At 34.5% G+C, this 576,716-nt stretch overlaps 1 non-coding gene across 1 annotated transcript; it reads left to right on the top strand.

The window, feature by feature from the left end:
- The first annotated feature begins 546,010 nt into the window (after positions 1-546,010).
- Positions 546,011-546,117, top strand: LOC132434692 (U6 spliceosomal RNA). Its single transcript, XR_009521405.1, has one exon. It is a non-coding gene; the product is annotated as a U6 spliceosomal RNA (small nuclear RNA).
- Positions 546,118-576,716: the final 30,599 nt, after the last annotated feature.

Consider the following 576,716-nt stretch of genomic DNA (forward strand, 5'->3'; position numbering starts at 1 on the left):
ATTAATCACCTGCTATATGCCTCATGCATAAAGAAAAATGTATGATCATAAGGCAATAAAAGATTCTGGTATTAAATAAAATAGCCAGCCATATAAGAGAAATATTTGGAAAGCTAAAATTGAAAGCTGGTGATTTAGCTGAAGAGAAAAGCGATTCTCTGGATTTGTGCACGCAGAATCCCCTAAGCAGGACTGTAGGGCTTGGTCAGAAAAGCACCTTTTACAAAGATGGCATTGATAATTATGGATTGACTGTCTTGGTTCATAGAAATAATCTTTAAGCAGAGTCAATCACAGCAGTAAAATGACAGATTTTACTGCCTGAATTCATTAGAGATTATTGAGAGGGTGTGATTTTTACACTGGTAAATTCTGTAAAATATGAGCCTTTGGAAATTGAGGACTTTGTCTAGATGCTTCCTTGCCTCCCTGTTAGCTTCAAAGTAATGTTTTTAAGTGTAGAAAATGTGTTATCTTTGCTTCTAAAAAAATTTGTGCATAATTTTTTTTGTAACCGTCTCTAAGAAGGAAAGAAAATTGACTAACATTATAGGAAGTTAATTTATTTTTAGAAAGTTAATTTATTTTTAGGGTGAAAATAGTTTTGAAATCATGTATTTCATTAAACCCTGCCCCAAAGAACATGTTGTTAAGAGAAGTTTTACACTCTTTCACAATTCTTTTATTATTTTGCCAGGCTAGAGAAGATTAGATGCATTCATACCTACAGCTTTAGATGGAATTCCCTTCATTTATTTGAATCTCTTGAAACTTCTTTTGTAAATGATAATCCAAGTCCAGTTAACAAAACAATCTTAGATCATCTAATAGCATGTGGCTTAAAGGAGTGAGAAACAATCCTGTAGTACATTGCTACACATGACATTCAGGTTTGAGCTACTACAAAGGCCTCTGAACAGAATGAAGCATAAATCAGCGCAAGCTGTGGAAACAATAGCTTTCCAAATATTGTGCTCTAGTGTCGACAGAGCGCCATAACACAAAAACATAACAGAGTCAGAATCAGACCACACTCAGGTTTTCAAAGGAAAATATACAGTGCTGCACAGCACAGATGCCATCCCTCTCCTCCCGGTATACACACATCTGTCGCAGTTCTGAAATAGGTCTGTTTGGCTCAGAGGAGGCAGTGATGGCACTGCCATTAACTGTTTGATTTCATTGAAGCTCAAGCTAGAGATTTTAGGAGGATTTCTGGAGTGCCATTTGCTGAGACTTGTTTCTTACTGATAACCTTGCCACTCTTTTCTGATGTTTATGTGGGGCCAGTTTAAAAAGATTGCAACTTAGACTTTCTTTTAATAATCTTCAGTGGGAACAATGCCCACAATACATAGACAAAAATGCTTTTTTTTTTTTTTTTTTTTTTTTTACAAGACTTTCTGTAGTAGTTAACATATTTGTATTTGTAACGCAAGATAACTGAAGAATGGTCTGGATGCAGTAAATTCACTACTGCCCGCTAGGCCCCAACCATAAAAAGACATAGTCAAACTTGTCCCTATCCTCTGCCTTTCCCTCCAATGTGCTGATCATGAGGTGTAATTATTGTCTAGGATATAAGGCGTAGGAGATTTTACAGATTTTCATCATGGTGTTTTATACATTTTTACAAGGTAACTTAAGTACAATATTTTTATCAAAAAATAATAATGCTGAGACTTTCAGAGGCTACAGTGCAATCAGATGATCAGTTTAGGCCCCAGTCTTTGAAGAAGCAGTGCATTTGGGGCAGGGGTGAGGGTAGGGGGGCAGATGATCTAAATTTTGGAGCTAAGAGAGCATCACGAGCCTTTATACAGATAGTTAGCTTTTAACCTTTGATTTTAATTACGTATGTGTCAGAAGTTTGATTTTAAATGTACCTCTTATAATTCCTGCTTTTTTTTTTTTTTTTTTTTGGTGGTACGTGGGCCTCTCACTGTTGTGGCCTCTCCCGTTGCGGAGCACGGGCTCCGGACGCGCAGGCTCAGCGGCCATGGCTCACGGGCCCACCCGCTCCGCGGCATGTGGAATCCTCCCGGACCAGGGCACGAACCCGTGTTCCCTGCGTCGGCGGGTGGACTCTCAACCACTGCACCACCAGGGAAGCCCAATTCCTGCTCATTAAATTGACTTTGGATGTGTATTACTGTGTGCCTGTTTATGTTGAGGGTCAAAAAGACCAAGAAAAATGTGGCTCAGGCTCAGTGTCCCCCTAAGGATTACCCCAGTGGTGAGTGCTCCAACAGAAGGAGGAATAGGAGTTCTAAAAATTCTGAAATTTTTCTCAAGCATATGTATATATTTATTTCATATATAATATCATATATATATAATATTATATATATATTCAGCAGTTAGTAATAACTGACATCTATAGTACACTTATAATGTGCCAGGTACCATGCTAAGATTGTTACACATATATTTCAGTCTTTGAACAAGCTTTAAGAAGTAGATACCATAAAAAAATCCCAGTTTACAGATGAATATATCAAAGCACAAGTAGTATGCCCAAGATTACACATGCATTAAAGTTGTAATTAAGAATTAGACAATCGACCTTGGAGGTTGTTTTTTAAATATGGTAGTTGCTTTTTAAACCTGCAGTCATGTGGTAAGCCATGCAGAAGCACTCATAATTTGCTTAAATGATATTTAAGTTTAATGTTGTTAAAAGACATTATCTCTTAATAACTTACACTTCCATAGTGTCTAGTACTCTAGGCTGCAAGTGACAAAAATCTCTGGGAGGAGATACATATGGTTTTTATTTTATTATATTGTTTTATTAATAAATTGATAAATAGTATTCATTATACTAATTATTCATTATACTGATAAGTATAAATAATAAATAGTTTTATTGTATTATAATGACACAGAGGATATCTCATGAAACTCAAGGTCACAGAAATAGACTGGAAGCAAGGTCTGAAGCACAGAGCTTTGAATAGAGAGGGAGAGATCCACATAATTCAGAGCAGAGAATTGAAAAGAATATTTGCTGACAACCTATATTTTCTCCCTACTAAGAGAAAAGATATGAATTCTTTCTGACCAAGAGTTTTAAAAAGGATGGCAAAAGATAAGAGAATCTAGATGATGATGTACAGAGGGATTATATGTGAGAGATTTGTGAGGTAAGCAGCAGATTCTTCAGGGGAGACCTCAGAGAAGAGGAGTAAATTTCCCAAGATTTATCCTGAAAAGAGAGCAAGACTCTTACAGATTGAGCAGTTATTGACCAAGATTGAATTTCCAAGAGGAAGTGGCTCTGAATAATCTTTAATTGCATAGATTGTGATTATCTATTAAAAATTACAGAAGCCCTGATGCAGCATGGACCTGGAAATCGGCATTGAAAAATTTTTGCCTCCCTAGAGCACAATGGTAACACATATGATTCAGTCCAGAACAACTGAAAGACACAGAAGCCAAGTGGAGAGCAAATGTTATGGAAGAGGAAATAAAGAGGCAACGTCTGTGGATATAAACAGCAGATGTAGTGGAAACAAAAGTCATGTCAAATCCTTTTCATTTATAATTTCTTCCTTGTTCAGTCATTTTTTTTCAACAAGTGTTTATTGAGCACGTACTATGTGCCAGAAACTTTTCTAGGTGCTAAGCATATAGTAAAGAACAGGACTAAAGTTTTCTGTCTTCATGGAGCTTACATCCTTGGGGGAAGGCTGACCCATAGACAGATAAGTAACTAGATAAAACACCAGATCTTGATAAGTGGTATGGAATAAAATAAATCGTGATGTAAGGGTGCTGGGGGAGGGAGCATTTGCTCTTGTATCCTATAACCTGTTTGGGGAAAGCCTCACTAATAAAATGACAATTGAGGAGAAACCTACGGGCAGTGCGAGAGTAAGTCACTTGTTATCTGGCGGAAGAAACATGAAAACAGTAAATGCAAAGGCCCTGGAGGAGGAGGGGTATGCTAAGAGGATACAAAGAAGAGCATGGAGGCCAATGTGGGTAGAGTTGAGTGAAGAGGGGGCAAGTAGAAAAAGGTGAGATCTAATAGGGTCAGTAAAAGCCAGTGAGCAAAAATAACACTACATATCCCCAAATCTTTGGTATTATTTAGGCCTCCTAAGTCCAAATATCACCTGGGAAGAAGATAAAATTCGTGGAAGGCAGGAGAATATTGATTGAGCAGTTATTGACAAAGATTGAATTTCCAAAAGGAAGTGGCTCTGAATAATCTTGAATTGCATAGATTATGATTATCTATTAAAAATTAAACCATATCATAAACTGACTTAAGATATATTGAAAACATTTTCAGGTATAATTTTTTTTATTAACCTACAAGTTGTATATTAAGAAATCAATGTGAGTCACCAAACAGTGAAGAATAAATACTAATTTATAGCTTTATGAAAAAATTCTTAAATAGCATTTCAGAAGCAATGTTTGGAATCTAATTTTATTTATTTTGAATTACAATGGATATAGATGAAAAGTTAAGTATCTTCATCAGTGTTTTGGGGCAGCTCAGGGAAAAAAAAGGCCTAAAATAAGAAAAACTGCAAGACAATATAAACAGTGAATAACCTGAATATAAACTGTTCAATGAGGGAGACAAGAAACAGGTTTTTAAAAAAATCACTAAAAAGCTTTGGCATAAAATTGTGTGATGGAAATATCTTGTGACTTAAAAGCATATTTTCAAAGATAACATTTGCTCAAGGCAAGGATATTTAAAAATAATAGGATTTTATGAGAATATTCCAAACAAATAATTTTTCCTGGTTAACCAGTTAAATTACTACAAGTGCTAATTTGCATCCTGTGAATAGTAAGACGGTTCTCCTCTTCAATTTCACAATTATTTTTAAGTGACTTTGTTTTCTAGAAATGGCTAAGCCTGATTTTGTTGGATCTTTGCTGAGTAATAGAAAGCATAGTTTTGAGTATGCTGCGGGATGTCCAGTTCCTCAGTAAACAAATAGAAGAATATCAAATACAAGTTAATGAGTTTTCAGAAACCAGTAGAATTTATATTTTGTCACTGTGGCTTGGAACTTAGAATGCTCATTTATGCATACTAGCTGTTTTGCTTCTTCGTTTAGAGAATGCTATCAGTAGAGTGAAATCCATTAATTAATTTTCCATGATTATACCTTTCTAATTATATAAAATTAATAATCCATTCATGTAGGTTCAATAAAATTATAATAATTCATAACTTTTGGTAAATCTTACATTCACTCCATTATCAGATTGTAAAATGGCCAGGATATTTTTCATTGTCAGATTGTAAAAATAATTTTCAATCCTATCTAGTTTCAAAATTTTAGTTCAGTTTTTATTTTTTCTACATGCATGTGCTTGCTGAACATTTCTGTTTCTCCAGAGGTCCTTATAGTTTTCTTGTTTCCTTTTCCCAATCAGCCCTGCTAAGTGTATGACTGTCATCTTAATAATTTTTATCCTCAGCTCTGATTATATCTACCCTAAACCAAACCAAAAAATATTAACCTTTACACACTTACATAAAATTCTATACCCTGGGATTCAAGGCCTTCTACAACAGGTAACACATTTCAGGCCTTCTTTCCCAGAGTTACGCTTGGGAAAGAAGCATAACGCTTGTTGGCTTGGCCAAGCTCATGGTTTCTCTATAATACCCACAATTTCCTGTCTACTTTTACTCTTTTCCTAGATGTCATTATAACAACACTAATGTGATTTAATATTGGCTTGACATCACATAGTTTACAAATTGCTTTCACAAATACTTAAGTCATTTAATCCTGAAAACAAAACAAAACAAACAAAGAAACAAAAACAAAGAAACATTCTGGGGTCTATCTTCATCTTATTGGTAAGGCATAAGGGACTCTATAAATGTGACCCATATATCAGTGAGTAGAGGCAAGTTTCACATCTTTGCTATTAAAGATTATTCCATTTACTACAGCTTTTTCCAATTTCTTAGATGTAATAGAATCTTAGATCACGGGAGCATCTTAACAATCACCTAGTGTAACCATTTTGTTCTATAGACAAGAAAATAAATAGTTACCTGGACTTAGAAAGTCTTGTCTTCCTCACCTGGGATTCAAACACCTGTGCTCTGTATGCAACGCTTTAGGGAATCAAAGATGACTAAGACATGGTCAATGAATGACCAAATAAAATACATATTCTAAGACAGAGGCACTTTAGCCAAGAGGTGAAGAAAGTTAGGTAAAGAAGCAGTCAGTTCAGAATGGAGCTCTGGGAATGTCTTTTCTCAAATACAACCTCATGATACTTTATTGGCACATTATTCTAAACTTACTACATCCTGTTTAATATATAGATATTTATGAAACTGTATTAAGGACATAGCTTTCTATTACTACAAAATTTTGCAACAGAATATTGAGTAATACCTGCACATAGTCATTATTCAATATTTGTTTAAATGAATCAAATGATCACATAGTAATTCTATAGAATTAACCATGGAAATAATAACTTTACTTTGTTAGTGTTCATTTTATATTCCAAACACTAGGCTAAACTTTCAACGCATATCACATTTCATGCTTAGTGTAAGCATATGAGATAAATATTATCCCTATCACATTGTATTTTTTAACCCAAATCCAGTGTATATGAAGATCTGTATAGGTATTTGATGATTTGAAAGCACTGAGAATAAGGTCCATTAGCTCTGATTGGACCACGAACATAATTTATTTGGGATAGGGGAAGGGAACAACATAATAAATTAGACCTACGGAAGCAACAGAAGTTGATGTATATGATTTAATCTTCCATTTGAATACAAGGAATTGAAATTTAAGATAAAGATATTTTACTATCAGAGACAAAAGGAAGTTAAATGTGTCATTTTATTCACTCTTAGTTCTTGGCATTTCATGATAAGCCATTTGTATTTGAGTTTGGATGGAGCCACCTTATGAGTATGTTCCAGTTTGAAAATACAGAAACTAGTCTGTGTCTCAGGATTTATAAGCAGTGAAGATCATTTTCAATAGAAGGAGGGACAGCACATTTTAAAAAACATTAAGGAAAAATTCAAACAGTAAAAGTATATAAAATGGTATAATGCTGCATCACATCCAAATTTAACAATTATAACTTTTTCTGTATTTGCTTTATCTACATCTTTAAATAATTATTTCAAAGTAAATACAAATATCTTTTTTTTTTACTTTTTATTTCTTTATAAATTTATTTTATTTATTTTTGGCTGCGTTGGGTCTAAATTGCTGCACGAGGGCTTTCTCTAGTTGCAGCGAGCAGGGGCTACTCATCGTTGCAGTGCACAGGCTTCTCATCACAGTGGCTTCTCTTGTTGCAGAGCACAGGCTCTAGGGCGCAGGCTCAGTAGTTGTGGCGCATGGGCTTAGTTGCTCTGCGGCATGTGGGATCTTCCTGGACCAGGGCTCGAACCCGGGTCCCCTGCATTGGCAGACAGATTCTTAGCCACTGCACCACCAGGGAAGCCCCAAATACAAATACCTTAATGATTCAGTATCTCTAAGAAAATTGCCTACATAACCAGAGTAATATCCACTCCTAATAATCCCATTATTTTTTTTTCAGGATGCCAATAATGTCATTCTTAGTGATTATTACAAACCTGTTTCCAGTCAAGGATTATACCATATACTTGCTTAGACCAGATTTATTAATAAACAGTTTTGGTTGGGAAACTTACAACAGTTGGAGCAGATTAATAATGATTTGAAATAAATATTAATAGGTGGTGTGTCAGTTGTCTATTGTTGCCTAACTTATTTATGCCAACATATTTATGCCAAAATATACTCCCAAGAGAAGGACAGTTATGGAATTCAGATATCTATAATCCAATTAAAAACACCCCAAAGTATAATACAATTTTTTATATATATATATATATATATATATATATATATATATATATATATATATATATATATTCTATGTAAATTGTAAAAAAAAAAAACCCAGGATGGATGCACAACGAATTTAGGATTATGGTAACTTTAGTATTAACAGAGTAGTTTTGAATGGGTCAGTGTGTATGGTTCAAAGTGTACTTCAACTTTAGTTGCAAAGTTTTGTTACTTTCATATTTAAAATGACCTAATGGACTCTAATGTTAGTCTCTTTAGGCTCCTTTACATTTTATAAAAATTATCAATAAATGGAAATATTTATATGTGGAAAAACTGAAGACAGCATAATTAGTAACCTGTATAGAATTACAGCTGTGAATGAGAGTAAAGAAATAGTGATGAGAAGAGCTGTGGGGTCAAGGGAGACATTTGTTTGTTTTTCTCCTTTCAGTTTTTTCTTTAATTCAATTTAAGTTTCATCTGAAAAATCTAAGCAGGAAGTCAGCTTTATGATTTCTAACTTAATTTCTCTCCTAAGCACTGACTTTGATTACATTTTAGGTCATATACCATATAGTCCATATTAATTTTGCATGTCTTTAAAGTTTAACAGAATGTTAAATTACAGAATTTCAACAAATATAAAGTATATAAAATTGAAATATAAAATACAAAATATTTAGTGAAATTGCAAAGCTGATCACAAAAGTCACTACCTACCTCCATATCCAAAAGACAGCCATCAGGGTGCCTTGGCATTCCTGTGCAGAAATGACTAAGGAGTAGTAGAACAAGCCCTGATAGCATCACTTACTTTCCAGTAATTTAAGGTCAACCCTGAAAGAGAAAGTGACAAGCTAATGGAGAAGCAAACTGCTGGGCAACCTGGGTTCTTGGTAACTTTCCTCTCTCTTTCTTGAAACTAAGAGAAGGGGCCTCACAAAGAGTTTCTCATAGAATTTGGGGTTTTCCACATTATTTTCCCATAAGCTTTTGTAGCCTGTTGTTGCTCTGTCTCCAGCCCTATTCAAGGCGGACAAAAAGGAATTCAAGAAAAAAATCTGAGTTGGTGGTGGGGATATGTGACGAAAGGTGGCAGAATATGCTACTCCAAAGTATGTCACTTCAGTACAAGAATCATTTTGAGCTAAAGGCACTTGAAAGACAGCAGCTGCAAGAAGAGTGTTCTCATCTCCTTTTTTCTTCCTGAAAACAGGAGATAAAACTCTCATATGAAATATGCCCTCCGTATACTAGGAGAAAAGAAACATTCTTATTATCAGGGAAGGGATGTTAAGACTAAGAGAATTTTATACAAACAGACTTTGTGAAAATGATTCTTACCTTCCTTTAGCCTCCCCATACGTTTTAGTTACTTTTCCACAATTGCCTCTCTTTGTTCAACCTATTTTAAAAGCGTTTAAATTTTGCCACTTCTTTGGGTCTTCATTTCCTTAAGAGGGCTTCCTTGTAACTTAAGACTGAAATTTATATGCTTTTCATTAATCTGTCTTTTGTTACAGAGCCAGAGTTGAACTTTAAGATGAGTAGAGGAAAGAATTTTCCTCCCCTACAGTGATACATCCAGAATACAAGAGTATTCAGTTAACAGGTGGTACTGTGGACAGCTGAGCTTGAGCTAGCTTATGACAACCTCAACTTAGTTTATTGCCACTAAGCTGCCAGGAGCAGGAGCTGCGAGCTAATGTAAGAGATCGCATTTAAGTCGACCTTCCATTCAGTTAAAACCATAAATGTGGCAGGACTCCTGCTGGACCTGCTGGAGAACTCACACACCTGACACCAGAGGGCACTGTCAGGGCATAGCCAAAAAAAGGACTTCAGCAGGGCCAATTAAGGATGCTTGCCCCCTCCCCTTCCTTCCCTCCACCCAGACTCCAAAACACAAGAAGAGAAAGGGATCTAGAAGAGGGAGGAAAGAGAAAAAGTAACAATGAGGCTCTATCACCTCTCCACTCCAAGGACCGCAGACAAAGCCTAGGCCAGTACTGAGGGTGGGAAAAGGGAGAATGTGGAAGATAAATAGATAATGAAAATCTTGAATTAGATTGTGCTGGGATAGATTTTTTTTTTTTTTTTTTTTTTGGTGGTACGCGGGCCTCTCACTGCTGTTGCCTGTCCCGTTGCAGAGCACAGGCCCCGCGGCTATGGCTCATGGGCCCAACCGCTCCGCGGCATGTGGGATCTTCCTGGACCGGGGCACGAACCCGTGTCCCCTGCATCGGCAGGCAGACTCTCAACCATTGTGCCATCAGGGAAGCCCTGGGATAGATTTTTTAAATCACTAACCATGACTGAGAGGAAATGAGGTATTCCAAAGATGTCTTTAAGGAACAGAATATAGTTTAGTTGAAACCAGTGACTGAAGAGAAATAAGACCATTTTGTATTTGTATGCTACCAAGGGTGAACTTACTAAAATCATTTGCTGCTTGTATATTTGTTTTATTCATGTTTCTATGTACCTGTACTTCATTCCACAAAGAATATTGGGAGTGTTTGCATTAAATGATTGCATTAAAGAGGCATAGTGGTGAAGAAATAAAGCAGAGGCAATAAGGTAGAAATTAAAAGGCAAGGAGAAAGTGTACCAAATACAAATAATAAGATATTCTATTCTTTGCCAGAGGTGATTCATATATCCAGCCAATTCTGATTGTCCTAGTAGACAATGCAAAAAGATGAACATATTCAGTTTCAGTACTCACAGAGATTGTAAATAAAAGGAAACAAATTGCTATGGAGAATAATGACTAGTTAGAGAACAGATATTTTTATTAATCACTTCCTGTATTTAGGACAATGAGAATTTTGGAACCAGACAATGTCCTTACCTTCAGGGAACTCACACTCTAGTGTGAAAAAGTTATTTAATAATATTTGCAAGTATAAATGAGAAGTACAACATATAAAGAGTGAGCTTTTTTACACATTATACTTGATGGGAATTCCTCTGACCTAAGACACTTACTTATGTGAGTGTCTTTATATTTGTGACTGAGAATGTGTACCTACTTCCATATATATATAATGTGCTCCTAACCAGTATTTAACAGGACTTTAGCCTCACTAAAATATTAGTAATTATATGGGGCTAGAGTAATTTTGTTCAACATTTTTATTCCTTGGATTATCAACCACAATCCAGTTGTTGAATTACATTGAGGTATATCAGTGATTTTAGGTATAGTTATTAGAGCTATATCAGCAATGATTGTGAAATCTGAAATTTTACTTCTACCCTTAATTCAGTAGCTTTCTCACACATAACACACTACTCAGTTTCCAAGCAAATTACAGAAACTGCTAACAGAAGAGGAAAATAGTTTCAGAAATAGAGAATTTAAGGGTAATCCAATATAAACAAATAGTAATGTCGTTAATAGTGAGAGCTTCATCTGTGCTGACTAGAGATTTCTATCCTGTTTATATTGTCAGCCTAAAGAATCCTGATGAGATTTTACAGCCTTTTAGCTACTCAAGCAGAAAATTTTCAGGTAGGAACATTACAAAGCAACCTTTCAGTTTTAAGTTTCAAGTAAGTGAATGAAAAGATTCAGGGACTGTGTTTCTGTATCTAAATGAAGGCATAAATTTCAATAACTAAGGACTGAAGTATTGGCATGTTAACTTAAGCTTACAGGAAATAGTTATAAACAATAGGCTTTGAGTTATGCATTAATTTGGATATACAATAACTTCTGATAACAAGAGAGGAGAAAGAGACCACAAAATACTGTGGATAAAATAATATGGGGAGATCAGCTCGGTGCTTTGCGATGACCTAGAGGGGTGGGATAGGGAGGATGGGAGGGAGGCTCAAGAAGGAGGGGATATGGGGACGTATGTACACATATGGCTGATTCACTTTGATGTACAGCAGAAACTAACACAGTATTGTGAAGCAATTATACTCCAATAAAGATCTATTAAAAACAATATGGAAATTTAGTTCCAACCAATCCTTATGGGTAGGGTCCAAGATTGGTTAAGCAATTATGCTACCCTCAACATTTGGCTTCTAAGTTTGGGTCAAAAGATGCTGATCTAGTTTTTGCCATCATTCAGACAGTGGGAAGGGAGAGAGGGCCACAGGAATGCATGACAAAATCTTGTCAAGTCTTCTTGGAAGTGGCTATCATCACTGAAGCTCAACAGACATAGGATTGACCAGAACTTAGTCCAGGGCTATACGTAGCTACAAAAGGCATAAGATGTAATATATGTATGAGCAGATAAATTCCATGTCTGTGGAATGGGGAGAACAGATATAGGTGACACCTGGTAGTCAGCCACAAGATATTATATCTCAGCTACAATTTTCTAACAAATACTTACAGTTTTTGGAATTATAGATCTTTTATAACATTTTTAAGCTATAAGCTTAATATATGATTAGAATAAGAAGAGTTTTATTCACACTTTCATCCTTTGAACCTACCATTTTATATTCTATCATATATTTCCCCCTTTCATAAAATGTTTCATAATTTCCAATGTTTTAAATATTCTAAATATGTATGAAAATAAGTGTGGTCACTTTTTCATTGCAGTTATTCATAATTATAATGTATATATTAAATTCCATCAACTATGTATAAATATACAGGTCTACAAATGTTTTAGAAAGTCCCTTCATTCATTGAGAAGTTTGGCACTTGATTCGTACTCTTCTTTACCCATAAACTCCTGCAATGATTCTAGATGAATACAACATCCATCCATCATCTTTTCTTTACTATTCTTTGAAAAGAGAATTGAATTTTGAAATCAGTGTGGCCCTTTGTATGTTATCAATATGTTTATCCAGAAATGTGAGGCAAGGGCTTGAAGGCTGTCTCAGTGAGGGCTTGTAGGATATTCTTCACTACATCGTGCCTTTCTTAAAATTCAGAGCCTAGCCCTTGGGCTTCCAGACTCACAAATGAAGAAAAATAATTAATTTCTCAAGAAAAATTCACATTAATCAAATCCACAAGTGTAACAATGCTTATATATACAAGATACAATAACGTATCCCCTAAAATAGTCACTGAACTACAATAGTTAAATAATAAAACACTATTTTACAAATATTTATTGAGCTTAATATTTTGCACAAAATATAATGGGTGTTAATGGGGTATGAATAGACAAATCAACCTTCTAGAAAGTAATGTTCAAATGAAAGAAGTGTGCTTCTCTAAGTAACTAACAGAGGGCAATGAAGTAAGAGGACTGAAATGCTACTGTCTTTGAACTTAGAGCTTTCCAAGTTAAAAATTCTTCTTCATATCTTCAAGATGTTCAGTAAATAATTTGAAACCCTTCCATCTGCTATATGTCCCAGTCTCTAAATACATAGACAGCACTGTTTAAAATAGAGTATGGTGATATTGGAAATGCTATGTTCCTAACCTATTTATTGAATACACATCTGTTCCCCATTAATAAGCAATGTGGCTACTCAAATATACACATTTTCCATTTTTATTGTAGGTCTACTTTAGGACCTATTTGATTTTGGTGACATACATTAGCAAATTAATTTATCCCTGCTTTAGCACTAAGCTATCTTCATTATGATGGCTTTATAATAGCTATTTCTTGTAAGATAAGTCACTTATATAGAATATAATTCAGCTCTGAGTAAAATAAAAACAAAATTTTAAAATTAATGTGGATTAAACACAGTATAGATTTATCTCTCACACATAAAAGTAGAGTGAATGGGCCAAGAGTGGTAGATCAGCTTCAGGAACATCAGGACCCATGGTCTTACCACCTTGTTCTTCTAGCATCCTCAGTGCCTGGTTTCTGCTTCATGGTTCAGTTCCAGCTACTGAATTCAAATTCCAGCCACAAAAAAGAGGGGAAAAAAGGAGAAAAGCAATACTCTCTGGCTTTAAGGACAGTTACTACAGGCAGCACACAGCAATATCACTTGTGTCCCATTTAACAGATTTTAATTCACTTTTATAGTCGACCATGGAACAACACAGGGGTTAGCAGTGCTCACCCTCAAAGTGCTGAAACTCAGCCTGTAATTTAAAGTTTGTCATTCATATCCAAGGTTCCTTGCTACCCAGGAATTCAACCAACCATGGATTATGTAGTATAATAGAATTTACAATTGAAGAAAAATCCATGTAGAAGTGGACCCATGCAGTTCAAACCATGTTGTTCAAGGGTCAACTGTATTTACAAGGGAGCCCAGAAAATATTCCTTTATTTTCAGAAATATTCCTGCTTGGCTGAAAAAAAACACTGAAACAGATAATGAGAATCAATTACAGTTTTCTCGAATATCTCTGAATTTAATATTCTTCCGTAATGTGCAGGATCTTCCTGACAAACTCTTTCAAGTACAGTTGAGAATAATCTCAAGGTTTATTTTCAAGGAAAACCTATAAAATGCCTAAAAAATTATTTTGGAGAGAATTGTATCATTTTATTTTTCTATGATTAAGTTTCTTAAGTGTTTTTCAAATTATCTGTATCATTACTGAGTTTTGTTAGTTTTATCAATTATTGAATGATATTGATAAAGTCTCCTACTCTAATGTTTTAACCCATATTTATAATTATATCATTTTCATTTTGTGTATATTAAGTTAATCTATGTTTAGAATATGTAATCTTCTGAATATTCTTGAATCCTCTTTCTATTTCCCCTCAACCAAGATTCTCTTACTCCTTAAAGTCTATACACTGTTGTCACATTCCTTTAATTCAATTTGAAAATGCCTTATTTAGTTATGTCTTTCTGGTCTTAATATTGCGGGCAATTTGGGGTTGCCATGTGCAGATGAAGAATTCCAAAGGCTTTTTGCTTCTTCCCATTTACTCTTCCAATCTCATCCAATTGCATAGTTTCAGTTATCACTTCTACATGGATAACATACAAAACTTGATTTCCATGTCCCATTGGTCTCTATATTCAACTCCTGATGTATATCGCTAACTATAGATATCTGGTAACTGAAATTTTTTCCTGGCAAACTGTATTCATTATTTCCCCAAATAACCTCTTGCTTCTGAATTTCCTTCTCTCATGTATTCCTCCTCTCAGTTATTGTCTCATTCTCCCAAATCTTCTTTGGCTTTGCTTATCTTTCATTCATAACAAGTATAAAAACTGTCAAATATAAATTTATATTATCTCTCCACACTTACCAATCCTTTTCTATTTTAATTATTAAGAAATATTTTAAGTATACATCAAATATTAGAGAATAGTATAACAAACATCCACCTTTTTTTTTTCTTCTGGCTGTCAGATCTTAATATTTTGCCCTATATGATTCAGATTCATTTTTATATTTCAAATAAATTATAACTTTAAAAGCTTGAAGACCTCTGTATTTTCCTAATCTCATGCTCATTTTTCCATTTCAGAAGTACCTACTTTTCTACATTTAATGTTCATTATTCTTATTTATCTCTTCTCCATAAAAGTATATAACATTGGTTTACATGTTTTTAAATGTTTCACACATTATGCTTTTGAACTTTATCCATGTTGATATCTGTAGACCTAGTTAATTAATTTTGATATTTAATTATATTAATATAACATCAATTTTCATTTTAGAGGACAAAGATTAATTCTAAATTTTTAAATATTACAATAAATGCAATAAATATTCTTTAAAATGTTACATTATACAAATATATGAGAGTTGCATACAAATTTTTACCAGTAATAGAATTACTGGTAATTACTGGAATATGTTTATTCTCAACTTAGCTTTTGCTAAACAGCTTTTGAAAACCGTTGAATCAATTTTTTACTGACATGAATAATCAAGAACACTTTCATTGTTCCTCATCCTTGGTAACATTTGTTATTAAAAGTTGTTTTAGAGATAGCTTAGAAAATGGAGGAGTAGAAGGACGTACACTCACTTCCTCTTGTGAGAGCACAGGACCCACAACAAACTGCTGAACAGTCATTGACAGGAAGACACTGGAACTCACCAAAAAAATAGCCCACATCCAAAGACAAAGGAGAAGCTGCAATGAGATGGTAGGAGAGGTGCAATCACAATAAAATCAAATCCCATAACTGCTGGGTGGGTGACTCACAAACTGGAGAACAATTATACCACAGAAGTCCACCCACTGGAGTGAAGGTTCTGAGCCCCACGTCAGGCTTCCCAACCTGGGGGTCTGGCAATGGGAGGAGGAATTCCTAGAGAATCAGACTTTGAAGGCTAGCAGGATTTGATTGCAGGACTTTGACAGGACTGGGGGAAACAGAGACTCCACTCTTGGAGGGCTCACACAAAGCACTGTGCACATCGGGACCCAGGGGAAGGAGCAGTGACCCCATGGGAGACTGAACCATACCTACCTGCTAATGTTGGAGGGTCTCCTGCAGAGAATATATATATAATATTATATATATATGATATTATATATGAAATAAATATATACATATGCTTGAGAAAAATTTCAGAATTTTTAGAACTCCTATTCCTCCTTCTATTTTTAGTTTTTTAAGGAACCTCTGTACTGTTCTCCATAGTGGATGCACAAATTTACATTCCCACCAACAGTGTAGAGGGGTTCCCTTTTCTTCACATCCTATCAGGCATTTATTACTTATAGACTTAAAAATTTTTTTCTTAATTTTTATTTTATATTGGAGTATTGTTGATTTACAATGTTAGTTTCAGATGTACAGCAAAGTGTCAGTTATATATCTACATATATCTATTCTTTTCCTGTTTAGGTTATTACACAATACTGAGTAGAGTTCCCTGTGCTATATGGTAGACTTTTTAATGATGGCCATCCTGACCTGTGTGAGGTGTGTTCTGTGTTCGCTCAGTAGTGAAATCTTTTTAAAGATTTATCACAGTTTTGTAATTTCCACATATAGAAGTTGTACATGTTTTATTATATCAATATGTCAGTATCCCAGTTTTTGGTGTTAATATACATGATATTGTGTTCTTAACTGTAAAACCTAATTGTTAATTGTGGGTATATAGGAAAGCAATTGACTTTTGTATAATAACCCTATGTCCTATGATCTTGATAGTTCCAGGTTTTTTGTCAAATCATTTGCTAAAAAAGGCAATTGTATGTTGTCCCCATTTTATTTTATTATCTTATTATACTCATTTGGACTTTCATTTAATGTTAACACGGAACAGTGAGAGGGGACATCTTGCCCTGTTTTTAATCTCAGAAAAGACATCCAATTTCTTGCAGTTATGTATGAAGATAGCGGTAAATTTTTATATTTGTTCTTTTCAGGTTGATAATGTTTCTCTTTATTTCTAGTTCGCAAGAGTTTTTAATTACAAAAACAAACAAAAATGAAACTAGCTTTTATTAAAAATGAGAATGATTTATAAGATTTTTTTTTCTGTATTAGCTGATAATAGTCCTATAATGGTTTTTCTTTAACTTCTTGAATATGATGGATTACATTTATTTATTTTTGAATGTTAGATCAACCTTGCATGCCTGGAATAAATCTCATCTGGTTGAGGTATATAATTCTTTTTATACATTTTTGCATTGAATTTGCTAGTAATTTCTTGAATTTTTTCATTTAAATTCATGAGAGATATTGGACTATGCTTTTTCTTGTGTTATCTTTATCATGTTTTGTTGTTAGGGTAATGCTGATTCATAGTATGAGTTAGAAAGTGACCCCTTGTGCTTCTAATTTCTGGAGGACATCGTAGAATTTTGTATCATTTCTTTCTTAAATATTTGGTAGAATTTTGCAGTGACATCATTTGGCCTCATGCTTTCTTTTTGGTAGGTCTAAATTATTGATTACATTTTCTGATTGCTATAGGCTTATTCAGATTACATATTTCTCTTTCTGTGAGTTTGGTATCTGTATATTTCAAGGAATTTATTCATTTTATATAAGTTTTCAAATTTGTGGGCAGAGAATTATTCATATGATGCTTTTATTATCCTTTTAATGTCTAGAATCAGTAGTGATGGCTTCTCTTTCATTTCTGATATTCACATTTATTTCTTCCTTCCATTTTTCTTGATTTGCTTGGCTAGAGTTTTATCAATTTCACTGTTCTTTTCAAATAACTGGCTTTGATCACATTGATTTTCTCTATTGGTCTCCTATTTTCAATTTTATTGATTTCTGCTCTAATTATTATTATTTCATTCTTTTTTTCTTGCTTTAGTCTAAAATTGCTCTCCTTTTTCTAATACCCTAAAGTGGAATCTTGCTTGTTGATTTTAGATCTTTCTTCTGTTTAGTATCAATACTTTAATATTTACTGTAAGCATTCACTCATTGCTTTCACTGCACCTCATAAATTTTGAAAAATTTTATAAATTTTTCTGTCAAAAAGTTTACCATTAGTTCAAAATATTTTAAAATTTCTCTTGAGATTATTTCTGGGCCCCAAATTTTGTTTAAAAGTATGTTGTTTAATCTCCTAATATTTTGGTGTTTTTCAGCTACGTTTCTGTTACTAATTTCTAGTTTAAGTCTGTTGTGCTCTGAGAGTATACTTTATATGATTTCTATTATTTTAATATGTTAGGGTGTATTTTATGGCCCCGAATGTGCCTATTTTCTGAACCTTCCCTGCAAGCTTGAAAACAAGATGTATTCTGCTTTTGTTTGTTGTAGTATTCTATAAATTACATCAATTTGATTGATAGTAGTTTTCAGGTTACCTACATGCTTACTGATTTTCTGTCAGCTTGATCTATCAGTTACTGAAAGACGGTTGTTGAAGTATCTAATTATACAGTGGGTTTGCCTGTTTCTCCCTGCAGTTCTATCAGTTTGCCTCATGCAGTTTGACTGTCTCTTGTAAGATACATACACAATAAGGATTGTTATGTCTTCCTGGAAAACTGTTCCCTTTATGTAATGCCCCCTATTTATCCCTGATTATTTTTCTTGAAGTCCTCTGTTTCTAAAATTAATATAGCTACTCCAGCTACCTTTTGACTATTGTTATCATGGCATATCTTTTTCCTTCCCTTTACTTTTTTTTTCCTCAGTCAAAAAATTTTATTGGGTCATTACTCTGCTTTTGTGTGTGTGTGTCTGTGTGTGTGTGCGGTATAATACAAACAGCATTTTTCACCTTCACCTTTTAAAGTGTACAGTTTAGTGGTATTAAATACATTCACATTTACTGTGTGACCATCACCACCACCCATCCCCATAACTCTTTTCATCTTGTAAAGCTGAAACTGTATACCCATTAAACAGTTACTCCCCATTTTCCTCCCCCCACAAGCCCCTGGAAACCACCATTATACTTTCTGTCTTCTTGATTTGACTGTTCTGAGTATCTCACATAAGTAGAATCATATAATTGTTGTATTTTTGTGATTTGATTATTTCACTTAGAATAATGCCCTCAAACTTCAAGTGTGCTGTAATATATGTCAGAATTTCCTTCCTTTTTAAGGCTTAATAATATTCTATTACATACACACACACACACACACACACGCACACCACATTATGCTTATCTATTCACTTGTCAATAGACACTTGCATTGCTTTTATGTTTTAGTTATTGTGAGTAATGTCACTATAAACATGAAAATACAAATATCTTTTCAGGACTGTACTTTCAATTCTTTTGGATATATACTTAGAAGTGAAATTGCTAGATTATATGATAATTCTATTTTTAATTTTTTGAAGAACCACCATACTGTTTTCCACAAAGACTGTACCATTTTACACTCCCACCAAAAGTACACAGAGTTTCTAATTTCTTCACATTCTCACCAACATGTTCTTTTCTTCTCTTTTTTATTTTAACCATTATAATGGGTGTGAGGTGCATCTTGCTCATTTTTTACTTGGATTGTTTGTTTTATTTATTGTTGAGTTTTAGGAGTTCTTTATATATTCTTCTGTATATTAATCCCTTATCAGATGTATGATTTCCAAATAATTCTTCCCATTGTATACTGTGGAGAGTGTCTTTTGATGCACAATATTTTTTAAAATTTTCATGAAGTCCAGTTTATCTACTGTTTTCTTTTGTTACTTATGCCTTTGGTATCATGTCCAAAAACTCATTGTCAAATCCAATGTCAGGAAACTTCTGTTCTATGATTTCTTCTAAGAGTTGTATTGTTTTAGGTCTTACATTTAGGTACTTCATAGATTTTGAATTAATTTTGAATATGGTGTTAGATAAGGGCCCAACTTCATTCTTTTATAAGTGGAGATGTAGTTTTCCCAGCACTATTGGTTGAAAAGACAGTCCTTTCCTTATTGAATAGTATTGGCACTATTTTCAAAAAGTACTTGCTCATATATGCAAGGGTTTATTTCTGGGCTCTTTATCCATCTTCCAGTCCATGAACATGGGATATATTTCCATTTTTTTCTTTCATCTCCTTGATTAAGTTAATTCCTAAGTATTTTACCCTTTTTGATGTTATTATAAATGGAATTGTGTTTGTAATTTGTTTTTCAGATTGTTCATTGTTTATGTACAGAAATGCAACTTATTTTTGCATGTTTTCTTTGCATCTTTTTACTTTGCTGCATTCATTTATTGGTTCTACAGCTTTTTTTGATGGAATCTTTAGAATTTTCTACACATAAGATCATCTCATCTGCAAACAGATGTAATTTTACTTCTTTTCCAATTTAGATGCTTTATGTTATTCCAATTACACATATGATACACCTTTTGAAATCCAAGAATATTATTCATTTTTTGCATGTCTGATCTCTTTTGTTTTTAATTCTTTACTCTTTGCATTTACTTTTGTGAGGTTTCATTAAATTATCTTCATGCTCGCTCATTCTTTCTTTAACAACATCTAAACCATTATCATGCCCATCAAAAACATTCTTTATTTCTTTTACAGTGTTTTTGATTTTTACATTTTATTTTTATTCTTAGAGTTTTCATTGCTCTGCTTATATTACTCATCCATTCTTACAGGTTGGGTACTTTTTCCACTACAGTTCTTAAGATGCTAATCATAGTTATTTTAAATTCCATATTTGATAATTACAACATCTATGTGATATCTGAGTCTAATTCTGATGCTTTATCTATTCAGACTGTATTTGTTTGATTTTTGTTTTTTTGCCTTTAGTATACCTTGTAATGTTTTGTTGCAAGCCGGACATGCTGTATAGAATAAACAGACCTTTACTGTGAAGTTTTATTAATTTGGGTAGGGGTTGGGCTCTACTTAATGTTTGCTGTAGTTGTAAATGTCAGAGGTTTAAAATTTCTCTCATATCCTTGTTTTGATCTCACCTGTTACTAGTGGACTTCTCTAAGAACTCTTTCTCTAATAGCTGCATCTTGCAGCTCCTTTAGCTATAATCCATACATGGAGTGTGGTAATGTGTGGGGAGATGTGAGAGGGAAGCTGTCTAAAAGCCTACGATTAAACTACTGCTTTTCAGAGAGCCAGTTCCCTAGGCTGAGACCATCATAAGTGTCTTAGGTACACACACACACACACACACACACACACACACACACACACACACACACACACACACCCCCACCCACCTACCTCAAGTGAAAGAAGAAGGCCAGAGGAGACTGGAATCAAGAAATGCCTTGTTTCAAGGTATGTAAAACTGTGATAAACTCTTTTTCTCTTGAAAGTAAGCCTCTGTTATTAAGAAAGTTCTGAGTGTGTTTCACAACAGTTACTCCTCCCCCACCACCAATGCAAAAGCTCATGTGGGATCTTTCTTGGGTCTTTGTCGTTAGAATCTGCAATGATTCCTGTAGGTAGAGCCTGTGAGAATGTGGATATCCTCCTATGAATGGCTGTCGTCTGCAATAGTAAGAGTTTCTCACTACCATATTAGGCCAAACTCAGCCTTCAGGAATTTGTCAAAATTACCATTGAAGACTTCCTACAAGTTTTTTGCTCTCCAAACTCACCTTGAGATGAGCATGGTAGTTTTGGATGGTAGTTTGGCCTGTGATCTCAGTTCTCTGATGGGTCCATGGAAGTTCATTGAATTGGTCTGTTTAGCTTTTCTTCTTGTAAGTTTAGGAGGGAGAGTTTCCAGTCTCTCTGCGTGTTGGAACTATAACCAGAAGACTGCACCCAACATTTTATGATGAAATTTTCCAAATACACAAAAAATTAAGCACTTAAGGCACATAGATACACAACTCAATTACATAGATGCTTAACAAACATGTAGAAATATAGGGAACATTTATCTCCAATTTATGTTTTGTACCCAGTTTCAGTAATTATCAACATCTTTTCATATGCCCACACCCACTTCTACCCCACCATATTATGTATATTATCTAAAGTATTTCAAAGAAAATCCAGATATCATATCATTTTACCCATAAGTAATCAGTATTAACCTGAAGAAAAAGGAACATTTTCTCCAAATCCACAATGTCATCATCATGCCAGGCAATAATAACAGTTACTCAAAATCTTCTCCTACTCAGTCCTTTTTAAAACTTCCTAGTATATCTAAAATTTGTCTTTTTATATTTGGTTTGTTTTATAAACTAAGTCTTAATGCAAGAAAGTAACCATAACTTTATGGAATTTCCCCAAACTATCATTAGGAGATAGGAAAAGGACATTCATTAGAATACGGTTGAAGAATGTGTTTGGAAGAAATAAATCATTTTATATTTATTCCCCAGTGAGTTGAACCTTCTCAGTAAATTGATGAAAGTTTTTTCTTCCAGAGTCAGAGCTAATTATGGTACCATTTTAAAGCATATTCACTTTTATGTATTAAATCAAAATATGAAATTTACTAAACATTAAATTTTTGTTAAAATTTTTATCTACTTCTAAGCTTTTTTTTTAAATCATTGTATTCTTTTTTCTATTCCTATGGGAACTATATTTGGATTACAATTAGTTTACCATGTAATCATCCTTCTACTTTTATATAATGTTCTTGTTAATGCTGATATTTTTCTTCATAAATTTCATATTTAAAAATGTATTGACATTATACTTAACTTACAAATTAATTTGGATATGATTAAAATTTACTGTTGGAAACAACAGAATAAATACCACCAGAATTGCCCTCTCATGATAAGCAAGTTTAATAGTGGATAAAATGTATGAGGCATTTTTTTCTCAGGCAATGGACAACAACCAGTGATGGTCTGTAATGACTGAGAGAGGGAAACGCATGAGGAAGGTCCTTTGGCAACTCTACCTCTCTGCTTACAGGGACTTTATTGACCATAGAATGGAAGGGTTGACAAGCTTAAGCTGGCCATAGTGACATCATGAGCTGATGAGGCAGAGATCAGAGTCTACAACTGCTTAAAATGTTAATATTTGTTGGGCAATTTATCTACAAGGAGGAAGCTGTCCAGATTTTGGGATAGGGGTGGGGCTGGATGTCCTCTCCAGAATTCTGCTTGGGGATTTCTCATGTATCCCTGCTGAGGACTGGGCTAAGCATGCTCAGGGCATGTCACTGAGAGACCCATCCAGAAAATAGCTGCCATGGGGCTGAGAGCTGAACAGATATCAGCATTCATGCAGTACTTGGGCCAGTCTGAGTATAAGATTTCTTGAGCACCTCCAGAAAGGGACACAAGTTAGGAGTAAAGACCACAACCTAAAGTAAGTGTGACACTATGGGTTCAAGACAAAACAGCCCTAAAAAACAAAAAAAATGAAGGCTAACAGGATCAAAAGAATTCTCCAGTAGTTTAATTGACTACCAAGCCTAGTTTAAACCACTATCAATACCCATTAAAGAAAAACAGCATAGTCCAGTCTCTATAATATACATGCACAGTGTCTGTCCTACAAGAAACAAAGGACTAGCCATGCAACGGAACAAATATGTGTGACCTGTTATCAAAAACAATGAAAAAGGTGATCAGTAGAATAAACTTGGAGATGATTCAGGTATTGATGTTAACAGAGAAAGACTTTAAAATAGCTACAATAAACATGTTCTATGCCTAAGGGAATAAATATGCATAATGAGTGAAAATATGGAGAATATCAGTAGGGAAATGGATACTATTTAGAAAACAAAAGCAAGAATTAATGCACTCAAATCGAAATTTTAGAGCTGAAAAATACAGTATATGAAGTAAAAAATTCCCTGGATTGTTTTAATAGCAGATGGAGACTGCAAAGTAAAAGATCAGTGAAACTAAAGATGAATAAATAAAAAATACACATTTTGACGAGCAAAGGAAAAAAATGACTCAAAAACAACATCAAAAAAGGTAGAGCCTCAGAGACATGAGACAATATCAAGTATTTTAGCATATGTACAATATGAATTCCAGAAGGAAAGAAGAAGGAATTGGGCATAAAAATATATTTGAAGAAATAATGTCTAAAAGTTTTCCAAATGAGCCCAAAATATCCACTTACATATCCAAGAAGAGCAGCAAACCGCATACAGGAAAAATTCAAAGAAAAGCAAAACTCATAGTTAAACTGCTATATATCAAAAGTAAAAAAGAGAAAACCATAAATGCTGCAAGAAAAACAACAAAACTTAGAGACACATAAAAATAATACAAATGTGATAAAAAATGGACGCCAGAAGATATTAGAATGACAACGTTAAAGAGCTGAAAGAAAACAATTATCAACTTAATATTCTATATCCAATGAAAATATTTTTTAGAAATAAGAGTAAAAATAGCCGTTTCTTATGAATTAAATATGAGAAAACTCATCAACAACAAAATTGTACTAGAATTAAAAAATGCTAAAGATAATGCTATTAGAAGGAAACTCGTATCCACAGAAAATAATACAGAACAACTGACATCTTAATTTTTTGTGTAAATATAAAAGGCAAACTTTCTTCTTAATTTAGTAAAAAGCTGACCATTAAATGCAAAACTATAACATTACATTGTGAGTTATTGTGTGTACAGTGTAAAGTACATAACATTAGCATCAGCCTCAGACCTAGAGTCTGTCATACAGAGTGAAGTAAGTCAGAAAGAGAAAAACAAATACTGTATGCTAACACATATATATGGAATCTTAAAAAAAAAAAAAATTCTGAAGAACCTAGGGGCAGGGCAGGAATAAAGACGCAGATGTAGAGAATGGACTAGAGGACACAGGGAGGGGGAAGGGTAAGCTGGGACAAAGTGAGAGAGTGGCATAGGCTTACACATATTAAAAAGTAAAATAGGTAGCTAATGTGAAGCAGCTGCATAGCACAGGGAGCTCAACTAGGTCCTTTTTGACCACCTAGATGGGTGGGATAGGCAGGGTGGGAAGGAGACGCAAGAGGGAGGAGATATGGGGATATATGTATATGTATAGCTGATTCACTTTGTTATAAAGCAAAAACTAACACACCATTTTAAAGCAATTATACTCCAATAAAGATGTTTAAAAAAAAGGAAAAATAAATATACTGATTTTATTGGGTGATAGAAATGTGGATAATTTGAATTTTACATTACTGTTATTATTTAAATATTAGTTTTTCAGTAGACTTTTTAAAGAACCTACAAAAGAAGGAAATAATTGCTAGGTTCTATAATAAAGCCATGGGAATCATTACTATGGATAATTCCACAGTATAACTTATCTAGAAATAAAACAATAGCTGCTTATTTTTAATCCATAATAAAGGACCATGTTAATGATTTTTATAAACAAATATAAGCAAGCAATACATGCATATGTGCTTGTTGAAAATATTTTTGAAAATATAGAATTAATTAGAACTTTATTCATCAGATGTAATTTCAGTACATCGTGTGTACTTGTGGACAGTTATCTGTGTATTTATGTGTGCACTTGTGCACATCTTTGTGTGGATATAGAGGAGAGAGGGTGATGGAAGACAGAATGAATTAGAGAGAGAGAGAAACTGTCATTTTATAGTCACATTATCTTACTATATTTTTCTAACAAAACTTGCTGGAGAAAAAATCAAAGTTTACTCAACTGATCCCCACATAACATTAATATTACTGTGCAAAATTCTTAATTAGGGAAATTAACTTAAAATCCCTGTACATCGAAGTGTGTACATCAGGAAAATTCCTTTAATGCAGTATATTTATTTTTTACGCACGTACATAAAATTGTGGTGTAACTATAAACAGAATTAAGGAAAAGTGCTGTGGAAAAAATTAGAAGACAACTTATTTGAAAAATATTTCTCTAGAAATATTGAATTTAGCTTCATTAATTAGTATCTATTTACTTGTTTGGGTCAGTTTAAAAGGATTAGAGTAAGAAGTTTGAGTGCTATAGCGTACAAAAACCACTTTGTGCCTTACAAAATGAAAAGGACCTTTTATTTCTTGGATTGTGGATCACCTGGTTTTCTTGATACATGCTTCTATGTTGTTATTTACAAGGGGAAGATATTCACGAATAGTGATTTTAGGCTCTGAAGTCTCCTTGGTGTCAAAAAATCTTAACTAAGCAAATTTTTAATTAGCCAATTGTAAATAAATCTATAATGTGGAGATATTTAAATTTCTAACAAATTATACATGGACGTAAAAATTAAGCAATTATATTTCGCATCACCCATTTTTAGTTTAATTGAGCCTAAAGCCTCAAGAAGGTAGGTGAAAAGTGTGTGTGGTTCCAATTCTGTAGTCATTGAAAAAATAAAAAACAAACCCTGCAGTAATTTGCATTTTTCTTCTAAGAGTTATAACGTTAGCATTTATTACAACTTATTTTTAAACTTAAAAGTCTTTTTTCCTATAGAATTTGAAGCAAACAGCAATTCGTTAGTTAACTTTCATTTAGTTTCATTTAATTACATAATCTGTATTGAAAATTAATATTTCCATTAAAGCTGTGTTCTAATTCTATATTAAATCATTGTGAATGACTGTACTGAAAAAGTTGGAGCATATACTGATTGCACCACAAGCCCAGAGGTAAAATGGCTCTTATTTAAAAAAGGCTTTTTGTAAGGCTCATAGACTGCCACATTCTATTAAGATGAAAAAATTTGATCAACTGTCTCATGGAAATGGCTCTTTACAGTTAACACTATTAGCTAGTATTTTTTTTTCACTATGGAAATGGGAAGATTATAAAAATGTATCTAATGCGCTAAGAAAACACAGTTCTTTTTTAAATTAATGCAGTGAGATTGCTGTTTCATTATATACTTATATTTCTACTTGTTTAAACCCAAAAGACATACTATTCAATTCAATCCATTTTTAAGAATGTTCTTTATCTCACCATTATCAATCAATTTGAAACATTAATTGCATGACCACATTGAACATGATCAGTCTCCTTGATATCCATCCTGTTTTACCAATGAAAAATATTCCAAGTAACCAGGAATATATAAACCACATAACATATATTTTCTCCATCTGAAGTATTCCAGGCCATCACAAAGTACAGCAGGGCAAAGGAAAAATGGTCCCTAATTTTTTTTTATCTTAAAATCACATACAGGGGAAATAATTCCAATAGGAAAGCCATTATTCAACCATATGGACATTCACCACTTTCCTACATTGAGCAGTTGACATGATATACTTAGCAGACGATACAGGAAAGGGAATGGCCCTAAGCCTCAAGCAAAAAATGTATTTAATACGGTCCTAGGATTGTATAAAGCTACTAGTGAACTGGTAGAAATGATTAAAACTATTCACAAGAGGACAGCATCTTAAACAATGACTCCCAACATATCCACAGATAAACTACCATCAAACAAAAAATCAGAATTTAGAAAATAAGACATGCAAAAAAACAAAAAAAAGAAACAAATAAAATAAGATAAAATAATGGAAAATACAATAGAGGCTAGCTTGCTAAGTTAGACTTAGGAGGTTACTAAGAAAAAAGAGTAGTACAAGGCTGTCATTTTTTTTTCTATATAAAGCAAACACTCTCCTTTATTATTAACAGATCTTAAAATACTGTGTTTTGCAGAATTCACTACTTTACTATTTAAAACGGCATATTCTTATTCTCTATTTTCCACTTCTTTGGTTTAGAATTTCAAGCTGCATTATGTTTTTTTCAGAATGTGCCTAGCACAGTCTAGCCATATTATATATTGTAGAAAATAATGATTTTGTCAGTTTGGAGTCAAGAATATGTGAATTTTGTTAGAAGAGAAAAATTGGTAATGATTTAAAGATAAATTAGTTTCTGTTGCCTACTTGTCTTTTTAGATAAAGTACAAAGTACTTCTGTGTCTTGAGCATGTAGTGTGCTGCTATTTCCTACACATATTATAATACATACCACCTGTGATTTTTCTTAGGTTTATCATATTGATATGAAACTATGTCAGTACAACATGTGTGCAACCTATAAAATGTCTCATAAATATTTGTGTTTTAATTTATTTATTTTAATTTCCAAATGTATTTTTGAGTATTATAACAGCAAGCACAATGGCAAAACTTGGATGAGAGGACAAAAAGGGAAGTGTAGCAAATTGAGAAGTAATGGTGAAACTCACAATGGCAAAAATATATATATGTGTATAACAAATCTGTGTTTAACAAATGAGCCATAAATCTGATCAAGAGGTTTCTCATGGTCAACATTGAAAAATAATATTTTTCTATTATAAATGCACACCATTAGTGAGATATCATATTGAGCCATCGGAGAATTTACAACAAATTTTGGTATTAACATCCATAGAAATTTCTCCCAGTAGCCTCCACAGAAATAATTATACTCCTTTATTCATTCATTATTTTATGTTTACAATATTTTTATAACAATACCTTTCCTGATTTAAATTAAATATTGAAGAAATACAATTTTTCTAGTGTATGTGGAGAGTATAAAGACAGTAATTCTAACCCTCTTGTAGCCATTATCCAGTGTGACAGAGAACATAACCATTTCATTACAAGAACCTTTTACCAGAGGTCGCCTTCTCTCTGAATTTTGTATTCTCTGGCAAAAAGCAAATTTTGCATGTGAGTTGGTTATATCGGATTATGGATTATATAGATTTACATGTTTTTTGAAATATATATAGATCGAACAATATAATAGATTTACTTCTTCTATTTTTTCCGCTTAATAGTATTTTGAGATTCATGTTGATTATTTAGCTAAAATTAATTCATTCTACTTCATGAATACAGCACTGTGTGTGTGTGTGTGTGTGTGTGTGTGTGTAAGCATTTTGCTTTTGATATTTCTTGCTCACAGACTTTTCTGCTACAAACTTACTAACATAAAAATTCTCATATATACTTTTGGTATACGAATTAAGACCTTCTTCTCCCCAGGTTATATGTCTAAAAAAAAGTACCTGAAAAATAAGGTATCGTCAAATTATTTTTCATCAGCATTTCTCTCTTCCACATGCTTACCAACTATTGCAATATTTAGATTTCTTTGTTTTGTTTTTTTAAAATTTTTACTGCTCTACTAGTTTAAGTGGCAACATTATGTTTTATTTCCACTTCTATTATAAATTAAGTAAAAAAAAAAAGTTTCACATGATTCTTGGCCATTTGTATGTCCTCTCCTCAAATACCTTTAGAAAAGTTTATCCATTTCCCTTTGTGTTGTTTATGTCTTAAAAATGTGCAGAATGTATTTCACACACATATAAAATACATATTCTAATGTACAAGTTATGACACATACGTGTCATTTTTCAATGTGTACATATATTCATATTCTTTTTTTAAACATCTTTACTGGAGTATAATTGCTTTACGATAGTGTGTTAGTTTCTGCTTTATAACAAAGTGAATCGGCTATACATATACATATATCCCCATATCTCCTCCCTCTTGTGAATCTTTTGTTAGATATCTATGGCAATATATTTTTCCCAGTTTGTGGCTTGTCTTTTCACTCTTCTTATGACATCCTTAATGAATATAGATTTGTAATTTTAGAAGCATAGAACTTAACATAATTTCTGTTCATTTGTACCCTCTCCTAATTTAAAATCACAGATTTGTGTGCATATACTCTATATATGTAGAATGCATATTTTTCAAGTTGTATAGGCTTTCCTTTAACATTTAAGTAATTAAACTATTTGGTATTTTTCTTTTTCAGTATGGTTTACTGTTTATTTAATAGGACTTTATTTCATTATTTATCTATCATGCCAGCTGTCATTTATTGTATTTCCAGAATACATAAACCTGTTCCTAATCTCCTTAGTGTAGTCTAGTCATATATTCCTTTCAGTGCTACGCTGTGTTAATTAATATATCTTTATATTCTCAGGATATATATCTTTGAATATATCATGCTTTTTATTCATATTTAACTTCCACTGGAAGTCTGAGTTTTTCTGTTAAATGTTCCTCTCTAATCTTCATCCTTCTTTACTTATATTTTATGTTTTCTTTTTCATTATACCTTATGTTAAATTAAAAATTTTTTCCCTCTCAGTAATTGTCTGTTCAATAGAATCTAATCTGATGTTAAATCCTTCTATATTCCAGTTCTAACATTTTTAATTTTCACGAAATTTATGTGGTCTTTTCCATAACTGCTTGAATATTTTCATCATTCCCTTACCCTTGCTTCTTTTCTTTTCCTTTTTTTTTTCATGGAAAGGCATTTTATTTTAGATACAGCAGTTTGTACATGTCAATCCCAAACTCCCAATCTATCCCTCCCCTACAACCTTCCCTCCTGGTAACCATAAGTTCATTCTCTAAGTCTGTGAGTCTGTTTCTGTTTTGTAAATAAGTTTATTTGTATCATTTTTTAGATTCGGCATATAAATGATATTATATATTTGCCTTTCTCTGACTTACTTCACTTAGTATGATAATCTCCAGTTCCATCCATGTTACTGCAAATAACATTATTTCATTCTTTTTAATGGTTGAGTAATATTCCATTGTATATATGTACCACATCTTCTTTATCGATTCATCTGTTGATGGACATTAAGGTTGCTTCCATGTTTTGACTATTGTAAGCAGTGCTGCAATGAACATTGGGGTGCATGTATCCTTTCAAACCATGTTTTTCTCTGGATATATGCCCATGAGTAGGATTGCTGGATCATATGTTAGCTCTATTTTTAGTTTTTTAAGGAAGCTCTGCACTGTTCTCCATAGTGGCTGTACCAATTTACATTCCCACCAACAGTGTAGGAAGGTTTCCTTTTCTTCACACCCTCTCCAGCATTTGTCATTTGCAGATTTTCTGATGATGGTCATTCTGACTGGTGTGAGGCAATATCTCATAGTTTTGATTTGCATTTCTCTAATAATTAGTGATGTTGAGCATCTTTTCATGTGCATCTTGGCCATCTGTATGTCTTCTTTGTAGAAATGTCTCTTTACGTCATCTTCCCATTTTTTTGATTGGGTTGTTTGTTTTGTTGATATTGAGCTGCATGAGCTGTTCATAAATTTTGGAGATCAATCCCTTGATGTCAGTCACATCATTTGCAACTGACCACCAGCCATTCTGTGGGTTGTCTTTTCGTTTTGTTTATGGTTTCTTCTGCTGTGCAAAAGCTTTTGAGTTTAATTAAGTTCCATTTGTTAATCTTTGTTTTTTAATTTCCATTACTCTGGGAGACAGATCGGAAAAGCTATTGCTGTGATTTATGTCAAAGAGTGTTTTGCCTATGTTTTCCTCTAAGAGTTCTACAGTATCCAGTCTTACATTTAGGTCTTTATTCTATTTTGAGTTTATTTTTGGGTATGGTGTTAAAGAATGTTCTAATTTCATTCTTTTACATGTAGCTGTCCAGTTTTCCCAGCAACATTCATTGAAGAGACTGTTTTTCCTCCATTATTATAGTCTTGCCTCCTTTGTCGTAGATTAATTGGCCATAGGTGCGTGGTTTATTTCTGGGCTTTCTGTCCCATTCTGTTCATCTGTATTTCTGTTCTCTGTTCTGTTTTTCTTAAGGCACTCTTATTTTTTAAACAAAGTAAATATATTTATTTAATAATTGCTGTCTAATAATTCTAACATCTCTGCAAGTCTGAATTTGCTCTCTGATATTTCTTGGTTATGGTAACTTGGTTTTGTCTATGCCTTGTGACTTGCTTTTTTCACTTAATTCTACCTGTGAGAATCTTTGACACATTCAGAGAAGGTATACTTTTTCTTCTGCCAGTCATATGGGTTACACAAACCGAAGAACACTTTAAAATATTTGCTAGAGATTTGGGGAAACAACATAGATTTTATGAAATTGGTTACCATGCTTAGATGAGGTCTGTCTTGTGATTATAATCTTTAGGATAGATTTATTTTACCCTTCAGAAAACCAAGATTCATGTGAGATTGTCCAAATTCATTGCATTCTCTCCTATGAATGAAACTATTTCCTGGACTTTGTGGTCCAATCTTTATACCAGGGGATTCTATTAGTTATTCAACCCTAGAAAAGCCCTAGACATTATTTCTTGTCATTTACCTCACCCACTTCTTCCCACTCCTCATACACCTCTCAAATTGAAATTTCAAGTGACCGGGGTTTAGCAGAAACCCTCTGGGTGGAAAGCCAACTTCTGAATTTGCTTCCTTCAGAAGATCCCCCTTTTCACTTTGTTTGGCCTTTCCTGTTTCCATATATTCTTGTTAACTTGATAATGCATTTAAAATGAAAATTTCATATCATATAAGATATGAAAAGATATAAGAATTTTTAGCTGCTTAATGTGAATGTCATCCAGGGTATTTATCCAGTCTGCAGTACTTTACAAAATAGAAAATTATCTTCATTTTTATACCTATGTTTATGTCAAATATTATTAGAGTAAGCTTATTAGAGGATATGTGTTAGAATAAAAATAAAATATGCATACATATAACCAAAATCAAAGAAAAATATACAAATAAAATTTAATTATACTCTGGGCTACTGAAAATTGTGGGGAAAAAAAGAGTGACATAAAATTATTTTCAACAGCATGAGCTAAAATTAAATCTCAGTATTTTTTTCAAAGTTTCAGAGAAGAAATACTTGACTCAGTCTTCATCCTTGTAACTGCTGGCATTTTCCCCTCCTTATTGTACATCTATAGATTATTTCTTCAACTTGAGTGCAATTGAGAAGACAGAGTACTTGCAAGGTCGTCTTCTTGTGCTGGCCTTTTTCATCTGCTTGACATATCATAGTATCCCATGAATAATTAAATATAAGAAACTTGGACATATTTAGTCTGCTTTTAATGTTTTCTTTCTTTTTTCTTTTTCTTCTTTCTTCTTCTCAAATACTTTGAATTTAAATAAAGGATAATTCATTTGGAAATTCTACCACAATATATACATGAACTGCAGGGGAAGAGGCATACCCTAAGATGTATAAATAGTTGATTTTACTACAAATAATTCCTCAGATACATACACAGTTTTAGCAATCAATATCTATTTGGACAAAATATGTCCTGTAAGCTTAAGATGACACTGTCCATTCCAGTAAAAGGATAGTCATACTATAGCAAAGCACACCTATTATTGTGTTGTTTTTGGCAACAGTGAATGTTGAGAAAGAAGACAGTTCTGCAGTTCTTTGGTAGGTAAAATTATTTATCTTTTCCTCTGAGAGCATGGCTACCATTACATGCTGAATATTTTGCAATAGATCTGTGTGCTGATTAAGATTCATGTTGAGGTATTTCTTAAGTATTTAATTTGATATATAAATTTATTTGACAGACTCTATTACTTTGTGTATCTTTCCAAGCAGTATGCACATGTGGTTATATCTTTTCTCCTTTCTCATAAGCTTCCCTTTGACCACCATTGAAATGTTATTTATATAGAGAAAATCCTCTATTGGTGAATACATTTTTCCCCTGTGGTTTTAATGTCTTCAATATTGATATGCTGGAGAATTAATGATATAGAACAAGAAGCTTTATTCTTCCTCCTCCCTTTTTCCTATGAATACATTGAGCTAGCACTTAAACAGATATAGTTGCACCACAGAAAATTTTACTGGCAATTATGTTACAGAAGTCTGACAATCCTTTATAATCAATAAAAAGCAGTAACTATGTCCATGTAACTGAAACTCTTCATTAAAAACTGAATGCAACAATGAGGCTAAAACCTGAAATAATTTTACAATAACATGAAGATGTAGAATATATCACTTTCACTATTAAAATTCCAACTATCTGGTGCCTTAATTTATAATTTGTATATTATTTACTCAAAGTGGATGTATTTTACAAAGGGAAAATATGACATTTCACATAATGAAATCACGTCAAAACATGTCTATAGCTATCTAAATGAAGAATCTTAATGTGACGGGGAAGAAACTTTTCTGTGGACTAATGATGCCATTATAAGGCAGACAAGGAATTCATTGATTCATACAATAGATGTGTTTTTGAAAACATCTGCCAAAAATGCATATTTTGGGTTTCCCTTGTGGCACAATGGTTAAGAATCCACCTGCCTCAATATCAAAAGAACAAACAACACAATTCAAAAATGGGCAGAAGATCTAAGTAGATATTTCTCCAAAGAAGATATACAGATTGCCAACAAGCACATGCAAGAATGCTCAGCGTCATTTATCATTAGGGAAATGCAAATCAAAACAATGAGGTATCACCTCACACCAGTCAGAATGGCCATCATTAAAAAATCTACAAACTATAAATGCTGGAGAGGGCGTGGAGAAAAGGGAACCCTCTTGCACTGTTGGTGAGAATGTAAATTGATACAGCCACTATGGAGAACAGTATGGAGGTTCCTTAAAAAACTAAAAATGACCCAGCATTCCCACTACTGGGCATGTACCCTGAGAAAACCAGCATTCCCACTACTGGGCATGTACCCTGAGAAAACCATAACTCAGAAAGAGTCATGTACCACAGTGTTCATTGTAGCACTATTTACAATAGCCAGGACATTGAAGCAACCTAAGTGTCCATCGACAGGTGAATGGATGAAGAAGAAGTGACACATATATACAATGGAATATTACTCAGCCATAAAAAGAAATGAAACTGAGTTATTTTTAGTGAGGTGGATGGATGTAGAGTCTGTCATACAGAGTGAAGTAAGTCAGAAAGAGAAAAACAAATACTGTATGCTAACACATATATATGGAATCTAAAAAAAAAAAAAAAGGTTCTGAAGAACCAAGGGACAGGACAGGAATAAAGATGCAGACATAGAGAATGGACTTGAGTACCTAGGGAGAGGGAAGGATAAGCTGGGACATAGTGAGAGAGTGGCATGGACATATATACACTACCAAATGTAAAATAGACAGCTAGAGGGAAGCAGCTACATAGCACAGGGAGATCAGCTCGGTGCTTTGTGACCACCTAGAGGGGTGGGATAGGGAGGGTGGGAGGGAGACGCAAGAGGGAGGGGATATGGGGATATATGTATACATATAGCTGATTCACTTTGTTATACAGCAGAAACTAACACAACAATATAAAGCAATTATACTCCAATAAAGATGTTAAAATTTTAAAGAATAATTTATTTGACCAAACAAAAACAGACAAAAAAAAAAGGAATCCTGCCAATGTAGGGACATGGGTTGGAGCCCTGGTCCCCGAAGATCCCACATACTGCAGAACAACTAATCCTGTGCACCACAACTACTGAGCTTGCGCTCTAGAGCCCACGAGCCACAACTATTGGAGCCCACGTGCCTAAAGCCCGTGCTCCACAACAAGAGAAAGCCATGGCAATGAGAAGCCTGCTCACCGCAACGAAGAGTAGCCCCGCTCGCTGCAACTAGAGAAAGCCCGTGCACAACAACGAAGACCCAACACAGCCAAAAATAAATAAATAAACATATTAAAAATAAAGTATTAAAAAAAAGAAAAAGAATGGACATTTTGATAACTGAGCCATTTAATGTTCTAAAGAGTTGCCATTTAAAAACAATCTGATATAAATTTCTTTTAAAGAGAATGTAGTATAAATCTCATTTAAAAGAAAATAATCAGTACTTTTGTATAATTTTTTAACAGTGAATCTCTCCTTTCAGAGGTTTAGAATTCAACATAAGCAACTAATGTAGCACTTTAAAAATTTTGTAATTTATACTAGGGCTTTCACTTTATGGTATTATGAGATTTGTGTTATAAAATAAACAGAATTTGTGTGTTTTAATTAGGAATTTGGTTCTCTTTTATGTTTGCTGCTGAGTAACTTGATCATTTGTTTAAGGTCAACACATACTGAAAGAACTGAAAGACTCTGAGTTCCCCCTGCCCTCCCCAAGGCACAAAGAACAGAAATAGTACCTATCTTAGCCTAAATGTTTCTGAGAAAATCCTGTGACAATATGATGTCAGGGAGCAAAAGTGCAAGACATGGAGAGTGAAAATGAGAAAGGTGAAAAGATCAACACAAGGATGTTATATAGATTTGACCAGTGCTACAGGCAACTGGTGTTTTATCTTATGAGGATGTCTAAGAGGACAAGACACCTCAGAACTGTCCACCTGAGGGTCCAAAATGAGGACATATTCATCTAATCATTCTCATACCTAATTGGCCGAAGGTGGCTCCATGGGCTTTGATTACTGCATATTTCTGATTTGAACATATGTGAATGATGGGCAAATTCTTACGTGTTGCCCTGCCACAGTTTCAGGGAAACTCCATGGCAGGAAGCAGGGGTGAGGTGCTATCAATTACATGTGCATGAAGTTGGTCAAAATCTTCATTCAGTTATTACTGTAGCAGTGACTGGAGTATGAGATAGGGCCAAGAAGATTTTGAAGTTCTCACTAGAATTGTACAAAAGGAACCTATAATATTCTTCTTAGATTTCAATTTTATTTTGCTGTGCAAAATACAACCAAGATAGACTGTATAAAGTCAGGCATAAACTTTAATCTTTTCAATTAAACTTAAATGTTCCTCAATGACACTCCCACCACTTCCATAATTTCTTCCAGTGTTGACATTTTGTGACATACTTAAATTTATTTGATGTTGTTATTGCAAATCTTTATATTTTACAAATGCTTTTAAAGTTAGACTTCTTAAAAAATTCCACATAGGGACTCCGCTGGTCACACAGTGGTTAAGAATTTGCTTGCTAAAGCAGGGGACATGGGTTTGAGCCCTGGCCCACGTGCTGTGCAGCAACTAAGCCTGTGTGTCACAAATACTGAACCCGCATGCTGCAACTACTGAAGCCCACACGCTTAGAACCCGTGCTTCACAGCAAGAGAAAGCACCACAATGAGAAGCCCACGCACTGCCACGACGAGTAGCACTGACTCGCCACAGCTAGAGAAAGCCTGTGTGCAGCAATGAAGACCCAATACAGCCATAAATAAATTTATATAAAAAAGAAAAATTCCACATAAAAAAGAGTCAATATAATATTGCCATTTAAGAGATTTTCAAAATATTGGGTGTCTATGCAATTCTCCTGCTGTAATTTTGGATATGATAGTTTTAATTCTTTGCTACTGAAATGCTTTAAAAAATTATATGATGGGTTCTTTCATTAATCTTGATATTCTCTTTGAGGTTTTTTATTGATCTTGGCCTACCATTGAGTCTTAAATTCCTTCTTGAATGTTTTGGGCATTATCACCTCAAATATTTTGGAAGGCAGCGCCTTTTCCAAGCATGGAATCAGGAAGCTTCAAGATCCAAAATAAGATTCCTGTACCATGAGTCATCAGGCCTTAAATGGTGATATGAGGATAATTCTTATAAATAGATTTTTCCTATTTAGCTTTTTGGAAATCTTATATATATATATATATATATATATATATATATATATATTTTTTTTTTTAAATGTTTTTATTAGAGTATAATTCCTTTACACTGGTGTGTTACTTTTTGCTTTATAACAAAGTGAATCAGTTATACATAAACATATGTTCCCATATCTCTTCTCTCTTGTGTCTCCCTCCCTCCCACCCTCCCTATCCCACCCCTCTAGGTGGTCACAAAGCAACAAGCTGATCTCCCTGTGCTATGCGGCTGCTTCCCACTAGCTATCTATTTTACGTTTGGTAGTGTATATATGTCCATGCCACTCTCTCACTACTTCTCAGCTTATCCTTCCCTCTCCCTATGTACTCAAGTCCATTCTCTATGTCTACATCTTTATTCCTGTCCTGCCCCTTGGTTCTTCAGACCTTTTTTTTTTTTTTTAGATTCCATATATATGTGTTAGCATACACTACTTGTTTTTCTCTTTCTGACTTACCTCACTCTGTATGACAGACTCTACATCCATCCACCATAACTCAATTTTGTTTCTTTTTATGGCTGAGTAATATTCCATTATATATATGTGCCACATCTTCTTAATCCATTCGTCTATTGACGGACACTTAGGTTGCTTCCATATCCTGGCTATTGTAAATAGAGCTGCAATGAACATTGTGGTACATGACTCTTTTTGAATTATGGTTTTCTCAGGGTATATGCCCAGTAGTGGGATTGCTGGGTCATATGGTAGTAATTTTTTAGTTTTTTAAGGAACCTCCATACTGTGTTCTTCATAGTGGCTGTATCAATTTACATTCCAACCAACAGTGCAAGAGGGCTCCCTTTCCTCCACACCCTCTCCAGCATTTATTGTTTGTAGATTTTTGTTTGTTTGTTTGTAGATTTTTTGATGATGGCCATTCTGACCGGTGTGAGATGATATCTCATTGTAGTTTTGATTTGCATTTCTCTAATGATTAATGATGTTGAGCATTCTTTCATGTGTTTGTTGGCAATCTGTATATCTTCTTTGGAGAAATAGCTCTTTAGGTCTTCTGCCTATGTTTGGATTAGGTTGTTTGTTTTTTTGATATTGAGCTGCATGAGCTGCTTGTAAATTTTGGAGATTAATCCTTTGTCAGTTGGTTCATTTGCAAATATTTTCTCCCATTCTGAGGGATGTCTTTTCCTCTAGTTTATGGTTTCCTTTGCTGTGCAAAAGCTTTTAAGTTTCATTAAGTCCCATTTGTTTATTTTTGTTTTTATTTCCATTTCTCTAGGAGGTGGGTCAAAAGTATCTTGCTGTGCTTTATATCATAGAGTGTTCTGCCTATGTTTTCCTCTAAGAGTTCGATAGTGTCTGGCCTTACATTTAGGGCTTTAATCCATTTTGAGTTTATTTTTGTGTATGGTGTTAGGGAGTGTTCTAATATCATTCTTTTACATATAGTTGTCCAGTTTTCGGAGCACCATTTATTAAAGAGGCTGTCTTTTCTCCACTGTAAACTCTTGCATCCTTTATCAAAGATAAGGTGACCATATGCGCGTGGGTTTATCTCTGGGTTTTCTAACCTGTTCCATTGATCTATATTTCTGTTTTTGGGCCAGCACCATGCTGTCTTGATTTCTGTACTTTGCACGATAGTCTGAAGTCAGGGAGCCTGATTCCTCCAGCTCCGTTTTTCTTTCTCAATATTGCTTTGGCTATTCGGGGTCTTTTGTGTTTCCATACAAATTGTGAAATTATTTGTTCTAATTCTGTGAAAAATGCCAGTGGTAGTTTGATAGGGATTACTTTGGATCTGTAGATTGCTTTGGGTAGTAGAGTCATTTTCACAATGTTGATTCTTCCAATCCAAGAACATGGTATATCTCTCCATCTATTTGTATCATCTTTAATTTCTTTCATCAGTGTGTTATAATTTTCTGCATACAGGTCTTTCGTCTCCTTAGGTAGGTTTATTCCTAGATATTTTATTCTTTTTGTTGCAATGGTAAATGGGAGTGTTTTCTTAATTTCACTTTCAGATTTTTCATCATTAGTGTATAGGAATGCTAGAGATTTCTGTGCATTAGTTTTGTATCCTGCTATTTTACCAAATTCATTGCTTAGGTCAGTTTGGATTCAGTTTAAAAATCAATTTAAAAATTAGGTGATTACAGTTAGGCTTCCAAAGACCTTTATGCTATTTATAGTATTGGTTGTTATAACATGAATTCTTTGACCAATTTTTTTTAGAAAAAAATTGTAGATTATTATGGTTGAATTCCTTTTCTCTTCTCGTAACAGGTAACTATGAACTTAAAATCATAAAGCTCACATCTGTGGAAAACCAAAAAGAGAGGAAAAGGATCCCATCGTAAGTTACTTTAAATGTAAAATGTTTGTTTAAGAGATTTTAGGATTATTATTTTTTAAAAAAGATTTCTTTTTTGATGTGGACCATTTTAAAAGTCTTTATTGAATTTGTTACAATATTGCTTATGTTTTGGTTTTTTGGCCCTGAGGCATGTGGGATTGAACCCGCACCCCCTGCACTGGAAGGTGAAGTCTTAACCACTGGACTGCCAGGGAAGTCCCAGGATTATTATTTTTAATGCAGTAAATTCTATGTCATATCTCTAAGAAGTAGGGTTATATTTTAACCCTAAAATTAATTTTGGATTAAAAAGATGCTTTTGAAATTGCTATAATGCAGTTAGCTAATTGTAATTTTTGTGATTTGAGCACAAGAACATGTTTATCTTCCCTCAATTCTGTATTTTCCAGTGTTTTCAGAGAATTTTTCAACCTCCTCAAATTTGTAAGGCTTAGTTATATCAGTATGTTACATACATAGCACAGTGGATTTGCTAATAAGACTTAATTTCCCTTATATAGTTTTTGTGTAAATTAGAACAATGCTCAGTACTATGACTACTGTACAAGGTTCTCTTTTGAGAATCAACTGTGATAAATAAAAGGAAAACACTTTGAAAACAAAAGTGCTACACAAATGTTTGTAATTATACAGTTTTATAATCTTTTTCCTGAATTAGAACCACTGGATTTTCACTGGAGTAGTCTTCTCAGGGCCCTGGAGACTCATCAGAACTGTTTCTCACAGCACATTATTCCTTTTTCCACAACGTGTAATTCCATCAATCCACGTTTCATCACACCTTTAGGATTAAGAGCCTGAGTTATTGTTTCTCAGCAAGTATTTCAGTCTACATTTATACTTCACTCTATCCCTGCTCTCTTATATAACAACATATTCTATGTAACTATTCATTTTGACCCTGAAAAAAGACCAAAATATAATTTAGTCAAATCACAGAGCTCCTTTCTTAGGTTACATTACTACCTGAAAGAAATCTCATGCATATCTGGGGAGCTTGCTACATACTGCAGGCCTCTTTTAATTAAAGAATATTGTATAATTGTCAGGGTACATTTTAAACTATGTTTTAACAAGCAAGGGGCTATTACAACTTAAATAAGGATATACTGTCTTGCCAATGAATATAGATTGTTTTATATTCCCTAAGAATTCAATTTTTATTTTGTTTAGTGGATGTGCATTTAATATATAAAGTGTACTCACGTGGAAAAATGGTTTTGTTAGTGATTAATTAAATTAATTAATTAAATTAGTAAATTCCAGTGACAAACATATCTCCTTAATAAAGTAGAATATAATTCTATTCTTAATTAAGATATTAGAGTTAGCATTTCTTTTCAAGTTAATACAAAGTCCAGATTGAATACATTTTGAGTTTAAGAAGTTTGTCTTTGTGTGTGTTTGTTTGCTTGTTAACTTTTCTTCTGAAGCTTCTTACTATTACCCTTGGAAAAAATCATCTTCTCAAAACACTTAGCACAAAAACAAAAGAAAAACAAAAAATAACCAACCAACTGAAAAAGTTCAGAGAGTTTTAGAAACACAGTAAAATTATCGAAGTAAAGTAAAGTGTCTGTCCTCAAAAGTTTAGAAATAAGTAAAGTAAATCTATTCAGCTTCAGATGACTTAAATACAGTCCTATAGATATTATGTTAATTTTTGTTTCATTCTTTCAGGAGGGGGAACATTCTAACAAAATAGAATTATTTGAAAATAAGAATTTTCATTTTTGAAGCCTTGAGTTTCACATCCCTGAAATTAAACAGTTATGCAATTAAGTAAATATGAATTGATTCTCAATCAGGGTTATTGTGGGAGGAATCTTTATGCAGTCATACTCAATGACAAAATTTTCTTTTAACCCTGTTTTGTGTGTATTTGTGTTTAAAGATAGTGTTGCACTGACATCTGGGAAGCTAGACTATTAGATATGAGAGCCAATATAAGAAAAGGAATAGAGTGTGAATAGGGGATGATTAAGGACAAGTATATGGATTGCTAAATTAAATGAGCCCATGTAAATTTAGAGACCACATGTTCTTAAGATTTATCAATGCCCTTTTGGGTCCTTTTTAGAAAGTTTAGTAACACAGATTCCTGGAACCACAGAAAACAATTGTAAGAGAATTAAAGGATAAGGAATAGTAAATAGTAGTAGTGGGAAGGGAATAAGGCAAAGGGATGGGGGGTACCATCAAAGGATTGGTGAAAATGATGTACCATGAACTTGCAGTCTTGTAGCTTGAGCTGTATTGGCTCACGTAGATTGAAAAGAAAGCATAGGAGGAACACAAAAGTGAGGGATGAGATCAAGTGAGAAACCCATATACTAAAATGTGGATGTATAAGAAATGATTTAAATATCCTGTCAAAGGGAGGAATTTATATACACTGTGTAGGATAAAGGAGTAATAGCAGTGGTAAGAAAGGTTAATAACCCACCCAGTAGCCCAGATGTCCTGGATTCCAAAAGATGCACAATATCAAAATCTGTATGGTATAGTCAAATGTTTATTTTTCAAGAAGTTAAAATTTAACATCTGTCAAGGAGCCAATTACATGTGTATTTTGCACCAAAACATAGATGTTTTCCTTTTCACTGAAAAGTCAAGGGAAACATTTAATGTACTTGAAGAACAGAGGCAAGACAGTATTATGTGTTTTATCATTAAAGAGCCAGACCCTTCACCAGGTCAAGTTTTAGAGTCAAGGACAAGTGTTAATGTTTAGTTCAGAATACTTACAATGTTTTTTCCATAGCTAGTAAGATGTAAACTAACTGTCTCTTACTATTTAAAACCACCATAAACATACTGAATATGAAACTAATGAGAAATCCCTTGTGCCAAAATCTCAAACAATAACTGTATAATAATTCCCAAGAAAGACACATAAAATAAATAAAGTAGAATATTATGTAACTCTAGCAATCTTCCTTTGCATAATTAGATAACTTGAAGTGCAGGAAAGAACCATCATTTCATAAAAGGTGATTGTAACTTGATGTCTATCTCAAATCAGTAATACTGTATTATAAATACACACACACACAAACTTAAATCCAGAAAGATAACTGAAGATCATATATACAAATATTCTCATTTTGCAAATCAGAAAATGAGGCTCAGAGATTACATGTTATCAAAGTGCAAGCAACTATTTATTAGCTGAATATTTGACTCACAACCTCTGATTCTTGTCTCCAAGTTCCAGGACTACATATGTTATTTGTCTGTTTTCCATGCTTTATTATATTAGTATATCTTAAAGTTCATAGATATATTATGTATAGGCATTTGGAATCCCTCCAGTTTAATTAATTTCCCACTTTAAATTATGCAAAACATTTATTAAAAAGTACTCATCTGTGTTATTATAGTTCATGCTGATATTCCACTAGTACTTATTGTAAAAGAGACTAACACCAGGAACAACAAATTTAATGTAAACCATTTTCCATTAACTAGAATCTGATGAATACCAGATCGTGTAGATTAGCAAACGCAACCCTAAGGTTTGTGAAACATCAGTGTCTCCAGTTATCCCTAAGTGGTCTGTAAATTAAGTAAAAATCAATATAAAGTAATTTTAATTTATTTTAGTTCATTTAGTATTCAATAAGTCGTAGAAGATTCATTTATGTCTAGTTTTCTTAACAGGTTTTATTTTTTAGAGAAGTTTTTAGGTTTACAGAAAAATTGAACATATAGTAATTAGAGTTTCCATAATTGCTTCTCCCCCCACATGTGGTTTCTCATGTTACTAATATCTTACATTAGTGCAGTTTCAATTGACGAACCAATATTTATACATAATTATTAATTAAATTCCATAGTTATTATAATTTACTCTGTGTTTTAAAGTCCTATGGCTTTTTACTAATGTATAATATCACGTCCACTATTACAAAATCATACAGAATAATTTCACTGCCCTAAAAATGCCCTGTGTTCTACCAATTCATCTCTTCACTCCTCCCCTTGAACCCTGTCAACCATTGACTGTTTTACTGACTGTATAATTTTACCTTTCTAGACTGTCATAGAGTTGAAATCATACAGTTGGTAACTGGCTTCTTTGACTTAGCAATACACATTTAAGAATCTACCATGTATATCTGTGACTTGATAGCTAATTTACTTTTTTGTCACAGAATATACTCCGTTGTATGTACCATAGCTTTTTTGTCCAATTACCTGTTGAAGGACATCTTGGTTGCTTTCAATTTGGGGCAATTATGAATAAAACAAATCTAAATATCCATATGCAGGTTGTTGTGTAGACATGAGTTTTTTACTCATTTGGGTAAATATCTAGGAGTGTGATTGCTGGATTGCATGGTAAAATTATATTTAGCTTTGTAAGAAGCTGCCAAACTGACTTTCAAAGTGACTGTACCATTTTACATTCTCATGATAAATGGGTGAGAATTCCTGTTGCTTCACAGCCATGCCACTATATGGCTGTTGTCAGTATTTGGAGTTTTAGCCATTCTAATAGATATGTACTGATATCCCATTGTTTTAACTTGCACTTTGTTAATGACATGTTATGCTGAGCATCTTTTTATATGCTTATTTGACAACTGTATATCTTCTTTGGTGAGGTGTCTGTTCAGATCTTTTGCCCATTTTTTGAACTTTGTCGTTTTTGTTGTTATTGTTCTTGTTGAATTTTAAGAGTCCTTTGTACATTTTGGTTACAAGTCCTAGATCAGATATGTGTTTTATAAACAGTTTTTCCCCCAGTGTGTGGCTTAACTTTTCATTTTCCTAACAGTATCATATAGAGCAGAAATTTAATTTTAACAAAGTCCAACTTATTAGTTCTTTCTCTCATGGAGCATGCCTTTGGTATTGTATCTGAAAAGTCACTGCCAAATTCAATATCATCTAGATTTTTCTCATTATCTTCTAGCAATTTTTTTTTCTTTTTTATTAAATTCTCTTTTGTTGAACCACTGAGTATATGTTTCTTTCTGGGCCTCTGACCGATACGGGTCTGGACAATAAAAGGTATTTTCCAAATGACCGCTATCTCAGCATCTGAAGATTTAAATCCAAAGACTAAGAAGTGTAACAGAGGAAACAGCTGAGTTAGAAAATCGTTCTCTGAAGAACAAAATATCTGGAATCAATGTAAGTGAATGAAAGTTCATCTCTTAGAGAAGTTCAAGATGAGGAGGATTCTGTAAAAGGAAAGACTTAGGTGAGATTGGAGGCTTTTATATCACAATGTATACATAAGTGTCAAGAGATTTTAATCTGTGCTGGTTATGCACATTCTGAGGACTGAAAATATTACAAGGGAACCCTGAAGTAATATAGGTTTAGTAACTTCAGCAAGCAGCTACTATCTTTAAGAATGGGGAAAGGAGGGGAAATTTAGTAGTTACCATTATCTTGAAGCTTGGAGGAGGGCCTTTGTGGTTCTGATACCAAGAATCTGAAGAGGATGGCTGGTGATGGTTCTGTAGAAACTCGGAGGAGAGAGCCTGAGACCCCCAGAGCTGGAACTTGGATCTGAGAAAGAGGCAGCCCAGCTGGTGCTGATATTTCTCAGGGGCGCAAAAAGACTGGGAAAAATCTGGAAACAGAAACCAGCTGTGCTGCCTGAGTGTGAAGGCATTGTTGAGTGATGCTACTAAGGATGAGAAGTGAACAGAAATGAGGCTTTCCTCTTATATTCAGTCTCCCTCTACTTTCCCCACTTAGAATAACTTAACAAGGAATCAGTTATAAAGAAAAAAATGTAGTTTGTGTAGTCACAGACCCAACTTTATAGAGGGGAGTATAAAAATGGTGTGTTTGGAGCTGAGAAAATTGTTATAGTTTCCTACTGGCTACTCATGGTTAGGAAAGGAGTTGTTAGGGCGTCTGATCTTCATCAGGTAACATCAGTAGCACAAGCTTGAGTTTCTATTTCATTTTGAAAGAAAACAATCTATGCTAAATGCTCTCTAGTTTAAATTCATGTGAAATAGGAAGATAAGTTTGACTTAGTAACATTCCTGTTACAGTTTTCATGTTCACTAAGAGCTGAGTGTGTGTTATCCAGTCACACTTGGATATCTACATAACACATGGTAAGATGATTCTATCCTTGCATTTTCACTCTTCCATCATTATGGTTAATATCCAAGTTTAGGTACTTGGTACTCATCAGTTTTCATCTGGATTAATAAATGTTTTTCTGTTAGATTTCATTAGCCACAGTTTTTACATTGCTAATGATCTACTATTAGTCATCTTTCTAAAATAAGAAAAAATAGATAAATAAGAAAAATAAAACATCAATACCAATAACTGAGTTTCTGTTGATTCCAGGTAAATTATAAATCTGTAGCATAGAATATAATGCTCTATAAATTCATTTGAATTTAACCTTTCAGAACTACCTATACTCATTCCCCTCCCGTGGAATATTCTAGATAGAGCAAACTGTTACCTCTTCCCAAGCATATGGTGCATTTTTACACATTGACATCCTGAGTTATTCTTTCATGATCTTTTAGGTAGTAAATGGATAATTTCCAGGAGGTCCCCAAGGAAACAATCTTTCATTTAAGGAAATATATTCCACTGCAGAAATGCAGAGAAGAATTAGGCCTACACTTGAGGACTTCAAAATAGTGTCATGGTATAAGAAGGAGGCATAAAAATATAATAATCAGTACTTTATAATGATATATTATCAATAATAACACCACAACAATATTTTAAATACCAATTATAAATCAGATCCTATACCAATTTTTAGACAACTTATTTTATAACTGGTACATTATGTGAAATATACAGTAGTGAAAAAATGAATCTCAGAGATCTCAGCTATGTTTTCCAAGCTTGAAAACCTAGTAAGCAGCATCCTGAGAGCCTTAGATTCCATTGATCCTAAAAGCTTTGGCCCTAACCACATACACATACTGCATCTCTCTAAGTGTCTTGAGGGCAGAAACTATGCCATTTAGTTTCAATAGCTAGCCAAGCAAATTATCTATAATAAAGACTGGTGTGTAGGGATAAGGTAAATAATAATAATCAAGATAATACAGACACTAGAGAGTGACACCAGGACTGGGAAGGTCAAAGATCAAGTAAAGTGGCAGGATTAGAAGGGAGGAAACGCTCTGCATATTTCCACAAAGTGCAGAAAAAACTTGAATGGCCAGGACAAAAGCAAAAAATAAATCCTTAGTAGCTAACAAAGGAGAGGACTGGAAGACAAGGGAGCTTATGCAGAATATGAATTCAAGAGCAAGATTTTTCAGAGGCCCCATTTTTGTCTTACGTATCATATTATTGTTCTTGGATACTGCACATTTTAAGGAAAAGTTGCCTAAATGCTCATAGGTTAAGAAAAAAGAAAAGAACTCTGACAGGGTAGTAAGTACCTGAGATGAACCACACAGTTTCTTTGTTTGTTTGTTTGTTTTTTTGTGGTACACGAGCCTCTTAACTGTTGTGGCCTCTCCCATTGCGGAGCACAGGCTCCGTACGCACAGGCTCAGCGACCATGGCTCACGGGCCCAGCCACTCGGCGGCATGTGGGATCTTCCCGGACCGGGTCACAAACCCGTGTCCTCTGCATCGTCAGGTGGACTCTCAACCATTGCGCCACCAGGGAAGCCCTAACCACACAGTTTTAGAAAAGAATTCCTCACATAGATCATGTTGCATTATTAGAGAATTTAAAATTGCCATTACGAATGCTAATTTTTTGCTTTTTTAAAGTGGTGATTTGATATTTTCATTCTAAAAGTTCTATCCTATGAGATAATATTTTCAGGATTGATTTCAATTAATGCTTCAAGGTGTCAACAAAAAATTAATCAGTCAATCTAAGAAAAAAATGGAAGATTTTATTCGAGCCAAATTTGAGAATTATAACCCGGGAAGAGCATCTCAGAAAGCTCTGAGGATTCTTCCACCCATTAGAAGTCAAGGCACAGTCATATAAATTTTCTGAGACAGAGGGCTTTACATCAAGTGAGGTATTATTGGAAGTTTACATATTCAGATCTAAGGGTCATTGTGGTGAGTCATGTGACCCTTTACAAGATCAAGAAGGAATGTTATCTGTTAAGGAGTTGTCTTGTTGATGCTAGGACAATGTTCTTATGGTTGAGCAGGTATTCCTTCTGATGTGAGAGGTTTGGTTGTTGCATAATGCAAATACACAATGCACAGTGCAGGGAGAGAGGAGACCAAAAGGCAGAGAAGAATTTTTATGTTTAGATTTTTCTTGTCTTGCTATTGAATATGAATTTTACTTCACAAAGGATACCTGAGACCTACTCACAAAGAAGGTTTGTCCCCTACACATTCAAAAATCTTGAGGGTTACGTATTAAAAAAAAAAAGTTTGAAAAGAATTGAGATGAGGGGCTTCCCTGGTGGTGCAGTGGTTGAGAGTCTGCCTGCCAATGCAGGGGACACGGGTTCGAGCCCTGGTCTGGGAAGATCCCACATGCCACAGAGCAACTAGGCCTGTGAGCCACAACTACTGAGCCTGTGCGTCTGGAGCCTGTGCTCTGCAACAAGAGAGGCCGCGATAGTGAGAGGCCCGCGCGCCGCGATGAAGAGTGGCTCCCGCTCGCCGCAACTAGAAAAAGCCCTCACACAGAAACGAAGACCCAACACAGCCAAAAATAAATAAATAAATTTAAAACTATTAAAAAAAAAAGAATTGAGATGAAACCAGTGAATGAAATTTTAGTCTGAAGTTATCATAGCCATGTTACCAATGAATTTTTATGGTACTTTCCTCTGAATTAATTAATTAATTAGTTTTGAGACCGTTTGAAATTGTGTGGCAGAGTGACATATTAAGTTATTTTTTAGGTATTTAAAAAAATCTAAACATAATCTTAAATGTAGATTTATAATAAATGGTATTATATAAACTTATTTATTAACTATATTGAGCACTAATTATATAGTAGCTACTATAGAAAGAAATAAAAATATTGTTTTATTCATTAAGCAGTTTAAAGTCTATGGAGAAATAGATAAGAAAATAAACAGTTATGTAATTGGATAATATTAAATTTGATCTAGACTCCATTAAATCTTTGTATTTGAACAAATGATCTATGAAGTTTCTTCCAATTCTAAAGAAACACCATCTGGAGACTATTTCTTGAATCACAATATTTTCTCCATACCTGGAGTCCTCTTAAGTCACATAACTTGGGCCAGATTTTATTCAAACTGCACACTATCTAAATACCTACTTGATAATAGCTGGCAATCAAGCATGATTTAGTTAGATTTTATTGTAATAACTAGTTTGAATAATGATAGTCCAGCATGGCAAAATTGTTAGGTTGTTAGCAGGGACCCAAAGTCAAAATTTCTCCATTCTATGGTGGAATAAAAAGTAAAATTTGTTACAAATGTTCAGTCATGCATGATACCTTGAATACACGGATCTTCTCCTATGGTGATTTTCTTATCTTTGAACAAAGTGGAATAAGTAGGTTATATCATAGAATCCTAGATGTTAAGAAAATTTATTTTGGCAGAGATATTCTCTATTTGCCAAACATTCAAAAGGGGCAATAGACAGTTTTACATGTTCTACTGGAAATATTTCATAGGCTTACCTTGTGTTACTGAATTTTGTTAAGTAAAGGAAACTGAATGTTCCTTGTCATGCAGTGGTTTATAGGGAAATGCAAAAAACTATGAAGAGTTTTTATGTCTTGTGTAAAAAGTAAATATTGAAGCACATAAAATAATTGCAAATAATCTTAGAGAAAAACAGAGTTTTTACAATGAAATTCTTCTTGAGAAATTGTTGCACTTTGGCTTCATCCATAGATTGTAAAACACAAAAAATGTTCAGTAGGTAGTAAAATAGAACCATTAAAAAGAAAAGCATTGCATATGACTACTTTATTTTGTAGTAGAATCATATGTTGCTTCTCTAATATTCAGGAAAAATACTTTTCTTTCCGGTTGTTATGTTTAGAATTAATCATACAATGCATTAGTCATAACAGGGATAGATTCCTTAATCAGTAAAAATGATTCATTATGGTAGAATGTTAGGTACCTGTGATCTGATATATACATTCCACATGGGATACCCAGTGTACAATAATATAAACTGGACTTCTTGGGGAGCAAAAGTCTCCATATAGAGAAGGGTTGATGGCATTGACAGTTTCACATTCCACAAAAGATTTCCTTTCTTCCTCTCTCCCCCTTCTCCACTTCTCTCCCTTTCTTCTTTTCTGTCTCCCTCTCTCCTCTTCTCTCTCCCTCCTCTTCTTTCCTTTCTTCCTTTTTTCTATGTCTTTCCCTCAGAAAATACTTATTGAACAACTACTATATTCCAAGCACATTTCGTACGTAACTTTAGATTTTTGTGACTTGGTGAGGGAGAGAGAGAAGAAACAACAACATTCAACCAGTTGAGTAAAAGAGTTAATAACTGGTCAAAAAGATTCTGCTATGTCATTTTCAGGACAACATTACAGTAAAAAGAAAAATGCTACCTTCAGTTTCCCTTGGCAACATTCTTGTTACCTAAGGGATTTGGCTCCTAGCTTGGTATCTACATTAATTTAATATCAGTAAAACATGAAACATATAACCAGAACTGTCAAACACAGAATTTTGCCAAATATAGCATCTTAGTATTAGTACTGCACAGAAAATAAAAAGGCCATAAACTATTCATATTTTCTTATTTGAATCATATTTCATAGTCTATCCATATGGCTTTAGGTTATAACTTACTAAAAGGAAGTACAACTATTCAAAACATAATTCATGCCATAATTTTTGTAGGAAGATATACACAATTTCCTCATATTCAGAATTAAGTGTGTTTACCTACATGGTCCATAAACATCTAGTTAGAAATAATAGATCAGTATATATAAATTATGGTTAAATGATAAGTGTTATCCTCTGAATTTCCACTACAATATAAACCATACTTTTCACATACATTTTACTTTTTCACATATATTTTCAAATGTGATATACATTTGACTTACAGTTTTTTTTAAATTATTCCATTACCCTTTTACGTATGAAGTAAAATAAATAAGTTAATAAACATAAAGATATTATCAATAATGTAATTCAGTGGTTCAGTGGTTTGGATGTGTCTACCATGTCCAAAAATAATAACCCTAGTTATTCCTAGGTGAAGTAATGGAAAAGAGGAAGGGACTTTAACTACTGAGCTCTTTGCTATATCCTTGTTCTATTCTGTAAAATTTAGTTCACTCAAAAAATATTTATAGAGCAGTTTCCATATGTCAGGCTCTGTTTTAGGTACACTAGGTACAGCATTAAAACAACTCAGAAAATCTTTCTCCTCAATAAACATACAACCTAGTTGGTAGAGGATGAGAATCAGTTTTGGGGAAAAAATAAAGCAGAATAAAGAAATAGGAAGTCCCAAGTTATGGTTTGGATTTCATCCCAAGTTACTTGTGTCTATATGCTAGATTCTGAGTGAGGCTGAGATTTAAGGAAAGGTTTTCAGAATAATAGCCTGGGGGAATGATTTGGATGGAAGTGTGTATTGGATATCACATTACCTCTCTAAGCAAAGTATTCACTTCTGTTCTCCTTCTGGAAATGTACTTCCTTATCTCTGAATACTTTAACCATTAACAATCTACTTCTATATATGAATTGAAAGCATCTCCTATCTTTGTTCACTCTCATAAAATTCGGGCTGGAGTGCAGACCTGTTTCCTAGATCATCTTAGCCCATCTAGCCTGAAAGGGATATATAGCTAGCTAAATACATTCATAATAATATTAATAATACTAGTTAAAGTTTATTGGACACATTATTGCCAGGAATACTTCTCTGTGCAGGGCATGCATTATCTCTAAATTCTATGGGGTTGTCAATGTCATTCTCTCCATTACAAAGAAGAAGATGCAGAGTAAGGAACTTGCACAAAATTCATATTCTCTGCAATCTCACTTCAGAGTTTGCATCCATCTAGAGGCTTCTGGATTTTTATTTCTGGATAATTAGGCAAACAGAGCCCCATATATTTTGGTTTGTTTACTTCACCATGTCAAAAAAAACTTTAATCTTAATTATTACATCTTGTATAAAATACTTTCTCACTTATAGAATAGGTCAGGGCCTCCAGTTATTTATTTTCATAGAACTATGGGTTTGCCCCATCACATTTCATTTTAGTCACTTACTTAATTGGTTTTGACACTAGAGTCTCAGCAGGAATCAAGCCCATTGTCATTTTTATTATACCTCAAGAATATGAAATAGTCCTGGAGCATAACCAGCATAAGCATAACCTGGAGCACCCTAAATACTTTTAGAGTGAAGAGCTTTTAAAAAAACTGAATTGACTGACAGAGTAATGTCTAAGAGAGAGGGAGATTAAGAGAGAGAAAAAAATTGAATTTATAGAAATTTGAGATTAACTCTATTGTTTCTGTTATTTAAAGCAGTTCAAGAATATGAAATGTACTAAACTATTTTCAAACTTCAATTTCTCAATAACTCAAGGAATAAGTAATACAATTTTGGCAGAGTCCTCTAGTTTTATGATTTTTTATCAGAATTAATTTTCAAATACATTAAATATTCATGTTAGATCTATTGTTGACTTTTGATCTCATGTTAGTTTTGTCTACTTGCCATTGTTTCATCATGAGCCTGTTCCAAACCCCTAGGGGTATATGGTATTATTATAGAGAAGACAGACAAGAATTGAGCAGAGAAATGGAATAGGATAGATTAGAATTTGGAAAGAGAAAGAGGAAGTGTGTGTGGGTGTATGTGTTGGGACAAGGGCTGTCAGGATGACAGCAGAGCTGAGCTTTGGGAATGACAGCATTATTAGAGAAAATTGAATCTCGGAAAATCAGTTCCAGGAATCATTTTAAAATTTCTATTAATTTTGCCATTTTCTTTAGTTTAATTTGTGCCATCAATTGTATCTTTCTTAAGCTTTTTCAAGTTGACATTGTCAAGGAAAACTAAATCAACCCTCTTTCCTAGTTTTTACACTATTATAGTCCAATTAATATATTTCCTATAATTTATATAAAAACATTTGAGAAATACAAGTTCATATATTTCAACTTGAAAGGTGCATTAAGAATATATATAATTATGTAAAATGCATTAAATAAAATTAAAACTATGATTCAATTATTTTTAATAACTATAGTTTAAAGCAGTGAAAGATTATGGCTTCTTCTGAAATATAACTTCAATAACTTTCAATTTTAGGCATACATTACTTAATTTGAGATTTTGAAAAAATCTATATGAACTATATTAACTATTTTTTTCATTATGTCAATGAAAAATTAATCAGCCAATCTAAGAAAGAAATGGAAAACTTTATTTGAGCCAAATTTGAGGATTATAACCCAGGAAGAACATCTCAGAAAGCTCTGAGGACTGTTGTGCCCATTAGAAGTCAAAGCACAGTTATACAAGTTTTTTGTACATTAAATATTATTGACCGTTTACACAATGCAGATCTAAGTGTCAAGTGGTCCCTTACAAGATCAAGAAGGAATGCTATCTTTTAAGGAGTTGTCTTGTTAACGTTGCCCTTTATGGTTGAGCAGGTATTTCTGGCAATGGGGAGGTTTGGTCAATGCATAATGCAGGTACACAATGCACAGTGTGGGGAGAGAGGCCAAAGAGCAGAGATAATTTTTATGTTTGAATTTTTCTTGTCTTGCCATAAAATATGAATTTTATTTCACAATTACTATTCTATTTTCAAAGGAGTCTTAGATTGATGTTTCCTAATATGTGAGTAGAATTCACCAGAAGGCTTCAATACCTGTAGTTTCATGTTTATATTCTATAGTTTATTTAGTTCAATCCCTCAAAGTAATTCACTTGTATGTACAAATTTTATCTATGAATGTTTCCTAGTATATTTCACATTGGTCTAGATCTATTTAATTTTCTCATCATTTAAAAAATAATGGCATAGACTATAAGTTTTTACTTTCCAGATACAGTTAAAAATTATATGTAGGGCTTCCCTGGTGGTGCAGTGGTTGAGGGTCTGCCTGCTGACACAGGGGACACAGGTTCGTGCCCCGGTCCGGGAAAATCCCACATGCCACGGAACGCTGGGCCCGTGCGTGAGCCATGGCCGCTGAGCCTGCGCGTCCGGAGCCTGTGCCCCGCAACGGGAGAGGCCACAACAGTGAGAGGTCCGCGTATTGCAAAAAAGATTTAAAAAAAAATTACATGTAGGGTATAAAATAGAGTATTTTCTAGTTGATTTCTGAGCAGCTTTAGCTCCTTCTCCTTTTTTTTAGGGTACCCTTATTTGGTGTTCATTATTTCTCTTCAAGTTTCATGTGCTGTAAGGAGACTGATATTATCCCCAGCTTCAGGGATGGGACTTCAATGATCTGAGCCAATCTGGATAATCCCATCTACTCTGACACAGGGTTCTGTTCCAAGATGCAATTATACCAAAAGCTTATCGGTGCTCTGTATTTCCCTGGAGTCACTAAATAGGGCAAGGTCAATCAGAACTAAACCAATTATATTTGTTCTTATTTGTAGCAGCACATTCTCCCATCTGTTGGTCATGCAAAAGTAGTATTCAGCCCCTACCCCTACATTCTGCCCTTGACCCTGTAGACTGCTGAGCAGAGAGGCAGTACAAAAGGAGATAATTAGAAACCTTATTGACACATTGCTGAATGAACCAATACAGATATGCCCTTGTCTCTAGATTCTCCAGCTATATAGTGTGTTAATGTATTTTTTATAATCTTATGAAGACAGTTTGAACTGTGATTTTGTGACTATCTTTATCAGAAGACACTCTGACTTCTCTAAAAAGTAATTAGATATAGTTTATTCAAGTTCCTCCTCTTTTCTTATAAAAGTAAACATGGGGTTTTCATGTTCTATCTCTTATATGGACTTCTAGATTCTCTAGAGGAACATGGAATGTCCATCACTCTTATGCTTTGAAGGCTTTTAGTACTCAATGACACAGAGTCTACCCAAGTCTAACTTTACAATTGCTCATGGCTGCTTTCCCCCACTGCCCTTGTGAAGACCCTACTTGCCAAGCACCTTCTGGTGTAGACAGAGAAGGTCAAGGAATATGCTCATTCCAAATCATTAGCTTCCTTATGCCTCCTAAATAAGTTAAAATAAGTCAAACAACTTTTAATTCAATCAAATAAATATCTCAGTATTATTTTATATAGGGAGGATAGGGAGTAGATTTACACATATTACTGAAGATAATCCTTCCATGCTCTATTTGAGTTCCAGTTGTGAAGAGAGTGTTTAGATCATAATTTTTCCAGGCTCATTTCAGTTTGATAACTAAGTAGATCTTTGTTCTTTGAAATATCTGTTAATGAAAATCAAAGGCAATTTCAGTACCAAATGGTATTAATTAGTTGATAAACTACCACAGTATGGTTATACAATTTATTTTAAAGCCATTCTCTAAATACAAGTCTTACAAAGTTCCTTTAATTAAGATTTTTGTTTTGCTTCATTTTCTATCTTCATCAAACATCTTCTATTGTGTCTGATTCACAACTAAAAAAAATGCATATTTGAATTAGTAAATTATTTTGTAATCAATTGTTTATGTTATTGTTTCTATGACTAGACCATAAACACTCAAAATCAGGGTGCACTTCTGACTTTATAGAAATTCCTATTTCCTAGAACAGCTTTAGATCACACAATAGTAGTAAATATTTCTGGAAAACTGAATTAACTTCCTCATTCTTTCTTTCACTACCACTGCAGCCAATATTAGAGTTTAGTTTGGGGTTATAGGAAGAGGGCTGTGATGGCCAGAATAATGGCCCCAAAGATGGCACTGTCCTAATCCTCAGAGCCAGTGAATATAGTAGATTACAGGGCAGAAAGGGATTAAATTTGTAGATGGAATTAAGGTTGTTAATCAGATAGGAAGTTTATTCTGGATTATCTGGGTGGGCCCAATATAATCACAAAGGTCTTTAAAAGTAGAAAAAGGAATCAGAACTGGAGAGGTGACAGAAGGAGAAGACTCAGCCCAACTTTGCTGGCTTTCTTTTGGATGAAGTCCATGAACAAGGAAAGCCTCTTGAAACTGAAAGACAAGACATGTAATCTCCCCTAGCATCCCCAGAAAGGAATACACTTTGCCAACACTTTGATCTTAGTGCAGTGTGATACAGGTCATTCTTCTAACCTATAGAATTGTGAGACAATAAATCTATGTTGATAAATTTGTGGGAGTTTGTTTCAGCAGTAATAGGAACACTAACTAATATAGGGCAGTGACAGGCTCCTCCTCTGTGATGACCTTAGAGAAGCTCCTTCTCACTGACATCCCACTGGCTTCTTTTTTCTTCTGTGGTCTGAGATATTCTGTACCATGAAGCCTCACTTGTCCCCAAACACATAAACTTGATATCCTTTCCACATTGCCCAACTTAAAAAGAAAAAAAGAAAAAAGTTAATTTAAAGTGAAGAGAAAGTTGAAGGTCAGAAAAGGAAACACCTCAAAACACCCAACATTTCCATAATGTTAATGACACTTTCTATGTCTGCTTCTCAGTTTAAACTGAGATCAAGTAAAAAACTTTGCAAAGAAAATGACTTCCAGAAAGAAATATAAATTAAAAAAAAATAAATTTATGTGCATATATTGTTATTCATGAATTGCCTCACTTTAATATGAATGTAATGAAGCAACATTTAAAGAAAGACTTTATCTTTGATACTTTTATTCAGATGAAACAAGCTTTATATTTGCATATTTGGGTCATTGCAAAGACTCTTTTCCATAAAATTTTGGTAATCAGTGCAATGAAGCTGGAAAGATCTTGCTTTCAGTGTTCTGGCTCACTTGTGACCTGTTCATGCTAACAGCTTTAATGGAAATATTTAATTGTTTCATTTTATATGTAATCCTGGCAGTAGTTTGACATTTTAATGTTTTGTCATATTATCTTTCTGCTTTTCTCTATTTGAGCAGAAACAATATGATAATTTGAAAATAAAAAAAATCTTACAAAAAATGAAAGATTTAAAGCAATACTATATTTTAAGCACAATCTCTAATGATTGACTATTTTCATAGGTCATAAGTATGTTCTAATTTTACTTCTCAGGTGACACAGGTTATACGAATAATTGTGAAAACAGAATGGACTACCAAGAAGTCTAAACTTATAAAAAAAAACCCTGAGTTTTGTGTAGACACTCTCTTTTTTATTCATTGAATTGCATAACTTTAATATATCTGAATAAAGCATTATTAAAATAAAGAACTTACTTTAACTCCTAAATTTTTAAAATATGCAAAGAGTGCCTTGATGATTTTTGTATGGTAAATAAACTTGGATTATGTATACCAGGCAAACTGACCAGAGGCTAGAGGAGAGGAGATGGGTGGACTTTGGAGGCTGGGGCTGGACAGGAGAAGGAGGAGAAGAGGGTTGGAGAGGAGAAGGCACTCCTATCTAGGCAGCATGTTAAAGGAGTACAAAGACAATCATGAAAGGTTAACTTTCCTGAATATTTGTAGCCATTTTCTTGGCTTTTTTCCACTCATTCTATCTTACTATAATTAAGGACTTGGAGAATTATAGGATCTATATACCCCTTCTTCCTTTGGAAATTTGGTGCTAGAGATTGAATACTTTCTTAAGATTGTACTCAGAATAAAACTATGCAAAGCTTAACTATTTTCATTTACATACTTGGAAAAAAAAGAGTGAACTATAGAAATGCGACTTTTCATGCTTGTATGCTAACGGTGATCAGGAATTTGAGAGAAGTATACCAAAAATGTTGGCACTGTTTCAGAGAGCTGTAAAAATTTCCTGTTGAAGGAAAGAAGCAAAAGTGTCCTACTACCTCTGAAAAATTCTTCCATCTGGCCTGGATACATACTCTTGTCCATTTATATTTTATACAGTTACTTAAATTTATGAACATGAGTTCCTCTCAGATTTAGGGTAACTGACCCCCTCATGATCCTTTATGAAATGTTAGGTGAAAAAATAGAATTTATACAAAAGCTCATGCGTCTAGGCATGCTTTCTCTAGATGTGTATTTACTTGCACACAAACAGCTCCAGTCAAACCTAATAAGAAGAAAGCACAGGAGCCTAAGATGGAGCAGAAAAATGGCAACTCTTACACTGGTTTTGTGTTATTTAGGGAATATAAAGAAGTGGATTCTGTTATCAGTCCAACCATTTTGTGAGTAAATGCAATTTTTCTAGAAAGTTCCTCAAATTTAAAGTGATTTTAAAAGAACTGTGAATCGAAATAAAGGGAGGTAAGAATCCTTTATTTAAAATGTTAAGTAAGCTCGGGATTTCAATAAACTTCAATTTGGAATTATGCTTCTTCCAGTGTACTTACATTATGATCATGAAACCACTGGGAAACACTGGATATTCACCAAACACATGAAAATAATTATTCATCCTGTTGTAGCACCAAAGAACAGATGTCAACACTCAGCCACGTAGGGAAAGATAGCTATTAGAAAGGAAATTAACATCACAGCCAGTGCCAACAGGATTTTTGTAACTAAGTTATTTACATTTTGATCCAGTGGAAGAAAGAATACATTAGAATTAAAACAAAAATTTAGAAGAAAGCTGGAAGGGATAGTATGGTAGTAAAGGATACCAGCCAATATGAAAGGACAGGTGTTAAATCTTGCATAGACTATAATTGTCCTTAAACAGTTTAAAGTAACGTATTATAGAAAGGATTTTAAATTGGGAAAAGAACTTTATCTACGTAGCTTTATGTTTGTTTAAGGAAAGAGCCACTTTGAAACAGGAGGCAGAATTCTATTCCTTTATACTTTTAGGTCAACATTACTTTCCCACGAATTTCTGTCTTTTGGTAATCCTTTTGGAAGCAAATGCAAGTGAAGGAAAGGGTTGATCCAGAAAGCAAACACCTATCAACAATTTTTGCAGCCCTTCTCAGACTCAAGCAACCATTCTGGGTAGGAATGCTAGCTCTGGTCAGGAGGTAGAAGGTTTCGGAGAGCAATTTTAGGCTTAATAGAAAAAAATGGTACTTAAAAAAAGGCTTTAAGAAGTGATATTTAGGGAAAGCGGCGGTGGGGGGGGGGATGGAGGTAGGGTGGTGGTGGTGGGATGAACTGGGAGATTGGGATTGACATGTATACACTAATATGTATAAAATGGATAACTAATAAGAACCTGCTGTATAACAAATAAATAAAATACAAAAATTTAAAAAAAAAGAGATACAGAAAATTACATATGAGTTCACAGAATATATGTGATCATTAAAAAAAAAAGTATGGTTCCAGGTACTTTCCATGATCTTATTCATTTTATTAAAATCTCACAATGAGAGGAAAAAAAAAGTGATATTTTGACATTATGATTTCAGGTAATGACATATTTACCAGTTTATGATACCAGTTTAAAGTAAGAAAAATTTAATTGCCCTCCATGTTTAGATAAACACAAATCACTTTGTTTGCAAACACATACCCAGTGAGAGTGGTGAAGGGGTAGCATTTTCTATGACACTTCAGTCTGTTGTGTATATGTGACAGTTCCATGTATTTGAAAGCTTTTTCATGGTTAGCCTTTATTTTGTTCTAAGGCTGTTTTACTCTTCTATAATTTTAAGTGCAATTTGAGTGTAAGATGAAAAAGAACCCCACAAAACTGCCTGCCTAAAAGTTGACTCTCCATCACCTTCCACAAATTTGTCCCTTGCATCCCTCCCCCATCAACCACCACCCACTGTCTCTGACCTCTCTTCTTGATTGGAAAATAAATGTTTTCCTTACATTATATTGATATACAAACTAATTTTATTAACATCAGTAGCTTTTAATATCTATATTATGTAATATACAACTTTTTTATTACTTGTGTACTCTAATGCATAATGTTTCAATTGATCAAAAGACATTACATATCTTTAAGAGTTGGCTTGGTATCTTGGATTGGAATAGAACATATAATTTTTCCCATTAAAATAGGAATTTCTCTTTCATGTAAGGGCTTTTTGCTTAATGGCGGATTTCCGGGAACATATCCAGTTGTAAAGTGAGAAATAGGTGGTATTATCAGGAGTAATAGTAGTGATAGAGATGAGAGTATTTAGTATTTGCCTGAAGCATATGAACCATCTCTTTATTGAAGCTTACTCTTTTTAATTGGAGATGACAGTAGAAGGTATCCTAAGAATGACTAATTACTGATGGTGTTAATTTCAATGTTACCAAAACACATTTTAAATATATTTTTGAAATCTATGAATTAAAGCATCCATAGTTTCTACTTCTTAATATAAATTGAGGACTAACTCAGGTAATTAAATGAAATATTTTGGTAGAGTGCATGCAAAAAATCTTGTTGGGGTTGTGTTTTTTTATTCAAATGACATATGAAATATATATAATGCAGACAGCCTAAAATTCCTATCGTATGTGGTCATCACTAGAATGTTAATGAGATAGTCACAGATAAATGCATCATGTGTTGGAAAAATTTAGCTGTTTGGCTTTTTCAGGAAAATTGAGCCACTACTAGAATAAAAAAGTAAGGTATTTAATATGTAAATTGTGGCTTACAAGAATGTGAGTGGAGCCTGCATCAGTGAGGGTCTGAAAGGCCATCCATACTCAATCACTAAGGACTCAGCCAGAAGAACAGGGCTCGGTAGAAGCCAGAACTCATGGAGAAGTCAGCTGATTTGCTGCTACCTCTGTCACCATCATGAAAGGAAGTTCTTAAAGGTCTTTGAGTTCTGCAGATTCCTCGCATCTGGCTGCCATGACCTTTTGAGCAGAATGACTTCTTTGTCACGTCTACCTCCCAAATGTTACATGATTTGCCCCTCATTAGCAAACTCTAACCCATGACCAGGTATGGAAGGAAATTCTAGGAAACGTTGTCCCCAGCTTTAGAAGGGACTTCTGGTGGTGCTGAGTTAAGGACAATCAAGCACATTACCAAAAATGCTATAACATATCTATACATATAAACATATAGTCATGTTGCAATGGCTTAATGAAATAACCAATTAATTATTGTTAGAGTTAAAGTCCTCCTATTTTCAGTCTTAGGTAGTTGGATACTTAAAGAATTAATATTTGTTAACTGGGTTTTCAGATATTGTCCACCGTTTTCTTTTTGTTTTTCCCTAATGGGTCTTAGAAACAATCTTCACCTTTTTTTATATCCATGCTGTAAGGAATCAGTGCTTTTCTAACAATGTATGTAATTCATTTTTCAATCAAGTATCAGGTATAATCAAATGATGCATTTGATTGCTAACTTATACACATCATAAAAATTCAATTTTTGAATAAATTATTACCACCAATTTCTACTTAAAATATTCAGTTTCCCAGATGTACTGTTTTAAAACTGAAAGTAGTTGTGGGTGAAATAAACATAGTAGTAATAAAATAGTAATATTGTTATTTCTTGACAATTTGCTATGTATGAAGCAGAAACTAAGGCTTTTATATATCCCAGCTCATTAAATTATCAACTTTAATTATCAATCTTATTTCAAGTATGTTTTATGAATCCCTCTTTAAAGTTGAATGAAATGAAGCAAAATTTTAAGTAACTTGTAAAAATTCAAAGAGCTATTAAATGATAGAATTTGGATACAAATTCAAATTCATGCTATGAGTTCGCTTGAAATCATAAGCCTTCCATAACATTTCCTATAATTTGCAGTGTAGGTGTATATCTGATGAGACCAAAATTTGGCATGTAGTGGGAATATGGTTGGGGAGCAGTATATGGGAAGTCTGGGAAACAAGAGAACCATGTGAAATATTTTGTTTCCTTGAGATAGTACATTTGTCTAGACTCCAAACTCTTCTTTATACAGGCCCTTCCTCTGATTATGATTTTTCTAATATTTCTTGAAAGCTAGAGGAAACATTTAATGACTAAATCAAGACCTCAATAATCTAAGCAATCATTTTTATTAAATAGATTCTAAGTGCCAGTACAACATAATTTGCAGCAGTATTCTAATATACATTTCTCCTCTGCCATTTATTTTTAAAATTCTAGGCAAAACCTTATGTAAGATTTAAAAGTACATTACTTAAGAAATAGGAAGGTAATGATTTTCAAATGGCTTAATGATTTTGAACATTAAATGTTATATTACAGATCTTAGAATGTTTTGCAATACAGTATTAATTTACCTGAGAGGTTATTCCACAAGGGATAAAAACATGTGTTTCTAACTAAACTTATTACTTTAAAAGCTTGATGAATGACAACTATGAAAAAAAAATCCCCTTAAAACCATAGACTAATCGGTTGAATATAAAGTCTCTGGGGTCTGAAACAACAGCTGTGCGTATACATTAATGCAAAATATGAGGCAAGAGGAACAGATAACAGCAAATAAGTCTCGTTTTATGCTGAATGACATAAGAACTCTTAAATGTTTCCCTTCTCTCCTACATTCTGTTCATAGGCCCACATGTTCTATGTCAATGAGTAATGACTTGCCATTCCTTATGTTTTTTTATTTTTTTCCTGTTTCTGTTGCCTTTCCTCGTTACAGTTCTTCTCAGTGTCTGCTCACAACCTTGGCTCAGTTCAACCTGCCATATGGAGGCAAATCTAGGGAGTAGGTATGGTTTCTCCTTACAGGCCCCGTACTCTTCAGGATCGCCATTAAGCCAGTTACAGCTTTGACGTCTTTTCTACATTTTTTTGTATCTACAAGATTTTTAAAATATTGCATCTTATTGTTGCACAACTTTTACAGTCCCCTGCAATCTCCTTACCTGAACATAAGCAGACTAACATTTTGAAGTGAAATGAAAATATGCTGATGCAAGATACAAATTAAAATGGCTTCCCTTGCCCCTGGGATAATTCAGCAGTCTTTGAAATGGCTCACAGAGCCATTCCAGCCTGACCCCTGCATACTTCTATGGCTTCAGTGCTCATCTTTCTTGCTTTTGCACTCCATTCTTGGGTTGCTTGATTCTGCTCGTCTTTCTCCTGTCTTAGTCTTAGTGCGGGCTGTAACCTCTCACTTGATCATCTCCTGCCGTGTTTTCCTGAATACATCTCAGTCATTTTTTTCAGGTATTGCCTTAGAAGTCATGCTCTTTATGTACTTCAGGAATGTTTATCTTCTTACCATGCTCCCTATTTTGTTTAGCTTCAGCTACCACAGTGTCACTGTTTTTTTTGTACTTTTGTTTTAATTGCTTGCTTTTTGCTTTATATTGTAAGCACTCAGAGGGGAAGACCACATCTATCCTGCTCTCCATTTCAAATTTCACTCGTCGCACAGAGTCTAAGATATTACTTGTTAAATAGACATTTCATCTTTGTAAATTCTTTACCTGGATGCCTCTTATCTTTTACCTATACACGTTAAATTGTTAATATGATTGGATTGTCAGCAGTTACTAAGTCAATGGTGTGGGGGGTTGGGAATTTTCAGAGGGAATGATACAATATCAAGCATTATGTATTAAAATAAATTTTAACTCAATAATTATAGGAATATTTTTTCTAAATAAATTTCAGATCTGTGAATGAGAATTAGCTTGTTCAGTTAGTATTGTATGAGCAGTGTTCAAACTATGAGGACAAAAAAAGTACTTTAGGGGTGTGTGTGTGTGTGTGTGTGTGTGTGTGTGTGTGCATGTATGTACTGCTTTGCCAGACACCACATTTACTATTTATACAATGGCTCAAAATCATGTAGTAAAGAAGAAGACAATCAAGAGGTAAGTTGGTTAAAATATTATAAGAAAACAGCTAATATCCTAACAAATACACAGAACTTGTATATCCCCTTTCCTATTATAAATATCTCAAACATTAAACTAAGAAACAAAGCTGGGGAAAAAACAGACTTTGAACAAATAATATAAATGGAGAAAATAAATGTGCTGAATAAAATATAAATTTCTTTTGGCCAGATTAAATTTCCCTGTAATACTTTTTTGGCATACTACATATTGAATAATGAATATTTAACAAATAACTATTGACTTGGATAGGAAAACAGCTATAGCACCTAATTCTTGACTATTAAATGGCTTTCTAAACTGACTTGAGAATGAATTATGAGTTAATTTGGCCACCAATAACCAACATTTCTTCTGATATCCTGTACTGGATAGCATGAGGAAAAAAGATTTCTTTCAGAGATGTGTGAACCTAAATATTTGAAAACTTACAAAGACCTTCTGCATAATAGTAGGTTTCTCAGTGTTTTTGAAATATGTTTTCCCACATTAAATCAATTGTGTGTGTGTGTATAACAATTGATTCAATGTTTGCAAAATATATATGTATATACATATTGGTTTGAAGGAGGAGAGAAGCAGAATTATTAACAGTTAGCAGTTATTATTAACAGTTAACAGTTCATATAATCTCTGTCTTAGATGTTAAATAAAATATGTCTTTTGCAACTTATATTCAGAATTTTGGTAAAGTACTGAATTTCTTTACATCTCTATTCTATGGATGTTTTATGAATTAAATAAAACAAGGAATATAATTAGTCCAGCACTTGGCTCAGTACTTATCCTAGTAGTAGTAGTTGTATTGGTGTATTCATTTAAAAAAATCAATTTTATTTTTATTATGCTTTAAATTTTGAATTTGACTTAATAGTTCTTAGTGCTCTGAAAATAAAGACATATTTTCCACCACATATTTTGTTGTTCAGGGACAGCAAATGGAGAAGACTTAGTTTCATACCTGCACTTTTCCAATGAGAACTTTTCAAAGAAATTAACTGGAAATTAAATGTGAAGATATTAAAAAAAATATGTATTTCAAAAAAGGAAATTTCCAAAACAAACAAACAAACACAACAACAACAAAAACCCTTCATGAACAATCTTAAGGAACTATTTTTTGTTTTAACTCACATTTTTATTTTGTTATTTTTAAAGAAGCACTACCCTTAAAGATTTCAGAGTAGTTTAAACTAGAGGGTGCATTTCAAAATGTCTGATCATTTGCTCAATACTTAATTTATTCTACAGAAGACATCTGCCATATAAAATTACAAGAAAATGGAACAGATATAAAAATCTTCTGTGCTGTAAATGGAACCATTAAATGGTGCCTGCTTTGTCACATTTTGTTGGGACTGGTTAGAGATGTAACATCAGGTAATACATTTCAGAGTGATGTGACAAGGAAATTAGGTACTGACTGCTTTGTAGTTCTCAATTTATAAAACTTTAAAATCTCATTTAAGGAATGACACATCCTAGAAAAGGAACCAATCAAAACTTCTTCTAAATTCTTGAATTAACAACAAGAAAAATTAACTTTTTTTTAAAGAAAAAAGTATTTTGTTCACTGGGATCTGAATCATTACATAAAACCTCTGTTAGAATCATTGCCAAACATAATCTGTGTACTTATTCAAGGTTGCATGATGCATTAACTACATTTAACAATTTAATTAAAATAAGAAATTACATTTAATTATTTATAATAAATTCTTTCAAAGTTTTCAATATCAAATTCAATGAATGGGTATGTGTGAATGTGGTATTTTAGTTTTTTGAGATAAAAAAACACTTATAATTCACTAATTCTAAGAACTGAATTTTATAGAACCCAAGATAAGAAATAACAGTACAGTCCCTAGGATAAGTTGGATTATTGTTGGATGGGTGGGGGTTTTGGCAGCTTACATCTCAGAAGCAGCAGGGTATTCAGAGCTAGTAATGATAAAAATACTTTCAAACGAGAGCTACAGTTATAATTGAAGTATAAAGAACTTAGATGGGCAAGTTCAAACATTCAGCTCTGTGTCCTAAAAAGAATAATGAAAACAAACAAATCAAAGAATTGAAATAAAAATTTTAAAGAAGAGAAAAACATCAGTTGAAAACTAAAGTAAGCATAAAATAAAAATATGAGAATGGACAGTAAATAAAATCCATATATGAAATAGTAAGATAGTAATTCTCTTTGCTTTTCAGCTTTAACTTTGAAGTTTAAATGCATATATAATTTTAAGTAATTGCTCTCTATTTGGAAATTTTGAGTATATACTTTATGAAATAATTCCTGAAAGTAATAAACTGAAATGTCAGATGATACTACTATTATGAATTTATAAACATGCAAATATCCATTCAATATCTGTTTACTGAGTGCCTTTCTGTGCAAGACATGTGTTAGATAAAATGAGAACTTAAAAATGTGTACTAAGTTTACTCTTGCCTTAGTGAAGTTAGCAACCTTGTATAGGAACAGGTGAGTGAGCAACCGATGTAAGATATTCACTCTGTACTTATCTGAAAGTGCTTCTTACATTATTCACAGAGGTGACACGTTAATTCTACTCAAAGGGAGCAATAATGTCCTTCCTAAAGGGATGAGATTTGAACTGAGACTCACTAGCAAATATATGACTTTAGCTGGTGAGATTTTGAAAGCAGTCTGAGTTTAGGAAATGAAATACAAAAGACATAGTTGACAAATGTACAAGATATGTTCAAGAGACAGATAAGTCCAGTTTATCAAGATGAGTGAATGCGATAGCTTGGTTTCAGGAAAGAGGAGTTTCAGGAAAGGGGAGGAGGGAAGAGTTATAAGTGGCACTGCATGGGACCAGCAAGGAGGGGTTAGATAATGGAAAACCATGAACGGAGCCTCATTCTTTGAGAAGTGGAAAGTCAATGCAGATTGCTGAGAATGGAAGTAATATGATCAGAGAGGCCAGATTGGAAAGAATTTAGTCAAGGTAGTTAGTATTCTAAGTGGAAAGGCAACAATACTCTGAACTATTACATGTTGGAAAGAAGGGATGAATGAAGATATTTTTTGAATTAGAAGTAATATTTATTCATTGCTTAAAAAATACTTAATGTCAACTACATGTCATACACTATTCTAGGACCTAATAATCGAAAGATTTTCAAACTAGAGAAGTTTCCTACTCTCCACTCTTGGGGAGCTTATGTTCTAAATCACACTGGTTAGGGAGGGCTTCTCTGGGAAGGTGATGTAGAAGAAGGAATGTGATGGTAAAGAAGCAGCAGATCATGCAACAATAAAAGGAAAGAACGCTTCACATAGAGCGTGCAGTTGGTGCCAAGGCCTACTGAGGAGGAAATGCAGAAACGTGCTGATTTCAAAGGATAGGAAGAAGGTCTCTATGCTTGGAGCTTGAGTGACAAGGGATAGAATGGTAAGAGGAAGAGAAGTAGAGAGAGCTTTATAAGTCACCATAAAGAATTTTGATCATTTTTTTTCAATTGCGATTGGAAGACATTAGGTAGAAATGTGACAGATTTAGCTAGTGGTTTTGAAATTTTACTCAAGCTGTCTTATAAAAAAATGGATCACACAAAGTCAAATGAATAGTAGGTGATGTCTCCAGTGCTTTGACTCTGTCTGACCTGAATTGTGATTCCATTATGAAAAAAAGAAAAAGGAAGAAGAGACTTGGGAATTAAAATAATGAGTTTGTTTTTTCTCTTACTTTTGAGTGTAAAAAGTATAAAAGTGTAACATCACAGAAACTCAAGGAGAAAAATGTCGCAGAGGACAAGAGCTGTACTGACACATACTACAGAGAAATCAAGAGTGATGAACACAGAGAAGATGTAATAGATTTATCTATTACAAGGTCATTGTAAATCATCCAAACAGCAGCTAGCTAAAGCGATGAGAATAGAAGCCAAATTATTAAGTTTGAAAAGGAGGTTAGAAGTGGAGCTATCAAGTGAATTCTGTTATTTAAAAAAATTTAGCAGTGAAATAAAGGAAAAGATTCAGGCCTTTCAGTTATGTTGTAGTGCTAGAAAAGAAGTCATTCTTCTGAAATATGAAGCAAACATATAAAAGCTGATTTCTGCATTTTTTTGATCAACTTTTTGCATTTTCAGTTTTGGAAGTAATGTGTCACTTGTTTCACATTTACACATATTTTAAATTTAGAAGTAAATTGGTTGTACATAATGCTCTGACTTTGCTTGCTTAATATAATGAAAATGAGTGAAAAATATTTGAAATATGGAAAGTAATTTAATAGATATGAATTTGATTTATATGGTTTTAGTTTTTTCTTATGCAGAAGTTCATTTAAGGACACTATTATAATTTAGTAGGGGTATTAAGTAAATGCGAATGATGCAAAATGAAACTTTAAATAATGTTTCCAAGATTTTGCCTCCTCCCATCTCAAACATTACAATTAAACTCAGTTTGAAGGCAAACTTCTGGTTTAAAACAGTATGACTAGGTAGGTTTATTCCTAGGTATTTTTATTCTTTTTGTTGCAGTGGTAAATGGGAGTGTGTCCTTAATTTCTCTTTCAGATTTTTCATCATTAGTGTATAGGAATGCAAGAAGCTTCTGTGCATTAATTTTGTATCCTGCTACTCTACCAAATTCAATGATTAGCTCTAGTAGTTTTCTGGTAGCGTCTTTAGGATTCTCTATGTATAGTATCATGTCATCTGCAAACAGTGACAACTTTATTTCTTCTTTTCTTCTTTGGATTCATTTTATTTCTTTTTCTTCTCTGATTCCTGAGGCTAAAACTTCCAAAACTATGTTGAATAATAGTGGTGAGAGTGGACAGCCTTGTCTTGTTCCTGATCTTAGAGGAAATGGTTTCAGTTTTTCACCATTGAGAATGATGTTGGCTGTGGGTTTGTCATATATGGCCTTTATTATGTTGAGGTAACTTACCCCTATGCTTACTTTCTGGAGGGTTTTTATCATAAATGGGTGTTGAATTTTGTCAAAAGCTTTTTCTGCATCTATTGAGATGATCATATGGTTTTTCTGCTTCAGTTTGTTAATATGTTTTAACACATTGATTGATTTGCGTATATTGAAGACTCCTTGCATTCCTGGGATAAACCCCACTTGATCATGGTGTATGATCCTTATTTAATGTGCTGTTGGATTCTGTTTGCTAGTATTTTATTGAGGATTTTTGACCCGTATGCAGAAAACTATAAGATGCTGATGAAAGAAATTAAATATGACACAAACAGATGGAGAAATATATCATGTTCTTGGATTGGAAGAATCAACATTGTAAAAATGACTATACTACCCAAAGCAATCTACAGATTCAATGCAATCCCTATCAAAATACCAATGGCATTTTTCATAGAACTAGAAGAAAATATTTTACAATTTGTATGGAAACACAAAAGACCCCGAATAGCCAAAGCAATCTTGAGAAAGAAAAACGGAGCTGGAGGAATCAGGCTCCTGCATTTCAGACTATACTACAAAGCTACAGTAATCAAGACAGTATGGTAACGGCACAAAAGCAGAAATAGAGATCAGTGCAACAGGATAGAAAGCCCAGAGATAAACCCATGCACATATGGTCATCTTGTTTTTGATAAAGGAGACAAGACTACACAATGGAGAAAAGACAGCCTCTTCAATAAGTGGTGCTGGGAGAACTGGACAGCTACATGTAAAAGAATGAAATTAGAACACTCCCTAATGCCATACACAGAAATAAATGGAAAACGGATTAAAGACCTAAATGTAAGGCCAGACACTCTAAAAGTCTTAGAGGAAAACGTAGGCAGAACACTCTATGATATAAATCACAGCAAGATCCTTTTTGACCCACCTCCTAGAGAAATGGAAATAAAAACAAAAATAAACAAATGCGACCTAATGAAACTTCAAAGCTTTTGCACAGTAAAGGAAAACATAAACAAGATGAAAAGACAACCCTCAGAATGGGAGAAAATATTTGCAAATGAAGCAACTGACAAAGGATTAATCTCCAAAATATACAGGCAGCTCATGCAGCTCAATATCAAAAAAACAAACAGCCCAGTCCATAAATGGGCAGAAGACCTAAATAGACATTCCTCCAAAGAAGATATACAGATTGCCAACAAACACATGAAAGGATGCTCAACATCACTAATCATTAGAGAAATGCAAATCAAAACTACAATGAGGTATCACCTCACACCAGTCAGAATGGCCATCATCAAAAAATCTACAAAGAATAAATGCTGGAGAGGGTGTGGAGGAAAGGGAACCCTCTTGCACTATTGGTGGGAATGTAAATTGATACAGCCACTATGGAGAACAGTATGGAGGTTCCTTAAAATACTAAAAATAGAATTATCATATAACCCAGCGATCCCACTACTGGGCATATACCCTGAGAAAACTATAATTCAAAAAGAGTCATGTACCACAATGTTCCCTTCAGCTCTATTTACAATAGCCAGGACATGTAAGCAACCTAAGTGTCCATCGACAGATGAATGGATAAAGAAGACATGGCACATATATACAATGGAATATTACTCAGCCGTAAAAAGAAACGAAATTGAGTTATTTGTAGTGAGGTGGTTGGACCTAGAGTCTGTCATACAGAGTGAAGTAAGTCAGAAAGAGAAAAACAAATACCATATGCTAACACATATATATGGAATCTAAAAAAAAACAAACAAAAAAACAGTTCTGAAGAACCTAGGGGCAGGGCAGGAATAAAGACGCAGATGTAGAGAATGGACTTGAGCACACGGGGAGAGGGAAGGGTAACCTGGGATGAAGTGAGAGAGTGGCATGGCCATATATACACTACCAAATGTAAAATAGATAGCTCGTGGGAAGCAGCTGCATAGCACAGGGAGATCAGGTCAGTGTTTTGTGACCACCTAGTGGGATGGGATAGGGAGAATGGGAGGGAGATGCAGGAGATATGGGGATATATATATATGTATGTATAGCTGATTCACTTTGTTATAAAGCACAAAGTAACACACCATTGTAAAGCAATTATACTCCAATAAAGATGTTAAAAAAAAGCAGAACAGTATGACTAAACATTTCTAAGAAACTTTTTAGAGCTCAAATGACAGAAGTAATAGAATTGTCTGTGAATCCGAAGCACCTCTTGGTGTATTGCCTCACTTGATCCCCATGACAACTTAGTAAGTATGCAAATTGAGGAAGCTGAATCTTAATGAGATTGAATTGAATTTTACAGTTTAGCAATAATAGAATTAACATTTTGGCCCTAGTTTTATTATACTTAAATAGGAGCTTTTGCCAAAAAGCAATGTCCAGAATATTCTAAGAAAGCCTATAATGGACCCAACAAATCTTACCAGTTATTATTTTTTCCTGTAATGGTTTCTAGAAAGTTCAGAAATCAATTTTACAATTATTCCAGGTCATATATTGTTTTACTACATTATTGTTATTTTGCATTGCTTTACCATTTTGTATTTAAACATTTTGGTTTGTCATTATTTGATAAGAAAGTTTGTATTGTATTTGAAACTAGACACGATGATTACAAAGGATGAATAAATGAATGAATGAAAGTACTAAATTATTCCTTGACTTTTTTTGTATGTATTTGAAGAGATCTTCATTCAACTGAAATTTCCATTTCAGTAGCATATTCTAATACTATTTATTTAGTAAATATTCACCAAGTACCCATTAAACATATTAATTAAAAGAACAGTATGATACACAGTATGAGCAGAGGGTTCTTTGTAAGTGAGAGAGAACCATCTGGTTATTCATCAAGAGATTCCACAAGATGGTCTTTAAATCTGGTGAGTAAGTATCTAAGTTTTAGAATTAAAATCATGATTTTTCTGCCTAATGATAGCTCCTTCTGTTAAGAGTGAATATATGTAATAGACAAGTTCAAAGATACTCTTATACAAACCAGAACTACAATGTATTAATTCAAAGTGAAAATACATCTGCTGAAAGAAATGCATTTATATTATCTGCTAAATGTTTCTTTCTTGTTATAAAACAACATGGGAAAGCCAAATTATAATCATAAATTTGTTTAGTGATAAGACCCTCAAAGAATTAAAAAATATATATTTATGATTGCCTGCATCACATTGGCAAAATGAGAAACTAAAATGTTTTATTTATTTGTACAATCTTGTTACTAGTACAAAGTCCTTGTAATTTATCTTTATAAGGCAGATTTGTAAACCATTTGAATAAGCCAGTCACATTCTTTAGGCCTAAGAAGTCTTTGCCCTGGACTAGATTTGGAGTCCCTTCCTCAATGAATGTCCTTCTCATATGTTCCAGCAGGAACAACACCCTCAGTGTATTGACAAATTTTTAATTAATGTTACTATTTTATTCACTCTTTCTCATATGTGTCAGTGTCCTATGTGTCATTCTATTTGTTTAAGGTGATCTTACATACTTGTGATGTAATCAATTATAGAATGACTTTATAATATTGGTCAAAAAGCAACTTTATTTTCTCATTTTCAAGTTCTTAGAGACATGTCTGTTTCCACTTATGAAAACAAATGTATATTTAAATGTAATATTGCAACATGCATATTTTTTAAAGTCCTATGCTTTTTTTTTTTTTTACACGAAACTAATAATGATAGTTATCCATAGGCAAAATAAAAAAAGAAGGCAAACCCCACATCCGGGAACACTGAATCTAATTCCACAGTTATTTAGAAATTATTTATCCATTTTTATTAATGATTCTGGTATAGTTTTATTATGTAATCTTCCCTGATGCATTTTCTTCTTTAATTTGATATTAGTTATTAGTTTTCTTTTAAGTAAATTTTAATTTTCAAAGAGAAAAAAATTATTTCTAATCTGATTAGGCAGATGATAATGTACCTGCAGTATATTGTAGTCAGTATTAAAGAATATTGTTTGAATCGTATTGATGTGTCTGTTTTACCAATAAAGTGCTATAAATTTAGATTTATTCAAAATAAAGGCATAAGTGAATCAGTAAAGTGATTACTATTCAACATTTCAGCAGGCTTTCTCAATCTTTCCATGCCTCTTTTCTCAGTGAATAACTGGACATATGGCTTTGTAGGGTTCTCTGGAGACTGAAGAAGGGAGTGATTTTTTTTTTTAAATAAATTGATTCTAGTATGTATGGTGCGCTTCTATGTCTGTGTGTATCTGTGAGTGCTTGAATATGCTGCACAATATGAGGCTGGGGATTTTTGCCAAGGGAGAGCATGTGGCCATCCATCACAGGGGGGTGGGCAGTCATTTACAGAATGCTCCTTCCCCTTTCCAGAATTAAGTTGCCAAATGTGGAAAGTTACTGAATAAAGGTAATGAGGTCATTCATATGATAACTGTATGACTACAACTATGTGCAAAGAATGTATAGACATATATACATACACACACGCACAAACATATGAAAAATTTATTCTTGAGAAATAGTTTGTATGTAAATATATATAAGGTAAAGTTTATATGCATAAAAATTTTTTAGGGTAAAGTTCTTCAGAAAAGTAAAATTCAAATTCAATACATGCAACTATGATTTCAAGCAGCAGTTGAGAATTTCTGACTGTCTGAAAGGTTATTTACATGAATATTTAAATCAATGGTGTGGATGTTAAGTCATTATCATATTTAGAGTTTATTACTTACCTTTAAGTGGCATTGCAACAGTTTGTTTTAAAAGTCAGTCTATAGAATTCCTTTACAATTATTGAGACAAGATGAACAATTTCATATTTCATCTTAAGAATGTGAGTATATATGTCTCTTTTAAAATTCTTTTAGGGAGTAATTGAGTAAGGAAATCAGAAAATACTGTTGAAATACACAAGTTGAGAAGGAATAAAATAGGTAATATCATGACAAGGAAAGAGTGGACTGATGCATTTCATATTTAAAGAGAGGATTCTGTAAGACGCAATAATTGTTTGCCTTAAGTAGGTTGATGTGGAGCAAAGGAAGAAGGTGTTAAATATAAAGGTACGTTTAGAGTCTGAGTAACGAGAATATTGGAAGATTTGAAGTGTCTTGTCAGAAGACAGTTTTAAACTTTTTCTTGATTTCCATTTGGCAGAATCCATCTAAAAATTTGGGACATGAGTCAATCAGGTCTTTCAAACTATTTAACCATTCATCTAGTCAGGTTTATCTGAGTACCAAGATATCTCATTACTTAAATATAGTTATTGCAATTGAGGAAAATAAAACACTTTACCTTGATCAACTGAAATGTATAATCTGAATTATCTAAACTTTTAATACATAAGAGTCTACTACCTCAATATTCTTCTTAATGTAGTTTAACTGTTTTATTTGGTTTAATTGAAAATTTGGTAAGATCATAAAAGCTCATCACCATGACTCCATATAGCTCTTCAGTTTTTAAATTCAAATTGTCCATTTTAGTATTATGCGTGTGGTTATTAATACAGTTCTAATACTATACACACGTACATACACATATACACACACATCTCTTCAAATTCAGCTTCAGCACATAACTTTATGTGCTTAATTCTTCTAAATACTACATTAAGTGCTAAAGGAAAAAATATGAATAAAACATGATTCTGCACTCAAGCTGTCCACTGACTAGTTGGAAGGATAGATCTAGAACGTAATTCAATAATGGAGTGATATGAAAAAAATTATTGAATAAGTTTCAATGTACAGAGGCAGAGTGATCCTAGGGTGCCACAAATATGTGAAGGAGGCTTCAAAAACGAGGTGAAATCAGAGGGAAGTTTTGAGGACTGAATCAGACATTTGCAAAGGAATCCAAAGGAGGAGGGGTATTTTGAGTGGAAGAAATTTCCTTAAAGATCTTGATATGTTTACGCTACTGCTCAAAATGAAAGAAGTAACCCTGGAGAATAAAAGGTGGGTATAGGTGAATGTGATTAGGACGAGAGGCTGAGGAAACAATATAGGATGGCAGTGATGAAGCCTGAAGCGCAAAAAAATGGACCTCATCTGACTACTTTGGCTTAGTGTCAGGGTCTCTGCAGTCTTTCCACTGCTCTCCTTGACCTACCTCCAGATTGATTCAGGCCTGCAGTGAAAGGGAGTTTGCATGTATGCCTCTCCTATTACATGCCAGCCATATTGTCTCATGTAATCCTTCCAGCAAGCCTCTTGCATTAGGAAGGAAAGATAAGCAGGAGCCAGCAGATCCTGAAGGCATCTGTACACAGCACTGGGAATTTAAGATTTTATCCTATTTGTGATGGGAATTCAGCATTTATAATAATAAATGAAATAATAGATAATAGACTTGCGTTTCTGAAATAAAACTCAAATAGCAGTATGGAGAATGCATTGGCAGGGTACTGAGGGCAAAAATGAAAGGATATAGTTCAGATATTCATATTCATATAGTTTCAATACCTTTAGTTGTTAACAGATAATAGTTTCCTCAGTTTTATTACCATGAGAACAATAGGATACATATCAGAAGAAAATAAATCTACTCTATTATTTACTCCTGGTAAGCCAGATGTTAATGTTACACATTTAAGTGTGGATTTTATAAACTAGGACAAAAGCACCAATTGATTGAGGAAAGCAGAAGAGTTTGAAGTGAAAGGTTTTCTGAAAATGTTCAAACTCACTTGGGAATTCTACTTATTGTTCTTTTAAAAGCTATTACTCTACTGTACCCTGCATTATGCTCAAGGAAACCACTAATAAACAGCAATAATAATGACATGGTAAATTGTCCCTAATGGATTCCTATACATTTCAGTAATGACTTGTATAACAAGATTAAACTACATAGGAAAGAATAATCAGAAAACATGTACACATATTATATCCTTTATTGTGTTATTTTATAATATTAGATGTTCATGATTGTGAGTGTAATAAAAACTTACTCAAGACAATGCTATTAAAAAGAAAACTAGGGCTTCCCTGGTGGCGCAGTGGTTGAGAGTCCACCTGCCGATGCAGGGGACACGGGTTCGTGCCCCGGTCGGGAAGATCCCACATGCAGCAGAACGGCTAGGCCCGTGAGCCATGGCCGCTGAGCCTGCGTGTCCGGAGCCTGTGCTCTGCAACGGGAGAGGCCACAACAGTGAGAGGCCCGCGTACCGCGAAAAAAAAAAAAAAAGAAACCTATAATTACAGCAATGAGAATAAGCTCTGAAAGCAGAATCAATAGGTGAATTTCAAAGTATTTGTAAAGAAAATAAAATAATCTGGGAAATTTTGAACACTTGTGATTCTGTGCTATACACCTAAATTATTATGACCTACATAGCTCTGGCATAATTTCACCATGGCTTGACTTTTTCCACATCTGGATTTAGTTGGTGGCTTTAGTAACATGGATTTTCTTCAACAAAGTCTACATTTGGTTTCAAGATTTTGTCTTAAGAGCATTGGAGAAGATCTGAAGGGCTGGGGAATAATTCCTTGAAATGTAGCTTTTGGCAGGAAAGATTACCATAGATAGCCTTTTGTATTTCCATACAGGAAAACTGTTAATATATAAATATCCAAACATTCAGAAAGCCAAGAATATAAAAGTCATGATGCTTATTTGATCTGCCAATCTGCTTTTTAAAGGAGAGTGATGTGAAGGACCATTAAAAGTTAACACTATAATTAGTCTACAGATGTAGTAGAGTTTGGATTCATGGACCTTATCTTAAAGTCAGGGAGATGAAGTGAACAAGTTAATGTATAAAATATTGAGAAACATTCCTATAGCATTCCCAATGGTATATATTGAAAACAAAGGTATACTGAATAATTAATATGCACCAGTTAGCTTCAAAGTGTATATACCATTTATACATTGAAACAGATCCCATACTGCATTATCACTACCATTTTACAAGTGGGAAGGGTGAGGTATAGTGAATGTTATTGTTCTGCTCAGAAAGTGGTATTCAAAATGTTTTGATATTTAAAAATATATGCTCTCTTTGTCCCCTCTTCTAGAATTCATTTTCCATATGGATAGGAATTATCAAAGCAAAAACTGCACTGGACAGAGTTATAGAGGTAAGAAAGATTTTTTTCAAGGCTATTCTAATAGGGTAGAGAGACCAGAAAACAGTTCAAATACAAGTCTAGTGGAAAAAGAATGCAAGAGTTTTTAAGAGGGGGGCTGGGGGATGATCATGTGCTGTCTGTGTTTCCTAATAGAAGGACATTGAAATTGTGTATAAATTTTAACTTAGTAATTCAATTTCTAATACTTTATTCTTGGAAAACAATCTAAGAAGCACACAAATATATTTTTACATATTAATATTTAATGTAGCATTATTTATGATAGTGCAAATCTGGAAACAATCCAGATGAGCAGCAAAAGGAAATTGGTAAACAAACTGTTCTATCCAAATGAGGGCACACTATATAACCATTTTACAGTATTTGAGGGGCATATTTATTAATGTAGAATAATATTTATGGTCTTAAATAAAAAACTAAGCAGATTATATACATATTTATATTGAGTATCCATTTTTGAAAAGAATATTGCATTTAGTAGAAAATTTAGACTCATATGAGGTAAAGATATAGCAGTTTTTTATTTATGAATTATGAAATTAGGGTGATATTTTTCATAGTCTTTGTATTTTCTAATTTTCCAAAAAATAATATACCTTTTTTGTGTGTGTGATTAAAGAAATGTGGAAAACAGAGAGAGAGAGAATAAAAGGGAGAGAAAGAGAGAATGTGAGGGGCATTTGAAAATAAAAACACTTGAAACTTTAGCAAAATGAGTTTAAAATGATCATATAATTCATAGAAAATTAGTATTCTATTAGTAATGGATTGTTTATTTAGGTTTCTTTTACTTATGACAAATAGAAAAAGCTCTCACTTATGTAAATATTAACAATAACACAATTATAATATGTATATATAACATATAATTATATACTAATTATAAATGTAATTATATACATTAATACTTATTAGATGAAGACTTGCTTGCGGCTAGATAAGTGAAATGTGTTTTCAAATAGCTGGCTTTAGTCATGACTGAAATAGGGTCATCAGGCCCATCACTTTGTTGTGTTTGCTTTTGTGCTGTCTGTATTTTCTGGTAGGACCCAACTTTGCTGTACACTAAGTTATATGTTTTTCTGTTTGTTAACAAGTTAATATCCAAGTAGCTGGAGGTGTGTCCTATCACAATGTGTATATTCAAGGCGATCAAACATCTTGGCTAGGAGACATGATTGTCTAATTGGGCAAGTTCAGATTGAAGTCTTCAGCCCTTCAATTACATGGAGTGAGTAGAGGAAAGATGGCCCTCCAGATGAAAATCAGGGTGCTGTTTAATATATGTGAAAGAATTCTGCATATGAAAAGAATCAGGTGGCCACTAAAAATACAAATTATACAGGTGTCAGTGAGAGATTGTAACTAGGCTAGCTAGGTAGAAAACTACTGTAATGATTATTGTAATTACTGTACTAATCAATGTATAAGTGATATGGATTAATGCAGAAACATCAATGTTATTATATATTACAATATAATGTAAAATATATTAACTATGTAGAATGGTATTAATTGAAGGAAAGTGTGACAATAGTATAGTAATTCTATAATTAAAACACAAATTAAATGACATTTTAACACTACCTCACAAGATTTATGTGTAGTTTTATATAAGTTTTGTGAAAAATACTTTATTTGACTAAAATTTAACCATATCTCCTTGGAAAAGACAGTTACAGAAAATAATGAATAAGCAGAAATGTACAGAACTAAAGGCGAAAAATTTTTCAAGAACCGAAGTTTATGGTTTAAAATTTTCCAAGTCAAAAGCCATTTCTAAAATCCATTTGGCACATCATGTACTTACAGCACCCTGTCTAATAATCTGTTAATAGAGGTAGAGATGCAGGAAAGTGCTGCTTTAAAGAATCCAAGCTCAGAGTGAGACTGCTTGAACTTGAATTTCAGCTTTATCATTTACCATTGGTGACTTAATCTCTTCATGCCTCAGTTTCTTTATCTGAAAGCAGGACTTAATTCAGCACTTAATTCAGGGATTAAATGGGTGTATATATATATACTCACACAAACACACACGTATACACATATGTACAAGTTAACACAACAGTGTCTGACATATAGAGAGCGTTTCAAAAATATTGAACATTGTTAATAAAAAATCAGTATTAGATATTAGCATTTCGAAACACAATTATTTTCTAACAAAATTGAATGCTTTATATGAAAAATGATTATACATGGCTATCTGTATTCCAAGTTAAATTTGTTTGCTTCCTTGTCTACAGGGAATTTATAAACATTAAAATTGTCTTCACTGTGAAAAATTTTTTTTAAATTTTCTTCAAAAATAATTAGACCACTGTTGTGCACTATAATCGAGCTGCAATCACAACAAAACTCCAATGGTCATAGAACAATTGAAAACAATTTCCTATAATCACCATTATTTAGAATAGACGATGTTTTCTATTTTCATTAGGATATCTATTTTTTGCCTCTATACTTGTCTACCTCATAATATTTTAAAAGTTTTGTCTCATTATTCAGAAATTACATCCTCTTGCCTTGCAAAACCAAGAATTTGCCTACCTCTAAAAGGAGGAATGGAACTATTCCAAAATCTTTAAATATGAAGGAAGGATACATGCACATAGACACATCGAATATATTCCTACAAAAATTTTGGGAAACCATGAGAATGGGTGATGAGTTTGGTGGGAGGGAAGGGAGAGAATAAAATTTCAAATAGAAAACTAAAAAGAAATCTGAGAAAAACAACCTAAAATGTATTTGTCAGTTTCTTTTGTTGATGTGCCTTTTTATTATTATTATTTAAAAACTATTCTGTATTTATTTATTTTTGGCTGCTTTGGGTCTTCATTGCTGCACGCGGGCTTTCTCTAGTTGCCGTGAACGGGGGCTACTCTTCGTTGCGGTGCTCGGACTTCTCATTGTGGTGGCTTCTCTTGTTGTGGAGCACGGGCTCTAGGTGTGTGGGCTTCAGTAGTTGTGGCTCTCGGGCTCTAGAGCACAGGCTCAGTAGTTGTGACACATGGGCTTAGTTGCTCCGTGGCATGTGGGATCTTCCTGGACCAGGGCTCAAACCCATGTCCCCTGCATTGGCAGGCAGATTCTTAACCACTGTGCCACCAGGGAAGCCTGATGTGTCTTTTTTAAAGCATTCCTTGGAACAAAGTGTCTTTAACAGAGAAGGTAATCAAAAATTAAGGCTTAACCAAATATGTGATTTTACAAGTTTGAAGCTTGTCATCTACTATCGTATATAGGGATGACTATCCTGGAAATTAGTTCCGATTAATCAGTAGGGGGACACTGTGTAGTTGGACTAGAGTATTTGCATATTTTATTTTTCATGATGGTGTGCTAGAGGTAACTTGTATTTTACTTTGAGAGTGATTTTGTCCCAACTCTGTGTTCAGTAACAACACGTTGGTAGCTTGAAATTGTCCATGCTAGGAGTATTAACACCATGGAAATCAGCAAATACTAGAAAACAGGGCTTTCTTTATCCATTTTTTTCTCTAGAGAGCCTGATGTTCAGCATTTACAAGCATCCTGCTCATATCTCCTCTAGTCACAAAATGACCTCATTCTCCGAGAAAAACTCATGACACCGAGTCTTTTCTCTCAAAACTGTGGGTAACTTAAAGTCTAAAGTAATCCCACTACTGGATATGTGACTAATGTACCATATATATGTGAGTACCATCAAGTTCCCCCCAAACAAAACAAACTAATATGAATCAAAAAGACAAAAACTATAAGCACTAGAGTTCTGTGTTTTTACACTCACTAAAGAGCTAACTAGATCTTCCCAGCCAATTTCAGAGATAGTAAGAACACTATTTCTTAGAGATGCAAAATATGCTGAAAATAAGAACAGTTTGAAGTGATAGCTTAAGAAAGAACAGAGACAATGTCAAACTACATCCAGGACCTGTTTAAAGAGTGTTACACTTCACGTGGGTCTTCACTTTGCCTAAATCTGACATTAGTCCTGAAAATGTCACTGTTAAGTATTTATTCCCTACACATAAAATACCGAGACTCAATATGTCAGGTTAAAGCAGCGTGGCACACAGAGAAAAGTGAGCTGTTTTAAACAGTGTTAGGATGAGACTCCGAAAGACTCTGAGTGAAGATGTCTTTCAGTCATGTCATAAGTAAAACAACAGAAAGATAAGGAGTTTATTTTTTAAGTGAAAAATATCACTTATAGCAGCAAAATTGATAAGTAGCCTATCTAATTCCTTTTGCAGACCGAGTCACTTGATGTTTGGCATCTGGTGTCAACAGTTAATAGGTGACTCCATAGAAATGTGGAGAATGATAGAAGGACATCATCTGGAATATTTGATCATTAATCTGTTTCTAAATGATTGCCTCAGCCGGAAATTTAACACTAGTGGGGACTTGTTGTCATGACTATGACACTGCCATGTTCAATCTTGTCCTTCTGAAGGGAAATAGAGCTGTACTTCTACTCTGCTTTCCTTACTTCCTTTCCATAATATTTCAATTGTGATTTTTGAAAAGAGAGTAATTGTGTGAGGGTAATCTAAAGGACAGGTCAGTACTGTAGAGAGGAACTATAGCATACAGAAGGCTGTGCCACAGTAATTATTTTAATAGAGAATATTTACTGCAAAAATGTTGTATAATTATTGAAAAAAATAAACCAAAATGGATAACAAGGGTAACACTGAGATAGTCAACTTAGACCTTGGAGAAGTATCCACTGCTCAACTTGTGCTGAATCTTCAGGGTTATCTGAAGAAGCAAAAACAAGCTAGTTTTGCAGGTTGGAATAAGTCACAGCTGCCAGGATGAAGGGTTGCTGTGATGACATTGTCCATAAGGAGAAGCAAACAGGTGGCAGCAATCTCTTCTTCACCCCCAGACTTCCATATCCCCTCTAGCATCCCATTTGGCAGAGCCTAAGAGCCAACTAGCAAAGTAGAATGTGATTCACAGAGTCCCAGCCCTCACATCAGAAGGCAGTGGAGTGAAGAATGGGTTTGAAGCTGAGCTAAAGCTGGAACTTTGTCCTGATCAGCAGAAATACCTACTTTATCTATAAACTCATGAACAAAAATATATGGTTGATATATTAAGTTAATAAATTTTATAGTGGTTTGTTGTACAGCAACAGATAACTAATGCACTACTGTTCTGGTTAAAATGATATCTTCAAACCTGGGAGAACTCAGAGATTCTTTTTATCCATGATTTCCTATTGAACAAACAAGCTGAGAATAAACTTTATTTCTACCATGTGATAAATGGAGAAGATACAGAAAGTATTGACTCCACATAAAAATAGAACTAGGGTCAAAAATAACTATGGAGCTTATTTTTTTTTTATTTTTTTAAAAACTTTTGGCTGTGCCATGTGGCATGCGGGATTTAGTTCCCCAACCAGTTCCCCCTGCATTGGAAGCGAGGAGTCCTAACCACTGGACCACCAGGGAATTCCCTGGAAATTATTATTAGAGAGCAGAATGTAAATATTTTAAACCATAAAATGTAAAAAATGTAGAATATATATAGATATAATATAGATAAATATAGATATGTATGTATCTCCAATGAGTGGAGGTGAAAGATGATTATGATAGATGTCTATTGAATTTGGGCTCATTACTTCTGGCAAAACTGTACTCAGTATATTTGCAGCCGCACCTCCCTCTTTTTCATGCTGTGGGATGGTTAATCCTGCTCTCAACGTCAGGAGTAACCACTGATAGTTTGTATATATCAGCATATCCCTTCCCCCTCGTTGCACTTAGTGGCTCAGATGTAAACACACCATTCATTTTATAGCCGGGGTTTCTTAACCTTGATACTCTTGACATTTTGAGCCAGAAATTCTTTGTTGTGGAGGGCTGTTCTGTACACTGTAGGGAGGTCGAGCAGTATCCCTGGCCTCTGTTTACTAGACTCCAGTAGTATCTATTACCCTGTCCCAGTTGTGACAAGCAGAAAGGTGTCCAAATATTGCCAGATATCCTCATGGGTGCAAAATTGTCCCTGGTTGAAGACAAAAAGAAATGCAAATATATATGTGTGTGTGTATATATATATATATATATATATATATATATATATATATAGTATAGGATTTAACAAGTAATGCTTATCTTTCAGCAAACAAAAGATAAAACCAGAATACCACCATGCTGTCCAATATTATATTCCACCACAGAACATGTATGTTTATTAAAAATAAGTAAAATGGAAAATACCTGATACATTTGAACATGACAGTTCATGCCGATAGAAAATTGAGCACCGATCAAAAAAAACAGCTGTCTAGATTTTGTTAAGTGAATAATTAATGCCTCTGATGTTGCAATGAAGTATGCTTTAGAGGGCATTTTATAATGATAAAATGCTTAAGTTTAAGGGTCTGTAGATGAATTTTGATAAGCAAGCTGTTGCTTTACAATATAAGCAAGCTGTTTTCTTCAAGTGAGAAAATTGCTCTAAAAAGAAAGCTGTTTGCTTGGGTGAGGAAATTGGTTACCCAGTTAAACTTGTTTATATTAATATTCTGAAGCAAGCAGTGAAAAGATGTGTTAGTTTGAAGTTTTACATTTCCTAGAACAAACAGATAAGTTATATTTGCTTCAGTCATTTCAGTTCTCATGTTAAGTGGAGAAGCAAGGGTGTGATACCTACCGCTCCTCATAGTTTTGAGGTATAGTTTTCCTATACATGTACCAAGTTGCTTCTTATCAATTTAATTTTCTGATATCTTTTAGAAGGTAATAGGTTTATTTTTAACTGAGTCTAGTTTATTATAATTTTTATTTATGGGATTTATTTTTACAGGTATGCTTGGAAAATTCCTACTGAACCTGAGACCCTGTTATTTGCATTTTACTCTATTACCTATGTAGTTGGCATTATCGCCCTATTTTTTCCTGGCATCTTTTCTTCCACTCCTAAGATTAATGTGGTTAGAGTGGAAGCAGACTTACTTAAAATTGACCTAAGACAACTTAGAGTCTCTTCATTTCGAATTTGTTTCTGGAAAAGAAATCAGTTCTTGGTGATTCATATAAAAATCCAAATACTTCCAGTAGCTATATTTGTGTGTGTTTGTGTGTGCTGTTTGCATTATGGGTCATAATATCAGAGGAAGAGTTGAGCTACAAAAAAATAGAAGAATGAAGCAGATATTTAGAAGGAAACAAATATGAGATAAAGAAGAAAAGTACTCCCGGTGTCAGGGCTGGCTGCATAATTTGTGGGGCCCAGTGCTAATGAAAACATGAGACCTCTTATTCAAAAAAGCAAAAACAAAGTGCTGTTAAAGGTACAAAAATATAAAGCTTTTCCTCCGTCTTTTGTGGTCCCTTTCTTGACCTATCAAGTTGTTTTTAATTTCCTACGTAATTTTGTGCTTCCTTAAGAATAAGGATACTTGCAGGGCAAGCGCAGACCCTCAGAAGTACCCACTGATGGATGCACACTCTGCTCCCCTATGCATCCCCTACCCCCAAACCAGGTCTAAGATGCTGTGACCCAGCCAGGGAAAGTCAATCTTTTCCATAAGCCAATCACTCCCAACCCAGAGTGAGAGAAGACTCCGAAGGGATTGTGATCTCTGTGCCAGGGCACATTAATACCTGAATCATGAATACACGACAGTCTCAACCTACCAAGTTGTCTGATGGATGTGCCATGGCTTTGCCAGCCTGGGGTGGGGATGTCTGCTGCCCATGCTGCATTCCCAACTCTGACTTGTGCCCAGGTCTCCACAGTTGCTGGGTAGATCAGGGGTTGGGGAGCAGTGCAGGGGCCAAGCCTCTGGGGGGCAAGTGCAGCAGGGACTAGTGGGCAGCTGAGAGGAGATATGGGCTGGCAGGCCAGGGTGCCAGAGGACGGGGGGAAAAGGCAACCTGGGAAGAGGAGAGGCAGGAGGCAAGACCACCTAGGTGCCTAGGCTCCAGGGCCCTACGACATGCTCCAGTGTCCTGTGGAACTTCACCTACAAATACAATTTCAGAGATAAATGTTCAGAGATAAACTTTTAAGCATCAGCCTTTCTGAGTGAGAGACTCTGAGTGGCTGTTTGTGAGCCCATGAATCTGACCCTAGTAGGCATTACAGTCTCTAGTTTAAGTTTATTCCTGAGACGTAGCTGTATGCATGTCCTTGGATTTTTGGAGACTGCCATGTATCCTTACCACTTGTTCTCATTTTTTGCTTAAGGTAACCATAGTGAAAATCATTTATTTTTCATTAGGATTCCATTCTTTTCATTGGCTTATTTCTCTCCCATTCCCTTCTTCTACCTTTCCACTACCCCCATCTCTCCCTACTACTCCCTCTCTGTAACTTTTTCTTTCATTCTCATTTATATCTTTAATCCTAGAGTTTATTGTAGGATATATTGTCATGAAACACCTAGTAAGACCCTAATTCCATGACTTTGATATGGAAGAAATGAAGTTATCTCAGAGAGGCGTCTCCCCCTTAATCTCATGATATTACAGCATCTCTTCATGTTGAAGGATAAACAAAAAATACTTAAAAATTAATTTGGGCTAGTCTCTTATTTCAGAATTCACTAAGACAACTTATAATTATTTTTAATTAATTAAACTTTTAATTAATTAAAATGACTAAGTAACCCTAATATTAACAACCCTCTAGATTTTAAGAAATAATAATTTGTTCCATTCGTTTACCTTTGAGTAGATGAATGTAAAAATGATAAAAAACAACTGTAAACAATAGAAAAATGACATTCATGTTCTTAACAAAATGAAGCATGTCAGGTCTGAAAAATCTGTAGGTAGAAAAATCTTTCACCTTAAATAGGTTTCTGTTTTTTAAGTCAAATTCTTATCTGAACTTTTGCCAAGGAAAGGGTATTAATATTCAAAGTGCTAGGGAATACAAAGTTTGTTTAGAGTTGTGCTTTAGACAAAAATCCTACCTAGTAAATTTAATATATTTGGGCCACAGAATATATTATACATTCTTACATTACTCCCAAAGTATCCACATGTTAATTTCAGTTGAGGCTCTTCCAGTAAAGGGCAGCTCCTGTTAGCATGTTAGCATTCATAAAAAAAAAAATAATGTCTTTTAGATGCACATTTTAGAATAAAATGGAAGAGTAGTATTTGTAGGATCAAAAAAAAAGTTATTGCTATAATTTCTATCATAATGCTAAAACACTTTTCTTAGTACTAAAAGAATACAAATATTGATGTGCTGTGTGACCTGGAAAAAGACTACAGAGATGAATAGAACAAACCAGAAAACCAAGAAAGCGTTGTCTCTAGTAAACAATGGATCTATTCTAGGCTGTTATTTTGTGTTACATTCCATTTTTGTTAATTCGAAGTTTACAAAATACGCAGGAACTTTTGTCTGTCCAGTGATTTATCTATATAGTTTTCCACTCTCTTTTAAGTAGTTTTAAAACATACAACTCTCTAGGGACCATGCTGAGAGGATACAAGTATAGTTATTTTCACTTCATATTTTTAAAGAAGAATTTTAAGTCTTCACTAAAACACTATTATAACTTCAACTTTTGCTCCCTTGGCATCCTTCCTTTTTCAGCTACTGTTCTTTAAATAGCCCTTCTGTTTTTTTGTATTTATAAGCTCTTTCTCCCTACTGACATTATTTTCCTCAGGAAATAAACATTTGCCTGTTGTTCTTATATTAAATAAAGGTATCAAATGGGTCAGAGAACCTTCAGAAGTGGCCACAATTGAACCCACTATTACCACCAAAATTCTTAATGCTATTAGAGTAGTCAGTGTTTGTCTCAAGTTCCTCACTTCTCCTAGTCTCCTATAACCTCTATAATTCTACTCAAATTATATTTTCCAAAGGGAGCCAATTACCAAATCACCATACTTCATTTCAGTCTCCATCTTGCTTTAAAATATTTGTTACCATTTAAAGTTTCACTATAAAGAGAATAGAATGGACAATGAATAAACTAATATCCAGATTACACCTCCAAATTGTAGCCTTGCATTTGTGCATTGCAGCAACACTGCTTCATTAAACAATAATGATTTCTGCAATTAAAAAGTGTATGTATGTAAGGACTATACCTTCAGGTTTTTTCCATACTTAAAAAAATAACTATAGAAATAGAAAAAATAATCATATTTTCTTTGAACATCATGACTTTTATGTGATTCAAATGTTTTAATTAAATAAATCAAACTTTTAAATTACATCATTTTATGATGTCCACATATAGAATATAGGGGTACTTACAAGATACAGTGCTGGTCTTTTTAGATGTAACTTCTCTGTCTAAAACATTGATTCAGTTGTTTAAACTTTTTAGCTTCTAAGAATGATACAAAAATTAAGATTAATTGATTCCATTTCAGTATTTTGTATATATTATATACTATATATTATGTATAATTATATATGTAATATATCATGTATAATTATATTTGTGTGTGTGTGTGTATATATATATATATATATATATATATATATACATTTATATACACACTGACTGTAAATACAAAGTATTTGAGGCTATTTCCAAAAATTCCTCAGAGAAATTTATGCACTATTTATTGCTGTACCAGTCAGTCAGTAACAGAAATGATATAATCAAATTAAATAATTTTAGTGCTTACTACAAGAGTAAAAAGGAACACTGCAAAATTGTGAAGTATTACATATTTTATTACTTAAAGTAATGTTTATGTTATATTTTCAACATCCTGACATTAGCTTACACTCCTTTATTTTTTGTATTCAAAATATTTGAGAACAGTATTCTTTTTGGTTTTACTCCATTCTGGTATGTTCATACACAAACATGCATACACGCCTGCGCACGCGCACACACACACACACACACACACACACACACGCACACGCTTCGGCTGTCGTGACTCTCTGCCAAGATTGCAACAAACTAATTTTTTCTAGTTCTGCTCCGAAGGCAAGATTGAAAAAAGATGTGACTATGTGAAAACCTTCATCAAAACTATTCTCCATTTAGATTCCAACCATGCTTTCATTGTTACATTTATACATGTAATTCCTTTCAGTGGAAGTATCTTACATGACTCAGTAGACTATTTAACCCATTGTTTTAATTTCTTTTGACTTCATTTCTCATTATTTTTATTTTATTTTAAAAGATACTGTTTCCTAAAGAGAGAAAACTTGTTCATCTTCATTCACACACTTTTCTAAATATAACTGGCTTATTTTAACTCTTATGCAACATTTTGATGGCCAGTCATATTTTGTTTAAGTTAAATTCAGTAAGTAAATCATATGACACACTTGTCTAACAACATGAAAATAAGAGTGTTAAGACTTATGAGACAAAGTAGTACCTTTAAACTTTTTTTGAGTTATAGTTAATTTACAATATTATTTTAGTTTCAGGTGCACAACACAGTGACTCAATATCTTTCTGGTTATACTCCATTTAAACTTATTATAAAATATTAGCTATATGCTCTGTGTTGTACACTATATCCTTGTAGCCTATTTATTTTATACATAATCTTTCTGTACCCCTGAATCCCTTATCCCTATTTGCCCCTCCCCACTTTCCTCTTCCTGCTGGTAACCACTAATTTGTTCTCTAAATCTGCAAGTCTGTTTTTGTTATATCCATTTGTTTTATTTTTTAGGTTTCACATATAAGTGACAACATAGAGTACTTGTCTTTCTCTGTCTGACTTTTTTTACTAGGCATGATACCCTCCAGATTGATTCATGTTTTAGCAAATGGCAAAATTTCATAATTCCATTTTCTATGGCTGAGTAATATTCCATTGTGTGTGTGTGTGTGTGTGTGTGTGTGTGTGTGTGTGTGTATAGGTTGCTTCCATCTCTTGGCTACTTAAATAATGCTGCTATTAACATTGGGGTGAATGTATATTTGTGAATTAGTGTTTTCATTTTCTTTGGCCTTTCTTTCTTCCTTTAAATGTTTTCCTTCTTATCTCACGCTAAATATTTCCTAAAAGTGATGGGACATTTAAAATATTATCTAAGATATTAAAAAACAATGACAAAAATTATGAATAATATTTTTATCCAATGTCCAAACACTCCAAGTGTATGGATTTTGGTACTTTGACCTATAACAACTCTTGTGGCTCTCTAGAAAGCAATGGTTTCTTCAAGATAAAAATACCTACTTAGGGGATATTAACTTTAAATTCTGTTTTGAATTTGGAAATAGCCCCAGGCAGATTTTCACAGCATGTTAAATTATCATGAAATAAATCAAGTTATGCAAGTGCTCAATTGCCTGAGAAAAGTGAGATTAAAAAAAAATAATAAGTCAGCATTTTCTGTTAGTATTTAAAACTGCTTAGCTACTTTAGTCAATGCTCCATCTGTCTGCACAAACAGACTTACTCATCAGGAGGAAAATTCTATTTTTTAAAAATGTATATAGGAAGGATGTTCTCAGAAATTGGTAGAGCTCTTTTCTGAATGTGTATAAGTTATGCAAAAAAAAAGTTTCTCTAAGTATGCTTAAGACTTACAAGAAAGTACATTATGCTGTTGTTTAGACACTATAGATATACTTATTGGATAACAATATCCCCATAGACTTCTTGGCTGCAAATAGATATTGGCAAGGCCTTCTTGATTTTAAGAAACAAATTGGCTCAATATATGCAAAGTTATCAGCAATAAGGAGTAAATCTTTAAGGCTCAGTGAGGAGTTGCTCAACTATTCCAAACCTGTACATATCTATTCACCTATTTATTATTCAGTTTAGGGGTTACAGCATCAAAAGTGTTTTAAAAGTGTGTATCATAAGACTCAGCAGGAGATATTTATACAAGTGCACCAACAATAGCTTAGTTATTTGAAAATCTTTGTCAAAAAAGTCTGTTCGTATGTATGTGTGTGTGTCTGTGTGTACACCTGTAGGTGGGAATAGAGATTGCCTGTGGATGTTTCTAAAGATGACAAGGTCCTTCCCTCAAGAGATACATTGCTTACTGGAGATATGGGAAAATACCACAATTCCTCAGTTCTAAGGTGTATATTTTTCACATTGTAATATCTCTAAAATTAGGATGACTCAGAGTCAATAGTGTATTACAATTTTTGTCAAGTTGTTATTGTCATATAGTTGTCATTGTTTTCACATGCATGGGACACTGTTGTGTGATCAAGAAAATGCCAACATCAAAAATTACAGAATGGGAGGGTATGACTTAGAAGTAAAAGCCAAAGATATTACTGAAGCCCTCTCTTAAGAAATAGATTATGAATGCTCTTGATGATAGAGAATGATACTATATAACAAATATTTATAATCCTGAGTTGAAAAGTAACTTAGCAAAAGTTGAAGTCAGAATTTGAATAGCTTTAGAAACACTTTACCCTCTTTATTTCACTTACATTTTCCTTCTTAGATCTGCACAAAAGTATCATATAATAAATTATTTTAAATAAGTCTAAAACACTTATTTCTACTAATAATATATAATTTTATGTAGAATGATACATTAATATTAATTATATTAACAGTGAGTTTTGGTTTCTTAGAGGATTAAAAATTTTGGTACACCCATTTATGTTTTATATTTGATGAAATATGGCAATTGTAATAGCATATGAAAACTACTAAAATAGAGGAAAAAAGAGCTGTACAATATGGAGTGAGAGTAATGAATTAGCATAGTCTGAAGGTGTCAGGGGAATATTTGACAAAAAAATTGAAAATGGAACTGAACCTTGAAGGATACATAAAGGCTTTACCAGGAGGAGAAATGTAAAGAATGTTTTCCATGCAACAGGTAGAGAGGCATGACAGTGCATGGTGGTAAAAAAAAAAAAAAAAAAAAAAAAAAAAAGAGCCATAAATGCAGCTGAAGCATTTTGCAGAATGTGTTCCCTAAAGTATTATTCCAGAGAAATGGTCAGCAATGAAAGGCATCTGTGGTCAAATAAACTAGTATCTTCTCCTCCTTGGGAATTTCACAAAAAATATACTATGTATTAGGGATTTGGCTTAATTTTTTTAAACTAAATATATTTGAACCCAGAACACACTCTTAGGAAATGTCAGGGTAGATAATGAATTAAAAGGGAAAGAGTGCAGAGAGATAGAGCTGGTTATATAAAATAGACCCACAGGCCTTTTGAATATTGAGTAAGATTCTTCAAAGATTTTGAGCTTCATTCTTGGAGCCATTAATAGCCATTAGGAAATGGGCAAAGAGTCCCTATTTGAGATTAAAAAGTTTAATAAAAGGCAAGAACTTTATTTAATAAATAAACATATTTAAATACATACATTAATATATAAATTAAAATAGAATTTTACTTAATAAAGTTAGATGTTACTTTCCCAAGAAGAAAGAATAAGTATTGTGCTCTTTTTTTCCCCTACATGACAGGCATTCACTATAAATGTTAATAATATAGACTCACCGAGTGTAGTTCTAAAATAACTTAAAAAAAATATCTATAGTATTGGATGACTCATTAGTTGTCTATGAGGCATTTTTCAGCTAATTCCTTTTTAAAATATTTATAAAACTATTGAAATATAAACATAATAATTCAATAAGATTTAAATTATTGAAGAATAATTCTCATGATAGAAACCACTCATTTCAAGGAATATTAAAATGAAATTTGTTTCTGTAAGGTAACAATATTTGTAGGATTACATGTAAATTTCATATGACTGTAAATACACATTTACATGTAAAATTTTAAAATTCTTTTAGTTTGCAATCTGTTTCTCCAAAAAGAGAATATATTAACCATCCTTACTAAAACATATGCTACTATTAGTTCATAGCTTATTTTCCTGGATGTGATTTAGCAAAATTGTACTATGGAGTAAATCTCCAGGTGAGGTTTAATGTATGTTTAGTATTAATCATTAGAAAGCTTGTCACCAAGTTGTTAAGCAGCTCACAATAGGAAGAACATATTCTACCACACTCTTATAGTAAATCACTGTCTTTGATCTTTCTGATGAAAATTGAACCTTGAGTGTGTTAACATCATGTTCAGTAAGATTATTTATTGTTTTGATGTGGCCAGATATATTAGGCATGTCTTTGCATATCATTAAGTAGGAAGTTAGGTTGGATAGTGCTGTTAAGGCCACAGGTGAAGAAAAATGCCCTCCACAAAGATAAAAGTTATCATTAACACTGGCCAAATACACTGAACACTAACAAGGGCCAACATACTGTTTTAAGCTAAGAGATATAATTGGTAGTTAATGCACCTTTGAATTCCCAGTGTTTTCCACATCGTGTATAACTCTTTGAACTTTTTTAATTCTAAGTTTTTCTCTAGAAATAAAATGAAAAGTAGTGGATGTAAAGGGAATAGTACAGCTGCATGTCCTGGTTACCTGGTTGACACACATTTATTTTCAGTAATAGTAACAGCAGCAGCAACATCTGGATTCTTGGCTCGCTGCACTATGGCAAATGACTGGCCAGATAGTGCTTACTTACATTGGCATCCAGTGACTTGCCTGAAGTTCAGTCAGTTGGGGGACTATCTGGGAGAACCTGCCCAGATGGATGTCATACTCCTTTGATAGCCCTGTCACTGGCAAGAATTTGTTCAAGTTTACGTGTCTAAGAATAAAATCTTCAAGTTTCTGATGATTTCCTCCACATGTTAAAACCCTTTTTTTGATACAGAACAAAGGCCAAAAGAATTCAAGTGGAGGCAAAAAAGGAGGTTTCAAAAGTTCCCTTGGCTGGCTCACATTTGATGAATTATTGAACTACAGATTTCACCATGTGATAGACAATTCAGTTTTCAGCTCTAGATGAAATACCAAAGTGAAAGAACCCTTCTGAGATGACAGATTTACAGCAAAGCTGAAAAGATGAACAACTTCAACCTAAAAGAAATTATTTATAAGTAATGCAAAGAAAGAAACAAGCTGATTTCATAATTTGACATCAGTGAATGAGCAGAACACATATAGTGAGAATATAACTTTCTCTTCGATGTCTAGACCTTATTTGCAGAGGTTAACCACAAATTTAGCTTGAGGGTTAGATAAAATCCTAAAAAAATGTTAACTATCTGATGTTTAATTCCTCTACAAATGCCTGCTTTTGCCAGGCTATGCTTTGATACTACCAATGATAGCAGTTCACTACTTTCTGAGGCAGACAGTTGGAAAGTACATCTTGGTATTTAAGGGAAATCATTAGCCAACTACATTATGAGATCAGATTGTATCTGTGAGGACCATTGTATCTGATTCCACTCATATTAGTCTGTTTTTCAAATATTTGAAAGGAACCATTATATTCCACCACTCCTCTCATCTTGAGTCATTCTGTCTGCAGGCTAGCAAACTCAGTTTCCAACTACTTTTTTAATGCATGTATTTCAGAACTATTTATTTTCCTTGTACACATTTTAATTTAAATATACCTATCTTAAAGTGTGATTTTCATAATAAATAAGATTAAATGTGATCTCACCATTGTGGAAAATAACTCGTAAGGACAAGCTAAGATTTGTTAGATAATTCAAATGTTGCATATTATAGATTCAAGGAGACAGACTCCACAGGATATCCCAGAGATATCAAAATCCAGATGGTCACTATTTATTCTTCCTGGAAAGGCAGTAAGAGTGCCTTGTTCCTGTCTACCTTCCTGAGTATGGCTAACATAAAAAACCCTTATACCCATTCTTTACCCTCCAATACCTTATAGTCTAATGAGATAAAAGACTGATAATCACAAGATAAAAATAGATTGTAGTAAGTACTCCTATTGAAGTAGAACACATTGAGTCTCTTTTATTATGAAGGTCTGAGGTCTCCAAGGTCTCTAAATTCCCTTTGCTCAGATTTATTTATGACTTGAATAAATAAATAGTTATTTATTCATTTATATGAATTAGAGTAATTAACCTAAAGAAATCATACCTCTTTAATCATTCATTTTTTGTTGTTTTCTCCTCATTCACTTGTTTCACATACATTTTCTTTAACATCTTTACTGTAGTATAATTGCTTTACACTGGTGTGTTAGTTTCTGCTGTATAACAAAGTGAATCAGCTATACAAAAACATATATCCCCATATCTCCTCCCTCTTGCATCTCCCTCCCACCTTGCCTTTCCCACCCCCCTAGGTTGACATAAAGCACCTAGCTGATCTCCCTGTGCTATGAGGCTGCTTCCTATTAGCTATCTATATTTGGTAGCGTATATATGTCCATGCCACTCTCTCACTTCGTCCTAGCTTACCTATCTCCCTCCTCGTGTCCAAAAGTCCATTCTCTACATCTGCATCTTTATTCCTGTCCTGCCCCTAGGTTCTGCAGAAACTTTTTTTTTTTTTTTTTTAGATTCCATATGCATGTGTTAGCATATGGTATTTGTTTTTCTCTTTCTGATTTAATTCACTCTGTATGACAGTCTCTAGGTCCATCCACCTCACTACAAATAAATCAATTTCATTTCTTTTTATGGCTGAGTAATATTCCATTGTATATATGTGCCATGTCTTCTTTATCCATTCATCTGTCGATGGACACTTAGGTTGCTTCCATGTCCTGGCTATTGTAAATAGAGCTGTAATGAACATGACTACATGACTCTTTTTGAATTATGGTTTTCTCAGGGTATATGCCCAGTAGTGGGATGCTGAGTCGTATGGTAGTTCTATATTTAGCTTTTTAAGGAACATACTGTTCTCCATAGTGCCTGTATCAATATACATTCCCACCAAGAGTGTAGGAGGGTTCCCTGTTTTCCATGCCCTCTGCAGCATTTATAGTTTGTAGATTTTTTGATGATGGCCATTCTGACTGGTGTGAGATGATACCTCATTGTAGTTTTGATTTGCATTTCTCTAATGAATAGTGATGTTTAGCATCCTTTCATGTTGGCAATCTGTATATCTTCTTTGGATAATTACCTATTTAGGTCTTCTGCCCATTTATGGATTGGGTTTTTTGTTTTTTTGATATTGAGCTGTATGAGCTGCCTGTATGTTTTGGAGATTAATCCTTTGTCAGCTGCTTCATTTGCAAATATTTTCTCCCATTCTGAGGGTTGTCTTTTTGTCTTGTTTATGGTTTCCTTTACTGTGCAAAAGCTTGAAGTTTCATTAGGTTCCATTTGTTTATTTTTGTTTTTATTTCCATTTCTCTAGGAGATGGCTCAAAAAGGATCTTGCTGTGATGTATGTCATAGAGTGTTCTGCCTATGTTTTCCTCTAAGAGTTTTATAGTGTGTGTCCTTACATTGCCATTGGTAGTTTGATAGGGATTGCATTGAATCTGTAGATTGCTTTGTGTAGTATAGTCATTTCCACAATGTTGAACCTTCCAATCCATGAACATGGTATATCTCTCCATCTGTCTGTATCATCTTTAATTTATTTCATCAGTGTCTTATAGTTTTTCACGTACAGGTCCTTTGTCTCCTTAGGTAGGCTTATTCCTAAGTATTTTATTCTTTTCGTTGCAATGGTAAAAGAGAGTGTTTCCTTAATTTCTCTTTCAGATTTTTCATCATTAGTGTATAGGAATGCAAGAGATTTCTGTGCATCAGTTTTATATCCTGCCACTTTACCAAATTCATTTATTAGTTCTAGTAGTTTTCTGGTAGCATCTTAGGGGTTCTCCATGTATAGTACCATATCATCTGCCAGCAGTGACAGTTTTATTTCTTTTCCAATTTGGATTCCTTTTGTTTCTTTTTCTTCTCTGATTACTGTGGCTAAAACTTCCAAAACTATGTTGAATAACAGTGGTTAGATTGGGCAACCTTGTCTTGTTCCTGATCTTAGTGGGAATGTTTTCAGTTTTTCACCATTGAGAATGATCTTGGCTGTGGGTTTGTCATATATTGCCTTTATTATGTTGAGGTAAGTTCCCTCTATGCCTACTTTCTGGAGGGTTTTTATCATAAATGGGTGTTGAATCTTGTTAAAAACTTTTTCTGCATCTATTGAGATGATCATATGGTTTTTCTCCTTCAGTTTGTTAATATGGTATATCACATTGATTGATTTGCATATATTGAAGAATCCTTGCATTCCTGGGATAAACTCCACTTGATCATGGTGTATGATCCTTTAATGTGCTGTTGGATTCTGTTTGCTTGTATTTTGTTGAGGATTTTTGCATCTATATGTTCATCAGTGATATTGTTCTGTACTTTTTGTGACATCTTTGTCTGGGTTTGCTATCACGGTGATGGTGGCCTCATAGAATGAGTTTGAGAGTGTTCCTCCCTCTGCTATATTTTGGAAGATTTTGAGGAGGATTGTTGTTAGCTCTTCTGTAAATGTTTGATAGAATTCAGTTGTGAATCCATCTGGTCCTGGGCTTTTGTTTGTTGAAAGATTTTTAATTGCAGTTTTGATTTCAGTGCTTGCGATTGGTCTGTTTATATTTTCTGTTTCTTTCTGGTTCAGTCTTGGGAGGTTGTGCTTTTCTAAGAATTTGTCCATTTCTTCCAGGTTGTCCATTTTATTATAGTTGCTTGTAGTAATCTCTCATGATCCTTTGTATTTGTGCAGTGTCAGTTGTTACTTCTCCTTTTTCATTTGTAATTCTATTGATTTGAGTCTTCTCCCTTTCTTTCTTAATGAGTCTGGCTAATGTTTTATCAGTTTTGTTTATCTTCTTAAAGAACTAGCTTTTAGTTTTATTGATCTTAGCTATTGTTTCCTTCATTTCGTTTTCATTTATTTCTGATCTGATCTTTATGATTTCTTTCCTTCTGCTAACTTTTGGGATTTTTGTTCTTCTTTCTCTAATTGCTTTATGTGTAAGGTTAGGTTGTTTATTTTAGATGTTTCTTGTTTCTTGAGGTAGAAATGTATTGCTATAAACTTCCCTCTTGAACTGCTTTTGCTGCACCTCATAGGTTTGGGTCATCATGTTTTCATTGTCATTTGTTTCTAGGTATCCTTTTGATTACCTCTGATTTCATCAGTGATCTCTTTGTTTTTTAGTAGTGTATTGTTTCACCTCCATGTGGTTGTATTTTTAACAGGTTTTTTTCCAGTAATTGATATCTAGTCTCATAGCGTTGTGGTCAGAACAACGCTATGATTTCAATTTTCTTAATTTTACCAAGGGTTGATATATGACCCAAGATATGATCTATCCTGGAAATGTTCCATGAGCACTTGAGAAGATAGTGTATTCTGGTGTTTTTGGATGGAATGTCCTATAAATATCAATTAAGTCCATCTTATTTAATGTATCATTTGAAGCTTGTGTTTCCTTATTTATTTTCATTTTGGATGATCTGTCCATTCGTGAAAGTGGGGTTAAAATCCCCTACTAAGATTGTGTTACTGTCAGTTTCCCCTTTTATGGCTGTTAGCATTTGCCTTATGTATTGAGGTGCTCCTATGTTGGGTGCATAAATATTTACAATTGTTATATCTTCTTCTTGGATTGATCGCTTGACATTACGTAGCATCCTGCATTGTCTCTTGTAATAGTCTTTATGTTAAACTCAATTTTGTCTGATATGAGTATTGCTACTGCAGCTTTCTTTTGATTTCCATTTGCATGGAATATCTTTTTCCATCCCCTCACTTTCAGTCTGTATGTGTCCCTAGGTCTGAGGTGGGTCTCTTGTAGATAGCATATATATGGGGCTTGTTTTTGTATGCATTCAACCAGTCTATGTCTTTTGGTTGGAGCATTTAATCCATTTACATAAGGTAGTTATCAATATGTGTGTTCCTATTACCATTTCCTTAATTGTTTTACGTTTGTTATTTTAAGTCTTTTCCTTATCTTGTTTCCTGCCTAGAGAAGTTTCTTTAGCATCTGCTGTAAAGCCGGTTTGTTGGTGCTGAATTCTCTTAGCTTTTTCTTCTCTGTAAAGGTTTTAATTTCTCTGTCAATTCTGAATGAGATCTTTGCTGGGTAGAGTAATCTTGGTTGTAAGTTTTTACCTTTCATCACTTTAAATGTGTCCTGCCACTCCCTTCTGGCTTACAGAGTTTCTCCTGAAAGATCAGCTGTTAACCTTATGGGGATTCCCTTGTATGTTATTTGTTGCTTTTCCCTTGCTGCTTTTAATACTTTTTCTTTGTATTTAATTTTTAATAGTTTGATTAATATGCGTGTGGCATGTTTTTCCTTGGATTTATCCAGTATGGGACTCTCTGTGCTTCCTGGACTTGATTGACTCTTTCCTTTTCAATATTAGGGTAGTTTTCAACTATAATGTCTTCAAATATTTTCTCAGCCCCTTTCTTTTTCTATTCTTCTTCTGGGACCCCTATAAGTCAAATGGTGGTATGTTTAATGTTGTTCTAGAGGTCTCTGAGAGTGTCCTCAATTCTTTTCATTTTTTTTTCTTTATTCTGCTTTGCAGTAGTTATTTCCACTATTTTATCTTCCAGGTCACTTATCCATTCTTCTTCCTCAGTTATTCTGCTTTTGATTTCTTCTAGAGAATTTTTAATTTCATTTATTGTGTTGTTCATCATTGTTTGTTTGCTCTTTAGTTCTTCTAGTTCCTTGTTAAATGTTTCTTTTATTTTCTCCATTCTATTTCCACGATTTTGGATCATCTATACTATCATTACTCTGAATTCTTTTTCAGGTAGACTGCCTATTTCCTCTCCATTTGTTTGGTCTGGTGCATTTTTACCTTGCTCCTTCATCTGCTGTGTATTTCTCTGTCTTCTCATTTTGCTTAACTTACTGTGTTTGGCATCTCCTTTTTGCAGGCTGCAGGTTCATAGTTCCCATTGTTTTTGGTGTCTGCCCTCAGTGGGTAAGGTTGTTTCAGTGGGTTGTATAGGTTTCCTGGTGGAGGGGACTGGTGCCTGTGTTCTTCTGGATGAGGCTGGATCTTGTCTTTCTGGTGGGCAGGGCTGTGTCCGGTGTTTATTTTAGGGTGTCTGTGAACTTATTATTATTTTAGTCAGCCTCTCTGCTGATCGGAGCGGTTGTGTTCCTATCTTGTTGTTTGGCATAGGGTGTCCAGCACTATAGTTTGCCAGTCATTGAGTGGAGCTGGGTCTTAGCGTTGAGATGGAGATCTCTGAGAAAGCTTTCAACCTTTGATATTATGTGGGTCTGCTCCCAGACTCGGCCCTCCTACCTCAGAGCCTCAGGTCTGACACCCAGCTGGAGCACCAAGACTTTGTCAGCCACACGGCTCTGAAGAAAATGGAGGAAAAAAAAAGAAAGAAAGAATAAAATAAAATAAAGTTATTAAAATAATAAATAATTATTAAAAATAAAAAAATTAAAAAGAAAGAAAGAAAGAAGAGAGTAACCAAACCAAAAAAACAAATCCACTAATGATAACAAGTGCTAAAAAACTGCACTAAAAAAAAAAAAAGGACAGACAGAAGCCTAGGACAAATGGTGAAATCAAAGCTATACAGACAAAATCACACAAAGAAGCATACACATACACACTCACAAAAAAGAAAAAGGAAAAAAAATATATATCATTGCTCCAAAGTCCACTGCCTGAATTTTGGGATAATTTGTTTTATATTCAGGTATTCCACGGATGCAGGGTACACCAAGTTCATTGTGGAGATTTAATCCGCTGCTCCTGAGGCTGCTGGGAGAAATTTCCCTTTTTCTTCTTTCTTCGCCCAGCTCCTGGGATTCAGCTTTGGATTTGGACCCACCTCTGCGTGTCGGTCACCCGAGGGCATCTGCTCCTCCTCCACCAGACTGCATGGGGTTAAAGTAACAGATGATTGGGGGCTCTGGCTCACTCAGGCTAGCGGGAGGGAGGGGTACGGAATGCGAGGCCAACCTGTGGAGGCAGAGGCCAGTGTGACGTTGCCACAGCCCGAGGAACTACGTATGTTCTCCCGGGGAAGTTGTGCCTGGATCATGGGACCCTGGCAGTGGCGGGCTGCACAGGCTCCCAGCATGGGAGGTGTGGATAGTGACCTGTGCTTGCACACAGGCTTCTTGGTGGCTGCAGTAGCAGCCTTAGCGTCTCATGCCCGTTTCTCGTGTCTGCGCTGGTAGCCGCGGCTCATGCTCATCTCGGGAGCTCATTTAGGTGGTGCTCTGAAATCTCTCCTCGCGCACCCTGAAACCAGTGGTGCCTCTTAGGCAGCTCCATACTTTTACCTGGACTCCCTCCCAGCTAACTGTGGCGCACTAGCCTCCTTCAGGCTGTGTTTAAGCAGCCAACCCCAGTTCTCTCCCTGGGATCTGACCTCCGAAGCCCGAGCCTCAGCTCTCAGCCCCCACCTGCCCCGGTGCGTGAGCAGACAAGCCTCTCAAGCTGGTGAGAGCTGGTCAGCACTGATCCTCAGTGCGGGAGTCTCTCTGCTTTGCCCTCTGCACCCCTGTTGCTGCCCTCTCCTTCGTGGCTCTGAAGCTTCCCCCCTCCGCTTACCAACCCCCCCTCCCCCCGCTTACCCCATGCTCTGTCTCTGCCAGTGAAGGGGCTTCCTAATATGTGGAAACTTCCTCCTTCTCAGCTCCCTCCCCGAGGTGCAGGTCTCGTCCCTATTCTTTTGTCTCTTTTCTTTTGACCTACCCAGGTATGTGGGGAGTTTCTTGCCTTTTGGGAAGTCTGAGGTCTTCTGCCAGTGTTCAGTAAGTGTTCTGTAGGTGTTCCAGATGTAGATGTATTTTTGATATATTTGTGGGGAGGAAGGTGATCTCCACATCTTACTCCTCCTCCATCTTGAAGCTCTCTTCACAAATATTTTTATTTGTTCAGGAAAGTCATGAAAATTTCTTTCACTCTGTCTTTGTAATGTTTTTTTTACCCATTGCTTTTCCTTCTTTCAATTCTCACAAGACTGGAGTTTTCATAGCTTGCTTATTATAACTAAAAATTAAACATACAACGTTTATTAAAGCAGCACTATTCATTTTTTAGCAAAGAAAAAAGGCCTTTCTTTAAAAATGCAATTATTTTAAAAATCAAGTTTAATTTTCTGTTAATTTTGAGAGTGTTCAGAAGATCCCTTAAAGAACCCTAAATTATGTTTCTATTCTATACCTTCATTTTTTTTACTCTGAAACTTCCACTGCTCAAGATATTTATTAAAAATCATACCACTTAAGCATTGTTCTATTTTTGACTAATTTATCAGAAGAATAATATATAAATACATAAAGCTTCAACTACATCATGTTTAAAAAAAGAAGTTTCTGCAGTATCCTGAAAATCAAAGATTTATGTGCAAATTGAAAAATGGTTATTTCCAAAGAACGAACATATAAACATGCATGAACACAACTTATACATGTCTAATATTTCTTCTGCTGTTTCTTGAGATAAGCACATAAATGAATTCTTGGGTCTTTCTCCATGTGATAATCATGCCCAGAATTCTTATATTATTTCACCCAAGACAACTTTGGTATTCTAGTATTCTAGTATTCCAATACTAGGCTAGTATTCTAGCCTGTCTTAAATATTAAAAACTCTTAGCCTGGGACAAATTGTCAGCTTAAAATGCTACAGTCAATGAGATGATTATGTGGGGCATTGTTTTTGCAGCTCAGTAATTATTTTCCCTCAAAATAGGTTGCTAGGGTTAGAGTTATCAAATAAGTATAATTATGATATGACGGTGACCTTGAAAATGTCATAGTTCTGTGTTTTAAAAGTATTTTGTAAAAATGTTGGAGCAAATGGTCAAACAATTTTCTTTACAGCAGGAATTCTGAGATCTTATGTAATATGGTTCAAGAGCATTGTAAATCTCTAAGGGATGATATAGTAGGCAGCATTTCTAGGGAAAAAAATGTGTGTGTACACACACGCAGGCACACATACATATTATCTATCCATCTATCTACACATATACAAATAGCTGTTTGAGGAATATATCGTGGGACTACTGTTCCAAATAACACACTTTAAGAAGTGCTGGTATAGGCGAACTATTCATCTCACATCAGTGTAAAAAAGGACTAAGAGATAATTTCTTTGGTGTTTTGCTCAGAGTCAAACAGATAATTAATGACAAAACTTTATTTAAAAGATATGGCTATAGCAGCAGCAGTAGCACAAACAGCTCCGCTACATTGTCATCAGCATACAGGCAGCCAGTCAAAAAGTAAAATGAAAACAAGGCACACTAACCACTCCCAAATTCTGAGTCTTGCATTATTTTTTCTCTTTTTCAAAAACATAAGAGCATATAATCAAAAGGATTCTGAGTTTCAACTTTGTTTTTATTTTTTAAATGTGTCAGTATTTTACACTGCTGTATGTACAAACTTTATACAGAAGCACAATCTTATGATTTTTAAATAAGAACATAGGAATGGTTTAACAAACCATTAGGGTTGTTTTGCCCAAGTTATTGCTTTTTAAAAATGTCTTCACTGTACGTAATATATATGGAGTTAACTTAAGAAATATTAGAAACATCTTTTAGAAGAATGTAGTTTGATATTTATTTAGTATAAAAAGTTTGTGCACAGTGCAACAAATACAGTTTTTACAAATTGGTTTAGAAATATATATATATATATATATGTATATATATAATCTGTCTTCTTGTCTAATCAGTACCCTTTCTCCTTGCCCCTTACTGCCATAACATTCAGAGGTGAGCTGTTGAGTTGTGAATGCTGTTTTTTGTTTTTAATTGAACAAATAGCAGTAATAATTGAATAGAAAATCAAAATTTCCCAAAGTAGTTACTTTCAAACACTATCCACTAAAGTACTCTTCTATTCATCTTTTTGCCTTGGTCAATCTTGTAAGCTATTTTAAAAAAAACGTTTTACTGTATTCCTACTGTTCATTCCTTTATCGCAAATACATAACTTGAGCTCTCTGCATATTTTTCTGTGTGTGTGTGTGTGTGTGTGTGTGTGTGTGTGTGTGTTCTTCTCCCCATTTATGTATTCTGTCTCTATCTTTGTTCTCTTTTAATGAATGAATCAATCATTATATATTAATTATTCATCTTATACCACAGTATGGTAAAAAATGGAAGAGATGTAAAGGAATCTAAGGCAAGATTCTTTCCTTCAAACAGTTTATAATAAACTTAGGGAAAGAAAAGTGGCTTGAGTTAAATAGTTACATGCTGTAATGACTGTAAAGACAATATAAATTAAGGGAACCTGGCATTGATATGGATTCTAAGGGTCTGAGAAGAAATTTTAGAATTGAAGTGAGGTTATATTGTTCTTCAAGGTTTTAGAGGAGGAAAAAAATAATTCCATGCAACAGTGGAAACTCAGAAGTATGAATGAGAATAAGGTAGTCAGCCTCATACATGAAGAAGGTGCATATATTTTGGAGAGCCAAGGAACCAGGAATGGAATGACTATTTAACAGTAGGTTGTTTAATCTAGCAGTACGTTTTACCTTATTATTAAAATAAAATGTAACATTTTGATAATGATTTCAACATATACAAAAAATTATTTGTTAAATACTGAATACTTATTACTAAAATTCAACATTTTTGCAAAGAAGGAATAGAAGTAAATATCCCTAACCACATTAACAAAATAAAAACAAAAACCTACACACATTTTAGTAAATGGAGAGCTATTAGAAATGTTTCTTTAGGTATCGATAAAAGTAAAAACATCATCATTATTTTACTGCTTTTGGTATTACATGGGCGGTCCTAGGTGAAATCATAATAATGATAATAATAGTGATATAGATGCACATGAGAAATTAGGATTACTTTTCTTCATTTACAGAGAGTATTCTTATTTCCAACAGAAAAACTAGAAAAAAAATGCTTATTTATTAAATATTGCCTGAGCATAGCAAGTTCATGGATATATACTCATTTAAAAAATTTTATATACTAGCAACAACTAATTAGAAAGTGTAATTTAAAAATATCTCACAATAGTAGTAGCATGTTCCAGTACCTAGGAATAAGCCAAAAAGGCAAGATATTTATAGGTATAATTATAATTTTTAATGAATGTTTTAAAATAAGATAATTATGTGCAAAGATGTACCGTGTTCATGAATGGGAATGTTCAATATTCAATAGATATCAATTCTCTATAAATTAATTTATAAATTCAAAGCAGTGAAATCAAAACCACCACTTTTTTTTTTCCATTAAAATTGAAAAACCCTTCATTAAATTTTTAGGGAATTTTAAAAGCCACGAATAGGCCAGACAATATAACATAAACCCAAGGAGAGAAGATATGACATTTAAAGGTTTAAGACACAAATCTATAAAATTCAAGAATTTGGGTGTTGAACCAGGGATAGGCAAATAGATTATTCAGAAACAGAACTTAAACATTTTGGCTATCATTATTATTAAATCAGACAAAGTCTTATACTCATATTCTAAGATGCAGGAAAACCCCTGGTACCAATATATCCCAGAGAAAACTTTCCTATACTTGTATGATGAGATAAGTGTAATGTTACTCATTTCAACATTATTTGCATTAGAAAAGAAAACAAATGAAGTAGATTTCAAGATTGTAAAGCATGAATAAACTATAAATACAATGGATCATCAAACAACAGCAAAGTGAATGCAGTTGTACTTGAATACTTGAATTATCCAAATTGAATTATCCAGTTTTACAAGATTGTAAAAACAATTTTGTGTAAAAAAAGGTTGCAAACATATATTATGATAGCAAGTTTTGTTGATTATACACACCAGTGTTTTGTCACTTTTTATACATGTATATGTAGTATATATGTACACATATGTATATAGATATGTGCAAATATAGGTATGTACATGTGCACCAAATGATAAGAACATAGATGCAGTAGTACTTAGCTTTGAAGAAAAAAGTGAGATTGTGGAGGAAGTACAAGGATAGTTTCAACTATATCTATAAAGTTTTGTTTTAAAGATCTCCAAATTTGTTCTCTTTGATATCTTTTTCCTTGGACTGGAGTTGATGGAAATCATCCATATATTACATAATAAACTAACAACTCTATTGTGAAGAAAACCTCACTCTCTAGTCCCATCAAAAGCTCAATAAATTCTTTGTCTTTCTTATATTGCCTGGGGGTGGGGGATGAAAGCCTAATGCTAGTAGAACCACTATTATAATCTCTTAGCATACCTTGTACAGGTGGTTTAGCAACTGGATTTAGAATGTGGGGTATTTGGATCTGTAGTTTAGTCTTGACCTCTTTAGCCTGAACCACCTCTGAGATAGGAAGAATCCCATTTTGACATGTTTCACTAATGGTCTCTCCCCTTATGTATTTCCCCTTTGACATAACCATACAGTTCCCTTGCATAGTTATCCTGTGAAATTATAATTCAATGTGCTATGCTTATTTTGCTTCAGAAATCAATATTGTTTTCCATTGGTGTCCAAATAGGTAGAGATTCTTCAAAGTGCGTTCAGAATCTCTTGTGATATTTAACTAAACTCTATTTCTGACTTCCCTCTATCCTTACTCCCGCAGTGAAGGAAAACAAAATGGGAAAGCATCTATTGTTGCTTTTCTTCTATAGGAGAATGAGGGCTTAGTCGGAGAAGGTCCATAATTATCAGCATCTTATGAACATAGAATTTTCTGACTTTGCATATCTGATCATTGAAATCTTAACGCTTTTTTTTTTTAAATTCCAAATCCTCTGTAAAGCCATGTCTCTCTCTTCTAAGGGAAGCAATTTATTAAAAAAACAAAACAAAACAGTGTCAACTATGTGCTATCCTTCTAACCACTGAGATAAAGAAATGAGTTTAAAAACCACAAAAAGAACAATGAACAAAATAGAAAAAATTCATTTCCTCCTCATTTTATATTCTGTGTAATATAATCTATCATTTTAATTTCTCCTACCACCATCTTCTTCCCTACTGTAAATCCAACTTTACCCAGGCTAGTGCTAATTTCCTTAAAATGCTATATATTTATTGCTATGTTAATTTCTTGATAGCCCTGATTCAGTTTTCTCTATTTCAGTTGCAACACACACCAAAGCAGAGAACATAATAGGGGCTCAACATATATCCGGATTTGACTTTATTCATTTAATAAACATTTTTGGTGTCATACAACATGACAGCTGATTCCAGAATAGAAACTGGATCTGAGCAAATGTAAAATGAATAATGACTTGAGAGAAGCAGATGTTATTATACATGAATTAAAGATCATTTGTTCAAGTTTGATGTATCATATTAGTTCCTAATTGGGCAAGAAAGAAGGGGTCTGCATAGGCATTAAATGACTATATTGTCCAGGATCCTGAATGGTTAAAAGAATGTGCTGTCAGGTTGCTAACACAATAGCAGGGAATTGACAGGGGGAAAATGTGAAACAGCTGTTGTTATATTTTAAGAAGTCTTAAATAATGCTAAACAGTGATTTTTAAAAGATTATTTAAAGATTTAGGGAGAGAATCAGGTTTTAATTACAGCAAAGAGTAGGAATAGAAAATGCATGTAGAAAAGCATAACCACAATGAGTTAGTGAAAGAAGGTAGAGAACAGTGATATGAATACAAATAATGCTTATATTTGAAACTATATAGAGCGCAAAATACATTTGGCTTATCATATCCTATCTTTACAGCAATGCTTTGAAACAGGAACATGATTAGAACTTGCACTGAATTCTACATACCTTCAACCTAGTTCCCATTGCTTCAAATTAAAACTATTTGTAGTTTTTTTTTTTTAATTTTTTTTTTTTTTTTGATGATGAGAAACAATGCCGTATTTTATTTTATTATTTTTTTTGCGGTGCGGGCCTCTCACTGTTGTGGCCTCTCCCGTTGTGGAGCACAGGCTCCGGACGCGCAGGCTCAGCGGCCATGGCTCATGGGCCCAGCCACTTTGCGGCATGTGGGATCTTCCCGGACCGGGGCACGAACCCGTGTCCCCTGCATCGGCAGACGGACTCTCAACCACTGCGCCACCAGGGAAGCCCTGTAGTTTTGATAGAAGTTGCTTGTGTGAGATAAGAAGTATTCTTCTAGGATCAAATGGAAGTTTTATTTCTATATATTTTCTAGTTTAGTCTGAATTATTATTGATTCTCCCATCAATAAAGAAGTATGAAAGGAATAATGTGATTATTTTGGTAAAAGGAATATTCTGGAATCAATGTGGAAAATGGAGAAGAGTGGAGAAAAGACAAACATAGAAAAAGGAAGGATAATTAGAAGGCTGTGGAATTAATCTGGTGAGAGGTATGAAATAAGAAGTGAAGTCATGTGAAATAAGAAATGTCAATGGAGACAAGGAGAATGGATCAGTGTTTGGATGCAGGGATAAAAGAGAGGAAATATTGACAACTAAAAACTAGATTTCTAGCTTTAGACACTGGCTATTACACAATGTCCATCTCTATTAACACCAGAAAAGGGAGAGATTTTGTGGTAAATGGGAAACAAATTGGTTTGAAAACATTTTGAGTGAAGTATTTGTTCTAGGATGTCCAAATCAGAATTTCTAATATAGAAGTAAATAAGTAAATATAATCTTAGAGCAGAATTCTGGAAAGATTTTAAAAATCTAGGTGATGAAAGAAGTCATGGAAATGAATGTTTTCACTAAGTAGAGTGTGCCATTAGAAGACATGATGGTGGGTGGTGAAAACTGGTGAACACCAACAGATAAAAATTTAGCATAGGGAAAAATGCCATGAAAAAGATGGAGAAAAAGTTGCTATATATGTAGGGGGAAATATGGGAAGGTGTTTTATCGCAGATCTCAAGGTAAAAAATCATGGGAAGAAAAAGAGAGGTTGATTAAATCAAAGAGAAACCATGAAAAATAATAGCTAAAAGTCAGTTTTCCTACAAAGTGACCATTCACAACTTTAACCAGACTTGTTTTGGTAAAGATTTGAGTATAGACCCCAGGCTGCAAGAGTTTGAGGTGTGAATAAAGAAAGGTTGGACACAAGTCTTAGTGGGAATGAAAGAGACACTTGGTCTTTGGGTGTGAATAAAAGAGACAATTATTAAAGGCATGAAGAGGAGGTGATAGAATATAGCATAGAGATGGTGAGATTAGCCTTTCTATGGGAGGAATATTTCCATTTTTACCAGAGAGGAAAGAGGCAAAGGTGTGAGGCAATTTTATCTACTTTGCAACACCTCAAAAACTAACAGGAAAATAGTAAATGTTTTTGATAACGATGACCTCATTCTGTTCAAACTAGAACCAATTTAGATCTTAAGGTTTGTCTTTAGTGAAAGACAAGAAAAAAAAAAAAGAATGAGCTTAAATGTTCAGATGTTTAAAAACAAACATCTAGAGCAGCAATTTAGAGTAACATGATATTGATCAAGAGAGTAGTTAACCTCTCATAGCTAGTAGGTATTTGCATGTTTAATCACAGATGGTGTGTATAGATTTGTGCCAGAACTTGCTGTCTCTAATTGGAAACACCTCAAGTCAACTCCAGGCCTCCTTTTCAGAAGCCAAATGCACTTTTAGCCCAATGCTGCCGTTAAAATTCCAGGTTTTTAAAAGATGTTATTCCAAAAACTCACTGCCATAAAATATATGTGCATTTTATTATCTCCCTTCCCTATGTCAGTACTCTCAGAGTGTAATTTCTTCACCTAAATAAATATATTTAAAATACATTGATTATAATAAATTTGACTTCAATTTGTCTCATATGAAGTTTGTTTCTCCCCCTCATTTCAATATTCATAAAAATATGTTTGAACAATCACTCAAACAACAACAACAAAACCTTACTCTTCCTAACTCTATATCTATTTTTTCCTCATAGTCAATATCTTTTCCACACCAACAAATAGCGTTTACATTCTTTATATTTTCTGAAGGCTTGTCAGAGTCACTGGTTATATTTCATTAACTGATCTGTATGGTTATTGATAGCTAGTTCACTGTTGGTCACATTTTTAATTGTCCCCTAATACTTCAAACTTTTTTCTGACATCTCTCCTAATCCTTCAAGTTTTCTTTCATTTCTGCACATTTTAAACTAATGAAATACCCTTTAATAGTCCATACTGTGTTATCAAAGTCTGTTCTGTGTTTTTGTTTTTACTTTATAAAATAAAATTCATAAATGAACATATAAATAAAGGATATCTCCATTTAGGATTATAGTGGGATTATTTTAAAATATTAGCAACTGTATTTGTGCACCTACAAAAAGTGAGTGCAAGTAAGTGTGGGGTTAGAACAGTTAGGGAAAAAGAGAGTAATGGAAGGGATATAGAACAAAAATACTAATAATATTAAATAATTATCAATAATGTTTAAGCTCTACATTTATTGAGGATACCATCCTCTTTAAGTCATATTCATAATCTTATTAAATATGTACAATTATAATGACCACATCAAAGTAGAAAGAGAACTTGAGGTTTAGAGAAGTTATTACAAATGACATCAATGATCACACAGCTAGTAATAGTGAAGCCAGAATTTGAACGCCAATTGTCTGAATCTAGGAAGGATCTTAAACACTAATAATATTTCTCGTTAGAGATTGTTCTACAATTGGAATTTGAGCACTAGTTCTATTGATTACTAGTGATAGAAACTTAAAGAACGAATTTCTGAAGCTTGGTTACCTTTGCTTTCATATTTGGGTAATGTTTGTTTGTATTAGATAGGTTTAATTGCTACCACAAAAAGACTCTTAACATCTTTTACCCAAACAAGTTAGGAGATTAATTATCTCTCGAGTAACACTCTAGAGATGGGCAATTGATTTAAGAATGGGCTGCTAAACTAGCATGGCAAGCAGCCCACCTGAAAGTCATAAAGAAATTTTTATTTCTTATATCTTTTCAATTTATCATTACCTAAGGCCTTTTTCTTATTTCACATGATATAATACACACTTTTGTAACGAGGGAAAGAGAAAATGGAAAGCAAGAAATTGCCTTATAAAATGCTATAAGTTGCAAAAATCACTTATTCCATTGACCAAAATCAGTCATTTATATACCTAGCTTCAAGAGAGACTAATAAATGTAGTTTCTAGTTGAGTAATGTGTCAGTCATGAAAATACACGGCTCAAATCTCTCTTTAAGAGAATAGTTTAGGAGAAATGTAATTGGCAGATGTCATCGAGCTGCTGGACTTTTGGATTCACTGTAGCATTCTAGCCAATGATATGCTCTCTTTGGCCAATACCAAGTCAACAGTTGTGCTTGTTGGGTTACTAAAGCTAGATTGTTTCTGTTTAGAACCTCTCTGATGGGTAATCATTTTTTTCTGGGTCTCTTTAAATGTCTGGCATATGCTTCCTCAAAGCTGCACTAAACTCAGACCTCATTACCCAATCATTTTACATTCCATTCTTCCTTTCACAGATGCCATACTGTATCATAGTCTGAAAGTGCTCCTCGCCAGCTCTTAATCCTTTTTCACTTAGCCTGGAGTTTAAATCTCCTTTACATCTAATTGTACTTTGTCATATGCTTCTCAGAGGACCCAGAATGAGATAGTGGTCATGTGCTTAACTAAAATCTTAGGGGTTCAGTCACACAAGAGGAAGGTTATAATGGATCCCAGGAACATTTTACTTTCTCAATAATGATCTTCAATTCTGTTCCACCAAATATCAATTCATATCATTTTCTCCAAATATAGAACACATTTACTCTCTCTCCAATGAAGAAAATCCAAAGTCCCATATGGTTATTTCATCCAGTTTAAAATTCAGGATCTCTGAATAATGTGATCTCCCTTCTATCCAATTAGCATATGAAACTGATTTAATTTTTTTAATAAAACATGCTAGTTATCTTCTCACATTGAATATAAAATGACAAAACTGGAACTTGTTGAATACAATAAAAACTCCCACTTGGAAGAAGGAAGAATGCAAACACATTCAGTTATCAACTCCTGATAGGCTGGAATTGAGGAGAATCCTATTCTGTCAATAGAGTTAAGTACTTCTGTTAGCCCATCAGCCTGCACCTTGTTCTTTTCTCTGGAAATAACTCTGTATACCTTGTTTTCTATGGTTCCTGGTTTTGTTCTTTGAGAGATATTTTTAAAATTGGTTTAAGGTAGATATTATTAATATTCAGTACTAATGAGCTTCTCTCCACTTATAGGCAGAGGAAAAAATTGTTCTTCTATGCCCACTTGAAGTTACATATGGCCACATGGGTTTCTTTGGCCAGTTAAATATGGAAGCATCCTAATGGTGGTGGAAACATATATTTACATGGGAGCCATCTGCCCTGGAGAGATGTCTGATTTTACATTAAACATAGTAGATATAAGAAATAAGACTTTTTTTTTTTGGTCTTATGCTCTAGAGATTTTAGTCTTGCAGTGAAACTCAGTCTACACTGATTAATCTATCATTTTTTTTTTTGCATGGTCACATTTTAAAGAGTGTTGAAATGTGTGCCTTCTCCAGAAATGGTGAGCTTTTTGAATCTATTTTCTGCTAGGGAAGGTTTGGAAATCTCGGGGCCATTATAGGAATAAAACAATCTGAGATAATTTTGTAATTCAGACTTATTTCTCTGGCAGTAAATTTATGTAGTAGGTTTCTAGTTGATTCATTCCACTGTTGAGTAACCAAACCTAAAAATCTATTCTTGACATCATGTTTAAATCTATTGATTATCTTTTTTTGGTTACTGGCTTCTGTGAGTGAATCATCTGTCTCCCCTTGTTTTTAATCAGAACATCTGCAGCAGTAAGCTATCTGAAACACCTGTCTTAGACTGTTTTTTAACCTCAGTTCTGACTCACAAGATCTAGCTGAAATTCTAAAGGAGAGACCTCAGAGCAAATCTCTGAACAAAAATAATAATCTCCTTCTAATTACAGTTGAATAACTTCTCCAAACATATGATATACCCCGAATTATTCAGTATAGCTATAGGCTTATGGGCATGTTGTGTGCCTTCTAGGTTAACAAATAACAGCAATTTAACCAAATGTTTGCCAAAACATAATAAGGATCACCAGCTTTTTAGCCTGCAGTACTGCCTGTCCTTCCATATTCTAAGACAGTACTACATATTTCAGATTATCTATTTATATATTTTTAAAATTTTATGGGCCCCACTTACATCAATGGACAGATCATGCAGACAGAAAATCCTTAAGGAAATACTGGCCTTATGATATATTAAACCAAATGAACTTTATTTATATATGTAAATGAACTTTTATATATGAACTTTATATATATATAGAAAATTCTATCCAAAAGAAGCAGAATACACATTCTTTTCAAGTGTACATGGAACATTCTCCAAGATACATCACATGCTAGGTCACAAAACAAGTCTCAATAAATTTAAGATGATTGAAATCATATCAAGCATCTTTCTGACCACACAACTATGAGACTCAAAGTAAAGTACAAGAAAAAAAAAACTGCAAAAACACAAATGGGTGGAGACTATACAATATGCTACTAAACAACCAATGAGTCACTGAAGAAATCAAAGAAGAAATCAATAAAATACCTGGAGACAAATGAAAATGGAAATGCAATAATCCAAAATCTGTGGGATGCAGTGAAAGAAAAGTACATGGCAATACAGCCTGCTTCGGGAAATGAGAAAAATCTCAAATGAACAACCTAACCTTACTCCTAAAGGAATAGAAAAAAGCGGAACAAACAAAACTCAAAGTTAGTAGAAGGAAAGAAATAATAAAGGTCAGAACAGAAATAAATGAAATAGAGAATTAAAAAAATAGAAAAGATTAGTGAAACTAAGAGCTAATTTTTTGAAAAGGTAAAAAAAAATTATCAACCTTTAGCAAGACTCATCAAGAATAAAAGAGAGCCCAAATAAATAAAATCAGAAATGAAATAGAAGTTACAACTAACACCATAGAAATACAAAGGATTATAAGAGATTACTATGAAAAATTATAGTGCAAGAAAGTTGACAGACTAGAAGAAGTGGATAAATTCCTAGAAATGTACAATTTCTTAAGACTGCATCAGGAAGAAAGAGAAAAAATGAACAGAATGATTACCAGTAATGAAATTGAATCAATAATCAAACAAACTGCCAACAATGAAAATTTCAGGACCAGGTGGCTTCACAGGTGAATTCTATTGAACATTTAAAGAATAATGAACACCTATCTTTCTAAAACTATGACCAAAAATTGAAGAGGAAAGAGTGCTTCCAAACTCATTCTACCAGGCCAGCATCACCCTGGTACCAAAATCAAACAAAGACACCACAAAAAAATTATAGGCCAATGTCACCAACTAACACAGATACAAAAATCCTCAACAAAATATTAGCAAACCAAATTCAACAATACATTAAAGGGATCATACACCATGTTCAAGTGGGATTTATCCCAGGGATGCAAAAGTGGTTTAATATCTGCAAATCAGTCAATGTGATACACCACACTAACAAATATGTTTGGGCATTTAAACTAATGGGTTTCTTGATCAATTACATAATCCATTTGGGAGCATTTAATAATTCAGTCACATTAAACGTACTTTCATTTTGGTGTTTATAATTTACTTGCCTTCCAAAGTCCATGATGTCATATATGTTTTACTGAAATTGGGATGAACTAGAGGACGTTCAATGGCATTCTCTTAGATACCCTTTTGGGGAATTATGAAGAACAAGAATGCATACACGTACCTATAGAAAGAGAATCTCTTTCTTTCATACCCTTGAGAACAGTAAAGGGTGTTGCAAAAGGAACTTATTACAGACAAACATTAATTACTCATATGGACATCATCAAGTGCCAACTATGAGCCAGACACTATGCCAAGTACTAACAAAGGAAAGATGAGTAAGATAGTATCTCTTGCCACGGGTTTAGACTGATCAACACAACAAACATTAATAGGTATTTGGTGATTCTGGTTCAATATTTTGAACTAGATTGATCTGCTAGCCCTCCTGGAACCTCATTACAAGATTTAAAAGACATATAAACCCACAGCAATAAACAGAACAGTGATGGAGAGGCAATTAATGGAAAACGGTTGTAAAAAATACCTGGAAGAAGAACACTTAGTATGTTTGCTAGATAAAGTAAGGCAGTGGAAGTCGTAGTGCAGGACATCCTCAGAGAAGGCTGAAGAAAGAGGAGAGAGATGATCTGCCAATGCCAAATCACCCATTCCTGCACACAGGATGATTAGATGGCAAACATCCCCCCCTTAGGTAAATGCATAGAAGTAAATGTAATTATATGACTGGAAAGGACTAGAATAGCTGCAGTTGTAACCCAGAATAAATCATCTGCATTTTGGCATTTGGGAATGCTCAGTAAAATGTCAGACTCTTCACCAACTCATCCTAGAATGAAATATATCAGTTGGCAGGTTTCATTCATGAATGAAAACCACATAGTAGCCTCTCCTTTTACTTTATTAATTTAATCATATAATTAATTTCTCAACAAAACCAAAATTATCCCTGGAGAAAAAATATATTCAGTGAATTGAAGAGTACATAAACAGAAAAACAAACAATCACAGCCAAAAAAATTAGAGAAGCTAGGTTAACATATTTAAGCAATCTAGGACAAACAAATTCCAACTAAAAGGACTGTGGAGAAAGAGAGTAGAGGAAACCAAATGGAAGACAGTATAAAAAATAATTCAAGAAATTATTTTAAATTAAAACCCAAATCTTCAAGTAAATATGATACATATGATATAAATATAGAGATGTGTGTGTATATGTAAAGTGAATAGAAATAATTGGAGCTTTGATGCATTAGTATTGGTTTTAAGAATGTCAACAATTCTAAAAGTCTTTTAATTTTTCTTTATTTCAACTTTCACTCACTTGAAATAAAGTATTTTTTCTTTTCATTTGAAATATCACTGTGGAAGTGTCAGGATAGTAAGGTCAATTGTGGCAAAAACTAACTGAAATAAATATTTTATTTTGAATTTTGTTGAAATATTTCAGATTCCATTCACTCTACATCACCAAATTAATTCCAGATTTACGCAGGACAAAGGAGTTCATTAATTTCATGTAATCATTGCATTTTGAAAACTTCTGATTAGTCCGGAAAGTCAATGAACACATTGATGCAATAGACGTAGAAGTCTGTTTAATCTCAGAAGAAATTGAAACAAAAAAAAAAGTTTAAACAAATTGTGTGGCACTCTTGAAGTTTTCTGTACCTGGACTATGCTGTGAGTTTTTATTTTCTTTTTTTATAAAATTCACGTGGGAAAGTTTGTTTCTTATGCATTTTCAGTTTAAAATTATATGCATGAATATGATCCTCAAGCCTAACATTTTTTATTGTAAATTGCAGATTGCTTTAAATGTCCATTTTTCAGAAAGTATAAAAGCTCAAATAACCATATATCTAATGCCTGATTTTGGATAGATACGGAATTAGATCTGAATGGATACAAATGTGAATAAACCATTATAAGAAAGACCATAGAAAACTTATTCCATTTTGAACTTGGTTTTGGCTCTATTGAAATTTAATTAAAAATAATTAAAGTGTAATTCCATTATTTGGACACATCATATTGCAGTTTATTAAAATGGTACAAGCTTCTGGGCTGAAAGTTATAGGTATCTCAAAACGAAATAGGTTATATTGAGAGATAACAGTCTGTACAGGAAAGTGAGAGAGAGAGAATTCTGTTTTCATATTATAAAGGGTTTCTGATATAACAACCACATATACCTACAAAGAAAGACTCTGGCTATATTGATGTGGTTTTTTTTTTTTAACATCTTTATTGGAGTATAATTGCTTTACGATGGTGTGTTAGTTTCTGCTTTATAACAAAGTGAATCAGTTATACATATACATATGTTCCCATATCCCTTTGCTCTTGCGTCTCCTTCCCTCCCACCCTCCCTATCCCACCCCTCTAGATGGTCACTGCCATGAAAATGATTAAAAACACCAGCTCTTCCGTTTAGTCAGTGTGTGTGTTTTTTTGTTTTGTTTTGTTTTTGTGAACACCAGCACAAAGTAACGATACATTACCTACCCAAAGAATATATAATTTCAGTTGAACAGTCTACTCAGTCATACTAAGGCTGTCATTAAATCAAGAAAATTAAGATTGTGGATTTTAGGATGGTTTATAACTTTTCTGGAAAAAATTTGTGCTCGCTTGTCGAGCCTTTTATTTCCCACCCAGCTAAAATTAAATATATCCCTTTTTTGTGCTCACAGACTATTTTATACATATCTATGTTCTGTATAAGCATTTTGTTGTATTTGTTGCTTTTGGTCTTTCCCACAAGAGTGTAATGTCTCTAAGGCAGGCATATTGTATTGCTTGTTTATTTATCTTCTTCTTTTACCACATCCATGGGCAGTTTGCAGATGCTCAAAAAGCAGTTACTTGATCTCTCAATTAAAGCAAATATAGAATGATATGTAAGTTCTCATTGCGTATTTGTTGTAGCAATGAGCATTTGTTTCTTCATAAACTACTCAAAATTTAGATACGAATTTAAAAATAACTACAATGGTATATGTTAAAATATTTTATTAAAAATTAAAAAAATAATAAGCACTTAAAACCATATTAAGAATTAGAATGTATATTAAATATTTTAGATAAACTTAGAACATACTCTGTTATAATTAAAAGAAAAAACATGATCAATGATCAAATAACACCAACATAGCTGTTAGAATGAAAGAGTAAGTGAATCCTTTGAAAAATCAGTAAAATACACTTTGAAAAAATGTATAAAGAATAGAAGTTTTTAAAAATCACCACAGCTTAAATTTATTTTTTTAACTAGGGATTACTAAGATCTAGGGAAGAGAAATGGGAAAACGGCTCGTTGATAAGTATTGGATTATGCTGGCAAATAATACTTGGCACTCAGTGCTGTCCTCTAGCGTTAGTACCAAGATACTGTTGACAAGGCTAAAACAAGGGGACTCAGTTTCCTCAATTTCAGCGGTGTAGAGGTACAAGTTTAAGTAGAGCTAATTCAGGAGCTGTCATTCTGTACTCAAGCCTTCTTCAGGATAATTGCTCTTACTCCCTTATCCAGAGTGGCTATCTTTCTTATAGTGAGGTCTCTGTATTTTCCTAGAAGCACGTTACAGTTTTTGTATTTGCCGCCATACAGCCTCCATCTCAGCTGCTTTTTGTTCTCACTTTTGTTGCCAAAAGAAAAAAATCTTCCTGGACGTGACTGTTGCTGAGCTGAATCAGGGAGAAGTGTTTAGAAGGCAGGTGGCAGGTAGGAGTGGGGAGAACACAGACTAGTTGAGAATACCTGAAAAGTTACATGTGTCTTCAAAAGTAAATTGTTACTAAAGAAGAAGAAAGCTTATAAAAAATTAGGTCAATAGTTTAAAAAATATAGAAATTTTAAAATATATTTTTGGGATTATTTTGTAATATATGGAAATATCAAATCACTATGTTGAGCACCAGGAACTAACAGTGTTGTAGGTCAATTATACTTCAAAGAGCAAGCAGACAAGCACACTCACAGAAAAAGAGATCAGATTTGTGGTTATCAGAGGTGGAGGAAGAATAGGATGGAGGTAGCCAAAAGGTACAAACTTGCAGTTGTAAGATACGTAGGTACGAGGGATGTAATGTACAACACGATTAATATAATTAACACTGTTGTATGTTATGTAGGAAAGTTAAGAGAGTAAATCCTAAGAGTTCTCATCACAAGGAAAAACTATTTTTTTTTCTTTCTTTTCATTATATATGAGATGATGGATTTTTACTAAATTTATTGTGAAAATCATTTCATGATGTAAGTATTTCAGATCATTGTGCTGTACCCCTTAAACTTATATAATGCTGTATGTCAATTATATATCAATAAAACTGAAAGGAAAAATATAGAAACATTTAAATAAAACTTTTCAGTCTCCATGAACAAAATGTTGAATATTGAAGAATAAGAACTATGTCTTTACAATGGAAAATTTAAAACTTTGGCAAATGTGTGTGAACACAAATCTGGTGGAGAAAATAGGATTAAAGAGTCACTATGAGTTGACTGTACCAAACTCCTCATGATTATTTTTCTGTTTAAAAAAAAACTACTTTCATACCACTCTGCAAACCAAAATAGAGTGGTAGCTTATGTTTCACAATTTGTGTTTCTGATTTTAATTTCTCTCACAGCTTTGTCCTACAGAGATTTCCATGCCCTCTACAAATTGAGGCTGGTATGTGTCCCACTTTTGCTTCCAGTTTCTTTACTATCACAGATACCATCAGTGACATTAAACTGGACCTTGCTATTCTACTCCAACATTACTTTGCTGAGTTATAAAAGAATGTTCTTCACTTACTAAATTAAAAAAATGTATTTGAGTCATGAGTATAAATTGACCATAGATATCTACTAGTATGCCCTACTCCTTGTGCAAATTTGTAACAAATGATCTGTAGAATGCATATATAAGGAGAATTGTGCATCACTACTCAAAACAAGGAATGAGCAAACATTTGCTAGATACAGACTTAAGTAAACTACAGAAGACTTAGAGTTTCCACTCCTCATTTCTCTCCTCCCACCTAATAGAAAGGAACAGTATGCAGAATTAACTAACTGGCAGACATCCCATAGAGTGGAGGGGTAAGAAAATGAATCATTTTTGGCAATATCATTAGAGATGAAAGAACACCTAGGCATATACCCTATAGCTAGAGAGGTAAAAACATGGTAAAGGGCTTTAAAAATTCTTTTGGTTTTGGCTAACTGTCTTGGAAACAGTTATTAACAGTTATTAACAAGGAGGGTCATGATTTACCTCTGAATTAATGATACCTTTGCCATGAGAAGCAAACAAGCATTATCTTACATACTGTGGATAAAGCAGATAAAGCATTGATTATGTGAATCCAGGCAAATCTGGGATCAACTGGAAGATATGTTCTAGCTCTGTGACACTGCTCAAGTCATCTGCCTCAGCTTCTTAATGTACTCTCATAAATGTAGAAAACAATATGGGAAACAAAAGCAAAAATAAACAAATGTGACTATATCAAACTAGAAAGATTTGCATAGTGAAGGAAACTATCAAAAAAAATGAAAAAGCAACCTACAAAATGGGAGAAGATATTTACAAATCATACAACCATTAATGTGTTATAAGTCCAAAATATACAGAGAACTTATACAACTCAACATCAAAAAATAAATCCTGATTAAAAGATGGTCTGCACCTAGAGGGGCGGGATAGGGAGGGTGGGAGGGAGGGAGACACAAGAGGGAAGAGATATGGGAACATATGTATATGTATAACTGATTCACTTTGTTATAAAGCAGAAAGTAACACAACATTGTAAAGAAATTATATTCCAATAAAGATTTAAAAAAAAAAAAAAAGATGGTCAGAGGATCTGAATAGACATTTTTCCAAAGAAGATATGGAGATGGTCAACAGACAACTGAAAAGATGCTCAACATCACTAATCATCAGAGAAATGCAAATCAAAACCACAATGAGATACCACTTCACACCTGTCAGAAGGGCAGTCATCAAAAAGACAACAAATAGCAAGTGTTGTCAAGGATATGGAGAAAAGGGAACCCTCATGAACTATTGTGTGGAATTGTAAATTGATACAGCCTCTATGGAAAGCAGTATGGATGTTCCTCCAAAAATGCAAAGTAGAACTCCCATACAATCCAGCAGTTTCACTTCTGGGTATTTACCTGAAGAAAACAAAAACACTAATTTGAAAAGATAAATTGTTCATTGATAAATGAATGGATAAAGAAGATGTGGTATATATATATATCTTCTATATATATATATTCCGTTGTGTGTGTGTGAATATCTATACATACACGCACACTGGAATATTAGTCAGCCATGAAAAATGAAATCCTGCCATTTGTGACAACGTGGATGGATCTAGGGTGTATTATGCTAAGTGAAATAAGTCAGACATAGAAAGACAAATACTTTTTGATCTCATAAAGTGGGGTCTAAAAAAAGAAAGCAAACAAACAAAATGAAAACAGATACATAGTTACAGAGAACGAAGAAACCAGTGGTTGCCAGAGGGGAGGGGTGTTAGAGGGGTGAGGTAGGTATAAGGGATTAAGAAGTAAAAACTTCCAGTTATAACAAATAAGCCACTGGGATGTAATATACAGTGTAAGGAATATGGTCAATAATATTGTTATTGCCATAACTTTGTATGGGAACAGAGGATTTTCAGGCTTGCCATGGTGATCATTCCATAATGTATTCAAATGTCAAATCACTATGTAGTATACTTGTATCTTACATAATATTCAATATGACTTCAATTTAAAAGTATATATGTTAAAATAATTAGATTAATTTTGTGTATCCTTAGATCACTGTTTCTCAGCCTTGGAAAAATTGACAATTCGGGTCAAATAACTCTCTGTTGTGGGCTGCACTGTTTATTGTAGGATGTTTAGCAGCATCCATGGCCTCTACCCACTAGATGCAGTAGCACCCATCCTCCCCAGTTGTGACAAACAAAAATATCTCTAGACATGGCCAAATGTCCCTTGAGCAGCAAAATTGCCCCCCATTAAAAGTAATTGTTTTAAAGACCTGAGATGAATGTTTGGGAAATGCAAAAGACAAATATTAAGTGAAAGGATTAGAGATTTCTTTTTTCAGAAACTGACATGCATGACGTTTAAACTGACAGGATTACACTTGAAAGTTACTATGAGTTTATTCAGTACAACTTCTAATTTGATAATGGAATCACCTGTACCTATTGCCTACAGATATTATACCCCAACGTCTTCTTGACAAATTTGGCTGCTAGGCTAGTTTTTTTCCCTCCTTTTCTTGTAAATCTAGAAGTTAAGAAATAGCCAGCCATTGGAACAACTCAACAATGGAAGTGTTTAATTAATGTAGGCTTGTATTGGAAATATGCAAAGAATCTGAGTGGACATCTCAATAGAAGGTTGGATGGAAGGCATTCCCACATTAGGTAAAACGACAAAAATACTCCAACAACTATAATTTTGTGCATATAATAATAGTGATTTTATTGCTTACGTACGCAATTATGAAATAGCCACGTTGTTGCCTACCAGTCACATATATAAAGATGTTGAGTCCCTTAGCTTACTTCAGCCAGGCTGGATGGCACCTTTCACTTGACAGGCAGCTTGCCATGACTCACTCAGCACTTCCATAAGTTCAGTAAATACAACCAAGTGAAAATTGGTAGGAAAGAAAATGTGCGTATGGTCTCCAGATGCAATTTTGCTACTATAGTACCACTAATATAATCCAGGCTCAGTCAATTTAACCTGGAAGACACCCAGACAATATGGAAACATTGACTCTGTTAACAGGTAGCATCAGGTTAGAGTCTCTGAAACCATACCACACACAGAAGGTTTCTACTTAACAGAAATCATTGATTTTACTATTTTACTATTATGTTCTTAGAGATTCTAAGATCACATGAGCCCTAGTTTTCTTGCCAGTATTATTTTCAGCAAGTTCCATGATCCATCACAGTTAGACAATGGGAAACTTATCAAGTAGTTGCAATTCATCAATAGTCTCAAATGTCACTCATTCTGTCAAGTATGCACTTACTAGCCACAGGATTTTACCCTCCTCTTTCATGTATAAATTTTCCTGTAGATAATTTTCACTATCATATTAGATGTAAATATAGATGCAAATATATATAGATACATAAACACACATATGTATATAGATATCTATCTTAAGATAGATGATAGATAGATAGACAGACAGCTTTAGGAAGAAGTGAGATAAATAGATTTAGAAAGAAGTGTCGGTAAATACACCTTGGAAAAATTGAAAAAATGATGGTTTTGTTTGTTGTGTTTTAAATGAGACCTAATCAGCAATGAAAGAACATCATGAAAATTAATGAGCTGCCCACTAAGAGAGACTCAAGCAAGATTAATTACTCCAAGATATGATAAAAGGGATGTTTGAAAAAAGTTTTCTCTGGTGGAAACCAACTAATAAAAACCCAAATAGTGAGGGTTGCTTTGGCAAATAATTTGGTAAATTATTGGCACTTGGTATCTTTGACCCAGGTAATTAAGAAGGAAGTTTCTCTAGATATATGACAAAATGGTAGCAAAGAAACATGTAACTTTTTATTTTTTAACTTTTTTATGTAATGTAAATAAGCAGACTGACATAAAAATCACAGGCATTGTCATAACTGATTTTGTAACGTCAGGATGTATTAATTATTCTTTTGTTTAATTTTAAAAAGTTAATTTCTCTTTTTCCATCAAACTACCTTATAAACAGCCTTACATGTCTTGTAACTACAGGGGCCTTTCCATATTCCTTTGTATAATGAATTCTTACCTTCTCTCAATTTTCCTCAGTGCAAATAGACCAAAAATAAAAAGAATTCATTTGTCTAATAGATGTATTCATGAGTAGTGAACTCTGTTTTAGTAAATCATGTGCACATACTATAAACTGGATTAATGAAAGGAAACTTATTTTTAAAAATAAGAACAAGGGAAGCTTTCAAACAGCTTGACTCACAGGGAAAACTGCAAGCTCTTTTCTTTTATGTTTTATGTTCTGTGGTCACTCATTGAAAGTTTATTCCCTGATATGAGTACTGCTGGGTAAAAGAGGCATCAAGTGTGTGGATGGAGTAGAATAAATACATTACTATTACAAGGAGGCCGTTCAAAATGCCTCTGATGACTATGGATGTTGTATTTTCTTAAACGAACACTGCATCATTTTCTTAGTAGATAGGAGAACTCACCATGTGAATACATTTCATAGAGTAGCATAAAGCCACCTACTGGTTAATCCATATGAAAACTCTGTGTGATGGTTAAGTATTTCCAGAGTTGTCATGGAGAAGCTGAGAGGCAGACAGAAAATCAATGCCAGAGTAAAAATTGCACCTTTAATGTTTTGTATTCTTGAATGTTCTCTGAACACCCCATTTGATTTCCCTAATACAATTATTTATATTAATTAGGATAATCAATATGCCAGGCACATTCCATTTATGTCTCATGTATTCTTCCTAAAACTACTGAAAAATAATACTTATCCATATTTTAATGAACTTGTGACAAACTAGTGTAGAGCTAATTTCAAATTCAACTTCCTTAAACTACAAATTTCAGGTTCTTTTGAAAATAACAAATACATTCCATTATGTATTGGAAAAATATGGTTTTGTACATGCAGATTACATAATAAATATATCAATAGTATTAGTGCTTGATAAAATTTCTAAGAATTATCCCAGTATCTTGCACATACTGGAATACTTTGTCTATGTCTCTCTCTCTCTCTCTCTCTTTCTCTCTAGATATATATGTACATATTTGTCATTAATTTGAATAGTAGAAATGGGAAGAATTGGAAATATGAAGACTTTTTAATTAGTACTATTTCTGTCCTTAACTGAGGAGATAAGTATCATCTCTATATTATCATACTCAAATTATTTTAACAACAGCTTTCTAACTCAGAGTTATCAGAATGTATTTGGACAAATAGAAATAATGAGAAACTGTGTAAAAATAACTTTTTGAAAAATATAAAATAATAATTAATAAAATCAATGAGAATACTATTAACCTCATGATTAGTTTTTCAAATAAGTTTTCTCTTTAAACAGAATTTTAGGGTTTATGTATCTTTAAGGTTTATTATTTTATGTGAGGAAACTAAACGTTTTCAGGAATTGGGGGTTTTAACAAACTTGCTGATGGAAACAAAGAACCATGACAGAACTGGATTTTAGGTTAAAAAGTTAACTTGTACATTCTTACAAAAAGAAAAATCAAACATAAAATGGTGACAAAGAGTTTTCCCTTATCATTGAAAATATGAATTATTATTTTCTGGGAGGAATTTAAAGAGTTTCTGTGGCTTATAAAACCAAGAACCTTTATGACAACACAGTTTTGTTCTATAACATTTAGTTATATTTGTGGAATATTTATCTATAATTCATATTCATCTAACTGTAATTTCAGTTGCAGAATACCACTTTACCTTGGTAACTACTGTTCTTAAAATAACACAAATACTTGTTCAATGAAGTTGAGACTGAAAGTCAGAAACAATTATCATAGTATTTGTGTATTATATTTGAAGTCTCTGAAACTAGAAGCTATGCTACTAATGAATCTAAAGGTAAATAACAGCCCAACTCGCAGGAGTCAACCTTGATAAGATCAAATATACTGGCTCTAGAAGCCACAGCAATTATCAAAACCTGTGGCCCACCCCAAATCAGTTTGCACCTGGTGAAATGTGAATGATCATCTCCTCACTTTAGCCAGTAGACATAAGAAGGAATGTGCTTTTCAGGGAAAAGCAAAATAATAATATATATCAGCTTCCACTGTTAATCTATTAATAAATTCTGGTAAACATTACAAAATTTTTAAAAAGTGAAAGGCAAAAAATGGAACTCATAATCAAAACAAATAAATGCAGAACAAGTGATGACTCACACAGTGGAATTAGCAGATCATGATCTGCAAGAAAAGGTAAAAATAATGAATGAACAGATGGGGACTATCTTCAGAGAACTGAAGACTATAAAAACAATCATTTTAGTGCAGTGAAAATGAGAGAATAATGACAGATATATATCATTATAGATTTGTTCAAACCCATAGAATGTATAGCATCAAGAGTGAACCCTAAGGTAAACTGTGGACTTTGACCTTTACCTTATCTGATTATGATAAGTCCATGTAAGTTCATCTTTGGTAAAAAATGTATCATTCTGTTGAGTATGTTGATAATGGGGAAATCTTTGCGTGCGTGGGGGCAGAGGGTGTATCAGAAATTTCTGTACCTCCTGCTCAATTTTGTTGTAAGCCTAAAATTACCTTTTAAAGAAGTTTTTAAAAAACAAACACATAAACAACAATCAAATTAAAATCCTAGAATTGAAAAGTTGGGACTAAGGGTTAGTGAACTTAGTTATCAGTGAGTTGAAATGTAACATAATGATTAATTTTAGAACAAGTAGAAGAAAGAAAATTGAACAGACAAGCTATATAAGAGAAACTGGTCAAAATTTTCCATAGAAACATCAGTCTATCAGTACATATTCTAGGACCTCAGGAAATCCCATGTAGAGTAAATATGATAAAATGACACCTAGACACTTTGAAGTAATTCCTGAAAACCAAAATTAAAGAGGAAAATCATGAAAGCTGCCAGAGATAAAAGGACATATAACAGGTAGAGAACAATGATAAGAATGTTACCTGAATTCTTGTCAGGAATAATGCAAACTGTTATATTGATATAATGGAAAGCATTTTTAAAGTAATGAGATAAAAAGTAAAAAAAACAAAACAAGACAAAACAAAAACCTGTCCAACTTAGAATTACTAAGCTAAAATATACTTGAAAAAGAAGGTAAGACTATTAAGTCTGACTGGTGGACTGATCCTTTTATCATTACATAATGTCCCTTTACCTCTAGTGATTTTCTTTGGTCCACAGTCCCTTTTTTCAGATATTAATATAACTACTTTTTTAAAATTAATGTTTTCATGGTATGTCTTATTCCATGTTATTACTTTCAACCTACCTATATTGTTGAATATGAGGTATGTTTCTCATATTCATATAGTTGGGTCATTTTTTTAAATCTGCTTTGTCAATCTGTCTTTTTTTGAATGATATTTAGATTTAATGGCACAGTTTAATACTAAGATGTATATACTAGCTCTTTCTGTGATTTGACAGATAAAATGAATTATGTTAAAAAAATCAGTGACTTGTCCAAAATGATAGACAGGATCAAAATTAGAATATGATCAATAACTTCTGACTTGACTCCAAGTAATATAATTTCTAGTTTCTTCTTACATATTATACTTAACACTAACATGAATATACATTGATATAAATTTTATTAATTCTAAGGATTCTACAAAAACATACAGTTAATATGCAGTTGTTTTCACACTAGTATGTAAGCACAGTTGTTCAAAAGTCAAGACCAACAGTTTTTGAGTCATCTTTAGTGTGTAAATTTTAATTCTTTTGTATAATTCTAAATATTTCTTTCACATTGGTCTTACAGAGGCTGACATGTTTTTTGAGTCCAAATACTTTCTAAGGGTTACTTAAATTAGTATTTCTGAAAACTACTATTTATAGGATGTAGGTGATTTCTTTTCCATCTTCCAGAAGCAGGTCTCTGTAATTTTAATACCTTCTTCAAAGATGTACTTTTATTGTTATTTTAATTGATTTTTGATTCCCATGGTAATTGCAATATGACTTTTACAACCAACCATAATTTTTTACCTTAGCTGTCAGAGTTTACTACCACAAGATGACAGCAGATATCAGATGTGTAAGAGCAAAAACGCTACAGTAACACAACCACAGGAAAGTGTAGCTCAGACTTTTGAAAAAATTGTACCAATCAAATCTCCTGTGCAGTAAACACAAAATGAAATACATAAAATAATCCTACTAGAGACATAATGACAAATGTAAATGACAGTTTTATGCTGGAGATAAAATACTTTGAAACGAGCCTGCAGTCCTATGTTAATTTTCTAATCTAAAACCATATTAATAAAATCAATATAGACATTTAGGCCCTCTAAGTTAAATGTGTTCTTTATTGGGAAAAAATCTTCCATCTACTCATAATAGTAGCACAATTAGAAGATGAATCATAACATTGAATTTTGAGAATTGGATAAGCTCTATTAATTGGATAGTAAGTTGATTTAACTGTATAAACCCCCTTGATACAAACATTTTAACTAACGAGTTTGGACATTTAGATTTTTGAAAATACTTTTTCTGTTAAAAAACAAGCAATAATTTTCCTTAGTAAGAATTCATAATGAGAATAATTGTACATATGTAGCTTGGCTGTACATCTACTCTTTAAAAAGTATATGGAATAATTTTGAAAATAGACTTATCTGTGAGTTACCATAATTAAACATTAGAATCACTGACATTTATGATTTTTCTTAAAAAATATAAAATATTTTGTTACCAAATGGCTTATTGGATTAGAAATGGGAGGCTGCATAATATAGTAGCTAAAGGTACAATTTCTGGAATCAGACTGCCTGAGTTCAAGTAATTGCTCTTCTGTTCACTCTGTCTGTGACCTTGGATTACTTACTCAATTTTTCTGTGTCTGTATCCCCATCCATGATATACGTTTACAATTATAGAATAACTTCTGTATTATTATTATTTCTATATTCTATTTCAATTTCTATATTCTAAATTGTAGTACAATAATTTCTAACGCGTCTCACAAAGCTATTGGAGCATTTCAGGAGAGAATACACACATTTGCTTAGCATGCTGCTTGCAGTTTGTAAACTCTATATAGTTACCTGCTGTGGCCATTTTTAAAGCAATTTCAAATGCCTTTCCCTGTATTTTGCCAAAATATTATATAGTTTATTGCTTTCCATGTTGATGATTCAGAAATTCACATTATGTTACTTTGGGTGTGTATGTGTGTACACTTTTTAAAATGACACTTCAAAGGTTTGGGAAATCTTTGAAATCTTATTGAAACCAGAACATATGAAACCTGAGTGGCCTGATGAGCCAAAACACCACTATTCTTTCCATATATCAACCCACCCTTTGGTGAATTTTAAAGGTTCAAATGCAGCCAGGCAGTTCTAAATGCACCATGAGTTTTGTCAGTATTCTTGCTGTTAGGATTCTGGACAATGGCCAAGCTATAAAAATAGTTTAGACATGAGTGAAGTGATGGAGTCACTCATGGGGAATAACCCTGTTATCCTCCATTCTTAAATGGGAGGTTGCAAAATCAGTCAAATAACTCAGAGGGGGGAAGTTGGCCCCCTCTTCATTAAAAGAAAAAAAAAATCAGAAACAAAAGGTAGCCTGACTTCTGGGGACATTAGCCATTTGTATGTGCAGTTAGATGTAAATAATGGAATTTTTCATTTCTTAGTACTTGGGTGTTTTGAGCTAAGGAAAGTCAAGAATCATTAAAAAAAATCACAGCATAAAAATTGTTTTTAAAAATTAACAAAAGTAAATCTTGGTTAAATTCTGCTTTTGGATTCTTGCCTATGAGTACACTATTGCATTCACTTTGTTTCTCTTTAAGTTTGGCCCATTCATTAGGAAAATGATACTTTTTTTTTTTTTGTATCTCCATTTATTTTTTGCAACCGATGAGGAGCACTTTTTAAGGGGCTCATTTTAATATGAAAATTAAAGTATTTTTCTGTATAGCCGCTATTACAATTACTGCAAGTACATTTAAGTGTATCTAATAAAAGAATTATTTTGTTTTAATTAGATGACTGCAGTGCCCTTCTATCTCTATAACCAACAAAATTTGAAGGTATTTTCTCAACGCACAGTTTCAGTGCATGATTTATAGAAAGCTACAACAATTCTCATGTGAAAGATCACCATAGAGAGAATTTAATTATGTATTGTGAGAGTCAGTGTCACTTAAGCCTACATCAGGATATCGCAGCCTTTAATTAAGTTGGCCCTTACACCCTGTGCCAAAATATCTTTCAAGTCAGCCAAATTGCTAAGTGTAATATGCTTATCCATGCCAACTGGTAAAATAATCCAATATTGTTCTAGTAGTGAGGCTTATATTTAGTTTGAATTTACCTGAATCACACAGTTTTAAAAAGGTAAGACCCCTAGCCACATACACGAAAATTTTCCTAAATGTCAGTAAATAACAGCACTCAGTTATCATAAAGCAGTTTTCTCCATAGGACTTAACAAAAATTTTTGTAAATTGTTTTATTCAGATAAATAGATTCATGTTTTTGTTTTCCAAATAAAAAGTATCATTTTCTCTTCATTCAGTATTTAGTCAACAAATGCAGTTACATCCTGTACTTTGAATGGCTAGTCCCCATGAAACCACTGACAACTCCCATTTGTCTATTTTGATGCCCCTGATTTTTTTTTTCTTTTTCCTGCCTCAGATTTCAAAAGGTCATAATGGACATTTTCTTTACAATCCCTGAGGGAGTTCTTCACAGCTCTGTTTACCTGCTTCCTGTTCAAATTGCTTAAAGAATTTGGGGCTGAAAAACATTCTTTTTATTAGGGCTCAAACAGACTTCTTTACACAGACTATAGTTTCTCAAAAACATTGGCTGAATTGAAACGAAAGGCTTATCAAAATGCCTCTGGACATCTAGAAAACAATTAGTAGAACAAGATAATTGTCAAATTTAATTTCATCCCTTTGTAAAAATCACCTCATTAAAATGTTTGTGAATAATTTCCAGTGTTGACAACAAACCACTTCTATTAACTGTACAGTGCTTATGTAGAAAGAATAAAATCCAGTGAGTCCCCACTGAATCACGATTTAACTGATGGCTGCCATGTCTAATTATGATTATTATTACAACAACCATTTTGAAAGAATTTATTTAAATATTGTTTGTCTCATTAGACTGAAAGGGATTCTTAGATAAAATTTAACAAATCAATTGCATTGTGTAGAATATAGTTAATACATATTATAGGAGATATTTATATTTCATTATTTTAGAACTTGAGAGGATTCACAAGAATTTTATCACAGAGCAAGTCAAGAGTTAGAAGGTAATTGTAAAAAAAAAAAAAAGAGATGTAATATCATAACAAAAGACCATGCTGATGTCAGAGGCCTGGCTTTTTTCTTAACGAAATCTTATAGACAAAGATGAGGTCACTCAAAAAAACTGCTCATCAAATTCTTTCTTCCTTCCCACTCCCTCCTGCTTTTCTTTTCTATGGCTTAGTCTATGATTGTGTATGTGTGTGTATAAAACTTAGGTCCTAAATTACAATATGTTTTTGTTGAGACATTACTAAATGCTAGTTTTTCTACAAACAACTAGATGAACAATTAAGTTTTTAATTGATTATGTGGATACTTTATTCAGTATACACATGTGAAAGATTTACATTTAAATCATAAATTTGAATACAATGATAAATACATAATAGAAATAAATTAACACTTAAAAATAAAATAGTGTTTCAATTTCTTCTGCACCTATTATGAAGATAATAAGTTGATGTGTATTTAGAATATTTCAAACCGATATTTGTTTTTTTTAAACCAAATAAATCTGTTCTCTAAATTAATTTTTATTTTAAAGTGTTTGTTTTGTTTTGTTTTCTATTTCAGATAGGGTGTATTTCAAGCAAGATCTCAGTGGTCACTAAGATTGTATCTAGTGAAAAAAATCATATTTCTGCTAATTATTTTTTAAGGGCCTATGTCTTCTCTTTCGTCTTGAGTTTATGTACTTAGAGTCTCTCATTTTCTGCACTCAGACTCACACCAAAGGTATCAAAGGAGAAAAATAAATAAAATACTTGTTTCAGTAATATATTGATGATTCTATTCTACAGTCACACATAATTATGAGTCTCTATAGTCTGTCTTTTAAAAAGAATATATTTACTTGCCATTTTCTCCTTAAAAGTAGGTGTATGGGGGTAAAAGCTAGAGATAGATGGGAGTGAGAGCTGAGGTTGGGAATTACCTTATTCCAAGATACTCATTAATAAGAGGACAGTTTAAGTGAGTAGTAACAACATTATATCTTCCTGCCTACTATTGTTTATTGAATGCTTTAAAACTAATGCTTAAAAGTGTTTTGTTTCTTTTTTCCCATAAATTTTTAAATAAATACATGCTAAACTGTATATTATTTCTCATACTTTATTGTGCACTGATGCATGAAGTTTTTGGAAATGCTAAAGAATATATTACATAGTTTAAAAAAAATGTTGTCATGTTTGCCTTGAAAGTGAATTTAGTGGACCTAGAACCTCTGAAATTGGCACTGCTCCTGTTGAAACTTTTCCTGAAGTTCTCTACTTATGGTATTCCCAGAAATAACAGGATATAGGGAGACCTTTCAGTCTATAGCTTCCCAAGGTCATGAGATGTTGAATTGTGGATAAGAATGTTTTTAGAGTGTATATGCCAATACCCATTATTTCTTAGGAACAAAATATTTGTGTTCTCATTCTGATATCAGCATGCTGTAAAGCCCTAGAAAGAGGTGAAAAGCGAGAGGGCAGAACTTCCAGAAAGATCCTTCTAGAAGTAGTTTGGTAAAAACTAAGAGCAGTGCTCAGTGGGTAACTATGATAATCCCAGTGAAATCACTTCCCAGTGAGTTAACATCAACACAAGTACTATAGTTATACCATGTGTTTCTTTTTCGATAACCCCACTAAACTTTTTCAGAAGTATATTAGCAGTTAATTTTCATAGAAAGTTATCGGTGTATCTCCTAAACCACGTCCTGAGAACGTTCATTGCAATGGACACTGAAATGGTCTAACAGAAGCTCCAAGGGGATTCCTTCTGTAGTCAAATCAGCTCAGTGCCCCAGAGTTTTAGAGATTTGTTTTAAATACCAACAAAATAATTAAGTCTAATGCAGCAAAATAACTAGCCAAATATTTTCAGCACCTTTGCCAACAGACCCAAACCTGAAGCAAATAAATTCAGTGAATTTTTATGTAGGGTGACTGTTAGAAACTTAGCACTAGACATAGGAAGTCAAAATCACATAGTCTTTGTAAACAGTTGTCACAACACAAAATCTACTTTTTTATCCTTATACAACAAAGTAATGCCTTTTTAACTGTAGTTATTTATCTTCACAAACAATAACACTTCCTATCTCAGTGCTTAAACTAGCAACTCATAGCTTGCCTGTTAAAATCCCGCCACAACTCTACTCCAAAGTAGCAATCATTCTTCCCTCTCACTGAATTTTATTTTTAATCAAACTAAACAAAATCCCTCACATACACCTTTCATCTTCCTGATATATTGTTTCGGGCCTACACAATCCCTTTCCCCAGAATACTAATCCTCCTTAAATCCGCATCTTCTAATATGGAAATCCCAACTCAAATCCCTCTGCCACCACAAAAATTTTCCCCCAGCCAGAATTAATCTAGTCCTCTTCTAAACTCCCATAACACTGGAACAATATCTCTATCCTGTCATATATTATTTTGTATCCTTTGTTACAGTATTGGGTTATGTCTGCTCTTACTTTCAGTTTGCATATTCTTCAAGAGCAAGGAAAGTGCATGTTTGTGTATATATTTACATGTCCTCTCAGCATAGTACTTTGCACATATTCCTTGTAAGCTTCATAAAGGAATTGGTATTTGAGTCACTGTCATCATGAAGTATCTGTCAAAATAAAGCTTAAATGAGCTTTATTTAAACAAGATTTCCATTTCCCAGAGAGATGGCATTGACTTTGCAGTGAAAGAAGTGCTAATTTCTCACAAGACAACAGTCATTGGTAACTCTTAAACATAAATATATGAGATAATTTCCCATTTTTCAAACAATGCCTGTGAGCTTTACATCACTGTTCATGGTGTGTTTGACCCAAAACTACTCAAATCCTAAGCAATCCACCCTCTACTTTCACTCATTCTAAGGACATGTTCCTCTGTTCCTCTCTGGATACCGTGATGTTCAGAAGACCTTTTACTTTAGGAAACTCCTACACCTTTGAAGTCTCATTAAAGAAACCTTTGGTAGGTTGTGTTTTCCTGTCCACAGTATATGTATGAAAAATTAATAAAATTTTTTCTCCAATTTATGTGCATTTTATATATCATGAGGTTTAGAAAATGTGTTGGCATTTATTCATGAATACTAATGTGCAATGAACATTGCAACTATTCATGGGAAAAACAATCTCCAAAATAAATAAATAAATAATCACAGTTGAGAAAGAGGAGCCTGGCAGGATAAGAGCTATCTTTAGCATCAAAGATAGATGTTAGAAGTTTTTTATACAATTTCCTACCTTAATTACTTTCCCGTCACAGTTGGTTTAATGTTTTCTCGTGGAGGGAAAGGAAAAGATAGAAGTCTGCTATCCTTCTGCTTCATATGTAAGTGCCATGGATCAATGTTTGTGTCCCGCCAAAATCTATATTTTCAAATCCTAACCCGCAATGTGATTACATTAGGAAGTGGGGTCTTTGGGAGGTGATTAGATCATGAGCTTGAAGCCCTCATGAACGGAATTAGTTTCTTATAAAAGATACTCCAGAGAGCTCTCTTCCTCTTCCTCCATGCGAGGACACAGCAAAAAGATGGCAATCTATGAACCAGGAGGTGGGATCTCACCAGACCAGAATCTGCCAGCACCTTGAGCTTGAACTTCCCAGTCTCTAGAACTGTGAGAAATAAATTTCTGTTGTTTATAAGCCACCTCATCTGTGGTGTTCTGTTATGGCTGCCCAAACTGATTAAGATGCTAAGTGTATGCAAGAAGCACAAATATGACCTAGTGCTGTCCATTATACTACAGGCACCCTTTATTTCTATTACCCCTTCATACTTCACAGACACTTTTATATTTTTCTTATGTGCCATTGTTTCACCGAGTGACTGATTCAAATAATAATTCATTACTCAAATGAAAATGTGTTCCTTTTGAATATTCGTGTTGAATTCCACAACAATCTTCACATCATTTTGAGAAATTAATCCATGGTCTAGAAAAGTCACCAGGAAAACTAGACAGTGTAGTCGGCACACATTTGAGCAGGAGATAATCAATTTTACTTTTTAATACATTAGGTAATATTTGTGTAAAATGATATCTCACTGGGGATAGGCTTATTTCTATTCCATACTTCACTAACTTTTTTTCATGTTAAAAGGTGTTATTCTTCTCTTTTATAATCATCATTAAGATTCCCATTATCCAGGTATTAAAGGAACTTCTCTCTATTATGTATTGAACCTTACTGTCAGGTAATAATAAAAGACTGTCTTGAAAAAGAAAACAAAGGAAAACCAAAAGCAGATCAACAGTGAGAATGAGCACAGGAGAAAGATTATGGTTTAAGGCCATTATAACTTGCTAAGTTACACCTATAAGTCAAGAAAAGTTTCATATACTGGAAAGAGTCTTCAAGCCTGTGTTTACAGAGCCATGGTGTCCTATTCTTTAGGAGATGACAAAATACCACAAGAAAAATGAACTTTTCTAATAAAAGAAATAAAAGTTTTATAAGAAAAATAAATGGCCAGAGGAAAAACTAGGAGAAAAAAAAAAAAAAAGCAGGAGCAGAAAAAAAAGAAGCGAATAGAATTAAATTAATTAAATTTATTTTAATAACAATTCATTTTATACCTGTTCTGTGCCAGATGCTATGTTAATAGCTAAAAAATAAAAAATTATAATAAAATCCCACTCCTCAACAAATTCATAATGTAACAGAGGAAATTGGTATTAATGATGATAATAATAATAGTAATAATGAAAATAAAACATTTTGTGCAGTAACTAGAGTAAAATGTTATATGAATGTCTTTATGAAGAATACCAAAATGAAGTGTGATTTTTTTTGCTTTTAAACATAGCACCATGTTTACATAGATAAGGCTTGGGCTTAAGGTAATCATAAATTAATAGAGTAGACATAGAAGTCAATACAAGTTTAATGACCTCGAGAGAGTCTCCTCACTTGTGAATATGAAGCCATAGTGCTATTTTTCAGGGGGTGACAAAATAGCACAATATTAATTTTTAATAATGAGAAAAAAACCTAAACTTTAATATTAGTATTAGGAAAACTTGAAATTCTTGGGATGTTTATGTTGTTGTTTTGGGATGCATGTTTGTATGCTCACATGACAGAAATTTTGGATATAGTTTATAGACTAAGAAAATGATCCCTTATATTTTATATTAACTTTTGATCAATATTTTTGTAAACAAAATGTAGAAGTTAGACTTTTAGAATCAGGTCTTTTTCATGTACTTTTTATTAGGGAATGTTTCAAACATGAACCAAGATAGAGGGATTTTCAAAATAAACTGATATAAATCCATCCCCTACCTTAAATCTTATTTTATTTATATATCTATTTCCTTTTCTCCACCCAAATACTATATTAATGAGAGTCATAGTCATCATTTCATTTCATCTGTTACTATTTAAGCACATTCAGAGCATTTTATTTTATTTTATTTTATTTATAAATTTATTTATTTACTTACTTTTGTCTGCGTTGAGTCTTTGTTGCTGCACACGGACTTTCTCTACTTGCAGCAAGCAGGGGCTACTCTTCCTTGTGGTGTGCGGGCTTCTCATTGCGGTGGCTTCTCTTGTTGTAGAGCATGGGTTCTAGGCATGCAGGCTTAGTAGTTGTGGCGCATGGGCTTAGTTGCTCCATGGCATGTGGGATCTTCCCAGACCAGGGCTTGAACTCGTGTCCCCTGCATTGGCAGCCGGAATCTTAACCACTGCACCACCAGGGAAGTCCAAGAGCATTTTAGATTCTGTAGAATCATTATTTACATCCCTTAGTTTTATAGATGACAAAATTCAATTCAAAAGACATAAAGTAATATGTCTAGTAAATAGTAGAGTTGGGATTAGTATCTGAGCCCAGTGTCTCATCTGGTCCTTGTACAGCTGAGTTTTAGGAAGTTATAAGAAGAATGGAAATTTCTCATTAGGGAATTGCAGAGGAAAAGATGACACATCAATGAAAACATGAAGGCCTTAAATTCTATTTTCAGCCCGCAACTCTGAAGAGCTGTTATAGCTGCAGTGCTACAAACCTCAGAGTTATAGTTCTTAAGAGCGTTCCCTAATATAATTTCTGCATGCAAATCTCAGTCTCTACTTTCTGGAGAAATTAACCTGTTTCAAAATTGAACCTTAGAGTTATTTCTTGTCATTGTTATAAGTCTGTATATTTTGAAGGCTCTGATTTGTCCTAAAACAATTTGCATGTCTGTATGACTCTTCCCCATCAGTGGCTGGCAAGAGAAGTATAAAATAAGATGGGAAATTACTTAATTAAGCCAAAATTGGGATGTAAACTTGGTTACGGGATCTTAAGTAAATAGCACAGAATTTATACTGCAGATTTGATAGGAAATAAGTGTCTGTTGCAAATGTCTGTATTTGTGTCATAGGAAGGAATTTATCTCTATATAACTGGCTCAGCAACATCAATGTGTAGGTTAGTGGGCTTGGGTAGTAGACTGCCATCTCCACTGAGTTCTAATAAAGGGTGATACTTGCCAGAATGTTATACAAACACTGACAAAATGAAGACACGAAAGTCACAGACTACAACTTTTTTTTCCCCCAAATATGTTGGGGAGAAAAGTCAGAAAGCAGTCTGTAGCTGCCTATAATTGCACTCATGAAGCAGCAGTGAAATTTGGCCAATTTCTACTTTGTTACCAACCATTGCTAGAGTTGAAATAATAAGTTTCAATTAAGAGATCTGTTTATGCTTCACAGGGTCATCCATATTTTTCTCACTAACTCAGAGGTGGCACAGTTCAAGATATTATGAAGCAGCTAGGAGGGATAAAATCTTGGAAGAGAACTGAGTATTAGGAACCAGGGAATACTATATAAGACATTTTGTTGGACAGTGGGATGGATGCACCTATATGCAGTCCTTCTTCTCCTGGCTCTTTGTGTTGACTTGCTTGTACATGAGGTGGTTCTAGTTTCAGTGTCTTTAAACTTCATTCTGACATATAAAAATAAATCACCAAATTACCTATAAGCAATAATGAATAGCAGAGTTATAAAATACAAGGTTAATATACAAATGTCATCCTCTTTCCTTTATTATCAGCAATGGACAATTGAAATTTAAAATTCAAAATACAATAACATTTATATTAGCACCACAATATGAAATACTTAGGCATAAATATAACAAAATATGTACAAGGTCTATGTGAGAAAAACTATAAAACTGATGAAACAAATCAAAGAACTAAATAAATGGAGAGATATTCCATGTTCATGGATATGAAGACTTAGCAGCATTGTCAAGATGTCATTTATTCCAAAACTTGATTTATATATAACATATATATATATCTTATATCTATTTTATATATATAGACATACACATTACATCTTTCACAAAAATTGTCAAAATGGTTCATAAATTTAAATGTAAAACACAAAACTATACAACTTTTTGGAAATAGAAAAAAGTCTAGATGGCCTTGGGTTTGGCAATGATTGTTTAGATACAACACTAAAGACATGATACAGGAAGGAAATAATTAGTATGTTGGACTTAATTAAAATTAAGTCCACAGGCACTGTCAGGAGAATGGGAAGACTAGCCACAGATTGAAAGAAATTATTTGCAAAAGACATACATAATAAAGTACTATATTCCCAAAGTATACAAAGAATGCTTAAAAGTCAACAGTAAGAAAACAATTCAATTTAAAAATGGGCAAACGATCTAAATAGATGCCTTACAAAAAATATATATATTGATAGAAAATAATCATGTGAAAAGTTGTCATTACATACCCATTAGAATAACTAAAATCCAAAATATTGATGTTACCAAATGCTGGTGAAAATGTAGAGCAACAGGAATTCTACTTCATTGCTGGTGGGAATGCAAGATAGTACAGCTACTTTGGAAAACTGTGAAAGTTTCTTAAAAACTAAACATGCTCTTATGATCCAGTGATTGTGCTCCGGCGTGATTTGAAAACTTATGTCCACACGAAAGCCTGCACATGGATGTTATGGCGGCTTTATTCATAACTGCCAAAGCTTGGAAGCAATCATGATGTTCTTCAGTCAGTGAATGAATAAATAAACTGTGGTACCTCCAGACAATGTAATATTATTCAGCACTGAAAAGAAATGAGCTATAAACCACGAAAAGACTGTGAAAGAAGCCAATTTGAAAAGGCTGCATACTGTATGATTCCAACTGCATGACATTCTGGAAAAAGCAAAACTATGGAGCCAGTTAAAAGATCAGTGATTGCCAGGGAATGGGGGGAAGAAAGAATGAATCAACAGAGGATATTTAGGGCAGTGAAACTAGTTTGTGTGATAATATAATGGTGGATACATGCCATTATACATTTATCTAACTCATTGAATTTACATCACCAAGAGTGTGTCAGTGTAGGTTCATTGATTTTTAAAAATGTACCTGTCTTTGACAGGGGGTTGATAGTTGGGGAGGCTGTGCATGAGTGGGGCATGGGGCCTGTCGGAACTCTATGAACTTTCTGTTCAATTTTGTTATGAACTTGAAACTGCTAAAAAAAATCTATTAAAAATATAAAAATTGGGAATTAAAAAAATAAATTGCCTAAATAACATGTATTCTGGTCTAGCTTCATACATACCCTCAGAGCCAAATAATGTCAATATAGTTGACAATTTAAAAGTCAAAACACCAGTTAACATTCAACTACAAACCTCTGAGTTATACTCAACACCATTAACCAGTACAAAATTAATTAAAAGCATTTGAGAGCTAAGTGGTGGGTGTGCATAAATTTTAGAATCTTGCAATAGGTGTTATGCCAGCAGGAATATCTAGTTTTACTGATGATGAATGTTAGTCTACTCTCTGATTGGCATATTTATGAAGAGGCAGCACGGTGTGATGGATCAGCTGGTGTGGTGTGGAGTTTAACCAGTGGCCATTTGAATACTTGGTCTGCTGCTTCCTGTGTAAGGGACAGTTCACTTCTCTGTAAAACAAAGATAAAATAAATTTTTAAAAATTAATACATATAAATGCCTTAAACAAGGCTTGCACATAGAAGATACTGGATAAATATTGTAATTTTTATTAGGACTGCTGGTGGAAGTACAGGCAGAAAGAATATGAGAATTAGGGTATAGGATGGGATACACTTCCTAAACCACAGCTTGAAAACTGTCAAGTCACAGGCCCAGGGCAACTTGAGCTTTCACAGAAAGTGTTGACCTAGCTTCAAAAACTAGGCAACTATTCCTTTTATTTATTTTTTATCTTTTTAACTTTTGTTGGAGTATAGTTGATTTACAGTGTTGTGTTAGTTTCAGTTGTACAGCAAAGTGAATCGGTTATACATATAATGATTCATTTTTATATTCTTTTCCAATATAGGCCATTAGAGAGTATTGAGTAGAGTTCCCTGTGCTATACAGTAGGTCCTTATTAGTTATATATTTTATATATAGTAGTGTGTATGTGTCAATCCCAATCTTCCAATTTATCCCTCCTGATAACCATAACTTTGTTTTCTACATCTGTAACTCCATTTGTGTTTTGTAGATAAGTTCATTTGTACCCTTTTTAAATTATTTTTATTTTTTAAACATTTTTTTTGATGTGGACCATCTTTTAAAGTTTTTATTGAATTTGTTACAATATTGCTTCTGTTTTATGTTTTTGATTTTTTGGCTGTGAGGCATGTGGGATCTTAGCTCCCCGACCAGGAATCAAACCCGCATCCCCTGCATTGGAAGATAAAGTCTTAACCGCTGGACCGCTGGGAAAGTCCCTATACCCTATTTTTTAGATTCCACATATAAGCAATATCAAAACTACAATGAGGTATCACCTCACACTGGTCAGAATGGCCATCACAAAAAAAAATCTACAAACGGTAAACTCTGGAGAGGTTGTGTAGAAAAGGGAACCCTCCTGCACTGTTGGTGGGAATGTAAATTGGTGCAGCCACTATGGAGAACAGTATGGAGGCTCCTTAAAAAACTAAAAATAGAACTACCATATGATCCAGCAATCCCACTACTGGGATATGGAGAAAACCATAATTTGAAAAGATACATGCACCCCAATGTTCACTGCAGCACAATTTACAGTAACAAGGACATGGAAGCAGTTTAAATGTCCATCAAGAGAGGAATGGATAAAGAAGATGTGGTACATATACACAATGGAATATTACTCAGCCATAAAAAATAATGAAATGATGCCATTTGCAGCAACATGGAGTGACCTAGAGACTGTCATACTGAGTGAAGTCAGACAGAGAACTATTCCTTTTAGATAAGGAATATGTGTTTGAACCATATGTGTTTGAAGACCCCAATTTAAAGCGAACTAAATTGCATGGAGTAAGTCTACTTTTAAGTAGCAAACTATATTGTCAAACAATATTTAATAATATTTAATGGTACTTCTATTTAATTATATTTAGTGTTTCACATGTTAAAATGTAGATAATTTTACATAAAGGCACAAATAATTTCTCTTTAGTGGAAATTTATGGCCGTTGCACTGTAAGACATAACCAATTTAGCATCTAATACCTAAGTTCCATTCATTAATTGAAATGTATCTGTAAATGTGTCTTAAATATGAAATGATCAAATGTTCTTTGACATAATTTTAACATCTTATTGTTTCCTAATTAAGTAATAAGTTTAATAAAATATTGACATGTGCTCATTTTATCTTTGCATGAGTCATAATTTTACCCTTTGAAATTACACTTTAGTAACCTTATTGTTAAATAAACATTAGCAAACTGATAGTAGTGGTTAAAGATATATTTATTTTAATTCATTTTGAATACAAAAATAGGTTTGAATATGAAATCAGATTCAAGTAAAAACCTTATAATCTTTAACTTGAAAACGTTTGCAGTAGAAGTAATTGTGAAAAGTAGTACATTAATTTGGTAGTGGGTGGAATTAGATGTTTTAAACATGAGCTTATGCAAAATTCTGCAATTACAGTCTAAAATAAAAAGATCACTTTTACAAAATTTGAGCAGGAATCTGTACCAGTGCTCCTAAGCTGTGATTCCCAATTTCTCATCTACTGCTTCTTCAAATACCGAAAACACACTTTGATGATTCCGACTCTATTACAAATTTCAAACAAAAGTAGGATGAAAAAAGTAATCCTATTCTGAAATCTTAATTCCAGAGTAAAAAGAAAATGTCAAGTAAAATAAAAAAAAAAAAAACAAAGAAGGCAAATTTACCAAAAAAAGACCCTCAATCCTTTTAATATATTTTGAAGAATTTTAACTGAAAAAACCCTTAATCCTTTTAACATATTATTGATATTTTTATGACACCTTGTCAAAAATCGTTTCCTATTCACCCAGTAAGTTATATGTTTTCTTGGTAATTAAGCTTGTTGGGAATATGTTAATAGTACTTAGGAAAGATAATTCTCTCTCTCCCCCACACTCTTTTTCTTTCTTTCTCACCATCACATTCATCTTCATACTCATCCATATATATACCGACATGCACAAACACATATACCCATGCACTGCCCTTTTAGGCATTAAGAAGAATGCCAAAAGGAAAACAAGATTTATTTTCAGCCTGACCATTTCAATGTAAATATTTGACGAACTATATGCTTATACATAGTAATTATTTATATAGCAAGTAGGTATATATAAATGATAATTTGTATCTTTAAAGATGTGTTAATAACAATATTTCAATAGTATATTAAAAACTTTAGAAAAAATAAAGAAGCTCAGTTAAGTTTCAAGAATATTGGCACTTTTTACCCTCATACTACATATAATGCAAGATAAACCCTATTCCTTAAGAATATAATTTTATCAGTTGGTTGGTGAAAATTTCATATTTATGAAAAGAATTTTTTAGAGATATAATCAATGGTGTGCTGGAGTCAGCTTTCATGATCTTGTCCGAACTGAATGTTTCCGTTGCTTCCCATCTCTGTGTTTCATCTTTAGTGACCTGTTTGTACTTTAAAATCAGCCATGGTGGGAGTACTTCTTTACACAGTGAAAATCGGGAAGTACTACAAAATAAAGAGTTGTTCATGTGTGTCTTTGTGTGTGTGTGTTTGGAGAACGGATTATTAAAAATTATCCACCATATCACTGGACATCACCTACACCTTGTACAACACAGTGATCTTTTTTTTCCCCCCTGTTGCAGCTGACATCAAGCTTTCCTTTTTTCTTCAAATATATCCTTTTATGTTTGTAGTTATAGAAGAGCCTGTAAATGAAAAATGTGATTACTGATAAAGTCCTTTTGTTACACTTTATAGTGTGAAAAATTATGAAGCATAGCTTCAAAATATATTTTACTATTTAAATATTCAAGTTTGAATTAATAGTATTTTAGGGATCATCATTTTTATAAAACTAAAACTCTCTTTAGAAATGTTCTAATCATTGTCCATCCTCTTCCACTGAATTTAGAAAATGTCAAAATCTATCTGCTTGATTAGTTTCTCCATTTCAAATAGCTTTTAGGAGACAGAAAAAAAAGAAACTCATGGATGGATTGAATTATGACTGAGATGCCCATCTTAAGTCAAAAAAGGTCTTCAACAAGTCAGTGTTTCCTTTCTGGAAACTTACTTTCTTATCACCTAGTCAGAAAACCTCCTGTCTTTATTTTATTTTTGAGTTTGGCAACATCTGTGTTGTTTTTCTTCCATGACTGAAGACGCTACAAATTGTGGTGTCACATGCACCACTGTTGTCTGGAGTAAAGCTGGAGACTACATAATGAAGGTATATCTAATTGTGTTTACTTCTAAGATGTATATAGACGTTTAGAGCAGTAATTTTGCATTCCTGGATCAAGAAAAAAAAGTAAAGCTCCTCTTTTGTTGCTGTTGTTTTTTCATTGTTGTTTTCAGAAATGAAAAAAATTGTGTTATAAGGAAAACTTTTTTATGGTAAAGAAAAATTTTCTAAGCTAGATGTCTTTCTAGGTGCATCAAAATCGGTCTGTGTTCATTATTACACCAATTTTAGCCAACTCTCAAAGTGAAGACATTATTGGTGATAATTTCTTTTTGGATTTGGCTGGTTCACATTCTTTCTAGGACATGAAGTTCATGGTTAATACATGTCAACTTGAAAAATAGGATCCAGTTCCACTAGACATCCATTGGAGACAGAATTTTGCTGCAAATAGTCAATTCTCTTTATTCATAAATTCCATATTTGCAAATTTGCCTACCGGAGAAAATTTATTTGTAACCCTCAAGTCAATACTCATGACACTTTCATGGTTATTTACAGATTTGAGGGGAGAAGCAAAAAATTTGAATTGCCTGACATACATGTTCCCAGCCGAGGCCTGATAGAGTGACGCTGTTAATTCTTGCTTCAGCTCTTATACTGTAAATGTGTTCTTTTTGTGGTCTATTTAGTGCCAGTTTTTGTGCTTTTTGTTGGTGGTTCTATTGTTTAAAATGGTACCCAAGCATAGTGTTGAAGTGGGTCTCCTGTTCCTAAGCACAAATAGGCAGTGGTGTGCCTTGAGGAAAAAATGCATGATGCATGTGTTAGATGTGCTTGTTCAGGCAGGAGTTATAATGCAATTGACTTCTACTGAGTTCATTGAGTTCAGTGTTAATGAATCAATAACGTATATTAAAGTGTCTTTAAGCAGAAACACATAAAACAGGTTATCTAATGATTAGTTGCTAGAAGTGTTGTGACCAGAGGCTCACAAGAACTTAACCCTGTATTTCTCCTAGGAGCAATGATTCAGTATTCATTCATTTAGCATTTGAAGCCACTTTGTAGATTATGACTACTGTAAATTATGAGGATGGATTGTATCTTGAAATAATGTAATGAGCTAGAATGTCATAACGAAAAAAAATTTTGTGGAGAACTATCAGTTTTCACAAAACCTTTATTATCATTAAGTGATACTCTTCAATTAAACAAAATATAGATATTTATAATCAGAATTTAACAAGTGATAATAATGATATAAATTTCAAAGCCACCTTAAAACTGTCAATTCTATAACTATTTGTTGGCCAAGGCATTCCTAAAAGTTTGACTCATTTTGAGAACACTTATTTTTTGATAATATTAGCTCTGTATACTCTAGATGATGTAGACATTCATTTTTAGAATTATTCAACTCATTTAAAAACTATAATATATATAATAGAAAAGTGAGAAAAAAGGGTTAGCAGGGTCTAAATCTTCAGATCATCTGTATTTGAAATATAATAAACTTCTACAATTTACATATATCCAAAAATGTATTGTCTTTTTAACATCAACCCATATAATTTAATAAGGAGAAGAAAAATAGTTACCATATATTGAATATTTATTACGAAGCAAATGTTTTCCTTTGCTTTTTGTATGTTATTGTATTTTGTCTAATAACTCCTCTGTCAAGTAAATTATATTAGTATCCCAATTATACATATAAGCTTACTGGGAGCCAAGTCTATTAATTAACAAGCCCAAAGTAACACAGCTGCTGAGGAAGAAAGCCCAGATTCAAAAGTGGGTAGGCCTAACTCCATAGGCCAGGAAATAAAGACATAATGTATTATAGATAACACTTTTAGCTAATAATATTTTGCCAGTACATGAAAGTTCCACTTTCAAATCTGCTCTCCATCCCTTATACCTAAAATATCACCTATGTCTGTCTGTCTATCTATCTATCTTAATATATATGTAGAATATTTGTAACTTGGACTGTTTCCCTACTTTAAAATTCAACACTCTTAATTAAGAAACAGAGAGTAGTCATGAATATAATTAGGTGTGAACTGGGATAAGGGTATGGGGTACTTCAAAACAATTGTCATATGCTTTTTTAGGGAAATAAGTAATTCTCTAAGTTGTTGGAATGGCTAAATATGTAACAAATTTAAAGAAACAGAATATTATCACCTCCAGAAAAGAATACCTAATGGGTTTGGTACAATTATGGACACCTTTATTTAAAAAATTTATTTAATTTATTTACTTTCGGCTGCATTGGGTCTTGGTTGCGGTGCGTGGGCTTCTCATTTAGGTGGCTTCTCTTGTTGCAGAGCATGGACTCTAGGCGCGCAGGCTTCTGTAGTTGTGGCTCTCAGGCTCTAGAGCGCAGGCTCAGTAGTTGTGGTGCACGGGCTTAGTTGCTCCGTGGCATGTGGGATCTTCCCGGACCAGGGCTCAAACCCGTGTCCCCTGCATTGGCAGGCAGATTCTTAACCAGTGCACCACGAGGAAAGCCCTCGACACCTTTTATTAAACAAAACTGATGACAAAACAATCTTTTCTCAGAATATAAACACTGAAATGATAGCAGTCAGGTACTCTAATTATTCTTTGTAAAATTCTCAGATAAATTTGGTTATGGTATTACTTTTTGTTTAATATGTGCTATACATCATTTTAATAAAGTAATTATTATTTCTGCTTTACTCATTCCTAGTGAGTATGAGATTTCTCCCTCTTTTTATTTGAGACCGGATTTCCACATACCCCCAAACCCTTTGAGGATCTTTTCAATTTTTCAAAGAAATAAGTTTTTGACACGCTGTTTTATAAATCCAGTGGAACCTTTAGTTCAAATATTACTGTGATTCTTTTATTTCAGTAAAATCTTTCGGAGTGGACCAAGGTAGATGATCAAATGTGATTCTTCCTAAGGGCATCACAGTACAGCAAATGTATTTGTTTTCTGGATTTGTGACAAGTAGCAAACTCTGTTTATAAATACAGATTGAACCATAGGTATTAGTGACACTCTGTCACATCAAATCACAGAGTTTCCACTAAATAATTTTAGGGTTTCTGATTTTCATTCTTTCTGTGCCTGTTTTTATAAGCTGAAAACGATCAGCTTTGTTCCACTGATATAAAATTCACAACAAAACATGAATTCTACCCATCCCTTCAACATGTCCATCCCTGTTTAGTCATGGGTATCTGAAGTGGCATAAAGAGCAGATTTCTTTCACCTTCAAAGACAAAATAGTGCATCTCCTCCCCCCCTTTTTTTTTTTGTCCTCTATAATAGGAAAATCTATCTGAAAACACTAACCAATTTACTACCTTCTCTAAAGTTTTATGGCAAATTAGGCACAGCTGAAATCAATGGAAAGTTCCTCTTGCAGGGTTTCTCAGGGTTTGATTCTTCACACATGGAATTTGCCAGGAAATCTCAATTATGGTTTGGGCTCTGCTGGAGGGTGTGCCTCCTGGCGGGGAGAATCCCTTGCAATAGGGATGAAGACCCTCCCTGCTGGACTAGTTCTGGAGTAACTCAGAGGATAAATAGACGAAGTGGTCTCAAGAGTGTCCGTCCAGATATACAGAGAGGCATTCAACAGCCACTGCCATCTCCTAATTAGAAACAGGTGCACTGAATCGTTCATCGACAGCTCAGTTTCTGCCCTTCTTTACATTTTAGCGGTATGTCAGTGTTTGACAATTAGATGAAAAATGCAGATAGATGACCGTAATAGAATGGAGGATAAAGTGAGGAAAAATATGACTCCCAGGGATAAAGTCTTGTACTCAAAAAACATAGACAGTGGAGTCCCCTTATATATTATATAAGATATTAGTTTGTAAGAAGGAAATAAATTACCCATAATTATACTAAACAGCTAGATTCCATAGACAATGAACACATTCAAGTCTGAAATAGTCATTGGCAAAATTCACAGAAAGGATATACAAATGGTCTATAAAAGAGTTGTGAACCATGTAGACTCCAGAGCCAGGTGGCCTGGGAGCAAATCCTGTCTACTTACCTGTTGTATGATCTTGGTCGTGTCACTGCTTAACTCTTGTGGATCATAGAGTTCTCATTTTTCAAAATTGGAAATGTTACTAAGACTTGCCTCATAAGATTGTTGTGAGGATTAAGTGAGTTCGCCTAGACCTAAAGTGCTTAGAACACTGCTTGTCACAAGGTAATTATGGTCTGTGTTAGCTATTGCTTTTGTTGTTGTTATTGTTACTGTGTATATCTTTGGTATTAATGAGAATAGCCATCATGTGGCATGGCTGATCACTTCTCTTAGAGAAACTTAGTTTCGTTTGGCGTCTGAACCACCACATTTCTTAATTTTTTTGTTTCACTGTTCTTTTCCAGTATCCTTTACTGACTTTTTCATCTTTTGCAGTGTGTCTAACATCACTGTCTCCAGGGCCTCTAAATTTGGGGTTTGCCTCAGGGATCCTTCTTTAGACCTCTTTTCTATATGTATTTACTCCCTTGGTGATAGACTCATGTCTTTAAATTCCCTCTATCTGCTGACAATTCCCAGAAATATATCTCCAGACCGTATATATTTCCTGAACTACAGGCAATTGTTTATTTCAACATCCCTCCTGTAATCTGTACAAAGCAGGAGCAAAAACAGGTTTTGTGAGACCTAAAACTTACGTAATTTGGGGAAACCTTAAGAAAAATAACACAATAACATTAATACAAAATTAGGGCTAAAAGTGTTTTTTTTTCTCCCACATGTTTTATAGAGATTCACACTTCTTTCTTCTGAGATATCTTTTAGCATTTTACCATAAGTGCTCATACTGTAATACTTCTTGTCTGCACCTGACTTTCCTACTTCACTTAGAACACTCTTCAATCCCCCAATACTCCAGCAGTCATTGAAATCTATATAAGAGAGGTGCCAGGGTTTTACACCTCACTAGCTAAATAGTAAATCGGCCTCAGTAGGAGGGTATTTGAACTGATTCTAATATAGTCCTCCTTCCTCTTATTTAAAGAAATTGGAAAAGAGAGTCTCTTTGAAGCCAGCGTTCTGGATATAATTTTTTTTCTGATAATTTGATGCATTTGTGCAAGTCTTGGAAGAGGAAAGCAGCATATGACAATTTTCCTGTAAGTCTTGGCTGTTGCTTCTAGCTGTCAAGGTTGAGGACACACGAGGCTCTGAAGAGCTTTCCAATGTCCACTTTTTGGGTTGGTGGGTGAGAAGAAGCAGTGGTCACAGCAGGGGCTTTTTGATCTGACTTAATCCCTGGAGCACAGATTGATATATCTGTTCTTCTGTTTCCTGGTGAGGAGAGGAAGTTAATGAGGTAGTGATGGGGGAAGAGCTACTGTAGACATCTGAGCTCTGGGTCCGGAAATTATCTCCACAAAAGGACCTGGTGTAGTGGGGCAACAGAAGGATTCCACATGTTTGTTGGATGTGAGCCTAGAGTGTTTCTTTTTGTTTTTTCCTTTCAGATAAAACCAGTGGAGAATGTAAGGTATCAGAAAAGAAATGTAGATGGAGTGGGCCTAGTGAATCAAGTAAAGTTCTCATATCTCAACATTCCAAAGGAGGAACAGGCATATTCCATTTCCTAGGTGTGTCATGAAAGGATCTGAAAAAACCCAGCGTTTTTCACAGCCTAACATGGGCCAGCCGTAACAAAAGTGACTCCCATTCTTAGGAGAGACCTGTAAGCATTTGAAAAAGAGTACCAAATTTAAAAAGATCCTGAGGTTGAAAATAGATAATTTAGCAGTGAACTGCATAGACCACATAAGAATGAGGAACACTTAGCAGAAACCAGTGGGGAAAGTTGATGTCCCAGACAAATTATCCCCCTGTAATTTTACTAGGCATTACCCAAGAAAAATAAAAACATCCACAGAAAGACTTGTAAACAGATGTTCCAAACAGTTTTACTCACAATAGCCAAAAACTGGAAAAAAAACCTTAAATATCCTAAAATAATAGATAAACAATGCTTTACGTTCCCACTAGGAATTAAAAAGTTCTCATATGGGGCAATGTTGTCCCCCTGGGGAAGATCAGTAAAATGCAGAGTCACTTTTGACTGGCATGATTGAGGTAGAATGTGGTATTAGCTTCTGGTGAGTAAAGGTTAGAAATGCTCTTAAGCATCCTACAGTGCAGAGGACATCTCCTTTAAAACAAACACTATCCAGCGCAAAAAATCGATAGTGCTGAGGTGGAGAATCCCTGTACATGAAGGGCACCAGGAATTTGAATAGCGGAAACTGGAAACGAGGATCTCAGAAAAAAACAGATATGTAATGTATTAATTCTTAAAGGGTACCAATTTTATTAAGTAGGTGATCAAACTTTCTTTGTTTGCTTTGAGCTCTCAAGTTATTTTCTGGTGTCTTGGAAGTGACTGATTCACCAAATGGCCTCTTGGGACAATAAATTCTCTTCCTAAATGAAAAAATAAATTCTAACCCTCAAAGCTTTTACTCATCTTCTCATTATATAACTAGTTCTATTATGCTTAACTGAACTTCCAAGCACTCACTTTGGGGCTTCTATTTTATTTTATTTGTTTATTTATTTATTTAATTTATTTTTTGCATCAATCGACCTTTAATGTCCAAGGCATGGATGCAGAGCACAGGAAATGTGGCAGGGTCTCAGCCCCTGCTCCAGAAATGAGGGAGAGATGAACACAAACCAGACATTTCTAACTGGCCACACAAATGTGGGAGGGCAGGGGGAAACAGATCTGGACATTCATAAAAAAATAAACCGAAACTCAAGCACTCAGTCTCGTGCTCGCCAAAGGGTTTGATATAGGGGACTCACTCACCATCCCAGTGCCCATCCTCCCCTGTCAGCATCAAAAAGAAAGCTCAGCACACACTAAAGTCTTGAGAAGCGACCATTCTCCAGCCTCCCCGCCTACCGCTAGGATGGACTTAAAAAAAAAAAAAAAAAAGAGAGAGAGAATGAGTTGGATCCCAAACCCCCCTCCACATAGCATCAACCCTACACATGAGAGTTTTTCATGCGATTTGCAAGAATCAACTGGGGCTTCTATTTTAAATGAGCAAATATTTCTTGGTAACAATGTACACTGCATCAGACAATGGGGAAAAATCAATGCATCATTTTTACTTGTTAGCGTAGACCTTAATTAGATCATTTTCCCTCTCTTTTGTTTGTCTTTTCAATTCTAAATAACTTCCCCATTAGCTGTTTTTCTTTTCTGGTGATACTAGTTTTCTCATGCCAAGATTTCAAACCTATATCTTAGGTTTATGTCACTGACATATAAAGTACTAAAATACAGGGACTAATCAGACTTATTGTAATTCAGCAATAGCCTATATCTAATTGCTTTGCAGAAGAAAAATGAGGAGCTTATACTGTAAAAATATCTACCCATCAAAATGTTTGAAATGGAAATTTAATGGTCTAAACATCTATTTAAGTGCATAGAAAAATGTATAATGGCATTCAAACAAAACCATAGTTGATAGTACTTCATGAAAATTATTTATCCTTTTAAAATTTTGTCATGAACTGGGGAGCTTGTGATCTCTGGATCCTTTTTTCTTAACTTGCACATATAGAATGTCACAACATTGGTCTTGTGGCGATCAAATATGAAACCATTTCAGAAGGGAGATTTCTATATACAGATCTTATGCAGGAGATACTTTTCAAACATACCCAATGGCTTCTATTTGAACAGGTGTTTAAAGTTTTTCTTGCAACCTTTGCCTCCAGATTTCTGCAAATACCTACATTATTTCCAGACCTTCATTGTAATTATAAACATATTTGTTTAAAAAGTGCATTCTTCAAATAAAAAGTTGTTTTTAAGTGTTAAAGGGTCACAATTAACTGGTCTAGCTTAGTATTACAATATTAAAATATTATTAGAACTCTTGATGTAGACATATTTAATCCAGTGGAAAAGGATTTCACTTTCCAAGTTAACAGCTAACATCTCTTGAGGGATTTATTTTGAAATAAAACTAATGTATTAATTGCAACTCTACACAAAGGTCAATCCTATGCAACTGAACATAATCAGAGATTTCTATCTCGTAAATCAATAACATATTTTCTTTAGAGAAAATATGGACAAGATTGCAATAAACTAAGTTAAAATTCTTCTAACCTTTTGAATTTCCCTGTTCCAGCTATTAAAACAGATTTTTAGGAATAGAAATGTTGAAAATCATTTTACAACATCAGTGACATTTTCAATGTTTCCTCCTTTTCCTTCTCTTACTGTTTGAGATATTTGGACCTTCAGCAATCATATTTTTCCTCACTAAATGGTGAATATAAATTATGGAACATATTGATGATCATTAGATTTAGAACAAAATTAGATTCCAATAATTGAACTGCAGAGGGGAAACTGGGAGAGGAAACAGGAACTAATACTTACCTGATGCCTAATGTGTGCCAGAAGTTTTGCAAGCCGCATTGGCATGCATAAAAAAATGACAGCGTTGTGGCTGTATTATTATCCCCATGTTTAGAAATGAGAAGTCTGCGTTGCAGAGAGATTACATACTTTTCTCAATCCACACAGTTAATAAAAGTCTGCTAAAGATTTTATCTATGTTTGTCTGACTCCAAAATCTGACGCTTTCTTTTTTGTTTTCTCTGATGGAGGTTTTTATTTATTTCCTTTTAAAACCACTTTATAGAGGTATGGTTGACATACAAAAAGCTATGTACTTTTTTATGCATACAACTCGATGAGTTTGGAGAGAAGTATACATCTGTGAAATCATCACCACAATCTATGCCATTAACATATTCATCACCTCCCAAAGTTTTCTCCTGCCCTTTTTATTATCTTATTATTAATTTTGTGATAAGAATACTTAACATAAGACCTATCCTCTTAACCATATTTTAAGTATACAATACAGTATTGTTAACTGAGTCATTATGCTCTACAGCAAATCTCTAGAACTTATTCATCTTGATAATTGAAACTTTGTACCCTTTGACTGATAACTCCCCATTTCCTCCACCTCCCAGGCCTTGGCAACTACCATTTTACCCTTGCTTCTATGAGTTTGACTATTTTATATTTCACAAATACGTGGTATCATGTATTCCAAAATACATAAGAAACTGTTACAACTCAGTTGCCAAAAAATGGGCAAATAACTGAACAGACGTTTCTTCAAAGGAGACATACAAATGGACAGCAGGCATATGAAAAGATGCTCAACATCACTAATAATCAGGTAAAGACAAATCAAAACTACAATAAGCTATCACCTCACACCAGATAGAATGGTTATTATAAAAAAAACCCAATTGATTACAAGTGTTGGTGAGGATGTAGTGAAAAGGGAACACTTGTACACTGTGGAAAACAGTATAGAAGTTCCTTAGAAAGTTAAAAATAGAACTATATGATCCAGCAATCCTGTTTTGGGGTATATATCCAAAGGAATGTAACTAGGATATCAAAGAGATATCTACACCCCCATGTTTATTGCAGCGTTATTCACAATAGCCAAGACGTAGAAGCAACCTGAATGTCCATTTCTGCACAAATGGATAAAGAAAATTTGACACACAGTGGGACAGTATTCTTCCACTGCCGGGGGCACAGGTTCGATCCCTGGTTGGGGAACTAAGATCCAGCATGCCGTGCAGCAAGGCAGAAAAAAAGGAAAACAATTCTGCCATTTTTGGCAACGTGTATGAACTTGGAGGTCGTTATGCCAAGCAAAATCTGACATTTTCTGCTCAGTAGAATATAGTATTAGACCTAGTATTAGAAGATAGTATTAGTATCGCTACTTGTAATAGTAATTGACCTGAGAATAGTGATAGCAGCAGCAGTAGTAATTGACAAAGGAGAGAAAAATTAGAAAGAGGAAGAGAGAAAGCTAGAACTTATTAAGCATTTCCTATGTGCTAAAGATTTTTAATGAATTACTTACTTTAATCCTCAAAACACTGACATACAGTGGGTAGTGCTATTTTGCATATTTAGTAGATAAAAAACTTTAAGTGATGTTAGATTAGTTGTTCAAGTAGCACAGCTAATAAATTATATAGTTCATATTCAAACTGCAGGAATCTAATTTTATAACCCCTGTTATTACCACTTGGCTGGTAATTTATTATGGTTCATTATATCGCAAGCAAAAAATATATAAGTAACACAGTAATTCTCCTCTGATACAGAATGAGAGAAAAAAACAGAATGATAGGAAGAATCTTCAGTAAGCAAAAGCAGGATAAAAATGACATTTACAGTATAATCTTAACTATATTCAGAATTATTGCAAAAATGAATAAGTGGTGTAACACAAACTGTTACTGATAATATTACCTGTGTTGTGGAAACTACTACTATTGTTATTATTATTTGTTTTTCTTCTTGTATTTTCAAAAGTTTTATTAATTGCAATGATAACTTTAACATTTTCATTAGACAATAAACAGTATTTTAGTAGCTTTTTAAAAATTGGAAACTGACGCAGAAAAGTATTTTATGATTTCTCCATATCAGTATTCATTTTAGACTAAGAATAAAATCAAGATAACTATTGTGAAAGGATTATTACTTCTATGCTTAGAACAGGTAAACACAAAATATAGGTAGGAGAAGACTTTGGTAAACTTTAAAGAGTAACTTTCTATGAAGTTTTAACAACTAAATGAATTATTTTGTTTTTGTGCAGGCATCAGCAAAACCATTATAGATTTTTCCATCTTTAAGATTCAAGCTAAATATTACAGTTTTAAAGGATTCTGTAATTTGTCCTGCTGTGTATAAAAGCTGTGGTTTTCCCACTGAAATTTACAGTCAGCATATTCCATAAAGTTCTTGTTATGTAAAGAAATAGCTGAAAGGAAGTGGCTATCGTATGCTTTGAATTGAAAGCTCAAAATCTTTATAATAGAAATATTCATCAGCATGGATTAATTTAAATAAAACTGACATATATACACTACCAAATATAAAATAGATAGCTAGTGGGAAGCAGCCGCCATAGCCCAGGGAGATCAGCTCGGTGTTTTGTGACCACCTAGAGGGGTGGGATAGGGAGGGTAGGAGGAAGACACAAGAGGGAGGGGATATGGGAATATATGTATATGTATAGCTAATTCACTTTGTTATACAGCAGAAACTAACACAACATCGTAAAGCAATTATACTCCAATAAAGATGTTAAAAAAAACTATGGATTAGAGGATTATTAATGAACAAGAGGAATATGAAGTTTTATTGCATCTATATTTTAGTTTCAGTCAGTGACCATATAAACAATAAATGAAATACAGCAATAGAGAAATGAGAGAAAGACTACCTTTAAGAAACACAGTTGAAAGGAAACATGATACAATTTCAGAGACAAGGTTTGTGGGTTAGCAGACATTTTTTTCTGTCCAAAACATCCATAAGACATTGTTCCATAAGACATTTTTTCCATAAATCATTTGGTCCATGCAAAAAAGTCCTTGAAATTTGGTCCTGTCCAAAATGTCCACAAGCATGTTTGATCCAGGACAAATTGTATTGGACAGGATCAAATATCAAGTACATTTTGGCATGGACCAAATATCTTATGGGCATTTTGGATAGGACCAAATGTCCTGCAAGGGGTTTGTGGAGAAGCAGTTTAATTTTAACCTCAGTTACACATAATGTCTATCCAGAATATGATCTTTCCAGGACTTAGAAACATTTCTGAATGAGCTATTTTTATGACATTGCATCTTCAACACTGGAATCAAAAGAATTGTAAATAAAAATTAAAGAGAAAAAGTTATTTATAAATGTTAGAACTTCTTCTTTGTTTCAAAATAGGTGACATCTCAAAGACTCAAATCTTGAAACAGTTAATTTTGGGGACATCTAATTTATTAATTAATTTCTTTTTGCTAATCTTTAGAAATATTGAGACTTTGGATTATTCAGGGATGCAGTATGAAAGCTAGGATGGAAATGACATTATGAGGAAAAAACTGGCATACTAAATAAATTGTTCAATTACCATCACCCTTTCTGCATACAAGTCATTTTTTTTTGCTTTCAATTAAGGTTTAAATAAGGGAAATGTTTACTATATCAAAATATGATTTATCCATTTAATAATAATAAATATCACTATTTTCATTAAAGTTCATAACTCTTATTAATGTTTTTATAATAAAATAATTATCTGCAAGGAACCATGTAAATAGCAGCTAGCTGAATTGAGCTATCAAAAAAAGATAAAAGTAAACATATGCAATCAAGAAAGATCTGAGAAGCTATTACATGCATAACATGTATTATCTAACCTCAAATTCTACATAACTTCATTGGGAAATATGAAAAAAATGACAGTGCAGTAAAACCATTATTTTATATTACAGAATAACATTGTTTTCTATTTATGATGTGACTTCCCAGTAAATTATGTAATTTGGCTGGCATTTGATGCAAGTCCATTTAACATTTTAAAGCAGTATTATAACCTTGATCAAATTCTAAAATAAAGTCTTTTGCTTAACCTGGAAACATTCTAAACTGATTATTTAGACACCATAATGAGTAGAATATTGAAGAAGAAAATATGAGGGAAAATGGAAACTGTTTTCAAAGAGGAGGTACATTGAAAAAGATTTAAAAAATGAAAAAGAGATATAAAATGTGCCTTTCATTAGCCTTTCAACTGCCCAAACTTTTCCACTGAAGAGTAAAGTTACTAACTACAAAGCTATCAGAGAGAATCCTTTGCCTACTTACCACTTTCTAGACTTCACCTCCACTATGTTCATTATTCTCTTTCCCTTAGAAATTTGCAACTTGGAAAATATAGATCTCACTAGTTAAAATTTTTCAAGACATTGTCTCAGTAATTTAAAGTCTTTGCTTTCTGTAAAGTAATCTAATTAACTTTCTTTTTCTCTAGGACCAGTATTTGAGGTCCATTTCCAGCTTTTCTGCCTGGCTCATTTCTATGCCAGTTTTCTAATTGGATGAGTCAGCGCTCTGTCAATTTCTTTTATGAAAACATTATGAAATGTTAACTCTTGATCTCTTTAATGGGATCTTTGTCAGTTCAAATTGTGGGCCCTTTGGCACTCAACAGTTTCCATCAGATATTGCATTTACAACTATACTGCCACATTTTAAATCATGAAAGCCAAAGAAAATACTGTAGGATTCCAGCTAAGGATGTGGAGTTTAGATCAATTCTTCAAAAAAAACAAAAGCCAAATCTCTATTGCCATGTCGTGATGAGTTTTACACTTGAGAAACTCCAAAGTTTTGATAGTTATAGCTATTGTATATTGTCTTATTATTGATGTAAAAGGTTTTTCTTAAGAGTGATAATAATCATCAAATTGAGATGAGGAATGCTGTTTAAACTTGAAAAAATTTTCTAGGAAATAACTTTTTAAGATGAAGAAGAAAAGCAGAAGTATTAGCAGGGTTTGATTTACTTTATGTTCATGAGTGGCAGCAATGACTTTTTTTAAAGTATATTTGACATAATAACAATAACAAAAGTATAGCATTAAAAAAAAAGGATGCTATGAGGGGAAAGATTACTAATGTTTGCTACTATTTTATTCATGTCATCTAATACATATTGGAGTTATCTTTAATTTTTATTAATAATTTTTATGGCTTATGCAATTATTTTTAATTATCTTGAATAAATTTAATTATAAAGGAACTTAATGTAAGTTTCTTATTGAATTAAATAAGGAGGAGGTTTCCTTTATACTTTGAGTATCACCACTTTTAGACTGCAAAGAAAACACAACAGTCTATAGTAAGTGTAATCTGATTGGGGATTTTATTCAGGAAAAATAAATCTAGCAAGCAAAGTATTCCAATATGTAGTACTGATATAAGAATATTCAAAAGAATATTACATCATTCAATATGAATATGACAGAGTGTAAATAAGAATTATTCAATAAGAAATACACAGTTTCTTATTGGGAGAACTTATACTTTTCTTCCTATGTATTCCAGAAGGATTAACCTGAGGTATTTTTATCCATTTGGTAGGCAATTGTATTATCTCCATTTATAGTTGAATAAGCAGAGATACAGAAAGCTTAAGTAACTTGTCTGAGGTCAGATAACTTCTAGAGTGCCACAGGTTCATAGGTTGACTGATTCTAGTGCCAGTGCTTTTATCTACTGCGCTGTGTTGCTTCTTTCTATTGTCCCCAGATCCAAGCATCTTATCAGAGTTGTTCAGTTTTTATTAAGTATATTTATGTGTAAAATAAATGTCTTTTTCACATATACATGTATCATTATAATAACATCCAATCACTTCACGTAATATTAGGATTGTTGTCCTTTATCCAAGTATAAAATGACCCAGTTACAGAAAATATAAATAATGGAAAACGGAATAAAGAAGGAACACCGACAAATTAATATTCTAGATTTAGAGAACAGGTTATAATGGAATAGACAATAATCAAAGAAGAGATAGAAGATAATTCCCCTAATGTCTCACTGATTAACAAGCAAAATCTATAGAATTTGACCTCTCTCAAGAAATATCCTGGTATTTTAAGTTTATTTTGAGAACAAGTAATGTGGCTAAGCCATATGAGGGGAAAACAAAAACAGACTTTCATAATAGAATAATGTGGGGGCTTAACATTAGTTCTAAGTGATAAAAATATTTAGTAATAATTGTTTAAGAAAAAAGTACTTCAATTGAAGAATTTTAACCAGGTGTATTATAATCCTTGTGTAAGTGCAAAAGACACAAAATATCAGATGTCTAAGGGTAGAAGAAATAAAACATCCATAAAATCTCCTGAAAAATATAGTCAAAACATAATCTATCAATAAATTATTTTATTCTCTAAAGAAATCAAGAAAAAAAGAGACAAGGGAAAGAAATTATCAGTAAAACTATGAAAACTTGTGTTTACTAATAATTATTACCACCATGATAATGAAAGCACCTGTAAGAATCATGACATAAAAATTAACTGAACATAATCTACAATTACTAATGACATGTATCTGAAATAACATTTTATCGTCACAACAACTGAATGAATGATGGAGCTAAAAGAAGAAAGTAAATGTTAATTTTTGTTGAGTACCACCATAGGGAAAAACAAATATTTCTCTCTTTCCTAAACTATCTAGATTTTTTTTTTTAGTATACGATCTTATTTTTATTCTTATATTAGCTTTGATTCAGGCTTATTGAATCTTGAACATTATCAAAATTAGATTAGGATTTTCTTAAATTTTCATTTCCTACTCTAAGCATTCCACTCATCTTGTGGAAAATTATTCATTCTTTATTTAAAATAGCCACTTGTGACTTCCTATACAAATAGGATACATTAGGTAATAGGAAGCCAATACTTCTGCTGATAACAACTAGAAAAAAGCTGGATAAATTTAAAAAATAAATAATTTGAAGGCACCAAAGACTATTTCATACCCACACAGCATCTCTAATTCAGTCCTATCACCTAACAGAAGAAGGATACCTACTCTTGGAATACAGCATCATCTGGAGCCTCTATGATTTTTTTCTAACAAATTTATTGACATAAAGTAAAAAATTATTAGACATGTTAAAATATAAGACAGTAAGACTGATAACCTAGAGAAGGCAACAGACAATAGAGGCAAACGAAAAGGTAATTCAGACATTAGAATTAATAGAAAAAAGTAACAACTGATATGTTCCAGAAAATGCAAAAAAATAGAAAAAAGTATTTGAAATTATGGAAAAATTCATTGGAGAATTGAAATCTATAAGAAAGCATTAAATGAAAGTTTAGGAAGTGGAAAATCAAATACCTGATTGAAAATGTAGCATATGGATTACACAATACATTTGACAGAGCAGAAAACGTAATCATTGTGAAAAGGAACATAGGTGGATAAAAACAGTCAAATTGAAACAGAGAAACAAAGAATGTTAATAGAAAAATAGAGCATAAAATATACATGAGATGCACTGGAAACGTCTAATATATGTCTGCCTTGAGTCCCAGAGACAGAATGGAATGGAGCTGAAGCAATATTTGAAGAAATACTTGCCAAGAATTTTTCAAAGCTAATGCAAGACATCAATCCACATATTGAAATGAATCACAAGCAGAACATATATAAAGAAAATTATAACAAAATATATCATAAATGAAACCAAAGGCAAATAGGAAGCCTTTAAAGTAGTTAGTGAAAGAAGACACGTTAATTTCAGAAGAGTAATAAGTCTGAGATCTGACTTCTCAACAAAACTGATTCAAAGACAAGGACTATGGAGTATTATCTTTAACCTGCTGAAAGAAAATAGCTCTAAACTAGAATTCTATACCCAGAAAAAAACTTTAAATAAATTTGAAGATGTATTGTAAAACAAGAAAAAATACTGAGGTAGTTTCTCACTACACAAACCTGCAATAAAAATAACATAAAATTGATTTCTGTAGTCAAAATGGAAAAGTTCAAGATGTAAACATGGAGATACAAGAAAAAACAAGTAACAGTGGAAAGGGGAAAATATGGATAAATATAAATGAATATTGTCCATACAAAACAGTATTTAAAAAGACTTTGTAATTTGAAATAAATTTGGAACCAAAATGCATGACAACATCAATGTAAAAGTCTGGAGGGGGAAGTGGTAATAAAGTCAGTCAGCTATATAGCAGATTCCATGTCTAAGAATATGATTGCTTGACCACTCCCATTAGAAGATCATCCCTTCCATAAAACTCAAGGAGAGAGCAGTTATTTTCATTCTATACCAATACTGTCTCTTTAATTAACTAAGAAAACTAAGTGATTGGTAGACCCACAGAAAACTAAGCTTCATTACTGTACAGATGGAGGGACCCAGGTTCCCACCATGGTCAGATATCTTCAATAGCTCTGCTCCCTGAGTTACAAAGCTACTCTAAAGAAATGGCCATGTTGAGCATTAGTAGGAGAGTATTATGTAAAATCTGTTTCATTCCATATTCTTCACGTAACTACAGTTGTGTTGTCACAAACTAATTGATTAGTTCTTGCGATGGTTAGATTTATGTGGCAACTTAGCAAAACTGAGGTTTCTTCGAGGAAGAAGAAATTCTGCCTCAAGTCCACGGTGTCAACTGTCTGAGTTTCTAGCCTGTGAGCCAGCCATACACATTTCAACTTGCTTATTAGCTCATTATTGGGTAAGCCAACTTCTTGAAATAAATCTCTCTCTCTCTCTCTCTCTGTTTCTCTCCTCCCCATATATATGTGTATGTATGTGTATATGTATATATGTAATATATACATATACACATACATACACATATATAATCTCCTCCTCTTTCTATTCCTATGGAGAATCCTGTGGATATATGTTTCTATTTTATTTTCCTTATGAATTTGATGTAATTTAGCATATGTTCCTATAAGTTTTCTAATAACTGCATGGATTTTTTTACATCCAACTCAGACATATTTCCACAAGTCTATTTGCTTTGTTATAGGTGGTGACAAATTAGAGAAAAATTGTGAATAAGTTCTCAACATAGCTTAAGAATATATCACCTAAATTTTGAGGGCATGGACTACTTAACTCTTGCTTTAAGTGAATCCAATGGTAGTCATGGGCAACTCTGTAAGAAAATGTTGGACTTACCTCCCCAACTATACCATACTTACATACTTACTTTTAAGCAAAAGTTCTACCAGTTATTTTGATGAGTACTGATTGTATTTTCAGTGATCAGTGGATTTAATAAAAACTCATAGTTCTAGTAGAATTAAATGAATTTTAATTCTAATAGAGACGTTTAGTTAATATGACTGGTACAGTATCTAGTGTGGTATAAAACAGGCTTAGAATATAGTTCTAATTGTTCACATTAGAGATCTACTGCAATTTCTCCTCACCACGAATGATGATGCATTCTTTTAAGACACGTTTTTAAGTTCTACTGCTAAACGAGATACCTAAATTTGTAATCATTTTATGCACTTGGCATAGGTTGAATGCCAAGTGCATAAAAAATACAGGCAAATAAAAAATAGGCAATTGTTTTTATTGGATTACAATGTTTGTTTCTGCTGTACAGCAGAATGAATCAGTTATAAATATACATGTATCCACTCTTTTTTAGATTCTTTTCCCATATAGGCCATTGCAGAGTACTGAGTAGAGCTCCCTGTACTATGCAGTAGGTCCTTATTAGTTATCTGTTTTATATATATTGGATTGACCAAAAAGTTCGTTTGGGTTTTTCCGTAAGATGCTACGGAAAAACCCGAACGAATTTTTGGCCAACCCAATAGTACTGTGTATATGTCAATCCCAATCTCCCAATTTATCCCACCCCTGCTTCCCCCTTGGTAACCATAAGTTTGTTTTCTACATCTGTGACTCAATTTCTGTTTCATACATAAATTCATTTTTACCATTTTTTAGATTCCACATATAAGCAATATCATATGATATTTGTCTTTCTCTGTCTGACTTACTTCACTCAGAATGGCAGTCTCTAGGCCCATCCGTGTCGCTGCAAATGGCATTATTACATTCTTTTTCATAGCTGAGTAATATTCCATTGTATATATGTACCACATCTTCTTTAGCCATTCCTCTGTTGATGGACATTTAGGTTGTTTCCTTGTCCTGGCTATTGTAAATAGTGCTGCAGTGAACACTGAGCTGCATGTATCTTTTCAACTTATGCTTTTCTCCAGATATATGCCCAGGAGTGGGATTGCTGGATTGTATGGTAGCTCTATATTTTAGTTTTTTTAAGGAACCTCCATACTATTCTCCATAGTGGCTGTACCAATATACGTTCCCACCAACAGTGTAAGAGGGTTCCCTTTTCTCCATATCCTCTCCAGCATTTCTTGTTTGTGGATTTTTTGATGATGGCCTTTCTGACAGGTGTGAGGTGATACCTCATTGTAGTTTTCATTTGAATTTCTCTAATAATTAGTGATGTTGAGCATAAATTTAAGTATGTGGGAATGTTTTGTAGGCTTCTTGAAAAAGTGGAAAATCATGTGCTCGAGGCATGATTACACATATGTAGAATATCTTTTCTGCCCTCACGTGGAGAAAAACATGAATAGCTTCCCTTTACAAGATGTTATATAATTACTCTTATACTGAAATTAATCAAAAAGATAATACATTAAATATGGTAAAATATATAAATGGTATATCGTTTTTAGATCATGATAAATGTACCCCCAACATATGTCTAACACATCTATTCAACTTGTTTTTGTTTGGAACTGGTATTTTCCTATGGTGATAAATTTTATACAGAAAGCCATTCTCAAAAACAAATTTATTATATCACTATTAATATCTCCCTGACTTTATTTCTTCTAAAACAGTTACAATTCAGAAAAGCCATTATCCTGAATTTTTCAATGATTACTCCTACAGCGTCTTTCCAATAATTTTTTCTAAAAAGAATATCTCTACACCCTCTTCAATTGCATCTCTCTGTATAAGAAATATGTTGTTCTTTGGGGATAGCATAACATTAGATTTAGCGATTTTTGGTTGGCACATCTCACCCCCTTCCTGATTTGTTCTGTTGGTATGATTTGTGCTATTTTGGTTTTATTGTCACAACATACTGTCTAAAAGCTTTGCATAATGTCTTTCAAGTGGTTAGATGTAGTAAACACTACAGACTTTTTTTTTTTGCGGTACGCGGGCCTCTCACTGTTGTGGCCTCTCCCATCGTGGAGCACAGGCTCCGGACGCGCAGGCTCAGCGGCCATGGCTCACAGGCCCAGCCGCTCTGCGGCATGTGGGATCCTCCCGGACCAGGGCAAGAACCCGTGTCCCCTGCATCGGCAGGTGGACTCTCAACCACAGTTACACCAGGGAAGCCCAACACTACAGACTTTATTCAAGGTGACTATATCTAATGGGAGTAAAATTCATTGTCCGTTTTTTAAACCCATTTTGTTAAGTAGTTAATAAAAACAAATGCATTTACTTGAACACACCATCTTGGTTTTAAAAGTTAAAAAAATTAAGTCCCCTAAGATGCTGTAGCTTCAAACCATACATTAATAAATTGGGTAATACGAGAAATTCAACAAAAATTCCATTTTCACTGGCACCTAAAAACCAAAGAATCAAAAGAAAGAATGAATAATATTTCAGAACTTGGATAAATAAATATGTATACAATTATAAATTTATGCCAAAATTTTTAAGCTTTTCATTTTATACAGTCAATTAAACTATACTTTTTTCTTAAAAATGTTTTCTTTTATGGATGGGTAACAATAACAAACTTGATTATTAATGTTGAGGTGCTTTCTTTTTTCTTTACTTAATCAGAAAAGAAGCCAGAATTATTAGTCAATAGTCACATGTTCATGCACACATATTTTTATGATCTTCACATATCATGTAACCTTTGGGACAAAAAAGTTAAGTATCATATTATAACAAGAGCTTGAATTGAGGTCTCACAACTCACATTGTAGTCCATTAGTCTCAGATAAAGCTTACAATAGCAAACATGATTACTTAAACAGTTCAGGAATATATGAGATATTATTCAGTCATCTAGTATAAGTAATCATAAAGACATGCCATAATTTATTACAGTTGGATCAGGCAATGCATCCTGAAGCACCAGCAAAATTATTCCCCTTTATATGTATACTCAACTAACTTTTACATGCAGAGTCTCATGAAGAAAAGAACCACTGAGAGTAAAGCAGACCAACAGGGGGAGATGACATGGATATCTGCTGCTATATCCATGTAAGCTATAATTTAAGGTCAGCAAAACCAGAGTTGACTTTCTCTTTTCCCCTATGAAGAAGTAAGATGCCAAAACATCTTAGAAGTTGGCTTTGATTCACCTGCAGGTGTGAAGAGTTGAATGTGAGTAGCCATGGTGATTGAATAAATAAAAATGTAATCTGAAAAAAAGTATACCTTTGAGATTAAAAATTTTACATCAGCCAAAATATGCTGTAATATTTTTAAGAGAGATTTTTAAAAAATCAGAATGAAGGATACTAAAACTTACATGTGAAATTGTTTGATTTCACAAAGTAGTAGTTTATATTTTTTTTGGTAAATAGTCATGCAAAACCCTTTTATTTTTCTAAAGCCATGAGATTTTTAAGGTGCTTTAAAAATTGTGTTTTCTGGGACACTTAAATCCCTGAGCTACATTTATTTTCTAAGTAATAGCTAAGGAATGATGATAGATATTCAAATATTTTCTGCAGAGTGAGATTGCAGACAGTGATTAAAATGCAATGACTGGTTTTATAGGAAATTATCTTTATAACCATTTAATCGAGTCCAGTTTATAGAAATCTCTGTTTATTACCAAGTATGAACACATCTAAATGTAAACCATTATTTCACTGTTGTTTTCAGTATAGTCAACTGCTGATTGCCAGAAAATATAATACCTGTAATATGGATTTTCCTAAACAGTTTACATTAAAACATAACTTCTCCTTGCTATCTAATTTGCTTCTAAGGTTTTTCTATCACCAGGGAATTTCTTATGGGATATAAACTTATTTTATTTAAAATTAATACTTTAGATAATAAATTTGCCAGTTATGCATAGTTAAGATAACCCTGCTCTATACTGATCAAATGTTTTCAAACACAAAGAAGGAGGTATAAGTAAACATAACTTTGTATAGAGGGGAATTTAACTTTACAGTTACCTCTTTTTTTTTTTTTTTTGGTCTATCTGGGAGTCTTTATTTTGCATTTATTTGTTTATTTATTTATTTATTAACATCTTTATTGGAGTATAACTGCTTTACAATGGTGTGTTAGTTTCTGCTTTATAACAAAGTGAATCAGTTATACATATACATATATCTCAATATCTCTTCCCTCTTGCATCTCCCTCCCTCCCACCCTCCCTATCCCACCCCTCTAGGTAGTCACAAAGCACTGAGCTGATCTCCCTGCACTATGTGGCTGCTTCCCACTAGCTATCTATTTTACGTTTGGTAGTGTATATATGTCCATGCCACTCTCTCACTTTGTCCCAGCTTACCCTTCCCCCTCGCCATATACACAAGTCCATTCTCTAGTAGGTCTGCGTCTTTATTCCTGTCTTGGCCCAAGGTTCTTCAGAACTTTCTTTTTTTTATATTCCATATATGTATGTTAGCATACAGTATTTGTTTTTCTCTTTCTGACTTCACTCTGTATGACAGACTCTACGTCCATCCACCTCACTAAATAACTCAATTTCGTTTCTTTTTATGGCTGAGTAATATTCCATTGTATATATGTGCCACATCTTTTTAATCTATTCATCTGTCGATGGACACTTAGGTTGTTTCCATGTCCTGGCTATTGTAAATAGAGTTTCAATGAACATTGTGGTACATGGCTTTTTTTTTTTTTTTACATCTTTATTGGAGTATAATTGCTTTACAATGGTGTGTTACTTTCTGCTTTATAACAAAGTGAATCAGTTATACATATACATATGTTCCCATATCTCTTCCTTCTTGCGTCTCCCTCCCTCCCGCCCTCCCTATCCCACCCCTCTAGGCGGTCACAAACCACCGATCTGATCTCCCTGTGCTATGCGGCTGCTTCCCACTAGCTATCTATTTTACATTTGGTAGTGTATATATGTACATATTACTCAGCCATAAAAAGAAACGAAATTGAGCTATTTGTAGTGAGGTGGATGGACCTAGAGTCTGCCATACAGTGTGAAGTAAGTCAGAAAGAGAAAGACAAATACCGTATGGTAACACGTATATATGGAATTTAAGAAAAAACAAATGTCATGAAGAACCGAGGGGTAAGACAGGAATAAAGACACAGACCTACTAGAGAATGGACTTGAGGATATGGGGAGGGGGAAAGGTAAGCTGTGACATGACTCTTTTTGAATTATGGTTTCCTCAGGGTATATGCCCAGTAGTGGGATTGCTGGGTCGTATGGTAGTTCTATTTTTAGTTTTTCAAGGAACCTCCATACTGTTCTCCATAGTGGCTGTATCAATTTACATTCCCACCAACAGTGCAAGAGGGTTCCCTTTTCTCCCCACCCTCTCCAGCATTTATTGTTTGTAGATTATTTGAAGATGGCTATTCTGACCTGTGTGAGATGATACCTCATTGTAGTTTTGATTTGCATTTCTCTAATGATTAGTGATGCTGAGCATTCTTTCATGTGTTTGTTGGCAATCTGTATATCTACTTTGGAGAAATGTCTATGTAGGTCTTCTGTCCATTTATGGATTGGGTTGTTTGTTCTTTTGATATTCAGCTGCATGAGCTGCTGGTAAATTTTGGAGATTAATCCTTTGTCATTTGCTTCATTTGCAAATATTTTCTCCCATTCTGAGGGTTGTCTTGTCGTCTTGTTTATGGTGTCCTTTGCTGTGCCAAAGCTTTTAAATTTCATTAGGTCCCATTTGTTTATTTTTATTTCCATTTCTCTAGGAGGTGGGTCAAGAGGATCTTGCTGTGATTTATGTCATAGAGTGTTCTACCTATGTTTTCCTCTAACATTTTTATAGTGTCAGGCCTTACATTTAGATCTTTAATCCATTTTGAGCTTATTTTTGTGTATGGTGTTAGGGAGTGTTCTAGTTTCATTATTTTACATGTAACTGTCCAGTTTTCCCAGCACTACCTATTGAAGAGGCTGTCTTTTCCATTGTGTAATCTTGCCTCCTTTATCAAAACTAATATGACCATATGTGCGTGGGTTTACCTCTGGGTTTCTATCCTGTTCCATTGATCTATATTTGTGTTTTTGTGCCAGTACCATACTGTCTTGATTACTGTAGCTTTGCAGTATACACTGAACTCAGGGAGCCTGATTCCTCCAGCTCCATTCTTTCTCAAGATTGAGTTTGCTATTCGGGGTCTTTTGTGTTTCCATACAAATTGTGAAATTTTTTGTTCTAGTTCTGTGAAAAATGCCAGTGGTAGTTTGATAGGGATTGCATTGAATCTGTACATTGCTTTGGGTAGTTTGGTCATTTTCACAATGTTGATTCTTCCAATCCAAGAACATGGTATATCTCTCCATCTATTTGTATCATCTTTAATTTCTTTCATCAGTGTCTTATAGTTTTCTGCATACAGGACTTTTGTCTCCTTATGTAGGTTTATTCCTAGATATTTTATTCATTTTGCTGCAGTGGTAAATGGGATTGTTTTCTTAATTTCTCTTTCGGATTTTTCATCATTGGTGTATAGGAATGAAAGAGATTTCTGTGAATTTATTTTGTATCCTGCTACTTTACCAAACACATTAATTAGCTCTAGTACTTTTCTGGTAGCATCTTTAGGATTCTCGATGTACAGTATCATGTCATCTGCAAAGAGTGACAGCTTTACTTCTTCTTTTCCGGTTTGGATTCCTTTTATTTCTTTTTCTTCTCTGATTGCTGTGGCTAAAACTTCCAAAACTATGTTGAATAATAGTGGTGAGAGTGGGCAACCTTGTTCCTGATCTTAGTGGAAATGGTTTCAGTTTTTCACCATTGAGGATGATGTTGGCTGTGGGTTTGTCATATATGGCCTTTATTATGTTGAGGAAACTTCCCTCTATGCCTACTTTCCTGAGGGTTTTTATCATAAATGGGTGTTGAATTTTGTTGAAAGCTTTCTCTGCATCTATTGAGATGATCATATGGTTTTTCTCCTTCCATTTGTTAATATGGTGTATCACATTGATTGATTTGCATATATTGAAGAATCCTTGCAGTCCTTGGATAAACCCCACTTGATCAGGGTGTATGATCCTTTTAATGTGCTGTTGGATTCTGTTTGCTAGTATTTTGTTGAGGATTTTTGCATCTATGTTCATCAGTAATATTGGCCAGTAGTTTTCTTTCTTTGTGACATCTTTGTCTGGTTTTGGTATCAGGGTGACGGTGTCTTCTAGAATGAGTATGGAAGTGTTCTTCCCTCTGCTGTATTTTGGAAGAGTTTGAGAAGGATAGGTGTTAGCTCTTCTCAAAATGTTTGATACAATTTGCCTGTGAAGCCATCTGTTCCTGGACATTTGATTGTTGGAAGAGTTTTAATCACAGTGTCAATTTCAGTGCCTGTGATTGGTCTGTTTATATTTTCTATTTCTTCCTGGTTCAGTCTTGGAAAGTTGTGGTTTTCTAAGAATGTGTCCATGTCTTCCTGGTTGTCCATTTCAATGGCATATTGTTGCTGGTAGTAATCTCTCATGATCCTTTGTATCTGTGCAGTGTCAGTTGTTACTTCTCCTTTTTCATTTCTAATTCTATTGATTTGAGTCTTCTCCCTTTCTTTCTTGATGAGTCTGGCTAATGTTTTATCAGTTTTGTTTATCTTCTCAAAGAACCAGCTTTTAGTTTTATTGATCTTAGCTATTGTTTCCTTCATTTCTTTTTCACTTATTTCGGATATGATCTTTATGATTTCTTTCCTTCTGCTAACTTTGGGGTTTTTTGTTCTTCTTTCTCTAATTGCTTTCGGTGTAAGGTTACATTGTTTATTTGAGATGTTTCTTGTTTCTTGAGGTAGGATTGTATTGCTATAAACTTCCCTCTTAGAACTACTTTTGCTGCATAGGTTTTGGGTTGTAGTGTTTTCATTGTCATTTGTTTCTAGGTATTTTTTGATTTTCTCTTTGATTTCTTCAGTGATCTCTTGGTTATTCAGTAGCATATTGTTTAGCCTCCATGTTTTTGTTTCCTTTACATTTTTTTTTCCTGTAATTGCTATCTAGTCTTATAGTGTTGTGGTCAGAAAAGATACATGGTACAACTTCAATTTTCTTAAATTTACCAGTGTTTGATTTGTGACCCAAGATATGCTCTATCCTGGAGAGTGTTCTATGATCACTTGAGAAGAAAGTGTATTCTGTTGTGTTTGGATGGAATATCCTAGAAATATCAAATAAGTCCATCTTGTTTAATGTGTCATTTAAAGCTTGTGTTTCCTTATTTATCTTCATTTTGGATGATCTATCCATTGGTGAAAGTGGGCTGTTAAAGTCCCCTAGTATGATTGTGTTACTACCAGTCTCCCCTTTTATGGTTGTTAGCATTTGCTTTATGTATTGAGGTGTTCCTATGTTGGGTGCAAAAATATTTACAATGGTTATATCTTCTTGTGCTTGATCATTAGATAGTGTCCTTTTTTGTCTCGTGTAATAGTCTTTACCTTAAAGTCTATTTTGTCTGATATGAGAATTGCTACTCCACCTTTCTTTTGATTTCCACTTGCATGGAATATCATTTTTCATCCCCTCACTTTCAGTCTGTATGTGTCCCTAGGTCTGAAGTGGGTGTCTTGTAGACAGCATATATATGGGTGTTGTTTTGTATCTATTCAGCCAGTCTATGTCTTTTGCTTGGAGCATTTAATCCATTTACATTTAACATAATTATCGATATGTATGTTCCTGTTACCATTTTCTTAATTGTTTTGGGTTTGTTATTGCAGGTCTTTTCCTTCTCTTGTGTTTCCTGCCATAGAAGTGCCTTTAGTATTTGTTGTAAAGCTGGTTTGGTGGTGCTGAATTCTCTTTGTTTTTGCTTGTCTGTAAAGGTTTTAATTTCTCTGTCAGATCTGAATGAGATCCTTGCTGGGTAGAGTAATCTTGGTTGTAGGTTTTTCCCTTTCATCACTTTAAATATGTCTTGCCACTCCCTTCTGGCCTGCAGCAATTCTGCTGAAAGGTCAGTTGTTAAACTTATAGGAGTTCCCTTGTATGTTATTTGTTGTTTTCCCCTTGCTGCTTTTAGTATGTTTTCTTTGTATTTAATTTTTGATAGTTTGATTAATATGTGTCTTGGGCGTGTTTCTCCTTGTATTTATCCTGTATGGGACTCTCTGTGCTTCCTAGGCTTGATCAACTATTTCCTTTCCCATATTAGGGAAGTTTTCAACTATAATCTTTTCAAATATTTTCACAGTTCCTTTCTTTTCTTCTTCTTCTTCTGGCACCCCTATAATTCGAATGTTGGTGCGTTTAATGTTGTCCCAGAGGTCTCTGAGACTGTCTTTAAATCTTTTCATTCTTTTTTCTTTATTCTTCCCTGCAGTAGTTATTTCCACTATTTTATCTTCCAGGTCACTTATCCGTTCTTCTGCCTCAGTTATTCTGCTATTGATTCCTTCTAGAGAATTTTTAATTTCATTTATTGTGTTGTTCATAATTGTTTGTTTGCTCTTTAGTTCTTCTAAGTCCTTGTTATGTTTTTCTTATTTTTTCTGTATTCTATTTCCAAAATTTTGTATCATCTTTACTATCATTACTCTGAATTCTTTTTCAGGTAGTATGCTTATTTCCCCCTCATTTATTTGGTCTGGTGGGTTTTTACCTCGCCCCTTCATCTGCTGTGTGTTTCTCTGTCTTTTCATTTTGCTTAACTTACTGTGTTTGGGGTCTCCTTTTTGCAGGCTGCAGGTTTATAGTTCCCATGTTTTTTGGTGTCTGCCCCCGGTGGCTAAGTTTGGTTCAGTGGATTGTGTAGGTTTCCTGGTATAGGGGAGTAATGCCTGTGTTCTGGCGGATGAGGCTGGATCTTGTCTTTCTGGTGGGCAGGTTCTCATCCGGTGGTGTGTTTTGGGGTGTGTGTGACCTTATTATAATTTTAGTCAGCCTCTCTGCTAATGGGTGTTGTTGTGTTCTTGTCTTGCTTGTTGTTTGGAATAGTGTATCTAGAACTGCAGCTTGCTGGTCAATGAGTGGAGCTGGGTCTTAGCATTGAGATGGAGATCTCTGAGAGAGCTTTTGCCGTTTGATATTACTTGGAGCTGGGAGGTCTCTGGTGGACCAGTGTGGTGAACTCGGCTCTCCCACCTCAGAGGCACAGGCCTGACACCCAGCCAGAGCACAAAGACCCTGTCAGCCACACAGCTCAGAAGAAAAGGGAGAAAGGAAGGAAGGAGAGGAGAGAGGGAGGGAGGAAGGAAGGAAGGAAATAAAATAAAATAAAGTTATTAAAATAAAAAATAATTATTAAAAATTAAAAAATTTTAAAAAAGGACAGAAAGAAGGAAGAGAGCAACCAAATCAGAAAACAAATCCACCAATGATAACAATTGCTAAAAACTATACATAAGAAAAAAAAAGAAAATCGAAAATGGACAGACAGAACCCTAGGACAAATGGTAAAAAGAAAGCTATACATACAAAATCACCCAAAGAAGCATACACATACACACTCACAAAAAGAGAAAAAGGGGAAAAAAAAAAAAATATATATATATATATATATATATATATATATATATTATTGCTCCCAAAGTCCACCACCTCAATTTTGGGATGATTCGTTGTCTATTCAGATATGCCGAAGATGCAGGGTACATAAGTTGATTGTGGAGGTTTAATCCGCTGCTCCTGAGGCTGCTGGGAGAGTTCCCTTTCTCTTTGTTCTCACAGCTCCTGGGGTTCAGTTTTGGTTTTGGCCCCGCCTCTGCGTGTAGGTCGCCTGAGGGCGTCTGTTCTTCGCTCAGACAGAACGGGCTTAAAGGAGCAGCTGATTCGGGGGCTCTGACACACTCAGGCCGGGGCGAGGGAGGGGTACGGATGCCCGGCGAGCCTGCGGCGGCAGAGGCCAGCATGACATTGCACCAGCCTGAGGCGCACCGTGCATTCTCCCGGGAACTTCCCTGGATCACAGGACCCTGGCAGTGGCGGGCTGTACAGGCTCCCAGCAGGGGAGGTGTGGATAGTGACCTGTGCTCGCACACAGGCTTCTTGGTGGCTGCAGCAGCAGCCTTAGCGTCTCATGCCCGTCTCTGGGGTCCGCGCTGTTAGCCACGGCTCGCGCCCGTCTCTGGAGCTCCTTTAAGCGGCGCTCCCAACCCCCTCTCCTCGCGCACCCCGTAACAATGGTCTCTTGCCTCTTAGGCATGTCCAGAGTTTTTCCCGGACTGCCTCCTGACTAGCTGTGGCGCACTATCCCCCTTAGGCTGTGTTCACGCAGCCAACCCCAGTCTGAATCCCAAGCCTCAGCTCCCAGCCCCGCCCGCCCCGGTGGGTGAGCAGACAAGCCTCTCGGGCTGGTGAGTACTGCTCGGCACCGATCCTCTGCGCAGGAATATCTCTGGTTTGCCCTCCGCACCCCTGTTGCTGCATTTTCCTCTGTGGCTCTGAAGGTTTCCTTGCCACCCCCCACCTCTGGCAGTGAAGGGGCTTCTTAATGTGTGGAAACTTTTCCTGCTTCACAGCTCCCTCCCCGAGGTACAGCTCCCATCTGTATTCTTTTGTCTCTGTTTTTTCTTTTGCCCTTCCCAGGTTTGTGGGGAATTTCTTGCTTTTTGGGAAGTCTGAGGTCTTCTGCCAGCATTCAGTAGGTGTTCTGTAGGAGTTGTTCCCCATGTAGATGTATTTTTGATGTATTTGTGGGGAGGAAGGTGATCACCACGTCTTACTCTTCTGCCATCTTGAAGGTCTCCCTTTCTTAATAATTTTTAGGAGGAATCTCCCGCTCCCGCTCTCCGTCTCTCTCATTATTTATTTATTTAGGATAATGAGAGCTAAAAGAAAGTTGCTTGGATCTAAGTTTATCCTCATGGTGTTTAAAGTTTTATTCTCCGGTGCTTCATAAAATGCTTTATTTCTGAACAAAAACTACCATCACTACTTACAACACAAACAGGACTATCATTAATAAGCCCAATTGTGTCGAAAAATTAAGATACTCATAAGAAAAGAAATCCTGTGCTGTTTCTCAACTATCCATCTCTGTTAAGAGGAAATACTTTCTATCGAGGATGTGTTTGGGTAGAGACATAAAAGTTTAGGAAGAAAGCATCGAAAAGATTGCCAGACTAAACAGAGTAGTAAATGTTGTAGGTAATATTGAAGGTAATATTGAAGACTCATTTATTATGCTCTGTTGTAGGATTTTTTTCCTAGCAGTGATCACTAGCATGCTATAAGCATATAGACAGGCTTTATATTTATTCAGAGATTTTTTTTTATTCCAGGATATGAAAAAGAAAAAGGATATTGGTATTTAGAAGATCTGAAAGACAACAGTTCAAAGAATGGGGCTTGCACTTGAAGAAAAGTAAGCTTTGACAGACGACAGTACTGATAAGGAAGAAAATAGAAGAGTCTATAGATTAAATAGCCTGAGAAAATATAGGAGTAAAAAGTAGTAAAACTCAGTGGAATAAGCATCAAAGAAGCAGGGGTTTTATTAAAGGAAAAACCATTTCCTTGAGGCTGCTTCATGGTTGAGGTGAGATAATGTGTGAGCTATAGGAAATGGTTATTCTCAAAGGATACTGTACTGGAGGCTAAGGGCAGGAGATAGCAAGATTATCAATCATGGAATGATTGGAGTTTCAGAGGACACAATGGGAAAATTTGAAAGGGGAGAAAGTGTCAATTTAAGTCACTGGAGAAGAAGCTTACAGTATTATGTGTCTATAGATAATCAATCAAGGTTTATATAATATTATTTTAGGTATGAAGTCAGGGGAATGGTATAACCCTCATGGTGAACGTTATTGACTGATGAGAGGCTATATATTAAATCACATTGGTCCCCGGTGTCACACTGAATGCTGAGAACTAAGTAAATGCCTTCTCCACAGGTCTGATGGCTGTGGTGTGGTCAGAATAAGTCATCACACCAGGTGGCTGAGAGCAAATAATTGAGTTCATCTGGCACTTGTTGCTTTCCCATAGAGCCCTTGAAGTGGGCACAGTGATAGGCAGAGAAGCCTTGGCTGGCACATCAGGATTTGCAGCTTGTGTCAAATCATATCACGTTTTGCATGTGGCCTTCTCTGCTTTTCAGTGCTCTAGGACATTTTCCTTGGAGTAAAATGTCCAAGGATCAAATTTTTTCTTCCAAAATGTGTCAGAATGGTGATAAAGTATTTCTAACAGTTGTATTTTTTACTTTCAAGAGTTTGGATTTGGAAAAATAGAGAACTTATTTCTGTGGTTCTTTATTTGTCACATTATAATGAATGAAAAAGGGAAAGGAAGTGAGTAGTGGCAAAGTTGACCTCTTTTGCTTGGTTAAGCAACCAAACTCATGTAATAAAGACTTATTTCCTTAATTTAATTTAACTTTCATTAATACTAATATATTATGCCCTGGTGTTTATATCTTTCTACAAAATGCATGCAGATTATTTATATATCTGGACTAAATTTGAAAGCATTATGACCTCTGGCTCTTCTAGGTACCCAGTGGTTGACAGAATTATTTCTGAAAATTTAAACAGCAGAGCCAGAGAAGACATTGTAAAATCTTCTGAGATTGAGAAGGAGATGATTTCACCATTTGACGATGTCTTAAGGATAGTTACATAAGAGGATTTCTAGAGAATTTCTTTTGTAACCATAATTTAAAATGAATGTTCCCAAGGCACAATTCTGGGAAATTATATTAATAACACCTATTTGTTTGATAATTTAATTGACAAATTTTCATTGACTATTACCAATTCTAAAGTGACTTCTTCAGATTATATGGGAATTGACATATTTAATTTCCACACTTACCACATGTTTACTAAACCTCTTCTGAAGTGATGAGATTCTGAACTTACAAAGGCTAAGGTGAAAGTACATAGCTCTTATTCTATGAGTACTATTTAGCTGTGCACATAACTTTGTTATTATTCTTTTTCTACCAGACTATATGATTAACAGATTCAACCAGGTATATCTCTCCTATGCTTAGGTTAAAGTGAGACTCACCCATATCTCAAATTATTGATTTAAAAGGATTTATCAGAAGCCATAAACAAAAAAAGATAAGGGAGAAAACACACACTAAATGACTCCTTTTCTGGCTTCTCACCCCACTCACCTTTCCATTGTAAACATAAAATTTTCTTTCTTACTCCTATAATTCCTATGCTTAAAATCATTCCACTACCCCCAATTTCCAGGATTATCACTTCTAGTGCAGTGTTTTTGAAACTGAGATAATGGATTAGAGGATCATAACCCATTAGTGGGGTTGTGAAATCAATTTAGGGGTTAAAATTGAATAAAATAGGATTGAAAATATGAGTGCATCAAACACAATAGGGATATGTATGATTTCATGAAACTTTAGTTTCTGTAATTATTATGAGTGTGTGTCTACGTGTTCATATGTGTGTGTGTCTGAGTTATAGGCTGTTTTGTAGTGTAGGTTGTATTTGTAACTCTGGTGCATGTTCAAAAACATTTGATAGCAATATCCTAGAAAACGGATACTCGTCTTTCAGGACATGATTTTTACGAAACCATGACAATGAAGCTTTGTGTGCTACCGGTCACCTTTGCTGGAAAGAACTGATTGCACTATTTAGCACCACGTTGTAGCCTGTAATGCCATGTTGCCTTTATTTCTATGCCTGCGTTTCTTTGATGAGCTGTATTGTATACTTTGATAAAACAAACTGACTTGTTAATTCATCTTCACAACCACAAACTTGAATTGTCCGGTATATAACAGACACTTAGCTCATGTGTTTGAATAATTGTATAAACCGGTATGTAATTAATTAAAGCATGTTCAATTTTGAATAAATTATTACTTCTTTAAGTAGATACAATTCATAAGTTAAAGTCAAATAGAATTCTGCAGTTATAATCTAAGCTTTATTTACTTTGGACATAGAAAGCATGTTTCCTGGTACAACCCTACCAAGTGATACTCCTAAAATGAATAGATGCTATTACTTAATTTAAAAAAAAGTTAGGTGAAACAGTTTTAATTGTAATCACCTGGAAACTTTCCAGCCCCAATTAAACTACAAAATGAAGAGAGGACTCATTTGAAATGCAGGTGTAACATATATCTGTGTCACAGTGTCTGCAAACAAGTTAGCTGCCCTGGAGAAGCCTTTATAATATCATTGCTAATATTTGCTCATTTCAGTGATCTGCTGTGTTTTCTCAAGAGGTCAGATGCTAACCCTCACAAAGCTGGTTGCCTAGGTACTACCACACTCTTTCAGCCCTTCTTAGGCCCACTAGCAATTAGTTTTGTGAACAGAGAAATAATGATTTTTTTTTCTGACGTTGCTAAAACAACTTTTACTTGAGCTGCTTCATTGATGTTTTCTTTAATTGTATACCACTAAGTCATAATTATTATGCTCATAAAATAAATGCAAAAAGAGAAGATGTAGTCATCTTGAAAATGCCTACAGTAAATTGGATTGATTTATTGGTATTCTTGTGACCATCTCTTTCTAACAGCCTCACACCCACACAGTGAATCTACTCTCTAGTAATTACTGATGGAATTATGATATTTTATACATTATAAAAATGCTACATAAAGTTTACATATTATAGTAGAAAATATGGCATTATAAAATAATACAATTATTTTATTGGGGACAAATATATATTTAAAAATATACACAATATCAAGAAACACTTTTCCCTCTCTAGCACACTATTAATATGAAAGATTATTTTTCAAAGAATGCCAAGAGGAGAGTATATCATTCTTTTGTAATTTCCTATATGTAATTTATAGACTTAAAGAAAGAATTGAGAAAAAGTAATTAATAGTTTTCAAAATTATTAGTTAAATTTTGGAGGAAAAATTACACTAAGTTCATTATTTCATTGTCTATAAAACTAGTAACCTTTGTGTAATTACACATATTGCTCATACTTATATAATGATTGCTCAACAATCATAAGATAGTTGGTCATATTTTTATTACTGATATGTTTCTAACAGTGAAAAGTGAAGGCTCCTCCACTGAAACAACTTCACAGGTATAACAAAGAATCCATAATCAGGGAAAAAAAATGATTTAATCTTTTCGGAACATGACACAGTTAAAAATTGTAGTCACAATATTGCCTGCATAATTTCAAACAATCCTTTACCAAGAGAAGATAGTACTTTCATATGAAGTCGAATGATTCTTTTTAGAGACATCTTGTTCTTTTTGTTCCTTTCTAAACTAAGGTGCAACTTTATTGTTGTTATCTCTAACAAAATAAAATAACATTTATTTTTACATTTTAAGAACTAATTATTTTTTTAAAAATTTGTCCTAAGGATAAAACAATGGTGTCCCTCGTTCAACCTTATCTTTCAGCAGGCATGGAAAAAAACAAAGTGTGTATGTAAAAATTTGTTAATCTTCAGAAGTTAATGCATAAATATTACAAAAAATAACAATTAAGACTTTTAAAATTTTAACTTGGCAACTAACATTATATTTATGTATATATAGCTTCTATTACATTAATCCTAAAATAATCTGGTAAACCATATTATGTTATTGTCACTAAATTCAACTAGATAGGAGAAAGAATGTCATCAGCAAAGTACAGGCAGATTGCTTTGTTATTTCAAACATGATCAAACTTAGCAAGTTGTACCATCCTTCTCTTTCATCATTTTGGTGGCAAATGGTGAATGCTAAATATCAGTTCTGCCACAATGTTTAGCAAAATCAACAGATGATAAATTAAATCATAGCAAGTAATTCAATAAGTATAACATAACTTCTCAGATTAGAAAGTAATCATTTGTAAATTACACAAAGAAATATCAATTTCTTACTGCCAGTTTTATTTAAAAAATTCAGTTGTACTATGTATAATTATTAATTTTCTAATCTATCCTCCATACCAGGAAAGAAACTAACCAGATTATAGAAGATTTTATTATTGATAAATTTGATTGTAAAGAAAATGCAATCCCTTCCCTGAGATAAAAATCTCAGGAATTGTCTTTTCTAGCAGGAGTTTCTAAAACATTGCAAAATCAAAAAAGATGAAACACTAATATGTAAGTCCAAGATATGAAGCCAGCTGTGGGAACATAAGTAATTAGACATATTCCAGAGACTGTGGTCAAGCCATAGACAAGCTGTATTTATGAGATATATTTATAAGGTCATTTTTGATATTTGCTAATATTAGCAAGAAATTAAAATAAAAATTAAATTGTTGTTGCTAAAGTTTCTAATAAGAGGCAACTAGTAAATGAATGCAATAATCATTAGTGCTTTTTGCAAAATATTTCTATTATTCACCATTCTAGACATAGGTAATATCCATACACTAGAATTTTCCTTTTCCTCCAGTGATGTTTAAGATCCAATGATGCTGCTTCATCATCAGCTTGGGCCCCTGACCTACCATTAGAAGCAGAAATCCCTTGCATACTTGCAGTGAAGAGAAGGCATGAGCAAGTAAGAAATATTATTAAATAATATTTTGGAACTTTTATAGAACCATAATTTTGCCTTTCCTGACTGATACAATGGCAGAAATAATACCCGTGAGCTTAGCATTTTACTCCATGTCCAAAGCTTTCTTTTTCTTCACAATTCCATTCTGTCACAGAATGCATGTAGTAATCCTTAGCAGGTCATGAAATCAATAGAGTAGATCATATCCAGTATTTTTTTAAAAAAGAAATTTAAAATGAAAATAATGGAAAACAGCTTAAATAAATGATTAATTCATCAGACCACTATATATATGTATTTGTGTGTATATGTGTGTATATATATGTATGTATATGATAGAAAGAGAGAAAGGAGTTTTCACTTATATATATGTATAAGGTAAAATGTAGGTAACAGTAAAACATATGATATAAATCATATGCTATTTGACATAGAGGAAAATGAAAACATAATAATATTATAATTTGTGTATTGTAAATAAACCAGTACTCAGGGAAATTTATAGCATTGAATGCATATATTAGAAAATATGAAACATCTAATAAGAAAACCTAGATGATTGACTTACAGATTTACATGAAGGAAATTAATAAAATGCCTTTAACCATTAGAAAAATGCAAATTAGAACTGCAGAGGTACCATTGCACACCCTCTAGAATATCTAAAATTAAAAACAAACAAACAACCTGCCAGCACCAAATGTTAGAAAGAAAATATTACCTAGGTAGCCCTTAAGCATTTACCTAATACAAATTAAAATATATTTCCATGCAGACACTTACACATGAAGGTTTATAATAGCACAGTTCATAATACTAAAATACTGAAAACAAGCCAGGTGTCCATTAAGCTGGTTGGTATATACGGTGGAATATTATTAAGTACAAAAAGGGACAAATTAGTGAAACATGCAATAACTTGGATGATCTCAAAAATACTGTGCTGAAAGAAGTCAGATACAAATGACTGCATATTGCATGATGCCATTTATGTGAAATTCTAAAAATGATTGAATTAATTTATATTAGTACAGAAACCAGATGATTGCCTATATTTGGGGGTGGAGATGAGTAGCTAAAAAACGCTGGCAGGGAGATTTTGGCAGTAACAGAAATGTTCTTTGAGATGGTGGTTACATGGGTATGAAGTATACATTTCTCAAAACTCTTCATACTATACATTTTAAATGAGTACATTTCATTGCATATAACTATACCTCAATCAAATTAATACAGTTTTGAAATCCAACAAAATATCAGTTGATACACAGAAAATAGTGTTCATGATGTTATGAAATCTAAAATATTGATATGGCAGAAATGTCTACCTTCCCATGCATTTTTTTCTTCATTTGGGCACATAACTAGACTATATTTCTCATCACTTAGTTAGGCATGAGCATGTGAATGAGTTCTAGCTATTGGACTATTATACTGTGAAAGCACTGCTGTTTACCAGTTCCAGGCCTGGTTCCTGAAAAGCACCTGTATATGAGATCCTCTAGTTCTTTCTTCTTTTGCTAACTGGATGAAAATACTCTAGCAATTTTGGAAGACATGTTTGAATATGGCATAGTCTTCATAAGTTTGAGTCCCTGAATGACTGTATAGGAGCTACCCTTATATTGCCACTTCATATATACACTTACAAACATCTGGAGCTGTTTATATGAATAAATACAAAAAAAAATTTTTTTGGCATCTCTATGGTATACCAGTCAGCCCACTCTAATAGCATTTGATATAAAATTCTGCAGAAAATAATTCTTAAATTTCTAAATTTAATTCTCCAGCAAACTTTCATCACCTTGGGATAAAAACTAAACTATTTGCTTAGGAAGCCCTACATAATTTGGCCTTTGTCAGTCACTTTCTATCACTCTCTTTCTCTTTCAATATATTTCAATCACAATAAGTTTCTTGCCATCACTCCGACATACCAGCGTGTTTTGTACGTTGTTTCTTCTGCCTGGAAAGATATTCCCCAAGATAATAGCATGGCTCATTTTCATTATCTCTTAAGATGACTTGACCACTTAAGCCTACTTCCCATCTACCATTTTCTCCCCTTTTGTCTGACTTCATTTTTCTTCAGGCAGTTAGCACTACTTTCCAGTATATCATATAATACACTTATTGTTAATCTGTTGATTTCTTGTTCCTACTACCAGCATATAAGTTGCACGAGGACATCAATAGCAGTTACAGGAGTACCTGGTACATACAAATTACTCAATAAATGTTTGATGTAGAAATTAATTAATATATGAATATAATTATTAAGAATTTTGATCTTCTTAGAAATAAATGAGCAAAACAGTCAGGCAAAGAAAGAATATGCTAACGTGAGTAATTCATATTTTCATTGTAAGATGCCCACTTTTCCATTGGTCAAAACACAATTATTGTGCTTATCTTGTTTGATTTTCATCTGGAAATGGGGGAAAAATCATCCAGACAACTAACATCAAAGAACTACCATTTTCATAAATGTGAACAGCTAAAGGATTTGTCATTCAGAGGAAACTGTCTCTGTTCAGGGTAAAATGTTAGACTAAAAAATGTGCAGATAAATTTTAGATGTTTGCGTACACTGTTCACTGAAAGCAATAGAGCATGTACAAAGAAAGACACACATTAGGACAAATACATGTGTTTTCTTGGGGAAAAAAACATTTTTTGTCACTTTAATATGCTTTAAACTCTTTGATTACAAAGATGTATTATTTATAGCAGTAAATAAAATGTAAAATACTGTATATTACCATATAAAGTCATATATTAATTAAAGGCCAACAATATTTATCTAAATATTGTTTGACAAAGAATGAGTATTAGTTGAAACATGAGTCCAAATTAAGAAAAGGGTATCAAAATGGGTTATATGTAGTGATTTGACATAGACATGCCTATGTCTTCTATTAGTTTGTGTCTTAAAAGTAAGAACAGTATTCTGGTCATCATTATATCCACAGTGCCAAATGAAGCTCCTCAATCAGTACATAGTAAGTGCTGAATGGATGTTTGTGAAGTGAGGATAGAATATTAAATGAAAGAATTAATATAACTAAGGCTTCTGGTACTCTCAGCTTTTGGGGACTCAATTCTAAATTGAAATGTGTGGTCAAAAATATTATAAGAACACATGCATTAAAGTATTGTATTTCTTGGGTCAGGAGTTTTCAAATTTGGTATACATAAGAATAACTTAAGGAGCTTAAATATTTTAAGCTTCACCAAACTCAGTAAATCTAGAGTAGGGACCAGAATCTATATCTTCAGTAAGAACTACTGATATTCTACAGTTTGATATAGAAGGCCCTAGAAAGAAATTTTGACAAATCCTATATTAGGTTGTTTTCAAAACTTTAATGGCCATTACTTCCCATATAATACCTAAGAATGTCAGTTATCTGACTTTCTGGCTCAAAGAAAATTAACATTATCAATTCATAAAGATCCATAATGCACAGAATTTCTAAAACTCCATTAAGAACATTTAGCTGAGAAATGTGTCCCCTCATAAATATATAATAATTTTATCACAATATTTGAAAGAATGGAATAGGATTATTAAAGAACACAACCAAGGCCAGATGACATCCTTCTCACTAATGCCCACTTGTATAATCTTGGCTAAATCTATAGCTCTGCCAAATTAAATCTTTCAAATTTTCACCTCTATCATTTTGTTTTAATTCAGTAGGTATTTCTCAGATGTTTTAATCATTTGGGAGTTTTCATATTTTGGCAAATCAGGCATCGTATCCATATACTTTTACACTCTCTAAACTATATAGACCCAGCTGCCAATTTAGAGCAAATGAAAAATAAAAATTAATTTGTAAACACAACACTCTTTTCTCTGAAACATGATGAAAAACCTGTAAAGCAGGAAAATAAATGAAATTTACCTTGTGGTCTTATCCTTGTGACTTTGGAGCAAGTAACCAGCTATGGAGGAGTAGAAAGAAGCTCTGATAGAGTCTCCATGTTCTTTACCTGCTTTAACGTCTAGACTCTCTTTTATAATCTGTACTTTAGTAGCAGGAAGTAAGAAATATGATTTTCCTATTTTTTACAGCTATAACCATTATTTTTGATAATTATTCTCAAGTAGACTTCTGAAAATTGCCACATTATATTTTCACATATAAGAAAAAGTAACAGGGGCTTCCCTGGTGGCGCAGTGGTTGAGGGTCCGCCTACCGATGCAGGGGATGCAGGTTCGTGCCCCGGTCCGGGAGGATCCCACGTGGCGCGGAGCGGCTGGGCCCGTGAGCCATGGCTGCTGAGCCTGCGCGACCGGAGCCTGTGCTCCGCAACGGGAGAGGTCACAACAGTGAGAGGCCCGCGCACCAAAAAACAAAACAAAACAAAAAGAAAAGGTAACAGGATGTTTTGTTATGCATTTAAAATTTGTATAGCTTTGAGCAAGTTCTCTAGCCCTAGAACTTAGTCTCCTCATCGAGAAAAAGAGACGTAGCAAAAATAGCCCTCTTGCGTGGTTATTGTGCAGATTATGTAAGATGATAAACAGAAAGTATTTATTACAGTGCCAGGAAATAAAAAGTTCTTATGTTGCTTATGGTATATTCATTCATATTATGAAAGATTAAACCATATATGTCTATGAATGACAAAATGTAACCAACAGGAAATGAGCAGAAGTCCTTAGTGTCAGGACTGTATCTGTGCAAACTGAAGGTAATGTAAAAATTTGTAGGCAAAGTGGGGAACAGATTCTACATAAAAAACAAAAGATTACATATTCTGTTGAACAAAACTTTAGGCACTAAAAGCAGAGCTATTTTTTCTTTTCTAGTTTCATGTTGGCTTATTTTAACAGACGGAAGTAGTGTTTGTTGAAAGGTGTAGGTAACTTATGTTAACTTCATGGTCTGAAGTGTTTAGCTGTCAAGTGGATTCTTTAGTAGCAAATTTTCTGTCCCTGAAGTGTTCTGAAGTATATACCTTGATGTTTAAAAGAAAAATACTTGTTAAAGCAACTTTCATCTTCTGGGATTTACTTTTTAAACCTTACATTGCCTGTAGTTGTTGACTGCATGTGCCAGGCCTCTAGAAATTAGAGGAATATACAATTTGAATATATATTCCAGAATATCCTTCACTTCCAGTTCCTTGAATTTAGTTTCACTATATATCTTTAGACTCAGGTTAATTTTACAGATATATTTCATATTTTCATATTATATATATATTTGTGTCTTTAAATATACATACAAGTTTGATGATAAAATTTCTGTTGAAAAGCTTTATAGCCAAATATACATTATATGTAATTAGGCCTATACTTAATTTATTAAATATAATGTTTTGTATCTCTTTCATAATAATATTTTTTCTTTAACCTTTAGTAATGATATACAGCTTTCACTCCTATACAAATTGACAGCAGAAAATATTAGCTGTTTTATAATTTTGGCATGTAAATGAAAGGAAGTAGTTTTGCTTGATTTCTGAAATAAATGTAAAATAATTTCTTCTTGAGCTGGGAAAAGAAATTGTTGGATCAAGGATGATCCAAATAAAAATGGGATTTTTTTTCTGAGCATTCACAAGATGATATCTTTGCATTTTCAAAACAAACAAAATATTGTTTCAGAGAAATAAGTTTAATGTCATAAACTATTAAAGTGATCAATTTTAAAAAACCATTAAATACTAATCAAGGATTATTTTGTGTATTTGATATATGTAAGCAAACCATTATTTGGTTTAAGTTTAAATGTCAGGTGAGTAAACATGGATGTCATATAATTTCCTTAGAATGTGTTTCAGTGAGTGGCTAATTAGAGATTTAACATTGATGAATTGATCACTTTCAGTTGTGTGTGTGCAATTATTTTTGTATAAATATGTGAAAAATAATCATTATACTTTTAGTATCACTAAAACTTCAGGACACAAACTGAGAATTACTTTTCTAAATATCTATTTCCACAAAATTTTCAGATTTTTTTTTCAAGTTCTTGACCAGCAAACAATATGTAAAAGCTGTTTATTTGTTTTTAAGAACAACTTTGGAATATCTTTACATCCAGCCTATCATACATAATCGTCTAAACAGTCTTGCCCGATCTCAAGTCCATGTGATTAAAATGCACACTGAAGTCCAAAGGGGGATAAATCCTCCCTAGTTTTCTGAGTTTCCTGGCCTTTAATTTGACTATGGCATTTCATTTTTCCAAGAAACGGTCAAATTCTACATGTTTTTTACTACGTTGATATTTGCATCTTTTGCCTAAAGGAGCTGGAGAATTTGGACCAGTCACCTCAATTTTGTCAGTATAAACTTCCATTATTTTATCTTTCACAAGCCTTCCTTCACACAATCACCACCTAAAAGATGCAACGCTACAGGCAATGACAATGTGTGGACAAGGCATGAGGAGAATGAGGACTCAATACAAAGGATGAAATGCAAAGGAAGAAATGTAGCTGCTCCTTTTCACATTAAATCTTACGTATAGAAATGACTTTTGGCTACTCACAAAAATCCATGGTTGTAAATGAGATTAGATGAGATTAGAGTTCTCAAAAGAGCTCTTAACTTGGAGTCATCATATATAAATTCTAAACAAAGTTTTGCCACATTCCAACTTCACTATTTAACATTCATTGTAATATCTCTGTGTCCCAGCCTTAATTTATTTTATATAATCCATTATGTTATTTTAAGGATAAAGTAAAGTGGTATAGTCTATATTTAAACTGCCTTATAAAATATAATGTATTACAAAATCCTTAAGAAAAGATTTGTTGATTTATTCAAGTTAACAGATACTAATGAGAGGTCTAGAGATTTCAGTGCCCTTAAAAACCTTAAGGAAATTGCTCACTATTTCTGGTTTGATATTTTTTTAATCCTAAATGGATGGTGAGCATTATCAAATATGTATTTTTTCATTGATTAACATTATCATATAGTTGTTTTCCTGTTAATACAGTGGATTTTATTAATCACTTTTCCTATTAAATAAACCTTTTATTCCTGGAGTCTCTGATATAAGGTCAGAAGGACCATAAGTGATTACCTTATTTAACATTTTCCTGGATTTAGTTTGTTAACATTTTGTTTATGGTTTTGACACGTATAATTATAAATGTGATTAGGTTGAAATTTATTTTTCATGCATTATTATTATCATGTTTTGGTAATAGCCATCCTAGTCTCATAAATGAGTTAGGAAATGATCCCTATTGTTCTGTTCTCTGAAAGTGTTTGTGAATGATTCTAATATTCTGTTCCTTAAATGCTTATGGAAATGACTTTTGGAGCAGGTGGCTTTTTGAGCGGGGTAAGATTTTCAGTTATAAAATAACTTAAAAATTGTTATGAGATATTCACTGTTAAATTTCTTCTTAAAACTCAGATGAAGATGGTTTTTCTTAAGTTGGTTCTTTTCCTCCTTTTAAATATTTGTTTTAGAGCACTTTTAGATCCACAGCAAAACTGGGCAGAAAGAAGAGAATTCTAATGCATTCCTTACTCCTCACAAACACAGTCTCCCTTACTGTCAACATCCCATACCAGAGTGGTACATTTGTTACAACTGATGAACCTACAATGAAACATCATTATCAACCAAAGTCCATGCTTTACATTAAGCTTCATTCTAGATGTTACATTCTATGTGTTTTCAAAATGTATAATGACAAGTATCCAGCATTATAGATTCATCGAGAATTGTTGCACTGCCCTAAAAATATTCTGTTTTCCTGCTGTTCATTCCTCTTTCCCTCTCCCTGACAAGCACTGATCTTTTTCTGTCGCCATAGTTTTGCCTTTTCCAGAATGTCGTATAGTTCGAATCATACAGTATGTAGCCTTTTCAGGTTATCTTCTTTCACTTCATAATATAAATTTCTCTCGGTCTTTTCATGGCTTTTTGGATATGGATAATATTCCATTGTCTGCATGTATCACAGTTATTTATCCATTCACCTACTGAGAAAATCTTAGTTGCTTCTAAGTTTTGGCAATTGAAAATAAAACTGCTGTCAACATCATCTGTAGGTTTTTTTGTGGATATAGTTTTCAACTCATTCTGACGAACACCAAGGAGTGTGATTGCTGAATCACATAGTCTATGTTTACTTTTGTAAAAAACTGACAAACTGTCTTCCAAAGTGGCTGTACCATTTTGTATCTCCACCAAAAATGAATGAGAATTCCTGCTGCTCCACATCTTCACCAGCATTTGATGTTGCCAGTGTTCTGGATTTGGATTATTCTAATAGGTGTTAAGTGGCATCCCATTGTTGTTTTAATCTGCATATCTTTTAATCCACTGACATATGATGTGGAACATCTTTTCATATGCTTATTTGCCATCTGTATATCTTTTTTTTTTTTTTTTTTTGGCGGTACACGGGCCTCTACCTGCTGTGGCCTCTCCTGTTGCGGAGCACAGGCTCCGGACGCACAGGCTCAGTGGCCATGGCTCACGGGCCCAGCCGCTCCGCGGCATGTGGGATCTTCCCGGACCGGGACACGAACCCGTGTCCCCTGCATCGGCAGGCGGACTCTCAACCACTGCGCCACCAGGGAAGCCCTGTATATCTTTTTGATGAGGTGTCTGTGTAAGTCCTGTGCCCATTTCCTGTTGGGTTGTTTTCTTAATGTTGAGTTTTAAGAGATAATTGTATTGGATACAATACATATTATATATATTAGATAACAGTCCTTTATCACGTAGTTTTTTTGCAAATAATTTCTCAAGTCTGATGCTTGTCTTTTCATTCTCTTAACCTTGTCTTTTCCAGAGAAGTTTTTAATTTTAGCAAAGTCCAGATTATCAATTATTTCTTTCATAGATCATGTCTTTGGTATTGTGTCTAAAAAGTTACCAGCATATGTTGCTTCATAACCTACTTGGGAGCTTCCCAGGTGTAATCTGAAACCTGCCCCCGTATGTGGAAGACAGAGAGAGACCAAAGAAAAAAAGCAGTACACAGCAGATTGGTAGCTGGCAGGTTTAATAAGCAGGGGAATTTACTTATGGGACATGTCTTGCGTGACCACAGAGTGGATTTCAGCACCCGCCCTCCACACTCTTAACTACTGAGTTCTGCTATCAGTTTCTTACTGATTTGCTACCTGTGGGATTTGTCTACTCCAATAGAGGGGTGTTGAAGTCTCCAACTATAATAGGGGATTTATCTATTTCTTACAGTCTATAAGTTTTTGCCTCATGTATTTTGATGCTCTGTTGTTAGGCATATATACATTAAAAATTGGTAAGTCTTTTTGGAAAAATGATTCCATTTATTATGATATAATGTTCCTTCTGATACCTGATCACTTTTCTTGCTTAGAAATCTGCAGTGTCAGAAGTTGATATAACTACTCCTGAATTATTTTGAGTAGTGTTAGTTTATTTTTCTCATCCACTTACTTTTGATCTATATGTGTCTTTGTATTTAATGTGTTTTTCTTATAGACAACATATATTCAGATTTTATTTTGATCCACTTGGACAAGCTTTGTATTTTTTTTTGTTTTTGTTTTTCAATATCTTTATTGGAGTATAATTGCTTTACATTGTTGTTTTAGTTTCTGCTGTATAGCAAAGTGAATTAGTTATACGTATACTTATATCCCCATATCCCCAACCTCTCTTTTCTTTTTTTTTATGCGATACGCGGGCCTCTCACTGTTGTGGCCTCTCCCGTTGCGGAGCATAGGCTCCGGACGCGCAGGCTCAGCGGCCATGGCTCACGGGCCTAGCCGCTCCGCGGCATGTGGATCTTCCCGGACCGGGACACGAACCCGTGTCCACTGCATCGGCAGGCGGACTCTCAACCACTGCGCCACCAGGGAAGCCCCACCCCTCCCTCTTGCATCTCCCTCCCACCCTCCCTATCACACCCCTCTAGGTGGTCACAAAGCGCTGAGCTGATCTCCCTGTGCTATGTGGCTGCTTCCCACTAGCTATCTATTTTAGATTTGGTAGGGTATATATGTCAATGCCACTCTCTCACTTCTTCCCACCTTACCGATCCCCCTCCAATGTCCTTAAGTCGACTCTCTACGTCTGTGTCTTTATTCCTGTCCTGCCCCTATGTTCTTCAGAACAATTTTTTTTTTTTTAGATTCCATATATATGTGTTAGCATATGGTATTTGTTTTTCTCTTTCTGACTTACTTCACTCTGTATGACAGATTCCATGTCCATCCCCCTCACTACACATAAATCAATTTCATTTATTTTTATGGCTGAGTAATATTACATTGTATACATGGGTCACATCTTTTTTATCTATTCATCTGTCGAAGGACACTTAGGTTGCTTCCATGTCCTGGCTATTGTAAATAGAGCTGCAATGAACATTGTGGTACATGACTCTTTTTGAATTATGGTCTTCTCAGGGTATATGCCCAGTAGTGGGATTGCTGGGTCATACGGTAGTAATATTTTTAGTTTTTTAGGGAACCTCCATACTATTCTCCGTAGTGGCGGGATCAATTTACATTCCCACCAACAGTGCAAGAGGGTTCTCTTTTCTCGACACCCTCTCCAGCATTTATTGTTTATAGATTTTTTTGATGATGGCCATTCTGACTGGTGTGAGGTGATACCTCATTGTCGTTTTGATTTGCATTTTTCTAATGACTAATAATGTTGAGTATTCTTTCATGTGTTTGTTGGCACTCTGTATATCTTCTTTGGAGAAATGTCTATTTAGGTCTTCTGCCCATTTTTGGATTGGGTTGTTTGTTTTTCTGATACTGAGCTGCATGAGCTGCTTGTATATTTTGGAGATTAATCCTTTGTCAGTTGCTTCATTTGCAAATAGTTTCTCCCATTCTGAGGGTTGTCTTTTCGTCTTGTTTATGGTTACCTTTGCTGTGCAAAACCTTTTAAGTTTCATTAGGTCCCATTTGCTTATGTTTGTTTTTATTTCCATTTCTCTAGGACGTTGGTCAAAGAGGATCTTGCTGTGGTGTATGTCATAGAGTGTTCTACCTATGTTTTCCTTTAAGAGTTTTATAGTGTCTGTCCTTACATTGAGGTCTTTAATCCATTTTGAGTTTATTTTTGTGTATGGTGTTAGGGAGTGTTCTAATTTCATTCTTTTACATGTAGTTGTCCAGTTCTCCCAGCACCACTTATTGAAGAGGCTGTCTTTTCTCCATTGTATATTCTTGTCTCCTTTATCAAAGATAAGGTGACCATATGTGTGTGGGTTTATCTCTGGGCTTTTTATCCTATTCCATTGACCTATATTTCTGTTTTTGAGCCAGTACCATACTGTCTTGATTACTGCAGCTTTGTAGTATAATCTGAAGTCAGGAAGCCTGTGTCCTACAGCTCTGTTTTTCTTTCTCAAGATTGCCTTAGCTATTTGGGTTTTTTTGTGTTTCCATACATATTGTGAAATTTTTTGTTCTAGTTCTGTGAAACATGTCATTTGTAGTTTGATAGGGATTGCACTGAATCTGTAGATTACTTTGGGTAGTATACTCATTTTCACAATGTTGATTCTTCCAATCCAAGAACATGGTATATCTCTCCATCTATTTGTATCATCTTTAATTTCTTTCATCAGTGTCATAGTTTTCTGCATACACGTCTTTTGTCTCCTTAGGTAGGTTTATTCCTAGGTATTTTATTCTTTTTGTTGCAGTGGTAATTGGGAGTGTTTCCTTAATTTCTCTTTCAGATTATTCATCATTAGTGTGTAGGAATGCAAGAGCTTTCTGTGCATTAATTTTGTATCCAGCTACTGTACCAAATTCATTGAGTAGCTCTAGTAGTTTTCTGGTTGCATCTTTAGGATTCTTTATATATAATATCATGTCATCTGCAAACAGAGACAGTTTTACTACTTCTTTTCTGATTTGGATTCCTTTTATTTCTCTTCCTTCTCTGATTGCTGTGGCTAAAACTTCCAAAAGAATGTTGAATAATAGTGGTGAAAGTGGGCAACCTTGTCTTTTTCCTGATCTTATTGGAAATGGTTTCAGTTTTTCACCATTGAGGACGAAGTTGGCTGTGGGTTTGTGATATATGGCCTTCCTTATGTTGAGGTAAGTTCCCTCTATGCCTACTTTCTGGAGGATTTTTATCATAAATGGGTGTTGAATTTTGTTGAAAGATTTTTCTGCATCTGTTGAGATGATCATATGGATTTTATTCTTCAATTTGTTAATATGGTGTATCACATTGATTGATTTGCGTATATTGAAGAATCCTTGCATTCCTGGGATAAACCCCACTTGATCATGGTGTATGATCCTTTTAATGTGCTGTTGGATTCGGTTTGCTAGTATTTTGTTGAGGATTTTTACATCTGTGTTCATCAGTGATGTTGGCCTGTAGTTTTCTATTTTGGTCAAATCTTTGTCTGGTTTTGGTATCAGGGTGATGGTGGCCTCGTAGAATGAGTTTGGGAGCATGCCTCCCTCTGCTATATTCTGGAAGAGTTTGAGAAGGATAGGTGTTAGCTCTTCTCTAAATGTTTGATAGAATTCGCCTCTGAAGCTATCTGGTCCTGGGCTTTTGTTTGTTGAAAGATTTGTAATCACAGTTTCAATTTTGGTGCTTGCAATTGGTCTGTTTATATTTTCTACTTCTTCCTGATTCAGTCTAGGAAGGTTGTGCTTTTCTAGAGTTTGTCCATTTCTTCCAGGTTGTCATTTTATGGCAGGTATTTGCTTGTAGTAATCTCCCATGATCTTTTGTATTTCTGCAGTGTCAGTTGTTACTTCTCCTTTTTCATTTCTAATTCTGTTGATCTGAGTCTTCTCCCTTTTTTTTCTTGATGAGTCTGGCTAATGGTTTATCAGTTTTGTTTATCTTCTCAAAAAGAACCAGCTTTTAGGTTTATTGATCTTAGGTATTGTTTCCTTCATTTCTTTCTGATTTATTTCTGATCTTATCTTTATGATTTCTTTCCTTCTGCTATATTTGGGGTTTTCTTTTTTTTTGTTCTTTCTCTAATTGCTTTAGGTGTAAGGTTATGTTGTTTATTTGAGATGTTTCTTGTTTCTTAAGGTAGGATTGTATTGCTATAAACTTCTCTCTTAGAACTGCTTTTGCTGCATCCCATAGGTTTTGGGTCATCGTGATTTCATTGTCATTTGTTTCTAGGTATTTTTTGATTTTCTCTTTGATTTCTTCAGTGATCTCTTGGTTATTTAGTTGCATATTTTTAGCCTCCATCTGTTTGTATTTTTTACAGGTTTTTTTTTCCTGTTATACTTCTAGTCTCATAGCATTGTGGTCAGAAAAGATACTTGATATGATTCCAGTTTTCTTAAATTTACGAAGGCTTGACTTGTGACCCAGGATATGATCTATCCTGGAGAATGTTCTATAAGCACTTGAGAAGAAAGTGTATTCTGTTGTTTTTAGATGTAATGTCCTTTAAATATCAATTAAATCTGCCTTGTTTCATGTGTCATTTAAAGCTTGTGTTTCCTTATTTATTTTCATTTTGCTTCATCTGTCCATTGGTGAAAGAAGTGTGTTAAAATCCCCTACTATTTTTGTGTTACTGTTGATTTCCCCTTTTCTTGCTGTTAGCATTTGCCTTATGTATTGAGGTGCTCCTATGTTGGGTGCATAAATATTTACAGTTGTTATATCTCTGTGGATTGATCCATTGATCATTATGTAGTGTCCTTTTTTATCTCTTGTAATAGTCTTTACCTTAAAGTCTATTTTGTGTGATATGAGAATTGCTACTCCAGCTTTCTTTTGATTTACATTTGCATGGAATGTCTTTTTCCTTCCCCTCACTTTCAGTCTGTATGTGTCCCTAGGTATGAAGTGGCTGTCTTGTAGATAGCATATATACAGGTCTTGTTTTATAACCATTCAGCCAGTCTATGTCTTTTGGTTGGAGCATGTAATGCATTTACATTTAAGGTAATTATCAATATGTATGTTCCTATTCCCATTTTCTTAATTGTTTTTGGTTTGTTATTGTAGGTCATTTCCTTCTTTTGTGTTTGCTGCCTAGAGAAGTTCCTTTAGTATTTGTTGAAAAGCTGGTTTGGTGGTGCTGAATTCTCTTTGCCTTTGCTTGTCTGTAAAAGTTTTCATTTCTCCATCAAATTTGAATGAGATCCTTGCTGGGTAGAGTAATCTTGGTTGTAGGATTTTCCCTTTCACCACTTTAAATATGTCCTGCCACTCCCTTCTGGCTTGCAGCAATTCTGCTGAAATATCAGCTTTTAATTTTATGGGGGTTCCCTTGTATGTTATTTGTTGTTTTCCCTTGCTACTTTCAATATTTTTTTCTTTGTATTTAATTTTTGATAGTTTGATTAATATGTGTCTTGGTGTGTTTTTCCTTGGATTTATTCTGTATGGGAGTCTCTGCATTTCCTGAACTTGATCAACTATTTCCTTTCCCATATTAGGGAAGTTTTCAACTATAATCTCTTCAAATATTTTTTCAGTCCCTTTCTTTTTCTCTTCTTCTTCTGGGACCCCTATAATTTGAATGTTTGTGTGTTTAATTTTGTCCTAGATGTCTCTGAGACTGTCCTCAATTCTTTTCATTCTTTTTTCTTTATTCTGCTTTGCAGTAGTTATTTCCACTATTTTATCTTCCAGGTCACTTATCCGTTCTTCTGCCTCTGTTATTCTGCTGTTGATTCCTTCTAGAGAATTTTTAATTTCACTTATTGTGTTGCTCATCATTGTTCGTTTGCTCTTTAGCTCTTCAAGTTCCTTAGAAAACGTTTCCTGTATTTTCTCCATTCTACTTCTAAGATTTTGGGTCATCTTTACTATCAATACTCTGAATTCTTTTTCAGTTAAACTGCCTATTTCCTCTTCATTTGTTTGGTCTGGTGGATTTTTACCTTGCTCCTTCATCTGCTGTGTGTTTTTCTGTCTTCATTTTGCTTAACTTACTGTGTTTGGGGTCTCCTTTTTGCAGGCTTCAGGGTCATAGTTCCCATTGTTTTTGGTGTCTGTCCCCAGTTGGTAAGGTTGTTCAGTGGGTTTTATAGGCTTCCAGTTGGCAGGCACTGGTGCCTGTGTTCTGGTGGATGAAGTTGGAGCTTGTGTTTCTGGTGAGCAGGAGCGCATCCTGTGGTGTTTTTTGAGGTTTCTCTGAACTTATTATGATTTTAGGCAGCCTCTCTGCTAATGGGTGGGGTTGTCTTCATGTCTTGTTTGTTGTTTGGCATGGGGTGTCCAGCACTGGAGCTTGCTGGTCATTGAGTGGAGCTGGGTCATGAGATTGAGATGGAGATCTCTGGGAGAGCTCTTGCCGATTGATAGTACGTCGGGCTCGGAGGTCTCTGGTGGTCCAATGTCCTGAACTCGACTCTCCCACCTCAGAAGCTCAGGCCTGACACCTGGCTGGAGCACCAAGACCCTGTCAGCCACACGGCTTGTGGGAAATTCGAGGTCTTCTGACAGCATTCACTAAGTGTTCCATAGGAGTTGTTCCCCATGAAGATGTATTTTTGATGTATTTGTGGGGAAGAAGGTGATGTCTACGTCTTACTCCTCTGCCATCTTGAAGGTCCTCTCTCTTCACACCTCCTGTTGCTAGAGGATCCACATTTCATCAGGGCTGCCAGCCAGCAGATCCCACTGGGCCATCTGCTTCTTGGTCAGTAGCTCCCTGCACAACTGGTACCCAGAGCCCAACTCTAGTGAGCCCCTGAAACTGCTCCAATCTTTGTTTTTTATTGGTGTATTTAGACCATTTCTTTCACAGTGGTTATTGATATAGTTGGAGTAATATCTGTTATATTTTTTTACTATTTTTAACTGTTGCCCTTTTTCTTTGACCCTATTTTTCTCTTCCAGTTTTCTTGCATTTTGCTTTTGCATTTTAAGCAATTTAAATGATTTCATTTTCTCTCCTTTGTTAGCATATAGGTTATTCTTTTTTTTAGTTACTTTTTTGGTGGTTGCCGTAGAGTTTGCAATATACATTTACAGCTTATCCAAGTGCACTTTCCAATAACACTATACTACTTCACAGGCAGTGCCAGTACCTTATAATAAATTTAAAAAAAAAATCCTAATTCCTTTTTCTTATCTCTTTTGTCATTGCTGACTTTCTTTTCATTTATACATAAGCATACAGAAGGATATATATATATATACATAAGCATACATAATTGTATTCATTTTTGCATTTATTATTTCAAACAAATTGTTATGTGTTAGATTAATTGAGAATAAGAAAAATAAAAGTGTTTATTTTATCTTCACTTATTTCTTTTCCAATATTATTTCTTTCTTTATGTGGATCCAAGTTTCTGATGTATATCATTTCCTTCTCTTTGAATAACTCCTTTTAATATTTCTTGCAGTTCAGGTCTATTGGACACAAATTCATTCAATTTTAGTTTGCTGAGGTAGTTTTATTTCATATTCTGTTTTGAAGGATGATTTCACAGGGTACAGAATTCTAAGTTGGTAGGTATTTTCTCTCAACTTTTAAAATATTTCACTTCACTCTCTTGCTTGCATGGTTTCTGAGAAGTCAGATATAATTTTTATCCTTACTCTTCTACAGGTTAGGTGATTTCTTTTTTACCTTGGCATCTTTTAAGATTTTTTTTTCTTTATCTTTGATTTTCTGTAGTTTGAAACTGATATCCTTAGGTATAATTTTTTTTGCATTTATCTCTACTTGCTGTACTCTGAATTTTCTTGATCTGTGTTTTTGGTGTCTGACATTAATTTGGAGAAATTCTCAATCATTATTGCTTCAAACATTGCTTTTGTTTCTTTCTCACTTTCTTCTACTTCTGGTGTTCCCATTATGTATGTTTTACAATTTTCACAGTTGTCCCATAGTTTTTGAATATTCTGTTCAATTTTTTTCAGCCTTTTTTTTTTTCTACTTTTCAGTTTTGGAAGTGTCTATTGAAAGAATCTCAAGTTCAAAGATTCTTTCCTCAGTTGTGTCTAGTCTACTAATATGCCCAACAAAGGCATTCCTCATTTCTCCTACAGTTATTTTGAGCCCTGGAATTTTTTAAATTTGTTCTTAAAATATCTATGTCTCTGCTTATATTACCGATATGTTCTTGCATGTTGTCTACCTTTTCCGTTAGAGTTCTACCATATTAACCACAGCTATTTTAAATTCAGAGTCTGATAATTCCTACATCCCTGTCACATCTAAATTTGGTGCTAATGCTCGTTCCATCTCTTCAAACGATGTGTGTGTGTTTTTTCCTCTTAGTATGTCATATTTTTTTTGTTAAAAGCCAGATATGATGTACTGAGTAACAGGAGCTATGGCAAAAAGGCCTTTAGTGATGTGGTGGTAAGGTGTGGGCAAGGTGTGTATTCTGTAGTTCTATGATTAGGTCTCAATCTTTTAGTTACCCTGTGCCCCCGGGCTGTAAACTTCACAACTACTCCTCATTTATTTTGCCCCCACCTTAAGAGGGACATGATGGCTGGAGGGGCCCAGAGTGGTATGTTTCCCTTCCCCAAGGTCAGTCTCTGATATAACCTCAATAGATTACATTCTATTAAAATAGTTTCTCTTGAGGGCAGGCCTTCTAAAGAAGTATAGAAAAGTTCTGGCCATTTCAAAATTGTTAACTTTTCCCTCTCCTTGCCAGAAGTCTAAGGGGCTTTTTCTCTGAATTTTATGTGAGAACCAGGTAGAGCTACAAGAGGTAAAACTCACAAAATGGTGGGGGTCTCCTTTTAACTCTCGACCTCATCTACACTGAGCCTTCAGCAACTCATCAGTTACAGTACATGTTTTCCTATTCCAGTATTGATTCCCAGGGATGTTTTTGCTAGTTGGTTTTTGCTTCAATAAGTTGTCATTGTCTGTATTCCATTTGTGTGTCTCCTATTTTGGGGGGCAATGGTTTGCCCTGTGGCCTCAATTCTCTGAAGGATTTAAGAAGAATTATTGATTTTTCAGTTTGTTCAACTTTTTATTTATTATTAGAATGGATTACCAACTTTCAAAATCCTTACATGCCAGACTGGACACATAATGTCATAAGTAAATTTTGATATGTTGAATTTTATGAGAGATTTACCCATTTCCTCTCAGTTTTCAACTAATTTTTTAATAAAATTGACTGTGTACTTTTTAAAATCATAGTATTTTTGTATTCTGATATGAATGCCCTTTCTTTTTTTTCCAATGAATGTTACCAAAGTTTTGTTCATTTTATTAGAACAAGAAGCATTATATTAGAAGACAGGGATGGAGGGAGGTGTGGGAATGGTGGAGGACTAAATCATTTTTCAGGCTATTCAGGTGACTTCAGTTTTTACTCTGAGGGAAACAGGGAGCCAGTGAAGGCTTCAGAAGAGTCTTTATCAAGTTCACTCAAGCTGCTCTCTTGTAGACTGAGGAGGTGGCAATGCTGGAAACAAGAATATTGTTAGGAGGAAATAGCTGCTATCATCATAAGAGATATTGGGTGCTGTAACCATACTGCTAGCAGTGAAAGTGATAAGATGGGGTTGGAGTCTAAATATAATTTGAAGACAGAATCAAACGTTATAGGCAGGTTGGATGTGTGGTGTGAGAGCACGTAAAGACTAAACCAGGGTTTTGTGCCTGAGCAAAAAGAATGTGAGAGTTAGCTGGGATGAGGACACTGCTTGGGGGAGCAATTTTGGTGACCATCATGGCGATTAGATTAGGAATGTAGTTACAAAAAGTATATACCAGATTTGTATCCTAATGAATACATTCTACAAAAATGCATTTTTTTCTTTTGGGGATAATTTTTGTCTCCCTGTCCACATGATAACCAAATTTTTTTCCTGGACATGAGTGCCTCATGATCTTAAAATTGTTTTTACACTGCGTTTTGACCTGTTACTTTCTCCCTCTTTTAGCATATTTTATCCAGAAAAGTTAATATTCACGTTTTGATCTAAATTGAAATGAATTCACCTCATCGAGAAAAGATGCATGATATTTCTTATTTTATACCATTAAGTGAATCTCCTGGCTACTACTATTTTTTTGGTATGGTTTAACCACGTTTACCCAACTATCATCTATCTCTTCTATCACACGCCTTAGCAAAACATTTATTTTTCATCTAGCACTAATCCACACATCCAAATAGTCTCTTTCAGTTTCCCATGTTCCACTTGGATCCAGGAGAACAGTATTAAACTCAGAGTAAGTTGATTAGTTTTACTGTGTGACGGCAATTGCTTTAAACACAGGATTAACTCCAGCCTCATACTCTTTTCCTTATTCAATAAATACAGATTTCCTGACCCAATGAGACATGAAAAATTTAGGTAGCACTTATAACTTACACAGTTTGGCATCGCTAAGGAGAACGTTTTCCTATATACCCTGTGGCATTTCTAAAACCACTTCCCCAAAACACTAGCTAGTTTCAATTCAGCTCTTTTCCTGTTAACCTCTTGCTGGCATGGGCACTTGACTTGGCCATTCAGTGAGCCTTCCCTCATTTCCATTTCCACCTCCTTCACAGATGCAGAAATTCAGCTACAAGGCATGGAAGCACTATTCTGCAGCCTCCATTATTTCTCAAAAGGCTATATATCACAACATATGTCCCCACATTTCTATCCATTTTACCTCTAGTGTCTCTTCCCAAAATTCTCTTCTCTCTTTTTCTAATCATTTCCAACAAACTGAACATTCATTCCCCAGACTGGGGAGTATTATATAGATAATCTCTCTATGGAAATCCTAAACCAAAATTCAGTGCTATCAGGAACAGGGAATTATTTCAATTGGATATCTGAATAAAATTATTCCTCAGGTGATTCAAACGTTTAGTCTTATGGTTTCAGGCAGACACAGTGAAGTGTTCTGACAGTTTTAAGTAGAAATGGGAATAAAACTATTTTCCTGGATCAGATCAGTCTCAAGTTAACCATGCCAACTTTCATTAATAAATGTTCTCCAAGTTTTGCTACCTAAGCTATTTCCATTGTTTTTATTTCCTTTTTCAGGCAATATTCATTAAACAGGTGAGATTTTGAAGTATAAACCCTATGAGATTTTAAAAGTGTCTCAGGAGAATAAGAATACAACATTATAATAATGTCTCCAAACTAGACCCTTCATTATTATAGATACTTAAACAACTTTGTAGATTTTCAATAAAATTTTTGGTGAATCCTAATTTTAATAAAAGCCTTATATTATTAATATTGAAAATAAAGGTAGAAGAACTAACTCAGATTATTTGAAAGAAATTATGAGCAGGTGTCTTTATTACACAGTTTTATTAAGTGTTTAATCAATGAATTATTAAAACAGTACAGTTTGTAATGCCACCTAGTGGAATTCTGAGTGAAAAAAGTCCCCTGAGTATAACTGATTTATAATACGAAACATAGGCAAAAAGAATGTTAATCCAATCTTCCTATATGTTAACACTGGACTCTCTCTCTCTCTGTATATATATATATATATAAACACATATATACGTATATATATAACCACTTCCCCAGTGCATATCTGGCACTTGACTTGGCTGTCTCAATGTGACTTCTCTTCCTTCTGTAGAGAAGAGAAATATATATATATATTTTTTTTAATTTATTTATTTCTGTATGTTACCTTGAGATATAAAGCATTAAACATTTAAAAACATTAAATTGGAACAGAAAGAGAAGACAATGTATGTCTTAGAAGTTTCTCTTCAAGTTTTTTATAGGTGTAGAATGTTTGAATTGAATCTCAGAGACAATAGGTAAATACTTGGCACAATAAGTTATAAATAGCTGCTTATAAAGATAATTAAAATAACTAAATAGCAAGGTATATACAGAATTTATGGTAATATATAACATCTTTTTAATATATTAGCACAGATTAAGCCATTATCAGTTAAACCTTTACTTTTTAACTCCATGTAAAATTACTTGGATAAGTATGAAGCTGTGATTTATAAAACTGGCAGTATATAAAAAATTTTCTCATTAAAAGTTTTGAGGGATAAGGCCCAAGAATGTCTATTTCTGAAACCTCCACAAGTTATTATGACACATAATAATGGCTGATATCTGCTGGTGTAAATTATTATCTAGACTCAGAGTCTAGTGTCCAGATCACCAAAAATGACAAATAAAACCAAATACAGAATATTGTCTTATGATGGTTTCTTTGTGCTTGGATAAATAGGTATCATGACAATACTCACTACTTCCACTTCTCTGTCAGTTTTCAATACTGGTATACCCTATGATTCTTTGTCTCATCTCCTCTCCCATCTTTACAATCTCCCTGGATCACACAATTCATTTCTATGGTTTCAGATACCATATATATGCTGATAGCTTCAAAATGTATGGAACAAATTCATATCTTATCTGGACTCTCAAATCTGTAAACAACTACCTCTTGACTATCCCTATAGTTTCACACCAATTTCAGAGTACCCAAAGCTAAAGTCCTCCTGTTCCATCTCTAACCCCCAAAGAAATTTATCAAAACTTTCACTTTCCCTATTTTAAGGAATGTAACCAGCATCCACCAAGATAAGAAAATAAATGTTCAAATGTGATTCTTCTATCTACTAACCTCTCACCACTTAACAGTCCTTAAAGCTCATCAATTATATTTCTTAGTCTTAGATCTCCTTAATTCCATCTCTCTTTGCTGTGATTATCTTAGCTCAGTCCTTCTTATTTCTTTCTCTGATATTGGACTGATATTGATATCCTGAAGACCTTTTAAATGGTTTTTGAAATAAATTTTGTACATATTAACAGCAGTATTTCTCAGAGGCTCTTCAGTGATCCAACTGCCACAGAATCACCAATGGGTGGACTTGTGAAAATATAGATTCCAGAGTTTGATCCTAAACCATGGGGTGCAAGGAAAACTTTAAGGGAACACTCACTGCAGAACCACTGAATGCTGAAAGACACATTTTTTGAGGCATTGCTGGTATATTAAGCATTAGGAAATTTCTTCAAGAGCACTCCACCTAGAATAAAAAAAAAAAATCAAATTGGTGCCGGATCTAGAAACCCGGTTACGTATTTCTGGAAGTATTACAGGAATTGGTTAAGCAGACAATCACCGATATTGGGTTAGTGAGCTTTGGGCCAGTTTCTGAGCCTCATAGTCTTGTACTGAGACAAGAAATTTGAGGAGAGCTGAAATATGCTCATATCAGGTACATCTCCTTGTAAAAAGATACAAATCACCACAATGTTCATTGCAGCACTGTTTACAATAGCCAGGACATGGAAGCAACCTAAGTGTCCATCTACAGAGGAATGGATAAAGAAGATGTGGCACATATATACAATGGAATATTACTCAGCCATAAAAAGAAATGAAATTGAGTTATTTGTAGTGAGGTGGATGGACCTAGAGTCTGTCATACAGAGTGAAGTAAGTCAGAAAGAGAAAAATACCGTATGCCAACACATATATATGGAATCTAAAAAAAAACAAAAAAAGGTTCTGAAGAAACTAGGGGCAGGACAGGAATAAAGACGAAGACATAGAGAATGGACTTGAGGACATGGGGAGGGGGATGGATAAGCTGGGACAAAGTGATAGAGTGACATTGACATATTATACACTACCAAATGTAAAATAGATAGCAGGAAGCAGCCACATAGCACAGGGAGATCAGCTCGGTGCTTTGTGACCACTCGAGGGGTAGGTTAGGGAGGGTGGGAGGGAGATGCAAGAGGGAGGGGATATGGAGATATACTTATGTGTATAGCTGATTCACTTTGTCATTCAGCAGAAACTAACACAACATTGTAAAGCAATTATACTCCAATAAAGATGTTAAAAAAATATATGAATCCATTTTGGACAAACATTATGCCAGTTTAGTCTCACAGGGATCTGCCAGATGACAACATGGCAATGGTCGTATAATAAATATCATCAAGCACACAAATACTTACCTGTGAAAAAAATGATTTTAATTATCTACTGGGACATAAGTTATTGAAATTGCCAGAAACACAATATTAGGGAGCCAAATACCTGTATAAGATTTTCAAGAAAATTTTTTTAAAATGTAGTTCTAGAAATAAAACATAATTTTTTAAAAATGTAAAGGTGAACAGACAGATGAAAGAGCAAAAATGATACAATGGAAAAGAGAAATAAAGAACTAGAAGATGTATCCAAAGAACACACTCAGCATAGAGTGACAGAAAGATAGAAAATACAAAAAAAAGTGAAAAAAGTAACAAAACATTTTAATGTGTATTTGATAAGATTCTCACAAAAAATAAAATAGAATGAAAGGGAAAATTTTAAGTAATAATTGCAGAACAATTTTAATGATTAAAGCAAAAATTGAATGTAATTCAGGAATTAAAAACATAAAGAAGATGAACAAAATAACATATATCCATAATTAAAGAGGTTACGATTCTGAATGTCAGGGTAACATAGCCTTTTCTGTGCCTTTATGCTATATTTATTTATTTATTTGACTGCTTTGGGTGTTCGTTGCTGTACGTGGGCTTTCCCTAGCTGTGGCGGGCAGGGGCTACTCTTCATTGCAGTGCGCGTGCTTCTCATTGCAGTGGCCTCTCCTGCTGCAGAGCATAGGCTCCGGGCGTGCAGGCTTCAGTAGTTGTGGCACATGGGCTCAGTAGTTGTGGCCAGTAGGGGTACGTGGGCTTCAGTAGTTGTAGCACACGGGCTCAGTAGTTGTGGCCTGTGGGCTCCAGAGCACAGGCTCAGCAGTTGTGGTGCACGGCCCAGTTTCTCCGTGGCATGTGGGATCTTCCTGAACCAGGGATCGAACCCATGTCCCCTGCATGGCAGGCGGATTCTTAACCACTGTGCCACCCGGGAAGTCCCAGTGCCTTTATTCTTAAAAGTTACTCCAAATTATTCTCTATCAGGTAAAAGTTATTCATTAATTTACTAAACATTGCATCATGAATTTGAAACTACAAGATAATAAAGATTTATAAAATTATATTACCCAGAATACGTATATTAATTATGAATAAAAACATTTCCTATTAAATACTACAGGTAATTGAGTGTCATTCAAGTTTGGTTATATCTAGCAGGAAAATCTAGCTTATTTTGAAGTAACAGACAGCTCCCAAATATCAGTGGCAAGAATCATGGTTTATGTTTTGTTCATACTCAGTGTCTATTTTGAGTTATCTGTGCAAGCTACCTATTGTCATCATCATCCTCACCATGGAAACCAGGCTGGTACTGCCATTATCTGCTATTGTGAGTTGTTACAGTAGAGGGACAGGAGTAGGGGAGGGCACTCACTGGCTCTTCAAATGTCTACCTAGGAGTGACACACACCCCCTCCTGTCCTATTTCACTAGCCAAAACATATCACATGGCCACCACTAAATTCAGGTGGGAGGACAAAATGCAATATAAGCCAGAGTATCTGGAAGAAGAGGCAGGTGGAATATTTGTGATCTCTTTAATGTCTACCATCCATAGTACACTAATATAGTTTATGGAAAATAGAAACTTGGAGAATTTAATTATGACCATAATTACAATCAACTAAAAACCCCATGGGCTTCCCTGGTGGCGCAGTGGTTGAGAGTCTGCCTGCCGACGCAGGGGACACGGGTTCGTGACCCAGTCCGGGAAGATCCCACATGCCGCGGAGCGGCTGGGCCCATGAGCCATGGCCGCTGAGCCTGCGCGTCCGGAGCCTGTGCTCCACAACGGGAGAGGCCACAACAGTGAGAGGCCCACGTACGGCAAAAAAACAAACAAACAAAAAACAGCCCTGTATTCCTCTCTCTTCTCATTCTCTCTCTCTCTCGCACACTTTCATTCCTATGTAATATTTTAGTGTTTGAGGAATATGTTTACCAGTCTATCTCTTTCTGGAACTGGAAACCCAGCCCCTATTACCCTATGAGTGGAAGAAAGCACTTTTACATAATACCACCCACTTGCTGTGTCCCTAGATAAATGGAGCTTATTTATCAATTAGAGTAGAATAAAATAAAACTATATCATCAGTATTAAAGGAATCCCCAAAGAGAAAGAAAGGACTGTAGAACAGACCTTGTAGAGAGTAAAAAAAATTAGAAAAGGGAATTTAGATCCGTAAGTTGTACTGGAACAAGATAATCCTTAAAATGTTGAGAGCAGTTTTGAAATCATTCCAGTATAAATAAAGCTTCAGGGGAATTGTCTGAATAGGATGAGAGTGTTGAGTGTTGAGAGGATGAGTGTTCTTGTTTCCTTATCTTACTTCGGGCAGAAATGCACAGCCAGAAAAAATATTGTCAATCCAAGCATTAAATGTCACTACTAAATATAGCATAGACTGATCTAAAATGCAAAAGAATAGAAACAATTGTCAGTATTTGTGCACAATGAACTTCTCTATCCTACCAATATCTATTATCCTAACTTTATAACTTCCTGTATATCTTTAATCAGTGTCAGTTTTTTTTTTTTTTTTTTAAGAATGTGTTAGCAGTAAGTTTTCAATACAATGTAATTATCTGAGGAAAACAGGCCATATTTAACTATAATTTTGGTTTACTTTTGAATAATATTTTATTGTTAAATAATATATCCTCTCCAGGAAGTAATTTAGCCAGAAGAGAAGACAGTTAATCACAATTAATTAATTTTTTGAACTTACGTAAAGTTCTTAAGTTGTTTTTGTTTCCTAATATGATAGGTTCAACTTTATGGGACAATACATATGTATTTTCATGCAAGTTCACCTTTTAATTCATTGAATTATAAAGGATAATTCAATATTTTTTTGCATTTGGCATTGGTAAAGATTATGAACATAAATTAATGTTTATGTGTAACTAAAGATAACGGAGGCATGATAATCCTCAGATCATCAAATCTCTCAAAATAAGAATATGGCACGGGCTTCCCTGGTGGCGCAGTGGTTGAGAGTCCGCCTGCCGATGCAGGGGACACAGGTTCATGACCCGGTCTGGGAAGATCCCACATGCCGCAGAGCGGCTGGGCCCGTGAGCCATGGCCGCTGAGCCTGCGCGTCCGGAGCCTGTGCTCCGCAACGGGAGAAGCCGCAAGAGTGAGAGGCCCGCGTACCGCAAAAAAAAAAAAAAAAAAAAGAATATGGCACAACTAAATCAAATTTTAAATTTATTAAAAAACAGTGAATATTTATTCTGTTTTCCCCACTGAATGTAAAATAATGGTAGTTTCACTTGCCATAGAAGATGTTCCAGGGTTAATAACCGTTTAGAGTTAACTGCCCTTAGTTCTGGAAAATTACCATGGATCATCTCTCCATCTCATCCTTTCTGTTCTTTGCCAGTGAACTTTGTACTCTTCACTCTTTTCGCCACATGAACTATAGTCACTGATAGCTTCTAAAACTCTTCTATCAAGGCTAGTACTACCAGAGGAGGATCCGCCTGCTCTTTGCTATGGGTTGGGAAATCTAGTAAAGATTTCTAGATGGCTTAATTTGATTCATGTGCACAGCTATGACTCATACAGGGGTAGTCAGGAAGATATGACTAACGTGATTGGCTCAACTTGGGTCAGATTATGCTTCATGTTGGGCTTAGAATGCTTGGAGCTAGAATGCTGTTAGCACAGGGAAAGCTTACAGCCCAATAACATGGATTAAGACCAATCTTAGAAAAGGAGCAATCACTGAACCAGGTACCATCTCAAGTGTTTCATCCTTCTGATAGGCAATTCCACATTTTCTCCATCTCCAAACATTTCTTGATGTTAGGAATCAAAAATAGGGTACTCATGTTCTAAGGAAAGTGAATATATTTCCCTAATACACATTAGAAAGCCTAATTTTAAATCAATGAACGTATTAACTAACCTGATTCTGATAGTCTGTTCACAATAGATATGTATTATCAAATCATCACACTGTACACCTTAAACTTACTCAGTGTAATATGGTAATTATATTTCAACAAAACTGGGGGAAAAAGAACTCACAATTCAATAATCAGATAAACAGTACAATGTTAAAGTCTGGAAAGGATTTGAACAGAAATTTCACCAAAGAAGATATGAATGGCCCATAAACACATAAAAGATGCTCAATAGCATTAGTTTTCAGAGAATTGCAAACTCAGACTACAAAAATACATCCACTTATATGCAAATGATAAACAGGCTACCAAGTTTTGGCAAAAATGGGGAACGAGTAGCCTCATGTTGCTGGTGGTATTGTAAGATGTTACAACCACTCTGGAAGGAGTTTGGTAATTCCTAATAAAGACAAATGTACCATTACCATATGACCTAACAATTCCACTTTTATATAGTTACCTAAAAGGTAACATATTCCACAAAAAGATTTGTCTGCAATTGCCCTTAGCAACTAATTACTCATACACACAATAACATGGATTATGCTGAACAACAAAAAGCCAGACGCAAAAGCATCCATAATATATAATTTTTATTGTATCTTTTTGGATTTATATGAAGTCCTAAAATTGTTAAAACTGTAAAAAAATAAGTTCCAATATTTTACAAATCTAATGTAGGTGAGTTAATGAAATCCCAGCAAGATCTTCTACTAAAGCTTTCATTCACAGCTTGTACTCAAACATTTCATTGAGGTTAAGATAACACATCATTTTATATAATACATATGTCACCAATTTCAAGCAAAAGGAAGCCAGAGAAAAATGGTTTCTTACTTTTTTCAGAACTTTTTCTAACTTTCTGACTGATTCAAAACAAGAAAACAAATGAAGAATATTAGAAAAAAAGGCCTGGAGAAAATAAGAGAATAATTGTGGGGTTTTCTTCTTTTTTAACAATTTATTATTAAGAGGAGGAATGTGTAATCCTGAAAAAAATATCTGGTTTTCTTCCCACTTCTGTGATGCATGTCACAAAATCCTCAATGAATAATACACACTGATGGGTCTAAATATTTTAACTGTGTAAAATTGTGTGAAATAATGAATATGAAAGAACTTCCTATTTGAATGTATTCCCTGTACTCTTGTTAAAGAATCAGCTTTTGTTTGTAGTGGTTATGACAAGGATTATAAAACATGAAACTTGTCATTTAAGAAAAAAGGTAAAGAAAAATGTTCTTTCAATAGACAAGTAACCCAAGGTCTGCAAATAATTATTGTAAGCAATATGTCTGCTGGTGATACATTTGTTCCATACTATCATTCCATTTTTTTCTGTGAGGTATACTTAAAATTACACAGTTAGTTGTTGTCTCAAAAGTTGGAAACAAGAAGATGTTTGCCCAGATTTTCTAATCTCAACAGCTGCAATTCTGATAGAAAATGACAATCTATTACCTAATGACATATTTCCACGACACCAACACATCTAAGTATTTTGAATGATTAGTTCTCAGTTAACTGAATAGTTATCTGGGTGTTTCAGAGGCAGGGAATGCTAATGTAAACCGATTTTTTTTTTTCAAAAATACTGACTCATTCTTTGCCACTAATGTAGATATAGATATAACAGTATCTACTGATATGAAATACGGAATGTAAAATTAGATCTTTTTAAAATTTCTTCATTTTAGAATTACTAGACTGGGGGCCATCATTTTTATTGGGGGGGAATCACGTTTTTACAGTAATTTGGATTTTTTTTTAATTTTTAATTTTTGGCTGCGCTGCACAGCATGTGGAATCTTAGGTCCCTGACCAGGGATCGAACCCAAACCTCCTGTGTTGGAAGCATGGAGTCTTAACCACTGGACCACCAGGGAAATTCCTGGAATTTTTAACACAGCATTTTTTAACCTTATTTTATTTCATGCCTCAACAGCTGAGCTAAGTTTGTCAAGCTTTAATTTCTAGAATTTATGCTGCAAAATATATACTCCTTAATTTCTTAAATATTAATTCATTTTACAATATAGTATTTGATGTAAGTTCTCAAAGTCCAGTGCTCTGCCTCCCATCCCCAGAAAATGTTTATTTGTTCCCTTAGAAGAGTAGTTTCTCCAAGTCATGGGGAAAAGACCATGGACTTTGGGGTCAAGTGAATTAGAGTCTATCTTTAGCTCTATAGTTTACCAGCACTGTGGTAATTTATTTGCCCTAATCCTGATAACCTGTTTTCCTGTTAAATGAGAATAGTACTTACCCTCAAGGTTTGCTGTGATTACAGGACAATAACTGGCATAGAAGTCACTAAATAATAATCATTCGGTGTTTTCCAATTATTGTTGAAATGAATTCCTAGGATTATTCAATAAATATTTCTATATACATGTCAACAATTATTTTGACAAGCAAAAATATAAATATTAAAATTAAATTATTTATGCAGTGTAAACTCCCAAGATTTTAAGTATGGGTGATTTCTTAAGCACTCATTATACTTGAGTAAGCTGTTATAGGAAATACTATATTCTCAACACTGGATTTGTTGATATGACAATAGAAACCATCCAGAATGAAACACATTCAAAAAATAAATAAGGGGCTTCCCTGGTGGCGCAGTGGTTGAGAGTCCGCCTGCCGATGCAGGGTACACGGGTTCGTGCCCCGGTCCGGGAGGATCCCATGTGCTGCGGAGCGGCTGGGCCCATGAGCCGTGGCCGCTGGGCCTGCGTGTCCGGGGCCTGTGCTCCGCAGCGGGAGAGGCCACAGCAGTGAGAGGCCCGCATACTGCAAACAAAAACCACAAACAAAAACCACAAAAAAAATAAATAAATAAGAGCAGAGCACCAAGAAGTTTGAGATGAAATAATCTCCAACAGCCTAATATATGTAGTATGTGTAACATATGTAATTGTAGTCCTCAAAAAAAAAGGGTAATCATAGGAAATATTTGGTGAAATACTGGTCACAATTTTCTAAAATTTGAAGACAATATAAACTGACAGATTAAAAAATCTTAGTGAACCCCTGACTTAGTGATATAGTGGCAAGGCAGAAGGAAGAATAATTGCAAGGCAAGTTTGCTTATTTTAATTTGTTAATGAAGTTCATTTGAGGCAGTGTCTCACATGGGGTTAACAGTTGTCAGCATGTCAAAAATATTCAAGTAATTAGGTTTGCATTTTGAGGAAAGTGCAGATAAACATTATTGACCACTTATTTAGTTTTGGTTTATGCAAGATTTAGTACATAATCCATTCTAACAATTTTATATTTCTATACTAAAATAGTGATTTTTATTTGATATTGTGTTATCAGAAGATGAAATTTAAATTTTGTCTCTCTCTGGCAATCAACAGTTGAAAAGTAACAAAGTATCCTCATGGTTTTTTTTTTTGCGGTACACGGGCCTCTCACTGTTGTGGCCTCTCCCGTTGCGGAGCACAGGCTCCGGACACGCAGGCTCAGCGGCCATGGCTCACGGGCCTAGCTGCTCCGCGGCATGTGGGATCCTCCCAGACCGGGGCACGAACCCACGTCCCCTGCATCTGCAGGCGGACTCTCAACCACTGCGCCACCAGGGAAGCCCAAGTATCCTCATCTTAATTTAAATGTTCCAGGTGATTTTTTTCAAGTCCCTAAACAGTAGTCGCTCTACCAAAGTAGAGATGTTATGATAGAAGAAAGGATACCAGCAAAATAGGTCTGTTATTCTCAAACAAGAAAACATACACTTGGTCAGAGAGAATTACCTCTTTCTAGCTGTGGGATTCTTCCTAAGCCAGAAGATTTCTCTGAGATACTACTAGAGAAATCATTATGGCTATGTAAGCCTGAGAAATAATAAAGTTTTATTTAAGTGCACTCTAGAAGAGAAGGATATCTGTAACATTAACTATATTAAGAGAAGAAAGGATCATTTTTTTCATTTGTTTATTATTTTAAAGTAACATTTGTGATTATCTCAACCAAAATTCTGTGTCTAAGTTGCATTTCTAAAAAGGAAAAGGGAGAGACAGAATCTTTTCAGGCCCAAATATGCTTTTGTAAACATAAAGATGGTATTATTAACAGACTTGTTTAAATACATAGTTAAATCACTTTCTTTAGGAGTGTGAATGAACTAAAACATTCCCTTCATAAAGCAAACCATATAAGAAGAATTATTTTCCAAGTCCAATACTTTCATTCTCAAGTTCAAGTTACATAATCGATCCTCAGTTATTATGAATATAAACTCTGTTGTGGCCAATAATATTTTAATAGTGTCAAAACCCCCAGAATATTACACATTGTAAGGATTATATATACTATTCCATGCCATACTGCGTTTGGGAAGTGCTCTGTTGAGGCTGAGGTATCAGGGTCCAAGCTTCCCAAGATTTTTGCTTTGTCCCTAGAGTGAGGAGATTTGTGAAAGGGGATTAGGACTCCAGTGACCCCAGGGAGCATCTGCCTTATAGTCATTCAATTCTTAGAGTCACGCTTCTTGGTAAATTGCTGTTTATGTTACAGCTCTTCACTTCCATGTGGAGGAATTCACTAAAATAATACTTCAAGCTCTTTCCCCACTGGGTGTCCATTTCTTTCTGTGGGAGGAGTGAATTTTCTGATTAGAAATCTAACAAAACTAGCCGGATATGCTCAGCTTAGCTCTTTCCTCTTTTAGAGTCAGGGGTCTCTTCATGTTATAAATTTTACGAGGGTAACCTCAGTAGAGGAAGTCTGTGGTTTTCCAGCTATGTCTGTACCTGGGTAAATAAGTGTACTTCTTCAATGCACTGTTAGCAAGCCGTGTCTTCCAACCTAGCTTTTGTCATAAATAAATATGGTATATTAATCTCCATCTGTCTCCTTCATCTAAGCCACACTTTTTGTGTATATTTATGAAGGCTCTTGTTTCTTTCTACTTCACTTTAAATTTATCCACCTCTTTCACAAGGCTGTCATTTCCATTATAGGCAGAGGATGTCAATTCCATTGCCCCATTTTAATTGCTTAAAAGGTTTAAACATAGGAAATAGGCAATGAATGTTCATGGAGTAAATGGATGAAAAGGGCAGTAAGAATTCCATAAAATAAAGTTTATCTTGGATTTGTTTTACATAACAAGTTCTAAAATAAAGTTCCAGTACCCTTATTCAGTAGTGTTGCTGCTGTTTACTAGAATACAAAACATAAAGGTGATAGATTTGTTCTAAAAAGGGGCCATAACAGGGAGCCAATGTCCATCCTTAGCCTGCTGACTTCTGAAGAATCAAGGGGGCTTTTCCAGGCAATTAAACATCCTCTGAAACACATACAGCTAAGTTTTCTGTTTCTCCTGTTGGATAATTCATCTTATACCTGTGGTTCTTGTGTGATTCTTTCCACCTAGATCAAGTAAAAGAAGTAGAAGTTTGATTGAGGGTGAAAGAGAGCCCACTGGCACAATGACAGGGGAAAGCCTTTGAAAACACATGTATTTCTTATTCTTCTAGCAGAGCAGTCTTTCCATTTCAAACCAGTTGTTTGATTCTCTAGAGTCCTGTTACTTAATTAGACTATCTCAACTTTGAAAACATTGTGGCATAAAGTTTTTAAAAGATGTATTCCAATATTGGTTTAGAACTATTCTTTTAGATCAAAATCTAGGATGCAGAAATTTAGCATGCAGGTAGACAAAAATGCATTACTGGAGTAGGGAATGTAAAAAAAAGTTATTAATATTTATTTGCTGAAATATTAGCTTATGAAATAAAGAATAACCAGGATTTAATAAGTATTAAGTAAAAGGTAGAACTCTCCCAGGCCATATTATAATGCCTCAAAAATCAGGCAAGAATTTTTCCATTTCCTTTCTTTTCCAAGAGGAAAATAATAGTAATAACTATGATACTGAACCTCCTCTGGGAGTTAGTAAAACATTATAAAAACTCCAACCTGTGCATTTTTGGTTTTCATGGCCTGAACTGAATATGACCTTATCCCATATTTCCAACTTCCTTTCCAAAACTGAGAAATTAGTGATTTATAACATCATGTCATTTTTGGCTGAGGTTACATATCATAAATGATGTTGTGCGTTGTTACAACATGCAGAGTGTTGAACAAATATTTCTCTTGTCTTTCCTCTTTCTCTGTTGTTTATTCACTTGTATTCCTAGGAGATGCCAACTCAACACAAAACTTTCTGGCATAGAAATCTTTAAATGAGTGGAAATACCCGGTGACATTTTTGCTTTAGGACTTGTGCTAGCTATAGACTCCCTCAAGCCTACAGGAAGAAGCTATTAAAATGGATTCCCTACATGTTCATTTTAAATGGGTCAGAAGGTTACATGACAATATAAAACAGCACACTAGAGCTTTAAAAATGATTTATACTTTGTTTCATTTATTAATGCTAATAACTGTGAAAATTTTATATAGAAAAAATACTTTACTCTTAAAAAACATCATGTCTGTCTGTGGACATAATGGTGTTTGTAAAGTGTCTTTATTTATACCTTTGTATCCTCATTTGTAAATTTTCTATAAAGTTTGGTTTTGTCTCAAATTTAGGCTTTTCTTCTTTTTCCTAGAAGAAACTATTCTTGGCATTAGTAAAAAATAAATTAAAAGGTATATTTCATACAAATGCATTATATATTATCAAGAACATATGTGCAGTTACCTTGAAGAACATATTTAAAGAAAAAAAGAATAGGCATGTTTTATAATTCCTATTTATTTCTATAAAGGGCTTTACCCTTTTATTTTATTTAACTTTCATGTCATTTAATCCATGCCAAGCATTGGTATGAATTCTTTTTACATATTAACTGAGGTAATTCCAATCATACTCGTATGCAGTAGCTACTACTAGTATCCTTGTTTTATGGGTAAGTAGATTGGGCCAAGCTGTGCTAAAGAAATTGCTCAGGTGACTCAGCTAGTGTGACAGAGCCAGATTCAGAGTCTGAGCTCCAGAGTCTGGACTCCAGAGCCTGTGCTCTTACCCTTTATGCAGTTACTGAAACTTCAGAATATTGAGTAGAAAAAAAAACTAAAAAAACCAAAACATCCAAAATGCTGCAAAATATTCTTATTTACTTTTGTCCATATGTTTATGCCTAGGAAGTAAATTTATGTTTTCATTTACGTTTATAGAACACCCACAATGGCTATACAAAAATTTACCTCAAGTTTAACTTATAATTTTAATCATAAATTTTAGTCTGTTATTATATTGTGAATTTAACTATCAATTTGAAAAAATACATAAAATACTACTATATTTTTATATACCTGTCCTTTATTTATGGAGGTTTAAATTCATAATATTTTCTCTTACAGATATGAAAATGAATACTATTAATTATGGTTAATATTTGGAGAATGTGGCTAAGCCTTTTTACAATAGTCACAACAACATTATGAGCAGGTACAGTTATCCCTATTTTAATGAGGAGGAAACTAAACGCAGGATGATCAAATAGGTAAATGGATGTTACACAACTCTACAGACTAATGCAGGATGCAAATAGGCAGTTTGACTAGAATCTCTGCTCTTATATATACTACATTCCCTCCCATTGAATAAACCATTGTTCATAGAGAGTGCTCCAGGATCAAAGGCAAATTGTAAGGACTATAAATGCAGTTAGACAATTTGATGTATGAAAGGGTTGTATTATTTCCTTATTCGACTGGACTGGAGGTGTTGTTCCTCTGCCTCTGCCAGCATTGAGAGCTCTCTCTCCCTCTGGATTCATCTATCTTTATATCTCTATACAAAGGTGGAAATATATGTAGAAATATATTTGCTTATTTTAAAAGGAAAAATATAAATTCTTTAAATATGCAAATAATGTATTTATTTAGTGATCAAAGTTAAAAGTCCTACGTGTGTGTATATATGTATAACTTTAATTTCCTTTTTTGCATATTTTTCAAGAATTTTGGCATTTTTAGGTTACTTTTAATGCATGGGATATCTTAGTGTCATAAAATATTACCCTTTTTCTACCTTATTTGTCTGTTTTCTCCATTTTAAAGAGGTTCTTCAGCTATGTTGACACAATGGCTGAAGAATTTTCTATGTCATACGTTCACAATTTTAATCCAGAAGAGGAAGGATGTTTACCCGTTAATTTCAACCAAGTACCAAACTGAGACTCAATTGCTCTGATTTGCCCAACTTGAGCCAGAATTCATCTTCAGAAATAGTCCTTGTGGCAAGCTAGTGAAATATATCCACGTGCCCAGTCCTAGTGTACAAACTTCAAGTTGAACCAGGAATTAGAGCTGTTCATGAAAAAAGCACGGGTTGAGAGTTGGTGAGTTGTGGTTCCCCAAATGAGTATCAGGAACAGTTAATATAAGTAAGGATAAAGGAATGCTGACTGGACAAAATCAGTAACTGTAGCCTATATGAGTAAAAAAAAAAAAAAAAATTATCACTGGTCTCTTGGAGTTTATATTCTTGTGGATGAAGACAAGTAAATGAATATATATATAAAGCAGGTAAAGGTGACAGTTGATGTATTATAAATGAATTTATAGTGTAATACGATGTTTGGCAAATTTGCTATCAGATTGTACTTTATAAACTTTCCAACTTTTCTATGAACTAGAGCATTTCATAAAATTTAGAACTTCTTTTAGTCAATCAAAATCATTAATATTAAGAAATGAATTACTCATACTGATCTTTAGGACATATATAGTCAAATAGATGAGATAAATAAATACATATATTTTTCAATATTTTTCCACTTATATCTTTTTAAAGTTGGAATGACAAATTATAATCACCATTAGATGCAAGATGTTTAAAGCTCCAATAGCTCAGGAAAATTCCCTATGAGATGAAATAGATGAATAGTATAGATTTTTTAATGAGAATATGATGTACCATCTCAGCACAGACTAAACAACCCAAGTGAAGAATTTTGGACAATTTGGCATAAACATAACAGAATGATAACTTAATCCTGTGCTTATATAAGCAGTGTGTATCTGGAGAAGGTATTTGACAGTGTACAGTGGAATAGTTGTAGCATTTCAATAATTATTAATGTATATCTTACTTTAAACAATCTTGATCAGATTCCCCAATGATTCCCTAATCATTTTAATTTATATTTATACTTGAACAAAAATTCTTGGTTTTAAAATAGTTGTTTCTTTGTATAGTATCTCCATTTTATGTAACATATACAAAAACAATTGTATAGAAGTGATGTGAAGTTTTTACTTTTTGTTACTTTATGATAAAACTCGGCTTTATGTTAGGTTGGCCCAGAAGTTCGTTCGGGTTTTTATGGAAAAACCCGAACGAACTTCTGGGCCAACCCAATATAATGGAAGTAAAACAATTATAGTGATTTCAGAGGATACAAATGGCATCACATTTAAGAGGAATATTATTTTTATTGGCTAAAAACCTATATTTGATACAAGTGACACAAACATTTTATCACTTCAGTGAACAATTTTTGGTTACCTCTTTATTGATTTATAAAATTTGTGGCCAACCTTCAGAATTTACCTTGTTCTCAAGCTTTTTGATTTTTGTACCCTTTTCTCTTTTCAGAGCCATGTGTTCTTTTATAGGAACTTAAAAACTCAAAGTTCTTTGTTTATCATATTTACAGAAAGTAGAGAGAACCTGGACTTCCTTTTCTACTAATATGCCAAGACAGAAAAAAATTCCTGATAAAAAAATGCCTATAAATGCTGGGAAAATGTAGCAAACATTTGTTAATGCAACACTGTGCTTGCAGGAGAATAACAAAAATCCCCTGAGGCAAAGAAAAAAAGCTGAACACCAAATTTGCAACCTAACCTTCAAGCTATAGTCACACTTAAGCCATTTACTAATTGTGATAATGAAGAATACTGGGTTTTAATGCTGAACCTCAGAACATCTACAGCCTCCATGAAAATGTTGACAGAAATCCCCTTAGCTAGCAAAAGTAGCTGAAAAGGAAAATTGTTTATTTGGGTATTTACAACATGGTCGAGGAAGTTCATACTGAGAAAATGATATTAAATAGTTCCAAGTTTGGTAGCAGCCAGCAGTACTGACTAAAGTAAATGCCAAGGGCTACCATAGATAAAATTAGAGAAAACCTCACTAGATTAAAAACCCAGCTAAATTACAAAACACCCAAGAAAACAAAAAACCATGATGGATATTCCCCAGAAGTGAACCTCATGGAACTTCATATGATGTAAAGATTGAGTGAAATATACAGTCTAGCCGAATAAGCAAATAATACTACCCTTCCATATGTCAAACTGGCAAAATATATCTATAGCCTTGAACATTCTCATATCCCTTGAGCTTGGAGAACTTTCTATGCACACTGGTTTACTCAATGGGAGGTAATGTAATATATATAAGAGCAGATATTCTAGTCACACTGTGATTCACATCTTGCATTTGTCCATAGAGCTGTGTGGAATTCAATTATTTATCTGTTTCCTCTTCATTAAAATAGGAACAATTAAATGAATTGTACCTGCTCATAAGGCGATTCTGAGCATAAAGTGAGATTTTAAATGAGAAAGCTTGGCCATATTCTCTAAATATTAACCATAATTAATAGTATTATTTATGTCTATAAGGGAAATATTATTAGTTTTCTAGTAAAGCTAAAAATAGTAATCGACTGACTTTTACTCTTCTGAGTCAGTTTCAGAATGTTAAGGCAAAGATCAAAGAGAAGAATATTATTTACCTCTAATCTTTGTGGCAACCATGTGATTTAAACACAATTTTTGGTATGTCAGTGTTATGGATTGAATTGTGTCCTCCCCCCAAATTTATATGTTAAAGTCTTATCTTCCAGTGTCTCAGAATGTGATCTTATTTGGAGATAGGTCTTTAGAGAGGTAAAATGAGGTCATTAGGGTAGGCTCCAATCCAATATAACTGGTGTCCTTATAAAAAGGGGAAATTTTAACAAAGAGAAATACCTAGAGGAAAGATGGCATGAAGAAACAGTAGGGAGATGATTGCCATTTACCAATCAAGGAGAAACACCCAGAACAGATCCTTCCCTCACAACCCTCAGAAGGAACCAACCCTGCCTATACATTGATCTTGGACTTCTAGATTCCATAACTTTGAGACAATAATTTTTATTACTTAAGTCACCCAGTGGGTTACTTCTTTATAGCAAACTAATAGTATACAGGGTAACATGATTAATTTGGTTTAAAAAGAAGAGAGATTTAAATTAATAATAAATCTAAAGTTAAAGTAAGCTTAAAGTTTTTGCAAAAATGGAAAGATTTTTAACACATTTTTACTTTATATTTCAAAATGATAACTGCATGTGTTATGCTGCTTTATCCCATATGCTTACATATAGCAACATACTGAAACCTCATAGGGCACAAATATTGGTATCTAATAGCATTTTCACTTTAATAAACAAAGCTTCATCTTGTTGTTTTGAATCTTTCTTTTGAGAAACAACTATCATTTTGAAAGACATCAGAAGTTGGTCAAAAGGAGTCAGCTTGAAGAGACTCCTTTTTGCCAAACTGTGACAGTTTAGCTTAATTTTTTATGTAAAGATGACAGTTAATTGAAAATAAGTTATCTTGTTCTAAGCCACAAATCCATGCAGATACTCAATTAAAATAAAGTTTATGGAAGTCAAATCTCTCCTGTAAGTCAACTGACTTGTTTCTAATTTTCACATAAAAGAGGGAGAATAATTCAATTGATAAAGGAAAGTTTAATAAATGAATTTTATGAATGCAATTTCATCTCCCAAATAGTTCAAAGAGTTGTTGGAGTAATAGTGATAGGTCTAGGTTTTGTTTTATTTCCCAGAAAAGAAAAATAGACAGTAAAGGAAAAAAAGCTTAAGGAAGCAGGAACAATTTGAGGCCAAATCTATGAATTTGATAAGGTGAGTCTATCTTGGTTCAGGGGTGGATTTCAGAACTCTGCCTCAAGCAATACTCAGGTTTTTCCTACTAGGAAGCATTCACTCTGTGCTGATATGTTGCCCTGGGGAAGGGCAGTTTGACTGATGTGGATGAATAATTGCTCAGACTACTGAGTCCTTAAAAGAGAATGCTGGCTGGACACTACCCCAAGTAGACTAGGATGAGGCCAAACCCGTTAACAGATAGAATTATGTCATATAACCTGCTGGTGAGAGTAATCCAGTTGTCAAGAAACTGATGAATGTTGACTACTTCACAGGAGGAATATTGTGACACCTTTTAATATGTCATTAGAAATATTTTATAGCCTTTAAAATCTTCTAATCTACGAATTTAAGAGAAATGGAGACAACATGGATAACTCTGTTTTGTTTTGTTTTACCCCTTTACTCTGTGACTATTATTAGATACTGGTTATGTGTTGGCCACTTTATTTGGTGCAAAAGCCTGGTACCAGCCAATCCCAAAACATTTCCCAGTGTTTCCTGGATGTCTCATTGTTTCATAAATGAATTTTCTAAGCAGTTTACCCTTTTAGGTAATACAACACAATCATAATGAAAGCAGACTCTTAGGAACTTTTTTCTTGTCATTAATTTCCCACCTTTTTTGTTCTCTTCATGGGAAATTCTGATTCAAACAATATCTCAGGTATGATGTTTTTAAAGTGAAAATGGTATTGCTTTTTAAAAATTTTAGTAAAATACACATAAAATAAAATTTACCATTTTTAGGTGTACACTTCAGTAGCATTAAGGACATTCTCATTGTTGTGTGACCATCCAAATCCATCCCCATAATTATTTTCATCTTGAAAAATGAAACTCTATCTGTTAAACAATAATTCTGCATTCCCCCACCCTTGGAACCCATCATTATAGTCTCTGTTTTCATGATTTTGCCTACTCTAGTTATGACATATAGGTGAAATCATACTATATTTGTCTTTATGTGACTGGCTTATTTCACTTAGCATAATGTCCTCAAGATTTATCCACATTGTCACCTATGTCCGAACTTCCCTCCTTTTTAAGGTTGCATAATATTCTATTGTATGTATATGCCACATTTTGCTTGTCCATTCATCCCTCCATGGGTACTTGTGTTGCTTCCACATTTTAACTATTGTGAAAAACTGATGCTATGAACATGTGTGTACAAATGTCTCTTCGAGACCCTACTTTCAGTTCTTTTGGGTATAAACCCAGAAGAGGGATTGCTGGATCATATGGTAATTCTATTTTTAATTTTTTGAGAAACCACCCTACTGTTTCCTCAGCAGGTCTACCATTTTTCATTTCCACAGCAATGTACAATGATTTCAATTTCTCCACCTTCTTGCCAATGCTTGTTATGTTTTCTTTTTGTTTTTGATAGTGTGACTTAGTATCTCCTTGTAGTTTTGATTTGCATATCCCTAATGATTAGTGATTTTCAGCATCTTTTCATGTGTAATAGGCCATGCATATATCTTCTTTGGAGAAATACTTATTCAAGTTTCTTGCACATTTTAAAAAATTAATTTATTTAATTAATTTTTTGGCTGCTTTGGGTCTTTGTTGCTGCATGCGGGCTTTCTCTAGTTGCGGCGAGCACGGGCTACTCTTCATTGTATTGTGCAGGCTTCTCATTGCGGTGGCTACTCTTGTTGCAGAACAGATGCTCTAGGCACATGGGCTTCAGTAGTTGTGGCATACAGGCTTAGTAGTTGTGGCTCGCAGGCTTTAGAGTGCAGGCTCAGTAGTTGTGGCACATGGGCTTAGTTGCTCCATGGCATGTGGGATCTTCTCGGACCAGGGCTCAAATCTGTGTCCCCTTCATTGGCAGGTGGATTCTTAACCACTGCACCACCAGGGAAGTCCCTCTTGCACATTTTTGAATCATGTTTGTTGTTGTTGTTGTTAGTGAGTTTTAGGAGTTCCCTATATATTCTAGATATTAATCCTTATCAGATATATAATCCTTATCAGATATATGATTTGAAAATAATTTCTTCTATTCTATAGGTTGCTTATTTACTCTGCTGATGGTATCTTTTAATCCACAAATTTTAAAAAGTTTTATAAAGTCCAGTTTGTCTTTTTGTTTTGTTTTTGTTAACTGTGCCTTTGGTGTCATATCTAAGAAATTGTTGGCAAATTCAATAGCATGAAGATTTTGTCCTGTGTTGTCTTCTAAGACTTTTATTGCTTTAGTTCTTACATTTAGGTTCTTGATGTGTTTTGAATTAAGTTTTGTACATGGTGTCAGCTAAGGCTCCAAAGTCATTACTTTGCATGTGGATATCCAGTTTTTGTGCACCATTTGTTGAAAAGACTACTTTTCCCATTGAATGGTCTTGTCAAAAGTCATTTGACCATATACATGAGGGTTCATTTCTGGACTGTCTTGTTTATACCATTAGTCTATGTGTCTGTCTTTACACCAATACCATACTATTTTAATTACTGTAACTTTGTACTAAGTTTTGAAATCAGGAAGTGTCAGTCCTCCCATTTTGTTCTTCATTTTCAAGATTGTTTTAGCTATTTGGGGCCCTTGAGAGTCCATATCAATTTTTGAATGAGTTTTTCTGTTTTTTCAAAAAAATGTCATTGTGGTTTTGATAGTGATTATATTGACTCTGTAGATTGCTTTGGCATTTTAAAAATTGACATTTAATATTGACATTTTAACAATATTAAGACTTCAAATCCATGAACATGAGATGTATTTCCATTCATTTATATCTTTAATTTATTTCAGTAGTGTTTTGTAGCTTTCATTGTACATGTCTTCCATCTCCTTAGGTAATTCCTAAGTATTTTCTTCTTTTTGATGGTATTATGAATGAAATTTTTTTGAATTTTCTTTCAGATTGCTCATGCATAGAAGTGCAACTCATTTTTGTGTGTTGACATTGTATCCTGCTACTTTGATGACTTCATTTAGTGGTTCTAACAGGTTTTTTTTTTGTGTGTGTGTGGAATCTTTAGGGTTTTCTACATATAAGATCATATCATCTGCAAAAAAGTAGCTTTATTTATTGCTTTACAATTTGAATGTATTTTATTTCTTTACCTTGCTTAATTGTTCTAGATGGAACTTTCAGTAGTTGAATAGATGTGGTTTTTCCTTGTTACTGATCTTAGAGGAAATGCTTTTAGTCCTTCACCGTTAACTCTGATATTCACTGTGTGTTTTTCATATACGATTTCTGTTATGTTGAGGTAGTTTTCTTCTATTACTTCTATTACTTCTTACTACTTTCTACTATTTCTTCTAGTTTGTTGAATGTTTTTATCTTGAAAGGGTGTTGAATTTTGTCACATGATTTTTCTACATCAGTTGAGATGACCGTGTAGTTTTTTCCCTTCATTCTGTTTATGTAGCATTTTGTGTGCATCAGTTTTTATGTGTTGAACTATCCTTGCACAACAGGAATAAATCCCACTTGGTCATAGTGTAAAATTATTTTAATATGCTGCTGAATTCTATTTGCTACTATTTTGTTGAGGATTTTTACATCTGTGTTCATAAGGGATATTGGTCTTTAGTTTCCCAGGGGAAAGTTGGCCTCATAGAATAAGTTAGGAAGAGTTCCTTCCTTTTCAATTTTTTTGGAAATGTTTGAGAAAGATTGGTGTTAGTCATTAAATGTGTCATAGAATTCACCAGTGAAGCTATCTGGTCTTGGACTTTTATTGTTTGGTAAGTTTTTGATTACTCATTTGAACTCTTTATTAGTTCTATGTCTATTAATATTTTCTGTTTTATTGTTTGTTTGTTTTGCGGTACGCGGGCCTCTCACTGTTGTAGCCTCTCCCGTTGCGGAGCACAGGCTCTGGACATGCAGGCTCAGCGGCCATGGCTCATGGGCCCAGCCACTCCGCGGCATGTGGGATCTTCCCGGACCGGGGCACGAACCCGCGTCCCCTGAATCGGCAGGCAGACTCTCAACCACTGCGCCACCAGGGAAGCCCAATATTTTCTGTTTTGTGATTTAGTCTTGGTAAACTTCTGTGTTTCTAGGAATTTGTTCATTTCATCTAGGTTATCTTATTTGTTGATATATACAATTATATTCATTTTTTATTTCTGTAGAATTGGTAGTAATGTCCTCACTTTCATTCCTGATTTTAGTAATTTGAATGCTTGCTCTTTTTTTCTTAATCCATCTAGCTAAAGTTTTGTCAATTTTGTTGATCTTTTTGAAGAAACAACATTGATTTCATTGATTTTCTCTATTGCTTTTCTACTATTTCATTTATCTCTGCTGTAATCTTTATTATTTCCTTCCTTTTTCTAGCTCTGGGTTTTAGTTTGTTCTTTTTCTAGTTCCTTAAGTTGTAAAGTTACGTTGTTGATTTGAGATCTTTCTTGTTTTCATTTTCTTCACACATCATTTCCTTGACTTTCTCCATATCTTACTTTAGTTCTTGAGCATCTTTAAGATATATTTTTTAAAGACTTTGTGTAGTATATCTGCCTTTAGGTCGCTTTCATGGACAGTTTCTGTTGATTTCTTTTTTTCATTTGAATGAGCCATACTTCCTGTTTCTTTGTATACTTTTGATGATTTATTTTGTTTGGGTACTTGAATCTTGTAATATAGATTCTGAAAATCAGATGGTTTGTCTCCCCAGGGTTAGCTACTGTTTCTTATTGCTTTATTTCTTGTTTTTATTTTTATTTTTTTTGCTTGCTGTAAGCTGTCTCTGTGCCAAAGATCAGCCTGAATGTCTTTGCACTGGCACTGAAGTGTCTTTCCCATTGTGCAGGCTACATAGCTTATCCATCTTATGCACAAAGGCATATCAGCCAATATCACCACCTACACTAAATGAGAATCCTAAGAGCTTGGAAATGCTTGCATTTGTCATTCTATGCATAGTTAGACACTCATGTCCCTGCACCAGACAGTCCAAAAATCTCCACTTATATACCTAATCAGCTGACATTATCCTGTATAAGTTTCATTTATTTTTATGTTTTTAGTTTAATTTAATTTAATTTTTTAATACCGCAGGTTCTTATTAGTTATCTATTTTATACATATTAGTGTTTATACATCAGTCCCAATCTCCCAATTCATCCCACCTCTGCCCCCCTCCCCACCACTCTCCCCCCTTGGTGTCCATACATTTGTTCTCTACATCTGTGTCTATTTCTGCCTTGCAAACCAGTTCATCTGTACCATTTTTCTAGATTCCACACATATGTGTTAATATACGATATTTGTTTTTCTCTTTCTGACTTATTTCACTCTGTATGACAGTCTCTATGTCCATCCATGTCTCTACAAATGACCCAGTTTTGTTCACTTTTATGGCTGAGTAACATTCCAACGTATATATGTACCGCATCTTCTTTATCCATTTATCTTTCATTGAGCGTATAGGTTGCTTCTATGACCTGGCTATTGTAAATAGTGCTGCAATGAACATTGGGGTGCCTATGTCTTTTTGAATTATGTTTTTTTCTGGGTATATGTCCATTACTGGGATTGTTGGGTCATATGGTAATTCTATTTTTAGTTTTCCAAGGAACTTCCATACTGTTCTCTATAGTGGCTATATCAATTTACATTCCCACCAATAGTGCAAGAGGCTTCCCTTTTCTTCACACCCTCTCCAGCATTTGTTGTTTGTAGATTTTCTGATGATGCCCATTCTAACCAGTGTGAGGTGATACCTCACTGTAGTTTTGATTTGCATTTCTCTAATAATTAATGATGTTGAGCAGCTTTTCATGTGCCTCTTGACCATCTGTATATCTTCTTTGGAGAAATGTCTTTTTAGGTCATTTTTTGATTGGGTTGTTTGTTTTTTTAATATTGAGCTGCATGAGCTGTTTATATATTTTGGAGATTCATCCTTTGTCCTTTGATTCGTTTGCAAATATTTTCTCCCATTCTGAAGGTTGTCTTTTTGTCTTGTTTATAGTTTCCTTTGCTGTGTAAAAGCTTTTAAGTTTCATTAGGTCCCATTTGTTTATTTTTGTTTTTATTTCCATTACCCTAGGAGGTGGTTCAAAAAAGATCTTGCTGTGATTTATGTCAAAGAGTGTTCTCCCTATGTTTTCCTCTAAGAGTTTTATAGTGTCTGGTCTTACATTTAGGTCTTTAATCCATTTTGAGTTTATTTTTGTATGTGGTGATAGGGAGTGTTCTAATTTCATTCTTTTACATGTAGCTGTCCGGTTTTCCCAGCATAATTTATTGAAGAGACTGCCTTTTCTCCATTATATATCCTTGCCTCCTTTGTCATAGATTAGTTGACCATAGTTGTGTGGGTTTATCTCTGGGCTTTCTATCCTTTTCCATAAATCTATATTTCTGTTTCTGTGCCAGTACCATACTGTTTTGATTACTGTAGCTTTGTAGTACAGTCTGAAGCACAGGAGCCTGATTCCTCCAGCTCCGTTTTTCTTTCTCAAGATTTCTTTGGCTATTCAGGGTCTTTGTGGCTCCATAGAAATTTTAAGACTTTTTTTTCTAGTTATGTGAAAAATGCCATTGGTAATTTGATAGGGATTGCATTGAATCTGTAGATTGCTTTGAGTAGTATAGTCATTTTCACAATATTGATTCTTCCAAGCTGAGAGCATGGTATATCTCTCCATCTGTTTGTGTCATCTTTGATTTCTTTCATCAATGATTTCTTTCATTGTCTTATAGTTTTCTGCATACAGGACTTTCATCTCCTTAGGTAAGTTTATTCCTAGGTATTCTATTCTTTTTGTTGCAATGGTGAATGGGATTGTTTTCTTAATTTTTCTTTCTGATATTTCATTGTTAGTGTATAGGAATGCAATTGATTTCTGTACATTAATTTTGTATCTGGAAACTTTACCAAATTCATTGATGAGCTCTAGTGGTTTTCTGGTGGCATCTTTAGGATTCTCTATATATAGTGTCATGTCACCTGCAAACAGTGACAGTTTTACTTCTTCTTTTCCAATTTGGATTCCTTTTATTTCTTTTTCTTCTCTGAATGCTATTGCTAGGACTTCCAAAACTACATTGAATAACAATGGCAAGTGTGGACATCCTTGTCTTGTTCCTGATCTTAGAGGAAATGCTTTCAGTTTTTCACCATTGAGAATGATGTTTGCTGTGGCTTTGTCATATATGGCCTTCAATTTACTGAGGCTTGATTTGTGACCCAAGATGTTATCGATCCTGGAGAGTGTTCTGTGTGCACTTGAGAAGAAAGTGTAATCTGCTGTTTTTGGATGGAATGTCATATAGATATCAATTAAATCTATCTGGTCTGTTGTGTCATTTAAAGCTTGTGTTTCCTTATTAATTTTCTGTTTGGATGATCTGTCCATTGGTGTAAGTGAGGTGTTAAAGTTCCCCACTATTATTGTGTTACTGTCAAGTTCCTCTTTTATAGTTGTTAGCAGTTGCCTTATGTATTGAGGTGCTCCTATGTTGGGTGTATATATACTTATAATTTTTATTTCTTCTTCTTGGATTGATCCCTTGATCATTATGTAGTGTCCTTCCTTGTCTCTTTTAACATTCTTTAATTTAAAGTCCATTTTATCTGATATGAGTATTGCTACTGCAGCTTTCTTTTGATTTCCATTTGTATGGAATATCTTTTTCCATCCCCTCACCTTCAGTCTTTATGTGTCCCTAGGTCTGAAGTGGGTCTCTTGTAGACAGCATATATATGGGTCTTGTTTTTGTATCCATTCAGCCAGTTTATATCTTTTGGTTGGAGCATTTAATCCATTTACATTTAAGGTAATTATTGATATGTATGTTCCTATTCCCATTTTCTTAATTGTTTAGGGTTTCTTATTGTAGGTCTTTTCCTTCTCTTGTGTTTCCTGCCTAGAGAAGTGCCTTTAGCATTTGTTGTAGAGCTGGTTTGGTGGTGCTAAATTCTCTTACCTTTTACTTGTCTGTAAAGCTTTTGATTTCTCCATCTAATCTGAATGAGATCCTTGCCAGCTAGAGTAATCTTGGTTGTCGGTTCTTCCCTTTCATCACTTTAAATATATCATGCCACTCCCTTCTGGCTTGTAGAGTTTCTGCTGAGAAATCAGCTGTTAACCTTATGGGTGTTCCCTTGTATGTTATTTGTCATTCTTCCCTTGTTGCTTTTAATAAATTTTCTTTGTCTTTAATTTTTGTCAGTTTGATTACTAGGTGTCTCAGCCTTTTTCTCCTTGGGTTTATCCTGCCTGGGACTCTCTGTGCTTCCTGGATTTGGGTGGCTATTTCCTTTCCCATGTTAGGGAAGTTTCTGACTAATCTCTTCAAATATTTTCTTGGATCCTTTCTCTCTTCTTCTCCTTCTGGGAACCCTATAATGAGAATACCAGTGCATTTAATGTTGTCCCAAAGGTCTCTTAGTCTGTCTTCATTTCTTTTCATTCTTTTTTCTTTATTCTGTTCCATGGCAGTGAACTTCACCGTTCTGTCTTCCAGGTCACTTATCCGTTCTTTTGCCTCAGTTATTCTGCTACTGATTCCTTCTAGTGTATTTTTCATTTCGGTTATTGTATTGTTCATCTCTGTTTATTTTTTCTTTAATTCCTCTAGGTCTTTGTTAAGCATTTCTTGCATTTTCTTGATCTTTGCCTCCATTCTTCTTTTTCCGAGGTCCTGGATCATCTTTACTATCATTATTCTGAATTCTTTTTCTGGAAGGTTGCCTATATCCACATCATTCATTGTTTCTCTGAGGTTTAATCTTGTTCCTTCATCTGGTACATAGTCCTCTGCCTTTTCATCTTGTCTATCTTTCTGTGAATGTGTTTTTCGTTCCACAGGCTGTAGGATTGTAGTTCTTCTTGCTTCTGCTGTCTGCCCTCTGGTAGATGAGGCTATTTAAGAGGCTTGTGCAAGCTTCCTGATGGGAGGGACTGGTGGTGGGTAGAGTTGGGTGTTGCTCTGGTGGTCAGAGCTCAGTAAAACTTTAATCTGCTTTTCTGCTGATGAGTGGGGCTGAGCTCCCTCCCTGTTGGTTTTTTGGCCTGAAGCAATCCAGCACTGGAACCTACAGGCTCTTTGGTGAGTCTAGTGGTGGACTCCGGGAGGGCTAGTGCCAAGGAGTACTTCCCAGAGCTTCTGCTGCCAGTGTCCTTGTCCCCATAGTGAGCTACAGCCACCCCCCACCCTTGCACGAGACCCTCCAACACTAGCAGGTAGGTCTGGTTGAGTCTCCTATGGGGTCACAGCCCCTTCCTCCTGGGTCCTGATGTGCGCACTACTTTGTATGTGCCCTCCAAGAGTGGAGTCTCTGTTTCCCCCAGTCCTGTCAAAGTCCTGCAATGAAAACCCTCTAGCCTTCAAATTCTGATTCTCTGGAATTCCTCCTCCCCTTGCCAGACCCCCAGATTAGGAAGCCTGACTTGGGGCTCAGAACCTTCACTCCAGTGTGTGGACATCTGTGGTATAATTGTTCTCCAGTTTGTGAGTCCACCACCCAGAAGTTATGGGACTTGACTGTATTGTGATTGAGCCCCTCCTATCATCTCACTACAGCTTCTCCTTTGTCTTTGGATGTGGGATATCTTTTCTGGTGAGTTCCAGTGTCTTCCTGTTGATTGTTCAGCAGTTAATTGTGATTCCTGTGTTCTCACAAGAGGGAGTGAGCACACATCCTTCTACTTTTCCACCTTGAACCACTCTACCTATGTAAGTTTTTTTTTTTTAACATCTTTATTGGAGTATAATTGCTTTACAATGGTGTGTTAGTTTCTGCTTTACCACAAAATGAATCAGTTATATATATACATATGTTCCCATATCTCTTCCCTTTTGTGTCTCCCTTCCTCCCACCCTCCCTATCCCACCCATCCAGGCAGTCACAAAGGATGGAGCTGATCTCCCTGTGTTATGCGGCTGCTTCCCACTACCTATCTACCTTATGTTTGGTAGTGTATATATGTCCATGCCTCTCTCTTGCTTTGTCACAGCTTACCCTTCCCCCTCCCCATATCCTCAAGTCCGTTCTCTAGTAGGTCTGTGTCTTTATTCCTGTCTTACCCCTAGGTTCTTCATGACATTTTTTTTTCTTAAATTCCATATATATGTGTTAGCATATGGTATTTGTCTCTCTCTTTCTGACTTACTTCACTCTGTATGACAGACTCTAGGTCTATCCACCTCATTACAAATAGCTCAATTTCATTTCTTTTTATGGCTGAGTAATATTCCATTGTATATATGTGCCAGATCTTCTTTATCCATTCATCCGATGATGGACACTTAGGTTGTTTCCATCTCCGGACTATTGTAAATAGAGCTGCAATGAACATTTTGGTACATGACTCTTTTTGAATTATGGTTTTTCTCAGGGTTTCTGCCCAGTAGTGGGATTGCTGGGTCATATGGTAGTTCTATTTGTAGTTTTTTAAGGAACCTCCGTACTGTTCTCCACAGTGGGTGTATCAAATTACATCAGTTTACATTCCCTTTTCTCCACACCCTCTCCAGCATTTATTGTTTCTAGATTCTTTGATGATGGCCATTCTGACTGGTGTGAGATGATATCTCATTGTAGTTTTGATTTGCATTTCTCTAATGATTAGTGATGTTGAGCATTCTTTCATGTGTTTGTTGGCACTCTGTATATCTTCTTTGGAGAAATGTCTATTTAGATCTTCTGCCCATTTTTGGATTGGGTTGTTTGTTATTAAGCTGCATAAGCTGCTTATAAATTTTGGAGATTAATCCTTTGTCAGTTGCTTCATTTGCAAATATTTTCTCCCATTCTGAGGGTTGTCTTTTGGTCTTGTTTATGGCTTCCTTTGCTGTGCAAAAGCTTTGAAGTTTCCTTTGCTGTGCAAAAGCTTTGAAGTTTCATTAGGTCCCATTTGCTTATTTTTGTTTTTATTTCAATTTCTCTAGGAGGTGGGTCAAAAAGGATCTTGCTGTGATTTGTGTCATAGAGTGTCCTGCCTATATTTTCCTCGAAGAGTTTAATAGTTTCTGGCCTTACATTTAGGTCTTTAATCCATTTTGAGCTTATTTTTGTGTATGGTGTTAGGGAGTGATCTAATCTCATACTTTTACATGTTCCTGTCCAGTTTTCCCAGCACCACTTATTGAAGAGGCTGTCCTTTCTCCACTGTACATTTCTGCCTCCTTTATCAAAGATAAGGTGACCATATGTGCATGGGTTTATCTCTGGGCTTTCTATCCTGTTCCATTGATCTATCTTTCTGTTTTTGTGCCAGTATCATACTGTCTTGATTACTGTAGCTTTGTAGTATAGTCTGAAGTCAGGGAGCCTGATTCCTCCAACTCCATTTTTCGTTCTCAAGATTGCTTTGGCTATTCGGGGTCTTTTGTGTTTCCAAACATATTGTGAACTTTTTGTTCTAGTTCTGTGAAAAATGCCAGCGGTAGTTTGATAGGGATTGCATTGAATCTGTAGATTGCTTTGGGTAGTAGAGTCATTTTCACAATGTTGATTCTTCCAATCCAAGAACACGGTATATCTCTCCATCTATTTGTATCATCTTTAATTTCTTTCATCAGTGTCTTATAATTTTCTGCATACAGGTCTTTTGTCTCCTTAGGTAGGTTTATTCCTAGATATTTTATTCTTTTTGTTGCAATGGTAGATGTGAGTGTTTTCTTGATTTCACTTTCAGATTTTTCATCATTAGTGTATAGGAATGCCAGAGATTTCTGTGCATTAATTTTGTGTCCTGCTACTTTACCAAATTCATTGATTAGGTGTAGTAGTTTTCTAGTAGCATATTTAGGATTCTCTATGTAGAGTATCATGTCATCCTCAAACAGTGACAGCTTTACTTCTTCTTTTCCGATTTGGATTCCTTTTATTTCCTTTTCTTCTCTGATTGCTGTGGCTAAAACTTCCAAAACTATGTTTTAATAATAGTGGTGAGAGTGGGCCATCTTGTCTTGTTCCTGATCTTAGTGCAAATGCTTTCAGTTTTTCACCATTGAGGATGATGTTGACTGTGGGTTTGTCACATATGGCCTTTATTATGTTGAGGAAAGTTCCCTCTATGCCTACTTTCTGCAGGGTTTTTATCATAAATGCTGTTGAATTTTGTCGAAAGCTTTCTCTGCATCTATTGAGATGACCATATGGTTTTTCTCCTTCAGTTTGTTAATGGTGTATCACGTTGATTGATTTGTGTATATTGAAGAATCCTTGCATTCCTGGAATAAACCCCACTTGATCATGGTGTATGATCAGTTTAATGTGCTGTTGGATTCTGTTTGCTAGTATTTTGTTGAGGATTTTTGCATCTGTGTTCATCAGTGATATTGGCCTATAGTTTTCTTTCTTTGTGACAGCCTTGTCTGGTTTTGGTATCAGGGTGATGGTGGCCTCGTAGAATGAGTTTGGGAGTGTTCCTCTCTCTGCTATATTTTGGAAGAGCTTGAGAAGTATAGGTGTTAGCTCTTCTCTAAATGTTTGATAGAATTTGTCTGTGAAGCCATCTGGTCCTGGGCTTTTGTTTGTTGGAAGATATTTAATCAAGTTTCAAGTTCAGTGCTTTTGATTGATTTGTTCATATTTTCTATTTCTTCCTGATTCAGTCTTGGCAGCTTGTGTATTTCTAAGAATTTGTCCATTTCTTCTAGGTTGTCCATTTTATTGGCATAGAGTTGCTTGTAGTAATCTCTCATGATCTTTTGTATTTCTGCAGTATCAGTTGTTACTTCTCCTTTTTCTTTTCTAATTCTATTGATTTGAGTCTTCTCCCTTTTTTTCTTGATGAGTCTGGCTAATGGTTTATCAACTTTGTTTATCTTCTCAAAGAACCAGCTTTTAGTTTTATTGATCTTTGCTATAGTTTCCTTCATTTCTTTTTCATTTATCTCTGATCTGATATTGATGATTTCTTTCCTTCTGCTAACTTTGGGGTTCTTTTGTTCTTCTTTCTCTAATTGCTTTAGGTGCAAGTTTAGGTTGTTTATTCGAGATGTTTCCTGTTTCTTAATGTAGGGTTGTATTGCTATAAACTTCCCTCTTAAAACTGCTTTTGCTGCATCCCATACATTTTGTGTCGCCGTGTCTCCATTGTCATTTGTTTCTAGGTATTTTTTTTATTTCCTCTTTGATTTCTTCAGTGATCACTTCATTGTTAAGTAGTTTATTGTTTAGCCTCCATGTGTTTGTATTTTTTACAGATCTTTTCCTGTAATTGATATCTAGTCTCATAGCCTTGTGGTCGGAAGGATACTTGATACAATTTCAATTTTCTTAAATTTACCAAGGCTTGATTTGTGACCCAAGATATGATCTGTCCTGGAGAATGTTCCATAAGCACTTGAGAAAAATGTGTATTCTGTTGTTTTTGGATGGAATATCCTATAAATATCAATTAAGTCCATCTTGTTTAATGTATCATTTAAAGCTTGTGTTTCCTTATTTATTTTCATTTTGGATGATCTGTCCATTGGTGAAAGTGGGGTGTTAAAGTCCCCTACTATGAATGTGTTACTGTCAATTTCCCCTTTTATGGCTGTTAGTATTTACCTTATGTATTGAGGTGCTCCTTTGTTGGGTGTATAAATATTTACAATTGTTATATCTTCTTCTTGGATCGATCCCTTGATCATTATGTAGTGTCCCTCTTTGTCTCTTGTAATAGTCTTTATTTTACAGTCTATTTTGTCTGATTTGAGAATTGCTACTCCAGCTTTTTTTTGGTTTCCATTTGCATGAAATATATTTTTCCATCCCCTTACTTTCAGTCTATATGTGTCTCTAGGTCTGAAGTGGGTCTCTTGTAGACAGCAAATATATGGGTCTTGTTTTTGTATCCATTCAGCCAATCTGTGTCTTTTGGTGGGAGCATTTAATCCATTTACATTTAAGGTAATTATCGATATGTATGTTCCTATTCCCATTTTCTTAATTGTTTTGGGTTCATTATTGTATATCTTTTCCTTCTCTTGTGTTTCTTGCCTAGAGAAGTTCCTTTAGCAGTTGTTGTAGAGCTGGTTTGGTTGTGCTGAACTCTCTTAGCTTTTGCTTGTTTGTAAAGGTTTTAATTTCTCCATCAAATCTGAATGAGATCCTTGCTGGGTAGAGTAATCTTGATTGCAGGTTTTTCTCCTTCATCACTTTAAATATGTCCTGCCAGTCCCTTCTGGCTTGCAAAGTTTCTGCTGAAAGGTCAGCTGTTAACCTTATGGGGATTCCCTTGTGTGTTATTTGTTGTTTTTCCCTTGCTGCTTTTAATATGTTTTCTTTGTATTTTATTTTTGACAGTTTGATTAATATGTGTCTTGGCGTATAATAATAAATTTACAACTCAAAGAGTAAGTCAAAATAATGTTAATAGGGCTTCCCTGGTGGCGCAGTGGTTGAGTCCACCTGCCGACACAGGGGACACCAGTTCGTGCCCCGGTCCGGGAAGATCCCACATGCCACGAAGCGACTGTGTAAGTTTTAAGTTATCAGTATTGCATCAGTGAGGAGTTTGGAATAGAGTGGCATAGAGGAGGAAATAAAGAGAACGTTGTGATTATTCTCTCTATACAGGCATGTGCTGATAGTGAACTGACTGGTCTGTAGAAGGAAACATTCCATGATTGATTCTAAGGAACTCTGTGACACTGGAGTAGAATTGCCTAAGTTCAATTCTTAGCAGTATTCCTTATGAGCTAAGTAATAATGAGCCATATCAGTAAATTCTCTGAGTATCATTTTCATCATTTGTAAATGCAGAAAGTAATGCCACTTCGTTTGCAGTCGTTATTCAATTTAAAGATACAGTGATTGGCATAGGAAGCACTCAATAAATTTGTGGGTATTTATCTACTTCCAAATATGTGTGTATATGTATGAGTGTGTGTGCGTGCGTGTGTGTGTGTGTGTGTGTGTGTGTGTGTGTGTGGCAGTAGTTGTGTAGTAATCATGGTGGAAAGAAAGTTATGGATTTTAAATACGCTTTGAGTTAATATTGTCAGAATTCTTAAGAGATCAAACAGGTGGCCTAAGGAAGGACCCAAGAATGTCCCCTAGATTTCAAGCTTATGTAACTGATAGTGTTATTACTCAAGATGTGAAAGCATGGGAGAATGTACAGTAATGGGATCAAGTGAGGAAAAACAAACTGAAGCCATGTTTGTCTGTCTCCAAAGTCCATACTTTAAACAATTCCTACTACCCTTCTTTTCTGTTTGCTATGGAAAGAGTTCACTCTTCTTTGTAGTCTCCTCCACTGAATGTGGAAACACTATTCATATAATAAATAGGCCAATGATAATTGTGATTCTCCCACATTCTCTGGTTTATATTCATTTTGAATATGTGAGGCTCATACCTGATAGTGACTTTAATTGGTATCCATTTATTTTTTTTCAGATAAATTTTGGTCATCTGCCACAACCCATTCCCCCAAAGTGGGAAAATATATATAAGCTTCATATTGATGTATTTACATAATATCATTTTTCTTATATTGTTTCACTATGAAAATGCCTTATTATTTTGCCCTCAACACAGCTTCCTTTTGAGGTTGGAATTATTGGTTAGTAATATTATAAAAGGCCTCACATCTATTGTTCACTTATATTACATAAATAATATAAAATATAGGCTGAACTGGAATTGTGTTTGTATTAATGATCATAACCAAACTTTTGATGAAAAAATTAATACCATGATTATTGGTTTTAGCAAAATCCAAACATCTTAGCTCATTTCTAGGGAGGTAAATGGTCAGTGAGGCCTTCCTTGCATGGCTATCATTATTATCTTTGAGTCTTCCTCGGACCTTTCTCCTTTGGCTACAGGGCCATTCACACACATGGCAGTTTGTAGACAATGAGTTAAGTATGCAAGTGGTGAATTCTGATATATAACCTATGCCATAAAGAAGATAAACATTCCTTTTAAGTAATAAAAAACAATGATAAATATACCTTCTTCAATATATTTAAAATATATTACACAATAATTACCAAATACATAGTCTCAGCCCATTTATATAGACCTATCTTTCACTTCATAACTTATACATACATTGTGTGTTTCTGAAAAATAAATTAAATAACAAACTTTTCAGTAATACTTCAAAGAAATTTCATTCTAATAAAACTCACATTTAATTATCTGGAAATACTTGTACTAGTGCTGATTCTATAAAGTTTGGCAGGATAGTAAAGATGTCTGCATAAAAGAATTTTCATTAGAGAATAAAGTAGAATTCTTATAACTGCTATGATTATAAATTTCTACATGAACCGTGATAATGACACATTTCTAGGAAATAAAAAGGAAACAGCCAAAGAAGGAAGCTATAAAAAAGAATAGAAATAAGTAACATATGTGCTATGGAAATACTTTTATTGTCCTAAGTATCTCTTCTATGGTATTGGATCTAATATTTATTTTTAGCACAGTTTGGAAAAAATTGTCACCATCTCCTCTCAGAAAGTTTTAATAATATTAGGAGACAACTGTAACCTCAAACCAAAATGCATAAAGAAAACTGGTCTGATGCAATGAGCATTAAGTAGAGGTGTGGAAAGTCCCTAAGAGGTGAAAATGTTGAATTTCCCCTGAGCCCTAAAAACAGCAAAGGTTAATAAATCACCCTACACAATTTTGCATCCTAGAAAATGGCTCACCACAAAGAACCATCCTTCCTCATATGATTTACTAAGACCTATTGTCCACTCTTTTTCATGACCCCTGTAAGACTCATTAGTAACACCTTTGTTTACCTATGACAAGGCTAAACACAGATCTTTAGCCTTTTGCCGAACATAACAAGGTCAGACACAGACCCTCCAACTTGCTATCCATTGCCGCATGAATGATTAGCTGAACTGTTTGCCCCTCTAAATTATTAGACACAGAGATAAATATTTCCTGTTTTTCTGACTGACTGAGATCCCCCTAATTGCAAGATCAATTCCAGTAGTAAATCATTCCAACTATAACTTGTCTCCTGCTTTTTGTAAAAGTACAAGGCAATATCATCCTGCCAAGATACTCTCATCTTCGGATCTGGGGTGTTCTCCCTATTGCAATAGCTTGAATAAAATCAATTTTCTTGTTCTGTTTTGGTCATTGAAAGAGGGAACATTCAAAGATGTGTACCCTGTAAAAAAGGCAGATGACATTTCTCTACATGGCATTTAAGACCATAGACTCCTCAGCCATTACATCTGAATTAGAAACACATCTCTAACATTTAAAATCTTTTTGAACTTAAGTGTATTTACCTAAAATTTTTATCTCAGTAACCTCAATTTAAAATGGAAATCAGTATATGACCTATTTCATAGTGTCACTGAGAAAATTAAATGTTACTCTATATCTGTATATATACATATATCACTTAGAACTATAGTAAGTCAAGCAAGTCACACAGTAAGGACTATTTGAATGTTAGACACTATTAATGCTTTTGAATGTTAGCTAAATTTGTTATTAATATTATTGATTTTATTATTTTTTTTCTCTCAAGAAAGTTGCACGAACTAAGGAAATAAAACAATAATGGGTTTGAAAAAAAAAATGGAACAAAATTTTGTGGGCTAGAAGTGGGAGCATCCCTGGATGTAGTTTGGAATACATGTGTGGGTCTAAATGAGGACTCATTCAGAAAATCAGTTTATACAAGATGGAATAGATAATCAGGATAGAAGAGAGGAAATGTCCTCTTACTGTGAATGTGGATCTCAGTTATAAGGACTAGGAGTTAAGTTACTTATATACACAGTTATAAACATTTAAAAATAATAATAATTCCTGCTTCCTTCAAAGAAGAATGCAGCCCACCTCTGTATGAACCTAATAAAAATAGCTCATCCAAGAAGACTTACTCTTATAAAAGCATTAGGGAAAACCAAATCAAGACACATACACTACTCATTTATTTATCTGTTTATTCATTCAACCAGCATTTCATGAAAACCCACTCCAGGCATTTTTTTGATACATCAGTAAACGTAGAGATAATGTGCCTGTTTTTAAGGAATTTTCATTTTACTGAGAGAAATGGATAATAAGCAGCTAATATTCAGTAATAAACAATAAATTTTATAAATGACTAAATTTTATGTCATGGTAGAGAGTGATTAAGACTGGAGAAGAGAAAAAGTGAAACAAAATGAAGGGAATCATAAATTCTGAGTAGTATAAATGGGGGATACTTGGAGTGTAATATTAAATAGATATTAAAGATAGTCCACATAAAGCAATAATCATAAAGGACAAATATTGAGTAATACATCATTAAAAATTAAAAACATGTGCTTGGAACATATGAAAGCAAAAAGGAAGTGGATAACCTAGCCACACACCGGGGGAAACTCTTTCAATATGTTTATCTGACAAATGACTTTATCCAGAATATGAAGAATCCTACAACTCAATAATTAAAAGACAAATGAGTAAAATGGACAAAGGACTTGAACAGACATTTTAGAAATGACCAACAAACACATGCAAAATGCTAAAATTAATAATAATTAGGGAAATGCCAGTTTAAACTACCAAGAAATACTATTTTATACTCACGTAAATGATTGAATTAAAAAGACTAATGACATCAACTGTTGGTGACTATGTGGAGCACCTGATACTTTCGTATATTACTGTGTCAGTATAAAATGGTACAACAACACTGGCAAACTTTATGGAAATTTCCTATAACATTGATCATAAACCTATTCTCTAAGTCCCAGCAATTCTGTTCCTGGATATTCACCCAATTATTTACCCAAGAGATAGGAAGGTAAATGACCCTAAAAAGACTTGCATAAAAATGTTCAGAGCAGTTTTATTCATAATAGCTGCAAACGGCCCAACTGTTTATCGTGAGGAGAATAGTTAAAACAGAAAATTCTGTAAAATTAAAATATGATAATTAAAAGTTTAGTGTATTGGTGAATTGAAAGATTTGGGGAATTACTGAAGAACTTAAAAGCAAAAGTCAAATAGAAAGAAAACATGAGAAAACATAAAAGACAAAGAGGATTAATCTAAAAGCCCCAAGATCCAAGTGGAATGAATATAAGAGACTGGAAAATAAGATGTTATCAATGGAATAATACAAGAACAAATTTTAGAACAGAATTGAGACAAGGGTCTTCTGTTTAATAGATTTACAGAGTCTGAGAATAAATAAAATACCAAATGACTCACATATGTTGTATACTATAACTTTGGGATTTTTGATATTGGATTTTCTCTCCTTATAGAAAAAAAATCAGAGATAGAGGCATTTATTACTGTTATACAAGAAATTTTAGTACTATTTAAGATCTAATGTTGTCTTGGAATATTTTCTTTTAAATAAAGGTGACCATTAGGAAATACTATTCCTGATCAACTAATAATTTTATAGGAATACAAATACATATAGATACATATACATATATATATGTATATGGAAGTAGTTTGCCTTCTTTTCTAAGTTTAAGATCATAGCCTGTAATATAAAAGAAAATGACCTTTAAAAACAAGACCAATTCTTTCTCACAGCTTAGATGGTGCGAGGTCTAAAGACTTGATCTATACTTCTTGACGGAAAACAAGCAGAAGGAAAAATACAAAGCCATCTCTAATAGGTGCCCATACATGCACACACATATACACACACATCAATATTTACTCAGTAGTTGGGGATAATTTTGTTACTATGAAGAAATTTTTTAACGTTTTATTCTAAATTAAATGGGAGTTCCTTATTACAGTTATAGTATGAACTATTATTTTATTAAATACAGAAAATGTGTATATCTGTATTTGAAATGATTCATCAATCTTCAGAACAATAGTGTGAAGCCTTCTTTTGCATAGGCAAGATTAAATGTAGTAGTAAAAGCATTTTATTTTTAGTCAGATTTTAGTCAGACTGACATGACTTAAACCGTAGGTTACCACTTAGAAGCCATGCCCCTGGGATCTGAGAAATTCGGTTTCATCTGCTAAATGAGAGTGGTAATATGTACCTTTTAAATTTAATACAAATTTTAATATATGTACAATATCTAATAGGTAGCCTGGAACATTGTAGATGTTCAATTCAGAATCATTTTGTAAAATCCTTCCCTGGCTTTCCAGTTCTCCCACAGTAAAATCCAGTGTCTTAAATATGTATCACCAGGCTCTTCATCATCAAAGACTGTCTCATTTCTCCAACCCAATATCGTGTGTTTTCAGGAGTATTCAGGCACTTACGGTCTCTTCAATGTGCCATGCTGTCATGCATTTCACGAACTTGGCATATGCCTCTTCTTGCATTTGTCACTCCACTCTTCTATGTAGATATGTTTCAGCTTTCAGCTTCTCAGTCAAATCTTATTTATTTTTATTTTTTCATTGATGTATTCATTCATAATATAGTGACTGTTACTATTTTTCAGGCACTGTACTGTCTCTCAGAATGTAAAGTTTGCCCTTAAGGAACTTACAGTTGAGTGGGTGGAGTTACAAATACCTGCACATGCACACACACACACACAAATATATAACACATGGGGGCAAGTAAATAAAATGTGTTGGTGGTGAGAGCTATGATCAAAACAGAGCCATAGGCTATAAGGCAGTATGGATTTAATGGTGTAAGATAAGGCCATGAATGGGAGGAAATGAAGTCACAAACAAGGAATATTTACTATACCAGCCTGTAGGACACACTGAGAAATTTAGATTTTATTTTAGGAAGACTGGAGGATTTGGAAAAGGAAAGCAGCATAATCCAATTGGCGTATAGCACATATCTTGATGTTTACTCAATGGAGAAAATTGTACAGGATAGCAAGAAAGGAATAAAGAAACCAAGTGGTCAAGGTGAGGGAAGATAATGACTTTTATTAATGTCAGAGGGACTTGGGTTAAGAGGTTCTTAATAAGATATTTTGAAGAAACAAATTGACTCCGACTTCCCGATGAGATTTGGATATGAGAGATAAGTGCAAGGTTGACATCTAAGGATGTTGGTTATTGGATCTGCCATACACTAAGATGAGGTGACAGAGGAAGAGACTTGGAAGAAAATCAAGAATCCTTTTCAACACATTACATTTGAGATTCCTGGTAGTTTTTCAAGTGAAAATATGACTTAATGGAGTTTTGAAAAAAAATATTCCACAGAAGTTATCAACATACAGGTGCTATTTAAAGCCATGGAGCCAAGGATTATATAAAGAAGAGAAAGGAGTGGAAGACTGAACCATGGGTAGCTAAATTTTTTGGCAAAAAAGAAGAGAAATAGCATATAAGTGAAACATAGAAGAAGTGACCAAATAACTGACAGGCAAACCAGGAGAATAAGTAGTCCTGTAAGTGTACTGAAGAATTTTGTGTACAAGCTAAGATATCGTAAGACAAAAATTGAAGCACACGTTGGGTTAAATAGAATTGTTTTAATGCATTAGTCCAGGAATTCACAGTCCAGGTTTTTAAGGCAGTTTTGTTACTCTCAATATGACTTCCATATCTGGGTCCACGTGTCTGTTCCTGTTCCAGTCATCTCCCAGATGACGGAAAAGAAAGAAGTGGCAAAGGGAGTTTACTCCCATTTATTTTAAGGTCCTAATCCTGAAGAGGCACACATCACTTCTGCACACATCCTAATGGCAAGTACCTGATTTCATGGCCCTACCTACCTGCTGCAGAATTTGAAAATACAGTTTTTAAAGAGATGGCAATGTGTCCAGCTAAAACTTTATTACTATTGAAGAAGGAAAAAAATAAGGAAGGTAATGATTAGGAGTTTCTTCCATGCAACTATAGTAAAGAAGACAGTGATTGACTATTTAGAATGTTGCAGTGAAGTCAAGAAATTTTAGGACAAGGGATTAATTGCTGGATTTGTTAAAATAGAGCTTACTAGTGACAATGATTTGTTTTCAGTGGCGTAGTGGGAACATGAGTCTGATTGCTGTCATTTCAAAAGAAGTAGGAGATCTGGGAGTAGAAACAATAAATATGGAACAGCAATAGTCTTATTAACTTTTAAGAAAATGGCAGTATCACTGGTTTCCAGTCAAATTCATCCTTCTTGAAGTAAAGTAAGTGGAGACAACAACCAGAAATCACAAGGTCACACAATGCAAAATTTAAAACTTGCTATGTATTTGAAAACGTAAAACATTGTTTTAACTTGTATGTTCTGATTTGTTCCAGAATGGTTTTATGGAAGGAAAACATATTTATGAAGAATCAGCTTGGCTAATGCAAAGACAAACAAAAGCAGGCAAATTTTTTTTAAAAAGACAGGCCAATCTCAAAATTCTAAACACTCTATACTCAAGACTCTATAAAATCAATGAGAGAAATACCAACACAAATGTGTTCCCTTGATAGCAGATTTTAACAACAAAAGGCAGCATAAAGATAGAACAATTTGATAGCATTCAATTACAAATATATATCATTTGTGATCGGATAACTTGAATATATCCCAGCAGAGTGGGAAAGATTGTAAGTCAAACTAAAGGGAAAAGATACCCAGAGAATTCTTCAATAACCTCAATATTTTCATATCTCCCGGATTCAATGATACACAAAGATACTCAAAGAATTGCTCACATTTATTATATCACTTTAGCCAACATTTTGATGGAAATTCAAAGAACAGTTAGCAAGCTAAAAGGAGCTTTCTTGAATAATGAATGGCTAATAATTACAGAACACCTAGCTTACATTGACTCCTAGACATGCAGTCAGGTGAGGAATCAGACAACAAATAGAGCATGGAGGAATTCAGAGATTATTTAAAGACAAATATTTTAAATGTATTTGATTTTGCACCTCTGATTGTTGTTTTTTTCCTTTAAAATTTTGAGAAGGCATTGTTTTGATTCATACTACTAAATACTTTTTAAAGTATTATATTTTTATCTCAAAATTTTATAAATGTTTAGAAACATTTCATATATCAATAACCAGGTATTGAAAGATTGAGAATTGATATTTTTATAAAGTAAACTTTTTAAAAAGGAGATTTGTTTTACTTCAAAATAACTTCTTGTTTCATTATATCCCACTGGCTTCAAAAGGTGTGCATGATTCCCATTCTGTGAAAATATAATTAGCAGTTACTGTGAAACACAAAGTACGTAGAGCATCAACAAAATTACTCCTTGGTAACAGACCAAACAAATTAAAATAAAGAAGGAACGATTTCTTTTGTAATCTTTCCATTAATAAATGCTTTTCAACTAACATAGTGGAATGAGTCAATCTGAACATCTCAAAAAACACTGCTTTTAATAATAGACTAACTGGTGTAAAAATAGAAAATATCCAACTGGTTATTTGACATTTTTGACCCCCCCCCCCAAAGTGGTTCCACTGAAAGCTTTACCTTTTGGCTAATAACTTTTTATTGTAGAATAAAATAAATCATGTCAAATTAAGAATGATATGCTTATAAATATCAGAATGGAAGTAACTAAACATGTAGGAAACATTTCATTTGCTCCAGGAGTGTGTCATAGTTGTTGCAATATATCTGCATTCACAAAATTTATCATCTTTCTAATAGCAACAGTAAATTCCTCCTAGTAACAAAAATAGACTACTCGATTCTGCCTTTCAATTCAAAAAGGCCAGTTTAATTTACAGATGATGGGAAATATTAAATAATCTAACCTCTGCTCTCACCTGCATACTTGATATTACTTGTGAAAGCTATGTATACATCTAGGTGTTCCTGACAACTCCCAGCTTTCATGTGTCTGAATGAAAAGTCACAGGGCACTTGGAGTCTTGAGGTTGAGGCAAGTTCAATCAAAACATATTGGAGCAATCTTGAGTGTAAATGTGAAAAACAGCAGAGCATGTACATTACAGCATGGACAATTTTAACAAAGGGATTCCTTATCCCTCCCTTTATTGAATGAATAGACGTAAACTGTAAGAAAGAACTAATTCAAGCTATAAGAAAGAACTAATAAATACTCATATACATATATACACACACAAATGCACACTGACACACATTTTTGGAAGACAAACAGATAAAGTTAAGTTCATTTTCAAGCTTGTCAGAAAATTCCCCTAACTAAGCATACCTGTTTACAATGTTTATATTCTACATACATTCTGTTGAACTCTATTGCATTATCCCCCAAATCTATATATATATCTTTTAATTCGAAAACAATCCAACTAATACTTGTGAATTTTTTATCTACAAAATCATGTTTTCACAGAATTTCTCATTCAATGCCCAACTAATGGGCAAATACTATTACTATCTTTTTTTTTTTTTTTTTTTGCGGTACGCGGGCCTCTCACTGTTGTGGCCTTTCCCGCTGCGGAGCACAGGCTCCGGACACGCAGACTCAGCGGCCATGGCTCACGGGCCCAGCTGCTCCACGGCATGTGGGATCTTCCCGGACCGGGGCACAAACCCGTGTCCCCCTGCATCGGCAGGCGGACTCCCAACCACTGCGCCACCAAGGAAGCCCCTGCTATCTTCTTTTTATGGTTGAGGAAAAATGTTAAGAGGGATTAATGTTACCTGACTGTTAAGTGGCTGTTACCAAATTCTGCAATTAATAACATCAAATTTATTTCTAATTATATAGTAATGTTGGAAAATAAGTCTTCCAGGGTATATTTTTTTAACATTTCTAAATATCATAGTTTATCTGTTCCCGGAAACGATAATTTTCTATAAATAGGGACTAACTCTTTGTAAGGAAGACCATGATAATCCACATATTTTATAAATAACAACATTACTGTAAAAATTGATTTTGAATATCAGTGATAAAGAGAATAATTAAAAACAGCAAATGTATATTCCAGCATGTTCAGTGAGCCTTAAAAATTTGGCTTCTAGCATGGAAATGTGTATTTCTTAAAGCAGAATCTCCCAAATTGTACAAATAAAAATAATTATCTAGGAGACTTATAAAAATGATGGATTACAGTCCATATATAGTGAATCAGAATATTCTGAAAAAAGACCTGGGAATCCACATTTTTAATAAATAAGCTAGATGATTCCTATAATTATAAAAGGTTGGGAGAAATAGTATAGTTCACAAACTTCTAAGGGTAAAAAGGAATAAAATTCAGCATATGGATTCCTGTTCTAAATAAAAATATAATATTAGGTGTTTTTGCTAAGTTTTGAGAAATGTATACACCCGTGTAACCCATAATGCTATGAAGATATAGAATCTCACTATTATATAATACCAGGAATTTTCTGAATGGCCTTTACAATCAACTCCTGTCCCACGTGTATGGAAATAATGGCTTTTCTGAATTTTTTCCACCATAGATGAGGTTTGCTTGTTCTATAAGTTCATAAAATTGCAATCAAACAATTTTACTCTTTGTTTAAGGCTTCTTTCACTCAGCATAAGGTTTTGGAGAATAACCTATGGTGTTTCATGTATCAGTAGTCTGTTATTTCTCTGTAGTGTTCCATTTTATTATTTATCCATACTCCTATTGATAGACATATGGAATGTTTCTAGTTTGGGGCCATTATGAAGAAAGCCACTATGAATATTTTCATACAAATATTTTGTGGATACACGTTTTCATTTTTCTTGGGTATATACTTAGGATTGGAATGGCAGAGTCATAGGGTAGGTATAGTTTTAATTTTATAAGAAGCTTAAATACATTTTTCCAAATGGCTAAAACATTTAACACTGCCACCAATAATGTGAGTTCCAGTTATTCCACCACCTTCCATCATTTGGTGTGTTTTTATTATAGTGTTGATTTGTCTTTCCTTGATAACTAATGATGGTGAGAACATTTTAATGTGCTTAATGATTATTCAGAGATATTTCTAGTGAACTTTCTATTCAAAAGTGTGTGCATTTCCAGTTGGCTTGTTTCCTTTTTGGTAAACTCTGGCCTACTGCTCTTTGAGGCACATGTACTTATGAAGACTATGTAATTATGAATAATATGTATTTATACAGAACAAAACACAAGTTATCTGAGTTGTCTACTTCTTCAAGTATTGAGTAAGTTACCAAACACAGAGATATACTTAGTATAATGGTTACCTCTCTAAAAGCAGAAAAGTTAGGAAGTAAATGCTAAAAATGGCTTTCTGTCTGTGGCCTGCAATCCAAGTTGACTGTGAGAATATAATGTTCCCCTTGTCCATTTTAGGATAGGTGAAGATTCAAACTAAAATTAGGATAAAGAAAGGATGCAAAACAAGACATTTTCAGCCACAAGGTAGATCCTGGAGCTATAAAGGATAATAGATAAAGGAGATCCCTCCATTAATTGTATTTTCAAACATATTTCTGTAAGCTTAGAGTTTCCAGTATAGTTCCACAGGTCACTGAATCTCACATTATTTTTTCAGTGTTTTATTTCTCCAGATTTTAGTTTTGATAGTTTATATTGCTATGTCATAAAGCTCACTGATCTTTTGTATGCCCGTTCTAAATTACTGTTAATTTCGTCCTAAGTTACAGTTGTATCTTCTAGTTTTTTCATCTTTAGTTTATGTTAGTTATTGTATGATTTTCTGTGGCTGGTACTTAAGTTACCCGTAAATCAGCTTGACTTTTTTGAGGCTTGTGTCTGTTTTAGCTGTTATCTATTGCTAGTTTATCCCTACTACTAAGGCCTGACTTTCCAGGGGTATTTAATGAATTACGGATGGTCAGCAAGTTTTCTTCATGGAAGATGACTGGAACTTGACATTATAAAATAAATTTTGAAATTCTATATTTTTCTATGGCTTATTATAATTTAAATATTTTGCCATTATCCAACTAGAACTAACTCATTTTTCAATATACATTAATTAACCTTCTTTATGTTTTTAAGTACAATTAGTTTACTCAAACTTTTCACCTCTTCTTGGATCAATTTTGATGATTCACACGTCTCTAGACAAATACACAATTGTTTTATAAAGTCACATTTAGTATTTTCTTTAAAATAGCTTAACCTGTTTTTCCAATATTATTTACATATTTGTTTCTCTTTTTCCTTATTTAATTTGCTGAGAGCTTATAAATCATGTTAGTTATTAAAATTTTTATCATTGTATTTTTGTTGGTTATCTAATCTCAAAAGATAATTCCATATTCTTTGCAACTTTTCCTCTTTCTTCTTTAATGAATTATAGCTATAAACTTTTCACCTCAAAGCATGTACTTTATTTCATATGTATAAGTATAAAATATGTTCCTTTTCATTGCTTTCTAGATAGTTTGGAATTTCATTATTTTAATTTTCCTCTTTGATTCTAGAGTCACATACATGTGTTTTTCCAAATTTCCAAGTAATTATTCCTTAACACCCTTTTATTATTCATATCTAACTTGATTATATTATAATAAGAGGAAATAGCCTATAAAATCTTAATTGTCTAAGTTTTCCATGTGGTAGCAACTTGAGAGGTTTTTCTAACAGCTTATACCAGTGGATATTTATATAATATATGCATATTGTCTATTTGGGAAAGTTGATTTTCTGATTTTCTTCTTTTCTTTCTATGCCTTCTTCCCCCTTTCCTAATTCCTCTTTCATTATTTCTATCTCTCTATGATGTATTTTACTATAAAATTTTATTTTATTACAAAATTTAGTTTATTATGGAATTTATTTTATTATGAAGTCAATCAATGTCATGTTTATGCTGGCTATTTCTTCTTAATAATGTATTATTATTCACCAGTAATGTCACCACTATATATTTATTCTCAAATTTCGGTATATCTAATGTGAATATTCCTGTTTGTGCTCATTTTGTCTTCATGTACCTGTTTTTCTATTACAAAGTATTATTTTCAACCTTTCTTCGCTTAGTCTAATTATTTCATTGTTTAGGAAACAGTATTTAGTTTATTTGTTTCATGTTAACCTAACCTGAGACTGCATTATAGAAGGAGAATTAAATCTGTCCACATTCTATATAATGTTACGTACGAAATTAATAATGATGGTTTGTTATGACTGAAAGGATGTAGATATTTTTCTTTATGATTAGACTTTAGTAATTTTACCAGGATATGCTAAGTTTTGTGTTTCATTTGGTTTTGCTTTTTATTTATTTATTTTTTCTTATCAATTCATCCTGAATTGTCTGAACTCTTTCAATCTTCGATTAAGTCTTTTCAACTCAGGGAAACTTTTTTCAGTAATTTTTAACTACTGCACTTCTTTAACTTTTCTTTTATTTTCTCCTGGAATTCTAAATACATTTGGGGTTCTAGATAATTTTTCTTTTCTATCAACATTTTCTTCCCACTTGACAGAAGTGCCTAGGCCTGGCCACCTTTGTACCACTGCGTGGTTGGGGACTGCCCTAAGAAGCAAATGGAATTAGCTCAAAAGCTAATATAAGCACTTACAGGTGGGAGTTGTCAGCTAATCACATTCCTCACATCTAGGCAGCCAGTCCTTCTCTCAGGAAGGGTCTGAGCAGTACATCTCTGTGCCTGTCACTAAATGGAGGGAAAAACATCTTTATCTTTATCCTGGTTGTTTAAAGAAGCTTAAAAGAGCATATCAATAATATAATAACATTGTTTAAATATAGGAAGTAAAGAAAAATTAACAAGATTTTGAGATTAAAAGGAGCCAGAAATGCAACTATGCATGATATATACATTGTACGTGAAAGGTCACATTTTTAAAAACCTAAGCTTTCTAACACCTAACTAAAACTAAGAAGTTAGATCATTTTTTAAAATTCATGATATCCTTAGATTAAGACTTTCCAGTTACTTACATGAATCACAACTTTCCTTGGTGCTATGATCAGGGAAAATTTCTTACCCAGCATATTTGTTATGGCAGTAGACTGATTAGGGAAGGAGACCAGACTTTGTAATATCACTGAACCAGTGGTGAGATTGCCATTTTGTTTGTTTTCTTGCCTTTGGCACTACTCAGCCTACATTCAATGATAGCCCCAAGCCCAAAAGTGTGCAGTGAGAAAAATCTCCAAAGGAAGTGCCCATATTCTGGTCCAATAAGAGGGAAAAGGAAACTTCTAATGGTCAGACGCAGTGGGGAGCATTCTATTTTTCTTTCTTTCTTTTTTTCTTTGTTTTCTCTCACCCCAACCACCAGTGACTGCCATGGTGATGGTGGCAACAGTGGAACAGAAGTCACAGTGCTGGTCAGGCAGTGGCCTTAAACTGAAAGGGAGGGAAAGTTTTCTCTCTAACCACAGGAGTTTTAGTCCCAAGAACATGGGCTGAAGTTCCACTGCTTATCTTCTCTTTCTTTATCCTGATAGTTAGCTCTAGATGTGGATGTAGTCACAGGAAGTGTACAGGAGAGTGGGAAATATGAAGGAGTGAAGCCCAAGGGAAGCAGAAGAGTTAGAACAGTCACAGAGAAGAAGGTGCTCAAGAAAGAAATTCATTAAAATTGTTTATGACTTCCTGGGTTCACTCCCAAGCTGCACTGCATAGGCCTGTCCCTAAACAGAATATCAAACATTTTGAAAACTGAACTACAGAAAAGAAATCACCATCCAAGTCACAGACTGCCCACTGGGTGGCGTATATGGAAGACAGTTCCAGATAGCACTAAAAAAGGCTTTCAAAAGTTACAAAGTTATGATTATACAAGATGATTAGATCCTAGAGATCTACTGTACACCATACTACCTAAAGTTAACAATACTATATTGTACACTTAAAATTTTGCTAAGATGGTAGAACTTATGTAAAGTGTTCTTACACATAAAGTAAAAATAATAAATAAAGAGGGTAGGAGGAAACTTTTGAAGGTGGTGAATATGTTTATGGCATAAATTGTGGTAATAATTTCACAGGTGTATACTTATATCCAAATTTGTATACATTAAATTTGTATAGCTAGTTGTATGTCAATCATATCTCAATAAAGTGGCATTAAAAAAATGAGGCTCATATTGGAATTCAGCCCTCAGAAAAGCCTGAACTCAAAAAGGTGGAATGTCTATGTAAAACATTCAAACAGATAAAAATCAGCATTATTTTTAGGATTCAAACAAGAACAAGAGACTAAGGATATAATATTCAAAATATTCAAGATGCAATCTGAAGAATCAGGAAAGTCTCAACTTGCAAGATTAAAAAAACTCAACAGACTTCAAATCCAAATAACACACATGTTGTAAATACAGAGAATAACTTAAAAACAGCTCTTATAGCCATTCTCCAAGAAATAAGGAAAAAAAAATAAAGAAAATAGAAAACCTAAGCAATACAATAATAGGTACAAAGATAAACCAATGGGTGAGTTCAATAGCATAATGGATAAAACTGAGAACTTATAATCAGTAATATAATCAGTGAACTTGAAGGTAGATCAAGCTGAAAAAAATAGAGGAAAAAAAATGAAAAAAATTAACAGAGTCTCAGAAACCAGTGGGAAAATACTAAAAGATTTAATATCTGTAGCATAAGCCTTCTAGGAGGAAAAGAGAACAAGTGTGGAGCAGAAACATGTATTTTAAAAATAAATAAATAACGGTTAAAACCTTCTAACTGTGGTGAAAGACATACACTTACATATTCAAGAAGCTAAGAAAATCCCAAGCAGGTAAAACTCAAAAACATCCATATCCAGCCTCACGATAATCAAACTTAAAAATTAATGACAAAGAAAATGCTTATAGAAGCTATAATTTCTCTATAGTTTCACTTATAGAGAAACAGTGACTTAAATGACTTAGGATTTCTTATTAAAAACCATGAAGGTGAGAATGAAGTGAGGAAAAAATATTTTAATTTATAATGAGCTGAAAAGAAAGATGGTTGATTCAGGGTTCTATTTCTACTGAAAATATGCTTCAGGAATAAAGGTGAAATAAAGAGAATCTCTGAGGAAAGAAACCTAAGAGAATATATCTCCAGCAGACATGATGGATACGCTCAAAAGGATATTATTTAAACAGAAGAGAATTGTGACTAAAGGGAGCCGGGTAACATGAGGAATTAAATAAGAGCAAAGAAATTATTAATATTTGGGTAAACATGACAGACTATTCTTCCCATCTTAAATTATTTAATATATGTTTGGCAGTCTAAAGAAAAATTATAATATCATCCATACAAATTGGAAGAAGTAAAAATTTCCCTATTTGTAGACCACAGGATTGCCTAACTTAAAAACCCCAAGTTATTTACAGAGAATCACCTAGAACTAATAAGCGAGTCTAGTAAGGTCACGAGACACAATGTCAACTCACAAAAATCAATTATAATTCTATATAGTATTCTATATAGATCCTTTTGACAAATGGTATTAGAAAAAAGCATATTCTATAGGCAAAAAAATGTACCTCAAACTAAACCTCATAACTTACACTACAATTAATTCTAAATGAATTATAGAGCTGAATGTAAAATATAAAATTTTTACTTTAAAACTTTAAATGTAAAATACAAACTTTTAGAAAAAAATAAGCAAAAATATTCAGAGGATTGTTAGATGTGACACAAAAAACACAATCCACAGAGAAAAAAATAAAGATCAACTGAACTTTTGCTCTGTGAAAGGTTTTTAAAAGAGCAAAGCACATACTTAAAGAAAATATTTTCAAATCATATTATATCTGACAAAGAACATGTATCCAGAATACAAAAAGAATTCCCAAAGCTCAGTAGTGAAAAACCAACCCAATTCATATATAAGCAAAAACTTGAATAGATACTTCACCAAAGAGAAAAGAAGAATGCCAAATAAGCCCCTGAAAAATGCTCAGCATTGTTGTCCATTAGGGAACTGTACATTAAAATCATGGTGATACACTAAAACATGCCTATTAAAATGACTAAAATAAAAACAATAATGATAAAAAATGGTATTGAAACTGATAATAACAAGTGCTGACAAGGACATAGAGCAACTAGGTATCTCATAGATTTACAGTGTAAATGACAAATGGTGCAGTACCTCGGCAAAACAGTGAGGCAGTTTCTTAGAAACTTAAACATCCACTTATTTTATCACCCAGAAATATTATTCCTGGGTATTTACCCAAGGGATATGAAAACTCATGTTCACACACAAACCTGTACATAAATGATAATTGCAGCTTTATCCATAATAGCCCCAAACTGGAAACAACTCAAATGGCTTTCCTGAGTAAATCAATAAACAAAACTGTAGTATATCCATCCATACAATGGAATACTATTCAGCAATAAAAAAGAAACAAGCTATTGACTAATGCAATAACATGGATGAATCATAAATGCATCTGCTAAATGAAAAAAGCCAGTTTCAATGGCTGTATATCTTCAGATTTGATTTATATGACTTGCTGAAAAAGACACAATGACAGGGGTCAGGAATTATCGCTGGTTGCCACGGATTAGAAGGGAACATGTGACTACAAATGGACAAAACACCAGGGAGATTTTTTAATGAGGTGCTAAAACTATTATCCTGGAGATTTTTTAATGAGATGCTAAAACTACTACCCTGATTATGGTGGTGGTTACACAAATCTATACATGTGTTAAATCTCATAGAACTGTACACCAAAAAGAAAGTCAATTTTACTGTATGCTTATTTTAAAAATGATAATGGGTTCCATAAAGAGTCTGGAAGAAGACCCTCCTCAACTCAGTGCTACACTGAAGTATCTCTGACTTTGCTCAGTTTCCTGCAAATAATCTGCTCACAACTGTGGTCTGAGCTTTCTATACAAGATCAAAATCCAGTGCATGAGGCTGGCATTAATCCCATTTTATTCACCTCCCACCTTCCACTCATCTCTCCTCCTCTTTTCTTAGTCCATCTGTAAAAGTCCCTCTTTCTTCTTTCAATGCCTCTTTCTTCCTCTCTTTTTTAATTATAAAACTGGGGCTTATTTTTGCATTTTAGAGGAGAACATTTTTAGGGAATGACAGAAGTAATGTGTTAGTCTAAATTTTCTTATTAAGTAGTCCTCATTTGATGGATATCTTATTGACCAGAAGCAGAAACTGGGATTGGAAGCTAATAGGTTCTAGCACTAAATATTTAACTCAAATATTCTCTATGAAAAATTTTTTTGATTTAACTATACCATACTGTGGAACTGATCAGTTTTTTTCAGTACATACTAGGCTTTGTAGTTTCTAATTAAAAGTTAATTAACATTATTTCATTTAAAATTAACAAGTGCTTCTTTTTCACATGTAATTAACATTATTTTCTTTATTGATGTTTTAATTTTTATTGAGTCCCTTCTAGAATGGAAGAAATATGGGTAATGCCTCTGCATTTTTTGTTAAAATTATTATAATATTAAATCTGAGTTTAGTTTAGCAGTAGTTTGTAACTTTCACTCCATCTCAGAATGAGGTCTTTTATAACAACTTGAGTTCTTAAATACACTTTTGCTGTACAGAAATTCTGCCAACTGTTACTACCACAATGTTCATAAAACATAATTATATATGACATTACATGGTTAATGAAACAAACACTTGTTTTTAATTCAAATGAACATCTGGTTTTGCTCTTGCTTTACCACTGAAGAAGCCAAGGTTGACTGACTAAAGAAAGATCAATTAATATATGATGGTTGAATTAGATGTTACCAATCATATATAGTATATCCTCCTCATTCAAAGTACCCAATAACAATACAACTTTCCATTTATATTTGTTAATATCGTTACTCTTAAATTTATGGTTATAATTTTGTCTAAAATGCTTGCTATTTCAAAAATTTTATTAATAGTGTTTTTCTGTACTTTCTGTTATGCTAAAGTGTTTGGTAAGTGAAATAGGAAACAGTGGGTGGTGAGATATCATCTTTGCTATTTTAACTATTATTTACATTAAAACTGGTTGTTAAATCTGCTTCAAAGTTTTGCTTTGCCAAAACGTTTTAAAATTGTCTTATCTGACATCAATATGAACTCATTATTAATTTAATACATATACTGGTAGCTGTATACAGAAACAATTATAGATATGGATTTCTACATTGGTCGGTGGCTATACATATATTGCTATCTGTGTCCACTGAGAGGGTTTAGAAGTACCCCAGTAGTAATAAGCATGTCAAATACAAAGATGTTGGTTTCTAAATATCATTCGCCAATAACAAGAACCAAAGTTCTTCAGAGAAATGGTTGATTCTAGGACTGGGCTAGGGAAAACACAAGACAATCCTAGAACGTTTTGCAGTATCAAAAAATAAGAAAGACTGAGTAAAAACCAGAAGAATGAGAGTGTGTCAGAGGGAATAGGAGCCAACTGAAAAAGCTTCCAATGACCAAAGGTAGAACAATTTGAACAACAAAATAAATAATGACAATATTGAGTTATAAACCAAAGAATAAAATAAATATCTAAGCTCATGTTGATATAAATAAATGATAAAATAAATTTTAAAACAGAGGAGAAGAGACATATATTCTCTTCAGAAGAATTCCACAAACCAAAGGTAGAAGGAATAAAAATACAATAGAAGATCATTATTAGGTCATTATGCAAAATATCTTGATGAATGCTAAAATTTGTGGCTGAAACTTTATGAAGGATCAATATTTTTATAGCCTCAAAGCATCATCATTAATTACTGTGATGGTCTTAACTATGTGAAAATGCCTTGATATTCCTCCCTCCAGGAGGTAGATATTAATTCCTTTCCCTTTAAGTGTGGACTAGACTTAGTGATTTGTGTTAAAAGAATAGAGCATGCAAAGTGAAAAGTCTTACGTTTGCAACAATAAAAACTGGCACACAAGAACAGAATGATTTAAGCCAACGTTACCAGACACAAATCATACTGATGTTATGTATCCTCTGATATGATTTACTTTGAAGGACATTTTACCTCTGTGCTATTCTCCCAAATCCATAACTCCCGGCTTATTTTGAGAAAACATTAGACAGACTTTAATTAAAGGAATTCTACAAAATAGCTTACCAGGATTCTTCATAAGTGTAGAAGTCATTAAAAAAAAAAGGAAAGACTGAGAAATTGTTACAGATTGGAATAGAGATGACGACAAAGTTCAGTGTGTTATCCTGGATTTAATCCTGAATAAAACCCTGACATTAGTAGGAAAACTGTTAAAATTCAAACAAAATCTATTAATTTGTTAACATTGTACCAATATGAATTTTTTTTGGTTTTCATAAGTTTATTATAGCTATTTAAGACGTTAATATTGGAGAAACAGGGTAAAGTTTATATGAGAACTCTGTACTGTCTTCACAATTCCTCCTTAACTCAAATTATTTCAAAATTAAAAAGGGTAAAATCCAAATGATCAAGTAACAGGAAGTGGCAATCAGATTCAGTAGTAATTAGGAAAATTTAATGAAATTCTGCAAGGCACACACAACAGATTGGCATGAAACTAAAGAGTCTGGAAATAATAAGTATCAGCTAAAGTATGGAGCAAGTTCTCTGAAACACTCCTGTTAAAAAGTGTAAATAAGTACAGCTTTTTTAGAAAATTGTTTGGCTTTATGTGGCAAAGCTGAGGATATGCTTATCTATGACCTAACAATTTCACTCTGAGGTGGATATTCTAGGGAAACTCATATCTATGTACACCAGAATAAATGACAAGAATATCCACAGCAGCATTGTTAGTACTAGCCCAAATCTCAAAACAATTGAAATGCCCATTGTTATTAGAATGAATAAACTGTTATATGGCCATACAATGAATTAACAAATATACAACAATTAAATTTATTGAACTCTAGCCATATGTAAATATTTATGTATACCATAAAAACAATACTAAAAGATACAAACACAAGATAAAATATGCAATATGATTACATTTATAAAAAGGTCAAAAATATTATATTGTATCTTTAGCGGGACATATGCATAGGTAGTATCTAAGTCTGTTTGGGCTGCTGTAACAAAAATACCATAGGCTGGTGACTTAAATAACAAACATTTATTTCTCACAGTCCTGGAGGTTGGGAAGTCCACAATTAAGGTGTTGGCGATTTGGTGTCTGGTGAGAGCTCCCATCCTGTTCCATAGACTGCATCTTCTCCCTGAGTTCCTGCTGTGGAGGAAGGGGTGGGGGAGTTTTCTGGGGTCCTTTTAATAAGGGCATTAATCCCATGTATGGAAGCTCTGTCCTCACGAGAGTATCACCTACAAAAAGCCCCACCCCTAGTACCAGCACACTGGGGGTTAGAATCTCAACATAGGAATTTGGGGTGGGAGGGACACAAACATTCAGGTGGTAAAAACATGAGTGAAAATAAAGAAGTAATTACCATCACAGTCATCATGTGTTACTTGTAGGATCCTTTTGGGATACATACTAAATATTTTAAAATATTTTAAAAATACAAAGCTATTTATCATTAAAAAGTTTGCATTAGTAGTTACTCCTGAGCAGTGGTGTACAATGAAGCAAGGACACATGAGGGGATTCTGGGCAGATTGCATGTTTCTCCCTAGCCTAGATGGTGGTCACCTGGGCATTGGTTTTCTAGTTACTTGATATGTTGCATAATATAATTTTATGCACTGTCATTATATATATATTATTTTTCATACTTTTTAAAGGAAAATGCATAGGTATATTTGTTTTAAGAAACCCAGAATCCAAACTGAGATTTCAAAATCTATAATACTCCAAAAATAACATTTGTACAATTAATGAATAGGAGAAAATTTGGTTAAGCAAAAGTTAACAAAGTGCCTACTAAAAGTGTCATTTGACTCTAAATTTGAAAATTAGGTATGGAATAGAGTCTCTATGAATGTGAAACACATTTTCCCTATATTTTGTAATGTAGAATCTTAAATTTATATGAAACTAGGAATAGCGGTTTGGCTCACCATCCAGTCTAAATATTCAAAATTGCTGCCAACCTGAGTGATTTAATATAATATATTCAGACTAAGCTGATACACTAAAAAAGTGAACACCAATTATAGGGACACAATAAAATCATAGGGGAGGTAGAAGAAGTAACACAATATTATAAGTTTCACTTTTGCATCACTTCCAATAGTTTATTATTCAGGCAAATCATAATCCCAGAAAGATTATACCCTCTCTGTGGCTAACTACAACAGTCCAAGTAAAATATTTCAGTCCTTCATGGGCTAGGTTATATAGCTGAAAAGAGGGCTAGTCACTAAATAGATCTCTTTAAATCCCTAGGCAGACTTAACTCCTTCACTCACCCATTGTGAAGCTTTTATTTTTATTATTTTTTACAATAGCTGCTGTCATTCCCACTTGCCCAGTTGTTCACTGACTCTACGGTTTAAATAAACCCAGACCATGAAAAGTTATCCTGGATCCTTCTTTTGGTGCTGTAGTAAGATTTTCTCACAGTCTCTTTTTATACTATAGCTTCCATTTCATAGATTTTTTTTTTCTTTCCACTGAACTTTTCTGTCATTACCAATATGTCTTCACAGTTTATACTTTTCCAATTATGTAAGAAAGGGGTGTTAGGACTTCCCAATGTACACACTTGGATCCTAACAGCTCTTTCCACATCATTTATAGTATCTAAAACAAAGACTGTATGGATCATAGACATTTCTTTCATCACTCCTGGATTTTGATATCAGTGACGGATTCATACTAAGTAATTTCTCTCTCCATTGGACATTTGCTTGAATTTGAAGCCTGCTCTATGGGGACATATAGTCACTCCAATTTTCCTTTGAAAAACTGTCTTCTAATACCTCTCTTTCAATACTAGGACATTGTATGTTTCCTCTGCTTTCTTTACAACAACCTTCAAGCACATGAGGATTTTATCTCTTCATAGATTCAGTTCATGGATCCAGAATCCCAAAAATGTAGGCAGATTACTGGACGCCATTTTGTCTGTATTTTTCCATGTTTTGGGTGATTGCAGTTCTAGACCAGTGGTCATATCAGATTGATTTCACCCGAGGGCCAAAAGAACAGTTTTCATGAAGTAGGTGTCCTAGTTGTTGTTTGTCTATTCTAGACATAAGACTGGTCAAGGGACAGACATAGCTGAGTGGAAGTGACAGCCCATAGATGTGTGACTGATATTGAGAAGTTCAGAGACAGTGGCTTTTCTGAAAAAAGTGATTTTTTTCTTATAGTCATGTGAGTAACCATTTGCTACTAAAAACAAAATCTAAAGTTTTTAACAGCTGTCTTAAGATCTATCCTGTATAAATTTTAAATTGCCTTACTTTAAACATAAATTTTTAGTATATTATTCTCTCTAAACTATTAATTGTAAATAGTATTATATTAAAAACTAAATGAAATTTGTAACATAAGTAGAAAAAGTAATATGTGAGGCACAAGACATGAGACTACGTGAAAAAAACATATTTTGGTTGTTAGTTTTCAGTTACCATAAAATTCAATTTTAGATTTGAAACCAAAGTTTTGCACTAAAGAAAAAGTGCTTGGTTTTCACAGCAATAATTTGTTTCTAGATTTTCTGTTTTGCCTCTTCCTCAATCAAAATAAAATTTTTTATGATATTCTGAGAGAGATAAACCAACAGTCCTGCAATATGTTGTAATCTGTGGCTTCTGAGGGAAATTAATAACATCTGTAATTGGAAACTTTGTAGAGACCAAATTTCCAATGAATGGCACCACAAATGCTATTATTGACTCGGAAAATTACTGTCTAAATAAAAATGAAAATCCGTGTTTCAGGCCATTATTATTTCCTTGCCTCAAGTTAATTTCCTCTACACCACCTTTCCCACTGATGACAGCCACTAGAGTTTTGACTAACCACAGCATATTACTGTTCAGATGCCACAAATAGCACAAAACATACCCATACTGGAAGATAGCTCTGTTCTCATTCCAGGCTGAAAATATTTTTTTCAGAATGATAAACAGGACAGCTAACCCCAGTGGCATTCTGGTACTCACAAATGTATAATATCTTAGTGTAAGTATCTATAGCAGTATTTGTCCTCTGTAACACTTAGACCTTATTTGCATGTCCAGTAAGTATTTTGAAGAGAAGAACATGTTTGTAAAATAGTAATAATTATGTAAAAATATAGCAATAATATTACAGAAGGAGTCACTTTGAAATCATACTGAGTGTGCTGACAAATCAAAATTTTTAGCTATTAGACCAAGAGCCAGACTAGTCACTGGGCTTTGCGAATTCATGAAGAAACGTGTCATCTTGTTTCTTGGCCTCTTCCCTGGGTAGTTAGTTCTTGGGATTCTATCTTAACTGCAAACATCCACATTTTTCAGATAAAGAACCTAAAAATCTTAGAAATTAAGCAACATTATTAGAAGTAAACAACTCATAAGAGAACCAAAATCCATGTCTGTTCTACCTGAATTCAAGGTCTGTAATATCTCTAATCATGTGTCCCTGCTCTTCTTTCCTATTCTACAGACAATATCCTACAGACTTATAATCCTCATTCCTTAAAGTTATGAAGATTACATTCATGGTGTCCTGGAGGATGCAGTGAGGTGGTGAAAAGGTGCAGGTATGGAAATCAGGTGGAGGGCATTGTAATGGTTAGGCTAGAGGCAATGAGCGTCTAGAATAGAGAAATGTCATAAATGCAGCAAGAGAGGAAGAGATCTAAGTGATGTCTATACAAAATATATAGGCCATAACAGCTCTTTTAATGAAGAAGGAGGCTGCTTTACTCCATATGCCTTTTAAAGTCCTGAAAAAGAAATAACAGTTAGGACAATTAGATTTATCTTCTAGAAACTTGGAATTGGAAATCATGAGATGAGCCAGTTGCTACTGAGCACTTGAGATAAAAAGTTCAGACATTTAGAGAGGAACAGAAATGTAGTGACTGAGAGACATTCTGGCCACGATAAATAGAAATCTGAATTCTTGATGGCTTTCAAATTCCCAGTTGCACTCCATAAGAGGTCTGGATGTATTTTGGTCTGTTTGTGGGTTTCTGTGAGATTACAGCATGTACCCATATAAAAACCACTTGCCTGAGCTGGTTCTAGTGAGTCTTTGTTTTTTGTCAAAAGAGAAAGAGAGAGAGAAAGAAAGGAAAGATAGAAAAGGAGAGAGAGAGGAAGGAAGGGAGGGAGGGAGGGAGGGAGGAGGAAAAACTTTGAGAAATAACATAAATTGTTGAGAAAGGTCTGTATTTATGGTGATGAAAGCATAAAAGGGTTAAAGATGTTAAAACAAGAAACCAGTGAGAGAAACTATGGACAAGAGGGTGATATAGGCACAGATTCATAACTCCTTTCCAGAAATCCACTGAGATGATCCCAACTGAATAATGAAATAGGACATCATTTATTTATATGGCATTATCCTTTACAAAATTTGTCTATAGGTCAAGTTCAATATGAATCAAAATGAAGGAAAGGCTGGTCCCACGTCATAGAGTGATTAAAAATAAATTTATTTTAGCCAGAATAGTTTTGTTTATAGTATATGGATTTATGCTTCACATCCTTTAAACTTGCATTTTATTTTTTTAATTTTATTAATAAAATTCAAGGTTAAAAATTAGGCTACCTGCTAAAAAAAGAAATGAAAATTGTATAAATTAATTATATAAAGCTATGCTAAATACTATGAAAAATCTAGTGTGAATAGCATTCTTATTAAAAATAAATTGCAAAATTGGCTTTATATTTAGAAGAAAAAATTTAATCACAGTCAGGAAAAAAAACTGAGAAACATTTCCAGATGAAAATGGCTCTAGGCCTGCCTGGTTTTGTCAGGAAGTGCTTTCACACTTTCAAGAAATAAATAATCTAACGGTTATGTACTAATTTAGAGAGGATAATCTATCTAACATCTATCTATCTATCTATCTACTAAATATAGTATATGTGTATATATGCTAAATACAATATATATATATACACATATATATAAAACTTTACCTTAATAAAATAAAAAAATATATTGACATACATTTTGAGTTAAAGCTTTCATTGTGTTAAAAAGCAAATTCTATGTTAATGTAGCTATAGACAAAGTCCCCTATAGTCTATCATGTTATTGCTTGTTTTGAAGTAGGAAGTAAGGGTTATGCAGATAAAAAAAAAATTTTTTTAATTTTGTACCATATCATTTTTAATTCTGTCTTAACCTGAGTCATATTCATCCAATAATACATGGCTCCAGTGTCAGGTATTCCTAAACCAAAATGTTCTCCAGTCCAGTCATTTTGAAATTCCAATTTAGCTAACATATCCTCCTTTCTTAGAACACTTGGGAACATCTATAGAAAGATTAGGCAAGAGGTCTAAATAGTCATCAGGAAGGCAGGTGGGGAGAAGAGAAGGAAAATAAATCATTGTGCTCTATTGTGTGACAAGCATTGTGATGGTAACTTTATCTTTAATCCTCATAACCTAACAAAGTAATTATTCTCATTTGACAGATTAGATATACTTCACAAATACTCTCCTATACTTTAGAGCATGCTATCACTCTAAATGTTAACACAGTAGATCCAAATTCAAAGTGAAAATCTCACTTATATTAATGAAAGACATTAGAGGACAGTGGTTACAACCACACTCTAAAACTAGATGGCCTGTGTTCAAATTCAATTCTGAGATTTAATGTTCGTGACCTTGGGCAAATTTTGTAACCTATTGTACTTTAATTACTTCATTTTTAACAAATAAATCCTGTTTCCTAATGTATTATAAAGACTCAAATGGTTAATGTATATAAAACACCTAGGAAAATGCTTGATACATAGTGAGAGCTTTGTAGGTTTGCTAGTAATATTTTTGCATAAAATTAAACTTGGTGGGGAAAAATAAGAAGAATTTTCTGTCCAATAAACCAGAACATGTTCACTGTTGTGCATCTTCTACAAACAAGACATTGTGAAATCCTAGAGTTTCCTTTTTCCTTAATCCTTCAACAATCTTTTAATTAACTAAAATAAAGTGAAATTTCCTGCAGTTTTCCTTTTGAGTATTAATATCCTCCTCTAACTTAGAGTAATTTCCCTGTGTGATGGTTAATTTTATGTCACTTGTCTGGGGCCACAGTGCCCTGATATTTGTTTCTGTGAGGATGTTTTTGGATGAGATTTACATTTAAGTTGGTGGGGTTTGAAGAAAGCAGATTGCTCTCCATAATGTAGGTGAGATTTCTCTGATCAGTTGAAGGCCTGAATAGTACAAAAGCCTTGACCTCCTCTGAGCAAGAGGAAATTCTCCAGCATACTAGAGATTAATCCAGGATGTTGCGTGTATAATGGATATTTTTCCTTTTTATTTCTGAGTGGCATTCTTTGGTATGGATGTACGGCAGTTTATTTAATCAGGCATCAATTGAAAAACATCTGGGTTATTTTCCGTTTGGGGTTATTATGAAAAAAACCTGCTATAAATCTTTGTGTACAGATTTTTGTGAGAACATATATTTTCATTTCTTTGGGAAAATGCTCAGGAGTGCAGTTTCTCCACTGTATAGTAGTTGTATATGTAGATTTTTTTTTTTAGGAAACTGCCAATCTGTCTTCTAGAATTATCATTTTAAATTTCTACTGACAATACATTAGTGAACCAGTTTCTCTACATCTTAACAACATTTAGTGTTGTCACTGTTTTTTCCTCCTTCTGATAGGTGTTTAGTGGTATCTCATTGTGGTTTTAATTTGCATTTCACTAATGGCAAATAATAACAAACAATTATTCATGTGCTTGCTTGCCATCTGTATATCATCTTCAATAACATATCTTTGCTCATTTTCTTATTTGATTGTCTGTTTTCCTGCTGAGTTAGAGTTCTTTATATGTTCTAAATACTAGGTCCTTGTCATTTTCTTATTTGATTGTCTGTTTTCCTGCTGAGTTAGAGTTCTTTATATGTTCTAAATACTAGGTCCTTGTCAGATATATGTGGTTTACAAATATTTTATCCCAGTGTGTAGCTTGTCTTTTCATCCTTTTAACAAGTTGTTATCCAAAGCAAAAGTTTTTCATTTGATGAACTCCAATTTATTAATTTTTCCTTTTATGGATTATTCTTTTGTTATCAAATATAAGAACTCTTTGTCTATCCTTAGATTTCAAAGATTTTCTCTTATGTTTCTGTCTAAAAGCTTTATGGTTTTGTGATTTACATTTAGGTCTATGATCCATTTTGAGTTGGGGTATGTTATTACAGCCTTGAAAGGGTGATGTTGTACGCTCACCCCAAACCTTTGCTGTCATGTGTGCAGGTAGGACAACATTTTTCTTCTGTAGTGTGGATGGAATATGGCTGTTACTGTCTATAAGTTTCCTGGCCCTTTGGTTAAAGATAACAGACACTGGGGGAAGCTTTTATTTTTTTCATTTATTTATTTTTTAAGTCTGTTCTTGCTGGCATTTCTGGATTGCTGGCTTCTTTAGCTCCATGTCTGGAATATATGAAGTAAAAAGAAAACCCAGAGAACTTGACACCCTGTCATTCATCAGATCCCGATGTTCCTGGTCAATCTGCCTCATTCTCTTCACCTTCGGAGTCTTTTTATGTTTATTTTATATATACTGGCCATGAGTTTTAGTTATATTAAATAGTAGGAATAGGGAAAATTGTGTCTACTACCTCTTCCCAGAAGTGGCAGTCATCACTTAAATTGAATTTGTATCTGTTTCTTCATCTTATAAGAGAGTATAGAAATACAACTTTACACATGAATTCATTGTGTGAATTAAATGAGCTAATATATTTAAAGTATCTACAACAGTGTGTGACATATAAGTACTTAGTATGTGGTATCTATAATTAATACATAATTGTTTCTCTCTTATGTCTAACTAATGAATCCTATGTAGCTAAATAGACTCCCATGTTATAGATCTACATACGATTTAATTCACATATATACAAACATAATTTGAACTATAATAGATTCAAAATTAATAATTGAAAATTGTCCACAAAATCACAAGTATTGCTTTTTTTCAACACATATGTCATATCTTTGACTATAAGTTCTGTAAGTGAAGGAAACAATTGAATTCCCCTAGGCCTGTTACACAGGAAGTCATTAATACACATGTGTTCGATGAATGATACATGTTTCAGAATTTAGTTTAGGCTGTTAACGCAAATCTCCTATTTTAAAAAATAGTATAAAAAAGAACTGCAGCTTTCTGTATCTCTTATTTTGCCCTTTCTCTTTCCTTTCTTTCCCTCTCTTTTATTTTTCTTGCCTTCATTTCCTGAACAGTTTAGTCCTACATACAGGGGTTATCAGGGCTGAGCATTGTATGCATCTGGACTTAGGAGAATCACGGTAGTCCAGAGTGTTAACTTAGAGCCAGCCTCAAATGAGGACGAAGTTCAAAATGTGGGGGAGGGGTGTGGCTTGGCTCAAGAGTCAGAGCCCAAGAAAGATGAGGAAGCTGTCTCATTGAGGACCATGGAGTTTCACAGCTGCAGTAGCCTGGGGTGGCATATGGGAGGCTGTCCAGCGCAGGGTGGAGGATGGGGATGAGAGCTAAGGAGAGTACTCACATATGTAGGAGCAGCCAGGTTCAGGATGTCAGAACCCAACTGAAGAGAGAGGAAATCTACACAGTAAGGCAATAATGAGAATTTGGTTATGTACGGAGGACCATTCAAATTAATGTATTCATTTTATATAATGGGAGCCAGGTGTCTCACTGTCTGAGAAGTGAGTCACAAATTAAAAAAAAAAAGAGAGAGAGAGAGAGAGAGAAGGCTAGTAAGCCTTGTGGTTTTGCATTAATATATTTATGGTGTCAGTGTGAACGCATGGTTTTCAATATAAATGTAAATAAGTAGAGAAATAAATATAGATGTATAATTTAGTCACAAGCTTTGTCTGCTGAGCTCACTCAAGGTTAATGAGCGCACCTCAGACCATGCCTGTATATGCCAACCTCTACTAAAATAAGAAACGAGGATTTTTTTGGAGATATGGTTGATTCCAAGGTTTAATCAGAGAAATTTCAAAGGAACCTAGAACGTTTAGTTTTGCCATAAAATAATAAAGTGCTTAAAGAATAATTCAGCCATGTCAAAAGGACCTATAAATAGCTTGAGGGTTTTTTCACTGCCTAAAACAGAGACATTCTGAGAATCAAAAAGATATATATAATTATAGTAACAATTTATAAAGTTTTGAATAAGGGTCTGAATTTCTACTGACATTATTTAATTAATTCATAATATGATGAAGAATGAGATATTTAAGTAGCCTCAAACTACCTCCCAACAAAATACTACATTCTGTGAATTGACACACGATGGCAATGTGTCCCATTCCTGGTGATGTTAACATTGATCATTGATTAAGATGGGATCTTCCAGGCTTCTTCACTGTAGATATATTATTTTTTCTTTTTGTCATTAATAAGTATTCTGTTGGGAGGTACTTGGAGGAAACTGGAAGAATTTAGGATCAATGTGTATAGGATTTAAACTGCTAACCAGTATATTACATTATCTTGTGTTTTGTATTATCCTTCTGTGGATTTATAGAATGAATACTTAATAAGAATTACTCCATATTTTGGTGCACATAAGGTTTAGTCTTAGATGGTTTCGATATCAAATAGGTGATATTGAGATAGAAATATTTAAGAAACTGTAAGAATAACTTTTACTTATGAACCAAATTTTTCTTGGATTTATGTCCTCTCTATGGAGTATACAAGTCATTTTTTTTTCAGGGAGGAAGGAAATCTTCATAAAATACATTGTCACTATATGCCACATTGTGCTGAGCATTTTACATGTTATCTTAGGCATTTTTCATATCAACTCTTTTTGCATGTTATAAATAACAAATGAAGTCCACTATCATAAATATTTTGTATTAGAGCTGGGATTTAAAACCATACGGCAAGATCATAAACCCATTTTGTCCACAACTCTACCAGGTAACAGTTATGTGTTATCTAGCAATTATTTGCCAAAAACTAAGGAATGATAATGAAACTTAAATTTCAAATAGCTTTTGAATATTGTCCCTCATCTTTCCCCTACACTTACAAGGAAATGTGCTAATCTGTCCCCTAAGCCTGGGTACATCTCTTTCCTAACATAATTGATTGCACGCCATAACACACATCCAATTTACAAGTTTTACCCTACTTTTTCCACACTTAACACTTTCTCTTTCCACTTTTTATTTCTTCCTAAACTACTTATTCTCCTATCTTGCTTTTCTTTTAAGAAACCAAATACGTGTTTTTACATAGAGCAGCAGGCTTTCAGTAGATACTGGTTTAAATACATTAATAATAAGATCAACTTATTACTTTTTCAAAAAATTATTCCAACATTTAGATATATAGCAAAACATTAGAAAAATTTAAAGTTCTAAAGAAAACTAGCTGAATTGTTGCTGGAATAATTTAATAAAGATCGCTTAATTAGCAACAGGCATTTTCTGTAGAAAAGGCAAAATTCAAACAATAATTTTTTTTTTTTCACTTCTGACCAGAGGGTACAGTGAGAAAATACTGTCTTGTGGTGGGAAGGAAAATATTTGAGGTTTTATTTTAGTGGGTCCAAGAAATGTTTTTCATTTTTCTTTTGCGGTACGAGAGTAGGGAAAAATAAGAAGAAATCTTCCTTTCCTGTTATCTTTTCTGTAGGATAGATAAATGAGAAATTAGAAAAGAAAGTTCTTGTACTACCCAACAGCTGGAGGGCTTTTGGCATCAAGGACTGGAAAGAACTGGAGGAAAAGGAAGAGCCTTTGTTATAAAATAATTGGAAAGATACAAACCTTCCTTTGAAGCCAATTATACAAATTAAAGAGAGAAGTTCCAGGAATGGACAATCACTAATAACCAAATTGCTAATTATAAAAATTAAACAAATATGATGAATCTTAACTTTCTTTTGCATTCTCAATTGAAAATGTGAAAAACTCTTCATAATATTCTGAGGTAAAGAAAATGTGAACAAATACTTAATAAATCTAAATAACCTAAATATGCTTCTGGAAATGATGCAATAACTGGTGCCAGACTAGTTCTCTTGCAGTAAACAATTTTAAACTGGACAGTATATAAAATGAAATTATTTTCATGTCAACAGGGAAAGTAACACTACAACTTTGAGAAAAGGGAAGTTTACAAAGTCAACTTTGACACAAATGCCTGACTTCCTGCCTAGAGTCAATTTCCTGACCACATTGCAGAAAACTGGAGCCTGAATAGATAAGGCAATGATCAGACCTGTGAGTTGGAGCATCAGAGAGAGGAGGGGTTACAAAAAGAGAGGGCCCCAGCTGAAACTAACACACCATTGTAAAGCAGTTATACTCCAATAAAGATGTTAAAAAAAAAAAAAAAGAGAGGGCCTGAGAAGTACATCAAGGGGCTTGTTGTAAGTTCATGACTGAGAGGTGGGCTATCCATTCAGGGAGTAAGATGAGTTGAGGCATTCCAGAAAGTGGCAACAAATGGGTTAAAAAACAGGATAGAGATATTGTATTGCACTGGCAAGAACAGAAAAAGGAAAGATTTGAGTTGTGGCCCACCCAGAATTGTCATAACTTATTAACATTTGCCAAAAATCCAAAAATAGCAGAATTAAAACCACCAAATCAATAAGTAATATTTAGTAAGAGTTTACTGTGCGTATAAGAACAGTTCGTGAACTGGAAACCTTCAAATTTAAAACTAATAGAAAGCTCAGTGGCATGACATTACAGGATGGTTTATAAAATAAAAATAACCAGTCATTAACCTTCACAATGATTGGTTATTACAATTACAATGGGGATTTCCAGACTGAAAGGGATTAGTTATAAATGATTATCTTATACCATTTTCAGGAAGATGACTTAAGTTTCTTTTGTGATTATCAGAGGCATTTACAAGATATAACCTAAGTTTTGTGTATGTTCATGAAGTAAATTTTGTTTATGTGGCTTAAATGGTTTTGTCTGCTCAGGGGCTTTTCAAGTCTTGTCTCAATTTTGTATTTAATTTAACACATTCATGGCATCTGGCTGAGACAACAGAAAGACCACCACATATTAGGAGAAAGGACCATGTCCTAGATCACTAGTTCTTAATGGGAGAGGAGGTGAATGGTGCAGGTATGGCAACCAGTGGACATTTGGCAATGTCTGGGGACATTTTTGATTGTCACAAATTGTGAAGTGATACTGTTATGTTGTGGGTAGAGGCCAAAGGTGGTGCTAGCCATCCTCTTTTCACACAGTAGCCCCCACAACAAAAATTATCTGCTTCAAAATGTGAATAACACCAAGGTCGAGAAACACTGCCCTAGAATTGCATCTACTCTCTACCTATCCCCCCCAAAATCCTAAAAATAAGCCTCAACAAGATACATAGGAGAGAAAGACATGTTATATTCAGGGTAACAGAGAGAATAAAGTTCTGTTGACTTTTCATCAGAAATAGTGGAGGCCAAAAGTCAATCTAGTGACCTTTCTAAGTGCTGAAAGTTATAAAAAAAAGAGAGAGGAGGAAAGAAAGAAAGAAAACTGTTGACAAGAATTTTATATACAGTGGAAATATCCTTGAAAGGCAAGGTTTAAATGACATTTTTAGAAAAATGAAAGCTGAGAGAGTCTCACTACAAGAAATGATAAAATGCCTTTCATTCTGAAAGGAAATGAGACAAGAAAGAAACTCAAATGTACAGAAAATAAATAAAGACCACTGGAAATAAAAGTCTATGGAAAGGCTGGTCTTCAGAGTTGATTCAATTGCTCAGCATCGTCATGAAGATCTCAGGTTTTTGCTACCTTTCAGTTTGACATCATTGGGAAATATCATAGGGATGGTAGCAATATGTCTCCCACTTTTTGGACATCACCTCTGACACGATAACAACCAGAGTAAATAAAGGGGATTATCTCTATGGGGTTTTAAGAAGTGAAGAAATTTTACAGCCTATCTCTTTGGCCAAAATTGAGTCGTATGTCTATTATCAAGCCAATCACAGGCATGGAGTCTTAATGACTATGACTGTTGTAGAACAGTCACCTGCCATGGGGTAAATTCCAAGGAGTCACCCTACAAATCCTCCAACACATGAAAGTGGAAGCTCCAATAGTCACATCTGGACTAAATAATTTTGCGCCCGTCCACCTTCAACAAAATCACATCATCTATCTCTTTATTGGCAACCTAACACCTAGATGTTTCAAATGGAAATTCTTCCATTCTCCTGTCTAGGTCTGTGGTCAGCTACAGGGTTTCTAGGAATACACAGTAATATCATAAGTCATGACTCTTTGGTGAAACCTATAAACTCTAAGTCCTTTAGTTCTTAGGATGAACGACAGATTGGGGGAGGAGAGAAGATAGAAACATCTTGAATTGCATTGTTTATGCAACAAAACCAACTCTATGGATCAGGAAATGACTCCCTGGGAACGTGGGTGCACTTCTTCTAACTGTGAAGCAGTGGGGACAGCATCTTTGAGCTGTCCAATGTAAAATGGTCCCCAGTTCTGATACCATTGGCTGACTGGGTAACAGAGCCCTGGAGCTACTCACTCTACTTCTAGAATTAGCTCTTGCCACCACAGATATTTCAGCAGACTTCTGGGTTGGTCCTTGAAGCTTTCTTGATTTTTTAAATCCCTTTCCACATAGTGTAGGAATTCTCTCTTGGATCCTAAAGTCTCTAAGAGCAGGGTTTTTTTAAACTCCTCTACTTCCTACCTAGACCCAATTAGGGCTGTCTTTGCCTAGGGTCATCACTTTGAGCAAGAGCAGTTATCTCTCAACATGTACCTGCCTCTCTCTACACCTCTCTGCTCTCTGCAACACCTGTCACTGCATGCTGCTCCCATTCGTAAATGTCTTTGTGCCATCCCCAGCTGCAGTTCTATCAGCCGTGCAGATCTACTCAGTGTCATCTGCCTCAGTGAGACATCTTTGATCCAGCAGGCAGCGTTAACTGTTCCTAAAAGACCTTGAATTTTTGTTATGGCTTCTTCCATTATTGCCTGAAAAAATTAAGCTCACTTTTCTATACGCAATCATAATTTCACTTCTGAAGCCAGAATCAAGTTTTCCTCATTTCTGACTCACAGAAATAGTATGGTCTTTGCAGTCAGACATGTACAAGCTTGAATTCCAACTCCACTATTTACTAGCAGTTTGACTTTAGACAAATCACCAAGCCATCCTGAGACTTAGTTTCCTCCATCTGTAAATAAGAAAATATAAGTAACTCAAAATTGGTGAACCTTAATGTATGTTAAACTTCAATAAAAAATAAATGTCAAAATCTGAATGAGTTCGTGGATGGAGCCGAATCGAATTTTAAATGTGTCTCCAATTTCTTTGGCTAATTCAACTAGCAGCCTATTCAAGTGTCAGTAGCAAATTTTAGATAAGGAAAAAAAATAGCCACATGGGCATTCTGTTTTTAGAATGTTACCAAAGTAACATCTCTCCCAAAATAAAAATTATAAGATATTAAAATAATAATAATCATTTTAAGAGCTTAGGACATATGATCTTCTCAAATGATATAGGAAAATATTATGTTCAAATGCAAAGGACCTCCTAATCGAAATTTCTTAGCAAACTAGGAATTGAAAGAAACTTCTTTAGCCTTATAATGGTCATCTATAAAAAAGAAAAACAAAACACAACAACCTACATTATTGTAGAATGAAATTTTGGAGCATTTCCTTTGAAATAAGAAATAAGACAGCTATGCCCACTATCTATTCTACGTCAGTTGAACATTGTACTGCATGTTCTAGACAAAATATTCTGCAGATCAGCTGGCATAGATTTTCAAAAATGTTAATGTCATTATAGATATGGCCCTAGGTTATAAGGTAAAAATTGACAATGGGGAATATTTTAATATGAACTCTGGATTAGGTAATATAATTCTATCAATGTTAATTTCCATGAATATATTAATGATATTTTGTTTATGTTGAGAGATACATGCTGAAATATGTAAGTAAGGGTAAGGCCTCATTGTATCTACAACTTACTTTTAAATGATATATCAAAATATATATAAATATTTGTGTGAGTTTTCTGCACTTGTGAATTCGCACAGAGAAAGACAGCAAATGTTATTAAACAATGACAATTGGTGAGTCTAGATGAAAGATACATATGAGTGTTCATTGTACTATTCTTTCAAATTTTCAGTAGATTCGGTATTTTAAAAATAAAATGTTTTAAAATTCGGTGAAGAATAAAATAGACTATTCAGTAAATAAAATATCTACATTAAAAAAAGGAAAAAAAATTGGATCCCTACTCAAAACTTATTTCCACATGAATTAAAATCTTATTTGGGAAAGAAAACTGTTAAAGACCTACAATATAAGAGAATATCTTTATATATATTACAGACCATAAAGAAAATGAATGGTAAATTTGAACCCCTTAAAATTAGCAAAACAAAATGAAAATAAATGCCACTGAATTGTGGTCCTTCCAATGTATATAACTATCAACAAATTAGTATACAGAATGTGTAAGAATGTTTATAATAATTAAAAGACAAAAAAAATCACAATAGGAAATTAGACAAAAGGTTTGTATAGACAATTCACAGTAAAGAAGCTACAAATAACCAATAAAGATATAAAAATGTTTTTAGACTCACAATATGGAAATTTTAATTAAAGCTAGGGAGAAAACACCACATTGTTCAGACTGGCAAAAAAAAAAAAAAGATACTGATGATACAAAGTGTTTGCAATTATTCTGAGCCACAGAAATTTCCATACATGGCTAGTGATGCTAGAAAATAGCATAGTCAACATGGAAAACAAACTGGCACTAACAAAGGTAAATAATAACATTCCCTCTACCCATTAAATCCACTTTAGATATATACCCGAGAGGAGTTGTCAAACATGCATGAGACACAATGTTCAAGAATGTTCGTGGCACCATTATATGCAATAGTTAAATCTTGGAAGCAGACTAAATGCTCATTAACGATACAATGATAATTTTATTTTGTGTTCCTACAATGGAATATAATATAACAACTAAAACGTGTACATTAAAGTATGGATAAGTTTCAAAAACCTAATATTAAGGGAACAACATTTTAGAAGGATTTTGTAGTATGATGTCATTAATGAAGCATGCAAATAGGTTAACTGTTGCTTAGAGATATAGGCCTCTGTAGAAATCTTTTCACAAAAGAGGAAAGGTAATGAAGCCATGGAACACAAATATTTAAGTGGAGAGGAAAAGAAAATGGGCTTGGAAATGGGCCTAAAATGTTATATATAAGTTCATTTTTAGTCCACTTTGATATTGCAAGGCGCACCTTCTACCTATTTTAAGATTTCATTGTAACAAAAAGGTACTCATAGAAATGTACCTGAATTCTATCAAACTAAGGCCTAATTCCTTTGCTTTGAGGTATCTCAGCTGTCTCCAACCTCAGATTTTCCCAAGAATGCCTATCTTAAGGTCATTTTATGGTTGAATTTCATATTTCTTGTGTTGACCTACTTTCAACTGATCTCTCAGTGTCTGTGTTTTTAATGTACACTCAAACTAAGCTTTGCCGTCACCTCCGCATTCTTCCCAGAAGTTAATCTTCTCCTGTGTGCTAGATTATTCTATTGTTAACTTGGTGTTTCCAAAAACTGTTTCCTATAATTGTTATTCCTTTCAAGTGACAGGAAAGAGTTGTACGAAAGTAAATTTACACAAAATTGGAAAGACAAAAATGAAGTGAGAATCATTTTTCTCTGAAGGCCATTGTTGGTTAGAAATGATAAAAGGCACAGGCAGAGCTAACAGTGAGTTTCAGTTTGCCTTCAACCTCCTCCACTTCTCATTTAGCTCTTCTCCCCGATTGCCATCACTCCTGACACAAGCCCACCCCCAGACACTTAGCTCCAGTTTGAAAGCGACAGTAGCCATCAAGAGCTAACATTTCACAGATTCCCACATCAATTCCCTTCTTGATTTCCAATCAAGCAGCTGAATATACATATGTCTAGTTCCCAAATTTCCCTGAAAACCCCAACTCTTTCTCTCTTCTCGGAGTTGATAAGTATATTTTCCTTGGTCTAATCAATTCCCTTTTAAGACATTTCTTCCCCATCTCCTCACACAATTGGGTAAAAGTTAATTTCTATGATAAATTCCCTATTTTATAATCTTCATAGTGATTATGCTTTCCGACCTGAGACTCAGCTGTTAAAAGGAGCATCCACAAACCTAAGTATATTCTCCCCTCCTCTGCACCATGATAACAAGATACTTCAGCTTTATATTGAATCAAGATGTAGTAATGTTTTCATGAATCAAACATGCTTACTAGGAAAAGATCTGTTGATTAGCTGTACCTTTCCCTGTTCTAGTGATTACATTCTACTTCATGTTTAGCTAATAATATAATCACACCAATCATCAGAATGTTGGAGAGCAGTAAGACTAATAGCTGTGCTTAGAATGGAGCTTGTTTCAAGGATGGTGAAGAGGACCATAGTGCATCCATGAGAAATATTCACTCAGGGCTGGCAGAATGCTGCTAAGCCCTAGTGGTGTTAATTCCCTGATAGGGAATTCAATGATAGTGTCTTTTCCTGTAAGGACTGGATCCAATTCTCATAAACACAGAGGATTGTTCTGTTGATTATCTATAAGAATTCAATTTAGGAAGTATTTTTGATTCAATTTTAGTAAAATCTGCCAGAACCTTCTGTATATGCAGTAGCCATCCTGGTAATCAAAGCTAATACAGCCATTGTCAAGTCTTGGACACTCTTGCTCTCAGTAGACAATAATCAGGGTTTGAAACTTTGACCAAGAGTGTACGAAAACTCATAAAAGTTGCTTACTGTACTTGTTGACCTTGCATAACTGGCAAGTCATCCATATAAAAACAATTGCTTTAACAAGAAAGTAGAATTTTTGAATGATGAGAAGAAGGAATCACACTGGTATTTTGGTAAGGAAAAATATAGTTCTGTCAACTGGAGATCCCCTATACTTTTACCCATCCCATAGCTGTATCTTTCCTTTTTAGGTGTCAAACAACTGACTATTTTTTTAAACAACCAATATACTTCCATTCACAATCATCATCAGAGTCATCATATATAGTAGAATAACTTGAATGTCTGGAAAAAGTTATCTACCAATAAAGAATTGAGAGAATGGTTGTATAGGATCTTAGTTCTTCATTTAGACAAATCTAGATTTGAATGTTGGCTTCTCTATATTAATCATGAGATCTTAATCACATTGCATAACATATCTGATCCTCGGTTTCATAAACTGTAAAATGGGAATAAAAAGAATATTCATCTTATAGGGTTGTTGTGAATAGTATAATATACTATGTACTTCAAAGTCTTAGTACAGTTTTAGCACATACTTACCTGTATATATTTTTTTATGACTTTTTTTTTTTTTTTTTTGCGGTACACGGGCCTCTCACTGTTGTGGCCTCTCCCGTTGCGGAGCACAGGCTCCGGACGCGCAGGCTCAGCGGCCACGGCTCGCGGGCCTAGCCGCTCCGCGGCATGTGGGATCTTCCCGGACCGGGGCACAAACCCGTGTCCCTTGCATCGGCAGGCGGACTCTCAACCTCTCGCCATCAGGGAAGCCCTATGATTTATTTTTATACTGCTATAATCTAGATACATGGAAACACTCAGATTTTAAGTGTATTCTTCAATCAATTTTGAAACAGATAAAGACACAAAACATTTCTATCGCCTCAGTGAGTTTCCTTGTGTTCCCTCCCAGTCAATTACCCATCCCAGAAGCAATTGCTGATTTGATATCTATAACTATAGTTTAGTGTCGTGGATATAATTTAAAGATGAGACCTAATAACCAATGCCCTTTGTAATCCTATCCCCCATCAATGTGAGAGAGACCTATGACCTATTAAACTTTTCAGATAAATGGAATCATAGAGCGTGTTCTATCCATGTTGTTACATTTATCAGTATATCAATTGCTGTGCTGCATTCTATGATATAAATATATACAGTGGAATTTCTATATTCCTGTTTATGGAAATCTGGATTATTTACAAGTTTTGGATATTATGAGTATGGGTAGTATAAAAATCCATATAGAAATTGTTTTCTGAATGTATATTCTCATTAATACCTTTTAAATATTTAATTAATACCTTTAATTAATACCTTTTTCATATAGAACTGGAATTCCTGGATTGCTTAATTTCTTTGAAGAAATTTCCAAACTGTTTTCCAAAATGGTTGTATCATTTTACAGTACAGACAAAAAAGTACCAGAATTGCAGTTACTCCTGCATCCTTTCCAACATTTGGTGTGGTCATTTTTTTTTCATTTTAACTTTTGCAGTGATATCTTAGTATAGTTTTAATTTGTATGTCCCTAATGATGTTCTGTACATTTCTTATGATCCTTGGTCACTTGTATATATTATTTTGGAAAATGTTAGTTTAATTCTTCCTCAATTTTTGAAAATTGGCATATTTGTTTTTTTATTATTGAATTGCAGGTATTGCTTATATGTTTTCAGTAAAAGTCCTTTTTCAGATAGTAGTGTTTCAGATATTCTCTCCCAGTATGTAAATAGTTTATTTTCTTGATGAAGTTTCTTTTCTTTTCTGATGAGCCCAAATTTTTAATCTTCATAAAGCCTAACTTTCTACACAAAAATGTACAGTTTATGCTTTCTATATCCCTTAAGAAATCTTTGTCTAACCCAAGGTCTCAAAGATTTTCTCCAATGTTTAAATTGTGTTTTTCTAACTCTTATGTTGAGCTTCATAATTCATCACACATTAATATTTCTACATATGGTATAAGGTGGGAGGGTGAGTTTCTTTATTTCTGTAGGGTATCCTATTATTCTAACACCACTTTTTGGAAGATATTTCTCCTTTTCCCATCAAATTGCTTTGACTCTCGTTATCACCATCATTGTTTTATTTATTTATAGTTGAGATTTGATTTCCTACTATTGTGCTCCATCGCCACATTCTAGAAGTAAGAGTAAGGGACCAAACATAATTTGAAAAAAATATAATTTAATACTTTACTAAGTTATTAGTAATCCCTTGAATTTAGAAATTCTTCATTGCTCCTATACACAAAATTATCTTCTACCTTTGCTGGGGGAGAGAAAACTCAAGCAGTGGTTGTTTTAGATATTGGTTTCAGTTATTAGGATTAAAATATAAGAAGGAGAAGTCTTTATTCCAAAGAGAGTTTGTCACATCTGCTTATCTCAATTCTTCCTTTATTCTTTAATTTCTCAATTCATATATCATGCAATATATTTATTTAACCCCTATTATGTGCAAGTAACTGTGTGATCCTGGATTATAAAAGATATGAAAGAGTAACCCCTGCCTGCATGGTAGTGTTTGTATTAACTAAGCTCCTTGATTTTTTCCCCTAAAACTTTCCTAGTATGTAATTTTTTGTATGACTTTTTAAATTTAAGAATGAGTTCTAACACTTAAGGAGACTCTGCCTCAGTGTGTAGACAGAGCTAATTCAGAGATGAAAATGGGTAAATTAAAAGAGAGTTCCCTAAAAGCAGAACAATATCTCAGAAAGCAAGGATGCAACACCTTTTAAGAATCAGTGATAATCAACAGAATAAAATGCACACACCAATCAAAGAAAGAGAATGACAAAATTTAAAAAAAAAAAAAGCACTATGGATACAACAAGATAGTGGTGGGGAAACTCAATTATAATTATATAATGATTATGACAAACTATATGTAGGACAGGGTCTAGAAGCATAAGTACTGTTCACAAAATCTTTCTTCCAACAGTGTTCCAGGGCCAGTTTTTAAGTTAGCCACTCATTTGTTATTTGGAAGGTATTAGTTTTTCTCCAGAAGCCTCATATAAACACATGAGCTTACAAAGCTTTGCAATATTCCCTATGAAAAGCCTAACTTTGTTCTTAAATACCTGAGAAAATCTTTTGCTCAAGGAGCAAGTATCTTTCTGATTCCCTGAAAACCATTATTAAAGCTGAGAATTAATAGCAGTTTTCTTCACCTTTTCCCCTCTAGCCCTCTCAACAATTTTAAGCAAATTATTATTTTTACTAAATCAATTCCTACTTAAAATACCTAAGGTATTTATTGTTTTTTTGACCTAACTATGAATACAACTGGAAGTAAAATAAAGTTTTTTTTTTAAATTGGAGAAAGCAAATGTAGGAAATCCTTCTAACAAAAGTAAATGAAAAGGTATATCGGCATAAAAATTTAATACCCTTTAATGGAAGGCAACATAATCCAAATAGCCTTCAAGTTAACATACATAATGTCAAGCAGACAGTAAAAAGTTACTAGATATGTATAGAAGCAGGAAAATATTATAATCAGGAAAAAATTAGTAAACATAAACTGACACCAAGATGATTTAGATAAATAAATAGCTAAGAAAAACTTTGTCAGCTGTTGAAAGTATGTATGAATCTTGAAGGGCAAGATAGATATAATAAGAAAATATTTGAGGAATCTCAGCAGAGAAAAGAAAATTAAAACAACCAAAAAATCATTAGAAGTTCTGGAACTGAAAGTACAATAGCTGATACAAAAGAAAAAAAAAAGTTCTGATGGGTTTAACACAAGAATGGAAATAAGAAAATTTAAAAAAAAGAGTTAATGAATTTGAAGGTAGATTATTTAAATTGATTTACTTTGAAGAACAAAAAGACAAAATAAAAAGATTGAAGAACTTTACTATACCTCAGTGACTTTTGGGACAAAAACTAGGGAGAGAGCCCTCACCAGAAACCAGATTTGCTGGAACCTTGATTATGGACTTATAGCACATGAGAAAATAAATGTCTTTTGTTCAAGCCACTCAATCTGTGTGCTTTTTTGTTTTGTTTTGTTTTTTGCGGTACGCGGGCCTCTTACTGTTGTGGCTTCTCCCGTTGCGGAGCACAGGCTCCGGACGCGCAGGCTCAGCGGCCATGGCTCACGGGCCCAGCCACTCCGCGGCATGTGGGATCTTCCCGGACCGGGGCACGAACCCGTGTGCCCTGCATTGGCAGGCGGACTCTCAACCACTGCGCCACCAGGGAAGCCCAATCTGTGGTATTTTGTTATGGCATCCTGAGAAGACTAATACTCCTTATTAAATACACATTTTAAAAATATTTCATAAAACCAAAATAACTATGTGCTAATAATTAACTATGTAAATGGAAATATGTGAAAAACTATATTATTTTTCTATATTCTAATTTTTTGGTAAAAAAAATATATATAACATGAAATCTACCCCTTGTCAAAATTTTAAATGTAAAGTACTATTAACTATATGTACATTGTTATACAGTAGATTACCAGAACTTTTCCATCTTGCTTGACAGAAACCCAATAATACCCATTGAACAGCAACTTCCTATTCCCCTATCCCCCCAGGTCTCTGGCAACAACTGTTCTACTTTCTGCTTCTATGAGCTTGACTATTTTAGGTACCTCTTATAAGTGGAATCATGCAGTATTCACTCTGGTTTATTTGACTGGCTTATTTCACTTAGCATAATGTCCTCAAGTTTCATCCATGTTTTAGCACATGACAGGATTTCCTTCTTTTTTAAGACTGAATAATATTCCATTGCATGTATATATCATATTTTATTTACTCATTCATCATTTGATGGATATTTAGGTTGATATACAAATGACCAACAAGTATATTAAAATATGCTCAACATCACTAATTATCAGGGAAATGCAAATCAAAACTACAATGTGATATCACCTCATACCCATTAGGATAGCCATTATCAGAAAACCCTAGAAAATAATGAATGGTGGTGAGGATATGGAGAAATTATAACCCCTGTGCACTGTGGTGGAAATGTAAAATGGTGCAGCCACTATTGAAAATAGAATGGAGATTCCTCAAAAAAAATTAAAAATAAAACTAACATAATCCAGCAATCCCAGTTCTGGGTATTTCTCCAAAAGAATTGAAAACAGGATCTCGAAGAGATATGTGCACTCCCATATTCACTGAAGCATTATTCATGACAGCCAAAAGATGAAAGAAGTCTGTATATTTAACTGTAAATTTTTGAAACTATTGTGTGTAAATCCTCTATAGACATTATTTTATATGCAGTTTTGTCTCCTTCCAAACTAGATTTGTACATCGGAAATGACTTCATTCTGTGTCAAATTTTTCTTAATATGAACTGTTAAAATTTAAAAGATGAAATACATAATCAAAAGATGATATTTAAATCCATGAAAACAGAGGTTTAAATAGAAGCAAAATTTTTGGCTATCCTTATGTACCACACGCCATAAATTCTAAGTTTATTTCTATTTTTTTCTCAAAATATACATAGCTCCATATGTCTTATAACCACCACTCTTCATGGCTCAGTAAGTCAGTTATCATTTATGCAAAGGATAGAGCTTCAGATTTAATGAATGATATATATATACATATATGCTGATATGACAAACAAAACCAGAGTACTGATATCTAACTTTGTACATTCATATATATACCATGGAAATGATTTATTGCATTTGTGAACTGCACTAATATTTTCCATTATTTTACCTTAGTTTTGCTGCATGTAAGTTCTGTCAGTCTTACTGTCAGGGAAACATTGATTTTCCATTGTAATCACTGCTGGTATAAAACACAGCTGCCTAACAAATGTACACTGGAATGGGCTGCTTTTAGCATCTGTTAAATCTCAACACAGTGTACAACTGCTCTTTTTAGAGAGCATCAATCATGTAAGAGTGAGACAGAATTAAAGAGCTTAGCCCTGCTTGGCTCCCTTTGTATCTAATTTAGGCATGTATGACCCATTGCATTCATTGTTGTGCTTACAACAGCTGTTTCTTATTATTAAGAAAAGCAGCTTTGCGTGCAGAACATAAAACAATAAACTCTAGCCATGTGGATAGAGTACATTTGCTTTTCAAGGATATAAATATACACTTAATAAAAAAATAAGGTGATGCTAACCATATTTCACAGAGAACAAATGGTACCACTTCAGGCAATAAAGTCTAGCACCTCCTGATCAAAAAATCCCCAAATATTGAATCTAACAATTCCTATCCCTGCAAAAAATTTGTAATGAATAAAATTACAGTGAGCACAGAATGGATTGGGTGCTTAAGAATTATGGTACAGAAAGATCATCTTTAATGTTTTTCCTAGAATTCCACCTAATTTAACCTTTAGAGACTATTAAGTATAGAAATTAAAAAATGGTAAGTGAATATAAGGATGTATGCTTCAGACAATGAATTTAATTTTACTTATATGTGTGCATATTTATACAAAAATTTTGGAAACACTTTTTGGAAACACTTTGCCTTGCCCAATTTGTAATGTGAAACTGTATTACTTTAATAGTGACAACAAATAACTATTAATAAATATGTTGAAAATTAATTCTAGGGCTTCCCTGGTGGCGCAGTGGTTGAGAGTCCGCCTGCCGATGCAGGGAACATGGGTTCGTGCCTCGGTCTGGGAGGATCCCTGTGCTCCGCAGCGGGAGAGGCCACAACAGTGAGAGGGCCGCGTACCGCAAAAAAAAAAAAAAAAAGAAAAAAAAAATTAATTCTATACTTTTATAATTTCTTTCACGTTGAAAGTTAGTAAATTAAAAATCATGGAGGTGACTTTAGGGCTTCCTTGGTTAAGAAAGTTATCAATCAGTAGAAGTCAAAATAAGAAAATACGTTATCAAATTTATGAGTTAAATTTTTAAAAGACTGAATATTTTCTGCATTATATTTTCTTTAATCTCCTTTCAAACTAAAGGTCAGTATGTTTCTAAGTGGTCTTTGCTGATTATGATTAGTGAGGTACCTATATAACAAAATGATTCCTTTTACTTTCTAGTAAAAATTTGTGCAGCTACAAGGAGTTCAATAAGCTAATAATTTCTTTTTTGATACAAATGATAATCTTCTACAGCAGTCTTTTATTTGAGTTCTTTTTAAAATTTGCTTAACCAGATTACTTCTCTATACCCTTTTATGATAATGGTTTATCTTTTAAAATTTCCAAAATATCTTATTTATTACACTTTCTTTTTTTATTTACTTTCTCTATACAGACATATTATAGGAATATTTGAAACCTTTACATTTTTGGTTTCAAAAACTCTATAATATACTGGTAGATAAATTAGCCTATGAACTCTTCAAAACCAAGGACTATAAGTAACCCTGGGTCATATTGACCTGGAAGTAAAAATGAAGTCGTGACAATAAGCAAAATTTATCTTTTCCCATCCACTATTACAAATACTAGTTCCTCTCCAAGTCTTCTTTCTTACCTTTTGGAGCCCAAAGGAGTTGTCTAATGAGTGTCATAAGAAAAAAACGTGAAGTTCTCCTCTTCCTCTGGTCAGGTGCCTATTATCCTGACAGAACATGATTTTTGTCCCTCTGCCTGCCAAGTCCTCTGTACCAGAGCCTGCACTGGGCAGAAGTGAATAGGCTGCCTCTACCTTCCCCAGTCTTGATCCCATCCTCTCTTTTACTGTTGCCCAAATAATGCTACTTTCTGATTCCAACATCTCACAGAAGCTTGTCTGAAAACAGTTGCATCGTTTTTAAGTTGTTGCACCTGTCTTTCTCTTCCCGGAATTCAGGTCTGAGTTCATGGTATTGGGCTAATGACAAATTTAAATGAGAAACACCAAGCTTTATCCCTTTGGAAAAAAGGAAGCTGACACCTGAGGGAGCTTTTTAAATTTTTTTTTCCTTCTGACCACTAGGGCTTTATTTTTTACTAAGCATGCTTTCTCATTTAATGTCCCTTCCACTCTTCCATCCTCTTCCACAGGAAGAGTCTACATTCTTCATACAAAGCAAATCCTAGCGACTCGCCAGACCTTCTAGACGTGCATTGTGGATTCAAGTTAGCAGTGTCTGCGAAATATTCAATTCACCTTTGTTGTTCCCACAGCACCAGCTGAGTACCTATGCTTAATACATGGGTAACAAACTAAAATGTTTAATAGTAACTAAAATTGCTTTAAAGAATAAGGCATTTATCTATACTAAATAGTGAGTTGTTAATGATAATATTGATTCATTCCTATATTTTAAAAATCTATATTGATAGTGTCAATATGTGCTAGGCACCATACTAGGCCCTAGGGAAATCATGGTAACTACAACATTCTGTAAGGAGAAAGGAATTCACAATCTGGTAAAAGAAACAAACACTAAACAAGTGAACAAATGCTCAAGTAAATATTGACAATATTTTTAAGTTCTCTGAAGGGATAATAATAGCCTAATGAGAATAATAAAGCAATTGAGAATATGAGGTGCTCAGGAAAATATACTTTGTCTGCTAAAATAACAACAAAAAAGCTATGAAAAGAACTGGAGGAAAACCATTGAAGATAGAGTCAAAAAGCATGCAGGTTCTGATACAGGAAAGAACTTGGTAAAGTTCAACCATGAGACAAAGAATGGTGTGCAAACAGCAAAGAATGTGGAAGAGGGAAGGGAAGGGCCAGTCCAGGCAGAGCCTTGTAGGAGGTGGGAAGAAGTTTGGATTTTTTTGACTTCACAATAGGAATACATGATGTATTTTAAGCGAAAAGAGGTGTACGATATTATTTTAATTTTTTTGCATTTGTCATATAACAAAATATATTTGACAGTGTGTCGTATATAATAATGTACATACTTAAAAAGCAATACTCATCTTAGCCCATAAAACTTAAAATATATACCCATAATCTGCAAAAAAGGATTGCGACTTACAATTTTAACAATTTCCAAGTGAGTGTGTGTCACTGTGCCTTAATATTTTAAGCGAGTTCATTATGAATACTCATTTTTAAATTCATTTCTATAAAATGATTTATGTGCATGGATGTCTTCTACAAAGCATACCCTGAATTTTCAGTGAAATGAGGTCCCCTGTTTACCAAATAGCATTATTTTAAAAAGAAAAGTTTTTCCTTTGCTCCTCTCACTTTTTAAGTGTTATTTTGTTTTAGTGTAAGTATGCACTTGGATACTCTTTTTTGGACATCAGTACGTTGGATCCATTTCTGTCATTTATTCATTTTGAAGCTCATTTTTGGCTGGTGGGAGCTGTTTAATCTGGCTCCTGTGTGTTTTTGCCAGATTTCCATTAGTCTGGGAGAATTTTCTTACTTTATTGAACAATTAGATATTTTACCTTACTTTGAAATGCCCCTGTCCCAGAATAGTAACCAATCATTTCTGCAAGAAGCACCAGTTTTTTGTTTTGCTTTGTTTTGTTTTTTTTTAGTAGGGAATAGTATTTAGAGTGGGCATAAAATATGCCCACTGCTAATGAGTCAGCTTTCCTGTCTTTTAATAATGACTTAACCTCAATCCCCTTAATTCCAGTTCAACATCATATTTCAGCATCACTGTTTCTCTCCTTTCCTTTCCCCGTTCCATATTAGTATCTCCTGAGAAATTAAATATCTTATTATTCTCGTAAACAAATTTAACTTGACATTTAGATGTGTAATAATAACGTAATCCGAAATTCAAAACTGTGGGAGAAGGTATTCATAAAAGTTGAATCCACACTTTTACCACTTTCAACCCACCTCCTATAAGCACCTGTTTTCATTAGTTTCATAAGTTTATTGTTCCTGTATAAAATTCTTCTAAAATAGCCTTATTTTCATTTCTTGCACAAAAAGCAACATATTATATATACTGTTACACCTTGTTTTTTTAACTTTAAAATGTAGCTTAGGAAACATATCATATAAGTTCACAGAGATTTTTCTTATATTTTTTATAGCTACATAGTATTCTTATTAAAATACAACAAAAATACATGCACAAATGTATACACAAATGCAATTTTCATAGTAATATGCTTCATTATATATATATATATATATATATATATGTCTTTTTTCCAGTCAATAACCTATTATGCTGTTAGATTATTTCCAGCATATTACCATGAAAATTGCATTTGTGAATGCATTTGTGCATGTATTTTTGTTGTTGATATTATGTCATTGTGTGTTTATTTTCCAATTAGTGAAATTATTTTCTAATTAGTCTTTAGGGTAAATTCCTAGACGTGAGGTTGCTGGACAAAAGGCCAAAACAACTGTGTTTTATAAGATTTTCCTAACTTCTCTCCATAGGGATATTACCATTGTTCACGTGCCACATATGAAATTGTTTTTACCCCCACGGTCTTGTCAGTCTTGCCTTGTTTACAAGCTTTTGGAATTTTGCCTTAAATATAAAAGGTGAAAAACACCTATCTCAAAGTAATTTTAATTTACATTCATCTTAGTATAAGTGAGGTCAAGCAACTTTATGTATAATTTACATATATTTTAGGGACAATTATGGCTGTTTATTTCTTCTATTTCTCTAATACATGTTTCACTTCTAGTCCCTCAGTTATCTTGATGCTGTTTATTTTTATAGTGAGATATAATTTGCATACAATGAAATTTACAAGTCTTATTTGAATTTGAGGAGACTCGAGGAATATATAGTGAAGTAACTACCACTGCAATTGGGATGAATATTTCCATCATTCCAGAAAGTACTCTCATGCCCATTTCCAATCAATGCCAACATCTGCTCCTCACAGCAAACTCTGTTTTGATTTTAAGCAGCATATGTTACATTTGTATTCTCTTAAATTACATATGAAGAGAATCATATATGAATCTTTGGGTTGGGCTCAGTGTTATTCCCATGAGATTCATCTATGTTGCTGCGTGGATCAGTACCTCATTCTTTTTATTGCTGAGTGGTGGTCTACAGTCAGTTTATCGGTTCCCCTTGGTTGTTTCCAAATTGGGGATATTATAAATTAAGCTACTATGAACATTTTTATATGAATCTTTTTTTGAGCAAATGCTTTTATTTCTCTTTGATAAATACCTAGGGTAGCAGGTACATGAAATTCATAAGAAAATGTTGAACTGTTTTCCAAAGTGTTATGTTACTTTATATCCCAAGCTGCATATGAAAATTCTGATTTTTCCACATCCTTGCCAAATTTTTATTGTCAGTTGTTTTTAATTTTAGCCATTCTAAAAAATGATGATCATAACTCATTGTGGTTTCATACTGTGTTTCTATAAGACTAACGATGTTGAGAATATTTTCAAGGACTAATTGGCCATTTCCATATATTTTGGAAAATGTATGCTCGAATTTTCACCCACTTACATCACATTATTTTAGTTATTTATCTCTAGTGTTTTTTAATATATTCTGGATATTATTCCTTTGTCTGATACATGTCCACTGCCAATATTTTTGCTAATCTATGGCTTGTCCTTTCATTTTCTAAATTATGTATTTGGATGTAGAGAAATGTTCAAGTTTGTTAAAGTCCAATATGTCACTTTTATTTCTTTTTAATTAGTGTTTTCTGTCTCAAAAATATTTTCCTACCATAAGAATACGAAAATATTCCTCTGAGTATTTTTGTAAATCTTCATAATTTTAGCTTTTTTGATTAAGCCTCTGATCAATCTTAAATTAATTTTTAATATGATAAAAGTTAGCAGTCAAGATTCTTTTTTCCCTATGATTCTACAATTGTTTAAGAACAATTTTTTTCTAAATAGGTTTTTTCCCAATTGAATATTTTTGGAGCATTTGAAGATCAAAAAGTGACCATATATGTATGAGTTTTATTTCCAGCCTCTATTTTATTCCATTACTCTAGTATTTTTATGTCAATACCATACTTTCTTGATTATTTTAGGTTAAGTCTTGAAATGAGGAAATGCAAATTTACCAATTTTTCATATTGTCTTGCCTATTTTAAATATTTACAATACCTCATAAATTTTACAGTGAGTCTGTCAGTTTCAAAAAAATTCAAGGGTTTTGATTCAGACAACATTTAATCTGTAGATCAATTTGGAAAAGATTGGTATGATAATAATGAGTCTTAAAATTCATGACCATGTATATTTTCTCCATTATTTATACCTGTTTTACTGTCTCTCTTGTAGTGTTAGATGTAGGGGTTTTGCATACTTGTAAAATTTATTGCTAAGAATCATGCCTTTGATTATACATGTGACTTTTTTTTTATCTTCCAACTCTTGCCCATATAGCAATATAATTGACATATTGACTTTGTATCATGAAGCTCTGATCAATACATTTACTAGTTTTACATATGATTACAGTGCTTAGAATTTTCTACCTATAGAATTAGTTCTTCTGTAAGTAAGAATGTCCCTGCTACCAGAAAGCTACTAGAGCTAATCAATTAATTTGGTAAAGTAGCAGGATACAAAATTAATGCACAGAAATCTCCTGCATTTCTATACATGAATGATGAAAAATCTGAAAGTGAAATTAAGAAAAAAACTCCCATTTACCATTGCAACAAAAATAATAAAATACCTAGGAATAAACCTACCTAAGGAGACAAAAGACCTGTATGCAGAAAATTATAAGACACTGATGAAAGAAATTAAAGATGATACAAATAAATGGAGAGATATACCATGTTCTTGGACTGGAAGAATTAACATTGTGAAGATGACTATACTACCCAAAGCAATCTACAGATTCAATGCAATCCCTATCAAACTACCACTGGCATTTATCACAGAACTAGAACAAAAATTTTCACAATTTGTATGGAAACACAAAAGACACCAAATAACCAGAGCAATCTTGAGAAAGAAAAACGGAGCTGGAGAAATCAGGCTCCCAGACTTCAGACTATACTACAAAACTACAGTAATCAAGACAGTATGGTACTGGCACAAAAACAGATATATACATCAATGGAACAGCATAGAAAGCCCAGAGATAAACCCACGCACATATGGTCACCTTATCTTTGATAAAGGAGGCAAGACTATACAATGGGGAAAAGAGAGCCTCTTCAATAAGTGGTGCTTGGAGAACTGGACAGCTATATGTAAAAGGATGAAACTAGAACACTCCCTAACACCATACACAAAAATAAACTCAAAATGGAATAAAGACCTAAATGTAAAGCCAGACACTATCAAACTCTTAGAGGAAAACATAGGCAGAACACTCTATGACATAAATCACAGCAAGATCCTTTTTGACCCACCTCCTAGAGAAATGGAAATAAAAGCAAACAAATGGGACCTAATGAAACTTCAAAGGTTTTCCACAGCAAAGGAAACCATAAACAAGACGAAAAGACAACCCTTAGAATGGGAGAAAATATCTGCAAATGAAGCAACTGACAGAGGGTTAATCTCCAAAATTTACAAGTAGCTCATGCAGCTCAATATCAAAAGAACAAACAGCCCAGTCCATAAATGGGCAGAAGACCTACGTAGACATTTCTCCAAAGAAGGTACAGATTACCAACATGAAAGGATGCTCAGCAACACGAATCATTAGAGAAACGCAAACCAAAACTACAATGAGGTATCACCTCACACCAGTCAGAATGGCCATCATCAAAAAATCTACAAACAATAAATGCTGGAGAGGCTGTGGAGAAAAGGGAACCCTCTTGCACTGTTGGTGGGAATGTAAATTGATACAGCCACTATGGAGAACAGTATGGAGGTTCCTTAAAAAACTAAAAATAGAACTACCATATGACCCAACAATCCCACTACTGGGCATATACCCTGAGAAAACCATAATTCAAAAAGAGTCATGTACCACAATGTTCTTTGCAGCTCTATTTACAATAGCCAGGACATGGAAGCAACCTAAGTGTCCATCGACAGATAAATGGATAAAGAAGATGTGGCACATATGTACAATGGAATATTACTCAGCCATAAAAAGAAACAACATTGAGTTATTTGTAGTGAGGTAGATGGACCTAGAGTCTGTCATACAGAGTGAAGTAAGTCAGAAACAGAAAAACAAATACCGTATGCTAACACATATATATGGAACCCCAAAAAAAAAAAAAAGGTCATGAAGAACCTAGGTCCAAGATGGGAATAAAGACGCAGACCTACTAGAGAATGGATTTGAGGACACAGGGAGGGGGGAGGATAAGCTGGGACAAAGTGAGAGAGTGGTAGTGTATATATGGACATATATACACTGCCAAATGTAAAATAGATAGCTAGTGGGAAGCAGTCGCATAGCACAGGGAGATCAGCTCCGTGTTTTGTGACCAGCTAGAAGGGTGGGATAGGGAGGGTGGGAGGGAGAGAGATGCAAGAGGGAAGAGATATGGGGATATATGTATAAGTATAACTAATTCACTTTGTTATAAAGCAGAAACTAACACACCATTATAAAGCAATTATACTCCAATAAAAACGTTAAAAAAAAAAAAAAAGAATGTCCCTGAGCAAGAACCACCTAGATAACCTGCTACTGAAATAATATATTTCATTCTCTTGGATTTCTTAAGTACATGATCATAATCTACTCATGGAATACTCTTATACACTACATATGGCATTATAATCCCTTCCATAAAATTATTTCTGATTCTAGTTTTTTTGTTTCTTCATTTGTTTGTTTCTTTGGATCTGGCTGCACTGACTAGAATCCTCAGTTCAGTGTTGAATAGTAAACCATCTTTGTTATATCCTTATGTTAAGTGTGATTCTTCTAATATTTTATGATAAAGTATACTGTTTCTCTGAGTATCCCATATCTGTTTTTTTCTTAATTTAAACAAGTTCATTTATTCCCAGTTTCATGAGATTTTAGCATGATGATGGGTTGAATTTTATTAAATTATTTTGGAAATTTATTTGGTTGTCACATTACAACATCTACTATATCCTATTACTAATAGTGATCTAGGGTTCAAAGGACAATATAACTTAGCAGAAAGGATAGGCTTCACACAACACCAAATATATTTTCTTTTTTAACAGCTTTTTTGAGTTATAATTAATATAAGAACAACGACAAATAAAACTGCACAGGGACTTTTAGTTTCCAGTTATGTATGTAATTCACTATTCTATGCTAATAATAAGTAAAAAGCCGAACAAACTGAAAAATCAACATCTCTTTTAGTATCTTTAAGAGAGCTGAGGACACAAGGCAAATCACTGCCCCTGAGACTGGCAAGACAGAGGAGACCACAGGGAGCCATAAGCTTACATGAGCAGAGACTCATGAAAGGATTACCCTGGGAACCAATACCAGAGTCGGAAAATGTGTACTGTAGTTTATTGGCAAATTGCTGAGTTTCACTGTGGACAATTTTGGGAGTTACAAACTCCAAGAGGACTCAGTCAAACCCTTGCCCCCCCCCAATTTTGTAAGATTTACCTCTAGGAGCTTGATCAGGTTCTCACAGCAAATATTGGAGAAAAATCATCTCATGCTTCCACAGGGGAAGGAGAATAGGTACCTTTTTTTTTTTTCCTTGAGAATGTTTTTTATCGAGTATAGTTGATTTACAATGTTGTGTTAGTTTCAGGTGTACAGCAAAGTGAATCATTTATACATATACATATATCCACTCTGTTTTTAAGATTCTTTTCCCATACAGTCCACTATAGAATATTGAGTAGAGTTTCCTGTGCTATACAGTGGGTCGTTATTAGTTATGTATTTTATATATGGTAGTGTATATATGTCAATCCCAATCTCCCAATTTATCCCTGCCCCCCTTACTCCCTGGTAACTTTAAGTTTGTTTTGTACATCTGTGACTCTACTTCTATTTCATAAATAAGTTCATTTGTACCCTTTTTTTAGATTCCACATATAAGCAATATCATGATGTTTCTCTTCATCTGATTTACTTCTCTTAGTTTGACAATCTCTAGGTCCATCCATGTTGCTGCAAATGGCATTATTTTGTTATTTTTATGGCTGAGTAATATTCCGTATATATGTACATCTTTATCCATTCCTCTGTTGATGGACATTTAGGTTGCTTCCATGTCCTGGCTATTGTAAATAGTGCTGCAGTGAATATTGGGTTGCATGTATTGTTTCAAGTTATATGCCTAGGAGTGGGATTGCTGGGTCATATGGTAGTTCTATTTTTAGCTTTTTAAGAAACTTCCATACTCTTCTCCATAGTGGCTATACCAATTTACATTCCCACAGATCTAAATAGATATTTCTCCAAAGAAGACATACAGATGGCCAAAACACACAAGAAAAGCTGCTCAACAATGCTAATTATTAGAGAAATGCAAATCAAAATTACAAAGAGGTATCACCTCACACCAGTCAGAATGATGGCCATCATCAAGAAATCTACAAACAACAAGTGCTGGAGGGGTTGTGGAGAAAAGGGAACCCTCCTAAGCACCATTTTTAAAATATGCCAGAGCACTCTTTTCTTCTTAACAAGGCCTTCCATCAGGAGAAACTAGTTAATCAGAGCCTAACCTGCTGGAGTATTATCAGAGCCTAACTAATCTGAGGGAAAGCAAACTTTAAACTGCACCCCACTCTAGACACCCTCTCCCATTTAAGGGGAGAGGAAAAAAAAAGAAACAACCTTACAAACGCTGATGAAGTTCACAATCCAGAGGTATAGGCTCACTAAACAACTGAGTCCTACTCTAAGAACTATAGGAAGCTTCCCCTCTCCTCATCTCTTTATAGCTCATTACTAAAGGTTTATTTACAGCTGTTCCTTTATGTGGTACATCCTGTCCAGCTATCAGGAAAAATTTACTAGACATACTAAAAAGCAAACAATACAATTTGAAGAGACATGGCAAGCATCAAAACCAGACATGGCAGGGGTGTTAGAAATATCAGAGGGGGAGGTTTAAGACAACTATGATTAAGATGCTTATGACTCTAATGGATAAAGTAGACAGCATGCAAAAACATATGGATAATGTAAGCAGAGAGATGGAAATCCTAAAAAAGAACTGAAAATAAATCTTAGAGATAAAAAACACTAATGAAATGAAGAATAACTTTATTAGTAGACTGGATACAGCTGAGGAAAGAAACTCTGAACTTGAAGATATCTCAATAGAAGCCTCCAACTTCTCAGAAATCATGCAAGTGAGAAGAGAGTGGAATAATGTAGTTAAAGTATTGAGAGAAAAAAACCCCAAAAACCTACCAATCTAGAAATATGTACCCTGAAAAGTTATCTTTCAAAATAAAGGAGAAACCAAGACTTTCTCAGGCAAACAAAAATTGAAGGAGTTTGTTGTAAGTAGAACAGTCTTTCAAGCAATGTTAAAAGGCATTCTTTAAAGAGAAGGAAAATAATAGAAGTCAGAAACTCAAATCTACATAAAGAAAGGAAGAATACTGAAGAAGGAATAAGTGAGCATAAAATAAAAACTTTTAATTTTCTTATTCTTTATTGACCTGAGAGGTAACAACTCATTCAAATAATAATAATAATGTGTTCAATTATGTATGATTATATATATAATACATATTATATACATTATATATAAGTAAAATAAATGACAGCAGTGATACAAGAATGATATAAAGAATGGGAGGGAACAATTAGGATTTTTTTTTTTTTATTGTGATGTACTCAGGCTACTCGTGAGGTGGTACAGTGTTATTTGAAAGTGCACTTGAATGAATTGGAAATGTATATTGGAAACTCAGGCAATGTCTTAGATATATATATGTGTGTGTGTGTGTGTATATATATAGATATAGATATATATCTGATATGCTAAGAAGCAGAAAAATGTGAATCACATAAAATGACCAATTAACACCACAAAAGGCAGAAAAAGACTGGAAGAAAAAAAATACAGGAACAAAGAACAGGGCAACAAGTATAAATGGTAACAAATATGGTAAATATTTATCCAACTATATAAATAATCATGTTGGACATCAAGGACCTTAATGCACCAATTCAAAGACAGAGATTATCAGAGTGGATCAAAAAGCAAGACCCAAGTATATGCTGTCTTCTTAAATATAAAGACCCCTAGAGGTTAAAAATAAATGGATGAGAAAGGTATACCATGCTAATACTAATCAAAAGAAAGCAGAAATATCTATATTAATTTCAAACAGAGGACTTCCCTGGTGGTGCAGTAGTTAAGAATCCACCTGCCAATGCAGGGAACATGGGTTAGAGCCCTGGTCTGGGAAGATTCCACATGCCGTGGAGCAACTAAGTCCATGTGCCACAGCTACTGAGCCTGCTCTCTAGAGCCTGCAATCCACAACTACTAAGCCTGTGTGCCACAACTACTGAAGCCCATGTGCCTAGAGCCTGTGCTCCACAAGAGAAGCCACTGCAGTGAGAAGGCCACTTACCACAACAAAGAATAGCCCCCACTCACTGCAACTAGAGAAAAGCCTGTGCACAGCAACGAAGACTCAATGCAGCCAAAAAAAAAATTTTCAGACAGAACAGACATCAAAGGAAGGAAAGCTATCAGGGATTTTAAAGAAAAGGGCATAGCATAATGATAAAGGGGTCAATTCTCCAAGAAGATATAACAACCCTTAGCATGTATATGCCTAAATTAGAGCATCAAACTACCTGAGGCAAAAACTGAGAGAAATGCAAAGAGGAAAAACGAATCCTCTATCATAATTGGAGAATTCAGCACCCTTCTATCAGAAGTGGATAGATCCAGCAAACAGAAAATCAGCAAGGACACAGTTGAACTCAATAGCACCATCAATCATCTAGATATAATTGACATCTATAGACTAATTTATTCAACAAGAGAGGAGTACACATTCTCCTCAAACTCCTATAAAATAGATCCAAGATAGATCAGCATATAGGCCATAAAACACACTTTACAAATTTAAGAGAATAGAAATCATACAATGTCTGCTCTCAGACCACAGTGGAATTAAACTAGAAATTAATAACAAATATAACTGGAAAATCCAGAAATACGTGAAGATTAAACAACACACTTCTAAATAACACATGAGTCAAAGAAGAAATCTCAGGAAACATTCAAAAATATTTTTAACTATATGAAAAAAACACAACTTATAAAAATTTGTGGGATGTGGCAAAAGCAGTGCAGAGATGGACATTTAGAGCATTAAATGCATGTATTAGAAAAAAAGAAAGAGCTAAAAGTATAAACTTCCATTTTAGGAAACTAGAATAAGAGGCACATTAAATTCAAAGTAATCAGAAGGAAATAAATAATAAGAATTAGAATAAAAATCAATAAAATTGAAAACCAAAAGCCAATAGAGAAAATCAATGAAACCAAAATTTGGTTCATTGAAAAGATCAAAAAATTGGTAAGGCTTTAGCCAGAGTAACCAAAGGAAATAAAGAGAGAAATGACACAAATTACTAACATTGAAATAAAAGAGAAAGCATTACTACAGATCCTATGGATGTTAAAAAGATAATAATTGAATGACATGAACACTGCAATGCCCACAAATTTAATAACTTAGATGAGATGGACTAATTCCTTGAAAGGCACAAGCTGTCAAGACTCACATATGAATAAATAGATAATTTGATTTGGCCTATATCTATTACAAAATCTGAATCAATAATTAATAACCTCCCAAAACAGAAAGCACCAGCACCAAATGGGCTCAGTGAATTCTACCAAATATTTAAGGAAAAAAATTATACCAATTCTTGACAACCTCTTTTTGAGGATAGATGCAGAGGGAATACTTCCAAATGTATTCTCTGTAACCAGCATCACTCTAATACTAAAATCAGGCAAATACATTAAAAGAAAACAAAGCTATAGGCCAATATCTCTTATAAACATAAACATAGATGCAAAAACTTCAACAAAATATTAGCAAATCCAATCTAACAATATATGAAAAGAATATACACACACAGACATGCGATTTATCCCAGGTATTCAAGCCTTGATCAACATTTAAAACTCAATTAACTAAATCCAGACATCAACAGACTAAAAGAGAAAAATCACATGATCTTATTAATGGATGAAGAAAAGCATTCGATAAAAAGCAACAACCACTCATGATAAAAACTCTTAGTAAACTAGGGATAGTATGAAACTTCCTCAACTTGACAAAGAATATCTGCAAAAAAAACAAAAAACAAAAAACCCCACAGCTAACACCATACTTACTGCTGAGAAACTCAAAGTTTTTCCACCATGATCAAGAACAAGGCAAAGGTATTGCCTCTCACTGTTCATTTTCAACATAGTACTGGAAGTTCTGGCTAATGCAATAAGATAAGTAAAGAATATGAAAGGCATACAGATTGAGAAGGAAGAAATAGAACCATCTTTGCTCACAGATGGCATGATTGTCTATGAAGAAATACAAAATAACTGACAAAAAATCCTGGAACTAATAAGCTTATACCAAGTTGTAGGATACAAGGTGAATATACAAAAGTAAATAACTTTTCTGTATATCAGCAATGAATGAGAGAAATTTGATGTTAAACATAATGCCATTTACATTAGTGTTCCCCAAAATGAAATACATAGGTATAAACCTAACAAAATATGTACAAGATTAATATAAGGAAAACTACAAAACTCTGATGAATATGATTAAAGAACTAAATAAATGAGAAGATATTCCATGTTCATGGATAAGAAGACCCAAAAATGTCAAGATTCAGTTCTTCCCAACACGCTCTATAGATTCAACACAATTCCAATCTAAATCCCAGCTAGTTATTTTATTGCTATGAACAAACTCTTTCTGAAGTTTATATAGAAGTAAAAGACTCGGAATAGTCAACACATATCAAAGGAAAAGTAGAAAGAGGACTGACACTACACCATTTAGCTTACTAAAAAGCTACAGTGATCAAGACAGTGTGGTATTGGTAAAAAACAATAGACAAATAAATCATTGGAACAGAATAGAGAGCTCAGAAATAGATTCACATAAATACACTCAACTGAACTTTGACAAAGGATCTAGTGTCACACAATGGAATAAAGGTCTTATCTTCAATAAATGGTACTGGAACAATGGACATCCACATACAAATAATGAATTGAGACACAAACCTTCCACCCGTCAAAATATTAACTCTAAGTGTATCATAGGCCTAAATATAAAATACAAAATTGTAAAGCCCTTAGAAAATGACACAAGAAAAATTTAAATGACCTTGGGTGTGGCAATGTCTTTTTAGGTGTAACCAAGAAGGTTTTATCCATGAAAGAAATAATTGATAAGCTGGATTTCATTAAAATTTAAAATTCTGCTCTGTGAAAGACAATGTCAAGAGAATGAGAAGACAAACCACAGACTTGGATAATTTATTTGCAGAAGACACATCCGAAAAGGGACCATTATTCCACATAAACAAAGAACTTTTAAAACTCAACAATAGGAAAACAAATAACCCAATTTTAAAAATGGGCCAAAGATCTTAATAGACTCCTTACCAAAGAAGATATACGAGTTGTATAAGCATATGATAGATACTCCACATCAAATTTCATCAGAGAAATGCAAATTAAAGTAACAATGAGATACCACTACACATCTACTAGAAGAGCCAGTACCCAGAACACTGACAACAACAAATGCTGGTAAGGATATAAAGCAATAGGAACTCACATTCATTGACGGTGGGAATGCGAAATGGTACAGTCATTGTGGAAGACAGCTTGGGTTTTTTTAAAAATAAAACTAAACATGCTCTTACTGTATGATCCAGCAATCGTGTTCCTTGTTATTTTCCCAAAGGGATTGAAACTTTATGTCCGTGTAGTAACCTGCCCATGATGTTTATAGCAGCCTTATTTATAATTTCTAAAACTTGGAAGCAATCAATATTTCCTTTAGAAGGTGAATGGATAAATAAACTGTGGTACATCCAGACAATGGAATATTTTTCAATGCTAAAAAGAAATAGCAGGGCTTCCCTGGTGGCGCAGTGGTTGAGAGTCCCCCTGCCAATGCAGGGGACGCGGGTTCGTGCCCCGGTCCAGGAAGATCCCACGTGCCGCAGAGCTGCTGGGCCCGTGAGCCATGGCCGCTGAGCCTGCACGTCTGGAGCCTGTGCTCCACGACGGGAGAGGCCACAACAGTGAGAGGCCCAAGTACTGCAAAAAAAAAAAAAAAAAAAAAGAAATAGCTATCAAGCCCTGAAAAGACATGGAGGAAATTTAAATGCATATTACTAAATATAAGAAGCCAGTCTAAAAAGACTACATGTATGACTTCAACAATATGACATTCTGGAAAATGCAAAACTATAGAGATGGCAAAAATGTCTGGTTTCCAGGGACTGAAGAGTGGGGAGAGATTGATAGGCAAAGCAGAGAAGACTTAGAGCAGTGAAAATGCTCTGTACGGCACTATAATGATAGATACATGTCATTATACATTTTTACAAAACCATAGAGTGCATAACACCAAGGGTGAACCCTACTGTAAACTAGGGACTTTGGGTGATTATAATATGTTACTGTAGGTTCATCAATTGTAACAAATGTAGTACTCTGGTATGGGGTGTTGTTACATTATCCTCACAATTCTGAAATAAATCCTATGATAATTCTGCATTTTTTCAAATTAGTTCCTTTAAAAAAATCTCATTATGTGTGCAATGCAATTATTCCTTTCTATATTTTGAGCACCTATATTTGCAAGTGAGATTGGCCAACAGTTTTATTTGGTTTTGGTTGGTCAGTTTGTTTACCAGTACTCTTTTTGTTTTAGAGAAATTTGTATCAGGACTCTGTAATCCTTGTAAAATATGTTGGAAAGGTCTTCGCTTTTTAAAAAATTATTCTCCAGAATATTATATAGAACGTGAGAATGATCTCTTCCTTGAGTACTTGCTAAAATCTTCTCTAAAACTGCCTTGGCACTGTCTCTCTTTATAGGTAGAAAATTTACTAGCTTTTTATATATACTGCAGTTATTGATCTCTTGAGGTACTATAATTATTTCTGAGCCAGTTTTAGAAATGTATATTTTTCCCAGAAAATTGACCATTTTGTCTATGTTGTCAAATTTATTGCCATAAAGTTGAACACAGTATTCATTCTTTATAGTTATTTACCACTCTTCCTTAAATCTTTAGTTTTGTGCTCTTTTTGTTCCCAATCTTGCTTGTATATGCTTTTTCCCTTTCTTTTCTAATCACAGTTAGCATAGATTTGCTGATTCAGTGGTGTTTGTAAAGAGTAGGAATTTTTAATTAATGAATTATACAATTGTTTTTCCAATTCATTAATTCCAGCTTTGTCTATAGCAATTACTCTTTTAATTTCTTTTTGTCTTTCTTATTTAAAATAAAAACATTTAACACTATATATTTTCCTACGAGTACTCTCTTGTCTCTATCCTCGTGTTTGAATATGTGTTTGGTTCTTTTCTAATACTGATTGCCTTGAGATATTTGATTCTTGGATCCATGCTTGTCCTGTATTGTTGATTTCTTATTATTTTAGCTGAATTATATATCTATTTATAACAGCCTTTTTGTATGAAGAGGTGTGATGCTGCCAGGTCTTACTTGAATGATTTGGTAGGAGGTGAAGTTCAGCTGCTGCTGTTTGAAATGAGCCAGTGTCATATCTTCTGGGACAGGAATCTTGTTGTTCCTCCCCAGTGTCAATAGTCATCCTGGACATTGCTCTTTCTCTGTAGTGCATAACCCCACACTACTCATTGCTTCCAACTTGTATTTTATCTCTTTATATTCCTTCAAATGAAGAATCCATTTCTTATTTTATGTTGTAATTCTATATTGTAAATAGATAGATTGGTCAGTAGATAGATGTAGGTGTATGTATGTGTGTTCATGTATACATATATGTGTGAATGTTTATGTGTGTGTATTTTCTTTTAATCAGCTATTAAAATATCTATTTTATAGATTTAGTGATAAATTTTGAGGATTGAGGGGCTCAATATATACAATATATTTAATTTATTTTCTATATTCTGAACCAATGAGGGGTAGAAAATGGGGGGGGCCTCAAAGTATCAAATTTAGAACTTGTAGATTACATACTTTAGGTGCACAACAACAATGATTGTATCACTGAATTAAACAGCCTTATCCAACCACCCCAATACAGGCAGTGCTAAAAAACAACTGTTTGTTCCTCCCAGGAAAGAGAATATCTAAGAAATCAAAACAGCTAATGTGATATATCACTTGCAAACTTATCCTCAACTCTGGAGCCTGCTTCTGGGGAGACTGTCCTAGGAAAACACTTCATGAGATTTTTGGGCACTTGATGTGTACCATATAAAACATGCTATGGTTGGAATGCCAAGGAATTATCTATCTAACTGAAATATCCTTAAAGGATATAATAGTTAATCAGCATAATAATATTCACTTATTTAAAAATATTTATGGAGCACTTATAAAGTATTGTTTATGGAATCACTAAAGCAAATGTCATATCCTAAAGTAAGAAACAAGACTGTAGAAGAGGTTTTTCAAAGGATGAGCAAAAAGGGTTCTAATTTTTTTAATCCTTTTCCACATTCACTTACACTGTAAAGTCTAAAAGTACCTGGAGTTGGAGGTTAGAATAAAATTTACTGACAAATCTAAGGTCTGCTCTAAGTTCCTCTTCCTCCACCAGGGCTGGGGGGTGGGGGGCAGGAAGTAAAGCTTTAAGAAAACTCAGTGAGCTTGATTAATGCCCTATGAAAAGTGCACTGGCATGTGAATCCTATAGAGATATCTAGAGAGCGATGATATCACTAGTGGCTTGGACACATAAGTGGTAGAAAAGTAGCAGCTTTGGGTGGCCCACACTCCCAGAGCTTGTTGGGATAAAGCATCTGTTTTTACCAAGGACCAGATGTGTGCCATGCCCCAAGAGAGTTAGGATGGTTTTGTCTTGGACACTATCCAAGAAAACTACCTTGAGGTGTACATATACTTCAGCAGAGAGACATTAGAGATACCACTACAAACTTGGTAGTTGAACAAAGACAAAATGACATAAAGATGTAGAGATGTGTTTGCCCTTATCAAGACATCCATAGATAACTAACTGCCAGCCCCTGAGTGATGGGCAACATCCATACAGTTTTTTAAAAGAGAAAATCCAATTTAAAAACTTTCAAGTCCGTGAGTTGAGTTATAACTTTACTCCTATATTTGCTTTCTTTATACCTCAACCTTGAAAAGATCAGAAACTCGGATTATGATAAGAAATGGCAGACCACCCACTTCTTATCACTCCAGAGGGCATCATTCCCATTTAAACAAAATGTGGATGCCATCTCAGGACATATGCAGTGTAGCAGTTCTGGATAGGAAGTATGGAAGGGTTGGCTGGGAAAAGAGAAATGTGAAAACAGTCATCTTTCTCAATAGACTTGAATGGGGAAAAGATCAGGGAATAATTTTTTAACTTAAGACTGAAAATTTGACAAACATTTTTGACTAAACTTTCAAATGACTAAACCAAGATTGTGTTTTATGATTTGAAGTCATATTTGAAGACACTTTTTGTTACCTAAGTGCCACCTTAAAATTCATAGGTTTTAGTAGACAACTTCCAAGATGGCCCACAATGATCTTGCATACTGATATTCATGCCCTTGTATAATCCTCTCCTTTTGGGTGTGATATGGGTCTAGTGAATTGTTCCTAATGAATAGAATATGGCAAAAGCAATGTGACATCACTACTGAGATTAGGTTCCCAAAGACTGTGATTCTGTTTTGCTAGCATTCTTTTCTGACCTCATGCATACTCATTCTGATGAAGCCAGTTACCATGTTAAGAACTGTGTGGAAAGACATAAGTAGCAAGGAAATGAGGGAAGCCTGCTGCCAACAGCTTGTAAGAAACTGAGGCCTGTTCAACAGCCTGTGAAAAAATAAATCCTGCTAACGATGAGTAGAATGAGCTTGGAAATGGATCCAACCCCAGTCAAGTTTACAGATGAGACCACAGCCTTAGCCACCACTATGATTGCAACTTTGTGAAAGACTCAGAGCCTGATGGCCCAGCTGAACCATGTTTGGATTCCTGACGTACAGAAATGGTGATGTAATTAATATTGTTAATTTAAGCCACTAAGTTTTGGGGCAACTTGTTACAAAGCAATAGATAACTAAACATGAACCTTGCCTTAGTTTTCAATCAGAGGGATGGGATGATATAACCCCAGCAACTAAGTGCAAAAACAATGAGAGGCAATGATAAAAAATTTTGACTTCTGTTTATACTCCAGAGGACCTTCTCTAGTAGAGGTAATCCTTACAAAATCTGAATAAAACATATTATCTGATTTCATCAGTTTACAATCTAAAAAGGGACACTTGCACCAAAGCAGGATGCTTTGTGCATGTACTGTGGAATTGCATGTACTGTGGAATTGCAAGGCGCTATTTTTAGAATTCATAAACTCCTAGAAAGCTTTAAGTTTCTTTCTCATCCAGAGATCAGAACTCCCACTGATGATGAATTGCCTCCATTTAACAATTACTGCAGTATCCTACAGTTGTAATCTCTGTTTCATTGTGCTTTCATACATATAAAATTCACACATGCAGATACACACACACACACACCCTCCAGGAGATATTTAAATGTAGAAGACTATATTGAAGATTCAAATGCTAGCAGGAAGAACAGAAGATATATTTATGTCCAAACAACAGACATTGATTTAAATAGAACTTTATAGAGCAACAATTAATAATTATTACTTCCCTCCAAAAAAATTTTTATAAGTTGCTTCACTTTGTATGGTTCTCGATTCCATGTCATCTCAGCATCTGGTTATTCAGGCAATAACCTGCCCCCCACCTTGTAATTCTTAACTCTTCTTTCTTAAGAACAGAAATATGTTTCTTTAATTTTCCACCTAGTGCACTTCGTCTCTTCAGTTTCTAAGGCCCTTAACTAACAGTCATACTCTAAAGGTCAACTTTTCTACCCCTAGGTACTTATTAACATATTTTCTTATAAAAGCATGAGGATTTTTAATAAAAATAAATTCTGTTTCAAGCTGCTAATTTCACCTGGTACTGGAATTTGACAGGGATCTTATTTAGTGCTTATGGACACTGGGGTGTGCTCCCGGATATCTACTTCTTTTGGAAGCAGAAGCATTCATTCCCACTAGATGCTTAGGGTGTGACAGATGAACCAAATTTGGACACTATTCAGCAGTTCAGCATTCATCCAACAGAACTTGTGTGTTGATCACTGTCAATAAATCTTTGCTTTAGGGTTTGATTCCCAGGGAAACTAACCTGCAGATATTGGCAAGATAGGATAGCAGATTTCAGAAGGATGTTAATTAGATGGATTTTAGACACATTGGAGTTTGTGTACTGTTAGATATCCAGTGTAAGTTGTTCACTAGGTAACAGAGAAAATAAATAGGAGAGAAAACCAAGTTGAATATAGGTGTTGGAGTAATCAATACACTGGATATAATTTGAATCAAAAGAGTTAGCTACTTTCTTTTTATTGAAAAGCACTCGCCTTTGTTTTTTGACCACCAAATTAGTTTTCATCCTGAAATTTTTCTTAAGTTCACCACTTACTCTTCACCGGCTTATTAAACAGTGTAATTATTTCATATATTAAATAATTAATTTATTAAAATAATATCAGCTGAATTCCTATAATGTACCAAAGAGGGTCTAAGATATGTTGTTTTGAACAACACAGAAAATTTTCCAGCTAATGATTAGAAGGAGACAGACATCAATGATGTGACAATAATAATCCAGGCAAAGATTCTGATGTGTGAATCTGTTTGGTGTATTTAGCATCACAGATAAGACCAGTGTAGTTGGAAAGCAATAAATGACTCAGGAGAATATATGGAGATGAGTTAAAGAGTTTGGCAAGAATTATAAGTAGGCTTTTAGATCAGGTTTCAAATTTGTTCTTTATTTTAATAGTAGGAAGAAATTTGAGAGCCTATACAAAAGATAAATTCATTCATTTGTTATTAAAACTTATTGAGGGCTTCCCTGGTGGCGCAGTGGTTGGGAGTCCGCCTGCCGATGCAGGGGACGCGGGTTCGTGTCCCGGTCTGGGAGGATCCCACATGCCGCGGAGTGGCTGGGCCCGTGAGCCATGGCCGCTGGGCCTGTGCGTCCGGAGCCTGTGCTGCACGGCGGGAGAGTCCACAACAGTGAGAGGCCTGTGTACCGCAAAAAAAATAAAAAATAAAACCTTATTGAGCACCTTCTATGTGCTAGTTTGTATCTTTTAGTGCTGGTGTTACAGTGGTGAACAAAGTAGATTACCTAGTTGTCTTGTATCTACATTCTGATGGTACAATAAATTGACAACAGAGAAATAAATAATAGATGAAAATAATAGAGGAGAAAATAGATAATAAATAAATAATTCTGTAATAAAATATGAAATGGTGATAAAACTCCTGCAGAAAAAATAATAAAGCAGCATAACAGAATAAAGAATGACAAAGGGTGTTAGTTTAGAATGGGTGATCAAGGAAGACTTTTTCAGCACAGACCTGAATAAAGCATAAGAAAGAAATATGACAATTGTATTTATTACAATTATATTTAGACTTTAGAATATTGTATTAACTATGAAAATTTCTTGACATAGATTTGAGAGTCACAAGCAAGTAGATGACTTTTAGAACATTGATATAAGTCCACTTTAGCAGAGAGTGTAGAAAGAAAAGAGATAAAAGGAAAAGCAAGGGGACTTCAACAGGAGACTTTCAGTTGAGAGGAAAGAAGTCCATCTGGAATAAGTTGAAAACAGTCTAAAGTGGTGAAAAGTGTGAGTATAAGAGCATGAATGACAGTTTTGAGAAATTCTCCTAGAAGTGGAAAAAGATGTGAATATAGCTTGTGTTGGACAGGCACATGGGATCAAAGGAGTTTTTTGATGATTCTATTATGCGTTTTGTTTGCTGGTGAAATATGTTCTTAATGATACAGAATTTGGTGATGTGGTGAAGAGCAGAAATAATTTTAGGAGCAAAATTCTTAATTATGGAGAAGACAGTGTGAGCCAAAACAGAGGAAATGGGTATGTGTGTTTTGTTTTCTTAGGATTATAAAAACTCATGTGCAAAATTCATACATTTCTATAGACCGACTATTATTATTTTATTGTTCATATTCTATGTTACACCTACTAAGTTTACATATATGTAGTCCTAGGAGAAATAAAAACCAAATGAAGATGGAATTTTATGTTACCCTTTTATTGGGACTTTTAAAATCCTATATTAAAGAATATAAAAAGAGATTTGACACCTTTTCTTTAAAGAGAATGAGAATAGAGTACACATAATAATGTTTTCTATTCACTTAAATTAACATTCAAATGTATGACTTCACACTAAGTCACTATTTCATAAGTTCCACCCTGGCAGATGAAAATTCCTGATGGGTTAATATATCCTATGTCCACTTCTATCCCTTCCCATTTCCTTTTTGAAGATTATTATAACAGAGGAATTCTTTCTGCTCAGAATTAATGGCAATTTAAAATATATTTTCGGGCTTCCCTGATGGTGCAGTAGTTAAGAATCCACATGCCAATGAAGGGGACACGGGTTCGTGACCCGGTCCGGGAAGATCCCACATGCCGTCGAGCGGCTGGGCCCGTGAGCCGTGGCTGCTGGGCCTGCGCGTCCGGAGCCTGTGCTCTGCAACTGGAGAGGCCACGGCAGTGAGAGGCCCGCAAACCGCAAAAAAAAAAAAAAAGTCTGTTGCAGAAGAGACCACAGGTTGAAATCTAGAAATACCTTACTTCTTGAAGATCATCAGTGCTATATATCCTTAACTTGTACTACATTTTTCACAATTTCAAAATGGAACTAAAAAACTGATGTATTGAATTTACGAGGGAATCTTGTTTTTGCACCACAAAATTAATTCTGAAAAATATATAATTTTTAAATAAATATTTCCCTTATTAATTAGCTTTTTTTTTAACTAAGGTAAACAGTTACAAAAAATTAACTGCTCATTTGAAGAGAATATAAATCACAATAGGTTAAAACAATTCAGATTTATAGTGATAATTTAATTGTTAACATGTAAGTTCTGACAAGAGAGTATGTGTATTTAAACACTCTTAATATATAAATCATGCTGCCCAAATTTATTGGTAGTGAAATGTTAGACCTAAACTGTGATATTGTACAGTATAGTTTAATGAGCAATGCTTTATAGCAGAAATACCCACATTCTAAACAAACAAAAATGTATTTAATATGTTAGGTGGTGTTTCAAACATGCATTATATTTAAGGACTCAGTACATATTACAGAAAAATGCATGAGTACTTCATTTTATCAATCTGAGAGAATTAAATTTTTTTCACTTAGTAAGGGTTACCTATGTGCCAAGGGGGGAAAGAAAAAGTTTCTGTCTTCATTTATTTTGTGTGAATGTGTGTCAGTGACCCTCCAAGTCACTGAAAATATAACAACAATCAGTTCTACCCTATTGTCTACCTTATTGTCTTATTTTGTCCTCAAACTATACTGTGAGGTATTAATATCTTCTATACAACAAATCACAAAACTGGGAATAATAAAAGTAATAAGTTGCAAAGTCACCATTATAACCCATGCCTCTCTGACACAATGGACAATTTGAGGACAACAGTAGTTTAGAAAAAGGATAATAAATTCAGCCTTACAAACTAAATTCCATACTCTGTTTAGGATAGTGTAAGTTAATGAAAATGGTATTACAAGAGTTTTACATTTATTCATTCATTGCGTGGTCTGTGATGGACATCGATCGACTTACATTCCATGTAAACAAGGTTCCCTTTTTCATTATGAATGAATCACAGTTGTAAATATTTATTTTCTCTGAGTCAGGAAGGGATTAAGTTGTTCAAATTAAAATCAGTAAGAGCATGATTTTAAAAGATGATATTCTACAGAGTTACATCAGGCTGGAACTATTATAAAGATATTCAGTTGTGATTGATAAACCTAATAAGATTGAAGAGATGAGTTATATAATTTAAAATACACATGATTGAAATGTATAAAATCATAATCATAAAGAATGTGAAAGTTTTGCATTTTGACTCATAATATTTCCATGTTATTATTTTATATAATATATTTCATTTGAATGATGATTTGCATTCAGTTTTGCAATTCCATACATGATAATTAAGAGAAGCTTGCAGTCAGTCAGACTCAAAGATCAGCTCCCATTATTTGATTCCAGGTTCTCCAGTCTTAAACTTTTCTTGTTGACATCAGTCTTTTCCCTTATTATGAAATTTACTCCTTTCTCTGAGAGGTTAACTTCTTACCTCATATAGAAGAATCTAAACCATTACCTAACATTTTTTTCTTGTTCCTATTGTAAGATATTATCAAAGTGCATTAAACAAAACTACCCAAAAAACCGTTTTTAGTGCTCCCTTTAAATTAGATAATAATAGAATTTTACCTAACATTTAACCATAGTAATAGTGTCTACTACTAAATATTTGTATTATAAAACTTATTTCCCCTCACACATTTTCTCACCGATAGCCACATTGCATTTTTGATAGCGTTATTCTCCCTGTCATCTAGGAATGAATCATTTGATCTGCCATTTCACTCTTTTTCTTACTTTCCACATCTGCTAAAACTTATATTCAACATTCATCTACTTTCTATCCCCACAGTCATTGCTTACCTTACATATCATGCACAGACGTTCACTTAGTGCATCCTGGGGACCCAGCACTGTGCTAGGTGCTGAGGATGCCACCGTGCAAATATGTCCCTGGCCCCTGTGGAACTGGAACCTTGTTACGAAGTCTCTTTGTGTCTTTTAGAAGTTTTGCTGCTTATATTCTATCATGTTCTATCATAAATTTGTTGACTTCCCTTTACATATTTTTTTATCCAGATAAAACATAGTCAAGTTACACGCTTGTGGAATGGCAAAGTTCATGGGACTTATTTGTTTTGTTTGTTTTTGGTTTCACTCACTGTACCCTTGGGTAAGGCTGAAGTCCTTCTCAGACATACTCATGGGAAGCAGGGTAGTAGGCAGCGCAATTTCTAAGGTATCTGTTGAACCACATATGGTTATCTCCTCTTTCCACTGCCTGAGTCTCTAGCACTGACAGGTAGACAGGGTGACTTTACATCCTGACCACACCTTTCAATGAAGACTTTTCCTGCCTCTTAAATTTCTACAGGAATTTATTGTTAAATTTTACCTTTACCAGGATGCAATGTGGTATCACTGAACTTTTATATTTTCTGCCACAGTAGTTTGTAGGAATTGCATTCTCTGAAAAGCTGTGAAAGTGGTGTTGGGCAGGCAAGACTGGAAAAGTCACCTTGAACAGATGATTACTTTATAAAGATTAGCAACAGAAAAGAGGAGAGAGAGTGCACGTTTTCTGTTTGACATAACTGTATTTCTCTGAATCAGGAGTAAATGTCAGAAAACAGCTCATGGCCCCATGTTCTTTCAGTCATTCAGGGCTTCAGTTGTTTCATGAGGTGATGAAAAGTTCGGCCACTGATGGTTCTTATAAGTGTAATTTATATTTAGTTGGTATTTATCCCAGAGGGTGGCATTTGTTTTTTTATTGGTCTTAGGTTTAGTACTTTTAATGAGTTTTTATGTGTTTCCTGCTTAGGAATGGTTTCCAGGAAAGTAGGAAGAAGTTGATTCCATTTTAATCCAGAAGTTGCCGCAACTTTTTTTTTTTTTGGTAGTGTAAACATTGAATGGGTTTGTTTTCCTTTACTTTTGAAGATTCCATTAAGTAGTTTGATTTATTTATAGTGACATCTGTTTTTTCCTTTTTTACTTTTAGAAGGAACATGTTTTGTAACTTTAGTTTAATTAAGAGAGAAACAGAGCAATAGAAAGCAGATGAACTTACACTTGAATGTTTAGAGCACCCAGAAGTGTTTGTTTTCTTTTGCATCTTTAAGCATCAGTTTGATATTACTTTTCATTTTTTTTACATGAATGCTGCCGTAGATTGCCAATAAAGCATTTTTGGACCACTTTTAAAGCATGATAGGGAAATATGCCTAGATTGGCAAGCATCTTTCCTTTCCATCCTAGTTATTTCAATCAAGCTATTTCATATTCATTAAAATAAAAATATATACTTCAAATAAAATATGATTTGTGCTTTTATGTAAGCATGATCACAACTGGTTTCCCTCTATAACATGAAAAAAATACCTAATTGTTTTATAATGATAGCTTAAAAATCTAGGAATAATTATTTTAATAATGTATAATATTATTTTAATTATTTATTATTAGAAGTACATTACTTTAGTATAATGTATCATATCTGTATTTTAAGGATACTTTATTATAAAACTAAAAACAGGTATGCCTATCTGTTGAGGGTCTAATACAAAAATAAAACACACTTAAAAAAACAAAAACAAGGAAACATCTCATAATGGCTTGCCAGAATAATTCTGATGAGATGAGATGTGTGATAAGCAGTATGTCCTTAAGGAAAAGAGTGAAGAAGACACATCTCTAACAGAGCCGTGTTTTGGAAATTTTAAATAAACAAGACATCCAAATAGGCTATGATTAAGCTAAACAAGAAGCCCTAAATTTTTTTAAGCACAGAATATCGTCACTTTACATAGTATCTAAAGGCTTCTATTTTATTTTTAAACTTAATATATAACCAATTAGATTATTTCTGGCATAAATGTGTGGTGGCAAAAACAACCAATTTAAGAACCATTTTCACATGTGAATTTTAATGTAATTGAATAAAAATTCACTTTAAAATGTATTCACAATCTTTTAATGTTGTGTTACATATATATTCATTGCAGAAAATTTAAAACATACCAATAAGAAAACACTCTTATTTTCTTTGTAAAACTCCAAGAAAATAATACAAGGTAATTATTTTTCTAATTTAATTTTCTGTTAATAAATATATTACATATTAAGTTTTGAATAAGCTTTCCTTGAATAATTAAGTAAATGAAAACTAGAAATACCCAAAATAGTTAATAGAAGTTATCAAAATTTATTTAATCTATGTACCCTTCATATTTTAATTTTAATCATCTTGTACACTAATATATTTAGAAAACAACTGCTGAATAAGAATAAGAAAGAGGAAGAAGAAAAAGAAATCAATTAATATGTGCAGAGCAATATTTTAAGTATTTACACCAACCCAATGAGCCAGATATTATTGTTATCTTTATTTTTCCAATGAGGAAACTGAGACACAAATAGGTAAAATATCTTGCCCAAGTTTTTATAGCTATTACATGTTAGAAGAGGAATTCGAGTTTAGGAGTCTGGCTCATAGTCTGTACTATTAATCAATATTTATTCTGATAGAGATAATTAAGATAGGTACACAAAATGAAAATGAAGAAGATAGGAGAATAAAATGTATTTGCTTCTAATTCACTACTATTTGTTGGGAGAAAAGATAATTTCAGAGCTGACATTAAGGCTGTGTTCCACAAAGTCCTCAAGGATATAACCTTCTTTGGCTTCACTGAGCAAACTTCATATTCTCCAGATTCCCTCAAGATCAAGCTGGATATTCCAGCCTTCATATCTATGTTTTAGCCAACCAAAAAGAAAAGGCACAAATTGCACTTTAAAGGAACCATCCTGAATTTTATACACATTCCTTTCCCTACATCTTAATAAGCAGATTATACTCAATTAGTCATTGTTAGTTGCAAAGGAAATTGGAGTTGTATTATGATAAAAATTAAATGTGACCTTATTCTAAATCAAAGGGAAAACAGATTTGGGGTTAGATCACATATCTTCACAAGTAGTACATAAAAATATACCCAAAAAAGTCGACAGCTGACACAGTCTTTAAGTGTTAGAGCTGAGATTTGAATTTAGCAACTTGAGTCAAGTTAATATAGCATCAAGATACTAATGGAAAAAAATGTTGATTAAATTGGCTTAAATGCAGACAGCCTTGGAACAAGATTATAACGAGGATTCATCTAAGATACTGAAAATAATAAAAATTAAGACAATTATAAAATCAAAGTTATATTTTAGCTTTAGGTAAAATATTTCCTGAGATGAAGATATCTAATTTTCACTGGATAGAAAATTATACATATCCATCCCAGTGCAGAATTTGTTGAGAATTTATTAAATATACTGCTTTAATAAATGTAAGGAAGCTCCTGCTGATAGTTAGAAATCATCCAACTATAAATAAATTACACTTCAGCCACATTTTCAAATTGGATAAAAATTATTTAATATCAGGGAGTTATATGATTAAATTTTTCTAGTTTAAAAGCTTATAAGAGATTAACCCTCTTTCTTTTGGTATTTGCCATAACATAATCTTATTGTAATTAAAACTTAATGAAAACTGAAGGTCATGTATTATTAATAAATCCAGTGATCTTCAAATATCAATACAACTAAAATTTACATTATAGTAAAGATTACTTCTCTGGGAAAATGTATTTAGTTTTTGAACACAGTTGGAGGAAAAATGTATATAATTCACTTATACAACCAATTTTTAGAGTTTTCTTCCTAGTTTTGATGTAAAACTTTTCTACAATGCTTAAACACAACAGAAACAGAAGGCATCTGATCTTAACCATGATAATAATTTTCTCTCCCCAATTAATGTATTCATATTCATTAGGATAAAATAGAGGAGAACTCTGGAGCTAAGCAGATAGCCAGGAGGATGGAAATATAAGGATAAGTATAGGAGGAAGGAAGAAAAGTGTTCACTCAAAAGTTCAAATAAATAATAGAGATAAATCTTAAGTACTCAAAGAGGATTTGAATTCTTCCCTGGAATTCTCACAGTTGGGTACTTTACAACAAAAAATTGTCAACCTATGAAATAAAGAAGCAACAAACACTCTTCAAATTTTTCACCAAAGGGAAGGAAGTTAAACTATTGGTATCATTTCAGAGGAATCAGAGAGATCCTCCTCTCTGGGAAAGAAAATACTCCTCTGTAATACCCGTTGAGTAGTAGCCATGAAAATGAGTCACTCAGATCTATTGTTTTGGGGACCACATAGTTGACCAACAGTCCCAGCTACTGCTGCTCCTCCAGATCTGCCATCACACCTATGACAAGGCCACCCTTCCCCAGAGCTGCTCCCAGCTAATTACTCCCAGGATACTGGCACTGAACCTTTCCTGTGGGAAGTAGGACTGCTCTGGTAGGTGAATTTGACTCACACACCCACCATTACCCTGGCCAAAATTTTCTCAGAACTGCACTGCCATGTGAGAGTTTTCCTCCTCCTCCTCTCCTCATTCCTTCCCATTCTCCTGCACAGACCAGATCTGCACTATGGTCTGAAGTTTCTCCTGCTTCCTCTCCTTTATTCTTCACAGTCATTTATCTCAATAAATCTTTTGCATGTCTCATCACACCTGGCCATCTGCTTCTTGAGAAAGCAGAACTAATGCACCCTTGTATAGGAAGTTACATCAGGGAATAAATACTGGCAGCCAAGATATAGGAAACTTTACCTTGTTTATAAATTCTCAAGATAATTTTATTGTTAATGTTTGTAAATCTCATCATCAAAAAATAGCTGATTTTTTTTCCAGGGTCTTTAGAGATAAACTTTAAAGGTAGGAATAACAAAAATATAGCATGACTTCAAATTTTATTTGAGGTGATTTTGATGAACTTAAATCAGGAATTTTGCTTAATGTGGTACAGAACCACTTATATAGGGAGATATGTCCTCACATAATATAAAGCTTCAGGGGTATTTCTTTTCTATTTAAAATTTCTCTGGCAACTGCAAATCTAAGTTCTTGAAAGAAGTCAGTGAAAATACAATAAACAGCATTGTTCAACAAATTTACAAGAGATCGATGAGATCCTTTATATGCTTACATAATGGACGCATGCTCTATAAGTAGATTCTGCGTTTTTTTTCTCACCATGTAATTCAATAAATTAAAGCAATCTTTATGGAAATCTTAGCTCATTTTATATGTCATTACATCTTTATTCTTTTGCACTTAAAGTGATAGTTTTATTAGTCTAACACCAAAAATGGAGAATGTTTATAAGTCCCCTAGCACAGACTATAAAAAAAGTTAAATTGCACTAAAATACCCACATGTAAGTTGAGCTGAGATCAAGTGGCTTAAGAAATTTGGAATTAATTATAAGAAAAATAAATCTTGTAGTCTAAAATGGTCTTTTACATGCTGTTCAATTATCATAATATAGTTAATATGAAAGTCTTTTTTATTGATAAACACAAGTAGTTTTTTGTGTTACAGAAAAAGACAAATTAAGAGCCAGTTAAAAGTTACCCCTTCATCACTGTATACAGATTATTGCCCACCCTGTGCAGTCTTTGATTTGAATAAATTATAAAGCAGATATTAGAAAACATGATTCAATCAGTTGAAAAGGTGTATCACCTAGACCAGTGAGAAGACAGTGTTAAATAAACAAGTTCTATTCATTCATCTCTCCATCTCTCCCCCAAAATCTCTGTCAGCCGCTGATATTTTCAATGATCTCTGCAATTTTGACATTTTCAGAATGTCATATAGTTAAAATCATACAATAGATGGTCTTTTAAAACTGCTTTCTTTCACTAAGCCATATGCATTTAAGGTAATTTCATGTCTTTTTTGTGGCTTGATAGCTCATATGTTACTATCACTGAATAATATTCCATTATATGAATGGACAAGAGTTTGTTTATCCACTCACCTACTGAAGAATTTCTTGGTTGCTTCCAATTTGTGGTGATTATGAATAAAGCTGCTATAAACATCCCTTTGCAGGTTTTTGTGTTGGCATAAGTCTTCAGTTCATTTGTGTAAATACATAGGCTCACAATTGCTTGGTCTTATGGTAAGTCCATGTTTGGCTTTGTAAGAATCTTCCAAAATGTCTTCCAAGGTGGCTGTATTATTTGCATTTCCACTAGCAATGACTGAAAGTTCCCATTGCTCCACATCTTAGTCAGCATTTGATGTTGTCAGTGTTTTGGGTTTTACTCTTTCTAATAAGTATGTACTGGTTTCTCGTTGTTTTAATTTGTAATTCCCTAATGACATATATTGAACATCTTTTTGTATGCTTATTTACAATCTGCATATCTACCTTGGTGAGGTGTCTGTTTAGATATTCTTGTCCATTTTTTTAATCGAGTTGTTTTCATATTATTGAGTTTGGAGGACGAGCATGATGAGTCTCATTCTGCGAGTGCTATAAAAACAGACAAAAGCTGAAAACTGGAGGTAACTGCTATCTTCAGCTGAAGGGCTGTTGTGTGGCTTTGCTGGCAAAAATGACAAGCAATTGGGGAAGAAAAGTCTTCTTTCTTTCTGTCTTCTAATTGCCTTCTAGAGCCCTCTATTGATAGAGCTTAACAGCAAGTTAGCTGAAAATGGGAGGCTTCTTTGCTGTTAAGCAAGGTAAACTTAGCAAATATGCAAAAAGGTACTAGTGATGTGATAATCTATAAACTTCTATCATATAAGTTTTCAAAGTACTTTATAATTTTATTCAGTATAATAAAAGGGATGCTCAGAAAGGGAGGTTAAAAAGATGATAGCTACAAGAAAAAAATGGACAATTTGTTTTTCTGAAAATGTTTTAACCTTAAAAAATTTTTTCTTATCCAAGGATCTATAATCGTTCAGTAATTGTTTTGAATTATTAGTTATCATGTTAGCGGTGTTCAAAAAAAGATTTTTTAAGTAAACTAATTTCTCAGTATGACCTAAACTTATATGTAATGTGTAAATTTTAATTTGGCTGAACGGAACTGCATATATTATAAAAAATTTCTTTGTTTCAAGGTGTTTTTTCTTTCAATGTTTATGAAAGGGAAATTCTTCTATTGGATATACCTAGTGATATTTAGTTATTTACAAGTGCTCTGTGCTGTACACCATTCAAAACCCATTTGTTTCAAAGCCTAACTGTTAAAAATATGTGTTATTTATATTCCCATAGGTTCCATACAATTATTATTGAAGTTTACAATTAGATTTTTGCTATATTCACATGGAAAGAAAGTATACAAATATAAAACACAGCAGTTTTAACATCTTAAAAACTTGGGAATATTTCTACAGGTCAATTCTCACAATACTGTCTAGATTAATATTTTTTAAAAAAACTTCTATTGTTTGGTATTGAGATTTTCTTTGATGATAGCACAATTCAGAAAACTGCTTCAGAATGGTACCATAATTTTTGTTGCTGCAAGAAAGAGTCAATATAAATCAAGATATAAAGTGTGTGTGTGTGTGTGTGTGTGTGTGTGTGTGTATGTTTCCTTTTATTCCTAGTCTGTTAATTATTTTATTCAGGAATAGATATGACATCAAATATTTTAAAAAGTATCATACATTGGTGTTATCTTCAATTTATATTATTATAATCAGTGTTATGTGGTGGTGAAACATCCAGTAAAACTACCACATTAAATTTAATAATAGAAAATATATCCAATGAACTTGTGACAAGGTGACTTCTAGGCAAATGATGAAAATTTGAGATTGTTGCTGCATATAAGCTACCAAGAAAATGGATAAACTCAGAAAACAACTGGACAGATTTCAGGCATAATTTAGAGATAATATAGAGAGCCCAAAACTTTGGATAGAAAAATAAAACTGTATCTTGTTTCCCACCTCTCCAGTCAGTAAAATATTCTCAAATTAAGATAGAGCCTGGGGACACAGACAAAATCAAAAGAAGGGGAGTCACTTTTATATCTGAAAGAATAAAGATGACATCTAGTAGATCTTTTCATTTGGGCAAAAGAATTTATGAAAGGCATAAATTCATGGTTCTGCTGAAGAAAGATATACTTAAAGACTTCTAATTATATCTGTAGGGAAATAGATGTCTCTAAAAAAATTATGGGGATAGAATGTGGCAAAGAGAATTGGCCAAACTCAAATAAATAGAAAATCCATGAAGTTTTTAAGAGAAATATATTTTTTAAAGTGCAGCAAGCCTTAAGTGAAATAGTGCAAGTTGAGAAAAGTTCTCTTGGTCCCCAACTTTCTATAGGTATGAAGAAAGATGGGAAAATTATTCATCTCATAAAAAAAGCATGTCGTACAATTCTCTCTAAAAATGGTCAGAGATAATGATGGAAAAAGAAGCCTGTCCCTAGGGCAAATCCAAGAGTCTTGGAGAATATTGGAATGACAAAGCAGTCCCAGGAAGCAGAATCAGTGCCTAATAAAATGCATCTCCTACCCCACAGTTAGGGAGATCTGGCATCATTTATCCAGCAGGATTTCAAAATGGTTATGGACAAATGAACAAGTGACTCCTATGTGTCTCAAATTATCTAAATACAAGTTTTTATTGAGGATATCCTTTCCCTGTTCTACCATTGTATTATTGGCTTGTTCATTTTTTCTGTTAGATGGCTCTAGTAGTGCTTAGCTGTCTTTAACTTCATTCGAAACAACTTTGTTACATTGTGTTGTGACAGCTATCATATCAGCGTGCATTTAAAAAGATACCTATCAAAATTGGTGAATTTTTGTGTAGACATTTTAATATTGAAGATGGAAGAAAAATGCAACATTTTTGGCATGTTATGCTTTATTATTTCAAGAAAGGTAAAAACGCAAGTGAAACACAAAAATAGATTTGTGCAGTATATGGAGAAGACGTTATGACTGACTATGTCAAAAGCGTCTTGCGAAGTTTCATGCTGGAGATTTCTTGCTAGACGATGCTTCACAGTCGGGTAGACCAGTTGAAATTGATAGCGATCAAATTGAGACATTAATTGAGAACAATCGACGTTATACCACATGAGAGATAGCTGACATACTCAAAATATCCAAATGAAGTGTTGAAAATCATTTGCACCAGCTTGGTTATGTTCATCGCTTTGATGTTTGGGTTCCACATAAGTTAAGCGAATAAAAACTTATTGACTGTATTTCCACATGCAATTCTCTACTTAAATGTAACGGAAACGTTCCGTTTTAAAAAATTGTGACGGGCGATGAAAAGTGGATACTGTACAATAACGTGGAACAGAAGAGATCATGGGGCAAGTGAAATGAACCACCACCAACCACACCAAAGGCTGGTCTTCATCCAAAGAAGGTGATCTTGTGTATGCGGTGGGATTGGAAGGGAGTCCTCTATTATGAGCTTCTTCTAGAAAACCAAACGATTAATTCCAACAAGTACTGCTCCCAGTTAGACCAACTGAAAGCAGCACGCGACGAAAAGCGTCCAGAAATAGTCAACAAAAAATGCATAATCTTCCATCAGGGTAATGCAAGACCACATGTTTCTTTGATGACCAGGAAAAAATTGTTACAGCTTGGCTGGGAAGTTCTGATTCATCTGCCGTATTCATCAGGCATTGCACCTTCGGATTTCCATTTATTTCGGTCTTTACAAGATTCTCTTTTTGGAAAAAAATTCAGTTCCCTGGAAGACTGCAAAAGGCACCTGGAGCAGTTCTTTGCTCAAAAAGATAAAAAGTTTTGGTAAGAAGGAATTATGAAGTTGCCTGAAAAATGGCAGAAGGTAGTGGAGCAAAAGGGTGAATACGTTGCTCAATAAAGTTCTTGGTGAAAATGAAAAATGTGTCTTTTATTTTTACTTAAAAACGGAAGGCACTTTTTGGCCAACCCAATATGCTGAGGGGATGTTTTCTTTCTTGTTCATAAATATTTGAATCATTAGGAATTAGTCCAAAGTTGATACTGAAATAGATCCCAAGATCTTGTATTTCAGGCCTCATTCTGTTCTTAGATTAGGGTCTTGGGATGAGAGTGAACATGTTTTACATGTAACAAGCTTGTGAATAAATGTGACCAAGAGAGCACACTGCATTTAATAGAATGGCTAACATTCTTCACTTTTACCTGTTTCCATGCCCCTTGATATATAACTGTTTCTTCTATAACAAGTCAAAGTGCACTTTTCCCTCTGACTTTGAGGTTGGCTTTGATCAATAGCATGTGGATGGAAGGGATGATGTGCCAGTTCCAAGCCAAAACCTTAAGTACCGTTATGCATATACTGATTGTTCACTTGTGCTCTGCTAACATCTTTAAAAAGCATGTCTTAGCTGACTCTTAGATCCATGAGAATAAAAAAACTGTTGCTTTGAATCAATGAGTTTTTGAGTGGTTTATTACACAGTGGTTTGTAAACAGTGGTTTATCATGGTGGCAACAGCTAACTGACGTAGTGAATCAAAGGATGAGATAGTTATAAGAAAATTTTATAAGGTACTCTTGAATTGTTTTCAAGATGAATGTAACCATTTATACTCCTCTTAGTAGCACTGATAAGTTCATGTCTCTCACATCCTTACCAACAATAGATAGTGTTAAATTTTCATGTTTCTTCTTTTTGCCAATCTAATGAGTGATTAATTAGGTCCTAGTAAAAACTGAATTTCCAGATTTCTAGTGACTTTCAGCACCTGCTATGAATGCACTACTCATATTTGTGTGTTTTATCTTCAAGAGTTTGTCTTTTTGTATTAATATGTAGAAATGTTTTGTATTTTTTTACATAATCAAATTTCTATTCCTTTCTTGGCAATGTGAGTTCGAAATATTTTCCTAAGTATGAAGATTTTACTGCATGTGGCTAATTAATCATTTCCACATGCAGAAGTTTATAATTGCAATGTAGTCAAATTTATTATTTTTGATTTTTGGTCTTTTAAAAAATCGTAGTGTTCCACAATGTCCAAAAGCATTTCTATATTTTCTTCCAAGTTATTTTTTTGTAATCTTGCTTTACAAATACACATATTTGTTATGGGTTGAATTGTGTCCCCCTAAAAAAATATGTTGAACTCCTAACTCATATGTGAGTTAATTTGGAAAGAGGATTGTTACAGATGGAATTAGTTAAGTTAAATGAAGTCATACTGGAATAGGGTAGACTCTTAATCCAATATGATTGGTATCCTTTTCAGAAGAGGAAAATTTGGACACAGAGAAAGAGATAGATGGGGAGAATGCCATGTAATGATGCAGCTGTGAGCTAAGGAATGCCAAAGATTGAAGACCACCACCAGAAGCTGTGAGGAGGCCAGGAAAGGTTCTAACCAGAATTTCAGAGGAAGGATGGTCTTGTTGACATCTTGATTTTGGGCTTCTAACCTCCAAAAGTGTGAGAGAATAAATTTCTCTTTTAAGCCACCCAGTTGTGGTCATTTGTTATAGAAGCCCTAGGAAACTAACACAGATTTTGGTACTGGGAAGTGGGCTGCTGCTGTTATTCATACCTAAAACCATGGAAGTGGCTTTGGAATTGAATAATGAGTAGAGCATGAAAGCATTTTGAAGTACATGATAGAAAAAACATAGATGGCCTCAAAGATGTTGGCAAAAATAAGGAATTTAAAGGCAGTTCAGGTAAGGGCTCAGAAAAAATGTGAGGAGAGCTGCAGAGAAAGCTTGTGTTATCTTATAGAATTCATATATCATCATGAACAGAATGTTACCAGAAATGTGAGTGTTAAAGGTGCTTCTGGAAAGGTCTCAGTTGGAATTTAGGAACATGTTATTGGAAACTGGAGGAAAGGTAATCCTTATCATAAAGTGGCAGATCTTGGTTGAATTGTATATGTACTTTTTTTGTGGAAAGTAGAATTTGTAAGTGATTAACTTTAATATTTAGCTGAGGAAATGTCCAAGGAAAGTGTCTTAGAAGGTGCATCTATCTCTCTTTGCTGTTTTTGGTAAAACTCAAGAGGAAAGATAAATTGAAGAATGAACTTGTAAGCAAAAAATAACGAGCAGTTGATGATTTAGAAAATTCACAGCCTATTCTAAAAATAAGACCAAGGGTGTGCTGGACAATCATTTACTGAAGAGGTTAGGTAGGTAATTTATTAATCCAATCAACCTTCTCAGCAGAAGCCAGGAATAGAGATGAGATTATCCAGGAAATATTTGAGTAGGACTCTCTTGTTTGATGACTTGGAACCATACAATTGCATGGAAGACCAAGGTTTTTGAAATTTTTTTACCAATAGATACAATGCCAATATGGATTGAAAGGAAGAGAGATGGGAAGAAATGAGGGAAGAACAAGTTAGAGGGAAGAGTCAGAATGCAGAGGCAGGCAGGGCTACTGCTACCTCCATGGGACAGAAGGCGCAGGCCTGGTGGAGGGGAAAGACACTGCTGCAGTTCCCCTGCCCAGGGCTGAGGGGGCAGGGCTGCCCCAGTGGGCCCAGAGGACAGAGTATGGAGGCACAAAAGATTATTCTCAGGCCTTGAGATCTAATATAATTTGCCTTGCTGGATTTTGGACCTATTCACATCTGTAACATCTTTATTCCTTCCAGTTCCTTCCTTGAGTATGGATATCTATCCTATGATTTTCCACCAGTGTATTTTGGAAATTGACTACTTGTCTAGTCAGAGGTTCACAGATAGTGGGGAATTTTGCCCCAGGATGAATCATGTCCTGAGTATCACTCATAATTGATTTAAATGATTTAGATGATGAGACTTGGGACTTTAAACTGATGAACTTTAAATGAGATTTTGGACTTAGAGTTGATACTGGAATGCTTAAGACTTTAGGGGATGTTCAGATGGGGTGGATGTATTTTGCACATGGGAAGAACATGCATTTTGGGGGGTTAGGCAGAAGTGGATTGTTAACAGGTTGAGTTGGCTGCTTCAAAAAGATATGTTGAAGTCCTATCCCCATTACCTTAGAATTTGACCTTATTTAGAAAAAGGCTCGTTGTACGTGTAATTAGTTACGTTAAAATGAGGCCATAGGGCTTCCCTGGTGGCGCAGTGGTTGGGAGTCCGCCTGCTGATGCAGGGGACGCGGGTTTGTGCCCCGGTCCGGGAGGATACCACATGCTGCGGAGCGGCTGGGCCCGTGAGCCATGGCCGCTGAGCCTGTGCATCCGGAGCCTGTGCTCCGCAACGGCAGAGGCCACAACAGTGAGAGGCCCGCGTACTGCAAAAAAAAAAAAAAAAAAAATGAGGCCATATTAGAGTAAGGTAGGCTCTTAATTCAAAATGCCTAGTGTAATAAGTGAGAGATTTGGATACAGAGGCAGAGACAGACAGGATAATGGCATATGATGAAAGAGACAGAGATTGGAGTGATGCAGTTGCCAGCCAAGGAATGCCAATGATTGATGGTAACCACTAGAAGCTAGAAGAAGGCAAACAAAGATGCTACCCAAGATCTCAGAGGGAGCATGGTCCTGCTAACATCCTGATTTTGGATTTCTGGACTCCAGAACCTTGAGAGAATAAATTTCTGTTTTAAGCCACCTAGTTGTGGCACTTCGTTACAGCAGCCACAGATAACTAATACAGTATTTAATACAGCAGTATTTTAAGTTATGGTGTGAGGTACAAATTTAAGTTTATCACTCTTTTGATGTGAATAGCTTTTTTTTTCTCCAGCAGTATTACTTAGATAGTACATCATAAACACACACATACACACACACAGAATTCTAATAAAATAACTCTTTGTTTTACTTTGTGTACTTTTAATAGTATTTTTATAGTCAGTACAATTTTATAATGGGTTTTAATATCCTGTCTCCTCCTACTACAAATATTCTATTTTGAGCCCTTTAATTCTCTATATGAGTTTTTGGCTTGCCTTATCATGTTACATATCATGACACAAAATTGGAATTTCATTTAAACTGTAAGTTATATTGGAGAAAAAGGACATCTTTGCTGCATTTAGTCTTTCTATCCATAAACCAAGTATATAACTTTATGTATGTGGAAAAGCTCTTTGATTTTATATATATATTTTTTCTGTGGTGCCTGTTATCCAATAAAGATTCATGAGTTTCTTCATTAAATCTTACACATCTTTTGAAAGGTTTATTCACAAGTACTTTATAGTTTTCCTCCTATTATAATTTGTATATTCTTTGCTTTAGACTGCTGTAACAAGTTACCATAGACTGGGTGGCAAAAAGCATTTATTTCTCACAGTTCTGGAGTCTGGAAATCCAAGATCAGGGTGTCAGCATGCTTGTATTTTTGGTGAGCGCCCTCTTCCTGTTTTACAGGGAGGGTTGTCTTCTGTTTGTATGTTCATATGGTAGAAATTGAGCTTGCTAGTTCTCTGACCTCTTCTTATAAGGTCACATTCCATTTATGAGGGCTCCATTCTCATGACCTAACTACCTCCCAAAGGCTCAACCTCCAAATACTATCATATTGGGATTAGGTTTTCAACATATGAATTTTTAAGGACACAAAACCCAGTAAAAACTATAGTGTTCAGAATAGTTCAGAATATCTCTTTTATCATTTTTGTAGGGATCTTTATTAGCCTTAGCGCTATTATTGCCTGTTTACCTAAAGTATATGATATTATTATCATTTTGCCAGGTTTCTTTTGGTTACTGAGTACCTGGTAAAAATTTTTTTCACTTTTTAATATAATTATGTTTCATTTGTGGCTTTTAGACTAGTGCTAGCTGGATATTTTTAACATCCAATTTTAGACTCTAGACCCTTTGCAAATTGATGTTTGCATTTATTATGACTACTGACAGATTTGTATTCTATTATCTTCTTTTGTAGGACATATAATAATTATCAACACCTATGTACCTATGAATGTACATAAAACCTCATAGAATTAAAAGAAACAGCTGTATTATAAAGTTCTATGGGTTTTTTGTTTGTTTTGTTTTTTTGCCAAGTATCATGTGTTGTTTTATGAATTAATGTAATTTTGATTGAGGTATATAGTTGATTTACAATATTATATTAGTTTCAGATGTACAGCATATTGATTTAGTATTTTATAGATTATACTCCTTTAAAAGTTACTACAAGATGATGGCTATAATTCCCTGTGCTGTACAATATATACTTGTTGCTTATCTATTTTTTTATACGTAGTAGTTTGTATCTCTCAATTTCCTACTCCTAATTTGCCCCTCCCCCTTCCATCTCTGGTAACCACTAGTTTGTTTCCTATATCTGTGAGTCTGTTTCTGTCTTGCATATACATTTTTTGTATTATTTTTTACATTCTGCATGTAAGTGATATACAGTATTTGTCTTTCTCTGTCTGACTTATTTCACTAAGCATAACTTTCTCTAGGTTTCATTCATTGATGGCAGAACTTCATTCTTTTTTATGGGAGTAATATCCCATTGTGTGTGTGTGTGAGTGAGTGTGTGTGTTTGTGTGTGCAGCACTATTTACAATAGACAAAATATGGAAGCAACCCAAGTGCCCAAGTTCCATGGGTTTTGATAAATACATTATGCCATGCATTCACCATTACAGTATCATGCGAAATAGTTTCATCACTCTAAAATAAAAAATCCCTGTGCTTCACCTATTCAACACTCCTTGCCCGCCTCTGAGCCTCTGACAACCAATGAATTTTTAGAGTTGCTAGAGTTTTATGTTTTCCACATGTCGTATAATTGGAACCCTATAATACATGGACTTCCCAAGTTGGCTTGTTTAAATATCAATATGCATTTAAAATTCATCTATGTCTTTTTGTGGTGGGGTAGCTCTTTTTTAAAATTGCTGAATAATCTTAGATTGTATGGATATACCATCGGTTGTTTATTCATTCACTTATTGATTGGTTTCAGTTTTCAGTGATTATGAAAATAACTGCTATAAACATTCATGTGCAAGTTTTTACATTATTCAAATGAGTTGGATGTACACCTAGAGAACAGTAGCTAGATTGCGTGGTAAGACTATGTTGAGCTTTGTAAAAATCTGCCAAAGTGGCTGTACCATTTTGCATCTCCACCCACCAGCAATAATAAGAGAGCCTAGCCAACAATGAGCATTGTCCATATTATTGGATTTTGATCATTTGTATAGTTTGTAGTGGTATTTTGTAATTGCTTTTATTTGCAATTCACTAATGAAAAAAGATGTTGAGCATCATTTTATATGTTTATTTGTCATCTTTATATCTCCTTTGATGATGTGTCTTTTCAGATCATTTGCCCACTTTTTTAATTGGGCTCTTTGCTTTCTTGTTGTTGAATCTTAATGGTTCTTTATTTTGTATATGAGTTCTTTATATTTTTCAAATTACTTTTTTCCAGTCTCTTATCTTTTGTTTATCTTAATTGTGATTTTAGCAGAGCAGAAGATTTAAATTTTAATAAGTCTGAAGCATTTTCTTTTTTTTTTTTTTTTTTGCATATTGATTTCTACTTTCCCAGCATAATTTGTTAAAAAGACTACCCTTTCTTCATTAAATCTCCTTGTTTCTTTGTCAAAGATTAATCAACTATATTATTGTAGGTCTTTTTCTGGGCTCTCTGTTCCTTTTCATTAATCTATGTGTATATACTTTCACCAATATCACACTACCTTAATTACTGTAGTTTTATAATAAGCCTTAAAATCAGGTAGATTGGAGTCTTCTCTTCTCCAGTACCTTGTATGCTATCCTATGTCTGTGCCATTCCACATAAACTTTAGAATCAGTCTGTCGATATCAACAAGAAAGCTCACTGGGATTTTTATTGAGTTTGCATTACTCTATAGACAAATTTGGAGAAAATTGACATCTTAACAGTATTTAGTCTTCCACTCCATGAACACAGAATCTTACCCTTTCTTTAGATATTCTTTTATTTCTTTCATCAGAATTATGTAGTTTCCACATATAAATCCTATAAATAATTTGTTAGATTTATACCTAAGTATTTCTTTGATTTTTTTAAAGTTATGTTAAATAGCATTTTTTAAAAAAAATTTCAAATGCCACTTGTTTATTTCTCGGCTATAGAAAAGCAATTGACTTTTGTATATTAACCTTATATCCTGTGACCTTGCTTTACTCATTTATTAGTTCCAGAGGTTTTGTTTTGTTTTGTTTTTGTTTCTGGTCAATTCTTTAGGCCTTTCTGCATAGATAGTCAAGTCTCATGTCATCTGCAATAAAGATAGTTTTATTTTCCTTTTCAATCGGTTTACCTTTTATTTTATTTTATTTTATTCTTTTATTGCACTTGCTGTGAATTCTAGCACAATACTGAATGGGTACAATGAGGAGGACATCCTTTCTTGTTCTCAGTCTAAAGGGAAAATGTCCAATCTCTCATCATTAAGTATGAATTTAGTGATAGGTTTCTTTGTAGATACTCTTTTCCAAGTTGAGAAACTCTCCTTCTAATCCATAGAATTTTTATCATAAATGGTGTTGAGTTTTGTCAGATGCTTTCTCTGCATCAGTTTTCATGATCATATGTTTATTTTTTAGCCTCTTGATGTAGTAGAATTAAGTTGAATATGATATGTAGAATCAATTGTATCTACTATCAAAGTAGAATCAATTGAATATGATATGCCTAGGTGTAGGTTTTCTGTTGTTTTTGTTTTGTATTGTATTTATCTAGTATGATGTTTCCTGAGCTTCCTGTAACACTGGTTTGGTGTTTGTAATTAATTTGCTATGTTCTCAGCCGTTAATATTCAATACATCAAATATTTCCTCTGCTTTCTTCTGTTTTCTCCTTCTGATATTACAATTATGTGTATTTTTATCTTTTGAAATTGTTCCACATTTTGAATATTCCATTCCATTTTTGTCTCATTCTTTTCTTTGGAAAGTTTCTATTGACCTATCCTCAATCTCACATCCTTTCCTTGGTGTCATTTACTGTTGATTCCACCACAAGCATTCTTCATTTCTCTACAGTATTTTTCATTTCTAACTTTTTTTTAATTCTTTCTTATAATTTCATTCTTTTTCTTATAATATATACCTGCATGTTGTCTCCTTTTTTCATTAGAACCCTCCACATATTAATCAGTTATTTTAAATCCCATCTGATAATTACAACATCTGTCTCATGTCTAGTTCTGTTGCTTGTTTTTTCCCTTCAGATTGTGTTTTTTCTTCCCTTTTGTATGTCTAGAAATCTTCTGTTGAACACCTGATAAGATGCATCAGGTAGTGGGGACTGAGAGAAATAGGCCTTTATTGTGAGGTCTCTTGTTTATCTGGCTAGGAGTTGGGCTAGGTTTAATGTTTGCTGTAGCTATAGGTTCCAGAGTCTTCCAATGCCTTAGGTTCTTTGTTTTTGTATCCACTCTGCATTTTGGACTTTCCTAAATACTCCTCTTTAGAGATAGGTTGTGTCTTGCAGCTCTTTCAGGTATAATTCACTGTTATACTACAGCCCTTTTGGTGTAGTGGTAAGGTGTTATAGAGGAGAAGCATTCTGTAACCTCATGATTAAATTTCAAACTTTTAGTGGGCCTGTATCTCTAGGCTGTGATCTTCACAAGTATTTCTCCACTGGCATAGCTTTTTTTTTTTTTTTTCCCTTAAATGAGACAGGAAGAGTTGGAATGCGGGGGTTGTTGATAGAGAGGGAGAAATGCCCTTCTCCAGCTAGAAAAAGGCAAAATAAAATCTTTTCACCTAGGAAGCAAGCCTGTGTTATGGAGAATGTTTTGAGTGTATTTCATGTTGATTACTGATCCTTCTCTCTTCCTAGCCAGAGCTAGGAGGAGATGTTTCTCAGGTCCATGAGACCATGGTGGGGTCTCTGAAGGTGAAGTCCATAAAAGCCTGTGCTCCTCTAAGATTTCAGCTTCTGGGACTTTTCACTCCAAAACTCAGCCTCTAAAAATGCATCAAAATTATGATTTATGTTCTTTGAAAGACCCAAGAAAAATTAGTGTTCAGCTTACTGGTTTTTGTTTTTGTTTTTGTTTTTCTTGTCAGAAGAAAGGGAGTAAGGATTTCCAAGCTCTTCCTGTGTCAGACTTAAAACCAGAGGTTCACTAAAGTTCTTTTAAGGTAAATAATAAATGATATCCAATTTTAAATAGTGTATGCAGATTTAACATTCACTCCTTCTTTCTTTAGCTATATCCAATCTCCAGTCAAGTTTATCACATACATAAGGACTTCTGAGAGTTTTAAGGATTGTTTTGCTCTTTTTTAAATTAAGCAAATGGCTGAGTTTTATATCTCAGTTAATTCATCTCTGAAGAGAGATGGCATATAAGCATATTATAGGAGCTATGATTTAAACCAATTGTATGGAATCAGAAACCCAGAACTAAAGATGGCACACATTGATTCCCATCCCCCAAAATTTGCAGAAATCTTGAGAAATATTTAGAGTCCCTTCAGGAGTACAATGGAAGTTTGAGCTGATTTTATTTCAGTTGATGCAGACACAAGGGTGTTCTCTATTTTTCTGCTTCTGATATCCTTAAGAAAAGTTATTAATCTTTGCAAGGATAAATTGAAATCCAGGCTCTGGGGACTTAAAATAATCTGATATTCCAGATCTCAAAGATATAATTTTTTCAAGAAGAGGCTTTTAAGCAAATATAAGTAAAACAATGATTTAATTTTATGTTATTTAAAGTTATTTTCAGTAAACCTTTTAAAAAAATAAAATTTATTTAGAAAAATATACAAATTTTAAGGGTACAGATTACAAATTAAAAGTGAACACACCTTTGTAATCAGCATTGATGAATTTTCACAAATTATACTCACATATGTAAACAAGACCCGGATCATGAAACAAACTAGTCCCAGCACCTCAAACACCCTCTTCATGTCCTTCCCTACCCCAGAGCAATGTAAGTTTCTAGGACAGCAGCCATCTAACATATTATAAAATACCAAAGGAGAGCTTAATTTACCCTTAATAAATGATCACTAGACAAACCACTGTAATTGTTATTTAAGAGTTAGAGCAAAAGTCTTCTAGAATGAACTTTCCTTAGTTGGAGTAGGATAGGATATGTTGCCGTCAAAACAAACAAAATTCATTAACACCTCAGTGGCACAAAAAAGGAAATTTTATTTCTCCTACTAAATGTACTTGAAGTCTGGGTGACTCTCCAGGGAAACTATTTTCTATGTTACTACTCAATGATCCAGACTATGCCAATTTGTTCCTCCATCTCAATAAAAGGCTGATGCGGTTGTTCTGACAAGGGAAGAGATCAGTGGAGTCTCACACTGGTTTCACTTCTTCTCACAGCACATGAGCTAGAACCAGTCATATGGCTCTGCCTAAGTCAGCAGAAGAGGAGCTGCAATGTGTAATGTGCTCAAAATGAAAGGAAAGTTGATTAGGGGTGAGGAGTAGAAGCCTTTCCTAAAAGAGATATTTGGGGGTTTATCTCCAACATGCTAAGTAATTCTGCTTAACAACAAAAAATATTTGTTTATAAAATGCAGAGTGGTTGTTCTAAATAAAACATTTCCTTTTGAAGAGTGTTCATTTTTTTCAATTTTAATTTAGTCTACTTTGTGCCAGCGTATTATTGATTCTTGTTGTCTGTTTACTTTCCTGTTGTCTTTTAAGGCATGGCTTGAAGATAAACTGGAGATGTAGATCAGTCTTTATCTTGTCTTTAAGGAAACTTTATAAAAAGTGATTAATCTGGATTGCTTAATTTACTTTTAGTAGCTTAGATGCTGGATGACTGTGTTCTGGTGTTCGGGAGAAGAGAGAAAAGGATGCCTGCACCTGTGAGGATGTTGGTGTGATTTTCCATAAAGAAAAAGTAAAATCTCACTGCAAATCTTGCTGTGAAAATGGCATTCCTTAGACATGGGATGGTACTCTATAGGCAGTCCTTCATCATATGTTGTGGAAAATATCTTCTTGCTAAGCTTGGCCTTTGGATGAGGGCGTTGAGATTTTGGAAGTATTCCTAATGGTATAGGTCTTAAGACTCTTTTCTTCCTTAACCTTGAAAAAGACAGAGCTGAAAATATAAACCTATCATTTAAAATGAGTGCTAAAGAAGAAGGCATGGAGAAACTAGAATCCCAATGAAAGCCAGTAGACTGGAACTCAACATTTATTTATATCCAAAGAGTAAAAACATTTTCTTGCTCTTCAGCTAGGTATACATAAACACACTCACATTCACACATAAACACACAACATACACAAAATTACAAACATAAATTTGCTATCCATCAAAAAAAGCCATAATTTTATAATATATTTAGAAGTATCACATATCAAGGCATGGCCCCATAGCACTACTCAGCCCTCATTAAGCCCTCATTATTCCATATGCAGCATCAAAATATTGAATGATGTAACAAAAAGGCTATGCCCCAAATTTTCAAAGATCTGAGTCTAGACTGGGCCTACTATTAACCAGCTGTGTTGCCTCATTCACAGTACTGAACCTGTCTAGACACAAGTTCTCATTTCCTTGTTGGTTTCTTCACAAATTGCAATGAGTGAAGATCATTTATGAAAGTGTCTTTTAAAGTACCATACAGATCTTCAGGCCCCACTCTTAGTGACTCGGTGTTGGAGAGGCCATGGGGAGAGAGGCCATTTAAAGAGCCCAGTTCCAGCCATGCTCCCAGGTAAATGCTGCCAAGGAAAAACTGTAAGTGAGACTAGCATGGGAGAAAAAAAAAGAAGAAGAAAAACAAAAAACAAACCAAAAAACACCTAGCTGAGCCCAAGCCAATCAACACAATCATGTAATGTAATAATCTGAGGTTATTTTAAGACTCTGAGAATGGTTTTCATGCAACGATACCAGTTAATAGAAAATGTAGATCTGTATCATGTCCCCAGGATCTCTAAGAAAAATCTCCCCAAGTGATTCTAATACTCAGCCAAACTTGGAAATGGTAGTGGATGGATTTTCCAGTTTCAACATTTCAGGAGTCTAGGATCATAGGCTGGTCCAGAAATGAATCAGAGTCTTAATGTGATTCAAATGGAAAAAAAATTCTCCACATCACCTCCTTCCAAGGATCTAGCATTTAGGTAGTCTCAGTAGGCCCTGGAACAAATTCAGACTCACTACCTGATATGACAGTGCTAAATGATAGAAATACCACAAATTCTGAGCCTTTTGCAATCTTCATTATATGTTCCAATTGGCAGCCTAGTAGTTGAGTCTTAGGCGTCACAGGAAATATTGCATATCAGACTCAACTGAGGAAAATTTATCCTACCATTATAGGATTCCGATTTTAACACTAATCTGTGTTTGAATGTTGACTTCATCACTCAAAACTAAACAAAACAAAGCATCAGTGCAGAAGTATTTTACCAGACTCTGTGGTAAGTCTAAGCCAATGTGCCTGGTGTGTGAAAATGCATCAGGGCCAATGATTACAGGTTGTAAGAGATTTTCACAGCTAGTTCAGAAGTAAAGGACCAGACCAAAACACATAAGCTTATGATTGCCAAGTAAAGATACTGAGAAGAAGACTTCTGGTCCCAAGGAGATAAGGACTTGATTTTACTGTTTCTTAACAATCAATGGTAGGTCTTTGGCAACTATCAGTTCTATGAGCAATGTTATTGAAGGAAGCAACACACCAGCCTTTTAATATTTTTATAAACTACCTCATAAAACTTAAGGAAAGAAATGTTCTTCCTTACCTCCCTCTCTCAAGAAATTGTCATGTTCTGAGCCAGACTTTGATATGAGAGGAGCTTTCTTTGCCTTATAACAGCTTACACAGTAAACTTTGCATTCAGGCTCATTTTTACTGTTTATTCCTCTGGCCAGACTTCTGGCTGTTTGCATGGGAATTTTATCTACCTGCAGCCTATATTTATATGGCAGTTCAAGATTTAGTTCCATATAAGAGACTCTATTCCTTTCCATGCATTGTTTTAAAAATCTGAAACAAAGAAAGTAATAAATCATTTCATAAATTATTTCATTTATTTGTTGAGTATTCAGGAAAACTGTAAGTAGATGATATGAACTCAACTTGTGTGCTCTGAAATTGTGAATTATGGGTCTATTTTCCACCATTTCCAAAATGTTCTGCTCTAACTTCTGTTTGTAATTAGTTACTTTGGAAAGAACTAAGCAGATGTGTTTCAGTTTCTTTGAATTATCAGCATATATTTAAGACAAACTGCATCTTCTGAAGAAATTGTGTCCTCAGGGGAATTATTTGTCTTGTGCTAAAAGACTTTTATTTGGGTTGTAGAGTTAGTTTTAGGTTTCAGGTGTGCTGGCTTGAGATCAATATAGCTAACAGCTACAACATAAATTTTTTAACACACAAGATCGTCACACTTGGTTCTGAACCTTTGATTTCTAAGAAAGGATGTTTTCCCAGGCATTAATATCTGGAAACCATATCTGTACAAGGATTTACAGCAATTTGGATTGATGTAACAAAGTAGAAGAGTACAGGTAGCTGGAAGAAAGTTTTAAAATAATTACTAAACTTTCCCTATCGTACATTATAGACAAATTCTATTACAGATGTTGGTTTTTATAAGGAAGTAAATGTTCAGGATAGAGACATATATATCTCATGAAAACAAACAAACAATTCTCAATACAGACCTTTCAGAAAATAGTACTTTTTATTTTTTAGAAAAAAAAATCTGTATTATTGCGAAAAAAATAAGTGATTTAAGAACTTATTATGAAAGATTCAAGGAAAAGCAGTACCTATTGTTATTCATTTGAATATATACATCCAATTATGATCTTTCAATCAGAAGATAATTTTAGTCTTTCTGTTAAGTTGGCAATTTATCATTTTCTACTTCATTATTTATTTAAGTGCTTTAAAATCCTGTTCCTTCTTAATAATACCCTTCTTTTAATTAAAGTAGTCCCTCAGAAATAATGTTATGCTTTTTTATTTTATAAATGACTTGGTTCCTAACCATTAACCAAGCAAAACATCTTTTATTTGGCAAATATACTTAGAATTGCATATTAATAAGGTTACATATTGGTTTGATATAGGATAGTATTTTGTGTTTTGTTTTATCCAACAGTTTTCTCTGTATATTTTATTCTAAGATTATAGTGCATTTTATAGTAATAATCTAAGGTAAATATTATCAAAGTTCAAAGGAATAATTAATAGTATTCATTACTTTTTAAAAAATGAAGATATCATGTGTCAGTATACCATGGCTTAAATTTCTCAAGGCCTTTGGCCTTATAAATTACATTAATAAGATTTTCATATTTGAAATTTTCTTCTAGTTTGACTGTATTTGGTCATCTTACATGTGACAAAAACCCCTGCACAAAAAATAAATTATATTTTATTGAATCTCAGAAAGAACACTTGGAATTATCAGTGCAAGTTTCTACAATTTTAAAATGAATGTAATTGATATCTTAAGAAAAATTTAAAATAAATAGGAATTTGCTTAATAAAACATATTAATTCAGTTTAGTTTTATAGTTCATGGTTTAAACATGGCTTTATATTTAGCGTCTATTGTAAATAAAAGGTTTGCTTCAATCAGGTTCCTAACTTCACTTACAACATCCTCAGAAAATAAACACTAGAAAATCTTTTATCTAAGAAAGATATCTTACACAGGTATTTTCTTAAAGAGAGTAAGATCAGTCTTCATATGCTGTACACTGTTTCTCATGGTGTATTAAAAAACAAACGTGGTTTGAAGCTATGGAGAGACAAGAAGACCTCTCATCTCACTCCTAACCTGTACCACAGTAGAAATGGGTATCTTATTTTCTTATTTTATTTTAAAAATAAGACCTTGATTCTAATTTGGAAGACCATCAAAACTGTGAAAATGAATAACAACTTTGGCTCCAATCTGTAGTCTGTACATTCATGTAACTCCCACTGAAACTAATTACCTTTTTTCCTTCAATTTATGTTATTAGCAGTTGGGCATGCAGAGGTTTCTATTAAATTGTCCGTATTGAAGTCAGTGAGAGTTCAGTGATGTTGACGGGGATTATATGCATGAAAAAGGTGTGAAAGAAAATGTTAAAACTTGCTCAGTTTAGACCCTTTAGCAAGGAAACGTGTTTCTGAAAATTAAAGATTTACTTGTCTTCTAAATCGGAGTTTGAATTTTATGTATGCTAAATTGTCAAGCTTTTTAAAATGATTAAAAAAATACCTAAGAGAGGGGGGAGGACCTTCAAGATGGCAGAAGAGTAAGACGTGGAGATCACCTTCCTCCCAACAAATACATCAAAAATACATCTACATGTGGAACAACTCCTACAGAACGCCTACTGAATGCTGGCAGAAGACCTCAGACTTCCCAAAAAGCAAGAAACTCCCCACGTACCTGGGTAGGGCAAAAGAAAAAAGAAAAAACAGAGACAAAATGATAGGGACAGGACCTGTACCTCTGGGAGGGAGCTGTGAAGGAGGAAAAGTTTCCACACACTAAGAAGCCCCTTCACTTGTGGAGATGGGGGGAGGGCGGGGGGGAAGCTTCGAAGTCATGGAGGAGAGTGCAGCAACAAGGTTGCAGAGGGCAAAGCGGAGAGACTCCCACACAGAGGATCGGTGCTGACCAGCACTCACCAGTAGAGAGGCTTGTCTGCTCACCTGCCAGGGTGGGTAGGTTCTGGGAGCTGAGGCTCAGGCTTCAGAGGTCAGATCCCAGGGAGAGGACTGGGGTTGGCTGTGTGAACACAACCTGAAGGGGGCTAGTGCATCACAGCTAGCAAGAAAGGAGTCTGGGAAAAACTCTGGACCTGCCTAAGAGGCAAGAGACCATTGTTTCAGGGTGCACGAGGAGAGGGGATCCTTCCCTCTCTGCCCACAGAAGGCAGACCACCGCCTGAACAAGCTCCAGAGACAGGCATGAGCCGCGGCTATCAGCGAGGACAGCAGAGATGAACAAGAAACGCTAATGCTGCTGCAGACACCAAGAAGCCTGTGTGCAAGCACAGGTAACTAACCACACCTCCCCTCTTGGGAGCCTCTGCAGCCCACCACTGCCAGAGTCCTGTGATCCAGGGACAACTACCCTGGGAGAACACACGGCACGTCTCAGGCTGTTGAAATGTCACACCAGCCTCTGTCACTGCTGGCTCACCCACATTCCGCACCCCTCCCTCCCCCCTGGCTGAGTGAGCCAGAGCTCCCTAATCAGCCGCTCCTTTAACCCTTCCCTGTCTGGGTGAAGAACAGATAACAGAGGGAGACCTACATACAGAGGAAGGGCCAAATCCAAGGCTGAACCGCAGGAGCTGAGCGAACAAAGAAGAGGAAGAGAAATTTCTCCATGCAGCCTCAGAAACAGCAGATTAAATCTCCACAATCAACTTTATGTACCCTGCATCTGTGGAATACCTGAATAGACAATGAATCATCCCAAATTGAGGAGGTGGACTTTGGGAGCAACTGTAGACTGGTGGTTTGCTGTATGCAACTGACTAGTTTCTGATTTATAGGTTTATCTTAGTTTAGTTTATAGCGCTTGTTATCATTGGTGGATTTGTTTATTGGTTTGCTTGCTCTCTTCTTTTTTCTTTTTTTATTACTTTTTTATTTTAATAATTAAATTTTTTTTATTTTAATAACTTTATTTTATTTGTTATTTCTTTTTTTTCTCACATTTCTTCTGAGCTGTGTGGCTGACAGGGTCTTGGTGCTCCAGCTGGAGGTCAGGCCTGAGCCTCTGAGGTGGGAGAGCTGAGTTCAGGACATTGACCACCAGAGACCTCCTGGCCCCATGTAATATCAATCAGTGAGAGCTCTCCCAGTGATCTCTGTTGCTACACAAATACCCAGGTCCACTCAACGACCAGTAGCCTCCAGTTCTGGACACCCCATGCGAAACAACTAGTAAGACAAGAACACAACCCCACTCATTAGCAGAGAGGCTGCCTAAAATCATACTAAGTTCATGGACAGCCCAAAACACACCACCGCAGGTGGTCCTGCTCACCAAAAAGACAAGAGCCAGCCTCATCCACCAGAACACAGGCACCAGTCCCATTACCCAGGAAGCCTACACAGTCCATTGAACCAACCTTGCCTACTGCAGGCAGACACCAAAAACAATGGGACCTACGAACCTGCAGCCTGCAAAAAGGAGACCCCAAACACAGTACATTAAGCAAAATGAGAAGACAGAGAAATACGTAGCAGATGAAGGAGCAAGATAAAAACCCACCAGACCAATCAAATGAAGAGGAAATAGACAGTCTAAATGAAAAGCAATTCAGAGTAATGACAGTAAAGATGATCCAAAATCTTGTAAATAGAATGGAGAAAATACAAGAAACGTTTAACAAGGACCTGGAAGAACGAAAGAACAAACAAACAATGAGGAACAACACAATAAATTAAATTAAAATTTCTCTAGAAGGAATCAATAGCAGGATCAATAGCAGAATTTCACAGTCAAATTCTTCAGAATAACTGAAGAAGAAGAACGGATAAGTGACCTGGAAGATAAAATAGTGGAAATAATTAACACAGAGCAAAATAAAGAACAAAGAATGAAAAGATTTGAGGAAGGTCTCAGAGGCATCTGGGACAAAATTAAATGCACCAACATTCGAATTATAGCGGTTCCAGCAGAAGAAGAGAACAAGAAAGGGACTGAGAAAATATTTGAAGAGATTGTAGTTGAAAACTTCCCTACTATGGGAAATGAAATAGTCAATCAAGTCCAGGAAGCACAGAGAGTCCCATACAGGATAACTCCAAGGAGAAACACACCAAGACACATATTAATCAAACTATCAAAAATTAAATACAAAGAAAAAATATTAAAAGCAGCAAGGGAAAAGCAACAAATAACATACAAGGGAATCCCCATAAGGTTAACAGCTGACCTTTCAGCAGAAACTCTGCAAGCGAGAAGGAAGTGGCAGGACATATTTAAAGTGATGAAAGGGAAAAAACTACAACCAGGATTACTCTACCCAGCAAATATCTCATTCAGATTCAATGGAAAAATTAAAACCTTTACAGACAAGTAAAAGTTAAGAGAATTCAGCACCACCAAACCAGCTTTACAACAAATACTAAAGGAAATAAAAGAGAAGGAAAAGACCTACAATAACAAACCCAAAACAATTAAGAAAATGGTAATAGGAACATACATATCGATAATTACCTAAAATGTAAATGGATTAAATGCTCCAACCAAAGACATAGAATGGCTGAATGGATACAAAACCAAGACCTATATATATGCTGTCTACAAGAGACCCACTTCAGACCTAGGGACACATACAGACTGAAAGTGAGGGGACAGAAAAAGATATTCCATGCAAATGGAAATCAAAAGAAAACTGGAATAGCAATTTTCATATCAGAAAAAACAGACTTTAAAATAAAGACTATTACAAGAGACAAAGAAGGACACTACATAATGATCAATGGATCAACCCAAGAAGATATAACAACTGTAAATATTTATGCACCCAACATAGGAGCACCTCAATACATAAGGCAAGTGCTAACAGCCGTAAAAGGGGACATTGACAGTAACTCAATAATGCTGGGGCACTTTAACCCCACTTTCACCAATGGACAGATCAACCAAAATAAAAATAAGTAAGGAAACACAAGCTTTAAATGATACATTAAACAAGATGGACATAATTGATATTTATAGGACATTCCATCCAAAAACAACAGAATACACTTTCTTCTCAAGTGCTCATGGAACATTCGCCAGGATAAATCATATCTTGGGTCACAAATCAAGCATTGGTAAATTTAAGAAGATTGAAATTGTATCAAGTATCTCTTCCAATCACAATGTTATGAGACTAGATATCAATTACAGGAAAAAAAACTGTAAAAAATATAGACACTTGGAGGCAAAACACTACACTACTAAATAACCAAGATACACCTGAATAAATCAAAAAGGAAATTAAAAAATACCTAGAAACAAATGACAATGAAAACATGATGACCCAAAACCTATGGGATGCAGCAAAAGCAGTTCTAAGAGGGAAGATTACAGCAGTACAATCCTACCTCAAGAAATAAGAAAACTCTGAAATAAATGACCTTACCTTACACCTAAAGCAATTAGAGAATGAAGAACAAAAAACCCCTAAAGTTAGCAGAATGGAAAAAATCATAAAGATCAGATCAGAAATAAATGAAAAAGAAATGAAGGAAACAATAGCAAAGATCAATGAAACTAAAAGCTGGCTCTTTGAGAAAATAAACAAAAGTGATAAGCAATTAGCCAGAATCATCAAGAAAAAAAGCAAGAAGACTCAGATCAACAGAATTAGAAATGAAAAAGGAGAAGTAACAGCTGACACTGCAGAAATACAAAGGATCATGAGAGATTACTACAAGCAACTATATGCCAAAAAGATGGACAACCTGGAGGAAGTGGACAAATTTGTAGAAAAGCACAAACTTCTGAGGCTAAACCAGGAAGAAATAGAAAATATAAACAGGCCCAATACAGGCACTGAAATTGAAACTGTGATTAAAAATCTTCCAACAAACAAAAGCCCAGGACCAGATGGCTTCACAGTCAAATTCTATTAAACTTTTAGAGAAGACCTAACATCTATCCTTCTCGAACACTTGAAAAATATAGCAGAGGAAGGAACACTCCCAAACTCATTCTCTATGAGACCACCATCACCCTGATACCATAACCAGACAAAGATATCACAAAAAAAGAAAAGTACAGGCCAATATCACTGTTGAGCAAAGATGCAAGATCCTCAACAAAATACAAGCAAACAGAATCCAGAAGCACATTAAAAGGATCATACACCATGATCAAGTGGGGTTTATCTCAGGAATGCAAGGATTCTTCAATATATGCAAATCGATCAATGTGATACACCATATTAACAAACTGAAAGATAAAATCCATATGATAATCTCAATAGATGCAGGAAAAGCTTTCAACAAAATTCAACACCCATTTATGATAAAAACTCTCCAGAAAGTAGGCATAGAGGGAACTTACCTCAGCAGAATAAAGGCCATATATCACAAACCCACAGCCAGCATTGTTTTCAGTGGTGAATAACTGAAACCATTTTCACTGAGATCAGGAAAAAGCCAAGGTTGCCCACTCTCACCACTATTATTCAACATAGTTTTGTAAGATTTCGCCAAAGCTATCGGAGACGAAAAAGAAATAAGAGGAATCGAAATCGGAAAAGTAGTAAAACTGTCACTGTTTGCAGATGACATGATACTATACACAGAGAATCCTAAAGATGCTGCCAGAAAACTAGTAATCAATGAATTTGGGAAAGTAGCAGGATATAAGATTAATGCACAGAAATCTCTTGCATTCCTATACACTAATGATGAAAAATCTGAAAGAGAAATTAAGGAAGCACTCTCATTTACCATTGAGAAAAAAAAGAATAAAATACCTAGGAATAAACCTACCTAAGGAGCCAAAAGACCTGTATGCAGAAAACTATAAGACACTGATGAAATAAATTAAAGATGATACCAACAGATGGAGAGATATACCATGTTCTTGGATTGAAAGAATCAACATTGTGAAAATGACTCTACTACCCAAAGCAATGTACATTTTCAGCTCAATCCCTATCAAACTACCAATGGCAATTTTCACAGAACTAGAAAAAAAAATTTCACAATTTGTATGGAAACACAAGAAACCCCGAATAGCAAAAGCAATCTTGAGAAAGAAAAACAGAGCTGGAGGAATCAGGCTCCCTGGATTCAGACTATACTACAAAGCTACAGTAATCAAGACAGTATGGTACTGGCACAGAAACAGAAATATAGATCAATGGAACAGGATAGAAAGCCCAGAGAGAAACCCATGCACAGATGGTCACCTTATCTTTGATAAAGGAGGCAAGAATATACAATGGAGAAAAGACAGCCTCTTCAATATGTGGTGCTGGGAAACCTGGGCAGCTACATTTAAAAGAATGGAATTAGAACACTTCGTAATATGATACACAAAAATAAACTCAAAATGGATTAAAGACCTAAATGTAAAGCCAGACACTATCAAACTCTTAGTGGAAAACATAGGCAGAACACTCTATGACATAAATCACAGCAAGATCCGTTTTGACCCACCTCCTAGAGAAATGGAAATAAAAATAAACAAATGGGACCTAATGAAACTTCAAAGGTTTTGCACAGCAAAGGAAACTATAAACAAGACCAAAAGACAACCCTCAGAATGGGATAAAATATTTGCAAATGAAGCAACTGACAAAGGATTAATCTCCAAAATTTACAAGCAGCTCATGCAGCTCAGTATCAAAAAAACAAAGAACACAATCCAAAAATGGGCAGAAGACCTAAATAGACATTTCTTCCAAAGAAGATATACGGATTGCCAACAAATGCATGAAAGGATGTTCAACATCACTAATCATTAGAGAAATGCAAATCAAACTACAATGAGGTATCACCTCACACTGGTCAGAATGGCCATCATCAAAGAGTCTACAAACAATAAATGCTGGAGAGGGGGTGGAGTAAAGGGAACCCTCTTGTACAGTTGGTGGGAATGTAAATTGATACAGCCACTATGAAGAACAGTATGGAGTTTCCTTAAAAAACTAAAAATAAAACTGCTATACGACCCAGCTATACCAGTACTGGGAAAATACCCTGAGAAAACCATAATTCAAAAAGAGTCATGTACCACAATGTTCACTGCAGCTCTATTTACAATAGCCAGGACACAGAAGCAACCCAAGTGTCCTTTGAAAGATGAATGGATAAAGAAGATGTGGCACATATATATGCAATGGAATATTACTCAGCCATAAAAAGAAACGAAATTGAGGTGGTTGTAGGGAGGTGGATGGATCTCGAGACTGTCATACAGAGTGAAGTAAGAAAGAGAAAAACAAATACCATATGCTAACACATATATATGGAATCAAAAAAAAAAGGTTCTGAAGAACCTAGGGGCAGGACAGGAATAAAGATGCAGATGTAGAGAGTGGACTTGAGGACATGGGGAGGGGAAGGGTAAGCTGGGATGAAGTGAGAGAGTGGCATGGACATATATACACTACCAAACGTAAAATAGATAGCTAGTGGGGAGCAGCCACATAGCACAGGGAGATCAGCTTGGTGCTTTGTGACCACCTAGAGGGGTGTGATAGGGAGGGTGGGAGGAAAATGCAAGAGGGAGGAGATATGGGGATATATGTATATGTATAGCTGATTCACTTTGTTATAAAACAGAAACTAACACAGCATTGCAAAGCAATTATACCCCAATAAAGATGTTAAAAAAATATATCTAAAAGAGACATCTAGAAACATCTGAATTCTCCAAATTTATCATATAAAATGCACTTTTTGCTCCTCTTTATGATAAACCTTTTTTTCTAAATTTCCTATTAACGTATTATTGCATTGTTTTATTGACGGAAATTTAATTAAAAATGTTGGGAAAGTCAGTGGTCTGTGTACAATCTGTTGACCCTCAATCAGACTATTCGGTAACATGGGCTTTTTGTCTGATATTTCCTTACCAAGCAAAAAAGATCCTACAGAGTGATGCTGATCACCTTCTACAGGAATATCTCTTCTGATTTCATTTCATGCTCAATGGGTGTTCCTTTGCTCTTCTTAAACATGTATGTCAGTGGACCTCAGGCATGCCTGCAACTCTCAGTTTTCCATACTTCACAGAGGAGGGTTCAAGGTCCTTCTGCTGGGGCATGAGAGCAGTGCACATAGGCCAGTTGCTCTGTGTCTGCTTCCAGGGACACCCGCTAGTCATGAGGGACTTACGAACACCATTGGAGTTGATCTTGTTCTGTCTCTTCTCTATGTGAATTAAAGCATTGTTCCACCAATGCCTGCTGTTCTGTGCTTTCCTTGGTGACTCAGATACCAAGACGCCAGGGACTTCAATTCCTGGTGGCTACCATCGTGATGATCTTTGCTGTTTTCCATGTAGTTGGAGTCCCACTCTGGCACTGGTAACTAGTACATGGTGTTCTGCTCAATATAAAACTTAGTTGCAAATGTATTTAAAAGGGAGGAGGAGGTAACCGCTGAACAACTGCCCAGCCAGTCTACAAGAATTTAGCTGGCTATGCATGCTATCCATCTCAGGAAGATATGGAGCTATCAATGGAACCAGCTCTGAAAATCTTAATACAAGTTGTGATAGGTAGGTAGATCGATAGATAGTACATAGAAGTAATGAAAAGAGGATTTGTTGTATGTAATTTTAAGTTTTAATCCACAAAACTCCATGGTATACCATTTCATTCAAAAACAATATATATGCTTTCCCTGTACAAGGCATCACATATTATTTTAATGTATTTTACTAATAATGTTCAGAACAATTCTATGGAGTACAAATCAATATCTCTATTGTATATTGAATAGATGGAAACTGAAGCTTAGAGAATTAAAATGCAGTCTAGATTTCAATTCATGTTTTGTGACTCCAGGTTCAATTTTCTTTTACATTTTGTCATACTAGCTCATGAATCATCTTCAAAACTATTGTACGTATGAAAATCCACTGATGTATTATTTGATGAGCATATCATTCTCCATCTTACTGAACTTCAGTAGATTCTAAATAACTTAAATGCTCTCATTCTTTAAATCCCAATTCCCAGTTAAAATGTTGTAAAAAAACTTAGTAAAGGGATGTAACTCATAAATCTACACTGAATTCATAAACTTTTTTATACTAATGTTTTGCTAAGATATATGTGAGTAATTATGACCATATGTTCCCAATTTTATTTAACAAGATAAAGCAATGAGAAATGTTACTTGACAAAATATTTTGCCTAAACCAAGGCACTCAAAATAATTTGAGGATGTTTTGTCAAATCAAAATCCCCAAGTTCATTCATCCGTAGTTTTTTTCCAGATGTATTGTTATCACTTTCTTTTCCTCAGCAAAATGTAGTAATAAAAATTGGATACATGACAACCTCTGACATCCAACACCAATGCTGTTCCCAGCACAGTGGTGACTAATTGAAGGAAATCCTATTGTCTAGAGAATAAATCTCTTGAGCAGATTGAGGAACTCACATTACTATTGTATAATATAAATCGACATAAAATTAAGTGTAAATAATAAAATTTTAATAAATGAATATCACATTGAAATTAGTTTAAGTAAATAGAGGATGATATCTATTATCTCAATTCCAAATTAAATAAATACTTTTCTACAAAATTAGCAAATGTTATTTTCAAGATTTTCCTTTTTTGTTTCTCCCTTTTCTTTTGCTTTTTAGGAGATGCCAAATATGCCCTATATCAACTGAGATTTTGATAATTATGCTATTATCATAGTTGATAATCACAATCCTTTGTGCATCATACTAGCTGGAAATCCAAAGAAAGTGAAATAGGTGATAGACATATATAATATGATCATAGATATATCCATCTGTCTGTGATCTTCTGCCTTATATTTTGTTCCAACAAGTTTTTCTCAGTTTCATAATCCCCTCTTCAGGTAGCCAGGTTGGATGCCTCTCCCTTTTGTCTTTTTTGCAGCTTTTACATAATTTCTTAGCAGAGCATTTAATTGTGTTGCCTCAAAATATTACTTGAAATTGTGGCTAACACCAAATCTTGCTTATCTTTGTGTTCTCTGTATCTAAAACAATGTCCTCCATATAATAACAACTAAAGAAATAATTTTTTAATTAAACGGCCCAGTTTATTGTGTTGCAGCCCTGAATAATCCACATTATGAAATATGGATTCAGTATATATTCCTTGGTGAATTTCTGATGTAACATATTCATTATTATATTAATTACAATTAAATAATAGTAATTGTCATTTTAGTACCTAGTATGTGTTATTATCATGTTGCAGCATATAAACTACATGTTATGCATTTTTCATAGGTTGTCCTATTTAATTTTCATAATCATTCTATATGGCAGCAGAGTACTAACACATTTTTCTGAAATGGATACTGAGGTTTAGAGATATTAAATAAATTCCTTAAAGACATACACAACTAAAAAATGGCATAAGTATTTAAATTAATCCTTTTTGGATCTTAGAGCCAGATTTTTCAACATGCTGCTAAGCTAGACTTTTTAAAGACAGTATGCTAACTGTAAATTCCTTGATTGCTCTTTTAGAGAAATCACTTTATTTTCTTTAGTAAAAGTAGTAGAAGACACTGGTGTTGTTTCTTCTAAGAATACAATAGAATTACACATATCTGTCTTTTTTGAAGTTAGGTGTGACTAAGGAACTTTCTTTGGGCAAAGCATTAGTGGTAGGACGTGTTATATGTGTACACAATTGTCCATCTGTCATGACATTTGACAATGGCCCAGAGAGTTGAGTCCTGGTTCCCAAGAAAGCAACGCGAAACAAACTTCCACAATCAACAAGTTAGAATCTTTGCTTTTCAAGTTACTGAGATTTGGGGATTGTTTCTTACTGCAGCAAGATCTACTTACCTGACAAGTTCAAGGAATTGATACATAACAAAAACTCAGTTTTAGACATGTTTTGACTTTTGTTGATTCAGATTCCAATGGACTAAGATTCCAATGGAATACTAAAATATCAGTCAAGAAAATTCTGGAGATAAGGATCTAATTCTTTAATTCTCTTTTTTTCAACAGCTTTATTGAGGTGTACTTGTTATGCAAAGAACAGCACATGTTTCATGTGTACAAGTTGAATAGTTTGGACATAGACAAACATAGACAAACCATCACCACAGTCAAGGTAATACACATGTCTAACACCTCCCAAAGTTTCCTTGTGTCTTTTTGTTTTGTTTCAGTTTTTCTTTTTTGTGATAAGAACATTTAACCTGATATATACACTTTTAACAAATTTTGAAGTGCATGGTACCATATTGTTAACTGCAGGCACTGTGTAGTACAGCAGATCCCTAGAACTTATTCATCTAGCATGAGTGAAACTTTATACCCATGGAGCAACAGAGAAAATAATACATTATTAGTTAAAGTGCCAGCAATTATTTTCTGGTCAAAGTTTACAACTAGTAGTACAGATTAATAAAAAGTGGCCAGAAAATTATAAATTTTTAAAAAACTATTTGAAAATATAATGAATAAAGCTCTACTAAAAAGCAGCTATTTTCAGTTCTAATATGAATAAGAACTGAGGGTCTAAGGTAAAACATGATGACTACAGTTGATGACACTGTATTATAAGACTGAAATTTTGTAAGAGTAGAACTTAAATGTTCTCACCAAAAAAGGAGAAATATGTGAGGTGATAAATGCGTTAATTAACTAGATTGGGGGGGGGAATCCTTCACAAAAACAATTGAAAAAAGACAACTATTTTCAAATATGTGATGGAAAGTAAAAGTCCTATATTACCCTACAGAAAAATAATCCTTGTTTACTTTCCTTTCTAAAAAACAATGCTTCAAAAAAAAAAAAACAAAAAAAAAAAACAATGCTTCATTTTTAACTGTGTGAGTATGTGTGACTTTCTGTGTGTGTGTATGTGAGTGCATGTGATTTACATTATAGCTTTGCGGGCCATTCCTGTAAGCGTCTTCTGAAATTATAACAGTGTAATGAAATAGAGGCAGTACAGACAAATTCATTTGTTGATGAGAGATTGGGGGCTCCATTTAATATTATACTCATATTCCATGTGACAAAATATTACTTTGAATATTATTTGTTCACCAGTCCCCTAATGGTTCAAATTAAACAGATTTAGTAATTGTAAAAAATGAAGCAAGGTAATTCAGTTTATAAGTTAAGAACTGAAATCTGAGAAGGTCATTATCTTGAATAGCAATGACTAGTTTTTCTTTTTTTATGTTTCTGTATTCACAAAGATATTGAATACACAAAATCAGTAACATATTACAAAGGAAAAATATTTAAGTTAAGCAAGAGATACATTATGTGTGCAAAAGGCAATGAAAATAAATATATAAGCATTCCTTACCACACAATTAACTTGGAAATATACATTTATATCAATAGGCTGAGATTGTTCTTTTTAATATAACAGGAATATACACATTTACAGCTATAAGGCAATTGCATAGTATATTTTATTAGGTTTCTGCCATTGGCTTTTGGTTGGTTATTTGTTTATTGGTTTCTAGTGACATGAAAAAACAATCAAGTTTGTTTTAAAAGATCAGAATATGGTCAATCTTTATAATTGTATAATAAAAGGATTATTAGACAAAGTCTATAAGATTTTTGGATAAATTGCTAACAATGTAGGCTTCAATATCTTCATTTGTAAAATAAGATTTGATGTTAGATGAGCTCCAAAGGTTTCTTTCAGTTCAGAATTAGAACATGAAATGTTAAAATTATAAGGCTATTTATTGCACATCAAATTTTGGAGTAATTCTTGTGTGTTCTGAAATGATATTTTAGTAAATACAAATGAGTATTAGCCATTTCAATCATTAATTATATTGGAAAAGCATTTTTGAAGCTCTAAATATTATTTACTCCTTATACTCAGTCTTTTCAAACACTTGCCAGAGTAAGAGAAATCAGAAACTGTCAGCAGACACTAAAATTCCTTAGCATTTGACACTTCAAGTATCTGCTGGCAACATCCCCAAGATGATGTCAGCTTCTTGTACAGAACAGGACATTTAATACTCCCCCAGAGCATCTCACTTTCAGAGTTGGTGCACTTTCAAATATCAAGTGCATTAATGGTTTTTCTCCAAACGGTAACAAATCTTTAGAAGTAATTCTCCAATCTCAACAAAGAATGATATTATGGTATGAAAAACAAGTGAAGGAAACATAAAATATATATTAAATGTCTGAGAAAACATTTATAAAATGAACAGATGCTTTTAAAAAAAATCCCAGAAACAGCTATGGTAAATGGTATCGTTAAAACTAAACTAATTATGATAACATTTTTAAAATAAAACAGGCCCTCTAAATAAAATTATGTCTTTTAAAGAGCTAATGAATAATGTGACTGTTCATACTACTTCTTAAGACCACATTTCAAAGAGACTTTATTGTGATTAATATAGCAACATCATTTATTTAGCATCCATAGGTAAATAAGTTGTTGCTTATAAGTCAATTTTGTATATTAATAATTTTTTTAAATTAGCAACTTGGCTTATTTTTTATCTTTTACAAAACACATTTTTTTGCTCTCTAAACCTGACATTTTTCTTTGCAACTATAGTACACTATTACAATAATCAATTATTATAATAGATTGAAAACTTTTAGGAATTTTTACTTATGTGTGGTAAGCTAAATATTCCAACACTGAATAACATTGATAGCAATGATCTTTGGCTTATTTTGCTGATTATAATATATGAGAGTATAACATATACTCATAAACAAGACTTTGGGAATTATGAAAGTAAAAGAAGCTGAGAAAGGAAGTCACTCATAATTCCACTATCTGTTGATACCACCATATTTCCTTTCTGAATTTTTCTACATGGTTTTCACCTGGTTAGAGTAATATTTCTATAAAATGACGCATTCTGTATTTTTCTCATAGCCATGTATCCTAAGCAGTTCTCCATTAAAATTCTAAAACCCAATTTTAATGAAATATCATGCATTCTGTTGTGTTAAGGCACCTATTACAGGGTAATTAGGTGACCTCTAGTTTGGGGCTTTTTTATTTTGTCTTCACCATAATGTCTCTTATATCCCTAAGGCAATAAACATAAAAGTATTTAAGTATCTCATGTAAAAAGTAGCCTAGAGGAAGGCAGTTTAGTGACTAAGTGACATCAAGCCTCCATGTCATTTTTTCAGAAATTCAGTTAATCTTTCCCTGAGGGTTGCTAAGTGGCTGCAAAATCTCCAAGTTTCATGTCCTTACACAACTCTGCTCAAACACAGAAAGTATAAGAGCTAATCAGAGTGACAGGAGACTTCTTAATATACCTTTTTTCCTTTGGCCATGGCGGAAATAATCTTCCTAAGAGACCACTAGCAACATTTTCATGATTTATTAGCCAGAACTGCATCACATGAGAACAGTTAATTGCAGGAGAGAGACTGAAAATGGGGGATAAAGGGTCAGAATTGAACTAGATTAATTGTGTTCCATCCCCTTTGTCTGGCACATTGATATGCAAAGAAAATCACTTTTCATGTGGCAAAGCAGGAACAGGCATTCATTTTTGATTGGGCAAATAACTAGATTAAGAAAACCTCTGAATATCATGTCTGTTTCTTAAAAGATACTAGCAATTAATGTATGCACTAGTAGTATATAAGATTATATAGTTTCAGCTTTGTGTATTCTTATTCTAAAACTATTGCTAATTTGACATGAAATTTTAATTTTTTTTATTGTAATGCTGTAATGTTTTAATATCCAAATGTCTTTTTTTTTTTCTTTTGGGAGTTGCTTTGTTCTAGACTTTTAAAATTACTTTTTGATGTCTTCATATATCTCACACAAATTTGAAGTTGCTATACTGTTAGGATAGTAATAATTACACTGTGACACATTCAGCAAAAATATGAATGACAGTTTTTTTCTAAGTTCTTATTAGCTGAAAACTGAGTTGCCCTGGTGAAACTCCCTGTAGTAGTACTCCCTTTCTTTGTTATTATTTGCAGATTCTAACATCTTGACTATTGGAAATCAATACAGGTGATTTTTTTTAATTTTGTCTATTAATTTTTATAATTTTCTGAACTTTGGGTGCTTCTCAAAAATTTTTTATAATTTACTCTTGTGTACTTGAATATATTCCATTGTTTTACATTTGCTGGGTTGGTAGTGTTTACATAAGGAAGATGCTACCTAAACATTTCATTTTCCAGAAACAAGGGAGGGAAAAACTAAGGAAAGTCTATATTGCCCAGTTTCTAGTACAGGATTAGGGAATTAAATGATGATAATAATAGGGCCACTAATGATTAGCCCATCAAACCCCATGAACCCATGAGTATCCTTCTGTAACTACTGTCATTTAAAAAGAGATAATTTGCCAAAAGATGCAGAGAACAGACACTCTTACGGAATATGTGGTTGAACTGTTTGTAATGGAAAAAATTCTGGAATGATTGGAGAAGAATTCCTCTCTTCAATGACCACAGAGCTCAGAAGGTAGAAGTAATAGACCAACCAGGACTAAAACAATGTTGATATGAAGTGAAAGACTATATTAAAAGTCATTTGCAAAAGTATTAGTCTTACAGATGTATATTAAATACCATCTGAAACTCTTTCTAATCAAGTTGACCAGGGCCAAAGTCTCTGCTTAGGCCTTTGACTTTTTTTTTTTTTTCTAATTCTAATGATACTCAATGTTAGTCACTTTTCCAGATAAGACCTTCTATTTCTTTGATTAATTTCTAGTTAAGTTTATTTTTATATTGATCTTATAAATATACATTTCTTAAGAAAAAGTTTATTTCTGACATAATAAGAGTACTTCTTTAAAAATAGGTGTAATTTATTTGTATAACCCTAAAGCCTCTTTTCAGGAGGTAGATACCAACCAGTTGATTTCACCATAGTCAGAATAATAATAGGCATAAACTAAATGCTAGATAAGATTAAAACAGACATATAGAAACCATATGAAATTCTAATTGAGGTGAACCACTAATGATATTTTCAATTAATTATAACAATGGTAATAATATGTTGATTATGGTGGTGGGTGTTTTTGTGCTTACTATAGGCTCTACTCTTTGAGCTACATTTTCTAGCATTCAGTTAGTAAATGAGAAAATAGGCTGTGGAAGTTTAAGTAAATTTGCTAAGACATCTAGCTGATACGTAAAGGAGACAGTATTCAAACACATTTTATTTTAACATCTTTATTGGGGTATAATTGCTTTACAGTGGTGTGTTAGTTTCTGCTTTATAACAAAGTGAATCAGTTATACATATACATGTGTTCCCCTAGCTCTTCCCTCTTGTGTCTCCCTCCCTCCCTCCCACCCTCCCTATCCCACCCCTCCAGGCGGTCACAAAGCACCGAGCCGATATCCCTGTGCCATGTGGCTGCTTCCCACTAGCTATCTACCTTACATTTGTTAGTGTATATATGTCCATGCCTCTCTCTCGCCCTGTCACAGCTCACCCTTCCCCCTCCCCATATCCTCAAGTCCGTTCTCCAGTAGGTCTGTGTCTTTATTCCTGTCTTACCCCTAGGTTCTTCATTATATTTTTTTTCCTAAATTCCATATATATGTGTTAGCATACGGTATTTGTCTTTTTCTTTCTGACTTACTTCACTCTGTATGACAGACTCTAGGTCTATCCACCTAATTACAAATAGCTCAATTTCGTTTCTTTTTATGGCTGAGTAATATTCCATTGTATATATGTTCCACATCTTCTTTATCAAACACATTTGACTCTAGAATCTACAGGTTAAAACCTGGAGTGAGAAAGGAAATATCATCATGTCTAAAGTGACCAATTATGAAAGCAACAGATGGAAAAGAAAAATAAATTAGAATATAGAAATTTTTTAATTATAGCAAGCTCTAGTAACTGAAAATATTTCCTCACTTTTAAATGAATTCAAAACACCAGATTTAAAAGCTAAACTAATTATAGTAACCATTACCTCTATAAACATTCAACAGAATGTGTCTTGTGAACTTTTACTACAACAATAAATGAATTCAAAATAACTAATATTGTTATTCAAATATGGCACCCTGGACTAACAGTCTACCTAACTAGTCTAATATTGAAACATTGTAATACCTTCATATTATAACCAACAATAATAATAGCAATCAGTTTTAAAGCCGTTATGTCTATGAATAACTGTATTCCCTAAGTTTCATCAGAAAACACAGATTTAATTATATGTATATAGATAGAGACAGAGAGAAGAGTAATAAGATAAATAAGAGATTCTTCTAAAAAATAAATTCCCTCTACCAGTACCTCTCAGTAATCATTGACTTCACTATCAACATTGAATCATGAGTAGTTAATATGCTTTGGAAACAGCCTTAAGGGATCCAAAGTTTGGTTCTTTAATTTACTAACTATGAGGCTCTATTGGTAAGCCTGACACTGGAACCTAAAAAGTATTAGTGCCTCCATGCTCATTTCTCTAAGATTTCAATTATATGAAAAATTTGGCTTCCACTGGAAAAGAGGTAAACTAAATGTGGCCTATGGTACAAAATGAAACCATGAGCTGAAAACCATGTGCTTAGGCCCCAGATTACTTTGGAATACAGAGAGAAATTTGAGCTCCATAATAGATGTACATCTATTCACTTTGAAACAAAAATATAAAATGCTACTTTAATTTTTCTCATCTCATTAATATAAATATGCAAAACAAAATAATGAATCTTGAAGGATAATCCCCCCTTTCCAAACTGTTTTCCATTTTTCACTAACTAGTTGGCTGTGCTGACAAAATTGATTTCACGTGTGCAGGAGCTGGCATTTAAAATTTTCAATTTAAGGAGGTCTAAGCCATTGTAGCAAATGAAATTATGTTGCAAACTGAATTATTCAAGATAGAAATATAATGTAGTTTACAGTGGTCACTTTAGGTAGCTCTTAAAAAGGATCCAGAAAGTATAAATTTGATCTAAACCTCAATTCCAGTTCCTTACGCCTTACGCCATTTCTTCAATTTCTGCAAATCTCTTCAATATCTGCTTATGACCTCTTTTGTCTACATTCTCTGCCATTTTACTCCTGACTGCCTTTGCTGTCTCTTTTCTGCTCTAGAAAATTTCTTTAATTATGAAATATAGTTCTTTCACTGATTTCCACAAGAACACCCTCCGTGAAACATTTCTTAGTAAATTTACTGAAGAATTGAGCACTCAGAGATAGTCATGTAACAGGCAATCATGCTCTGCTCTCTTTTCACTTTACTTCTATTCCTATCCTCCCTCTTTCTCTCTCAGACACACACACACACACACACACACACACACACACATGCAAAATATGTTCATCATGTCATGTTGTCCCACAGAGAGAAATTATTTCACTTGGGAATCTCAGGGTCTACTATGTACAGTTTGTCAAGAAATTCTTTCTCATAATTCTAGTGTTTTCTTTAAGGACACATTAGCTTATATATAATATTGTTCATTTTGTTGTGGAAATACTGTGTAGAACTCCTAAGGTTGCGGTATTTTTCTCTGGGCTTGAGTTCAGTATGTGCCTATGTAGAGAACTGTCCACATAGAGGATGCTACCAGTGCTTATAGGCTGGATTGTGCTTCTGTTGGCAGTTGTTTTCATTTCTTACATGATACTTGTATAAAGAAATAGAAGCTGTCAGTCATTAAAATGGAAGGCATTCAGCTTTGTGCCTGTCTGAGGATAAAATTGGATTTCTCTGTCTGGGTTGTGCTGATTCTTTTTTATTCCACAAAGCAAATTGCTTTTCCAAGGCATCAGTATTAACGGAAAAAGCCTCTGCTAAGACAGGTAGTACTAAAAGCTTATTAGCAGCAATACTTTGTATTCTCTACTGAATATCATACCAGTGGAGAATAGATTCATGAAATACAAAACTCCTTTTCAGAGTTTTGTGCAATTTCATGTGTGTTTTGTGCCCATCTCAGCTTTCCAGTAAGCAATGTTGTGGTTGGACTGGCCCTTGTGGTTCATTAAGAACCACATTAAGAATGATTAAGAATCATTAAGAATGATTTCAAGATGCCCTTCAGCAATACCATTAGTAAATTTTGAAAAAATAAAGGTTTATTACTTACAGAATCTAGGAATTACACAGCACACCTCAGGCCACACAGGTAGGTATGTAGGTAGGTTTCAGGAAGAGAAAGAGAGAAAGAGGGAGGGAGGGAGAGAGAGAGAGAAGGCATGCAGGCCTGGGGTTCTGCTTTTATTGGGGTCAAGGATGGGGGCCTAGGGTTTCATGGGTTATTCTTTATTGATAAGTTAAAAGCATAAGAGCAAGAATTTAAAGCATAGGAAGAGAAAAAGCAAGTAGTCCAAATGGTCAGTTATCAAACCCAAGGTCACCAAAGCAAAGGAGCCTTACTGGGGGGGAGACAGCCTGGCTTTTAACCTAGTCCTGTGGCTGGTAACGTATTTACTTGAGAGCAGTCTTTGAAATGGATGCCTTTTTGAAGTGAATGGCTCAGCAATCAAAGCTTAAGTCAAATATATACACTACCAAATGTAAAACAGATAGCTAGTGGGAAGCAGCTGCATCTCACAGGGAGATGGTGCTTTGTGACCACCTAGAGGGGTGGGATAGGGAGGGTGGGAGGGAGACACAAGAGGGAGGGGATATGGGGATATATGTATACATATAGCTGATTCACTTTGTTATACAGCAGAAACTAACACAACATTGTAAAGCAATTATACTCCAATAAAGATGTTAATTTGTTTTAATTAAAGAAAATAAAGTTAATAAAGTGTTGCCAAAAAAAAACCCCAAAGCTTAAAAAACTTGCATTACAAAAAAGAAAAAACACGAAAACAAAACTCAACTGTCAGAATTTACACTACAATCTACCCTGTGATGCTGAATCAACAGAGTTAAAGACATTAATGGCCTGGGAAGTTGATTAGCTAAAGACCAGGAGTAGGATGTGTTGTAACCCAGAAATTGCGCATCTAAGTAAGGTTATAATAGCAATTCTAATAATTACACAGGCAATAGTTTGAAATCTAATGCATAACCATTGTTTCAAACTTGGGAAAATAGGTGAGTGATCTTGGGGGCCCTGGGAATCTGTTCAAAAATTTGAGTAATGTTGTGGAATATTTTAATATCTTGGGTCATCTGGTGTAAGCAGGTTTGAACTTGTTCTGAGTTGGTAGATTGCCCCATAGCTCATCAAACCAGTGACTTAGTCCTGGGAATAGATCAGTCCAGTTATAGGGGTTTGTCCCATTTCAGGAGACAGTGAAACAGGTGGATTTCCCAAGTAAGACCCATTTGGCACAATTATTTGCATCAGGTATTTAGTAAGAAGCACTTTCATGGAAACAAAAGAAAAAAAAAGTTAATCATTGGATTAGATTATAATCCCAGTTTCTGAGTTTTGAAGGCATCCAATCAAGGAGATTTCTAAATGTTGGGCTTGAATTATCTTCAGATGTAGTGAGGGAAGACAGTGACAATCACAGATTTTCCTGGTTTGCCATTTGAATGTCTCTGGTGATCTTTCTGAGTGGCCCACACAGCAACAGGCATGAAGATTGTCTATACATGAGCTGTTGTGGTAATTTCTTCGAAGTTTTTATCAAGTTGTCCCACTTTAGCCTGCGTGGCTTTGGGAAAAGGGCAGTTTTAGTTCTCAATGATTTCAAGTTGTAAGGGAAAAAAATGGAAACATTAGTTTGGAAAGTTGTAGCCAGATATTAGAGGAAATGAGAAGAATTCAGCATCCAGTCCAGTTAACAGATATAAAACAAAACCGCAAAGGCAATTAACAGGACAAGAATCTGATATCTACAAGGGTGTACTATAGTTTTCCATTGAAACATATATATTTTTCTCTCTCTACATTTACCCCATTTCTATCAGAGATAATCAAAGTAAGATTGATTTGTTTGCAAAAATAAGTCTAATCTCAATAAACTTGGCCTTATATAAGTGCAGCAAGAACAGCGATTAACCATATAGGTTGCTTTGCTCTAACTTTTCATAAGAAAACTCAGATTGAACTTTTAAGTCTCTTGAGGCTAGGAAGCCAAGCCAAGAACTTGCCAGCAGACTTGGCCTGCAATACCTATAGATTTGGGTGAATTCCTCTCTTCTTGAGATCCCCCAAATATCCTGAGGTTCCTGGGCCTGCCAGGAAGTGACCTTCTTTATTCAACTCATAAATCTGCTGAAACACTGTAAGCAAGGTACCAGGTAGATTTTCCCAAGCGGCTTTATTGGCTCCATAAAGTCAAATTTAGTTTTGTAAAGCTGTCTGATCATATCTGAGTATATGTATGTCTCTCTCAAATATGATATTCCAGTCAAAGCTTTGGTAATATAACCCATGTTTTCAATTGTGATCTGTTACAAGAAAAACAGATACTTACTGAACTTATGCAATAACTATATTGCCATGAAAATAAAAATACTCACTGAGAGTTCCTGAATGCTGGAAGGAAAAGGTAGGGAGAAAATAATTGTTTCATCTTTGTTCACAAAGATACACTTGATCAAGTTATTGTAAGTCATAACTAGAAAAAGAAAAATTTACTTAAATCTGGGAAACAAAAAATTAAAGAACCAGCAATCTTTCAAACAAAAGTCATATAATTATCCTCATCAGTTCATTTAGTCTCATGTAATTAATTCTTGATCTTTTGTTAACAATTTTATGAATCTAGTTTTTCCTTAAAGTTATGTAAATTCTAACCTAGTTCAGTGATAATATCTGAAGGTTAACAGAAACCTGTAGTTGTTAGAGTCTTTTCCATGAATCTCCTTGAAGATGAAGCACTTTTGCAAAAACATCAGAGTAGAAAAATAACTGTATATAAATGACAAAAGGCTTAAAAATGCCCATGGTTAAAGATCTGATAAGAGATCGTTATAATGGAGGTGACAAGGAAATTTGGTTATTTCTATGACACACAAGATTTTAGGATGATAACTAGAATTAGGACTGATGATATTACATATTAGACTTTTAAGAATTTTATATAATTTCTGGAACACTTATATTAATAGCATATATCCATGCAAAGATATCCATATAGAAGTTTTAACATTACTTCTTTTTTGACAATGTTCCCCATGTAATTTAACATATCAAATATCCTAATTAGTTTAATGTCTCTCTTTTTATAAGGAGAGAGAATGAATCTTTGGGGATGTTTCAGGGACCGTCTGGAAAACTCCAAGTTAGTTCAAGGTCAAAAAGACTTCATTTAGAATTTGATTTTAGGAAGTTTGTCAAAAATATCAAAAAGCTTTGGACAGTTGACTAAATAGGATTACAGATCATTATGAAATAATAATTATCACTTAACCAAAGTGACAAAAGTTTTTAAAGGCAAACACAAAAGGTTACATCGTTGTGAGTAAAACTTTTAACTCATTTAGTATTGAGAAGACTGTTTTGTTAAGAAATCAAAGACCTGATTAAGACAGTATGAAGCACAGAAAATTATTTTGATAAAACACAAAATCTTTTCTTTCTAGCTTATTATACTTAAAAGGTAAAGAAAAAACTTTCATAATTTTTATCAGGAGCAGAACAATGTTTCAAGAAAATTTTGTTCTCTTAGCAGATGAAAGAAAACTACATAAGCATACTATTGATATTAAAGCTTATTTTTAAAAAAACAAAACAACTTTATAATAAAAAATCAATTTTAGACAACTTGGCCACACAAGGTAAAAATATCTCTTTCTTTCCAACTTTCTATACTATTTTGTCCTTTGTTTTCTTCTTCCTCATTCTGAAATAACCAGTTTTGCTTTAGGACCAATTTACTTTCTTTTCCCTTAACAAAAATGCATCTCCATAGCTCATACCCTCTCTTAGCCAAAATACATTCTACTTTCCTTGCATACAGAGTTGTTTCCCTTATTATTTATGGTAGCTTTATTTACATATATTAATTAGAATTCTTAACCCTTAAAAAACAATTTCTAGTGAAAACTAAGAAGTAAGAAATTGTGCAGTGTTACACCAGCATTCTTTAGACTGGCAAATTTATGAATATGTTTAATAATTTGTAGAAACATACATCTATTCATAGCACACTTTTGCAGTGTAGCATAAAACATGTTTACTAATAGGACCAAATATCTTTCATTTCTCAGTAATAAGGTCAAAGTAGGGAAACTTAGAATTGTTTCGCAATTAATGTTTCAGGATTGTATCTCATTTGGAAATGATCTAGACATTCAATGTATTCCCGTCATTTAATATGTCTTAACAAAATTCTAAGGGTACAAGTTACCAGAGATTTAGGAAACTATTTTTAAGTAGACATACCGTAACACATGATTATTGCCGAAAAGGTCACCTAAAAACTCTTATCCTACTTGTATCTATTTAAATCATTTACTACCCAAAATTATGTTTAGATGACACATGGAAACTTCATTAGACACTAGATCAAGCCAGCTATCATCCCAAGTTACTTTTCTTGCTGACAACTTTTGAAATAAAGATAACGTGAATTATTTGACTAGTAAACCCACGTAGAATAAAAGTTTATGTGAATTATGTTTAATGCTGATAACTCTGAACACATTCTTATTTTAATTAAACCAAACTTAAACTAGCATTTTTTTTTTACCAAAATTTATGCCAGATCACATGACTTGTAAAACGTTGGGGTTAGTTTCTCTTTTTTGAATATTTGGAATGCTTATTCATAATCAATTATTTTTAAATCAGCTAAATAGAACTCTTTAACAAATTAATTTTGGCAGTACCATCCAGACATAGAGAGGAAAAAAAGTCGCATATACATAACATACATCTACAAACATACATAAACACAAGACAGACACAAACAAAAACCCTATAGCTTCCATTCCAAAATTTTGGCCATGAGTCAAGTACAACAATATAAAAGTCACTAGTTTATAAATAACAGTTTCTGCCAAATTGGCTGATAAGGAAAATTAAGGTTACCTTCTCCAATGGCTAAAGCTTTTTACTAATATTTGTGGAAAAGACTTTTAAGATTTGTATTTGTCTTTTGCAAGTAATTTTAAGTTACCTTATGGAGTGCTTACATTTCAAAGATATGGTAAATTTACATCTTCAAGAGACAGAGGAAAAAAATGTAAGTTTTCTCCTAGACATTTTAAAGCTTTTTGGAGGGTTTTGGCAGTTCCAGTAAAGTGTAGTAGCACAACCTTGTAGTTAAGGGAGCATCCTATAAAAAATAATTCTCTGGGCTCAAGGTCAAATGGGGCCTTTTCAGGGTTAGAAAAGAAGAGGGGGTCATTTGGGTTACTATGGTTATGGAAATAGTAAACCCATTGTACCATGACAATTTTGCACAGCAGGATTTGGGCTTCATCCCAATGCTTTCTATTTATTGTGAGCCTTAGCTCTGATCACTGTGATGGAAGGATGGACATGGTACCAGGTGACAAATAAGTGAGGAGAAGAAGGGCCCTCTTACAAATATCAGTGGCTCTAGGGGTCTGTGCCTTCCCATTTCCCTCTTTCTTCTCACTAAGGGACTTGATAACCCTGTCAGCTTTCCCCTTGGTGGCAGGGACACCTCATGAGGCATGCTTCTAGTTCTGCCCCATTCAGAAGAAAGCTAAGGGGGCTCAGGATCTGTGGTATCTTGAAGGAAATGAGCATAGAGCCTCGCTGGATCTTTAAGAAAGTTATAGATTTTAGGGTGTTTAGAGATACCAGTCATTTGACACACGTTAGCAACTGTAACAATTCAGAGCCCATTCCAAGCAAACAAGAAAACCTGTAATAGTCAATTAGTCCCCCTCTCTCCTTCCTAGGAGATGCATAAATCTTTAAGAAAGGTTTGACTTTCAGTTAAGGTGTAATTTTTTATCTCAGTTTCTATTTCTTGTTTTTATCCTGTTACCTTCATCTTACACAGTGCTCCTGGAAAATTTTGGATGGTGTCACTGTGAGCCTTCTTTGTGGGTGACTGCTTTCCTTTACAGGGTGTCCCACAAGGTCTCTCTGGGATTGGGCTGTGCCTCTACCAGTGCAATATGCACAAGGTTTTTGAGAAAAGCCCCTAGGCCTATGGAGTGTGATACCAGAGTCTTGGCATGATGGTATGCATAGCATTGAATAATACCCAGGAAGCATCCGTGGGGGGTTGCATTGATCAAGGAACAAGTATACCTCCTCAGAGTTCTTAGGAGACATTGACCCAGATGTTCAGGATATTTATGTTTGTCCATTAATTTTTAGTAACATCACACGAGGTATTGGACCCATAATATCCCATCAGGTCAGGGAATGAGGAGCAACAGTAACGAGTAAAGTGGTGACACAGAGACCACAAGCCTGTGTTGTATTTTCCCCCTGGTGGTGCCATTGATTTCTGATTGCAAGGCTATTTCACTGCTGTGGGTTAGGACATGGATTCTGGGCATAACCCTCTGACCCAATGCTTGCAGGCAGAGGTCTGCCATCCTCCTCACCTACAGGAATCTTTTCCTTGTTTCTTTAGCCCAGAGCCTCTCCTTGGGTGGTAACAATATCCTTGCAATTCAATCTACATTCCTTAGCTCTCCTTGGTCTGGAGGCATGAAGGATCCTTATTTACATTAATAATCAATTAAGACCTTTGTAAATAGTGGTCTAATTGTCTCATTAGACCATATGACATTGGTCACACTACTCGGAAAAGATCATTGGATTATTATGGCAGCTGTGACCTTTTGGGCTGGATATTGCAGGCAACACACCACAGAAGCAATTTGTGAAAACACATAGCATGTTCATGGAACAGACCCACATCAAGCAGTGCTCCTTTCCCAGATGGTATTATCCATCTGAGTTAGGTCATTCATTAGTAACCAAGTTGTAGATTATTGCAAGGGCAATCGTGCAATCCTGCCAACTGTGCCAATTGTTTTGTGCTGGTCTCTGCCTTATCAATAAGCAATGTTGTGGTTGGACCAGACCTCATGGTTCTTATGATTGCAGGATGCCCTTCAGCAATAACCTTCGGAAACTTTGAAAAAATAAAGGTGTATTGCTTACAGGACCTGAAAATTACACAGCACACCTAAGGCCACACAGTGAGGTCTCGGATAGAAAGAGCGAGCACATGAAGGCCTGGGGTTCTGCTTTTATTGGGGTGGAGGGTAGGGGCCTAAAGTTTTGCAGGCTAACTCTTCATTGGTGAATTGGAAATGTAAGAGTGAGAATCTGAAGCACAGGAAGAGAAAAAACAAAAGTGGCCCAAATGGTCAGTTATAAAAATCAGCCAAAATCTCTAAAACAAAGGAGCTTCAGTAGGTGGAGAGAGCCTGGCTCTTTATCTAGGTCTGTGGCTGGCAATGTGTTTATTTGAAATAGCAGTCTTTGAAAGGGATGTCTCTATGAAGTGGATGCCCAGGCAATCAAAGCTTAAGTCAGGCACTTGCACTACAAAAAAGGAAAAAAAAAATTTATCAGGGTTTATACTACAATGTGTTAAGCTGTTTTACTCTTTCTTTCTTTTCCATTCCCATTCCCTTCTCATCTTGTTTGTGTCTAACACATCACATTTTTCACATTTATTGACAGTGCAATATTTCATTTTGGAAGTAATAGACAGCTTTAGTAAATGACTACATTTGTGATGAAGAAACAAGAAAAAATTTTAGTGTCAAAAATAAGATATAATTTTATAGCCTTTATGAGAAATTTGAGACACTGTTTTAAGCATGCTAATTTCTTGTGTATCGTTTTTTGTAAAATTGATTGCCTCAAGTGTAAACCATCAGTATTTTCCTATGGGATTACCATATATTTTTACTATAATATTTACTCAAAAAAGGGAAATTTATAATACAACACATGTGATTTAAACACATACAGTTAAATCAAATTTGATTTAAATAAGAAGTTTGAGTACATATCATGTAAGTTGATATATTCATTATTCATATTCACTAGCACTATAGTATTTTCAAAGGTTTGATGTAAATGTAGTGGTCAAGTTGAAAGCGAAGTACTTGGATTTTTTTCAACAATTTAAATTTATTTTTAATACCATTTAGAGATAAATAATGATTTTTCATTGAGGTGAATGGGAATCAATGTTTACTATGGTGTTAATTAATACCATTTTAAACAAGTCAAAAAAATTAATGCCATAAAGATATATCTCAACAAAAGTAATTCGTGCTTCACCTATCCCTGTGGTTCGTCTGACTGAAGGTAATTGTATAAAAAGCAAATTGAATAGCCAGTTTGATTTTTAAGTTTTGTAAACTTTGAATTGTATTTGCAATGTTATTTAGAGATAAGAAATCGCATGCCCTTTTTTTAATAAAGGGAAATAAAATTCCATTTATAAATATAAATGCTTAAAATAAAGTTTACAATTATTTTAAAAATTAGTATTGATTTACTGAGACTTAGTAACTTTTCTCAAAAGTTTCTTTGTAATATCATTTGAAAATTTAAACAATATATTGACTATACAAAATAAATATCTGAACCAAAATTATTATGGACTCATCTTTTCCTGCTGACCCAAATTGAAACAAATAATGGGAATATTTTGGATAGCATCAAATATTTTTTTAAAAATGTATCTGATAAGTTCAACATAACCGTTAATAACATGTTAAAATAATTATATGTGGTTTGTTTGAAAATGTGAAAGAAAAACTCTGTAACAACAGGGCGTTTCCAGTTGTCATTGCAATGTTTTTTTTGTTTGTTTGTTTTTTGCGGTACACGGGCCTCTCACTGTTGCGGCCTCTCCCATTGCGGAGCACAGGCTCCGGACGCGCAGGCTCAGCGGCCATGGCTCACGGGCCCAGCCACTCTGCGGCATGTGGGATCTTCCCGGACTGGGGCACGAACCCGTGTCCTCTGCATCGGCAGGTGGACTCTTAACCACTGCGCCACCAGGGAAGCCCTGTCATTGCAATATTTTTGTATATTTTTTTCTTTTTGCTTATTTTGTCATAGCCTCTTTACTTTTATAATACTATGTTATATATGTTATGTTTTTTCACATAAGTAAGTAATTGTTCCAGTGTTATCTTTACCCACTGGCATTTTTCTCTTAAAGGTATTTTATTCTCATTGTGTGAAAGACATAAAAGATTCCCATCCTTTTACAGTACTTTTAATATGTTTTTGAGTTTATATGTGAAGTGTGTTTCTTATAAATAGCATACAGTTGGGTCTTGCTTGCTTTATCCAATCTGAAAGTCTCTACCTTTTTATTGGGCTGTTTACCCTTAACGTTTAATGTAATTATTGATATGGCAGAGTTTAAGTCTACCAGCTTTCTATTTATTTTATATTTGTCTTACGTGTTATTTTTCTTTTTTTCTTCTCCTTTCCTCTTTGTTTTTACTATAATATGGAGTATTTTCAATATGCATCTTATTTCCTCTATTGTTATGACTAAACAAGATGAGTCTGTTTAGTTTCTTAGGAAATAGAGTTCAAGCATCTCAACCCATTGCTTTGTAAGACTTAGATTCAGTTATAGTCACCAATTTCATGGTACTGTTATAGGCTCTGCTTTTTAACCTATCAGCATGCTCATTTTGTCCTAAGTCTCAGAGTTTGCAAATTACTCAAAAGGAAAATTTGCCCATTATATCAGACCCTTCCTGTATTGTTGTCCCTGAAATTCCGTTTTTTCTCTCAAAGCATGCTAGTGTCACAAACTCTAGACTGCAGCTTTTTATGCCCCATTCAGGAAATCAGAAAACAACCTGGGGGAAAAAAAGTGGCCAAAATAGGCATCAACTTAATGCAGTCCGTTGTCTCAAGGTTCTTGCCTCCTCAAATTCCTGCCTCTCTTGGATGATTTCCAATGCTATAAAGGGTAAATTTTTTATATTTTATTCAGGTATTTTATATAGTCTCAGTGGGAGGCTTATTCTGATATCAGCAACAGTATGATTTCAGAGTAAGAAAGTCCCCCCTTCTTTCTATTTTGTCTTTATTATTACATTGATATGTAGCTGAAAAGATTTACTTATATATCCAATAATTCATTTATTTCTTTGATCATCCATTTATGCAGCAAATATAGATTAGGCACTGTGTTTATTACTCTAAGAACTGTTTATACTAGAACAACAGTAGCTCATAAATACTTCTTATTGAATACAAACTTCTGTGTTCATATCATCTATTATTTATTAAATGCTTAAGCACTTAAGCACATGAGAGATATACACATGTTCACACATATTTATCACTTTATTGAACTTTTTCAATAATATTATCCTCTGAATTATAAGTAAATTGAAGCTTGATGTTCACACATTTAACAATGTATCTGGATTTTGGGTCCAATTGCATGTACCTTCACATAGGATACACCTTTAGTAGATTTTAAGATAATAATATTAGCAAAAATAACTATGTTTCCAGAGATTATCATAATACCTGGTATAACATAGGCATGCTGGAAAGAATTGCTTAATTTATAATGATTAAATCTCTAGAACAAAACATTTTGCTTATGCAGAAACTGAATCTAAAATCTTAACATTATTTTATACAAATTCTGACAACTTAAACAATTTGCTACTTCATGCTCATCATTTTGCCTGAAAACCTCTTACCTTCCTTTCCAATATGCACACACAGTATTTAAATACAATACATTATAATTATTGGAGCTAAATTCAAACCACTCAAAAATATTCTACAATGCTTATAGAAAGAGTTCCTCATGTTCATTCCATTTGTACCCTGCGATACTTTTATGCTAAAATTTATGACCCAGGTTTATTTATCCTCCTGTGCCTTTTTCATAGCTTAAGCATAGAATTATGCAAACCAACCTCATGTTAAACAATTAGGAATTTATTTTAGCCCAAACTGAAGTTACTTGGCTAACAAATCATGCTTTGCCTATAGTGAAGTCTAGAAAAGGAGTCTATCTGTATTTCTGATCACATCTTGATTAATTAGAGGCAAATATTTTGGTTATATTTGGTTTCCCTAAGGTTCATGTAACTATGACACCTGTACAAATCTATGGCATTGACATTATTAAATTTCCTGTTGCCAAAAATTATGTGAACATATCACCCTTTCTGCTCTTTTTATTAGATAATATAGCTCATAATTTTACTACTACAGATTTCTACTGGGAGTTTTACCATTATGTAATCATTTGCCTCTTGAAACTGTTGAATTATTTACCTGATTTTTATCAGAAAGGAATCTCGAACATCTAAAGTCCTAGTTTTTAAAATTTTCCTTTTGTATAATTTACAACTGTATTTCAAAACTTTTATGTTTTAATAAAGAATGTATATTGTTATAAACATAATTGATGTTTTTGGTTATCTATATTGAAGGAATGGCATTAGGACCAAATTAGTCCAATACAACATCACCTCTGTCTGTTGACAGAGAACTGAATTTTCGGCAGAGCCTCAAAGAGAAGCTAATGAGCCTCCAAAGAGAATGAACTTTTTTTGCATTTTAGCTAATACAGAGTATGAAAGACCCGAAGATTTGCAAAGTTTATCAAAACCTTCAAGGATGTATCTGTTTTATTTGGTTATAGCAAGATTTCACTACAGTAAAAGAGCATGGGACACGGCTGGTCCCCAGCCGCTGCTTTGTATTATTTCATTGGAGTGGAATGTTTGTTACACCAAGCTTCATTAAAATTAAATTCTACCTTCACTCTATTTACCATGAAAATTAATATTTTTTATAGGCCAAAGCTTATGATTCTGCACGGTACAGAGTAAGAACAAATAAAATGGAATATGTTAAGAAATATGTAATTTAATAGAGCAAAGGAAAGGATTTGGAAAAAATTTTTGAAAGAACCATTTAAAGGACAGTCAGCACTTGCATCTGAATAATATCCAAGGTGTGATGATCAAAATTCTTGACACTGAGTCCCATAATTAGTCAATCTGGTTAAGTAGTAGCCTCAAGATCAAATTGGGGAAGAAGCAACTGACCTTAAACACAATTTATTAAAAAACAAAACCAAAAGCAAGACAAAACAGAAATAAGAGCTAAAAAAAGAGCAGGTTTATCTAGTAATAGTGAAGTAAACACAATATAGGTATTGCCAAGTATTAATTTAAAATCTGAGACTTAGTAAAAGAGGGGCAAATGGTAAAAGATAAAGACAATGGAAGTGGAGACAAAGTATGAAATAATTTCAAATTTGTTCTCAGCATAACTGGCTTTAGACTTATAGTCATTCAATTTTCACTGCAAACTAAAGAATAACAATAAAATAATGGTTTAAACAATTCAGACATTTATTACATAACTTAGAAAGAAGGTGGGCCATTTCACAGCACAGTGACTTAATGATGTCATTAAGGATGCAGATTTTTTAATCATTTTGTTCTGTTATCCTCAGTGTAATAGTCACATGTTATTTTCTATGGATCTAAGCATTAATTAACATGCAGTAATATACCAACAAGAAGGGCAGATGAGTTAAAAAGAAAAATAACCTGTATTCTTTCTCTGCTCTCCTTCCTGTAAGGGAATAAATTTTTCTCTTAAAAACACCTAGCAAAACCCCTTGAAGATCTATGATCAGGACACGACCATTGTCCATCAAGAGACATATCAATGGCACCAATGACAGAGTTTCCATGGTTGGCTTATATCTGTGAATTTAAAAGTATCCCACAGTAAGAAAATTATTTGTAAATAAAAAATTTTATACACAATTTATATTTATAATAAAAACAAATTCTATGAACTGTATTTACCATATATCAAAAAAAAAGCATTTTGATATTTTCCTTACTGTTTCAATTGGTTTTGACCCACCAAATTAATTTTATGACTCACAATTGGTTCATATTCCATAGCTAAGAAAATGCTGACTTACGTATATCATAATTTATTTCCTGAGGCTGGTAGACTCTACACAGGTTTCTGTGAACCAGAAAGGTGAACAAATGGTTATTAGGCATGTATTCAACAATATCCCACTATTAAAGTCACAATCTGGTAAAATGGCTTGTCTTTGGCTTCTCTCTTCTTTCCTTTTGGTGACTCTCTCCTACCACCTGCTTCCATCCTACAGCCAATCACACCCCCAATATGACTGCCATATTAGATTGTGCTCTACTATGAAGTTCAAAAATTCTCTGAAATTACCAACATTCTCCATTCCTGACAGGGGAAACCACATACATTAGCTCAGTTTAAATAAGGAAACAAATTTTTTATTAATTCATGCAATGTGTGAAGGATTATTAGGCCATTATATCCCAGCATTTTAAAAATAAGATGATTTCTAGCCATTTCTAGCCAAACAAATATCCATTTGGTGTCAAGTAATAGAAGCAACTAGAACAAAAACAAAAATCAAGCAGTGTAAGGAAAATGCTTAGTTACAGAAATGTCTATCATTAAGCAAATGAGCTTTTTCTGGACTTCTCAGCTTGGGGGTGTCTGCCTTCTGGGTCATTCTTGATTTTCACAGGTATAATTCTTCCTTCTTTGGACACAAGGGCATTTTACTCCAAATGTGTGGAATACAGAAAAACAGAATGACCTTATTGTTAACTTTAAAAACAGCATGGCTATAAATGTCAAATACTGCAGATAGCCCAGGATAAGGCAGTAACATTTTACCATCCAGGTCAAAGGATTACCCTACCTACAGAAACTATTCAGCTTCATTTCTTTTTTCTTGATGCTAGATTTTGCAGGTAAAGATGAGCAAATGTTGTGAGCCCTGATTGGGAGCTACAGGAGAGGGAGAGGCAAATAAGCAAAGAATATAATAAGCAAACTAAGTTATAAAGCCCAGTCCATTTCTAATTTAAGACAGAATTATTTCTCAGAGAGTCTTCCTATTTATACACTCACTGAGTTCTAGATTTTCAGAGCTATTTTATATAAATGCCTGTTTTCATGTACAGATAGTATTTGGGAAAATTATTGATTAAATGTATAAATATATGCTTTTGTATCTTTGTAATATATTTAAAAAGAGTCATGAGTAAATTAAAGAATATATATATATGTATAAAGTCAAGCTCCATTTTAAAAATAATTAATATTCATGTTCTATTCCTACTCAGGTACCATTTTATAGAAATTTTTTTTAAGTAGGTCTTCTATTTTAGACATTTTTTATGTAGTTATATTCTTGTTTGTTCAATTATGCTTTTGTTTTTTTCACTTTCTAGTTTTCCTGAAAAATCAAGCCTGAAAGCTTGTAGGTACAAAACACTTTCGTTTCAATTTTGTAACAAGCAAACTATGTTGTGAAATTATGCAATTTTCAACATTAAAACATAGAGACATGCACATTTTTAAAAATTACTTTTTAAGAAAAATGGAAGAATGCAATTATTCCTAAAACATAGTAAGATATTTTCCTATGGCATAACCTAAAACTTTGTTCATTTTCTTCCTAAAGAGAAGAAAAAAGAAAGCAATAATACTTGACCACTTTGCTTATTTGGATTCTAAAAATTTTCCAGTCCTACAATTTTTGGATGGCTCAATAATACTTTTAAATATAAAGAAGCCATAGGAGGAGTAGGGTGATTATATACTTCATTTTCCAAACTAGAAAACTTCTTGAGAGTAGAAAGGAATAATATTAATAATTATATGACAGTGATAAATGTTTCCATAATACTTGGAAGTCAAATGCACAAAATGATTGGCATCTCGATTTCTTCATTCTTCTTTTCTTTCCCATGTTTCTAAGTTGGTACGATTGTTAATTTAGAACATTAATAAGAAGGAATTATTCTAAGGCACAATGATTTTACGTAAGACATTATCTTCAGCCCTGTGTCAAAATCATCCCCAACATCTTGCAGAGTCTGTTCTTATACTCAAAATATTTTAAGCTAATAGAACCCAACTTTCTGTATTAGCAAAATACAAAATATGAAATATGTAAAGCATACAGTCCAGGAAAATAGGAGTCATAATGTCACTCTACCTATGACGGATGTTGTAGAAGCAATACTCAGGTTGTTTTGCATAGAGAAGTTTCTTTATTTATGAAAAAACAAGGTTCTTCATTATTATTCTGGCCTCACTGCCTGCTTATTACGTGCTTGTTTTTTGCCAAGTATTTCACATGCATCGCTTCATTTTTCTTTTGTAAAACCTATGAGGTAGACATTATTATTTTATTGTGCTCATGAAAAAAACTGAGATGAAACTCAAACTCTTCATTATGATGCTCCAGTGTTTCACACTGCTTCAAGCTATATTATATGCTTCCCTAACTAAGCCACTAAAGCAGTGGAATAAATGAAAAATAGTTATAAATCTCCCTTCCATGGGGGCTTTATAGAGCACTTGCCTCCAAACATCTGTGAGAACGTTGTATCAAACAACCCACAAACCTGCTTTCAAGCAGAAATGATAAAGGAAATAAGGCACTTTGGATGATATGGGCAAAACTCACTCATTCAGATAGCAAATATGGTTTTTGAGCAGCTACCAATTATGAGACAGTGCAGTAAATAAGATGGAAGAAATCAGGTTCATAGCTTCCAGGAACCAACATAAAGCATAAAGATAAGATAGGTAAAAATAGCTCTACCACATGGTATTATTAGATTAGGAGCCCAGCTGTAATGTGTTTCCATGGATGGAGAATGATAGAGAAGAAGGGTTTTCCAAGTAAAGGAACTGACCAAAGGATGAAATGCTCACTTTGTCTTCAGGAAAAAGCAAGTTGCTTTTGTTGGAGAGGGAATACACAGATAGGGACACACACAAGACACAGACACATATGCATATGTATGCACTTGTACATTTACATATATACATGTATATAATCAGGTACTCATATTGGGTTGGCAAAAGGTTCGTTCATTCCGTAGCATCTTACGGGAAACCCGAACAAACTTTTGGCCAGCCCAGTTATATATGTTCATGCATACATATGCATACATACATCCTAAACAGCTATGGAAAATAAACAGAACAATGAAGTGACTTTCTTTTTATTATCAGACATAGAGAACGGATGTGTGGACACAGGAGGGGAAGGGAAGGGTGGGATGAATGGGGAGATTAGGTTTGACATAAATACACTACTATGTGTAAAATAGATAGCTAGTGGGAACCTGTGTTGTAGCACAGAGAGCTCATCTCGGTGCTCTGTGGTGACTTAGATATGTGGGATGGGGGAGTGGGAGGGAGGCCCAGGAGGGAGGAGATATATGTATACATATAGCTGATTCACTTCGTTGTACAGCAGAAACTAACACAACATTGTAAAGCAATTATACTCCAATAAAAAAAAATTTTAAAAAACAAAAAAATGTATATAGTAATTCTAAAAGTCATTTTGAATCTGAAATATGGAACTTTTTTTGGCCCCAGTATGCTTAATCATCCAACTTCCATCATAAAGAAATCCTAGGTATATTATCTGTGTAAAAGGAAACATAAAATCCCCTTGAAGCTTTCCCCAATATTTCTTAGGAAACTGTTATATTTGTCATTGCATTTTCAGGACATTTTGCAAAGAATAATAAAGTTGTAAATGATAAGCCTCAGGCTGATATATTTGCCCTTTAGAAATAATGAAGGACTCTTTCAGGAAGCTTTATCTAAGGGGAAGATGTTTTTCACAAAATGACATTTTATAGCTGAAACTCAAAAAGGGAGATGGGACAAGGAGGGTAAATGTGTGTGTTACTTTATTTAAAATGACATGTAGAAGCAGAGTAAGTAAGAAGAAAGGGATCTGGTTTCAGATATACTCAGTATTGGAAAATAAAACAAACAGTGTGCGTCTGTTTCTCTTAAACTTGACGTTTCTTGTTAGAGCTTTAAGATCTGCCTCACTGGAATGAAAAAGACTACAAATTCATTATTACATTCCTTTATGTTTTTCTAGCCCTTTACATTCTGTGGGCAACCATTTGTTATTATCTTTAACGGTTTTTAACAATCCTTAATACATTGGAAAAAAATTATACTTATTGAATATTTTTGCCTTAAAAATTTCAGTGTACAAACTTTATTCATAATGTGCAAAGCTAAATATTATTTTTAAATAATAAGAAGACTAAAGTTTCTTTTCTTTTCAGGTTATTTTATTTAACTGTCAAAAGCATTAAAATTTAATTCATTAACCAGTTACTTTTTTGAGATTTGGAGGAATATTTTTGCTTGAGTACATTTTTTTCAAAGGGATACTGCAACATGTGGCATAAAAATTTTAGTATCTAGAAAATTAAAATCACATAAAAACTGTGGCAAATGTTTTGATAATACTTGGAAGTCAAATGCATAAAATGATTGGCATCTTGATTTTTCATACCTCTTTTCTTTCCTATGTTTCTAAGTTGGTAGGATCGTTAATTTAAGAAATTAATTAAAAGGAATTATTCCAAGGCACAATGATTTTACAGAAGATATTATTTTCGGCCCATGTCAATAACATCATCCCCCACATCTTGGAGAGTCTGTTTTTGTACTCAAAATATATTAAGCTAATAGAACCCAACTTTCTGTATTTCTAAAATATGGTCAATATATTTTATATACTACATATTCACTATTTTCACAATTATGTACTTAACATATTCACTAATAATGTACTCTAACCATGATAGTATGATTAGAAAATATTTAAATAAAATAATATGATGTAAAATGTTTTATCACACATGGATTGAACTTTCAAAATGGTGGATTAATAAAAGTTTCAATGATCCAGTATAATTTTTCATATACTAAAGATAAGTTTAGTAAAGATTTTTTTTCTGGTAGAATTCTGTGAAATTTTTAAAATTTATATTCCCTATTTTCTTCTTTTATTAATTTGTGGCATGATTATTTGATATTTTAGACAACATTTGTATATTCTTAGTGTACTGCCTAGGAATATTATTGAAATTATTCAGCCCCAAATATAACTACTTATATTGGTTAATTTTAAATGTTGTATATTAATTTATTATTAAACATCATAACAGTCAATTTTATTGACACTAGATAACGTATTGTGGGCTTCTGAATGCCTAAATAGACAAAAACATTACATAAATATTTATTTAAAAGCACATAAGGGTGTAATGAAAATAAAAAATTCTATGCAGCAAAGAACAATCACTTACTAGGTTTATCTTTTTTATATCAATTGAGCATATACATATATATGCTTGTATATATCTATATATAATTCTTTGAACGATTTTAGAATAAATTGCAGATGTGCATACCACATTATTCTAAGCACTCATTATATGTTATCTAACAATAATAACATTTCCATACATAACCTTAGTACAATTATCAAAATCAGATTATTTAACCTAATTTAATCTAAATACAATTAATAAATGTAAATATATTTATTAATTTATAAAATTTAATCTAATACAGTTGTTTGGTTCACAGACCATATAGACTTTTCCAATTTTCCCAATAATGCACTTTATGTATAAGATAATTATCTGTCTTGATACATGGTCCACCCAGGATCACACATTGTATTTAGTTTTCATGTCTCTATAGCCTCTTTAAGAAGTTTGTCAATCATTGTCTTTCAAGAATTTGGCATTTTAGAATAGTGGAGGCCAGTTATTTTGTAGAGTGTTCCTCACTTTGGACTTTTTTGTTATTTCATTATGTTTAGGAATACCACAGGGATGATATTGTGCCCCTCTCTTTCCCAAATAAAGACTTGCTTCTCACATAAAAGATAAGGCAAATCTGAGTTAATCCAGGGACTCACATGATCATAGATAGGAAAAAGGGCAGTCACAGGAGACTCCTCAGTTGACTCTGCCCTGAACCTGGTCTTTTTATGTTTATGTTCTCCAGCACAGATAGAAGTAGCCTGATTATTATAATATTTTTATTTTTACCATGATAATCTATTATAGCAGACCCTCAGTCTGTCAAAAACTCATCTTCAATAGGTATTTTATTTCAGCACTGCAGGCTAGAGTAACTTTTTTGCCATAATGGACAATAAAAATGCCAGTCTCCATTTTCTAATGTTCATGAGGACATCGGTGTCTTCAAACTCGGCCAGAGGATGACCAGTCTCAGACTGCCCTGCACCTCAGTGCTTCTTGCCTGTGACCACTTCTGGTATCAAATGTTATAGCAGGGTAAGGGAAGCAGAAGACACAACCTCTTAAAGTAGCTTTTAGGAATGTCTCCCAAAGACATAAGTCACAAAAGCAGGACACCAAATTGTCACTGCCTTATCTGTAATTCAGAGAATGGTTGCATTGCTGTGACTTTAATCAGGGATCATAATATCAGAAGCCTATCATATTTGGGAAGCTGTGTATGCTCCAGAAATGTGTAACATCAACAAAATGGGTGCTGCATGTCTTCCTTCTTGATATCCTTACTTTAGTGACTGGTACTTCGCTAACATTAACACAGAAAAACAATGGCTTCTGTGATCCTGTGTGTCTGTAGAAACCATAGAACCAGCAGAAGTTTGAACTCCACCCTACTCCCACCTTCATTGTCCCACACAAATATATCAGGTTGGCCAAATCAAAATTTTATGTGCAACCAAATTGCAAGGGAGCCTAGAAAATGCACATTTTAGCTTCTCAGTCTCTATAGTGCAAGGAGGCATGCAGTACAAGGAATACTGATGCACAGTCTCCACTGCAGGGGCTGTTGCAGAGTCCTCAAAGCTTCATCTCTTGGCTTCTTCAACCACAGTTTGCTTAACACAGACTGTGTTCTCTACCCCTGCCTGCCAGTAACTTTTTGAATCCCCTCTATTGTTCTCTCTTGCTTCTTTTGGGTCACCTCTTTGCTTGAGTCATGATGTCATTCCAGAAAATCCTTTAGGGGCATTTCTTTTTAACAGACAACTCTAAGCTGGTTGCCTTCTCTGGGACCATGTATAGTACACAGGAAACAACTAATGCTGTTATGATTTAGGAGGAGATACAGCCAACTTACAGTGTAACCTTCACTTTTGTTGCTCCTTAACCAGACAAGCATTATTAGTAGACCAATCTGCATGCCTTTCTCTTCCTATGGGATGTTATCTATCATGCAACTACACTTCTGTGGGGCCCTGTCCAATAGCTACAGAAAAAGCCTCTGGCTATATATACTCATGAATATAGCTCAAGATGTGGTTCCTAGTATGCATTCTATTATCTCTTTTAATATTCAAATACTTAGAATTATATATTTTGCTCGTTTACCATAAAGAAAAAAAAGCAAGTGATCAAATAATAAGCAATTCAACAAAACTCTGAGAATTTTTGGTTATACTCCACTCTCTTCAGAGCATTCAAAAATTATTCTAAAGTTTCAACAAATTCCCAATCAGTTTTTTCATATTAATGCACAAAATCTGTAATCTAGTATTATGGTTTTTATATTTTTAATTCATAGTATTCATTTTTCTCTAATTTAAAATTGAAGTAGATACTAGAATAGTTTTTCTCTTCAAGATGGGTGCAATTTCTCAAATATATATAATCTATAATTTTGCTAAAATATTTAACATATGTTGTCAGCCTGAGTAGAAGAAAATTTTTTTCTCTCAGATTTATTTATTTCTTCCAGCTTTATTGAGATTGTTTTTGACATACAGGACTGTATGAACTTAAGGTGTACAGCATAAAGATTTGACTTACATACATCATGAAGAGATTACCATAAGTATAGTGAACATCCATCTCCCCATACAGATACAAAATTAAAGAAAGAGAAAAAAATATTTTTTCCTTGTGATGAGAACTCAGGATTTACTCTCTTAACATCTTTCATATATAACATACAGCAGTGTTAATTGTATATATCATGTTGTACATTACATCCCTGGTACTTATAACTGGGAGTTTGTACCTTTTGGCTGCCTTCATCCGATTTCCCTTCCCCCATCCCAACCCCAACTCTGGTAACCACAAATCTGATCTCTTTTTCTATGAGTTTGTTGGTTTGTTTGCTTGTTTGTTTGTTTTTAAATATAATTAACCTACAACAATATGTTAGTTCCTGTTATACAACATAGTGATTTGATATTTCTACACCTTTCCAGATGATCATCACGATAAGTCCCGTTACCATCTGTTACCATATAAAGATTACATAATTGTTAACTATTTTCCCTACATTGTACATTTAATACCCATGAGTCATTTATTTTGCAACTGGAACTTTGTACCTCTTAATCTCCCTCACTTATTTCTCTTCTCCCCTCAATCCCCTGAATGGAGGAAAATATTTTTTTGTGAGTACTTTGAAAAATAAAAAGAGTCTGCTATCTATCCTCTATATATTTTAAAAAGTTCTCTGTAAATGAAATGGTTTTTCCTGCATAATATTTTCAAAAATTCCTATTCAATGTGTCTATTTTCTACAGCTGTTATTATTGTTTTGTTTGTTTGTTGTCTGACGATTATCCTTAGATTATTTTCCACTTAAATTTAAACCATCTCTTTTCACATATTCCCTGAACTAGTGTAACTGCCAATTTCTCCACATCCTGTTTACTATACCGAGGGTTATGCAAACCCTGACAGGATTAGTGGTTTTACAGAAGTGAAGGATTAGTATTAGGATTTGGATATTTTCTCAGTCTTTGCATTTTCTTTACCTGCCAGCCATGTGTACTAAAAGCTTCCACAGTTTACCTCAGCACACATTGCCAGTGCCTGAAACACTGAGCACTGCCTAACGGTACTTTAGTTGTTACCTTCCCTTTAATGTAAGATGGGATTTGGAACTAGACTTCTTGTTCCACTCTGGGGTATCTGGTAGGGTTCAATGAGAAACGAGTTATATCTAGTTTTCTCAGTTCCTGTGAGCACTGGTTGCAGCTTCCCTACCTAATTCTTGGTTCAGCCAATTTGTTGACTAAATTACTGGCATACAGTCCCTCTCCAGTTCTGTACTAGGATTCCACTCAGCTCTAGATTGAGGCATGGTCAGCTGAGGGTTTCTGATCTCCTCACATCATCTCTGCCAGTACTTCTCAGGGTCAAACTCTGCTTCTGGAATCCTCTATCAAACACATGTTGTCCAATTCCATATCATTCACGAATAATAAAGGTCTTTTACTCCATTTCCTAGGCAGCTTGACCATTTATTCTAGATTTCATATTGAAAATCGTCTCAGTCTGTATTGATTTTTTTTCCTTTTCCTGCTATTCACTATTTTCCTTTGGAATCTCCATGAAAGTGTGTGAACATATTGGATTTTGATTCTCTAAGCTCCCTCTTTGTGTGTTTTCCGCATCTGTCCACATCTCAGGCCTATGTGTTTCCTTCCTATTCCTCCCCTAGGGACCATATATTTTTAATTCACTGTCTTCTCAAGACTCACAGTGAAGAAGGGTCCAATAAATTTATTTACACAATAAAAATGTAAGAGATTTGCATTCAAAGACAACAGAGCTTGGGCCAACGGAAGGAAGATGTAAAAATATAATATGTAATTAACCTGTGATTGATGGATTTGTCCTACAAGCCACACCAAATGCTTTCTATTTTGTTGTAGTTTATGACCACCAGTGAGCCTAGATAATGTTGCTTTTAGGGAATAATTAGCCTTTTATTCCTGGAGAATAATCTGATTTTACAAATCTTTAAAGGAAGAAATGTCAACAAACATGAAAATTTCTAGAAAATTTCTTTGGTGTGCTTTTGACCTCTGTGATGAACCAAGAAGTCTGTTTTCTTTGTTTCAGTATGTATTTCGATTTAATAGGATCAGTTCCTTACAAGTCTAGAATCCTTGATTTAAATAGCTCTTTTGGTGATCGAGACACTTTACCGGTCTCCAATTACTAGTTGTCCAGTCCTCAGACTAAATCAGTTCTCTATTTTGATCCTTAATGATATCCACCAGTTTTTCCTGAAAAGAACTTGCAGGTGATAAAACTAATAACTCAAGGGAAAGGACAACTGTGACATATAACAAGGACAAAATAAATGGTTCAATTTTAGGCCAATATTGCTTTGCAGAATATGAAATGCCATACCTTTTGTAGTCCCAAAAGGCCAACATTTTTCAAAATCTCTCTGAAATGCTAAGGAATATTTGATGAGACTACAATCTTCATAAAATATATTTTTCTAGTAAGTGGGCTGTGGCCTCCCATTTAACACATATCTTTTCAAAGCCTAGAATTCAGGAGACTGAAATCTTCTTCTGCGTTCAACCTACTTATATTTTAAAGATATACTCCTTCTTCTAAACATATAAATAAACATGTGTTTTCTTTCTCCCTAAGACTGCACTATACTCCACAAACTCCAAACCAATTAATCACCTCACTTCATTGATTGCTCTGAGTGTTCTCATTTTCATGAAAGCAGGAACCAAGTCTGAAAGATTTTTTAAGAACTTGTACACAATAAAATAGTTACCAATATTATTACCAACATATAACGGAATGTACCTATATCACCCTCACAATTTTTCTGTAAATCTACAACTGTTCTTAAAAACATTATTTTTTGCTACTTTATTTTTTTAATTGAATGAAGGATTCTTTAAATTCTACAGTGCTTCACAATTTTCAGATGTTTCACAAACATGATTTCATATAATCTCATAATAACCCCCCTTTTTTAATCTCCTACCCGTTTCCCCTCCTCCCTCCCCTCTCCCCACTGTTAACCACTAGTTTGTTCTCTATATCTGTTAGTCTGCTTCTTTTTTGTTTTATTCACCAGTTTGTTGTATATTTTAGCTTCCACATATAAGTGATATCATACAGTATTTGTCTTTCTCTGTATGACTTCAATTAATATGATAATCCCTAAGTCCATCCATAATGCTGCAAATGGCATTATTTCATTCTTTTTATGCCCGAGTAATATTCTATTGTGTATATATATATTTTATATATATTTATATATATACCACATCTTTATCCATTCATCTATTGATGGACACTTAGCTTGCTTCCATACCTTGACTATTGTAAATAATGCTACTATGAACATTAGGATGCATGTATCTTTTCAAATTAGTGATTTTGTTTTTTTCAGATATATAATCAGGAGTGAAATTGCTGGGTCCTATGGTAGTTCTATTTTTCATTTTTTTGAGAAATCTCCATACTGTTTTCCACAGTGGCTTGTACCAATGTATGTACCCACCAACAATATAGGATGGTTTCCTTTTTTCCACATTCTTCCCAACATTTGTTATTTGTGGTTTTTTTGATGATAGCCATTCTGACAGGTATGAGGTGATATCTCACTGTGGTTTTGATTTGCATTTCCCTGATGATTAGCGATGTTGAGCATCTTTTCATGTGCGTATTGGCCATGTGCTTTTCCTCTTTGGAAAAATGTCTATTCAGTTCTTCTGCCCATTTTTTAGTTGGTTTTTTTTTTTTTTTGATGTTGAGATGTATGAGCTGTTCATATATGTTAGATATTAACCCCATATCAGTCATATCATTTTCAAGTATCTTCTCCCATTCAGCAGGCTGTCTTTTCATTTTGTCGATGGTTTTCTCTGCTGTGCAAAAAGCTTCTAAGTTTAATTAGGTCTGAAATAAACCCACACATTTATGGTCAATTAATCTATGACAAAGTAGGCAAGAATATACCGTGGAGAAAAGACAGTCTCTTCAATAAGTGGTGCTGGGAAAACTGGACAGCTACTTGTAAAAGAGTGAAATTAGAACATTCTCTACCACTTACACAAAAATATACTCAAAAGGATTAAAGACCAAAATTAAGACTGGATACTATGAAACTCTCAGAGGAAAACATAGGCAGAACACTCTTTGACATAAATCTCAGCAATATTTTTTTTTGGCCTGTCTCCTAAAGCAAAGGAAACAAAAGCAAAAATAAACAAATAGAACCTAATTAAACTTAAAAAATTACTTTAAAATATTCTATAACTTGTCTTGGTTGGTGCATCTAGAATGTAGCAGAGCCAAGATTTGAACCCAGGCATTCAGACCCCACATTCCACTTTACTGCCAAGTAATACTAACTGTGAAGAAAGTGGTATATAAAAAAAGTATGGGACTTCCCTCGTGGCGCAGTGGTTAAGGATCCACCTGCCAATACAGGGGACATGGGTTCGAGCCCTGGTCTAGGAAGATCCCACATACTGTGGAGCAACTAAGCCCATACGCCACTACTGAGCCTGCACTCTAGTGCCCGTGAGCCACAGCTACTGAGGCCACATGCCACAATTACTGAAGCCCACGCACCTAGAGCCCGTGATCCGCAAGAAGAGAAGCCACCACAATGAGAAGCCCGCACACTGCAACAAAGGGTAGCCCCTGCTCCTGCAACTAGAGAAAGCCTGCGCCCAGCAGTGAAGACCCAACTCAGCCAAAAAAAAAAACGTAAAAAATAATAAATAAATTTATTTTAAAAAAGTATGTAAAGAGAAATAACTTTGAAAAACACTAGGTCACAAAGCTAAATTAGTTTCTTTATCAAATCAAAAGAGCTCTAGGTATCTTCAGTGGGTTAATATCACTGTGACTACTCTAGAAAACAATACCATTCAACCATGGAATCACTTTCCCTTCATGGACCTTTTGGTCTTGGAGCACATCCTGGGACTTATGTTCCATAAAACATACACTTTAGGGAACAATGACGTGCCATTTTCACATATCTGGGAGGTGAATAAAAGATCACTCTGAAAGAAACCCCCGGCATCACAGATAATATGTTAGTTTTAGTTTGTATACTTGTTTGTATTGTTCATTTTTTAACAGAGGAAAGAAGACATATTTTGCCTAGAATATCATACTTTTAGCAATAGTCTCCACTTTATAGAAAAACTGAGGAGAGAAAAAACACAAAATAAAATATTACTTATTGTTCATAGCTGGTATATTTCTCTATTTAATTGAACTAATTTTAGAATAATGATATGTGTTTTTCTATAATTAATCTTAGTCTGTCATTCTGTTTTCCTTGGCACCACTTTGTTCTTTTTCCTCTGATTGTATTGCAGTGATCACAGTCCAAATGTGCTGTGAATTATAGAAGGGAGGGAAAAATCCTTAAATCTCTTCCACTTCTGTATTTTAAAAATGCAAAGTGATTAAGCCATTTTAGTGGCTTATGAAACATTGGATTGAGCATTTATTCTATTATGCAGGACCTTTCTCTCCTCTGGTTCTTACTACTCAATGCTGGGACAAGATAGAAAACAGTTCATCTTACTTCTCCTCCTCTGAAAATATGAGATGAAATAGTCTATAGAAATGTAAACAAACTACGAATAAATGTCAGGGTATAAAATTAACACAAGAGATGAAACTAACATCTTCCCTGAATGATTAATTAATATTCCAAGGCTTGAAATGTCCTAGCTTTCTATAATTAAAAATCTTTATGCTTAGCTCAGTAGATGATATATAGGACTTAATCAAATATGGACTTGTCTATAGCTGTCAAAATAAAACGATAGATATTCTACCCTTTTAAAGAAAAGAAATATGAAACTCATTCAGCATGCCATCCCAGAGTCGAAAACTGAAGTAATTACTGCTGTCTTCTCTAAATCTGACATGCGTACAATTATAACTATGTAGGTAATTTTTTACATGAAAGTCAAAGGGAAATCATGTTGCTAAAGAATAATACATATATTTACGAATCACATATTTTATGTGATTCAAATACATTCTAAATTCTTTTTAACCATTTATCCAAATAAACTGATTGTCAGTTTTCCTAAACTTTTGATGCTAAATTATTTAGCTCACTTTGTTAAAGCATTAACAATGATGTTAGTGATTGATAAGTATTATATCAATTAATCAAGTTTTTAAAATTGTATAAATAAATACAATTTAATAAGGCTTATGATTTTCCATACACACAAAAATGCGTTATTGGTCATGTTAATTAGTAAGAATATATAAATATACCAATTAAAATGTATTGACCTTACAGGAAAAGATAAACAAACTCTGAATCATACTGATGAAAAGGAATTAAAGAAACAGCTCTACAGGCACAATTTAAATATAACTCAATTTATTAACTTTTATTTTTATATTTACTTCATATTTATTAACTTTCTAATAATATTCTAACAGAATTTTTCTGCAATGACTTTATTAAATAATGAAATTAAAGACTTATAATATGGATGGTAATAATAATGACTTTCCTTCTGAGTTCCTTTTATGCCTTAAGGATCATCACTGACTTACGTTAACTCACCCAATAGTCATAAGTCATATGAGCTAGATGTTATTGTCTCAGTTGTACAGATCTGAAGATACAGTTTTTTAAAAGTTCATTAATCTTCTCCACTATCCTATCATTATTAAGTGGTAATGCTAGTATTCAGGAACAAATATTTGAATATAAAGATTATGTGCTTTCATTTACCACATTCCTATTTTTAATTTAATTTAAAATACAATTGATTAATTTTAATATATAAATTAAAATTTTAATTTGAAATTTATGAAAAGTTTATGCATACTTTATCCCTTTTTATCCTATCAAAATCCCTATGAAATAGTATTCTTTTATCCTCATCTTATGGATAAAGAAATTCAAGTTTCACAAAGTTACTAAATTTGTCCAAGTTCACAAAATTGAATCAAGTAGCTGTATCCCTGCTTCTCTGTCACCAGTGTCATGCCTTTTCAACTGCTGCCTCCCTTTCTTAAGACTAACATAAAAGATGTTTACTTTCTGCATCAATATATCAAAATTACTTTGAAACACATGGATGTATTTGTTGTATGCAATTTGGAAAAGTTAATATGATTTTTAAAATATTTTTGCATTTTATAAAATTGATATTTATATAATGTTTGTTTTACATTTACTGGTAGCAAAGATGGGTATTTAGTAATTTAAACACAGTCATTTACTAAGAAGTTACATAACTCTTGAACAATATAAAAGATTGAGATATTCTAGATATAACCCCAAAAAACGTATCAACTATTGTTTAATTTATGTAATTTGAATATGGAGTATCAACAGTGTTTTAAAGGAGTATCAACTTTGCAGCTTTTTTTAAAAATTTTGGATTCACTTCACAGACAAAAGGCATGCATTTCCAAAGTGAGTATTATAACCAATATTTATTCTGAAGTGTTGAAAAATATTAAGAATGGTAAAAGACACTATACCTCTGGTCTTACTAATAAAAAATATAATGGCTTTTTTAGCATGTGTTATATGCCAAAGACTATGCTGATCGATTCATTTATTTGTTCATTTTAACCTCACAATGAGATTATGAGATTTTTATTATATGCCAACAAACCTGAGATCTAGGGTTCAAAGAGTTTTAATCGGAGGAATAACAAGAAAAATATTGAAGTAAAGAAAAATATAAATAGGAAAAAATATTTACCTACTTATCTACTCTTAATATAATAGAAATAAATTCTTAAAACTCAGAAAAATGAATTGTAAGATTAATGACTCTGAGCATTATTCATTAATAAACAAAAGACCTGAGGTGTTCTTCATCTAGTAGACCATCAGAGGCTCTTCACATGATGGTGGTTTCAAAATTCCCAAGAGCCACAAGAGCAAGAAAATCTTAATAAGCAAACACTTTTAAAGTCTCCCCTTGAATCATGCTGATTTTTCCCCATTGGCCAGATCAAGTCACAGTCACCTTGGTTATTGTCCCATGGCCAGGAACATACTCAGTATGGGAAGAGACTGCCAAGGATGTGGATATAAGAATGTAAATTACTGCAACCATTTGCAAGCAATATAGAGTTCGAATTGATTTTTCTTATCCCAAGCTTGCACTCTGTCCACTACAGGGCCTACATCTGAAAAACACCAGAAAAAGTATCAACAGTCCCAAGACTATTGAGCCCAGACCTCTCAGGCCTCAAATGAAATCAAATGGTTTATTCTTTATCTTATTATCATCTTCATACTGCTTGACAAATACCCTTCTTTATTCTCCCTATATTATTATTATTTGTTGCTTTGTTTTGTTTTGGGTTTTTTTGCGGTACACAGGCCTCTCACTGCTGTGGCCTCTCCCGTTGTGGAGCACAGGCTCTGGACGCACAGGCTCAGCGGCCATGGCTCACGGGCCCAGCCGCTCCGCGTCATGTGGGATCTTCCCGGACCGGGGCACGAACCCGCGTCCCCTGCATCAGCAGGAGGACTCTCAACCACTGCGCCACCAGGGAAGCCCCTCCCTATATTATTTTTAACAAACCTCTAAACTTCTCTGAGGGTCAGTATCTTTTGTCTTTTTACTGCCACTTCCTCTACTTTATTAATACCCATGCAATTTACTTTTAACATGGAAGTATAGGTGTCAAGAGTATATGTTCTAGAATCAAAATACATGAGTTCAAATCCTGACTATGTGGCTTTTGGCAAATTACTTAATTACTCCTCTCTACAGTTTGATTTCCTCATCTATAAAATCAAAACTATCAAGTACCTACCTGATAGGGAAAAAGTGAATCTTAGTTAAAATAACATATATAAATAAAATACTTAACATTTGCTTAATACTTTATGTGGTCAGTAATAAGTAGCTCTCAATACTTCATTTGCCTCTTGCTATATGTAATATAAAATGTTCCTCCTTCTTTGAAAACTTGCCATCAGTTGACTTCTTTTTGTTACACTCCAATTCCTACCATCAAACTGGGGGATGTCAGTAAGATTATGGATGACTCGTGTAACACTACTGAGACCTGAGCTTTATTATTTCTAAGAAATTTTCTCAGTTTACCTTGGTAACTAATCTTCTCAGTCATACTTTGAACTCTGTCATTCCCACAAACTTCCCTTATCTAGAATCACAATTTCACACCTTTCACTGTTATAAGCCTCTCTCAAATACTACATCCTTTGTTCTACACCCTGGTTGGGCCCTCCTAACTTTTGATTCCTCCTTGCCTTCTCTATCCACCAGCAGCTTCCTGTCTTTCTTTACCTCCCTGTATAGATTCTTTAATACAGCAGGTTAAGTTGTCCTTTGCAAGTACTTTTCACTTCCTTTTTGTCACTACATCTCAGTTACACTGGGATTTTAAGCCTCAACCATTATGACCCTCTCCCATCCCCATTCACCTAAGTTTTACTCCTCAGATCTTCTAGTGGCAGCTTGACTACCATTTTTCAGGTAAGCTTTGCATGTGTTTTCATTGTATAGTTTAGTCCTCTTAGAACTCATCAAAACTACACTTAACTAAATCATCAAAAGGCTACTTATTTGTCAAATTACTTATGTTCACTTGCTCTGATAAGCCTTGAGTGCAGGGACCACATCTGACTTGCTTGTCATTTTTAGTAGTAATCTGCCTTCTAAATGTTATTGTTATTGATGCCTCAATGTCAGGACAGACATGAATATTCTTTCATCTCTTTTTCTTCCCACATATCTCCATCTCCAAACTATTTTCCATTTTCTATGCAAAACAGAACTTCTCTTAGAAATTCCAAGTTTTAAAGCTAGTAATATAAACCGGGTTCTGCTAGGTCATTGTGTCCAAGTCATCTGTTTTGTGTTGGTTAATATTATTTCTTGCAGATGACAGGAAATGCAATTCAAACTGGCTTAAACAACAACACAAAAAATTTTATTGCCTCATGTAACTGAAATGTCCAGCTGTAAATTTTCAGGTGCAGCTTGATCCAAAGCCTCAAGTGTTGTCAACAGGAGTTATTTTCTCTACATGTCTTGGCTCTGAATATACTATACACGCTTTGTTCTCAGCCCCCCAGCCTTTTAGGTTTAAGTCCAACAGGGAAGAGTCTCTGCCTCTCAGTGGCCCCAGGAAGCATCACGTTGTATCTCAAGGCTCTGTCTGGGTGCTCATCACTTAGCCATTACTTTGTGCTACAGAATGTTCTATTTCATTTGTTCAGACTTGAGTCTCCCACCTGCCTGTCCTAACCCTGACATTAGAGGTAGAATTCCAGGAAGCATCTGGACAGAGACTTTCTCGAAAGGAAGTGACAGAACCATTTTATATAGCTACCAGATTAAGAATATGTGGCAAACACACACACACACGTATATATATGTTCACTATAAATCACATAACTATAAGGCATTGATGAAATCATACATGATCATATTTATATCCTCCACTCTTACCATTTTGGTCACATAAACAAGAAAAAATATTATGCAATGAAGCTCAACAAGATCTATTTCTCTAACTGAAGGACATTTAATCATCTTTATTAGATTTTTTTTTCTCCAAAGAGCTGAAAATAAAACACAAACCATGGAGTTGGTGATATTTGTGTTTTTCTTATATATTTACATAGATATGTCAAAGTCCATTGTATACATTTCCGGTTACTCCTTAATTGAAATATATTTCATATTCAAATTTTCTCACTTCCAAAATTAGCCGAGTAAAGAAATAATTAATTTCATGTTCCAAGAAATATCAAATAAGATTAATTTTTATAATAAAATAACATAATGTAAGGAACCAGCAGCTGGGGGGGGGGACCATATGAGCGAAAGTTTGTCTCTGTGAGAGAAATACTTATTCAATTCACAAGATGAAGATGGGACATGGGAAGAAGTTGGGAGGAGGACACTCTGTGCACCAAGAATATTGTGAGAAGAATTCAAACCCAAAAGGTCAATCCTTACACTAATTGGAATAATAAGATAAGTGGCAGAAGGAGTAAAAACCTGTGACTGGAAAAGGATTCTCAAGGGTGTGGTGAGGGGAGCATATGAGTTGGTCCTGGTTCTTCCACTTGCTATCTGACTTTGGTAAGTTATTGAAAATCTCTGGGCTTCTGTTTTCTTGTCTGTGAAATAGGAATTATAATATCTACCTCTCCAGAAATGATAACAACTGTATAGAACACAATAAAAGTGAAGGTAATTGTTACTCCAATTTGTAAGGTAAAGGGAGAAGAAAGGATGATTATAACAAAGAAAAAGTTTAAACAAAAGCACCTAGGCACAAAATAAGTGCACTGTAAAATTATGAAATTTATACTCTTATGCACTCTTTCTCCAAATCTTTGATTTTTAAAACTCAAGAAATGAAATCCTAACTCATTTTCACAGATGTCATTCTCCCTACTTTACTTAATTCTGCCAATACTTTTTTTTTTCCTCTAAGTTGAAATCTCAACTTTGCTTGCTAACAGGATGTGCTCTAAGAACATTGATAACTTTCCTGTCTGAAAGTACGGAAAATACCCAAATTACTCAGTTATCTAATGTCTTTCAGTATTCCAGTTTTCAAATCATGTCTAAGTGTGTTGGCTGTATTTGGACAGGTAAAAGGTTAAATAAAAGCAACAGTAAAATATCTGACCATCCCATCAACATAGAGGAGGATGTCAGAATAATTATAAATTATTTTATGAATAATTAATACTTTCTCTCCCCTCCCTTGGGACCATTTTGAGCATGTTCATGTTATCAATTATTAAAGACTTATTGAGGGTATAATTCTCTAAGTTTTTTCAAAACTCAGTTGGATTCAAAATTGATGGTGGACCTTTCCTAGCAAACATACAGATTAATTGCTAGGTCAAAAAGATTTTATCAATGAATATTATGATTATTAAAGCACTGGAAAAATAATTTGACAACTCATGCCCTTTCCATAAGGACATCTAATTTTCTCTTTGAAAGTAGAGTCTCTTTGCCTCATAACCACAAAGGCAGAAAGAAATCCTGTTTTTATTCCCGAGTCTCTCAAAGTAGGAAGTGTTTTTATGAATATGGTTTTTAAAATTGCACATGTACTTAACTTGATTTTTGATTTCACAATCCAACAATTTAATCGATGACTGATAAACACATAAACTAATATAATATGATGCCATCCTAGGTTTTATATACAGAAAAATACAGAGCATTTCTGGAGTACAAAAAATAATACAGGGCTTCCCTGGTGGCGCAGTGGTTGAGAGTCCGCCTGCTGATGCAGGAGACACGGGTTCGTGCCCCGGTCCAGGAAGATCCCACATGCCGCAGAGCGGCTGGGCCCGTGAGCCATGGCCGCTGAGCCTGCGCATCCGGAGCCTGTGCTCAGCAACGGGAGAGGCCGCAACAGTGAGAGGCCCGCGTACCGCAAAAATAAAAAATAAAAATAATACATCCACGCATTGACATCAATCCTCCATGGGCTCTTGTACAACGTCCTGTGCTCTGCCCCACGCCACCCCACCCCGCCACCACACACATACCTTACAGCTTTTCCTCCTTGACAGTAAGGGAATAAGGCTCAAAAGTGGCCATGTTTTTTGTCTCTTCTTCCATTAATCCAAATATTCTGTCCTGCCCCATCAGACAGTATTTCTCCATTTTCCATTTTCATTTACTCCCAATAGTTTTCTATCTGAGATTTCTACATGCTTTAACATTGAGTTTGAGCATGATTTTTATAAATGGTACCATTATAAATATTACTGGTTTTACAGATTTGGTAATTAACTCTTGCCAACGTAGTTTGATAAAATGAGAGAATTAATATTTGGAATAAAAACGTGACTAATTATTTTGTCAGAAGTTCCTAAAAGCCTGACTGCAATGAATCATGAAATACTCAATACTGAGGTCATTTCATGAGTTTCCAGTGAGAAAATATCACCTTGTCTTATATTTCCATACAATTTTTAACCTCTTTTATAACACTCCTTCAACTTATATTATTTGTTTAATACCTATTTTTCCAGCTATACTATGGGCCAAGGGCTAGATTCATACCTACCTATTTTGCTGTGGCATAGAAGTGTCTGACATATACTAGGTACTTGCTAAATATTGGTTGATTAATGAATATTTTTTTAATTGCAAACAAAGAGAACTTGTGCTTTTAACATCCCATCTCTCTATAAAATTTATCACTTGGTGGCAAAAGTTCTTCCTAACACAGGAATTGGGTTATTTCACACCCCTACTTATAAGTAATGAGTTATCCCTTTATTCTACTGTTCAGAATAATTACCAGATCATTTAAAATCTACCTTTATACCAATCTTTATCCTCCACAATATCCTCCCCACACTTCTTTGTCATCCCCGCCGTTATTACCTTGGCTTACAATATTATCCTCCTACTGATATAACATACAAAACTTTAATTTATGGTACAGCTCATATCACTCACAACTGCCAGCCAGCTCAAAACTGCATCCTTGGATCGAGAATAAATCAACACCATTATAAAATGTTCTGACCATGTTATGATCCAGAGACTAACTGAAGAGGAAATGGGCTTGAGAAATATTCCTTCATTTTGTTGTCTGAATTCTAAAGAGAACATTTCCAATGACTTTTGTTCAAGCATAGATGGCTAGGAAACACTGCTGTATCCCTATGAAATTAAGGACTGTGTAAATAGGGGGAGCCAAAGATCATAGCTGAGGTTGCATCTGACATGCAGTTACACTACTGCATAGATTCTCTGAATGAAGGCCTGATTCCTGATACATACATAGAACTAGTCAAGTAATGGACAAAATTATTCACAATTTATCCACCTTCATAACTGGGGCCGTAGATCCTGAATGGTGTAGACTATAACTAAGCTACATAGTTATCATCACTTATGGTTCTCTTTTTTCTATTCTTTTCAGCTTCTTTAAATTTTATGCTTTCTCCTTAAAATATTTTTTCCTATTAAGTTATATTAGGTCCTCTTTCACTGAAATATTATCACATCTTTGTTTAGTATGTAACACAAAGAAAGGACTTGACAAAATAGCTTGAGAGTCACAAAATTAAGTGGTTAAGAGAATGTGTTTTGTAGTCATACAGACCTTGCCATAAATATTGCATTGCCACTTTCCTGCTGTGTGATCATAGATGAATTTCTTAACTGCTCTGAGTCCAGTTTCCTCCACAGGAAACTGAGGATAGTAACTGAACATACCTTATAGTTTTGTTGGCAAAACCTACTGAAAATTCTTGGTAAATAATAGGGACTCAACTATTCATCATGAGGATAATAGTCAGGTACCTTGGGCACTGGGCATGGCTATTCTCCTAGCAACATGACTGAAAAGATCAGTTATCCTTTTTGATAATCAACACCATTAATTCTAGACTGGTGATAAAATTATACATTTTTAGTCTGATTCATATAGTTGTTGTGAAGATTAGAAAAGATCAAAAGCCAATAGTTTAATCTGAATGTTATTATGATTGCACATTTATATTATTTTTAATTAGAATAAATTTGTTAATTCAGGTGCTATTATGGAGTGAATGTTTGTGTCCTCCCCAAATTCATATGTTAAAACCTTAAACCTCAATGTGATGTTATTTGGAGATGGGACCTTTGGGTGGTAATTAAATCATGAGGGTGGAACCCCATGAAGGAATTAGTGCTCTAATAAGAGGCAAGAAAGAGCTTGTCTTTCTCTGCCATGTGAGAACACAGCTATTTGTGAAACAGGAAGAAAGCCTTCACCAGAATACGACCATGCTGGCACCCTGATCTTTGACTTACCCAAGTGCTATGAGGAATAAATTTCTATTGGTTAGGCTACCTAGTGTACAGTAATTTGTTATAGCCACCCAAACAGACTAAGACAGATACGCTGGAGTAGGGCACAAGGTGGAAAAAGATGAGGTCTCTGTGTAGAGGTTTTTCACGTGCCATCCTGTCAAACATGGTGGGGCTTCAAACAAGGGGGAATAAGTAATAGGTGTTTAGCAAAGAATTAGTGCTCAGGAAATAACAAACTGAAAGCCAGGAATGAATGCTTACCTCTGGGGGGTGATAGATGCCTGAGATAAGAAAGGAGCAAGATGGTAAGGACAGCATTATCTTGGAAACAACTAGCTCATGTTAGGTGGTCAGTCCTCAGGAATTCATCTTTTCTACTTTGTAATTAACATACATGTTTTATATATTCTCTAAAAGTTTCAAATATTACACAAGATTCTAAAAACAATAAGTAGTTACTGATTAAATATTATTTTCAAATTATTATGTTAATGTGAAATATATGAGGCATCTTATGTTTGAAGAAAAAAAAAAAAAGAAACACAAATCTTGGTCTCAAGGAATATTTTTCCTTGAAAGTCCTTACCTGCAACCACATGTTTACAGAAGATTTTAAAAATTATTCTGAGTAATATCATTGCTATGTGATAAAGTCCATGAAACCATCACTCTACTCTTCCTTTCGGCTTACATCTGAACCTGAATTTTCTAACTATTCACCACCATGAATTTATTCCTATCACTGTGTTTTAACCAAATTTTTATTCCCTTGCTCATTCCCAGGGACATAATTAGACTCTTTTTTTTTTTCATTTAAACACAGTAACATAATAAAGAATTACCTGAGAAACAAGGTGACTTTATGAATACCAAGTCCTTTTCTTGCCACATGTTATGCATCGCTTTTGGTTTAAATGTATAACTGGGCGCACACAGGCAAACAAAGAACCATGTTGTTGGAATCAGTTGTGCATTGGCCTCTGAGGATGGACTTCGAGGTATATGCTTGTAGAAAGTTTTCTAGCTGGGAGTTGTATGCGTTCTCTCCTGCTGTTTTATCCCCTGTATTTGATTATACACTGGAATCATTGTGGGGCTCTATTTACAGAAACTCAGTTGGGTTATTAGGCTCAAACCATGACTCTTTCATATTTGAAATGCTGCATTTTTTCCACAATAAACTATTTACATCAAACTCTATAAAATAAAATAGTTATTTAAAGGTTTTACATGACTCAGTGTAGTAGGAATCCATTAAACTGTAACAACTTGATCAAATTTACTTCTCATCTCAGTGACTTGCTTCTGCATGGAGTGTCTCTGAAGAACAGAAAGACACCAAATAAACAGATGTGAGAAAGTGTGAGTTTGGCCAGAATGAAGACATATCATAAAAAATATGGGCAAGATGCCCAGCATTCTTCAGAGACACCTGAATTCTGTTTTCTTTGCAGTATGTAAAGTTTCCATGTACAAGTTTCCCTTATTATTTAAAGTTAATTAAGTAGAAGAAATATTCCAGTAGGTTTGATGGCTTTCCTTTTGCGCCTGTAAGTTTCATGAGGTCAGAAACTATATTAGTCAGTTTTCCTGATCCATTTCGTTATTACAAATAATCTCATAATTTCACTGGCTTAAAAAAACAAAGGTTTTTGTTTGTTCACACTGTATGCAAGCCATGTGTCAGCTGAGGCTCTGCTCCACATATATTCATTCTGGAATCCAAACTGAAGAAGCAACCGCTATCTGAGACATGTCATTCTCATGGCACAGAGAAAAAAATTAATGGTACAAACTGCATGGTTCTTAACATCTCTTCTTGGCAATGGCATGCATCACTTTTGCTTACGTGCCATTGGTTGGTCATAGCCAATAGAATGGGCAACCTTGATGTTACTTAAACAAGAAATGGTATTTTCCTGCTTGGATGTACATGCAAATCATATGACAATGAGTAAGGATTATGTTCCTCTTAGAGGGAGTGCATCAAATAATTAGGAACAATAATACAATCTACACAAAACTTAGTTTGACATTCACTACTACATGCCTTGAATCTAGGACAGTTTCAGTCATTTAGTAGCACTGTTACCAAACTCTGCTTTGGCTTCTCACGGCTTGAAAGCCAATACTCAAGAGACAAGTGTTGGTAGGAAAGGAAAAGTTGCTTTATTCAGGAAGCTGGCAACCTGAGGAGAAAGGAGACTCATGTCCAAAAGCCACCTCCCAACTCCAGATCAGAGGGCAAGAGCTTTTAAGGGGAGTTTCAGAGGTGTACAGACGGAGGGAGGAGGCTATGTGCAGAACAGAATAGTTAGCTTTGACAGTTATCTTGCAGTTGGTCATGTGGTGGTCTGATCAGCTTCATCTTGGTTGTTTTAAGGACAGTTAATCTTCAGCTCCAGGGTTGGTTGGTTCCCATTTCCTTGAGGCCAGTTCTTGGAATTGTGTAAGATGGAGCAGCTTATGGCATGGCTACAGTCTGGGCATCGTATACTTAACTTCTTCCACTTGGTGGGGACTTTATTATCTGCAAAGCAGCTCAAAGGATATGGCTCAGAATATTTTCTATAGCCCTTGAAGAGGAACTAAAGGTCCATGACTTAAGTTAGTGGCTAAGCTATTATTATTTTATCTTATTTGACTATTTTCCTTTGTTTCTGCATTTTCTCTTTTCTCTGATTAAATGTATTTTTTGGAACTAGGGCAAGGCCTAGGAGGCTAAAGTTTTTCTACGAATAAGAGGCAGGTAGAGGACATGAGGAGGTGGGGGGTCTGTCCCAGGAAGGCCTCGTAGGGCCCTGCTCAGTTTCAGTACTTCATTCATTCAATGGGTACTCAAACATTAATTTATCAATTTACTACTATGTGCCTGAAATACACTAGATGTTTAGGATGCTGTAGTGAACAACCATTAATTCCTGGAATAATAAAGCTCATGTTCTAATGATAGGAGACAATAAACAAAGTAAGTTAGGTAAATCTATATACAGCAGTTAGATGTGATCATTTCTAGGAGAACAATTAGAGTTATAGGGGCTACAGTTTTAAAGAGAATGATGAAGAAAGGTCTCACTCAAAGGTAATAGAAAGATCAAAAGGAGTGAAGGAGATCTGGTTGCAAGTATATTACAGGGAGAGAGAATACCAGGTCCGGGTGCCTGGTGAGTATGAGAAATGGCAAGGAGACTAGTGTAGCTAGAGCTGAGGCAGATAGAGGGAATGTGGTAAGAGATGAGATCAGAAAGATATCAGTGCCCCAAAAGTGGTAGGGAATGTAGACCTTTACACATACTCATTTTTTCTATGAGTAGGAAATCACTGGAGGACTTTGAGGAGTGACAACATCTGATTTTCATTTTAAAGGATCATTCTGGCTGCAATGTTAAGTACAGATTGACTTGTGGTTGGGTGGGTGAAGGAAAACTAGTTAGTTATGAGTCTATAACAAACTAGATGAGGGATGACAGTGAGTCACACCATGGAGAAGCAGTGCTGGTGGTAAGAAATAGTTTGATTCTGGATATATTTTAAAGGTAAAACCTATAGAATTTCCTTGTGGATTAGATGTGGGATAGGAGACAAAGAGGTACCAAGGATGACTGTAATGTTTTGCCTGAGAAAATAAAAGATTGATGACATGGATTAACTGTGCCAGTGAACCCAATCTGTTCTCATCTTCCTTATCCACATAGTTTGAATACAAGGATATTCCTTTAAATGCTCCTATGCTGAATCTGTGCTTGGCCGTGTGTAACAGTAATATGCTTTGGCCAGTGCTTTGGCCAGTGTAACAGTAATATGTAAGACTTAAAAAGTGCTTGCATGTTAGGGCTTGCTCTCCTGCTCACCTGGAATACTGAGCCTCCATGCAAACAAGCCCAAACAGGAGTCCAGATGATAAGAAACATGCAGCCCAATCACTCTTGTTTTCTCTGATAATAACCAGTTAATCCCGCAAAAAAGAACTAATCTAGCTGATCTGTAGCTAATCTCAGATGCATGAGTGAGCCCAGCTGAGAGAAGTAGAATACTTACCCAGCTGATCCTAACCCCGACTTCCAACCCACATAAATATTTGCTAGCTAATTGATTTCTGGTTTTGGCCACTACACTGTGGGGCTGGCGGAGTGGGGTAGGGGATGTTACATAGCAAAAGCGATCTGATACAATGAAGTTACTAGTAACTTTGATGGGGATGATTTTTGTGAGGTTTGCTTTTAAAGACGAAGACTAGAAGCTTATTTTGGACAGGCTAAATATGTGTTACCTATTATGTATTCAAGTAGAAGAAATGAACAAGGGAAATATAATACAATAGGCAGGCAGCCTTAAGGACTTCATCAAGCTTGGCGACCAGTTAGCATGTCTATGTGTTTTTCTCCACTTGTATGGATAGAGAATAGGAAGAGGCAGAGACCTGGCTTACTAGATAGCTGTTAAATGTTGAGACGCTGAAATTTGGCAGGTCAGAGTAAATGAAAATCGATCAGAACACACAACCAAAAAATCTTCATGGTCTTCCAATGTGTCCCCTCCATTTCAAATTTCTTAGGCACTAATTAGGACCTATAAACCCATGCTTGGTGTGTGAGATATGCAAAATAAAAAATATAAGATCATTTTATTTATTTGAAAAAAGAGATTAATAAATATAAAACCAAGTGAAATGGATTGAATGAAAAACTGCCTGATACTGACTGTAAAATTAGAAGAAATAAGAGAAGATAGTAAAACCCATATATAAAAGCAGCTGGGGAAATTTTTTGGCACATGGTAAGTAGGATTTTTGTTGGTAGAACAAAGAAGTAAGAAAGAGCATTCACAGAGGCACAGAAAAAATAAGAACAGACTTAAATTACAAGCTGGAACAAGAGATGCATGATACAATTAAAGTTGATTATTAGACAGACTTTGGTACCTCTCGCCAATCAGACTCTCAAGGGTAGTGGTATGCTGGTAAATTAACAACTGGTTTTTCAAAGGTTGGGGAGGCTGGTTGTCTTGTAAAATTCGCTGTTTTCCATGCATAAATTCTGCCATCGTTGCCAATTTCAAGCTAACAATATAGTTCAACTGATTTACAAAATTCCTGGAATTAAGGAGTCATGTCTTGCAGGTCACTAAACGCCAGCTCCAGCACATCATTGCTAGACATTCTTACAACTAAAGCGGAAATCTCTTTGTCACTTTGGGAGTACTGCGTCCTGGGATATTAATCCCTCTAGATCACCTGGAAAATGATTAGTTTCTATTCAACCCAGGAACATTTCTAAAAAGCTAAAATGACTTAGGTATTCAATTAAATGTGATTGATGTTCTTTGCCTCGGTGTTAGAAGGCAGGACTCAACATTTAGTTCCATCCTCTAGTGCTGCAACTCGTTGAGCTCTGCTTGTGGATGGGTTTTTGGTCTTTCTCTGGTGAATCACCTAATGTGGCCCACAGTTCCATAGAGGGGAACTTCATGCTGACCCCAAGTGTTCTGTCCCTAACCTTATGGAATTTGGTGTCCCTGGGAGGCAGTTCATGTAGTGAGAAAAAAACAGACTTTGGGGTCAGACTGGAGTTTGCTTATGAGTTCCTCCATTTATCATCTCTGTAACCTTGTAAAAGTAAACTCACTGCTCTTTCTACTCACAACACTTCTGACACCAGATGTGTGGGGTTTTCCACACCAAGTAATTTTTCAATTCTTGGCAGACACTGACTGGGTGTCCTACAATTTAATTCAATTCTGATACTAACAGACCAGAGTTAGAACGGACCTCACAGGCTAATGGATTTGTCCCATCAGACTGCTACCTTTCTCCCAGATGCCAATTGCAAGTAGTGGGTCCCCAAGTTACCCATAACTTCTATCCAACTTGATGACAAATCAGAGGTTCCCACCAAACCCCTCCTTGAGTTTGATAATTTGCTAAAACATCTCATAGAACCCAGGGAAACAGTTTACTTACTGTTACGGATTTATTGTAAAGGTTATTTCATAGGATGCAAATGATCTGACAAATGAAAACATACATAGGATGCAGTCTGAAAGGATCCTGAATACAAGAGCTTCTGTCCCTGGGGAGTCAGGGTGTGTCACTCTCCCAGGACATGGATGTGTTCATCAACCTGGAATATCTCTGAAACCCTTTGTTTAGGGTTTCTAATGGAGGCTTCATTACATAAACATGATTGATTAAATCATTGGTTATTGGTTATTAACTCAACCTCCAGTCCCTCTCCCTCCCTGGAGGTCAGGGGGTAGACCCCAAAATTCCACCACTCTTATCACAATTGGTTGCCCTGGCGATCAGCCCTTCATCCTTAGGGGCTTTTCAATAGTCATCGCATTAACATAAACTCAGGTGCAGTTGAAAGGGGTTTCTTATGAGGAGCAAAAGACGCTCATTTCAATTTAATGCTCCAGAGCTGTTTCAAGAGCCAAAAACAAAACCATATATAACAGAAGATGCTTCTGTTGCTCTTATCACTTAGGAAATTACAAGGGTTTTTAGAACTCTAATCAGGAGTGGGGATGAAGATCAAACTATATATTTCTTATTATATCACAATAACCTTGGAATATTACTTATGCTCTCTGAGTTTTCTGTAAAACAGGACAGGATGATAATAATGCTTATATTACCAAGTCCAAGCTCGTGCTGCTCACTGCACAACAGGCCAATAAATTGAGAGGTGTGTTGGGGCAGAGAATAGTGACTTTATTTGGAAAGCCAGCAGACCAAGAAGATGGCAGGCTAGTGGCCCAAAACACCATCTTACCCCAGTTAGAATTCAGGCTTTTGTTATACTAAAAGGGGAGAGGGTGTGGCTGGCTGTTGCAAACTTCTTGGTGCTGGCCAGACCTGGAGGGGATGTAGTAATCCTTTGTTCTTTCAGCTGTGCACATAGATCTGGTCACAATGTTCCTGTAAACCTCCAACAAGACAAATGTTATTCTCTGTTCTGGAACTTTTTAAATCTCTGTATGAATGAAAAATGTTATACCTTTAAAGGTCAAGCCTGGGGAGCAGAGCCTTGAGAAAGGGCTATTATGTATATTTCAGGCTATAGGCAACATTTTCTTACAAAGATGCAGAGCCAGCATGACTAAACACAGGCAACAGCACACAGGTTAGAGCTATAGGAATAGATCCAATATGGAGTCAGGTTTGTTCTTTGTCACACTTACTATATAAGGTAGCTTATGCTGTCATATAATTATCAGCTGATATTTAGTTGTTCTTACTGTTTATTTAAATTTTAATTAAATCAGTCATGTCTCTTTACAATTCTTTTCCTGGGTGACCTCAGGTGAGTTAACTAATGTCTGAGATTTAATTTATATTTAAATATTTAATGAGACATTTGATATACATGGTCCCTCAAGTCTCTTACATTCTATGATTTCATGAGACTATAACCCAAGTCTCTGGGGTCATTTGTTGCTCTAGCATGTTATTTTTTCTTTGCTTAAAACCAGCATTCGTATGCAGAAGACTTAGTACATAGAATTTTGTTTGAGATTAGTGGACTCCCAACATTTTCTGCCATCTTCCCTGCTACTACTTGTATTTTCTGCCCACAAATAAGCCCTTCAAGGCTGAAGTGTCCAATGTGGTAGCCACTAGACACAGGTGGCTATTTAAATTTAAATTAATAAGATTAAATAAAATATAAAATTTAGATCCTCAGTTGCACATGCCACATTTCCAGTGCTCAGCACTCACATATGAGGATATAGAACTTTTCCTTCATTGCAGAAAGGTCTCTTTGACATTGCTTCTGCTCTAAAATTATTCATGTGATATGACAGCTCTTTTAAGTATAGCACATAAAGTCAAAAGTCTGATCTGTGGGGATGGGAAATGGAACTTTTGACCAAAATAATAGCCTCTAATCATTTATTTCTTCTCAACTCAATACCTATGCTCTTAAGTTACAATGTGAGAAAATTCCATCTTGCTTTCTCTACTGTATCTAGCCTCAAATATCTATAACTATAAAATAGTTTATATCTATATCTGTATCTATATTTGTATCTAACCTATATCTATAAAGTAACCATCATCACTTAGAAGACTTGTGTGATAAATGACTGTAAGTGTTCCATGCACTCATTATTTGCAGAAAAGGAAACTATGAGTCACATTTGTCACACTGTTTTTAGTGGAATAGCCAGGAATATAAAGAAACCAATTGGATGTACAATTCTTTACTTGTATCCTGTATACCACACCACCTCACATGCTTAGGATATACCAAGTTTTCTAGGAGTAACTTTTCTACAGATCATACCACCTCCTCCTTATTTAACCATGATGGACTGTTTGCAAATTAAGACAAAAAATAAATCCTGACTTATACTTGTAGTAGACCATGAATGTTAACCTAATGAATGAAATGTTAATGAATGTTGTTAATGAAATATACTTTGCCTCTTCAATAAAATCAAAACTTTTTCATTTCTGTTTTTCAATCTTAAGCCTAACATCTAATATATATTATATAATAGAATAGATATTAAGGTTGCAGCTATATTGTTCTTACTAAGGAATTTATAATTTTGGTATATGTTCCTTTTATTGGTAATGGAAACCTGTCAAAGATTATTTTCCTTGAAAAATAGTCCCCCCCACAAATTTCTGCCTGCCTAATGAATTAAAATCACCCATTGAAGAAATTGCATGAAAACACCCCACTAATTTCAAACTAAAATATATACTAGATTCATAGGCAGATCACCACACTAGTTGGTGGGATTTATTTTTCTCTGCAGCAGAGCAATGTAGGTAGTTACTGGAAATAAAACTATTTCAATTGCATAAAGAGTAATGTTAAGTTAAAAGAAAACAATAAGTGTCTCCTTACAAAAGATTAATAATATTATTTTGTTGTGTTTGTTCTTGCTTACTTAGAGTACTCTTCTCCAAAATGATCTGTTTGTCTCATGTTCTTCCTTATGTCCAGACATCAACAGCTTTTTGTGGGTATCTACTTGGATGAGGACCAGCATATTGGAGTGGTTTAGAGAATTCGTTAATAGGAGTGTGACTGTCTTGGTTTGGCTACTAGCGTCAACAATCTACGTGACCTTGGGTAAGTAATGTAACCTCTCTGTGCCACCATTTCTTTATTTGGAGGGTGGGAATAAAATTATAATCTTACCTCAGAAGAGTAACTATATTATAAATTAATTTATAATTAAAGGGTTTACAACTGTGCCTAGAGTAGTAAGCCCTCCACGTTAGCAATTAATCATTTAGAGATGCTTATTAAAAAAGTATAAAATATTACCATATGAATATACAAATGCATCTATTTTTAGTAGATAGTAATAGGAATCATTTTTTTAATAGGATGAAAACTAAATAGTGCCTTATGTAATTTTCTTTTTTTTCTTTATATTTATACAGTAAATAGTAAATAAGTTATATAAGTTAAATGTGCTCTAGAGAAATTGTTTATATTTACAGTTAGAGTTTAAAACTTTTGTTTTTTTAAATATTTTCTAAGAAATAAGCAAATTATATTTATATTAGTTAGATAAAAGGATCTTCATAAGTTTATTTTTGCTCCTTATACAAAAATCTGGCGAAACTTTTAAATAAATAAGGGCCTCATCTTTGGTTAGTTATTTATTGGAAAATTACAATCATATTCAGAAGAAACCTGATACAGTAAACAATCTTAGCTAAAAGCTAATTGGTTGGTAACTTTTAAATTTATTTTTCGGGGTTACAGAACTTATCTAATAATATTTCTTGTAGGAGTTTTTTAATTTTAATTTTAAATTACTGCTTGCATCGGTCAAGGTTTGGGCCAGGAAATGGAAATTACACTACATATTTCAACAGAAAATTCACTATACTGATTTGGTTCCATATGTGGAGGGCTGAAAAAGCAAAAAGGAACATTAAGATGACATAAAGGTAGTAACAGTAGGAAGTAGCTACTGCACATAGGAAGCAGGATTATCAGAATCTAGAAACTTGGGGATGGGGCCCTACAAAGCTGGCACTCAGACCTCTGAGAAGGGGTTGCTGCCTGGCTGATGCTAGTGACTCAGGAGCTCAGAATAAGGGCTTTTGGCGTTGGGGCTAAGATTGCTAAGGCGGTAGTGCTGCTCAGCTTATTGGATACCTCTGACAGAGCTTAATGAGGCTCGTGCTGAGTGTCAAAACCCCTGGAACCAGCTACTGTTGCCCAGGTAAAGTGCCCTTGCTTGGGCTGTGCTGACAGAAACAGTAATAAATGGGAAAAAGAAAGTCCCTTCTCTCTTCTTCCTGCTTCCAAAGTCCCTCTCCCTCCAGATCTCCCTAGTGACAGAGGAAGTTAACTGATAAAGGGGAAATGTAATTTTTCAGAGTCCCAGGACTCAGTGTCACAAGGCTGAGAATAGAAGGATAAACAAAGGCTTTATAAGTGAAACATGCTCAAAAATGAGATTATTGTAAATGTCCCCCATGCTAATGGCTCTCAACCCATCTCATGAACACCTCTCTCTCTCTCTGTCTCCCCGTAGAATATAGTGAACACTTTTCCTCCCACTTTCTCGAAAACTTTCCAGGTTTTAGCACTGAAAACCCTACATCTCGAGAAACCCCTTAGTCCTCGGCAAACCAGGATGGTCGGTCACCTTAACCTAGAAATTAACATTTAATTTCTATTAAATTATAAATAAGGGCAAGGGGAAATTACAAAATTGAAAGGAGAATGGAAAACACGTTTTGTTGTAAACAGGTCTATACATCTGTAAGTTAGGCATACCCACCCTGCTTGTTATTTTTTATTACAATTATTTGCATATGAACATAAAGAAAACTGATGGTGTTGGAGGGGATGTGAGAGGAAATGTTTTAATTCTGTTCTCACTTGAGTGAAACTGCAAATTGTCACTACCTGATAGTTGGAACTGATTTCTCTACCACTAAGCAGCCATAAACTGACAGGTCACTGTGTGCTAAAAGTCAGAATTTTCTGGAACTGAATGTCACAAGTTCTGAATCAAATGAATATTGGACTTATCAGTGCAGGCAAAAAGTATACTGGTTACCACATTATCCACGGAAGGCTATTCCCTTTCACTCTATTGAAAAATATCTGACAGGACTTATAAGTTCAGCTAGAACATGTCAACTTAAAATATTAATGTTTTCTGGGGCAAGTGATTAGATGGAGCATGCCGGCTTGTCTGAGTCACGCTGAATACTTCATGGTGCTACCATCCTGGTAAGTGTCTGAGCTGTCACGTGTCCTCCCTCGTGGACATCTTTATGCTATTTTAAGCAAATTGCAATCAAACAACATCAAATTATTTTCTGTCTTTGATCTTATTTCCCTTCATAATATATATATATATTTTTGTGTGTGTGTGTGTGTGTGTGTGGTACGTAGGCCTCTCACTGCTGTGGCCTCCCCCATTGCGGAGCACAGGCTCCGGACGCGCAGGCTCAGCGGCCATGGCTCACGGGCCCAGCCGCTCCGCGGCATGTGGGATCTTCCTGGACCGGGGCATGAACCCGTGTCCCCTGCATCGGCAGGCAGACTCTCAACCACTGCGCCACCAGGGAAGCCCCAAAGTATTTTTCAATGAAATTTAAGGCTCATAAAGATCTGGTTTCTTACTACTTTCTCAAACTCAGTTTCAACTACTCTGCTCTCATTCTCTGCCACCTGATGATACATGACCTAGTTCAGATTCAAATGTTGCATCCATTAAGGTGAAGGCTAAGCTAGGGTAATTATAACAAAGGGACACAAGTGCATTTTTTTGTCTTGGAACAGGCCAGCTAGTTTAGGCTAGTGAGACAGCTGTGCTCCATGAAGTCATTCAGGGATCCAGGTTCTTCCCTTCATTTGCTCTGCCATTTGTTAGACATTGGGCTCTTCTGCGTGGTCCAAGCCGAGATGCAAATCATTTGCATTCCATTCTGTAGGAGGAGGAAAATGAGATAAAATCCAGGGCATTCCAACCCTGGCCACTCATAGCTACAAGGGAGACTGGGATCTGTAACAGACAGCTGGGAGACCATATCCTGAGGAAGAGGAAGAAAACAGATTTGGGGGTACAATCAGCAGTCTGACAATGAAGTCACTCATTTTATGGAAACTTCAAATTGCCTAAGTGAATAGAATCAATTCCTTTGTTTTCTATATCTTGAACATGAGAATGTTATTGCACCTCTCACATCATATTATGTATTTCAATGTCTACCTCAAATAAGAGACTGCAAAATCCTTAACATGAGGATAGAGGTTTCTTCGTTTACATAGTTCCTAACCCTTGTATGTAGTAGATGATCACTTCATATTACTGAGTTGATTTGAATAGATTGTGTTGTTGTGACAGCTAATTAGGTACAGAGATTTTTAGCAACCTCCATTTTATAGATGGGGATCCTGAGGCTCTAACACAATCAAATGACTCTCCCAAAATCTAGCTCATGATGAAGCTAGGATTAAAGCAACGTTTTTGATTCCTGGCTCAATTTTATTAAAGTAAGCCAAGCAATGGTGTAGGTCTGCTCAGGCGTAGAAACCACTCATTTAAAAACTACACACTAGCCATTTGAATGACATTGTGTTTATTGTGTATTTTTTTTAATGTCAACATTCAAAGGCATTCTTCAGCATCCATATGCATCTTGACAATATGCATAATCTAATCCTTTCCTTAATTTAGCATCATTTTACAACGTTTAATTGGTCTCTTTCCAGTTAATATCGCTATCCTCAAACATCAAGCTGGTTCTTGATAGTCTTAAAACTGAGATTGTTGCTATTTTATCATATGAAAAGAGCTACAAAAATAAAAACTATCTGACTTCTAATTAATAAGATGAATTTATTAGAACAGCTTAAATACACATATTTGGTGGGGGTGGGGGAATGTGTGTGGAGATGATGCTGAAATTTATCAGGAAAAAAAAAGCCTTAGAAATTCAGTGGTGACTGACTACATTATAAATAGGTTCTAAAATCAGGTACACTTTGGTCACATCCTGGCCGTACAGTTCAGCAGCTCCACAACTTTCAGAAAGTCACTCTTTTTTTGCAAGCCTCAACTACCACATTCCTAAAATAGGGTAATTCCTTAAGAACAGCTTTTTAGGATAATTGATTTAACATTTTTCCTGGAATAGATTAAGCAAATAATAAATGATAGCTTTTATTGCTGACTATCATTATAGGTCTAAGTACCCTATAAGACATGACTGTAAGTAACATAAGATAATGAAATAGCTTTGTTTAAACTAACTAATAATTTTGAAATGATCCATAAAGAATAATTGTTCCTCTAAATTCAGGCATTATCATTCATATTAATTTTTAAATAATTTTTGCTAACATACAAAGAAAAATAACATAGCTTTTGAGTTAGTCTACAATATGTTTAAAGCAGTAGAGCAAAGAGTGAAAATCTAGCACGTTCCACTGGAAAAGTAAGCAATTGTCAGAGGCGGTAATCACAAAGAAATGCAGAGGTTGGCAAATGCCTTAAAAGTGCTAGAAAACAAACACATATGAGATGCCTATTTTTAAAACGAAAACATTTTCATAGCCAAAAGTTAAAGAATAAGAGAAATTAAGAAGAAGAGAGATAAAAGAGAAAATAGTTTTCACTTGTATATCTCTGAAATTAAAGCATGTTTATCATCTACCACTTTAATTACCAAAATAACATCAACCCTTGTGCACCAGACTCCTTACCAAAATAACGGCCTAGAAGAGATTTTGAATTAGACAGATTCCTCCACTGAGCTTTGAAACTTATTAATGATTGAATTTTTTTAATGGAATGTTATTTCTGCAATCAGTTGAGCTAAATGAAAATTATGCATCTATTTACACCACCATAGAATTATAGGAATTAACACTGATTAACCCTGTCATTAATTTGTTGCTTAGGATTTAAAGGAAGGACCTCCAATGGGTTAATTGTGAATATTTTATTGAAATATTATAAGAACGTAGTTTGTAATTACAGTTTTAATATGACATTGAAAATGTTGGATTCAAAGTTAAAGAAAAGCACAGATATGAAACCCTCATAATTATTGGTTCATAAAACTCTAATTGCATTTTATGCCATTTTATTCTATCATTTGAAGGTCTCTGTGATTACCCTTTTATCTTATTTATAGATGGATGAAGCAAGGTGAATTTAATTCATTTTCATGTTAGTTATACTTGTGATTTTTGAAGAAAATCTAAAAGTATAGACATTTTAGAACTGGGTTTCCCTGAACTAAAAAATTTTTTACTAAAACATACTTGAATCTATTAACATTCAAGTCTGTCTAGAATGGGAAAATATTTTAGTAAAAGTAAATGTAAATTAAGGATTAATTGTTCTGGGTTTTAGTGGAAACATTTATTTCGTTCAAACAAAGGAGATTGCAGGCATAGAAAATCTTTTGTAAGTTTTTACAGATTTTAGTTTTGTCTCATATCACAAATTCATTTCACCCTTTTCTAATGAGTTATTGCTGAGTTGTTTGAGAGCTGATAATATGATGCAAGCCCTTAGAATTTAGAACCTAAAACAACAATATAAACATAAAAGAACCTATATGAATAATCTACAGTTAATTAATTTGTTCACACTTTAACCATCAAAAAATTTAAGTAGATATTGAAAATATTTTAGTTCTTTTTTAATCGATTGTCTAAGGGCACAATAATCATGCATAACGAATGGCCACACAGCTCCTGTGAAATACTACAGTTAGTGTATTGCTCACTCATCAAGTGTCATCAGCTAGGCAGCACTACGACTTCAGATGGATCCACTCATGCTTTTTCATGTTAGATAAATGTTGAAATCTCCTGGGTTGACTGGAGTGAGTCAGCTCTGCTCCACATGTCTCTCACCCTGCAGCAGGCTAGCCTGGCCATGTTCTCATGGTGGTGATGGTAGAGACACAGAGAGTCAACAAAAACACCCACAGTCTTTGAGATACAGAGTGGGAATCCACTCCACAGCATCCTTGTCCACAGCATCCTGTTGGCCAAACAAGGTACAAGGTTAGGTAAACTTCACAATTTGGGAGAAACTCTACCTTTGTAGTTACAAATATTGCAGTGTCACATGACAAAGGGTGTAGATACAAACTAAAGAATTTTTAGAAACTATGATATATTTTTCATATTTTATAATAAATTTCTTGTATACTCATTAACCAAACAAATCATCTATATGCAGGAATTATGCTATAACAATTAAATAATTTATTTACCTGATTTGTATTTCTGAACTATGAGGCAACTATTCATGCTATTTCCCAACTGGAAAAAAAAGTTCTATTTTGATCATTTTGACTACATTTACCAGTATGGGAACAATGAATGGAGCATCGAAAAATTAAACTTCAATAACATATTGGATCCCGTACAGTTCTTACCATTTCAAAACAATGTAGAGGGTTGTCCAGTAGCATAGTAAGGATGCTTCTGTTTAGATAGCTACCTTTCCAGTGGCAAGTAAAGTCACAGAAATAACGGTGATAATATGCATCCTCTTCCATGGAAATTCATAAAAATTATGAAAATAAAAATGTGAAGAACAGGTAGATATTAAAATCTACTTCTCTTCAATACAGTTCTACAGAACATAATCACAAACCCTTTAAAGATGTGTAGGAAATAAAATTTCCCTAAATCTCAAATCTAAAAAGAAGTATAATTCTACTACATAGGCAAGAAAATTAAATTATGATATTAATATTTCACTGAACTAATATCATTTTTTATTCATTGTCTCAAATTTTATTAATAAAGATCTATATTTTTCAGAATGAAGCTGGTATTATTTATGTCTTAAGTTGGACAGTTTCTTCCCTAAACCTGTTTCTTGAATATCCTTGAAGTCATGGCCTCTTTTCAAATGCATTACTCAATAAATGACAATTCCAAAAGTAATCATTGACCTTTAATAGAGGTGATTTTAGACTTTATCTGTAAATACCAATCATTCAAATGAAAAGTTAAAAGAAAAATGATATTTTCTATTTAGAATTTACTGTTTCCACGCTGAATTTTTAAAATAATGTTTAGTTTGGTTTGTTGATGCTCCATGGGGCAGAAAATTTGTCTTGTTCACTGCTAGATTGCCAGAACCTGGAATAGAGCCTGGTACAGAGTATGGGCTCAATAAATATTTTTGAATAAAATATTTGTTGACTGAATGAATGATGTTATTATGGAATTGAATAACATCGTTCCTTGATGACTTAGGCATACTCAACAGAGAATTTTCCACGTAACTGGAAAATAATAAAGACATGCTTTAAGGGCTGTCATATCCTTTATAAGTTTCTTGAGAATAACATGAATAATCCTAAAATGAAAATCAGAGCTAAAAAGACTCCATGCCATTTTCAACTTCTATACATTTTGCAGATTTCTTTCTAGATTAATGACTGTTTGAATTCTTCACAGTCAAATCAGAATGGTTCTTTTTAGCTACTGTGGCAGCCAAAACAGAACATATTGTTAGGTTAAAAATCTAAGACTGCATTTAACTTCAATTAGTTTATATACTCAGGAATTTGTAAAATGTGGGGAGAAATGTTATTTGCACTAAACTAGGAATTGCATGCCTATTAAATTTGCCAAAGAACATACATAAGCAACATAAATTTAAAAAGTAATAAATTTTCCAATATTTCAAATTTAGCTACTTAGGAGATTATCCGAGGTCAATAGAAAATTATCATTTTGTTATTATGCTATTGTAAAATCCATAGTTGGATTCAATATGTGGGAAATATGAGCCTTGGATTTCCTATTATTTAAAAAAGTTATGTCTGGTAAATAAAAATTATTCCAGGTGAATTTTTATCAAAGATCACTTCACTGCATTCTTTTGCTATCCACTATATAATTGTTCCTTCTAATAAATACTATAATGAAATTATAAAATTTACTGTTTTCTTAGGCAAAATCACTTTGGAAAATCATTAACATCTCTGAGGGGGGGAGGCAGAGGAAAGGATTGGGAGAGGGACTGATCAGTAAACTCAAATTACTGTAAATTTTCTAGTTTTTAGGTTTAGTAAAGAGTTCATAAGTAATATTTATATTACTATGCTTCATAATAGTATTATGCTTATAACTTCCATATATGTTACATATATTTTATGTAAGTAACAAATATTAATAAGTAAAGTCATTTTCAGAGACAAAATGTAGTTACTTACAAATGCTACCAAGAAATTACAAGTATAAACTATATTATTTAGGTAATTGTTGATATATAATAAAGCCATGTATAGATAAAATACAGAGTTAATATTGAGACAGAAATTAACATTGACTTGATAAAAATATAATTGGGTGAAACGATAGGTAAGAATCAGTTTTCAGGTATCTAGGAAATTCAACTTTCTAACTAAGAAAACATTGATATGAAATTGTTAATATACAATGTATTTTTAAAATAAAATTAATTTTGACAAATTGCAGTAAGTAGTATATTACAATTACATCGCATTATGCTAGACATAACATTGCAAAATATAAATGATGCACAGGTTTTCAAAGATTGTTCTTCTTTATCATTCACATTTTCCTTCTTATTTCAGAGAATAAATGGACATTTCTCTATCCCTCCCCACCTTTTACTCATCTTAGATGTTTACTGGTTGTAAGTGAGAGGAAAAACAACTCACATTATTTTAAGCAAAAAGAAAAGGACGTTTTACTAACTCATATAATAAGTAAATCAAGAGAGGGTATTTGATCTTAAATGTTGCTGGTTCTAGGAATTAAACAATATCAAAGGCGTATCGGGCCTCTCTGTTCCTTGATTCAGCTTTACCCTGTTTGGAGAAATATCATTAGGCCATCTCTACCTACAGAGTGAGGTTGATGACTATTGGCAGATGGGTAGGTCCAGGCTAATATTCTCTCAGCTTATTGAATTTGATAAAAAGTGAAGACATTTTATCCCATAATTCTGGAGAAGTTCCCAAAGCTGATCTTCATTGTCATTTAGTCACATGAAAGTATATAACCCCTGAAAAATGGTACTCAAAAGGAAAATTAAGTACAGCAACCAAAATTATTCTGAATATCTCAATTTTCTTACATATAAAACTAAGATAATGAGAGTGTCTACTTCACAGGGTTGATGTGGATTAACTGGATTTAACACACAGAATCTGCTTAGGGCCGCACCTGACTCATATTTGATTAGTTATCACTGGTATTGTTATACCAGAAGTCTGCCTTATGTATCTTCATGTCTTTACCTTTGACCAAGCTGGTTTGATTGGCAGGAATTCTTTTCTTCCTCCTAGCTAAAGTCCATCAGAACATCATTACCTCTAAGAATACGTCTCATATTTTGCAATCCTCATAGCTCATTTTTGACGTCTATTAGATGTAGCCCTTAATGCATGAGTTAAAATTATGGGCATGTATATCTTTCTACCTGTGTATCCTGCAGGTCTTTTTCATCTGTGTTCTCCATGGCATCTACTCTAGTGCTATGTTAATATGAATGCAAATTTTTTAAAAAAAAATTGAACTCAATCTAGGCATCTGAGGTAAAATAAATAAGAAATTCAAAATCATCACACACACAGAATACTGAAATTCAGTATATTAAAAAAACTCGGGCTTCCCTGGTGGCGCAGTGGTTGAGAGCCCGCCTGCAGATGCAGGGGACACAGGTTCGTGCCCCGGTCCGGGAAGATCCCACATGCTGCGGAGCGGCTGGGCCCGTGAGCCGTGGCCACTGAGCCTGCGCGTCCGGAGCCTGTGCTCCGCAACGGGAGAGGCCACAACAGTGAGAGGCCCGCGTACCGCAAAAAAAAAAAAAAAAAAAAACTCACTCATTTTAACCTCTGGTTATATATGTCTGGAGCTCTAAAATACATAGGTGGAAATATTTATATGCAAATAATTTCAAATAAAAGAAACCTCTGTTAAGTGCTATGTAAAATAGGGGCCAATAATGAAGATTAGAAGATTTGAGAAGTCTTCTTATATTCTGATAGATTGAGCTGAAAATTATACATGTACGGTGTATAGTCAAGTGATTAACTGTTAAAATCCATAGTATAAACTAGATGTAGAAGGGTAACATTAAGAATGATTAAAGAATCAAATGCTTTTAAGCACTTTTGGAAATACACTTACAATCAAATAGATAAGCAGAGCCAAGTGGTACTTAGGATCTTATTTTGCTGTGCTTATTTCAGTTAGCTGCTAGCTAATCATTAAAACCAGATTTTAGTTCAGGGAGGTATATAAACCTGAAAATACCAATTGCCATTTCTCTAAATATCATAAATAACACATCATTAATTCAGATTGTCCTAGTCCCTAAATATTTAATAAACACTTGCAAACTGCTGTTCAAGTCCTGATCTAAACTCCCTAGATGAATGATTTCATTTCATCCTCAAAACACCACTTCCACTCTTATTACCATTTTACAGGTGAGGAAATTGGGCCACAGGGAGGTTAAACCACTCACTGAAGCTCATGCCACTAGTAAAAGGCAGAGTCAAGATTCCACCTAGAAGGCTTGGCTCCAGAGTTCAAACTCTGAGACATTACACTGTGCTGCTTCTGATGTTTAATTATACCTAACATAGAATATATCTAACATAGAAAATAAGGAGAAAAAACTAGAAAAAAATGGATACTCATATTAACAAATTTAATTCAACCAGAATATGCCAATATTATGTAGACATTTACATCATTCGAGGTTAGAACTACTGTTCCCCTGTTTGTCAAATCTGCCATTTGCTTCAATCTGACAAATTAGGTATTGCTTATTTAAAAATATTTATTTATTTATTTATTATTTTTGGCTGCGTTGAGTCTTCATTGCTGCATGCGGGTTTTCTCTAGTTGCATTGAATGGGGGTTACTATTCATTGTGGTGCACAGGCTTCTCATTGCAGTAGCTTCTCTTGCTGCGGAGCATGGGCTCTAGGTGCGCAGGCTTCAGTAGTTGTGACTTGCAGGCTCTACAGCGCAGGCTCAGTAGTTGTGGCACACGGACTTAGTTGCTCTGTGCATGTGGGATCTTCCTGGACCAGGGCTTGAACCCGTGTTCCCTGCATTGGTAGGCAGATTCTTAACCACTGCGCCACCAGGGAAGTCCCTTGGGTATTGCTTTGACATCCACTTCTCAAGTTAGAAACTATTTTGTTGTATCTTTATAAATGTTGATTTTTTTTTTAAATGTTACCTCCCACCATAGACCATTACACCTTTAAGTATTGTACTCTATGTCATTCTTGTATGTGGTGGTAATGATCACTATAATGTATTAAATGTTTAAAGGCAATACAAAGAGAAAGCTCTTTTTCATGGGCACATACATTTATGTAAGTTGGGTTTATTTTTCTGTGTCACAGAAAACAATGGATAATTTCAGATGTGTGCACTTACTGTGAGTATGCTTCAAGCCAAATTCCCTGAACATTATCTTTCAGATAAGACAAATTCTTCCACTCACAATTTCCAAAACCAAGCACTTTTATATTTACTTCAAAATGATAAACTATTGAATCAATACTCTCATCTTTCTTTTTTCTATTGTCCTTTTCTTTTTTTTTTTCTATTGTCCTTTCTTGTCTTTCTACTTGCTTGCTTTTAAGTCTTCTTTTTTTTTTTTTTTTTTTTTTTTGCGGTACACGGGCCTCTCACTGTTGTGGCCTCTCCCGTTGCGGAGCACAGGTTCCGGGCGCGCAGGCTCAGCGGCCATGGCTCACGGGCCCAGCCGCTCCGCGGCATGTGGGATCTTCCCGGACCGGGGCACGAACCTGTGTCCCCTGCATCTGCAGGCGGACTCTCAACCACTGCGCCACCAGGGAAGCCCTAAGTCTATTTTTAAGTTCTGCTCCTTTAACACTTTCATATGCACACTTCAAAGAAGATGGGCACTAAAAGTAATGGTTTCTAAATTGAGACAGAGTTGAAAAAGGCTTCTAATCTATAGCATACAAAGTTCTTGTTGCCTTTTCTTATTATTACTTGATGTCTGTAACTAGAAATTAAAAGAAAAGAAGTTTTTTGCGTGTTTCTGTGTGATTTACGTTAAAAGATAAACTGAGGCATGTTAAAAATGTTTGAGTTTATTTGAGCAAAAATTGATTTGAATTGGGCAGCATCCAATCTAGCAGATAGAAAGGAGCTCTGAGGAGCTGTACAAATGAAAGACTTTTCCAGCCAGAAGGGAGCAGGAACAAGGAAGTTATACTAGGCAAAAAAGTGGATTGGTCATTGCAAATTTACTTTCCTTTAGGGGATAGCAGGGGTCTATCAAGCAGATTACCTCACTGGTGCTGATCCAGGGATTCCTGATTGACTGGTTTAAGATTCCATTTCTGGGAGAGCTGAAACTGTAATTACGTCAAGTCTTAGTTTGGTGACACGTGGCTTTTCATAAATAACTCCGTTTTGGGTCTGTTGTCTTACTATTAACACTCATAAGAAGCTATTTCAGTGATTATTAAAATGATGAGAGGGCTTCCCTGGTGGCACAGTGGTTGAGAATCTGCCTACCAATGCAGGGGACACGGGTTCGAGCCCTGGTCTGTGAAGATCCCACATGCCGCAGAGCAACTGGGCCCATGAGCCACAACTACTGAGCCTGCGCGTCTGGAGCCTGCGCTCCGCAACAACAGAGGCCGCGATAGTGAGAGGCCCGCGCACCACGATGAAGAGTGGCCCCCACTTGCCACAACTAGAGAAAGTCCACGCACAGAAATGAAGACCCAACACAGCCATAAATAAATAAATAAATAAATTTAAAATGCTGAGAGGAAGAAGTACAATGTATAAAGAAGAAAAAGACTCCGAAAAAAAGTGATAAGGGAAAAGAACTATTAAAAACATGTTATTGACTGTTTGAAAAAATCCTTGTTTTTAAGCACAATAGATGGCCAGTATTTCTCAGCCCTAAAAATGGTAGATTTTTGTGCATCCAATGACATTATAATACACTGATATGATTATATCAGGATGGTTACAAATGTTATTATTATGAATCAATGGGAAAAAAATCTATTAAATATCCGTCAATTACAGCTTCAGAAAAGAGATTATTTATAAGAGAACGTTTGAGAGGTTCATATAAAATATTCTAAGATACTGATGTTCAGAGATGCATTCCTTACTAAGGAAATCTGATGCAGTTGGCATTTAAAACAGTAATATTGCAATCTTGTTGGGGTTTTTTGTTTGTTTTTTGCGGTATGCGGACCTCTCACTGTTGTGGTCTCTCCCGTTGCGGAGCACAGGCTCCGGACGCGCAGGCTCAGCGGCCATGGCTCACGGGCCCAGCCGCTCCGCGGCATGTGGGATCTTCCCGGACCGGGGCACGAACCTGTGTCCCCTGCATCGGCAGGCAGACTCTCAACCACTGCGCCACCAGGGAAGCCTGCAATCTTGTGTTTTTAAAGCTAATATTAACAATTCTGTATTAATTTTATTACTGTCCCTGGGTTTCTTTTAATGAATTTTAAAATTATGGTCATTATTCCTTCCAAAGAAGTTTAAGGTAAAATTTTGAGTACACTTTTATCTTAGGATATTTTAGTGCCCTCTAGTGTGCAGAAATTAACAATAGCATTTCATTTGTAAATTATATAATTTTTTTTCAATGCAAGATTTTCTAAAGGGCAACTTTAGACAAGTATGAAGTGGGTAAAAAAAAAGAAGAAGAAAATTCATCTTGGAAAGCAAATTAGAACCAGATGTCAGTTTAACCTTGATAGAATCGCCAACAAAATGCAACTTTTTTCATACTTTTATTCAACTCAGGTTAAACAGCCCCTCCTCCCCTTCTCTGACTGCTAGACAGGATGTCTCATTTGCATAAATCCATCTCCAGATTTGAGAGGTTCAGGCAAGCTAGTCTGTTTTCTGCCCTTTCTAGTATTGTGAGTTGCATGTTTTCTTCTGGGTGAGTGTACAAAACAACATATGCATATTGCTAAAATGGGTGCCTTCTGTGAATCTGTTAGCCTGCAACACACTGAAACATTTGATTTGTGATTAGGGCAGTTGGCTAGTGCTAATTTATAAAAGCCTAATCGAAAGCCTCCTGTCATTCCCACAGACAGTTTGTTTTTGTTTTTGTTTTTTCAAACAAGGTTGGGTATCAAGGAGATGCAACTATTTTTAAAAAATGCAGGGTCTGTGAAGGATCAACAGGAGGGTTCTGAGCCAAAAGAAATGTTTAAACTGAGTTTGGGAAATCATTTTGGAGGAAGTTTTTTAAAAATTTAAACTTAAATCCGATGAAAGATTCATCAATAGAATTGAGGACAATTATTCTTTATCTGTCAATGTTCAATACCAACATATGATAAATACCAACAATACCAAGATATGATGAATGATATCGCCAGCTTTCTTTTAATTTTCTGTGGTTAACCCATAACTTCTAAATTAGAATGCATTCACATAGAGACCATAACCCAGTTTATATTATTAGAAAAGCTGTGAATGCCTCAGAATCGTGTGAATGCCTTGTATCACCTCCTTTATCGTGTTTTTACTGAAAAGTGAATAACAGCAAAATTGAGTGATTACAAATTGCTTTGTGGTTTTTAATATCCAAAAAGGAACACTAAAGATTAAGAATCATTGTTGAATACTCAAAGGACATCCAAAATGCCAGATAATGATATTTTATTTGGCAATGCTATATTCTTAATGTGATCCAAATTGTATGAATAATCATCTCTGTAAAAAATCACAGAGAATTATTTTGTCTTTGTGTTTTGGCAAGTCTCCTATAGGTTTCCTTTGTGTAGCTTTGCGATGAAATCATAAAGTGTAGGGGATTGTAGCATCGGAAGAAAACTAAACATTTACATACATTTTAGAATTTAAATGAAATTTGAGTTGATATTTTTAATATTTTAAGATAAAATATTAATAAGCATGTTATTCAGTCAAAATTATCCTCAGTTAATATAACACTACACTGTATACATTTTATAATAAATTAACCAGAACAGACTGAATTTTCCTAATTTGTATAAAAATTCATACAAATAGTTATAGAGTTACCAAGTGACTTGAACATCCTAGTTATTTTACTTAACAGCTTAGATAAGTGAGGAATTACAACTATACCCACTGTTATAACAAAGGAAGCATCAGTATTCATTTCTATGAATTCCTTGGAGCACGTTTCGTTTACTCTCCTGTTTGTTTACATGTACCTTTCCCCTAATCCCAGATTAGTAGTCATATGAAAAATATGAACACCCTTGAATTCAACCATCTCTTTTCTACACTAAACGTAAGGAAGGGGGATTCATGTTAGTTCAGTATGTACCATGTACTAGGTGTCTCCTCTATGTGTTTTGTGGTCTTAATCTCTTTTATTTCTCATAATAGTCATTTGATGGGGACAACATTACCTTTATATTAAAGATGAAAACACTAAGGTTCAGAAAAAAATTAACAATACAGTAAGTCCCCTACATACGAATCTTCAAGTTGTGAAATTTCAAAGATGCGAACGTGCGTTCTCACATCCAACCACGTTAAAGTTAGTTCACGTGTCTGGCGTACCTTGTAAATGCGTGCGTCCTCTACAAGTGGTTGTGCTTTTGTGTACTTTACTGTGCAGTACTGTATAGAGTACAGTAGTACAGTTTCTTTATTTCAAGCCCAGGATGTCCAGAAGCAAGAGTAAAAGCAGTGGTGATGTAGCTGGTACTGCTAATAAACGCCGGGAATTGGAGGCCCAGAGAAAGAACGAAGAACGACAAGAGGAAGAAGTAACTGAAGAACCGAAGAGATTCATGAAATAGGAAATGGCCAGGGGATTTTCTTTATTTCAGGAGGCACTGTTAGTTTTTGAGGCACAGGACCCAACCGTAGAATGGTACATGAAGGTTGCAGCAGCTGTTCAGAATGCAATCCAGTGTTACCGCATCATCTATGATGAGAAAAAAGAGGTACTACCCCGATATCACTGGATCATTTTTCAAGAGGGTAGGTAGAATTGAATCCAGCAAGGAACCAGAACCTGTGCCATCAACGCCAGGTGTGAGTGAAACTGCAGCTCGCCCTCTGTCTCCTATTGTGATGATCCTTCAGCTCTACCATCTCCCACCTCCTCTCCCTCCTCCAGTCAGTAACTCTTCTTTCCCGTTCACTTGATGCCAGCCCCTGGATGCCAGCTGTTGTACTGTACTACTGTGCTTTCCAAGGTACTGTACTGTAAGACTAAAAATGTTTTTTTTATTTTTGTGTTTGGTTTTTTAAGTATTATTTGTGTGAAAAGTATTATAAACCTATTACAGTACAGTACTATATAGCTGATTATGTTCGTTGGGTACCTAGGCTAACTTTGTTGGACTTAACACACAAATTGGACTTAGGAACACGCTCCCGGAATGGAACTCGTTCCTATGTAAGGGACTTACCATAATCTCTCTCATGTATTGAGCTCTTTCTAGATATCAGATACTGTTCTAAAATCTTTTCATACATAATTATTTTTAACCCTGATGGCAGCACAAAGACATAGGTTTTATGTCTCCAGTGTTACAGATGAAACAACTAAACCTTAAAGAAATTAGTAGCTTGACCATGTTTACATACTTACATGCTTTACATACTTACATACTTTACATACTTACATGCTTTCAAGTAGTAAAAGTGAGACTTTATCGCAGATCAGTCTGATTCTAAACTTTATTCTCCTACTAGTGTTAACAGGGTGAATTAGTAACAACAGTTGGAGGGTGTCAGCATCACTGCCCTCATCCTCATTCCCAGGAAAAGGACAGCGTTCCTTTTCTTTGTTTGCTTAAAGGCAGATTGACGGTTGTTACAAAACTTACAACCCAGGTTTGTGGAAGTCAGACTTTTAAAAGGAATCCTTTGTATAATGCTGAACACTAGGACTAGGGCTTCCAGCTTGGCAAAGAACCATGTGCCCATATTTGGCGTGAAGTTATAAGGTTATCCAATTTAAAAGGAACTGTGAATAAATGAGGAAATACTGAGTGTCTTAAGGAAGAGTCAGATCAGTACAAACTTAAGAAGACTAAAGATGAGTAGTGAGGAGAAAAGAGCGCAGGCTACAGAAACCTCGCTTCTTAGAGAAATGATCAGACTTTATCCATTGATGTTCAGACCACTTCCAAACTCCTATTCTATTTTCCATCCATGCCCCACAGTTTGCACTTTCTCCTGCCTCTGACACTTTAGTTGTGGTGTACCTTTACATCGAATCCATTTCCTCACAATTCTTCCCACACTTTGCCCATATATTTCCTACTCATTTTTTAGGTTTTAACTTATTATCATTTCCTAAGAAAACCTTAAGTCCACATTAAGTCCCACTTCTTAAATTTCCTAAAATACCTGAACTTCCCCTCTCATACCTCTAATTACTTATTAGGTCCCTAATAATGCCCTCTTTACAAGGCCGCCTCTTGACCACATGCGAAGCTCCATGAAGTCAGGTCCTATATATACGTGATCCACCAGCACTTCACTGCATTTGGCACATTGCTGGATGGATGAACGAATGTTAATCTACAACTCCCACTTTTACAGTGAATCATAATTACAATTTCAATATGAATAGAAGTTCTTATGAATTTGTGAACTTCTCATGAGGACACAGAAGAAAATGAGCTGCAGGGTCTTCAGAGTCTAGTTACAGAAATTGAATAAATATCTATAAAATGTTTTGGAATGAAAGTGAATATACAAGAGTTTTGTCCAGATTGTAAGTGCTGGATTGCTCTTAAGTGACTTTTTAAGAAACTAAATAAGAACAGAAAAGAGTTCTAGTGTGTCTTTATTGGTTCCATTAATATTTTAAAAATAAAAGCCAATTTTTCTTACCCTTTATTTTCCCCTAGTGATCAAAAATATATTACAACCCTTAACTCATTCAAATGCATGGTATCAACTTTACATACAAAGCATTTAGAACAAACTAAAAGGTTGACATTGAGCATTTGAAGGATGTGTACTTATGAGCAGATCTTTTGTGCTAGACTAACTTATTGATAAAATTTGCATCTGCTCTTCAAAGATGCTCTAAATTATACACAATGGAGCACTTCAGATTAAAAAATAAATAGCCGTAATGAGTGAGTAAATTGCAATTGAAGACACACTTCTTAAGCTTAATAGAGTGGTTTTGTAGTAGCTACATGTTCAAACAGTTTGGCAACAAATATAGTTCAAAGGATATATTTTTTTGACTTTGAAGCTCTCAAATGCTCTCACATCTCTGATTGTCAAAACCAAAAAGAATCTTTGCCTATATTAGTCTGCTATAGAGAAATGATCCAACCTAATTTATTCTTCATGCAAGCAGTTTTGCAAAATGTATTCAATATCTATTTATATTTATAAGCCATCAGCCATGAAATGGAATAAAATTGATTGTATTAGTCTACATTTTAAACTTGTCTGTATTTTGTTCTTCCTGTTTAGCCAAGTCATTCAAGTAAATTCAATCTGGCTTCCCTCCATTATCTGATGGATACAAATAATATTTTTGAGTCTGAGTCAAAATAAATCCTCATTTTAACTGACAGTGAATGATGTATTAGATCTTAATAAGAAGAACCACTGATATTCAATAGACTAACTAGATGGATAGAGACATCAAGTGATAGAAAAAAACATTATAAGGACTTAAACAGATAAGGGTTTATTTTTCCACGTAACAAGAACTCCACATGTAAGCAGCCTGGTGATTGTGGAGCTGTTCAAGAATGTTGAAAAAGACCTGTGCTTCTTCGATCTCTCTGCTACACAACCTTTATTGTCTGGCTTTTGTCCTTAAATTTGCAATCTGGCTGTGTACCTAAAGGCAGCATTACTGTTCTCAAGAAGAGGGAAGGTCATCGGGCAAAAGTGAAAGACTTTCTTCCAGCCTGGCTTTTCCTTTTTTTTTTAGGAAGGGTTGTTCTTTCATGGGCTTTTACTTATGTATCTTTTTTTTAATGTAAGTAACATCCCACCACTAGGTGCAAGAAACTCTCAGTTCAAGTTTTGTTTTGAACAATTGCAGCCTTGCAGTCTCTGTGGTAGAATCAGACAACGAAGAAGGGAGTTGACATCAAGGTCTTATTGGCCAAACTTCACTGTTGGCCGCAAGTTTGCCTACTCTCTGTGTCTTTCTCTCAATCTCTCTTTTTCTATCTCTATCTCCCTCTATCTCTTTCTCTTGTACACATGTCTTCAGATGCTGAGGACTGAGTTAATCACTATCATCAAACTCTACAGTGTTCCTCTTTCATTCTTTCTAGTTATTTGGTGTTATTCAATTACCTCATTCCCATGCCCCTGTTCTCCCACAGGCAACCATCCCAGCCTGTTTAATGTGTGCACCTTTCTGTTTTTATGTGTTCTTATGTTTATTTTTGTTCTTATATGTAACAATAATTTATGAACCTGATATTCTATTTTATATCTCATTCTTCATCTTACTCTTACATACAGAGCTATGTTTTAGGTATACGTTGTACAAAATAAAATTTTAAATGTAAATGTAGAATTCTTTTTTTTTTAACATCTTTATTGGAGTATAATTGATTTACAATGGAGTGTTAGTTTCTGCTGTATAACAAAGTGAATCAGCTATACATATATATATATATATATATATATATATATATCCCCATATCTCTTCCCTCTTGCATCTCCCTCCGTCCCATCCTCCCTATCCCACCCCTCTAGGTGGTCACAAAGCACTGAGCTGATCTCCCTGTGCTATGCGGCTGCTTCTCACTAGCTATCTGTTTTATATTTGGTAGTGTATATATGTCCATGCCACTCTCTCACTTTGTTCCAACTTACCCTTCCCCCTCCCCGTGTCCTCAAGTCCATTCTCTAGTAGGTCTGTGTCTTTATTCCCGTCCTGCCCCTAGTTTCTTTATGACCTTTTTTTTTTCTTAGATTCCATATATATGTGTTAGCATACGGTATTTGTTTTTCTCTTTCTGACTTACTTCACTCTGTATGACAGTCTCTAGGTCCATCCACCTCACTACAAATAACTCAATTTCGTTTCTTTTTATGGCTGAGTAATATTCCATTGTATGTAAGTGCCACATCTTCCTTATCCATTCATCTGTCGATGGACACTTAGGTTGCTTCCATGTCCTGGCTATTGAAAATAGAGCTTCAGTGAACATTTTGGTACATGACTCTTTTTGAATTATGGTTTTCTCAGGGTATATGCCCAGTAGTGGGATTGCTGGGTCATATGGTAGTTCTATTTTCACGTTTTTAAGGAATCTCCATACTGTTCTCCATAGTGGCTGTATCAGTTTACATTCCCACCAACAGTGCAAGAGGGTTCACTTTTCTCCACACCGTCTCCATCATTTATTGTTTGTAGATTTTTTGATGATGGCCATTCACATAGGTGTGAGGTGATACCTCATTGTAGTTTTTTTGTTTTTTTTTGTTTTTTTTTGTTTTTTTTTTGTTTTTTTGCGGTACGCGGGCCTCTCACTGTTGTGGCCTCTCCCGTTGCGGAGCACAGGCTCTGGACGTGCAGGCTCAGTGGCCACAGCTCACAGGCCTAGCCACTCCGCGGCATGTGGGATCTTCCTGGACCGGGGCACGAACCTTTGTCCCCTGCATTGGCAGGCAGACTCTCAACCACTGCGCCACCAGGGAAGCCCTCATTGTAGATTTGATTTGCATTTCTCTGATGATTAATAATGTTAAGCATTCTTTCATGTGTTTGTTGGCAATCTGTATATCTTCTTTGGAGAAATGTCTATTTAGGTCTTCTACCCATTTTTGGGTTGGGTTGTTTGTCTTTTTGATATTGAGCTGAATCAGCTGCTTGTAAATTTTGGAGATTAAGCCTTTGTCAGTTGCTTCATTTGCAAATATTTTCTCCCATTCTGCGGGTTGTCTTTTTCTCTTGTTTATGTTTTCCTTTGCTGTGCAAAAGCTTTTAACTTTCATTAGGTCCCATTTGTTTATTTTTGTTTTTATTTCCATTTCTCTAGAAGAGGGTCAAAAAGGATCTTGCTGTGATTTATGTCGTAGATGTTCTGCCTATCTTTTCCAATAAGAGTTTTATAGTGTCTGGCCTTACATTTAGGTCTTTAATCCATTTTGAGTTTATTTTTGTGTATGGTGTTAGAGAGTGTTCTAATTTCATTCTTTTCCACGTAGCTGTCCAGTTTTCCCAGTACCACTTATTGAAGAGGCCGTCTTTTCTCCATTGTATATTCTTGCTTCCTTTATTGAAAATAAGGTAACCATATGTGCATGGGTTTGTCTCTGGGGTTTCTATACTGTTTCACTGATCTATATTTCTGTTTTTGTGCCTGTACCATACTGTCTTGATGACTGTAGCTTTGTAATATAGTCTGAAGCCAGGGTGCCTGATTCTTCCAGCTCCGTTTTTCTTTCTCAAGATTGCCTTAGCTATTTGGGGTCTTTTGTGCTTCCATACAAACTGTGAAATTTTTTGTTCTAGTTCTGTGAAAAACGCCAGTGGTAGTTTCATAGGGATTGCATTGAATCTGTAGATTGCTTTGGGTAGTATAGTCATTTTCACAATGTTGATTTTTCCAATCCAAAAACATGGTATATCTTTCCATCTATTGTATCATCTTTAATTTCTTTCATCAGTGTCTTATAGTATTCTGCATATAGGTCTTTTGTCTCCTTAAGTAGGTTTATTCCTAGGTATTTTTTTCTTTTTGTTGCAATGGTAAATGGGAGTGTTTTCTTAATTTCACTTGCAAATTTTTCATCATTAGTGTATACAAGAGATTTCTATGCGTTAATTTTGTATCCTTCTGCTTTACCGAATTCATTGATTAGCTCTAGTAGTTTTCTGGCAGCATTTTAAATTTCTTTTTCTTCTCTTATTGCTGTGGCTAAAACTTCCAAAACAATGTTGAATAATAGTGATGAGAGTGGGCAACCTTGTCTTGTTCCTGATCTTAGTGAAAATGGTTTCAGTTTTTCACCATTGAGGACAATGTTGGCTGTGGGTTTGTCATATATGGCCTTTATTATGTTGAGGTAAGTTCCCTCTAGGACTACTTTCTGGAGGGATTTTATCATAAATAGTGTTGAATTTTGTCAAAGCTTTTCCTGCATCTATTGAGATAATCATATGGTTTTTATTCTTCAACTTGTTAATATGTTGTATCACATTGATTGATTTGCATATATTGAAGAATCCTTGCATTCCTGGGATAAACCCCGCCTGATCATTGTGTATAATCCTTTTAATGTGCTGTTGGATTCTGTTTGCTAGTATTTCGTTGAGGATTTTTGCATCTATGTTCATCAGTGTTATTGGCCTGTAGTTTTCTTTCTTCATGACGTCTTTGTCTGGCTTTGCTATCAGGGTGATGGTCGACTCGTAGAAGGAGTTTGGGAGTGTTCCTCCCTTTACATTTTGTAAGAGTTTGAGAAGGATAGGTGTTAGCTCTTCTCTAAATGTTGGATAGAATTCGCCTGTGAAGCCATTTGGTCCTGGGCTTTTGTTTGTTGGAAGATTTTTAATAACTGTTTCAATTTCAGTGCTTGAGACTGGTCTGTTTATATTTTCTATTTCTTCCTGGTTCAGTCTCGCAAGATTGTGCTTTTCTAAGAATCTGTCCATGTCTTCCAGGTTGTCCATTTTATTAGCATATAGTTGCTTGCAGTAATCTCTCATGATCCTTTGTATTTGTGCAGTGTCAGTTGTTACTTCTCCTTTTTCATTTCTAATTCTATTGATTTGAGTCTTCTCCCTTTTTATCTTGATGAGTCTGGCTAATGGCTTATCAATCTTTACTATAATGGATCATCTTTACTATCATTATTCTGAATTCTTTTTCAGGTAGACTGCCTATTTCCTTTTCAGTTGTTTGGTCAGGTGGGTTTTTACCTTGCTCCCTCATCTGCTGTGTGTTTCTCTGTCTTCTCATTTTGCTTAACTTACTGTGTTTGGGGTCTCTTTTTTGCAGGCTGCAGGTTCATAGTTCCCGTTGTTTTTGCTGTCTGTCTCCAGTGGCTAAGGTTGGTTCAGCGTGTTGTGTAGGCTTCCTGGTGGAGGGGACTAGTGCCTGTGTTCTGGTGGATAAGGCTGGATCTTGTCTTTCTGATGGGCAGGTCCGCGTCTGGTAGTGTGATTTGGGGTGTCTGTGACATTATTATGATTTTAGGCAGCCTCTCTGCTAATGGGTTGGGTTGTGTTCCTGTCTTGCTAGTTGTTTGGCATAGGGTGTCCAGAACGTTACCTTGCTGGTCGTTGAGTGGAGCTGGGTCTTGGTGTTGAGATGGAAATCTCTGGGAGATTTTTGCCATTTGATATTACATGGAGCTGGGAGGTCTCTGGTGGACCAATGTCCTGAACTGAGCTCTCCCATTTCAGAGGCACAGGCCTGACACCTGACAGGAGCACCAAGACCCTGTCATCCACATGGCTCAGAATAAGAGGGAGAATAAATAAATAAATAAAATAGTTATTAAAATAATAAATAAATATTAAAAATAAAAAAATTAATAATAAAAAAATAGAGAAAGAAAGAAGAGAGCAACCAAACGAAAAAACAAATCCACCAATGATATCAGGTGCTATACTAAAAAAAAACCCCAAAAAACAAAAAACTGGACAGACAGAACCCTAGGACAAATGGTAAAAGCAAAGCTATACAGACAAAATCACACACAGAAGAATACACATACACACCCACAAAAAGAGAAAAAGGAAAAAGATATATATATATTGTTGCTCCTAAAGTCCACAGCCTCAATTTGGGATTATTCTTTGTCTATTCAGGTATTCCACAGATGCAGGGTACATCAAGTTGATTGTGGAGATTTAATCTGCTGCTCCTGAGGCTGCTGGGAGAAATTTCCCTTTCTCTTTGTTCACACAGCCCCTGGGGTTCAGCTTTGGATTTGGCCCTGCTTCTGCATGTAGGTCACCTGAGGGCGTCTGTTCCCCGCTCAGACAGGAAGGGGTTAAAGGAGCAGCTGATTCGGAGGCTCTGGCTCACTCAGGCTCCGGGGAGGGAGGGGCTCGGAGTGCGGGGCGAGCCTGCCTGACGTTGCACCAGCCTGAGGTACCCGTGCGTTCTTCCGGGGAAGTTGTCCCTGGATCACGGGACCCTTCCAGTGGCGAGCTACACAGGCTCCCAGGAGGAGAGGTGTGGACAGTGACCTGTGCTCGCAGACAGGTTTCTTGGTGGCGGCAGCAGCAACCTTAGCGTCTCATGCCCGTCTCTAGGGTCCGCGCTTTTAGCCGCCGCTCTTGCCCGTCTCTGGAGCTCCTTTAAGCAGCTCTCTTGATCCCCTCTCCTCGCGCACCAGGAAACAAAGGGAAGAAAAAGTCTCTTGCCTCTGCGGCAGGTCCAGACTTTCCCCCGGACTCCCTCCCAGCTAGCTGTGGCGCACTAGCCCCCTTCAGGCTGTGTTCACGCCGCCAGCCCCAGTCCTCTCCCTTTGATCCGACCTCCGAAGCCCGAGCCTCAGCTCCCAGCCCCCACCCGCCGCGGCGGGTGAGCAGACAAGCCTCTCGGACTGGTGAGTGCCGGTCGGCCCTGGGCCTCTGTGCGGGAATCTCTCCGCTTTGCTCTCCGCACCCCTGTTGCTGTGCTCTCCTCCGCGGCTGCGAAGCTTCCCCCTTCCGCCACCCGCAGTCTCCGCCCGCGAAGGGGCTGCCTAGTGTGTGGAAAGCTCTCCTCCTTCACAGCTCTCTCCCACTGGTGCGGGTCCCGTCCCTGTTCTTTGTCTCTGTTTTTTCTTTTGCCCTACCCAGGTACGCGGGGGGTTTCTTGCCTTTTGGGAGGTCTGAGGTCTTCTGCCAGCATTCAGTAGGTGTTCTATAGGAGCAGTTCCACGTGTAGATAATGTATTTCTGATGTATTTGTGGGGAGGAAGGTGATCTCCGTGTCTTACTCTTCCGCCATCTTGAGGCTCCTCAGTCTAAATGTTGAATTCTTAATGAATATTTGAGGATTGAATCATTAAAATTCAGTTATTTATCCAACATTGATTTTTCGAATACCCACTGTATGTCGGAAATTGTTCTACGTACTATGGATACAACATTGAACAAGAAAACATTTTTATAAAAATGTGCTCTGGAGCTTACATTCTAGTGAAGACGCTAGAGGTAAAAAGGAAATTATTAAATTGTACAGTATGTTAGACAGTGATAACACCAAAGAAAGCTAAATGAAGACATAATTGGAGATAGGAAGAGCTATAGGCAGGGGTAGTGTAAAGAGTGGAGCCCAAGATGTAGTTTTATTTTATTGTTTTTTATTTTTAGGCCACGCCGTGAGGCATGCGGGATCTTAGTTCCCCGACCAGAGATCGAACCCAAGTCCCCTGCATTGGAGTCTTAACCACTGGATCACCAGGGAAGTCCACAGGGTGAAGGCAGCCAGGGAGGTTGGCACTGCAAAGACGTCATGTGAGTAAAGAGTTCAAATGTGGACTCAGGTTATATTGATATGTGGGGGAAGAAGATTCCAGGCAGAAGGACTACTAAGCGTACAGGCATTTTGGAAGAGAGCACAACTAGTCTGTTCAAAGAACAGCAAGGCAATCACGGTTGCTGTAGCAAATGTAGGGAAGAGGAGAAGACAGAAGGTTTGGGTTTGAGAGAATGTAAGAGGATAAATAATGTAAGGACCGGTAGGTCATCATGAGCACTTTGACTTTCACTTTGAGTCAGCCAAGCCCTTATAGAGTTTGAGCTGAGGAATAAAATTGATCAGGCTACTAATTTGCAGGATGATTTTTTTCTGCCAAATTAAGAACAGATCAAAGGTGGGCAACACCAGAAATGGGGATATATTGAGAAGCCATTAAAATAATGCAAATGAGACCTGATAGCAGAGAAGTGGTAACAATTTATTAAATTCTAAATATATTTTGAAGAGTAGAGCTAAGCATAATGTGTTAGTGAATTACATTTAGGGTATGAGAATAAAGAGGCATTGAAAGTGATTCCAAGCTTTTTGGCCTGAGCCAAAAAAAAAAATAGAATTGCCATGTATAGAGATGGCAAAGTCTGTGAGAAAGCAGGAATGCGGGATGATATCTGGAGGTCATTTGGGACTTGGTAGATTTGATATGCCTGTTAGAAATCCAAGTGGGCATGTCAGCTAGACAGGTGTATAAACAGGTTACTCTTAAATGTATAATATGTGGCTAGGCTCTGGATCACTGACTCCTTCAGTATCTTTCCATCAATTACTGTGCAGTAAGTCCCAAAGTGGGCACTCCAGGGCAGTGGGCTGGAGCAGTTGGTTTTACCATAAACCTCTCACAGTTGTGTCACAAGATCATGATTACTGTATACAGTGTATCATCACTACACCAAGGATGGATTACATATGGCCCCATTTCTAAGGTAGACCATGAAGTTGGAGAACCATGGTACATGATGGAGAGTAAATTTAACTTTCCCCACCATGTAGCAAAGCCTAAAGATAAGCCAGGTAGCACTAAAGAACAACAGTTGATTGCAACATTGTGTGAGTAGAACCTACACCATCCCTGCCTCACACATCAGGGGCACTTTTTGTCCTTTTGCTGAGGATAATTCTTTCTTCTTCTGGAAAAATAATTACCGACTTGATAAACTGTCACTATAAGAGCATGGTTTGGACCATTTCTCTCTCAAGACATAATTTCTATATTACATAAGAGGGAAAGATCAGCAGCAGGACATGCTCTAAGTCTTTCTATCTTGCTACTTACCTAGTTGTGATCTTTCTATTTGAAAATGAAATGCCCAAACAAAGGAGGAAGTGCTGTGAATTAATAATGTCATTATTGTCAATATTCTCCATTACAAAAGAGCAAGCCAAATCCCTGTGCTAGGAAGAAGAGTGACAGATTTGGGTTCACAAAGGATGACTATGGGTAAAAAACTCTTGTCTGCCCTTCTTAACACAAAGGAGAAGGGAGAACTCTTCAATTCTGTACAGGTTTTAAAACAATTCAAGAAAAGGATCTTACCAGTAAAGTGCTAAGAAACCAGTGTGAGTAATTATCTGGTTACAAAAAGGCAGCTTCTCTTTTAAGAGAGTGAGATGGGTAGCTTTGGGGAACAAAATGCCTTTAATTCCTAAACATTGTAGAACGTGCCCAACAGTTTCACAATAACAAAAACAGCAACAATAGTCATAATGATATCCCTTAAAAAGCCACCAATACACCATGCTCTCCCACTCTTCAGAAGAGCTAATTTATGTTTCAACTACTCTGTCCCTGGTGAAGAGCAAAGAATAACAGAACAATTTTGATGGACGTACACTGGGCAAAATTTTGTTCACAGATAGTTAAGTAACTTACCTCTCATCCATTTCTCAGTCCATACATTATACATGTAAATATGCACAAACTGTTACACGACTCACATTCAGGTCAGCTCACAAAATGTTAAAATGTTAAAACTACACACCAAAGCCATGTTTGTCAAGGGTGTCCTAAACAGTATTTCTATTAAAGACAGCCACAATGAAACATCACTAGAATGTGATGGAAGCATTGCTCCAGGCTAGTAATGCAAAGAATGAGACAAAAGCCCAGAAATAGGACAAACATAAAATTTCAAATCTATTCTTTTCAATCTGGTTTGTGAGTTTTTAATGGTATTTATTTAATTGATTGATTGATTGAAGTATTGATGTAGTTGATTTACAATGTTGTGTTAGTTACAGGTGTACTGCGAAGTGAATCAGTTATACATACATAGATATATTTTTCTCAGATTCTCTTCCGTTATAGGTCATTACAAAGTACTGAGTGTGGCTCCCTGTGCTATACAGTAGGTCCTCGTTGCTTATCTGTTTTATGTTTAGCAGTGTGTATATATTTATACCAAACTCCTAATTTATCCCTATCCCCTTTCACCTTTGGTAACTGTTTGTTTTTTATGTCTGTGGATCTATTTCTGTTTTGTATTTAAGTTCATTTGGATCATTTTTTTAGATTCCACATATGAGGGGTATCATATGATAGTTGCCTTTCTCTGTCTGGCTTACTTCACTTAGTATGATAATTCCTCAATCCATCCATGTTGCTGTAAATGGCATTATTTCATTCTTATTTATAACTGAGTAATATTCCATCATGTATATATACCACATCTTCTTTATCCATTCATCTGTTGATGGACATTTAGGTTGCTTCCATGTCTTGGCTATTGTAAATAGTGATGTTATGAACATTGGGGTGCATGTATCTTTTCAAATTATAGTTTTCTCCAAATATATGCCCAGGAGTGGGATAGCAGGATCATATAGTAGCTATATTTTTACTTTTTTAAGGAACCTTCATACTGTTCTCCATAGTAGCTGTACCAAATCTAGCCATTCACTGTTTTTTACATGTTATCTGCATCAAAAAACAAAATAGAGGGCTTCCCTGGTGGCGCAGTGGTTGAGAGTCCGCTTGCCGATGCAGGGGACACGGGTTCGTGCCCCGGTCCAGGAAGATCCCACATGCCGCGGAGTGGCTGGGCCCGTGAGCCATGGCCACTGAGCCTGCGCATCCAGAGCCTGTGCTCCGCGATGGGAGAGGCCGCAACAGTGAGATGCCTGCATACTGCAAAAAAAAAAAAAAAAAGAAAGAAAAAGATTTCAACTTTCTTTTAGGGCACTCAAGGTTCTTTAACATCTGGACCCAATAGTTTTATCTCCTGTCGTCCCTTTCATTCCCACTCACTGTCTGCCATCTGGCCTGGGTAGACCATGACTCCCTAAACTCACATTCATGTTGCAACTCTTATCCTGGAATAGCCTTTCTTCTCTATCTGAAAATTATCTACTTATATTTTTGAGTCTCTGTCAAATGTCACATAATTTGAGAAAAAAGTTTCCTGATTCCAATAGGAAAGGTAATGGCACAGTTTAAGGTACCCATATAAAACTCTGATAATAACGTTCATTGTATTATACATTATAATGTAATATGTGTTTACTGGTGTGCTTTTTCAAATGAAATGTGAGTGACTCATTAACAGGGTTATGTCTTTTTAATCTTTGTAAGCATAGTGTCTGCTCAAGGGGTTATCTTTGTGAATGAATGAATCAATGAATCAATCAATTAAAAGTGCTGTATTGCTGTATTGCAATACATTTGGGATTTCTGTGAGGGCAGAGACCATATCTCTCTTTTTTTGTTTACCTCATCTGAGAGTACTTACTCTGTGATGTAAAGTTGATCTCTTAATGTATAAACAAATTACTTATAACTATTCTTTATCCTTGTATGGTTTTTTGACTAAAATTGTGTGTCTAAATTATGATACAATTTTTACTTTGCTACCTTCAAAGGCCTACATAAAGTTTTTAATATCTTAACTTTAATTTTTTATAATCTATAGCTATTTATATTTGTTTTATAATTGCCATTTAGAAAAATCTTAAGACATTATACTGTTCTGTACATCCAGAAGGGTGTTCATGGAATTAAAGTTCATGGAATGAGAGATAGAAAAAATATACAAGTGAGGTAATCACAAATATTGTCAGTTTAAAAGAAGCATTTCATAGCAGTTTTCTGCCTTGAATAGTTTGAAATTTTCCTATCACCTAAAGGGAAGAATGTATTTCCTAAAAGCTAGATGAAAGCAAAGTAGAATTCCCCAAAGTAGGAATCTTAATTATTTCAATATATAACAGACATTGGGTTCTTGCTTAAAATCTCTAGCTTCAAGGATACCCTGGCCAGACTTTGTATCAAGCAAAATAGAAGTAATTGCTTCAATGCATACCTGAAGATAATAAATCAATAACAATGAGACAGCCACAAGTAGGTTCTGTTTACCCTTTGTCATCAAGAACAAAACATTGAGTTTCTTCAAATATCTGATGGTACTTTCTTAAGTGGCATTAGTGGCTAAAATATTTTTATGTAGTTTTACAGTTTGCAAAAATGTCTTCCTAATGAGAAACTATCCTCATTTCTCAGACCTTGTGACCACAAGAAAATAGATTGCTGTAACATAATGTGCTGCAGTGTTATGTTAAGCTTTCCTTTTATGTCAGGACACTCTAAACTTTAAGCTACTGTCAAGTACAGTAAGAAAAACAACTGAAAATCTCAGAAGATATCAGTGATTCTGTGCATCAGCTGTGTGTTTGGATAATGTCCTTTTACAACAGCTGAACAAAATTGAAATGTTCCTGATAATTTTTCTAGAAATTGTGACCTATTTATAAATGTAAAATGTTGACATTCTGGTTACTTCTTTTTATGTGTGTTAGGGGGGTTCATCTAGTATACAGACTCACCTGTATGGTCTAACACTGTGCAACTCTGGCATTTTAAGTAATATAGAGAGGGCCTACTGTTTTATTTGTTGAAGGCACTCAAAGCTCCTGGAAATACAGTAAAATGGAAAAGACATGTATGGAATTATTCACCACTTAGTGCTTCAACACAGTAATACGGTCTGAGTAATGAAAGGTCCTGGGAAGAAAGAAAAAAAAAAATTGTTCCAACAGCTGCCTGTTTCTGTCAGCAGGTAAAGCCAAGATGATAATGGCCTTCAGAACTTTAAATAATATACTTTATCTTACTCTGCTGGAATGCGCTCAAAATATAGTCTAAAGACTTCCTAATGGTTCCCATGAACAAGAATATAACTAAAAAAGTTAAGGTGTTTTCTGTGTGCTTTAAGAGCAAGACTACTAAAACTGAACTTGGTTTAACTAAACAAATGGTATAGTTTTGTTTGCCACTCTTCTTATTTCCTATTTGTTTTCTTCTTTCTTTTCCCCACCAACTTCACATTTCCCCATGATTTAGCTAAGTTTTTATGCACTGTTTTGGAAAGGGTTTACATACTGAAGGCTTAAATTAAACCACAGACCTCACAGAGGAAATCACTTACTGGAAATATGCACATAATAAAAAATTTCAAGTGGGGTTTAATATAAATTGATTCAGAAATAGAGCTTGTATATTTAAAAATCAAATAACACATTAGTTATACTAAGAATTAGGTAGTCTGAATATAGTTTGCAGCATTTTAGGAAGATAAAAACAAAAAATTCAGGAAGTTCGAGTGAAATTTTTTCAAAGTTGATTTTTTTCTTTTTACTTATCAACTAAGAGATAGACCCAACATCCTATTCTCAAAATTATAAAAATCTTAATAAGTCAAGGTATGTAATTGTCTAATCTTCTTAATTTTTATTAATGGAGAAAGCACCCCTCTGTCCAGAGTTGTTTGTTTTTTAAATTTTTTAATCTTATTTTATTTATTTTTTTGTACAGCAGGTTCTTATTAGTTATCTGTTTTATACATATTAGTGTATATATGTCAATCCCAATCTCCCAGTTTATCCAGAGTTTTAACACTAGCAATTTCTTATATTATTATTTGTGGTTTCATTTAAGTATTTAATTATTTGTTTATTTTAATCATTACCTCCATAATTGCCAGCTACTTATTCTGACGGTTAAACATATAGAGATTAAAATTATTCTGTTCATAAAAAAAAAAATTTCATTTATTGGAAGACAGTAGTCATAACTCAAAATTCTTTTAGAGTTAATGTGTCTTTCTTGTCCCAGCTAGGACTTGCCATAGGTAGGAAGCCTGAGATGGAAAAGATGCCAGTCATTGACTTCCTGTCTCTTCCCCAGCTTGATTTCTCCTTCTCTTCCTCCACTCAGGAGGGGGGCCTCTGGTTCCTCCAGGTTGAAGAGTGGGAGAGGAGAGGAAAAGGATTTTTCTTGTGTTCTGGCCTGCGTATCTCAGCCACTGGGGAGTGTTTAAAGTCCACTTGCTCTGGACTTAGCTCATGCTGATGTAGATGTTTTGGAGGCTTTGGAAGTCACACTAGAAACATTCCAATGCATTCCCATTGCAAGATGATGCAGATTTCTTTGGTAGGCCCTTTATGGTTCTTTCTGTGATCTTGAGATTTGCATTGTTCATCCTTTTGTTGGGCTCACGCTGTCTCTCTGGACAGCCACTTGGGAAGAGTTAGAATTAGCCCCTGGGTGGCTTTCTCTCCTGTGGAGTTTTAACTTGATCCTCAAGAAAACATAAATACCCTTGCCTCTACTATCAGTAGAAAAGAGGCTCCCAAAACAAATAAAATTCTTTTTCTTCTGTTGCCTCAGATCAATATTCACCTTTTGCCCGCCCTTTCCTCCTTTTCAATCCCAAGACCCATCCACTCTGCCCCCTCAAACAACAAACGGGCTTCTTAAACCATTTCTCATCTGGCTTGAGCTAAAGAGGAAGCGACATCTCTTTGTGTTTTGATACAGAGCACAGTTTCTCCGAAGAAATTCTCACTCCCCATTTCCAACATGTTGGTCACTTCAACCATTATATCAATATATATTCAAGGTGTGTGAAGGGTTGTTTTTGCCCACTTTTTTCCTAGTTCTACATTGGTGGTCTACTAAAGCATTTTTCAATTTAAAATATTTCCTACATTTCCTACATATGGTTGTTGGTGCTGTTGTTTTGGACCATTGGGTCTTTTTGATTCTGAAGCAAAATCCCACTTTTACATTCTATTTTGATACTTGCATCAAGTTCTAGAAAATCAATTAATTTCAAGTTTATGTTTATGTTATAATAATAAACCCATGCTTCCTATTGATTTATTTAACCAACAGGTAAAATAGACACTTCTCAATGTAGTTTTTAGTTTAAAACATGTAAATTATAAATTAAAAATGAGACAAACAGGGTAGGGTATGTTATGAAATTATTCATGTAGCCATAACCTAGTCTAGAGACCAGAGATTTCTGAAGAAAATGATGTTTAAGCTGAGAATGAAGAATGAGTAGAGGATAGGAACATTATAAAAGTGAAAAGAGCATGGATGAAATCACTAAAGGATGAAAGGTTACAGTACATTCAAGGGAGGGAAAAATTATTTTATAAACAAAGCATTAAGGATAAGGAGAAGGGTGGCAGTACTTAAGCTAAAGAAATAGGTAGCCACCACATTACTTAAAGCTTTCTTTAAAAAAAAAATATATATATATATTTCTAAGGATTTTAGTTTTCATTAGGTTCAGGGGATATAGTAACAAAAAGGTAGATTGAGAGAAAACAGGTAGCTAACATTAGAGATGATGGTGGCTTGTACTTGGGTTACAGGAGAGGAAGAAATAGACTTGATTAACTAGACTTGGTGCTTGACTACATATGAGGTGCAAGAGAGAAGAAGGACTCTTAGATGAGCTCCAGGAAAGTCACTCAATTAATAATCCCTGGAAAAGAAAACAGGTCACGTAACTTGCAGAATCACAGAATTATAGGTTTTATGGAAGGGATGGAGCCTAAGGGTCCCTGAGTCTCGATCCCTGAGTCTAACTCGGTCTTTTTGCTAAAGAAAAAGGTAACTCCTCCTCCTTTCAAATGTCTTGTGAAATTCCACTTCCTTCACCTTCTTGGTCTACTAGAAAACTGGCTTTCTCCTGAGTATATTGCTTCTTCTACAATCCTCTCAAGTGGTGGTTGTGTTCTCTCCTACACCCCTGTACCAATGGTAAAATGTTCCTCTCCAAACACACGACGCCTCTTCACTACAAACACTTAGTTTATCAATCATTAGCTTTCAATGTAGAAGTAATCTAGCAACTGCTATCTCATTTTGTGAAGATTATTATCTTCAAAACTACCACCAATTTCTTCATTATTAACTTTATTTTACTCTCTGGTAATCCCAATATCAACATAGAATAAGCTTCTGAGTGATTTGACCCTTTGCAGTGATCTTCTTCTCCATTCCTATAGTCATTCCCTCTATATTTTGTCATTAACAATAAGTACATTCTCTACAATGCTCTTCAATCTCAATTTCAAGCACCCCATTCCATGTTTATATTGGCTGTCTAGCCCTCAGTCACAGCTAGAGTTGTTATAGTCTACTGAAGCAAAATGTTACCTGCTCTTTCCTACCAACACAGGGGTATAGATAAAATTGAAAGGTATTATTTGCATAAATTAAGCTACAGAATAGCCAAATTAGCATCTTTGTGTTTATAACCAGTTTAAATAAGGAAAACACAATCGCTCCCAATATTGCAAACACAGCCAGGAGATGGCTTTTGAGAAATTTCACAAGGCCACAATTAGAAGAGAGAGCCAAGTTTTGTGCACCGGGGCTAATGAAAAAGCTTGATATATTAGTGAGTTACTAGAGAGAGAAAGAAAAAAAAAATGATATTTAGAAAGGGATTGGAGGGATTATTCTCCACACTCACCTTTAAGTTAAAGACTAAAAATGTATTAAGTGCCATTGCTTGATACATGAAACCAATAGCACAGGAGTTAAGGGCACCTGTTTTATCCTCAGCTTTATCTTGGTGACCCTGGACAAATCACTTACTCATCTAAACTTCTATTTCCCCATCAATAAGACAGGAATAATTATTACTACTTCATCAGGGTTTTCTGCTGATTAAATGTGATAATACATATAAACCACTTAGCACCCTGAAGACTCTTCCAATTTTGTTTCTTTTACAACTCAAACTTTTTACTAAGTCATCATAATAATTTTCCCCCAAGTCCCTGAGATCAGTCATTAGTATGAAGCACACCTTCAGAAGCAGAATGTAGTTGAGTAGCGTACTAGTGTCTCTCATTTCATGAATGCTGGTCTTCAAAATTTGTTTATTCTTCACCCTAGAGGTAGCCCATCAAATCCTACTGCAAAGGAAAACAGTTTGGCATAGGTTTTACTAAGTCAAAAATTAGAGTAAATAGGAAGAATTAGGGTCTTTATTTTCCATTTTGTCAAAAGTACTTCTTAGGTTTTTGTAGTTGGCTTGCTAAATGCTGTTGCACATACTAATAATTCAGTTGTGGTTTTCCATTGTTATCTATTCAAACATCTTGTCCAGCAGTTCTTCCCCCCATGTTCATCTATCAATCTGTCCATCAGAATAAAAACACACTCTGATCTCTTCCATCTTAACAAAACTCCTCTCTTGACATTACTTCTCTTTATGCTGTCACAGTATTCCTCTGTGTAATCGCCAAACTGTATTAATATTAAGTCATCAGAGAAGTTTTCACGTTTTGGAAACTTAAAAAAAGTTTATTTTTAAGCAGTTACGTTTATAACAAAATTGAGATTTCCCTTATACCCCCTGCCTCCATACGTGCACAGTCTCTCCCATTATCAGTAGCATTCACCCAAATAGTGTATTTTATACCAAGAATGAATGTATATTGACACATTATAATCACGAAATTCCATACTTTAGGGTTCACTCTTGGTATTGTACATTCTATGTGTTTGGACAAATGTATTACAACATATATCCCTCATTATAATATCATACAGAGTACTTTCACTGCTCTAAAAATTTTTTGTGCTCTACCTATTTATCTTCTCCTCTCCCCCCACCTCTGGCAACCACTTATCTTTTTATTGTCTCCATAGTTTTGCCTTTTCCAGAATGTCATTTAATTAGAATCATACAGTAGGCTTTTCAGATTGGCTTCTTCCACTTACTAATATGCATTTAAGTTTCTTCCATGTCCTTTTGAGGCAGGAGATAGATGGGCCCCAGGCTGAACAGCTGAAGTTTCTTCCCTGTGGACAGAAAGTCCATAACAGCAGGAACGAGAGAGGAGGCTGGGCCCTGCCCAGATAAGAGATAAAAGACCACATATTCCTCATTCTAGAAGTCAAAGAGACCTTCCTGACTACACATGGGCAGAAAGGCTCCTTGGAGGTCAAAAAGGGAGGGGGCGCCACCCCATAGTAAGTGATGTCAACTACCCATAGGCCTCTTTGCTAGAATCCATCTTGGCTAAGAGATGCACATGCACACAGGGGAGGACCCTGAGCTATACCAAATACAGACTTAGAACCAGGCAAAGCAAGATGATTGGTCAAAGGAAACCCGGAAGAAATGCTCCATAAAAGTGATTCAAACTACCATGTGGGTGCAGCTCTCTCTCTGAGCCTGCCCATGTGTCTGTCCACACATACTCTTTTTTCTCCTAATAAAGTTTACTTGCTTCACTACTTTCCATCTCTATGTGGAAATTCATTTCTACACAGCATACAGGCCAAGGCCTTGTCCACTAGTCCCTGGTGGGCTAGTGGCTAAGATTCAGCACTCTCACTGCCCCAGCCTGACTTCATTCTCTGGCCAAGAACCGAAATCCTGCTTCAAGCTGCTGCAGGCTGAGGCCACCCAAGATCACTTTCATGGCTCAATGGCCATTTCTTTTTAGCACTGAATAATACTCCATTGCCTGAATGTACCAAAGTTTATTTATCCATTCACCACTAAGGACATCTTGTTCGCTTCCAAGTTTTGGCAATTATAAATAAACCTGCTGTAAACATCCTTGTGCAAGTTGTTTGTGGACATGAGTTTTCTATTTTGGGGGGTAAATACCAAGAAGCACAATTACTAGATCATATTGTAGGAGTATATTTAGTTCTGTAAGAAACCACAGAACTGTCTTCCGAAGTGGCTGTACCATTTTGCATTCTCACCAGCAATGAATGAGGGTTCCTGCTACTCCACATCCTCCTCAACATTTGGCATTGTCAACGTTTTGGACTTTAACCCTTCTAATAGGTGTGTAGTGGTATCTCATTGTTGTTTTAATTTTCATTTTCCTGATGACATGTGATGTGGAGCATCTTTTCATATGCTTATTTGCCACCTGTATGTCTTCTTTGATGAGGTCTGTTAAGGTCTTTGGCCCATTTTTTAATCGGGTTGTTTCTTTTCTTATGGTTGAGTTTTAAGTGTTCTTTATGTATTTTGGATAAAGTCCTTTATCAGATATGGGGTTTTTTGCAAATCTTTTCTCCCAGTCTGTGTCCTGTCTTCTAGTTTGTTTGGGAAAATTCTGATACTTTTTGTGGAAAAGCAGTATAAAAAGTAAAGTTTAAATAGGAAAATAAGATTGTGAGAGTAGATTATCTAGAAATGCACAACCTCATGTGTATTTGTACTTTGGAGGTAGATAGATAGATAAATAGATAGATAGATAGATAGATAGATAGATGATAGATAGAAAGAAAGAGAGAGATTGAGAGAGCAAAGCCAGGAGCTAAGGCCAGATGAAGCTGTTGGACAATTGAGGCACAAACATTCACACTATATTGGGCAGGGTGTAGATTGCATAGACACACCATAGAGAATTCCAGGAAAAGAATTCCTCCCCCTAATGCTCTACATTTTTTTTTTTTTTATAAGGAGAGGATACAGAGATGATCCAGGATACTATTTTGTAATGGGAAGTTCTTGATGTAGAAAATGGCCTCATAGAAAGGGATGCCTCTGGAGTTAGATGGCAGATATTATTTTATTCTTATGACGAGTTAACTCAGTCTTGTTAAGCCAGCTCTTGGAAAGCTAAAGGGAAATGGAATAATTCTCCAGGGGCATCTGAATTTTGAGTTTAATTAGCTATAATAATCACAACAAATCAAAATGGTTTGAAAGTAATCTTGTTGGATCTAGGGGTTATACTAAGTAATATATTAAAAAAGAAATTATCAAGTTTATTTCTAATAATAAATTTTATAAGGCTGAAGATGCAGTAGAATATGAGGTCCCTAGAGGTTTTTCCCTGATGGCCTCATCATATGAAACTGAACCTCATCTCTAAGGACTAAAGAAAACAATACCTAAGTTAACTCAGTCCAAGCATCATTAGCATCATTCCTTGACATGGCTGTAAAATAATTGCCAAAAAGAAGTGTGTGTATGGGAAGATACACAGGATTGCTGAGGAAAATCATACTCAATGAATACTGTTTTCAATAAACACTATTTTTATATAGAATACAATAGGGAAAATGCAAAAATATCTTCTAGGGAGTCAAGTTAGGAGGCTATTAAAATAATCTAGGTAAGATAAGATGATAAACTTCACCATGACCATGGTGAAGGGTATAAGACCTGGTTGGGAGTAGAGCTGCAAGAAATTGCTGATGGACCAGAGTGTTAATAAATAAAGAGAGGGGAAAAGGATACTAACAAGATGGTTGGCTTGAACAAATGGAAGAATGGAGTTGTCACTGACCAAGATACAGTCTTCAGCACATTGCCTGACACAGGGCTAAGCACTTAGTATAAGTGAGGAGGAGTAGGTGTTTTAAATAGAAAATACAGAGGGACAGCAGAGAAAGTGGGTGCAGTAAGACCCTGCAAGCAGTTAGATATTACCAGGTGGTCAGGTGGGAGGAAGAGCACGGAAGCAGATGAGACACATAGAAATCCGTTTACAGGTTTCTGTAGGACATCGTAAGCCTCAGCTGTCTTATGTAAGTTGGGAAAGAGAGAGCCAAGAATTGGTAATATGTGCATGTGATATATTTTACATACATACGTAACACACATTGCATAGAAATTCTCAGTTCTCCTCCTCCACCACTGCCTCTTTTTCCCAGACAACAAAAAATAGATATTCAGAGAAAGAGGAAATAAAAATGAAAACAAAAAACAAAACAGTGAAAGAGAGAGCGAAGTAATATGGGAAGACTTGATTATGTTTGAGTTCCTTGTTCAAGACCCCCTCAGGTCAGCTCCTTCCTTTTCTTCCTATATGTTAATTACAGAAGCCAAAAATTCCCCTATTATGCCTAAATTTTGACTGGATTCATGTCATTTCCTACAGAAAAGTTGTGACTATTATGAATAAAAATTTTCATATTCTAATAGGAATTTTTCATTATTAAATCAAACTCTTCTTTAGTACATAATTGACGAAAAGCTTCACATTTCTGCCCTAATTCCAGTCTAAGTATTCTTTTATTATCCTGGCTCTGTTTCATTGCATGATCTTCTTTGTCACATGCTGATCTGTGTTCTATAGTCTTTCATACCATTCTGTATATCACTTGATATATCTACTGACCAGCGTATTCAGTTTCTACAGTTGTTCAAATTTAACTTTAAATTACAGTATTTTTTATTTCAATAACTTCAGCTATATTTATTCTTAATACCTACTATAAAAATACAGGAAACATTTCTGAGGAAGTTTACTTTTCTCCACTACATACTCAGAAAATTCACCTTTTGCAGCTCAGGAATGCCTTATTACTGCTATGCCTTAGAGTGTGTGTGTGCATGCACGTGTGCACATGCACACATGCATATTTATGAATTAAAGCTGTATATAAATATGTATGTACAATATAAAGAACAATTATAAACATTCATATAACTATGATCCAGGTTAAGAAATGGAACATTGCCAGTACCCAAAAGTCCCTCTGTTCTCTGCCATGTGTGCAGTAGTATATCATCACATCTCCCTTCTTTCCCCAACAGATAACCACTATTCTAACTTTTGTGATAATCATTCCACTCTTTAATATTTATTATCTATATGTTTTTATATAATATAATTGATAGTTTTACCTGCTTTTATTTTATATAAATAAACTTATACTTTGTGTAGTTCTTATGACATAAATATATAGCTTAAGTTTGATTGAAAGCTGTATTCATATTAGTGTATGTAGCTATAATTTATTTTCTCAGGTATATAACATTCTGTTGAAGACTATTCCATTTATTTCTGCTCTCTTCTACAGTTGGGCTCTTAAACAGCAGAAATATTAAAATCTTCAGGCTAAAGATCACCTCAAAGAAGAATTCCCTTGTCAAATGAGAAATATTCTATGGTATAAGGTCCCAAAATATGTTCTCAATGTAGGACAATGAAGTGGTAAACATTTTTTTTTTTACTTTAGAACTCAAAGGTTTACATATTTTAAAGATATTTTGAATCAACAAGAGGAATATGTTGTGCACTTTACCCAACACATTTAAGTGGAGAAAATCCTGTTCATCTCTCAGGATACGTACTTCAGAGAAAACACTTCAGCAGGTGGTACTCAGGGGTTACTGCCTGTATCAAATACTCCCTCCTCCCTTCCAATCACTCAGTCTTTCACTTCCTTCAGCCTGCAGTTTTGCCCCAAGTATGTGTGATGTGTGTGCCATAATGTTCCATGTTTTTTTTTTCTTTCTCTCTCTCTCTTTTTTTTTTTCTCTTTTCTTTTCTGAGTGAGGATGGTTCTCTCTGGGGGCGCATATGAACTCTTGACTCCACTCATATCCTTTTAATCTCTTTGAGAAAGCAATTAGCTTGATGCCTCCCTTAATTATGCCCCCTGGCACTTCCATCTTGCCAGCATGGTAATAATTGTATTTTCATTGACTCCTGGAATCACAGCTGAGATTGAGACTGCAGTGGTTAAATATCCAGTCAGTAATTGGGAGTGCATATGTAAAGAATAAATTCAGGATTTTTCAAGACCTATTATAAAACTCCTAATCTTCCACTGTCAGAGGCTGTTATAATTTAAATGAATCATTGAACATTACATTTCAAGCCAAATCAAAGTTTCACTTGTGGTGACTATCTTATCATTTTATACACTCAATTATGAATTGTGTGCAATATGTTTTACAGATAGTTCCTGATTGAAGCCCTGTAAAATTAAATTCGGTTTAGAGTAAGTCAGCTTTGGGTAGTTCAGTTCAAGTTGATTTTTAAGCCACTTGAAGAGCTGAAGATGTAAAGGCCTACCTGACTCTTTCAAGCATCCCCTGTTGCATTTATATATTTGGATGCTTTCCCTCTTGCATCTGTTCTCCTGAGCAAGCAGCCTACTCTATCCCCGGTCCATTTGCGGCTCCCACCGTTACAGGGTCAACAGTGTCTCCTCATAAAATGGCTCCTCCTCACCTGTAAAGTTCCGTTAGGATACACACATTCCCCGACTCTTAGAGCGGCATTGAGAATCGGTACAGACTGTCTACTCTAATAATTGTAAACAAAAATTACGTTTTATTTTGCTGGCTAACAAGAATTTAGGCTGGCTTTTTAGATGAGTTTTTCAGCCTGGGGCACAAACACATAAAAGCTTTTGTGAAAGCTTATACATCAAAATCACAGCTTTGAGTCTAAGATGAATTTCTCTACATTTCCCCAATATGCCTTATGAGTCAACTTAAAGGAGGAATTGTAGAAAGTCATGCCATGAGGAGTTCTTAACGAACCCGATTTACTTGTATTTTAAGTCAAAATTCTGTGCACTCAGGTCTTCTCTACAAAAAGACAAAAACCATATTACTTTATGCAGTGGAATCCCACGATATTAAAATATGATATAAGGATTTAGACCAGGAAATCTCATTTTATTATGGTTAACTATAAGGATATTCCTTTTAATCTTATAGGCATTGGTTAGAAAGTAGCCATAACAAGGAAATTCTTGCATGAAAGGAAAAAATGAGATGAGTCTCACTAATTTGAACTATGATTTACAAATTCAAAGTTAGTATGAAAGTACTAAAGAATGCAAAGAAGAATGTACTTGCACAGTGCCTGGCATAGCATGATGTTGATATTAGCTGTGATGGCAGTGATGGTGCTGGTTGCAATAATAATTATTAAAGTCAAATATCTACAAGGAAATAAATTATTACCTAGTTTGGAAATTTAGGTTTAGTAAAGAAGAAGACTTGGCACCAACTGGGTTAATCATTTTTCAGCAAATTGGGTTAAAAAAATAATAGTACCATCATTTGAGTGCAGGTTTCAGTGTATATAAACAGGTATCATTCTACTCTGATTTTGGGGTTCCCTGGAAATTATCATACTAAGAATTGGACGATGTCAGTAGAAATTGTAGTCATCTACACTGCATACTACACACAGAAGGAGGGGCGACTTAGGTGGTTTGCCCACCCCTTAGGTGGTGGTGTATGCAGGGGGCATGCACAGTATCCTGCTTTTGCTCCTGACCCTGTTTTTGCTCCCAGGTCTTCAGAAGTGGCAGTTGAGCTTTTTGGTCATTTTGCATCTTTTGTCCAGAATTTGCCACAACTGCACATCACGCAGTTATTTTTAGTCCCTTATAGTTCCTTTGTATTTTGTAGCTTGAGGAGACGTTTGTCCAGGTGCAAGCATTGCAGCACTGCAGCAAAGTGTCCCAGGTCCCAGTCTGTCTCAATACAATAAATACTCTTTGTGTCTGGCTTTTTTACTCAGGATAATATTTTTCAGATTCAGTGTGTTATTACATGAATCAGTCATTTGTTCCTTTTTATTTTTTGCTGAATAGTATTCCAGTGTATGGATATACCACAATTTGTTTATCCATTCACTGTGATGGACAATTGTATTGTTTCCTGGTTTTGGCTGTTATGAATAAAGATTCTGTTAATGTCATGAGGGGTTCAATTATAGGACATACGTTTACATTTTCCTTAAGTAACTGGGTAAGTGTAATTCTATTTCTGGACTCATTATGTTCAATTGGTCCATTCACCCATCTTTAGGTCACATCACACTTTCTTGATTACTGTAACTTTGTCAGTTCTATTATCAGGTAATATAAATCTTCAAACTTTACTGTTTTTCAAAATTGTTTTGGCTGTTCTAAGCCTCTGCATATTTTTTACATTTGTGAACCATTTTATCAGTCCCTCATCCCTCCAAAAAATCCTGATGGGATATTGATTGGGAATGTGTTGAATCTATAGATCAATTTGGGGAAATTGATATTTCAGCAATATTGAGTCTTTGAAGACATAAATATATCTCTCCATTGATTCAGTTATCTTTTGTAACATTTATATACATCTTTGTTAAATTTATTCCTAAGTACTGCATGTTTTTGAATGTTATTATAAATGGTCTATTTTAATTTTATTTTCCTATTTTTGATTGCTAGTGTACAGACATAACATTTTTATGTTTTGACCTTGTACTCTACCACCTTATCAATGCCAGTAGCTTTTGGGGAGATCCTTTAGGATTTTCTTCCCATACAGTCATCTCGTCTGACTTTTTATCTGGCTTTCACTTATTTTTCTTGCTATGTTGTACTGAGTAGACCTCCAAATAAAATGTTAAATAGAAATAATGAGACTGAAATCCATGTCTTTTTCCTGATGTTAGATGGGTGTTCTTTAGTCTGATGACAGCTACACGTTTATCATAATGTCTTTTAAATGTCTGAGAAGGTTCTCTTTTATTCTTATTTTGCAAAGGGTTTTCATCATGACTTGTGTTGAGTTTTTTTTTTTAAGAAGATGTTGGGGGTAGGAGTTTATTAATTAATTAATTTATTTTTGCTGTGTTGGGTCTTCGTTTCTGTGCGAGGGCTTTCTCTAGCTGTGGCAAGCAGGGGCCACTCTTCATAGCGGTGCGCGGGCCTCTCACTATCGCAGCCTCTCTTGTTGCAGAGCACAGGCTCCAGACACGCAGGCTCAGTAGTTGTGGCTCACAGGCCTAGTTGCTCCGCGGTGTGTGGGATCCTCCCAGACCAGAGCTCGAACCCGTGTCCCCTGCATTGGTAGGCAGATTCTCAACCACTGTGCCACCAGGGAAGCCCTTGTGTTGAGTTTTACATATTTCTTTTTGATCATCTATTTTTTCTGTTTTATGTTGTTATTATAATAAATCATATTGACTAATGTTTAAACTTAAATCTACTTTGCATTTCTGGGATAAATCACACCTGCTTATAATGTTTTATTCTTAGTTATAGCTGAGTTTATTTTCTAATATATTGGGGGAAATTTTGCTTCTACTTTCCTGAAGGACATTGGTCTGTAGGTTTTAAAAAATTTTATGACTTTATAAGCTTTTAATATCAAGTAATACTAGCCTCATAAAATGAGTTGGGAAATGTTCCTAACATCATTTATTTTATGAACAAGATTGTGTAATATTAAGTGCTTGAGAGAATCCACAAATAAAGCCATCCATGACTGCAGTTTTTCTTTGTGAGATGGATTTCCAATTAAAATTTCAACTTCTTTAGGCTTTTGGATTTTTTATTTACTTTTGTGTTGATTTTGATAATGAGTGTATCTTTCATGAAATCTGTCCACTTAATCTAAATTGTATAACTTATTGCTGTATTAAGTTGTATAACATACATTTAAAAGTGTTCTGGACTAGCTCCACTCAAGACTCTGCAATTTAAAACTCAGGCAATTTAAAACTCACAGGAAATGAAAAAAATGTTGATTAAGTTTGTACCCTGCTATTTTAGAGCACCAAAAAGTATATATATACCTTGTGCCTCTCTGAACAAGGTTGTTTTAGGAACTTTGAGAATAGTTTCAATAAATAAATTCAATAATCCTCCTTGTAGAAAATTTATGTCTGATGGATATGATCATTTTATACTTTTTTCACCAATTAAGTAATCCTTTATGTAAAGAAATATTCAGAACATATAATTTTTTCATTAGGTATATTAAGAAATACTATTTGGAAGGTCCTGAGGGAAAAGAAAACTATTGTCTCCACACCCAAAACAGCTCCAAGTTTCACTGCTTTGAAAGTAAATTATAGGCACTAGTTGTTTTTCAAAGCATCAAAAAAGAATTGATTAATATTTTTCGAAGAGGAGCTGACCTTCAGAATATAACAAAAATAGCCAGTTATTGGTGTCTGCAAATAGTTTTCTTTGGAATTGTCTATATTCTTGTTGAAATAGGAAAATCTGACTTGTATCTCACAGCAACAGAACTGCATCAGAGATGACAATCTCATGTAATCAAAAGTCTTAAGTTTGATAATTCATCTCAGGGTTTGTACATGTTTTCTGGATTGATTTTACTGTTTATTTTGCTATTTCATGTGTATAGGTATGTGATGTATGTTCCTATGTATATTACAATTTCAGATATAGAGATTAAGGGTATAGAGTTGGTTGTCTAATACTGGCAACACGATTTAGTAGTTTTGTGCCCTTAAACAACTTAGTCTCTTTTGGCCTAAATTTCTTCGCTGGTAACATAAGCATAAAAACCATGCCTTCTTCCTGACATAATACATGTAAATCAAAATCTGGCACATAATAGACTCTAAGTCAATTTTAAATGATATTAAAATAACAATAATAATAGGAAGACTACTTGTTGATTCTTCACTGTGTTCCTTTTCTCTTTTTAGAATGGTTGAGAGACTATTGTCCCCTCAGCCAAGCTTGATTGTGGCCTGATTTGATATGGCCCATGATGCAAGAATGTCTTTTACATTTTTAAAAGGCTGTTAGAAAGAAAGAAAGAAAAAGAAAGAAAGAAAGAGAAAGAAAGAAAAAAAGAAGCTAAAAATAAAGAAAATGTAGCAGAAATCTTATGGCCTGCAAAGCCTAAAATACTTGCTATCTGGCCTTAACAGAAAAGACTGCCAACCCTTTACTGAGTTATGTGTAGTTAACCTATGGATTTAATTTTGTATTTAATCAATGCTTAGCTTCCTTTACTTTGTCTACCTGAATAAATAAAGAAAAGATTTCAATAATCAGATAATAACCTCAGGTTGGATTAATTGATCATCTTAAGTTAAAGAAATGGGGAAAAGTAGACAGAATTTGAGCCATGTTTTGAATACTATAGATAAAAGTTCTGTTACATATAGTAGGCCCTGCTTTAAAACAGTTTTATGAGTTTTTTCTGCTCAATCACGCAAAACATAACGAATAAAGTATTTTGCCAATGGTTGCAAAAGGTCAATTCAAATGAACAAAAGTTGAAAAAAAAAAATAAAACAGGAAAAAGTTACTAGAATCCATTTTGTCAACTAATTGACGTTACTAATTTGGCAATTAAGTGATGACAGCTAAAATAGTATCTCCCCATTTCTGCTATTTTAGGGATTTTTTTAAGGAAATAATAAAGTTAAAAAATTCAATTTGTATAACTAAGAATATTATTTAAACTGTGTGGTAGGCAAAATTCTAAGACTACCTCCAAGATTCCCAGCCTGGTGCACACATACCTCCTTCCAATACTTAATCAAAAACTAATGTAAGTACTACTGTGAAGAGATTTTGCAGATGTAATTAAGGCCTCAAATCAATTGACCACAAATATGGAGATTACCCAGTGGATCTGACCAAATGCTTATTCAAAACAAGAGGGATTCTACACAGAAATTTTCTAATAGCTTTGAAGATAGGAGGGCCCAAGTGACAAGGAACATGGGTGGCAACTGGAAGCTAAGACTGGCCCCTGATGACAGCTTGCCAAAAAACAAGAGCCTTAGTCCTAGAACCACAGGAACTTAATTCTGCCAAACACCAGAATTAAGTTGGAAGCAAATTCTTCCCCAGGTCCTCTAGCCTAGAACTCAGCCCTTCTGACAATCTGACTTTAGCCTGTAAGACCCCAAGCAGAGAATCCAGTCATGACATGCATGGACTTCTGACCTACAGAGCTGTGAGCTAATGGAGCTGTTTTAAGCCACGAAAGTTGAGGTAATCTTATTCAGCAATAGAAAGCTAATACAAACTGACACTTTAAAAACAATAAATTTCTCATATTTGGGCATTTTTATCATTTAGACGTTTTTGAGTTTGTACACATTATACTAGGTCAACAGAAACCTAGTACAATTGAACAGATATCATGTTACATTTAAAATGAAGTAGATCACTCTTAACAGATGTCAGAGTTTCTCAGGCATAAAAATAGTAGACATACCTATGATTTTATAACTCTCTCTTTATTACTTTTTTAATTTTTTCAATTTCACACAAATGATAGTCAAATACAGCATTTTAAAAATAAGTCCATAGGTAAAGTCAATCAAAATTCTTACAACAAATGTTCATCCTATTTTATAAAATTACATCATGGTCAAATGTTTTGATCCCCCAAATCACAATAGCTTATTTTGAACATTTCTAATACTTTCAGTTTTGAACCTTGGACCGAGAAACAGAGAACTTAGCTCACCTAGCTATCATGGTGTTTGTTTCAGACACAAGGAAAAGAAAGATAAAAGAGAAAATAATTTTTGAGCTACTTTTACTATCAAGTGAAGGATGTTTACTACTGCAGTCTTTTAGTTTTGCTATGGATTCATAAATGTAACTTTCCTGAAGGCAAACAAATGTATTTAGTAGGAGATTAAAGAATTACAACAGTGCTGTTGTGAAAAATACTCGCCCCAAGGCATGTCTCCTGAGTTCCAAAAGATACCTTGCCCAATTACATTCTGTGGAATCAGAGAGACTGAATAACAGGTAAATATTATGTATTGAATACATTCCACCAAATTCTCTGGAAATATTTGTTCTGCTATGTGTAAAGCGCTTTAGCAGTATTGTCATTTTAATCTTCACAGGCAGACTGTGACATAAGTACCATAATTATCCCTGTATTACAGATCAGCAAACTGAAGTTTAGTGGGGTTAAGTACCTTGTTTAAGATCACGTAGCTAGCAAGAGGCTGAATGAAAAACTCAACTAGGCATACTGATCTCATTTGTTTAACCTCTGCCCAATGCTGCCTCCATGCTTGAATATGAGGAATGAAATACCTTCAAGTTAAACCAAGTTACTTCATAAATGTTGACATTATAAAATATTTTAGAAAATGTTATATATTGCAGGCTTTTAGTTTTAAATTTAATCTGATGTCTATATAAAAATAAAGAACTCTTTTAAATTATGATCAATGTCTTTGCAATGTTTTAGTTGTTTTTTAGTTACCTTATTAATTAGTAGATGCATTTAACTGTGGTCAGAGAACATATTGCAATCCTATGAAATATGATGAGTCTTGCTTACAGTGTCAATAAATGTGATACATGCAGTGTTGCATGATGCTTCATGAGATGCTTCATGGAAAGAATCTGTACTCTGTCATTGTTGGCTGCAGATATGCATGGTAAATAATGTCAAGTACATCAAGCTTGTTAATTGGGATGTCACATCCTTTGAATCCTGACGGTTTTCTGCTTGTTCTATCAGCTCTTGAGAGTATTCTCTTACAATTGTGGATTCATCTATTTTTTCCTTCTAATTGTGTTAGTTTTTTTTCTATATATAGTTTGAAACTATGTAATTGGATGCGTGTAGATTTAGAATTGTGATATCTTCCTGGAGGACTATTTTATCATTATGAAATTTCTCTCTTTTATCTTAAAAAATATCTTACCCTAAAGTCTGCTTTGTCTGGTGTTAGTATTGCAACACCTCCCTTTGTTGACTAGGTTGATGTTTATCTTTCCCATCCTTTCATTTCAACATTTCTCTGTGTTTAGATATAAATATGTCCCTAGTAAACAGCATATATTTGGGTTTTATGTTTTATCCAGTCTGACAGTCTTATAGTTTTAAAACTACTAGCTAACTTATACTTAGAATAATTGCTAAAACATATGGGCTATAACTACCATTTTCTTATTTGTGTTCTATTTGACCTACATGATAATAATTACTTTTGTTAAATGAACAGATAAATTACTTTTTCTCTCCTTTCTTGTCTTTTTTTGAAGGTAATATTTTTCTTATCCTGTTTTTACTTCATTAACTTGTTATCTAAAGATTATGACTCCTGGATTATTAAAATTTAATACAAATTTTGTTTCTGTCCTATCCCAACAAAGCTATAAGATTACAATGGTTTAATTACATTTACATCATGTCCACCTTTATTTTTATTGTTTCGTGCATTTTGATTAAACATATATTTTAAATAGCACAACATACCATTATTATTATTTAGCAGCAATAGTTATTGACATTTATCTACAGATATGCCCTTTTGCTATCCCTCATTTCTTCTTGCACTTCTGTGTTTCTCTCTGAGATTTCATCCCTTCTATCTGAAGAATTTTACTTTATGATATCTTTTATTAAAGTTCTGCTGGCTCGTTAATCTTTTAGTTTTTGTGTGCTGAAAATATCTTTATTTTGTCTTGATTTTTGAAAGTAATTTTTACTTTGTAGGGAACTTTATGTTGGCAGTTATTGTCTATGTTTTTTTTGTTTTTGTTAGCATCAGGGGCAGATCTTTTTTTTTTTTTTAATTTTATTTATTTATTTATTTATGGCTGTGTTAGGTCTTCGTTTCTGTGCGAGGGCTTTCTCTAGTTGTGGCAAGTGGGGGCCACTCTTCATCGCGGTGCGCGGGCCTCTCACTATCGCGGCCTCTCTTGTTGCGGAGCACAGGCTCCAGATGCACAGGCTCAGTAATTGTGGCTCACGGGCCTAGTTGCTCCGCGGCATGTGGGATCTTCCCAGACCAGGGCTCGAACCCGTGTCGCCTGCATTGGTAGGCAGATTCTCAACCACTGTGCCACCAGGGAAGCCCTATCTGTGTTTTAAAATAGTATTCCATTGTCTTCTGGGCCCTATTATTACTGTTGAAAAATGAGCAGTAGCTATTATTGTTGTGCCTTTGAAGCTAGTGTGCCTTTTTCCTCTTATGGCTACTTTGTAGGATTTTCTATTTGCTTTTGTTTTTAGTTTATGATAATGAATCTCACTAATATATTATGGAAGCCATGTTATTTACCACATTATAAATTGAACCTTTTACTTATGTTGTATATATGTAGAAATATCTAGAATATATGAAATGTTCAACAAGTTAATTTATGTTTTTGCTTAATATAGTATTACAATTTTTAAAATTTAAATTCTTAAAACTAAAATTTATATCAAAATAATTCATTTTAGCATAAATATGACAGATTACATTAGAACTATTACTTAATTGTGTCTAATATATTGCTGATTTCTAACTTCCTTAAATGTTCCATAAGCTGATATAATCCAAAATTACTTTCAAAGGATATTACTTAGTATCTAGCTTCGTTTTAACTTTGCTTTTTTTACAAGCTATCTTGTATAGTGAGTGCCTTTTCTATTCTGTTCTCTTTTTATACAGTAGTTTACACTGAGATTCTTAGATAACATTAGATAGAACATTCTTAGATAACATTGTCCATTTCTGAATCTGTTGCTTGTTGAAAAAAGAGCTACATGTTGCATGTTGTAAACTCCTTACTTCCATCACTGTGACTTGCATATCGTAGGAGTTCAAAAAATATTTGTTGAATGAATGCATGAATATATGATTAGATGAATGAACAAATGCCTTTGAATCTAGGTTTTCTGACTGAGTGACTTTCAAACTACTTCCAAATGCATTGTCTTTATTTGGCTGCAATATAGTTTTACACTTATTAACAACCATCTCCCTTCAGTATATATTCCCCCAGGTACAATGGTTTTATGAGGTACAGCTTGTAAGAGGTACTGATTGACATATGGTCCTGTCTCCAGAGCTTGCCAAAGAATGCAGGATATGGTGGAGGCAGTGAACACCCTGTTGAGATCAAAGTTACTAAATTCTCCAAGGCCAGGTTTTTAAAAGCCCTTCTCCTTGGTCTACTATGCCTCTTCTGCCTCTGGATATGAGAGAGGGTAAAGTGATTTACCCTCTATAGATTTACCGTGAAGAATTGAAGGAAAGCAGAGTGAGTTGCTGTTCTCCAGCACTTAATGGCTGAAGAAGCTTTGTCAACATGCACAGACTAGAAGAGACAGAGGAAATCAATGAGGCTATGCTCCTTCCTCCTCCCCCACCAGGAAATGGATGACAGCTGACAGTTAACAACCAATCAGGAATACAAACGATGAAATCAGACTGACATGTCATCAGACTGGTAGGAAGAAGGAGAAACAACAGAGCAAAGTCAGTATCAGTCACTGAAATATTGAACCTTTCCATGTTTATAGTTGAAATTCCCAATAATACCTATAACTTTATGTATAGGTATTATTTTTCTGATTAAGCTTTCTGATTTTCATGATGTTGCCCTGCATTACGCTGAACAACGATCAATTTCAATGCTTTAAACTCTTCCTTCTTCTTTATTCAGCCCAGCTATCACGGTGAATAAGCAATTCTCTAAGCATAAATTTGGCTATACTGTATTAACACCCATGGAAACTTTAGTGAAAATGCAATTAGGTTTTCTCTCATATAGAGAGATGTTGAGTTACTAGTAAAACGATTCAAATATTAAGTGTGGAGCTACAAGGCTTTTTTTTTAATGTGTAAATTATGAAGATAATAATGTGACTTGGTTATTTTTAGCTCAGTTTTATTTATCTATTTTTTTCACAAAAATATCAACATGTTTCTACAGAGTTACATTTTTACTTAATGGACAAATCCTTATAGCATTGATTTGTGTGTAGTTTGCACTAAATTAGCCAGCCTTTTATTTTCCTTATATCCTCAAATGTACTCAGTCTAATTTTTTTTTAAGTCCTTGTCTTAGATTTGGACTGAAGGAAATCTTTTAAGCACATTTTCAGCTAAAATGCTTTATGCCTTGGAGGAAAAATGCCAACACACAAAGGATAGTACTGAGGAACCAAGTAATTCTAACCTTGGGTAATCACCACCCCCAAACAGTGTCTAACAGATTAGGAGTTTCAGATAATAAGCCCAAAGGGATTTGTGTGATGGAACCCTGCTGAGGAAAATTCATTAACACATCAATTTATGAACATAAACAGTGTATCTGAGATGTTTGTGTGTGCCCTGTGAACATATTAACAAGTTAATTTAGCATCATATTTGAATGAAATAAACGGTTTGACCTCATTCAAGATCAATTATACTCACAAAGTAGATTTCCATTTTCTGTGTATTGGCAGCATGTCAGCATTGGAACAGAATAACTGGCACATGACCAAAGTCTCTCTTACACAGAAGCATTTCACAAAAGCAAGAGGTTGTTCTAGCCAGCAGAATTAAATTAATTATTAAAATTGTCACCCTTAAGTACACTTCCTGACCAAGGGTTACTGGGATTTGGGGAATTAGGAATCATACATGATAAAAAGACTAAAGCCTGATTTTAAGTTTATTGTTCAAAGAAATGTAAACAAAAGCAACAAGTAAAGAAAAGGAATAGTAGCCACAGAAAATTATAATTTACTAAGGTCAAATTTTTCTAGTTCCCAAAGGACAGTGTTTTGTTTATGGTCCTTATAGCAGCTAATCTATCCTAATCTCAGGACATTGGAAATTATTTATATTCTATGTACAGTTTCCTGTACATTACTAATGTACAATAATATGATCTAAGACCAAATGTGAAGTAGTACATCTTTGGAAGTAAAGCATACACCTTTGGGAGAAGACAATGTGTACGGGAGAATCCTGTATCTTGGGAGCTACGGAGAGATAAAAATGAAGGACTAAGGACAAAACTTTTAGCAGGATATCTTTGTTCTAGTTCTTTTCTTTCGTGAATGTCCATCTTCTCTCTGGCTTTCTATTCAACAAATACCTTCACTCTCCCTTCCCCACTCCCACTGTAGAGACCAGTTCAAACATATATAAATTACAGCATATCTGTTCCATTGTCAGTTCGGTGCCCGCTATTACTGATGTAGATGTTTCACAGAAATAATGTTTTTAAGATAAATCAATTGGAAAAATAACAGACTTCAGGAAGAACAACTCATGTAGCCACAATTATCTAGTATTTTCAAAGCCACCGATTTCACACAAAACTATTTTCAATCAAGCTATTTCATATTCTATATGAGGATATTTGATGATTTTGAGAGGGAATGCAAAATCCTCTAATTAGATGTGAGTTCAAACTAGAATGATGGAATATAACAATGCAATAAACAATGCAAGTAATAGAGCAGACTATAATACACTGGTAAGTTATTCACATTGACATAAATGACCCTACACATGATCAAATAAATAGAAGTTCTGTTCTTAACAGATCTTCGTTATCTTATTTTCCACATCATAAAGGATTAGAGTTTCCTTGACAACTTACAATGACTTTTTTTTTTTTTTTTTTTTACAAAGAGATTTTGAAGGTCAGAGCTCCCTTCTCTGCCTGAACATTCACTGTCTACCCAAATAAAATGAAACCTAACAAGTCATTCCCTCCTTTCCTGGAATATAAACCTATATATAAACCTCACCAAAATGTTTATATTCTAGAAATGAGTAACAAACACTTTGTTCCACTGCCCCCTCAGTCCTATCTCATGAACTTCTGGTTAGAATTTGAACTTCTTATTTACTTAAGAAAATATCTTGAGCATCTAACTATATTTCAGTCTTATTACGAAATAATCTTTCTACATTTACTTGTATTGTTGCCCGGCCCAGACTGACTTACTTAGGTTCTAAGTAAACTTTGGTTAATGGCTTTCTGGCAGTGATGACTCCACACATTTTCCTTTGGATGTCTAATCTGCAGAGTGATCCTTACTTGAATTAAGCAATCAGTAACATAAAGCCTAATACAAGAATATTAAAAATGAGCATAAACATTTTCTAGAGAAAGGATTTCTATAAGGAAGCTAAGGGCACAACATGTCTGACACCTATTAAGAGAAAGAGGTTGTAAACAAAGAGTTTACAATTTACATCTGCATTTAGAGGGCCAATGGAGATGTTTTATAATTCCTGATTCTGAGGTGTATAATTAAAAATTATATTCACTCCAACTCAAACAGCCATTTTTCATTGTAAAATTAATTTTTTAACTTAGATTTTCTTCTTACTCCTCATTCCTAGAAGAAATGGCTATAAAGTAGGGGTGCGCTCAATATTTTTTCCAGTCAAATACTCATAGGAAATAATGCACTCATTTTCTAAAATGTATTTATATGAACTATAATTTTATTAGCAAAGTTCTTGGTTATTTCAATAAATAATCTTCACAAAACAGTATGACCATAAAAAGCATAAATCTGGTTACATCAGAGAACATTGCAAATATTATATCTAGAATATGCTTAGTGAATATTAATAGCTAAAGTTCGCATTTGGTGAAATTTTTCCATACTCAAATATAAGTAAATACAAGATTTTAAAATTTGTTTTCGGACTAACACTTCAGCATTGGAGGATGTGAACTTTAAAAGTCATTGTCAAATAGGTCATAGAATGCCTTGATTCATATTTACTATTTTTATAATGCTGTGATAAAAGTTTCACATGAACAATAACAATAAAAATAAGCATTAGCACTTATTGAATAGTTACAATGTATCAGGCATGGTGTTCAGCACTTTCCATGAATTATATAATTAAATCTCATAATAACTCAACGGGACAATTTCTAATACCCTTGTTTAACAAGTGAGAAAAATCATTCTTGTTCATGGAAATGGTAGAAATTATTATTTTCATATAAAAATTATTAAAAATTTTTCTAAGACACTGTTTAAAAGTCTAATTTCTACCTGTTTTTGACATCAATAAAATACCCAGTTATTACATGGTATGCTGTATACAGCTTGGGATTTGGTTTTTCTTTTTGTTTTTTTGGCCATGCCATGCCGCTTCTGGGGATCTTGGTTCCCCGACCAGGGGTGGAACTCAGGACCACAGCAGTGAAAGCACTGAGTCCTAACCACTGGACTGCCAGGGAATTCCCCAGCTTGGGGTTTTTAATATATTAATGGAAATATTTTTTCATTATACAATCTTGAAATATTTAGCAATTCCCAATAACTTTAGTTGCATAATTTACACCTCAGCGTTTTCCATATTTTCCAGTAATGCTTCTTACGTGTTCCATGATGATTACCAAGGTTTTTTTCATCACCCACAAAAAATGTTTTTTAACTTTCTGCTTTTTAACTGTTTTTAAACAGTATCTTAACTTTAACTTTGTTTTTTAATTTTTTTTAACCTAGAGTCTTCTACAATCCTGAGCACATAAATTCTATGCAGTTTGATATATTGGGAAAATGGAATGACTTGGATACACAAATACCTGGTTTATTTATATATTTATGTATGCTGTGTTTTAATGTAGTAACTATGCAACCATATGCAGAAAAGACAAACACATACACACCAAACCCCTCTAGCAGGAAGTCAATAAAACAGAGGTGTTCATATTTATTACAAAATAAAGTTTGAAAACTAATTAGTTTTTTTAAAGTTACATACATATTTTTTGTTTTTAGTGAAGTAATTCTGATCAGAGGCAAAAGGACTTTTTACATCTGCAGAACCAAGTGTGAAAGATAGATGCCTAGTGTTCGGGTATACCTGTGATGGACCACCCATAACTGCCTTCCAGAAGTAAGGACTGCCAGCTTTGCACATCGCCTCAGCTCAGGAGTGTGACCTTTCACAAGGTCACATTCCCCTATAAGGGCAACTCCAGAAGATGCCTATTCAATATGAGGTTTATCAAAGCCAAGTCCCCTCACCCTCCTGGGGAAAATTCTGAAGAAATACCTCAGCCCCTGCCTCTAATGAGACCTCATCGAAGTTCATCTTCTCCCTCTGTCCATTCTTGCTTCATCACTTCTTTCAACAGGTGTTGATCTTGCAAGCTCTTTAATAAACCTCCTTTACACTAATCAACATCTCCGAGTAAACTCTCTGGAGAACCCACCCTGGGAGAGTATTGTTTGTTTTGTTTTGTTTTATTCTACTTGAATAACTCCACCCCTAGAATCATTCAGAGGACGGTAATGGTAACAACTTATGGAAGGGAACAGTCCAACTGAAAGCAAACTTCAGAATTAAGTGGCCAGCTTAGTACCTCAATCGGACACTTCAAGCCTCAAAAAAAGTGCAGGCCATTTAGTGCTGCTCTGAAGGAAGTGTCTGCGATGAAATATGCTATGACAACAGGAAGAGTTTTAAGGACTATGTACTGGAAAATATTTGTCCAGTTTTGAAAATAGATATAATTCTTTCTTATGAAGCATATTTAAATAATAAAAATAAATTTTGATAAATTTGGCATCTGCTAAAGTGGAAATCATATTATTCCTTGCAAATCATGAATTCTTCGGTTTAAATACTACAGTGTATTCTTTTAATTTTGACGAAAAATTGCCAAAATCTTACAAACTAATTCAGTCACTATAACTGACACTATATCCCACACAACATGAGAATAATAATTTTGTCTAAAATGAAATTTATCTGAGATTCAGAAGTTCAAAAAATTTTATTGAAAGTTATTTCTCATTAATCTGAGGTGCCAGGGTTATTTTATTGTATATATGCAGATTTGAAGAGAGAGATTGTTTTGTGAGGTAGAAGTAGAGGGATTTGGGTATAACTTCACTTAGCCCAGTTGCAGGTAGCATTTTAGTAATTTAAATAATAAATTTAAATAATAAATCTTTGTTGTAAATTAAGATTGTAATTCTAGTCTCAAAAAAAGGCAATGAAAACCTGATTATTCTATTGAAAATGGCTGGACTCAGTTGCCTCATGGAATCAACTTTTCTGAAGCATTGCTTAAGTAAAAGCACACATAAAATATATCACAAGGTAATTATATTGAATTACTTTGGCTTCACTTTTTGCTAGCGAAGCAAAATTTCTTACCCTGCCTTATCCTAATATGGATTGAAGGAACAAAACCTTTTATAACTATTCCTATATTGTGAAATCAAAGATGAGTTGTTTTTAAAATCAAATCCATTTGATATTCCTTATAGTTTTCATAATGGTTCCCCAAAGTCAGAGTTGATAATAATTTCCTTAAGGAATGTGCTAAAGTACTAACTTTTTTGCTCTTATTTGATTCCAGTGAATCTTTACCTTTTTTCATGCTCTGTTTCATCCAGCTATAAATCCTACTCATGCAATGTAATGCACCAACAAATCAGTTTAAGGAGGTTGGCCCAATTTCCTGATGAGTCTTCAGGGTAAATTCTCTAGGTACTTATGAAATAGTATGTAATGGAAGAACTATTGGAAAACAATTTTCATGAAACCACACAGTTCATACAAGGGAAGAAAAATTATTTTTTTTTGTAAATTTCAAATGGAGAAATTTTTTAATTGGATTCAGAAAAATATATTACTCTATTTAGCTAATAAAAATGTAGCAATTATTAAATTTTCTCTAAAATGTGCAAAACTACCCAATATCACACTGTCTTTCTAAAAAGAGATTTTGTTAAAACCAAAGAAACACCATCTTCCCTCTTTTTTTAATGCTAAATATGAAGGGAGGAAAAAGCAGCCCTAGATTGGATATTAGGCAACAAATCTGACACTCACAGCTAAGTCTTCATGTTATTACACATTTTTCTGATGCTTAAAGCTAAGTCATGTTGTGCTCCCGTTGGACCTAAACAATCTCATAAAACATCCATTTCAGATTAGGTCACTGAGCAACCCACAAAATATCAAACATCTCCCTCTCTACTACTAAATGAGCGACTGCTACTTCTTTACCTATTATATCTTCATCCTTACTCTAGTCTGTGCTCCCTAGCGGTAAGATTTATTGATATGCCTAATCACAAAATCGTCTCTGCTGTCTCACAATACCCAGTTGAGAGCATACCTCCTTGCTTCTTTCACCTAATTACTCAGCTGCTGCTCAAATTGTACAAGTTCTTTCTAATACCCTTTTACTGAGCTGCACCATGGTTCCCACCGTGAGTGTTCTCTCTCGCTGCAACCAGTGATAAACCCAACTGATTTAACTACAGGTGTGTTCCTGGTGGTTTTGGCTGAAGGGCACTGATAGTAGCAAGATGGATAGGATATTATTCATAGGACACTGTAGTTTCTTCTAAAGGTAGGCTCTTATAAGCAAACTTTCAGACAACCAGATTTTTCACATTGATTTTTAAGTATCTCAGTAGAGTAAGTGTAAATTGCATCTGAAATCCTTAAAATTCCAAAGTTAGATATTTCTCTTTGTTTGGTCTGGGATAAATTAAGCTCTGCTCTAATATACATAGTTTTTCTTAGAGAAAATGGATGATTCATTGATTGTCTTGCATTACTTCTTATTTGAAGATCTTTATTAAAGCTTCTTTGTCTCTTCTGTAGGCTCAATAAAACCAATTACTGAAGTTTTTTTTTTTTTTTTTAAATAATCACTAACCAATACTTTCATCATGTTAACAGATCTCTTCTGGCAATTTTTGGTTACCCCATAGGAATGGCCAGACTTCCTAAACTAATCACAAATACAAAAGGAAAATTAAGTCATAATTTAGCTTTTTCTTGTATAGACATAGTTATTGCATAGATATTGTATTTATATTAATATAATAGTGTTAAGAATAGAAAACAGTCTTCCATTTTTAAATATTTGTTTCTTATTGTGGGGGATATTAAGAAAATACATCAGCTCTAAACTGATATTCAATTAACAATATAGCTTTGATATATATGCAAAGGGAAAATGATGAAAATAGAAGAAAAATATAACAAAAAAAACAGTGATATCAAATCAGCTTTAGAAATTGACAAGCCAGGGCAAAAATAATCAAAATAATGTAAAAGAGGTAAATAACTGAATCAACAGCTTTATCTAGTAGATATTGTATGAGTTTTCTATTGCTGCTGTAAAAAATTATCACAAACTTAGTGCTTTGAACGATACAAATGGATTATCTTACAGTTCTGTAAATCAGAAGTTTGGCGCAGTTCTCACTGAGCTAAAATCAAAGTGTCAGTGAGCCTACATTACTTGCTTTAGGCTCTAGGGAAGAATCTGTTACCTTGACTTTTCTAGCTTCTTAGAGGCTGTTCATAGCTCACTTCCACCATCTTCAAAGCCAGCAAAGTCACATATCTTTAACTCTTCTTCAATTCTCACATCTTTCTCTCTCTGACCACAGCTGGGAAAATTTCTCTGCATTGAAGGACTCAAATGTTTAGATTACGCCCACCCAGATAGTTTAGAATAATCATCCCACTTCATGGTCTTCAATCTTAGATACGTCTGCAAATTGTCTTTTATCATGTAAAATAACATATTCACAGGTTCCAGGGATTAGTATGTGGACATATTTTGAGGGTCATTATTCTGCCTGGTACAGATATAATTAAATTTTTAATCTCCAAGAGCAAGAATATACATTGCTTTCAAACCCATATGTAGTATCCACAAAAAAATGAACACAAAGTCGATAATAAAATGTACCAAAATGCAGAAATAATACAGATCATTTTGTCTGAGTACAATGGAATAAAATGAGGTATAATAACAAAAGTACCTAAAATATTTATAGATCTGGAAATTCATAAGCCCTATAATAAAACACTATTCAGATGGATTAAAAAGAGTATTGAATTGGGAATTAAAACCTAATCATAAATACATAACATAGAGAACTCAGTGCATCAAAAGCTTGGAGGTTGAGCTAAAGTGATAACTCAAAGGAATAGATATCTTTAATCTCATTATCATCAAATAGGAAAATTGAAAATAAAGTCATTTATTCTCCCAAAGATCTAGAAAAAGGACAACAAAATAACCGCAAGTTTAAAAAAATAATAATAAATTTACAACTCAAAGAGTAAGTCAAAATAGTGTTAATAAAGACAATGATTAGACAATGAGTCATGGAATGAGTCGTCAGATAATGCTTTCATATTCATAGCTAAGAGAGAAGGAGAGAGTGTGAGAGAGACAGTCTAGCTTCCTGCTTCCTCTCTGACCTAAATTTCCCACTAACTCTCCCTCTAACTTAATCTCCCTCTGCCCAACTCCCCCTCTGCCAACAACACTATTCTTTGTTGTCCCTGAAAAATTATAGCCATGTTCTGCCTCAGGACTTTACACCTGCCTTTTCTTTGTCTGGAATCCATTTTCACCAGATAGCCACATAAATACCTTCAATATAGGTGTTCATTATTTCCTTCCTTAAGCTCTATCTTGCTGACTGTACTTAACTTTGAAGCCATCCCTCCTTATCCTCCCTGTTTCTCGTTTGTCTTATTTCTTTTCTCAATAATTTGTATTATCATCAGAGATACTATATTCTATTTATCATTCACTGCCCTCCGCTAGTCTATAAATTCAGTGAGGCTAGAGATTTCATTTATTTAGTTTTTTCATTGTATTCCAATAATAGAAAAATGAATATCTAGTACATAATAAGTACTTGTAAATAGTTGTTAATAATTTGTTGATGTGGTGTGTCACACTGATTGATTTCTGGATATTGAAAAATCCAGACATCTCAGGAATAAATCCCACTTGATCATGGTGTATGATCCTTTTAATGTATTGTTAGATTCGGACTGCTAGTATTTTGTTGAGGATTTTCTCGTCTATCATCATCAGTGATATTGGCCTCTAATGTCCTTTTTTTTTAATCTGCGTCTGGTTTTGGTATCAGGGTGACGGTGGCCTCATAGAACATGTTTGGAAGTTTTCCTTCCTCTGCAATTTTTTTGGAACAGTTTCAGAAGGATAGGTGTTAGCTCTTCTCTAAATGTTTGATAGAATTCGCTTGTGAAGCCATCAGGTCCTAGACTTTTGTTTTTTGGTAGTTTTTAAATCATAGTTTCAATTTCAATGCATGTGATTGGTCTGTTCATGTTTTCTGTTTCTTCCTTGTTCAGTCTTAGGAGATTGTACCTTTCTAAGAATTTGTCCATTTCTTCCAAGTTGTCCATTTTATTGGCATACAGCTGTTTGTAGTAGTCTCTTATGATCCTTTGTATTCCTGTGGTGTCAGTTGTAACTTCTTTTTCATTTCTAATTTTATTGGTTTAAGACCTCTCCCTCTTTTTCTTGATGAATCTGGCTATAGATTTATCAATTTTGTTTATTTTTTCAAAGAAAAGTCTTTATTTTTCAACAAACTAAAGAATAAAAACCATAGGATCATCTCAATAGATGCAGAAAAAGCTTTTGACAAAATTCACCGATTTATGATAAAAACTCTCCAGAAAGTGGGCATAGTGGAAACATACCTCAACATAATAAAGGCCAGATACGACAAACCTACAGCTAACATCACACTCAATGGTGAAAAGCCGAAATCATTTCCTCTAAGATCAGGAACAAGACAAGGACATCCACTCTCGACACTTTTATTCAACATAGTTTTGGAAGTCCTAGTTATGGCGATCAGAGAAGAAAAAGAAATAGAAAGAATCCAAATTGGAAAAGAAGAAGTAAAACTGTCCCTGTTTGCAGATGACATGTTACTATACACAGAAAATCCTAAAGACGCTACCAGAAAACTACTAGAGCTCATCAATGAACTTGGTAAAGTTGCAAGTTACAAAATTAATACACAGAAATCTGTTGCATCTCTATACACTAAAAACAAAAGATCAGAAAGGGAAATTCAAGAAACAACCCCATTTACCACTGCATCAAAAAGAATAAAATACCTAGGTATAAATCTACCTAAGGAGACGAAAGACATGCACTCCAAAAACTATAAGATGCTGATGGCAGAAATTTAAGATGAGAAAGCTATACCATGTTCATGGATTGGAAGAATCAATCTTGTCAAAATAACTATACTACCCAATGCAATCTACAGATTTAATGCAATCCCTGTCATACTACCAATGGCATTTTTCACAGAACTAGAATAAAAAAATCTCAAAATTTGTATGGAGACACAAAAGACCCTGAATAGCCAAAGCAATCTTGAGAAAGAAAAATGGAGTTGGACAAATCAGGCTCCCTGACTTCAGATTATACTACAAAGCTGTAGTCATCAAAAATAGTACTGGCGGGCTTCCCAGGTGGCGCAGTGGTTGAGAGTCCATCTGTCGATGCAGGGGACACGGGTTCATGCCCCAGTCTGGGAAGATCCCACATGCCACGGAGCGGCTGGGCCCGTGAGCCATGGCCACTGAGCCTGCACGTCTGGAGCCTGTGCTCTGCAACGGGAGAGGCCACAACAGTGAGAGGCCCACGTACCGCAAAAACAAAAAATAGTACTGGCACAAAAACGTAAATATAGATCAATGGAACAGGTTAGAAAGCCCAGAAATAAGCCCACACACCTATAGTTAATTAATCTACAACAAAGGAGGCAAGACTATACAATGGAGGAAAGACAGTCTCTTCAACAAATGGTGCTGGGAAAACTGGACAGCTACATGTAAAAAATGAAATTAGAACATTCTTTAACACCATACACAAAAATAAGCTAAAAATGGATTAAAGACCTAAATGTGAGATCAGGCACTATAAAACTCTTAGAGGAAAATACAGGCAGAACACTCTCTGACATAAATCGCAGCAATATTTTTTTCAATCTGTCTCCCAGAGTCATGGAAATAAAAATAAACAAATGGGACCTAATTAAACTTAAAAACTTTTGCACAGCAAAGGAAACCATAAACAAAACGAGAAGGCAACCCACAGATTAGGAGAAAATATTTGCAAATGATGTGACCAACAAGGGAGTAGTCTCCAAAATTTACAAACAGCTCATGTAGCTTAATATCATCAAAATAAACAACCCAATCAAGAAATGGGCAGAACGGGCTTCCCTGGTGGTGCAGTGGTTGGGAGTCCGCCTGCCAATGCAGGGGACACGGGTTCGTGCCCCGGTCCAGGAGGATCCCACATGCCGCAGAGCGGCTGGGCCCGTGAGCCATGGCTGCTGAGCCTGCGCATCTGGAGCCTGTGCTCCGCAACAGGAGAGCCCACAACAGTGAGAGGCCCGCGTACCGCAAAAAAAAAAAAAAAAGAAATGGGCAGAAGACCTAAATAGACATTTATCCAAATAAGACATACAGATGGCCAAGAGGCACATGAAAAGATGTTCAACATTGCAATTATTAGAGAAATGCAAATCAAAGCTACAATGAGATAGCACCTCACACCAGTCTAAATGGCTATCATTGAAAAAATCCACAAACAATAAATGCTGGAGAGGATGTAGAGAGAAGGGAACCCTCCTACACAGTTGATGGGAATGTAAATTTGTACAGCCACTATGGAGAACAGTATGGAAGTTCCTTAAAAAACTAAAATAGAGGTACCATATGATCCTGCAATCCCACTCCTGGGCATATACCTGGAGAAAAACATGGTCCAAAAGGATACATGCACTCCAATGTTCATTGCAGCACTGCTTACAATAGACATGGAATAGACATCTTCCAAGACATGGAAGCAACCTAAATATCCATCAACAGAGGAATGGATAAAGAAGATGTGGCACATATATACAATGGAATATTACTCATCCATTAAAAAGAATGAAATAATGCCATTTGCAGCAACATGGACAGACCTAGAGATTGTCATACTCAGTGAAGTAAATCAGACAAAGAAATAGAAATATCATATGATATTGCTTATAAGCGGAATCTGAAAAGAATTGATGCAAATGAACGTATTTACAAAACAGAAACAGGCAGACTTAGAGAACGAACTTATGGTTACTGGGGGGAAGGGTGGGGGAGGGATAGTTAGGGAGTTTGGGACTGACATGTACACACTGCTATATTTAAAATAGATGACCAACAAGGACCTACTGTATAGCACAGGAAACCCTTCTCAATATTACCTAACAACCTAAATGGAAAAAAAGTTTGAAAAAGAGTAGATACAGTGTATCTAAAAAGAATAGATTCAGTGTATAACTGAATCACTTTGCTACACACCTGAAACTATCACAACCTTGTTAATCAACTATACTCCAATATAAAATAAAAAGTTAAAAAAGAAGTTGTTAATAAATACATGAATGAATAAATGTAAAAGAAATTGAGAGAAAAGAAAAAGAGCTATAGACATACAGAAGATAAAAATTACCAAAAAATTACAACTTTGTAGAAATAGGAGTTCAAATTTAGATGTAATTTGGTTATTTTTGTGAAAATATAGAAATATTTTTAATGTTTAGTACCTATAGAATAACATCAAATAACATTTATACTGAATAAGTGCAAGAAAAACAACTAAACTGAATATTTTAAGTAAAGATACAAATTATTATTTTTGAAGTAAAATTATCTCTTTAATTACCTATTCTGTTTTTCCCATTGTGCTTTGGTTGAAGAAGTTGTTTGGAATTTGATTTGAGCAATAGGGGCTGAAAGGTAGGAATGAGGGCAGATTGTTAAGAGGTGCTTAATATATATATGTTATATATATATAGCTAAACTCAGATATATTAACCTCCTATCATGCAAAGAGTACACAGATTTGTTACTTTTTTAAGAATAAAGTACTTTTGTAAGACATCAAATTTGAATTTAGAATGATTCAGTCAATAATGATTATAAATAGAAATAAATTAGCTTTATTATGTACAGTCCCATTTTTATCGTTTTTCTTATATATGGTATTTTATCTCTATATCCATTATCTTTATTACTGTATTGAGTAGTTATTGCTCTTCTATTCACTAACTATCCCTTTTTTCTAATCCATCCAGATTTTCCTTTGCAAAACCAGGCCTCCTCCAATTTTATTCATCTTTATGATTTTGATAGTATTAAACTCACACCAAGCTCCATGGATAGGCCCCCAGTGACATCATCCAGTCAACATAATTTTGTCCCTTTGCTTAAAGTTTGGTTTAGAAATCAGTAGTCTCAGTAAATAAGAGCTGGCATTCCCTGGCCAAATTCAGGGGTTATGTGATAGCGATTAGAATCGATGCTCTCCTTCATTATTAATGTGAATCAGAGAACTTGTAGCTTTGGTGTTAACGACAGCCATTCTTTACACTATGTAAGATATAGCAACCTAGGGAAGAGGGCATTGCTAAAAGTGTCACGAAAAATGGAGCTGGAGTCCTGCTTTGATCATTTCTGAGCTTTTCAGTTGCATAAATCTATTGATCTTTTCCATCATTGAAGCATGGTTGAGTTGGCTTTTACTTTGTAAGGACAAAATGTGTGTGTGTGTGTGTGTGTGTGTGTGTGTGTGTGTGTGTGTGTTATGTGTAAAATTCGGACTTTGAGAAAACAGTTTGGTTTTTGTTTTGTCTTTTAAAATTGAGAGAGATTCTTGCCAAATGTAAAGTTCTTCCTTTTCTCTTAACACAGCCTAAAACTGCTGTTCTTCAAATCAAATTAAAATACTCAGGAATTTCGCTTCCCTAACCTGTAGTTTTGTTCCCTGAACCATAAAATAAGTTTAGATATGACTATGTAGACACTTATTCAGCACATTATTACAGATTGAGATAATTGGCTCTGTAATTATAATATTTCTCTTTAGAAAAATGGAATCAGAGCAGTAATACTGCAATTTGTACATTGATCCCTTTATATCATTCTGTCAGACTTCTGGCCTTCAAAGGTTTCCTGAGTCTGTTATAATATAGCATAATTCATCCATTTTGCTATCAGCACCATTTGCGAGAATATTCTCATTAATTACTTTCAACCATTTTACCCTAATCCAAAACCATGTCCTTTTCTTCAACACTTTTGTCATGATGTTTTGAACTCTTTCTCAGGGAAAAAATAATAATCCCAGATCTTTGTGAAGACATGATGAACTATTTCTATGAGGCCTCATTTACAAAAAACAACAAAGTGCTCTTATTAGAAACGAGGGAACAATCAGTACGGATGAAAAAAAAAATGATCTATGCCTACACAAACCCAAATGAATCTTTCCTATGGTTCAAGATTTGGTTAGCTTGTTTCTATTTGTTTTCTTTTTCATTTTCATGCTTTTATGCATTTCCAGCTGGACTGATTCTGGAAGGAGCAATATATTACAAGAAAGCTTGTTCTCATATTTCCAATCTGATTTCAACCTCTATGAGAAAGGTTAGGATAATCACAAGAATGTTGAGTTTCTTATCTGGACCCCATCTTTAAACCTTGAAAGGCTTACCCATCACTAGTTCTCAATTTCCAGTGTTCCCTTCTGGGCTAGAATATTTAAGATTAATGTATCTCTGATCTTTCCCTCTATCTGTCTCAGTCTCTTTCTTCCTCTGCCTTCCACAGATAAAATCTTTCCGGTTTTCCTCTCACATTGATTTGTTTATTTTCAGCTCTTTCATCTTTGAAAGGTTAACTTTGGAACCATGGCTAGAGAAACACTGGAAAGTCCACTAGGAAAATATATTAGATAGAGATTGTTAGTTAATTTTACGATTTTTCTCTTTTTAAAAAAGATATCAGTCCAACGTTCAGTTATATGCGTAGATTTGACAATTAAGGTAGTATTGCACACAGAATATTTGTCACTATCAGGTAGTTATAGTTATTGAATTTATTGTACAATGGATATGATTAAGAAGTTTTAAACAGACTAACTCTTATATAAATATTTTCCTATTTTAAATGAAATAATCAAAAATATTTTTTAAATGTTTTTTTTGTTAAAGCAGGAAATCAGAGACATTATTGACTTCATTTCAGCTTCTCTGTCCTGTGAACATGGAGTATAAGAGAGAAGAAAACCAGGGACATTCAAATACTATGAATGTAATTGACCATTTTGCCAGAAAGTGTGTGATTTGGGGAAAAGGGTTACATGGAAATGAGCCTGAATTGAGAACCAACAGAGAGGATATTGGAGAAATAAAAGGAACTCCTGGTTATTCTTCATCATAATTTTAGTCTTCATAACATTGTTCTCTCATGACATAGTGATTTTCAAAGTTCGCTTGAGTGAGTTCTAGTCTAGATCACTTGTTATTAGAGATATTTTAGAATGCATAATGAAACGTGGAAAAACTGTATAGTCTTTTTATTTACCTAATCTTAATCTTAATACAATACTTGTTTATGCCGTAGGTGCTATACCTAGAGCATATTTGGAAGACTGTCTACAGGAGTGGCTCAGAATTAGACATTCAAAGAGATTTGAATCTCTATATTTTACTCACCTTCTAGATTTGAGCAAATAAATTAACTCCTAAATCTTAATTATCTGATCCATCTAATGTGAAAAAATTGTATCTATCTTATATAACTATTACAAGAATTAACCCTAATACAAATAGAAAACTACTGAAGAGAGTACCTAAAAAATGTATTTAATACACATTAGCCACTATTGAGAGTAGTATTACAGTTTACCTTTTTCTCTTTTCGGCCCCACCACACGGCATGTGGGATCTTAGTTCCCTGACCAGGGATCAACCTGTGCCCCCTGCAGTGGAAGTGCAGAGTCTTAACCACTGGACCGCCAGGAAAGTCCCTAAAATTTACCTTCATTTTCCTTTCCTTAAATTGAATATTAAGCTATTACCCTGGAATTATTCACCTATGAAGTATATATTCAACAATCACCTATAATTATTTTTATAAAATTACAACTGGCTTTCTAAGGAGGGACATTTTACAATACTACATATTTAAGTATGTATGGTCTCATTATACCTACATAAACACATTATTGAAGAGAAATATAATAAAGTGAAAAAGCTAAAGAAAATAGTAATGAGACTCTAGTAGATTGGATTTTGGAGACACCTGAGTCTAGATTGGAACTCTTGTGCTTTTAAACTCATGACTTGATGCAAATTCCAACTTCTTGTAGCTCCAGCTTCCTCCTTTATAAAGCAAAGAAAATGATGCCTATCTCATTGAGTGGCTTTGAAAATTAAACAAGATGATGTTTAGCAGAGCTCTTCAAAGAGAGTAACTAACAGTCAATGGAGCTAACAATAATAGTCAGTATTACCACCATTAGTGAGAAGATGGCACTGAGTATTTTGAAGTCAGAAGATTGACCCGGTGAGAAGCTGTAGCCCACTGAAAGTGAGATGAACCTTTTAAAAATCTATAGTTCTTTATAGGCTAAAAGCTGCTGAACTGGCATTTTGTTACCATAATACTGGAAAACCTAAATGCCATTTTTCATATATATTAAACGATGGGAGGAACTAATTTTAAACACATGAACCACTTTGATGCAATCTTTTTTTTTTTCCTCCACAATTCCACAAGGACTTTTTAAACTTCCTTAAGGTTGTTGTCAATATGATACTGTTTATTTCCACTTATGGAGCTGCTCTGTCTCCATGTTCCTTCCCTGGCCACATTTAACCAGCTTTAACTGGTGTCAACTCTCTGTGACCTCTAGTGAGGAAAATGGCTGAAGCATCTGGCAGGTTCATTTGCACAGTAATGAGTTCTGTCTACTAGTCTGCTAGAGACTGATGGTGAGAAGAAGATTACCTTCCACTACTGCCTATTAAATGTGATTGACATTCCTGTAGGGTATCTGTCTTCCTTAACAGTCCTCTCTCCTCCCCTAGAAATAGTTCATGAGCACAAAGAATTGTACTTAAATGAGGTCTGAAGCATTGCTTTCCTACTTTCACATATTTTGTTTCAATTATTATGGGGTAAAATAGCAGAATTTTTTTAAAAAGAAAAAATCATATGATATTATGTATAACTGGTAACAGAAGGAAGATTTTCATCACTAAAAAAATAAATTAAAAACATACCAAGTCTCCTTCAGCCAAAGAATTATAGAGAAAAAGGTAGAAAATATTTCCTTAACTCATTATATTTTCTTTAGCATCTTTAATTGTGCTGTTTCATTTGATATTTTCAAAGATTGGCATTTATTATAGCTTTTACATCTACATTTATCCTCTAATCTTTATTTTTTCATTCAGTTCCTACTCTCTATTTTAAGATAACTTTTGTTTTATGGTGTGCTTGCCATAAACATCTTTAAAAAATGTCTCTTCCGGCTTCCCTGATGGCACAGTGGTTGAGGGTTCGCCTGCCAATGCAGGAGACACAGGTTCGTGCCCCGGTCCAGGAGGATCCCACATGCCACGGAACGGCTGGGCCCGCGAGCCATGGCCGCTGAGCCTGCGTGTCCAGAGCCTGTGCTCCACAACAGGAGAGGCCACAACAGTGAGAGGCCCGCGGACTGCCCAAAAAAAAAAAAAAAAAAAAGTCTCTTCATAGCTCTGTAAGACATAAAATTGCAACACTTACATAGTAACTGTAATTTTATACCTCTATAAAAATGCATTTAGCAGAAAACATTCCAAAAGCCTCAAAATAAAAACTATATTTTAATTCTTGTAAAACTTTTTCTATTATATACTTTACCTGCAACATTTTAGGCAATTAATTCATTTACATTTATTTTACGGTCCCATTTTTAAGCAAAATGGAAGGCTAAGTTCTATTTAATTGCAAGAAATCATGGTTAAGTCATATTGAAATTCTCTCCAAGAGTGAAATGGAACATGCATTTTCCATTTTGAGATATTTAAATTCATTCCTGCTTATGTTTTATGATCGATGTTTCATGCTATGCTAAACTTCGGCATAGTTTAATTTTTAAATGTACCCAGTCATAACATTATTAATTCTATGTTCTGATAAAAAAATAAAACTTAAATAGCTTTCCACCAACTTGGAACTACATGCATTGGATCCCTGCATAATCATCTTTCCCCATAATGCAACCAGCCTCTATCTATCTAGTTATCATGAAGTTCTGTCTGTTGGTTAAAGTTTTGGGTATAGTTCCAATTGGAGGTACTTTGAGGCATGAAATCCACCTTGCTGTTACCTAGAAGTTCTGGATGTACTGGTTTAAATTAACTGCTTGACTAAAGCAATGTAGCCATGAAAGTGAGAAGAGAGCAGAAATGTATTTACATTCACTCTACATTCATTTTCATCAAATGAGAGAGCAAGGGCAGCAGCTGCAGAAGAAAAAAGCAAATGCTGCTGTTTGGAGTTACTAAACGCTTGTACCACATTAATTGCTTATAATATATTATTCCAGTTTTGCTGTTGGAGAACAGTAAGCACTAAAGAGTATTAGATACCATCTGTCAGCTCTAGCAAAACAGTTGTTCTCTACATTTTATATAGAAAAAATAAAATCGTGCTTCTACATCAATGATTGCTTCACTAAAGTATAGAGAAATAGTTATTGGGATCCGTTCTGGTATTAGTGTTATAATTTAATTTAACTCAGGGCACAGCAGGAAATTGATTAATAGCTACAAAATGCACACATGATTTAAAAGCATGAAAAGGAATTACTTCACCAATTATAGGAAGTCCAAAACAGCTGTGATTGACAGTACAAGAAATGCATTAGAGTTGAAAAGTTGATTTGGAAAGAAAAAGAAGACATATAATCTCTTGACTTTATTTATAAAGATATACTTTTTTGTTGGTAAATTGCCAGAGATTTAACATAACAAACACCCAAAGTGTACACATCAAATCATTAAAAAAAGTTCAGTCACCAAAGATAACTGAATTTTAATCAAAGCTGCAAAATTTAATGCCAGATAGCCGTAGGAACGCTCCAACCCTGGTGAATCAGAACCACATTGACAATGTCTGAAATTGTTTCTAAACTCTGATTTTCTAATGATCTGTGAGAATTTGTCATAAATCTCTAATACAGCAGTTCAACAAGTTAATGCCCAAATCAATGCCAACCAAAGCAAATAATTTAAACACATAATATTCATTTGAAAACAAGATAGATGCAGTATACTGACAACTAATCTTCAAACAAAAGGTTTCCTTCCAACTATGAATAGGTTAAAACTGATAACCGATTCTTAAAATAGGCTTTTATAAAGACAGTCTTGATTCATAGATTATATCCATTTTTCCCTTTAAAAATGAATATATACATACATATATATGTGAAATCAGCATTTATATTTCATTTTTGATGTAAAATTTACCTAGCTTACCCTAAAGCCATTTATAACAAATTGCCTATACTTTATTCATTCTGTCTCCCTTAATGAAAAATTCATTTTCCCTTTTCTGATTTCTGGAAATAAGTTGAATGTTTAGGATTCACTCTGGCCTTATTATTCATTCAAATTCTGCTTCTTTTCTGGGGTTTAAAGATATGTATTTATGAATCATTCAGCATGTCCACCACATGTGGATTCTACAATGCTATGAGCATATGTTATTTGTATCCTGCTTTCTGATTTTCTGATTGACAGCATGAGTTTAAGGGTGACTAGGCTTATTTCATGCAGTTTAAGATTGATAGAAGTTTAGAAAAGCATATTCACTGATACATTGTTTCCCTGATGACTGTGGGAATGGAAATTGACGTATAAACTCTTTGAACTTCAGAAAGAGAAAAACTTTAGCAGATTGTGGGCTTATGCTAATAGTGCCACAAATTAACTTTGAAAATGTTGAGATTTCAACAGGAAGAAAGAAATTTGAAAATGAGCCAGTCAAAATGTCAGGAAATTGTAGAATATTTTCAACCACTTTTCATTTTCTGAATTTTAGATATGAGCATTATTCTTTTTTATAAGGTAAATCTTATAAGTTTTATTAATTTGCAGTTGAAAGAAGGTATTCAATTATATGGTACAAAATTAAATTCTACTGGAACTTTTGAAAGAAATATATCACAACTTGAGTTCTATGGTGACAAGTTAGGACATAAAATATTGATATGAGACAATGAAAACTACCGAGAATATATTCATCACTGCTGAAGCTGATATTATCATAGAAGGTCAAGAGGAGAAAGGAATTCGAGTTATGATTTATATTTAAAAGCAATTAAAATGGCTTTGATTTTCATTGCAAAAATTGATCAAGATAAATTAAGGACAACAAATTTTTTTTTCTAGAGTTTTTGTTAGTCAAGATTTCAAAATTGGAAGATGAAGTTTCTATTTTTTAGTCTAGCTAAACCCTTTTGTAGTCCTCAGATCACACTCTCTCAGGTGTCTTTAATTTTCCTGATGCCTAGAATTCTGAAAGTACTTCCAGCAGAATTTCTACCTACATGGGAACCACATCTCCTAGCCCAATGTCTAATATAAAGTATGTCAGCAGTAAGTAGTTATTGTACAAAACAAATGAGTTAAATAGCATATCCTTAGACATGAGATATGAGCTTATTTGTCTCCACAGGCAGTAATTATCTTTGTATGGACTAGAAGAGTGTCTTATTATGCTTTTTATTTCCAATGCATATTACAAAGCCAAGAATATAATATCTACTTGATAAATATTTTATTAAATAAATGCGTATTCAAACGAATTTTAGAGAGGCACAACTGAATGAAGAGGTAATTCTCACATTTACAAACTCCAAAACTTGTTTAAACAGGAATCCTTCCCTATGTCAGAAGAGAGCATTAATTTATCAGGAAGAGCTCTTACTTAACAGAGTTTTTTTACTTACAGTATACCCTGATATAAAGACTAATGTGAGACCACCTTTCTGCTTTTCACCCCAGATATAGCGTGAAGTACATCCCTCCTTTTCCCTTCAAATGGACGAGGTTTTTGCTTTAAAAAAGGAGCCAAAGTACTTTGTGTTTTGGAGATGAAAAGAGGTATTTGCTCAGAGTTCAATATCTGAACATAAGAATACTGTGTCAATGGCTTTCATAATGTACAGAAATATGGGTGACATTCACTGTCTACTCACGTGTGGAGCTTTTTCACATATTAGGTTGTGGCAGAGTTAGTATTCCATGGTGACAAAAACATGGACTGAAGAATTAGAAAAATCCAGGTTCATTTGAATCCTGTTTCTGCCACAGACTGGAGCCTTGGGGAAATTATTTAAGCACTTTAAATATCAATTCCTTCAATTATAGATAAAGACAATAATATGTTTAATTCACAGGACTTGCTCTAAGGATTGTGTGCAACCCTGTGAAAGTCTTTTCTTTAGTCCCCCCAAAACTTGCTCTGTAGCTTTCCTCTGAAAGGGCTAGAGGTCTACAATATCAAAACTAGTATTTTCCCAGAGGTTCTGATTTCCTGACTATTTGATAGTCCCAAGTAATGGTGTACGTGATGCTTGGTAGTGACCACAGAGAACTGGATCATCCCTTCCCTCATCCAAGTACCTTCCATGGGTAACTTTACCAAAAGAGAATCCACATTCATATCCTCAGGAGTGTTTTGAAGTTCTTTAAGCTCTGGTTCAAAATTCAAACTGTAGAGTCAGGAGGTGGAAAAAATCGTCACATTTTTCTTTAGTCAAAGCACCTTATCTGATTTGATTTGTGGTATTAATTAAATTCTATACTCTGGGTTCTTTAAGGTTCTTAGTACCTTGGAGCCCAACATATATTTTTCTCTCTAAGAGTACCAACTCTACAATTACAATCTCAGCTTTCAGGATTATTGCTTATCCTATGGGTTTTAGGAGAAGCTTAATTTGAAATACAAAGCTGAGCAATGATGTTTTCGTTCTTGGATATATTTCTTCATCCCCAGGCAAATCGAAAGCTCTCACAGCTACCTAGTTGTTGCCAAAAAATTGGAGGTTACCAGGAATCCCTAGAAGTCGAATTCTTAATAAGTGTCTAAAAACATTATCTGCCACAAAAATTTGCACACAAAATTCCAAACCAAGGTTACATTTAAAAAGCCCCTTTCTATTGAATTTCACTACCAAATGGTGCCATGATCTTTCCAAACTCCTGGATTTCTCCTCAGCTCACAGTATACTTTATAACTGACCACAGAATGCATACTAAGCATTTAAGATCCATAACAATGCCCGGTGTATAGTAAGTTCTCAATAAATGGTAGCTAACATTTTAACTCAATAGAATGGCTTTTTATAGAGATGGAACTTCTAGCATAAAAGAAGGCCATTGTGGGAGAAAAAAATCATCAGCAAAATGTTTTTCCATTTTTTGTTTCACAGGTGAATTGGAGGAACGTTAGGAGTGGTTCCAAGTTTGCAAATCTGGTTTTAGTCATTATGTAATGCTTCTCACAGCCTCCTGTAACCTATAAGTAATAATATTGAACTTCTGTAGCTATAGTTCACAAATGGCTGAGACAACCTTGTGCCCTTGCTCTTTGTTAAAACAATTTTGTTATTGCAGCCTTTTTCTTCTTCAGTATTATGTCTAGGGGAACATCTCAAACTATTTTTCATTTCAAAGGAAGGTTAAAAAGGTGACAGGTAGCTAGGAACTCAGAGGGCTTTAAAATAAGAGTCCCTGCGTACTTCCGACATGGCTCAGCTAGGCAGTGAAACAGTTGTAAGATTTACAAGGATCTCAGCCCAAAAGATAGCAGACAGAGCTTGGCTAAGCTCAACAAGCTGCAAGCATACTCACAAACTTCTGCTTTTTGTTTCTCTTTCTCTGCCAGAACAAACAGTCCAAATTTGACAACCAGTTGCCCTGGGCCTTGTTGGAGCAAGAGACCTAACATCATTGTTGATCCTATACTTTTGTCTTTTTTTCCTGAGTTTAACCTTCCTTTGGGGGCTTGTGTGGGTGTTTAGAATTAAAAACTAAAATAAGGTAGAAACACTGACTATGAGGGTCTTTGGTGCAGCTGTATTAGCTCTGTTTAAAAGACTATGATGGCCACATTTCCTAAACACTGTGTAAAGAAGTAATAAAAAGATGACATCTGTATTTGCAATTTATCAAATTTTTGTATTTTTAATAAGCCAGTCATTTGATAACACATAATGATAACACTTATGGCACTTATGGTTTTAAGCAAATGTGCCTTGGCAGACAGCTTCTTGTAAACATGTGGCTGCAAGTAGAGAGGGGTGGTCACCTAGAAGAAAACTAGAGATCTGTTGGCAATAAAAAGCAAATATCCACTACATTTTTCCCACAAGAAAATTCTACAGTCTGTTAAACCACAAGCACAATATCAAATCTTGTTGAAAAAAATTATATATATATATATATATATGTATACATGTATGCGTGTATACATTCAGATATATATGTACATATGCATATATATGTATATATATTTGATGGTACTCTCATTTCCTTTAAAATAATTAAAAGCATCATGGGATGAAAGGCATAGGGAAGAACATTGAACTAACACTTCTATATCCTAAAATATTCAAGTAAAATAAAATCAGTGTAACTACAAAAAGTCATATTTAGGAATAGTGTAGTTTGTTTCCACAGGTATAACTCACCTTCATTCTTCCATTTTTATAGATTCGTTCTTTTATTCAATACAAGCTGTTTATCTTAACTATATAAACAGAATTGGAAAGGATAATTTATAGTACCCTGAGGATAAAATTAGGGTATAGGTAAAGAACAGAAAGGGGAAGTGTAAGTACAGTGCCTTAACAGAAAAGCACAAAAAAGGCAGGCAGATATAGGCAGCAATATATGAAATCTAGGTAAGCAAAGAAATCTTTCCATAACTAACATGGCCCCAGGAATGAAGTTGGTTTCCCAGAGTGGCCCCCAGGCTTCAAGAAAAGGGAATCATTTGCAAAAGCAAGATAGGAAGCAAGATTAGCCTGTTTGAACCAGATATTTAACTACTATTTTTTTCATTATATTATTCATTGATTTTTCTTTAAACAATGCATTGGGTGGTTCCTGTGTTTTTACAATTATTCTTTAGGTTGAACAGATAATAAGATCTAAAACAAGAGGATCTACCTTCAAAAACTTAACATTGTGCTATGCAAAAACGTATTTGATGAGGTTGTAAGTACCATATAAGGTATTTCACTAACAAACCACAAAACAAGAAATATTTGCAATGACAGCCTCTTGTTATAAAAGGACTCAGGAAGTAGGTGCAGAGACAAGGGTTTATTTATTTGGGTTGGTTTCCTCCTGGGAACTAATAAAAATTATTGCCAGCAGGTCATAGAATTAAAAAAGGATGCCCCTGAAACATCTGATAAAGGATTGTTATCCAAAATATATAAAGAACTCTTAAAACTCAACAATAAGAAAACAAAAAACCTGATTAAAACATGGTCTAAAGACCTTAACAGAGACCTCACCAAAGAAGATATACAAATAGCAAATAAGCATATGAAAATATTCTCCACATCATATGTCATGAGGGAAAGGCAAGTTAAAACAACAATGAGATACCACTACACACCTATTAAAATGGCCAAAATCCAAAACACTGACATCAAATGCTGTGAGAATGCGGAGCAAAAGGAACTCTCATTCATCGCTGGTGGGAACGCAAAATGGTACATCCACTCTGGAAGACAGTTTGGCATTTTCCTATAAAAGTAAATGTACTTTTACCATGTGATCAAACAGTCGTGTTCTTTGCTTGATATTTACCCAAAGGAGTTGAAAACTTCTGTCCATGTAAAACCTGCACAAGGATGTTTACAGCAGCTTTATTAATAATTGCCAAAACCTGGAAGCGATCAAGATGTTCTTCAGTAAATGAATGGGTAAAGAAACTCTGGTACATCCAGACAATGGAATATTACTCAATGCTAAACATAAATAAGCTATCAAGCTATGAAAAGATTCTAACTAAATGACATTCTGGAAAAGGCAAAACTGTGGAGACAGTAATAAGATCAGTTTTGGCCAGGGGCTTGGACTAGGGGGAAGGATGAAAAAGGCAGAGCACAAAAGATTTTTAAGGCAGTGAAACTCCTTGTATGATAGTGTAATGATGGATACATGTCCATACTCAGAGAATGTACAGCACAAAGAGTGAACCACAATGTAAACTATAGACTTTGGGTGATTATGATGTGTCAGTGTAAGTTCATAAATTGCACCAAATGTATCACTCTTATAGGGGATGTTGATAATGGAGGAGGATTGTGGGGGGGGCAGGGAATATGTAAGAAATCTGTCACCCTCTCAATTTTGCTGTGAACTTAAAACTGCTCTAAAAAATTGTCTTTAAAAAGAAAAAAAAGTACCATTTCAGGCCCTGCGGGCAGGGCAAATTTTTTACAATGGTTCATTGATAAACAACTTTGGAACAAGACGTGTTCTCATGTTCATTTAAAAAATACTTTTATAAATCAAATTTATTTGAGAGTGAATGTAGAATTCACATTTCTTTTTGGAATTTACATTTATTTCTTTAATCAAGGCAAGAGACTTTAGATTGAATTAATTAATTTAATTAATGATTGAATTGATTGGCAGCAATTAGTAAAACTATCTGATAGACTTTACCTGTTTTAGATTCAGTTTTCAACTCTAAAATATATACAGAAATTAAAACAATCTTAAAGTATCAATGATATACACCTGGAATTGCAAGTTTACTGGGAAGACAATTCATCAAAATGAGTCTTATTACCCTTTATTTATTACAAGCAATCACTAGGTTATATCTTTCCTGTCCTCTCTGTTGGAGGAAACAAGTCCCACCTTTTAAATCCCACTTCAAACAGCATCTCCTCTACCCTCTAGGAGGCTCTCTTGATTCACCAGTTTGAAGTATTTTCTTTTCCTTTCAACTACTGCAGCAAAAATTTGCAGTATCATTCAGTTGTCTTTTATAATACTATACGTTTTACAGGGAGCTATATATTTTATGTGTTACTACTGTATTCTCTACTAGAATTCTCTACTATACATATTCCACATTGGCAAAGATCATTTTACACTTCTTTATACTCCGCAATTACATGCAAACAAAATTCAAAGTGATATTATAGATTTTAAACAGCCAAAAAGAAAAATTCCTAGCAACTGCTTTTTTTTAAATCTAAGCAAATCTGCTTCTGCCCACTCTTCAACCTAGATCCCAGATTCCTCTTACCAAATAATTTTTAAAAAACAAACAAAACAAAACAAACAACCTCTGTCATTGAATCTTCCTCTCTTTACCAGGTTCCTGAGAAGGTCTTGAAGCTCTTTCCCATGTTAATACAAGTGAAACGAGGTCCCCTAGTTTTTGTTTGTTTGTTTGTTTTATTAAAGATTTTTCTGATGTTGACCAGTTTTAACATCTTTATTGAATTTGTTACACTATTGCTTCTGTTTTATGTTTTGGTTTTTTGGCCACGAGGCATGTGAGATCTTAGCTCCCCAACCAGGAATCGAACCCACACCCCCAGCATTGGAAGGCAAAGTCTTAACCGCTGGACTGCCTGGGAAGTCCAAGGTCCCCTAGTTTGATCAGTTAATTATATAATTTCATATGGTCCCGAGGTGGTGGAAATCTTCATTGCTTTAGTGTCCATTGGGAATTCTTGCCAGGACATGAAGCTCCGTGTTACCTTCTTAGGCACAGCAAAGTCCATGGATCCACTCCCTTCTGAGGTCCCACTACCACTCCACAGTGGCACTGTTCTGCTGGGCTCAGGTCTTGCTATAAGGAATAAACCATTATCCCCTTCTCAGCATTGAGAATGTTTCTGTTTTGCCCCACCAGGATTGGTAGCTTTCACTTCTCCCCTACAAACCCTTTCCTCCATACCCTCTCTTTTTGGTGATGGAAGTCTGGATCCTTCATAATTTCACTTCAAAGAACCTTTAAAAATATAATGTTGGTCTCTTTTTCCTATTGTTTGACAGCCAGTTAAAAATGCTGAAATTCAAGTTTTGTGTTTTTGTTTTGTTTTGTTTTTAACTAGGTCCCCTTGTTACATTAACAAAGCATACACAGTTCAACACTAGCAAAAAAATTTTAAATAGCTGGTTTGATTTGTTAATATTTTAGTTTGTGGAAATGTAAACGGAGAGAGATAGTCTTGGAACTTAGAACTTTCACCAAGCCTGTTAACCTGAGACTACTGTCTTTCTAACAGCAGACAATAGTAATAGTATGCACTGCACATTATTGGACATGAGCAAAGTTAGAAAAAAATCTAATAAATTATCTTACTTCCCTTCTTGTTAAATTCCAAATTGGCCAATTTCCCTATGAATCACATTAGCTCTAGATGAAAGGAAGTTCTGTTCATTATTTATAATAAGTGTCTGACATCATGGATCAATTAATTAAATCATACAATTGACAGTGCTGGCCTTTCCTGAGTTATTTATATGGAAAATTCTAACTAAAATGAACTATGACATAGAACTGAGTTATTTTTAAAGTTTAAAAATGTGTTTTGGGAATGATAAAACAGTATCCAGAGCACTCACATCAGCTTGAAATAAAATGGAAAATATTCATGAAAAAAATCCAAATCATACATGCTGAACATGAATAACCTGAAAATATCACCATTATAAGATGTCATGTTAAGGTAAGCAAAAGATCTGGAAGTTTTCCTTCTCTGGAAACCCCCTACCTACTGAGGACATTGTAGAAAAAGGAAGAAGACCTTCTTAAACATTTGTTGCTACTGCCACAGATGAATTATGTTCATTTTAAGAGTCTTCTAAAATGGATAGACCAAACGTTTCATTTTATGCTTGACAATCTACAGAGTTTCATCAACCTGATTAAAGTCTGTCAAGATCAATTCCAAACAATGTGTAGGAAATTATGTAAAATAAGATACTCAGCAAAAAAGATGTTATGCTGAGTGTCCCAACTTTTACAAAGACATTAGGATATCAAGCCTAATTTTGATTAGTCAAAATCACATGTTTCTTAAAAGAAATAATGTGACATTATTAAGGAAAATTGAAATAATGTATGCTTTTAAGTTTATAGTCCTGGCACTTAACATTAGGTCTCCTCTCCATAGACCCTGCCTAGTTCCATCCTGTGCTATAAATAGCTATATAATTAAAGAAAATATTTTCTCAACTTACTATTTCCGTTCAACGTGTGTGTTGTACATAGAACATATATTTGCTTGTCCATGCTACATGTTAGCTTCCAAAATTTGTGAAAAAGTATTCCTAGGAAGAACTAATTTTAAGTAAAATATTTATTTTAGGCTCTTAATACATCTAAATACCAGCATGTTCATATTGTGTTTATTTTATTTTAATCTGAATGCTTGAAATAATATATAAATTGTGGTAGATAGACTTCCAATACGGCACAAAAAGAGTCCAACCTCCTGATGTTCATGGCCTTGTGTAATCTCTTCCCGAGTAATGTATGCTAACCAAGAGAATATGGAAACACTGAGAGGGAGTTACTTCCATAATTAGGCTACAAAAGATTACGACTTTTGTCTTGCTAATAGATTCTCTCTCTCGTTGGCTTTGATGAAGTTAGATGCCATATGGAAAGGCCTGTGTGACAGCACTGAGGAAAAACTCCAGCCAACACCTTGTAAGGAACCAAGAGCCTCAGTTCAGCAGCCCACAAGGAACTAAATTCTGTCAGGATCCATCGAGTGAGCTTGGAAGCAGATCCTTGCACACTCAAGCCTTCAGATAAGACCCCAGCCCTGGCTGATACTTTGTTCCCAGCCCTGTGAGAGATCCTGAATCAGAGGACCCAACTAGGTCATGCCTAGATTCCCAACCAATAGGTACTATATATATATATATAGTATATACTTTTATATATATATATGTATAGTATATACTTATATATATATACTTTATATATATATATTAAACAATAGTTTTAATCACTGAATTTGTGGTAGTTTGTTATGCTGTAACAGATAATGAATAAGAGAACAGCATAGCAATGAAAATCAATGAAAAGAATAACATTTTAAATTGTTATATAAATTGTCATTATGAAGAGTTTCTTTGTACTCAAAAGTACATTTATATTTTCTGAGATATTCTCTGTATTAGCTTGGGTGTGTGGACCTAGCATTAATAATAACAAAATACAACCATCTGCTCAGTGGCTTACATCATGGTTCTTCTATCCTTGGCCCCTGACATCTATTTAATCAGTGAGCCCAGTTGATTCACACTCAAAAATTTTCTCATTTCCACCCACTTCTCTCCTTTTCCACTCATTTCACTATTACCTGGCATCTGAAACACGACATCATGCCCTCTCTATTCACTTTATAGGCCCTCTTTCTCCTACTCGTCCATTTTATTCAGATAATCCAGGGCAAAATTTTAAAATTCATGTCTGATCATGTTTCTAACATTTTATGGGTTTTGTAGAATAAAGTCCCAAATCTTTAATGGAATGCACCTGTGTAAATATAATGTGGCACCTGCTGACCTCTCCAGGTTTCATGTGATGGATTGCACTCCATACTTTACATAGACTGGCATTTTGTTTTCACTTTTTCAAATGGGCCATACTTTGTTCTTCTACATGATTCTTCCTCTGTCTGGAGTACTCTTTTCTTCGATACTCACTCCCCTTTCTCAGTCTCCTCTGATTAGCCTCTTCTTTTAGAATACTGATATTTCAGCTTACAATGACTTCGAGAAGGGAAAATTTTCCCAGCCCCTAGTTTAGGTTACACTTCCCTGTTGCATACTTTAATTTTAGCCTATAGTTCTTCATAGCACTTGTTTAAAATACTAATTCAGTATCTCTCTTTCTTACTAGATTTTAGGTTTTTGAGGGCAGGAAGAAAGCTTCTCATTTATTTTGTAATCTCAGCATCTAGCAAAATATGTAGGCCACAACAGATATCTCTTCATCATGTTTCTTAACCGGGGTGGGGGGGGTGTGATTTTTCCCTCCCAGGGCACACTTGGCAATGTTTGGAGACATTTATAGTTGTCACAGCTAGGCAGAAGGTGAAAGAAAAGGGTGGGTGCTGCTAATGTCTAGTGAATAAACATGAAGGATGCTGCTGTTCATCCTACAACTCACTGGGCAGCCCCCACAAGAAAGGACTATCCAGCACAGAATGTCAATAGTGCTGAGATTGAGAAACTCTGCTGTACAAGTTAATATGTATTGAACGAATAAGTCAAAAACTAATAAATAATTTTTCATTATGAAGAAAAGCAAGATTCAGAAACATGAAGAAACAAAACCTTTTGTTTCTACTAGTATATAATTTTCCTTTGCAATTTCTTTAATAAAGATAGATTCATTCATTCACCCAGTTTTTAAGTATTAATTGACTCTGAGGCATTGTGCTTGGTGGTGGTAGGGATTCTATGATAAACCAGGACCCTGTACTTGAGGATCGTAAATACCAGAGGAAGAGAGCGATGATAAACTCATAAATAATTAGGTTGTGATAAGTGTTAGAGACTAAATAAACAGAATAATATAATAGAAATTGATACAGGAGATAAAAGTTGCCAGCACTTTAACAAAGATATTCAAGGAGGCAGTCATGCAAAGAACTGGAGGGAGAATATTCCAGGTGTAGAAATAGTGAATGCAAACTCCACTAGACAGGAAAGGCCTTGGTGTATTCAGGAAACTTAGGGAATTCCAGTAGAGTTGGATCATACACATTTGAAATTATTTCAGAGGGCAACGAGAATTTATTGAATGGTTTGTGGAAGAAGAATAACGCGATTTGGCTTATATTTTTAAAATGTCATTCTGCTGTGTGGAGAATGCATGAGGAGGGAAAGAGATAAAGAAGGGAGTAAAATAAAACATTGCTTGCAACAGGCCAGTGAAAATTAATAGTGATCTGGAGATGAAAAGAAATGAATGGTTATGAAGTACATTTTGGAGATAGCATTTGTGTGACTTGTTGAGAAATTGAATGTTGATAATGAGAAGAAAGAGATATAAAAATTAACACTAATTTTTTTGCTTGAATAAATTAATTAAAGGTGATACCATTCATTGAATTTGTAAAGACTGAAGAAGAAAAACCTGTGACAGGGAAAATCAAGAGTGCTGTCTTAGATATGAGACATTTGAGATACCCATGGGTAATTCTATAAGAGATTTTATAGACCAAGTTCAGCTCGCTATAGGTCAAATATGGTGCACTACCTGGTCTTGTAAGTAAAGTTTTATTAGAACACAGACATTCTTATTCGCTTACATATTGTCTCTGACTGCTTCTCTGCTACAACAGCAGAGTTGCAGCAGGGAGCATATGGTCTGCAAAGCCTAAAATATTTTCTGTCTGGCTCTTTACAGTAAAAGTTTGTTGAGCCTGCTATATTTATTTATGTGATGTATCCCAAGCATCAAAAAGAAAAGTGCCTGGCATTTCATAGGTGCTTAATAAGTGTGTGTTATTGGAATGAATGTCAAGCGGACAGTTAGGCTTATAAACTTGAAGGTCAGAGATCAAGTCTTTTGAGATATACATTTTGAGATCATCAGCATGTTCAACATCTGAAATCCTAGAATTAAATAAATTGCCTAAAAGCACCTTGTTAATGAAAAGAAAGAAAAAAGAGGAGAGAATAGATGTAACAGAAGAAATAGTAAAGAGGAAGGCAAGGAAAAGGGAACAAGAGTTGAATCTCAGAAACAAGTTAAAATGTAGAGATGTCATAACAAAATACAATAAGGAGAAGCCTGTAAGGTAAGAAGAAAAAGTGTGTATGGTACTTCATGCTGAAACCGGGGATTGAGGAAAGAGAAGAAGATGATTTGTGTTAATTTGGAAATGGTGCTTCGAAGTAAAGGGGTAACAATGTGAAACAGATTGGAGTATTCCAAAAAGAGAAGTAAGTGATTAATGACAGTGTAGACAATACCTCCACTCTTTGCTGAAACTCAAGCAGAGCAATGTAATGGCATTTGGAGGATGGTGTAAAGGCAAGGGAAGAATTTCTTTTAAGTGATTATTCTTTAAGTGGGAGATACTGGAAGGTTTCAGTGAAAGGAATTATAGAAAGGGGGAAAAAAACTAATGTTGTAACTGTGAGGGAATAACTGAAGAACTTCTTGAGAAGTTGAGAGAGTTGGGATCCAGAGAACAAATGGAGGGTTTGTTGTTTGACAAGGGGAGGAACATTTATTCCATTGTAATAGGTGTTAAAATGGAAAAAAGGAAGCAAATGAAAGAAAAATTGAAGATTTGGTCATTGAAATATACTATTTTCAATTTCAAATAACAAAACTAAAGTTCAATGTGTTTACTTAAAAGAATGGAATTTACTATCTCATATAAGCTGAAAGTTCAGGAAAACTAGTTCCAAGAGTCTTTAAATCAGTTATAACAATGAATCAGTTATAAAAATATAATTATACCTGGTTGCTCTCTCTTGGGCCTGCCTCTATATGTGCATTAGTTCTCTGTAGTAGCCTATGGCATTGCATTAATGGCAGCAGCTTCAAATCTTATACATTTTTGCCACCTAATCTGAAAGAAATTGCAAACTTCATTTTCCTAGAAGCATCAGAAAGAAAGATCTTCCATTTCACTCTCTTTGATTGACTACATATTTTTCATCACATCATCTTTATGTAAGGATAGAGTATAAACGAATTGGTTTAACCCTATATTGGGTGGGGGTCAATTCTACCCAGACATATTGCTGAGTATTGAGAGGATGATTAGGAATTCCAGTGAATTCTAGAAGTATAGTAACCAAGAGAAAGGTGAATGATTGCTGATGAGCACAAACCATATAAGGTGAAGTTTTCGTATGTATGAATGATGTGAATTTTAAGTTATACAATAAAATATTAATAAATCTCACTTTCTATGTACATTCTTTAATTATGCAAATATCTCAATTTTAAACACTCCAGAATTTGAGTAATTTCAACTATCAGAGACTAAGTGAACTGTAAACTATGTGTACTGTATTTTCACTTCGTGGAATCACTTTGAAAGATAACCCCAGAATCTGCCCCTGTAAGGGATTTTTTTATTCTTATGCTATTATTTCAATATCATTATATAATTTAAAATGTTGTCTTATAACAGTGTCACCTGAGCACTCATTAATTTATGAGTCTGGTACTAAAAATACGCTTAATACCCAATAACTTTAGAGAGAAAGTTAGAAGCCATATAAGCTAATGAAGAGGACAGATGGCATTATTATGCACCATGTAGTTTATTTCAGGGATCACGCAGTGCAGAATACAAGAGAATTCTGCACAAATAAAAATCAACATCAAAGAGAAAAATATATTAATGCTTTCAGATTTATTTGCTCCAAGAATGAGCACATGCAGACACATGTGCATGTTCATTCTTTGTATTCAGATGGAAATTTTAATCTTGAATTATGTAGACTTTGAGTACGAAATGTGGAAAAACTGTGCCTACAGTGTGTATCCACTACAGAAGTATCCGCTACAGAAATTTCCCCTTTAAAACAGTTTCTAAAGGAAGAATAAAATGTGGTCATTATGTAAGATTGAGAAAAAGAAAGAATTATCAGGCAGTTTCCCTCAAAGAGAAATCATTTAATACTATGGTAAATATGAATTATAGGCCACAAATGCCCTTTTGCAAGAAGTTGCATCTCTTTACTTTCTATTATTCATTTTAATTTCTGACTAAAATTTCCCAATCCAGGCTTTTGAGAAACTTAAAGTTGGAGCTTCATAGTATTTTTTTTCTTTTCAGTAGAGAACTTCAAACACCAAGAGAAAAGTAATATTGATTATCTAAACACACTGTGAAAATGTAGTGTAATTTTAAAACATTTTGAGTACTCAGCTGAGGTTTTGTGGTGATTTGTTTAAAGTGATGAGTCAGCTTAGGTGTGTGGCTTCTCTAACAGCTTTCAGCTGCCGGAGAGCAGGTGCAAACGTGGTGACTATTTGGATGAAGCCAGGAGAAGAGTGTTACCAGATGAGGGCCGTGGCAGGAGTATGCATCCAGGAAGTTGAGATGTGGTTATACACTGCCATGGTGAGGTATCAACTGTAGATTGATAGTTGTCTTAAGATACGGAGATTGTTTATGTGGTATTTAAACTTTTTTAATGGCATAATGTGGAGGAAGGAGAATGGGCACCAGTCTCCCAACAGAATTGAATATTCAAATTTTATCCTAAAAGCTTTCAGAGTCCATATATGTAGCTACTCAATGTATGTATCTACTGAGCATGTAAGTAGATAGCTCAGATAAAGTTGGCTCACATCAGGGATTGAAATTTGGTTTCTACTTTAAGATTTGGTAGCTTTCTGTTTTTATCATATGTGTGTATTAGAGTTTTATATATAGATATCGATGTATATGTGCATGTATACATGTATATCTAATATATATTACCAATGTGAGGTAAAATATGGAATGCAATTAGAGGTATATTTTTCACGTAACCAAAACAGTTATTTTGACAATGATGAAGTTGTCATCAATATAAGAAAATAATCCTTAAAAATTTATCTTGACATCATAACTACATGACTCTTCCCCATATCTCTTGCTTACAATAAGTCCACATTAGAGTTTCATCTGTTTTATGCTGCTAATGCAGGTGTACACACACACACACACACACACACACACACACACCCCTCTAGCAAGAGGCCAGTGTTTTCAGATCCTATTGATGTAGTTTGTTTCTAGTTCCAAGTGAATCTTCTATAAAATCTGCTAGAGGGAACACAAAGATAAACTGCTTTTACTCCTTTCATTCCATTTAACACTAAGGAAATATTGAACACTGAAGGGACTCTCAAACTATGTTGATGGATGAGGCAAATATTGAGTGTCCAAATTCTAAAGTCAATATTTACCTTGAGCAACAATATATCTTAATACTTCCTCAAGCAAGAAACCAATATAATATAGATCTCTGTTATCATATTATCTTGTCTATGTGTCATAGATTTGAGAGCATTAAAGTGTTTCAGAAATTATCCTGACAGTTTCCATCTGGAAATTTTCTATTACGGATATACTATAGAATATTTTAGTTTGTTTTATTTTTGAAAGATTATTACAAGAGTTCTGATTTTAACTGCTTAGCGTCTATAACTAGTGATTAATACATCAAAATAATTATGTGATTTTCACTTCCTCTTTAGACATAATTTTATGAACTTTATATGATTTTACTCTCTTACTAAATCATGAAAATAAAGTTTCTATAATAATGCCTCAAGGTTTTAGGCATAACATATACTCTCTGTATATAGAGTGAGTGACTATTGATGCATATCCACAGATGCAAATAAAACTTAGGAGGAATACATCAGAAAAAAATCATGGGGTCCCATGGTTAATATGTATTAGTTTCCTAGGGCTATTGTAACAAATTACCAGGAACTTCGTGGCTTAAAAATTTATTTAGGAAGTCTGTTCTCTCACAATTCTGGAGACAAGTCTGAAATCAAGGTATCCACAAAGTTAGGTCCTTCTGTAGGTTCTGAGGGAGAATGTATTCCACACCTGTCTCCTAGCTTCTGGTGGTTGCCTGCAATGCTTGGTGTTTTTTGGTGTGTAAGATACATCACTCCAATCTCTGCTTCTGTTTATCACATGGAATGATACTTGTGTGTGTTCTTTTCTGTGTCCCATCTTCATTGTTTACAAAGACACTGGTCATACTAAATATAGGGTCTCCTTTAATCTAGTATGGGCTCATTTTAACTTGATTACCCTACAAAGAACTTATTTCCAAATAAGGTTATGTTTGCAAGTTTCAGGTGGACATGAATTTTGAGGGGACACTATTCAACTCAGTACAATATACAACTAGACTCGTGAGGTGGCTGGTCCACATGCACTGTGTAGAACTAGGCTCACTTACCAGCCCATATTAAATATACAGAATTAGTTTAGGCACTTCTATTTCTAGAAACATGATAGACTAGATAACTAATGAAATCCATTCAAAACTGGAAAATTAAAAATTATGAGTCAAATATTTATTAATGTGCTTTGAATTTATAGCTGAACTAGCAATAAAGGGAGGGGAATTCTCAGAGAACAAAATCACAAAAAAACATGACTCTGGCGAGGCCAACAAGAACTAAAGCCAACAGCTGCCCTTAAGAAATCTGCCATTCCTTCTCTACAACTTTCCATTTTGAAAGTTCACATAAATGTGGGATGGAAAGAAAGGTCTAGGACCTGTGTGAGAAGAGAAGTTGGATGGATACCTTAATATGATGCCATGACCCAAAAGGAGATGTTATGAAAGATTGTCTCTGCCTTGGTTCTGGATAAGTAGAGGGGAAAAAAAAAATCTCCCTGAAGAATTCCTAATCACAAACCAGAATTGAATTTAAAATAGTTACAAATTGGTAGTGTCCCAGATGCATGGCAAGAGGAAACTCCTCCCTGGAAGAAATAACCTTCAGCCTGGAGCTCAATGTCTTACCACAGGGTAAAGTCCTGTGGAAATTAAGCTCACAGTAAAAGCTATAAAAAACAATGAAACATGCCAGCATGAGAGTAAGAAATAATAACAAACAGAAACAGATTCAAGGAGACTGCAGATTTTAGCATTATAATAGTTGACATTTAAGTTGACATTTCAACTTAAATAAGAATTATTTAGTTGGTTTAAAATTAAAAAGAAGGTACTTAATATATGAAAAAGGAACAAGAGACTTTAAAAAAAGACCCAGAAGAATTTTTAAAAGAGCCAAATAGCCCTTCTAGGAATGAAAAAATAAAGTAACAATTACAATTAAAAATTCCTTCATAAACTAAACAGTACATGGGAAATAGTTGAAGTGAGAACTCGTGAGCTAGAAAATTTATCTGAAGGTTTTTTCCCATAATTCAGAGAGATGAAGAGGTTAACCATGAGAAAAAGAGAACGAAGAGATTCAGAAGGAGAAAACAGAGTATGAATGAGAAATGAAATTCAAAGAGCTATTGGATGAGATATCCAGAACTGTCTTAAAGTACAAATAATTAGATTTAGAGAAGCAAAAAAAAACCTTACTATGATGAATGAAAGGAAATATAAGGCACATTATAATGAAACTTCAGATGAATGAAGATAAAGAGAATATCTTAAAAGAAGCCAGAGGAAAAAAGACAAACTATGCCCACCCCCCACAATTAAAGACAAATAAAAATTAAACTGACACTTGACATTTTCAACTGCCACAATGGAAATCAGAATTATATCCTCATATAACCAAGAAAAATAATTGGCAGTCTAAAATCATATACCTAGGGAAATCATTATTCAATGAGAGCATATTAAAAACAGTTTTTGGAAAACTGAGATGGTACAAACATTAGACCCTTGCTGAAGAAATCTTTTAGATTATATAGATGCAATTAGCAAAATGAATACAAAAGAAAAGTTGAAAATACAAAAAGCAATGCTGAATAAAGAAAATCCAAAAAGATGAATCTAAACAAACTTTAGCTGTACAAGATATTAATGATATATGTTTTATGAGATTATAAAACAAAATACAGGGGCTTCCCTGATGGCACAGTGGTTAAGAATCCACCTGCCAATGCAGGAGACGTGGGTTCGAGCCATGGTCCAGGAAGATCCCACATCCGTGGAGCAACTAAGCCCACGTGCCGCAACTACTTAGCCTGAGCTCTAAAGCCCGCGAGCCACAACTACTGAAGCCCGCATGCCTAGAGCCCGTGCTCCGCAACAAGAGAAGCCACCGCAATGAGAAGTCTGTGCACTGCAACGAAGAGTAGCCCCCGCTCACCACAACTAGAGAAGCCTGTGTGCAGCAATGAAAACCCAATGCAGCCAAAAAATTAATTAATTAATTTAAAAATCTAAAATAAAAAAATAAAACAAAATACAATTAAAATACTGTACAACCTTATGAGTCATGAGGTTTCTAACTGGAACTAATATCTCTGAAGTTCCTTACGTTGTTTAAATGGAAGATGTAAATATATCTCCCAGTCAACAGAAAAGAGTAAAAACTGGGGAGCTGGGGTGGACAGGAGGCAGGGGGAATGTAAAAAGTAGGACAAAGAAAAACACATTAAAATGGTAGTAATCAATCCAAATTTTATTAGTAACCACATACCAAAACAAAACAAAAACAAAAAAGAACTATCCCACCTAAGTTATGTTTACAGAGGCATACCAAACATAAGGATCAATTTTGAAAGTAAATTCCTGGAACAGTATGCAGACACATGCAAGTCAAAGGAAAGCTAGAGAGCCTATAGTAATATCAGACCAAAATATTTTTAGGCAGCAGGCAGTACCAGGGAAACAGCTACACGTTATTTAAATACAAGACAAATAATTGGGAAATAAGTCACAAAAAGAGAACACAATTAGGGTAGCTGGATTACGCCCAGGGAACTCAATGAGTTTTGTATAAACTTAGAGGTTCCAAAGTTTCCTTGAGGATGGATAGCTTGGCGGCTTAGTTCTCAGAAATAATAGGCCTTCCTTTATGTACCTAGTCTGCAAAGTGTTGTTGAGAATTGAAGTTGTCTTGAGACATAGCTTGGACTTGTCATGAGTCCCAGACTTTTAGTGCATATGGCAGAACAGGTATAAAATGAGAATGTTATTGATGGTGGGGAAAAGGGGAGATTTTACTGAAAGCTTTGGACTACGCTGCAATCAAAGTTAATAAAGAATGTATATTATTTAAACACAAGAGAAAAATTATTCATCTAACCAAGAGAGCCGTGTGCTAGACTATTGGTTTGGAATTGGAAAACTAAGTTACATCATCATATAAGACAGAACACTGTGTAGATTTCTCTTCTGCACCCTGAACTTCAGTATATTCGATCACAGATAGTATTACATCAAAAATTTTAAGGAAAGTTTTTTTTTTAAATTTTGATTTAAAAATCTCATCAGACAGGATTATCTTATATAGTTATAGATTAATCTCAAAACAGGTATATTTCTAGAGATCCTAGAGTCTTTGTGATGAGTTTTATTATTAATTTTAGTTATGGTTAAAGGTCATGCTTTATAAAATATTTAAGCAATATTTTTTAACGTTAACTTATGCTCTCCTGAAAATCACGGGAAAGTTCTTTGTATTTACATAAAGATTATGCCACCCATACTCATTACCTTACATTACCATTACCATTCTCATTACTTTAACATTCAGGATTTTCTAAGCTTAAATTGCTCAGAGAAATAATGTTGGTTTGCCTCAAACTGGTTTCCTACTGCATAACTAAAATGAAGTGAATAAAGCATTAAAATCCACTGAGAATAAATATCCAAGGATGAAGCTAAAATTTTCTAATTATGAACCCATGATTTGATTTTTTCTTAGATAACTTGAGGTATGTTTGTTACTTTAAAGGAAATATCAAAGCTGCTTAAAAATAAAGTATGTTCTAGAGTCAGAACTACACAGAAACAGAAATGTAAATGTTTTGCTCTGTTTAACTAGTAATCATGTAAATGTAATTAAAAGACATATTGGGTTATTTCCTGTTCCTGTTAGCTAAGCTCATTCTTGGATTGTTTATAATGATACTAATTTGCATCAGCTTATTTAACATATGGGACTTTTTTTCTCTAAGCAGGAAAAAAGCACTTAGAAAATTTTACTATTTCATTATAGAAGTTTCACTAAAATGCCTTCGCAGATTGTCATTGTGAAAGGTAAAAGTAATCTTGAGAAATTTCTTTCAATTTCTGTTGTACATTTTTGTCTGTATACAAAGATTTTTCCATTGGTTTCTTCAGGGAGTACACATCTGTTATAGCACACATATCTGGAGCACTGCTATTTCTCAAATTGAGTACATGTGTATTCATGTCTACATATACTCATCTTGATAGTTATAAATCAAAGGAAGCATTTCAAGAAGTCATCTGGTCCATCCTCACATCTCCAGGCATAACTGCCTTGGAAAGAGGCCAGAAAAGGAATGATTTGGCTTAGCATTAATAACGTCAGAGAAAATGATTCCACACCCAGCATAGTCGTCCTCTCTAGCATTCCAAACCTTAAAAGACTCCATTTCTACCCGTTCTAACTTAAATACTTTTTGACATTTTAGAAACCCACTAACTTTTGTGTCCCACGCTCATGATCACTATTTTCAACTACTCTGTAAAAACTAGTAAAATAATTTTTGCCGGCACTTTCTTCCCCAAGTCCTGTTTCTTTTCACTGATCTTTTTCTTTTTTTTGTTTTCACTGATCTTTTAAAACCAGAAAAACACTGTTCAGGTTCTTATTCATCTTTATTATAAAGATATTTACTATGTTTTTAACATATATAAAAAATTGAGGACTGAGTGAAGCAGGGCTCTGAGTTGGAGAATTTTAAAAATTAGCCGATGAGTATAGGAGGAAGGGAAGATCATGGTAGTCATTTTCCTTAGATTTCTTACCAAAAACTGACAGAATGTCACTTATTATTATGGCTCTACTATAGTTGAAGTGTGGATGTATGTGTCAGACTACTTTCTCGAGTGCTGAGAATAAGCTCATATTTCTTCTAAGATATCGTTATTGAGGTAGATATATAGATATAGCTATTGAACCAGATCTATCAAAAGTCCTCCATATTGGCCACAGTTTTTCAGTTATACAAATAAAAAACCTGTAATAAGAATAATGGCATAAACAATGAACTATAACAATGATTCATAAATTCTAATAACCAGGATGATATAATGTAAATTATAATTGTTTTGAGTTTTTCAATTTAATTTTTCAAAAACAAATGACTTTCCCTGAAAGAAAACTTTGATATTTTCCCTAAACTACTAGCCCTGTACATACCACATAAACCCTTCCTTTATGGTTTATAGTCCTTGATTTTCTCTTTATTGACATTCACTGAATCTTAGAACCGGCCAACTTAATAGAATACACTAAAATATAAATTTGTTTACTATGGGGAAACCATTGTTAGGGACCACTTGAATTCAAAATGAGCAAGCAAATATAGTACTCAAGAGTGTATTCTCTGGTAGAAGAAATGTTTTTAAAAGCTACATATAAATATTTCATTTGCAAATGAGTGGCAGGAACTCAGTTAAAATTGGACTAATCTGAGATTGAGAATTTTTTTGGCTCAAATAACTAAGATGTCAGGCTACCACATCACAAAATTCCTGGAGGTACCACTGATACAGAATACAAGTGAACATTGTTCCCTGTAGTTATGCAATACAGAATTCCTAAATCCAGGGTCAAAATATTTTCATTAGAATTGGCCTTTTTTCTCTTCATCCTCATTTTTCTCAATGCCATTTTAATCTACGTTGACTTAATTCCCAGGCCAGTCCTCTTCATGACATTAATTCTGTCACTTACATGACTCTAGTAGGAGGTGAACACATCATTCTTTATAGTGTCAGAAAAATCCAGATGTTGATGCTTGATTGTTCTACCCTCCTCACTTGGATCATAAGCCAGTTAACCATGGCCATGGGAATAGGTTAATCCTATGTGAATGTAATCCTAGAACCACATGGCCTAGGTAGTCACCTAATTTTAACTAGGCTGCCATTAACAGAAGCGTATGGAATGGATGCTGAGCAGGCAAGCAATATATACATATATATATCAACTAAAGTACATAAATATAAAGAAAAGAGTATGTAAGTGCTATGAGGGAGGTCTGAAGGTACTTCAGAAGAATGGAAAACAGAAATGATCTGCAAGTAGAGAGAATCAGGGAGAGTCTAATTGAATAGACAGTATTAAATCTATAGCATGAAAGATGCCTCAGATATTGACATTGAGGAACTAAAAAGGTGATGTTCCCAAGTGGGAAAAATAAAAACATGAGAAAGAACATTCAGTCAAGAAATAGTGGAGTAAAAACCGAAAACTGCCTGTTACATAATTATTCAAACTGTGATGAAACATAAAAAAAATAAGGTAAGAAAAAATTGATTCAAAAGGGCTTTGAATTCCACAATAAAATTTGGGACTGTAAGTAATGACTAGTCCGTGATGGCTTTTAAGCAAGGGAGTACTGTGTTCAAATTTGAGATTTGAAAAGATTCATATTGAAACTGTTTATAAAAGGCATTGTGCCAGGGAAGGGCTATTTAGGAGGCTATGGCTGTAACCCAAGTAAAATAGAATGAGGCTGTGAACCAGGAAAGTGGTACTAGAAAGAGGAGTGAAATTTCACAGCTCTTTCAGGTAACTTTCCCTTGACCTCTGACTCTCATCCTTTCTATCACCTGGTATATGTGTATGAAATATTGGACCTCCTAATGAAAAACCCAGTGACCTCTCTGAAATCTTATCTTCACTGAGTTCTTTTCATTATTTGTCACTGTAAACCAGTAATTCTTTTAAAAAATCATTTTTCTCTTGGCTCTCATGGTACTACACTATAATAAAAAGATTAATTTTTATCTGTATCCCTCACTTATACAGATATTCCTTTTTTGAATTTCTCTTCTCTCTCTCCCTCTCTCTCTCTCCCCACTTCTCTCTCTGTTCTCATTATTTTCTCACTCAGATAGTCTTAGGTCAAACACTCCCTCATCCATGAAGGCCCTTCTGATATGTGTGACCATACATGCTAATTCCTTCTCTAAAGAGCCAGTGTACCTGATGTATGCTTGTCATGTCATATACTTTAATACATTCATTATTTTTTTGGTGAATGCAACAAATACTGATTAAGCCTTATGTGTTTAGGCTCTATGCTAGTAATTGAAAAATATAACATTAAACACACCACCATCATTCCCTGCTTTTATGGAACATTTATATCCAATTGTAATGTCCTTGTGTATAGACTGTGTATTTGTATCAAGCACAGGAATTGTCACATAGGGTTTTTGTAATAAATATTAGTTGGATAAATTAATTAATAAATGGATGAGTTATCAACTTTATTTTCTTTAATGTTGAAGTATTTTGAGTGTTCGTACATAAAACATTCACAGTATAAGATTCTAAAGACAGGGTTGTGCTTTACTCCCTTCCATACAGAAAGATGGATTCCATAAAACTCTTCAGTTAGCCTTAGTGACTGGTAATAACAAGATTGTCTTTACCTTAGACATGGTTTCCTAACCTTGACACTATTGACATTTTATTCCAGATAATTTTTTGTTGTGGGAGCTGTCCTGTGCATTATACATTCAGCATATATGTCCTCTGCCCACTAGATGCCAGTAGCACCCCCAGACATGGCAATCAAAAATGTCTTCAGACATTACTAAATATCCCTGGGGTGGAGAGGTGAGGGGTGCAAGAATTGTACTGCTTGGGAACAAATGACCTTAGTGATATAGAATTATCCCAAATCTGCTGGAACTGAAACAGGAGTCATTTTTTTTAAAAGAAATTTCCTGAGAAACTGACAATGTGTTTCAAATTAACTAACTACTTTTTCTGACTTGTGTGACTATTATGCAATAAGAAATATACAAACTTCCCCTTTGATTCTCGGTAAAGATAAATCCTTCCTTGCTCTCCACAAGACTGCCAGTCCCTGGCTCTCTTTGGGGAGAACTGAATGTGATTTCATATTTTCAAGTGAACTTGTCTGACAAGACTTGTCTCATGAAAAATAAAATTACTATACATAATGTGAAAAATAAAAATACATTAGGAAAAAAATGTTTGTTTTTCCCAAATCATAATAAATTCCATACAGCCAAAGAATTTTGTAACAATAATGTGATTATTCTCAACAAGTAGGTTGTGCTAATGTTGTTTTGCTTTTCTCTGAGATAAAAAACTGAAAGGTTTTCTTAGAAAATTTAATTGATAAGCACTTTGTGACATAAAAATATCAAATATATTCCAGGCATTTTTGAGCTTTCATTTAAATAAAGGCACAAGAATATTTTATATTAGTTACCACTGTCTTGAAAAAGAAAACAAACACAGAATAAATGGAAATGTAGAGAGTAATATTTACCTTGCAAATGTAGCTTCGAAGGTAACAATTTGGAATTTTTTCAATCACATTTATATGTCCACTTGATTGTTTTCCCACAGTGGATTTAAAGAGTTCAAATAACAATTCCCTGGGCAGAGCAATTTTGCATGTGCAGTTATATCTCCTATAATGAAGAAAACAGAGCTAAAGGATGATGTTCCTATCATTTAGAGCCATTTTCTTTCACCTAAATAAAAAGAAATAAAAGAAACTTAGTCTGTAAGACAGGAAAAAGATAGAAAAAAGTACAATGTGTTGAGCAATGGCAATTATGACACGCTGATTATTATATTTTCTATATTTAGGAGAAAATGCAAAATAAATGAAATACCTGGCAAGCCTGAATAATGACCGGGGGGCACTATTCCACTGCAGGTCTCCAAAGATTTCATTAAATGCCATGAAACCGTTTGCATCTGGTTTGGGCTCCAGAAGACAAGCATGGGTTAGAAATAGGGATGATGGTATACATTGTCCTATAGAAGCTATAATTTTCTGAACTGAAGTATCTTCATTTAATCCAACAAGAAACATGATCTTGAGGCCCATTTTAAACAGATGTTCAAACAGCTTTAGATCAGTGAATCAATTTAGATTCGTGATGCAACACCTTTTTCTTCTTACTAAAATTGTCCTAGTTTTCATGTGCTGTTAATTGGACTCTTTTAAAATACTTAATTTTGACTAATCAGCTGGGCTGCTACAACTATACATGTAGAAGGGTATCTAAAATATAGACAAATAAAATATAGATTAAAATAACAGTCCTATTTATGATTTATGCATCTTCAGGGAATTCCCTTAGTAGTCAAAACAACTTTGCTAGAATCTTTAAAATATCTTCCTTTTCAGAAGAACATTGTCACAGGATTTATTTTTATCTTTGTCACTTAACAACTATTATGTATTTTCCAACAACTACAGTAAGTCACTCTAAGGTAAAACAAGCTTATAAATGTATAAGAAATTAATTCAGCACCCTGCATTAATAGTCATATAACTACATATTTGGTTGAAGATGAAGACCAACAAAGTCTATTTTAACAGAACTTTCTAAAAAAAACTTCCATATTATTGTACACTTAGAACTTTAAAGTAAGTTCCCATGTAACATACATTTTGTTAATTTATTTTATGTGTTTCTCTTACCTAAAATGTAAAAAACTCAGTGAGGTTCCAGAGTTTTGTCTGTGGTTATTGCTTTAGACCTTATATGTATCAAAACACCTGGTACATATTTGGTGCATAATAACTATTTGCTGAGTGAGTGAATAAAGTCTACTCAAATATGACTACAGAAAAAAGTGAAAGTTTTCCCTCATTTAGAAAGATATAAATGCCAAGGTCTAACATGAAAACAGTTTTACTTGTAAATCCAAACTTTTAATGTACCATAGGTTTTATATTCAGATCAATCTGAGTATAAATCTTGATTGTTGCCACAGACTTTCTGTAACCTTAAGCAAGTAACTTAACCTCTCTGAGTTTCTATTTCTTTGTCTGTAAAATATAGCATCTACAAAAGTACCTGACAAAAGGTAGCTATTCAAATAAAAGCTATTTTCATTCCCTTTCAGAAATTTTGGGAAATCACTTAAAGGGAAAAATACTACTAGTATATGCCAAATGGAAATAGAGTAGTATTTTATGGTATGTCCTTTTAATACTTACACCACTGAAGTAGCTGAGAAATTATGTATTTTCTCATCCCAAGCAAAAAAGTAAACTATCACCCTCTTAAATTGACCTGTTCCACGTGTAGTCTTGCATATAGTAGGCCTACTGTGTAGTTGATGTGGTTTCACGTTAGACTTTGTGCCTTGTGTAATTATAGCAATAGGAGTGTTATGCCAACTGTCAGAGCACATTAATCTATTCTCACACCAAAGTGGGAAGAGTATTTTTGAACAGTTTTCTTAAGGTGATATAAAATGAACACCTAGAGTCACATGAAACCCTTTCTACTTTGTCTTTTCCATCAGTGAAGTTCTTTAATTAAATTTAAGACAAGTAGGAAGAAAAGAAATTATGCAGATAGAGAGCAGCTGTTTTGTAGGAGTGAAGTTGAAGTCAGTCAAACTGGGTTCTAATCTAGGATTTACTATGTAATAGCTGGACAAAATTAATCAAATTATTTAACCTCAACCTTCCCAAATCTTATTATCTTTACCTGCCATTGTCCCTTCAGCACAGTATATGCTGGATTATTTAAATTTTTTGAGGAAATATGTAAAACATCAGTGTCCAAATCTTATTTGATATTTAATAAATTGTAGTTATTACTATTGTCTACCTACACCTATGCCTTCATGTCTAGCATATAATAGAATTCTACAGCTAAAGCCAAGACTGATAAGCTAAGGGCATTTTATTGTCTTGGTGGCAGTTCCCAATGACTCACTCTGTGTTCATGCTCCTTCTTGGTTTATTCTTTCATCAAACTCCTGGCCCTCAGATTATATTTTATTTTTTGATGCTATATTGCCCATCGCACTTATCTTGATTCTTTTCTTAGTGGCTTGATTCCTAGCACTTACTAAAGTTTGTGGCTTAGAAATTCCTTTAGAAAATTCTGGTTAGGAAATTCTACTCTCAACCCTTACCTAAAAGCTCTCCAAGGTCAAAAAGGTTCACAAAAGTCATCACAGTGATTTACATTGGGTAAGAAATCAGATTCTGTATTAGAGTAAACCCCAAATAAAGATTTATTTTTTGTTAATTTTAATTTGTTATTTTCCTGATCAGAAAATGGTTCTCCTCCATATAGTAATTCAGGAATGCAGCTCCTTTCCATCTTGTGGCTCTAATATTTTCTACATTTTCATTGTCATTTGCATTAAGCCTTCCTAAAAGAAAGAGAATGGTGGTCTAGCAAGAACACACACTACTTCTACTTTCTTTCCCTTGGCTAGAATTTAATCACACAGGCCCTCCTTTACTTCAAGAGATGCTGGGAAACATAATTCTAGCAGTCTTCCTATAAAAAAACGAATGTGGATTTTAGTAAACAATCTTTACCACAACTGTTAGATCTAGCTTTTAATGATCTATCGTATGTCTAGTTTTGTCATCTATCAGTTTCCTTCTGCTCTAAACTCAATTAGCTTCTTTCTTTGCCCCAAACATTTTTGTGGCATTGAATTTGCTGTTTCTTCTTGCCTGGAGTATTCTACCTCTAGATTACTCATTTCTGGATCTTTCTGATCCTTCAGATCTCAGCTCCAATGTCAACCCTGGGAGCCATTTTTGATTTTCCATTCTAGATATTAACTCACAGATACTGCCTTTCTTAGCACCTTGTTTAGCTGCCCTGAAAGCACTTACCTTTCTGCAATGACTTCTGAGGCTGACTACTGGAGTTAGGACAAATTTCATAGATTAAGGGCACAGTCCTTCACAAATCTGCCATCGCTTCAGACACCAGCCTCAAGCTTGGGGTTCCTAAGCCACCTACAATTTCTGTCAAACTAGCTACCAAGTTGGGGGTTCCCATTACCCCTTCATGTTTGATAATTCACAAGAACAAACCACAGAACCGAGAAGAGTGCTATACTTACTATTTCAGTTTTATTATAGCAAAAAGGATACAAATAAAGATCAGCTAAAAGAAGAGACACATAACGTGAGGTCTGGGAGGATCCCAAATGCAAATCCCCTGGTTCCCTCTCCCTAAGGAGTCAGGACAAGTCACCCTCCCTGCACATAAACGTGTATTACCAACCAGAGAAGCTCATCCAACCTTTGTTTTCCAGTTTTATTGAGATTTTACTACATTTGTTGGAGGTTCATTGATTGAGTCATTGGTCATATGATTGAATTCAATCTCTTAGCCTCTCTCCTCCTCTCAGAAATCAGCTGCTCTCAATGAGCTCAAAACCCAAAGCTCTAATCGCATGGCTAGTCTTTCTGGCATGGCCAGCGCTTATTCTGAATCTTCTCATTTGTGCAAACTATCTGGGGGTCCACCATAAATCATTTCATTAGCATAAACTATCAGTATCTACCATGAAAAACAAAGACACTCCCATCACTTAGGAAAAGGATTGAGACTCCTTCTCAGGAACTGAGGCAAAGGCTAGCCATATTCTTTGTTATACAACACTTTCCCTGAAAAGATTCTGTGCATTTAGTTTTCAGTCTCTACTCTTTCTGAGCATAAGTTTCATGAGGCCAAAACCTTTTTCTGCTCTGTTAGTGCAGAAGAGTAACTGGCAAATAGTAAGTGCTAAATAAATACTTATGAATGAAAAAAACTATGAATTGTCAGTTCTGGCCTGGACAGTTCAATGGAAAGTTGTCGGTAATCAGTTGGTTCTTAAGGCAGCTTGAAGCAGTGATGTGTGGACCCTAAAATAATAGCTTCATTGAAGTTTTAATTATGGAGAAAAATTTGTCTTTGCTCATCGTTGTCTGGTCTTGAATCTCAGTTCTACTACTTACACACTGTGTAGACTACTCTGTGCTTCCTTTTCCAATTTCAACACAGTGATAATAATTCTTTCTACCTCTTAGGATCAAATGAGATGTCATCTAAAAAGCTGTTAAAATCTTTAATATTAAAATCTTTAATAATCATTATTTATTGTTGAGAACACTGTGATTATTGCGTAGAAAGGTGTAAAGTCATTGAAATGGAAGAGTCACTGAAGTAAATCAAGCATCATTATTAACCTTACAGAGATCAGTACAATCTAACCAAAAGCATTCATTAAATAACTTTGCTGTGCACACAGAAGCGCTTAATTAATAAGTTATTTAATTTAATTTGAAATTCACTATACTAGATGTGCTGTGGGAAAGTCAGATGGCCTATCCCTTAAAACTATACAACATAGCTAGAGGAAGAAAAAAGATTGACATCAGGATTATACCAGAATGCCCTTGAAAGCAGGGGATGTGTTTATTCAGATTTGTCTCTCCCCAGTATCTTAACTGGTACCTGACAGTAGGACCTAACTAAGTGAAGTAAATTTGAGAGATTAGATACATTGAATAAATGTATATATTATATGTTAAAATGTGTGTACTATATTAGGTTATATATATTTATGAAATTACTACCATGAAAATGGTTTCCAAATCACAAAAAGTTTGGGAAATTCAATGTTGGACCTTTTCATTTTAAATCTTCAACTGTTGACTATGACAATATTAAAATTTAATGTCTAAAAACAAAAGATGCATTAATAATAAAAGTATTTTTATTTTAGCAGTTTCAAAAAGCCATTCTTAAATATGTAGTCTTTACTTTTATAATTAAAAAAGACTAAAAAACAAAAGCTAATAACTACTTTTTTGTTTACATATCATACAAAACTGACAAATTTTATTTCTCATAAAATTAAAAATGCTTGACCTCATTTAGGAAAATCACATTTTCTCCTTTCTATACCAAGAATTTTATATTGAATTTTATTTCAGAGCAAATAGGCATTGCATTTTGAATGCTATAAAGAGGTTCTGCAGACTTCTTAATTCATGCAATAGGTATTTATTGAATGCCTAATATGTGCCAGACCTGCTCCTAGATGCTAAGATATACATTGAACAATGCAAGAAAAAATTCCATTCCTCATGGAGCTTTCATTCAAATCATGATACTACTTTGGGGGAAAAAATCTATAATTTAACCAACATAAAGCCATATATCATTTTCACCTTATCATTCTGTACTACTCAGTATTCCTTCGATATCTGGACATTTATTTTATGCCGTCTAAGTGTGAAATATGTACTGAATCCTGAGAATACTATATTGAACAGGGGATAACTGATCTGTGTCATGATGAAACAAAGAAATTACAGAACAGAATTTCAAGGATAATAGAATTTTTAAATGGCTCTGCAAATAATGACTTGATTAAAGTTTTAATCACAGTGAGAAATATATCTTCACACTTTGTTAAATTTGAAAGGAGCTACCTTAGGAAGGACCTTTTTTTAAATTTATTTAAAGAGAAAGATGCTGAGTTTCTAAAAGATTACATTATTTGCTCTGGTTAAAGATAGAAATAAAGATAAAACACATCTCCTGAGTCCGAAGCCAATATTCTCTCTGGTGTAACACCCTCTTTTCAGTTCCTCATGAAAACACAAGCTCCACAGTATGTTTGGAAAGATTCAACCCTAGTATCTCCATGTCTTGAAAACGTTGAGCAGATTAATTAGCCTACTTTCCAGACTGATTTTTCTTTTTTTCTTTTGCAAATGTGTGTTCTTTGGAACAAGGGTGGAAGAAAAAGGAGCTCATGCCCCACTCAGTGAAGTTCAAATTTTAGGATTCTAAAAAGATTACAGAAACAAAACAGTCTGGGCACCATTGTGAGTGTCCAGCTTCAGCTGAGTGGATTAGAGCTCTAAATAAACTAGAAAGAAAATGATCTTCTTTCAGCATCCCAATAATACGTTTTATATTTTCAGGTTGAAACAGTGATAATCGGGGCTTCTTTGTCTTTTAATTCAAGTAGGGTTGCCAGTTAAATTTGAATTTCAGATAAACGATGAATGATCTTTTGTAAAAGAATGTTCCATGAAATATTTCTATCTGCTAAAATTACCAATCCTACTACCAAAAAAAAAAAGAAATTGCAATTGTTCTAGTCAGTGAAAGATTTTTTAAGAAAATTTTAGAACAGAAAAAGAATTCTATAGTATTTTTCTGACACACTCATGCTGACATTTAAAAAGAAGGGGAGGGGGCAACAAAAGTATTGGAATAGTTAGTAGTTGTTTATCTGACTCAGGACTCTGGAACCAAGACACCCATAGACACTTGGTTCAGCTTCATTGTGAAGTGCTGCACATCAAGATTTCCTCAGAACTTTCTCAGTGAACTGTTGTTTTGCCTGGTATTGATTTTGCATCTGTATTTTGGGTGAATCAAGTTGAGTTGCTCCCAGTTTTCTACATATTTAGCATTTATATTTGTATACTGACTGAGCCTGACCAACAAAATAAATATGCCTTCATCTTCCACTGTCAATTTCTCCTCAGCTGAACCGTACCTGGGCGCAGAATAGTGAATAATTTTACAATGAACAACTTGTGTGAACTCTTTTCTAAATATTGTTCTATGGCCAATTTTCATAGTTGCTCTTGATGATTTTATCACCATAGAGAAATATGCCCTATGGCATGTTGAACCTGCTAATTTAAAAAAATTAACATTAAAATTTAGACTGGGAATTATATTTTCAGTTGTTATTCAAAAGCATATGTTATTCAAAAGCATATACTTGAAGAGATCAAAGTGCCAATGGTCTTTGGTAATCAACATGCTCATTTATTTTCATAATAAACAAACCTGAATTCTCAAGGATAAATCAATACTGATAGAAAAAGTTGCTTATTTAATGGAACATCTTCTGTTACATAATTCTATTTAATATCTAGTATTACCAAATTTAAAATATTATAATTTTATTGATGAACTATAGCAGTGAATGTTTTCCTTTACCTTCTTTAAAGAATAAAAGTTAAATCAGCTACAGTCTCACATAAAGTATAATGTTACATTTGTACCTTCATTAAAAAACACACACACATATTTATAAAACTGAAAGGGATGCTGCTATGTCCAAAAAAACAAAAAAAAACCCATTTGAAAATACATTAGGAAACTAAAATAAAATGAACTTTAAGGAATCTCTCTGAAAATACCTTGACCCAATTGCTGAACACTGACAGCTGCCTTTCTTCATGAAGATATGAGCTGATTATAGCCAGAGAATCCCATTCACCTGTCTTGACATCAAACAAAATGATCAGAGATAGAGGACATGTAGAAGAATCATCCACAAGATCGATAAAATAACCATAGGAAAAAGCAAGACTCCTGGCATTTTCAAGAACTGGTTTTCAGTCTAGGAAAAATAAATATTGTAGGTAACAGGGAATATGAACTTATATTCATTCATCAGCTGAATTAGATAAGAATGTAGTGTTTAGGGACTTACGTGGTGGTCCAGTGGTAAAGAATCTGCCTTACAATGCAGGGGACAGGAGTTTGATCCCTGGTCAGGGAACTAAGATCCCACATGCCGCTGGGCAACTAAGCCTGTGCACCACAACTACTGAGCTTGCACACCTCAACCAGAGCCTGCGTGCTGCAAGCTACAGAGCCCACGCACTCTGGACCCCACACGCCACAACTACAGAGTCCATGCGCCCTGGAGCTTGTGCACCACACTAGAGAGAGAAAACCCACACGCCATAACTAGAGAGAAGCCCGCGCATGGCAATGAAAGATCGTGCGTGCCTCAGTGAAGATCCCACATGCCACAACTGTGACCCAATGCAGCCAAAAAATACATAAAATAAAATAAATAAATAATAAATAAATCTTTTAAAAAAATGTAGTGTTTACACAATTGGAAATTTCCCAGTTTTACTCTATGGCAATGGTGAAAACCTTGGCACCTCTCTCTGAAGAGTATTCAAACTCATTATAAATTATTTATCAAACAACAGATGTAAATTGCCTGCCAGAGCATCTTAGGCAGTGCCTCCATCTTGGCTTGAATATCTCTAAAGGGAATAGATCTTTCAAATCTATTCCGAACAGCCTAACACTTGAGCTCTTCTTGATGGGAGAAAAGAAACACCTTGTAATAAACAAAATATAGAAAATGGTGCACTCCCAAATCTCTAGGTCAAAAAACATGTTTTATTTCCTCTTTAGTTAATAGGCATACAATTTATATAAAAAATAATCACAGGGCTTCCCTGGTGGCGCAGTGGTTGAGAGTCCACCTGCCGATGCAGGGGACACGGTTTCGTGCCCCGGTCCAGGAAGATCCCGCGTGCCGCGGAGCGGCTGGGCCCATGAGCCATGGCCGCCGAGCCTGCGCGTCCGGAGCCTGTGTTCCGCAATGGGAGAGGCCACAACAGTGAGAGGCCCTCGTACCGCAAAAAAAAATAAAAATAAAAATAATCACAGTGTAAGTATTCAACTGAAGGAACAACCAATGTGCAGTCAGGGAAAAGGCAGAGTTGAAACTTGAGATATAATTTACTGAAATTGTGCTCCATTTGATTTGAGTGTGGAGAGATCAAGTATTGTTCCTAACAGAGAATAATGAACATAACAGAGAAACTATGGAAGTTTTAGCGTACAGCTGTAGAAATAGTCATGAAATGAACGGATGTTTTTGTTTCATTTTAACATTGTCTGAATTGGTTATATACTAAACACAGTATTCAGAACCACAACCACAAATAGAATAATTCATGGAAATTATTCATAGAAAAATTGTGGTAGTACAGCTATAAATCAATAATTAATAACAATTTGCAATTTCTCTAATGCTCTAGAAAATCTACTCTAGGACACTCACAGTAAAATATCCGTCTAGGTAACCATTTCTTTCACCACTGTTCCTAGTATACTCCCTGGAAAATTCAATAAATAATTGTTTAATGAATGCATAAGTGAGTTGTGAAATAGCAGAAGAGAGAGTAATTAGTTCTGCCTGGGAGAAGTCTAGAAAGGTTTCAAAGAGAAGTTGACCTTTGATTTGGGTCTTGAAAGATAAACAAAACATTAACAAGCAGTCATAAAGAGCAGAGCATCCATGCCAGAAGCAACAACAGCAAAATATGTTCAATTTCCTGCTATACTCAGGAATAGTATTTGGTCTGGTTTTTTGAGCTGTAAGTTGTATATGGAAGTTGAGAGGTCCATGGTAGAAGATGATATGAAAATGTAGATTAAAGGCAGATTGTAACATGATCTGAATTCAGGTCAGTTTTTATTTATATAACAGTAAGTTCATACAATTTATTTAAACTTTCTGGGCTTAAATTAATATTAATATTTTAACATATTCATTCATTTAACATCTATTGATCAGGTCTCACTATGAGGCAGACACTGGTCTAACCACAGGGGCACAGTCTCAAACAAAACAGATGAAAGCCCATTCTTATGTGGCCAGTATAGCCTAATGTATGTGATAGGTGGTTAGGGAGACAGAAACAAGCAAAGGTACCAAAAGTCTATAATATTTATTTATTTAGCCAATATTTGTTGAGCACCTCTGTGCGCCAATCACCATTTAAATCACACAAAAATCCTTGTACTACAGATTTATTATTTATTAGATTTTTTAAAACGTTAAGGAAAATAAAAGCAGGATATGGAGCTAGAGAGTTACTGAAGCCAGTTTTGGAAAGTTGGCTATTTTTAATAGAATCATCAACAAAGACCCCTTAAGAAAAGAGGACATTTGAGCAGAGACTTTAAAAAGGTGAGGAAGAAGAGTCAAAAGAACATGGTAGAAGTAACCCAAAACTGGAGTAACTTTGTTGTGGTCCAGAAGAGTCTGTGGATAATGTGGCTGAAGTAAATCAGATGAGGGAATGAGAGGAGCTAAGGTCACAGAATTATCTGGGGCCATGATAATGAGTTCCTTGTAAGCCAGTGGAGTAAAATGAGGACATATTACTCATATAACCTCATATAAAATAATCTCATATAAAATGAGGGTTTTGAGCACGGAAGTAAGGATCTGATTTATTAATTTACATAATCCAATTGCTGTGTTGAAAAGGGTTAAAGAGAGCTAAGTATAGAAAGAGAGAAGTGAATTAGATGTAATTGTAATAATGCTGGTAGGAGACACAGTGGATTGGTCACACTGTAGACGACTTTCAAAGGTAGAATCAGCAGGATTTATTGATAAACTGGTTGTGAAGAATGAGAAAAAGGAAATATCAAGGGATGCACTTGATACAGTGCATCAAGGATGATCTGAGCAAATGGAAAAACAAGAGTTGCCATATACTCAGGAATGAGCATTTTTGTGAGGAAAAGAACAGAAGTGAAGTTTTGTAAACATTAATATTGGGGGGGTGTACCAGTATATTCAAATTTTTTAAAAGGTAAATAGGCAGTTGAAATATTTAAATGTGGAATTCAGGAGAGTGCACTTGGCTGAATGTGTAAATTTGAAGTAATCAGCATTCAGATGGTATTTACATATATACTCTGGATTAGGTCAAAATAGATTAATTGTAGATTATTTTTAATTGTAGATTTATTATGTAGATTAATTGTACATAAATCTAGATTTATGTAGATTAATTGTAGATTTATGTAGATTAATTGTAATTATGTAGATTATTATGTAGATTAATTGTAGATTTATTATGTAGATTAATTGTAGTTCTACAGGGACTGAGCCTGTAGAACTGCATTATTTAGAAGTCAGGAAAACAAGGAGAAAACTGCAAAGAAGAAATATGTAGGTAGTAAAGTAAGAGAACTACGTGAGAGTGATATTCTATATTCAAACGCTAAAAGCGTTCCAAATAGTGGTGTGGTTAGCAGGTTAAGGGCTGCTGACTGGTTAAATAAGATGTGGAATGAAAGTTGACCCTTGAATTCCGTAATGTAGAGATCACTGGTCACCTTGACGAGAGTGGTGTCAGTGGAATGATAGTGACAAAAAATATATATTGGAGTGGGTAATATGAGAATGGGAGGAGAATACTGAAACTCTCCAGAGAAATTTAGAGAATTGGGGTGTTAGATCAAGGGAGTGTGGGGTTAAGGGAGAAGTATTTTAAGAAAAAAGCTAACATAATATGTTTGTGTTTTGATGGAAGAAAGAGCAGAGAGGGAATATTGATGACACAGAAAAGAAAGTGAAAAAAATCATAAGTGATGTCCTTGAAGAGGTGAGAGGGGATGAGATGAACAAGTGGAAGAAGTGGCCTGAGAGCAAGAATGGTTCATTCTTTGCAATTAAAAGAAGAAGAAATATGTAGGTACTGACTCAGATAGAATGATAGATTTAGTGATAGAATTTTTAGAAATCCTCTTCTAATTGCATCTATCTCAGTAATTGAGAAGCAAAGTTATCAGCTGAGAGTGAGGAAAGGGAAGGGTTGTGAAATAGTCACTGATGAGGGAAATGTAGTAAAATTGCCTGGCAGTGCTAAGGGCCCACTTGAGATTCCTGGTCATGAATTTAAAGTGAGATCAGCCAGCATGGTTTTCTATTTTTCTGTAGCTATTGTCAACTGCTGTCATGGAGTAGAGTAGGTGGTGAAATGAATTTAAAGATGAATTGCAGTTATTATAACAGTTGCTGAGGTTGCTACAGGATTCAAGTAACCAAACATATGTGAAAGAACTTTGAAAGCTGTAAACTATCATAGAGTTATACTTCATCACTGGGGTCCAATACCGTAAGGTCCCATGTAGTAGCTTTGCTTTATGAATGCAAGTCAGAGTGCCATTATTGGTGCCAATCTTTAAAGTAAATCAAAGATGCCTAGTAGTCTCACGAGTCTTGAAGCCTGTACCTGACAGATCATAAAGTAAATTAAATTTCACATTACTAGATGAGAAGAATTAAAAGGACCTGGCCAAGAATGTACGTATATGACTGAGACAAAGGCTGTGGCATTTTCATTTTTCAGGATGCTTGCAAGCTCCCTTGAAGCCAGTATTACTGTGGGAATCTAACCGACAAGCTTTGCTTTAGGATTTAAAATGTCCATGCTTTCTCTTATATGTCATGTTAATAAGTTTCCTTCCATGAAAAAAAAAAAGATGCTTTTGCCAGTTATTTCCCTGAAGATTCCTCTGTGAAACAAGTGTTGCACTCCAAGAAATTCTTTTCATATTGCAAGATTAGATCAATTTCATTCATTACCATCACCCTTGGCAATCCCTGTACAACTTTTTGGAATAATTGAGTAATTCAACAAATTCAGCAATGGCTTCAGCTTTCCCATAACTGAAGAATGGTTCTTTATACTCTTCATTTTTCACTCAGAGCTTTGGGAAGGGAATTGCAATTTTAAAGGAAAGAAAGAATATACATTTGATTGAATGGATTTTCAGTATTTGGTTTGAAAATAAGATCTTTCTGAGCAAGTAACATTTTCTCATTCCTTTTCAATCGCTTTTCTTTTAAACTTCCTACATTGCCTCTTAGTTTCATATATTCCTTTATATTTAAACACATGCTCTTTCTCAGACAATTACATTTACTTATTTTAGGACTACATTAAAATTGGTGTTTAGTTTTTTAAACAATTTTTGAAAACATCTGATTATTAATATTATAAAAATATCAATATGATTTGAAAATTGGTCATGATCAAGCAAATTCTTAAAATTGCTTTAACTAAGATGCACCGTTAGGTACCAGTGTAACTAGTGTAACTCAAATATAAATTCCTAAGATCAATCATCAAGAGAAAAAGAAAAGAAGAAGAAAGAAAGAAAACTAATTACTATGTACTTATGAGCTTTACACTAGGAACAAAAACAATTAGTTATGTATGTTGTGATCCCAAACTTAGCTTTGTAAATTTTAATAAATAGTTGAGGAAATAATTTGATTTAGTCCAAACTTCAGTAATTATAGATGTAATTCTTATAGAGGTTTTATTTTGGTATGTATAACTAGGTTTTTTCTATGAGATTAATGTATTATAGTTCTGTGACCAATCAGGGAAAAATATAAAATTGATTTCAAATGAATAATAAAGTTAAAAAGAAGTAAGAATTTTTCTTCTCAAAATATTGACTCTATTTGAAATTTAAAAATCTTAAATTGCTAAGAAGTAAGAGCATGGCATCATATACTGTATTGGAAATGATGCAAAGAATCACAAACCTGGAAGAAGCTCATACAGTTCCTCCTCTTTTTATGAAAATGAGGATAACGGGTATCCCAGAGAGGGAGGAGAGGAAGAAGGGAGAAGAGGCTTTAATTAAAGAAATAATAGCTGAAAACTTCACAAACCAGGGGAAGGAACTGGATACACAAGTCCGTAGAACTAAGAGACCACCTAATTACCTCAACACAAAAAGACCTTCTCCAAGACACATTATATTAAAACTGTCAAAAGTCAATGATCAAGAATTTTAAAGACAATCAGAAAAAAAGGATGGCAAGCAACAAAGGAACCCCCATAAGCTATCAGCAGATTTCTCAGCAGAAACTCTATAGGCCAGGAAATTGGAATGACATACTCAAAATATTAAAAGATAAAAACTGTCAGCCAAGAATACTGACGTCTAGCAGTGTTATCATTCAGATATGAGGAAGAAACAAAGGCTTTCCCAGTCAAACAAAACTGAGGGAGTTCATCACCACTAGACCTGCCTTATAAGAAATGTTGAAAGGAGCTCTTCTTCCTGAACCAAAAAGGCAAATGTGTACAAAACTTTGAGTAAGTTGATATAAATAGATTGACAGAACCAGAAAATTGCAACTCTATATATCAGAATAAGTTTTAAAAATTTTATAGCATGAAGATTAAAGGGAAAACATCAGTAAAAATAACTATAGCATTACTTCAGTTTGGTAACAACCTCACAACATAAAAAGGAATAAGTTGAGACAACAAAAACATAAAAGAATGAAAAGGATAGAACTTGTATAGGCAAATGAAGGTAAGATGCTATCAGCAGAAAAAGAACTATTTTATTTATGAGACATTTTATACAAACCTCATGATAACCACAAAACATAAATCTAGAGGAGAGACACAAAACATTAAAAAAATGAGGAAACAGAAACATCGTAGAAAACCACCAAACTAAAATATCAGACAGAAACATAAGGTAAAGGAAATGGGGAGATATAGAGCAACCATAAAACAAAAGATAAAATGGCAGTACTAAGTCCTTATTTACCAATAATCACTGTAAATGTAAATGGATTGAAATCACCAATCAAAAGACACACAGTGACTAGATAGATGAAAAAAAAACAAGACTCAACTGTGTGCTGCCTCCAGGAGACTCATCTCAACTCTAATGACAAACCTAGGCTTAAAGTGAAGGGATGGAAGATGATACTCCAAGGGAATGGCAACGAAAGTTGCCATTGCAGGTGCAGCCATACTCATTTTAGACAAAATAGATTTTAAGCCAAAAATGGTAACAAAAGAAAAAATGAATAATATATAATGATAAAGGAGACAATTCATCAAAAAGACATAGCAATTACTAATATATATGCACCTAACATAGGAGCACCAAAATATATAAAGCAATTAGTGTCACACCTAAAGAGAGAAATTGTCAGCAACACAGTAATTTCAGGGGACTCTAACAGCCCACTTACATCAATGAGTAGATCATCCAGACAGAAAATCAACAAGGAAACAGCCTCCTTAAATAAAACATTAGGCCAGATGGACTTAATAAATTTATACAGAACGTTCCATCCAAATAAGGCAGAATACATTCTTCTCAAGTGCAAATGGAACATTCTCAAGGCTGAACCATATGCTGGGATGTAAAACAAATCTCAATAAATTTAATAAGATTGCAATCATGTCAAGCATCTTTTCGAACCACAATGGTATGAAACTAGAAACAGCTACAGGAAGAAAGCTGGAAAAAAAAACCCCAAATATGTGGAGACTAAACAACATGCTACTAAACAACAATTGGGTCAATGAAGAAACCAAGGAAGAAATAAAAAAATACCTAAAGACAGATGAAAATGTGACAAAGCAAAATTATGGGATTCAGCAAAAGCAGTACTAAGAGGGACGTTTATAGCAATACAGGCCTACCTCAAGAAATGAAAAATCTCAAACAATCTATACTTACACCTAAAGGAACTAGAGAAAAAGAACAAACAAAGCCCAAACTCAGTAGAAGGAAGAAAATAATAAAGATCATAGCGGAAATAAATGAAATAGAGACTTAAAAGACAGTAGAAAAAAAAATGAATGAAACTAAGAGTTGGTTCTTTGAAAAGATAAACAAAATTGACAAACCTTTAGGTAGACTCACAAAGAAAAAAAGAGATAGGCTCAGATAAGTCAAATCAGAAATTAAAGAGGAGAAATTACAATAGATACCACAGAAATACGAAAGATCATAAGAGAATACTATGAACAGCTATACACCAACAAATTGGACAACCTAAAAGAAATTAATAACCATTATACCATACACAAAAATCAACTCAAAAATATTTGAATGTAAGACCTGAAACCATAAAACTCCTAGAAGAATACATAGGCAATACATTATTTGACATCAATCTTAGTAATATCTTTCTGGATATGTCTCCTCAGGCGAGGGAAACCAGTGCAAAAATATACAAATAGGACTATATCAAACTAAAAAAGCACTTCTGCCTAGCAAAGGAAACCATCAACAAAATGAAAAGACAACCTACTGAATGGGAGAATATATTTGCAAATCAGATATCTGATAAAAGGTTAGTAAGGAGTCTGTCATACAGAGTGAAGTAAGTCAGAGAAAAACAAATGCTAACGCGTATATATCGAATCTAAAAAAAAAATGGTACCGGTGAATCTAGTGGCAGAGCAGGAATAAATACGCAGACATAGAGAATATACTTGAGGACGCGGTGGGAGGGGAGGGGGAAGCTGGAGCGAAGTGAGAAAATCGACATATATATAATACCAAATGTAAAATAGCTAGTGGGAAGCAGCAGCATAGCACAGGAAGATCAGCTCAGTGCTTTGCGATGACCTTAGGGAGGTGAGATAGTGAGGGTGGGAGGGATGCTCAAGAGAGAGGGGATATGGGGATATATGTATGCATATGGCTGATTCACTTTGTTGTACAACAGAAACTAACACAGCATTGTGAAGCAATTATACTCCAATAAAGGTGTATAAAAAATATATATATATAAAGAACTCACATAGCTCAACAACAAAAAACAACTTGATTAAAAATGGGCAGAGATCTGAATAGACATTCCTCCCTAGAAGACATACAGATAGCCAACAGACACATGAAAAGCAGTTCAACATCATTAATTATTAGGGAAATGCAAATCAAAAGCATAGAGAGATATCACCTCAAGCCCTTTAGAATGGCTATTATCAAAAAGGCAAGAGATAACAAGTGTTGGAGAGGATATGGAGAAACGGGAACCCTCTACACTAGAGGTGGGCATGTCAATTGATGTAGCCACAATGGAAAACAATAGGGAGATTACAAAAAAAAATTAAGAGGAGAACTACCATATGATACAGCTATTCCACTTTTGGGTACTTATCCAAACAATATGAAAACACTAATTCAAAAAGATATATGCACTCCTATGTTCATCGTAGTATTATTTACAATAACCAAGATAGGGTAACAGCCTAACTGCCCATCATTGGGGTAAAGAAGTTTTGGTATTACATACAATGGAATACTACTCAGCAATAAAAAAAAGATGAAATTTTGCCATTTGCAGCAACATGGATGGACCTTAAGGGTATTATGCTAAGTGAAAGAAAGTCAGATGGAGAAGAATAAATACCTCATGATTGCACTCATATGTGGAATATTTAAAAAGTAAACAAACCAAACCAAACAAAAACAAATACGGATACAGAGAGCAGAATGTGGTTACCAGGAAGAAGGGGTTTGGGGGAAGGCAGGATGGGTAAAGGAGATCAACTGTATGATGATGGACGTAAGCTAAACTTCTGGTGGTGAGCACACTGTAGTGTATACAGAATTTGAAATGTTTTACATATAAGACTTATATAATGTTATAAACCAATGTTAGTTACCTCAATAAAATAAAATATCACTACATACCTGTCAGAAAGGCTGAAAAAATAGTGATAACACAGAATGCTGGCAAGATTGTAGGTTATAAAAGGGTAAATGTTTTCCACGCTGGACAAGAGTTCAAATGTTTCTTGTAAAACTAAACATGTAATTACTATAAGATCGAGTAATTGCATTCTTGGGCATTTGCTCCAGATAACTGAAAACTATGTTCACAAAAAACTTCAGTTTATCTGTAAATGACTCTTCAGAGCAGTTTTCTTTGTTATAGCCCCAAACTGGAAACAACCCAGATGTTCTTCACTGGATGAATATTTAAGCAAACTGTGCATGGGATACTACTCAGCAATCAAAAGGAAGGAAATATTGGTACATGCTACAACTTGAATGACTCTCCAGGGAATTATGCTGACTGAAAAAAGCTGATACCACAAAATTATATACTATACGATTCCACTTACATAACATCATTGAAATGAAAAATTATAGAAATGAAAAACAGACTAGTAGTTGTTAGAGGTTCGAGTTGGAGTTTGGGGGTGGTAAGGATGACAGGCAACAGGGCAAAACAAGGTATCCATGCTATAATGGAATTGTGTTGTATTTTGAATGCGGTGGTGGATGCCCAAATAGATATGCAAAAATTTTTGTAGTCCGAAATAAACATACACACACACACACACACACACACACACACACACACACACACACACACAAATGAGTATATGAAAAACTGGGGAAATCTAAGTAAGACAGTGGACTGTAGCAATGGCAGTTTCTTCGATGGGATATTCTTCTGTAGCTTTGAGAGATGGTATCACTGTATGAAACTAGATCAAGGGCACATAGGATCTGTCTATATTATTGCTGACAACTGCATGTGAATCAGTTCACATGAAATCAGTTCAATTACCTAAAAAATGAAAGGAAAAAGAATAAAATGTGTGTGTATTTGTGTGTATGTGTATATGTATTCTATTTTATTGATTTCAATATTAACTTTTCCATTTTAAGCTATCTGAAATTAAGATATATGTGTACTTTTTTACAAATGACAGTATGTTGTTATTTGGTACTTTTTTCTTTTTTAATTGCACATAAATTAAAGATGTATTTACTATTTATGGCATCTTAATGAAGTACAATAATATTCTTTTAGAATATTGTTTTTAAATCATATATATTCAACATTAAGTAGAAAAATACCATCACTCACTTCTAAATCACCAGGGAATCCATAGACATATTTGTATTTTCAGATTTTCTATTAAAATTTTGAATTCTTAATATACTTTTGAAAGGTATTCATCAGATCTACTAAATATAAAGCAGACCAGGCAATTAATAATGTGAATTTCTTCAATGTACTTCAGTAGGTTCTACATTTTCATATAACCTCAGGGAAGACCAGAGAAGCACTTGATTATTAAAAACCCCCTCCATGTCAAATGGCCTTTCTAACTCTGAAGCTGACAAGAAATAGTGATTTGAACATAAGAACTCCTGAGGATTTTATCTATGAAGCAAGTGCCTCACTTTTCAAAAAGTCAGGCAAGGACATTGGTGTATTTAGCCTGTATTCCCAATTTCCATCACAGTGCCTTCTGAAAGAATGAATAAACAAATGTCTCAGTACAATTGGAATATTGAATATACATCTCCAAATTATAGTACTCATTTCAGAACACTCATTCCCAAAGCATCTCTATACATTCAGTCAAGAGATATTCTATAGAAAGGATCAAGTATAGCATAGAGATTTTCTCACTAAGAGATAGTAGATTTTATTTTACCATTAATCTTATCACTGTCTTTGGTAACAGAGTTGTGCAGAAGCAATTACAATTTTTTATAAGTTCCAAAGTGAGAATCCAATCATCTGGTGATCTCTTTTAAAAAAATCTTTTATATTTGTCTGAAAAAATAGTGGACAATATATTTCTACAATGATATTTAGCTATGTGAATTAACGTTTGACTAGGTAAGAGACCAACCTCCAACGTAAGTCAGATTCATGGCAAATGTAATTCTTCTCTCTAAAAATTTAATCGGTAATCCGTCCACTGTTTCCACTGGTTTTGATTTCGGTACCACAAGAGCTTTATCTAGAAAGAAACTCTATTAGTAAGTTTCTGTGTCACTTAATTCAAATTGAGACCATATTTTCTAGCAAATGATCTTTGTATTGAGAAAGCCATGTATTAACAGTTCCTTTTTCTATCGTGGCATATGACACAATTTTATTTTAATGTTTTTGGGGTTTTTTTTTGCGGTACGCGGGCTTCTCACTGTTGTGGCTTCTCCCGTTGTGGAGCACAGGCTCCGGATGCGCAGGCTCAGCGGCCATGGCTCACGGGCCCAGCCGCTCCGTGGCATGTGGGATCCTCTTGGACCGGGGCACGAACCCGTGTCCCCTGCATCGGCAGGCGGACTCTCAACCACTGCGCCACCAGGGAAGACCTAATTTTAATGTTTATCTCTGAAATTATATGTGAATTCAATAAAGTGCTTTTCTTTCCTCTCCCCATTTTTACATATTACAGATGGTATGCGTGCCAAAGCTTTTTTGAGAAAATGTGCAAGAAATAACTTCATTTAGATACATTCTAAATAAAGTAAAATAGGAATATTTAAGACATAGCTCCAAATATTTTTCCTTTCTTCAGGATATAGACTATTTATGTATTTCTGTTTGTGTGTTCCAAAATTTTTGTTCAAACTACCACCATCCATTATTCCAGGTTCTCTCATTCTCTAACTCCAGTAGAGCTGTGTCTTTATCCTCATTTAAATATTTAGTCTCTTAGGTCTCCTATAAAAAAATCTTTTTTTTTTTTTTTTACTCTAGTAGTTTACTATAGGAGCTTTTTTTTTTAGTCTTACCTAATGTGTACGCCACCATCAGTCATGTCAACCATGCCTTTTTAGTGCCCTAGAAGCTTCTATTATAACCACCTTCTAAACTCCTTTTCCCCATCATAGTCTAAATTTTATAGTTGGAAAAGCAGAACTTTTTAAATGATAGGCGTCTACACAAGAAACATAGACTCACTAAGTTTAAGGGAAGTAGAGGAAGTGTTAATGTCATGCCTCCCATTGCCTGGAAACATTGAAGAGAAGTGGGAAAATTCCCAGAAAAGGGGTAGGAAAGGATTACTGGTTTTACTAAAAGCAGAATAAATCCAGTGATAGTGGAAAGGGAGATTTCCTACAGACTAGGCGATCTCTAGAGGATTGGGTCTCCTTATCCAGTAAAGAGAGATGAGGTAGATTTTTATTATTGTATCAGTCTAGAAAAAAAAGGTATTTCTCCAATGAATTATGGGTGAGAATACATAAAGCAGAAAATGAATTTCAGAATTGTACCACCAAAAGAGCCAACAGCATGGATTAAGAGATAGAAAACTTTCAGAATTCCTAATATTGACAGAGAAGAAACAGACTGAAAATGCTACTCAACTCCCAGAGATCATGTATTTCTCAGTGTTCTTTCCAGATATGGCCAAGGAAAGTCCTTGCTATGCTCTAAATGTTTGTGCTCCCCCCAAAATAATATGTTGAAATCCTAATTCCCATATGATGTTATTAGTAGGTGGGGCTTTTGGGAAGTGCTTAAGTCATAATGGCGGAGCCCTCATAATGGGTTTAGTGCTCTTATAAGACAGGCTCCATAGAGATCCCTAACCCTTCCACTAAACAGGAAGGGGCTGGCTATAAACAGAAAGGAAGTTCTCACCAGAAGCCTACCATGCTGGCACCTTGATCTTTGCCTTTTCAACCTCCAGAACTGTGAGCAATAAATTTCTGTTTTTATAAGTTACCCAGTCTGTGGTATTTTGTTATAGGAGCCTAAAAGGAATAAGACACGCCTCACAGAGGTGGAATCCAAAAACCATGGAGAAACTACTCCCAAGGAATATGGTTGAGGAATAATCCAAGAATATTCCCTATCATCAGGGTAGGGGGTCTGCACAACACTTAACCAGAGAGAATTGTTATTGACCAGTTAACGCTGTATGTCTTCCATTTTCCCCTTTATACACTAGACACTAGAGTGTGTATTGCAGTTATTATGTACCTGTTTCCCATTGTATGTTGTGTAACTGGGAAAAAGAGAACTTTTATTTATTTTTTAACTTTTAAATTTATTGATACCTGATGGAAGAGAAGCCACATCTAATCTGATACAGAGATTATCATGAGATCCTGGACTTGGAGCCTAATACCATGATTGAATGAGACTTTGGGGTGTGTTGCTTGGGAAAGAGTGAGTGAATTTTGCATGCAAAAAGTAAATAAATATTTGTGTAGGGAGAGAGGATTACCATGGTTTCTATTACTGTTTCTAACTATTTATTCTCCTTCCCTGTAAGAGGATTAAATATCCTTGCCAATTGCTATGTGTCCAGCAGTAACTGCTTGTGGGAAGAGTATAATTTCCCATCCCATAGATACTGGGCTTAGCAATCTGACTTTCTTAGTCCACGGCATGCAAGATGACTTTTTATGTGCCAAATCCAAGCCTATCATTACAAACATCTCATCTGAGATAAATTCAGACTACCCATTCAAATTAAATTACTTCAGTCTGCTTTTTATTTAAAGTCTTCAAGGGTCAATTTAAGGGACATTCTGGAGAAAGAAATTCTTACTACTATATGGTAGTTTCTTGGGGAAGTTTGAAGTCTCTCTTGCTAATTGATCTAATAGATCATAAAAAACTTACTACCTTTTTAAAAACATTTTTTTCACGTGCTTAATACTAGACTGCTGATCATATCTGAAAAAAGCAAAATATGCCAATGAGTTGGTATTGTAGTGTTTACCAAAATGCATATTCTAGAATACTATTACCATGTGATATTCCAGAAACAAAAATTCCCATGATCTAATAAAGTAGGGAACTATTACATGATATATCCATCTTTGTGAAAATATACAATGCATAATGACATATTTCAAACACAGAGAAAAGTCCAGAGAATAGAATGATGAACAACCATATACTACTACAAAGCTCTATTGTATCTGAGTGTTTTGCTACACTTCATTTTATTTTTATAGATAAAATAATATGCATATAACCGAAGCCTCTCTGTATAGCCCTCTTGATAGGAGGGAATATTATTATTCCTATTTTACTGATGTTGAAACAAGCCAAGGGATGATCTTACTCAAGATCACAAAGCTAGTAAGGAATTTAAGTGATGCTTAAACTGCTTCTGGCTCATAATCCAGATTTCCTTCCTGAAAATAAATCACCGGTATAATGTAGGTTCATCTAAAAAAAGAAAAAGAATTACATATGATGTATATATGTGTTGTAATATCTCCTGCTAAGACTTTGAAGTTAAACATCTAATCCAAAATTTCTGTAGGTGATAGTCTATAAATATAAAATCATCTGTATATAAAGTTACTCAAACCTATCTCTTAAGATATAACTGTATATTTTAATTCAGTTGTTTGTCTGTTTTTCTCCATTGACTTTATACTCACTTTAATAAAACACTATCCTTTCAACGAAGATCTTGGCACATAGTAGGTATTCATTAAATGTTCAATGAATATAACTAAATTTACAACAAATAAAAGTGTATAAAAAACTGCATACAATTAAAATGTTCTTTTAAGATATATAGAGTTATAATACTCTTCATAATCTTAAAATAGATTATAATGGAACTGAAATTATTTTAAAAAAATACTACAATGAACATTTTATTTTGTAGAAGAGGCAAACAGACAAGACTCAAACTTTGCCAATTCTTTTACTTCTCTCTATTCTCTACTTTTAGTGAGAGTTAAGAAAAGCCACACATCACAAACCTTTTTACAATATAATGATCAAGTCAAATACTATCATAAGGTGACCTTATGCAGTTATTTATTCCCAAATACTCACTTACCATATTAATTTTCTGTCAGCATCAGTAACTGCATTCTAATTTATCTGTGCTTGACCTAGTGTTTCACACTGACAGCTAGTTTATAAGCATAAAACTATTTTGAAGTAAAACATCTAAACTCTCAGTTTTTTAATTGATTAATTTTTTTAAAAAAGCACTGAAATAAACAGCTCCATGCCATAAGGTGATAAAATTATATATGGATAGAAAAGCTTTTTAATTGTTCTCATAAAAATATAGTTTGTTAAAGACTATAGCATTTGAAAGGTTATTTAGAATAAGAAATGTTATGATTTTCTCCCATGCAAATAAAACAATGGAAAAGTTTGCAACTAAACAGCAGTCAGGTTTTCTGTCTCTTGATACTTAAGCCTTTTTAAAATAAACTTACCTGATTTTCTTCTCCATCTTGCATTCTTGCATCATATTGTTTAAAGAACTTTTGTAACTGGATGTTTTTCTAATTATGCAATTGCTCATGATAATACATTATACCATAAGCACAAAGTCTAAAGTTTTGAGTCCAAAGAGTCCAAAGTGTTGTGACATTTGTGTTGTAGGGAAGGAAAACATTTTTCTCGACCCTGTTAGGGTCCCTGGATGGGTATGAAAATTAAACTGGCAATGATAGGTTAACAGGAGAGGAGCAAACAAATGTATTTAATATGTTTTACATAACATAGTAGCATTCACATGAGAAAAACAGATGAGTTTATTTAATATAAATTTTATGTGACAACGGTAGCCTTCATAAGGAAATGAAGACCTGAAGAAACAGACTTGAGTATTTTTATGCTAAGTTTGCTCAAGGGTGGAGAGTCACGAAGCAATATGATAGGTGAAGAGTATGACATAAGTAATAAACTTTAAACTGGGGGAAACTTAGCAAGACTCCTTTGATTTCTTGTCAGTGTCTCTTTGTCTTCAGAGATAAGGATGTTCATTTCCTCTGGGAATAGGGAGGGCAAATCTCATGTGAGAGTTTTCTGACTCATTGCAGGGGAGAGGCATGGGGAGAAGGTCAGATGGCCTTCCTCTTTCTGCTGTCATCTTAAGTTCCTTCAACTTAAAATATCCAGTATGCCAAAGTGCCATATTTTGAGGTAGCATGGCCTGAACCCCATCACTGTCAAATTATAATGCTGAATATTCAGTCACTATTTTAGATAGGTTAATCCACTTTTAAAATCATGTCCTGGAAGTGGAGAGGGTATAGTGAACACATTACATTAACCAATAGATAAGATCAATATCTTGGGTTAACAGGCTAATAACAAAAATATATGTGGGGATATGTATATCTATATATACTCAGCCATTTATACATAGATACAATTAGTCAGTAGAAAAATCAAGCTGAAGACAACAAAAGAGAATAAATTGAGCTTTATTAGAGACCATTTATAAAACCAAAATTTATAAAATCAAATAGTTATTTTATTAATACCATAGACTAGGATCTCATAGTGTAGTCTGTGAGCTTGGAGGGTTGCTAAAACACTTTCAGGAGGTGATCAAGGTCAAAATTATTTCTATAAGACATTTTTTTGCCTTTGCCTGTTTTAAATGTTGACATTACACTAATGGTGGGTAAAGTTACTGGCACTGAGCCTGAAATAAGGCAGTTGCACCAAACTGTAGTAGTCATTCTAATCTTTGCTATGCAACATGCACTCACAGATAAAAAAAAAAAAAAAAGATTCACTTAAGAATGCCCTTAATGAAGCAGTAATAAATATTAATTTGTATTAAATATTAACCCTTGAGTATGCATCTTTTTAATATTCTGCCTAATGCTCTTGATAAAGAAGTAAAATGATTGTACTTGAAACTTCTCTTTTTTTCTTTTAACATTTTTATTGGAGTATAATTGCTTTACAATGGTTTATTAGTTTCTGCTTTATCACTAAAGTGAATCAGCTATATGTATACATTTGTCCCTATATCCCCCCTTCTTGCGTCTCCCTCCCGCCCTATCCAACGCCTCTAGGTGGTCACAAAGCACCGAGCTGATCTCCCTGGGCTATGCGGCTGCTTCCCACTAGCTATTTTAAATTTGGTAGTGTATATATGTCCATGCCACTCTCTCACTTCGTCCCAGCTTACCCTTCCCCCTCCCTGTGTCCTCAAGTCCATTCTCTATGTCTACGTCGTCTTTATTCCTGTCCTACCCCTAAGTCCTTGAGAACCTTTTTTTTTTTTTTTTTTAGATTCCATATATATATGTTAGCATACGGTATTTGTTTTTCTCTTTTTGACTTACTTCACACTGTATGACAGACTCAGGGTCCATCCACCTCACTACAAATACCTCAATTTCGTTTCTTTTCATGGCTGAGTAATATTCCATTGTATATATGTGCCACATCTTTATCCATTCATCTGTTGATGGACACTTAGGTTTCTTCCTTGTCCTGGCTATTGTAAATAGAGCTACAGTGAACATTGTGGTACATGACTCTTTTTGAATTATGGTTTTCTCAGGGTATATGCCCAGGAGTGGGATTGCTGGGTCATATGGTAATTCTATTTTTAGTTTTTTAAGGAACCTCCATACTGTTGTCCATAGTGGCTGTATCAATTTACATTCCCACCAACAGTGCAAGAGGGTTCCCTTTTCTCCACAGCCTCTCCAGCATTTATTGTTTGTAGATTTTTTGATGATGGCCATTCTGACTGGTGTGAGGTGATACCTCATGGTAGTTTTGATTTGCATTTCTCTAATGATTAGTGATGTTGAGCATTCTTTCATGTGTTTGTTGACAGTCTGTATATCTTCTTTGGAGAAATGTCTATTTAGGTCTTCTGCCCATTTTTGGATTGGGTTGTTTGTTTTTCTGATATTGAGCTGCATGAGCTGCTTGTAAATTTTGGAGATTAATCCTTGGTCAGTTGCTTCATTTGCAAATATTTTCTCCCATTCTGAGGGTTGTCTTTTTGTCTAGTTTACGGTTTCCTTTGCTGTGCAAAAGCTTTTAAGTTTCATTAGGTCCCATTTGTTTATTTTTGTTTTTATTTCCATTTCTCCAGAAGGTGGGTCTAAAAGGATATTGCTGTGATTTATGTCATAGAGTGTTCTGCCTATTTTCCTCTAAGAGTTTGATAGTGTCTGGCCTTACATTTAGGTCTTTAATCCATTTTGAGTTTATTTTTGTGTATGGTGTAAGGGAGTGTTCTAATTTCATTCTTTTACATGTAGCTGTCCAGTTTTCCCAGCACCACCTATTGAAGAGGCTGTTTTTCTCCGTTGTATATTATTGCCTCCTTTATCAAAGATAAGGTGACCGTATGTGCATGGGTTTATCTCTTGGCTTTCTATCCTGTTCCATTGATCTATCTTTCTCTTTTTGTGCCAGTACCATACTGTCTTGATTACTGTAGCTTTGCAGTATAGTCTGAAGCCTGGGAGCCTGATTCCTCCAGCTCTGTTTTTCTTTCTCAAGGTTGCTTTGGCTATTCGGGGTCTTTTGTGTTTCCATACACATTTTTTGTGAAAAATGCCATTGGTAGTTTGATAGAGATTGCACTGAATCTGCAGATTGCTCTGGATAGTATAGTCATTTTCACAATGTTGATTCTTCCAATCCAAGAACATGGTATATCTCTCCATCTGTTTGTATCATCTTTAATTTCTTTCATCAGTGTCTTATAGTTTTCTGCATACAGGTCTTTTGTCTCTTAGGTAGGTTTATTCCTAGGTATTTCATTCTTTTTGTTGCAATGGTGGATGGGAGTGTCTCCTTAATTTTTCTTTCAGATTTTTCATCATTCGTGTATAGGTTTGCAAGGGATTTCTGTCCCTTAATTTTGTATCCTACTACTTTACCAATTTCATTGATTAGCTCTAGTAGTTTTCTGGTAGTATCTTTAGGATTCCCTATGTATAGTATCATGTCATCTGCAAACAGTGACAGTTTTACTTCTTTTCTGATTTGGATTCCTTTTATTTCTTTTTCTTCTCTGATTACTGTGGCTAAAACTTCCAGAACTATGTTGAATAATAGTGGTGAGAGGGGGCAACCTTGCCTTTTTCCTGATCTTAGTGGAAATGGTTTCAGTTTTTCACCATTGAGAATGATGTTGGTTGTGGGTTTGTCATCTATGGCTTTTATTGTGTTGAGGTAATTTCCCTCTATGTTTTCTGTCTGGAGGGTTTTTATCATAAATGGGTGTTGAATTTTGTCAAAAGTTTTTTCTGCATCTATTGAGATGATCATATGGTTTTTCTCCTTCAGTTTGTTAATATGGTTTATCACATTGATTGATTGGTGTATATTGAAGAATCCTTGCACTCCTGGGATAAACCCCACTTGATCATGGTGTATGACCTTTGTAAAGTGCTGTTGGATTCTTTTTGCTAGTATTTTGTTGAGGATTTTTGCATATATATTCATCAGTGATATTGGCCAGTAGTTTTCTTTCTTTGTGACATCTTTGTCTGGTTTTGGTATCAGGGTGATATGGTGGCCTTGTAGAATGAGTTTGGGAGTGTTCCTCCCTCTGCTATATTTTGGAAGAGTTTGAGAAGGATAGGTGTTAGCTCTTCTCTCAATGTTGGATAGAATTAACCTGTGAAGCCATGTGGTCCTGGGCTTTTGTTTGTTGGAAGATTTTTAATCACAGTTTCAATTTCAGTGCTTGTGATTGGTCTGTTTATATTTTTTATTTCTTCCTGGTTCAGTCTCAGAAGGTTGTGCTTTTCTAAAAATTTGTCCATTTCTTCCAGGTTGTCCATTTTATTGGCATATAGTTGCTTGTAGTAATCTCTTATGATCCTTTGTATTTCTGCAGTGTCAGTTCTTACTTCTTTTTCATTTCAAATTCTATTGATTTGAATCTTCTCCCTTTTTTTCATGATGAGTCTGGCTAAAGGTTTATCAATTTTGTTTATCTTCTCAAAGAACCAGCTTTTAGTTTTATTGATCTTTGCTGTCGTTTCCTTCATTTCTTTTTCATTTATTTCTGATCTGATCTTTATGTTTTCTTTCTTTCTGCTAACTTTGGGGGTTTTTTTTTGTTTGTTTTTTCTTCTTTCACTAATTGCTTTAGGTTTGAGGTTAGGTTGTTTCCTTGAGATTTTTCTTGTTTCTTGAGATAGGCTTGTATTGCTATAAACTTCTCTCTTAGAACTGCTTTTGGTGCATACCATGGGTTTTTGGGGTGTCATGTTTTCCTTGTCATGTGTTCCTAGGAATTTTTTTATTTCCTCTTTGGTTTCTTCAGTGATCTCTTGGTTATTTAGTAATGTATTGTTTAGCCTCCATGTGTTTGTATTTTTTACAGATTTTTTCCCTGTAATTGATATCCAGTCTTATAGTGTTGTAGTTGGAAAAGATACTTGATATGATTTCAATCTTCTTAAATTTACCAAGGCTTGATCTGTGACCCAAAATGTGATGTATACTGGAGAATGTTCCATGAGCAGTTGAGAAGAAAGTGTATTCTGTTGTTTTTGGATGGAATGTCCTATAAATATCAATTAAGTCCATCTTGTTTCATGTCTCATTTAAACCTCGTGTTTCCTTATTTATTTTCCTTTTGGATGATCTGTCCATGGGTCAAAGTGGGGTGTTAAAGTCCCATACTATGATTGTGTTACTGTTGATTTCCCCTTTTATGGCTGTTATCATTTGCCTTATGTATTGAGGTGCTCCTATGTTGGGTGCATAAATATTTACAATTGTTATATCTTCTTCTTGGATCGATCCCTTGTTCACTATGTAGTGTCCTTTTTTGTCTCTTTTAATAGTCTTTATTTTAAAGTCTATTTTGTCTGATATGAGAACTGCTACTCCAACTTTCTTTGGATTTCCATTTGCATGGAATATCTTTTTCCATCCCCTCACTTTCAGTCTGTACGTATCCCTAGGTCTGAAATGAGTCTCTTGTAGACAGTATATATGCAGGTCTTGTTTTTGTATCCATTCAGCCAGTCTATGTCTTTTGGTTGGAGCATTTAATCCATTTACATTTAAGGCAATTATCGATATTTATGTTCCTATTACCATTTTCTTAATTGTTTTGGGTTTGTTATTGTAGGTCTTTTCCTTCTCTTGTGTGTCCTGCCTAGAAAAGTTCCTTTAGCATTTGTTGTAAAGCTGGTTTGGTGGTGCTGAATTCTCTTAACTTTTACTTGTCTGTGAAGGTTTTAATTTCTCTGTTGAATCTGAATGAGATCCTTGTTGGGTAGAGTAATCTTGGTTATAGGTTTTTCCCTTTCATCACTTTAAATATGTCCTGCCACACCCTTCTGGCTTGCAGGGTTTCTGCTGAAAGATCAGCTGTTAACCTTATGGGGATTCCCTTGTGTGTTATTTTTTGCTTTTCCCTTGTTGCTTTTAATATTTTTTTCTTTGTATTTAATTTTTGATAGTTTGATTAATATGTGTCTTGGTGTGTTTCTCCTTGGATTTATCCTGTATGGGACTCTCTGCACTTCCTGGACTTGATTGACAATTTCCTTTCACATGTTAGGGAAGTTTTCAACATAATCTCTTCAAATATTTTCTCAGTCCCTTTCTTTTTCTCTTCTTCTTCTGGGACCCCTATAATTTGTATGTTGGCGTGTTTAATGTCGTCCCAGAGGTCTCTGAGACTGTCCTCATTTCTTTTCATTCTTTTTTCTTTATTCTGCTCTGTGGTATTTATTTCCACTATTTTATCTTCCAGATCACTTATCTGTTCTTCTGCCTCAGTTATTCTGCTATTGATCCCTTCTAGATAATTTTTAATTTCATTTATTGTGTTGTTCATCGTTTGTTTGCTCTTTAGTTCTTCTAGTTCCTTGTTAAAAGTTTCTTGTATTGTCTCCATTCTATTCTATCCAGGATTTTGGATCATCTTTACTATCATTACTCTGAATTCTTTTTCAGGTAAACTGCCTATTTCCTCTTCATTTGTTTGGTCTGGTGGGTTTTTACCTTTCTCCTTCATCTGCTGTGTATTTCTGTGTCTTCTCATTTTGCTTAACTTACTGTGTTTGGGATCTCCTTTTCGCAGGCTGCACGTTCATAGTTCCCGTTGTTTTTGGTGTCTGCCCCCAGTGGGTAAGGTTTGTTCAGTGGGTTGTGTAAGCTTCCTGTTGGAGGGGACTGTCGCCTGTGTTCTGGTGGATGAGGCTGGATCTTGTCTTTCTGGTGCGCAGGACCGCATCTGGTGGTGTGTTTTGGGGTGTCTTTGAACTTATTATGATTTCTGGAAGCCTCTCTGCTAATGGGTGGGGTTTTTTTCCTGACTTGCCAGTTGTTTGGCATGGGGTGTCCAGCACTGGAGCTTGCTGGTCGTTGAATGGAGCTGGGTCTTAGCATTGAGATGGAGATCTCTGGGAGAGCTCTCACCAACTGATATGACGAGGAGCCAGGAGATTTCTGGTGGACCAATGTCCTGAACTCTGCTCTCCCACCTCAGAGGCTCAGGCCTGACACCCGGCCGGAGTACCAAGACCCTGTCAGCTCTAGTCCCAAAAAACCCTGAAGGCTCTCACCTAGGACTCAGGTGGCCCTTTCTCACCTGGGCCTTGCAGAAAGAATCTTCTCTTGAATGATTCCAACAGAAGCACTTTTATGATTGTTTGGGTGGTGAGACGAACTAGCAGCTTTTTTGATGGTACAACATTTGTGCTTGAAAGAACAGTGGATAAACTGTGATTATTCAGACCTGGGTATTTGGCAGATATTTTGCCACAAATGAACAGTTAGCCTGTCACTTCCAGGAAAAGGAATTACAATATTTGCTGCCAAAGATAAAATTTGAGCTTTCAAACAAAAATTGTAATTTTACAAAAATTACATCCACCACCATGAGCTTGAAATTTTCTCAACACACAGAGACTTATTTGAGGATATTGGTGGTGATGTTAGCAAGTGTGATATTCAATATCGTATACAAAAATGTGTCAAAATTTGCAAGATCTGCATAACTTCGTTCACTAATGTTTTCTAATACATCAATGTAAGGGGTTAAGAAATAATGCATAGGTAAAAGATTTGTTTAAAGTAGGAGAGAGGCTGATGGATTTTAATGCAAAACATCCATTGATATGGTTTCAGATTCCACATTGTCATTAACATTTAAGAAACTACAACTTGTCAAGTTTTGGTTTAGTATTAAAGATAAATGTCCACAATTATCTGAAAAGAATATTAAACTGCTTCTCCCTTTTCTAACTTATATGGGTTAGAGTTTCTTCAATACTTCAATCAAAGCAACATAGAGCAATAGGTTGAATGAAGAAGCAGATATGTGAATTCGGGTGTCTTCAATTAAGTCAGGCATTAGATTTGCAAAAATGTAAAATAATGCCAATATTCTCATTATTTTTTGCTTGTAAAACATAGTCATGTTATATAAAACATGTTATTTATCTTAACATTAAAAGGTTTATTATTCTTAAATGAATTAATAAGTATTTTTAAATTTCTCCATCTTAATGTCTAATATTGATAAATTATAAAAAAAAATAATAATAAACCCCTTTACAATCATACTTTTAAGATTATAAAGGAGTCTTGAGATCAAAATTTAGAGAATCACTGTCATGGACTTTTTAAAATGTATTTATTTACTTTTATTGAAATATAGTTGATGTACAATGTTGTGTTAGTTACAGGTATACAGCAAAGTGAATCAATTATAATACATATATATCTATTTTTTTCATATTCTCTTCCCTTATAGGTTATTACAAATATTGAGAATAGTTCCCTGTGCTATACAGTATTTATTGTGCTCTCCAGCATTTATTGTTTGTAGATTTTTTGATGATGGCCATTCTGACCAGAGTGAGGTGATATCTCATTGTAGTTTTGATCTGCATTTCTCTAATAATTAGCAATGTGAAGAATCTTTTCATGTGCCTTTTGGCCATCTGTGTGTCTTCTTTGGAGAAATATCTATTTAGACCTTCTGCTGACTTTTAAACACTTTGCCCTACCTCCTGGAACTGTGATTTTTTTAAATCATTTTTTAAAAAAACTTTTATTGGAGTATAGTTGATTTACAATGTTGGGTTAGTTTCAGGTGTACAGTAAAGTGAATCAGTTATACGTATACATATATCCACTCTTTTTTTTTTTTTTAGATTCTTTTCCCATATAGGCCATTACAGAGTATTGAGTAGAGCTCCCTATGCCATACAGCAGATTCTTATTAGTTATCTATTTTATATATCATACTGTGTATATGTCTTGCTGTGCATTTGCAATGCCAGTGCCAGATAGTCCTACTAACGACTGATCACATCACTTTTGTAGGTTACGAAAGGTCAATGTTGCTTGGCTCCATCACCTCCTGCCTCGTATTTTTACCTAAGCCAGTCAGGTCCTTGCCCTTGAGATCCTTAGGAAGTTTCATTCTAACACACTTGCAGTATTAAACATTTTAGCATGAGTATAGTTGTCTTTTTCCTGTTATTTTTTGAGTTTCTTAAAAGCAGAGTCGTGCCTTTCCCAGTGCCTTGTACTTTGTAGGTGTTTTTATTCATGCATTCATTTAGTTACTACCTACCATATGCTGGAGAATGAATGATTGGTTAGATACAGAACTTTGCATCATGGTTGTTGATATTAGTTACAGAAAAGATCCGATTAGGTCTTGCTTTATGTAAAGTTCTTTCCATATAACAGCATTAAATCTCCACTCCATCTATAGCTGTTTAGCTAATTAATTCCCAGTGTTTTGTGGGTTACATTTACGCAGAATGACTCATTTCATGAATTGAATGTATATCAGATTTGTTTTTATAAGAATATTTAGAATAATAAATAGAAGTTTATAGAGTAATAAATCAGTTCGGATACAGTCTAAATGCATTTCTGACACAAACCATCAGTGTATCCTTGTGCCACAGCCATAGTTCTAAAGATGTCACTCTGGGCAATTACCCTGAAATGTGATTGTAACTCTGTAAGTTAATATGATCACTATAATTATTCTAAAAGGTTCAGTCCTACTTCCTCTTTTAGAGTACTTTCTGTAGTTACAGTTTTATTTTTGTTGTATGATTATTTGATTGATATTTGATCCTTCTACTGGCCTGCAAAGTCATAAGGGCAAGAATATCACTATTGCTCATTATTGCATCCTCAGAACCTAACACTGTGCCTGGCACACAGCTGATCCCATATATTTGTTAAATAAATAAGTGTAAAGAAATAAATTCTTCAAGATATTAATAACATGTTTTCATTATGATTTTTATAATTCTAACTTTGATGCACTTCAATGTCTGTCAGTGTTCTAACATAATTCAACCTTTGTTTATACAGTTACTAATGGAGAACAAGAAGTACAACATTTAGGATAGTGGTGGCTACAAAAAAAATGCCATAGACAATATAGCAAATATTAGATGAAGCCAGAGCTGCTTGTTAAGCACTATAACAAATGATTAATAATTATTATGTATTTGGTAGTAATATTTGTATTCAGAATATGAGGCAATAGTCAAAAAGTCTGTGGGTTGGTCTTTTAGAGAAAGTTAAGTATTTACGGGAATTCCCTGGCAGGCCAGTGGTCAGGACTTGGTGTCCGGGGGGCACTGGGTTCAATCTCTGGTCGGGAAACTAAGATCCCACAAGCCATGCAGCACAGACAAAAAAAAAAAAAAGTTAAGCATTTACTTTGCTTACACTATTATTTCCTTTGCATGACCAAAAAAAAAAAAAGTTAAGTATTCACTTTGGTTACACTATTATTCTGTTTGTCAAAGTATCCTTATTCATAGGAATAGAGAAAGGTATTGCAATACCTTTTTTTTTTTTTTTTTTTTTGCGGTACGCAGGCCTCTCACTGTTATGGCCTCTCCCGTTGCGGAGCACAGGCTCCGGACGCGCAGACTCAGCGGCCATGGCTCACGGGCCTAGCCACTCGGCATGTGGGATCTTCCCGGACCGGGGCACGAACCCGTGTCCCCTGCATCGGCAGGTGGACTCTCAACCACTGCGCCGCCAAGGAAGCCCTGCAATACCTTCTAAGCTGCATGATCAGCCTCTACTTTCTCTCTGTCCCCTCCACTTTTCATACAATACTCATTTGTCCTGCCACCAGAATTTCCTCTTTAAAGCCTAAGTCTCATCGTATAGCTCTATTACACTGCACCCTGTCATGATTATGAGATCCAGTGGTTCTTAACTGGGGAGCAATCTCTCCCTCCTGGGGAACATTTGGCAATGTGTGGAGATATTTTGGGTTGACACAACTGGGGGCGAGTTGAGCATTACTCAGATCTAGTGGGTAGAGGCCAACGAGTCAGCTAAACATTTTACAATGCACAAGAGAGCCCTCAACGACAAAGAATTATCAGGACCACAAAGTCAATAGTGCTGAGGTTGGGAAACTCTGACCAAGGAATAAAGTCCAAATTGGTATATATCCCAAGTGAAATAATCTTACCACTCTTTCTACATCTTTCACATAGGAAGAAATTTGTAGTTTAAAGGACACATCTGGCAAGCACATGTGTTTCAGTTGATTGTCTGCACCTTTTGGATGCTTCAGATGCTTTCCAGTTTGCCACATCCTCCACCACTTGTTACTGTCTTCAGCCAGCTGTCTTCACTTATTCATGTTTCCCACCTTACCTAAAACATCCAGTCTTGGCAAACACTGCTTCACACCCACACAAGAGCCCTGCAAACCTGCCTAAGTTCCTCAGTATGCCCTTTCATGTGCCCTTGTTTTTGCATTTGCTCCAAAATCGAACTGGAATTTTCTACAGCTGTGCCATTTGCCTGATGAATTAATCCATGTCCTTCCAAATTCACTTCTTTCATTTGTGTCTCAGCCATATATTTTATTGTGTCTATTATAACATAGTTTGCACAGAGTAACATTTTGATGCTTATGCCTTTGCCTTCCCTTGAGGTACTTCCATATTAGGGCCATGCTATAATTAGTATGCTTTCTTTGCAGCACCTAAGACAGTGCCACAGCACACATTTGAGAAATTTTGTTGAACTTCTGTAGTTAAATCAATTGTAGTGCACCGTTGAACTTTATAAACCACAACTGCCATACATCTAATCATCGTGGAATCCGAGTAAAGAATATTTTACACTATTTTTCTGTCATCAACATTATAGACAGTAGAATTAACATTGTTTTCTTGTGAAATTTCAGGTATTAAACTATATAAGAAGAGAAAAATATATCTATGGCAAAAGACTAAAGAATAGTTAATATATTTAGTAGGGAAGAGTAATTTTCAAAATCAGTGAATTTAATATATGATAATTATAGATGTTTCTTTGCATTAGTCTGTATATCCTAAGTTTTCTAGATTAAAATTCAGTTTCTTTATTATAATATCAGAATAGGGAATTGCTGATTGGGCCCCCATTCTTGCTGTAAAGAACAAATAAAGTAACTCGTAGTTAGTGCAGCCATTATAGAGGTTCCTCAAAAAATTAGAAATAGAACTACCTTATGATCCAACAATCCTACTTCTAGGTATATATGCTTCTGGGTTAATGGTCAAAGGAAACGAAATCAGGATCTCAAAGAGATATTTTGCTCTACCATGATTATTTCGGCATTGTTTATAATACCCAATAGGGAAACAAGCTAAATGTCCATGGATGAGTAAATAAGTAAAAAAATGTGATGGATAGTATCTCCACAAAATGAATTATTATTCAGCCTTAAAAAAGAAGTCAATCCTGACATTTCCAACAGCATGGATGAACATGGAGGACATTATGCTAAGTGAAATAAGCCAGACACAGAAAGACAAATACTGTATGATCTCACTTATATTTGAAATCTAAATAGTCAAACTCGTAGAAACAAAAAGAAGAATAGTGATTACCATGGGCTGGTAGAAGAGGGAAACTGGGAGATGTTGCTCAAGGGATACAAAGTTTCGGTTATGCAAGACTGGTGTTCTGGAGATATAATGTATAACAATGTGACTGTAGTTAAGAATATTGTATTGTGTACTTTAAATTTGTAAGAGGATAGATCTTAAGTCTTCTCACCATAAACAAAGAAAAAAAAGAAAGAAAAACAAAATGGTAACTATGTGAGATGATGGATATATTAAGCAGTTTGTGGTGAATATTTCATAATGTATACATATATCATATTATCAAGTTGTATACCTCTAATATGTATAATTTTTAATTGTTAATTATACCTCCATGAAGCTTGGGGGTGGGATGGGGAAGCTCATAGTTTGACCATAATTATACAAACCAAACACATTTTACATTTCTTCAAGCATTTTGGAAGCAACTTTCAATGTGCATAGTATATGTGAAAACCACAATTCATTTAAATTTGTGCATTAATATACATGATAGATTTATCATAAGCTAATGTGTTTCTCAAAATTAGTATATGCAGTTTGTTAAGCTTATAATAGAGAGAAATAGGTGATGTAATCTCACGTCAGGTAGTATGTTAGAATGATAACAAGTCTCCCATTGACTTCTGTTACAAATACACATAAAGGCAGACACACCTCTATTATGTAAGTTTGGAGAACCTCTCGGTCTCTTTTAAGTGTTCAAATGGCATAAGGAAAACACAATAGTCTTGTGGCAGAATTTGGCTAAACATTAGCTAAGAATCTAGTTTGGGTGAGGTGATAATCTGACAAATCATAAATCAGGGCAGAATCCTAAACCAAGGACACCATTCAAAAGAGAATAGTTTATTCAGCTTTCTAGATTCTTACACATACTTTAACAAAGATAAGTATTCCTCAGCCATCCCAGCACTTGAATACCACTTATTTCATTAAAACTACTTGTAATATTGGTTAGCATTGTAATTAACCATCCTCTGTTGTTTATGAGATATAAAACTAGATAAATCCACATACTTTCATTAGACTTCTGGAGTATGAGCTTCTGAGTAGATCTTTCAAATGAGTACAAATGACCCCTGGTATGTCCATGTACATTTCAAATCAGGGCACTTCAATATTAGACTATTGTCTGTGTAGTATAATAAAGACTAAAACTAACTAGCGCACACACACACACCATTCATACTGAAGTAGATTTAAATAAACTATAAATAATATAAAACCATGGCTAATTTTAAAGTAGGCATATATTAAGTATAATAGAAATGTAGTTAAAACTCTGCTAATGATATAATAGCTAATATTTATTGAGAATGTACTAGTGTCATTACTAAGTGCCTGGAATATTTCCTGGCTCATTATAGATACTCCATCAACTTTAGCTATTTAGTAATGAATGAGTAAATATGTCAATGAATGGATGAATGAACACCAAGCACTCTTATAAGTACTTTACAAGTAGTATCTTACGAAGTCTTCTCAGTAACTATGAAGTGACATTACACAAAGGCATTTTTCTGAGGCTGACACATTAAAGATTAAAATGTGGTGGCATCAGCATTGTAGTTTGGATATTAGACATTTTTATTTGTCTGTTTTCTTCTCTTTCACTAATATGCATATCATTTATAGCACATGAACTGAATATAGGTGTTGAGTAAACAAAGGCATATGGCCAGGAAGCACACACATACCAGGACTGATGGAACAACATTCGTTGGAGAAAGCCTAGAGACAAGAGAGAAAGCAAGTGTTCATTAAACACAGGGATCCAGGAGTCAGATCCAGCAGATCCAGGAGTCAGATTATGGGAGAGGTATCTCAAATTTGGTCTGGGTGACTTCTAATCTAGATGCTGGAAAAGAAACAGCCTTCCTTCTTGTGATGGATGAAAAGGGAGGACTGGCATGGAAGTCCTGTAGTTGTCCAAAACTGATTGCCTTAAGCACCCAGCTACTGCTGGTTTCCGTGGAGCTTGGAAGGGAGCTCAGCTCTTCTCTGCAAAGCTAGGCTGTAAGGGATTAGCCTTGAACAAATTAACCCTTAATTCATAAAGTTAAATCTTAATAATGATTCCTATCATTTATTAAATGAGCATTTACTTTACCAGCGCTAAGTGCCTGGGACTGTCTGAGCCAGCTTCTGAACTCTGTAATGATTCTAATGCATTCCATATAAAAAAGCAGTCTAGAAACTCTAAAGCAAAAGTCCTTTATTTTTACCAATAAATAAAATCTACAGAATTGAACAAGATTGGCAATAAAGATACAGCTTCTCCTTGATGACTTCTTTAGTCTGACCCAGTAGAATCAGGTTTCTTGCAAACAGCTATGCAACTAGCACAACTGGGTGTTTGGGAACAGAGAATAAATAACCTTCCATTAAAAAGCTTAACATATTTACATTAGATTCAAATTTAAGTCTAAAAAGCAAAAGGTTTTGCTCCATAACAAAACCTTCATTAAAAATACAAACCCAAAATAGTGATTTAAATGGAATTGGCAAACCTCCAGTTTACACATTTCTCATGAAATTCAATTAAGTCAAACAAATACCAAATCCTGAGGAAATGTTAAGAATTTACTCTATTCTATTTAGATGAATAATATCAAATTTATTAGAGAAAGTGTTTTCAACTTTTTTAAGAAGTCAAGTACTTAATGGAGTTTGTAAAGCTATGTATTTCCTGACGGATGTTTAGCTTAAAATATTTCATAAATCTAAATACTTGCAAAGGAAGTGATTTCTGCATATGGAAAATACTGACTTTTTGAAATAAATTGGTTGCAGTACTTTTTAAAAAATGAATTCAGTGGTTCCTAAATACTAGAGGTATTTAATTCCTATGATCGCACATTTTAAAAATGCATGAAAAAGCCATTTTTAACATTCTTAACTTTTAAGTTATTATTTTCTCTTGAACTTATATTTCCAGTTCACTTCTCTGATAGAATATTATCCTAAAACATGTTTTGATGCCTGAAATATTTTATTGATCACCTAAAATACTTCTCTGACACAAAATTATAAATCAGTGTTTGATATTCTCCAATGATTCAATAATGCTCATGTTTTCTTCTGGATGAAGTTATTATTACAGTTGTTTCTTAAGTTATTATTACAGTTCAGTTCTTTACAGTTGTTTCATGTATCCTTTGATGACTATAATTTATTGCTAGATTGAGACTGGGTCAAGCATTGATTCTATTCTTGTTTTCTTTTCTTTTAATAGATGTTAGCACTGATGACCACCTTCTCAGTGGTCCTCTGTTCCCCAGCATGGTTCCTCTGTGTTAAAAGTACTTTAACTCTCAGATACTTGCTTGTATCCATAAATAGCTAATAATATCAGGGGAAAAGCAACTGCTATCATCAGTTTATCTCTTTGTGATTCTCCCCTTTCTGGAATCCTAATCCTAATCCCATTTCTACTGAAATTTTCTGATATCTTTAACAGATCGTTTTATAAATTAGTTTTCTCTAGTTATTGTACTTAGGAACATTTGTCCACTCAAAGAATTACTCAACTCCATTCAAAAGTAGAAGTCTGTCCTAACAGTGCTATTTGTTTGTTTGTTTCTCTGTTTTTCAACCTGCCTGTTAACAAAGTAAAGAAATTTTGGTACATTCATGCAATTGAATACTATGCATGATTAAAAAGAATGAAGCAGATTTATATTCCTTTCTAGACTTCTGTTACCCATTAATGTGTTATTCCATATCTGAAACCCTGACAAAATAAGTGGATAAGCATCTTATATAATCAATATATGCTCCACTGAGGCATATATAAATATATATATAAATAAATATTATTAAAAAATATAAATATATGTTATACAATATATATGTTAATAGTGTATAATATGTTATATTATAATTATATATGTTAATATATATAACATTCAATTTGTTAGCTACTCTGAAATAAAGTTTTAAAGTTGAACTACTACTTTCTCCATTGATACATTATATCAATGATATAATACATAATGAATATAATAAATAAATATATAATCCATAAGTAATATATAATATATACTGTTATATATATTATTATATTATAAATATAATATATAACATTCAATTTAATAATTTAATTCAGTTCAGTTAATTTAACTTAATCTGAAATAAGTTTTATGGTTTAACTAATACTTTTCTTTGATTTATTATATAAATATTACAATGATATATATGTGATATGATATTTTATATATGTATATACACTTATAGTATATAAGTGTATGCTATATATAGTATAGTATATATACTATATATAGTAAATTATATATAGTATAAATAGTATATATAGTATATATATATAAAGTATATATAAAGTATATATATAAAGTATATATAGTAAATTCAATTTACTAACTAACTTGAAGTAAAGGTTTTTAAACTTTAACTCTTTTAACTTTAATTTAGGTTAACTTGTTATTCTGTGTGTGTGTGTGTGTGTGTGTGTGTGTGTGTGTGTGGTGTTCCATTTCGTTAAGTACAAGGTGTATTTCTAAATTATTAAGTTTATTTGATGATTACAAAAGAGCACTCTGGTTCCCAATAGCTTTTACTTTTATGGCTCTATTCCATTCTGAAAGCTTTTCGATTACTCTCTAATAGGCTTAGCTATTAAAGATCTTTTAAATTTTAAATAGCATTTATTAGAATACATTTTTTTTAAGTTTTAGGAGTTAATTACCCAAATTGATATAAATATTCCCCTCATAAGGTGTCAAATTTAATGAATGCATGAGCCAATTTATTATCAAAAAACATAAAAGCTAAATAATAATATCTAAATCTTATAGCCATTTAATTAGAATAATTTCAAATGCAATACTTTTGTGTTTGACTATGTCTGTGAGAAAACTGGTAGTCTTATTTAGGCTGGTCAGTGTGTATTAAAAATGTACATTCCCTATTATATTTAACACTATATTAATTTAAGTAACAGCCACAGTGTTTTAGAATGCAGGTATAAAGCCACTGTAGCGGACACTGTGGGTGCCCTGTCCAGATCTCCTGAATCCCTTTAACTGTTTCCCCAGCTTCTGTCCATTGCTTCTAAGAGTTTATACCTACAGTTCTCTTCAGAGGATTTATCTTGTCTCCTAGGAAGCTTTGTCTGCCCTCAAATGCAAACAACTGAAAATATTTGGAAGTTTCACCAAGCACTCCTTGCCATCCAATTTTGGTTCCTTTAGCCTATCGACTAGTGTAGAAGTATGAAAATATAAATCCTGTGCTTTGAGACATGACAAACTCTGAGATATCATTTACACTCCAGAAATGCCCCACAGGATCAGGCCCAGGGTGAGTGTCCCCCTAAAATCGCACCATTTCTTGACTTCTTCCCCTTCTCTGTCCTGCTTCTCCCACCCTTTGGCTGAGTTATACTGAAAGTAATCTTTTAAATAAATCACTTGTATACAAAACCTTGTCTATTTCTACTTCTGGGAGAACTGACTTAAGACAGTCAACTTGTCATTGAGCAGCATCTTGCCATAGTGTTAACGAGGAAAGACAAGACACTATCACCCTCACCCTGATCCTAACCACCCTTCCAAAGGAAACCACCACTTTGTAAGGGTAGAGGCAACTGAACAATTCTTTTACCCTGTAGCTGTGCTGCTGTAGGTCTACATCGAAGGTAAAATGACTGTCCTTGTGCAGAACATTCAGAAGCTCTGCCCACCCTGCATTCATCCTCCCTCAGCATGAACATGGGACATGCAATTAGCTATGCAGATAACATTAGTCTTATTGGAATTTTTCCAATAAATGAAAAGAGCATTTGACTCTCACTGCATACCAAATGGATAATAGCTTCTTGTATGCAGTAAGGTTTTTCTAATCAAGTGCTTTAAAAGATATCTGTAGCCACTGTTTAAGTCCTGGAAGCAAAATATTCTTATCTTGATACGTTTGGGATTTTTTTCTCCAGAATTTAAATAACACAGCAGATGGCAGTATATTTGAAGCATTTCCAAATTATTTCACTTAAATGTAATTACATTATAGTCCTATTACAGAGAAAAAGAAAGGGGTGATAGAGGCCATGTTTAAATTAAAGAATCACATTCAGACTAAATTGTTAGGTATAAAAATACAGCTAGAGCAGATGGCAGAGGTGATATCATGCTTTGAAATCAAAATAAATCCTTGTTTTAATATAAATGAATGTTTTTGAAATGTGAAAAATTGTAATAAAAATAACTAATTTTAACCTTATTTGTTATTGTTTTGTAATAAGGGAATTTTTTATTAAAACAAAACCCTTATTTAAATGCAACATACATTAATACTCTTAAAATTCCCTCCCAGATTAATTAATGCTGCAATTTCCCTGCTTCTTTTAAAAAAAAAATTCTCAAATTATGCGAGGTTGTATTTCCCTGTGTGCTGGCATCAGAAATATACCCCAAAGAGCAGTATTATCTTTTTGTTTCATAAAATTACCATTTCTAGCAATAGGATTCTTGATTTTACACTTGTTTTTATCTTCTGGCCCTGATACATACGGTCCTTCAGGGGACAAAAAGTGTCCAGTGCTCTGCATTAATGCTTCTCAACTTTCAATTATGCATAAGAATTACATGGAAGAGTTGTTAAATCACAGGTTCCTGGTTGCCACTCCAGAGATTCTGTTGCAGTAGATCTGGGTTGGGACCAGAGAATCTGTTCTTTTTTATACAGTATAACCGTACTAATGCTGCCTGTACCAGGAATCACATTTTCAGTAACACCCTCTAAGTAAAGGTATTCTTTTTTTTCCAAATAAAAGATTAACTTGGTAGTGGTTATCTGGTCCCATAAATTCTTTTCACCTCTCTTTCTATATATGATAGAGAATGCAAGATATTTTGTTTTTTATTTGCTTTGAGTTTTGAAATTGCAGTTTTAGGTTATTTTGCAGTATAAATTTTGGGATTCATCAAAAGCCAAAAGATTAGGTTTCTCAAAGCACATATTTTGAAGAAAATATCTAGCTGTTGACATGCTCATCAGAGCATCATGTCTGGAAAACTAGATAAATCTCCCCAAAAGAATTGACTTTTGAGGAGTAGTGTCAACTCATTTCATCCTCACAACTATCACTTCAGCTCTAACTTGCCCTCACCTGTCTTTCATTGGATGTTTGGCCTGTCCTTGATTGCTTGATAGCTTCCCATTATTTTTTGCCACATTGGGAAAAAGAAGTAAAAAGTGAGAAACCCCATACTGATTCCATCCTCGAAAGAAAAGTTACTCCATGTGGCTTGGAATTAACTAAACCTGGGACTGAATCCTGGTGCAGTTCTGGGACTCAGTCACATGGTATCTTCAACTTCCAGGCAGCTTGGGTCTATAATGACCTCCAAATCTCAGAGGACCCTTATAAAGTATTTTATCAAACAGTTATCTGTCTCAAATTTGAATATTTTATTGCAAAAATCTTAGAAGTTTTAGCCAGACTTTTGTTGTAGTTGTTAAATATTTTAGAGAAAATTTCATAGTTTTTCGTTATTGGATTGAAATCCTGGACACTCCATCTGTAATTATCTGTTTTATGAGATCTTGTACAAGATACTTTTCTCGGCTTCACTTTCTCTCATCTGAAATATGAAATGGACAAGATATCTACATTCACAGCTCAGAAGTCATGCTATTCCAAAAACAGTTCCTTGTACCACATTTCTCAAGTAATTTTCTTTTGGAGATGGTAAATATACAACATACTCTTTTTCCATGAGAAAGAAGGAAGATGAAGACAAATTAGGTTTGCATATATTTTCCAGAAGAAAACCATAATAAAATTATATATGGGATTTAAACTACTTACCCAGGTCAATTTCCTAATCTCAGATGTAATGTTTAGGTTCTCTATAAACTTGCATTGCTTCATTATTTATACCCTTTGAGAAATCATACTACTACTCACTGCAATTAATTGACATTAGAGAGTAATGTTATTTAATAGATTTGAAATATTATCAAACTCTAGATTTGTTTAATAGACATAGCTTTCTGAATTCCTAAAATGGATTTTTAGAGAGGCATCATAAACATATAACGAAAATTAAATACTTTTAAGCAGCATATTTATATAAGAAGATACAGTTTGAAACAAGATCTAAAAGTACTAGTCTCAACTTATACCATTCCTAATTTTAATAACAGTTTGACAAAAACTTGGCTTTTATTATGCTTCCGTAGAAATTCTTTAACTTTCAAAGGAGCCGGACCCTTGCCATACAGGGCCCCGGGCCAACCATTTTTACAACTTTGGCGCCTGTTGTTCTGCATCCAAGTTTGTCACTTCATCAGAGCTAAAGCATCTCTGTTAAATCTGGAGAACAGCTTTCTGGGCAGAGCAGGAACAAATCTCTTTGGCCTCCTCCTCATGAATTCCCTCCACATCGTCAAAAGAGTACCTCAACATGGTGGACATTCACGTTGGATAAATTGCATAGATAGTAAGATGGAGATGCAGTAGTTTAAGTGAAAAAGATAGAGATTCTTATTTAGCCACAAGTATAATACAAGCTAACAGTGTAATGATACTGTATATAGATTAACACCTTGTATTCTGCTAACTTCAGAAAGTTTGCCTAATTTCAAACCTTGTATCTGAAGAAAGTATTTTGAAAAGGTACCCAGAGTAATTTTTTTAAACCTTAATATAACATAATAAGAATGATTGAAGGAACTAATGCTAACACAACCATCTGACCAGTTGTAGGTTAGAGATGGAGATAAATTATTGTTGGATAAGGAGTGGGAATATACTATTGTTTGTAAAAATTTACAGTTAGATTATTCTGTGCTATTCCTGAAGATGAAATTAGGATGGAGAAGGAAAATATAACTGAAACTTATTTTGGCTCAGATAAAAATCAGCTTCCAAGAAATCATCAGTGGATAGCAGAGAAATAAACTTCCTCACCAAAATGATTAGAAAACTAATCACTAAAAGAGGTGTGAGCAGATATCATGTAACTAATTCTTAAAAAGACTCCTACCCTAGAATTAAATTAGAAAATAGAACTGTTCTTCTGCCCAATTTAAAAAAAGAAAAAATCCATGATTCCTCAGTTTGAATGTGAGTTTCTTGAGGACAGGTCTTGCGTTCTTTCATACTCCTCAAGTTGGAAGCCTCTCTTAGAAATGGCTTCATGAATCACAGTGTCTCTTTTATCCTTAGTACAAGTGCATAATTTACCTAATGAGAGCAAATGAGCATCATAACAAAGGAAGAGAGTGATATAACCCAGTACTGAACACAGAGGAGATAGATGTTTTTAAATGAATGGATAGTTTTCAGCTTATCTCAAACCTTATTTTATAGAGCTTCATTTTAACCATTATTGCTCATGATTTCTTTAGCAAATGATAACCAGAATCATCGTTACTTTTTATTGCAATCTGAGAAGTGATATAAAAAAATTCTTCTGTCTATATAGCTTTAACCTTTGTTTTCCCCAGCAGTCTAGATTTCCAGTGGCAGAATGTTTCCTTGCAAATTTATAGATGATGGAATATAGGTAACAGAGTATAACTAAGATTCCTTCAAGTGTGTACAGTGGAAGGTTTTTTGTTTCACTTATTTATAGGGCATTTTAAAAGCGAAAAAATTCAGGGGGAAAACTAGCAAAAGTTTGAAAATGTTATTGCTTAAAAGTAAGCATCAGATTACATTTTAAAATAAGTTTCAAATGCTATGCTTTTGCTAGATTTTCATCTCGAAACAATTTCTATTTGGTTGATCTTTATGTGGTGTTTCATATTTCCTGCCCCTAAGAAAATGTTTTTGGGTGTATTGGTACATTACCTTTGTGCAACACCGTTACAAGTGTGTTTAAAGAAAAAAAGAAGAAAACAATCTAGCAGGTTAACATATTAACATTTCGGTGTTAGAAATAGAGGCTCAAATTTCAAACTGCTGAATGGGTTTGGTGCTAGGAGGTCATTCATCCCCTCCACAAAGATAGTACAAAATTGACAGCTTCGTATTAGGTGAACAAAATCATAGAATGAAAAGGAGACATACATAGTCTTCAGAATAAATCCTTTGTGTGGGTCCTTTCAAATGGTGCCGCACTATCATTTATATAAGGATGAATTTTCTGACATTTTCCAGTTCACAAAGATACATTCTCAAGTTTTCCTGAAGATGCCCCCATGTATTTCAAAGCTATTTTTAAATTTACATAATTAAAATGAAATAGGGGCTTCCCTGGTGGCGCAGTGGTTGTGAGTCCGCCTGCCGATGCAGGGGACACGGGTTCGTGCCCCGGTCTGGGAAGATCCCACATACCATGGAGCGGCTGGGCCCGTGAGCCATGGCCGCTGAGCCTGCGCGTCCAGAGCCTGTGCTCCACAACGGAAGAGGCCACAACAGTGAGAGGCCCGCGTACCGCAAAACAAACGAATGAATGAATGAATGAATCTCATTTCCCCTCCATGTTTCTAATAGTTATGTTAAAACCTAAGGTATTTTAGTCTTTTCAAAAAATATTTCAGCCTTAATGCAAGTTAATTTGTCTCCTCAGAGGGCTTTTGATACTTTTTAAAATTAATTACAACACTCTGATATATTCTGATTATTTCAGGTTGAATATTTTGCTACAATTTCTATTAACATCAAATAGTGAAGTATAAGATGGTGCAAAAAGGTGCTACGGAAGATATTCTACAGAGAGGAATAAATTAAAGTAAATATTAGATTTTCTAAATGTTAACTTTTAGCTAAAATAATGGTCAGAAGTTTTTATGCTAACCATACAATTTTTTCTCTTGTGAATCTTAAGTTCAAAAAGCAAATTGTAAGTGCTAAACAAACTGCATGACAGAAAGTAATCTTCTAGAGTTGAGTGTGCCTGCGGTTATATCTGCAAGAGAGTCCAAAGACGAGATTGACATCAATGAAAAGAACCTATAGTCAAGTTTCAAAGCATAATGCATCTCTTTTTAGTTGAAAAAGTGAGACACAAGAGGAGATGGAGGGTATTTTCCCCACTATAATGAGAAATATGATGGAGAAAAACAATAAAGGGTTGATTATGTGTCATAAGTGACAAAGGTCACTATCAAAGGATGCAAGGACCCCAGAAATGTGGATACGAAAATATTTGGTGATCCTCCCAATTGGAGGATTAGACATGTTTAACAAAACCTGTTAAACTCAAGCATGATCATATAACTTGCTTTGGCCAGGAAATGTGAGAGTGACATGTTCCATACTAGTCTGAAGGTTGAAATGTGGCTTACTACATTTTCTTGTCACTGTCAGCAATTCTGGAAGCATGCATCACAATAGAGTTTTCATCAGCCCACACCCTAGATAACTGTGATGAGCGTAACCTCCTTGCTTGCCCACAATAGAGATGAAACATGTGTAAGAAATAAACTTTGCTGTTTTAAGTAAGTGAAAATTTCAGTTTGTCTTCACTGTACCATAGTTTATGCTATTCTGACTGATACATTAAGCCATGTGGCCTATGAGGTCATCATTGGAAGTTATAGAAGAGAAAGATGCTCCCTGGTGGCTTGAAGGATTCTGAAGGATAGCGGCACATTTAAGATACTTCATTAATTTCATCAGAAAAAAAAATGTATCGGGACTGGATTTCTGTAATTCCATTGTGGGTATCTGTCATTCAAGAAGTTCACAGACACATATCACTAGCACCACACAGTGCAAATATAACATAGATTTTATGGGGGAAAAACTTACAAGCAGAGAAGTAGTAGAAAACATGCAGGCCTATGGTCCGTACAGGTACATATAAAATGCTAGGGTCTTGAGGGAGGCCAACAGTTCATACCCTGCTTCTCCACCTACGTTCTCATAGTACTGATAAAAAGAAACATCAATGTTAGAAAATGTAGGGATACCCTCATTATAACTATGATGTTATGAGTATTGGAACAGTCCAAATGGTATCACCACTTTCCTAATCACCAGTTTTAGCCTTAGAACAACCTCCCAAGGATTTGAGCCTACGTAAGAGAAATTCCCAGTGATAGACCTACTGATCTGAGTGGAGGAGTTTGAGAGAGAGCAAATTCCCCTCACATAGGAACTTCTAAAAGATTATCTACACTCAATCAAGAAATTTCAATCATGATGTCAACTCACTCTTTTTTCTTCTGTGAGTACGAGTAAGAAGTAAGACAAGAGGGCAAGAGTATTTAGAGAAAAATCTCTTTTTATAGAAACTAATTGTAAGGGAAAAACCCTTTCTCCTTAAGAACATTTTACTGTCTTAACCATTTGAGTTTAACCATGAGGTCAATGGTGATCCAGAAGTACGGCTGGATGCGTTAGAAGACATCATTGATCTCTCAGAACAATCCTGATCCAGCCTTCTGGAGGCAACTCTCCAATGTCAGCCATGTTGATGGCATAGATTAAGGCCCTAAAAGATTCTGAAATGAATATAAAAATAGTGCACTGAGTAAAATCATCCCAAGGCCACTTTTTACTCAGAACTAAAAATAAATTCTCTATTCCCTTTCCCTTCTAAGTTATGGCTGGTTATTTTGTGCAATATAGCCTATGAGACCATGAAATCAAAGTGGCGTTACAATAACCTCATGAAGACCTGCCATTGATAACGTGCTGATACTGTCCCTTATCAAATTCCCAAGGACAAATTAAATATCAGAAATAACATTGTTTTTACTATAAAGGGAATTAAGGCCAAATATTAAATTATTTTACTTTGTGAATTCAGAGAAATTTGAAAGCTAAAATCTACCCACCCCACCCCCTCTACTTTGTATTGTGCTTAGTCTCAGCTGGAATGTTTCTCAAAACCAAGTGGAGGGACTTCCCTGCTGGTGCAGTGGTTGAGAGTCCACCTGCCAACGCAGGGGACGTGGGTTCAAGCCCTGGTGCGGAAGGTTTGAAGATCACACATGTCGCGGAGCGACTAAGCCCTTGTGCCACAACTCCTGAGCCTGCTCTCTAGAGCCCGCGAGCCACAACTACTGAATCTGCCTGCCACAACTACTGAAACCTGCATGCCTAGAGCCCGTGCTCCACAGCAAGAGAAGCCACTGCAACGAGAAGCCCACGCAACACAACGAAGAGTAGCCCCCATTCGCTGCAACTAGAGAAAGCCCACGTGCAGCAACGGAGACCCAACGCAGCCAAAAATAAATAAATAAATAAATAAAATTTAAAAGACAAGTGGAGTTGTGGCTTTTCTCAGCAGCTGCAGCCTGTGCTGTCTCTCCCGCCAGTTGCTTGTGGTTCCATGACATGAATTTAATGCCAAGTATTTCATAGGCTGAACATTTAAAGATTCTAAAGAATTAATCATCCTCACAAGATTATCACTGCACTGAGCAACATCCTCTAAATTCAGAAAACAAGCCAGTCTGCATTTCCTACCCCAGTCAGTCCAGACAACAAAGTGTTTTTCCCAGAATACAATTAGGGTTGCCACAGACTCGCTGCTATGTCGGTGATAGAGGGTAGGCAGACAAAGCCTTTGGCTTTAGCCTCAGCAATATCTCAGTTAATCTATAACCATCGAATGGGATTTACGACTTTGAAGTTATCCATTGAGAGTAATATACCAAGAGCAGTTCATTTCCATACTCTGCCTATATCATACTTTTGAAGAGGACCAAATCCTGTCATCTTCCCTCAGAAAGTGGCATTTAAGTCTCTACTGCCTTCTCCATTAGTTGATACCTTCGTAGGCATGGAGACACTGGTTCGCAGTTCTAATCTGTGGTGCCTTTCCCCCTCTTTATTGAGATCTTAATTTCTGTTTCCCTCTTTAACTCTGTTTTTGGCATTTCAGTGCTGAATAGAATGCAAATTCTTTGTGTGTGCATGTGTTCATTAAATAATTCAGAACTAAGAGAATTGTTGCTAGAAAAGTGGCCATCGCATCTTCAGTTTGTTTCTGGGGAATCACCTGCAGCAGATTTTGAACTGAAGCTGCTGTAGAAACTTATGAATCTGTTTCACTAGAGAGGTGGTGAAAGCCAATATCTCGACCATTCAGTCCTCATGATGTCTTTTCCTCAGTGTTCTAATGTTCTAGCCCTTGAGTGGGTTTTCACTGTTTTCTCCACACACTAGATGGAGAGAATTCCAGTGGATTATTTCCTGATACTGTTCGTCTACTGTCTTCAGGAAGGCTCAGCTAGTGTGTACAGTTAAACCTACTTAATTTTGGCTCTTTCCTTACTATCCATGGTGAGCACTCTTTGCTGAGTCAGGTAGCCTTTTTTAGGTTTTTGGTCCAGTTATAGTTTTATTAGCATTTTCTAGTCGAGTCCATCTTGTTGTGTCCCCACAGTGAAACCATGAATTTGGGGACTGCCAAAGGCATCAACTCTTCCAACCTCGTGAACTGTTTCAGATTCTTGATTGGATAATCCTTCCCAGGAGATATTCTCCCATGTACATTATATTTAGCCAAATCTCAGACTTAAGCTAACATTGTCTCCCCTGTTTTTCTTTGTGTCATCATTCCCATGTCTTTCCTTGGAGTCCGATTTCCACACATTTTTATGGTATATTTTCTTGAGACCCAAATATTACCTGGGTACTTTGCTATACTACAGCACTTGGAATCTCAAAAAAATATTTATCTGATTATATTTAACTGACATTCAAGGTCTTCTTTTCTCAAATATGTTCAGATTTGTTTTCATATAGCTAGTACTCCAATTTTCAAAGGTGCATTCCCAATTTCTCTGATTATGCATATTATTAATACTGTTAAGAAGTCAACTCTAAATGTTTCTCTGGTTTTCCTTTTCTGTTTTGTTGTTTTGATGATCAAGTGCCTAGAACAATGAATGCCTGGCACAGGGCTGTTCCTCAATTAGTGCTGACTGAATGAATGACTGATTATTTTTCATCCTTTATTCAAAATTAGTCTCTCCATGGGTTTAGTCTAGATGGAGTCATATTAAAGGCAACCAACGTACTGTCACTCTTCTAGGTCCACAGTTAAAATTTTCCACAGATACCAAGGGAAAAAGGGATGGGGTGGGAGGAATTGGGAGATTGGGACTGACACATATACACTACAGTGTATAAAAAAACTAATGATAACCTACTGTATAGCACAGGGAACTCTACTTAATGCACTGCGGTGTCCTAAATGGGAGGGAAATCCAAAAGGAAGGGGATATATGTATATGTATGGCTGATTCATTTTGCTGTGCAGTAGAAGCTAACACAACATCATAAAGCAACTATACTCCAATAAAAATTAATTAAAAAAAGAAAAGAGTGGAGAGACAATAAAACATAGTGGTTAAGAGTAAAAAAAAATTTTTCCATAGAATCACTGAAATACAAGATACGATACAGCAAATAAGTGCTTTGCCTTCCTTATAGCTGTAAGGGAGTGAATACAAAAAATTCTCTTTTCGCTAGATTCTTCACTCCAGCCATGCTTGTATTCTTGGTGCTTGTTAAAGCTTCATGCCTTGCTTAAGGCCAGGGGATCTTCTATAGATATGGGCACTCACCTCCATATAAAAGGACACATACCTCAATATGGGCAAAGCCACCCACAAAGTCTTCATTCAGAAAGTGGCATTTAAGGTTGTTTTTCTATTAATTTAGGCTCAGGAAACACCAATTGCCAGCTCTAATTTAAGGTGTTTTTTTCCCCTCTATATACAAATCTCAATTTTTGTTTCTTTTTTGAGCTCCTTGTTTTGGCTATCCAGGGCCAGGATAGTTGGAACCTACTAAAGTACCAACAACATTTAGAGCCACTCTGAGCAAGCCAGAATCCTTGAACTCTCTATGTCCATTAGTCTATAAAATTGTCCCCTGCCTTGTTTATTCCCAATGATTGTTCCCTTTGCAACCAGGTAACACACTTATTCATTATATATTTTCCTTACCAAACTGAAATTAAGCATTGTTTTACTATTCTGGGAAGAAGAAAAAAGAGTATAAGATAGGAGCCTGGGAATGCTTAGGGAAAATCCATAATGGAAACCAGGCTTAGGCAAGTGAATCCTATAGGATAATCCCCTTAGTTATGTCAGTATCTTGTTTGATCACCGAAATCCATCAAGTTTGCTTTATTTTCTCCATTTTTTAAAGATAAGGAATATGAGCTTTAAAACAGTAAGATAGTTTTGCAAAATTACGCAGCCTATCATCGACCATAGTTTCTAAGTCTCTTATTCTCTCACTACTGAAATACTGTCTGGATATGTAATTATATATATATAAGACCTCAATATCCCAAATACAATTCCAAAAAGCTTTTGAAATTCTGTTTATATCATCTCATCATTCCAGAGTTTTTCATGTAGGTGCTTTACCTTTAGATTATACAAACAAAGGCAAGGCTAGTATCACTGGAAACTGGAAAGAGAACTTGCCACCCTCCCCCTCTGCTTCCAGTGCTATTTTCAAATGAACTTGGGTTATTTTAAAGTTATGGTTTTCACTTTGTACTATGATATTAAACTATGGACTTCTCTGAATTATCATATTAAATGAAGGAGAGAAAAAGAAGAAAAACCAAAAATATCTAGAATTGAAAAAAATAGGTACTAAAATATGAGGAAACTAAACATTGAAACAAAAATAATAGATTCTAGGTTGGGAGAGGATCCCTGAGATACCATGATTTGCTCCCTTTATACTCACTCTCTCCCCATTTTAACTTTCTTCTCTTTTTCTAGTTTTTTCTCTCTTTACCCTGCCATATCAAGCTCCATAATACACAAAATAACTATAGGAAACACATGGAAATTCTAGAAGGATTTTGATGAAATGTAGATAGCAAGATGAATATAGATACAAAAGTTAGGTATGGTTTGGGATGTGCTTCTTTGTGAATCTCGGTGCAATTTGTTTTCAGGTAATTGGGCTCTCATATGCTTTATTAGAAGAAAACCCAACATCTCCCTCTTGAATTTCCCTCCTCTAACTATCTAAGGGCTAGTAATCTAGAAAGGATTTAGTTCCGACTTCTAGACCCCGGAGGGAGACTACTAGTTTGGAATGATTCTCCTTTGATCTGGCCCCTCCACACTGAATTGAAGCTAGCATTCCATACTATTCTATTGCTGAGATGAGACCTAGTTGACCCAGATCCCTATACAGGCAACGTGGCTCTTTGACAGAGAGCAACGTTATTCCTCAGTCTCAACTTGACCAAAGATACTAGATGCTTGTGCTCCTATGATTTCAGTCCTTATTACTGACTTCTTCAAGTTCATACACCTTAAAAATTCTGAACCACCATACTCTCACCTCCTGAGGAGCTACAATAGGGGATATAACAAGAAATGAATAAAATTTAAATAAATTATTACCCAAGCCTGTGCAATATGTGAATATGTCTCTTCTTTGTAGCCTAATAAAATTTTAATGGAAGTGGAAGTAAAATGAATACACCCACTTCAATGAGGAATATGCCTGAGGAAAGTAGAATGATGGAGTGGCAAATGTAAAGGTCAAAAATTAGGAAAGGATTTCAGCAACCTGGGCATCAGCTATACAAGAAACTTCAACAAAAACTCAACAGTAGAAGCCTAAGAACCATAAAACCGTTATTGGAAATGGTAGAAGAAAAGAATGCTGCTAATGACAAGGATTCCCTCGCAGGCCTTTCTAAGGGAGCTAACTTCAAGAATTCCAAGATAATATATGCTTCTAAGGGAAATCTGTATGTTTTCCGCCTTGCAGAAAAAAATTGTCTGTTTTCAGTGATTTCAAACTGAATTTTGAGGGGTTTTTTTTTTTGCATTTTTGTAGGTAAAAAGGAAACTAGAAATTTATTCTTTGATGAGGCTTTTTGTTACATTTGAAATTAGTTTTAATTTTTGGTAATAACCTAAACTCATTAAGAACTGAGTGTATTAAATGGGAGGGATATTTAAGCTGTATAATACCGGTTTGGGTGAAAAATGATCTATTTCCCAAATAGATCATTCCCAAATGATCTATTTGGGAAATGGGTGATGGTGATAGCTGTACAACAATATGAATGTACTTAATTTCACTGAACTGTACACTTAAAAATGGTTAAGATAGTAAGTTTTATGTTATGTGTTTTTTACCACAATAAAATGAAATGATTTGTAACTATAAATTAAGGACCAAGTAACTGAAAAACTGGTTCTGACAGTATTTTATGTCTATAGTCCTGGTATGTTTGCTTTTATAAAGATTTTGACCTCATAGTCACTCCTCATAAAGACAGATAATTTTACCAAAAAAAAAAAAAAACCCAAACATAATGCTTAACACCCCAAGATCTAGAAAAAATTCATTCAATGGTTTAACTTTGGAAAAAAACATTAAACTAATAAATAAAAAGATGTGAAAATATACTTTTTGAAAAATTAAAGTGTGACTTTCATACAAGTCTAACATGAAAATCTGTCAAAGATTATACTCAGTTTTATTATTCAAGAGGTAGCCAGTAGGACAAGACTAATTAAAAGAAGAATTTGAGAACCACGGGTTTATATAGTCAGTCAACAGAATGTTGAAATGAATTGTCTAATAGATACAAAACTGGCTTATGTCCTATAAGGCCACAAAACTGTAACATTTGTGTTTATATATTTCTACCAAACAAAAATCTAAAAGTTCACATGTAACAGTTAACGGTTTTCAGGACTCAAATAAAATATTAAGTCAAGCACAGTGTTTACTCTTATAAAATTAAATAAGTTTTGGGTGAGCCTGTTTTCTAGACCTTAAAATATATGCAAGATTTGTAAGGAGGAAAGTCCATTCACCTGTTACATTTCAAATTTGGATAATTTTTCTTAACAAAAGCAAAGCAAAGCACAAAGAGAAGTTATGTAGAGAAGAATTAACATTAGGTTAACAGTTTAATTTGAGATTTTTTTTTCTCTTTATAATTGAACTGAGATACTAAGAAAGAACAAGGATGTTTATTATAAGTAGCAACACATCGTTTTTGCCAAATGCAAGCACAGATTTTAAGAAGACATTAACTCAAATAGAAATAGCATTCAATTCAGAATAGCACATATTCAATTCAAGCACTGGAAGTAAAAGGAGGCTAAAATTAGAAGGATATGGATAACTTTACTTTTTTAAAGTGGCTGTCACTCATAAAGCCTTTTTTGTTTAATTGTCGAAGTTTCCCTTAGAGGTTTGCCCCATACGGAAAATCATTCAATATCAATACGGCTCATCGGGATATAAGATTCAGCATACAGGGAGCAGACAACTATGTCCTTAATTTGGTAGTTCCATGTCAGGAAATAGTTTTTTTCCCTTTTATATTCTTGTTTTCATTCCACTGAAGACTCATTTTAAATAATTACAATACCAGCCTCAGCACACAAGTAGGACCAGCTAGCCAGTCATGAACATATGTGGGCATGACTTATATGTGTTTTATAACTTACCATCACTTATTTAACAGAGTAACAGAGTACTGTGTTTTTCTCAGTGGGTTTTATGAAATATTTTCAGTACTTTATCCCTAGGACAAAGTATGTCTTTATCCACAGGATCCAAATATTTGTCCACAGAAAAGTGAGCACAATTTGAAAGCAAAATGAAATTTGAGAATGTAAGCATCAAACAATCATCATTGAAAAGTAATTCTTTAATAAAAGAAAAAGTCCTAGAGTAATTAGCAACATACATATATATATATATAACGACAACTCATTGCCATAAACTTACATAAAATAATTTTAAAGTATCAGCATATTTAATAAAGATATATCAGCAGCATTTGATTTGTAATAGACATTAAGCTATGGATATAGAAAATTCATTAGTACAAATTACTGCTCACATATCATCAGTTACATGAAGGGTCATATAAAATATTTGAGCTAGAACTTTTAAGCATATACTTAATAGTTCGCTCCCATTGCCCCCTAAGCCAACTATTCATATAACTAAATAACAAATACAAAATATATACTATCATTATTATAGCCTACATCCTCCACTTACTAACTGTATTGTGTCACCTTAAGCAAATTATTTATCCCTCTCATGCTTCATTTGCCCATCTGTGTAGTGAGATGATGTTAATAGTACGTACCTAATAACATTGGTGTGAAGTTAAAATGATTTAACAATACATATAAAGCGCTTAGTAAAGAGTCCAGTATGCTGTAATCACACAAAAATATTAGGTGATTGTATTATAATTGTAATTATTATTAATAGTAATAGAAGTAACATGTTCTTCTTTAAAGTCTCCTATTCACATTGATCAAACTGGAACATTGAACTTGTTTTCTAAGTCCAGTTCTTTTGATAGGATTACAGAAATTCAAAGCCATTGGTGGTACAGGGTAGAAAAGTGATTTTGGTTGATTTATTTTCTGGAAGAGGGATATGTGTGTGTGTGTGTGTGTGTGTGTGTGTGTGTGTGTGTGTGTGTGTGTAAACCAAGGCACATATGTATTCTAAATTTATATCACTGGTACCATCTTAGCTTTACTTTTTTGTCTTTCCTCTGTTAGCTAAAAAGAAACTTCTTTAAATGCAGTTCTCAACTGTGTACTCTGCAGTGTACATCCTACACTACCAAGTTAAGTGCTCTGGAAATCCTATGAGGCCTATATCTAACCTAGACAATTTTTTATTTATCAAAAAAGGAAGAACAAATGCACATTAAGGTATGCATTTCCTAACTTCAATCACTGGCATATTTAACACATCTTGTTAGAAAGAAATATTTTGTTACAGAATATGTTTCTATTAAACCACCTAACTGATATATCTGTTTTGTTTTACTTTTAAAAATAAATATTAGTATTATATTTTAATAAGAATAATTACTACAATTAATTAAGTGCCTACTCTGTGAAAACTCCTAAGTCTTATGTATTTTGTAATATCGTACCAATTTTACAAATGAGAAAATTGTGATTTAGAGAGGCATAGAACTTGACAAAATCCACCTGAAAGTAAAAAGTAGAGCAAGGAATTTACATCATATCAGAATGTATCCAAAGCCTAAGAACTGTCTGCACTATATTAAGAATGAACTAATTTGGGAAGGGGGGAGATATATGTTCTATGAAAGAAAAAAAATGGCCAAGAGTGGTTAAATCTACTCTATAGTGATAAGTGCTCTATTTAATTTTTTTTCTTTAGATACAAAATGTTCCTGTATGGGAATAGGATATTTAAAATATTTTATTGCAAACTTACTTTTAGTTCTACTCAATGTAAGAAAAAATTAGTATAATACGAAGTTATAACAGTCTGTGTGATTTTTTTAATATTGACAGATCAGAGAGTCTCAGAGACTACAGATACTATTTTTAATCATTTGTAACATTAAAGCTACTCAGCATCTGGAAAAAAACTTGGTTATAAAATAATGTATATAGCTGCATGGTTAGTACATCTGCCACTGAGTTGTCCTGTGGGATTTTTTTAATCACAGCTGGAAAAAAATATATAAAATATTGCCATTAATATTAAAATTCCTACTTTAAACATTTGGGATATGTCAGTCTACACACTAAAAATAGATCGTTAAAATGAAAAAAATCAAGGAAAAGACTTGATAATAAATATTCAGATATCTCTGTGTCAAGTCTAAGGATTACTTTTATGTCTTAGTTATCCAATGAGATTCCCATACATTGCCTTTGGTTCTGCAATAGAAAATAAATAATTATGAATGAACTTAATAAATTTCTAGAATTTCAGTTAGCTACATCTAAACTTTGAATCTATCCAATATATAAACAAATGTTTCTGGAAAGAATCACAAAGAAGAATCTAATATGAAGTTGAAAGGTTGAAAAAATGCAGTCTCCCAATGTTGTATCTACATTATGTTTCTCCCTAGTGTTCTATTGTAACAAATTGTCATGTACTTGGTGATTTCAAAATTACAAACACGTATTTTCTTACGGTTCTGTAGGTTGGAAGTCCAACACAGGTCTCACTGGGCTAAGATGAAGGTGTCGACATAATTGCATTCCATTCTATAGTCTCTAGGGGAGAATCTATTTCCTTGCATTTTCCAGCTTCTAGAGGCTGACCACAGTCCTTGGCTAGAGTCCCCTCCCTCCATCTTCAAAGCCTGCAACCTTGCATCTCTAGCAACATTCTTCCTAGATACATCACTATCTGATTCTCCTCTGCTGCCTCCCTCTTCCACTGATAACGACTGTTGTGATTATAGGGGGTCCACCAGGATAGTCTGTCTTAAGGTCAGCAGGTTAGCAATCTGAAATCCATCTACAATCTTTATTCTTCTTTGTCATGTAAACTAGCATATTTATAGGTTCCACAGTAATCTCTGGAGGCAGCTATTCCTCTGCTTACCAAACTCCCCCACTGTTTTTACTGTATTCTAAAGTTATCAGCTACATTATTTTAGCAATATATTTACATCCTCAAGAAACTCTTGTGAAGAAGATACTATTCACTGGCTTAGCAAACAAAAATCCCAAAACCCAGGCTTCCCTGGTGGCGCAGTGGTTGAGAGTCCGCCTGCCGATGCAGGGGACACGGGTTCGTGCCCCAGTCCGGGAAGATCCCACATGCCGCGGAGCGGCTGGGCCCGTGAGCCATGGCCTCTGAGCCTGCGCGTCCGGAGCCTGTGCTCCGCAATGGGAGAGGCCACAACAGTGAGAGGCCCACGTACCGCAAAAAAAAAAAAAAAAAAAAAAAAAAAAACCCCAAACCCCATTCTCCTTGAAACCTCCACTGTGGAGAATGACATAGTTTGAACTTGCTTCCCCAGCCAGAATCCTGGCTAAGAGTGGCTATGTGACAGAGTTATGGCTAATAAGCCTGCCGAGAGCTTCTAGTTTCCCTTTGCTTTTGAAAGGGTCAGACCTAGCTGCTCTCATATATTATTTCTTCTCTCCACCTTGGTTGCAGATATGATTCCTGAAGATAGAAGAACCATATGGTCTGCAGGAGGAAAAGGCCAAGAGAATCACAGGTATGGCAGCCTTTAAATGGATGATCCATCAAACTAATGCCTGAAGCTGCTTATCTCAAGAGTTTCTGTCATGTGAGAAAAATCAGTACTTATTTGTTTATGTGACTATTAGTAGTTTACCCTGTTGCTTGCAGCTAAGTTGAGTATTCTGCAATTAGTAACCCAAAGTACTCATATCGAATTTACCTTGAAATTAGAAGCAGCATTTTGAGACTTTTTCTGAAAAAAAATCTTCTTAATCACTTTGACTATTCCTATTATTTAAAAGAAAACCACAATTTTGGAGGGAGTCCTAATGTCTGTACAATGTCATCAAAGTAAACAAAGAATACATAACACAAGGATTTATTTTCTTCTAGATTTTATAATTTTAAATGCCAGTTATCAACTTAATGTCTCTCACCTCAGAACTTACCCTTCCTTACCTGCTTTGCAAAAACAAATCTGGTACTTTAAATATATTTTTCCCTTGCCAGTTGGCAGTAAGCTTTGTCAATAGCTTTGCAGGAGAGAGGGCTTTTCCTCCTGGTTATAGCACTCACTTGGAAGCCTCATGCATTGCACTTGAATACTTGGCCTCTCCAGCACTGCATTAACTGTGGTGTGGGTAGCTTCTCGGCTGCTCCAGTGTCCGGCTCTTAGAGCACACACTGCTTCTCCAGCATCAGGCTCCTACAGCTCTTGCAAACTTGTCTATCGCCCAATTTTTGCCATGTATAGCATCCAGCAGTCCTCAGCAGCAAGCAGCTTCCCCCAGAATCCCCTCAGGAAGTTCCACGGCAGAATGTTTCCATGAGACATCTTTCTGTGAATGGTTTTCTTCTATACCCCAGAGAATTGATTTCCAGCAAGTTCTAGAGGGAAGAGTTCCAGCAAGTTCCACCAGCACCTCATCACAATGATGTCTCTGCCTTTCAGTGAGAAATGGCCATGTCTTCTCCAAAAAGGTGTAGCTTTCAGCCCTGTCAGGATGGAGGGTGGGCTCTTCCATCGGTGTTCTGGTAGTGGCCAACACATATCTGCTATTCCCATATTCTTAACTCTTAACATTTTACCAGCTTATCTATCATTAATCTAATCCCCACTATGCTTAAAAACTCTTTATATTAAATGTTCCCTGTTCAAATTACTGCATAGTTCTATCTCCTGAGCAGACCGATTGACATTCTTTGAAGTACTGTTATATTCAGTTACAGTGACATTTAAGAAGTAATTGTAGAATGTACCTTAATGCAGCTTCTCTCAAAAATGTTTCTCAGAACCTGCCACATGATGTGCTCCAGGAAAAATGGGTTCCAAAGTCCAACAACTTAAATAATTCTAATTTCAATTAGAGATTCATAGCACCTATATTAATTCTCCCAGAGATTTTGCAGCAAATATAATCTAATTTTAAGCCAGCATTTCCTGAACCTAAATGACTTTGAAGCAGTTTATTAAACAAAAACGACTGTAGCAATTTGTGAAACGTCGGAGTGGGAAACAGTCTTGGAAAATATTTTCCTATAAATATCAGTGTAATACACTAGCCTGTCAACAACAAAAAGCTTTTGAAGTGTATGGAAAATGCACCCTCCTGGCATTGTGTGCCATTCTTCGACTCTTCTTCTGCAAATGTTAGGAAAATTTTGACTGTAAGATGTGTTTCCCATTTTTCCATAAGTGCTTTCCTATTCAGAGTGGGTATAATCCGGCATAATTTTAAATAGATCTTTAAATTGTAAATAACTGGGGAAAAAAGAGAGCTTTCAGTTCATGTTATCTCATACCAATCTTCTCCATGTGTGATATTGGTCACTTTATTTGTTATGAGCCTTGCTCTTAATCAAAAATAAATTCCTAACTGAAGTCTGGCTAGCCTCTCTCTCATCCAAAGAAGAATTAAATAGAAGAGTAGCTCTCTAACACTCAGTATCTGTGGCAGGCCGCTGCTGAGTGAGCTTAGCTGAAAAAAACTCAACACTAACTGCTGTAACAGGGAAAGTGACACTGTGTAATGGTGATGTGATCGTTATTTATTTAGACTAAAACTGCAAAAATTGCCATTCTTTTCCAAAGTCATAACCTGATTATAACAAAATATCCAGTCTCACTGCTCCCTTTATATAGCTCTGTGACGCCAGATTACATTAAAGAACTCAAATTGATTCTTCAGAAAGAAGAAATATTTTTTTACAATTTTACTGGTTAAAAAGACACAGCAAAAATATTTCAAGTTTTTCCCTCCTGAGTGCTTGAGATGTTTTTAGCAAAAATTTTGATATCACATTGATGTCTGTGTCCCTTGGCAGCCAATAGTAATTGTTATGAGACTACTATTGGAATTTTTTCGTGGTTTCTTGACATGCTGGCAACTTATAAAGTTCATGAGAGCAACATTATGCCTTATCTTTCTTTTGTTGCCCTGTGTACATAAGTAAATTAATAACCTATAGTGAATCTCCAATAAATGATGAAGTCAGAAATCATCATGATAAGTAATAAAGAGCCTAAGGTCTACAATTAAATGTTCAAAATGGCATTAATAAACTTCTTTTTATGAAAGTTCTGTCTGAACTTTTCCAGTCTCATAATTTTACTGACACTAGTGCTTCTCAACTATACTGCAGGAACGCGATAAAAGCTTTTGGTGCCTCACCCTGTCCTCTTTACTAGTTTATCATCTGCTATCTGCTGTGAGTACTGAAATGAATGGCTTATAATTGTGGCCTTCTCAGAAGAACTGCCCTTGGCTGAAGGGAACCAACCTGCCTGGAAACACTTGGGCAGTTTCCCCACCCCCTTCCCATTTACTGACTAATAAAATTATACAAAATTCTGTCCCTTAGTCTCAAGGTGTACAACTCTATGGGGTAATTCATTCTTTAGGAATATCCGCCACTCCCTGTCTGTACCACAGCAAAACTAGTTTGCATCCTTGCTCAGATTTTCCCCTCACCTACTTGACTTCCTTCATTCTCTTACAGGATTTTCCTGCAGAGCACTCACTCAGTACATCGTGCACGCCTGAATCTTTGTCTCAACCTCTACTTCTAGGATGTAAGAAGTGATCTCTAGAAAGCTGACTCTAGAATGGGATTGTGGAGTTGAAAATTTGGTGGCCAGCTGAAGTGAAGACCCCATCTCAGATGGTAGGTAGAAAATTGACAGTCACTGGTCTACTGTGAAACTGCAATTCTTAAAACTTTCACCTCTAGTGAATTTGACTTATCTGCAGTTGGAAAGGGGTGCACTGACATTTGATATCTGATCAATAAAATATCTCTGGTCTTTGAGAAATATGGCTATTATAGTAATGATAATAGTTGAGAAATTAGATAGCTGCTGGTAAGCAACACTGGTACTTTGAAAAGAAAAAGTGGCAGACTTGGGGTGATCAAACATCAATTCCAATAATTTAAATAAAAATGTGAGAGTCAGTGCTTGCTTCAGCAGTACATACAATAAAATTGGAAAGATACAGAGAAGAATAGCATGGCCCCTGTGCAAGGATGACGTGCAAATTCATGAAGCACTCCATATTAAAATAAAAATGTGAGTCAGAGGCTTCCTTAGTAACATCTGATAAAACAATCATTTCCTATAATGGGAGGGCTGATCATGTTAAGAGACTAGCATAGAAGTTTATTTAAAGAACAGAAAAATATAGAAGAAGGTTGAGTACTCATCTTGGCAAATCTCTTTCATGAAATTTGGATTACAGTTATGAAGGATCCTGAGACTTGGGATGGGAACATTAGGTAGATGAACTAGAATATCTTGAGGGCCCAAGTCCCTCTGAAATTTCTAGACCTAGAAAAGTAGCACTGTATTTTATCCTCTTGCTAAAGGATAAAATATAGCCCCTTGCTTTAGGACTATATGGAACCCTCAGATGTGCTTTCCCAGGCAGTTTTCCCCCCCACCGGAGGAAAAATACACAAGTTTTATTCATATGCGTGTGGGAGCATTCAGATGAAGAGGCTCACCGAACATCTCGAAATAGAAGTTTATATACCAGCTTAACAGGGAAAGGGAAGGGGGAGAGAGGGCTTCTATGGGAAGAACAAATGAACCTTTTTTAGGGAAGAAAAATGGATGGTATGAAAGTTTGTGATAATGTTCGTTTATGCAATTTCTCATCCAGTGAGAATGATTGGTCTTCTCCTGCGAGCGAAGCTTCCTGAAAGAGGGGATTTATGGCAGCTTCACTTCCAAAGTTTCTGCCTTTTAGTCAGATAAGGGAAGCTCCAAGCTTTCTATATCTGCTGTATCTCAAAAGTCTTTAGTTTAAAATAATGTTCATACTAACTCTGGGGGCTGAGTGGGTCCCTACAAAGGGAAATGGGCTCTAAGTTGAGGATCAAAACAATGTATGAGCTTTAGTGACATCTATGGTGACACTTCAGAGTCATTTAAAAAAATGTTCTGTTTCTTAGCTGTGCTCTGGGCAGGTGAGTCCCAGGCAATTTTTGTCTTCTTCAACATAGGCTCCCATAACCCCCCCTGCTTAACAGATCAAATCATAAGATAACCAACTGGAGAAGTGCTAGGCCTGCTAAGAGAGGAAAGGCTACATGACAAAGAGCTGCCATAAGTCACGTAGCAACAGGAAGTGGGAGGATATGACTGGGAGCAGATCCTGAGGGAGCTGAATCAAGGGGCACAGAATATAAAGGTGAAAAACAAAGAGTTTGCCAATATGGAAACTCTTTCATGACACAAAATTTAAACCTTGACTTCGGTCCTAGTAACCAATTCGAAAATGTTTCTGAGATGTCCCTTGGACACTTTGAAATAGATTGACCACACACAGTAAAGAAGATGCTAGAACTGCCGTGGCAGATTGTGGAGAAAAATGGTCGTGCCTGAAGTGGGTATTGTAGAATGGATCTGTTATGAAAGATCGTAAACTACGCCAGCTGTCTTTCCTCAGGAGGCCTGTGACTTGTCATTTAAAGATAAAAAGGAATGCACTGTGAGTGGGCAGCAGCACTGATAAAATGTTCAGCCATGTCTCTTCATTTTTAGACTAGGATTCTTGTTACAAGATGCTGTTATAGGACTGAAATCCCTAGTAACAATGAGGATGATTAATCTCTGAATAGCAGAAGACAAGTGCAAGCAAGGTGAGTATAGTTGCCATTAATAGGAGAGCAAGGTTGAAATGGTAGTCTGTGGAGCATGACCATGCATGGCTATATACAAAGATGTATGTGGAGATGACTAAGCAAATATGGTGGTTTAGGGGTAAGAGACATAGGCAGCAAACAAGGATATATATATATATATATATATATATATATATATATATATATATATATTCCAAGGAGAGTCAAAACAGTTATATTAGGTTTCAAAAGAACAACATAACAATAGTATAATTAAGTCTAGACTCTTCACTGGTAACAACCTAGCAACAACTTAAAACAAAATAAGATAGTTTGAAACCAAGGAATAATAGATAAATCAATAATAAGCAAGTGCAAACAAAAAGAAATACTATTAGCTAAGATTGAATTTAAGTGTAATAATAATAAAGAGGATACATAAAATATGATGCAAGTTTTAATAAAATATACAATAAACCTTTATTTTTATGTACCATATAACATAGAAGCTAATAAATTATGCAAAAATTATCCAAAAGAAAAAAGACCGTTATAACAATATAATTGTACTAAGAGACAAATTTTTCCAAATTGGAAAAATATAATAGACAGAAAAGTAAAATAAGTAAAATCATAGCAGAATTGGGAAATACGATAAAAATTATTGACTCTATCTAGTACTCGTTAATAAGTAAATAAAGAATATGCATTATTTTTGGTATGAACATGAAATATTTATAATAGATTATCACCAAAATTATACATATTTAAAACAAGTGTCATGCTGTTATCAGGTAACTATATTAACAGTTATCTGATAATGATCCAATAAAATTGAAAATAAATCATAAAAAGATCTTAACCATTTAGAAATGATGAAATTTATACCTATATAATCCTTGTATCCAAAAGCTGTATTTTAAAACTTTTAAGATTCAGAAAAACTGAATTCAAAAGTAAATGTATAGCCTTAATGAATTTGATAATAATTAAATGAAGAAAAGGAGGAAGGAAGAAAGGAACTTCTTACTCAGCCTACAGAACATTTGAGAAAGAAATATAAAATAAACCAAAAAAATCAGAGGAAGAAATTAATATAGTTAAAATGTAAAATTAATAAGTAGAAAATATAAGAAATATTTTTTTAAATATCTACAGGGTGTCTTTATTAAAAACAATTAGATTATTACTGTCCAGTAGAACTATTGATGATAGAAATTTCTATATCTCTACTGTCTAAAAAGTAGCTATATGGGACACTTGAAATGTGGTCAGTGAAACTGAGGAACTAAATTTTCAATTTTATTTAATTTTAATTAATATAAATTTAAATCTAAAGGACAGGTGACTAGTTGTTATAATGTTCAACAGCACAAATTTAGTTGAATAATTTTTCACAAGGATAATTCAAGGAAAAAGATAAAACTTTAAAATATATTTTATGGATTAAAAAATCTATAAATAAAGTCAATGTACAAATAATAGATTTGATTTGGAAAAAAATATATTTGATGAAAAATAAAGACAAAGGATAATATCTATAGTATATAAGGAGCTTTTACAAATTGGCCAGAAAGGAATAAACAACCATACAGGAAAAAAATAGATATGAAGAAACAATTTACAAAGAATAAATAAATAAGGCCAACTGTGACACTCAAAATTCTAAGGTGGCCTCCATAATTCCCCAGCATCCATTCCCTTGAGTATAGGTGGAAGTGTGACTTTTTTCTAACAAATAGAATATGGCAAATGTAAAGGGATTTTTTTCACTAGAGTTAAGGTTCTTAAATGGTTAACTTTGAGTTAATGACGTAAAAGATTGTCCTGCCTGGATCTGACCTAACTTTGAAGCAGTAGAGACTAACTCTCTTCACTGCTGGTTTTGAAGAAAAAAGCTGCCATGAGGAAATGAATTCTACCAACACCTAGAGGCTGCTTGAAAACAGACCCTTCCTTAGTCAAGCCTCCAGATGAGATTGCAGCCTTGCCAACACCTAGATTTCAGCCTTGTAACATTCTAAGCAGAGAATCCTTCTGAGCCATGCCTGAACTTCTGAATCCTTTTGAGCCATGCCTGAACTTCTGAGTGAGATGGGTATTGTTTTCAGCTGCAAAGCTCCTGGTACTCTGTTATTCTGCAATAGAAAACTGATACATGAGCAAACAAAAAGATGCTGAAAATAAGTAGTGAGAAAAATGAAAACTAGAGAAACAATGAATTATTTCTATTGTGATGGTTGCATGACTGAAAATTCTTTGAAATTCTTCCCAAAGGTGGAGTCCAATTCTCCATGATATAAGCTAGCCTTAGTGACTGACTTCTAATGAATATAATGAGGTAGAAGTGATACTAATGACTCTCCTGTGCTGAGAGTTCTCCCCTGGAATGCTTGCCCTGGAGCTGAGCCACCATACTATGAAGAAGCCAAAGAGCTCTTGGAAAAGCCACACATACTTATTCTGGCTACTAACCCCAGCTGAAATCTTAGCCAACAACTATCGTCAACTTTGCCAGATCGTGAGTGAGCAAGGTTTTGGATGATTCCCTGCACAGCCTTTAAGCAAGCCCAGCTGAAGCTGAATGAGGCAGAGAAGAACAAATTCTATCAAATCAACCCACACTGCATATTCCGCAGAAGACGTTGTCAATATTTTAAGCCACTAATTTGGGGTGGTTTGTTAGAAAACAATAACAGAACATCTTTGTACTCAACTGACAGGTGAAAGTTTAAAAGAACAATAATACCTATGGCCGGTAGGGATGTTGGGAAAAAGCTAACTGTGGGGCAACAGGCAGAATTGTTCGAAAATGATTCTGAGTGCTCACTCTAATGAATGGTGAGGCAATGCCTGCACCCAAACCCTGCTTCCCACGGGCTTAAAGATTTCCAGGTGCTGGGCAGCTGGTTTTCCCAAACAAGCATAAACATCTGAAAAGGAAAATTGACCTTGCCCGGCAAAAACTAGAAAATATATTCCTCCACTTACAAGGTTGCAACAGTGAATTGTATCCCTCTCTTGGAACATTTATAGACTGTGTGTGTATTCAGAAGGCTGCTCTGGTCCTGGCAGGATTCTCTATAGGAAATAATGAGGATGGAGGGAGGATCCGTGCCTTCTTCTCCTATTGGACTCTGGTTTAGAAGTTTTCTGAAGTGTTCCTATGTGATATTGTAGAAAATGTCCTGAAGTCTAGAGCAGGGCTAGTAGCAAACATAAAGGGGCCCACCTGTATGCTACGGAGTGACAATAAAAGGTTTTCACCTTGCACAATATTTACTCAAATGTTGCTGGTGATTGTCTAAAGCAGAGGTTCAACAGTTAATAGAAAACAAACAAATGTAAATAGAAAACAAATATAAATACAATGAAAAACAAAAAAAGAATTAATATAATTTTAATATCTATTGATAAAAGAATAGTTGAATACATTATTGTATATCAAGAACATGGAAAATAAGAACTCCCATATATAAACATATGCATGTAAATTAATTATATATCATATATATGCTTTTGGTGAAAATGAGAAATATGAAGAACTCTCTACTAGGTTGTTCATATGAAGAGGGTAGGTTCAGAGAAAAGGAAGATAAAAGTTGATTATTTTTTAAAAAATAAAAAGACATCAGAGTCACTGTGTGTCAAACTAAATAGGCATCAGTAATTTTAGCAGGCCAGAATTTATTACCTCGAGGATATGTCACATCATGGGATTTTCAGCCTTTCCTTAGGTACTTCACAATTCCATAGCTCAAGATGGAAATAGTCACATTTTACTCATTCTATCTTTTTCATTTCTGACAAAAACTTTCGATTTTTGATGTTCAAACCAATCAGTAGAATAAAAGACTGAATAATAGCATATTTTCTTCTAAGTCCAGGAGTCTGCATTATTCTATAACAGACACTATTTCAGAAAAGCAATGTCCTGATCAAACAATTGCTTGGTTACTACAGTTTCAAGCCCCCCTGGGAAGCTGCTGGAAAGAGAGAGGAATATATTTTATCACAATTTTTGCATCTTCCTTGCATCCCAAGTGCAAGTAGAGTAAGTAAATCCCGTGAATGGTATGAAAGGAGAGAACAAATGGGGGGAGAGCTGGATGGTTGAGAGCAAGGTTTTGAAACCCTGCTACTGGATTCCCAACTCTGCTCCCCCATTTATTAGCTCTGTAAATTTAGGCCATTCTTTGTAAAATAGAGGTAATAATAGTACCTATTTCATAGTATTTCATAGTATTGTAATGAGGTTTAAATGTGTTAATGCCTTTAGTGTTCTTAGAAATGAACTTGGCATGCTGTAAGAGCTCAACGGATGTCAGCTGATATTATTATAATTATCATTCTTGACAACTGAGCAGTCTAGTTCCAAAAGCAGCAAATAACTAATTCCTGTTATTTCTAAATGGCTAAGGTGTTTTATTCCACCAATAATGACATTGTAGCAAATGCTGTAGATGCCCCGTCCATATCCCCTGGACCTCACCACTTGTATGCACTCCAGCACCCTCCTGTTACTTGACGTCAAGCAGACTTGAAGAACTAGAGAACTAAACTCCCACCCCAAGAACAGCTCTCAACCAATGACCTGACAGGAGTTGGTGTCTAAATACTCTAGCGCCCTTTCCCCTCAGAGAAGTAATTTTGAGACATATATTTTACCCCTTCACTAGAGCTCTTATTCTTTGATTAAGGTGCATCACATAGGTTTATTGGCTGTCATCCTTTCATATCTCATGGTCCCCTGCCCTACCAGGAATGCAGTGGAATCCTTGTTTCAGGGTTGGCTCCTGGAGGAACTGAAACTGAAACAGACTTCTAGTTCAGAAACACAGTAACATACACTGGACTTTTGAAATATAGAAAATATATTCAGAAATCCCTCAACTTATAAATAGCATTACTTTTGCCTTATGAAGTGCTATAAAATATAACTGAAAAAATAATTAAATGAATAATGGTTAAGAGCACAGATTCCAGTGTCAGTCTGCTCCAACTCTCACTCCACCTTGGCAATGTCACTTAATCTCTCTGTAACTAAATGTCTTCATCTATAAAATGAATATTACAATATTACCAACCATATAGGGTTGTTATGAAGAACTTATATAATATGCAAAGCACTTAGAATGTGATCAATGTTATTATTAATAAAACTGAGTTGGGCTTCCCTGGTGGCGCAGTGGTTGGGAGTCCGCCTGCCGATGCAGGGGACGCGGGTTCGTGCCCCGGTCCGGGAAGATCCCACATGCTGTGGGGCGGCTGGGCCCGTGAGCCATGGCCGCTGAGACTGCACGTCCAGAGCCTGTGCTCCGCAACGGGAGAGGCCACGGCAGTGACAGGCCCGCGTACCGTAAAAAAAAAAAAAAAACTGAGTTGATATGCAGAAGCTAGATTGCCATAGTACAAAGTAAAATATTGATCTAAGTCTCTCTCTCTCTCTCTCTCTCTCTCTCCCTCTCCCTCTCCCTCTCTCTCCCTCTCTCCCCACTCCCCTCTCAGTCTAATGCCTTCAATGCCATCCTACTCCCTGGAATACAGCTGACCTCTCTGCTGATCCCCAGCCCACTCCTGGCACTGTGGCCTGCCCCAGCCACTGACAACCAAAAGCAATATTGGCACAAATCTTGTCCCGCAATCTCCTTCATAATCATCGCTCTTGTTTCCAAACCCAACCCTAAAATGTGATTGAAAATTGGACTTGGACATTCTGACAGGTGTGAAATGATATCTCACCGTGTTTTTGATTTGCATTTCCCTGATGACTAGTGATGTTGAGCACCTTTTCACATGCCTGTTGGCTATCTGTATGCTTTCTTTGGAAAAATGCCTATTCAGGTCCTCTGCCCAGTTTTAATCTTTTTTTTTATACTGAGTCGTATAAGTTCTCTATATATTTTGGATATTAACCCCTTATCAGACATATCATTTGCAAATATCTTCTCCCATTCAGTTGGTGGACTTTTTGTCTTGTTGATGGATTCCTTTGCTATGCAAAAGCATGAAACCATAAAACTCCTAGAAGAGAAAGAGAGAACATAGGCGTAACACTCTTTGACATAAATCATAGCAATATTTTCTTAGATCAGTCTCCCAGGCAAAAGAAATAAAGAAATAAAAGCAAAAATAAACATACGGGACCAAATTAAAAGTTTTTGCTTTTATACATATATGTATATATATATAATGGAGTATTATTATTATATTTACTATATAATATATATATATATGTGCTGGAATATTAGTCATAAAAAAGAATGAAATATTGCCATTTACAGCAACATGGATGGACCTAGAGAATATTATGCTTAGTGAAATAAGTCAGACAGAGAAAGACAGATACTATATGATATCACTTATATGTGGAATTTTAAAAATAATATAAAGGAATGCATATACAAAACAGAAACAGACTCACAGACATAGAAAACAAACCTGTGGTTGCCAAAGGGGAGAGGGCGTGGGGAGGGACAAATTGTGGGTATGGGATTAGCAGATATTAACTACTATAGATAAACAACAAGGATTTACTGTATAGCACAGGGAATTATACCCAATACCTTGTAATAACCTATAATGCAGTAGAATGTGCAAAAAATACTGAATCACTATGCAGTACACCTGAAACTAACACAATATTGTAAATCAACTATTCTTCAGTTTAAAAAAGCTTTTAAGTTTGAAAAGGTCCCTTTTGTTTATTTTTGCCCTTGTTTCCCTTGCCTGAGGAGACAGATCCAAAAAAATGTTGCTAAGACCTAAACTACTAGGTTTAAAACAACAAAGATACAAAGATATAATGTTCAGCACAGGAAATATAGCCAGTGTTTCATAATTACTTTATATGCAGCATAATCCATAAAATATCAAATTGTTGTACACCTGAAACTGATATAATACTGTACGTCAACTATACTTCAATTTTTAAAAATTGGGCTTGAAAAAATTTCCAAATTGGTGCCCATCATAAATTCTATGTATAAAACTATGAACACATATTCCAAGTATTGAAGACCTAGTGTATATCTTCATAGTCATTAAGTAAGTTTCTAACCAAATTATTTTACCCTAAATTAAATATTCTTCTCATTTGAACTTGAGAAAGCATCCAATGTCAGTAATGACAAGTTATATTAACTAAAATTGAGGCTAAGTGATAGGTCTCTATCCCCTGTCCAACTGGTGCTGTCTCCTGCAGATGCTCCTGTAGAGGCTGGGTAACCTCTGGAAGCTGACTTTTTCTGCTACAGTCTTTGCAGTTCTTTTATTTGCATCCAGATCTTAACCCAGCTCTCCTCAGTGTCAGAGCCATCCATTTTCACTTACCTTCCCTCTGTCCTAGCTGAGAAATGGTCTTTCTTCATCATGCATTCTTCCAAATTTCTGTCTTCTGCCCTGAGTTCTTGCCTTCCTCTCCTGAAGTCCAGACTTTTACAATTTAATTACCTGTTCCTACTTTTCTGCAATAATGACCTTCATCTCAGGAAATGGATACCAAATGCCTAGTTGTTTCCTGATTTGGGGATCACAGGAGGCAGAGCAGTGTGGCTTATGTACATTTGTAATTGAAAAGTTATATTCCATCAAAGTTAGTTAAGGATCGTGTACACAGTCATCATTTGTTAATCTGTTTCGTTAACTATGATAAACTGCTTAAGGTCAGAAGCTGTCTCAAACACCTTTGGATACTTAAGCCTTAGCATGTTGCCTGATATATTAGAAGACCTCAGTGTATGTTGGCTCTTTGTTGGTGGCTGAATAAATTTATGAGATGCCAAAATGGGAAGACACAGAGAGATGCATGTTAGGTGGGTGGTATGTGAAATTTGATCACAGACCTAGGGTGGACCACATACCTTTATACTCAGAGGAAATTCCATTTTAGCTGGTTAGCATCAATACAGAACAAAAGGCAGCTCGCTTAGACCATAGCAAACTAGAGCTGTTTTACCCAAAAGGGAAAGATAATGACCATTCCTATGCCAATACACACACACCTAGAAAGAAAATCCCACTGAGAATAAAGTTTGATTTAAAAGGAGGGAAAAATAAGGCATTAGTTGAAATAGGTTATAATAAGGCAGTTTATTAAGGGCTTAATTATCCGCACCCCCAGAGGAGGGTATGATATTATGGTGGAGGAAGAAATCATAAAACTTAGCATCAGGGATTCATCTTCTTAGGTATTAAATAGGTAATTAATCTTAACTGCAAGAGGCAATTAAGCCTCACTCAGTAAGGTGAGGATTTTTAGGCTCACAGTCAAAAGCAAAACTTCAAGCCAAAGCAGAAATAGAAAAGGCAGGAGAGCAAAATAAATGACACCTGTGAGTACTTTTCTTTTGCAAAGTACATTAATCTTTACATTGTTTCTGTATTAATCTGTATCGTTTTGGAGAAATTTAAGTTGTACTTGAGATAAAATTTTATTTTCTTTTATTTAGAAAAGTACTCTGAATTTTCTCTTATTTTGGTGATTTTTGTTTTTCTGCAGTTGCTATAGGCATAATACCGTAGATGCCAAGAGTGCACCTTTGAACATTCTACATGTAATAGAAATGTAATTTGACAATAAATCTGTAGAAATACAGGCTGGGGGAAGCATGATTAGTAGGATCCTTTATACATACCTTAAAAAGTACGTGAATTCTAAGAGAAAGTTTTTATTAAAATAAAAAGAAGCATTAATTTTTGCCCTACATAAAATATTAAGTAAATAAATTTGAAAACATTTTAACTAATATTGTAACTTGAGGAGTAAGGAGGATAGCATGAATTTGCTAGAGTAGCCATTACAAAACGCAGCACTATTTAAATCTATTTAAACCATAGACTGGTTGGTTTAAACAACAAAAATGTATTTTCTCGTGGGTCTGGAGGCTGGAAGTCCAAGATCAAAGTGTCAGCAGGTTTGATTTCTCCTGAAGCCTGTCTGCTTGGCTTACAGATCTCCATTTTCTTGCTGGGTCCTCAGGGACTTCTCTCTGTACACACAGGCCCCTGGTGCCTCTCTGTAAATCCTAATCTCCCCTTCTTAGAAGGATACCAGTTAGGTTGGATTAAGACCCAGCCTAACAGCCTCATTTTAAAATAATTACCTTTTTAAAGTCCTATCTCTAAATACAGTCACATTCTGAGGTACTGGGGGTTAGGGCTTTAATAAATAAATTTTTGCAGAACACAGTTCCATTCATAATATATACATATAGCCCCCCAGAAAAGCATAAACCTTTGAGATAAAGAGAACTGAGTCAAAATTCCAGTTCTACTCTTGCTTCATGATTTGAAGCAAACTATTTAAATCCACTGAGGCTTGGATTCTTAAGCATATGTACTTGGATAAAAGTATTAACGTGGATGTTCTCCCTGACTTCTGCCAGCCCCACAGTAGGATCCTATACTTGGATTTAAGCTCTCTTCTCACTACGACACACCTACATACTCCTATCGCCCCAGGTGAGTCAGTCTTTGCGAGACCAATTTCTGGATTTCTTGTCTGTAAAATGGGAACTATAGAGTACTTCAGAGGTTGTGAAGATTAAACAATTGAATACAAGAAAACTTCATACAAAAATGCCTAGCCAAGGGAAAGCACTACATATAAAAGATAGGAATTACTATTATGGCTATTAAATACCAGAGATAATATATACAAAGTACATGTGCCAGAGTTTGGTGCACAGTAAGGTTACATTACAAAATAGTTACTTGTATTATTACTAGTGTTTACTACAAGGGTCTGTTTATAACTACTGCTACTATTATAGTCATTATTATTATTTTAATTACTGCTATTACTATTATCATCCACTGCTGTTAATATTTTTACTGAAATGACTGATCTTTCTAAAATTCTAAAATTCAAGTTGGAAAAATGTTACTCCCCTGATTTAAACATTTTAGTGACTGCCAATTGCTTTTAGGACAAAGCACAGAGTCTTATATGGCTCATAATTTTCTGAAGACTCTAACCCCTCTGAGCCTCATCCCTAGCCATTTCCTACCTGCCACAATGTAGCCGCACAAATAATATTTCAGTTCCTTCCACAGCAACAAAAGCACTTACCATGGACCTGCCTACTGTGATAGAAGCACAGGGACTAGAGCTGTGGGGGAAACAAGATCCCTGTACTCGGGAAGCATGTATTCAGGAAGGAGGGGATTGTGGAGTCAAATAATAAGCAAGTAAACATATTAGCCAGTGAAACATGCTTTGAAGAAAGTCAAATACAAATACAAGAAAGAGACTGAATGGTGGACAGCTTGGGATGGATTGCATAGGAAAGATTTCGCTGAGGAAATGATATTTAAGGTGAGATATGAATGAGAAAAAGAAGTAAGGAGAACATTCCAGGCAGAGGGAAGACCACATGTAAAAGCTCTAAGATGAGAATGCACTTTGTGAATTCATTAAACTGACAAAAACATGGAGTGACTAGGGCCCACTGTGCACAGTTGAGAGAATCAAAAGATGAGATCTAGAGGCTGGGAGCAGCCAGATCCTTCAGGAGCTAACCTGTGTGAGGAGATTGGCTTCTTTATTTTTTTTTCTTTTCTTTTTTTTAATATGTATTTATTTCTTTGACTGCGCCGGGTCTTAGTTGCCGCATGCAGGATCTTCATTGTCGTGTGCGGGATCTTTAGTTGCAGCATGCTGTGTCTTTAGGTGGCCCAGTGGCTAAGACTCTGCGCTCCCAATGCAGGGGGCCCAGGGTTCGATCCCTCATCAGGTAACTAGATCCCACATGCTGCAACTAAGAGTTTGAGTGCCACAACTAAGGAGATTGGTTTTTATTATAAGGGCAGTGAAAGCCATTAGAAGAACTTGGACCTAATAAAACATGATCTGATTTCCATTTTCATAAGACAACTTCAACTTCTTTATTTAGAACTGATTGGGAAAATACAATCATGGAGACCAATTAGAGGGCAATAATGATAGTCCAGGTGAGGAGTGATGGTTCTTGGCTTTGAGCAACTAGGCAGATGATGCAAAAGGCTGGATGAGAAAGTTTTAGAGGGTAACACTGAGACCTATTTCACATATTATGGCAGATACTGTTATTCTCTCATATCTGTTCTTTCCTCCCTCCTTACTTGCAGAGCTAGTTGATTTTTAGCTGGACATGTGTCTGCCTAGAGTAAAGACCGTATTTCCTTACTGAAAGGAACACAGACTAAGTTCTGAACAGTGGAACATAGAAGGGGTATGTGTAACATCACAAAGCATGCTTAAAGGCAAATTTCTCTTTCACAGTTCTTGTTCCTTCTGGTACAAAGTAGACCAGGAGTGACCATCTTAGCGTATTTACCGAGGATGGTGGAGCACAGGGTACCAAGGAACATGGGTTACTGAGAATTAATCTTCAATATGGATGAGAGAGAAATTAATCTTTATCTTTTTAAAACCACTGGTATATAGTTAGATATACAAGTCTGGAACTTAGTGAAGTTGTCAGGGAAAGATACATGAATTTAGAAATCGTTTGCTTAAAGATGTTATTTATCTAAAGCTTAAAACTGACTAGAATCACTGAGGAAGAAAATTTAGCCAGAGAAGTCCACAAACTGAGCCCTGGGGCACTAGAGTTAGGGAAGAGGAGGAAGCTTCATTAAAATAGGATAAAAAGCAGCAACCAGTGAGACTGTGCTATCTTAGAAACCCAGAGGACAAGACTTCAAAGAAGGCATGAGTGGTTAAATAATAGGTCAATCAATGAGGACATAGAAGAAAACGGTGAATTTGCAGCAGCATGGTTGGTGACCTTGACAGGAACAATTTCAATTGTGTTGCGTGGACGGAAGCCCAAATTTAGTGGGTTGAGGAGAGAGCAAGAGGGAAAAACATAAAGACAATGAAAACCATAGGCCACACATCTGAGTTTTTGAGTTTGTTTTGTTTTTGTTTGTTTGTTTTACCCTAACAGAGCAGTAAAAAGATGCAAAAGAGGAGAATGAAGGTGAGTCAAGGAAGAGGAATTTTCCTTTGTTTTGCTTTGTTTCATGGCAAATAATAGATCTATTTATTCTTTAAAACATCCCCAGGCATAGTCTTTCTCATGGGCTTTTTCACATGTGTTCTCTGCCTAGAATAAACAATTTTCATTCACAATTTTCTTCTGGCTTTTCCACCCAGCGAAAATGAAATATATCCCTTTTTTTGTGCTGACAGTGAAATTCAGGCTAGAGAGAAAGAAGTCTCCTCTTTCAGAAATTTTTACAGTAGAAAAAGCAGGACCTGTGAGTCAAATGGACCTTCTAAATATAAGTTGTCTAATATTGAAGTAGTTGCTTAACGATTCTGTCTTAATTTTCTTATCACTAAAAAAATACGCTTTTTAAAAAATTACTGAAAGTCTGCTGTAAAACCTCAATGAGATAACATGTAAAAGGCTTTGCATAGAGCCTGTCACATACTTGGCCACCAATAAAAGTGATTCTTTTTATTGTGAGCCTGTCTGGGTCCCTCTTTCCCTCTTGTCCCTCAATTTCTACAGATTCCTTTCTGTGCTTCATCCTATTTTTGTCCATTTCTAGACTGAGCTAGAATATTGACTCCTTTTTCGGTAGTTTTAATTGCAAGGAACAGAGGTACATTCATGTCCCTTCAACTTAAATAAATTTAAATATAGGAATGATTGGGAATAATCGATCTAATTCAGTAATTTAAGTCTGAGTGCAAAGAGACTCAATAATTGGGGCAGAAGCATAAAGAGCAATGTCAATCTGCAGATGCCAAGAGGCAAAAAGAACTATGAGTAGGCAGAAACTGTGAATGAGTGTCCTTTTGAAAGACTATTAGAGTAGAGAGGAGATGGTTGACTTGCAGCAACAGTGGGAATAGAAATCAGAATTGGTTGAATCTGAATCAACACTGTGACGAGATTACTCATACACAGATGAATAGTGGCTGCTAAAGGCCAAAGATAAAACCCAGTCCTCAGAACCGTGTCAGTCCTGAGTGACCTCCTATTTCCTGAACTATATTCCGGTCTCCTGCAGCCTTGCTATACTTGTTGCTATTTCTTCCATGATGTCGGTAGGATGTCTTTTCCTGATTCCAGTGAGGTGCCAGTCTTTTGTCTTACTTGACAAACAAAAAACAAAACAAACAAAAAGCAACAACAACAAATATAGTTGACCCTAACTATATCAGAAATAGAGTCTTATGGTGCAACAAAAACAAAAATACTCAGGAGTATATCTACCAACACCTCTAATGCAAAACAAAACAAAACAAAACTTAAAACAGGGAACTGAAATATGTTTCAGAAAGGAAAAAATAGGAGAAAACTTCAACTATTGTGCATAAAAGGCTGTCACTCAGTGATAAAATATTCTACATTTCCAAATCTTTCATAGCCTAAAACCATCCATATATGTTTTTTCTTAACTGCAGCAGCAAACCTTTCCATCTGACTACCTTCTGTATGGTGAGAGTACAGCAAAATGACTAAGAGGGTAGATTCTGGAGGCAGAAGGAGTTTATTGGAGGCCCAGATCCAACTCTTAGAAGCTGTGTGATTAATCTTCCTGACCCCCAAACTTGACTTCCCTCTTTCATAAAGTTAAAACTGCTCACCAGAACTCTCTCTTTGGGTGTCCTGTAGGTATTCATCATTTTCTTCCTCTAAACACCCTACGTCTTCAACAATACTGAACAAATGCAATTCCATGACAGTAATTTAGGGGAATTTCTGACCAAAGATCAGGCAGACACCCTTAACTGCAGGCCACTGATTAACTAAAAGGTTGTCATTTGTTTTCTTTTTTGTTTTAAGGCAGTGAGTCAAAGTTCAGAACAGCATGAGATAGGCATCATTCAGAAATCTTTTGTTGTTGCTATGGGGGTTTTTTTGTTTTTGTTTTTAAATTTATTTATTTTTGGCTGCTTTGGGTCTTCGTTGCTGTATGCGGCTTTCTCCAGTTGCGGCAATAAGGGGCTTCACATTGCGGTGGCTTCTCTTGTCACAGAGCACGGGCTCTAGGTGCGCAGGCTTCAGTAGTTGTGGCATGTGGGTTCAGTAGTTGTGGCGCACGGGCTTAGTTGCTCTGCGGCATGTGGGATCTTCCCGGATCAGGGCTTGAACGCGTGCCCCCTGCATTGGCAGGCAGATTCTTAACCACTGCGCCACCAGGGAAGCCCCTGGGTTTTTTTTGTTTTTTTTAATGTTCCTTTATTCTGTACTCAAGATATGGACTATCAGATTATCAGCTAGTACTATGGACATTGTTTTCTCAAGTGATGGTAGACCTTTCATATTTCTGAGAAATGAGGTCACGCTATTTTATGAGGGTAGGCAGGAGAAGACATCCAGGCAAATCACATATTCATTACTTGTCATTGTATTTCTCCTTGACAAAGTAACTTCCCTCCCTCTTTTATACCAAGATGATCGACAATATAAGAAGACTCAGTTATACTAGTTTCTTTCATCGGGATATGAAAATTAACCAGCATGTAGTGTTTTCATGATATAGCACAAGACGTATGTACTGTATCACATACCATGCTTTACAATTCTTCCACTTGGAAATTCTGTACGTTGTCCATTGGGAATGGAATAGCCCAATCCATGTGGTCCCATCCTCTCTGGTTGCAGTTTGTTAAGTCCATGTATTCCTGCAAGGAGGAAGCACTGTCACATTACAAATGACCCAAGGTCTTGGGTACCCAAGTGAGAATGTCTGGGGTCCTCCTACTCGTGCCTTTGTGACTTTGTACATGCTACTGTCTTTTCCTAGAATGGCTTCACACTTCCTGCCCCTTTCTTCATCTGGTTACCTCTTCACCATGGATAACTGCTCTTCTTATATATTTATTTTTATTTTATTACATCTGTACACATAACTTTCCTGATACTTAGCACAATGGATTGCACTTGTGTAAACTCCTTGAGGAAAGAAACAATCTTAGTATGGACTTGTCACATAGTAGATACTTAAATATTTGGCAGAGTGAATAAATTGATGGTTTACAAATTGATTTTACTTTACTGTTTGGCAGACACATTGCAAGGTATAATGCGATCAAAGGTGGGAAGAAGGGATTGAACTAATAATAGAGTGGTGTGGAAAATGGTATCTAGTGACAGAATTTGGGATAAGAAATTCACTACTTACATGAAAACAGGTTTGTGTGTGTGTGTGTGTGTGTGTGTGTGTATGAAGCAGTCTCTTCTAAAATGAAATCATAAAAAATAAGATTAAAATAAATGTACTCAAATAAAATCCCACTTCTCAGAATCTTTTAGTATGGCCTTTCAATTGAACCAACTAAATTGGGGAAAAAAACTTAATCTATCTTCATTTTCTGCTTTGGTATCATAGCTGAAAATATCAATGGTCAAGGTAGGATTGAATTTCTCAAAAGACAAAAACTAGCTTTTAAAAATAAGCACTTGTAAAAATTTTAAAGTTGATACATTTTAAAACATAGTAGAGATAAAGCTATACCTGTTTTTTATGTTAAGTACTTAGCATATTTGTTGCATGAATTAATTACCTGATTGATACAGCTTCATATTTCTTTAGTATGTGCCTTGAGGATTTTAACTGTAAATACAAAAGTCTAAAAATATAAAAGTTCATATCAAGAGTTAAGAGTTAGCATCCCACACTGGCAAAGACATTAAAATGTCAGACCTATAATCCCTTCAGACAAACAGGTTCTACGAGAAGAATACAGCAGTAAAAGTATTTTTGTTTCCTCCACTGACCTGAATTATGCAACCACTACCGCTTTCATCTCTTTAAAAGGCAGAAATGACTAAGATGAAGTTCAGTTTTACATTACTTTTTTTATGTCCCATGACTAACTTTTACTTTTTATAAAGATATGTGCATTGCTTGAAGTAATTAACATTTTAGAATAAAATTGGAGACGAAAATTCTCTCAGAATTTAGATTGAAATCAATTACTACAATATGTAAAGTGAATGCTTTGAATATTTCAGCAGCTTTTCTAGTGAGGCAATTTTGCATTTTAATTACATATTTTTATCTTAATTTGGAGGAAGAAGTAGGTGTATCATACATAAAAAATGTCGCTTTAAGTCATTAATGAAAATTTTCTCTATATTAGAATTGCATATTTTAACTCCACTCCTGACTAAAGTTCATATATCATCCACTTACACAGCTTTGATAGAACATCATTCTCCAATCTTTTCATTCCATGACAGATCATTCCAATTTTATGTGTGTAGAATTCAGGAAAGAAAGTGAAGATTAGTGAATTTCAATGGACTAATGAGTTTCTTTGATTAAATTTTTCTTAAAATAAAATCGACATTGTACATCAACTGTACTTCAATATAAACAAACGAATAAATAAATAAATAAAATTAAGACAATTTCATGTATGGGACAGTCTTCAAGAAAACCAGGTAATGCTGTCATACTCCAATGTAGTTAGTTGCGCTAAAATATGTTTTTGCTTTCAATCATCCCAAAGCTCTATCCCACAGTTACATCAGCTCTCTCACATTTATTGATGACCTGGAAAGCAGGTCTGTTCCGAAGGGTTACTGGAAATATTAGACGTAGATGCCAAGTCCCCATGTGGAATAGCCCTAGCCTTATGCCATGCATCTTTTTGTTTTAAAATGAATAAACTATGTTCAGTAGGAATCTGAGATCAGATTGTTCCATACTGCTGAAACATGTTCTTATTTTATACTGAATCTCCATATTCTACTCTATCTTTTTTTTTTTTTTTTTTTTTTTTTTTGAGGTAAGCGAGCCTCTCACTGTTGTGGCCTCTCCTGTTGCGGAGCACAGGCTCTGGACGCGCAGGCTCAGCGGCCATGGCTCACAGGCCTAGCCGCTTCGCGGCATGTGGGATCTTCCCGGACCGGGGCACAAACCCGTGTCCCTTGCATCGGCAGGCAGACTCTCAACCACTGCGTCACCAGGGAAGCCCCTCTCCTCTCTCTTTTATAGAACATCATTTGGGAGGGAAAAATCAATGATGTAGTAGATGCTTTCTGAAATTATGTGTCTTAGACACGTGGATTGCTTGGGTCATTGCTTTTCTTCACTAGTGGAAAATATAATGAAAACTGCATAATGAAAAGAACAATCCCAATGAGAGCAGGTTAAACTGGTGCAGAATTTTAAACTTGAAATGTGAGCTATGGAATAAGTAATAAGTTGTCATCTTTGCAAAATAATAATTTCTTCATATGGAATACCACCAGATTAAAAATGATTTTTAAAAACTTTCTGAGATTAGAATCTTCTCTCTATATATCAAAAGATTTATTTTCATCTTTTTTTTAATAGAGCTTTATTGAAGTATAATTGCTTCACAATACTGTGTTAGTTTCTGTTGTCCACCAAAGTGAATCAGCCATTGGCATACATATATCCCTGTATCCCCTCCCTCTTGAACCTCCCTCCCATCCTCCCTATCCCATCCCTCTAAGTCATCACAAAGCACCGAGCTAATCTCCCCGTGCTGTGCGGCTGCTTCCCACTAGCTATTTTACATTCGGTAGTGTATATATGTCGATGCTACTCTCACTTCACCCCAGCTTCCCCCTCCCACTCCTGTCCTCAAGTCCATTCTCTATGTCTACACCTTTATTCCTGCCCTGCAACTAGGTTCATCCATACCCTTTTTTAAATTTTTTTATTCCATATATATGTATTAGCATATGGTATTTGTTTTTCTCTTTCTGACTTCACTCTGTATGACAGACTCTAGGTCCATCCATCCACCTCACTACAAATAACTCAATTTCATTTCCTTTTATGGCTGAGTAATATTCCATTGCATATGTGTGCCACATTTTCTTTATCCATTCATCTGTCGATGGACATTTAGGTTGGTTCCATGTCCTGGCTATTGTAAATAGTGCTGCAGTGAACATCGTGGTACATGACTCTTTTTGAATTATGGTTTTCTCAGTGTATATGCCCATTAGTGGGATTGCTGGGTCATATGGTAGTTCTAATTTTAGTTTTTTAAGGAACCTCCATACTGTTTTCCATAGTGGCTGTATCAATTTACATTTCCACCAAAAGTGCAGGAGGGTTCCCTTTTCACCACACCCTTTCCAGAATTTATTGTTTCTAGATTTTTTGATAATGGCCACTCTGACTGGCAGGATGTGATACCTCATTGTAGTTTTGATTTGCATTTCTCTAATAATTAGTGATGTTGAGCATCTTTTCATGTACCTCTTGGCCATCTTTTGCACAGCAAAAGAAACCATAAACAAGATAAAAAGACAACCCTCAGAATGGGAGACAATATTTGCAAATGAAACAACAGACAAAGTATTAATCTCCAAAGTATACAAACAGCTCATGGAGCTCAATATCAAAAAAACAAACAATCCAATTTAAAAATGGGCAGAAGACCTAAATAGGCATTTCACCAAGGAAGATATTTTAATCTTTAGTGAAGTTAACATCCCTAATGAATCTAGAGCTAGGACACAAATTAAAAGGACCTGGTATGTTGAACAGGCAAGCAATCCTGGAAAGTGCACCCTTGAGGAAGTATCATTTAGGTATTATTTACATGAACAAATCCCTGAAGGGAGATGAGAAAGGAGTGAGTGTATTTGTCAGTTTTAGTTAGACTATATATACATGGAAATGACAAGAATATTGACTATAAACTTGTTAAAAAACACTATCTCAGAACAACTGTAAACTAGGACATGTTTAATAACATAAATACAAGAAGTGGCATGATATTCTTATTTCTTCCAAATGAAGGAAATCACCCCTGTATCCAGCCTGAATTGGGAATTTCTTCTATATTTCCCCACTCCACCCCCCAATAAAACTTGAATTCATCATCACATTATTACATATAAAACAGAAAGTGAATCAGGCTAAATTCAGAGAACTGTGAGAGAATAAATTTCTGTTGTTTAAGCAATCCAGTTTGTGATACTTTGTTAAGATAGCCCTAGGAAACAAACACAATGTAAGTAATAGCAAATTTTGGTATGAGAGATCTATTATGAGGCTGCTTTGACAATTCACCATTCTGCATCATGCAGATTAGTGGCAGAATACAATGGTAAATGGGAGTGTTTCCTTAATTTCTCTTTCAGATTTTTCATCATTAGTGTATAGGAATGCAAGAGATTTCTGTGCATTAATTTTGTATCCTGCTACTTTACCAAATTCATTGATTAGCTCTAGTAGTTTTCTAGTGGCATCTTTAGGATTCTCTATGTATAGTATCATGTCATCTGCAAACAGTGACAGTTTCACTTCTTCTTTTCCAATTTGTATTCCTTTTATTTCTTTTTCTTCTCTGATTGCCGTGGCTAGGACTTCCAAAACTATGTTGAATACTGGTGAGAGTGGACATCCTCATCTTTTTCCTGATCTTAGAGGAAATGCTTTCAGTTTTTCACCATTGAGAATGATGTTTGCTGTGGGTTTGTCATATATGGCCTTTATTATGTTGAGGTAGGTTCCCTCTTTGCCCACTATCTGGAGAGTTTTTATCATAAATTGGTGTTGAATTTTGCCAGAAGCTTTTTCTGCGTCTACTGAGATGATCATATGGTTTCTATTTTTCAATTTGTTAATATAGTGTATCACATTGATTGATTTGCATTTGTTGAAGAATCCTTGTACCCCTGTGATAAATCCCACTTGATCATGGTGTATGATCCTTTTAATGTGTTGTTGGATTCTGTTTGCTAGTATCTTGTTGAGGATTTTTGCATCTATATTCATCAGTGATATTGTTCTGTAATTTTCTTTTTGTGTAGTATCTTTGTCTGGTTTTGGTATGAGGGTGATGGTGGCCTCATAGAATGAGTTTGGGAGTGCTCCTTCCTCTGCAATATTTTGGAATAGGTTAAGAAGGATGGGTGTTACCTCTTCTCTGAATGTTTGATAGAATTCATCTGTGAAGCCATCTGGTCCTGGACTTTTGTTTGTTGGAAGATTTTTTATCACAGTTTCCATTTCATTACTTATGATTGGTCTGTTGATATTTTCTATTTCTTCCTGGTTCAGTCATGGAAGGTTATACATTTCTAAGAATTTGTCCATTTCTTCCAGGTTGTCCATTTTATTGGCATAGAGTTGCTTGTTGTAGTCTTTTAGGATGCTTTGTATTTCTGTGGTGTCTGTTTTAACTTCTCCTTTTTCATTTCTAATTTTATTGATTTGAGTCCTCTCCCTCTTTTTCTTGATGAGTCTGGCTAAAGGTTTATCAATTTTCTTTATCTTCTCAGAGAACCAGCTTTTAGTTTTATTGAGATTTGCTATTGTTTCCTTTGTTTCTATTTCATTTATTTCTGCTCTGATCCTTATGATTTCTTGATTTCTTTCCTTCTACTAACTTTGGGTTTTGTTTGTTTTTCTTTCTCTAGATATTTTAGGTGTAAGTTTAGATTGTTTATTTGAGATTTGTCTTGTTTCTTGAGGTATGCTTGTATTGCTATAAACTTCCCTCTTAGAACTGCTTTTGCTGCATCCCATAGGTTTTGGATCATCGTTTTTTTGTTGTCATTTGTCTCTAAGTATTTTCTGATTTCCTCTCTGATTTCTGCAGTGATCACTTGGTTATTTAGTAACATATTGTTTAGCCTCCATGTGTTTGTATTTTTTTACATTTTTTTCCCTGTAATTGATTTCTAGTCTCATAGCGTTGTGGTCAGAAAAGATGCTTGATATGATTCTAATTTTCTTAAATTTACTGAGCCTTGATTTGTGACCCAAGATGTAATCTATCCTGGAGAATGTTTCGTGCGCACTCGAGAAGTGTAATCTGCTGTTTTTGGATGGAATGTCCTATAAATATCAATTAAACCTATCTGGTCTGTTGTATCATTTAAAGCTTGTATTTCCTTATTAATATTCTGTTTGGATGATCTGTCCATTGGTGTAAGTGAGGTGTTAAAGTCCCCCACTTTTATTGTGTTAGTGTCGATTTCCTCTTTTCTAGCTGTTAGCAGTTGCCTTATGTATTGAGGTACCCCTATCTTGGGTGCATATATATTTATAATTGTTATATCTTTTCAGAATGATCCCTTGATCATTATGTAGTGTCCTTCCTTGTCTCTTGTAACATTCTTTATTTTAAAGTCCATTTTACTTGACATGAGTATTGCTACTCCAGCTTTCTTTTGATTTCCATTTGCATGGAATATCTTTTTCCATCCCCTCACTTTCAGTCTGTATGTGTCTCTAGATTTGAAGTGGGTCTCTTATAGACCACATATATGGATCTTGTTTTTGTATCCATTCCACGAGCCTGTGTCTTTTGATTGGAGCATTTAATCCATTCACGTTAAAGTAATTATCGATATGTATGTTCCTATTACCATTTTCTTAATTGTTTTGGGTTTGTTTTTTTAGGTCTTTTTCTCCTCTTGTGTTTCCCACTTAGAGAAGTTCCTTTAGCATTTGTTGTGGAGCCGGTTTGGTGGTGCTGAATTCTCTTAGCTTTCTCTTGTTTGTAAAGCTTTTGATTTCTCTGTCCAATCTGAGTGAGATCCTTGCTGGGTAGAGTAATCTTGGTTGTAGGTTCTTCCCTTTCATCACTTTAAATATGTCATGGCACTCCCTTCTGGCTTGTAGAGTTTCTCCTGAGAAATCAGCTGTTAACCTTATGGGAGTTCCCTTGTATGTTATTTGTCATTTTTCTCTTGTTGCTTTCAATAATTTTTCTTTGTCTTTAATTTTTGTCAGTTTGATTACTATGTGTCTCAGCATGTTTCTCCTTGGTTTATCCTGCCTGGGACTCTCTGCACTTTCTGGACTTGGGTGTCTATTCCCTTTCCCGTGTTAGGGAAGTTTTCAACTATAGTCTCTTCAAATATTTTCTCGGGTCCTTTCTGTCTCTCTTCTCCTTCTGGGACCCCTGTAATGCAAATGTTGTTGCATTTAATGTTGTCCCAGAGGTCTCTTAGGCTGCCTTCATTTCTTTTCCTTCTTTCTTTTTTACTCTGCTCCAGGGCAGTGAATTCCACCATTCTGTCTTCCAGGTCATTTATCTGTTCTTCTGCCTCAGTTATTCTGCTATTGTTTCCTTCTAGTGTAGTTTTCATTTCAGTTACTGTATTGCTCATCTCTGTTTGTTCTTTAATTCTTGTAAGTCTTTCTTAAACATTTCTTGCATCTTCTTGATATTTGCCTCCATTCTTTTTCCGAGGTCCTGGGTCAACTTCACAATCATTATTCTGAATTCTTTTTCTGGAAGATTTCCCCTCTCCACTTCATTTAGTTGTTTTTCTGGGGTTTTATCTTGTTCCTTCATCTGATACATAGCCCTCTGTCTTTTCATCTTGTGTATCTTTCTGTGAATGTGGTTTTTGTTCCACAGGCTGCAGGATTATAGTTCTTCTTGCTTCTGCTGTCTGCCCTCTCTCTTTTTATTATTCTTGTACAGTCTGCCATTGTAATATTCATAATAGTTGTGAAAATGGTGTGCAGTTTACCAGAAAGAAACTACAATGCCTAAAGAGCTTCTCAAGGTAAATCTTATTGGTGTTCTGGCAGAGTATATATAAGACATTATTTCGGGATTTTAACATCTTTCCTTACCCACTTTAGAAAGGCTGACAGTCGTTTAGTTGTGGAATTGAATACCTTTGTCAGGGGCTGGAATATGCACTCAGCTGATACATGGATATAAACATGTGATCCCCGTTCCCAAGTCCAGAGTGGAAATGTACTTATATGAGTTGCCATTTACAACACTTAGTGATAAATCCTGAGGGTGGGGGGACAGACAAGGTGCACTGGCCACAATGTCAGCTTAGTGGAATAGAAAATATCTGAGCTCACTTTTAATAAAGGAATAGTAATTTGCTCAGAAAATAAGGAAAAAGAGTTCCCTAGCAGGAAGAACTGTAAGAGCAATGATAAAAAGACCAGGGTATGTGTGGCATATTTGAGAGGTAAAAACTATTTAGTGTTCCTGAAGTATAAACAGAACATTTGTAGAGTCAAGATAGACAGCAGGATAAGAAAAGTAGTCATTAAACTTAAGTGGTCCTGAATCTATGCCAAGCAATTTAAATTTAATTTTGTAGGTAATGGGGAGTCATTAAGGAATTTTGAAAAGGGTGGAACTGGAAGTAGAAACCAATCCTAGGCTGACAAAAGTCCAAGGAAGAGGAACACAAAGCAGATAAAACAAACACAGGAAGGTTAAAGAAATAAAGCTTTCATTTATTATTTAAGCAACTGCATGAGAAGATTTACAAGAATGGACAAGTCTGCATGATTTTCAAGTTTCTAACTTGTGATACTAGGTGAATTGTATGCTATTTTGTTACATAGAATATAATAGATTCAAAGAAAGTCAGTGTATTTAGTTTTGAGGTAACTGATGGACCTGACGAAATTTCCAGAAGAGGCTTAGACAAAAAAATAATGTTGGCTCTTAAGAGAGGAAAGAGATATTGACTGCAAATAAAGTTGTTGGTGTAGATGTAGCAATTAATGCCACAGGGTTAAATTCACTAATAATTTGACTCATCAATAAGTATTCATATATATCACAAGGTTATTAACTTTATATATTACAACATGTATAATGAATGTGAAAATAAAACATAAATCAACACCAAAATCAATTTTACAATACAACCTCTATTCATTTATCATGCATCTAACCCATGATGTCTCATATACTGTCCATTTCTCAACACATATGAAGTCAGAAATATTTAACAAATCATTTAAGCACTTTGCAGACTTACAGTAATTCATATAGAACATAAACATCTAATTACAGTCAACAAAATCTGACTGCTTCTGTAAACCACAAAGAGATGTTTTTGACATGCACATCAGTTGTTAGGGAGCTATTATAATGTTCCTAACAAATAACATTATGGTCTTGCAGTAATGCAGTGACATGGATATAGAAAAACGAGCTCAGACTAAAAGCACTTCTGTGTTTAAGAAAGAAGTTAGAAGTTAATTGAATACAATAGTAGCCAACAATTTTTATTTAACACCTGCTAGTCACCATTCTAAGCACTTTACATGTGTTGACTCATTTGATCCTCACTACAGTCGTAGGAGATAAATACTATTATTGCTTCCATTTTATGGATAGAAAACTGAAGTAAAAAAAGGAATCAAATTTAGGCCAGAATTTATACTGTAGTAAACACCCTTTAAAGACTGGAAGTCTGGGTTCAAATACATGCTGTAATCTTCTACACTAGATTTGTGGTCGTTCCTAGCCTTTTGATATACTCTACTATGTTCCATGAAGTAGTAGCATACATATTTATAATAATAACTTTATCACAAATGAAAACGCTTAATCCGTTCATGAATCCAAATCGGTAAACCTACACAGAGGTGGTCAAGAAGTATGTATTTTTTATTCTGTCATGTGAATGTAGGCTCAATAAAGATAGGTAGAGATTTTTGCTTATAACCCTGTCGTATCCACAGCGCCTAGAACTAAAGTACTTAGTGAGCACTTAAAATATACCTTTAAATTAACAAATGAATAAACAAATTAATTAAGCCATAATGGTCTAAAATATGGGAGAATAGTCTATTTTAATTGAAGAATATATATTGGCAAACACAAGGCTTTTCCTTTAAGAGATTACTGCATAGAAAATTTGTTTAATATTAACAAGTGGTTAGAGAAAAAATAATACAATTTATTTGCAATATGCCCAAATACTAATGAAAGGCACTGACATAATTTTAATATAGGGGTTTGATTTCCAACTCCTCTTTAAAAATAACACTTTGTGATTGGTATGACTATACATATTTTTGAAGAAAATATGTACAATAAAAGAAGATATAAATACAAAATTGAAAAGAACTTATAATGCATCATCCAGGGATAACCACTGTTAAACATTCAGGGTCTGAATATCTAATATCCACTCTATGAATGTGATTAAATTTCAATTAAAAAATTAGACTTAAACTATGTATATTGTTTTATTATCTTCTTTCTTCTCTTAAGAGTGTACCGTCAGAATTTCCACATGCCATTAAATATTATTTGAAAACTTAGTTTTAGGGATACATAGCATTCCATTTTATGAATATATCACAATAAATCTGACTTTTGTGATTCCTAGTACAGTAAGTCTCCTACATATGAACCTTCAAGTTGCAAACTTTCAAAGATGCAAACGTGTGTTCGCATGTCCAATCACGTAAGTTAGTTCACGTGTCTGGCGTACGTTGTCATGTGTGTACTTCTTCTACAAGTGGTTGTACTTTTGTGTACTTTACTGTACAGTACTGTATAGAGTACAGTAGTACAGTTTCTTTATTTCAAGCCCAGGATGTCCAGAAGCAAGAGTAAAAGCAGTGGTGATGTAGCTGGTACTGCTAAGAAGCGCCAGGAATTGGAGGCCCAGAGAAAGGACGAAGAAAGACAAGAGGAAGAACTAACTGAAGAACTGAAGAGCTTTATGATGCAGGAAAGGGAAAGGGGATTTTCTTTATTTGAGGAGACACTGTTAGTTTTTGAGGCACGGGACCCAAACGTAGAAAGATACACGAAGGTTGCAGCAGCCGTTCAGAATGCAATCCAGTGTTATTGTGTCATCTATGACTAGAGAAAAAGAGCTACTACCCCGACATCACTGGATCATTTTTTCAAGAGGGTAGATAGAATTGAATCCAGCAAGGAACCAGAACCTGTGCCATCAACGCCAGGCGTGAGTGAAACTGCAGCTCGCCCTCCATCTCCTATTGCTGACAATCCTTCAGCTCTACCATCTCCCACCTCCTCTCCCTCCTCCAGTCAGTAACTCTTCTTGCCTGTTCACTCGATGCCAGCCCCCGTATGCCAGCTGTTGTACTGTACTACTGTACTTTTCAAGATACTGTACTGTAAGATTAAAAATGTTTTCTTTATTTTTTGTTTGTTTTTTAAAGTATTATTTGTGTGAAAAGTATTATAAACCTATTACAGTATAGTACTATATAGCTAGCTGACTGTGTTAGTTGGGTACCTAGGCTAATTTTGTTGGACTTATGAACAAACGACTTAACGAACGCGCTCTCAGAACGGAACTCATTCCTATGTAGGGGACTTACTGTATTTCATTTTACTGATTTCTGTAAATAACACTGTGCAGACATTCTTACATGTAAATACTTGAGCACATCTCTAATTATATTTAAGAATAAATTAGGAAAGCTTAAATTTAAGAGGTCAGAGTTGATTTAATAATTGTTAGAGCTTTAAGAAGGCTAAGTTATAATAGAAAATGATACATTTGTGTATAATGTTTATCTATTAAGTAAAAAATGGCTTGCATTATTCTATATAAATATCATCAGGTATAACTAAGCCTTCTTTATTTCTTTCATTATTTAGTATTTATAGAGAAGTCTACTATGGATCAAGCAAATTGCTGGTCATAAGACATAAAATTAAATGGCAATTATGTGATAGGTTTTCATGTATTTATTGTCTTCATCTATGCATGCTTAAAATTGACGAACTATTGATTTATGGAAGTGTTTGAAATAAAATTGGATCATTATTAAAAAAGAATAAATTTCTAGATTTGGAATCTATCATTATTTTTCAGTTGAAATGACTATCAACTCACTAATCATTAAATGTAGATTTGAGCGTCATATAGAATTGCCTGTTTCCCTCAAATGTTCTCTAATTTAATATGTTTTCCTTTAATCAGTAAAACAATTACAGGCTTTATTGGCACAACTTAGAGTAATAGGCATTAACACAATAAAAGTTAAGTAAATAGAAGTTAATGATTATGATCAAATATTATTCTGCTAAGAGTAATAAACCTCTGCCTAGAGGTTTAAATTCTCTTTCATAACTGTTTGTTTACATTTATTTTAATTTTATAGTGTTAAATTAATTTAGACATGATTTTTGATCCAAAATCAAATTTTGCAACTAGACAAGCTTGCAAAATCAAGAGATCTTAAATCACAAATCTATGAAAAGCCTGATAGCTTCCCGAATAGATGGCGGAGATGAAAATTTTAAAGCGAACCTACAAGAATAAACCCACTTATAAATTCTCATGTAAAATTCAACTGAATATTAACATCTTCACATTCCTTAAATTTAAAAGCAACACTTTTATTCACATTTTTACCCTAGAAATCATGATAAAATCAGACAAGATTTCATCTCAGGAAATATTGCACTCACTGTAGGCACACATGCTTTTATATTAGGAGCAGAGAGCAGAAATTTTTTTGCATGGTAGGAAAATTAAAGTCTGTCTGTAACACTCAACTGATACCTAACATATTATTTTCTATTGTAATTGCCTGGTTGCTTATCTCTTCAGGTGTGTGGAGCATTTTGAGAACTACTTATATAAATAATTTAATACTGACCCCTAAGTCATCTACCATTGACCACTTTTATCAGATATGTCCATGACTCAGTGTAAACGCTTAACCCTCACATATGTCAGCATAAAATGGCCTTTTAAAACTTTCTGTATTGAAACTATGAGAACTGAGGACGTTTGTAGCAAGGACAGAAAAGGGGGAAAATGAGTACTTTAAGAAAAAATACATAATAAACCTGAATCAAAAGATTAGTCAAATTAAATAATTATTTCAAAGAAAATAGAAACAATAAAGACATCACTACTTTGTATTCCTGGTAAACTATCCATTCAATGTTACTGTTATTTTTGAATTCTACAGAAGTGTCCAAAGTGTGCTCTACAGACTATTAAAGCAGATATGTAGCTGTTAATATTTTAAAACAAAAACCAAGGAGAGACAATCAAAGTTCTGTAGCCAAATAATTTGAGGAAACTTGGTTAAACAGAACTGTATACTTTTAATTGTTGTTTTGGTTCTGTAGTTTCTTTTCTTATAGTTAATATGTTTATGGGTACTGTAAATTCTTAAGATATTTGTATCATTTATTTACTGATATATAATAAACCACCCCAAAGCTTTGAATCTATGAATTTTTGAGCAGCTCTGCTGACCTGGACCAGGCTCCACTGACGTCTGTGTTCTCTCATACTTCTCTCATCAGCAAGCAGGTCAGGTAGGGATGGTCTACTGTCCTCAGCTGGGGCAACTTTACTCTGCTTCACATGGTCTTTCATCCTCCAATAGGCTAGCCTGAGCTTGCTCTCCTAGCAGAGGCAGAATACAAAAGAGAGAATGGAAGCATGCCAGATCTCCTGAACCTACACTTAAAAATGGCAAACATCACTTTCCCTGTATTCTATGGGCCGAAGCAAGTCACAGGTGCAGCACAAATTTAAGGGGTAGAGAAATAGATTGAACCTTTTGATAAAAACACCTCTTGGTAAGAGTTATACTGCAAAAGATATGTACAAAGAGAGAAATGGAATATGGGGAATAATACTGTAACCAATGTACTGTACACTTTGACTTGGGAACCCCTTTTTTTTCACATAATGCCTTTCAAGATTGAATTTGTAGCTCATATCTCATAAATGCTAACATATAAGGATTTTATAATCCACCTTATTCAATAAATATTAATTGAGCACTGAGTCCAGTCAGCAACTAGATTTTTGGCACACAGGGTGAGTTGAGAGCATGTTCTCTATCTTCAAGATAATTCAGGGACTTCCCTGGTGGTCCAGTAGCTAAGACTCTGTGCTCCCAGGGCAGGGGGCCTGGGTTTGATCCCTGCTCAGGGAACTAGATCCCACGTGCTGCAACTAAAGATCCCACGTGCAAAATATAAGACCCAGAACAGCCATATATCTATATATATATAAACATATATATATATATACATATATATATATATAAAAGATAATTCAGTGCAGCTTTCAGTGGTTGCCCATGTAAGTGAAGCAAACTGTTGCATTGGTGTATTCCAGTAAACTACACTTAGTGTTATTACATACCTGTATTCCTCTTCAATGCTGAAGCTTGGCCATGTAATTTGCATATCAGTGGGATATTAGTGAGTGTGATGAAAGTAGAGGCTTGATAAGTGCTAGCAAAGAGGTTTGTCCTCTTGGAATATTACCTCTTGAGCCTCAGAGAGCACTATCTGTGGGAAAACTCAAGCTAGTCGCATGGAAAAGCTAATGCAGAAGAA

This window comes from Delphinus delphis, chromosome 11 (assembly GCF_949987515.2).
Source record: "Delphinus delphis chromosome 11, mDelDel1.2, whole genome shotgun sequence".
Taxonomy (NCBI): Eukaryota; Metazoa; Chordata; class Mammalia; order Artiodactyla; family Delphinidae; genus Delphinus; species Delphinus delphis.